The sequence below is a fragment of the Stenella coeruleoalba genome (assembly GCF_951394435.1).
Source record: "Stenella coeruleoalba genome assembly, chromosome: 13".
NCBI lineage: Eukaryota > Metazoa > Chordata > Mammalia > Artiodactyla > Delphinidae > Stenella > Stenella coeruleoalba.
The window spans coordinates 27,616,874-28,193,589 of NC_137159.1; the positions used below are offsets into that span (position 1 = coordinate 27,616,874).

Consider the following 576,716-nt stretch of genomic DNA (forward strand, 5'->3'; position numbering starts at 1 on the left):
AGCGCCGGGAGAATGCGAGGTAGTCGAAGGTGATGCCGCCAAGCATGAAGGGTAGTAGGGAGAGCCCAGTCTCTACTGCTAACTCGTCTGTGCCAGTTTTTCCTAAGAAAAACACACATACACACAGGAGCCTGATTTATGACCTAAAGAACCTTTACGGAGAGACTTCTCCGGGGCCAGGCACTGGGCTAGCCTGTAGGGAAAGACGCCAACAAGAACTGCTGGGAATGGAAATGCATCTTTGGTCTTCAGGGGTTACTGTGGCCGGAGCCGAATGAAGTAACCCTGGTCTCCAGTAAATCTGTGGCGGATTCGCTCCTTTTCTTCCTTTCATCGCAAGAGATGGAACAACTGAGAACTCTGCAGAGCGCACTTTCTTCTCTGGCGCTGACAGGTGTAAGGCTCCCTCCTACCCATTTCCAGAGATGCTTTTGGGCTGATGTCAGGTTTCCTCGGGCAGGAAATAGCAAGAAAGAGGTGACAGTAGGAGGAGCAGACAGAAATCTCCCCATCGATCCAGTGATCCAGTGATCCATTCTTTTTTTTTTTTTTTTCTGGCTGAAGATTTGGGGGGTTTGGGGAGTGGAATCAGGATGCCAGAGCAGGTTGTAGTGCAGTTAGGAAGCTGTTTTTCAAAGGTGTCCCCTCCTGCAGGTCCAGCCCAAACTTGGCCCAGTAAAGCAACAAGTGGCCCTAGTTCCTACACAAGGAAGGGCAATGTATCTGCCCTTGGTGCCCACGTGTACTGCTTATGGTGGTCTCTACTCTTGCTGAGCCTTTCTGTTGGAGTGCAGTGAAACTGTCTTATACAGAATTGAGGGCGCAGAGAAAACCAAAACAAGACTATACTTTCTGTTGTAATGTTAGTGTACTAAAGAAAAATGTCCTTGCACATAAACAAAACAACACACACACACACACACCTAAAAAGTCAGAAGTTGGGAAGTTGGTTGTCTCTTCCACCAACCACCTGTATGACCTTGGCACTTCTGTTCCTGTGCCTGAGTTTTACTTTGCCCATCTGTAAAATGATGAAATTGAATTGAATGTTTTACAGGTTAACTTTTAACTTTCAAATCCTCTGTTGAAATAGGCCATGCACCTTTGGCCATGGTGTTCTTTTTAGACCAATATCCTTTGTTGCTTTATGTGTAGGGCACCCGTTTTTTGATACCCAAACAACACTTCAAACATTTCCTGGTACAGAGGATATTTTTTTTCTTGTTGACCACCCATTTATCGTCCTTCTAGGGAGAGTCCAGTCCATCATTTTCTTTTCAGACATGCCCCTCCTCCAGGTTTCAATACTTAAGGTTTGAGGAGGAAAAAATCCTTCTGGCTACAGTGTTCAAGGAAGGGAATAGAGGCTAACAAGAGTTATGCAGGGCTAATCCCTGGACTTCTGCTGGAGTAACGAGGGTGATGACATAGGGTTACCACTGTCCAATAGACAATCCGTGCCGGAGTTAAAAGAAAAAGGAGCCTCCTTCCTCTAAATGCTTTATGTATATCTTTTGGACAATGTTACACTATTTGATTTTGTAAAAACATACCATTTTACTGCCATCTTCAAGAAAAGTGATGTAAAAACTATGCGAAGGGCTTCCCTGGTGACGCAGTGGTTGGGAGTCTGCCTGCCGATGCAGGGGACGCGGGTTCGTGCCCTGGTCCGGGAGGATCCCACGTGCCGCGGAGCGGCTGGGCCCGTGGGCCATGGCCGCTGGGCCTGCGCGTCCGGAGCCTGTGCTCCGCAGCGGGGGAGGCCGCAGCGGTGAGAGGCCCGCGTACCGCAAAAAAAAAAACCAAAACGCTATGCGAAGCTACCCCTGTATACAATGTGATCATCCATCACTCATAGATGTGATGCCCTGCTATATAAGTGCACACCTTGTGCAACCTTATGCTGTGATGCGCCCGCCCCTTCCAGGCAGCCCTGGAGCTGCGAGGGTATAAGCCTGCAGCTGTGCCAGAAGCTCCCACATAAACAGGGAAATATTTGAATCCCATAATGAGAGATACCAGAGAGGAGAAAAGGCAGAGAGAAGAAGGGGTGGGGAAGAGAGAAAGGGACCTGGTTAAAACATGTGAACTCCTGGATCCACATGTGCCTGAAAGATTGCCTCTGTTTTTTTTTTTTTTTTTCAATTATATAGTATTTTATTTCTGTTGTTTGAAGTCAAAATATCCTCTTGTAACTCACCTATTCTGCTATTCAATACATTGGATCAAAAAGGCTGGAACAAGTGAAATAGATATCCTGTTAAGACAGCATTAGCTAATTTGGAAAGGGGGAAAGAAGCAAAGCAATAGAAAGGCATCCTTGGGGACACAAATACTGTGATCCTAGTATTTAGGCATCAGTACCTCAGGCTATATTTGATAGAGACTGTATCCTTATTTAGTTTTTAATTTAAGGCTATTTAGTAGGCACTTGGTGCCAAAAAATGTATTTGAAGAGCTGTGTTACAAGTAATAACACTTGATTTTTCACCTGCCCATGTGAAGATTTATGCTCTCCTCTTCCATTTCCAGGTCACAGCTTGCAACTGCTCAACAAATGGTTCTTGGCTGACTGTTGAATGTTGCCTTATTCTGTGTTCTCTCTTTGCTCTACTCATTCTCCCCAAACATCTGGCAGCAATCATTATCTTCTTTTTGTTGCAGTCATCTGTGTGCATGTTTTATTTCCCTTGCTAAGCTGGAAGATCCTTGAGGGTAAGGGGCTAGGTATTATAAGGGGCTAGATATTATTTATCTTTTTACCTCGGACAATGTTCAGAATGGTGTTTTGTACCTAAGAAGCACTCATGTGTTGAATGAATCAGAATTGGTTTGCCATTCCCCACTGCCTTTATCTCACAATACCAGAAACATAAAGTGGGCAGAGCAGAAACGACAGCAAATAAATTGTCCTCTTAGTCACAGAATGCAGTTTCTAGAACTTAAAGAGTAATTAGTAGATTTTGAAATAATGTTGTTTTACAAAAATTTCATAAGATTGAAATACTCTAACCTTACAGCTCTCAATCAACTCTAAAGGAGGGCTTTAATTGGCTCTTCCTGAGTCAAGTGTTTATTCCTGGGCCGATAACTGGGGCCATTGTCATAATAGAAAGTGTGATTTGTTACCAGAGAAGGAGGAAAGTGACGCTGGGCTTGCAAGATATTTATATCTTCAGCCAGAGTGCATAGGATCTGGAACTTAATTGGTGATGCAGTATTTGTTTGAGATTATATGAATGAAAAATCTTTGTGTAAGAGTGATTAATCTAAAACTTGGCCAGTCATTGTCCTAGTGTCATATTAAATTCCAGGAGAATCTAGTTTTAGGCACAAAGATCATAAATATAAAATGTGTTCCCAGGCTTGGTTCTGTGTAGTCAGTAATCTATACTCACCCAGTCATTAATAAAAATGAAAGTTAAGGACTCAGTCCTAACTTATATGCTTAGCATTGTATTTTGTTAACAATCTCAGTTTTATTTTCTTTGCTCTCCCCTGTCCATCATCTTCTGCAGAAAATAATGTCTCCACTTTCAATTCCCTGTCTATTTAAATCCAATTTGTAATTTATAAAGTTGTCCTCCTTAAGGGCTGCTGCTTCTGCCACAGTAATGTACTCTGGCCATTATTATACTCTTCCATCTTTCATGTAGGTCTCCATCCATAGGTTTTGTTTTCATAGCTTTTTTTTTTTTTTTGGCTGTACGCGGGCCTCTCACTGTTGTGACCTCTCCCGACGCGGAGCACAGGCTCCGGACGCGCAGGCTCAGCGGCCATGGCTCACGGGCCCAGCCGCTCCGCAGCAATGTGGCATCTTCCCGGACTGGGGCACGAACCCGTATCCCCTGCATCGGCAGGGGGACTTTCAACCACTGCGCCACCAGGGAAGCACTATACTTATGATTTTATATTTGCTTATTTACTTCTGTCTCCCACCTCAGCTCAAGAGAGACTATATTCATCTGTGTTAATCACTGCTGTGTTTCCTGAACATGCCTATAAATCATACTGAAGAAGGGTGCCTGAAATTTGGTAAGGGATCAATCAATTTTCTTGGCTGGATGAAGAAATGTGTTCATAAATTAATGAACAGATCTTCGGGGCTTCTGACTTGAGGACTAATGGGAAGAGGATGGCAAATGGTTGGGACAGGGTACTGCAAGAAGTAGTATCCTAACAGATAAGATTGTGTTCATTTAAGTAGTTTTAATGAGAGAGCTGGGAACTAGGGACACACAGCATTAAGGTTTTTATAATGCATTCTGTAGAGTTCTTTTTAAGTCTGTACAAATATCATTGAAAATATATGCATACATATACACCTGTGTTACTTTACTTAGTGCTTTACAAGAGCCCCTCAAGGAAGGAGTAGTAGCAACTCTCAGTATCCTTCCTTTATGATGAGCTTAATTTATTCAAAGTTACATCATAATTTATTTGTAACTGTGAAACTAGACTTAGTTATTGAATAGACCCTCCCTAGAAACGTATGACATTAATAAAACCAACAAAAATTTGTTCAGTTTCCAATGATAGACACACTACAGACTCAATTATGGGCCATCCAGTTTAATGAAGGGAAGAAGTGATTTAACAAATATAGAGCAAACAGAATATGAAGTTTTATCCTCCATTAATATTAGTAACGGATAGTGTGGGCTCCAGTGCCTTCAAGGTAGCTTGAGACCATCATCTCTGTGTCATGGGCAGGGGGATGTTCAGCCAGGATGTCTTTCACTGTCACTGAGAAAAATTTCCGTAATATATAATGATACCTACTGAAACTGATATGGGGCATTCGGGTAATAAGGAATCCATTAGCATATTTTTCCGGAAGCCTTGACTACAAAATGAAGACAGTAGATTTGGACACTTTCAGCCATGAAGAAGTTGTTTGGCTATTCATCTTTATGCCGAATGAAGTAAGCTTATTTCATCTCTGCAGCTTCCCATATACCATTTTCCCACCTCTGTTTTATGTTTGGAAAGACTTTTAGAAATTGAAAGTCAAGTTAAAAAGTGAGTGACAACTTAAATGATATATGGAATATTTTTCTGACTTACAAGAGCATGCAGAATTAAATATGACCCAGTTCAAATGTTTATTTTAACGTGTATGTTGAGGTGGAGTTTTCAAGGGGCCAGAAAATGAGAATTCACCTTCCAGTGTGTGTTACCAGTTCTGTTCATTGCACAGAATCATCTTCATAAATCATACTGTGTTCTATGTACCTGGTATATATCTCAATTAGTTTGAAGAATTTCTCAGATACCTCTTAATATGTAGTGCTCCAATTCCAATCTTGCCATGTCCTGTACCAGTGACACAGCACACAGGAGTTTTATTTCTCTGGGTTGTTCAGAACCCAATGAAAGAACAATGGAATGGGATCAAAGAGATCAGGGTTCTTGTCCCAGATTTACCATAAAATAATTGTGTGCTCTTGGGAAAATTATAGTCATTCTAGGTCCCTTTTCTTTACTTTGACAGAGCTGCACTAGATGACCCCAAATAATATAGCACTCTTTCAGTAGTAGCTTAGATGTTATTGGTATTCTGAAACAAATGAAGACAATGACACATGGAGCTGTGCAACATCTCTGTAACTCTGTTGTCTTAGAGTTGCCTCTATTTTACAGAGGATAAGATGACTGTGCATAGAAGTAGATGTTTGGAACCAGCGGTTCCAAAGTAAGTGGAGGTAAACCACAAATTTCCTTCCTTCCTGAAGCTCACTTAGCCAAAACATAGGCTTCTGAATATTAAGCTGTAAAGCATATTATCAGTACATTTTAAAAGAAGCTATTCTTCTAGGATTTCCAATTAATAGCAGGAGGTTTTGAAATTCTTAAAAGATCATCTAATTTTGTGAGATTTACAGCTCTATTTTCCTGTCAAGCAAGTTGTATTAGTGCCAGACAGTCATCTGAGCTTCTGGATGCTTCTCTGAACCTCTTGAAGTTTTCTTCTTGCTATCTGAAATGCATGCCAGATAAGCCTTTTTCTAGAGCGTATGTACAGACTTGTCTATTTTTATATAGGAAAGCGATGCAGTGAGTCAAGTCGGGGGTTAAGCCCTCATTCTCAGAGTGGTATTGAGCTCCTGGTGAAATATAATCATCATTTCCTCAGAATCGAAAGGCAGTTATCTCAGGTGTATAGTCCCATTAACTATTTATACATTTACGTATGATACATGTATTTATTGTACCTACGAGGTGTGTTCTCTTTGGGAAGTACAAAGCTCTTAGAGACATAGGTTGTTCATTTTTTTGGTTTCCCACAAATACTGTGACCCTTTGAGCAGGAAGGTCTATATTTTACTAACATCTAGAACCAGCAGTTAACACGGTGTCTAAGATGTAGTCAATAATCATGAAATAGATAAACGAACACATTTTTATGTAAGGGCCAGGACATGGACAAATAGAAATTTTTCATTTTCAGTCACAAAGCAACAACAGACATAAAAATGATACAGACAACAAGTGCTACGGTCATTCAAAGAAGGCATAGAATAGATAGAAGGATCTCCTCTATGGCACAGGGAACTACACTCAATATTTTGTAATAACATCTGTATGGGGCATCTGCTCCACACCAGGCCCTATGACAGGTGCTTACATACTTTCCCTCTCCCCCATCCTATGGGGAAAGTACCTCTGCTATAGATTTAACATTTGCCTCCCCCAAAATTCATATGTTGAAATCCTAACCCCCAAAGTGATGGTATCAGGAGGTGTGGCATTTGGGAGGTGATAAGGTCATGAGGGTAGAGCCCTCATGAACAAAATTAGTGCCCTCATAAAAGAGACCCCGCTGAGGTCCCTCGACCTTTCTGCCATGGGAGGTTACAGAGAAAACATGCCAACTCTGACCCGGGAAGAGGATACTCACCGGACTGTGAATGTGCTCGCACCCTGATCTTAGACTTCCAACCTCCAGAACTATGAAAAATAAATTTCTGTTGTTCATAAGCTACCCAGGCTCTGGTATTTTGTTATAGCAGCCCAAATGGATTACGATCACCTCTGTCCTTAGGTTTCAGACCCAGAAACTCAACTTTGTAGAGGTTACGAGGACCCTAAAGCCACTCAACCAGGCAGAGGCAGATTTGAAATTTAAATCTCCAATTCCACATGTAAGTGTATCAGACCCTGTCTCCAGACATGATGTCATGAACAAGAGCTAATGCAACAAAGAGTTTACATGCAGCAAAACAATTAGCAAACAAAGTAAGAATATAGTAGACCGACTGTTTTTGTCACCCAATAGCCATTCACCACTCTTCCAGTTGAACAGAAGCCATGCCCCATGGGCACATTCAGCCCTGCTGTTTTCACTTCCCAGATTTGAGGGGTAGGAAATTATTATCCCTCCTGGCCATCAGCACCCTGACCTCTACCACCCACCAGAACAGCTGGATCCACCTGTTCAAATGAAACAGGTCTGCTCTCTGTGGTGTTGGCTTCTAGTTCAAGCAGCTCTCCCCACATGATAGCAAAGCTGGCTCCCAGCAGTTGCAAGCATGAATCCTACCAGCCTAGCAGTCCCAACAGATACATTTTAAGTATTTTTTCCCCAAAGCTCCAGTTAAAAGTCCTAGGCTGATTCCAATTTGACCTGCTCTGGACAAACATTTTCTTTAGAACCAAGAAGGCTGCCAGACAAAATACAGGATGCCCGCCTCGTTAAAGCTGAACTTCAGATAAACAGTAATTTTTTTAGTAGAAGTATGTTGCATGCAATGTTGAAGACACCCTAAAAAGTCGTGGTTTTCATCTGCGGTTCAGCTTTAACTGGGCGCCCCGTGTGGGCTTTGCCGGCTGTGGTGGGCGCCGAGCGGGGTCGGCGGGGACGGTGGGGGACTGTGGCCCGAGCCGGGTTGCACACCCAGCCCACAGCGTGCAGGGAGAGAGGGGCAGCCTCGTCTCCGCTGCAGGAGCTGAGACGGGGAGAAGGGGAGCGCCCCAAAAGGAAACAAGCTGCCCCTCCCAGGAGAGAGGAGATGGCTGTTCAGCAGCCAGAAACAGCACAGGAGCCCGAGCACAGAAGCGGCGGCCTCTGAGGACGCGGCGCACATATTTCCGGTGGGCGAGGGGCACGCGGGCCGGTCCGTGGGAAAGAGGGGAGCCCGCGCCGGCCCCTCCGCCTCCCGAGCCTGTGCGTTTCCCTAAAAGAGCAGCAGCTGTGCAAACCGAGGGTTCACAGTTGCGATAAATCGCCTTAGGAAAGCACTTCGATTAAAGTCACATCTAACTAGAACGCAAGAAGTCACCCCTGAACAAATCAATTGCGAGAGGGGCAGCTCTGGGCGCGCACCCACCCCGCTGCTGTTTTGCTTTCCCCGCAGGACGAGGGCCGCTCACCGGGTCGCGGGGACAGCGCGCTGTCTCAGCTGGGGAAGAGGCGCTTCCTCAGGACACATGCAAAACCCAAAGTGTGAAAGGAGGCCTTTATTCCATTCCTTTGGGGGATTTCTTAATGACGTAAAGCCCAACTTGGTTTCAGATCTGCCTGTCGTTTCCGTGACAGAGCCTTCCTGGGGGGGGTCCACCAGCAGCGGGGTGGCCAGGCGCCACAGGGCTGTGCTCTCTTTCCCAAGCCAGTTCATCTCCATCTGTAGCATTTTCAGAGAAACTCTCGGATAGGTTTTCTCCAACAGGTTCTTTTTCCTTCAGTTTATAAAGTCATTCTCCTGCACAAAATAAACGGCCTGAAGACATGACTGAGCCTCTTTTTCTCCCAGGATCAGGGCCAGCACGGCCCCCAGACCACAGGGGCGCAGGGCCTCACAATGGGCTTCAGGCCTTCCCCTCTCCTTCCGCTCCTCCCACCCCGCCCTACCCCTCCCCTCCTCCCCTGCAGAAATCACATCCCTTTCTCCAGACTCCCCACTTCAGCTTGACTTCCAGCAGATCTTTACCCTGCCAGTTAGTAATTCAGGACTAATTAGGTGATTGCTTTCATTTACGGTAGCACTTGGGGGGGGGAGGATGAAATGGCTTTGCCCCTATTCTTGTTGGAAAAATAAATTACACCCACTGTCACTTGAGATCTTATTTTCCCCCCAATCAAGCAAATTAGCAGCGTGGTTCATTTTCCCAGCATTCACTCCTGAACAGACGGCAGTGCCCTGGAACGTGGCTTAGAGCTGTGTGGTCAGTGCAATTGTTTGGGGCTGTTTGTGCCGACAATGACAGGAGACGCCTGTCTCCCGAAAGAAGAGTGGCCCTTGTCTTGCTTAGGCCAACGAGCTGCCCAGAGCGCTGCCCGCCTGGCTTCTGAGGAAGATGTACACTGCCATCTAGTGGAGATGGGGGCTCACTGCAGTGTGCTCGTTCTCCCGCCTTTCCTTCTGGCCGGTAAGAACAAGCAATAATGCTTCTTGTAAGTTCCTAAAAATAGGGGAGGTCTTATATCACCAGGAGTGAAATGTTTGCCTCAGTGACTGTAATGAAAGTGCAACCCCGTGCTTGCACAACGTCTATCTTGTCAGTAGCTCTCTTTCATCCCGATGTTTAGGTCCAAGCCAGGATCGTCACTGTCTGAGCAATGGGTATCTCTACGAAGCTGGGTAGTTCTCCCCTGTCCCAAGTAGTGTGGGAGGAGACAGTCAGCACCTTCACAGACGCCTTCATCTCTGCAGCCTCGCCATCACTCCTCATCTCGCCCACAGCAAGCCCGATTCCAAAGTGCACAGGGTAGAGGCGTTCAAAAGTTGGCTTGTTCAACCAGGGGCATTGCCACTTCCCAGAGGGAGCCAGAAACACACCCACATCCTAAGACTCTTTTCAGTCTTGGCGTTGAGGGGGTTCCCACTCTGTCCCGACTACACACAAGTCAGTGTCTTTTTCCTTTCCGCTCATTCTACCTACATGAAGAGCATGTTGATCTCCCCAGTTTTAACACAGGAACCATGATTTTCTTGGGTTTTGTGTATGGGGGGGGGGAGAGAATGGGAGAGAGAGCAAGTCCATCCCAATATGGAAGGGCTTGGGGCCGTGGTTCTCAACCAGGGGCAATTTTGCACCCAGGAGACATTTGAAAGTGTCTTGGGACACTTTGGATGGTCACAGCTTTGGGGAGGCTAAAAGTCCTTCCATCACAGGACAGGCCCACAGCAAAGAAGCATCCAACCCCACCCAGCAGTCGTGCTGAGGCTGAGAAAGCCTGGTTTAGGCTCGCAGATACCGCCCTCCAGCAAGCCGGTTAGAACACTGATTGTCCTCAAATGGCCCACACTGCAGAGGCTGTGGATAGATAATGCATCCTCTCCCAAGTCAGTACTGACCGCCGTTTTTCTTCTTTGAGACTCTTCCATTTTAAACATAATTTAGCTGTCTCTTTTTTTTCCCTCTGCTCTGCTGAGAAGAGAAAGGATTGGAAAGGGGGAGGGGAAGGTGACAGAAAAGGAGGATTAGAGGCCTGACCTATTTCTCCTGGAGAAGCTGGGCACATTCCTCTCTCACACGTGCTTTGTGACTGAGCAGGGTACAATTAAAAGCACAATAATTTGCTTGTTATTCAAGTCAGGCATTAGTCCGGGTAATGACGTGCTTGGTGTAGAGATGGATTTCCTTGTTCGGAGCTAAGCACAGGACTAGCTGAATTCTCCATGGAGAAATCTTGATTTGTTCAGGTCTTTCATGTTTTCTACAGAGAAGGGATTATGTCTTCCTAAAGAGGGGAATTGCTTAAAAAGCTACAAAGTATAAGAAAAGGATTTAGGGCAGAGGGGCCTGTGGTTACGTAGCTGAGGGGTACAGGGAATTTCAGAGCCAAGGATTATTTAAAGCCATAAAGTTAAAAAAAAATTGCTTTAGGGACTTCCCTGGTGGTGCAGTGGTTAAGAATCCTCCTGCCAGTGCAGGGAACACGGGTTCGAGCCCTGGTCCGGGAAGATCCTACATGCCGTGGAGCAACTAAGCCCGTGTGCCACAACTACGGAGCCTGCGTGCCACAACTACTGAAGCCCATGCGCCTAAAGCCCGTGCTCTGCAACAAGAGAAGTCACCCAGTGAGAAGCCCGTGAACCGCAACGAAGAGTAGCCCCTGCTCACCACAACTAGAGAAAACCCACGCGCAGCAACAAAGACCTAATGTAGCCAAAAATAAAAATAAATTTAAAAACATTTATTAAAAAACATTGCTTTAGCACTACTGCATCAGTGCTGGCGAGTACACTGTAAAGGCAATTAAGCATGAGCTAATATTCATTTTACTTTGGCTAATTACTGCATGGATCCAGGAGAGGGAGGGGAAAGAAAACATGCCCTTTCCCTGGCAATCAGGGAGGACGTTGGTTTTGGTTTCTTTGCCTTATAGGCACGCTTATTAGTTGGGGTGCCCAGAATCCAGCCATCACAAGGGCCTTATTAGTTAAAACACAGGAAAGTTGTTCTCTCAAGGCAGAACAGTGAATGCTCTGCTGTCCCAGTGACCAAGCAGAAGCCACTATTAGTTTTAACTCCATCGATTATTGTTATCCAGAGAGGACATGACATACACAGTCCTGACTTCACCCATGTGCCTGCTGAACCTGGGTCAGGGGCTCTCAACCCAGAGCAACTCTGCCCCCCTCCCCCCAGCTCCCTGCCCCCCGGACAATTGACAAGTTCAGGAGCCATTTCTGCTGTCACAGCTGGGGAAGGACTGCTGGCGTCCGCTGGGCAGAGGCCAGGGATACTGTAGGAGTATCCCACAATGCCCAGGACAGCCCACAGCAAAGAATTATTGGACACAAAATGTCACCAGTGGCAAAAGTAAGAGGTCCTGGTGTAGACAGAGGCAATTTCCTCTCCTTGAGTAGGTGAAGGTCTTCAGAATCTTCGCTTCCTCAAATACATAATGGACAAGTCATCAGATGACCATATTTCATGCTAACTAACACGCTTTTCTTCCCCCTTTTCTACACTGGGTATTCATTCTCCCACTTCAGGAAATCGAGTGACGCTAAGAAAAACTTGCCCTGGAAGAATGGTCCGCGGGGGCGAACCGAGACCCAAGTCGGTGCCTGCCCTCTCCCTCCCCGATTCACACACACGCACCCAAGAGAGAAGACAGCGAGCTTCTCTGCAATCCCCTGGTTCGGAGTTTTGAGAAGTTTTATTCCCTTCTCTGAGATTACCCATTCTTCCCTGCATGAAGCATGTTCAGCGAAGTCATTTGTCCTGCAGCTTTACAGGAGTTAAGAGCCCGCAGCAGTGAGATATCCATTTCCTCCCTGGAGAATGAGGACTCCCCCTGAGGGAGGTTAATGCTCAGGACAGGAGCATCCCTGGAGCTGGTGACAGCCAAGGGGCTGTGACTCAGGACTGTCCCAGGCAGGCCATCAACTCTATGGGAGAGCCTCATTAGCCTCCGTTTACAGGAGGTGAGGAGGGCAGAGTGCTGCGGACGGGGAGCGGGGCGGCCACTCCCAGACTAAACCCTAGCCGGCACCCTGCAAGAGACAGAAAACCTCTCCCCTCAGGTCCCACCAGCCCTGCTCTCCCCTTCTGTGCACCCCTTTCAAATGCATTTTTCTGCTTTGCCCCCTCCCATTCAATCCGTTCTAGGTACAGTGGTCACGGTGATCCTGGTAAGTCCCAAGTCAGATCGTGTTGCTCGGAGCTCAAAACCCTTCAGAGGCTCCCATCTGGATTCGAATAAAAGCAGTCTTCTCCCTCTCTCCCCCTCCCCATCCCCACCCCCGTGTCTCTCTCTCTCTCTCTCTCTCTCTCTCTCTCTCTCTCTCTCACACACACACACACACACCGTCCCTCCCCTTCCCTCAAGCCCTTCCAGACACACTGGCACGCTGTCCCTGGCTGTTCCTAGCAGCTCCCTCCCCGTAGCCTCCTGCACTTACTATTCTCTCTGCCTAGAATGTTCTTTCTCTCCGTATCTACAGTGGCTGCTCTCTCTGGTCCGTCCACATGTCCCCTTCTAATTAGGGTAGGCCTCTTTCCCTTTGATGCTTTATTGTTCCCGTAACCTGCATCATCTGGTAACATGCTAAAAACTTCCATGCTTTCATTTGCGGGTCCTTCCCTACCCCACCTCTCACTCCCAGATTGCAAGGCTCTCTATACATGTTTTCACAGCTGTCTGTCTCGAGGACCAAGTACAGTGACTGGCTCCAGCAAGCACTCAGATATTCGTTGAAGAAATTAGGAAATGGACCAGGCTACTTAGCTTCAGAAGCTCTTTCATGGAAGTTCCCATCCCCTCTGTACCAGTTCTCAGCTAGTTGACTGACAACTAGCACCCTGACAATGAGGCAGCTCTAAACTGTGAATGACAAAAATATTTACTGTGTCTCCGAGGGCCACTTGTGTTTGGTGTTTTATTTTTTTAATAGTTTTTTAAATTAATTTTTAAATTAATTAATTAATTTATTTTTGGCTGCGTTGGGTCTTCGTTGCTGTGCGCGGGCTTTCTCTAGTTGCGGCGAGCGGGGGCTACTCCTCGTTGCGGTGTGTGGGCTTCTCACTGTGGTGGCTTCTCTTGTTGCGGAGCACGGGCTCTAGGTGCATGCACTTCAGTAGTTGTGGCACACGGGCTTCAGTAGCTGTGGCTCGCAGGCTGTAGAGTGCAGGTTCAGTAGTTGTGGCGCACGCGCTTAGTTGTTCCGCGGCATGTGGGATCTTCCCGGACCAGGGCTCGAACCCGTGTCTCCTGCATTGGCAGGCGGATTCTTAACCACTGCGCCACCAGGGAAGTCCATGTTTGGTTTTTAATTGTAGTGAAATGCACATAAAATTGTATCATCTTATCACTTATGAGTGTAGAGTTTAGAAACGTTCAGGAGATTCCCGTTGTGCGGCAGCCAATCTCCAGAACTCTTTTCTTCTGGAAAAACTGGAACTCTCTGCCCTCCAGCAACCGCTACCCCCAGCCCCTGGCACCCACCATTCGACTTTCTGTCTGTATGAACTTGACCACTCTAGGTGCCTCATACAAGTGGAATCGAGAGCATTTGTCTTTCTGTGACTGGTAGGTTAGTATCATGTCCTCAAGATTCATCCATGTTGTAGCCTGTGTCAGAACTTCCTCTTTAAGGCTGAATAATATTCTGTTGTGTATACACCCCGTTTTGCTTATCTATTCATCTGTCAGTGGGCAGTTGGGTTGCTTCCACAGTTTAGTTATTGTGAACAATGCTGCTATGAACATAGGTATACAAAGTATCTTGGAAAACCTGCTTTCAGTTATGTTGGGTATATACCCAGAAGTGGAACTGGACCATATGGTAATCCTACTTTTAATTTTGAGGAACCACCATGATATTTTGCACAATGGCTGTACCATTTTACATTCTCACCAGTAGTGCACAGGGTTCCAATTGCCTACATCCTCATCAACCCTTGTTATTTTTTGTTTTCATAGTAGCCACCCTAATGTGTGTAAGGTGGTGTCTCACTATAGTCTTGACTTGCATTTTCCTAATGATCAGTGATGCTGAGCATCTTTTGATGTGTTTATGGGCCATTTATGCATCTTCTTAGCAGAAATGTCTAATCAAGTCCTTTGCCCATTCTTTAGCCAGGTTGTTTGCTTTGTGGTTGAGTTTTAGGAGCTCTCTGTACACTCTAGATATTAATCCCTTATCAGATATATGATTTCCAAACATCTCCTCTCATTCTGTGATTGCCCTTTTCCTCTGTTGATCGGGTCTTGATGCACAGAGTTTTAAAAATTTTCATGAAGTCCAATTTCTCTATTTTCCTTTTGTTGCCTGTGCCTTCGGTGTCATATTCAAGAAATCATTTCCAAAATCTAATGCCATTAAACTTTGGGGCACTTGTGATTTTTAAAAGGACCTTTTAATGACAAGTTCCCCAGTTTGGGGAGTTCAGAGCCCTGAAACCTAACTATAAGTGTTCCCAATGCAGAAAGTACATAAGAACCAGAGTGCTTAATCAACATTTCTGTTGGCAAGCGAGGTCCCAAGGAGCGTGTGGAAGCACAGCAGAAGTAACATGGAGGACTTTTAGGAATGTTCTCTGCCACCTTAGTTTCCTCCCTCTTTCTCCATATATCCCTCCCATTTTTCCTTCCTTCCTTTCAGATAACATGTCTGGGGCAGGATATGGTGAAGAAAATGCTTTTACCTCACTCCCCTATAACAACACTGACCACCCCATGAGCCTTGGAGAAGCAATTTGCCTAATTTGGAGAGAAAAACTCCATTCAAGCCCTGCTGGGATGCAAGTTCAAATCTGCATGACCACAAAACCCACGTTCATGGACCCACTTGCCTCTATTGCTTTTTTAAGCTATAGGAATGCTGGATGAGGAATGTTGTCTGTTATTAACTAGAAAAACATGATCCCCCTTTGAGTCTTCATGTCATTACCTATAAGATGAAAATGGACAAGCACAGCACATTTCCAGTGTTACTTTTGCAGTTTTCAGTGCTATCTTACATGAAAATAACATGAAGAAACAGAAGCAAACCTGCCTGATTCCCCCTTATGCCTTGACTACTTGGCCTGCAGAGAGGCCTCCAAGACCCTCCTTGGACGATCCAGGGTTCAGCCCAGCACTGAGCTAGACGACCACGGGCTCCCCTTCCAGCCCAGTGAGTCTTTGCATGACTGTTTTGGGTTTTTTTTTCTAGACTCCCATTTCTTAAAACTTTGAGAGCCAGTCACAGATCTCCATTTCACCCAAGGGCTGGCATGTCACGAGGTCACCAATATTTGTTTTATGTACTGCTAAGAGATTAAGGGGCAGTATAATTTCAGAGAAAAGTTAGGTTCCCTGGAAGTCAGGAACCCCAGCATCCTGCCCTTAAACACTCGAATGATCTTGAGCAATGAAAGGTCTCCAGACCTTCATTTCTCATCTTCAAATGAGAAGACAAATTGGACAACATCACTGTTTCCTAAAGGGTGGTGTGTACACCGCTGTGGAAAGTAAGCAATAGGTAGAAAAAAGTCAGGTGCTTTTATCTTATGTATATATCTATAAATACTTAAATAGCCTCTCAGCTCTACAGTATCTTAGCTATTATTGCTACAGCAAGGCTGAAGTCGGTGACACACACACAAGCAAGACCCAATGCTAGTACATGCGGTGAAGGTATCGCACCTTCAGGAATTGTCCTTTCCACCCAAACTGTCCAGAAAGATTGACACCGATGAAATGGATCGCTATTGTGGATCCTCATATACCAAATTCCCATGAGCTTTGCTGAGAGGACCTCAGCAGTGCATCAAAGCATCCCTTTGATGCAATGTGAATAAGGTTTAAAAAAGGTATTAATGGGGGAGGCAAATGTTAAATCTATAGCAGAGGTACTTTCCCCATAGGATGGGGGAGAGGGAAAGTATGTAAGCACCTGTCATAGGGCCTGGTGTGGAGCAGATGCCCCATACAGATGTTATTACAAAATATTGAGTATAGTTCCCTGTGCCATAGAGGAGAGCCTTCTATCTATTCTATGCCTTCTTTGAATGACCGTAGCACTTGTTGTCTGTATCATTTTTATGTCTGTTGTTGCTTTGTGACTGAAAATGAAAAATTTCTATTTGTCCATGTCCTGGCCCTTACATAAAAATGTGTTCGTTTATCTATTTCATGATTATTGACTACATCTTAGACACCGTGTTAACTGCTGGTTCTAGATGTTAGTAAAATATAGACCTTCCTGCTCAAAGGGTCACAGTATTTGTGGGAAACCAAAAAAATGAACAACCTATGTCTCTAAGAGCTTTGTACTTCCCAAAGAGAACACACCTCGTAGGTACAATAAATACATGTATCATACGTAAATGTATAAATAGTTAATGGGATTATACACCTGAGATAACTGCTTTTTGATTCTGAGGAAATGATGATTATATTTCACCAGGAGCTCAATACCACTCTGAGAATGAGGGCTTAACCCCCGACTTGACTCACTGCATCGCTTTCCTATATAAAAATAGACAAGTCTGTACATACGCTCTAGAAAAAGGCTTATCTGGCATGCATTTCAGATAGCAAGAAGAAAACTTCAAGAGGTTCAGAGAAGCATCCAGAAGCTCAGATGACTGTCTGGCACTAATACAACTTGCTTGACAGGAAAATAGAGCTGTAAATCTCACAAAACTAGATGATCTTTTAAGAATTTCAAAACCTCCTGCTATTAATTGGAAATCCTAGAAGAATAGCTTCTTTTAAAATGTACTGATAATATGCTTTACAGCTTAATATTCAGAAGCCTATGTTTTGGCTAAGTGAGCTTCAGGAAGGAAGGAAATTTGTGGTTTACCTCCACTTACTTTGGAACCGCTGGTTCCAAACATCTACTTCTATGCACAGTCATCTTATCCTCTGTAAAATGGAGGCAACTCTAAGACAACAGAGTTACAGAGATGTTGCACAGCTCCATGTGTCATTGTCTTCATTTGTTTCAGAATACCAATAACATCTAAGCTACTACTGAAAGAGTGCTATATTATTTGGGGTCATCTAGTGCAGCTCTGTCAAAGTAAAGAAAAGGGACCTAGAATGACTATAATTTTCCCAAGAGCACACAATTATTTTATGGTAAATCTGGGACAAGAACCCTGATCTCTTTGATCCCATTCCATTGTTCTTTCATTGGGTTCTGAACAACCCAGAGAAATAAAGAGAAATAAAACTCCTGTGTGCTGTGTCACTGGTACAGGACATGGCAAGATTGGAATTGGAGCACTACATATTAAGAGGTATCTGAGAAATTCTTCAAACTAATTGAGATATATACCAGGTACATAGAAAACAGTATGATTTATGAAGATGATTCTGTGCAATGAACAGAACTGGTAACACACACTGGAAGGTGAATTCTCATTTTCTGGCCCCTTGAAAACTCCACCTCAACATACACGTTAAAATAAACATTTGAACTGGGTCATATTTAATTCTGCATGCTCTTGTAAGTCAGAAAAATATTCCATATATCATTTAAGTTGTCACTCACTTTTTAACTTGACTTTCAATTTCTAAAAGTCTTTCCAAACATAAAACAGAGGTGGGAAAATGGTATATGGGAAGCTGCAGAGATGAAATAAGCTTACTTCATTCGGCATAAAGATGAATAGCCAAACAACTTCTTCATGGCTGAAAGTGTCCAAATCTACTGTCTTCATTTTGTAGTCAAGGCTTCTGGAAAAATATGCTAATGGATTCCTTATTACCCGAATGCCCCATATCAGTTTCAGTAGGTATCATTATATATTACGGAAATTTTTCTCAGTGACAGTGAAAGACATCCTGGCTGAACATCCCCCTGCCCATGACACAGAGATGATGGTCTCAAGCTACCTTGAAGGCACTGGAGCCCACACTATCCGTTACTAATATTAATGGAGGATAAAACTTCATATTCTGTTTGCTCTATATTTGTTAAATCACTTCTTCCCTTCATTAAACTGGATGGCCCATAATTGAGTCTGTAGTGTGTCTATCATTGGAAACTGAACAAATTTTTGTTGGTTTTATTAATGTCATATGTTTCTAGGGAGGGTCTATTCAATAACTAAGTCTAGTTTCACAGTTACAAATAAATTATGATGTAACTTTGAATAAATTAAGCTCATCATAAAGGAAGGATACTGAGAGTTGCTACTACTCCTTCCTTGAGGGGCTCTTGTAAAGCACTAAGTAAAGTAACACAGGTGTATATGTATGCATATATTTTCAATGATATTTGTACAGACTTAAAAAGAACTCTACAGAATGCATTATAAAAACCTTAATGCTGTGTGTCCCTAGTTCCCAGCTCTCTCATTAAAACTACTTAAATGAACACAATCTTATCTGTTAGGATACTACTTCTTGCAGTACCCTGTCCCAACCATTTGCCATCCTCTTCCCATTAGTCCTCAAGTCAGAAGCCCCGAAGATCTGTTCATTAATTTATGAACACATTTCTTCATCCAGCCAAGAAAATTGATTGATCCCTTACCAAATTTCAGGCACCCTTCTTCAGTATGATTTATAGGCATGTTCAGGAAACACAGCAGTGATTAACACAGATGAATATAGTCTCTCTTGAGCTGAGGTGGGAGACAAAAGTAAATAAGCAAATATAAAATCATAAGTATAGTGCTTCCCTGGTGGCGCAGTGGTTGAAAGTCCCCCTGCCGATGCAGGGGATACGGGTTCGTGCCCCAGTCCGGGAAGATGCCACATGCTGCGGAGCGGCTGGGCCCGTGAGCCATGGCCGCTGAGCCTGCGCGTCCGGAGCCTGTGCTCCGCGTCGGGAGAGGCCACAACAGTGAGAGGCCCGCGTACAGCCAAAAAAAAAAAAAAGCTATGAAAACAAAACCTATGGATGGAGACCTACATGAAAGATGGAAGAGTATAATAATGGCCAGAGTACATTACTGTGGCAGAAGCAGCAGCCCTTAAGGAGGACAACTTTGTAAATTACAAATTGGATTTAAATAGACAGGGAATTGAAAGTGGAGACATTATTTTCTGCAGAAGATGATGGACAGGGGAGAGCAAAGAAAATAAAACTGAGATTGTTAACAAAATACAATGCTAAGCATATAAGTTAGGACTGAGTCCTTAACTTTCATTTTTATTAATGACTGGGTGAGTATAGATTACTGACTACACAGAACCAAGCCTGGGAACACATTTTATATTTATGATCTTTGTGCCTAAAACTAGATTCTCCTGGAATTTAATATGACACTAGGACAATGACTGGCCAAGTTTTAGATTAATCACTCTTACACAAAGATTTTTCATTCATATAATCTCAAACAAATACTGCGTCACCAATTAAGTTCCAGATCCTATGCACTCTGGCTGAAGATATAAATATCTTGCAAGCCCAGCGTCACTTTCCTCCTTCTCTGGTAACAAATCACACTTTCTATTATGACAATGGCCCCAGTTATCGGCCCAGGAATAAACACTTGACTCTTGAAGAGCCAATTAAAGCCCTCCTTTAGAGTTGATCGAGAGCTGTAAGGTTAGAGTATTTCAATCTTATGAAATTTTTGTAAAACAACATTATTTCAAAATCTACTAAGTATTCTTTAAGTTCTAGAAACTGCATTCTGTGACTAAGAGGACAACTTATTTGCCGTCGTTTCTGCTCTGCCCACTTTATGTTTCTGGTATTGTGAGATAAAGGCAGTGGGGAATGGCAAACCAATTCTGATTCATTCAACACATGAGTGCTTCTTAGGTACAAAACACCATTCTGAACATTGTCCGAGGTAAAAAGATAAATAATATCTAGCCCCTTATAATACCTAGCCCCTTACCCTCAAGGATCTTCCAGCTTAGCAAGGGAAATAAAACATGCACACAGATGACTGCAACAAAAAGAAGATAATGATTGCTGCCAGATGTTTGGGGAGAATGAGTAGAGCAAAGAGAGAACACAGAATAAGGCAACATTCAACAGTCAGCCAAGAACCATTTGTTGAGCAGTTGCAAGCTGTGACCTGGAAATGGAAGAGGAGAGCATAAATCTTCACATGGGCAGGTGAAAATTCAAGTGTTATTACTTGTAACACAGCTCTTCAAATACATTTTTTGGCACCAAGTGCCTACTAAATAGCCTTAAATTAAAAACTAAATAAGGATACAGTCTCTATCAAATATAGCCTGAGGTACTGATGCCTAAATACTAGGATTACAGTATTTGTGTCCCCAAGGATGCCTTTCTATTGCTTTGCTTCTTTCCCCCTTTCCAAATTAGCTAATGCTGTCTTAACAGGATATCTATTTCACTTGTTCCAGCCTTTTTGATCCAATGTATTGAATAGCAGAATAGGTGAGTTACAAGAGGATATTTTGACTTCAAACAACAGAAATAAAATACTATATAATTGAAAAAAAAAAAAAAACAGAGGCAATCTTTCAGGTACATGTGGATCCAGGAGTTCACATGTTTTAACCAGGTCCCTTTCTCTCTTCCCCACCCCTTCTTCTCTCTGCCTTTTCTCCTCTCTGGTATCTCTCATTATGGGATTCAAATATTTCCCTGTTTATGTGGGAGCTTCTGGCACAGCTGCAGGCTTATACCCTCGCAGCTCCAGGGCTGCCTGGAAGGGGCGGGCGCATCACAGCATAAGGTTGCACAAGGTGTGCACTTATAGCAGGGCATCACATCTATGAGTGATGGATGATCACATTGTATACAGGGGTAGCTTCGCATAGCGTTTTGTTTTTTTTTTTGCGGTACGCGGGCCTCTCACCGCTGCGGCCTCCCCCGCTGCGGAGCACAGGCTCCGGACGCGCAGGCCCAGCGGCCATGGCCCACGGGCCCAGCCGCTCCGCGGCACGTGGGATCCTCCCGGACCAGGGCACGAACCCGCGTCCCCTGCATCGGCAGGCAGACTCCCAACCACTGCGTCACCAGGGAAGCCCTTCGCATAGTTTTTACATCACTTTTCTTGAAGATGGCAGTAAAATGGTATGTTTTTACAAAATCAAATAGTGTAACATTGTCCAAAAGATATACATAAAGCATTTAGAGGAAGGAGGCTCCTTTTTCTTTTAACTCCGGCACGGATTGTCTATTGGACAGTGGTAACCCTATGTCATCACCCTCGTTACTCCAGCAGAAGTCCAGGGATTAGCCCTGCATAACTCTTGTTAGCCTCTATTCCCTTCCTTGAACACTGTAGCCAGAAGGATTTTTTCCTCCTCAAACCTTAAGTATTGAAACCTGGAGGAGGGGCATGTCTGAAAAGAAAATGATGGACTGGACTCTCCCTAGAAGGACGATAAATGGGTGGTCAACAAGAAAAAAAATATCCTCTGTACCAGGAAACGTTTGAAGTGTTGTTTGGGTATCAAAAAACGGGTGCCCTACACATAAAGCAACAAAGGATATTGGTCTAAAAAGAACACCATGGCCAAAGGTGCATGGCCTATTTCAACAGAGGATTTGAAAGTTAAAAGTTAACCTGTAAAACATTCAATTCAATTTCATCATTTTACAGATGGGCAAAGTAAAACTCAGGCACAGGAACAGAAGTGCCAAGGTCATACAGGTGGTTGGTGGAAGAGACAACCAACTTCCCAACTTCTGACTTTTTAGTGGTCTGTGTGTGTGTGTGTTGTTTTGTTTATGTGCAAGGACATTTTTCTTTAGTACACTAACATTACAACAGGAAGTATAGTCTTGTTTTGGTTTTCTCTGCGCCCTCAATTCTGTATAAGATAGTTTCGCTGCACTCCAACAGAAAGGCTCAGCAAGAGTAGAGACCACCATAAGCAGTACACGTGGGCACCAAGGGCAGATACATTGCCCTTCCTTGTGTAGGAACTAGGGCCACTTGTTGCTTTACTGGGCCAAGTTTGGGCTGGACCTGCAGGAGGGGACACCTTTGAAAAACAGCTTCCTAACTGCACTACAACCTGCTCTGGCATCCTGATTCCACTCTCCAAACCCCCCAAATCTTCAGCCAGAAAAAAAAAAAAAAAAAGAATGGATCACTGGATCACTGGATCGATGGGGAGATTTCTGTCTGCTCCTCCTACTGTCACCTCTTTCTTGCTATTTCCTGCCCGAGGAAACCTGACATCAGCCCAAAAGCACCTCTGGAAATGGGTAGGAGGGAGCCTTACACCTGTCAGCGCCAGAGAAGAAAGTGCGCTCTGCAGAGTTCTCAGTTGTTCCATCTCTTGCGATGAAAGGAAGAAAAGGAGCGAATCCGCCACAGATTTACTGGAGACCAGGGTTACTTCATTCGGCTCCGGCCACAGTAACCCCTGAAGACCAAAGATGCATTTCCATTCCCAGCAGTTCTTGTTGGCGTCTTTCCCTACAGGCTAGCCCAGTGCCTGGCCCCGGAGAAGTCTCTCCGTAAAGGTTCTTTAGGTCATAAATCAGGCTCCTGTGTGTATGTGTGTTTTTCTTAGGAAAAACTGGCACAGACGAGTTAGCAGTAGAGACTGGGCTCTCCCTACTACCCTTCATGCTTGGCGGCATCACCTTCGACTACCTCGCATTCTCCCGGCGCTGACAGCCCCGGCTCCGGACCTCAGGGTTGGAAGCAGTCAGCCCCAGCTAGAACCGCCCTGTCCGGGGCTGATGCCACCCTGTGCCTAGAATGTGCGTGTGGGTGCAGGCGGGCGAGCGAGCGGCTTCTACAGTGAGACCGAAGCAGGAGCTCAGCCTTCGCCTGCGACCTGCGATCCCCAGATTCCCTGGGGACCTCGAAACTCCCAATCGGAGGTACTCCCCCCGCCCCACAGCCGCCCACCCATTCCCTCCCCCCTTACCTCAGCACGCAGCCCCTCCCTGCGTGATGTTGCAAAACCGTGGGGAGGGTGGGCGCTGGGAAGGGTGGGGAGAGCCTGAGAGCGAGCGAGGGTGGGAGGGAGTGGGCGGAGGAGGAGAGGGAGCCGAACGCGCATTTAAAGCGATAGCCATCCTCGCTCTCTCCCCAGTGCTGGGCTGTTGGAGAGCTCGAGCTGCAAGCCACCGAGCGCGAGCTCGAGCGCGGCGCGCTGGCCGGGGAACCCGAGAGCGCACGGCGCCCCAAGCTGGCAGGCGCCGCGGGACCTCCCACCCTCGCCGGCTGCCCTTCCCCGGGCGCCCCTACCCTCCTCGCCCGCAGGAGACCCTGGGCTTCGCCGGAGGAGCTCACCCCAAGGGGCCAGGACTCCGGCGGGCCCGCCACCGTCCCCTCCAGTGCCGCCGCCACCGCCGCAGCCGCGGGAGCAGCATGGTCCAGCTGGGGAAGCTGCTCCGCGCCCTGACTTTGATGAAGTTTCCCTGCTGCGTGCTGGAGGTGCTTCTGTGCGCGCTGGCGGCGGCGGCGCGCGGCCAGGAGATGTACGCCCCGCACTCCATTCGGATCGAGGGGGACGTCACCCTCGGGGGGCTGTTCCCGGTGCACGCGAAGGGTCCCAGCGGAGTGCCCTGCGGCGACATCAAGAGGGAGAACGGGATCCACAGGCTGGAAGCGATGCTCTACGCCCTGGACCAGATCAACAGCGATCCCAACCTGCTGCCCAACGTGACGCTGGGAGCGCGGATCCTGGACACTTGTTCCAGGGACACTTATGCGCTCGAACAGTCGCTCACTTTCGTCCAGGCGCTCATCCAGAAGGACACCTCCGAAGTGCGCTGCACCAACGGCGAGCCTCCGGTTTTCGTCAAGCCCGAGAAAGTGATTGGGGCTTCGGGGAGTTCGGTCTCCATCATGGTAGCCAACATCCTGAGGCTTTTCCAGGTAGGGGGGCGCTCCCTCCGGGGCAGAGCGCGCCGTAGCTCCCCGCGCTCTTTATCCTGAAGGCTGGCTTGGACTCCAGGGGTGCGGGGTTTGGTCAGCCTTCTTCGCTCATTTCCACCCTGGAGATCCTGCCGAATCCCTCCCACCTCACCCGAGGAGGTACTTTCCCTGCTTGATTCATTTCGCTTCCATCTCTCCCCTGTCCGCGCTCCACTCCATCCGGCTTGACGTTCTGGATTTATGGCCCCATTGACAAGAAACAGTCTCCGAAAAACAAGGCGATGATTTAAATGGGTTTGCATTCGAGTGAAATACGGTTCCAAAACAGGCTTGTAAAAGTGCCGGGCTCCTGTGAGAGCCACCTAGGCGCAAGGAATATGAAAGATGAGAAGACGCCTAGAAACTAGGCATTTCTCAACTCCCCAGCTTCCCTGCCCCAAGCCGCCCGACAAGCTGCAGCTGCCTTGGAAAATTTCGAGAAGCGCTTAGGGAGGCAGTTCTTAAACCGAAGGCTAGGTCTTCACCTACATTTGGACGTGAATTGCCCATTTCGCTCGGGTTGGATTTCCCGACCTGTAACCTGTCTCTGCGAGGGCATGGGGCGGAAGGCGTGGGGACTGTCCTCAAGCGGGGAGAAGCCACCGGCAGACGTGCCCCCAGGTGATTTGCTCTGGGCAGTTGTTTGCACCGTCTAAACTGCCTTTGCGATCCGGCCACTGGCAGGAGCCGGGCGATCAGCTTTCTACTCCTGCCAGCTCAGAGCCCGGAGGTGAGCTCATGCTAACTGCGAAACACAATCGCTTTCTCTGCACCCACCCTGTGCCCATCCTTTCCCACGACCTCCCTAACGCAGCCCCCAACCCCAGTGCTGGGTTTTGAGGACGATTCTCAGAGCCAGACAAGAAGGCGCCTGGAGGGAGGCAGTAGGGTGCGCTGAGCAAGGCCGGGCGGTCCTCTAGCTCCGGGTGCAGGTGGGCAACGGCGGAAGATGCGAGGACGGCGGATCGGGCCAGCTGAGCCGTGGGCGGTGCTGCAGTGCTCTCTCACCGCCTGCTCCCGCAGCCTCGGCCCCACGGCTCCTGTGCCGCCCTGGGTATAGATGGATGGCTTCTGGATGAAGAAATTAAGTTTCAGGGTCTGCGTGACTATGGATTCTCTTGTTTCTCTGTCTTTCTTCCTGTGTGTCTCTCTCCTTGTGTCTCTTCTCCCTGCTTTTTTTTTTTTTGTCTCTCTGTTTTTATGTTCTCCTTCTCAATTTCTGCCTCTCTTTTCCTTCTCTACCCCTGTATCCAAGTTTTTTGTTCATCTCTGTCTTGAAGTGATCCTTTCCTAATGCACAGCTCTCTCCCTGCCTGGTAGGACCCGAGCTCAGTTAGTCCCTTCTCCAGATGTTCTGGCTGACCCTTATACTCCCCGTAGCTAAAAAGTTGGCTCCCTCTCAAGTGCCTTTCCTGAAGCATGTTGGGTTTCTGGAGGGGACTCCTTGTGATTCAAGCTGTCACTACATCAGCACCCAGGAGTATGAAGTTTGCGTTTGTGCCAGAAGGAGGGGTGACTGTCTAAAGCTGCAGCCTGGTATGGCCCCTCTGAGCCTCTGAGCATCTCTAGCACCTCTTGAGTATGCCACCATGGAGATCTCTAGATGTTTGCAAGGCCAAAAGTGCTTCTGGGCAGCCTTCACTTTGAGGTAATGCTTTCAGGAAGAGCCTGGGTTGTTGTAAGCAAAACCCAGAAGCACTTCCTTTACCTCTGAGCTTAAACTAGAGAACCTGAGGAGGCAGCGCTGCAGGGAGGATGAGGCCAGAGGTCACCTGAGAACCACAGGGGCAACTCACAGTATTTTTACTGGAGCTCTGGGGGTTGAAGGCGCATTTGCTCTTTGACATTTTAAAAATTCTTTTGGTGCCTTCACTTGGAGCTTGGGCAGTACTGCAGAGGGACCTGCCTGTCGAAAAAAGAGTGAAATCTTATAGAGTCAAGAGAGAGCTTGCCGACTAGGCTGAAGGCTTGTGTTTGCTGAAAAAGATTCCAGGGGGAGCAGATTCCTTCTCTGGTGTGTGGATCTGAGGCACTTGCAAGAAAAGAGAACGCTTGCCTTACGCTTAGTTCCCCCGTTCCCTGGGCTGGGAAGGAAAGGAACTGAATGCCAACATTAGCAGTGTGGGTTGGGACCAAAACCATTCAGAGAAAACACTGTCATTTTCCTTTAATTTGCAAATTGCAGCTATTCATGTTGGATTGAACAGCTGAGGGAAAAGAGCCCCCAGTTTTCACCTGCATTTATTGAGAAGAGGCTGGTAGTAGGAGGGATGCACCAACTTGTAGCTTGTGCTGCAAGCTGGATATAAGCTTGGTGTGAGCATCCTGGTTAACCACTGCCCACGTTCAAATATACAGAGATAGATTCCAACAATCTCTTCCCGTAGCCTTATTTTTGCGTGTGATCTTAGAAGCTCCTGGCATGTAAGTCCAGTCCCCAGTTTCCCAGCCTCTGTAAACCTGCAAAATGAATAGAGAGAATAGTGGAACACAGACCCACTGTTCAAAGACACAGTCACTTTAGGGAAAGAAGAAAAGAACGGGTAGGTGAATCTTCTCTGGGATTGCAGGGTTCAGCTCAATGAAGACTGTCCTGTATAAAAGAAACTCCTCTAAATGGTTGAATTCTTAGCTCTCCAGAGATCTGAGTTTTCTTTTCCCCAGTCCCTGTGGGTTGCTGTGGGGAATGTGCCAAACCTATCATTTGAGATAAAAATTTATGGTGAGGTAAGCTTCTAGGCTGGGGGAAGGAAGACTTAGTGACTGAAATGGGGGATGCTAAGCACTGGGGGGCAAGAAGGAACAAGGAGATAGTAATGGATGTAACAAATGCTGCAGCTGCCAGCAAAGCCTGGATTGAAGTTCCTTCCTGAAAATGAGGACCCGGGCAAGAATGACCACTCAGATGTAAACAGTGTCTCTGACTGGGCATTCTCATCTGCCTGCCGGTGGGCCAGAGCTGAGCAAGTCCTTTCTCTCCTCTGTATGCACACTGAATTGGTTAGTAAGTGACATGTCAGAGGACAGGAATCATATTCAGTGGATCTTTCAAATCCAGGAGTTTGAGGCTAATGAAATTAGTGTGTGGCCAGGGCTGTGCCAACTAGAATTAAGTCACTGCAGCCACCCTGCAATGCATTTTCAGCCTGAAGGGAGCATCAGGGAGGAATTTCGGGAGATTTGTTTCTGAGCCTGTACAAAATAATACTCTCCTAATGCTAAGAAAGATTAAATGTAAATTAATATTGACTACGAGTAACATATTTAAAAAATAATCGCCGAGTGGGGGATGGCTTAAAGTGGAGAGATTATATAACGTGGTGTCCAAAGAATAAATCTCCCCTGACCACTGTTTCATGGGCTGTAAGTAAGATATATTACAATGGAAATTAATGGGAACGTTTTTAGTCAAGGCTTCTCTGCTATTGACTTGAGAGCAAACACTCTGAGAGTATAAATTACTCTTGCTATGTGCTGACTCTGAATGAACAATATTTCATGTGCAGTGACATGGTCTAAGCTATAGACTTGGAATCGAATGGCATCTGTTTCAATTGTTTTGTTCTCTCAAGAGCAACTAGATAGAAAAAAGTGGTCAGTTTGACCCTTGTGGGAGCATCTAAACCTGTGTCCCTCATCTAAACCTGTGTCCCTCATCTAAACCTGTGTCCCTCATACCATAAATGAAATACATTTGTAAATTTGTAAGTGCTTTCCTTCTGTTCACTGATGCTTGAGTATAATCTCAAACTTTGGGAGCAACACTTTATACATAAGTACTTGGTTTTCTTCCTTTCTTCTTTCTCTTTCTCCTCCCTCTGTTTCTCTCTCTCTCTTTCTCCATCTTATGTAATTGGATAGAACTGGGCACCTAGGATGATGTGGTGTTACATTTTGTAATGTAAATGTAATGTACATTTTGTAATGTAAATGTAAATGTAAATTACTTTTACATTTTACATTTACATTTACGTTTTCTGTCATTTACATTTCATTTACTGTGTTTCAGCAAATTTACCTAACAGATGGTGAGTGGGCAATTTTTAAAGGGGCATTTTTTAAAAGAGCGGAGAGGGAAGGAATTAGAGACAGGCACATACTATATTTGAAGTTACCTCCACGTGTATTTTATGTATGTATACCCATACAATTAAGAAGTCTTCGGATGTTTTATCTTCAAGAATAATTCAGATAATGGATTACTTGAATATCATAAACATTTAGGGTTTAACAGATTTGTTACATATAGACGTTGTATCATGGATTGAAAAGACCGTAGCCAGCGGGCAGCGGCGGGCGGAACGACCGAGGGGCGGCGCGGGCTGCGCGGCGGGTGCGGGGGTCCGTGCTTCCTCGTGGTGCAGGGCTGGGGTTCGCCGGAGACGCCGGGTTGCTCCGCGTTGCCAGGTTACCGAGCGCGTGCCCCGCGCCCGCTCTTCCGCCCGGGCCGCCCTCGGCGCTGCCTGAGCCGTGGTGCGGGCTGCGCGGGGCGTCGGTTCCGCGGAAGCCTGGGTAGGGCGCTGCGTGCGGGACTCTCGTCGCTCGTGGACGGGGCGCGAGCGCGCGGGGGACGTAGGGCCCCGACCTGGGGCTCCCCGGCGCTCCGGCTCCGCTCAGGGCGCCCGCTCAGGGGCCTCCGGCGCGAGGCCCCCTTTCTGGTCAAGATGGCGGCGCCCAGGCGGGCCGCGCCGAGGTGAGCTGGAGCTGGGCCCGGAGAGGGACGAGTCTGCCACGCCCAGGACTTGGACCCCGGGCTGGTCTCCAGTCTCCCGGGGAGCGGCGGGTGAGTGGGCGCGGCCGCGCGTAGGTCCTTCTCGTGGGGTGGTCAGCTCTCCGTGCGTCCGCAGACTTCTTTCCTCTGATAGTCAGCTCTGGGGTGGCCCAGGTTGGAGGCGAGGGTGCTTGATTGGGGAAACCTGAGGGGTTTAAGGACTCTGTTGGGATCGTTTCAGACCCCAGCAAGAAGCTGAGCAAGTTTCCTCCTGACTCTCTTCCCGGCTAAGTTTTCTCCCTTCTCTGACGACGCTAGGTTTTCTGAATCACTTTGTTACCCGGGGGGATACAGTTGGTGGTTCTGACCGTGGAACGTAGGACCCGGCGCGGGGAAGCCTGAGCTGGTTCTAGTTACTTTGTTTGCAAAGCACTTGTCTTGTCTTTGGAATCTTTGTGTATGTAACCAACGTTGGGAAGAGCCAGCGTTTTCTCCTCCACAACGCTGCGAGGGGTAACTTTATACGTAAGAAACAAGTGGGCGTTCACATCCATCTCTTTTCCAACCACTGAGCCTTGGTTGTGTTTCCTTTCTTTAAGTTTGTCTCGTTTTGAAGTGATAACAAAAACAAACAAAAAAGACCATAGCCAATTACACAAAGTATATTCTAGTCTCAGTCCTGCCATTAATTAGCTATGTTACCTTAAGTCATGTAAGTTTTCTAGGCCTCATTTTTCTCATGTGATGTTTTTTCTTTGCAAAAGTATAGTTTCTAGAAGTCTCTAATCTCTGTGTCATAGTTCAGCTTGGAGAAAACCTGTTCTTATCCAAACTCCGTGACATTGTATTTCCAGCTCCAACTTTGGACTTTGAGTGAGTTGGGGGCAACTTTTTAAGGGTATTTTCACACAGCTTTTTTAGTTAATATCTGTCTAGCTGACTTGTCATACTCAGACTTTCTCCCATATTCTTTTACCAGTGTGTTCCTTAGTCATATATATGAAGGCTGTTGTGGGAAAAATGACCTCCTGGGTCAGCTTACTGCATGGTCATCGACACAGGGCAGGGAGTAAGATTCGGTGGATTTTACAGAAGCAGATACAGGTTTCATTATCCATGTCCTCTCCCCTTTCATCTTAACAAAAACAGCAGGCTTTTCTTGGAGAACTGCCAGATAATGCCATCCTGCCTCCTCACGGCCCCCCCCCCCCCCCCCCCGCCCCCGGGGATGAGTCTCCAGGGACTGAACTCCAGTAAAGCAGGTGATTGGCTCATGGGTAGGCATCTGACCTCGGCTAAGTCTGTCAGACTCCTCCCCAGGACTTTTCTCTCAGAGAAAAATGGAAGAATTGTCTTTTCTCTCTGGAATTTCTAAGCTGGGGAGATACGACTCTGGGACTCCCAGTTACCATCCAGCACAAGAAGAGACTTTCTGTAAAATAAAGTCTTGCAGAGGTAAGCAGGGCTGAGCGATGGAGAGAGAGCTGGAACCCTGCTGATACTCTGGAACTTCCAGATCCAACTGTATCTGAATATGGCTGCATCCCTGAATTTCTAGTACTTGTTTGTTGAGGTGGTTGTTGTTGTTTGGTTTTTGTTTTTAAATTTCCTTTGACTATTTTGAATTTGTTTTCAGCCATGTGCATTTGAAAGCATCATAGCTAAAAGAGCTAATTTCCTACATTAATGTCAGGTTTGCTGAGTGGCATTCCTTAAGTGAAAAATAATATCCGCTATTTTCTTTAAATAAAATCCTTCTAGCTCAGGTTTGAGATATTCAAAACTCTGCCTCCTACCCCCCTCTTTTCCAACATTTACTATATCACCTTGAAGCATTTGTGACCACATCTTTCCCATCTAGACGCAGTTGAGAGAGAGAGCAAAGACTTCTGATATAAACTGCAACCTATACGCCTCCTACCTGGAAGCTTTAGAACATACTTGATTCTTGTCATTAAAGCAAATCTTTTGTTGTTGTCTCCAGGGCACAGAAGCATTTTCATGGCATAATGGAGTACAAAGTACATTAAGCCTAACTCTACTTCTCACCCTCTTTTACTTTAAATAGGCAGAAAAGAACAATCCCAAACACATTTTCCCAACAAATAAAATACATATACGATTATGTTTAGAAGACGTTTATGCAACATATAGTTAGACTGATTAATTAATGGACCTTTCGCCAATTGGCACAGTAAATATGTATGTTCAATGTGCTTAATTAAAAAGAAGGCAATAACATATTTTTACAGGTTAATTATCGGAGAAGAGTATTGTGCCAGCACACTTGATGCTACAGTATTTCATGTTTGACAGGTAATCTTCTTTCAATTATATTTACTGCTAAATGTTTCTTGGATCAAGCTATTAAATTATAAGGTCAAAAGTAAAATGGTATGAAATTACAATGATAAAGGGACACATATCCCACTTTATGAGAATAGAAGTTCTAATTTCTTTTCAATACTACTAGTAGTGACCACAGTACTAATTTGAGCCCTTACTGTGAGCCACTGTGCCCATATACATTTAGTTCTTACAGTAGTTCTGCAAAGGGCATGTAATAATCCACACTGTAAAGCTGAAGAAAGTGCTTCTCATAGCTGAAAGTCACATAGCTGGTGAGTGGCAAAGTCTAGATTCAAACTTAGAGTCGTCTGACAATGCCCAGGTTGTTGACCACTATGTACACTGCTCAATTGTTGCACCAATAAAGAAGTGCTTGAAATAATTATAGATTTGCCTACCCTGAAACTGCAGTGATTTAAAGACATCAAAGTTGCCAGTTGCTTAACCACATCTACTTACAGTAAGAAATTACATTTTATTTCATTTCTAAAACAAGATTAATTCTGCAGGCCCATAGAAACTTGAGCACACAAATCCTACCTCCAAATGAAAGATGCTTGTTTTCCACTATTCAACAGATGGCCCTGTACAGAGGCAATAAACATATAGTAGAATCTTCATTCAAATAAATGAGAAGAGAGGTTTCTTCTTGTCCTGATTCAGTGCCCATCATTATGGATTATGATGGCTCTTCCCAAACTTTACTTCATTCACTCCACTCTTTCTACAAAACTCCCGTAATGGAATCCATCATTCAGATACATGTGCAAAGCGAAAGGACTGTATTAATACAGTTGCTGAAAGTCAAGTTGATAGAGCTCAGGAAGTACATCCTAATAAATGCAACATTAATGTTTGTGTGGGCCTTGGAGTGAGGGGTAGAAGAATTTTCAGTTTAATGGAATATTTTGCCTCTTGCTATGAAAGTGTGGCTGAATAGTCTTGTAATTGGTCATTTACAGAATCCTCCATCTCTAGGTTTCATGCTTTCTTTACTCTGCAGCTGTTGATTCCTTCTCTTGTTCTGGATGGAAGATAGCAACGAAGCCACTTCAAAGGGCTCAGCCTGCCTTTTTGTGTTATTGTTTAGATGAAGATATTTCCATTTATTAAAGCACACTATTTAAACATTTTTATCATGTTTCAAACTTGACTGTGTTCTGAAGGTATGAGCACAGGCAGACATAATGGGGGATGTTTTCCAGGAGAGAACATAGACCATACCCTTATCAAAGGAATTATCAGAATTTTCATGTATGGATTGAGAATCAAATTCTGGAGTTAGACCTGAATTTAAATTCATACTCACAACTTATTACCAGTCTCACCTTGATCAAACGGTTACCACACTTCTCATCAATTTCCTTATCTTTGAAAGCGGAATAAGAGAAGTATGCCTGGTGGAGTTACACATAAAGCTCATCTGATAGAATATTCATAAGGATTTTGCACAAAATATACATGGAAATATTTTAGCACCGAGTTTAGCATGCGATTCGTCTTCGATACATTTAAGAGCTATTATTTTATTATTATTATGCTATCATTAAATATCACTATTACTTATATGTCATTATTGCTAAAATTGCTGTAAAACTACCGCAGTAACCCATGATGAATTCCCCTCTTCTGTTTCCTTTGTTTAAATGGAAAATATATATATAAATCTAGACAGAGAACACGTTAGTGATCCTGTTCAGTGGAGTGAGAATTTCCATGGCACTGATTAAAACAAATCCTGAATTGCATGGACTTAAGATAGCAGAGAGGGGCTTCCCTGGTGGCGCAGTTGTTGAGAGTTCGTGACCCGATCCGGGAAGATCCCACATGCTGCGGAGCGGCTGGGCCTGTGAGCCATGGCTGCTGAGCCTGCGCGTCCGGAGCCTGTGCTCCGCAACGGGAGAGGCTGCAACAGTGAGAGGCCCACGTACCGCAAAGAAGAAAAAAAGGATAGCAGAGAGGCTAAGAGATTTGAAGTTAGATACCCCCAAGTGTGAATTCTACTGTGACCCTCTTCTAGCTCTAGAACCTTGAGGAAGTTACCTAAACTTTCTGAGCTTTACTACTAGTTTCCTCATCTGTATCTTTTTCAGGACTATTTATCAAGGATCTTCCTGTTCTCTACGCTTGGACGTATCACTGAATAAATTAGACAAGAGCCTTTGCCTGCGTGCTCCTTCTTGCATGCTTTCTCCCTCCTTACACTCTCGTGTGGAAACGGATGTTATAAATAAATTCTATGCTTTGTCACAAGTTGATGGGCGCCACGGGATAAGGAAAAGGATGTGAAGCTCACTGAAGAGGCTTGGGTTGGGAGTGCTGGAGGAGTGTACAGGTAGGTTCTGATTTTAAATAGGGTAGTCAGGGTGGATTTTGTAAGTTGACATTTGAGCAAAGACTTGAAGTGAGGGAGTTGTCAGAATGTATGATGGGGAGACCACTCCCTGGGAGCAAGAATAACCAGTCCCAAAACTCTAAGGCAGAAATATGCCGGGCAGCTTGGAGGAATATCAAGGAGGCCACCCTGGCTGACTTAGTCAGTGGGGAGGAAGAGACAGCAGGACGGCTGGAGGTCGGATATGTGATGGGATGGATTGGGTAAGTCCTGGGAGGCCATCACATGCATTGTGTCTTTTACTCTAAATGTAGGCAGCCAGGGGCAGGATTTTAGCCGAGGTGTGGCATGAACTGTCTCTTGTTTGAAAAGCATAACTCTATCTGTGGCCTTGAGGATGTGGGGAGAGAGTGGAGTCAGGGAGAATCTCGGGAGGCGACTACAGGATCCTCGAGGTCTATGTTGGTGGCCTGCACCAGGCTGCTAGCGGCTGGTAATTCTCAGAAGTGGCACATTGGGAAGGTTGTGACAGCATTTCGTGGTAGATTGAGTGCAAGAATGGAAAGGAAGAGGGGGTCAAGGGTGAATTCGAGATTTAGGGCCTGGGGAACTGGAAAGGTGTGATTACTGTCCCCTAAGATGGAAAAAGTTTGGGGTAGAGCATGTTTGGGGGATTAAAGACCAGTTTTGGAGGTATAAGATTTGAGACGTTTTCGTGACGTCCAAGTAGAGATGCTGAGTACACAGTTGGATACACAAGTCTGCAGTTCTGAAGAAAGGTCTAAACTAGAGATACACTTTAATACAATGGAGATATTAAGAATAATTACATGGAAGCGCTATTTTAAAGATAAAATGAAGTAATGCAATTAGCACTCTGTCTTCTCAAAACATTTAATAACTGTTAGCTAAAATAATTACCTGAAATGAAAAAATACCTATAGTTTGTTTTGTTGTTTGCAGTAAAAGTGAAGAAAATGTCACAATTATTTTAATAGTATTTGTGACACAGTAGTTTTAGTTAAGACACCATGACTACAAACATTTACAATAAACCTTTCAGTCTCCTACTTTTCACTCTGATAGGGTACTTGGAACCATATTTTGTAAGGTTTAAGTTAGTTGTCATAGGGTACCTCTTTAATTAGAAGTAATTCTGAACTGTCTAGTTCCATGCAGTTTTATATACATATATGTATAATTATTATTTTATGATTTATCAAACTCAGTTGAAAATTTGCATCACTGATATACATTAGAATTTAAGCATTTGCCCAGGTATTCAAGGAAAAAAATGTACTTGTCTTGTAATTTCCATAGGGGTACTTACTTTCACATCTTCCCTTCACTTTGCAATCGAAAACATGGCAGGGGAAATATTATCTTACTGGTCTTTGAGTTCCCCTTAGCTATCTGCAAGTCCTTAAACAGCCTTTGTGGCTTAACCAAAATTCTCTTCCATCTTCATTCCGCTAACAGATATTGGTCTAAGCATGTACTTATACTAAAAAATGCATGACCACGTTGTCTCTACACATCTATAATTTTATGTTAACACTATCATTATGTAAGCTATACTTTAATTGTAATTATAACAGATTTTATGTCAACACACATCCATTTCTAGTGTTCATCTGGTGTTCAAGGGGAGAGCAGCATGTCGTAAATTTTATCAAAATATAACATCTGGAGAATAGAACAGAGGGTAATTGTGTAATTCTGTATTCACTCTAATTAAGTTCAGTGGAGTTGGCATAATAGAATTAAGATGAAAAAAAAAAAAGACATTGTGGTACCATGGCTCCCTCTCCTAACACACCCTTTTCGTATCCGAGAGCAGAGACTCAGCACCTTTCTGTACAGAAATGGAGACAGGAAGAGGCCAGAGGATGAATGACAGGCCCGAATGAGGTGGAACTTTGAAGAGCAACATGGAAATGAAATACTTCTTTTGTATTTGGTAGGTGGGGAAAATGTACCAGCGTGTATGCCTACTGGGACCACGTTTTCCAGAACAGTTAAGCCCAGTGTCAACTATGCTGTCCCACCTTCCTCGTAAGTAGGAACATACTGTTACTTGAATCTTTGCTTCCTGTTTCTGGATACCTGGTTGAGAAGATTATCACAGGAACTGCATCTTGTTAGCCAATACACTGTTTTGAAATGATTGACACTCACTGAAGAGTGGCAACTCCAAGCTTGCTCTCTCTTGATCTTGGACTATTTAAGTCTGGAGCGCAGGAGTGGGTTATGGGGAAAGACCATTGGAATTCTCATGTCTTCAGCATAATGGTTATAGCATAATGGTTAGGAGTGTAGGTGCTGGTTCAAATCTCTGCTTTCCACTTGCTAACCATATGAGCTTGGGCAATTTACCTGATTACCTGAACCTCAATACTCCTGCCTATAAAATGATGTTAATAATATTTCATCCCCATAGACTTGTTTTCAATGTTAAAATGAAGTCACTTACACCAAGCACTTAATACAATGCCTAGAGCATAGTAAAGTCTACTATTATTACTATTACTACTACTATTATTATTATTACTATCACGATGCCAGGTGCTATTTTTCCTATGCCTTATTCCATTATCTTCTGCCCTGTCCCCCCATTTCTGTCTTGTTTCTGTACAAGGGTAGGTTTGTCACAGAGCATTTTCTTTCCCTAGTGTCTGACTCTTAGTCATCAAGGTGACTGGTCCACGACCCGGCATTCACTGCTGCTCGTTGAAGCAACCCATTTTGAGAAGGGGAGTTGGATATTGATGCCAAGTTGGGTCAAGGAGAGAGAATTTTCTCTCTTCTGCACTCAGAGAGCTAAGTGAAATATTCAGGCCTCAGAAGGAGAATCAGGCAAAGGGCAACATGCTTAATTTCATACCTTAGTGATTAAGAACAAGTCAGACAGGCTGGATTTGAACTCATTTCCGTCATGTACTGACAACGGGATCTTAGGTGCTTTTGTAACCCGTCTGAGGCTCAGTCAACATCTGAAAGAGACGAATAACATTGTCAGGACCTAGCGTATAGCCTCGTTGTAATAAGTGAGTAAATCCTTTTAAAACGTTCAGCACGTTGTTTGGCATATAAACACTTAATAAAATTTAGCTTCTTTGACTACTACCGCTGCTAATATTATTAAGTAGCTGAGCAGATCCGAGGCCCATTTTTTTCTTAGATTGCACATAATCATTTGGACAACCAGCTCACATTGATCAACCGTTGCTTATATATAAACCCCCATGAACCCAGAGGTGCTTTAACTCTCTCCCAGTCAGAGCCTGTTCTGGGGGCAGAAGCAACACCGGCACTACCCCCGTCATCTTTGCCTTTATTGTCACTACACTCGCCTGCCGTACTGAGCACTTTCTGTTTGCCAGGCACCAAATTTAGCCCTGCGTATGCACTATAGCATATAGTTCTCACACTCAGGTGGGAGACATTATCATCATCCCCAATTTTCAGATAAAGTCGCCGAGGTGCTGGAAAGGTAAGAAACTTGACCCACAGCAAGAGATGGAGCCGGAGTATTCAAACCCTTCTCTCTGACCTCAAGAACCCTTAAATATTAGCATACTACTACATCCTGGTAAGAAAATCTGCTTCCAGCCACTCTGGTGACAGTAGAAATGATTCTCAGTCCCCACATTCCTCTATTGCCCATGCCACCCTAGCCTCAGGACTAGGGGGAAAAGGAAGTGATCTCTTCAAAGAGCAGCCAAAGGGAACCTACTCCCTTCTGCCTTTTCGTAATCAACTAACCAATATTTTATTTCCTTCTTAAGAGTCCGCACATGTTCCTTTTGGTACTTAGCTTGGCCTTTTAGGATTCTGACATTCTGTACGTGACTCATCCACTGTATTTCATGTTAATTTATTGAGGTCAAGTATAGGGTCTTACTCATCCTGAAGTCCAGTTATCCCCTGTCACATCTAACTCCGTTCTTTTCTTCTTGTAGGACATCTGCAGATATTTATCTGAATTTTGTTGAATTGTTCTCATCAATAGTACATTAAAAGTTATACAGAAAGTGCTTTCTTATAAGGAAAACCATCTAAATAGATTTCTAGCTCTTTACTTTTTATAGCACTGTTGTAGAGATTATAGATCTCCAGGTAATATATTTTAGATAGAGTTCTTCGTATCGTCTTATTTTTACATATAACGATAAATCTGAATTTTCTCTATCAAACCTCCGAGACTTCACCGGCTTGTAACTTAGCTTGTTGATTATGTGTTGCTGACTTTTCCATTTACAATGATATTTGATCCTGCTAAGGATGGGGCTGGGTGGGAAGGTACATCTTAGGGCCATAAATTGGTTTTGTAGAGAACTAACATAAAGATCTAAAGTCTCATCATATTTCTGCAGAACTCATGAATCATTTTATTATAATTCCATTCATTCAGGGAGTATAAAACCATTTTCAAATTGTTATTCCTAATTTGTTCATCTTCTCTTCCTTAGTCGTAGTGAGAAGAGAGCAGGCTGAATGGAAGAAAGTCATTATGACCACTGGGGCCACTAGGGTAGGCATCAGTCCCAGAGTTTTGTTTTCATCTCTCCGCTATTAATATTGACTAATGTCTTGAGTGCTTACTTGGTGCAAATTACTTAGCCGACCATGGCAAATGGATTGTGTCATTTCATCCCTTGATAGTCATACAATTAATGTATGTATTATTATGATATCCCATAATGCATACATGGAACAGAGCCTCAGAAGTAGTTATTTGCTCACGAAAATATGGTAGATGTGGAATTTGGACTCAGGTCCGATAGACTCCTAAGTCACTCCTAGTGATTTTTACCACTAAATTAAAGTTGTATACCTCGGGAGAGTAGATAGTTTCTAAAATTTTCTCAGCTCTAACGTTTTATAATTAAATTTTTGTCTGATGGCAAGCTTAACAGTTAAGATGGGTAGGAAGGAATGCCAGCCTGTTGAATGGAATTTCCCTGAAATAAGCCTGTTTTATGACACCAGTTCACTCATTCATTCACTCAGCATGTATTGAATGTTTGCGCTGTGCAAAGGCATTTTAGGCATCACAGTGGAGTGAGCGCCCCTTCCATAGACTCTCCTGCAGCACTCAGAGAAGTCTTGGACTGGTTTGCCTGTTATGGAATGGAGCTTGGTGATAGATGATAGAAGCCTGGTTTGTCCTCCACTGATAAAACTAAGACATACTCATATGAGTTTATAGGCATCTTGAAGCCGTGAGATAGTAACACACATGAATCTTACCATTTTTGCCTGGGATTAATGATATAAAGGCTTTGGATTTGGGTATGGAAAATGGGTGCAATTATGGGTGTGTTGGTTCTACATATATATGGACATCACGTGTCATCAGCCTGCAGCTACCTGCCGTTCCTCACTACTCCTTTTCACAAACCAAACAAGTACCTTCTTGTCTCTCCTGTGGATAAGCTCTTGACAGTGGCACTAGGGCCTCCCTCAATAAGTACATCATTGGCTAAACCAGTGGTTTCTCAGATATGCTCATTGAACAACCCTTAAGGTGGATTGACATTCCACTGCCTAGAATAGAATATGGTATTCTTTAGAAATCGGGGGGAAAAAATAGGCCACCAGCTGTACTTTCTTTAATTTAAATTGTTTATATATATATATATATATATATATATATATATATATATGAACAGTTGTTATATATGTGTATGTATACTCGTTCATATATATGAATGATTTAAAATTGAAGAGATATATATACACACACACATATATATGTATGTATATTTAAATTTTGGCTTCTGTTAGCAAGTAGTAAATTAAATTATTAGCAGATCCATACTGCAGGGAAATAACCAATCAGATTTCATTCAGTAGCTTGCTTTTTTGTAGATTTATGGTTGTGATTTTATATCTACAGGTATGTTTGCTGAAGAAAATATTTCTACCACTTTACACAAAATTAAATGCATTTAATACCAGTGCGGCATGTCTCAAATGTCTTAATACAGTTTTAATCCTTAATCGCATCAGAAGTATGAAATTAGAAACATACCCCAAAATCATTTGAAGATATAATTACTTTCATTTCCCTTATACTTTTGAGACTTTTGAAAAATAAGTATTTAGTTGTACTTATCTGTTTCTGTCTCTCTAAGGATAGCAAACACTGAAACACAATTCTTTTTAAAAGTCAGTATTAAAAATATATTGTCCAAGATGATCAAAACTAAGGAAGTGGCAAAGAAATTCAAAAATTTAAACTTTCAAAGGGTGCTTTTTTTGTGAATGTGTAGTACTTGTTCTTCTGAAGGAATTAATCTTTTTAAAAATTTAACTTATTTTTTATTGAAGTATACTTGGTTTACAGCGTTGTGTTAGTTACTGCTGTACAGCAAAGTGACTCTGTTCTACATATGTATATACATTGTTTTTCATATTCTTTTCCATTATGGTTTATCACAGGATATTGAATATAGTTCCCTGTGCTATATAGTAGGACCTTGTTGTTTAGCCAATCTATATATACCAGTTTGCATCTGCTAATCCCAAACTCCCAGTTCATCCCTCTCCCACCTGCTTCCCCCTTGGCAGCCACCAGTCTATTCTCTATGTCTCTGATTCTGTTTCTGTTTCATAGATAGGTTCATTTGTGTCATATTTTAGATTCCACATATAAGTGGTATCATGGTATTTGTCTTTCTCTTTCTGACTTACTTTGCTTAGTATGATAATCTCTAGTTGCATCCATGTTGCTGCTGCAAATGGCATTATTTCATTCTTTTTTTTATGGCTGAGTAGTATTTCATTGTATACATGTACCACATCGTCTTTATCCATTCATCTGTTGATGGACATTTAGGTTGTTTCCATGTCTTGGCTATTGTGCATATTGCTGCTGTGAAGATCAGGGTGAATGTGTCTTTTTGAATTATAGTTTGGTCTGGATATACGCCCAGGAGTGGGATTGCTGGATCATATGGTAGGTCTATTTTTAGTTTTCTGAGGAACCTCCACACTGTTTTCCACAGTGGCTGCACCAACTTACATTCCCACCAACAGTGTTGTAGGAGGGTTCCCTTTTCTCCACACCCTCTCCAGCATATGTTATTTGTAGACTTTTTAATGATGGCCATTCTGACTGGTGTGAGGTGGTACCTCATGGTAGTTTTGATTTGCATTTCTTTAGTAATTGGCAGCGTTGAGCATCTTTTCATGTGCCTATTGGCCATCTGTATTTCTTCTTTGGAGAAATGTCTCTTTAAGTCTTCTGCCTCTTTTTTTGATTGGGTTGTTTGCTTTTATTGTCATCGAGTTGTATGAGCTGTTTGTATATTTTGGAAATTAAGCCCTTGCTGGTCGCATCATTTGCAAATATTTTCTCCCATTCTGTAGGTTGTCTTTTCATTTTGTTTATGGTTTCCTTTGCTGTGCAAAAGCTCGTAAGTTTGATTCGGTCCCCTTTGTTTATTTTCATTTTTATTTCTATTGTCTTGGGAGACTGACCTAAGAAAACATTGGTATGATTTATGTCAGAGAATATTTTGCCTGTGTTCTCTTCTAGAAGTTTTATGGTGTCATGTCTTATGTTTAAGTCTTTAAGACATTATGAGTTTATTTTCGTGTATGGTGAAAGGATGTGTTCTAACTTCACTGGTTTATATAAGGCTGTCCAGCTTTACCAACACCACTTGAGGAAGAGCCTGTCTCTTTCCCATTATATATTCTTGCCTCCTTTGTCAAAGATTAATTGTCAAAGATTAACTGAGGTGTGTGGGTTTATTTCTGGGCTCTGTATTCTGTTCCATTGATCCATATGTCTGTTTTTGTGCCAATACCATGCTGTTTTGATTACTGTGACTTTGGAGTACTGGCTGAGTCTGGGGTGGCTATGCCTCCAACGTTGTTCTTTTTCTTCAGGATTGCTTTGGCAATTCTGGGTCTTTTATGGTTCTGTATGAATTTTAGGATTATTTGTTCTAATTGCGTGAAAAATGTCATGGATGATTTGATAGGGATCGCATTAAATCTGTAGATTGCTTTGGGTAGTATGAGCATTTTAACAATACTAATTCCTCCAACCCAAGAACATGTGATGTCTTTCCATTTCTTTGAATCATCTTCACTTTCCTTTATTAATGTCTTAACAGTTCTCAGCGTATAAGTCTTTTGCCTTCTTGGTGAGGTTTATTCCTAAGTATTTTATTTTTGGGGTTGTGATTTTAAAAGGCATTGTTTTTTTACATTCCCTTTCCGATATTTCATTGTTGGTATAAAGAAATGCAACCAATTTCTGTATGTTAATCTTGCTGAATTCGTTTATCAGTTGTAGTAGTTTTCATGTAGAGTCTTTAGGGTTTTCTATATATAGTATCGTATCATCTGCATCTAATGACAATTTTACCTCTTCCTGAAGGAATTAATCTTGAAGTTCTACTAAGACTTTTGGGATACCTGTTTTAATGAGCCACTACTTCCTGCCTGAGATTGCACTATGCACCAGAGATTCTAGAATTAGCATAATAAAACGAATAATGCAAGCAACAGCAACAAATCTTCACAAACCTTCCTTGCAAGGAAGTAGAGTCCACTGGAAAAACAGACAAGTGAAACACACATTCAAAATGGCAGTGATTCTCAAACATTTATGTTTTGAGACATAAAACATGAAAAATCATGACAAGCATGATAACCAGGGCAATTACTAGAGCCCTTCTCCAGCTGGTCAGGTGTAAGGTCCTGTAACTCTTTTTTGGTGAATGCCTCCAGGAGAGTCTGAGACAGATGTTCTCAGTTGTCGTCAACCTTTAGTGTGCATCAGATTTGCCTGAGAATATTGTTAAAACACAGATTGCTGGGCTCCAGTGCCAGAGTTCTAACCAGTTCCCAGGTGTGGCTGATATTGCTGGCCCAGGGACCACATTTTGAGAACCACCTTTCAAAACTCTGCAGTATGCGGTTGTGTGTGTTGTGAATGAGACGGGCCCAGAGAACCAAAGGAGGGCAAAGGGACTCTGCCCTAAATTAGTCAAAGGTAACAATAGCAGCTAGAATTGATTGATCCAAGAAAAAATTATAAGAACTTTACCTGCATGTGCTCATTTAATCCTTTCAGTAAGGTACATAGGTGCTACTTAGTGTTCCTCTTTTACAGGGGTGTCCAGAGAAGGTAACTACTTTGCCCACGTCCTAAACTGGTAAGTAACAGATTAAGAATTCAAGTCTAGGAAGTCTGATTCCAGAGCCCACACCTCTACCCTTTCTGCATGTAGAGAGGAGTAAAGGGTTGTCAGTGAAGCCTTCCTGGGGGCCCTGGCCTCTGAGTGTAGATAGAAGGATGAGTGGACATAAAGATCATTATTTGTGTGTGGTGGGGGTAGGGGAGGAAGTGTGAGGGCTTCCAGAAGAGCCCGCCCTCCCCATGCATCTGCTATAAGCAAGTCTGATGATCAGGAGTCCGGAACATGAGTATGACTATGGGATACTGAGAAGGGTTCTAGAACCCTGAGGTTAGAGTTCTGGATCAGTTAGTAGGTAACAGAAAGTGAATGAGTGATTTACCTTACTTTCCACGGGTAGCAGGAAGTTTGGAGATAGACCCTCTAGCGTTAGTCCAGCTGCTGAAGGGCATCACCAGAGGACTGGGTTGCTTCGCTCTTCCAGCTTCCACATCTGTAGCATGTCCACATAGCTTCAAAGTGACCCCAGAATCTCCAATAGTGTTCCAACAATTTGGGCAGGAAGAAAGAAAAGGAAAAAAAAAAAGAAATTAAGTAAGAAAAAAAAGGCAGTGTCTAACTCAGAGAGCAAATATTTTACCACAGATGGTCAACGGACTTGCACTTAGATCTCATCAGCTCGGATTTTAAACTGGCCACCTTAGCCTTAAGGATAATGGGGTCTCCTAAACCAGGGCTCTGATAGTAAGGAATAAGGAGAGAGTGGTACTGCTTAGCAGTGCCTGCTGTCCCAAACAAATATTATCCCCAAACTATTTTTTTTATCCTATATTTTACTTTAAAGAATGGAGGGGAAACATTATGTATCTGTAAATAGCCTTTTAGAAAGGGTACAATTATATAGTTATACAACCCCCTGGAGGGCTCCTTTCTTCTAAAATCTCTTTAAAAACTGTTCAAGGTTAAGGACATTTTTATCTTAATTTAGTAACTTGCAGTCGATTATCTTGGAATGACATCCTCTCTCTGCAGATGTTCTGTCAGGCTTTAGAAAATTCTAGAAGTGGACAGAGAAGTCTTATGGTACATATATTTCCAATATGCACGTCTTTGAAATGAAATCCATTTAGGGACCAAAAGGCATTTCATGTCTTTGCTATACATTTTCACGTATTTGCCTTTCCAGAATTCCTTTGAGCAAATCTGTTAGATGTACCCCATCCGTTTCTCCCATCTGAATTCTTTATTACTAAACATTCTTCAGTATGCTCTCACTCCCCTCTGTCAAAGGCGTTTCTCTGGGTCCTCACCCTTCTCATCTCATATGTGAATGCGTATCTTAAACTGAAGCAACAGTCTGCTATGACTTCTCCATAGCTTGAAGAACCCGTCTTTGTGGGGAAAAAAGTAGACTTACTAACTTAAAAGGTAAAATGCGCGCAATGTTTCTGAGAATTAAAAACTAAGATAACAACATAAGCAATGGAAAAAACTTGCAGTGGATCCTTTGCAAAGACTTTATTTTACAGAGAAGGCAACTGAGGTTTAAAGAAAAAATGCGTTAGTTAAACACTAAATAATAAACCTTAAACCTCAGTGGAGCAACACACGGACAGTTCATTTCTCACTCACTCAGGAGTGTAGTATGGACTTTGGTGGTCTGCGGGTCAGTTTTCTGCTCAGTTATTCAGGGACCCACCACCTTCATCAAGTGGCTCTACGTTTGTCCTAAAGAGGAAAGGAGAGAGGAAGCTGCGAGCTACAATTATCAACTCGTTATCCTTCAGACATAAACTCTTCAGGTCACCTCTGGTCACATTCTTTGGGATAGAACCATACCCAGATGCGAGCGGAGATGGAGAATGTTGCTCCTATCTTGGTCCTAGTGATGCCTCTACAGGCTGGAGGAGCTAATTAAAGTGTAGTCAACAGCTCGTTGTTTCTGCCACAATGAGTGATTAGCCTAAGACTGTGGATTAATTATGTGTGTGTGTCACATATACATATAATACACACAAACATATATGTGTGTGTGTATATATACATTTTTTAGCATGAGTTGACACATGGGGCTTCTGCCGTATCAAAAGAGTACAAACTGCCTCTTGTTGCTTTTTCTTAATTGAAGTTGACTACTACTATCTATTTCCCTTCATTTTGCTACCTCCCCCCCGCCTTTCAGTATTATATGAAAATTCTGAAAGAAAGAATTTCAAAGTTTCCAGTGCTTTTAAAGGTAATAGAATACTCAGACCTTAACAATTTTCCTGTGTGAAACTTTTGCCAGACTAAAATAGTTAACTTATGAAAAGTAAATTTAGATTGATACAAAAGAGAAAATAAGCTGATTTTTTTTTTTTTTTACACAAATGCCCTGAGCCAGGGTGGAAAATAAATGGAAAACTGGAGGAATTTAGATCCTTTTGTTGTAAATTTAAATATTTTTAATTGTAAAAATAATACAGGCTCATTGCAGAAACTCCAAAATTGAAAGGATTTAAAGAAAAAAGGAAAAATAACTCAAAATCCCATTTCTGATAAATCATCTCTGTAACATTTTTGAGGGTATCTTTGGAAACTTTTTTGTGACGGGGTGCATATAAATACAATGCAAGTATAAAATACCTTTAATTATTATATCAAACTACAAAACAGTTCTATAACATTTTTATTTAGTAATATAAGTATGATTACTCATCACCTAATAAAAATCTGCAGCATCATTTTTCATGGTTGAACAGCATTCTATTATTTATTTAACCAGTCCCTACTGTTCAACATTTAGATTATTCCTGTTTTGCTTTGCTAAACAATGAGACAAGCATCCTTGTTCATATGTCTTTGAGCATTTGTTTATTTCCTTAGAATGGACTTCTAGAACTTGAATGGCTGGTTGTCAGTTCTGGTACATACTGACATATTGTCTTCCAGAAAGGTTACCGTGCTTTTTATTTCTACCAAGAATTTAACATCCAGAGTGGTTTCTTACACACACTCACCAGTACCAGTATTATCAATATCAATACCAGTATTACCAAGTTTTTTAAAACTTTGTCATTCTAGTCAGTAAAATATGACACCTGAATTATTTTATTTGTATTTCTTTGATTAATAATAGCAAGGTTGAACATATTTGCATATCTTTATTGGCTGTTAATACTTTTTAGTTTGTGACTTTATGGCATCCATTTTTCATCGATGTATAACAGCCTTTTATATATCAATGTGTTTATTTTGTTGTTTGTTGTAAATGCAATTTTTTTCTCTTCATTTATTAATTTTTATTTTGTGTGTGTTGAACTGCTTTAATACTGTCAAGTCCATTCAAAAACCCTTTAATGAACACAACAAATGTGGAAAATCAGTCATTCTCCTGCATTTTGTAATCAATTTATTTCCTTTTGGGCAGTACGGAAATGTAAGTTCTTATTTCAACTTATGGTTGGAAAGAATCTATTCCCTCGGAAAGGGATTATAGTCTCCATGATGCAGTAATGGGAGATTTTATAGGGTAGGCAGGGTCTACAGAAGAAAAAACCCTAAATCACACTCCATTGGTGGTTGCCTTATTTATAAAAATGGCGTTTGAGGTTGTGTGACTGCCATCAGGTAAGCAAAATTAATTTTTAGCATGAAGTACTCCTATCAGCAAGAACAGCCTAGGATAGGCTAGCAGTAAGAAGTGAGGGGTTATGGGATTGGGGCATAGCCTCTGTTTCCTCCAATGCAGCTGGAAATTTAAACTCTGGGCCTCCTGCTTGATCCAATCAGCCCAGCTAGTATGTGTTGCCAGGTAGGGTGAGTAGACTCAGAAGTACAAGAGCTCATCCTTGGTCCCCTCTGGAAATGAGCAGAGAATACTGTGTCAAGCAGAGGTGATCAGTCCATGGTCTGGAGACTTGGATCTCCTCACATAGTCCTTAAAGTCAGGGTGAGACAAAATGCCAATACAAATCATATTGATGACAGTATCAATGAGGTGACATTGAGTCCTTTGACCCAACGTGTGTCTGCAGTGTGCCATCCATTAGTAAATGGGCAAAGCCATTTGACAGATCTATCTGATACAATGAATGAATCTGACACTCATATTTTGAAAAACTGAAACTGTATCCATTTGTCAAGAACAGTGGCTACTTGTTCTGCTTTATTCCCCCTGGTAGAACTAGGTGACATTGCAGGCAGTAAGACGTTCCGGCATTTCACCCTGGAGTAGCCCCAAAACTGAAGAAGCTGTCTTATCAGTAGTTAGCTCCTTGTCACCAAGAATATTAAAGTAGATTTGTATGATTAGCAAATTAAAGAGACTGTAGTGCCTACCACTACTGTATTCACTAAGGCACCCAAGTTATTCTAAAGAAATCCTAATAATACATTAGGACCGTTTTGAATATTTTTATTTGATTAGCCGTAATCTTCTAGTTTATAACATCCATCACCATTTTGACCACTGAAACTTGGCCTTCTTTTCTTACAGCCTAGCCCTGTGGTCTTGGGCTAATCACTAACCCGCTTAGATACAATTTTCTTCTCTATGAAATAGAAACAATATTATATGCTTTGAAGGACTGCAGGAAGGTGAGCTGTAATGTTTATCAAGTGCCTAGTAAGTAGCCTGGCCCATAATAAATACTTGGCTAATTGTAGATGTTAGTTTCATTTTTAGTTTTATTTCCAAACATTGCTCTTTACTTTTGGAACTCTAAAATTTGTTTTGAGAGTGGAGGACTTGTTGTTTGGATTCCTCCAACACTCTCTGTATATTCTGTACTTCTATCCCTACATCATTTATATTAATGGAATAAATGATCTTTGGTCTGGTGATTCCAAGGTGACGAGGAGCTAAGTGGAGGTTCAGTATACACCTGGAAGTATGTACTTTCATGCCCAGTGCAAATGTGGGAAAGGCATTATTCCCACATTATAAAGGGGGTAAAGACCTCCAACTTGAGGAGACTCTGGGTTGAGAGATGAGAGATTTACAGGTACTGTGTTTATCCTACAGGGTGCCACAGGGGCTTTTATGTTCTGTAGCAAGAATTTGCACCTTATACCCTTGTAGTTAGAAGCAAAGCATACCACATAACTAATATCTAGTAAGCATTAGAGTTAGAATAAATACCATTTATTTAACGTTTCCTTTGTGTTAAGCATTTTACAGTTACAACATATGGATGGATACTATATTGTAATGGTTAAGAGTGTAGTTTTTTGAGCTGGATAATCCTGGATTGGAGTCTCATCTTTATTACCTCTTTTTTTTTTCTGTTTTATTGAGGTATAATTGACAAAATTGTAAGATAGTCAAAGAGTATATCATGATGATTTGATATACATATCTGTTGTAAAAGGATCCTTCCCATCACGTTAATTAATACATCTAACAGCTCATGACACCTTTTTCCTTTTTTTCTTTTTTTGGTGAGAACACTTAAGTTCTATTCTCTCAGAAAATGTTAGTTATACAATACAGTATTATTGACTGTAGTAACTATGTTATACAGTAGATCCTCAGACCTTATTCATCCTGCAGCTGAAAGTTTGTACCCTTTTACCAGTCTTCCCCTCTTTTCCCCACCCACACCCCAGCCCCTGGCAACCAGTTTTCTACTCTGTTTCTATGAGTGTGGCTTTTTTTCTTTTTAGATTCCATATATAAATGATATCATTCGTATTTATCCTGTCTGGCTTATTTCATCAGCATAATGTACTCCTGTTTCATCTATATTGTCACAAATGAAAGGATCTCCTTCATTTTTTTAAGGCTGAATAATATTCCATTACCTCTTAAATGAGTGACTGTTGGTACATTGTTTACACTTTCTAAGCCTCAGGGTTTCTTTTCTTCTGTAAAAAAAAAAAATATATATATATATATATATATATACACACTAACAGGTTATTTTCTGATATGTGGAATGTTTGTTGAATCAACAAATAATTAGTTGAGATCATAAATGTGACACTTAGCACTGTATTAACATTTATTAATACTCTCCCTGTTAATTTCTACAATAAATTGTATAATAAGTAACAATAATAATAGTACTACTAGTAGTTTTAGAAAATGCATAGGATGTGCCAGGCATCATATACTGTACTACCCTCCTTCATGTGTACCACAAGTTACATGTGGATATCGTCTTCCACGTTGTTTCCTTTAAAGAAAATTGAAGCTCGGCAAGATTGAGTAGCTTGCTCCAGATGTGAACTCAGGTCTGAATCACTCCACATATAGGTTCTTAATGACTCCATGTCTTTAATTCCACATCTGCATTTGTTTGTTGTTGTTGTTTTTAACTTTCCAAGCATCTGATCTGAAATTCCTTTCTCTTTGGGGAGTTTTCCACTTTGTGGGTCTTGGTGAGAAACAGAGCCTTCCTCTCGTTACATAAGCTGAACATGTCAGATACACTGTTTACTCACATGCTCTGTCTCCCTTACAGATGGAAAACAGTCGGGCGACCTAGGTTGGCCAACTGCACCCCTCTCTTGGATTTTGAATTACAAATAAATGATGTAAAGAAGCAAGGCCAGCAGTGCTGGGTCAACCTCCTGTTTCCTGTTCCTGCTTGGTAGCAAGGCCAGCTAGGACTTATAACATCACTTTGGCCTGATCCTATAATTGCAATAGCGTAGCCTTGGCTTTCGGTTGTTTAGTCTGCTTCTAGTTACTGAGACCTAACCATAAACCTCCAAACGTTTCCTTTTCTGCTCAAATTAGCCGTATCTGGTTCCTGATGATTACAAATAAGACCCTTCCTGATATACAGTGGTGACCTACTTATCCAGGCAGATGTAACATCGTCCTGGCAGGGACAGAGGGCAGGCAAGTTCCTTGAACAGGTGAACAAGAAGAAAAAGACCTAAGAAGGAAGAATTGAAGCCAGTTCTGCTTGTGTTACAATTCTACCCTCAGCTGCCTCTGTTTCACAGACCACATGCTAAGGACCATGTCCCTTCGCCTGTAACAGACGAGCAAAGTAGACCCAGGCCTTCCGACCCAGAGACCAGCTGAGCCGTACCGTGGACAATCTAGGATGTGAAAGACTTCATTCAATGTCTTTGTCACTTGACACATTGTTCCTCTCTTTGGGAAGTAGCTTCTTTGTGTGACAAGAATATGCTAAACCAACACTGAAGTGGACAGAGGTGAAAGATGCCAAAATTAGCTACAGAAAAAAAGGCGTAAAGACTTGTATTTTCTGTTATTTGAAGGTGTTAAGACCCCACATAGAATATGAGTCCTTTAAAGGAAAGTTGTGAATGGCCCAGGGAATGTTGCATTTCCATGTGGCAATATGTTCTTGATCGGTCATGATGATGATGATGGTAGCATCAGTAGCATTTATCAGTGTTTCCTGGGTGAGAGGCACTTTATCCTAATGACCTTTTATCCCCATGATGACCCTGTGAAGTAGGAAATACTGTTTCAGCATCTTCAGGGTTTTTCTTTTTCTTTTTTTTTCATCAGGAATTTACCCTAGATCACAGTTGGGTGGTAGAACGACCAGAACTGGACACTAGGCTTTCCTGAATTCCCAGAGTGTGATCTTAGCAGTTGTAGTGCCTGATGCAGAGCCATGTAAATGTTGCCAAAGCAATGAAACGTGTACCTATTTCTAACAGATTCTAAGTCAGAAGCTCTGGGGTTAAGTGCAGAGCAGTTGAGTGTGATTGTCTTTACAGACAGTAGATAACTTAAGAGAAGTTGTTTAAAAGTATATTTGCGTATTGCACTACACTGTCATATCTGTGACTGGTTAGCTATTGAGTAACTAACACAAATCCCAATCCCATCTCTAATCTCATTCATCTCTTGTATGATATTTGACCTAATTGAGGCAGTATTTTTTTTTGTTCTTTCCCACAAACACACATCGAACATCCAAAACATGCTTACCATTTGTGAGCATATTCTCTTAGTTATTTAGGAGTTGAGTAAGAGTGAGAGAGAAGGGCTTCCCTGGTGGCGCAGTGGTTGAGTGTTCTGCCCGCCGATGCAGGGGACGCGGGTTCGTGCCCCGGTCCGGGAAGATCCCACATGCCGCGGAGCGGCTGGGCCCGTGAGCCATGGCCACTGAGCTTGCGCGTCCGGAGCCTGTGCTCCGCAACGGGAGAGGCCACAACAGTGAGAGGCCCGCGGACCGCAAAAAAAAAAAAAAAAAAAAAAGAGTGAGAGAGAAAAAGACACATAAATATGAAATACGGTCATCATTTTTTTAATATCCTTTATGTTGTTAATCCCTCTTAGCATTTACTGCCATTCACTCATTTGTATTATTTGGGGTATAGCAGTTTATTCACACAGCATTTTTACATATGGCTTATCATTTGTATTCTATTTTAATAACACTAATAATTATAGACTATTGACAAACTCATCAGACCCTACATATTCATTTCAAAATCATGAAAATAAGGTGGAAAATGAGGTGTAAAGTGGAAAATCTATGTGTATGTTTTCATTGGTGGAATGAGGAGCTACCTGAATATCACTCCTTTAGCTTTTCCTTCAAATGGTGCACTTTTTCCTCCATGCATAGGAGTCCCTTCCATTAGGTAAACAGTAGTCTTGAGGGCAAACCTCAGAAGTAGAAACAGGAGAACTTTTCAGTTATGGTAAAATCAAACATATTTTTCTTCAGTAGTGAAACAAAAATTCTTCATGAGAAGTTCAACCACCGTGAGTTCCATGGTGAAAAACTTTCCACTTATAGATGCAACTTCCCCCAGAATTCTGAGAAATGTCGGTAGTAGAGAGGGGTGTTGCATACACCTGTTTCATTTCCCTCTGACTTTTCCTTCTCCTTTCTCTATTGACATTAAAATCTATAGTGAAAGCACATAGTAAGCAGTCTAGGACAATTGATATGACATTTGATCTAAATCTCCAAAGTCTATTTTAGATGGGGATGCTATGAGAGTCAACAGGAGGGAAAAAATCTAGAATTATTCTTATGTGATCAAATGTACTAAAACAACAAAAGCAAATCTTATTTCTAGCTAATAAAATCACATTCCTTATATGATGTCATATTATGGCAGAAAAGAAATATATGCGTCTATTTTCTTCTATATTAAAACTGCTAAGGAGTGGGGACCAATGAACTAAATCAATTGTTTTGGGTTCAAGTTGTAGTTTTTAGTAGCCATCCTTGTTAGCAAGTTTTCAGAAGCAAATGTAGTTCGTTTACTATCACCACTAAATGTGCAATTGTGTAGATTTGTGGAAAAAAGTATTATCAAATATATATACTTCAAAATGATTTGTGTAAATTTATCTATTCATATTATTATTCTCCCCAAGTAAATCAAAATCTACTATATACTGTGTTTTTCTTCTATAGCTTAAAAGGGGAATGTATGTTGAAACTTATTCAAATATTTATTAGGTGTCTACTAAGTGCCAGGCACTCTACTAGGCAGTAGAGATGTTGTATTAGAGGTGGAAAATGTCCTTGACTTCCAGAACTGATACTCTTGTAAGAGAAATACTGGGTCAAACTAAGTCAACAGTTTCTTTGCTACAGAGCTTTTTACGAGTCTTGTGAATTATGAGTCTCTGATAAGGAGATGTAGTGGAAAACAGATCCCAAATTTATTTGAAATCTTTTCCTTCATGGACTGTCTCATAAGATTTATGATCCACTGAACACACCTTGAGAGACACTAGTATTCTGCAGTGGTTAGTTAATTGTTTTCTATTAAACAACTATATACTGAATCCATGATATTATTATCTGGATTTTTTTGGAGGATACAATGATGTACATGGCCACTGTGATGATAAGGGGGTCCAGTTTAGTTAAGAAGAGAAACCACAGGAGCTGTAACTTAATGTAACAAAGAAATACACATATACATATATTTATATGTAAATTACTATTTATATAGTATACAGTGTCTTCTGAAGAAGATAGAGTTGTTTGTAACTTGGGATCTCACAGGAGGTTTCACAGAGAAGGTAGACCCTGAGCTGGGCAGAATTTCAGTAAGTTAATTTGGTTCTGACCGTACGATAAAATCGGGTATCTGCACTGGTCAATCTGACCTTGATGGAACAGCATTCCATTTGCAGGGAATAGTGTGATCAAACATGCAGTGGTGGAGATTGCCAGATTGTAATATTCCAGTACCTGGAAAGTGTTGGAACATCTGCTTTCTCCACGGTCTAGAAAAGTGAATCTCGAGTGAAATGCAAGTATAATGGAGGCCAGTGCTCTTTGCTTTGTACACTGCTCTGATTCTACAGCATGCAACAATGTAGTGATCTGTTTCAGATTGTCATTATTCGAGAGGGTTCTTAGTAACAGGAGTGGAAAAGGAAGACCTCTCTTCCTGTGTTTCTGCCCTATGCTCTTAAGCCAGAAAAGGTACCAACATCACTGACCTGACCTTGTCTCAGGTATCTATCAGGATCTACTAGAATCATTCTAGTGAAAGGTAACTAGACGTCCAAAGGACTTAAAAGATACACTATAACCTTTGTATACTTTATATACCTGGTGAAACAAAAATGTCACCTGAGTGGTCCCCTTCCCTAGAAATACCAGTGTGTTTTTCCAGTGCATGGCAGAACTTTGCAGGTAAAACTGGGATAAAGGTGAAGAACAGTCTTAAAATTCTAGTCCTTGAACAGCACCCTAACACACAACAGGTTTTCAATAATCTTAGCAACAGTATTCACAAATAATGACCATCAGCGTAACTGCTCTTTTGTGCCAAAATACATTACCATATTACTTTTATTTCCTTCAGCTTTACAACTTGGGTTCTATTATTGTTTCCATTTTACAGATTAGGAAAGTGAGGCTCAGAGATGCTAAATCACTTGGGCAAGGTCACAGAGCTTGTAGGAGATAAACCTGTACCATTACTGTTGGATCCTACAAAGCAGACCATAATTTAAGTCCTTCAAAATATACCTCAGAATATTTGAGTAAATTAATGAATAAATCCTCCTAGTCAGACTGACCAGATCATTATATTAGGTTCAGCTATAAGTGGAGGAAAGTCATAATCATAGTTGGACGGTTAATACAGTAATTTACTTGCTTTGAATTTTCTAAATGATGTTTAGCTGGTAGTTTCATGATGATAGCCATCGAATAAAAACAGGCATATTTTGGTGTTTGGAATAAGATCTCATATTGAGTAAAACACATATTGATTCCTAGACCTATATGATGTGAGTAACAGATGACATTGAGATGTCATCTAGAAGTACTCCTGTGCAGTTCATCATGTCAACCCAGCTAATAATTTTAGAATGTTCAGAGTGAATAATATATGCAACCATAAAGCATATTTCTAATCAATGCAAATAATATTTTTCCTATGCTAAACCCAGAGTTAAGTTATAACATGCATCATAAGATTAATGGGCCATTTTTTCTTCATCACTTTGCTAAATGACTTAGTCTGGAAACCATTCAGAAGGTTGCGAATTGGAGCTGAGCAGTAGTAGTGAGACTGTGCCTCTGATGATGAAACTATTTCCACCCCGACCCCTACCGCTCCCTTCTTGGGAAAGAAGGCAACATTTCTCCTAGAAAAAGTCACAGGTTCATAAGCTGGCTTGTGTAATACGTTTGGAGGAATAGTGTGTCTTTTAAGCAGGGCCTATCTCGGCATATAAAATAATTTTTACCTACCATTTAATGAAATTAACGCTCACTTTGAGGCTAGGTCTTTTGCCATTTGACTCCTGGATCACGTCAATGGATATATTTTTTTCTTGAGACGAAGTGTGAACCCAACATAGTATCCATCATTCAGTCTATCTAGCTGATGTACATCATCTGAAGCACAAGCTCCCTGAGGCCAGGCACTTTATCTGCTCTATCAGTGTAGCCCTGATGCCTAGTGTCTAGCTTTTGGAGATTCTTAATAAACGTTTGTACTGAATAAGGTATGTATATGGTCAACAAAAGTTGGCTTCCCATTTTACAGTCAAGAGTATCCTACTCATGGTCTGTGAACACTGGATAGCAGAATCTTACTATGTTATTTTTCTGTTCCCTTTGCAAGTTTCCTGAAAGGGCATTCCTGTCCTTAGAATGTCCATCTCCTCCCATCCTCCTGGAGAATAACTCTTCTTTCTTAAATACTTAGCCCCATTATTGACTCTGTAAGATTGAATGTATTACCTCCTTACAAACAGGAAAATGCAGTGCTTTTTTTTTTTTTCGACAATTTATCACCAGAAAATTATTCTAACACCTGAAATTCTGGACCTAAAATGCCTGGACTAGTGGTTCTCAAAGTCTGGTACCCAGACCAGCACATCAGCTGCACGTAGGAATTTTTAGAAGTGAAAGTCTTGGGCCCTACTCCAGACCTACAGACTCGGACACTCTGGGGGTGGGGCCCACTACCTGTTTCAGCAAGCTCTCTTGGTGATGCTGATGCATACTCAAGTTTGAGACCCACTGCTTAGACCTAGAACTTAAGGTTTAGGCTTTGGACAGATCTGAGTCCTAAACACTACTGAGACACTGGAGTGACCATGAGCAAGTTACTTCTGGGAACCTCTTAGCATCTGTGTGCCTTGCTTAGCTAATAGTGATTTAAATTAATTAGAATAATGCACACGGTGTACTCAAGAGAGTAACCAAAGCATGCTTTATGTTCCATAAATTCTAGCTGTTTACCATTATCATCAGTCAGAGCTTACTGACACATCCTGAAGACATTCTTCTAATTGTAATAATGTGGTTTGTAAAATTAACAGCTTAGAAGAGCATATTACGAAGTTCATCAGACAGGGTCTCAGCAGGAAATCAGTGGTACATCAATAAGGATAAATTGAGCCCAATGTAGAGAATCAAGAGATAGTGTAGTGCCCTGTGTTCAGTAAAAGTGTGGCTACTTTACAGGAGATGAAAGAGAAAGGAAGCCTTGCTGGAGGGAGAGTCCTCCCCAAAGATGCTGTGATGCCCCACAGAGAAGCACTATACGTTAGTTGGGGGATGCAGCCAACTCCCAGCAATTTGGCAAGAATTAATACCCTAACTTCACTCCCCTCCTTCATTCCCCACAATCTTCTATTGGTTCTCTTCATTGGTGAGCCAAACAGAAGCCAGAGCAAGGACACTTACTAGGATAGGCCATGCAAGCCATCCACATAGAGTTGGGTGGAGAAAGGATGTGGAAGGGCAAATAGGACATATTTCCCACAGGTGGTGAGCGAGCTGTAAAATCACTCGCCCTTCTGACATCATTGCCATTGCAGGAGCACGGAGGAGCAAGTGGTTAGTTCTGACTTGGCAGATCCAGGAGACTGCAGGACAGCACTGGTATAGGAGTTGGGCTTTAAAGGTAGATTTGAATTTTAATGGAGAGTATGGAGTAAGAAATGGTGAAGAACTAAAGGAAAGGGAGATTCATTGCAAATGGAGAAAAGAAAAGTGGCATAAAGACAAGAGAAGTCAAGACTTATGGAAGAGATAGCAAATACTCTGCGTGTGACTGGAGCAGAGAATGGGTAGACGAAGGCTGGAAGTTAAGATGAAGTCATCCTTGAATAACATTAAAGTTTCCTCCTTTAACCTCAATTTCCACCTTCTACTCCCTTCACTAACATTGGAAAATTAAAAGTGAATTTGACTGGGTTGGTGGCAATGGCAGTATGAAGCAAAGAGAGGAGAATAAGAGTAAAAAATTTAGTAGTACCTTGGTGAAGCTGGGTAAATGATGGGTGGTGGTGTCACGTCAAAGCATGGGCAAGTGATTGTGACAAATATAGGCTTATTTCTTGACTATATGACTTCAGTTAAGGTACTTAAGCCCTCGAGGCTGCAGTCTCCCAACCTGTAAAATGGGGATAAAACCTCGCTTCCTCCAAGGTTTCTGTGAGGATCTAATGAGAAATGGAAGTAAGAGTTGAGTCCAGTAATCTGTTTTTAATACATATAAACTAATGTGAGTATAAGGGTAAGAATACTTGCTATCGTTTATTGAATACTTATTATGTGTCCAATATTGTGCTAGTCTATTTACATATCTTTTCTCACTTAGCTTTCTTTTCTCTTATCTGCCTTTCTATAGGCAAGCGATAACTGATGGCTCAGTTATGAGGAAACGCAGTTGTGAGGAAAATGTCAGAGGGAAAATGTACCAGAAAGTTAATTCCTAATGGATCTGTCAGCCTTAAACAGAGCATGTCTGTGCTAAAATGTGTAAAATATCTGTGCTAAAACTACTCAATTGGACAAGTTTTGATAAAGTATTAACTTAATGAATAGGCATAAACAGCTTGGAGCTTTTTGGAGGGTATGTGGTAATATTAGTATTGGTGTGATGACTTTTGAAAGTTCTATGGCATACAGAAGTCAAAAAGAAGACCCGGAAAGGGGGAAAACTCTCTCTGAAAGTTATTGGGGAAGTCTGGCTAGTAAGACTCCAAAAGGGAGAATCAGTAAGAGGCCAGGTTATTATTCATAGGCCTTCTAAGAATGTGTCCATGAGAAATATTTACGATGATTGGATGCCGGAATAAAGGAGAACACTGGCTCCATAAATGGTAACTTATTTTACACAAACAGGCTAATGATAAAAATAATGAAAATCTGATGGATTTTTGAGAGTTTCATTGACCAAACTGAGACAAAAGTGCATAACAGCTAGATGCTCATAGTTTTGATCAGTTCACTTTGGAGTCAAGCCAAGATAGCACCTGAAATGGTAAGGGACGTTTATGCAAGGTCACAAAGATTTTTGGTGGTGCATTTGGGATATAAACCCATTTCCATAAGAATTCCTTCAGAAGTCAAATGTTTGCTTGTCAAAAATAGCATGAACTTACTTCCAGGAAAAGTTCTTAAGAAAAAATAATTTGAGTAATGAACAACACTGATGTAACAGTTAATTTAAGAACCCAGAAATAGAGGTAAAGAGTAAAGCAATTATGGGTTAAGAGTCTGCATAAATTCCCCTGGAAGGGGGATATGGTCAGAGATGGCAATTTGAAAACAGTGAGTCACCAAAAGTAAAAGTTTAAATTACAAGCTGTTTTGGGGGGTCTTCAAGAGAGATTTTATAGATTGAACAACAGCCGCAGCAAGGATAAGGTATAACGCTGTCATGTAGACTGCAGCCTGAAAAGAAAGCATTGCAGAAAAGCCACATCACCCTGAATTTATATTTCCGTGCATTTGAACAGATTGGAGAGCAGTGAAGTTGCTTTCAGAGCGAGTGATGTAAGTCAGCCAGCTTGTGAATAATACGAGATATTTTTGCATTTACATTAACTTATGTCCGTAAATAATGAACTTTAACAATGAACAAAATCCATAATCCTGATAATGCTAAGAAAACTGGAAAGATACCTTTACCTTGAAAAGACAGGATAAAGAAGACAGCATAGAAATTTAGGGAGATTGCAGTTTTGGAAAAATTATATTAACATTTATTAGCTGCTACAGCTTTGAAATGTGATGATTTAAAGAAAGAAGTAGACTGTTGATTTCTAAAAGGTAATGTGTTGGCTGAAAGAGCAGAGGATCTTGTTGAGACCTAAAGTGTTCTTTTAAGGATATATTTCAATGTCGTTTCAAAAAATAAACACACTTCCCGTAACAAAACAGTGAGGTTAATGGAATAATGCAGGTGAAAGCTTTTTGGCCCGAAGGAGTTCCATCCTTTGGAACAAAGTTTTATCGTTGAACACACCATGACCCAGGCCTGTGAGTGCCAGCACAGTGGCTGTTTTTACAAGAGCTGGTACAATATTCACAGTAGTTCTGGCCTTAGCACTAGGCGAGGATCATTCTTTTTGTATCTTCCTGATTGCTTCCTCTACAGAAATGGGATAATCCCTCCTCTTCTAAACTGGAAAGTAGTTTTTTCCCTCAATAAAACTAGTTTCTTCTCCAGGTTGAGCTTTTCCAACTCTTAGAGGTCTAAAATGAATGATATGAAACATACTATATTTGCATCTATTTTTATTTAAGAGTTATCTAAGGAGATTTATCTAATTAAATAGGAATTTCCTAAGAGATGCCAAAATAAACAATCAACAAGTTTTCTTTAAAGATCTTATATAACAAGATCCCCCTAAGAGTTAAAATATAAGTAGGTATACAATTTAACTATTTGAAGATAATTTTTCTTCTTACCACTGAAGCAATAAGCAGGTAGTAGTACAATTTGGGGAAAACAATATTTCTGGCTTTTGTTTGTTTTATTTTAATTTGTGATATTCATGAGATCTTTTGTGAATCTTTTGGGTATATAGTAAAATTAATGGGTTTTTAACTTTGTATTGACTCGTAGTTTTGTAGGTTTAAAATTTTTCTTCTGGCTTTAATTTATACTATCTCCTTTTACTTTTTCATTTAGAAATAATGTATTTTTCTCAGGATTGCAATCTCAGTGCAGTCCTCTACTTTTCTATTTGTTGGACGTTCTCTTAGATGTCTACATTTTTGTCTAGTTAGTACAGTTCTAGTTTTTTATACAATTGATAAGAACTCTTTAATCTTATGAATTCTTTATATTTTCTCTTTGGAGACAAGATTTATAGGGATTTCCTTGGGCTTAAACTAGAAAGAAAAACGAATTTGCATATGAAATGTTGAAGACTTCGTTACAAAGTGGGTTAACATTATATGTATGTTTGAAATAAACTACTTCAACCAGAGCATCTAGCTGTTAACCTCCAGATTAATATCTATCATAAAATATGTGCATGCTTCCAACACATGGCATTGCCTCCTATTACTGCATGTCCAGGAGAAATTGTTTTGTCTTGTAGCAAAAGGCATTAGCTCTTTGCACATTTTTTTTTTTTTAATGACAGCTATCCAAAAATCAAGCTGAACCCTTGTATGTGAGGACAGAAAAGGACAATTTTTAGACAGGTCTAATATCCAGTTGTACCTTTCAGTCACTTAGAAGGCTTAGACCCCAGAAGCCCAAAGTCACAGGTTTTTTAGGATTATTGTGGTATATACCTCCAGTTTATAGGAAAAAAATGCGTTGTAGAAAATCCAAGTTAAATTAGGACTAAAATCCAAGTTAAATCTAGAACTAAAGTTTTACTGCCCCAAATACTTGTAAACTCTAGGTTACTGCTCTGTTGTCCATTTCATCAGTTGCAGAATATTCAAGTTAGTCTTTCAATGCTAACAAGAACATAAAACTGCATTATGTCTAAAAGCAGAACATGATTGCCAAGCCAGATCTGCGCATTACCTGAGAGTTTGGGGGGCCACCCAAGCGGCATCTACTTGTTTGCTACTGACCTTCAGTTAGACTTGCTCAAGAATTGTTACAAGGTAATAACATACACGCTTATGTACTCTTGAGTTTATTGAAAACACACAGCAAATGTGCACACACACACACACACACATACACACCAGCACACCCGCACGCACCTACTCTAGAGCCTAGAATTTTAAGAGTCAGAACTTTTTATTTGCTTCTGGATTAAGATGGACCCTGTATTTCCTCAGCATGCTAATTAGAAACTCTATAAACAATTCAAAACCAGCTTCTTAAAATTCTGTTTTACAAAAATTGATGTTAAATATTGTCCTCAGAGAGTTCTACTCTGACTTTTCAAATTGTTTTTTTCTCCCTTCATGGGATAAACAGTTAGGGTTTCTTTTTGTGTGTTTTTTATCTCTCATTGTAAAAAATCCTATCTTAAAAGCTGATTTATTATTTCTTCCTTAGCATGGGTGACATGGGAACAAAGATGATATTTCATCAGTCTTGTTTTTATTTAAGTTGAAAGGTTATATATTTCTACTATCTACTGCAATAATGCTAAATATTTTTATAGTGCTTGTAAATCTTACGACATTATATTTTTAGTTTGTATTTAAGGCATTTACTCAAAAGGGACCATACGCCTCAGTTCATGTTACTCTACCATCAGTGTGTACGGTCACTCTATTTTCTAATACTTTTAAGATTGGTTTTGGCCCCGACGTTCCTCTGCCAGATTTATTTCCTTTATTTTCCCCTATATAGCACCATTTGAGCCATTTAATATGTAATTTCCCAACTCACCTTTCATAGTTATTTTAAACATGTGTATATATTTGAAATACCGAATTGTTTTGTATTTTCTAATTTTTGCAAAAGTAGTATCGACTAAAAATCACATCCTATTCTTTTATTTTTTTTCTACACAAAATTATTGTTTTAAAATTTGTCTGTGTTGCTCCATAGAAATTATTGCTTCTGGCCACTGTCTAATATTCCACCATATGTTAATACCATGTTTTGCTTATCCATTACCCTGGTGATACATACTTAGGCTATTTTCAACACTTTATGCCCACCATAAAGCATTAATACACTCTTTCCACATGTCCCGTTGAGTAACAGTGCAGAGTAACAGTGCAGCCGTGGAATGGCTGAGGTAGAAGTCATATATATGCCTTATTTCACAGATTCCTCCCCAGAATAGCTGTACCATTTTCCCCTCACCAGCAATACTTGGAATTTCTCTCTTGCCATATCCTTTGTCACCACATGCTGTTAATCTGCATTTTAAAAAATTTATTTATTTATCTTTGGCTGCATTGGGTCTTCGTTGCTACACTCAGGCTCTCTCTAGTTGCAGCGAGCGGGGTCTACTCTTCGTTGCGGTGCGCAGGCTTCTCATTGCAGTGGCTTCTCTTGTTGCGGAGCACAGGCTCTAGGCGTGCGGGCTCAGTAGTTGTGGCTCCCAGGTTCTAGAGCGCAGGCTCGGTAGTTGTGATGCACAAGCGTAGTTGCTCCACGGCATAATTTGCATTTTAACTTCTGGAAATTTGGCATGTGTGGATTCATATGAAGTAAGGTGTTTTAATTCTGCATTGCTCTGATTCTAGAAAAGTTAGGTCTTCATATACTTTCTTGCTATTCATGTTTTCCATTCTGTGAATTGCCTATCATGACCTTCGCTCATTTTTCTATTGAGTATTCTGTGTCTTTAGAGATGTAGAAGTTTTTGTATTCAGATGTTGAGTCCTTTATTGGGTTTTAGATAATGTATATGTCTTCTACCCATCAACTGTTTTTCAGTCCGACTTTGGTATCCTTTATTGTACATAAAATTCTAATTTTTTATTAAAGTATAATTGATTTACAGTATTATGTTAATTTCAGGTGTACAACATGGTGATTCAATATTTTTATAGATTAGGCTCCATTGAAAGTTATTATAAAATATTGGCTATATTCCCCATGCCCTACAATATATCCTTGTAGCTCATTTATTTTATACATAGTTGTCTGCACTTCCTAATTCCCAGTCTGTATCTTGTCCCTCTCGCTTCCCTCTCCCCACTGGTAACCACTAGATTGTTTTCTATATCTGTGAATCTGTTTCTGTTTTGTTGTATTCATTCATTTGTCTTATTTTTTAGATTCTACTTATAAGTGATATCATTACAGTATTTGTCTTCGTCTGACTTATTTCACTAAGCATAATACCCTCCAGGTCCATCTATGTTGTTGCAAATGGCACAATTTAATCATTTTTTATGGCTGAGCAGTGTTGCATTGTGTATATATGGCACGTATTCTTTGTTCGTTCATCTGTTGATGGACACTTAGGTTGCTTCCGTATCTTGGCTATTGTAAACAATGCTGTTATAAACACTGGATGTGGGTGCATGCATCTTTTCAAATCAGTGTTTCTGTTTTCTTCAGATATATACCCAGGAGTGGAATTACTGGATTATATGGTTGTTCTGTTTTTGTTTTTATTAACATCTTTATTGGAGTATAGTTGCTTTACAATGGTGTGTTAGTTTCTGCTTTATAACAAAGTGAGTCAGCTATACATATACATATGTCCCCATATCTTCTTCCTCTTGTGTCTCCCTCGCACCCTCCCTATCCCACCCCTCTAGTGGCTACATCAGTTAACATTCCCACCAACAGTGTACCAGGGTTCCCTTTTCTCCACATCCTCGCCAAGGCTTGTTCGTTTTGTTCTTTTTTATGATAGCCATTCTGACATGTGTGAGGTGATCTCTCATTGTTGTTTTGATTTGCATTTCCCTGATGGCTAGTGATGTTGAGCATCTTTTCATCTGCCTGTTGGCCATCTGTATGTTTTCTCTGGAAAAATGTCTATTCAGCTCTTCTGCCCATTTTTTTAAATCAGATTTTTTATATTAATAAATTTATAATTTTAATATAGTTAAATTCATCACTTTTGCCTCATACAATGTATGTTTCTTTATTTTTCAAAGATCTATTTCATCTCTTAGCCTGAAATCACAAATATATTCCCGTGCAATTTCTTTTGTTCTCTCTAGATTTTATTTTTCACATTTAGATATTAAAACTATTGTATTTTAGTTTTGTACATTAGGTGGAATTATATAACATAATGGTTAATAGAATGATTTCTGTGGGGTTTAAGTTCCAGCTCCACCATGTACTTCTTAGGCTAGCCATTTTATCTCTCATACCTCAGTTTTTCCACCTGTAAAATGAGGATAATAGTTTATGCCTTGTGGATTTTTTTGTGAAGATTAGGTGAGCTATATAGGACTGGGTACAACATAAGTGATATCACTAGGTTAAGATCCAGTCTCATATCTCTTTTTTTTTTTTTTTTTTTTTGCGGTACGCGGGCCTCTCACTGCTGTGGCCTCTCCCATTGCGGAGCACAGGCTCCAGACGCGCAGGCTCAGCGGCCATGGCCCACGGGCCCAGCTGCTCCGCAGCACGTGGGATCCTCCCGGACCGGGGCACGAATCCGTGTCCCCTGCATCGGCAGGCGGACTCTCAACCACTGCGCCACCAGGGAAGCCCTCATATCTCTTTTGAAAATGAGACTGTTTCCCCAAAAGCTGTAATTCAACTTCCTCCATTGGACTATGATTCCATCTCTTTCATGTGCCGACTTCCTCTCTGTATATAGCTCTATTTCTAGGCCACCTGTTTGATTTGTTTTCTTGTTTGCTGTTTCTTCCAAGGGCATCACACAGTTCTTATCTATCATGACTTCCCAATATATCTTAATGTGTAGGGCACATTCTCCATTTTGAGCTTATTTTTCAAAACTACCTTAGCTGTATGGAGAACTTTATTCTTCCAGATACATTTTATTTTATTTTAATGTTTTTTTAGGAGATAGAGCAATCTGCTCTTTTTTTTTCTTTCTTTTTTTTTTTTTTTTGGCTGCGTTGCGTCTTCATTGCTGCGTGTGAGCTTTGTCTAGTTGCAGCGAGGGGTGGGGCAGGAGGCTACTCTTTGTTGTGGTGCACAGGCTTCTCATTGCAGTGGCTTCCCTCGTTGCGGAGCACAGGCTCCAGGCTCGTGGGCTTCAGTAGTTGTGGCTCGTGGGCTCTAGAGTGCAGGCTCAGCAGTTGTGTTGCACCAGCTTAGTTGCTCCGTGGCATGTGGGATCTTCCTGGACCAGGGATTGAACCCATGTTCCCTCCATTGGCAGGCAGATTCTCAACCACTGCACCACCAGGGAAGTCCCCCAGATACATTTTAGAATCACTTTTTTATGCTGTCCCTCAAAAAAAAAGAGCTTGGCCTTGTATTACAGTTGCATTTAATTTTATAGATTAATATAAGGACATTTATATTATTATAGTAAGTCATCTCATCCATACTTGTGATATATATTTCTTTTACTCATGTGTCTTCTAATAAAGTTTTCATTATGAAGATTTTCTGCATAATTTATTAGGCGAAACCCCACACTCTCTATAGGTTTTGTTACTATGGTAAATTCATCTTGTATTGTATCTAGATATTGATGGTATGGAGGAACACAATTGATTTTGGTGCATTAATTTTTTTCTAGCCCCTATGTTGAGCTCTTCTCTTAGATTTAATAGCTTATTGATTTTCCTGTGTTTCCAATGAAATACATAATCAAAACAATCTATAAATATGACATTTTTATCTATATTCTTCTAAACCTTCTCTCTCTTTCTATTTCTCTCAATACACAGCTCCAAAAAGGTCAGTTCCAATAGACCAGTAATGTTAGAAATCTTTATCTCAATTCTCTCCTTAAAGGAAATGCTAATTTTTTAAAAAAATTAGTCGTATAATAATTTGTGTTAGTGTATACATGTGCCATGTATTTTTGGTATATAGCCTTTATCAAGGAAAGATAGTTATTATTTGGATCTAGTTTTATAAAATTTACCCTACCCAATAGATTTTGAACCTCATGGGATGCTTTTTATCTCTTCTATCTAAAAAGAATGATGATATGATTTTCTCCTTTTATTTAACTAATACAGTGAATCACATGATTTGACTGGCTGATACCGAACCAACCTTGCATTCTCAAGGATAAACCCACTTGACCAAATCGTATTATAGTATAGATTAGCTTCTGCTGTATTACAAACCACCTCAAAACTTAGTGGCTTAGGGAGATCAGCTTGGTGCTTTGTGACCACCTAGAGGGGTGGGATAGGGCGGGTGGGAGGGAGGGAGACACAAGAGGGAAGAGATATGGGAACATATGTATATGTATAACTGATTCACTTTGTTATAAAGCAGAAACTAACACACCATTGTAAAGAAATTATACTCCAATAAAGATATAAAAAACAAAACAACAACAACAAAAAACTTAGTGGCTTAAAATAGCAATTACTTGGCAACTTGGGACTGGATTCATCTGGGTAATGTTTTACTTTTGGTTTTATCTGGGCTCCTTCATGCAGTTTTAGTCAACTGATGGATCAGCTGAGTGAGAGCTGGTCTGAGACAGCCTCACTCACAGGTTTGGTGGTTGGCATGGACAGTGGGAGCACCTGGTCCACTTGTCTTCAGAACCTAGTGGGCTAGTCCTCGGCAACTGAGCCATCAAGCTCTTTTGCTATTGTCTCATCATGTGGGTTGAGTATGCCAAAGCCCAGTCCTGCTGAAGTGGTGACTCAGGAATGAGGGTGTCAGAAGGGGATTGTGCCATAATTTTTGAAACATCCTATCACAATGTTTTTAATATACCTTAAAACTCTGTGGAATAATATTGTATTTAGGCTTTTGACTTATATTTTTAACAAGGAAAATTTGATTGTAATGTTTTTTTATATTGCCCCTGTTTGGTATAATATTCTTCTTGCACCTCTAGCCCCATTATTCTAGCTTGGGGTACTTAAAATGTATTGAAGGGGATAGAAATGAGTATTGCATCTTAAATAAAATAGTCTTGGACAAGTGGTTCCCACTTATCACTGAGGTTGTTCAACAGGCTGCACTCTCACAGTGGACTATTGAACCCTTATGCACACCAGGCATTACATCTCACTTATACCTTACTAGCGTTCTTGTGCTGGTTCCTTGATTTTAATTTAAAAAGTAATAAGTCCTTGAAAAAATACAAAGTAAGAAGCAAAACCCCTCCATCACCCTAGTCTCTTTCCCTCACAGGGGAAGCAACTATAAAGTTAAGATGTCAATTAAAAAATATTTACAAGATGAAAATGATTCTTAAAAGTCCTTGGGGGCATTTAATGGTTGAAGGGTATGCTGAAGAAGGTAAGTAACAGTTTGACCTCCAATCCAGAGACTATTGGCAATAAGTGTAAACAGTGCTCTAACAACATGGCCTAATAGAACTATAGAACTAAAGAAAAAGCTAGGATTAGGATTATTGGGCCTGAATTCACATTGTTCCTAATGAAGAACCTTAAAATCATGAAATATTGACTGATCTCTAATTCTAAGTCATTCCAGAATGCTATTTTCTATGTCGAGGAGTGGAGTTTGAGAGACAAATAAGAAGGAATAAAGTCCAGTTTGGTTTTAAAGAATCATGGAGAAATGAAGATTATTTCTTTCATAATTTCCCTGTAGATAGAGCTCTTCTATGACTGACTGTTTCACTAAAGCAGGGAAATACAGGGTGTTATCCAGAAAATCATATCAGTTTACTTCCAGTCAGTCCTCTTCTGGGCAAACACATCTTTAACTTCATTTGTATTATATAGTATTTTAAATTATGAATTGTTTTGTCTTCTCAGGTCAGTTTCTTTTAGCCACGTGGGTTTGTTCTCTGTTTATTCCTTCCTCCTTCCCTCTCTTCCTTCTTCTCTCCTGTACTCCCTTTTTTATTTGTGAATTGGAAAGACGATTTCCTTATATATGCTAAACTATGCAATAGCAAAACCCCAAAATATAACTAACGTTTTATGAAGAAGACAATAATGAAAAAAAATTATAGTGGAAAAATCTTAGGAAACTGGAAGGAATTTGGGGGGTCTTTCTGTCTCGAAGTAGATTTGGAATGTGAATTTCAGGTTCTCTTTTTTAATGCAGGGTTGCTAGTTGAGCCTTTATTTTGTTTCCAGAAAAACAATCAGCTTACATATTTTTTTAACAAGGTTTTCTTCACCTTTGGAAATTAGTAATGATTAAAAAGAATATTATATAGTTAAGCGATGTCTAATTTTTTTCCTCATGGGTTCACCGTAGTTCAGGTTATAGCCCTGATCTGTTTAATCCTCCAACAATCCTGAGAGAGGGAGCAAAGGGGCAGATGTTCTTTACTCATTTCACAGATGAGAAAACTGAGGTTCAAAGATTCAAAGTGAGGTTAAGTGCTTCTGCCAAGGTCATTCTCTGAGGTGAAGCCGGAGCCAGGAATAGCACCTCATCCTCTCGTTTTCTCTCATGTGATTCTCCATCCGCTGACCCACTCTCACTATAAAAACACACTGTACCAGGCCTCACACAATCCCTGAAACGTCCTTTTAGTAGGACACTATGGTAGTGACAAGATTGAACAGATATAAAGAATGCTGTAAAAAAGGACCTGTCTTTTTTGTTGACTCCATCCCATAAACTTCCACAGCCACACTGCATGAGAAACATGAGACATCCATTAAGATCATGTTCCCATTAGTTCCCAAAATCTAGCTAGAACTAGATTTGGCAGAAATTGAAGACACATCTTGTGGCCTGACTGCTGAAAATGAGTGTCTCAGGAGTCAGAGAGGCATCGCTGCTCAACGAAGTCAAGAATGCCCTTTGCTAATTGTTTCTCCTCCATTTCTGAGGGAATATAAATTCATGATCGGCACCATATATTATACTTCAATACTATTCACCATCCATCTTGTACGTATTTGCAGGAAAGAATGTTGCCCAAGTCATTATATCCCGCCATGATTCACAGTCGTATGACCTTAGGTGGCAGCTCAGCAGGAGCTTACCGGTGCCTTAAATCATCCCTGTTGTGGACATACAAGAGCGTGACCTCCGACTTCCCAAGCTGTCTCTTCGTGAAATGAAAATGGAACTGAGAGTTTAGGGGAAAGTTTTGAAAGTGTCTGGCTCTTGTAGTCATCTAATGAGGTCCTCATTTCTAGCTGCTAAGCATGCCCTTTAATTGGTGGTCACTCGAAAATCAATGATAATATAACTGTCCAACTCTTTGGAGCTGTTTTTCTCTCTGCTTTCTATCCTGCAAGTGCACGATAAAAGAAACCACCCATTCAGCCATTATCTTGTGTCACTTACTATTATTCAGAGATCAGTCTTCCTTTATGTGCTCTTTCAGGAAAGACCTGGGTTGTATTTTTCACTTGCCTTTCAGGCAGAGAGTAGAGTCCTTGGCACAGATTAAGTCCTCAAAAATGTTAGATGCGTGGATGGGTGGGCAGTGGATTGCAGCACATGAGCAACTACAGTAACATTGTGATTTTTTACTGTACATGACAAGGAAATGACCTCAGTTGGGGAAATAAATGCCTAGCACATATGCCACCACTTTCCCCTTCCATCTTCATTACAGTCCTTACTAATCTATTATGACATTTTTTCCCATTGGGTCTAGACATGACCTCAGGATGCTTGTAGAATATAAACAGTCCTGTGCAATGTAAACCTTGTATAATGTAAACAATGCTTTACTGTTTGATTTGAGTTGGGACACGAGAAGAATCCTATTTTCCGTCCATAACATAGACGTTGGGAATAACAGCTAATGCTTATGTAAACATATAGATTCATAGGATAGAAAAAATAATTTTTAAGAAATGACCTAGTACAGACTCAGGGGGAAAATATATGTTAACTTGATTATAGAAATTTGGTTCAGCCACTCAGCTTCAACCTTCAAAAATCATGTCACTTTTTATTTTAAACCAACATGTGAATCCAAGGTATAGCAAAATAAACCATAAACCTTGCAGAACAGGGCCCTTCTAGATACGATCTCGTTAGGACCTGATCCTCCATGGTTGTATCTACACAGAGGGGTAATGCCAGGTCCCCTCCTGGGAAGTTGAATTGGAGGAAGAGATAGACATAGAGGTACTACGGATAATTCTAGACTGACATGGTCATCAAGAAGTCCTATGAAAAATAATTTCTGGTGAGTATAGAGTAAATCAGCAATGAGAAATGGAGAGGATTGGAATTAAGTAGACTCATCACTAGTCCGTGGTTATTACCAGTGTACCAGTTTAGCAATGAATTACTCAAGGTAGTTGATGCTAGGTAGTCTAACAAACACTCCTGAAAGCCAAGTGTCTTAACTTAATAAATGTTTATTTCTCTTGTCAGAGACCAGTGTGAATTAGGTGGTTCGTTCTTAGCAGATTGCTTTCAAGTAGTGAATCAGGAACCCATGCCCCCTCCACCTTGAGGTGTTGTCTTAAATGCATGACTACCTAAACGACAGCAGAAGGGAACATGGGCAATCATGCATAATATCTCCTGGCTGGGCCTGAAAGTGGTAGACCCATACCCTTTCAACAAGAATGCAAAAACTTGACCTCTGCCTGGCTCCAAGGGAGGTTAGAAAAGGTCATTGTTCTGTGTGTCCAGGAAGAGGAGAATGAAATGCATCTCACTGTGTCATCCATAGCTGAAGGCGGGTAATCTGTGAGAGAGAGCAATGTTTGCAGATGGTGATACATGAAGATTGAGGAAGATTGATTTATCAATCATTGAGGAGTACTGTTCCATCTAACTGAGTTCGGAATGGTAATAAAGTCATCCGCTGAAAACTTACCCATCTAGTTTGTGTGCAAGATATTATGAATTATAGTCTTACCGTTAATTTAGCAGACCCACAAATATTTACATCTACCAAGCACCGTGCTGGCGACTGCCGCTTACCAGTACTTCTTTCCTGGGCCCTGGATAATTTCCAGTAGCTGGTATCAGGATCTAAGCTATCCACTTGATGTGGACACTCGTCCCCTTATAGCCCTCTCACAGGAGCCTTTAACCATTCGTGGCCAAAAACAAAGGAAATGGGCAAGAGTTACTGCTCTGCTTATCAGAAAGTGTCTCCTAGAGTCTTGTCTCCTAAATTATTTTTCTGGCCCCTTTATAGTAATTCTTTCTTTATTCACATTTCTTGGCCTATTGAACGCTATAATCAAATCCTCCCTCAATTTTCTTTTTTCTGAAGTATATAAAACTACATTTTCTTCAGCCTTTTTTAAAAAAATTGATAATTATCTTGTTTATTTGTATTTGGAAAATCTAATGAGATCACATATTTAAAAATCACATACTATCAAAAGATAAATAGTAGTAGTAATTCCTTCTGGAATATTTTTGCCCCTCATCCAACCAACGTTAGGTCCCTTACCCCTTTTCTTAGGAACTTTTATTAATTTCTTATGTGTCTATCTGAAGTTTTTTGTGGCAAAGGTACATGTGTATGTTTCAGAGGTTACTGTTGTCATGAATTCACAGAAGCCAGAGCCTGGAAAACATTAAGTGGTCCTGAGCACCCCATTTCCAATGAGAGAGCGTAGCAGTGCTCAAACGGCTGGGTGTCCTATAATTCAACTCAATTCTGGCACTATCTACCTGTAGATAGCATCAGATCTCACATGTTAAGGGCTCACTCAGTCCAGCAGGAATGCACACACACACTTCAGGTGCCAGTCACCAAGTATATGTTGTCACCTGTGCTTCTGACCCTTGTGCCACAGATCAGAGGTTCCAACGACCCCCTTCTTAGCTTTAATTAATTTGCTCAAGTGACTCATAGAACTCACAGAAATATTCTATTAACTAGATTAACCGGTGTATTATAAAATGATAAAACTCAGCGACAGCCAGGTAGAAAACATGTATAGGATGAGGTATGGGGAGAAAGCATGGAAGCCCACTCTCCCCAACTCTCCATGTGCTCACCAACTGGGAAGCTCCCTGAACCCTGTCCTTGGGGGTTTATGGAGGCTTCAGTACACAGGTGTGACTGAATAACTCATTGGCCATGGGCGATTGAGCTCAATCGTGAGTGGCTCTTCCCTGCCCTGAGGGCAAGAGGGTGGGACTGAAAGTTCCAACCTCTAATCACAAGGTTGGCTCCACAGGCTGCCTGCTCCCATCCTTAGGTGCTTCTGGAAGATCACCTTGTTAACATAACAAAAGACACCATTATCATCTCATCACATAGGAAATCCCAAGGGTTTTAGAAACTCCGTGGCAGAAACTGGGACACAGACCAAAAATATAATTCTTATTACTCCTAAATCACAGTTATCTAGGTAAATGTTTGTATCACCCCAAACAGGCAGTAGTCACCAGGGAAAATAAGTTAATTGCCAGTCTTTTCTATTAATTTTTAAAAATCAGATTTAAGAAAATTTTTTTAATGGCCAGTGAAAATGTCTCTTACTTTAGCTCTTGCCTTTTTCTCCTTATTATTTATTTTTTCAATTTTTAGTTTAGTTTTGAAAAGTGTCTTTAAGTTATTTTAAGGTTAGAACCGAACCTTCCAGGGTTAAAAAAATATTGCGTCTCTTGAAAGAGATTATTTTAGACTTAGTGAAATGGATTTGATGCTAGAGAACATGTGACATCATACATTTGACCTTTTTGAAATGGTTTACATTATATCAGCTACATTTTAAGTCCAGCAACTGTAACCAAAAAAAAGAAAGAAAAAACCCTACTAATGAAGGCAACTTTGCAGATTGATGGCATTAGATTATCAATTAAGATCTCAGTTTTAAACCAGATTTTTCCTCTAAATAGTGATCCAAAGAACACTAGTTTTACGGTCATTCTAATTAGTCAGACAGCCTTCTGATTGTTTAGTGCCTTCACTTGAAGTTTGTTAAATATTTTGACGATCACCTATGCTCCCATGGGACATTAGTGAATGTGAAGTCAACAAAAAAGAAATGTAAGAAAAAGGAATTTGTAGTAAAATAAATGAGAAATCCTGGGTTCAGTAAATTTAAACATGTTTCGTGACTGGAGGACTTTTGAGATGTGGAATGAGCTCTAATGTGCTCTGTGAATTTCACTGTTAAGTAGAGTTTTGTCTGAAGTGTTTTTAAACTTTATTTGGCTCTACAACCCTTTGTCAGTGGAACATTTTAAAGGACTCTTTGTTTCTAGCAACTTTGGAAAATGCTGTTCTGGTCTCAGTTAAGCCCTTGAAATCTTAGCATTTGGAAGGAGATCCACACACAAGCTCATCCAATCTCTGGTACAGAAATGTACCATGTATCCACGCTATAGGCTCACTCAGCTGTGGATGAGTATTTTGATAACAAAATGCCCACTACCCATAAATCAGCTGATTCTATAGTCGGAATGCTGGTCTGTTAGGAGGTTTTAACTTTTTAAGTGCCTTTTACTATTAGAAAATTTTAAGTTTTAAAATTTTGTCTGTTGGACCTAGATCTGATCTCTGGATTAAGATAAGTCCTACTCAAGTAAAAGAATCCTTATTTTTCAAGGATGATTTGTACATGAAAAAAAAAATCCATATACTTAAAATCATCTGTAAATAGTGACTGAAGAGTAATTGAAAATACATTTGAAAAGAATTTTCATTTATGTCAAAATATGTTATTATATAAACGAATCCAGTATATTTTCTCTTATAGCCAGTAAAATTTAGGTTAAATTTTAATTAAGCACAAGTGCTACAAGTAAAAAAAAGAATTACATTCTGTTTCGAGTGATTATTTCAGCAAAACTGGTTTATGGGACAGTAAACTGTCCTTGACTGCATGTTCAATGTTAGCAGCTCAAACAGGCTAATTCTGGTAAAAATTCAACAGTTTTCCAAGGCCTTCTCTTAATTATTTGATACTCAATTGTTTTTTCTTTTACTTCTATTGTATCTCTTTTTTAAATTGTTAACTACACATCCTCATTTATCAATGGCTTTGTATGTTTAACCCAGCAGATCTCTGGTATTATTTACAATGGCTTCATGATATTATATCTTTAAAATTCAGAATTTCACTTTAAAGTTGATTTGAATTTTATTTCTATTATACGGTATTATGTTTGTGTTATGAATCCATCAGTGAGTAATTTTCTGAAACAGGATGAGCAGTTTGCTGACTTAGAAGGGCTGGAATCTATAGACACCTTAAAATTAGGATGTAGATAACGAATAGTTGGATGACAAGAAACCCTGTTATATGAAAACAGGAATGATCCTTTATTTGTGAAGTAGTGTTCCTAGTCAAGCCAGAAGGCTGTTCCATTAAAGGTTTAGCATTTTATTGATTTTAGTAGTAAGGGTAAGGATAAGTGGTCTTCAGCCCGTCACAATCTTCCACCCAACCTTTCTTCATATGAATTTCCTGCAGTAGAAAAATTAGACAACCAGGCTGAATGATTGAGTCCCTGACTATGACTAGCAATGAACTACTCAGCCCTGGCTTCCTGGGCATGCCATCCTTCAAAAACAGCCTGCCAGATGGACTCTCAATCCCCTAGCTTGGCATTCAAGATACTCATACTCTAATCCACCAAAATCCACTTCCAGTAGTTCTCCCCACTTCTTTCATACAGCAAATATCCATTCACCCAACTGCATTCAATTATCTGGAGTGCAGGTTCTTTTCCTTATATTCCAATATATCCCTATTTCATCTGCCTAGGAAGTCTTTCAACTTCTTCACAATCTTAAATCCTACATGGTCTTTACTTTCCTACCTTTACAACTTGACCTTAAGAAAATTTTTGCTTTCCAAGATCTATAAGTCAATCAATCAATAAACCATGAATAAGTTCATAGGCTACTTCAATACAGTTCTCCTCAATACAAATATAGTTGTCAATCCTTAATAATAACAGCTTATATTTGATCACATAGAAATGTATTTTAACTCACATATTTATTATCTAAAATGATAGTATAGCACTCTTCATTTTGTTGGTTATTTTCACATATTTTAATGTCAGTATCACCTCTTTGAAGACTTAAAGTATATGTTGTCCATTTTTTCAGTATTTTAGTGTCCTGCCCTGTTTTACACTTAGTGGGTGTTCAATAAATGACTTCGACACTTCACAGAATGGAGAAAATTTTCCCAAATCCTACAAGCGTTGACCCTCTCTGACTTTGCACATCACTTGTTAATGGCAGCTGGGTAGTTGTGTTTGATAGAAATTCAAGAAAAAATTTCTACATGTTTCAAAACCAAAGCCACAGTCATATGAGGACGTTAGCATCATGAATATATTTTTAAACATATACAATGGAGAATTGCACTTTTATGATTTTGTGATGAATCACATGTAAAACAGTCATTCACATTTTATTTATTTATTTATTATTATTATTTTTAAATACCTTTATTGGAGTATAATTGCTTTACAATGGTGTGTTAGTTTCTGCTTTATAACAAAGTGAATCAGCTCTACATATACATATATCCCCACATCTCCTCCCTCTTGCATCTCCCTCCCACCCTCCCTATCCCACCCCTCTAGGTGGTCACAAAGCACTGAGCTGATCTCCCTGTGCTATGTGGCTACTTCCCACTAGCTGTCTATTTTACATTTGGTAGTGTATATATGTCCATGCCACTCTCTCTTTGTCCCAGCTTACCCTTCCCCCTTCCCATGTCCTCAAGTCCATTCTCTATGTCTGCGTCTTTATTCCTGTCCTGCCCCTAGGTTCTTCAGAACGATCTTTTCTTTCTTTCTTTCTTTTTTTTTTAGATTCCATATATATGTGTTAGCATATGGGATTTGTTTTTCTCTTTCTGACGTACTTCACTTTGTATGACAGACTCTAGGTCAATCCACCTCACTATGAATAACTCAATTTCGTTTCTCTTTACAGCTGAGTAATATTCCATTGTATATACGTGCCACATCTTCATTATCCATTCATCTGTCGCTGGACACTTAGGCTGCTTCCATGTCCTGGCTATTGTAAATAGAGCTTCAAAGAACATTCTGGTACATGTCTCTTTTTGAATGATGATTTTCTCAGGGTATATGCCCAGCAGTGGGATTGCTGGGTCGTATGGTAGTTCTATTTTTAGTTTTTTAAGGACCCGACATACGGTTCTCCATAGTGACTGTATCAATTTACATTCCCACCAACAGTACAAGAGTGTTCCCTTTTCTCCACACCCTCTCCAGCGTTTATTGTTTGTAGATTTTTTTGATGATGGCCATTCTGACCGGTGTGAGGTGATACCTCATTGCACTTTTGATTTGCATTTCTCTAATGATTAGTGATGTTGAACATCCTTTCATGGGTTTGTTGTCAATCTGTATATTTTCTTTGGAGAAATGTCTGTTTAGGGTTTCTGCCCATTTTGGGATTGGCTTGTTTGTTTTTTTGATGTTGAGCTGTATGAGCTGCTTGTATATTTTGAGATTAATCCTTTGTCAGTTTCTTCATTTGCAAATATTTTCTCCCATTCTCAGGATTGTCTTTTCATCTTGTTTATGGTTTGCTTTGCTGTGCAAAAGCTTTTAAGTTTCATTAGGTCCCATTTGTTTATTTTTGTTTTTATTTCCATTTCTCTTGGAGGTGGGTCAAAAAGGATCTTGCTGTGATTTATGTCATAGAGTATTCTGCCTATGTTTTCCTCTAAGAGTTTTATAGCGTCTGGTCTTACATTTAGGTCTTTAATCCATTTTGAGTTTATTTTCGTGTATGGTGTTAGGGAGTGTTCTAATTTCATTCTTTTACATGTAGCTGTCCAGTTTTCCCAGCACCATTATTGAAGAGGCTGTCTTTTCTCCATTGTCTATTCTTGCCTCCTTTATGAAAAATAAGGTGACCATATGTGCGTGGGTTTCTCTCTGGGCTTTCTATCCTGTTCCATTGATGTATATTTCTGTCTTTGTGCCAGTACCATACTGTCTTGGTAATATAGTAATATATTATAATATATAATATATAATATAATATAATATTATAATATAGTATATATTATAGTATATATTATATATCTCCATATATATAGTATATAGTACCTTTGTAATATAGTCTGAGGCCTGGGAGTGTAATTCCTCTAGCTCTGTTTTTCTTTCTCAAGATTGCTTTTGGTATTCAGGGTCTTTTTTGTTTCCATACAAATTGTGAATTTTTTTGTTCTAATTCTGTGAAAAATGCCATTGGTAGTTGGATAGGTATTGCATTGAATCTGTAGATTGCTGTGGGTAGTATTGTCATTTTCACAATGTTGATTCTTCCAATCCAAGAACATGGTATATCTCTCCATCTGTTTGTATCATGTTTAATTTCTTTCCTCAGTGTCTTACCGTTTTCTGCATAAAGGTCTTTTGTCTCCTTAGGTAGGTTTATTCCTAGGTATTTTATTCTTTTTGTTGCAGTGGTAAATGGGAGTGTTTCCTTAATTTGTGTTTCAGATTTTTCATTATTAGTGTATAGGAATGCAAGAGATTTCTGTTCATTTATTTTGTATCCTGCTATATAACCAAATTCATTGATTAGCTCTAGTAATGTTCTGGTAGCATCTTTAGGATTCTCTATGTATAGTATCATGTCATCTGCAAACAGTGACAGCTTTACTTCTTCTTTTCCAATTCGGATTCCTTTTATTTCTTTTTCTTCTCTGATTTCTGTGGCTAGAACTTCCAAAACTATGTTGAATAATAGTGGTGAGAGTGAACAACCTTGTCTGGTTCCTCATCTTAGAGGAAATGGTTTCAGTTTTTCACCATTGAAAACGGTGTTGGCTGTGGGTTTGTCATATATGGCCTTTATTATGTTGAGGCAAGTTCCCTCTATGCCTACTTTCTGGAGGGTTTTTATCGTAAATGGGTGTTGAATTTTGTGGAAAGCTTTTCCTGCATCTATTGAGATGATCATATGGTTTTTCTCCTTCTATTTGTTAATATGGTTTATCACATTGATTGATTTGCATATATTGAAGAATGCTTTCATTCCTGGGATAAACCCCACTTGATCATGGTGTAGGATCCTTTTAATGTGCTGTTGGATTCTGTTTGCTAGTATTTTGTTGAGGATTTTTGCATCTATGTTCATCAGTGATATTGGTCTGTAGTTTTCTTTCTTTGTGACATCTTTGTCTGGTTTTGGTATCAGGGTGATGGTGGCCTCGTAGAATGAGTTTGGGAATGTTTCTCCCTCTGCTATATTTTGGAAGAGTTTGAGAAGGATAGGTGTTAGCTCTTCTCTAAATGTTTGCTAGAACTCGCCTGTGAAACCATCTGGTCCTGGGCTTTTGTTTGTTGGAAGATTTTTAATCACAGTCTCTATTTCAGTGCTTCTGATTGGTGTCTTTATATTTTCTATTTCTTCCTGGTTCAGTCTCAGAAGGTTGTGCATTTCTAAGAATTTGTGTGTTTCTTCCAGGTTGTCCATTTTATTGGCATAGCGCTGCTTGTAGTGATCTCTCATGATCCATTGTATTTCTGCAGTGTCTGTTGTTACTTCTCCTTTTTCATTTCTAATTCTATTGATTTGAGTCTTCTTCCTTTTTTTCTTAATGAGTCTGGCTAATGGTTTATCAATTTTGTTTATCTTCTCAAAGAACCAGCTTTTAGTTTTATTGATTTTTGCTCTCGTTTCCTTCATTTGTTTTTCATTTATTTCTGATCTGATTTTTATGATTTCTTTCCTTCTGCCAACTTTGGGTTTTTTTCTTGTTCTTCTTTCCCTATTTGCTTTAAGTGTAAGGTTAGATTGTTTATTTGAGTTGTTTCTTCCTTCTTGAGGTAGGCTTGTATTGCTATAAACTGCCCTCTTACAACAGCTTTTGCAGCATCCCGTAGGTTTTGCGTCATCGTGTTTTCATTGTCATTCGTTTCTAGGTATTTTTTGATTTCTTCTGTGATCTCTTGGTAATTTAGTAACATATTGTTTAGCCTCCATGTTTTTGTATTTTTTACAGTTTTTTTCCTGTAATTGATATCTAGTCTTGTAGCATTATGGTCAGAATAGGTACTTGATACAATTTTAATTTTCTTACATTTACCAGGGCTTGACTTGGGGCAAGTCTCAATATATGCTCTATCCTGGAGAATGTTCCATGAGCACTTGAGAAGAAAGTGTATTCTGTTCTTCATGGATGGAATGTTCTATAAATATCAATTAAGTCCATCTTGTTTAATGTGTCATTTAAAGCTTGTGTTTCCTTATTTATTTTCATTTTGGATGATCTGTCCTTTGGTGAAAGTGGGGTGTTAAAGTCCCCTCCTATGATTGTGTTACTGTTGATTTCCCCTTCTATGGCTGTTAGCATTTGCCTTATGTATTGAGGTGCTCCTATTTTAGGTACGTAAATATTTACAATTGTTATATCTTCTTGGATCGATCCCTTGATCATTATGTAGTGTCCTTCTTTGTCTCTTGTAATAGTATTTATTTTAAAGTCTATTTTGTCTGATATGAGAATTGCTATTCCAGCTTTCTTTTGATATCCATTTGCATGGAATATCTTTCCATCCCCTCACTTTCAGTCTGTATGTGTCCCTCGTATGTGTCTGAAGTGGTTCCTTTGTAGACAGCATATATAGGGGTCTTGTTTTTGTGTCCATTCAGCCCGTCTATGTCCTTTGGTTGGAGCATTTAATTCATTTACATTAAGGTAGTTATTGATATGTATGTTCCTATTCCCATTTTCTTAATTCTTTTGGGTTTGTTATTGGAGGTTTTTTCCTTCTCTTGTGTTTCCTATCTAGAGAATTTCCTTTAGCATTTGTAGCAAAGCTGGTTTTGTGGTGCTGAATTCTCTTAGCCTTGGCTTGTCTGTAAAGGTTTTAATTTCTCCGTCAAATCTGAATGAGATCCTTGCTGGGTAGAATTATCTTGGTTGTAGGTTTTTCCCTTTCATCACTTTGAATATGTCTTGCCACTCCCTTCTGGCTTGCAGAGTTTCTGCTGAAAGGTCAGTTGTTAACCTTATGGGGATTCCCTTGTATGTTATTTGTTGTTTTCCCTTGCTGCTTTTAATATTTTTTCTTTGTATTTAATTGTTGATAGTTTGATTAATATGTGTCTTGGCATGTTTCTCCTTGGATATTTCCTGTATGGCACTGTCTGCGCTTCCTGGACTTGATTGCCTATTTCCTTTGCCATATAAGGGAAGTTTCCAACTGTATTCTCCTCAAATATTTTCTCAGTCCCTTTCTTTTTCTCTTCTTCTTCTGCGACCCCTATAATTCGAATGTTGGTGTGTTTAGTGTTGTCCCAGAGGTCTCTGAGACTGTCCTCAATTCTTTTTATTGTTTTTTCTTTATTCTGCTCTGCAGTAGTTATTTCTACTATTTTATCTTCCAGGTCACTTTTCTGTTCTTCTGCCTCAGTTATTCTGCTATTGATTCCTTACAGAGAATTTTTAATTTCATTTATTGTGTTCTTCATCATTATTTGTTTGCTCCTTAGTTCTTCTAGGTCCTTGTTAAACGTTTATTGTATTTTCTCCACTCTATTTCCAAGCTTTTGGCTCATGTTTACTATGATTACTCTGAGTTCTTTTTCAGGTGGACTGCCTATTTCCTCTTCATTTGTTTGGTCTGGTGGGTTTTTCCTTGTTCCTTCATCTGCTGTGTTCTTCTCTGTATTCTCATTTTGCTTAACTTACTGTGTTTGGGGTCTCCTTTTTGCAGGCTGCAGGTTCGTAGTTCCTGCTGTTTTTGGTGTCTGCCCCCAATGGCTAAGGTAGGTTCAGTGGGTTGTGTAGGCTTCCTGGTGGATGGGAGTGGTGCCTGTGTTCTGGTGGATGAGGCTGCATCTTGTCTTTCAGGTGGGCAGGACCACATCCTGTGGTGTGTTTTGGGGTGTCTGTGACCTTATTATGATTTTAGGCAGCCTGTGTGCTAATGGGTGGAGTTATGTTCCTCTCTTGCTAGTTGTTTGGCATAGGGTTTCCAGCACTGTAGCTTGCTGGTCGTTGAGTGGAGCTGGGTGTTAGCGTTTAGATGGAGATCTCTGGGAGAGCTTTCGCCTTTTGATATTACGTGGTGCCGGGGGGGGGGGTCTCTCGTGGACCTATGTCCTGAACTTGGCTCTCCTGCCTCAGAAGCACAGGGCTGACACCCTTCAGAGCACCCAGACCCTGTCAGCCACACGGCTCAGAACAAACGGGGGAAAAAAAGAAAGAAAGAAAGTAAAAAATAAATAAAATAAAGTTATTAAAATAAAAAATATTAAAAATTTTAAAAAATTAAAAAGTAATTTAAAAAAAGAAAGAAGGAAAGAAGAGAGCAACCAAACCAAAAAAGAAATCCACCAATGATAACAAGCCCTATTAACTATACTAAAAAGCAAAAAAACAAAAGACGTACAGACAGAACCATAGGACAAATGGTATAAGCAAAGCTATACAGACAAAATCACAGAAAGTCCACCGCCTCAGTTTTGGGATGATTCATTGTCTATTCAGGTATTCCACTGCTGGGATAGATTTCCCTTTTTCTTCTTTGTTCGCACAGCTCCTGGGGCTCAGCTTTGGATTTGGCCCCGCCTCTATGTGTAGGTCACCTGAGGGCGTCTTTTCTTCACCCAGACAGTACAGGGTTAAAGGAGCAGCTGCTTCGGGGGCTCTGGCTCACTCAGGCCGGGGGGAGGGTGGGATACGGAGTGTAGGGCGAGCCTGCCGCAGCAGAGGCCAGCGTGATGTTGCACCAGCCTGAGGCGCGCCGTGCGTTCTCCCGCGGAAGTTGTCCCTGGAATTCGGGACCCTGGCAATGGCGGGCTGCAAAAGCTCCCGGGAGGGGAAGTGTGGACAGTGGCTTGTGCTTTCACACAGGATTCTTGGTGGCTGCAGCAGCAGCCTTAGCATCTTATGCCTGTTTCTGGGGTCCGCGCTGATAGCCGCGGCTCGCGCCCATCTCTGGAGCTCGTTTCGGCAGTGCTTTATTAATCCCCTCTCCTTGTGCACCCCGAAACAGTGGTGTCTTGCCTCTTAGGCAGATCCAGACATTTTCCTGGACTCCCTCCCAGCTAGCTGTGGCACACTAACCCCCTTCAGGCTGTGTTCACGCAGCCAACCCCAGTCCTCTACCTGGGATCTCACCTCTGAAGCCCGAGCCTCAGCTTCCAGCCCCCACATGCCCTGGCAGGTGAGCAGAGAAGCCTCTGAGGCTGGTGAGTGCTGGTCAGCACCGATCTGTGCAGGATGCTGTCCGCTTTGCCTTTCACACCCCTGTTGCTGTGCTCTCCTCCGTGTCTCCAAAGCTTCCCCCCACCCACTGCTCCCTGTCTCTACCAGTGAAGGGGCTTCACAGTGTGTGGAAACTTTTCCTCCTTCACAGCTCCCTCCCAAAGGTGCAGGTCCCATCCCTATTCTTTTGTCTCTGTTTTTTCTTTTTTCTTTTGCCCTACCCAAGTACGTGGGGAGTTTCTTGCCTTTTGGGAAGTCTGAGGTCTTCTGCCAGTGTTCAGTAGGTGTTCTGTAGTTGTTCCACATGTAGATGTATTTCTGATGTATTTGTGGAGAGGAAGGTGATCTCCACGTCTTACTCCTCTGCCATCTTGAAGGTTCATTCATATTTTAAATACTCTTCAGAGCACAATTTTTAAACTTCTATTTCTCGAAACATAATAATTTAATAATTAAGAGGTGTCAATATTACAGTTGGTTTTTCTTGTCATTCTGTTTGTTTGTTTGATCCCATATTGTATCTTGGAGATTTGGGGGCAACTTATATTCTGTAGCAGTATACAGTATATATGCACAATGTTTTAAAAATCTGATGTATAAATATTTAGTTTTACTGTCACCTAGATGGCAGATATGCAAAAAATAAATTCATTAAAATATTTCTAATGTCCTGGTTTTAAAATAGGGAGCACTTTCTCAACGTTCATCTCCTCACATAGTCATTAAGTTTCCTACTTTAACAAAAGTCACTTGGTTCTCTGCTCGCCAATGAACTTGAATGTTAAATTTACAAATTCATGCTAATGTGTTCTCTGCTAAATTTGGGAAATTTTCTTTCTGTGTGTCCATTGATATTTCACTATTTATCATGGTGGTGTAAATGCTTGGGTTAGCTTGACCTAAAGGCATCCAAATTCATGGAAATGAATGTGGAAATGGGACGATATAATTAAATATGACAATTAATGGGCTTGATGCTCCTATTTCATTCTTCACACAAACATATTAAAAGTAGATTTTTTTTTATTACGTAAGACTTGGTTCTATATATAGTTCAGCCAGAAGTAAAATTATTCCTAAATCACCCTGTCTCTCAACCTAATGCATCAGCTTCAGCCTGTACACATAATGACAGTCAGACCTTGATTGGCTTTTTTCTCTCCCAACTGGTGGTGTAGACAGCAAACAGGAACCCTGTCTGAGAAGAGTTTGTGTATAGACCCAGAGAAAAATTTTAACATGGCACTGTTGTTTATGTTATGATCAACCAAATTTATTGATCCAGTCATTTATTTATTTGTTCTTACAAAGTCCTGTATTCATCCATCCAGCACATTTCCTGAATACTTACCATGCACCAAATACTGAAACTACAGTAATAAGCAAAACAGACATAGCCCACGTAGTCCCGGATTTCATAATTTGGAAAGCACAGCTGGACTAGAGTTACCCTTAGGAAAAATACGTTCAAATATAATTAGATAATCACACAAATATGTGAAATGAATAATAAACATATGATGCTGTAAAAGCAATGAGACCCAGTATTTTCAGGAGGTCAAAGAAAGGCTTTTTTGTGTCAGTGCCATTTGAACTGAGATGGGAAGGACGCATTAACTAAGCAGTGGCGCTGATGAGGAAAGTAATCACTAGCTATCTGACCTCAGACAGGTTAGTTAACCAGTTTATGCATCAGTTTTCTCATCTATCAAATGACAAGGTTAATAGTACCTACTTTATAGGGTCTGGTGAGGATTTGGTAAGAGTTTAGGACTATGTTCACTACATGGGCTCTATGTAAATATTACATATTGTTGTTACATGGCATTTTTACCCATAGTTTGCTAAGTTAGAAACATACTGAAGAAAATAAAAATAATTAAGTAATACGGAATGTTGATTTCAGACTTATTCAAAGTAAGATGCAAGTGATAAATAAAACTTTCCATACAAAAAGTCACAATTCAGGTAGGGAGACAACATGGAAAATGTTGAAAGCGATGAAAATGATGATGTGAACTGCTTACAATATATGCATTATGAAATGACACCTAGGAAAACTGGAAATCAATGAAGTTGTGTTAATTGCTATTTTTTCTGGAAAGGGAAGATGGATGCTTGCAATAAACTTAAATGAAAGATTTTTAAAAATGGTGCCCTGGGAACAGAGAGGCACAAAAGCATGCTCATAATTTTGTGGCTTGGGCTGAAGCATTTCTCAAATGTCCTTGAAAGTTTCCAAAGACAGTCTTTCCTCAGGAAAGTATTTCTCCTGTGAGTAAATAATGTTCTTGCCTCGAAATGAAATGCAGTAATATATTACATTGCAAGTGAACTGTTAGCAAGACTGGCAGCAGAAGTTCAGAAACAAATGTCGCATTGCAATCTAGAGTTTGAGGCTCTGTATCTGAACTTCCATAACTTCTAAAGGGATGCCCTTTGTATGAAATCAAAATAGTCCAGAGAAGAATTTTGACTTCTCTTTACTTAACTATTAGAAGGATTTATTTGGAATTATGATTGTGTCATGCATGTTCTGCCTTAACTTTTCTGTGGTTGAGTTGCACAATTGATAAGCTAAGGTTTCTTTTCACCATAAAAAGGCTCCTTTTAAGGAGTCCTATGATAATGACATTTAAAATACTTCCTTGCTTTTGAAGAAAGCTTCATGCTTGGGCTTCCCTGGTGGTGCAGTGGTTGAGAGTCCGCCTGCCGATGCAGGGGACACAGGGTCGTGCCCCGGTCCGGGAAGATCCCACATGCCGCGGAGCGGCTGGGCCCATGAGCCATGGCCGCTGAGCCTGCGCGTCCGGAGCCTGTGCTCCGCAACAGGAGAGGCCACAACAGTGAGAGGCCCACGTACCGAGAAAAAAAAAAAAAGAAAGCTTCATGCTTTCCAAAGTGCTTTATAAACGCATTTCTATGAGGCAGGTGGAACATGTCCTGTCAACAGTATTTTACAGAAAAGAAAATGGAGGCTGTAAAGGAAAGCTGCTTGGTCAAGGTCATTCAGTACGTTAGGCGAGTTTTCATCACAGGAGTCCTCACAGTTGAGCAGGGAATCCAGCAGGGAAAGCTTAAGGCTTTAGTCTATCTTTACACAAGTATTTTTGCATAAATGAAAAATTTACCCAAAATGAAGTGCATTAGGTACCTAGTACTGCCTTCTTGTTCCTTAGAGTCTAGTGAGGGATATAGACTGAGCATATTCTATCCCAATGAAGATAACTTAGATTATTCTGAGGATGATCACTTGGGCTTCAGAATCTGAATTCCAGCTTGACCCCTTCCATGAAGGAAGTTACTTAATCTTTCACAGCCTGTTTCTCCATCCCTTAAATGACAATTTGAATGCTCTCTCATATATTTATTAACTCATTCACTTAACAAAGCACCTGGTAGATCTCAAGTACTCTGCTAAGAATGGTGAAGCTTTTCTAGGAAGCCAGAAGGCATCCTCCAGTGGATAGCGGAGGTCAAGAGAGGTTAGAGTTAACATTTGAATTTGACAGTGGGAGAAGATGAAAGGTTCACACGGCAAGGAAAAGAGAAAAAGACTATTATACAGGTTAAAGAGCTAGACCTGGAGATATTTGGAGTGACAAAATTTCTGAACTTTGATGTACCATACTTCCTGCCTCAGTTTCCACATCTTGGAAATGGGAATAATGATTAAACATGTTTCACAGTATTCATTTGGTAGAGATTAAATGAGGATTAAATAAGCATGGAAAGTGGCATAGGACAAATTTGATAAATTATTATGTATGAAAGTGTGTATAAATAAAATCAATTGCCATGACCCCTCTTCGTACCGAGTGATCACAGCACGCTTTAATTTTCTAGCTGAGTCTGGATATGGATTCGTAACTATTCAAACAGTGTATCAGGCACCACTTAACCTTTGGATTGGCTGGAAATTTTTGCTCCTCTGCTCTAATACAATTTAATTTTAATTTTGGTTTTTAAGGTACATGGGTATAAATAAGAAGAGTGTTAAAGAAATGTATTTCAGATTTTAAATTCAAAAATGTAGAAAAACTTTCTTTTACTATTTTTCATTTTACCTTTGGGTGCACTGATCAGCTACTTTTTCTTCTGCACCCAGGCAAAAGGGATTCTGAAGAAAACACTTTAAAATTTTGATTTCATATAAAAGATAGTGGGAGCCTCTCTGCCTGCTTGATTTACATTTGTGCTCACCTTCCACTTTATGTGGGAGGGGGCATACGAGTAAAGGAAATTTTTATATGATTTCAAGTTATTTAATTCCTGATATTATATTTAGCCATGGTAGAGTGTTATGATTTGCCTACAACATCCATCCTTCCTTTTCTTGTACCTTACCTTGTTCAGAGAGGACTTGTGCCTGTTCTGCTTTGAATTTCTCAACCAGTTCAGCTGCTAAAATCACAGGTGAAGCTTAGTTTCTGCTGATTTAATCCACCCAATCGAGATAGAGTTTCTCATTTTATTCAGCAAATATTGACTACGCCTTCAAAAAAGATTTTTAAAAAAATGCATGGTCTTATTTGCTAATGCTGCTGGGAATTAATTAGTTAAGTTTTAGGTTCACAGTAAAATTGAGCACAAGGTACAGAGATTTCCCACACGTTCCTCTGGTGGGAATGTAATAAATTGGTACAGCCACTGTGGAAAACAGTACGGAGGTCCCTCAAAAGCTAAAAATAGAATTACCATATGATCCAGCAATCCCACTCCTGGGCATATATCCAGACAAAACTATAATTCAAAAAGATACATGCACCCCAATGTTCGCAGCATCATAGAGGCATTATTTACGATTGCCAAGACGTGGAAACAACCTGAGTGTCCATCAACAGATCAGTGGATAAAGAAGATTTTATATATATATATATATATATGTATATGTATAAAAAATATATATAATTTAAATTTATATATTTGCATACATATATATAAATACTACTCAGCCATAAAAAAGAATGAAATTAATTTTGCCATTTGCAGCAACATGGATGGACTTGGAGGGCATTATTCTAAGAGAAACAAGTCAGACAGAGAAAGATAAATACTGTATGATATCGCTTATATGTGGAATCTAAGAAATAAAACAAACTAGTGAATATAACATAAAAGAAGCAGACTCACAGATATAGAGAACAAACTAGTAATTGCCAGTGGGGGAGGGGGGAAAGGCAATTTAAGAGTTGGAATTGGGAAGTGGGAAGTACAAACTATTTGGTGTAAAGTAGGCTCCAGGATGTATTATACAACAGGGGGAATATAGCCAATATTTTGTAATAAATGGAAAGTAGTCTTTAAAATTGTATAAAAATATTTTCTTTTTTAAAAAAGATACTTCTTAGCTGATAGAAGCTTTAGAAGTCTACAGAGGCAGATAATTTTTAAATTGCAGCATGTAACTTCTGGAGCCTGGCTGACATTCTCATAGGAAGCCGCATGAAAATTACTTTCAAAGGCATTCATCACCTTAGCTTGCAGGAATCTGTTCCTTCAGTGTGTATTAGTCCATGGTGCATCCTTACTTTGACTTATCTGTGAGGTTCACTTCTCGCCCCCAGGAACAAAGCCTGCAGAGGGGCAACTTGTTTGGCTTGGGAGCCTGCCCAATATGAAAAGTTTGCAGGCAAAATCAGAAAGAACAGCTGCAGGAGGAGAGATGAGGGTTGCCGACAGCTAATGATTCAGAAAGCAATTTGCATGAGAGCCTTCTGCTTAACAGGGGGCAGCATGTGCTGGGCAATGGTTTACCATCCACTGCCAAGCTGGTTTCTTCACCCTGAGTCCTCATTCCATCAAAACACGTGTCCTGAGGGAACGCCCAGCCACCAGCTTCCACTTACCTGAGTTAGCATGACCTGCCATCTAGAATTTCAGAGAGCTTTTCATTTATTAACTCACATGAATCTACTTTATCCTGAGACTGTGGATACTAGTCCCATGCAAACTGACTTAATAACAAACATTTAAGTGCAAATCCAAGGTCATCTAGATAATATTCTTTGACAGCTTATTGTATATGAGGCACTGCACTGTGCACTTTTTATACCATATCGGACTTCATAACAGACCTCTGAAGTGGGTGGTTAAGTTTCCTGCCAAGGGATCCATACACAAGAAACGATAATCAGAAAAGACCAAAGTATTATTTATTACTAGTGAGCTAGCCGCTGTTCCTTCATTTTGGAATTCTAATTGAGGCTTTCCTTCTCTCTTTCTCTTGCCCCCAAATCACAGATGACTAGGTCATGGGACAAGCTTAAGCTAACATGCCTTACTCTGTGAATCATAGGCTGAGCTACTGGGACAGAGCCATGTGACACGTTTGTCACTTTCAAATGTAATAATTCTACCCATTGCTCCATAGATGTTCTGGTTACTGACCAATAACATTAACAATTCCTCTTCCAAGAATAGGATGGAGGGGAAAGGCACTGGATCTCCTATGCCTCCCAAACATGTGAAGGCCGAAGCATGGTGGGAGGAGAAGCATATCTCTTTGTAATATGTTTTATTCCCTGTTTTATAGATGTGCATATGGAAGATTAGAAAGGCTGAGTAACTTGTCCATGTCATGTAGCCCATGCTTGTAACTTCTTTATTATACGACTTATCCTTCTCACCTATCAATTTGCCTTTTATACTGATGTCCTGAGAAACAGACCACTGTATGGTATAGAAATGAACAACCATAAATAAGCTGGAAATGCATTTCTATTTACATTAACTAAGATAGTCACTTGTTTCTTTTAAGTGAGGTCCTCCACCTTTTTAGGGACCTGAGTAAACTAATGATGTGCTTCCATTGATTAAACAAGAATTCTCCAATATTCCATAGAAGAATCATACATTTCTTTAAGCCCTGTGTATGCTTCTAGGGTTTAGATTCTAAATCAAATAGGTTTCTGTTTTTCATTTAAAAAAAAACGAACACAGGATTTCACTTGTAAATTTATTAACTTTTTTTTTTCTGTCTAGCAACAAGCAGTGACTATTGTTGGGTTGGTGGACATAGTAGAGATGGCCATTCAGAAAATCACAAATTTTAGGAACTCTAGCATTCATGTAGCTCAGAACTGTAAGAAGAGACCAGAGGAAGATCAACATGCTTTAAAGTATATTACAAATCAATATTGAAAGAGAGCTTAACATATAATTCATCTGGAAAGAAGCTCAGAACATGATTGCCAGTTATTTAATATTCTGGTCAAAGACAATGGAAGCACTATTAAAGTATGGCATTTTGACTGCCATTGGAAAGGTCAGGTTTCAAACAGCAGTGCACTAGTTGTGCTCAAAATGACTAAAGAATGATGACTAATTAAGTGAAGAGGAAATGGGAGACCTGCATTCTAATCTTGCTTTGGCCACTGATGGGAATCATGTGGACTTTAAGCCCATCACACAGTCATTTACCACCTTGGTTTTCTCACCTGTAAAATGAGGGCGTGACTATAGTTCTTTAATAATCCTTGATGATCTTTAGCGCTATGATTCTGGAAGCATCTTGATATAATACAGTTTGAGGATTTATGTCTAAACTCTAGCAAGCAGAAAAATGTTCTTTTATTTCTAAAATGGACTTGACATTGCGTTAACAGAGCAAATGAAATCTTTTGAAGATTGTTCAAAGAATCACCAACTTAAAATTCATCTCCATTGTTGGTTTTTATTGTCTGTTTAACTCTTACTAGATTTATAATAGTTTTATTTGTTTTCCTTTGCACCTGGGCTGGCAGCCTGTGTGGTTGGAGAAACACATCACCATTTATTTTAGATACTTTGTTATCAGAGCCAACTCTGTAATCTTTGCTCTGCCCGTGAATTATTTATTTAATTTGATGTGTTTTTTTCCTGGATTCATAGTACATGTGTAAATGTACATAGTACATTTCCTTTTGTCATGATGCTTCTTTCCATTTATGGGACTGTAAATACAGCTGACTAAACCTCTCTAGTGGCCGAATACATATCAGGTCTTTTGTGTGAAGGATGCTAGCTAATCTTCCCGTTCATAGGCTGACTACATTTTTATTCATTTGCTTTTTTTCTACTCACCCCTGACAGTAGTATCTGTGGAATAAATAAAATAATGATACCTACTACTTATTTAACTCGGATCAGAAAACTTGACCTTTTCCTAATTTTTTACATTTGCTAGCTTTGTGGCAATATGCACCCCTATTTTTCTCTGAATCTCAGTTCACCCTCTACATGGGAATAATTATGCCTACCATACAATGTGGTGATCATAAAAGAAATTCTACCCATCTACTACCATATTGGGGAAAAATATTTGGATTGACTTTGACCAGACTTGGAGGCACATGTTTGCAGTGGCCTGTTTGAAAATACTGACTACATGGGGTACAGTGGGATACTCTGAAGGCACCTTACACAGGTAGATAATATCTCTCCCAGGGCATCAACGCTAAAAGTGAGAAGCATTTTGATTTCTCATCAAGAAAGAAATGTTCTATGATGTTAATGGTTCTTAACTTTTGGTGATTCATTGAAATCTCCTGGGGAGCTTTTGATAATCTTAAAGCCCAGCCTGTAATTTATACCAATTAAATATGAATTTCTGGGGGTTGGACTGAGGCATTGGTATATGTTAAGGTTTGCAGAATGTAATGGTTAATTTTAAGTGTCAACTCTCAACTATATCCTGAGATACACAGATATTTTGCTAAACATTATTTCTGGGTGGGTCTGTGAGGGTGTTCCCAGATGAGATTAGCATTTGAATTGGTAGATGGAGTAAAGCAGATTTCCCTCTCCAGTGTAGGTGGGCCTCATCCAATCTCTTGAGGGCCCCAAAGGAATAAAAAGTCAGAGGAAAGGAGAATTTGCTCTCTCTGCCTGAGTGTTTGATCTGATCCCCTGCCCTCTGACTGTGGCTTACGTCAGTTCTGAAAACTACACCCCTGGATTTCCTAGTTTCCAGCTTCTATTTAATATACAATATATTTAATATGTTTAATATCAATTACATATGTTAAAGCAATTACATAGATTATATTATGTTTATTATATATCTCCTATTGGTTCTGTTTCTCTGGAGTACCCTGACTAATATGGTGCTTCCAATACACTGTAAATATTGAGAACTACTATATATGTTAAAATACTATGGCTAAGGTATTACAAAAGTGGATGCCCTGACAGTGCAGTTCTGCTTCTTAAATGGGCAACTCACTGAGGATAAGTAGCAATGTAAATTATTTTTTTCATTTTAAATGGTGGCCAGTCATATATATATAAACACTTTGGGAGGCTATAAGACACTAATTGAAAGAACTTATAGGATATAAGCACTAAAACCACATCGACTCGCCACTCAGTAGAAGGAATTCTAGGCCCAAGATATAGAAACCTCCATACCTGAATCATTGGAAAAGATGTAGGAAAGACTCTAAAACGATTGAAATTTTCAGAGATCCCTTGTGACCCTTTTGGAGGTCATGATATCAGGACTCACTGTCCCCTGAGTCTTGTTTTGTAATACAGAGAGGGACCCACAGTTACATAGTAAATTGAAACCTGAGACTTGTTTTTTTTTCAGCTAGAAGAGGAAAGGAGAAATATCTTTCACTGAAGCAGAGAGTAGAGGTATAAGTAGGGAAGACAAGGTAAAGAAAGAGAAAAGAAAAGAATCCATTTAGAGAAGACTTGCTCTTGGGGCAAGCCCTGGACATATAGTCATTTATATATCCTATTTCAGGATACATTGCATGCTTTACTGTAAGTAAGCATTTAATGATTTGTCTTCCACATACTTTGCTTCATTAAAGAGATTCACTTCTGCTGGCATTTTGTTTCATGGGATCCCAGGCCCTTAGCATAGTCCCTTAGTAAAGTATCTGTGGAATGAATCAGTCAATATGTCCTCAAACTCAGTACCCTTCTCAAATCAGTTACCTGCTTTATACCATAACTGAGATTATATTATCATAGTGTTAGGACTCAAAGGGAAATATGATCTCGATTTTAGAAGTTGACGTCATCTGTTTTATCACCTCATCCAGTGTAAGAATTCATGCTATAAAAGTACTGGTAATCTGGCCTCTGTTTGAGCTCTCCTCGTATCTTGAATGCTCTACTTGGTGAGTTAAGTCATCCAGCATACGAACAGCTATAATTTCTACAAAGTACTTCCTTATAGTTGCCTTCCTGAAGCATGTCACCCATTGGTCTTAGCTTGACCTGATGGAACGACAGAGAAAAATATTTGAGTTTCAAATACCCATGTTTGCACTTCACATCTTTGTAGTCCATTATCACACAACTGAAGTCTACTTTTCTTCAGGAAAACATCTAATGTTTTTTCCTAAAAATCCTGTGAAAGTATGTCTAGGCCCTTCCCCATCTTGTTTATTGATGTTTGTACTTGCTTTTGTTTTCTAAAATACTCCCAAAAAGGCAATGCTCAGAACTGGATCTAGTGCTTCTGACATGGTCCTTTTGAGACAGAATGAGACAACATATGCAAAAAGGCAAATCTATATTTCTATTAAGTATAATTGTCTAATTCTTATATCATAAAATCTGCATGTGTTTGTTTCAAAAATAAAAATACAGAATAGTATAAATATACAATATTTTATATAATAGAATATAGATATAGAGTAGTATGGAAAAAACCCCCTGAAGTCATTCAAAATAACCCATTACCCAAAGAAAAGTACTTTCAGATCCATTCATCTCTGCTTTTTATCTCCCTATATTGTGTGTATGTTCATTTGTGTGAACATCACACAAACATACTAATATATACGCATAGTTTAACCTAAATAAAAACATAATGTTTTAAACCCGTTTTAAAATTTAATGTAAGCATTGGCCATTATTACATAGTTATAAATTTAATTCTGCCTCAAAGTTTGCAAACTCTTGGCTGACTAGTTAAATTCAGCCCGTAGACATTTTATTTCCCACCCCTCAGTCCCACCCCCGGGCCTGCACAACATCTGAAAAGCCTAGGCATGTTGCAGCTTCTCCTGAAAAGTGGACAGTCTGGTGATACTTGGTGTGCAGCCTTACCTGGATGTGGGGGAAGTTGAAGCGCAGGTACATCTGATGCCCTGGGAGGTGTTCTCCAACGAGAGCTTCATCGTCAGCGTTTCCTGTTTGATGCAAACAGCCTGCAAGAACAGCCCCTCCTGGGTGAATTTGTGTTCCCGGAACATGATCATTTTAATAGCTGTAGCTCTAGGCAGTGGTTGTACCACCATTCATTTCATAAATCCCCTTTCGGTAGACCTTAATGTTGGTTCCTTGTTTCTCCTATTATAAATAGTGTTGCAGCATATATCTTTTTCACCCAGTTGCTTGATAGTCTTATGATGAGCTCCCAGACTAGATGTGGAATTGTGTGGCCAAGGTAGACTTCGAGGTCTCAGAACTTGTTTTAGTCTTTTAAACATCATGAGAACCACAAAAACAGCTTTTATTTTTCACTTGCACTCTGTTAAGCAAACACGTGACCACTCTATGTGTAAAAACAATTTAAAAAAATAGAGTTGTTCAAAAATACATAGTAATTAAATTAATATGGTAGAAAAATTATAAAATACAGAAAAATGTAAAGGAAAAATATAAATACACTTGCAGAACTCTGAGATAAATATTACTTTTCCATTTTTGCATTTTCCCACTTATATGTGCATATATATTTATATAAACATATTTACATATTTTATACATTATTTAATAAGGATAAGATATACTGTTTATATAATTTTTATTTCTAGTATCTTTTCACCTAATGTTATCATGACAGTTTCCCACATGATCTAATATTCCTCATTTAGAAAATTTAAAAATTATTTAATATTTCAACATATGATATCACTTATTTAAACAATGACCTATTGTTGGAAACAAATTATTTCCAAGTTTTTCTTTTTTACAAATAGTATTCCAGTTAATGCCATGGTACCTAGATTTCTGTGAAATCCTTAGAATAAATTTCTACACATGTACTCACTAGGTCAAATATCCAACTCGTGCAGACAATTTTTAAAAAATCTATATTCAGACCTTTACATTCACAACTATATTAAGTATATTGATTTCATTTGTTTTGCTCTTTTGTTTTCACCCTGTTGATAGATAGGTAGGCAGATAGAGAGAGAGAGAGGCATTTCTTTTAATTTAATACGTCTCTCATTGGTCTTGTTGCCTCATGTCTCTGCCTCTTCTAAATATTTTTGGACAGTTTTGGCGTTAACTGGGTGTTTTGCCAGAAAGTCAGTTCAGTGTTCCTCAGATAGTTGTTCAATACTGCCCGCCTCTTCAGGTGCTGAAAAAGGAAATTCTAATGATTTGTTAACACTTGTTAATATAGATAAGATTAAGGCCCCAATTTTCTTATGAAAGCTTACTACTTAGGGCTGGTTTCACAGAAATATCATAACATTGTATGCAGTCAAGTTGCACTGATATTCCATATGAGGAAACAAAATCTGTGAAAGGATTTAAATATGAAAATAATTATGTAAATGATAAGTATTATTTATTATTAAGTATAATTAGTAGTTGTCAAGCAGATCCTTTTCTCCCAAAGAGCCACAAATCTTTCAAAATGAATGCTTGCAATTAATAATATTTAGATAGGGGAAAAATGAGTTTTTCTCAGCTTTTCCATCATAGCCTTGCTACTGCCAGGCAAACAACTTGATAGAATCAGTGGAAGCTTAAACAGGTGATAATCTCCTCTTGCTCTCCAATTTATCACTAAATGGCTTTTCTGTGGATTGCAATCATTGAAAGGTTGTAATTGTAGCCTTCTGCTATATTTACCATTAGAAAATTTCTTTTTACATGGAGCGTGCTGTTCTAATAAGCAGTGGGTTTTTCACAAACTGGTTTATCATTCACAATGATTAGGTTCCCCCTTATTTGAACTGGTGCATAAAATGCCACTTATGTTTTTTTTTAATTTTTAATTTAATTTATTATTTTATACAGCAGGTTCTCATTAGTTATCCATTTTATACATATTAGTGTATATATGTCAATCCCAATCTCCCAATTCATCCCACCACCACCCTCCCCTCGCCACTTTCCCCCCCTTGGTGTCCATACATTTGTTCTCTACATCTGTGTTCTCTACATCATGTTTTTAAATGATTTTTTCTCTTTGCCTTTCCTGTTAGTGTAACCGGAGGTGGGGTCTAGCTGCTCGCCGCTCAAAAGCAAGTAAAGAAGCAAGGTTGGTGGAAAGGAAAGTTTACTTTGTTTTGGGTGCCGGTGACCAGGGGGTGTGGGAGGGAGGACGCCTGTCCAAAGGCCAACTCCCCGCACCCACCCAATGAGGGGGCAAGAGCTTTTATAGACGGAGGGAGGGGGGCTACACGCAGAAACAGCACAGTCAGCTCTGACCGTCATCTTGAAATTGGTCATCGGTGGTCTGACCAGTGTCATCTTGATTGTTTTAAGTACAGTTAGTCTTCAGTTCCAGGGTCGGTTCGTTCTCATTTCTTTGAGGCCAGCTCTCAGAATTGTGAATTGTGGCAGCTTATGTCATGCCTACAGTCTGGTCATCATGTACTTAACTTCTTCACCTAGTGGGGTTTCACACAGCTCACAGGATATGGCTCAGAATATTATCTGTAGCCATTGAGGAGGAACTAAAGGTCCTTAACTTTGCTTACTGATGAATTATTATTATTTTTTGCTTCTGCATTTTCTCACTTCTCTGATTAAACTTAATTTTGGGCTAAAGTTTTTCCACAGACAAAAAGCAGGCAGAGGACATGGTTAGGGGAAAGGATCATAGGGTCCTGCTCTGTCTCATTAGGAGTCTCATTTAGGTGCATAGTTAATGTCTGCATCTCTTGGCCTCTGCTAGAAGAGGAGTGAGGTGCACGGGATGCCCACGGCCTGCTCAGAAAGCCTACAAACATTGGAAAGGGATGGCGGTATCTGCCACACTGTCAACCTGTTCTACTCGGTGTGCTACTGCTGTTATAGCACATGCTGAGCTGTCAACAAAAATCAGTCAAAGGGGCTTCCCTGGTCGCGCAGTGGTTGAGAGTCTGCCTGCGGATGCAGGGGACACCGGTTCATGCCCCAGTCTGGGAAGATCCCATATGCCTCGGAGCAGCTGGGCCCGTGAGCCATGGCCGCTGAGCCTGTGCTCCGCCAAAAAAAAAAAAAAATCAGTCAAAGCATTCTGTGTAGCGTAGGGAGGTGTGGGAAAAGGGGTCATTCCAGTTGCATAAAGATGATGCATCTGGTTGGCAAGAGGGCCCATATTCATGTTTAATCATGTATGGAGCCTCTGTCCTCCTTCCTGGTCCCCGTTACTCATCTGTTCAGGTCTCCCTGCCTCCCTGACCGCCTCCCCCATCTTCCCAGCTGCTCATCCCTGTACTTGATTCAGAGTATCTATGAGAGTCGGCCCTGAGCTGCAGGGCCTGATCTCTGCAGAAATGGATTGGTCTGTCATGAGCCGCACAAAACAAAACGAAAATCAGGAAACGAGTGAAAGCATCTGTGAGCTAAAGTGGAATAATTATACCTCGGTACCCTGTTTATAAAGATATATAGCAGACTTCCTGCCATATTATCACCCAGTAAGTGTACTTTTTTTTTTTTCCTTTTAGTGAAGAGAGAATGCTTTTATGTCAATCTATTCATGCTTAAGATTCACAGTGCCTATTGTCTATAACTGTGAGATACAACTCGGGAAGGATATAGATGGAGCATTCGGCTTCAATAAAGTGGGTGGAGCGGGAAATGGGCCCTACACCTGGCCCTGTTTACAATGAGTGACTTGTTAAAATGAGCATCTATACCAGGAAAAATTAATCAGCATATGTAACCATAAGGAAGGTGGAAAGTACTGATCACATACATTGCTCAGGTGCTGTCAGAGAGATTCCGGGGCTGATGGAGGCTATACAAGCCCTAGCATCAGATGGGAACAACACTCTCCCCCACAAGCTAGCCCGCTTTCCCCCTTCCTAAAGGCAGGCCCTTACAAATGTGGTGTCTGGGGTGGTCCTCTAATTTCCCGTAATCTGTGTGTGGCTGTGGAATGAGATAGAGCTAACGTGCAAACAAAGGGTAGTGAAAATGACATGAGCTCTGGAGTGAGACAGAACTGCATCCAAATCCCATCCCTATCATTGATTTAGTTACGTAAATTGAACAAGTTCCTTAAATTCTCTGAACTGCAGTTGCCTTGTCTGTGAGGTAGAAATCAGGTCAGTCTTTACTGGGTTATTGTATGCATTATAAATAATATATATAAAAGGCCTAGCACGGCACTGACATAAAACAGACACTCAAAGTGGTAACTATTACTATAACTCAGGAAAACTACTCTGCCCAACATAGGCAGTTCTAAAGTGAAACAATATATAATAAAATCTTATTCAGAAGAACTTATAAGTAGGCAGTGGATTGGGTAGCTATATCCTATGGCTAGGTCTCAGTGCATCAATTCATATCCAAGGAGATTCTCAACATGTAGTAGATGCAACGTATTTCCAATTAATATCATCATAAGAACTAAACCTCTGTATTTCTTTGGTTTCTAAGAAATTTTCAACCATAATAATATGTTAGAGTACTTCTGGGTTTAGCTCTTACTGAATTATAAATGCTATCATTTTATACCTAAGATGCATGGTTCACTCAGTGCAGGTGGGGGAAAACTGAATGTTTTAGACTGGCTAACTCTGGCTTGCTGAAGTTCTGGTACACGGACTAAGTGGTGAAGTCAGTAAAGCTGATGAGGTTTCATTTCTAAATGTACTAGGACTAGGTCAAGATGCTAGTTTCCAACTGCATATATCCTTTCTGATGATGATCTTTTTTTTTTTTTTTTTTTTACTTGAGTGTAAAGATATTCTTTTCTCTGTATTTTTGAGAAAATATTAGCTTGGCTGTCCCAAGCTAACATATGACGTTATGTTAGCTAAAAACTATGGCGTTATGAAAGAGTGACTTCAGTGACTCAGTGCTTCCCACTTGGTAATTTCTCTCACCCTCAGGAGTAGCCTCAAATGCTAGCTCCCATCAATTACTGGATGCCCCATATTTTCCCAGCATCATTATAATCACTCCTATCAGTTCAGCACCTGTAATGAGCCAGGCTGCTTATCCATTTACAACCTTCACTGCTTTATATATATTAGCTCAGTTTGCTACCTCTTGTCCCCCTCAAGCCAATATCAAATGTTTATTAATTAGGTAAAAATGGTATTAACCACTTACATCAGGAAGGGCAAAAGGGTATCATCTTGAGTGCCCATTTTGAATGAGTGGTAATGGTTGGCAGAAGCACTGAATTAAGAAAAAAATTTAAGCTCTGTCCAGCCTTAGGGGGGAAGAATGCCGTGATTGATTAGCAATGTCTGCCTTGGTTAAAAGAAAAAAGAATAGAAATAGGTTGAGTGACTTGCAGGACGGAAAGGATGGGGATTCTCGGGCTCAATTTCCTTGCTGTTTATAAGCTTCTTAGAGACACTTTCAACTTTCTTAGAGACACTTTCAACTTTCAACTTTCCATCATGTTGCCACAGTGTTCATTTCCAAATCATTTATTTCTTCACTCCTCCATTTATTCCTGCTGAGTTCTCCTGGACTCAGAAACTTCACACACTCTATTCCCTTATGTTGAGCCTCACATACTTCCAAGTGGCTTCCAAGTGGCCTCCAAGGGTGGCCTTGTCCTGTTTATCCCGAGAAATTCCCCCAGGTTAATATGTGTTGCAACGTCTTTCTCTTTTATACTATAGAACTTGTATGAATTTGTAATCATTTGTTAGAATGTTTTCTTGTTAATTTACTGTTTCCCTCACTGAACTCTAAATTCCATGAGCCCAAGAACCGCATCTCTCTTTTTGACAAGCCACCTTATTTATACCCGGCACACACATCTGGGAAAGAGTAGACATTTAATAAATATTTGTTGAAACAGCAAATCCACTAAACTTTGGAGATTCAAACTTAATAACACATGGATCCTGGCTTCACAGAACTCATATTGTAGTGAAGCAGAAAGTTGATTAAGTAAATGATTATGATGCAATGTGATAAAAGAAACATAGACGTAAGGAAATATCACTGCCTGCCTGGATCAGGGGGCAGGTGTTGGGGACGCATTCTAAAAGTGATGTCAAGATTGAAGAGTAAGGAGTAAAAATGGACCTTTTAAGAAAAATCAAGCACTGCAACTTGTGCGATTTGAATTTGATATGTTCCACCATTAAAGTTTTTTTTTTAAATCAAGCAGGGTGTATTAACGTGCATCTGTAGTATTGCCCTAAAAGCATTTTAAAAGAAATTATGGATGTCTTACCTACAGAGGCACACAATTAGGCTTTTCCCTCAAGGTATTCTTAGTGTTAACCCTTTATATTGCTTTTTACTTGATGTACCCACTAATTGTTCTGATCCAGTGGCCTTGATGAAATTTTTGGTCATTTGCAAACGTGTCAGTGGGGATTATGTGAGCACGAGTCTTTCAGAATTTGAAGTAGAAAATGGCTCAAGCATCTCCTACAGTTAGGGTACATGTGGTTACAGTAGAATAATTTAGAGAAATGAAATTGGGTTTGTCTCTTTAGGTTTAAATATATGACTTGGGGATAATAAAGGAAAATCATTACTAGCACAACAAGGGATATTTAAAATCAAAGATGGTTTTAGGTACACCACTAACTTTCTTACGGCGTCAATGATAAATTGTTAGGTATTATATTGATGGTAGCAGGCGGTAACATGTCCCTTTGTAGTTGAAGCTTTTTTTAAAGCTTATTTTTTTTTAACATCTTTATTGGAGTATAATTGTTTTACAATGGTGTGTTAGTTTCTGCTTTATAACAAAGTGAATCAGCTATACACATACATATATCCCCATATCTCCTCCCTCTTGCATCTTCCTCCCTCCCACCCTCCCTATCCCACCCCTGTAAGTGGTCACAAAGCACTGAGCTGATCTCCCTGTGCTATGCAGCTGCTTCCCACTAGCTATCTATTTTACATTTGGTAGTGTATATATGTCCATGCCACTCTCTCACTACGTCCCAGCTTACCCTTCCCCCTCCCCGTGCCCTCAAGTCCATTCTCTACATCTGCGTCTTTATTCCTGTCCTGCCCCTAGGTTCTTCAGAGCCTTTTTTTTTTTTTTTTTAGATTCCATATGTATGTGTTAGCATACAGTATTTGTTTTTCTCTTTCTGACTTACTTCACTCTGTATGACAGACTCTAGGTCCATCCACCTCACTGCAAATAATGCAATTTCATTTCTTTTTATGGCTGAGTAATATTCCATTGCATATATGTGCCACATCTTTATCCATTCATCCGTCGATGGACACTTAGGTTGCTAGTTGAAGCTTTTTTGTACAAATAAGCTGGAGAGTTTTTTTTTTTGCTCGATTATATATTTATTCTTTTATAAGGCAGAGAGGAAGAAAGGGAGGGATAGACTAAGAAAGTATGGAGCAAAACATTTCCTTAAATCACATTTAAAATAAGGTAGAGTGTAGTAAAATACAGGAAGGTAGACTGAAAGGCAACAGTAAATTTTTTTAGAAGAACTTTTATAATTATATTACATCACTTGACAGAGCTGTAGTGCTTTGTGTAAGCCTTTAAAACTTCCCCCAAACATGTTCATTCACCTTGATTCAATCATGTGCACAGAAGAAGTTCCTTGTTGGGTTGGTAAAGCAGAATCATATCCAGGCTCTAGCTAGATCCAAACACTATTGCAGTTCTGTACAAACCTGTGTGGTATGTACAGATAGAAACAATAATATGTAAACCTGTTCCCCTTTGGTACATTGATCATTTCCTAAACTTATTTTACCTATACCCACCACCCCTCCCCCCACACACACAAAGCACTAATACTCCTGTAAAATATATTAAATGTGTTGATTTGGATAACTAGAAGTTGATGGACAGAATTCCTCCAGCAAGAGGGAGTTTTAGGTGGAATGGAAGAGAAACTCATCCAAACGCTTGAATGGTCCTTTCCTTGATTCCACAAAATGAGTAAGACTGATCGAGTCCCTTTAATATGCAGCATCCATATTGCATTTGTTCTTACATTTTATGCTGTAATTAAATACAAAGTAAAAGTTATTGAGTGAATATTAAGTTTATTGGGTAGCTGAGTTGATAATTGTATTTTATTTTTGTGCATTGGAAATCTATGTACATTTATATTGTAGGAATATGGCAATGCTCCAAGAAAAATGAGAAATTCACTGGTAATTTCCCACCCAAAGGGAGCCATTGTTAACGTTTTAATATTATATACTCTTTGTGTCAGTTTGTTTTTTAGTCAAAATGGCATCTTATTGCCTGAATTTGCATTTCACTGATTATGTGATAAAAACTCCTTTTTAGGGCTTCCCTGGTGGCGCAGTGGTTGAGAGTCTGCCTGCCGATGCAGGGGACGCGGATTCGTGCCCAGTCCGGGAAGATCCCACATGCCGCGGAGTGCCTGGGCCCGTGAGCCATGGCCGCTGAGCCTGCGCGTCCGGAGCCTGTGCTCCGCAACGGGAGAGGCCACAACAGTGAGAGGCTCGTGTACCGCAAAAAAAAAAAAAAACAAAAAAAAAACTCCGTTTTAATTTAATTTTTCTTGAGGTAACATTGGTTACCGCCTCTCAGCTCGAAATTCACTCTTGTTACTTGCTCTGTGAAAAGTGCTATGGGTCCTTTAAATAGTTTTTCCTTGGCCAGCTCGTGTGATGTTAGGCTTTCCTAATTGATGGCACCTGAGGAAGGTGTTGCTTCGTGATGCCCCGGTGCTTGCTGGGAAGGCTCTTGGTGGCGTCTTCAGCACCCACTCACTCCTGCAGCTCCGAGGGCGTCCTCAGCCCTGCTCCCGGGGCTCACAACTTCTCCGGTAGTCGGCTTCAGCAGTGCGTAGAGAGCGCAGTGGACGACAGCTTCCGTCAGCATCTTCTATCAAGCAGTTTTGGAGTAGCGCCTCAGGTGAGAAATCTCCCCGTGCATAGTTTTACTGGAACCCTAGAATGTGGATTTCCAGCGACTTACAGAGGGCATATTTCCAGAAAGTTCCACCGTGAGACACCACAGCAGCTTCTTTACCATCCAGTGAGCCACAGTCATGCTCTTTTCAACCGGGTCTGGACCTCAGTCCTGTGGGCAGGGAGGAGGAGGTCTTCTTTTCAACTGGAGGGTTAGCGGCTCTCCTTATTTCTGCTGTGTGTTTTGGCGTTCTCTTTACTTGTCGCTGGTCATTCCTTCCTTACTCTAATCGTCTTTCATAATTAATAGTTTTTTCATTACACTTTCCATGCTCAAATTACTGTTTGTTTTTCCTCTGGTTGGACCCAGAATAATAACTAAATAATCTAATATTAGTGTGTTATTGTTTTATTTTAAAACCCATTTTTCACATTTTTTTGTTTCTACATCATTATTTTAATGGTTTCATAGTAGTCCATGTAGTAGTAAATACTTCATGCCTATTGTTATACAGTTTATAATATATGTTTTCATTTTCACAATTGTAGACAATGCTTTAGTGAACATCTTGGTACACATCCTTTGCTCCTATCCGTAATGATTTTCATTAATTCTCAGTCATTTGGAGATTTTATTCAGAGGCAAGTGATGAACACACCACGTCAAGTGCTTTATATATTTCCAGGGGAATACTGAACATATTATTTAGCGCCATAGCAAAACATGAGAAAAAAGTGAGGAAATCATGATTTTTATTGTCTTCTGCCAAACTCTCATAGCAAGAATCTGAAAAATCTCTGGTGAAACACAACTGAAACTAGATTTGAGATTGAGCCATTAAATCCCAGTTATCACCAATCACTTCTGGCTGCTTCTGATTAAACACTTTCTTTGTGTTTACGATTGGGGAATCCACCTCATGAAAAGAATGGCAAATGGGAAAGAAGTAAATGATTCGGAATATCTTGGTCGTTCCTGGGAGAGCGCTCTGACAAAGCAAACGGTTTACCTGAATGTCTTAAGCAAACTGAGCTTGGCTGATTTCCTGTGCTTACAGAAAAGAACCGCTGTAGCTTCAGCTGGAAACCCTAAGCCAGTGGCTCAGTGGTTGTTTTTTTTTGACGTGCCTGCATCACAGGTATAAACAATCTGCGATGTTGAGCTAAACATACCTAAACTGCTGAGGATCTTTCAGGTTAATTTAAACCAACAGGGAATGATCCTGACTGGCAACAATAGAAGATTCTCTCCCAGCAGGAAGTGCATGGGGGCATCCCTTCTAGATCAGACATGCTTCAGAGACTGCTTCTGGAAGCGGTTGTCTTAATTGAATGTTTGTGTCTGAATGTTTGTTGCTCACAGATGTTTCTCACCAATACTGTTGAGCCTTTTGGTGGTTTCTAAAAGAGGCTATGTTAATCTCAGAACAAGGAGATACAACATATATGACGTGTAATCACACTATAATGATAAAAATAGACACATGCCATCATTGTTGTCATGGGCAGTATCAACAACACAACACAATCACTGTAACTTATTGGGCACCTGTTATGTAGACAACATGTCTCTTGTCCATGGATTAGTGTAGTTAATCCTCACAAAGCTCTTAAGAAGTAAGTACCAATAATATCCCCATTTTACAGATGAAGACACTGAGGAAGAGAAAAGTTAAGAATTTGCCTATGATCAGTTATCCATCTGTTCAGCCAGTGCACAAATTACACTGCCCAACTCCAAGATCAGGTGAGTACAATGGCCTGAGCACCATGCTTTACTGCTTCCCACATATTTAGGAGCTAAAAGAAATCAAGTAGTGGACCTTAAAGAAAATCTTCCTCTACCTTCGTTCAACTCTTTTCGCTTTCATTGTGGTGGAGTCTGTGAGAGACTTAATGTATCATGTAGAATTATCAAGTTAAATGACTGCATTTTTCCCCTTAATTGACCATTTTGAATTGAATTGCTTGGATTTATCAGATTTTTTGTAATGCAGTGTGGTCTACAATAGCTATTGCCAGCCTCTTTCCCACCATCACTACACCTGAAAAATAAAATTCACACATATGACATTCTATCATGTGCTTATCCAGAATTAATGCACTAAGCTGCATAAGTAAAAATCTGTGGTTTATGCACAGTTTCTTCCAGGCCAGCTGCTGTGTCTCCCAGTCACCCTAGGGTCCGCAGTTAAGGACCTGCAAGTCTAGAGAAACTGAGAGAGACGTGTTGGCTTGGCTAATAGATCTTGAGCACCTATAAAGTGCAAGGAGCTGGTTCACTGTGGTGGACTTGTCGGGGATTTAAAAATAATAAGACAGCCTAGGAGACAGGCTTTGACACCACTGACAAAAATACACTTCAATTACCAGGCAGTGCGAAAAGGAGGGACGTGGGTAGAGGAACATGTCAGCAGGGTGTGCTGCGTGTGGCCCATCTTCAAGTCTCAGTTGAATTCCACTGTTCAAATGTGGGCCATTTGTAGGAAATTCTGTACCATGAGGGTTTTGCTTAATGTTTAAAAAGTCTTACAAAAAGATGAATAGGAGACATAGCAGGTGGCAAATCAGAAAGTTGTGTCTTGTAAACGGGAAGGTCAATCCAACCTCCAAATCCCAAAATATATCAATATCCCATAATAGAGAATCACTATCAGGGAACTTGCTGTTTGTCTATTAGTGGCAGCATGGCATAAAATCAGGATAATTCAGCATTTAAAATCCCTACTTTGTTTGAATTTATAACTAGTATAAATACTTCTAAGATTATATACATTTAAATTTTTTCTGCAACAAGTTAGACAGGATCACAAATTCACATGATGCTCAAAAGAACACTCAGAAATATTTAATGAAAACCTTCATTCTAGTGATGAGGAAACTCTAGCTCAAATAAGAAGCAAACAACCATACTCAAGCAAAGAAATCTGTAAAAGAGTTGTAATCAGAAATATCCAGTTGTCCTACCTCCTAATTTTGTGATCCATCTGCTTCACCATCAGTCAAAAAATCTGATTCTTCGAAGAAAGAACTTTGGCTTGGCTTTAGAGAGTAAGATTAAAAAAAAAAGAAAAAACCAAACACTTAGGCAAAGGAACAAACAGCCAAAATTAAGTAAATCTGGGATTTTTTTTAAACCAGCGTTGTCTGCATTGTTATTTTGGGCTCAGAGCGATGGCTTGATGCCAAATTTAAATGGAAAGCATTATCTACTCCATATTTATAAATCTTTAGATTCTGCATGTGTCATGAAAAATGTAAGTAAATTTTATAATAGTAAGGTGTGTGGGATTAATTTGTATTCTATGTTGGAAAGCTCCACGGTAGGCAATTAATTCATGAAACACCAGCAATTGCTGCCTTAAGGGCTACATTGCTAGATAAAATTACAGACCTCAAATCTTATGATTACACTGGTATCTATTTTTTGTGTGGTCTAGGGAATATATCATCTTAAATTGAATATTTACCTAATCAGTAGGCTAAGGGTATCTTCTGGGTTCTGCCCCCTTCGACTCTAGAACACATTGTCTAGTTGTGAATATTAATATGCTGCTTATATAGTTAGGTACTACTGCTTACTGTTTTCACTTCATGGCACACTTATTAAATGATACTTGTATGCTATACTAGAATAAACTAGAGGGGATCTAAATGGAGCTTGGTAAAAATTATATAGCCTTTATATTAAACAATGATAAAGTAAAACAACTAATATAAATAAAAATTTAAAATAACAAGCCATAATAAAGTATAAAGTATTGGGAAAGATATCAAATAGTTAATTTACATAATTTTCAGGTAATGCTTTTCAGGATTTTTACTGAGAAACTTGTAGTTGCTTCCACAAACATAAGTGTTTTTTGGTGTTTTGTTTTGTTTTGTTTTGTTTACCAGGTCTTATTCTTGAAGTTGTGACTGTAATTCTAATCAATGTTTTAATAACATCTATTTTTGATCGTCACATTAGACAAAATTTTAATCATTTTTACGATCAAAAATTTTAAGCCAGTGTTTTTCAAAGAATCTAGTTTCTTCTTTCTTTGGCACACAAAAACTCATTGCAGTATCATCTGATGATGTGTATGAGACTGATTTCGTTCCAAGTTGGTGGTTGCTTTTGTAAGGTATGTCCCAATAATGATGGTAGAAGGCACAGACTGTGGTACAGCCTTCACATCCACTAGGCGGTCATATCATCTTTACATGAAGATAGAGATGGGCGGGGAACCACCTAAACCCACGCTGACAAGGTCTCCTGGGACTCCTGCCCCTGACCTGCTGTATCTTTGCTCTGGATCATTAGTTCTTGTAGCAATCCTAGCAATCTCTTGTTCACCATGAGCATTGGCATACTCGCCGCTGGCTGTTGCACAAGTTGATGCCCGCTGGTTGAATGGCGAGAGAACTTTGATGGACCCATGGGTGTGGCGTTTCTCACTGTGTCTGCCATCCGATACCACTTTTGACCTTTTGTCTGACTCTCTCTCTCGGGTAACCTTCCTGGGAGACCCTAGAGAGGCTATTTGTGGCTGAATGTGAATAGTTGCAGGGTTCTGGGTAACCCAGGCTGTACCAGGCAGCCCCAAGTGTTGAGGGGATCATTATCTCATGTCCCACTTACAAACATTAGATTCAGAACTGTATACCTAAGCAGACTGCTTGGTACCCTCTGATTCAGGTATGTGACTTAAAACAGCCTTGAAGAACTTTGAAAGAATATAAAAAATGGCAAACTTCTCTATTTTACCCTTTCTTTACCTAGACTAAACCTGCAGCCTCACAGGAGCTGAGAACATATTTATTCTTTATCTTTTACTTAAGACGCTCAGCAGGAAGGTAACACACTTTGAATGAAAAAGGACAATTCAAGTTAGGTTGGTGCTTTGCCTAAGCCAGAAAGGTTTAGGGAGAGAAATTGAGGATGAAGAACAAAAGAGACAAGCTTTTCTCTTTTCTTTTTTTTAACCTCTCATGGTTTGACTTAATTCTATTATTTGAATGATTTTGAATTGATTTGGACACACCCACATTTAAATATAAGTTCAAAAATGCATTCTAAAGTCAAATGGAAAGTAATTTGTGTGGTCTTGTTATGAAAATAATTGTTTTATTTTCTGTACACTCCAGTCTCTCCACTCATTTATTCATACTTGTATTCATCTATTTACACATCATTCATATATTCACAAAATATTTGTTACTGTGGATACTATACCTGGTATTGATCTAGGTGCTGAGCTGGAAAGGTGAAAAAGTCTATCATTACCTTGGAGGGTCTCCCAGTCTTGAGGGGAGTCATAGAGGTTAACACATAATTATTGTACAGTTGGACAAGTATCATTATAGTCTTATGAACAGAATATCAGGAGAAAAATACTCTATTTAGTCTTATTATGTATTTGAGTATTCACCTGCCCAAGATGGAAATCTATCTAATAGAGTTTGTGCTTTTAAGGACATAATCCAACATGATATTTTTTATTTGCTGAGATCTTTTCTCCATGAAGTGAATTAGGAGCCCAGGCTTCTTCTATGTCCTGACTCTATTTCCTAGGGCCTCAAAGCCTTTGGAATGTAGTTGGAAGACAGAGGAGAAAAGGGTGTAGAGGCTCTGCTCTTAATCACTCCATCCCAGAAGTGACATTCATTACCTTTGCTCACATTCCATTGACAGGGTATACATGCAGGAGGTGCTGGGTCCTGCAGCCCTGGCAAGTTAACATCTAGCAATAGTTTTACACAGACGAAGGCTAGGAGCTCTTTGCTGAATTGCTCACATTCTCTGGACAAAAGTAAGGAAGTCTGTGGCTGTTTATCCCCTTCTCAAATATATGCTTCATTGTTTTCCATCCCTCTAACTCTAATCATGGGCAGCAATATTTCTTCAATATTTTATCCACTCACACTGTCCAGGGAGGTTTCTTTGGCACAACAAGCAAGGCACACTGGGTTTATTTTTATAGCACATTTCCCACAGTCGTATCAGATAAAATGCATTACATCTCACTGGGTGACTGCTGAATAATCTCACAACTGTGGCTTCCATGTGAAAGGCAGAGATGATTAGCTTCCAAGGTGTTTGTGGGCCAGAATTGCTCTGCTTCCCTTAACTAGGTAGGTTAGTAGCTGTTCGAGTTCTTTGAGCTTTGTATACTGTTCCCTTGATTCACAGGAAGAAATCGTAGACTTAATAGTCTGGTTGTGAGGATTAAATGAGATATTTTATATAAATTGCTAAGCATGGCTTTAGGCACATATAGAAAGCAATCCATGATTGAGGCTCTTGTCATTGCTAATTAAGGATAGGATATTAAGCGAAAGTGGAAGTGTCCTTTTTGTGGAGGAGGATGATATACTGAAACATTTAAACGTATTATTTGCTGTAACTAATTTCTAATGAGATTTCAATGTGTGCTTGCTGTCTGATTCCCCAAGAGAATGGATTTTCTCCCTCACTTTATCACATAGATATTGCCTGAATAAGGTCCTAATACCTGTAACTGAATTCGCTTTTAGGATTGCACTATCCTTTAAGAGGCAGCAAAATATATTAATAAAGAGTGTTAGTTCTAAACTCAGATTTCAAGTTCTAGCTGGGTTACTTATCAGCTGTGTGACCTTGATCAACCTGTTTCGGAATCTGTGAAACCAAAATTATCTTAGAAAACCAACCTGTTTCTGAATCTGTGAAACCAAAATTATCTGAGAAAACCAAAATTCAAAAAGATTCATGTACCAAAATGTTCATTGCAGCTCTATTTACAATAGCCTGGAGATGGAAACAACCTAAGTGCCCATCGTCGGATGAGTGGATAAAGAAGATGTGGCACATATATACAATGGAATATTACTCAGCCATAAAACGAAACGAAATTAAGCTATCTGTAATGAGGTGGATAGACCTAGAGTCTGTCATACAGAGTGAAGTAAGTCAGAAAGAGAAAGACAAATACCGTATGCTAACACATATGGTATTTAAGAAAAATCTTAAATATGGAATTTAAGAAAAAAAAATGTCTTGAAGAACCTAGGGGTAAGACAGGAATAAAGACACAGACCTACTGGGGAACGGACTTGAGAATATGGGGAGGGGGAAGGGTGAGCTGTGACAGGGCGAGAGAGAGGCATGGACATATATACACTAACAAACGTAAGGTAGATAGCTAGCGGGAAGCAGCCGTATGGCACAGGGATAGCGGCTCGGTGCTTTGTGACCACCTGGAGGGGTGGTATAGGGAGGGTGGGAGGGAGGGAGATGCAAGAGGGAAGAGATATGGGAACATATGTATATGTATAACTGATTCACTTTGTTATAAAGCAGAAACTAACACACCATTGTAAAGCAATTATACCCCAATAAAGATGTTAAAAAAAAAAGAACACAATTTAAGTTTTGAAATATGCATATACCCATGGACCTGCCAACACAATGAAAAGAAAGAACATATCCATCACTTGCAAGTGTTTTTATGCCTCATTCATAAAGCCCCTTTTTTTCCCCTCACATTCCACCCCTCCACATCCCCAAGTGACCACTGATACGCTTTCTATCATTAGACATGTGTTTGCATTTTTCTAGAAATTTACATAAATGGATTCACACAGTGAGGACTCTTTTATCTGGCTTCTTTCACACAATGTAATTATTTTGAGAGTAATTCATATTTTTGTGGGTAGCAATAGTTAATCACTTTGCTTTGCTGAGTAGTGTTTCACTGTATGAGTATACCACAGTATGTTTATTCATTTGCCTATTGATGGGTGCTCGAGGTTGTTACAATTCTGTCTATTAAAAATAAAGATGCTGTGATGATCCATGTACAAGTCTTTGTATGAACATACGCTTTCATTTTTCTTGCATAAATATCTAGGTGCAGAAAGGCTGGATCATACGGTAGGTGTATGTTCAACTTATAAGGAAACAGCCAAACTGTTGACTGAAGTGACTGTACCATTTTCCTTCCCACTAGCAGTGTAAAACACTTGCAGTTCCTACACTGCCTCACCAATACTTGGTGTGGTTGGACTTTTCTAATTTTAGCCATTCAATACGTGTATAGTGGTATCTCCTGGGGCTTTCATTTTCATTTAGCTAATAATTGATTACATTGAGCAACTTCATGTGCTTATTTGCATCTGTACACCTCCTTGGCAGGATCTCTTTTTAAATATTTTTACCCATATTGTTAATTAAAAATTTTTTTTCTAATTACTGAGTTTTGAGAGTTCTATACGTGTTGGAGACACAAGTCTTTTCAGGTATATAATTTTTTTTTAAATATTTTCTTCCAACCTGTGGCTTTTCTTTTATTAATAATGGCTTCCAAAGATGAAACCCAATTTATCACTTTTTTTCTTTTATGGATCTTGTTTTTGGTGTCATCTCTAGGAAATCTTTGCTTAACCCAAGGTCAAAAGGATTTTGTCCACGTTTTAGAGATTTATGTTTTGATCTACATTTAGTTAATTCTTTATATGGTGTGAAGTAAGGATCAAAGGTCATACTTTTGCATATGGCTATCCATGCACAGTATCCGTGTGCTATATGCTTCCGGCACCATTGGTCAAGAAGACTATCCTTTCTCCTCGAAATTCGCTTTGCAGCTCTGTTGAATAATCAATTGTTCTTATATGTGTGGATACGTTTCTGGGATCTACATTCTATTAGATTGACGTATTATATGTGACTCTTGGTTATAATATATTCTTTCACGGATGTCTTTCCACTTGCTCATGTAAATAGTCTCCCAGTAATATAGCCTTACCATTTTACTGGACATACCTATGTATACCAGAGATGCATTTGATAAATCGATGGAACTTGCACTCAAACTAGGGTTACTTTCCAAAAACACTTAAAATGTTCAGGTGTAAAAACTATGTACTCTACAGCCTTCCTGCCTCAACCAAGAGTATGTTAACGCATCCCCACAAGCTGTTTTGCACGTGTATGGGGCTGTAGAGTCTGGGGAGTATGAGAGAGGTGTGTGCTGTCTATCCCAAAAGATCATCATAGGACACAAAGGAAACATTAAGGAAATAGACAGGAATAGTCAAATGCCAAACGTTAAAATATTTCTCATGCGTTTTTAATATTTACATTGAGATAAGCAAATTATAAAATAAAATACAAAAATTTATAGAATATTTCAAAATGCTCTTTTTTGCCAGATGCAACCAGATACTAGGAATAAATAGAGGAAGTTTCTGGAACCAGCTTGTCTTTCCTTTTTTTTATCACCATTGAGTGATGGGGTTGTATTTTATTCAGTCTAGTACATGTGGGTGTGAATAAGATGGAACTTCTCTCAAAAAGAGATATGAGCAAAGAATATATGTTGTCAAATTGTCTAAAACATTTTTTCATGTTCTAATTTTCCTTTGTATTGGCATTTCAAGGGATTTTGTTTTTTAATTTGACTTTTAAGAAACCTTGATAACTTCAGTGATATCCCATGAAGATAATATAAACAACTGTAATGGAAAATGAAAAGATGATAATAGCAACCAACACTGTGATATTTCTTGTCATTGTTCTTTTCTATTTAGGATAGTAACAAACCCCATATTAATTTGACTTTTTGAACTTTGGCCTTTACTTTGGTGGAAGAAGTTCCTTTCACTTTGCTTATTATCTGTTTGCAATTAAAAACAATGAATGGGGGCTTCCCTCGTGGTGCAGTGGTTGAGAGTCCGCCTGCCGATGCAGGGACGCGGGTTCGTGCCCCGGTCCGGGAAGATCCCACATGCCGCGGAGCTGCTGGGCCCGCGAGCCATGGCCGCTGAGCCTGAGCGTCCGGAGCCTGTGCTTCGCAACGGGAGAGGCCACAACAGTGAGAGGCCCGCGTACTGAAAACAAAACAAAACAAAACAATTAATGACCATACTTTGATATGATCATCTTAGAGTTGTATAGAAGGAGGATAGTTATGCAACTATTTATATATCTGTGGGTTCAAGAAAGTTTAAAGGCTTGATATTTGAATCCTGTGGAATGTAGCCTCCTTTCCCAGAGGGAAATGAACATATACATGTACTAACTGTAGTTTAAAATAAAGCAACACCTGTTCGTAGAGGCACCTTCTATTCCAGGCATGTTTAGGTATAGGGAAGGGGAACAAGAGCTATAAAACATAATTCTTGTCTATAAGGAGTTTACAGTTTAGGGGAGTTGAGGACACTCAATGACTCAACGAGGATGAGCCTGATGCAGGTGGCTACAAGGTCACCCTTGGATAAAGTCTGCTTTAGGAAAGACCAGCTTACTCTTATTCTGTTAAACTCTTCAATGCGGTGTCCAATAAACCTGAATATCAAGCTCAAACGCCACTTTAGAAATGTTTCCAGGGGGGTAACAGCCAAGAAGTTAATATGATTCCTACACACTTAACACAACTCACCAGAGGTCTTGAATTCGGTGAGCGTATTAAGCTCCTTTAAGAAAGATCACCATTTAAATTTCGAATGCTAAGTTCTAAGAGAATGAAGTAAGTAATAAGTGATATCAGGTTCAGAGGTGGAAGAGAAAAGAGGTCTCCCCTTGAGTAGAACATTTTGTTGGATTCTCCAAAGTGGCAAACAATAAGGAGAACACTAACCAGCTAAGACTCTGAAGAAGTTGAGAATTAAGATGAAAGCCTAAGATGGAGGTCAAAATGTCCCCTAGATTTAAGGATACACTTAGGCTGAAAGGGAAACTATTGAAAAAGATGTAGAAAATGCTAAGTATTTCACAAAAAATTTATTAGAACTAATAAAACTTAGCAAAATTTGTTTGCAGAATATGAAATCAACATATACGCATCACTTGCATTTCTGCACATTAACAATGAACAATCCGGAAAAGAAATTAGGAGAACAGTTCCATTTACAATAGCATCAAAAAGAATAAAATACTTAGGAATAAGCTTAACCAAAGACATGAAAGACTTGTACACTGAAAACTACAGCATTATTGAAAGAAACTAAGGAAAACATAAATAAATGGGAAGACATCCCATGCTCATGAACTATTGTTAAAATGTCCATATTACACAAAGCTACCTACAGATTTAATGCAATGTCTATCAAAATACCCTATTTTTGCAGAAATAGAAGAAACGACTCCAAAATTGTTATGTAACCACAAAGGACCCTCAACAACCAAAGCAAACATGAAGACCTCACACTCTCTTTTGAAATGAAGTTTTCTTGTTATTGTGGGTTATAAATCCAAAGTCCTAAAAGTCCATAAATTATCCTCCTAAATTTACATTTTGGTTCATTTTCAGTGACAGGCCTTTCTGTGCCTGAGTGGCAGTGAGGGCTGCTTCAATATCTGTAGCTTGGACTTCTGTCACTGACATGGTGTGGGTATCTCAGAGCCTTGGCTCTTTTACCAGTCGATCAAGTCCCGCATGAACCATGCTCAGAAGGGCCCCACGCTTATTGGTTTCATTGGTGCTATTGCTGTCTTGAAATTCTTAATGATTTTATCTTTGAACTTACGTTCTGTAAGTAAAATTTATAGGACAATAAAATAAACACATGAGCAGAGGAGACATGTGCAATATGTGTGTCTGCCACCATTCCTCCTGCCCCATTCACATCTAGTTTTCATCCTGCTTATGGTGTGCTTTCCATGACATGCTTATTTGGCACCCATTTGGAGTCCTACTGAGTTCCACCAGAATTCTGTGCTACTGCTCATATCCAAGACTAAGTGAAGGTGTTAACAGCTCTGGGAGGCCATGCTTTCCATTTGAATCTGAACTTACTTCTAACACAGAAAGAAAGCAGTTGTTTTTTAAAAAACAAGAATATCCAAGGAATCTTATCATATCCTTTCTTACTCGTGTTACTTCCCAATGTTAGCCAAACACTTCTGCTGAAAAAGATGACATATATGAAAAACAGAAGAGAGAACAACCCATAGATCCCATTTAGGGCTCACCCTAATCTAGTATGATGTCATCTTATCTCGATTCTATCTGAAAAAAGAATTTACTTGGGCACATTCACAGGTTCCAGGTGAACATGAATTTGGGGAGGACACTATGCACCCCAGTGCAAATACTTTCAACAACACTTTTTCTTTGCAGTTTGAACAAGAGGCACTATATTTTCATTTTGCACTGGAGCCCACACATTATGTCACTTTTTACTTTTAGAGCCCATGTTGGAAAATGGGGTTTCATGAGACAGCCAAGTGAGTCTGTCAAGTGAATTCTAGAATTATCCAGACTTACCAACACTTTGTTGCAGCAAGTTGGTTCCAGGCAAACCCATGTGAAAGGGGCATGTCCACAATGGAGCAGAGAACTTTTGTCTCTCTATCACCAGACTCACTCCCAAGATGAAGGAAAGAAGAGCTTAGCAAAGCATGGCCAGTTATTCTTCCCAACTTTGCCAGTCAAGTAGGTCACCTCACCTAGCCAGTGTCAGTGAGTATAAGAGCAGGGAGGTTAAAAGTTATACTACTCAAATTCCCTTCACATGCTGGTACCATTAGGAACGAGAAGGGAAATTGTCACTAATGCTTCCCTGTTTCACTAATGTTTCCCTGTTTTTTTCAATCTCAACCCACTCAACTATGCCGTTAAGCCTGTAATTAACGGAATATGGCTCTCCCTTCAGGACAAAGAAAAGACCTTTATCGGGACAGTCCTGCTCGCACTTTTATGGGGCTACTTGTTTGAGTGGCTTCTGGGAACTGCTGGTGGACGACTTAGAGTTTCATCCCAGAAGTCTCTGATATGGGTGAGAAATTGCTTTAATTTAAATTAACTCCATGGCTACTCATATCCAATGATCAGAAACAACTGTTTGTTCTACCAGCCATCCACAGCACAGCTAACCATAGAAAGTTGATGAGGTTAAGTGACAAACTAAGATTAAATACATAAAAGCATCCAGTAATACAATTCAGAAATCATAGAAATGTTGCAAATTTGAAAGTACACCTCTGCCAGTATCAAATTCTTCACAGAGAAATTAAAAGGGCACACATTAAACGCTCTTATGAGTTAAGGTCCCAAAGTATTAAAGCCCAATTTTGAAATCAAGTTTCCTTGTTACTGTAGGTTAAAAATCCAAAGTCCTAAATGTCCATAAACCATCCTCCCAGATGTACATTTGGTTCATTCTCAGTGACAGGGCTTTCATTGCCTGAATAGGACTGAGGGCTCCTTCAGTATCTGTAGCTTGGACTTCTGTCACTGACACGGGTGTGGGTCTCTCAGGGCCTTGGCTGTTTTATCAGTTTATCAAGTTTCTCATGAACCATGCTTTTAAAGAGTCTAAGGAGTTACTAAGATACAATTTGATTTTACAGCACTATCCCCAAAATTTAAAAACAATCTCAAAAGCAAGCCAATGCCCCACTCCAAGAAGACAGAAACTAGGCACATGTTTGTTCCCAGAATCCAGTACAGAATTTGACCAAAGAACAAAGCAGAAACTCAATGGCATTTGAGAGAAAGATAAAGTCTCTTTCATTTTAACCTCACTAGGATGTCCATTAGTCTATGCCATTTAACTGAAATTTCTGACTTGCGAACTTCGAACCAGGAGGAATCTTTGAAGCCTGACGTTGAGTTGTCACTATGAATTTGCCACGTGCAGTGCACAGCCCTGAGCATCTGTCACACATGGACTCTTGAGTTATCCTTCCTCTTTGATGACCTTGTGGTTCACACTGCAGTACTGAACTGATTACGGATTATGTCAAGTGACATTACACCTCCAGTTCTGATGCGTAGATTTGACAGTCCTATGCCGCCATGGCCATTTTCACTGCCTCCTGCTATGGAACTGCATAGACCAAAGGCGGCTGCCTTTAAGAGAACATTTCTTTCTCCAGCATAATTGACAAATCCAGTGTCAGCTTGGGTCCACATGTAAAGGGAGTCACTTCAGCCTATGGTAGACCATATGTGTCAATGCTGACAAGTTCTACAAGACATGTTTTCCTTACAACTGAGTCTTTGTCTCAGTCAAGCCTGCTTGAGAAAAACTGTACCTGAAGAGTAAGGCAAGGTGGACGGCTGCCTGAGACTTTCCTGCCCTGTAAACTCCTGCACACTCTCAAGTCAAGTGCCAGGTAAAGATCTCTGTATACTAAAGACCCTCCAGGTGCCTTATTCATTCCGCTCCAGGTATTGCTCAGTCACCTGCAACTCCCTAACGCCCCTTTTCTTTATGTCAGACCTTTACTTAAGTGACTCGAAAGAAACAGCCACTCTCCCACACCATAAGCTGCAGCCATCAGCCAAAATCAAAGTATCTTATGGCTGGTTGGATGGGTGGCCCCCAAAAGGATATATCCATGTCCTAATCCTTGACTGTTACCTCATTTGAAAAAAAACAGTTTTGCAAATGTCGTTAAGGATCTTGAGATGGGATTTCCATCCTATATTATCTGGATGGGTCTAAATAGAATGACAGTTGTCCTTATTATACAAGAAGGGCAGAGGGACATTTGAGACAGACAAAAGAGAAGATACAGACACAGAAAGGGGGTGATGTGAAGACAGAGACAAAAACTGAGTGATGTGGCTTCAAGCCAAGGAAGATGGCAACCACCAGAACCTGAAAGAGGCAAGGGATAGAATCTCCCCTAGAGCATCTGTAGGGAGAGCAGCCTTGCTGACACCTTGATGTCGCACTTCTGGCCTCTACAACTGTGAGATAGTAAATTTCTCTTGTGTTAAGCCTCCAAGTTTATTAGTCTCCCAGCAAGCACGGGACACTTATACAGCATGCATTAAACCTTTTCTAGGCTTCAGCAGTTTACTGCACAAACCTAAATATTTTCAAACAGTCAAAGGTCTCAAAATCCCACCATACATTAAAATCCAAGGCACTAGGCTACCTTCCTTGGCAGTAACAAAATATCTTCCACAAGGACAGTTTGCTCTCTAAAATGTCTGCTCCTTTCTTTTTATTTCTCAGTGTTCCCAGGTAATGCACCAAGTGTTAGGGTTTTTTAATTACCTTCCAGCAAGTACAATGCCTTAATTCCATTTGGTTTGGAATAAATTAGGAAACAAGATAAAAGCGAAAAGATGGAGGGCCGAATATTCCTGTTACTGTTGATAGCCCTGGCTTGAGAATCCAGTTTCAATGAAATGATCATATAACAGAACTCCAGAATTGGGCAGATTTACTAACTAGTAATACACAGAATGAGAGAAACAGAAGACACTCACTCACACTCTCAAGGGAGAGAACAGAATTAGTCAAGGCAAGCATGCTCACTTAATTCTTTTCAAGATTTCTATATAAGTCACTTGATCACCCTGGGGCAGAGTCAGTAAAGAAGCAGGGCTGAAATGACCCTAAGAGCTCTCTTGACAGGACTGAAACAGCAGCAGCAGGAAAGGAACATTCCCTCACTCCTCACCACCACCACACCCAGGAGTAAAAAATGATCATCCACATTGACAATGTAAATCAGAAACTATGCTAACTCTGATTCACTCTTAGTATACCAACAGCTAATCAGGAGCCTTCTGCAAAAACATCTTGATTAGTTGCTAATACAAACTCTTTAGAAGCAGACCCCTCCACATGCCTCAAAGGGAATGTGCAGATGTGTATGCTTCAGGATTTTCTCACGAAGACCCCACACAGCCTTGTGCTCCAGGGGTGTGAGAAAGTGGTAATGTTGCAGAAGGAAAAACTTGCACTTTGCGTGGAAGCCTGACGGGAGTTTTTTCCAGGGCAGCTTTCAGGGCGAACGTTGACCGTTTACTGGAAGCGTTTGGAAGGCGGAGTCTTTAGTGTTACCTGCTTAGACGGGTTCCTCTTCCACGAGGAGTAGCGCTTGCTTCCTGGGTAGTGCAGGCAGAGTCTAGTGGCAGACCCCTTTCCTTAGGTGGAGGGTCAAATGGAAGTCAAGTGCGAGGTGAGCCCTGTTAAAGGGACAGCAGTGCGAATTAAGAAGAGGCATGCCCTTGAAACATGCCCTCGTGCCAGCGTACACGGTGGATTCATCTAGAGTGAAGGCTGTGTGAAATGTGTGTCGTCCTAGCTTCTCTCTGTAGACCATGGGTGAGTCTCCTGAGTGCCAGACCTCAGAAATGTCACCCATTGTATCGATTCGGCCTTTGAAACTCCTTGGTCTCTTTGGAATAAGGCTACAGTCCCTCTGCAAGGCCTATGCCGCAACGGTTTCCGCACGTTAGTTTACAGCTGCCTTCAGGTAAGGGAGCCAACGGTGAGTTGCCTAGAAATCGTTGCCACTGCCTGAAACGATCCGTATTCCGACTAGAAATACTTTCGTCTTGTCAAATTGAGGGAAAAGGAATTCCGCCTATTTTGTACTCTCTGCCCAAGAGTGCACACCAGAGGGCGCAGTGTGTTAGAACGGTTGCAGAGCTCTGCCCTAATCCTCTTCCTCTTCAGCCGAATGATGAGAAGCGCTCAGCTTAGTATCCTAGTGTGACTAGAGTCGACCCCCTTTAAGTTTGTTTGAGAGGCTGGTGTCCAACTGCTAAAACATACGTGCGTTTTCCCAGGCATAAGGAGGGAACCCCTATCTTAAAAGACATAGGGGTCAGAAACTTAGGAATCACCATCACTGACAGCTATTTCTCCCTCACCCTCATCCTCAACCCACCACCAGTGCTAACAATGATACTGCCTACATACCTCTAGAATCTGTCCACATCTTTCCACCAAAATGACCACCATACCCTGGTCCAAGCCACCATTATGCCCAATTTCTACAAAAGTCTCCTATCTTGTTTCCTTGCTTCCACTCTTTCTCCCTGCAGTGTATTCTCCACTCAGTAGCAAAATGATAGGTTGAAAATGCAATTGGGTATGTTCCACACACTCACCTTCAACAAAAAAAGTTCAATGTTTTTCTATTACTCTTAAATTCTGAAACCTTAAACATAAGCCTGCAAGATCGAGCTGCTGCCCACACTTGTAGCTCCATTATAATCACGTGCTCCCCCAACAGCCCCACCTTCCTGGCCAGTTCCTCCAGCACAGCATATGCTTTCCTCTTATAGGGTCTTCTGCTATTCCTTATGCTCAGAAATCTGTCCCCAACGTCCCTATCTGGTTAATACCTACTCAACCTTCAGATATCAGCTGAAACATCCCTAAATAAACCTTCTCTAATCTCCGTGATGAGATCAAATCCTCCCTAAAATATGTTCTCATGGTACCATGTTCCTCTCCTTGGCACTTGTCAGAGATGTAATTCTACATGCAGTGTATGATTCTTGAATATCTATTCCTTCTCTGGACAGTTAGAATTCACAAAGGGGAGGTCAAGTCTCTTCACTCAAAATTTCACAAGTCTTGTTGCTAGCACTCAGCACAGTTCTTAAACATAACACATGCTCAGTAAGTATTTCCTGCATGAACAACCATAAATTGGTACAGTGTAGCAACGTACACAAAATCATAAGGGCATCAACTCTTTGATGCAGAAGTCCCATTCTGAGTGAAGTTAACTGAGACAAAGCATATATATGCAAAGGTGTTCACACAGCAATGTTCATTACTTTGACGTTTTATAATATCATAAACTTCAGACTTTTATGTGTTCATCAGTGAGCAAAGGAACAATGCAGCCTTAAAAAAAATAAGCAAATGGGACCTAATGAAACTTAAAAGCTTTTGCATAGCAAAGGAAAGTATAAACAAGACGAAAAGACAACCCTCAGAATGGGAGAAAATGTTTGCAAACGAATCGACAAAGGATTAATCTCCAAAATATATAAATAGGTCATGCAGCTCATTATTAAAAAAACAAACAACCCTATCAAAAAATGGGCAGAAGACCTAAATAGACATTTCTCCAAAGAAGACATACAGATGGCCAAGAGGCACATGAAAAGCTGCTCAACATCACTAATCATCACTCAACATCCTGCTGCACTTGATTCTTTTATCATAATTAACCCACTTAGAGTCACTACACTGTGTGTTTTTTTATTTGTTGGTTCTTGATGAATACTCTGTCATATTAAGCCTCCTGTTTTTAGCGTACAGAGAATGTTCACCGAAACTGACTGCTGCATGTTGTCAGATAACCTTTTAACATCTGCCAGTTTGGTCCTGTATTTTATTCGCTTTCATTTATTAATTAAGTTGTTGTATCAATGTAAATAATTATATTAATAGATTTTCTAAAGTCGCGTTATCCTTGCATCCTTGGAATAACGCCTTTTTGTAGTCCTGGTGTATATCATTCTTTAATAATTATTGATTAGATGTGCTGATATTTTCTTAGGATTTTTATATCTATATTTGTAAAGCGAAATTGGACCTTTTCTGCAAAACCTTGATTTTCTTTTCTTTTTATTTACAAATGACTCGAATTTTGTTGTTTTTTAGATATTTGATTGATGTAGAAGGCATGTGGGCAGATGATGCAATTGGATGTAAGTATAAGCGTTGTCACTACTTTTCTCTTTATATAAAATTTGAAGGTAGAAGTGTAGGGGAATTTCTCAAATTTTGGACAAAGAGAAAAGTTTGTAATTCATTTGTTCTGACATAAGATAACCTTTAACCAAAAGTTTTGAAAGGGATGTATCTGGAAATAGCGAGATATAACAGCCTGAATACTTGGTCAGTGGATTTCAGCATTTTTTTCTTTTTAAAATTTATTTAATTAATTACTTTATTTTTGATATTATATCCACTGCACCACCAAGGAAGTCCCTTTTTCTTCCTTCCTTCCTTCCTTCCTTCCTTCCTTCCTTCCTTCCTTCCTTCCTTCCTTTAAAGCTCCAAGTCATTTAAAATATATGACTTCTTACTAAAAATCTCCAGTTCATATAACCAATGGGTTTATAACTTCTCCTCTAAAAGTTATATTTCTGGGACTTCCCTGGTGGTCCAGCAGTTAAGACTCTGTGCTTCCAATGCAGCAGGCGTGGGTTCAATCCCTAGTTGGAGAGCTAAGATCCCACATGCTGCGCACCCAAAGAAATTTTTTTTAACAAGTTATATTCCTGTATTATTGAATTTAGTGGTTTAGATTTTCTTTTAATGTTTAGAAGATTTCAATTTATTTACCAGGAACAAACAAAACAAAATGTAAAAATGGTTTTCCTGGAAACTATTTCCATCATTCTCTTCTTCCCTTTCTCCTGCAGACTGGTGTTTTATCCTTACAAGTTCTCCGTCATTCCATAAGAGAGCTGCTCTTCTTCTGGTTTCATAAGAGATGGTGAACAGTGGTAAAACATCCAGTTTACCTAAATTTCTAGAGTACACTTCAGGGAGCGAATGATGGGGTGGGATGTTGGGACAGAGTGAGAGATACAGATTCCGGCGAGACTGAGAGTCATTCACAAAAATTACTGGGCTGTGGTGAGGGGAGAACAAAAATAAATCAGGTTCCTGCTGGTGGACAGGAAGGCAAAATGAAGAAGAATGTTGCGTAGCTGGGCAGTGTAATTAGGCCCATAAGTGCTGTGTCTTCTGATACTAATTATGAACAGAAATCAACTAATAATTACTCATAACATGTAGGTGAACAATCCTTGAGAGCTGAGGCAGAGAGAAGGAAATATGGCATTATACCTTGTCTCTGGTTCATTGAGTTTCCCAGGCTGGATTGTGACCAATCTTGGGTGAAACCATAACTAAATCATTTTTGCTAAGGAGATCAGCCTTTGTGGGGTCCTTTCTCTGCACTCTGTCCAATGATAAAGCCCACTGGTTTATGTCTCCTGGAAAAGAGTTATTTCAAAACAGTGTGTGAAGCACTGATGAAACAGCCATGAGGAACACGTTTCCACATGGCCTCGCACCTCCTTTTCAAAGTGCTTTAAAACTTTTTTCAACCAAAAATCATTAAAAGAAAAGGATTGGGATCAAATCCCGCACAGAGGTAGTGTAAGAAAAAAGAGAATAAGGAGCAGAATAGGATCTCTTCAGACAATAAAATCAAGTTGGAAAAGACAGGTCCACAAAACAGATCAAAACTGTAACCTATTATTTCAAAGTGGGCTAAAAGATGTTAGGAAAAACAATGGAAAAGATGAAAGAACATGAATCGAGGAGGGAATGGGAAGTTATTGTTTAATGGCTCTAGAGTCTCTGTTTAGGATGGTGAAAAAGTTCTGGCAATGGTAAATGCTGATAAATGCCACCTATGGGTGTTTGGTTTTAGTTGATCTTCTTCCATGAAACGGTTTGGAGAGATTCAGAAACTATGCTGCTGCCTCCATCTTTCTGAGGTCCTGCTCAATCTTTAGACATAATTATTTTGAATTTGGATAGTGGTGATGGTCGCACAGCATTGTGAATGTATTTAATGTCACTGAATTGTATACTTGAAAATGGTAGAAATACTAAATTTTGTTTTATGTATATTTTACCATAATAAAAAAAAGATGAACGAACAGCATAAACCAGAATTAGTTAAGATGATAGAACTCAGGACAGAATTCAAAATAAAAGAAAAAACATTCAGAAATGAGGACTAAATTTAAAATAATACAAGAGTGGGGACTTGCCTGGTTGTCCAGTGGTTAAGAATATGCTTTCCAATGGAGGCGATGCAGGTTCAATTTCCAAATCGGAAAAGAAGTAAAGCTGTCACTGTTTGCAGATGACATGATACTATACATAGAGAATCCTAAAGATGCTACCAGAAAACTACTAGAACCAATCAATGAATTTGGTAAAGTAGCAGGTTACAAAATTAATGCACAGAAATTTCTGGCATTCTTATACACTAGTGATGAAAAATCTGAAAGTGAAATTAAGAAAACACTCCCATTTACCACTGCAACTAAAAGAATAAAATATCTAGGAATAAACCTACCTAAGGAGACAAAAAACCTGTATGCGGAAAATTATAAGACACTGATGAAAAAGTTAAAGATGATACAAATAGATGGAGAGATATACCATGCTCTTGGATTGGAAGAATTAACATGGTGAAAATGACTCTACCACCCACAGCAATCTACAGATTCAATGCAACCCCTATCAAACTACCCCTGGCATTTTTCACAGAACTAGAACAAAAAGTTTCACAATTTGTATGGAAACACAAAAGACCCCGAATAGCCAAAGCAATCTTGAGAATGAAAAATGAGGCTTTAGGAATCAGGCTTCCTGACTTCAGACTATACTACAAAGCTACAGTAATCAAGACAGTATGGTACTGGCACAAAAACAGAAATATACATCAATGGAACAGGATAGAAAGCCCAGAGATAAACCCACGCACATATGGTCACCTTACCTTTGATAAAGGAGGCAAGAATATACAGTGGAGAAAATACAGCCTCTTCAATAATTGGTGCTGGGAAAACTGGAGAAGTACATGTAAAAGTATGAAATTAGAACACTCCCTAACACCATACACAAAAATAAACTCAAAATGGATTAAAGACCTAAATGTAAGGCCAGACACCATCAAACTCATAGAGGAAAACATAGGAAGAACACTCTATGACATAGATCACAGCAAGATCCTTTTTGACCCACCTCCTAGAGAAATGGAAATAAAAACAAAAATAAACAAATGGGACCTAATGAAACTTCAAAGCTTTTGCACAGAAAAGGAAACCATAAAGAAGACCAAAAGACAACCCTCAGAATGGGAGAAAATAAAATATTTGCAAATGAATCAACTGACAAAGGATTAATCTCCAAAATTTACAAGCAGCTCATGCAGCTCAATAACAAAAAAACAAACAACCCAATCCAAAAATGGGTAGAAGACCTATATAGACATTTCCCCCTAGAAGCTATACAGATTGCCAACAAACACATGCAACATGGCTCAATATCATTAATCATTAGAGAAATACAAATCAAAACTACAATGAGATATCATCTCACACCGGTCAGATGTGACATCATCAAAAAATCTAGAAACAATAAATGCTGGAGAGGGTGTGGAGAAAAGGGAACACTCTTGTACTGTTGGTGGGAATGTAAATTGCTACAGCCACTATGGAGAACAGTATGGAGGTTCCTTAAAAAACTACAAATAGAACACCCATACAACCCAGCAGTCCCACTACTGGGCATATACCCTGAGAAAACCAAAATCCAAAAAGAGTCATGTACCAAAATATTCATTGCAGCTCTATTTACAATAGCCTGGAGATGGAAACAACCTAAGTGCCCATCATTGGATGAATGGATAAAGAAGATGTGGCACATATATACAATGGAATATTACTCAGCCATAAAAAGAAACGAAATTGAGCTATTTGTAATGAGGTGGATAGACCTAGAGTCTGTCATACAGAGTGAAGTAAGTCAGAAAGAAAAAGACAATTACCATATGCTAACACATATATATGGAATTTAAGAAAAAAAAAAAATGTCATGAAGAACCCAGGGGTAAATCAGGAATAAAGACACAGACCTACTGGAGAACGGACTTGAGAATATGGGGAGGGGGAAAGGTGAGCTGTGACAGGGTGAGAGAGAGTCATGGACATATACGTACTAACAAACGTAAGGTAGATAGCTAGTGGGAAGTAGCCGCATGGCACAGGGATATCGGCTCAGTGCTCTGTGACCGCCTGGAGGGGTGGGATAGGGAGGGTGGGAGGGAGGGAGACGCAAGAGGGAAGAGATACGGGAACATATGTGTATGTATAACTGATTCACTTTGTTATAAAGCAGAAACTAACACACCATTGTAAAGCAATTATACCCCAATAAAGATGTTAAAAAAAAAAACAACTACAAATAGAACGACCATATGACCCAGCAATCCCACTACTGGGCATATACCCTGATAAACCAATCATTCAAAAAGACTCATGTACCAAAATGTTCAATGCAGTTTTATTTACAATAGCCAGGACATGGAAGCAACCTTAGTGTCCATAAACAGGTGAATGGATAAAGAAGATGTGGCACAGGTATACAATGGAATATTCCTCAGCCATAAAAAGAAACGAAACTGAGTTATTTGTAGTGAGGTGGATGGACCAAGAGTCTGTCATACAGAGTGAAGTAAGTCAGAAGCAGAAAAACAAATACTGTATGCTAACACATATATATAGAATCTAAAAAAAAAAAAAAAAAAAAAAGATCATGAAGAACCTAGGGGTAAGATGGGAATAAAGACACAGACGTACTGGACCATAGACTTGAGGATATGGGGAGGGGGAAGTATAAGCTGTGACAAAGTGAGAGAGTGCCATGGACACATATACACCACCAAACGTAAAATAGATAGCTAGTGGAAAGTAGCCGCATCGCACAGAGAGATCAGCTAAGTGGTTTGTGGCCACCTAGAGGGGTGGGATATGGAGGGTGGGAGGGATGGAGACGCAAGAGGAAAGAGATATGGGAACATATATATAAGTATAACTGATTCCTTTGTTATAAAGCAGAAACTAACACACCATTATAAAGCAATTATACTCTAATAAAGATGTAAAAAAAAAACCAAATAAACCAATCCAAAAATGGGCAGAAGACCTAAATAGTCATTTCTCCAAAGAAGATATACGGATTGCCAACAAACACATGAAAGAATGCTCAACATCATTAATCATTAGAGAAATGCAAATCAACACTACAATGAGAAATCAACTCACACCGGTCAGAATGGCCATCATCAAAAAATCTAGAAACAATAAATGCTGTAGAGGGTGTGGAGAAAAGGGAACACTCTAGCACTTTTGGTGGGAATGTAAATTGCTACAGCCACTATGGAGAACAGTATGGAGGTTCCTTAAAAAACTACAAATAGAACACCCATACGATCCAGCAATCCCACTACTGGGCGTATACCCTTAGAAACCCAATAATTCAAAAAGGGTCATGTACCAAAATGTTCATTGCAGCTCTATTTACAATAGCCAGGACATGGAAGCAACCTAAGTGTCCATTAACAGATGAATGGGTAAAGAAGATGTGGCACATATATAAAATGGAATATTCCTCAGCCATAAAAAGAAACGAAACTGAGTTATTTGTAGTGAGGTGGATGGACCAAGAATCTGTCATACAGAGTGAAGTAAGTCAGAAAGAGAAAAACAAACACCATTTGCTAACACAAATCTAAGGAAAAAAATATACATGGAATCTAAGGGGGAAAAAAAGGTCATGAAGAACCTAGGGGTAAGACGGGAATAAAGACACAGACGTACTAGAGCATAGACTTGAGGATATGGGGAGGGGGAAGGGTAAACTGTGACGAAGTGAGAGAGTGGCATGGACATATATACACTACCAAACGTAAAATATCTAGTGGGAAGTAGCCACATAGCACAGGGAGATCAGCTCGGTGGTTTGTGACCACCTAGAGGGGTGGGATAGGGAGGGTGGGAGGTAGGGAGACGCAAGAGGGAAGAGATATGGGAACATATGTGTATGTATAACTGATTCACTTTGTTATAAAGCAGAAACCAACATACCATTGTAAAGCAATTATATTCCAATACAGATGTTAATAAAAATGAAATTAGAAACTAAAAAGTAAAACTGACAAAAAACATTTGTTATTATAAATAACAATGGAAATTAGTATGCTATTATACCCTTAGAACTACTGTAGAACATGCTGTTCTTTGCTGTTCCACTTGTGGCAGGATTCATAGTTTTTCTAACAGGTACAGATCCCTATGCGTGATACTGTGAGGAAATGTTATACTTGAGCTCCACTCTTAACTCTCTCAGGCATTTTTTGGAATTGTCTAAAATGTAAATCCATACTGTCAACCTCCAGCATGATACCAGGCACATAATAGAAACCCAATAAATGTTTCACTGTGAGTGGAGTATAAGTTGATAGAATAATTTTGAAGGTTGATTAGGCAGATTAGATTGATCGAAAATCTTTCAATATTTTAAGTTTGCATCTCTTTCATTCCAGAATTTGTATGTCTAGAAATTTATATATAGTTATATACATGTGTAAAGAGGTTCACATTGCAGCCTATCTGAAACAGAGGACAAAACCAGAAAACAAACAAAAAACCGCAAACTGAAAACAACTAAAAGTCCATCAATATTGGGCTGGTCATGTAAATTATGTAATGTTACGCAGCTATTGAAGAGAATAGAATGGATGTACGCAAAAATTGACTGGGAGAATCACTATCCAAGACAGATTGTAGACTATGTACAGTATGTTGCTCTTCTATAAAATACAGGATATCCCTTACGTACAAATACTTACATACAAGATACAAGTGTGTATGTAAGCACTTGGGAAATATGTGAAAGAACCACACAAGAAAGTGGGAGAGTGGGACAACTTTCCATGTCCCGTATGATTGGAATTCTGAAGGGTACACACACGAACTAATGGACGTGTGCTACCAGCCTCCTGCTAAGGAGGGAAATTGCAGGCATCAGAATCCTCTTTACTAATGAAGAATCTCAGTAGGCCGACGTGATGACATCATCTCGACGGGCGATGGTGATTGCGCAGTAGAAGGAGGTCTGCGAGCTGCGTGGGCTTGTGCCTAGGCGCCTATGTTTCGTGGCCTTGTGCTGGCACCGGGGGCGCCGGGTTGGCGACTTTGGTACTCTTGACGTTGGGTGGACGATATCTTGGGGGTCACATGAGCCAGTGGCATCATGCCCGCGGGCGCTGGGGCCAGCGTCGCGGCTTTTCCGGACGTTCGTCGGCCAAGAGGAAGGGCGGAAAGCACATCCTGGAAAGGTAATACGCCTTGGCCCCTGGGCGTTGGCTTCGTCTCTTGTGCTGTCGCCTGTCACAGTTGCTCCCGCGCGCTGGCCCATCCGTGCTGTGCTAGGGGGTATTGGTCGTCTCGCAGCTCAGTTCACAGTAGCTGAAAGGGACAGTGTGTGATGTTCTGATTTCTCCCCACCGTTTTAAAAGGGAGGCTCTGGCCATTGCTCCTCGGGTAAAATGCAGAGTGACTGCTTTTTAAGATGGGACTGTCAGTGTTGGGGACACTCCTTAACTACCAAAATGGAATCCCCTGCAATTCCTCAAGCTGTGTTGATTTGGCACAGAAAATGTAAGAGGAACTGGAACTAAGTTTGAGTGAAAAAACACACGGGTACCTCCGAATTTTCCATCGAAACAGTTGATTTGTGTTGTCTCTTGGAATGATAAAGGGCATACTGTTGCTTCCTAACTGATGTCATTTGAGAGATCTACCTCTGTACGATGAAATGATTAATTTTGAGACTTTGCTCATATGTGCAGTAAACGCTTTAGTTCCCTAAGACCTTCCTTTCCTCCATCTCATACCCCATTAAGCCCGCTTCAGCTTATCTCCTGAATTTCTTCTGAATCTGTCAACTCTTCCTCAACATCCTAATACTGAACTTTCCTGTCTGTTGCAATTAGGTCCTAACTAGTGTCCATATATCTTGTTTCCTTCCAATCCATTCTTCACACAAGAAACCTTAAAAGCAAGTTGGAACATTCCCCATAAACATAGCTCAAAACCATTGTTTTGAGAATAGAAAACAAACCGTTGGCCTTTAAGACTTTGCGTGGTCTAGAATCCTCTCTTCTGCTCTGGCCCAATCTTGCGCCACTTTTGCCCTCACTTTCTATGCTTCAGCTGCACTGAATTAACCTTAGTTCTAACTCATCTTACAAAAGTCAGTTCAGATATTATTTTTCACTGTGATTCCTAGCATTAAGGAATTTTATCATCAGGTTTTGTATGAGGACTGAAAATAAACTGTGAAGTGGAAGAATTGAGTTTGAGCTATTTCAGTCAGCACGCATGTATTAATGATACCTTAGTAGTCAACAGCAGGCTAGGTTTTATCAGGGATACAGAAGTTCTGGCCATCTCTGGTTTTAGATATCCCTTATTTGTTGAGACCTTTGCATTGTTTTGCTGCCTTTTATCTGTTTTCAAGATGGGACAACAGGAACAAGGGAAGTATAGGTTATTATTAGGTGGGGTTGAATAAGTGGAGCAGCAAAATGCAAAGCATAAAGAAGAACGACCTACTATATATGATTTCCATTTTCAATGCGCATCCATCCTATGCAGGGAGACAGCCTAACATAAAATTTGCCTAACAAAAAATATATTAACAGGTGGAAGGACTATCTCCCAGTTGAACAGCGGATGCCTGGGACTCGTTTCATTGCTTTCAAAGTTCCTTTCAGAAAGGTAAGCAAAAGTTAATACCGTATTCTTCCAGAAATCTGAATTCACCATATAGAGCCCTGGCTCTCAACCCCGTCGTACTCCATTTTCCCTTTTTATAGCAAATACTTTTTAATACCTCCTTTACTCTCCAGAAATGGAATTCATAGATAAATACAACCTAATTCTGTACTTAATTGAAAAAAACAACAACAATATAATGCCTTAACTATAAATAAAGAATAAAGTAATTTATAAGAAAGTAATATGTATCTCAGTATGTAAATGTTTAGAGATGACCATACTAGAAATATAGAATAGTCAGTTACTTGTACCATGAATGCAATAAACTATGGACTTTGAATGATAATGATATGTCAGTGTTGGTTCATGAATTCTAACAAATGAAGCACACTGGTATGGAATGTTGATAATGGGGAAGGCTGTGAGGGATGAAGGAGAGCGGGTATAAGTGGGAACTGTGTACTTTTTGCTCACTTTTGCTGTGAATCTCAAACTGCTCTAAAACTAGTCTACTAATTTTTAAAAAAGTGTGTGTTGCTGACACTTGAATAACCAAAGAGATCAATGGAACAGGGTACATGTATAAGCCAAATACATGAAAGAATATTTAGCAGTGAAAGCCATCCTTCCTATATGTAGATATTCAAGAAGTATTTATTTTTGTGTCTATTTTCAGGCACTCTGATTGGAGCCAGCAATACAGTGGTAGGCACAATTGATGTGGTCCCTGCCTTCTGGGAGTTTACAGTCTGGTTAGGAGACCAAAATGAAACAAAGAAACATAGAAATAAATATAGAGAAGTGAACTTATTTTCTTCCATCTAATCTCTCTGGAAGAAAGGATTGTAATATCGCTTGTAAATTCCAGAGGAGGAAACTTTACTTTGAATCTCATATGTTAGCATCACAGGGTTTGAATAAATGGATAATACAGTAAAGGATTTTAAACACATGTGCTTTCTTATTTTATTCTTTCTGATTCTTTTCTGAGTTTTGAAAAGAATCTTGCTCCAGAAGAATAATTTTCCCCCTTCGATCTTTTTTAACAACTGCAAGAGCAGAATGAAGAACTTGGGCTGATTATTGACTTAACATATACTCGCCGCTATTATAAGCCAGAGGTAAATGGAACCCATAATTGAAAATGACCTTCTTTCTGATACTGGAATAATTCATAGTAATTCAGTAGTTATCATCTTATGCTAAGTTGAATCCTGGCCCTCTTTCATGGGTTCAAAAAGGGAAGCTAGTGGTTTCCTTAAATACACATTTGTAATTGCTGTTTCAAAATGAGATTAAAGATATGAATTGAACTATATATTTGGCAGTAGCCTCTAGATATGCTTAAGAAATTCTATAAGCTTCCATGTTCTATATTTTGAAAATGAAGTAAACTTTTACTAAGAATAGTAGTAGCCTAAAAGGAAAGAAAGGTATGTCCATTATGTCTTTAGCACTTATTTTAAGCAGTTGCCTGAGCATGTTTAAGCATCACAGTAAAAGACAATTGTTCTCTAAGTTTTATGCTTTCTTTCCCTAATATCTTCTGATATAATACAAAAACCCATGTATCCTCTTGGCCCATGTAGGACATACCAGTGCAAAAGAATTATCCTTCTTCTGACCTGTTCCATGGCCTTGGGAGACAGTAACACCTCATGTTCGTTAAGATTTGTATAGCAGTTTGCCATTTAGAAAGTTCTTTCATATGCATTGACTTAGTTAATCTTCACAGCAATCCTTTGCTGTTGAAGTGGAAGTAGTACTGATATCTCCTACTGAGTGCTTACCCTGCACTAAGCTCAGAGGATAGACAACTACAATTACTAATTTTACAGGCGATGAAACTGACTCTCGGAAAAGGAAGAATTGAAATTTCAGCTCAGTTATTTCTCTTTTTTTTATTGTGGTAAAATATAGATAAATTATATTTATTTCAACCATTTATAAATATGCAGTTCAATGGCATTAAATACAGTCACAGTGTTGTGTAACCATCACCACTGTCTATAACCAAATCTTTTTCATCATGCTCAACAAAAATTCTGTAACCATCAAACAGTAACAACCCCATTTTCCCTCCCACCAGCCCTTAGAAACCTCTATTCTATTTTCTGTCTCTATGAATTTGCCTATTCTAGGTACCTCGTGTAAGTGGAATCTACAACATTTTTCTTTCTGTGTCTGGCTTATTTCACGAAACATCATGTTTTCAAGGTTCATCCATGTTATAGCATGTAACAAAAGGCCATTCCTTTTTTGGCTTGATAAATCCCATTGTGTGTATATACCATGGTTTGTTATTCAACGGTTGATTGACACTTGGGTTTTTTCCACCTTGTAGGTATTGTGAATCATGCTGCTATGATCATTCGTGTACAAATATGTGTTCAAATCCCTGCTTTCAGTTCTGTTAGATGTGCAGCGTAGGTAGTAGCAGAGTTGTTGGATCATACAGTAGCTCTACGCTTAACCTTTGAGAAAGTGCCAAACTGTTTCCTACAGTGTCGTCTTGTTTTTAAACAATTATCACAAATTTTAAGCATATACAAAAGTATTAAAATACTGTAAGTGTTCCTTGTATACCCATGAAATCATCCAGCTTTATTATTTACCAACTGATGGCTGTCATGTTTTATCTGTACCCCCACCTGTTTCACCCCATTCCATATTATCTTGAAGCAGCTTGGAAATAATATATATTTTCATGGTTTTGCCTTGTAGGACTTACAAGAAATTATTCCTTATTTAAAAATTTGTACAATTGGGCATCTGGTGCCAGATGATCACACCATTTTTAAATTCCAATGTGCTGTTAAAGGGTTTCTGAAAGAAAATAAAGATAATGGTGAGTTGTTTTTGTTTTTTTTTTTTCCTTTACCTGAACTTTGGTATGCATTTTGAGTGGGATTGGCGATTTTTAACATTTTTAATAGTTCTGATATTAGGCCTGTTGTGTTTGGTAACATTAAGGTGGAAATGTCAGATGGTGCTAATAGAGTACGGTGTTTTTCCTGTTTATGGTCACAACAATTTAGTTTCGTTTGGAAAGTGATTTTTGTGAGAAATCTCAACTGAACTAGCTTACTTACCTCTTTTTTAAAAATTTGAATGGAAAATACATAAAAACATAAAAATGTTCTTTTGTCCTATTTATTGGTTGAGAGGTGGAAGAAAAGGTTAAGACTCTCAGGGTCTTAGCGTATATAAAAGAGAAAACAAAAAGCAAAGGTTCGGAGTGAGACAGATCCCTAGAAGCAAAACAAAACAGAGTGGACCAGAAGAGCGGCTTCCTCATCGTATATGTGTTTAAGATATTTTTGCCGCTTTTACACTTCGGGTGCAAGTGAGGAAGAACACTCCCACCTCTTATTCTTATCTTCAGACAGGAAGAACTTAAAAGGCTGATGTTTTCTTGTTTCCACTTTAAGATCTACTCTGTTAATAGTAGGTCTTAATAGCGTGTGAATTTAAGGTTCCACTTGCCTATTTCTAGCATCTAGCTATCAGAAAGAACATCGTATTTGTCATGTTTTAAGACTGAGGAATCTTTTGTCTTTGGAACACCACTGACGCCCATGAGAAAGTGTTCATTTTGTCCTCTTTCTAAATTTAGCCTGAGGAGTGTGCACTTTATTAAATAAATCTAACAGACAGTAAATATTCCGTGTATATATAAAAGGATGCACATATATACATAAAACAGGGAGTAGGGGAGAAGGAATAGAGATGGAGGTGGGAAGATAGGGGATAGGAGGTGAGAGAGAGAGGGAGAGACTGGAATTTCAAGATAACTTTTCATTCTATAACCTGGTTGCTTAATGCAGGTACTAGCTCTTAAATATCTTAAGCCCTATTCACAGATCTTCCCTGTACTTTAGCTTTAAAATTTGAGAGACTTGACCTTGCGTGTGATAACCAGGGTGTCTAGAAAGGAGGCAAATTATCTGATTCGTGTAAACGTAGTCACAGATTTTTTTATTATTTTTTATTATTTTTTTTTTATTGCCTCTTAAGATGTTAGGGTGCAGCTGCCGGCCTACTCACTTCCTCCAGGCTCCTTTGTGTGTGTTCTGTCTGTTCCGCGTGGGCTAGTAGATCCTTACAAGTGCATGAGAACACGTTTGTAAACCTTGATTGTTCACATGTTATACCAAGTGTAGTCCATTGCATATGCTGACTCCTCTGTGGGTCTTCTGCATGCAGTGGGCTAACTTCACCATGCTCTCTGCCATTGCAGTCTCACAACCTTAGTTATGATCTATGGGTGACTTCCTGTGGTATAAGCCCCTCCCACAGGTGCCAGGCTCACTGATAATGAGGAGACTATACTATCCACTCCCTAGAATTGGTAGAGACTCAGAAAATAAATTGTTTCAGTAAACACTGAGAGCCTTATTGGTTTGTTGTTAGGGCACGGGGATACAGAGGTGAGTATAAGTCTTTGTTCAGTAGCAACTTACAGTTATCTAGGAAGAGAAACATGTAGTGACTATAAGTGGGTTAATTATAATAGAAGAATCAAATGCAGCAGGAATATAGAGGAGAAATTGAGGAAGGCCTGACTGAGGAGACAGCATTTGAGCTGGGCTTTGGGGAAGAGGATTTTTCCGGAATGAGGAAAGGACAGCCCAGGTATTGGGGACAGGTACAGAAGGCACAGGGCTTGAACTTGTGCTCTGGAGGGGCAGCCTCTGGTGTGACTAGAGGGTAGTGTGAAAGGGCAGAGAATTCATACATTCATTTTCAGCAAATATTTGTATAATACCTTCTACATTGAAGGCACTCTTCTAGGAAGTAGGAACAGAACAAAGTTCTTGCCCTTACGTAATTTACATTCTAGTGGGAGAGAGAGATGAATAAATAAGTAAATATATGGAGTGTCAATTGGTGGTAAATGCTTTGGAGAATAACAAAAGAAGATGAAGAGGTGAGGGAATGTGGTAGGTGATCAGGGAAGTCCCCTCTATTAAGATGTCGATTGAGCAGAGCCTTGGAGTGAGAAACAAGCCATTGGATATCTGGGAGAGAGGAGATGGTGTGGGATCGTGTGTTCTAGGAGAGTGCAGATGAGGTGGGAGGGTGTGTTCTGAAGCAGAAGGAATAGTAGGTGCAAAGTCCCTGAGGCATGACTGTGCTTGGCATGTTTGAGGAATAGTAAGGAGGCCAGTGTGGCTGGACAGGGGTAAGTGAGTGAGGGCAGAGCAGTAGAGAATAAGATCAGGGAGGGTGGCAGGGGAAAAGAGGGAGGTGGATGATGTAGGTCCTTGTAAGTCATAGTTTGAACTTATAATTCAGTTGGAGAGACAGAGTGATATTTGTTTATATAGAGTGCTCAATGCTATGCTAAAAACTTGGGCTTTGTTCTGTTCTAAGTGAAGATGTTTAAGCAACAGAGCAATCCAGCCAAGTTTATATTTTAGAAAGATAACATCTTCCATGTGGAGGAGCAGTTGAAATAGACTTTTTTTTTTTTTTGTGGCACACAGGCCTCTCATTGCCGTGTTCTCTCCTGGATGCACAGGCTCAGCGGCCATGGCTTATGGCCCCAGCCGCTCGGTGGCATGTGGGATCCTCCTGGACCGGGGCATGAACCCGTGTCACCTGCATCGACAGGGAGACTCTCAACCACTGCGCCACCAGGGAAGCCTGGATCAGTTGAAATAGAAGAGATCGTTAGAATTGTAGGGCGGCAGTAATCCAGGCAGGAGATGACGAATGCCAGACACCACCTAGTCACAGACATACCTTTTGCAGAGATCAGCTACATGTTGTTGTTTTTTATTTACTTTCTCATATAATTTTTCCAGTGCTGGACCACGAAATACTGTGGCATACTTGGAAAAATCTGAGACTCGATTCTAGTCTTTTTTCTGTTTGCGTGCTGTGCAGGTTGGGCTTACGTCTCAAGCCTTACTTTTTCATTGTGAAATAAGCACGGTGTTACTTACCCAAGAACTGCACAGGCACATAGACCCATGACGTGTGAGCAGCAGTGAATGAGAGAAGGAATGGAAGTGCTTTGGGACCCCAAGAGCCCTTCAGAAACTGTTTGTTCTTTTTAATATGGAGCATTAAAAGTGAAGGCATTCCATTTGTTTCACTCAAAATCAAATTGTATTCTTCTGATAGCCTGGTTTTTTTCCACTCCCTTTTTCTATAGTCAAATCAGTTCCTTTGGGGCATTCTGCAGTCCACACTATTGCATCTGATTGGAGGCTATGCAAAATTTCCCAGAGACAATGAATTTTGACTTTATAGTACGTTCCTGCAAAAACACTCTTTTCTTCAGAGTTTTTCCTTTTCAGGATAGTGGTAGTGTTGTGGTAACTAATAAAGGCTACTCTTCAGAAAATTGTATAACTTGTTTTTAGTGTATCTACTTTGCTTACTTAATTCCATATTCACTGTTTTATAGACAGGCTTATTGGTGTCCACTGTACCCATGGTTTAAACAGGACTGGCTACCACATCTGCAGGTGAGTTGTCAACCCCAGGAGGCAGACCTTGTTTAAATTGTACTGTATACAGTAGTAATGTAAGTTAATGTAAGCTGAATGCAAAACATGCAGTCAGAGAAATGTATGAAGTGGAAGGCAATTTTGCCCCCTACTCAGAGGTTAAGACCAGTAATTATTTAGCACATACTTTTTCAGACGTTAAAAATGCAGATATAAGCATATACAATTGTCCCTTGGTATCTGCAGGGGATTGGTTTTAGGACTCCCCATGGATACCAAAATCCTCGGATGCTCAAGTTCTGTATGTAAAATGGTGTAGTATAGTCGCCCTTCCATATCTGCAGGATATGGAACCGTTGGATATACAAAACTGACTGTACATGTGATTTAATGGTATAGTATTTAGACATTCTGGTTTATAATTTACTATATGGTACACATCTTCCTATGAAAATATTTGGAGACCTCAATCTTATTTATTTATTATTATTTTTTCCTCCAAATTTGCTTTATGTAGTTGGATATAAATTAATGAACAAAAACTTAAGCAAGATACATGTAAGAGTTTAATAGAACCTGATATTCTAATTCTTTCAGTTTTTTTCAAACTCATCATGGGGCTTATAAGAAAATTAACCAACATGGATACTACTACAGTTGAATGTCAAATTCTTAAGTGCTTATGACATACTAAATTCTTCCCTAATGCACTTATGAAGAACCCTTCAAGAGACTTGTGTGTTGTATGTAGAAAAGTGTTGATTTATTTGAGGAGTGAAGCATTCAGCTTTGGTGGATATATCCTTGTTAGGCTGAGGCAATCATTATCATATCCCTCTTTGCCATGAATTGTCTTATGAATGGTCATATCAGTCTGTTTTGGCAAATAAGTAAACAGGAGAAGGCTGTTATTGTGCTTACGAGAATGATATTTTTCTCTGAAAAAAGATAAATATGCATTAGGAAAATGACCATTTGGACTCTTTTTCTGCTTCCTCCTTGTTTTGTGAGAATATGATACTTGGTTTTACAGCAGCCATTTTGTGACCATGAGATGATTATATGCCAATAACGACAAATGGTAGATTAGAAAGAACCAGCAAAGACAGAAAACAGCAACATCAATAGTAACAACAATCACAGTAAAAGAACAATGGGACCTTAACTTGTGGAGTTCCTATAAAGTAAAAAATAAATGCTCTATGTTTATTCTAAAAAAAAAAATAACTATGCAAACAAGCTTAAAACTACTTTTTTTTGTGCCAGTGTTATAAAATGTAGCTTTAAATAAAACCTTGACCCAAATGCCAGCAACTTCAGAAAAGAATTTGGGTAGGGGGAAGAAGAAAGTTATCTCACTTAGGAAAAACAACCACTATCTTTATCCTAATCTTCGACACACAATTGAAACATATATAGCTGCTGTAACACTTTACACAAATCCTATGTACTGGAGCAATAACAAGATCTAAATACAATTATATTTTTAAACACTGGGTGAAGGCTTTACATAAAAATAGCATCTTACTTTTCCCCCTAAATTTCTAAAATATCACATACTTTTCCCCAACATCTGCAGCCGTTCAGGAATTATTAGGAAACTTTCATGCATGATCTTAATTCCTAATCCCCGGCTCTTTGGGCTCAACGACAGAAGATCAAAACCACCAAAAATGATGGTTCTCTTGAAGTCAGGTGAGAGACACTGGCTCAGTTAGTCTCGCAGGACAAAAGCAGTGCTGCATCAACTGTCTCCTTGCAGGAGGGGCACGTGAAGGATCTCATCAGCCAGTCATCTGTACAGCCCAGGTGACCTGCATACACAGCAGAAATCAAATTGGGTTGTCATAAACAAAGTCCATCACACAGATCACACACTCCTGGATCTTTTTTTTTAATATTTGTTTTATTTTATTTATTGATTTTTTTTTTTTGGTTGCGCCGGGTCTTAGTTGCAGCCGGTGGGCTCCTTAGTTGTGGCATGCAAACTCTTAGTTGCAGCATGCGTGTGGGATCTAGTTCCATGACCAGGGAACGAACCCGGGTCCCCTGCATTGGGAGTGCGGAGTCTTTAGCCAGTGCACCACCAGGGAAGTCCCCCGGATCCTTTTTTCTGATCCATTTCTTCCAGGATCATAAACTCCTTTAGGCTGATGCTGTATGAGGCCTATTCTTTTGAGCTATCCTATTCTGTTCCTCTCAGCTGAGTTGCTAGGCGAGTCTGGCTAGGTGTTGTATGATAGACCAAAACTGGAACTTGATCCAGATATGGCAGCAGTGGCTCCTGATCCAGCTCCGTCCCCTTGCCGAAGCTAGCCCAGTCGGACTGAGACTTGTGAGGCAGGGAGATGTCATCCGAAGTTGGGTACTTAAGGCACTTTCCCATCTTCTGGGGCTTGAGTGTGTGATCTGTGTGCTGTTTTGACAGTCTTCCAACCTCATTCTTTTTTTAAAATGATTATTAATTAATTAATTTTAAAAATTTATTTATTTTTGAATTTAAAAAATTTATTTTTTATACAGCAGGTTCTTATTAGTTATCTATTTTATACATATTAGTGTATATATGTCAATCCCAATCTTCCAATTGATCTCACCACTACCGACCCCCGCCCTGCCCCACTCTCCCCTCTTGGTGTCCATACGTTTGTTCTCTACATCTGTGTCTCTATTTCTGCCTTGCAAACCAGTTCACCTGTACCATTTTTCTAGATTCCACATATATACATTAATATACAATATTTGTTTTTCTCTTTCTGACTTACTTCACTCTGGATGACAGTCTCTAGGTCTATCCACGTCTCTACAAATGACCCAATTTTGTTCTTTTTTATCTCTGAGTAATATTCCATTGTATATACTTACCACATCTTCTTTGTCCATTCATCTGTCAATGGGCATTTGGGTTGCTTCCATGACCTAGCTATTGTGAATACTGCTGCAGTGAACATTGGGGTGCATATGTCTTTTTGAATTATGCTTTTCTCTGGGTATATGCCCAGTAGTGGGATTGCTGGGTCATATGGTAATTCTATTTTTATTTTTTAAGGAACCTCCATACTGTTCTCCATAGTGGCTGTATCAGTTGACATTCCCACCAGCAGTGCAAGAGGGTTCCCTTTCCTCACACCCTATCCAGCATTTGTTGTTTGAAGATTTTCTGATGATGCCTACTCTAACCTGTCTGAGGTGATGCCTCATTGTAGTTTTGATTTGCATTTCTTTAATAATTAGTGATGTTGAGCAGATTTTCATGTGCCTCTTGGCCATCTGTATGTCCTTTTGGAGAAATGTCTATTTAGGTCTTCTGCCCATTTTTTGATTGGGTTTTTGTTTTTTTAATAGTGAGCTGCATGACCTATTTATATATTTTGGAGATTAATCCTTTGTTGATTCGTTTGCAAACATTTTCTCCCATTCTGAGGGTTGTGTTTTCGTCTTGTTTATAGTTTCCTTTGCTGTGCAAAAGCTTTTAAGTTTCATTAGGTCCCATTTGCTTATTTTTTTTAAGGCTGCATTGTACCTTTGCTCACTGATGAACATATAAAAGTCAGAAGTTTTTGATATTATAAAACATCAAAGTAATGGACATTCCTGTGTGAACATCTTTGAATATATATGCTTTGTCTCAGTTAACTTCACTCGGAATGGGACTTCTGCATCAAAGAGTTGATGTCCTTTTGCTTTTTGTGGATGTTGCTACTCTGTACCAATTTATGGTTGTTCATGCAGGAAATACTTATTGAGCATCTGTTATATTTAAGCACTGTGCTGGGTGCTAGTAAAAAGACTTGTGAAATTTCGTGAGTGAAGAGACTTGACCTCCCCTTTGTGAATTCTAACAGTCCAGAGAGGGAATAGATATTCAAGAATCATACTGTGCATGTAGAATTACAACTCTGACAAGTGCCAAGGAGAGGGACATGGTACCATGAGAGCATATTTTAGGGAGGATTTGATCTCATCATGGAGATGAGAGAAGGTTTATTTAGGGATGTTTCAGCTGATATCTGAAGGTTGAGTAGGTATTAAGCAGATACGGACGTTGGGGACAGATTTCTGAGCATAAGGAATAGCAGAAGACCCTATAAGAGGAAAGCATATGCTGTGTTGGAGGAACTGGCCAGGAAGATGGGGCTGTTGGGGGAGCATGTGATTATAATGGAGCTACAAGTGTGGGCAGGAGCTCGATCGTGCAGGCTTATGTTTAAGGTTTCAGAATTTAAGAGTAATAGAAAACCACTGAACTTTTTTTTTGAAGGTGAGTGTGTGGAACATACCCAATTGCATTTTCAACCTATCATTTTGCTACCGAGTGGAGAATACACTGCAGGGAGAAAGAGTGGAAGCGAGGAAAGAAGTTAGGAGACTTTTGTAGAAATTGGGCATAATGGTGGCTTGGACCAGGGTATGGTGGTCATTTTGGTGGAAAGATGTGGACAGATTCTAGAGGTATGTAGGCAGTATCATTGTTAGCACTGGTGGTGGGTTGAGGATGAGGGTGAGGGAGAAATAGCTGTCAGTGATGGTGATTCCTAAGTTTCTGGCTCCTATGGTTGGTTAGATAGGGTTTTTAGATATGATGTTAATATTTATCCTAATTTGTCTTTTGTTATTTGTTGGTGATGAATACTGTGTCATATTAAGTCTCCTGTTTTGAGTGTACAAAGCGTTTTGACCAAAACTGACTGTTGTATGTTATCAGATAACTTTTTTTGTTTTTTTGTTTTTTTTGGTACGCGGGCCTCTCATTGTTGTGGCCTCTCCCGTTGCGGAGCACAGGCTCCGGACGCGCAGGCCTAGCAGCCATGGCTCACGGGCCCAGCCGCTCCGTGGCATGTGGGATCTTCCCGGACCGGGGCACGAACCCGCGTTCCCTGAATTGGCAGGCAGACTCTCAACCACTGTGCCACCAGGGAAGCCCTCAGATAACTTTTTAACATCTGCCAGTTTGGTCCTGTATTTTATTCTCTTTCATTTATTAATTAAATTGTTGTATTAGTGTAATATTAATACAACTATATTAATATTAATAGAAAATATTAATAGATTTTCTAAAGTTGCGTTATCCTTGCATCCTTGGAATAAAGCCTTTTTGTATTCATGGTATATATCATTCTTTAATAATTATTGATTAGATGTGCTGATATTTTCTTAGGATTTTTATATCTATATTTGTAAAGCAAAATTGGACCTTTTTTGCAAAACCTTGATTTTCTTTTCTTTTTATTTACAAATGACTCGAATTTTGTTGTTTTTTAGATATTTGGTTGATGTAGAAGGCATGTGGGCAGACGATGCAATTGGATGTAAGTATAAGGGTTGTCACTACTTTTCCCTTTTTATAAAATTTGAAGGTAGAAGTGTAGGAGAATTTCTCAAATTTTGGAAAAAGAGAAAAGTTTGTAATTCATTTGTTCTGACATAAGATAACCTTTTACCAAAAGTTTATAAAGGGATGTATCTGGAAATAGTGAGATATAACAGCCTAAATAATTAGTCAGTGGATTTCAGCATTTTCTTTTCTTATTAAAATTTATTTTATTTATTTATTTATTTTTGGCTGCGTTGGGTCTTCATTGCTGTGCGGGCTTTCTCTAGTTGCCACGAGCAGGGGCTACTCTTTGTTGTGGTACGTGGGCCTCTCATTGTGGTGGCTTCTCGTTGTGTAGCTCGGGCTCTAGGCACTCAGGCTTCAGTAGTTGTGGCACTCGGGCTTCAGTAGTTGTGGTGCATGGGCTTAGTTGCTCCGCGGGATGTGAGATCTTCCCGGACCAGGGCTCGAACCCCTGTCCCCTGCATTGGCAGGCGGATTCTTAACCACTGCGCCACCAGGGAAGTCCCTGGATTTCAGCTTTGATCTGCTTTCTCTGGGAAAGATTTGCTTTTTGTACAGTTATTTCTAACAGTTCATCCGCTCCTCAGTATTTAATAGGAGCCGTGGACATTGCTTAGAAAGACAAAACTACATTGAAAACCTTCAGAATGGTCTCATCAGAAAGTAAGTTGCATTTTATATATGAAATTTGTGGTTAGGAAGATCTATTTTTATATCATTTAAGTTGTACATGTCCCTTCTTCTTGTAGCTTGTTTACTTGCTCGAGGAAACCTAAACAAGTAGGAATAGGGGGAGGATGGAATTGTTATTTTCACAGGCCAAAATATAGTCACTAAATTGGCTACTGAATTTGCAGACCAGTAACATTTTGTGGAAACATTCTGTTTGAGGAATCGGGATTCCAGTGTATCCAGAACAAGTGGTTTTGATGACTCAACACATATGATGGAACCAGTTCACACAGCTAATAAGTCTGTTAACCAAGGAAGTATAACCTACATTAGACCCCAGGTTACCCAACATCTCGGCATTTCCATACCCAGACCCAAGATTTGCAGCAATCAGAAAGGTATCTCTGCTTTCCCTTTTTCTAGAATTGAAATAGAAATTAATATTATAAATTAGTGCAAACACATTATAATGTGAAGAATTGGTGTTTTCTTGCTGATCAGTGTCAACCAGGGGGTATTGTTTGTTCCATATTTTGCATTTAGGGATGGAAAGTCAAGTATAGGAGGGGGAATAGGTGAGTTTTTAGAGGCAGTTGGGAAGAGGACTTAGAAATTTTCATTGATTCTTAAACTTAGTTTAAGCCAATAATTTGATGTGAGTGTCAGAAAGGATCTTACATTCTTAGGCTGCATTAATAGTGGTATAGTTTTCAGAATAAGGAAGTTTGCTTTATTTAAAGAGTAAATACATACAAGGTTGCCCACTCTCACCACTCTTATTCAACATAGTTTTGGAAGTTTTAGCCACAGCAATCAGAGAAGAAAAGGAAATAAAAGGAATCCAAATCGGAAAAGAAGAAGTAAAGCTGTCACTGTTTGCAGATGACATGATCCTATACATAGAGAACCCTAAAGATGCTACCAGAAAACTACTAGAGCTAATCAATGAATTTGGTAAAGTGGCAGGATACAAAATTAATGCACAGAAATCTCTGGCATTCCTATATACTAATGATGAAAAATCTAAAAGTGAAATCAAGAAAACACTCCCATTTACCATTGCAACAAAAAGAATAAAATATCTAGGAATAAACCTACCTAAGGAGACAAAAGATCTGTATGCAGAAAATTATAAGACACTGATGAAAGAAATTAAAGATGATACAAATAGATGGAGAGATATACCATGTTCTTGGATCGGAAGAATCAACATTGTGAAAATGACTCTACTACCCAAAGCAATCTATAGATTCAATGCAATCCCTATCAAACTACCACTGGCATTTTTCACAGAACTAGAACAAAAAATTTTGCAATTTGTATGGAAACACAAAAGACCCCGAATAGCCAAAGCAATCCTGAGAACGAAAGAAGGAACTGGAGGAATCAGGCTCCCAGACTTCAGACTATACTACAAAGCTACAGTTATCAAGACGGTATGGTAATGGCACAAAAACAGAAATATAGATCAATGGAACAGGATAGAAAGCCCAGAGATAAACCCACGCACATATGGTCACCTTATCTTTGACAAAGGAGGCAGAAATGTACAGTGGAGAAAGGACAGCCTATTCAATAAGTGGTGCTGGGAAAACTGGACAGCTACATGTAAAAGTATGAGATTAGATCACTCCCTAACACCATACACAAAAATAAGCTCAAAATGGATTAAAGACCTAAATGTAAGGCCAGAAACTATCAAACTCTTAGAGGAAAACATAGGCAGAACACTCTATGACATAAATCACAGCAAGGTCCTTTTTGACCCACCTCCTAGAGAAATGGAAATAAAAACAAAAGTAAACAAATGGGACCTAATGAAACTTAAAAGCATTTGCGCAGCAAAGGAAACCATAAAGAAGACCAAAAGACAACCCTCAGAATGGGAGAAAATATTTGCAAATGAAGCAACGGACAAAGGATTAATCTCCAAAATTTATAAGCAGCTCATGCAGCTTAATAACAAAAAAACAAACAACCCAATCCAAAAATGGGCAGAAGACCTAAATAGACATTTCTCCAAAGAAGATATACAGAGTGCCAACAAACACATGAAAGGATGCTCAACATCACTAATCATTAGAGAAATGCAAATCAAAACTACAATGAGATATCATCTCACACCAGTCAGAATGGCCATCATCAAAAAATCTAGAAACAATAAATGCTGGAGAGGGTGTGGAGAAAAGGGAACCCTCTTACACTGTTGGTGGGAATGTAAATTGATACAGCCACTGTGGAGAACAGTATGGAGGTTCCTTAAAAAGCTACAAATAGAACTACCATATGACCCAGCAATCCCACTACTGGGCATATACCCTGAGAAAACCATAATTCAAAAAGAGTCATGTACCAAAATGTTCATTGCAGCTCTATTTACAATAGCCCAGAGATGGAAACAACCTAAGTGTCCATCATCGGATGAATGGATAAAGAAGATGTGGCACATATATACAATGGAATATTACTCAGCCATAAAAAGAGACGAAATTGAGCTATTTGTAATGAGGTGGATAGACCTAGAGTCTGTCATACAGAGTGAAGTAAGTCAGAAAGAGAGAGACAAATACCGTATGCTAACACATATATATGGAATTTAAAAAAAAAAATGTCATGAAAAACCTAGGGGTGAAACAGGAATAAAGACACAGACTTACTAGAGAATGGACTTGAGGCTATGGGGAGGGGGAAGGGTAAACGGTGACAAAGCGATAAAGAGGCATGGACATATATACACTACCAAAAGTAAGGTAGTTAGCTAGTGGGAAGCAGCCGCATAGCACAGGGAGATGAGCTCGGTGCTTTGTGACCGCCTGGAGGGGTGGGATAGGGAGGGTGGGGGGGAGGGAGACGCAAGCGGGAAGAGATATGGGAATATATGTATATATATAACTGATTCATTTTGTTGTGAAGCTGAAAGTAACATACCATTGTAAAGCAATTATACTCCAATAAAGATGTTAAAAAAAAAAAAGAATAAATACAAATTATAGGGAAAATGCTAAAATTCCTGTAGAGAAACTTGCAAAGGGGTTGAACACATAAATCACAAACATACTTTTACTTGGGAAACAGGAAAAACCTCAGTACAATTAAAACAACAACAGTTTTTGTCATTTTGCTATTAATTTATCAAGTTTTTGACAAGGTAGTCCAGTGTATTGATTGTAAGGCTGGAACTGGGTTTGCATCCTGGCTCTGCTGTTCACCCTGTATGTGATCTTGAGTAAGATCTCTAAATTCCCATTTTCTTATCAATTAGATGGAAATTTTACTAATATTATAAATAAATTTTTAATAACATATACCTTGGGATTGTTGTTGATTATTACATGAGTTAATAAAGTACTTTAGCACATTGTAAACTTTCAGTTTTCAAAAAGATGTTTTGACATTTTTAGCAGATGTAAACATTTCAAAAAGGTGTTGCTTGTGTTGCCAGGGGCACTGAAAAATGGTATAGCCCTTTCGAAACATAACTGTAATAGCCATAAAAATGTTCATACCTGGTAATTCCACCATGAGGTTACAGAAATACTTTAAAATATGGAAAAATCTACATGCATTTAATCACTCAGCACATTCCTCAAACTCCCTACTATGTATCAGACTCTGGACTAGGTACTTAGGATACAGTTGTATATGTTCTGGGATGTTAATCCCAGCATTATTTACAGTAGTGGAAAAATTGGTAGCAGCTTGCATTTCTAACGATGAAGAATAGCTAAGTAAATTATTATATCCATACTATGATATTTTATAAAGCCATTGAAAGTGATAGCTTACTTATGATAAGTGAAAATAATAGGTTATGATTCAGCAGTCAAAAAAAGATGCTAGGGGGAAAAAGACCAAAAGTAATATTAACCAGTTTACTTAGATTAAGTGGGATTGAGGGGTTTTGGGAGGTGTTTACTTTTCTCAGATCTCCAAATTTTCTTTTGTATGATTATATTAGATTTACTGATGTTACTTTTGAAACAATTAAATTCTAATTTTCCAAATTTGCTGCATGTGCCATGGTTAGAATTTCTACATTTTATAATTAATTTATATATGTGTTTACTTATAAAGTGAAAGTAGGTTCCTGGTTTCAAAAATAAATAGCTTATTCTGTTTCATGTCAACACTGCCACACTTAGAGAGAATGTATCTGATTAGAATAGTATGGTCATTTATCTCTATAGGGAAAGGTGGAAAGGCTTCTGGGAACCTACAGTGTGCCAAGGCATTGTGGTGGGTAATTGAAGTATATCATCTTAATTTACCTTCAGAACAATCCATGAAGATGGAAGGTATTATTAGCTCTATTTTATAAAGAACTACGAAATCCAAAGATTAAGCATTTTTTTTTTTTTTTTTTTTTTTTTTTTTTTTTTTTTTTTGCGGTACGCGGGCCTCTCACTGTCGTGGCCTCTCCCGTTGCGGAGCACAGGCTCTGGACGCCCAGGCTCAGCGGCCCTCACGGGCCCAGCTGCTCCGCGGCATGTGGGATCTTCCCGGACCGGGGCATGAACACGTGTCCCCTGCATCGGCAGGCAGACTCTCAACAACTGTGCCACCAGGGAAGCCCAGATTAAGCAATTTTATCTGCTAAAATCACACAGGTAGAAAACAGTAGAACCGGAGTATCTATGTATAATTTTATAAAGCTTATTATATATATTTATTAAAACTAATAATGGTGTATTGCTTTTGTTTTGTTTAAGAAAATTTTCACAGAATCAAAACATTTACCAGAGAGGCCATATTCCTACTCCTGGTCCCCACGGAGAGGACTGTTTACAAAGGAGGTACTCTTGGAATGTAGAGCCAAACGCCAGTCAAGCAGCGCAGAACAGAAGGTGGTATCCTGGCAATTACTACAGACTACCCTATCCGACCTATTATAGATGGACCAAGTGACACAAGCCTACCCTGGAAATCTACCTGGAGACAGAACAGGACTGAAGACAGCCAGAGTGATGTTTTATAAAATCAGGTCAAATGAGGTTTATAATCTATTTTAGTGCTCCCTTATGTGTTTGAGCTTAAGGAAAAATTATATTGATACTTAGCTCCGCTGATAAATTTGCAGTATTTACAACAGTGAAGGAAATAGTCTGTCATTCTAATCTTAAATTTTTTTAAAGGAGGATGATATTTTAGAACTGATAAAAAGTAATAAAGAACATCGCTTGTAAATTATTTTTAAAAATTCTATCTTCCTTTTCTGGTGTATTTCCTTCTGACTAGACTTGTAATGTTAGAGTGTGTGTGTGTGTGTGTGTGTGTGTGTGTGTGTGTGTGTGCAGAAAATTTTTAGTGTTTCTGTCATGTTCTGTTATTACCCAATCATCAGGATATCTCCCCCCCCCCCAACAAACTGTTCAAGATTTCTATCAAAATCTACCTAGGAGATAATCTCTTTAGAACCTAATCACTATTTGTAATTAGTTGTAGTATTTTTGTGATTAGACATTTCTTTCTTTCTTTTGGCAGTCTACTGTTGGATTTGACCAATTTCCTTTCACTGAATTGTCAGATACACCATCTAACACTGGATAAACTTTTAGGGATTTATTGTCAATTGAGCAGGAGAGACCAATTGGTAAATGTAAATGCTAAATGCTGGGTAATTTACCTGACGAGGTAATTGTTATCAACTGGGTGGAGCTACTTAGAAAACTTGAAAACTTTTATAGACTATAAAGGTTGCTTGATGAACAGAATAGGGTGCGACATTTAAAGCCTGGAATATCTGGGGAGACTTGCATGGCTCCTTGTGTTGTTGCTTCTTTGTTGACCATAACCTGCTGCAGTCTTTCTCCACTTGCCTCTCACAGTGGAATGGTGCCTTGACCTTGACTTTTTCTAAGTTGCCCCTTCTGCTAGTTTACCTCTGGAACACACAGCTGGATCATGTGGGAGGTGTTAATTATTTTTAGTTGCAGAGGAAGCCAGAAACCTTTGTTTGCTCAAGAAAGGGTCTAACTACCATGACATCATAAGCCTTGGTAAATATTTTACGAATACTTGGGCAAATTGGCTGCATTGTTTAAGTCTCTGATTTTGAAGTGTTGTATCATGGGAAGTCTGATATTGCATATGATAGTTGTTTTCTCTGTTCTGTGTTATAAATGAACATCATGTGGAACCTGACCCTAAGGATGTGCTCTAACTCAGCTACTCCCTGGTCTGTGTCTGATGAGCTCAGTCAGGTTACTACCTTTCATCTAGGTGGTGGCTCAGAAAGTTTTTTTCTGCCCGCCACATTTAACAGAGATACAAGAGTTCTTCTTGCCAGAAGGCTGCTCTGTGGAATTGTTCCTTCGCATACATCGTGAACTCTCCCTTGGAAAGATACTGGCGCAGCAAGACAACTGGTGAGGCAAAAAAAGAACCACCAGGGACAGGCATGTGAGTCCAGCTAATCTAATAGTTTTAAGGAGTTCCTGGGCAAGCAGTTTCTGAGGAGGACATTGCCAGCAGAAGTGTCATCTTAAGCACTGCCACCTTTGAAAACCTTCTTTGATCGTGTTGTCCTCTCTGTCCCCATCCCATTTCATTTATCAACACAGCTTATTGAAAACCAGTCTCCTTTTGCTATCTCGTGTCTCATTTATTCTTCAACACACTGTTTTCCCGGCTTCTGCTCACATCACACCACTGAAAGTCCTCTGGCTAAAGGGACAAGCAACTTTTTTTAAAGGTCTTTAGTGGTCTTTTTAAGCTTTTAATTTTTTTATTTTTATTAAAAAAACACAGGTAAGTATTGGGTTGGCCAAAAAGTTCATTTGGGTTTTTCTGCAGGATGTTACGGAAAACCCAAACGAACTTTTTGGCCAACCCAATAGTTTAAAATTCAAATAGTTCTACTGAGATGTCTATGAAAGAGAGTAGTCTTCCCATCAGCACCCCTGCCCTATCCCCTGATTGTCACTCCCCAAGGGCAATCACTTTAAGTATTTTTGCATTATTTTCTACCCAAAGGCAACCACTTTAAGTATTTTAGCATTATTTTCTAATATTTGCCTCCATATTTAAATACTAGACTTATATTACCACGTCTTGATTTTTCAGTTTCTGATACTGTCTATTGACTTCCTACTGTGGAAGATGAGAATTTAGCTCTTTCACATCATCTGTCCACATACACACTTCTGTTCCCCTCATCTTTTCAGGATAGTTATTTCCCAACTTTTGGTTAATCAATATTCTAAGTTTATGTTATTTGCTAGGTAAGTATCATTCACCTCTGAACCATCGTGCACGAGTATGTTTCCATTCTTACACCATTTTGTCCCCTTCATTTTTGTTTGTGTCTTTTCCTATGAACCTATCACTAATTCATCCTCCAAATCTCTAACACCACTGTAACATTTCTCAGTGTGGATAGGGTAAACACATCAGATTCTTTTTTGTTTGAAATCTTTCCTGGATTGATTGGACTTGTTCTTGACCTGTTATAGGTTGGGCACTGCTTTTAGTTTGCCAGAGCTGCCATAAAAATGTACCACAAACTGGGTGGCTTAAACAACAGATGTTTTACTTTCTTACAGTACAGGAGGCCAGAAGTCCAAGATCAAGGTGTTGGCAGGGCTGGTTTCTTCTGAGGCCTCTCTCCTTGACTTGTAAACGGCCATCTTCTCCCTTGGTCTTCACATGGTCTTCCCTCTGTGTCTACGTCCAGATTTCCTTTTCTTATAAGGATACCCAGTCATATTGGATTAGTGCCCACCCTAATGACCTCATTTAAACTTACCTCTTTAAAGATGTCGTCTCCAAGTACAGTCATATTCTGAAGTCCAGGTGGTTAGGACAACTTCAACATATGACTTTTGCGGGAGCACAGCTCAACACGTGACAGGCACGTTGGTTGTTCTCTACACCTGGGGCATAGCTCTTGCCCTGAGATTTCTCTTTGCCTTCACCCTGGTCCTTTCTTATATCCCTCTTCTGTTTCCTGGATCCACAGCTGCTGCATTCATGGTTTACTTCCCTGTTTGGTGGAGCATATCCTTCCATGGTTTCCCAAGGATTAATGGGATGTAAATTTTTTGAGGCTTTTGCATGTCTGAAATGGGTTTATTTTATTCTTGCACTGCATTGATAGTTTGATAGACTGTACAATTGTAGGTAAGCACTTTAAAATGCATTTATTCATTGTTTTCCATAGTTCATTGTTGCTGTTTGAAGCCTTGTACTATTCTGATTCCAGAACTTTTATTTGTGAACTGTAATTTTTCTTTCTGAAAGCTTTAGGATCTTTGTTTCAGGTGTCCTGAAAGTTCATGATATGACTTAGTGTGGGTATTTTTAAAATTCGTAATGCTAGATACTAAGTGAGGTCTTCCAGTCTGGCAGGCTATGTGCATCAGTTCTGGGAAATTTTCTTTTCACTTTATCTTCTCTATTTTCTTTTTGGGGAACTTCTATTAGTTGACTATTGGATTTTCTGAAATGTACCTCTAAGTTAATTAAATTTTTTCTTTTATTTTCCATTTTTAACCTTTCCTTTCTTCTTTTTTTTAAATCACAAGAATTTTCTCAGCTTTATTTCCACCCTTCTGTTGATTGTTTAGGTTTTCTTCTACATATTATATACATATTTTTCTGCTATATGTGTTTTTCTTAATAAATTTATTTATTTATTTATTTTTGGCTGCCTTGGGTCTTTGTTGCTGCACGTGGGCTTTCTTTAGTTGCGGGGAGCGGGGGCTCTTCTTCGTTGTGGTGCGCGGGCTTAGTTGCTCCTCAGCAACAAGCGATTCTCATTATGGTGGCCTCTCTTGTTGCTGAGCATGGGCTTTAGGGCACGTGGGCTTCAGTAGTTGCGGCGCGTGGGCTCAGTAGTTGTGGTGCACGGGCTTAGTTTCTCCTCAGCATGTGGGATCTTCCCGGACCACAGCTCGAACCCATGTCTCCTGAATTGGCAGGTGGATTCTTAACCACTGCGCCACCAGGGAAGTCCCCTGCTATATGTTTTTAATCTCCAAGAGCTAGCTCTTCTTTTCTGAATAGTTTTTTTCCCCAGGCACTTCATTCTTTTATTTTTTTAAATGAATGCATTATCTTTTCTCTCTCTAAAGCTATCAGTTTTTAAGTTTCTTCTGTTCCCTGTGTCAGCTGTTTTTGTTTTCTCCTGTTTGTTGATGCCTTTCTCTCCTGTTAGATGTGATCTTGAAATATCTGGTGATCTTTGCCTGTCATTTAGTACTTAAGATTGAGGCACTCAGAGCTGATGGAAGTGTATGGTAGACTTGAAATAAGGTGGTCAGGCACCTTGACTTTTTTGTTTAGTTTCCCCTTGCTGCACACAATTAGGTTTTATTTTTCTCCATTCTAAGAGTTAATATCTTTGAAATTTTTATTGTTCTCTCTCTCTCTCTCTGTCTACCATTCATCATCCCTCCCATTCTCTTGTGAGTTCTTAATCTTTAGGAGTCTTATCTTCTTGGTAGGGTTTGAGTAAAGAGTAGAGATATAGGCATGAGTTCAATCTAGCCAGTGTAATGAGACTTTGCCATTAAATTGGTTTTGGGTTTAACCTCAGTCTGGTAAGCTTGATTTTTATGCCTCGTATCTCAGGACTGTAGGCCATTCAGGGTCCTAAGTCATGATTTGGACCCACAAAATCAACTACAAACACTCCTGCTATGGAGGTAGGCCCTATCTAGATCCTGTCTGAACCACATTTCTAATGTAATTCTAACAACTGCCCCAGAATTATGTCCTAAAACAAGCTCATTAATGTTATTCCCCTCTTGGAAACCTTTGATGGCTTACGGCCTTCAGAATCCATTTCCAACTCCTTGTCAGAGCCCTGTGTGATCTGCCTCCCAGCTGACTTTTCAAAGCCTCTGCTGTGTTCTGCTCCATTCTTCAGTGTGCCAGCTGTTTCTTGACCACAACATTATACATGTTTATGCCACAGTATCTTTGTCTTTCAGGTTGTTCCCTTGGCTGTAATGGCTCTCATATAGCCTCTGTGAACAAATCATTCTTGAAGCCCCCTCTCCTCAGTAAAGCCTTCTCTCCCAACCCTACCCCCTACTGAATTACTCCTTTTTCTACAAGGTACCTTGTATCACTATTTAGCATTCATTTCATTTATATCTCCTGTTATGTGAAACACAGGTTCTAAGAATGGTCTCAGATTCCCTCAACCTCTTCCTCCTCCCTGAAGGTGCCATCTGCCACCTGGACCACATTCTCTTGTTTTGCCTTTGCCAGCAAACCTAATTAGCGCTCTTTAAGCTCACTAGAGCCCAAGTTAAACTCTGGGCCTCCATACCAAGCCCTCTCAATTCTCAGCCATCCCTCCATGTTAGAGTTGGAGGAAATGCTACATATCAGGCCACAACTCTGGCTTTCTGAGCTGCCGGAGAAGGGTGAGATGATGAACAGAAGTGTAGAGGAGTTGTCTCCCATGGAAGGAGCCTTGATTAATGAAATGCGTAAGACAGGAGGAAGCCTGGCAGGCAAATTCCCGCTTCTTTCTCCCTTCTGTGGATTACTCTCAGGAATGGTTTTTCCTTTCAAGCCTCCCAAAGAAAGTCCAGCCTGCTGAGTGAACACATATACCAAACAACCTGTGTGTCTTTTTGTCTCATTGTGAAGCCTGTTCCTCACCCTCACAACTCTGTTCTTACATACCCCAAATAAAATACCAGCATTTTAATCCTTGCCTCAGGCTCTGCTTTCTAGAGGACATCAGCAAGACAAATGTAACACATTTAAAATTCATAAATGTAGGGACTTCCCTGGTGGCACAGTGGTTAAGAATCCGCCTGCCAATGCAGTGGACACGGGTTCGAGCCCTGGTTCAGGAAGATCCCATGTGCCATGGAGCAACTAACCCCATGCGCCACAACTACTGAGCCTGCACTCTAGAGCCTGCGAGCCACAACTACTGAAGCCCATGCACTGAAAGCCCTTGCTCCACAACAAGAGAAGCCACTGCAATGAGAAGCATGCACACTGCAACAAAAAGTAGCACCTGCTCGCCACAACTAGAGAAAGCCTGTGCACAGCAATGAAGACCCAATGCAGCCAAAAATAAATAACTAAAATTTAAAAATAATAAAATTCATATATTTATTATTTGTTAATAAATCTGGCAGTCATAGCTGTTAATTTTTCAACCACGCATATGAGACCAAGAAGTACCAGAGCTCTTCCACTGACTTGACATTGAGATCCTACAAATATTTATACCTTTTAGGAATACAGAGATGTCAAGTAACAGTTTATCAAGAAGTACAGATTTCATTTGGGGGGTTATTTTCACATGACACAGGAATGGTTCCAGTTGCTCACCAGCACTTATATTGTCAGTTTTTTCATTTCTTTGAGCTGTTCTAATACAGATGTAGTGTTGTCTCATGATTTTTAAAACAGCTTTAGAGATATAATTGACATATGTTACACTGTACAACTGTTAAAGTGAACAGGTTGATAAATTTGACATGTATACATCCATGAGATCATTACCACAATTAAGATAGAATACATCTATTGATATTACCCCAAAGTTTCCTAGTGCCCCTTTGTAATTCTCCTTTTCCACCCCAGGCCCCCTACCCAAGCCACCAGTGATTTGCTTTGTCACTATAAATTAGTTTTATATAAATGGAGTCATACAGTGTACACTATTTTTAGGTCTGGCTTTTTTCTTTCAGCATGACTATTTTGAGATTTATCCATGTTATTTTATGTAGCAATAGTTGATTTCCTTTTTACTGCCAACTTGTATTCCACTGTATGGATATATAGTTTGTCAATTCACTTGATGAACATTTGGGTTGTTTCCAGCTTTTGGTGGTCACAGACAAGCCACTGAACTGGGACAACTTTTTTTTCCTACGTCTATTTTTTTTTTTTTTTTTTTTTTTGCGGTACGTGGGCCTCTCACTGTTGTGGCCTCTCCCATTGCGGAGCACAGGCTCCGGACGTGCAGGCTCAGCGGCCATGGCTCACGGGCCCAGCCACTCCGCGGCATGTGGGATCTTCCCGGACCGGGGCACGAACCCGCGTCCCCTGCATCGGCAGGCGGACTCTCAACCACTGCGCCACCAGGGAAGCCCTCTACGTCTATTTTTTAATTGACTTTACTGAGGCATAATTTTATAAAATGTACTCTTTAAAAGTACATAATTTGATGAATTTTGACAAATTCATACTCCCTTTTAACTAACACCACATCAAGATATAGAACATTGGCTTCACTGCAAAGGTTCCCTTGGGTGTACTTTTCAGTCACTGTCTCCCACTTGCCCATTCCTAGCAACCACTAATTTGCTTTCAGTCACTCTAGAATAAATTTGCAATTCCTATAGTTTTATAGAAATGGAATCATACAGTAACATAATTTTAGTTTCTTGCTTTTTTGCTGAGCATGTTTTTAGATACATCCATGTTGCAAGTATTGTTGCAAGTATATTCATTCCTTTTATTACTGAATAGTATTTCATGACATGAATTTACCACAATTTGTTTATCCATTGATGTATTGTTGGGCATTGGGTTGTTTCCAGTTTGGGACTATTATGAGTCAAGTTGCTATGAACATTCACGTTCAAGCCTTTGTGTGGACGCGTTTTCACTTCTGGGTAAATACCAAGGAGTGAAACTGCTGGGTATGGTAAAAATACATTTAATTTCTTAAGAAACTGCCAAACTCTTCTCCAAAGTGGTTATACTATTTTATACTCAGACTAGCAACATGTGAGTGTTCCTGTCCTGCATGTCTGACAACACTTGGTATTTAAAATTTTTAAGGTATTTTAAATTTTAGTCATCTTATGGGTATGTAGTAGTATCTCATTATGTTTTTAATTTGTATTTCCCTGATGAATAATGATGTTGAGCATTTTTTCAAGTTTTTATTGGCCTTTCATATATCTTTTGTGAAGTGTGTTCAAAAATGTCTCCTATTCTTAATTAGGTTGTCTCATAATTTTTGAGTTGGAGTTCTTCACATAATCTAGATACCAGTCTTCTGTCAGAACAATTTTTTTTTCATATATATTCCCACTGTGCTCAAGCCACAAGGTTCTTTGCTCTTTCTTAAATAGGCTAAGGCCATATCTGTCTCAGCCTTTGAACACTCTTTGTTGCCTGGAATGCTGCTCTTCAAATACACATAGAACTTGCTTCCAGACCTCCTCCAGTCACTGTTCAAATGGCCCTATTTGGTGAGATCTTTCTTAACCATCCTATTTAAAATAGTAATACCCACGGCCTGACATTACCCCATTTCCTCTGGTTTTGTCTTCATAGCATATAACCACCCTATTTGTAATTTACTTTTTTTTAAAAACATCTTTATTGGAGTATAATTGCTTTACAATGGTGTGTTAGTTTCTGCTTTATAACAAAGTGAATCAGATATACATATACATATGTTCCCATATCTCTTCCCTCTTGCATCTCCCTCCCTCCCACCCTCCCGATCCCACCCTTCTAGGTGGTCACAAACCACCAACCTGATCTCCCTGTGCTATGCGGCTACTTCCCACTAGCTATGTATTTTACGTCTGGTAGTGTATATATGTCCATGCCACTCTCTCACTTTGTCACAGCTTACCCTTCCCCCTCCCCGTATCCTCAAGTCCATTCTCTAGTAGGTCTGTGTCTTTATTCCTGTCTTACCCCTAGGTTCTTCATGACTTTTTTTTTCTTAGATTCCATACATATGTGTCAGCATATGGTATTTGTTTTTCTCTTTCTGACTTACTTCACTCTGTATGACAGACTCTAGGTCCATCCACCTCACTACAAATAACTCAATTTCGTTTCTTTTTATGGCTGAGTAATATTCCATTGTATATATGTGCGACATCTTCTTTATGCATTCATGTGTCGATAGACACTTAGGTTGCTTCCATGTCCTGGCTATTGTAAATAGAGCTGGAATGAACATATTGGTACATAACTCTTTTTGAATTATGGTTTTCTCAGGGTATATGCCCAGTAGTGGGATTGCTGGGTCATATGGTCATTCTATTTGTAGTTTTTTAAGGAACCTCCATATGTTCTCCATAGTGGCTGTGTCAATTTACATTCCCACCAATAGTGCAAGAATGTTCCCTTTTCTCCACACCCTCTCCAGCATTTATTGTTTCTAGATTTTTTGATGATGGCCGGTGTGAGATGATATCTCATTGTAGTTTTGCTTTGCATTTCTCTAATGATTATGATGTTGAGCATTCTTTCATGTGTTTGGTGGCAATCTGTATATCTTCTTTGGAAAAGTGTCTATTTAGGTCTTCTGCCCATTTTTGGATTGGGTTGTTTCTTTTTTTGTTATTGAGTTGCATGAGCTGCTTGTAAATTTTGGAGATTAATCCTTTGTCAGTTGCTTCATTTGCAAATATTTTCTGCCATTCTGAGGGTTGTCTTTTGGTCTTGTTTATGGTTCCTTTGCTGTGCAAAGGCTTTGAAGTTTCATTAGGTCCCATTTGTTTATTTTTATTTCCATTTCTCTAGGAGATGGGTGATAAAGGATCTTTCTGTGATTTATGTCATAGAGTGTTCTGCCTATGTTTTCCTCTAAGACTTTGATAGCTTCTGGCCTTACATTTAGGTCTTTAATCCATTTTGAGCTTATTTTTTTGTATGGTGTTAGGGAGTGTTCTAATATCATACTTTTACATGTAGCTGTCCAGTTTTCCCAGCACCACTTATTGAAGAGGCTGTCTCCTCTCCACTGCATATTCTGTTTTTTTTTTTTTTTGGTACGAGGGCCTCTCACTGTTGTGGCCTCTCGTGTTGTGGAGCACAGGCTCCAGATGCACAGGATCAGCAGCCATGACTCATGGGCCTAGCTGCTCCATGGCATGTGGGATCTTACCGGACCGGGGCACGAACCCGTGTCGCCTGCATTGGCAGGCGGACTTTCAACCACTGTGCCACCAGGGAAGCCCTCCACTGTATATTCTTGCCTCCTTTATCAAAGATAAGGTGACCATATGTGCGTGGGTTTATCTCTGGGCTTTCTATCCTGTTCCACTGATCTATATTTCTGTTTTTGTACCAGTACCATACTGTCTTAATTACTGTAGCTATGTAGTATAGTCTGAAATCAGGGAGCCTGATTCCTCCAGCTCCATTTTTCGTTCTCAAGATTGCTTTGGCTATTCGGGGTCTTTTGTGTTTCCATACAAATTGTGAAACTTTTTGTTCTAGTTCTGTGAAAAATGCCAGTGGTAGTTTAATAGGGATTGCATTGAATCTGTAGATTGCTTTGGGTAGTAGAGTCATTTTCACAATGTTGATTCTTCCAATCCAAGAACATGGTATATCTCTCCATCTATTTGTATCATCTTTAATTTCTTTCATCAGTATCATAATTTTCTGCATACAGGTCTTTTGGCTCCTTATGTAGGTTTATTCCTAGATATTTTATTCTTTTTCTTGCAGAGGTAAATGGGAGTGTTTTCTTAATTTCACTTTCAGATTTTTCATCATTAGTGTATAACAATGCCAGAGATTTCTGTGCATTAATTTTGTATCTTGCTACTTCACCAAATTCATAGATTAGCTCTAGTAGTTTTCTGGTAGCATCTTTAGGATTCTCTATGGATAGTATCATGTCATCTGCAAAGAGTGACAGCTTTACTTCTTCTTTTCTGATTTGGATTCCATTTATTTCTTTTTCGTCTCTGATTGCTGTGGCTAAAACTTCCAAAGCTATGTTGAATAAGAATGGTGAGAGTGGGCAACCTTGTCTTGTTCCTGATCTTAGTGGGAATGGTTTCAGTTTTTCACCATTGTGGATGATGTTGGCTGTGGATTTGTCATATATGGCCTTTGTTATGTTGAGGAAAGTTCCCTCTATGCCTACTTTCTGCAGGGTTTTTATCATAAATGTGTGTTGAACTTAGTCGAAAGTTTTCTCTGCATCTATTGAGATGATCATATGGTTTTTCTCCTTCAATTGGTTAATATGGTGTATCACGTTGGTTGATTTGTGTATATTGAAGAATCCTTGCATTCCTGGAATAAACCCCACCTGATCATGGTGTATGATCCTTTTAATGTGCTGTTGGATTGTCTTTGCTAGTATCTTGTTGAGGATTTTTGCATCTTTGTTCATCAGTGATATTGGCCTGTAGTTTTCTTTCTTTGTGACATCTTTGTCTGGTTTTGGTATCAGGGTGATGGTAGCCTCGTAGAATGAGTTTGGGAGTGTTCCTTCCTCTGCTATATTTTGGAAGAGTTTGAGAAGGATAGGTGTTAGCTCTTCTCTAAGTGTTTGATAGAATTCGCCTGTGAAGACATCTGGTCCTGAGCTTTTGTTTGTTGGAAGAATTTTAATCACAGTTTCAATTTCAGTGCTTGTGATTGGTCTGTTCATAGTTTTTATTTCTTCCTGGTTCAGTCTTGGCAGGGTGTGCATTTCTAAGAATTTGTCCATTTCTTCCAGGTTGTTCATTTTATTGACATAGAGTTGCTTGTAGTAATCACTCATGATCCTTTGTATTTCTGCAGTGTCAGTTGTTACTTCTCCTTTTTCATTTCTAATTCTATTGATTTGAGTCTTCTCCCTTTTTTTCTTGAAGAGTCTTCCTAATGCTTTATCAATTTTGTTTATCTTCTCAAAGAACCAGCCATTAGTTTTATTGATCTTTGCTATTGTTTCCTTCATTTCTTTTTCATTCATTTCTGATCTGATCTTTATGATTTCTTTCCTTCTGCTAACTTTGGGGTTTTTTTGTTCTTCTTTCTCTAATTGATTTCAGTGCAAGGTTAGGTTGTTTATTTGAGATGTTTCCTGTTTCTTAAGGTAGGATTGTATTGCAATAAACTTCCCTCTTAGAACTGCTTTTGCTGCATCCCATAGGTTTTGGTCGTCGTGTCTCCCTTGTCATTTGTTTCTAGGTATTTTTTGATTTCCTCTGATTTCTTCAGTGATCACTTCGTTATTAAGTAGTGTATTGTTTAGCCTCCATGTGTTTGTATTTTTTACACATCTTTTCCTGTAATTGATATCTAGTCTCATAGCTTTGTGGTCAGAAAAGATACTTGATATGATTGCAAGTTTCTTAAATTTACCAAGGCTTGATTTGTGACCCAAGATATGATCTCTCCTGGAGAATGTTCCATTAGCAATTGAGAAAAATGTGTATTCTGTTGATTTTGGATGGAGTGTCCTATAAATATCAATTAAGTCCATCTTGTTTAATGTATCATTTAAAGCTTGTGTTTCCTTATTTATTTTCATTTTGGATGATCTGTCCATTGGTGAAAGTGGGGTGTTAAAGTCCCCTAGTACGAATGTGTTACTGTCGATTTCCCCTTTTATGGCTGTTAGTATTTGCCTTATGTATTGAGGTGCTCCTATGTTGGGTGCATAAATATTTACAATTGTTATATCTTCTTCTTGGATCGATCCCTTGATCATTATGTAGTGTTCTTCTTTGTCTCTTGTAATAGTCTTTATTTTAAAGTCTATTTTGTCTGATATGAGAATTGCTACTCCAGCTTTCTTTTGGTTTCCATTTGCATGGAATATCTTTTTCCATCCCCTTACTTAAGTCTGTATGTGTCTCTAGGTCTGAAGTGGGTCTCTTGTAGACAGCATATATATGGGTCTTGTTTTTGTATCCATTCAGCCAATCTGTGTCTTTTGGTGGGAGCATTTAGTCCATTTACATTTAAGGTAATTATCGATATGTATGTTCCTATTCCCATTTTCTTAATTGTTTTGGGTTTGTTATTGGAGGTCTTTTCCTTCTCTTGTGTTTCTTGCCTAGAGTAGTTCCTTTAGCATTTGTTGTAAAGCTGGTTTGGTGGCGCTGAACTCTCTCAGCTTTTGCTTGTCTGTAAAGGTTTTAATTTCTCCATCAAATCTGAATGAGATCCTTGCTGGGTAGAGTAATCTTGGTTGCAGGTTTCTCTCCTTCATCACTTTAAATATGTCCTGCCAGTCCCTTCTGGCTTGCAGAGTTTCTGCTGAAAGATCAGCTGTTAACCTTATGGGGATTCCCTTGTGTGTTATTTGTTGTTTTTCCCTTGCTGCTTTTAATATGCTTTCTTTGTATTTAATTTTTGACAGTTTTATTAATATGTGTCTCGGCGTATTTCTCCTTGGATTTATCCTGTATGGGACCCTTTGTGCTTCCTGGACTTGATTAACTATTTCCTTTCCCATAGTAGGGAAGTTTTCAACTATAATCTCTTCAAATATTTTCTCAGTCCCTTTCTTTTTCTCTTCTTCTTCTGGAACCCCTATAATTCGAATGTTGGTGCGTTTAATGTTGTCCCAGAGGTCTCTGAGACTGTCCTCAGTTCTTTTCATTCTTTTTTCTTTATTCTGCTCTGCATTAGTTATTTCCCCTATTTTATCTTCCAGGTCACTTATCCATTCTTCTATCTCAGTTATTCTGCTATTGATCCCATCTAGAGTATTTTTCATTTCATTTATTGTGTTGTTCATCGTTGTTTGTTTCATCTTTAGTTCTTCTAGGTCCTTGTTAAATGTTTCTTTCATTTTGTCTATTCTATTTCCAAGCTTTTGGATCATCTTTATTATCATTATTCTGAATTCTTTTTCAGGTAGACTGCCTATTTCCTCTTCATTTGTTAGGTCTGGTGGGTTTTTATCTTGCTCCTTCATCTGCAGTGTGTTTTTCTGTCTTCTCATTTTGCTTATCTTACTGTGTTTGAGGTCTCCTTTTTAAAGGCTGCAGGTTCGTAGTTCCCGTTGTTTTTGGTATCTGTCCCCAGTGGCCAAGGTTGGTTCAGTGGGTTGTGTAGGCTTCTTGGTGGAGGGGACTAGTGCCTGTGTTCTGGTGGATGAGGCTGGATCTTGTCTCTCTGGTGGGCAGGTCCACGTTTGGTGGTGTGTTTTGGGGTGTCTGTGGACTTATTATGGTTTTAGACAGCCTCTCTGCTAATGCGTGGGGTTGTGTTCCTGTTTTGCTAGTTGTTTGGCATAGGGTGTCCAGCCCTGTAGCTTGCTGGTCGTTGAGTGAAGTTGGGTGCTGGCGTTGAGATGGAGATCTCTGGGATATTTTCACCATTTGATATGTGGAGCTGGGAGGTCTCTTGTTGACTAGTGTCCTGAAGTTGGCTCTCCCACCTTAGAGGCACAGCACTGACTCCTGGCTGCAGCACCAAGAGCCTTTCCTCAACACGGCTCAGAATAAAAGGGAGAAAAAGTAGAGAGAAAGAATTAGTAGAAGTAGGAAGAAAGAAAGAGAGAAAGAAAGGAAGGAAGGAAGGAAGGAAGAAGAAAAGAAGGAAAGAAAGAAAGAAAGGAAGGAGGGAGGGAGAGACAGTGGGAGGAAGGAAGGAAGGAAGAAAGGAGGGAAGGAAGGAAAATAGAAAGAAGGAGGATAAAGTAAAATAAAATAGAGTAAAATATAATAAAGTTATTAAATTAAAAAATAATTATTAAGAAAAAAATTAAAAAAACAAAACGGATGGATAGAACCTTAGGACAAATGGTGGAAGCAAAGCTATACAGACAATATTTCATACAGATGCATACACATACACACTCACAAAAAGAGGAGAAGGGGAAAAAATCATAAATCTTGCTCTCAAAGTCCACCTCCTCAATTTGGGATGATTCGTTTTCTAAAGGAGGGAAGGAAGGAAAGAAAGAAAAAGAAAGAAAGAAGATAAAGTAAAATAAAATAGAGTTATTAAAATTAAAATTTTTAAGAAAGAAAAAAAATTTAAAAACGGACGGATAGAACCCTAGGACAAATGGTGGAAGCAAAGCTATACAGACAAAATCTCACACAGAAGCATACACATACACACTCATAAAAAGAGGAAAAGGGGAAAAAATCATAAACCTTGCTCTCAAAATCCACCTCCTCAATTTGGGATGATTCGTTGTCTATTCAGGTATTCCACAGATGCAGGTACATCAAGTTGATTGTGGAGCTTTAATCCGCTGCTTCTGAGGCTGCTGGGAGAGATTTCCCTTTCTCTTCTTTGTTCGCACAGCTCCCAGGGGCTCAGCTTTGGATTTGGCCCCGCCTCTGCGTGTAGGTCGCTGGAGGGCGTCTGTTTTCCGCTCAGAAAAGACAGGGTTAAAGGAGCCGGTGATTCAGGGGCTCCAGCTCACTCAGGCCGGGGGGTGGGGAGGGGCCGCAGTGCGGGGCGAGCCTGTGGCGGCAGAGGCCGGTGTGACGTTGCACCAGCCTGAGGCGCGCCGTGCGTTCTTCCGGGGGAGTTGTCCCTGGATCCCGGGAACCTGGCAGTGGCGGGCTGCACAGCCTCCCCGGAAAGGAGGTGTGGATAGTGACCTGTGCTTGCACACAGGCTTCTTGGCGGCGGCAGCAGCAGCCTTAGCGTCTCCTGCCCGTCTCTTGGGTCCGCGTTTTTAGCCGCGGCTCGCGCCCATCTCTGGAGCTCCTTTAAGCAGCGCTCTTAATCCTCTCTCCTCACGCACCAGGAAACAAAGAGGGAAGAAAAAGTCTCTTGCCTCTTCGGCAGCTCCAGCCCTTTTCCCGGACTCCCTCCCGGCTAGCCGTGGTGCACTAACCCCTTCAGGCTGTGTTCACGCCGCCAACCCCAGTCCTCTCCCTGCGTTCCGACCAAAGCCCGAGCCTCAGCTCTCAGCCCCGCCCACCCCGGCGAGTGAGCAGACAAGCCTCTCGGGCTGGTTGAGTGCCGGTCGGCACCGATCCTCTGTGCGGGAATCCCCCCCTCTTTGCCCTCCGCACCAATGTTGCTGCGCTCTCCTCCGTGGCTCTGAAGCTTCCCCCCTCCGCCACCCGCAGTCTCCGCCTGCGAAGGGGCTTCCTAGTGTGTGGAAACCTTTCCGCCTTCACAGCTCCCTCCCACTGGTGCAGGGCCCGTCCCTATCCTTTTGTCTCTGTTTTTTCTTTATTTTCTTTTGCCCTACCCAGGTACGTGGGGGAGTTTCTTGCCTTGTGGGAGGTCTGAGGTCTTCTGCCAGCGTTCAGTAGGTGTTCTATAGGAGTTATTCCACATGTAGATGTATTTCTGGTGTATCTGTGGGGAGGAAGGTGATCTCTGCGTCTTACTCTTCCGCCATCTTCCCCTCTTGCCCTCGTCCTTGGCAGGCGGACTCTTAACTACTGCGCCACCAGGGAAGCCCAAAGGAAGGTTTTTTTTTTTTTTTTTTTGCGGTACGCGGGCCTCTCACTGATGTGGCCTCTCCCGTTGCGGAGCACAGGCTCCGGATGCACAGGCTCAGCGGCCATGGCTCACGGGCCCAGCCGCTCCGCGCCATGTGGGATCTTCCCGGACCGGGGCACGAACCCGTGTCCCCTGTATCGGCAGGCAGACTCTCAACCGCTGTACCACCAGGGAAGCCCCATGTCTCTTTCTTTAGGATAGCTTCCGTGAAGTGGAGTTATTAGGGAAGAGGATATGAATTTTTTAATACTAGAAAGGTGCCACTTTGCACTGGTAATTGGCACAAGTGTGCCAGTCTCAGCAGACTCGCCAACAATGCCTTTTAACCTTTCAACATTTTCACCATTTTGAGTTGTCAGACTACTGGTGAAGTTGAACTGTTTATTAGTTTGCTATGAAGAGTGTTTTGAAAGGGTTTATTTCTGTAACTATTTATAATGTTTTCAACTCTTTGTGAGCCTTTGGGTGAAGAAGAAAAAGTAATGCCATTTCCTGGGAAAGAAGTTAACGTAAGCTCCACAAGCTTTTTCTCTAAACAAATTGATCCAATTTAGGAACAATGTTCTTTGTTCCTAAATTAACCAGGTTGCTTCAGAGCCTAAAGGCTCCCCAGCAAAAGCAAGCTGTAATTATAGGGACTTTGGTGCTGGCAGAGAAGGGATGCAGTTTGGTAGGACACCCTTATCTAGCTCCCTAGTCAAGGGTTACATATTAAAGTAAAAAGCCAGCTGTCTCTGGGATAAGGTAAGGGAAGGGGGCTCTGTTACCCAGGCAATCATTGTTGCCATCTCCCCAGTCTTGGCAACAACTAAGGCTGTAACTACAGTGAAATGGTCTTTAATCCCCTATTCCCCTCCCCACCACACACTCAGAAGAACTACTAGAACTGCTCCCAAGCCCTGCACCTTCTTTTTAGAAGGAGCCTCATGGCTCACAGGATATTTCAGGCCTCCTGCTGCCATTCTCATTCTGCTTTTCCCTTGATGACCTTTCCACTTGTCTGCAAACTGCAGTAGTCAATTCCTCTGCTCTGAAACCTGTGCTGGGGTTGCAGCTGCTTCTCTGCTCCTGGCTTTGTTTTGCAGACTGACGTGCCATCTGTACTCCATGTTACAATATTGAGTAAGGCACAGCTCTCTAGGTTGATTGGGTGCAATGAGCAAAGTTTGTATTCATCAAATTTGCCTGTTCTTGTTTTCATATCCTCTGTGCCAGTAGTCTCCCATCGTTCCCTCCAGGTCACCCTTCATCTTTCTCCACTCTTCTCTCTGCCCTGGAGGCTGACTTACCGTGTACCCAGCAAGAGGTCCTCCCTTTCCCTTGGCTTCTACTTGGGTTTGGCCAGTGTGTGTGAAGGGGGGAGGCTAGCAGGAGAACGAGGCCAGGGTATTTATTCCTCTGGCCCTTCCCTGCAAGGACCCCTAGGCTGGCTTTGGCCCTGAACCTCTCAGGGCAGTCTGCGCTACTCAACTTCTGGGTCAGGCTCTTGTCACCTCTCCCTCCGCCTCACTTCAGGCCTCTGAGCAATAACACACCTCGTTCCCCTCTACCCATCCACACCTTCATAATTAGGCCCTCTGGTGATCTATATCTGTAAAATCAGCTCGAGTTATCCTAATTTCAGTGCTGATACCATCTCCCTTTTGCTAAATTTCTTAAAAGGTTAAGTTAGGTTAGATTAGAAACATTTCTGTAGAGCTGAATCATTGTTCTAGGATTTCTGAACATCCTGCCAAGGACCTATTAGTCCACTTTCTTTCCCCTTGAAATAATTTGCTGTTATTTCCTCTCATTCGTCTAAGTTATGAGTTCTCAGTGGGAGACCAGGGCATTGACCTGAGGCTAGGTTATTGGGAGCCCCGATGAGAGATCAGGGGAGATGATGTTCTTTCCAGGACATTTTCCTTCTCTTTCGGAGGCTTCTAAAACACTATGAGTCTTGATTGTCTACCTTCCATTTCTTTATTTTTTTAAACATCTTTATTGGAGTATAATTGCTTTACAATGGTGTGTTAGTTTCTGCTTTATAACAAAGTGAATCAGTTATACATATACATATGTTCCCATATCTCTTCCCTCTTGCATCTCCCTCCCTCCCACCCTCCCTATCCCACCCCTCTAGGTGGTCACAAAGCACAGAGCTGATCTCCCTGTGCTATGCGGCTGCTTCCCACTGGCTATCTATTTTACGTTTGGTAGTGTATATATGTCCATGCCACTCTCTCACTTTGTCACAGCTTACCCTTCCCCCTCCCCATACCCTGAAGTCCATTCTCTAGTAGGTCTGTGTCTTTATTCCCATCTTACCCCTAGGTTCTTCATGACCTTTTTTTTCCCCCTTAGATTCCATATGTATGTGTTAGCATATGGTATTTGTTTTTCTCTTTCTGACTTACTTCACTCTGTATGACGGACTCTAGGTCCATCCACCTAACTACAAATAACTCAATTTCGTTTCTTTTTATGGCTGAGTAATATTCCATTGTATATATGTGCCACATCTTCTTTATCCATTCATCCGATGATGGACACTTAGGTTGCTTCCATCTCTTGGCTATTGTAAACAGAGCTGCAATGAACATTTTGGTACATGACTCTTGAAGAACACTTGCCTAATAGACCAGCTCAGCCCAGAAATGGGCCAATGAAATGGAAGGTAGAGTCATGTACCTTCCATTTCATTGGCCCATTTCTGGACTGAGCCGGTCTATTAGGCAAGTGTTCTTCATAAATGCAAGCATGGGATTTCACTGACATGCTGCTCTCAAGTCCCACAACTCTGGGAATAACAGTGATTCCAAAAATATAATTATCTATTATATTATATATTATATAATAATAATATATAATATATATAATATTATATTATATATAAATATATATTAATAATATTATATATATATTATATATATTAATAATATATTATATTATGTTATATTATAATCAGGCTCCTATAGGCAATAGAAAAATAAAATAATTTATCCAGTTACTTGTAACTGTTTAATTAACTGTAATAAGTTAACAGTTACTTGTTAAGTAAGTAACAAATTAACAATGATATAAGTGCTTAATGAAAAGTGCAAAGGCTTCAAAGAGGGAGCAGATACAAGATCCATCTGGTTGGGAGAGGTCAGAAGTCTTGATGGAGAAGGTAGCACTAAACTGGATCTCGAAGAAAGAACAGAGCCTTAGTCACGTATTGGAATTTGGTCAAGTATGGTCTGACCACTGGTGATAGGGGCGTAATGAGGCTTGGAGATGAATCCTGCATCCCAGCAGACAGAGCTGGTTCTCCTGGAATACAGTGCTTTACACTACTTAATAATTCACTTGTCAGATAGCTAGCTGCCTGATGGGGTCAGCCTGTGGTACTGAAAAAGCAAAATGTTCAGGCTTTCAAGTCAGAGCAGCCAAGGCTTGGGTCCCACCCTGCCATGTTCTATGGGGTTGTGGGAAGGATATTGCAGACTTGTGGGCTTCGGTTTCCCATTTGTAAAATGGAAACAATATCAACCTTAGCTCTTAGGTTGCTGCCAATATCAAATAGTACAGCATAGGAAAAGTGCTTTCTCACAGTACCAGGCATCTAATATCTCAGTGAATAACGGCTGTCTCTCCTTCCCTGTATGTACCTGCATAGTGCTGAGGTAGATAGTAAAACCAAATAAGACTCACTGCTGGTGGCAAAGTAAAACTCTGGACAACAGTTTGGCAGCTCCTCAAAATGTTAAAATAGACTTACCATATGACCCAGCAATTCCACTCCTAGGTATATACCAAAGGAATTGAAAACAGGTGTTGAAACAACCACTTGTACAGAATGTTCATAGCAGCACTATTGACAATAGCCAAAAGGTGGAAACAATTCAGTTGTCCATCAATGGATGACTGGATGAACAAATGTGGTCTATCCATACCATGCAACATTATTCAGCCATGAAAAGCAATGAAGAACTGATACATGCTAGGACATGGGTCAACTTTGAGAACAAAAGTGAAAGAGGCTGAACGTAAAAGTTCACATATTACATGTTTCCATTTAAATGAAACATCAAGAATAGGTAAATCCACAGAGACAGAAAGCAGGTTAGTGGTTGCCAGGGGCTCGGGAGCGGTGGAAATAGGGAGTGACTACCTACTGACTAACAGTTCTCCTTTTGGGGTAAAGAAAATGCTTTGGAACTAGATAGAGGTGGTAGTTACACAACATTGTGAATGTACTAAATGCCACTGAATTATACACATTTAAATGGTTAATTAAAAATAAAATAATAGAATAAAATAACACACCTGCCTTACCTTTAGGAGTTCACAATCTTAGCTGGGTCTCTTTAGACTCTTAAGAGTTGGCTGAGGGAACTTCCCTGGTGGTACAGTGGTTAAGAATCCACCTTCCAATGCAGGGGACAAGGGTTCGATCCCTGGTCAGGGAACTAAGATCCCACATGCCGTGGGGCAACTAAGTCTGCGCCACAACTACTGAGCCTGTGCACCACAGCTGGAGAGAAGCCGGTGCGCTGCAACAAAAGATTCCACGTGCCACAACTAAGACCCGATGCAGCCAAAAATAAATAAATATTAAAAAAAAAAAAAGAGTTGGCTGAGGCACATTTGCATCAACATGGATGGACCTAGAGATTATCATGCTAAGTGAAGTCAGAAAGAGAATGACAAACACCATATGATATCACTTATATGTGGAATCTAAAATATGACACAAATGAACTCATCTACAAAACAAAAACAGACTCACAGACGTAGAGAACAGACTTGTGGTTGCTAAGGGGGAGGGGGCGTGGGGGAGGGATGGATTGGGAGTTTGGGATGGTCAGATGCAAACTATTATATATAGGATGGATAAACAACAAGGTCCTAATGTATAGCACAGGGAACTATATACAATATTGTGATAAACCATAATGGAAAAAAATCTGGAAAAGAATGTGCATATATGTATAACTGAATCACTTTGCTGCACAGCAGAACTTAACACATTGTAAATCAAGTATAGTTCAATAAAATAAATTAAAAGAAGAAGTTGGCTGAGGCAGAGACAGGTAGATTCCCAAGCCTCAGTTTCATCATCTGCATGCAGGGCCAAGAGTCTGGAATGTGCTGAGACTTCCAGACTTCATTTCTTCCACAGAGAATTACCCATAATTCCTCTATCCAGAGACAAATGCTGCCAATGTTTGGTGTAACCGTTCAGACTTTTCTCTCTGCATGCTTGTGTGTATAAATTATTTTTGTTTTATTTTTCCAAAAACGAATGAAAACATACTGTTTTATAACCTTTATAGCTTGGTGCTATATTTTGACAATTATTTTTCATGTCAATAAATCCTCCTCATTATTCATGGCTATGAGGAAGGTTGAAAAGCCTGAATGTAAACCAAGGACATTGGGTGTTGAGGAAGCCACAGAAGCTGGTGAGAATACAGGAAAGAGAGGGCAGGGACAGATCAAGGACCTCTGGCCTCTCAGCTTGACTGTTAGGTTTCTGACTAGTTATTATTAGATAGACTCATTAGGGATACTCAGCTGTACTTTGGAGCCTTCTATTCTCTTTTGAGTCTTCAAGTTTTGCTTAACATTAAAAAAAATATTAAAATGTACTGAAAGCAATGTAACACACCCATGGCTCACCACCCTTCCTTCACGTTAGTTAAACCCTTGTGGCCTTTTTGCGTGCTGAAGATCTGGAGCCTCAGCAGTCTCCGTCACCAGCCCTGGATTCCAGCTGCCAGGATGGCACCTTTGGGGTGGTCATGATCTGTCTCTCCAAGTCTGGTCTCTCTCCAGTGTCTTCCTAGATGCTCTTGCCAGAAATCTGGCTGTCATCTCTGACCACTTCTTCATCCTCAGATCATCAACTCCTGCCATTTCTACCCCCAAAATGCACCTCCAAGTGGGCCAGGTCACACCCATGGCCCAACTCTGGTCCAAGTCACTGCTTTCTAGCAGGACCAACTGAGCAGCGACACCTTTGAGCAAATAAGAAAAAGGTGCCTTTTCCTTTGGTCAGACTCAGCTCTGTGCCAGGGCTCATGGATTTTAGTTCCCACTAGCCTTCTTGGGCGAGGTGCTCTTTTACAATGAGCAGCCTGCATATCTGTATCTGGAGGCCCTTCTTTTGCCTGGACTGCTGTGCTAGCCTCTGGGGGCAGGGGGATATATGCTTCCATTCCTGGCTCTTCCAATCTATTTTCCACATGTAGCCAGAGTAATAGACACACACCACACACCCCACCCCTACCTCTGGTTATGTTACTCCCCAGCTAAAAGCATAGCAATGGCCTCCTGGTGTTCTTGGAATAGAGTCCAAACTTCCTAACCTGGATGATAGGCCCTGCATGGCCAGGTCCCTGCTGCCCTCATCCAGCTGTGGCACCTTGTGTGCTGAGCCAGGGGACTTGGACTCTGGTCTGTGATGACAGAGCACAGGGTGAGGGGCAAATTCACCAGGGTCATAGCAGCTGTGTGGAGGAGCTGAGGGTGGACATCAGAGAGCACCAAGGTGCTGGGTGAACTGCCATGGTGTGGGGTATAGGCCATCCACAAAGGCAAGGACTCCTGAGCTGTTCCAGACCCTGCGTACCCCTCCAGGTTAATTCCCCAGTGATCAGAGAATGCGGAATGGACTCCCTGCTCCATCATAGCCCAGCTACTTGAGCCTGGGATTTATGATGAACAAATATCCAGGAGCTGGCCAATGAGGTGCCATCCAGGACCTGGTCCCTGGAAGTGGAGCGTGCCCTTGCAGTCTCTCCTGGATGCCAGCTGGAGGCTGGGGGCAGCGGCTGCCCTGGACACTCAAGGCTCTTGTGGTAGCAGGTGAGAGGCCATGGGTGGAAGGACAGTGTTCTTAGGTGTGGCCTGGAGCTCTGGACCCTCCTCTGGCTCTCAAGGCTGGTCTATTTTTGGTGTTTGGCTCTTATGCCACCTCAACAGCCTGAAAATTTGCAAACAAGTGGGAAGAAGCCTTTGTTGAAACTTGTACGTGGAAACACAGGACTACTGCAGTGTACGGTCCCTGGGAGAGGGATACACGCTTGGCTGCTGCATGGTGCCACCCCAATGTATGGAGAAGCTGAGAGCCAGGGAAAGGGGAAAGAGGGAGAGGGGAGGGTACTTCATAACCAGAGATTTGTGTATGTTATTAAGTCCTCTAAACAACTTCAGAAGGCAGGTTCTTGGAGAAGATTATGTAACATGCCCAAGGTCATGCATGGAGACAGGACCAAATGCAGACCTTTCTGCTGACTCTACACCTTCTCCCAGTGATTGTGGCCTATTTCCTCTTGGGTAGAAGCAGAAGGACACATCCTTGAGCAGGGTCATCCCCGGTTCTGGGGGGTGGGAGGATAAGCCACTCACATGGCTTCTTCTCTCTCCCCCAGGGCTGCCAGGAAGTCATACTCCTACCTCTCTCATACTCCTACCTCTCTCTTGAACTTTGAGATCCAGACACAGAAGTCTTCCATGGCTCATCAAATCCACAAATACCAGGAAAATTATCGCAAATGGGTCGTGGGCTTGTTCTCCAAGGTGATGACCGAGCACCTTCCCACAACCTTCTACCACATCCTAAAGCTGCCCCGAACCCTTGTGCTCTTGCTTGCGGGGGCCCCTTGCCCTATTCCTGGTCTCTGGCTCCTGGGTCCTGACCTTCGTGGCCAGCCTTGCCCTCCTTGCTGCCGAGGTTTCCTGCCAAATACCACTGGATCCAGTTTGAGGTCATGTCTTTGCACAGACATGTCTGACATCACCAAATCCTACTTCAGTGAGAGTGGCTCCTGCTTCTGGGTGGTTGAGTCTGAGGGGCAGGTGGTGGGCATGGTGGGAGCACTACCTGTTAAGAAGGCCACCCTGTGGAATGAGCAGTTGCAGCTGCTTCACCTACGTGTGGCCCTGGAGTACCGCGGTCAGGGGATAAGTAAAAGCCCTGGTCAGGACTGTCCGAGTCTGCGTGGCACCAGGGCTACAGCAAAGTGGTCCTCAGCACCAGCACACTGCAGTACTCTGCCCTGGCCCTTTACCAGCGCCTCGGCTTCTAGAAGATGGGCTAGTTTTTCTTCTCCACAAGCTATAGGCTAGTTGCTGTCTCTGCAATTCAATTTATCTACCGTCTCCCCTCTGCTCAGGTCTCTCAGGCACTGGAGCAAGGAGGGGGCCCTATGATCTGTGTCATTGTGGATTAGTTAGGAGGGATCGGCTCTGCTGCAGTAATAAGCAAATCCTGAAGTCTCACTGCGACAGTACAGTAAAAGCTTACTGCTTGCTCACATTGGAACCCAATGGCCTTGGTGGTGGGGTGGCTCTGCTCCATTCAGTTTTTGGGGTTGCTACTGTTTCATTTATCTAGTGCCACGAGAATGTTGCATAAAAAAACCACCACAAAATAATGATAAACAGTTTTTCAGCTCATGAGTCTGTGGGTCAGTAGCTTAGGCTGAGCTCAGCTGGGCCACCCCTTAGATCTCCAGGTGTCATGCCCTGCCTCTTCAGTGAAAGGAAATGCGAAGTCATGTGGAAAGGGCGTGGAGAAGGAGTGTGAGAAGAATCCACGTGAGAAGGATCAGGGCCAATGATGCCATCAGTCTGCTATGGCCCCAAGGTCTCTGCTGAAGGGCAAGAAGGCAGCCAGGGACAGAGTGTGGGATTTGACATGGACTAGGCCTAGAAGTGGCACAACCCCACATCCCACTGGCCAGGGCCAGGTCATGATTTAAATCAAGCTTCTGTTGCCTCTTGAGTTTTGTCTACTAAAGGCTAACGGCCCCGAAGGAAGCTGGAATGAGGCTAGGAGGTAGCTCTGGACCCAAGGCACCTGTGTCTGCTGAGAGTTTCTGGGCCCACCTGATGGCTACCCTAACCAGACACTGCCTGACACCAAGTCAACAAAGGGCTCTCACCATGTTATGCTGCATTTCTTTTCCTTGACTGGTGCTTTTAGATTGAAGTTCCCCACACACCTCAGGGAGACACTGCATAGCTCCCTGCACCTCTACAGATGGGAAATAACCCTCTGCTGCTTGCTTTACTATGAGTCAATCAGAAGTTATTTTCTATAAAAACACATACAAAAAGGGACTTACTCTTGCCTAGAATTAAGATAATACCATTGTAACAAACGTCCCTGTGGGCAAGGCCACTGTGGAGAAAGTATTGCTCCTGAACCATTAATAATCTTAGTCATCATTCTACCCAAGACTCTTCAGAAGGTTACTACTTCTAAACTACACATGGACAACAAGATAAGTTTTATTAAACCAGACTCATAAAAGTAAGGATTGTGTTCCTTCAGGCTGATAAAATATAATTCCAAGGCTCTGAGGAAAATATTCTTATGTCAGTTCCAAGGAACTTTTCTCCCCAAGAGTTGATTGGTCAATTTCTGTGGAAGAAAAGAAAGGCAGGAAAGAAGTTAGATACTCTTGCCACTAGAGGCAGACAGCCACTCTTTACCCCAGACATGTTGCTGAAGAGACCAGTGTTGTTCTCCCCAAATCTTGTTTATCTTCCCCAGCTAAAGAAACGATGGTAATTATACAAAAAATACTTCCTGAAGTGTTTAGGGAAGATGATCTGTAGTCTATTATAGTCTATACAGAAATATAATATTAATATAATCCTAATAGACTAATCCACCTATCAGTTCACAAACACACAAGCACAATAAGAGGCCTGGCCTTGTGATGCTGACACACCAGACAGGCCATGTAGTGCCTGGGACGTCCCCACTTGAGGGAGCCCAGCCTGAGCTGCAGTATGTGCTCCAGAAGCAGCTCTCCAATCCCACATCGGTCTGATATGAACTCATCTCTTGGTTTCTGACTTTCAGAGTCCTCTGGGGGTGAAGTGAGGGGGCTGGGAAAGAAATGAGAACACTGAAGGATCTGGACCTTCAGGCATAGTAGCCCATCTGCTTTCTCAAGGAATTAATTGGTATCAAGTCCCCTGGCCTGTGAGGTTCTAAAACTTGCAGTACCACTGATTCTACTGGGGCTGTGGGCAGGAAATGGTAGTGGCTTCAAGGCTCTGAGTACCCAAACTGCCAACTTGTATGCTACACTTGGACATTTTCCAATTTATTTAAAAAGTTCTAGTGGTGTATGATTCACCCATAAGGGGCATAAAACTATCATTTGGGACTCTGGATGAAAACTCATCAGATGTGGGCATTTCCAGCATGGCATCTAAACTGACAGCCAAGTATGAAATTTGGTTTCATTCCAAATGTATGCCTGGAAGGTGCCTTATTTATTTATTTATTAAACAATTTTAAAACATTAAAACAATTTTTTTTGGCCGTGCCGTGAGGCATGTGGGATCTTAGTTCTCTGGCCAGGGATCAAACCTGTGCCCCCTGCAGTGGAAGCACTGAGTCTTAACCACTGGACCATCATGAAAGTCCCTGGAAGATGCCTTTTTTAGATTTGCCTTTCTAGATTTTCAGATTTGAAGTCTAGTTACAGGTGCTTTTATCTTCTAAATTTTAGTAGTGGTATAATGCGTTATGAGCTTAAGTTCACTCTCCAAATGTGGTTAATTCAAGCAGGTCAGATGTGTTTTTCTCAATTTCTCTTTCCCCTGATAAACCTCATCAATCCTGCTCTAGGACTGACTGACCTTTTTATATAGCTGGGCTCGCAGCCGATACGACTTATATTCCAATCTCCTCTTTTCCTCTTCTCTCTTTTTCTGTACTTCTGGAAGCTGTTCATAAATCCTTAGAAATGGCACCGATGGAAAGACAGAAAGCAGTGAGGCCACCTGACCACAGAGGCACACGATCACTCCTCCCCACATCTCCCTAAGCTCTACTGCTCTCCAGGCACTCAGTCCCTCAGACAGGCTGTGGGCCTGTTGTGTGTCCAGCTTCCTGTTAGACACTTGGACACAAAGAACCTTGGCCTGGAGTGCTCATGATCTGAAAAGGGATACAGATAAAAATATAATAAAATCCTGCTAATAGTGGTTACTTATGGGAAAGAAGTGGAATAAGGGGTGGAGATGAACTTCTTTTCACTCTATATGGAAAAATGTATGGTTTCAATATAAGATAATGATTTTGTATTACTACCATATTTTTAAGCATGAAAAATAATGCAAAAGAAAATACAATAATCGTCATATCTACAAAATGCTACATAGGAAAAGAAACAAAACTTATTCTGATTGAAGGAGGTCAAGGAAGACCAGAGAGGAGACTAAGCTTGAGGTAGGTCTTGAAGAATAGTTAGGAGCAGAAAGGGGAGGTGGGGAGAAGGGAGTGTTGGTAAGAATGGAGTCAAGGCTTCACGGAGAGAGTGTAGGGGAACAGGAGGGAAGCAGATGGGGTGAAGGTCTCGTAGCCGTGTGAAAACCTTGGGCTCTGTCCTATCAGGGACTGGATGCCACTGATTTTAAGTAGGGAGGAACATGATCAAACATTCACTTGATAAATACACTCTAACTGGAAATAATGTAAATCTCCAACAAAAGAACAGTTAAACAAATTATGGGCTATAATAAAATTATTACAAAGCATAAAATGTTTCAAATAGTTTTTATGCTATGGGAAAACGTTCACAATACAATGTTAAGCAAAATAAAGCAGGCTACAAACCTGTAGATATAGTATGATAAACAATCTGGGGAGAAAGAAGTGTGTTAACACAGGTCTCTGCAAAATCCCCATAGAAACAGGACTAGTGTTAGTTATGTTTAGATGGAAGAATTATGAGTGACATTTATTTTCTTCTTTCTAATTTTTTCTATATTTTCCAAAGTTTTCTATAATCTGAAAAGAAAATCATTGATAATGATGCAGTGGCTCTGTGGAAAAGAGATTAGAGAAGATAAAGAGCAGAAGGGGGAGAAGAGCAGTCCTCCAAGAGAGGAGGCTAAGCCCGCATCAAGGTAGTGAGGAGAATGGGTTCCAGGGCAATCATGAAGGCGAGTCTCCAGGACGCACTAGCTGGCTGCACGAACAGTGCGGGGTCACGGAGCTGGAGGCAATAGCTCCCCAGCTTTTCTAGTGGGTGAGTGGGTGGCCCAAGTAAGTGTGGGAGAGGAAAATGGGCAGTTCCACTTTGGACACAGTGAGGATAATCACTAAATGAAAACACAAAAGTGGAGGTCAGGAAAGAGACCAAAGAAGAACAAACATATATTTTTAAAAGTCACTGTTGATGAAAACCACAATGAGATAGTATATCACATCTGTTAGAATGGCTATTATCAAAAAAATAAGAGATAACAAATGCTGGTGAGGAGGTAAGAATGTGCTCCGTTGGTGGGAATGTAAACTGGTGCAGCCACTATGGAAAACAGTGTGGAGGTTCCTCAAAACATTAAAAATAGAACTGCCGTATGATCCAGCAATCCCACTTGTGGGTACATATCTGAAGGAGATGAAATCATGATCTCAAAAAGATATGTGCACCCCCATGTCCATTGCAGCACTATTTACAATAGTGAAGACATGGAAACAATGTACGTGTCCATCGACGGATGAATGGATAAAGAAAATGTGATATATATATCTACATATAATGGAACATACATATAATGGAAAATGTGATATATATATACATATAATGGAATAGCCATAAAAAAGGAAAAAAATCCTGCCATTTGCAACAACATGTATGGACCGTGAAGGCAATGTGCTAAATGAAATACGTCAGACAGAGAAAGACAAAACTGTATGATCTCACTAATATGTGGAATCTAAAAACATCAAACTCATAGAAACAGAGAACAGAATGGTGGTTGCCAGGAGCTGAGGGATGGGGGAATGGAGAGATGCTGGTCAAAGAGTATAAACTTCCAGTTTTATGATGAATAAGTTCTGGGGAGCAAATATGCAGCACAGTGACTGCAGTTAACAACACTGCATTGTATACTTGAAAGTTGCTATGACAGTAGAACTTTAATGTTCTCACTAAAACAACAACAAGAAAAATAAAATGGTAATTATGTGAGGTGAAGGATGTGTTAACTAACTTTATTGTGGTAAACATTTTGCAATACAAATGTATGTCAAATCATCACATTACATAGCTTAAACTTATACAATGTTAAATGTCAATTATATCACAGTAAAGCTGGAAAAAAAGTCACAGTTACAGAAGGGATAACAAAGGCCATTGGAAAAAGACGAGTTATCCCAAGGAGAACATGTGATGTGAAGAGAAAATCTGCTTGGGCCAGTAAAGGTTGTATTCTAGGGCTGGAAAGCTGGGAGTCGGGCTAATCAGAGTAGCCAGAAATTGCATTTTGTAAATGGATCCTTGAAAGCAATTACTACATACTATTGGAACTGTCTGTCTGCTCATGGTCTGGAGTCAACTATCTTTCATTTGTAGTACCTAGTCCAGTGCCTGGAGCATACCCAAATATATGCATTAATAAGTTAGTGAAAACACTTCTCTTAAAGGACACATTGGAAGAAATGCTTCAAGTTAAGAGAGTCAGGTTCTCTCTTCTCCAAATCTTTTCTTATCAGAAACGTTTAAACATCTTTGGTAGAGGTAGGTGATGGGAAAAAATGATGAGTAACACAGAGCTCCAGAGCTCCAAGTCCACCACATGATACACCTGAAGGAGTGCTAGGTGGGGAGCCTGCTGCCGGACTCTAACCCCAGCTCTGGCCCTGACTTGCTGGCAACCTCTCTCTGGGTTACAGTTTCCTAAAAGTTAAAGGTAGACTAGATGACCTTTAAGATCCCATTCAACTCTATGATTCTCACATGGAAGTAGATGGCTTCTTTGAAAGGGGGCCATATCAGAAATAAAATGGAACAGAAGTACTCTAATGAAAATGTGTCAGTTTAAAACCTGTCTCTTCCTAGAAGATGGGTACTTAATCCACGCCTACAACTATACTTATATTTTAAAGCACAGATACCTTTCAGAAGATGCCCTACCTTCTTGCAGGCAAGCTTCATAGTCCCATATAGCAAGGACTCCTCTTGCTGAGGTGAGAGTGTTATTAGCTGCCACACAACGAACACTATGTAATTTCCATTAATTAAATTTTGTGACATTCAGAATGAAGCAATAATTCTCAAAGTTTTTGGACTTTCGACACCTTTATACTCCTAAAAATTGAGGGCAATTTTGGTGAAAGTGGATTTTATCTATTGATACTTACTGTATTAGAAATTAAAACATTTAAAAAGAATTTAAAAAATACTTATTTCACAACCTAAGTGTCCATCAGCAGATGAATGGATAAAGAAGGTGTGGTACGTATATACAGTGGAATACTACTCAGCCATAAAAAGAATGAAATTCTGCCATTTGCAACAACATGGATGGACCTAGAAGGTATTACGCTTAGTGAAACAAGTCAGACAGAGAAAGACAAATACTGTATTACATCACTGACGTGTGGAGTCCAGAAAATAAAACAAATGAATGTATATAACAAAACAGAAACAGACTCACAGATACAGAGAACGAACCCCTGGTTTGTAGTGAGGAGAAGGAGGGAGGGAGGGGCAAAATAGGGGTATAGGAGTAGGAGATACAAACTATGTATAAAATAAACAAGCAACAAGGATACATTGTATAGCACGGGGAAACATAGCCATTATTTTGTAATAATTTTAAATGGAGTATAACCTATAAAAATATTGAATCACTATGTTTTATGCCTGAAACTAATATAATATTGTAAGTCAACTATACTTCAATAAAAAACTTGTTTCTTAATTTATTAAAAAAAATAAGCCTGTTACATGTTAACATATAAAATAAATATACTTTCCAAAACAGAAATAAGAAGAGTGGCATGTTATACATATTTTGCAAATCTCTTTAATGTCTGGTTTAATAGAAGACGGCTGAATTCTTATATTTGCTTCTGTATTAAGTTTGCTGTTATATGTTGTTCTGGTTAAAGTGTACATTTAAAAAAATCCAGTTTACACACATATGTAGTTGGAAAAGAAAAGAGTATTTTAATATTCTTTTCAGATAATTGCCGATTTTCTTTTTTTTTTGGCTGCTCAGCTTTCGGGATGTAGGATCTTAGTTTCCCGACCAGGGACTGAAACTGTGCCCTCAGCAGTGAAAGGGCCAAGTCTTAACCACTGGACCACCAGGGAATTCCCTGATTTTCTTGATACTATACCAAATCTTGACAAGTGGTAGTTTAAATGTTGACATATTTACTTATATAATATGAAAAATATTACAATTATTTATGTCACTGCTGATATCATCAGAAAAGTCTAAGTACTGGGAGATAGTCAATTTCATAGTGGTAGACATAAGTTTTCTAGAATTCTATTCTTTACTTGAAAGTTCAGATTTTCTCTTTGGCAATAAATACTGTCAGCTGTTTTCCCAGAGAAGTGACAGATTCACTTCCTCATTTTCAAGAAAATATCTGTCATATACCCAATTTGGAATAATTAGTTTATCAGTCATTCTTTCAAGTAAAAGCTATGTTCCATGAAAAAGGCAGCTAGTTCAGCTCACTACACAAACCAAGGCTTTTCCTTGAACCAATCGTCGTATCTTGGTATGCAGCAGAAGTGCTTTATGTGTACTTCCATTACACTGCTGCCATGTGGCTGTGAAGAATAAAATGCCAACTAGACTAGCAGTTTGGTCCACTGTCCCAAATAGTGTTAAGGCATCAGCAGTTTTAGTCCTCCCTTCATTACTTTTGCATCATCTGTATAAATGTCAATAGTTAAAAAGACACATAATATCCTAGTATTATTTTGAAATTTGTTTTGACCTGACAAATCCCCTGAAAGGGCCTCAGCAACTTCCAGAGGCCCATGGACCACACTTTGAGAACCACTTGATTAAAGCATCCCTTTGAAATACCTATAAGGAAATGGTTTACTAAATGGAGAGTAAAAAGATTTCAAGAGCAGAGCAATGTTTTAATTTACCTAAGATAAATTGTTTTCAAGCACTATGCCAACTATAAAACTGTTCTTATTAAAGGAAGTCTCCAATGACCCCCTAAGAGGTAACCAACCATTAACTTAGTTATATGGCAGTCTCATGAGCAATATATGCATATCTCTAATTAATTAATTGCTAATAAATGCAAAGGCACAAAATTTCAAAAGGTAAAAAATTAGTCTTTCTCCAACCTCTGTACCCCAGTCACTCAGTTCCTTGTCCCAAACGCAACAACTATTACAAATTTTTTGGGTATCCTTCCAGAGATAGTCTATGCATATACAAGTATATGCATCTATGTAAGCACAAATACTTTTTTATTAAAGACTACAAATGGTGGCAGTGTACACATGCTTCTGAAACTTGATTTTCTTTTAAGCCTAGTTTACTGTGTTTTGGAGACTATTCTCCTATCTCCCATTGTACTGGATACAATTCCTAGTAAAAGGATTGTCTAGATGTAAGGCCCCAGATATTTACTTTTATTTAAAAATATTTTTTATTTATATTTGTTCCTAACAAACACAAGCCTGATTAAGGCAAGCAAATTAGTGGCGATTCTTTGTCTTTTTTATATATGAGGCATCCATACCATGATCTGCTATTTTTCATTTCTTTTTTAGTGCCATAAGTGAGAAACTATTTTTATAACTAATTTTCTCATAATGTATTGTTTTTTTCTTTTTTACCTCTCAAAATGTTTTAACTAGAGCATATGCCTTTATTCTGGGGCCAAGCTATAGCTCCTGACCATTTGGTGGCCTGATTTATACTTTTATAGTTACTTATTCTTTTGGCCTTACCACTTAGACCGCTGAATCATTTCCTTCTTTCCAACAGGTCTTTTCTTTTGGGCAGCCAGGAAGCCTAAGCAAAAGAAGAAGAGGTTTTTTTAATGGATTGTATCTTTTTTTTTTTTAATTAAGGTATAGTTGATTTACAATATTACATAAGTTTCAGGTGTACAACATAGAGATTCACAATTTTAAAGGTTATACTCCATTTATAGTTATTATAAAATATTAGCTATACTTCCTATGCTGTACAATATGTCCTTGTAGCTTATTTATTTTATCTCTGAATCCCCTACCCCTATCTTGGCCCTCCCCGCTTCCCTCTTCCCACTGGTAACCACTAGTTTGTTCTCAATATCTGTGGGTCTATATCTTTTTGTTATATTTACTGGTTTGTTGTATTTTTTAGATTCCACATATAAGTGATGTAATACAGTATTTGTCTTTCTCTGTCTGATTTATTTCACTAAGCATAATACCCTCCAGGTTAATCCATGCTGCTGCAAGTGGCAAAATTTCATTCTTTTTTATGGCTGAGTAGCAGTGGTGGTGTCACCCATACCAGCCCCTAAAAACTGAAGGACCTGTGACTTGATTTATCTCTCTGTTTCCATACCAGCCCCTGAGAGCTGAAGGACACTTGCCCTGATTTATCTTTGTGTTCGTTTCAAAAGTACCTGGCATTTGGCAGAGATGTTTTGCAGCTGTACTTTGAGAGATACATGCTTTGAGAGATATATAGTGGTGAACTCCCCCAAACCGGTTCTGACTGGACCGTAAGAACAAGCGTGCGCGGATGAAACCTGGAAGTGTCCAAAAGTTACCTTTGCTTCGTTACCATGCTATGATCTCTGCTCAAAGGGGACATTTGTACTCTGCTAGGCACAATCTGTGGCATGTGCAAAGGACCATGGAAGACTGTGCATGTCCTGGCTGCCCCCGGCTGCCCCTGAAAATCTCCACCCCTTTCCTCAAGCCCTAATGACCTATCTGCCTCCTAACCCTTAAAATCCTTTACTCTGCTCCCTTCAGGGAGAAAGTATCTTTAGAACATGAGTTCTCCTTTCTCCATTCCTTGATCAATGAATAAAGTCTATGCTCTGCTATGTCGAACCTGGTCTCATTCAATTGACATCTGTGACTCTAGGCAGAGGACCCACTGAGGGGTCCCCGACACTTAGGGGATCAGTAACAGGGTATTGTGCCTTAATAAGGAAGGGTGTGTTGCTCAAGAACTGTGAGAGGGAGCTGCTGGGACTTTGCGCCCCTACCCTGAGCTGGCAGTGCTGGGTGGTGAGTAATGGCCAAGGCCAAGGCCAGGGTTAGACTATGATGACTATGATAGCAGCCTGAGGCTTCTGAAGACACAACACTGTGGCACAGACTAGACAGTGTGCATTGAAACACTGACCAGTTTACAGGTAAGGCTGTGATGAAATCATTAGGTAGTACTTTATAGTTTTCACAGATGTCACATATTATTTTATTGAGATCTTACATCTAGCATAATTGTTAAGAGAACAGACTCTAGCGCCAGCTCACCAGGGTTCAAATCCCAGTTTAACAGGTGTGTAAATCTTGGGCAAGGTACTTAATCTCTCTTTGGCCCAGTTTTCTCATCTGTGAAACAGGGATATTCATAGTATCACCTCAGAGAGGCTCTGTAAGCATTAAACAAGAACAATGTCTGGGCAAAACATAAGGGCTATATAAGTATTTATTATTATTATTATTGCTACCCTATGAGGAAGGCAAGACTGGAATCAGCCCCAAGCCCCTCAAAACATTATACTTTTGGAATTAACTTGCTCATGGTGACAGAGCTGGTTTTTAAAAACACCATTCTTGGGAATTCCCTGGCGGTACAGTGGTTAGGACGCTGTGCTTTCACTGCTGAGGGCCCAGGTTCAATCCCTGGTCAGGGGACTAAGATTCCACAAGCCACGTGGCGCCCCCAAAACAACAACAAACCCAAACACCATTCTCACTGCACACTCTCACTTTTAAAGTGTAGTGACAGGGCAAGAGTAACTGGGCTTATTTGGATTGTGAAAATGCTGAGAGCTAAATTGGGTAGGTTCTGCTACCTAAGGAGATTTGAGTCTCCACAAGCAAAAGGTCACTTTTTGATCTGTAACTAGCCTGGCACTGAGCAGTGCTGCCTTGCATGAAGCAGACCTTGCCCTCTCTACCAAGTCATAGGAAAGTGAACAGGAAGACTATACCTCTCTTAGGGAGCAGGTGCATGGCGTCCCGGTGGCCCTGCCATTCTCGCACAGTGTTGAACAGTGCCTCCCGTTCACTCTGTAACATGTTCTGCAGCTTCCTCTCCTGGACTACTAACTTCAGGCGCTTTATCCGTTCCCCAGAGCGGGAGATGAAGTCAGGTCTGTGAAGTTGCAGTGATTCCTGAGGAGGAGAAAAAGCCCCCAACCTCACATTAATGATGTAGGCTTTTCTCCAAGGGCCTAGAAAAAACAGTACCTGCCTAACAGGTTTGGAAAGCCTGTTTGTAACTTATAGAAAATATCTAGAGTTGAAGAATTATATAACAACTCCCTGTGCGGGAAAGCTCCAGTAGGAAAATCAGAGGGATCAAAGAAATGCCTTTGGAATAAGCCAAGAACTAAGACTGTGGCAATTACAACTCTCCCCAGTGTTGATGGGATAAAGCTTGGCCCATTGTGCTATTTTTAATTTCCCGTCAAAGAAATACATCATTAAAAAAAAACATTTTCTGGACTTCCTTGGTGGTGCAATGGTTAAGAATCCGCCTGCCAATGCAGGGGACACAGGTTCGATCCCTGGTCCGGGAAGATCCTACAGACCGCGGAGCAACTAAGCCCTTGTGCCACAACTACTGAAGCCCGCGTGCCTAGAGCCTGTGCTCCGCAACAAGAGAAGCCACCGTAATGAGAAGCCTGTGTACAGCAAGAAGAGTAGCCCCCACTCGCCATAACTAGAGGAAGCCTGCGCACAGCAGTGAAGAACCAATGAGGCCAAAAATAAAATAAATAAATAAATAAAATTTAAAAACAAAACAAAAACATTTTCTTTAGCTCCCCAGGTATTTATAAAGAAGAGAGCCAGTGCCTTTAAAACCCTGTGTTAAGCAGAAACAGGAGTTATGTAAATGCAGGAACAAATATAAGGCTGACGCAAACATCAGGCCTCTACTGCACTCCACGTGCTGGTATGTATCTACAAACCCAATGAGCAGCTACACAACATCCTCCCTTCTAGTGCCTTGCCCCAGATACTGAGGGTGATGCACGATTTATAACGGCTAACAGTAAGGCAGCCTTTGATTAATGAGTGTGAGAACAGATGAACTGTGGAGGTGCTAGAAATGAGGATCAGTTGACTGTACTTCAGAAAGCCAAGTCACAGGTTTAACTCTTTTGTATCTTGCTCCTTCTTCCTCCTTAAACATATGGCTAAAATTAACTCAATGTCATTGTACCTGCAGGGTTGCTCTCACAAATGGCTTCAGTGGATCTCTGCCTGGGCCTGCTAGTGAACTGTGGCTGTCCATGTGCTGTCCTTGCCAGTTCTGTTCCTGTAGTGGCTCCCTCCAAGGTGTGGTGTTGGTTACTGGTGCAAACCAGGAGACACCAGGGCCATGAAACTTGGGCAGGTTTTCCTTCTTAGGACCAGACTTCACATTTTCCACAGGAACAAACCATGAAACTCCTATAGGAATTATTTTTAAGAAAAAAAGAAGATTTTTCACTTTTTTCATCAGAGACGTGCATAATATAGGCTCTCAGGGACTCAGCTGTCAGCGGCCACCAGGAGGCCCTGGAGTCTGCTTAACTGCAGGTGTGACTCAGGAACTGTAGTGTTGGATGCAGTCAGCCCTCTGTATCCATGTACACGGGATCCTTGGATTCAGGGGGCAGTACTATGCCATCTTATATAAAGGACTTGAGCATCCATGGATTCTGGTATCCATGAACAAATTGGTTCTGTATCCAGAACCAATCCCCTGCAGATACGGAGGGATGACTGTACTTTGAAAATTTGCCAAGGTGGTGCTGGGGAAAAGATAGGGTCAACATTAAATCATTTAGAAACAAAGAATCTTAGCTTTGCAAAAGACTTGAAATTCACTAGTTTTTCTACTAAGAAAGCAGAATTAGAAACTGACCTTCCCAGCAGCTCTGCTTATTCTTCCTTAACTTTCTGTCCCCAGGATAACTGGTAAGGAGCCTTTTCTCTTCTATCTTTTCTTCTGACCAAGAAGTCACATCACTGTCCTCTTCTACTCTAGCCTCGCTAGAACTTGGAGTTGGGAAAGTCATTCCAACATCTCGAGTGTGTTTTCTGACACCATTCACAATCTCCAACGTACCTAAGGGGAAAGATCACAGCTATCTCTGGGAAGAGCCTTGGGACTTGGTTGGCAGGTATATTCAAGTCAGTAAATGAAAACTGAAAAAAACAACTAATCATTTATTTTCTATTCTGCAAAGAAAAGGAATTGAGAAGATCTATAATTTTCATATCTAAATCTGGTAAAATAGGGAATTCCTGGCGGTCCTGTGGTCAGGACTCCACACTTCCACTTCAGGGGGCACAGGTTCAATCCCTGGTTGGGGAACTAAGATCTCACGTGCCGCACAGTGTGGCAAAATAAATAAAATAAATAAATAAATAAATAAATCTGGTAAAATATTCAAAACAATCATTGAGACATATTTTTAACAAGTATCGTTATGTAAAAATATTTGTTGAAGATAGTGCTCTGAATGAATGCAAAAGACAATGCAAGCAGAGTTGAAAGGCGATATAAACTGTTTTGGAATCATATTATTGTACTTACTACATCAAGCCTCTTCAAAGTTTTATTGTAATTTCGGTATGTGAGATTTTATATTTCCTTATTTTTTAGAACAAGTTAGAGTTGTATTTTCTCTTATTGTCATCAGAAAGTATCCTAACTATGATAAGTAACATACATGTTTTTCTTATTATGATACCTGAATAAGGAAGGGTAGTTTCACTATTACCATTGGAGTTGGATTTTTTTATTCCACTTCAGTAAATGAAAAAAATTTAAGCCTTCAAAATCGCAGGCTACTGCTTCCTCTTGGGTGGGGTGAAGGCGTATGAGGGAAAGAGAAGAGAGGGAAGACGAGGGTAGAGATAGAGAGATGGAGGGTGTGTGTGTCTGTGACAGAGAGAGAGAGGGAGAGAGGGTTTTCATTTGTCAGTTTAGATATTAGAGGGAAAGAACTACTAATATGGATTCAATGGGAAAAGGATTTCAGTTCTGGTCCCAAGTGAGAGGGACAGTAAGTGCTTATAGTCCTACTGGCAGTTACCCAGGTAAGGAAGAGGTTAACAGATGTAAAGACATGACTCGAAGGGAAAAATAATCAAGGGGCAAGTTTATTTCTGTGTTATAAAGTCAAAAGATATAGGAATTCATAAAGTGAAAAGCCTCCTTCCCACTCTTCTTCTCCATTCATTAAGTTTTTAACCCTGTGATTCCAGAGAATTTTTTGCACACATTCAAGCAATTCTCTTCCTTCATTTTTTGAATACATGTAGTAGCATGCTATACACTATTTTGTACCTTGCTTTTTCTTTTTAACTATATATCTTGGAGATCTTGACGTATTAGTAGCAAGAGCTTCCTCATCCCATGTAGGACTTCATTATATGGATATACAATAATTTATTTAACAATTTGGCTACTGGTGGACATCTAAGTTGATTTTACTTTTTTGCTTATAATAAACAATACTCCAGTGGTTAATTCTGTACACTTGCCATTTTACACATATGCAGTGTATATTTATAGGCTAAACTTCTAAAGTAAAAGTGCTGGGTCAAAGTAATTTTGATAGAAACTGCCAAATAGGGGTTGTACTCCCAACTTATATTCCTACTAGAATGTACCTATTTCCTTGCAGGCTTGCCCACAAACTTACTATCAAACTTAGATTTTTGTCAATCTGATAGGTGACAAATGGCATTTGAGTACAGTTTTAATCTTCATTTCTTTTTTGTGAGTGAGGTTGAGTATCTTACCATAGTTTTAAGTGCTACCTGTATTTCAATGGAAATGTTTAAATTAATTTACCTGCTTGTATGCCCTTATTTAACATATGTACATTTTGCTTGTTGCAAAGGGTAGAGCTCGAGCTCCAGAAACTGCTGGTAGAAGACGAAACAGAGTCAGAAGAAATATGGTCTGTCACCTGGAAAAACAAGAGATCCTGTCATCATTACCTGTAGTCAATGGCACAGTTACCCAAGGGATAAGAAAATACTATCACCAAGAGCCCTTTCTAATTCAGTTCAAACTGTTTGAGATGAGGTTGCCAGGAAGCTTGTGTCGATGTGAACATGCTACTACACACTTCTGGATGGGGAGGGGGATGCTGCTGCAGTTGGATACAGGCCTGAGCTGTTTTAAGAAGGCAGGAGAGACTGGCTATGCTCCCAGGACTTGAAAAAACTCTGAAGAGGATGCAAGAGAAAGATTAGCCTGGTGTGCCTTCAGAGTGAAATTCTGAGTTGACACCAGCATAAAATTTTGATGAGAGATAAAGAAGGCAGGGGATAACTAAAGAGAGTGAGTGATGAACTGCAGAGAGTGCTTTCCAGTAAGATCTGACTTAGAAACTTAAAGGGTAAATGCCAAAGACCTGAGAGGCGCCATGAGAAGTCCTGAGTGAGTGGAATATTGTAAAAAGCACTTAAAGATTCAGCCCAAAAGGTTGTTTTTAGCAAGTAGAGCAATAAAGGGAGTTGATGGTGGAATGTTAGTGGATGACAAAAAGATTACCAAAATATAGTCGAACAAATATGATATAAAATAGTATTTCTTAAACTTGTTCATCAGAACAATCTCCTGAGGGAGGGTCCTAACCCAGAACAATGAATTGGAGTTTCTAGGTGAGGGCTCTGGGCATCTATATTTTGAATAAATGTCAGATGCCTGTCTACTTAAACACATTTGGTAGAGTAAATTGAAGCCCAAGTCAGGAAAGGAAACAGAATATCTGCTTCCCTGAACTAGATAAACTATATTTCAGGGTCTTCAGGGAATTTGCAACAGATCCTGGAGGAGACGGGGCTGGCTATGTTAGATGTCTGGGGACAGGAAATACTTTAATTTTCAAAAAGATAAGCATTGCAAACTGCGGGGTTTAATAATGATGACCTGTAAAATTCTAGCATGGATCACAAATTTGATAATTTGCAAGCATTTAGAGGTTAAAGAAAAGATGAGAAAATTTTAGCCAAGGTTCATTAAGGCTGGCAGAATAAGCCCTGCCGGGTTAGCCTTGTTTTTCCTAGTCGACATGGTCACAACTAGATTTGAATAAAACAACAAAATTTCTCATTATGTACTTGAGGGCAAGATGGAGTTATAGGGGTTGAAGGATAAGTTGGTGGAACCAGCTTTCCCATATAATGCACATCTGGGAGGGCCGAAAGTGCTGTCAGGATCCCAAATAATAACAGGCATGATAGGCCAAATCAAACAAGGGATAATTGTCAGGCCCTACACATCAGGTAGAAGGAATAGCAGCAACTCTGAGGCAGTAGAAAAAGCTCTGAGTCGGGTGTCCAAAGACCTAAACCAGTCTCAGATCTTCCCTTTACTAGCTGTCTCTACTTGAGCAAGCCATAATCTCTGTGCCAGTTTCCCCATCTAGAAAAGGGAACACCTAAATTTCTGAAATTATAGAAGTGTTACAAAGAACAAATGATTTAGATTAAAAAATGTAAAAAGCTACTAATATAAAACTATGAGACTATGATGATATTAAATCAATATGTATTGAAAGGGTGGTGAGGAAGATCTGACTGGCAATCCACTATAATTTTTCTGCAGCTGTTTTTTTTAAAAGAGAGAGAACACTTTATGCACTAAAATGGACTTTCAATATGTACTGTCAAGTACACAAAACAAAGTTTGCTGCCATTTTTGTGAAAAGGGAAGAAAACATATGCAGTTACTTGCTTTTTATGTATAAAATATCTGTGAAAGAACAGAACCCAGATTGGAAAGGAAGAAGTAAAACTTTTTATTTGCAGATGACATGATGCTATCAGTAGAAAATACTAAGGAATCCCCAAAGTATTAGAACTAATAATAAGTTTAGCCAGATTGCAGAATAAAAGATCAACAAGATAAAAAAATCAGTTGTATTTCTATATTCTAGCAACGTGCAATCTGAAAATAAAATTAAGCAAAGAAAATCAGGGAATAAATTTATCAACATAAGTGCAAGGCTTGCACACCAAAAACTATATAACATTGGTGGGAGAAATTAAAGGTTTAAATAAATTGTGAGACATTACACATACGTAATTTAAAAATGGACAACAGATTTGAATAGACATTTCACCAAAGAAGATATAACAGTGGCCAATAAACATATGAAAAGATGTTCAACATTATCAGTCATTAGGGAAATACAAATTAAAATCACAATGAGATACTACTTCACACCCACTAGGATGGCTATAATAAGAAAGATGGGCAGTACTAAGTGTTGACAAGGAAGTGGAGAAACTGGAAACTTCACAAACTGCTGCTGAGAATGTAAAATGGTACAGATACTTTGGAAAACACTTTGGCATTTTCTTAAAAGCTAAACATAAACTTACCATATGACCCAGCAATTCCAGTCCTACGTATATATGCAAAAGAAATGAAAATATATGTCCACACAAAAACTTTTACAAAAATGTTCATAGCAGCATGATTCACATTATCCAGAAAAAAAAAATCAAACAATCCAAATGTCCAACAACTGGCAACTGGATAAACAAAATGTGGTAGAGCCATACAATGGAATACTAACCAGTAATAAAAAGGGGTACTGATACATACTATATAACAAGGATGAATCTTGAAAACATCATGCTAAGAAGCTAGATGCAGAAGACTAGATATTATATAATTCTTTTTACATGAAACGTGCAGAAAAGGAAAAAGGCAGATTGGAGGTTGTCTGGGGCTGGGAATGTGGATTGATTGCAAACAGGTATAAGGGACTTTACTGGGTGACAGAAGTGTTCTAAAACTGGATTGTGGTGATGATTGCACAGCTCTGTAAATTTACTAAAAAGAATTGAATTGTATACTTAAAATGGATGTACTTTATGGTATGTAAATTATACTTCGATAAAGTGTTTTAAAAATCTCTGTAAAGATTTGCAAGAACAAGTAACACTGAGTAGCTCTGGAAAGGAAAGATGGGTGCCTGGGAACGGGAGAGGGAAGACACTTTATCAAACACTCTTTTATATATTTTTAATTTTGTACCATGTATTATAGTTTAAGAAATGAGAACAAACAAAACAAAAACTTATAAGGAAGAGTGTGGCAATAAAGGTTTAATGGTTTTGGTGAGTTCAGTAGGGGTAAAACATATGTTAGGCCATAGAAATATTCTAGCTTACAGAAAGGAAGATGATAAATTCTCTGTCACCACCTGAAGTACAACATGCTTAGTTCAAAGGGACATGCTTAAAAACAGGATGCCAACAAATAGACCCAGAAGCTGTCAACTTAGGAAAGGGGAGTAGAAAGGATGACCTGTGAGAAATGGTTCAAAGAGTGAAGACCTGAGGGAAAATACTTCAGGGAAGGAAGTGGGGACCTGAGAGGTAGAAGATTAGATCTCTTTTCTGTGCCTTCAGAGAGCAGAACTGGAAGCAGAGCCAGGAAATCTAGTACAGGCAGATTTTAGATCTTCTGAAGTTTTAAAACCTTTGCCAACTGGAGCCTTAGACAAATGAAACAAGTTGCCAATGAGCGGTAAGTGAGTGGTGGAGCTGTTGAAGCAGAGGCTGGAGCACCCTGGGGAGCAGAGGCAGCAGAAGTGTTGATGGTCCCTTCCAAGAACGAGTCTGAGAACCTCTGGCACTTCCAAAGTACATGGTATGCACCACTGGGTGTAAAGCACACACGTTTACATCGGATTAAATGAGGAGCCTTGGTGTGTGTGTTTCTGCTTCTAGTTTCAATCTTTTTGATTAAGTTCATTCCTGCCTATAAAACGGTAAACATTTAAAAATAGAAAATAGTCTAAAAATAAATTCTTTCTCAACAAAATGTATCTAGTTAGCCCTCTAGGATGGTGAAAATCAAAAGGACAGACAAAAACAAGTGTTTTCAAGGATGTGGAGAAATGGGAACCTTCATACATTGCTGCTAGGAATGCAAAATGGTAACAATACTTTTCATAAGTCTGGTAGTTCCTCAAATGGTTAAATATAGAGTTACCATATTATCCAGGGTATATCCATTCGTGGGCATATGCCCAAAAGAAATGTAAAATACGTCCACACAAAAACTTGTACATGGATGTTCACAGCAGCTTTGTTAACAGTAGCCCAAAACTGGAAGAAATCCAAATATCCATTAACTGATGAACAGATAAGTAAAATATGTATATTCATACAATGGAATATTTGGCTATAAAAAGGAATGAATACATGCTACAATGTAGATGAACTCTGAAAATATTAAGTGAAAGAAGCCAGTCACAAAAGATCCATTTACATGAAATGTCCAGAATAAAGAAATCTATAGAGACAGAAAGCAGATTAGTAACCACAGCCGGAGCAGGGGCTGGGGCAGGGGTGGGAAATTGGGAGAAATGAGTGCCTGCTAATGTATATAGGGTGCTTATGGTAGGTGTTGAAAATGTCTTAAAATTAAATTGGGGTGACGGTTGCACAACTCTCTGAATATACTAAAACACACTTAACTGTACACTTTAAATAGGTGACTTTTATGGTATGTTAAAGATCTCAAGAAAGCTGTAACAATGTGTTTATTCATGTACGCAAACTGAAATACATGTAGATTATGAAGCCTTATTTGGAGAAAAAAGGTTCTCGTGCTCTCTGTTCTTATATCTTCTGTTACTGAATCAGGGGTACAAGAACAATGGAAGGTGACCAACAGCGTCATTTCCATTTAACAGTGGACAGTCCTAACAAAAATGTGGGCGCTGGGTATGGTACGTATGGTTCAGCGCTACACACACTACAGCTAGCGCTAAGTGCAAACCGTCAGAACCGTGCTGTCACGCTCTTTTGACTTCCACAGATTCAATCAATAACCACAATTCACAGGCCTGCACCGTGCCTGACAATTTGTGCTGAGGACCCACCATAGGATAGAACATAATTGCTACTGAATTCATTTACAGATGCTGTCGTTAAACCACAACAATCCACTTTCCTTAGTCCGTGGGAGAGTCTCAGGCATTTCCTCTAATGATCTCATCGTCCCTTAGCGCCTGGATGTGAATCAACCCACCCAGTTCTCTGCAACTGGGCTTACACATAAAGACTTGTGACTACAAGTCAACTCACATTATCAGCTACCATGGTTTAAGCTTTCTGTTGCAGAGAGTCTTAAAAGGAGATACACGCTGGCTGGCTTCTTCTGTTTTAATTTCTATTATTGTGAGAGTAAACCCACCTGTTAATGCCTTACTACAACTGGGGAAAAAGTAACTGCCGCCATCTCAGAGATGTTTCAGGCTTTACGTAGTACTTTTTAGTTTAATTAAAATCTACGTGAAATTCATTCCCATATTCATTGATCAGACAAACCATCATAGAGACCCAGAAAAAAAAAAGATTTTCAATTAAATGATGACTTTTTAGGTGGAAACTGAGCTTAGGAAAACATATCAAATATAGGAAAAAGGCTATATTTTCTTACATCACCTTATACAGCTATTCTTCATGTATGAAGATTGTTATTGCTGACCTTCTGCCAGCAAGGTGCCTGCTGAAAGATGCTTTTCTTTCAGAAAAATGGGTTTATGCTAATTTATAATCACTAAAGTTTAGGACCAGAGATACACATTGATAAGACAGTCAAAATTAGAAATACAGTCGATGGCACCAAAAGACAGTCTTTTCTTGTGAAAAGTTTTTAGATATGCACGGATCAAACTGGCAACTGGAGTTTCAATACTAAAACTTACTAGCCAGTCTGCCCCCAAAATAACATTTTGATGTAGATTTAATTCTGAGAGGCAAGATTAGAACTTATAAAAGCAGGAACTAAGGTGATAACTGTCTATTATTCACCATCAGAAAATCAGAACTGGTCAATTATTTCTGCAAGTATGGTAGATGATAACTCTAATATATCCTCCCCCTCAAATCAAAAGTGCATTGTGCCTGCAGAATGGTCCTCAGAAAATTTCTTTTCATACACGAATGAGTAAAGATTGCAGAGACATAACGAATCTGAGTAATGCCAAAATTCAAAGTATGGCCATGAGACTGTATAGTTAAAATGTAATGGAAGTACTTGTCATTAGAACCAAGGTCAAGAAACTAACAGGATGGTAAGGTTTCCCAGATAATGGCTGGGTTTGGGGTACAAAAGAAAGAAAATCAAGAGCTAAAGTCCTCAATTAATATACAGGAAAAACTGGAAGGTTAGCAAATGATCATTAAAATCTTGTAGAGGGTGGTAGAGCTAGATGACATAAGTCCCAAAGGATTTTCTATCAGGTTTGAAAAATTATGGTCTGGAAGTGACTCTCTCACTCTCCTTTCTTCTCTGCATTCTCTGAAATCTTTCCTCTTAGTTTTAGTATTTATGAGGATTATGATCACCTTTTTTACATGGATGGCTCTAAAATCTTTATTCCAATCATGACATACTCATGAGATCATATGTATCTATGTTTTTAGATATTTTCACTTGGATGTTTTGATCTAACTTCAAGTTTAATAAATAAAACTCATTCATATTTCAGTCAGAATTAGTTTCCTCTTCCAATCTCTCCATTTTGATAAGGTGTTTGCATAGTATTTTAGTTGCTTTGGGTAGAAATTTCAAAAGAACCACGGCTATTAATTACCAAGTCCAAGTGATTAGAGTCCAGTTTAGTTTCTTCTCATAAATTAATTTATGAATATGACTTTATTTAAAAAGCTCTACTGACAATTAGATAAACATTTGGCAATAAAATTATATCTAGACACACAAAATAAATTCCATGTGGATTAAGTGTTTAAATGCATTGCCCTACCCCTTAAATAAGTATTAAAAAAATAGGGGAGAATACTTTTTTATAATCTTGTGGTTGGGGACATCTTTCTTAGCATGGAAAAAAGAAATAAAGAAGTTGAGTACACAGCAATGCTATTACACTATCAATACAATATAAATAATGCTCAAGAATTAATAAGAAAAATTCTTCAGAGAAAAATGGGCAAAGGATATAAGCAGCTAATTCTCAAAACAAGAAACGTAAAGAGCAATCTCTGAAACCTAATATTTAAAAACTGCAATTTAAAGCAATGAGTTCTTTTACACATCAGATTAGCAAATATTAAAAAGACTGATACTACCCATAGTTGGCAAAGGAATGAAGAAACACATTCTCTCATACTTCTGGTGGGCATATATATTTGTACAAAATTTCTGGAGGGCACATAGTTAGAGGTGGGGAGGTCTACAGATTACTGACAGTCTTTTAAATTTCTATTATTAATGATCTACTTAGGATTTAAAACTTCTTGGCCAATTCTGTTTATATTTTCTTAGAAAATCACCCATCTAATTTAGGTTTTAAAATATATCAGCCTAAAGTTGCATACAGTAATCCTTTAAAAAAAAAATCACTTCTTTGACTGTGGTTATACCCTTCCATACTATTAGTGTTGATCCTTTTCCTCATGGTCAGAATAACCAGAGATTTGGTCTATTTTTTCTTTTTTTTTTTTGAAAGAACTAGATCTTGGTTATATCGATCAATTCTGGGGACTGATTTATAGAATGCTTACTTGAGTTTGTTGAACTAAATATCATTTAATACATTTTCCTCTAAATATAGATTTAGTCACATCCCGTAAGTTCTGGATATGTGCTTTTACTCTCATTAATGAAAAAAAAATTCTATAATCTCAATTCTTAGTTCTCCTATAGCCCAAAAGTTTAGAATGTTTTAAAATATTTAAGGAAAGAGTTGTAGTTGTTAGATTCCAACCTTATTGTATTGTGGTTAAAGAATATAAGCTTAGTTACAAATGTTCTACTTTGGGGATTTATCAACATTTTGCCTAAATGTACAGTTAATTTTTGTATATATTCCATGGGCATTTGGAACAACTGTGGATGCTGTGTTTTGGGAATAAAGTTTTATACAGATACTTTAAATCAAACTTCTTAATACTGCTATTAAAATCTTCCATATCTTTTATCTGTTATATGTCAAAATCTGACAAAAACAATGAAAATATCCCATTCTTGTACTTCTGTCACGTTGTATATTGTAATTATGTCTGGATGAACATATGAATGCACTCTGGTGGAAAGCACAGCAGTAATTTTGGAAGTCTCTGAAAGACTCTTTCTTCCCTTGGAAATTACAGAGTGGAGATAGGGTAGATTCTCAAGACAAGTAACATTTAATTAAAAATGACCAAAAAACCCTACCTTTCCATGGTATAGAAACTTGCATTTCTTATCTGGCAAAACTATAAATTACTGGCAGAAAGGTGGAAGTATAGGAATTTTCATGCATTGCAGGTAGGAATATAGACTGGAAATTAATTTGGTACTAATGTAGAAAATTAAGTATACATATAGCTTATGATCCAAGATTTCCACTTCTGGGTCTGTGCAACAAAGGTAGTCTCACAAGGTCCATAAGGCAATATGGACAAGGATGTGCACTGCTAGTGTTTTGCATTGTTGGGAATTGACAGCGACCTGGGTGTCCATTACAGGGAAAGCGCATAGGTAAATTGGTAGATGCACTCAATGGAGTACTATGCAATGATCAGAAACCTGAATTATATGTATGTGTAGCAATGTGATGAATGTTAAAAATACAATGCTTAGCGAAAATAACAAAAATAATGATATACCTTTTATATAAACTGAAAATACATGACAAACACAGAATACATATTTTGTAAGAACTCTTGTAAGCCAAAAGATACTTACATAACAAGGCCAGTTCCGATGGGAGGGCAGGAATGAGGATTGGCTATGGGAATGAAATTTTAAAAAGACAAGCCATGGATGCCTTAGGGACCAGGAGAAGATGGCCAAAGAGTAAGACGCGGAGATCACCTTCCTCCCCACAGATACATCAGAAATACATCGACACGTGGAACTGCTCCTATCCTATAGAACACCCACTGAATGCTGGCATAAGACCTCAGACCTCCCAAAAGGCAAGAAACTCCCCACGTACCTGGGTAGGGCAAAAGAAAAAACAGAGACAAAATAATAGGGACGGGACCTGCACCAGTGGGAGGGAGCTGTGAAGGAGGAAAGGTTTCCACACACTAGGAAGCCCCTTCGCGGGAGGAGACTGCGGGTGGCGGAGGGGGGAAGCTTCAGAGCCACGGAGGAGAGCGCAGCAACAGCGGTGTGGAGGGCAAAGCGGGGAGATTCCCGCACAGAGGATCGGTGCCGACCATCACTCACCAGCCCGAGAGGCTTGTCTGCTCACCCGCCGGGGCGGGTGGGGGCTGGGAGCTGAGGCTTGGGCTTCGGATCGCAGGGAGGGGACTGGGGTTAGCAGAGTGAACACAGCCTGAAGGGGTTAGTGCGCCACGGCTAGCCGGGAGGGAGTCCAGGAAAAGTCTGCAGCTGACGAAGAGACAAGAGACTTTTTCTTGCCTCTTTGTTTCCAGTGCGCGACGAGAGGGGATTAAGCGCACCGCTTAAAGGAGCTCCAGAGACAGGCGCGAGCCACGGCTATCAGCGTGGGCCCCAGAGATGGGCATGAGATGCTAAGGCTGCTGCTGCAGCCACCAAAAAGCCTGTGTGCGAGCACAGGTCACTATCCCCACCTCCCCTCCCGGGAGCTTCTGCAGCCCGCCACTGCCAGGGTCCCGTGATCCAGGGACAACTTCCCCGGGAGAACACAGGGCACGCCTCAGGCTGGTGCAACGTCATACCGGCCTCTGCAGCTGCAGGCTCTCCCCGCACTCCGTACCCCTCCCCCAGCCCCAGACTGAGTGAGCCAGAGCCCCCGAAACAGGTGCTCCTTTAACCCCATCCTGTCTGAGCGAAGAACAGATGCCCTCAGGCTTCCTACACGCAGAGGCGGGGCCAAATCCAAAGCTGAACCCCGGGAGCTGTGCGAACAAAGAAGAGAAAGGGAAATCTCTCCCAGCAGCCTCAGAAGCAACGGATTAAACCTCCACAATCAACTTGATGTACCCTGCATCTGTGGAATACCTGAATAGACAATGAATCATCCCACATTGAGGAGGTGGACTTTAGGAGCAAGATAGATTATTTTTCCCCCTTTTCCTCTTATTGTGAGTGTGTATGTGTATGCTTCTGTGTGAGATTTTGTCTGTATAGCTTTGTTTTCACCATTTGTCCTTGGATTCTGTCCGTCCGTTATTTTTCTTAATTTTTTTGTTTTACTTTTTAAACTTTTTTGGCAATTATTTTTTACTTTTTATTTTAATAACTTTATTTTATTTTATCCTACTTTATTAGATTCTATTTGATTTTGTCCCCTTTCTATCTATTTTTTCTCCCTTTTATTCTGAGCTGGGTGGATGAAAGGCTCTTGGTGCTCAAGTCAGAGTCAGTGCTGTGCCTCTGAGGTGGGAGAGCCAACTTCAGGACACTGGTCCACAAGACACCTCCCAGCTCCACGTAAAATCAAACCACGAAAATCTCCCACAGATCTCCATCTCAACACCAAGACCCAGCTTCACTCAATGACCAGCAAGCTACAGTGCTGGACACCCTATGCCAAACAACTAGCAAGACAGGAACACAGCCCCATCAATTAGCAGAGAGGCTGCCTAAAATCATAATAAGGCCACAGACACCCCAAAACACACCACCAGACGTGGACCTGCCCACCGGAAAACAAGATCCAGCCTCATCCACCAGAACACAGGCACTAGGCCCCTCCACCAGGAAACCTACACAACGCACTGAACCAACCTTAGCCACTGGGGACAGACACCAAAATCAACGGGAACTACGAACCTGCAGCCTGCAAAAAGGAGACCCCAAACACAGTAAGATAAGCAAAACGAGAAGACAGAAAAAAAAAAAGCAGATGAAGGAGCAAGGTAAAAACCCACCACACCTAACAAATGAAGAGGAAATAGGCAGTCTACCTGAAAAAGAATTCAGAATAATGATAGTAAAGATGATCCAAAGTCTTGGAAATGGAATAGAGAAAAGGCAAGAAACATTTACCAAGGACCTAGAAGAACTAAAGAGGAAACAAGCAATGATGAACAACACAATAAATGAAATTAAAAATACTCTAGAAGGGATCAATAGCAGAATAACTGAGGCAGAAGAATGGATAAGTGACCTGGAAGACAAAATAGTGGAAATAGCCACTGCAGAGCAAAAGAAAAAAGGATGAAAAGAACTGAGGACAGTCTCAGAGACCTCTGGGACCACATTAAACGCACCAACATTAGAATTATACGGGTCCCAGAAGAAGAAGAGAAAAACAAAGGGACTGAGAAAATATTTGAAGAGATTATAGTTGAAAACTTCCCTACTATGGGAACGGATATAGTTAATCAAGTTCAGGAAGCACAAAGAGTCCCATACAGGATAAACCCAAGGAGAAACACGCCAAGACACATATAAATCAAACTATCAAAATTTAAATACAAAGAAAATATATTAAAAGCAGCAAGGGAAAAACAACAAATAATACTTAAGGGAATCCCCATAAGGTTAACAGCTGATCTTTCAGCAGAAACTCTGCAAGCCACAAAAAAGTGGCAGGACATATTTAAAGTGAGGAAGGGGCTTCCCTGGTGGCGCAGTGGTTGAGAGTCCGCCTGCCGATGCAGGGGGCATGGGTTCGTGCCCCGATCCAGGAAGATCTCACATGCCGTGGAGTGGCTGGGCCTGTGAGCCATGGCCGCTGAGCCTGCGCATCTGGAGCCTGTGCTCCGCAACGGGAGAGGCCACAGCAGTGAGAGACCCGCGTACCACAAAAAATAAAATAAAATAAAAAAATAAAGTGACGGAGAAAAACCTACAACAAAGATTACTCTACCCAGCAAGGATCTCATTTAGATTTGATGGAGAAATTAAAACCTTTACAGACAAGCAAAAGCTGAGAGAGTTCAGCACCACCAAACCAGCTTTACAACAAATGCTAAAGGAACTTCGCTAGGCAAGAAACACAAGAGAAGGAAAAGATCTACAATAACAAACCCAAAACAATTAAGAAAATGGGAAGAGGAACATATATATCGATAATTACCTTAAATGTAAATAGATTAAATGCTCCCACCAAAAGTCACAGACTGCCTGAATGGATACAAAAACAAGACCTGTATATATGCTGTCTACAAAAGACCCATTTCAGACCTAGCGACATATACAGACTGAAAGTGAGGGGATGGAAAAAGATATTCCATGCAAATTGAAATCAGAAGAAAGCTGGAGTAGCAATTCTCATATCAGACAAAATAGACTTTAAAATAAAGACTATTACAAGAGACAAAGGAGGACACTACATAATGATCAAGGGATCGATCCAAGAAAAAGATATAACAATTGTAAATATTTATGCACCCAACATAGGAGCACCTCAATACATAAGGCAAATACTAACAGCCATAAAAGGGGAAATCGACGGTAACACATTCATAGTAGGGGACTTTAACACCTCACTTTCACCAATGGACAGATCATCCAAAATGAAAATAAATAAGGAAACACAAGCCTTAAATGATACATTAAACAAGATGGACTTAATTGATATTTATAGAACACTCCATCAAAAACAACAGAATACACATTTTTCTGAGGCGCTCATGGAACATTCTCCAGGATAGATCATATCTTGGGTCACAAAATCTACCCTTGGTAAATTTAAGAAAATTGAAATTGTATCAAGTATCTTTTCCGACCACAATGCTATGAGACTAGATATCAATTACAGGAAAAGATCTGTAAAAAATACAAACACATGGGGGATAAACAATACACTACTTAATAACCAAGTGATCACTGAAGATATCAAAGAGGAAATTAAAAAATAACTAGAAACAAATGACAATGGAGACATGAGGACCTAAAACCGACAGGATGCAGCAAAAGCAGTTCTAAGAGGGAAGTTTATCGCAATACAATCCTACCTTAAGAAACAGGAAACATCTCGAATAAACAACCTAATCTTGCACCTAAAGCAATTAGAGAAAGAACAAAAAAACCCCCCAAAGTTAGCAGAAGGAAAGAAATCATAAAGATCAGATCAGAAATAAATGAAAAAGAAATGAATGAAACGATAGCAAAGATCAATAAAATTAAAAGCTGGTTCTTTGAGAAGATAAACAAAATTGATAAACCATTAGCTAGACTCATCAAGAAAAAAAGGGAGAAGACTCAAATCAATAGAATTAGAAACGAAAAAGAGGAAGTAACAACTGACACTGCGGAAATACAAAGGATCATGAGAGATTACTACAAGCAACTCTATGCCAATAAAATGGACAACCTGGAAGAAATGGACAAATTCTTAGAAATGCACAACCTGCCAAGACTGAATCAGGCAGAAATAGAATATATGAACAGACCAATCACAAGCACTGAAACTGAAACTGTGATTAAAAATCTTCCAACAAACAAAAGCCCAGGACCAGAGGGCTTCACAGGTGAATTCTATCAAACATTTAGAGAAGAGCTAACACCTATCCTTCTCAAACTCTTCCAAAATATAGCAGAGGGAGGAACACTCGCTAACTCATTCTACGAGGCCGCCATCAACCTGATACCAAAACCAGACAAGGATGTCACAAAGAAGGAAACCTACAGGCCAATATCACTGATGAACATAGATGCAAAAATCCTCAACAAAATACTAGCAAACAGAATCCAACAGCACATTAAAAGGATGATACACCATGATCAAGCAGGGTTTATTCCAGGAATGCAAGGATTTTTCAATATACGCAAATCAATCAACGTGAAACACCATATTAACAAATTGAAGGAGAAAAACCATATGATCATCTCAATAGATGCAGGGAAAGTTTTTGACAAAATTCAACACGCATTTATGATAAAAACCCTGCAGAAAGTAGGCATAGAGGGAACTTTCCTCAACATAATAAAGGCCATATATGACAAACCCACAGCCAACATCATCCTCAATGGTGAGAAACTGAAACCATTTCCACTAAGATCAGGCACAAGATAAGGTTGCCCACTCTTACCACTCTTATTAAACATAGTTTTGGAAGTTTTAGCCACGGCAATCAGAGAAGAAAAGGAAATAAAAGGAAACCAAATCGGAAAAGAAGTAAAGCTGTCACTGTTTGCAGATGACATGATAGTATACATAGAGAATCCTAAAGATGCTACCAGAAAACTACTAGAGCTAATCAATGAATTTGGTAGAGTAGCAGGATACAAAATTAATGCACAGAAATCTCTGGCATTCCTATACACTAATGATGAAAAATCTGAAAGTGAAATTAAAAAAACACTCCCATTTACTATTGCAACAAAACGATTAAAATATCTAGGAATAAACCTACCTAAGGAGACAAAAAACCTGTATGCGGAAAATTATAAGACACTGATGAAAGAAATTAAAGATGATACAAATAGATGGAAAGATATACCATGTTCTTGGATTGGAAGAATCAACATTGTGAAAATGACTCTACTACCCAAAGCAATCTACAGATTCAATGCAATCTCTATCAAACTACCACTGGCATTTTTCACAGAAGTAGAATAAAAAAATTTCACAATTTGTATGGAAACACAAAAGACCCCGAATAGCCAAAGCAATCTTGAGAACGAAAGAAGGAACTGGAGGAATCAGGCTCCCTGACTTCAGACTATACTACAAAGCTACAATAATCAAGACAGAATGGTACTGGCACAAAAACAGAAATATAGATCAATGGAACAGGATAGAAAGCCCAGAGATAAACCCATGCACACATGGACACCTTATCTTTGATAAAGAAGGCAAGAATATACAGTGGAGAAAAGACAGCCTCTTCAATAAGTGGTGCTGGGAAAACTGGACAGGTACATGTATGAAGTATGAAATTTGAACACTCTCTAACACCATACACAAAAATAAACTCAAAATGGGTTAAAGACCTAAATGTAAGGACAGACACTATCAAACTCTTAGAGGAAAACACAGGCAGAACACTCTATGACATAAATCACAGCAAGATCCTTTTTGACCCACCTCCTAGAGAAATGGAAATAAAAACAAAAATAAACAAATGGGACCTAATGAAACTTCAAAGCTTTTGCAAAGCAAAGGAAACCATAAGACAAAAGACACCCCTCAGCATTGGAGAAAATATTTGCAAATGAAGCAACTGACAAAGGATTAATCTCCAAAATTTACAAGAAGCTCATGCAGCTCAATAACAAAAAAAGAAACACCCAAACCAAAAATGGGCAGAAGACCTAAATAGACATTTCTCCCAGAAGATATACAGATTGCCAACACACACGAAAGAATATTCAACATCATTTATCATTAGAGAAATGCAAATCAAAACTACAATGAGATATCATCTCACACCAGTCAGAATGGCCATCAGCAAAAAATCTACAAATAATAAATGATGGAGAGGGTGTGGAGAAAAGGGAACACTCTTGCACTGCTGGTGGAAATGCAAATTGATACAGCCACTATGGAGAACAGTATGGAGGTTCCTTAAAAAACTACAAATAGAACACCCATACGACCCAACAATCCCACTACTGGGCATATACCCTGAGAAAACCATAATTCAAAAAGAGTCATGTACCAAAATGTTCATTGCAGCTCTATTTACAATAGCCAGGACATGGAAGCGACCTAAGTGTCCATCGACAGATGAATGGATAAAGAAGATGTGGCACATATATACAATGGAATATTACTCAGCCATAAAAAGAAATGAAATTGAGTTATTTGTAGTGAGGTGGATAGACCTAGAGTCTGTCATACAGAGTGAATTAAGTCAGAAAGAGAAAAACAAATACCGTATGCTAACACATATATATGGAACTTAAGGAAAAAATAAAAAGGTCATGAAGAACCTAGGGGTAGGACGGGAATAAAGACAAAGACACATGCCTACTAGAGAATGGACTTGAGGATACGGGGAGGGGGAAGGGTAAGCTGTGACAAAGTGAGAGAGTGGCATGGACATATATACACTACGAAACGTAAAATAGATAGCTAGTGGGAAGCAGCCGCATAGCACAGGTAGATCAGCTCGGTGGTTTGTGACCACCTAGAGGGGTGGGATAGGGAGGGTGGGAGGGAGGGAGACGCAAGAGGGAAGAAATATGGGAACATATGTATAACTGAGTTACTTTGTTATAAAGCAGAAACTAACACACCATTGTAAAGCAATTATAGTCCAATGAAAATATTAAAAAAAATTAACTTGATCTTAACATAGAAACTGTGTATTAATTCTATTCTATCACTCTGCTTCTAGAAGGATTTGTTATGACTAGATTGGAGTTTCAAACAGGTACTTTAGGCAGAAACTAGAACACAATGAAAAGCTTGAGAATTCTCTCTTCCAGCTCATAACTAATATTTTATGTTTGATCAGTCTGGCTGAGGTCACTTTTTAATTAATGTCACAAAGAAATTTTTCTGATTTCATATTAGAAAAGACGTGCTTCTTGTTTAAAACAAACATGAAAAATTAAAAAGAAAAAATGTATAATCCCATAATCTTAATCTGCTAATATTTAATTTTGTTCCAGTCATATAAATACATGTAAATATCATATCTTGCTTTTTACCTCTTAGCATATAATGAAATTTATCCTTGGGTTCCAAGATACTGCTTTTGGCTGTTGTTTCCCTCCATATATGTGTGATTGTGAAGAGTAATATAAAATTAGACTGCTTTATAAAAATGTAAGAAACACTGGTAAACATTTAATTAAATATTACTAAAGCTCTCATTTTATTCTCTCATGGAGGTCTCTTTGTTTGGTAGTTAGCTTGTGTTGTTCATTTGCCCCACTGCTGAAAATGTGGGCAACTGGAAATAATGAGAGGTCAAAAATACAGAGAAATCATTCATCTTCAGCTTTTTCTCCATAAACAAAAACTGAATAAATATGACCTCTTTTGTACTGACAGCAGTAAACTATCCCTTTTCTTTGATCTGAATATACATCCAGACATTGAGAGAAAAAGATGGGAAAGGGAGGGGGAACGAGAGAAAAAACAGGGAGAGAGAGAAAGAGCACAGACACAAACACAGCAAGAACATGAGAGAAAGAGAGGAGAAAAGGAGTAACCAGAAAAACAAGAGAGATACACAGCAGAGACAGTGAGACAAGAGACAGCATGGGGTGGGGTGGAGGAGAGCACAAGTGCACAGAATGCGGGTGCACAGAGGTAGAGAGAAAGAACACAGAAGCAGACAGGGTGCAAAGATACTGTAATAAGACAAAAGCATGAACTATAGAGCCTGGGGACAGCCTGCACAGACACAGCAGAGAGAGGCACAGAAAGAATGAGTCAAAGAAAGAGTAGGTGTAATCAAAGGAAGAAGGGAAGAACAAGCAGGCAGTTGCACTTATTCCCTTATATTGACTCTTAACCCCTCAAATGTACACGTCCTAGGTACACATGTTCAGGAAAAAAAAGCATTAGCATATCTAAGGAAACCTGGGTTAAAGATAAGATAGGCAGTTCAAAAAAGAAGAAATACGGTCGATAAACACACAAAAGAAACTAAAAACTCCGTATGATTAAAGAAATGTGGATCAGGATAGATACCATATTTCTGCCCTATGTGGCAAATATTAACAAGAATGCTATTGGCAGGTACTGACCAAAATATTATTACACATTACTGGTGAACGAATAATTGAATCAACATTTCAGAAGGACAATTTAGTAGTGTGGATTAAACATTTTTAATGTGCACAATTGGTAACCCAGAAATTCCATGTTTAGAAATGTTTCTCAAGGAAATTGAAAAATTCAGAAAGATGTAACAAGACTACCCATCGAAGTGCAGATTATGATAAAGAGAAATTCAAAAACAAACTTAAATATCTGTCATTAGGAACTAACTAAATATTATATTTATACAATGGAACCCATAAAGCTATTAACAATGACTACATAAATCTTTATTTACTGCATAGAAAAATGTCTATGATATACTAAGTGCAGAGCTTCAAAACAATATACATAGTATGATTTCATTTTTTTGGACTGTTGTTTCTCTCCATATACGAACATGATTGTGAAGACTGATATGAGATCAGCCTGTTTTATAAAAGTGTAAGAAACACTGGTAAACATTTAATTAAACATTAATAAAGCTCTCATTTTATGCTCTCATGGAGTTCGTCATTTGATATTTAGCTTCATTAGATTGCAGACCTAATAAAATAGATCCAAGATAGGCAGTAGGTATGTGAATCAGAAAATATAAACCTCGAAGCTTATCTATAATGTTAATCATTACTATTTCAGGATGGTGAGAATTATGGGTGGTTTCCAAGGTCTTTATATTTTATATATTATCTAAACTCTTTATATTTAGTTATCTTTTTACTTTTATACTCAAAAGTAATGAAATATCTTTTTTGACAAAAGTATTTAGTAATAAAGAGACGAGAGAGATGTAAAGTGTAGAAGCATCAACTGCAGGCCAAGTCCCTCACTCCACAGGCTATGATAAGGAAAGACATAAGCATCGTTCTAGCTGAGAGGAATGAGCCTACAGAAAAGGAAGAAATCGAATATAAAAGAGAGAGAGGAAACAAAACTGAGAAAACAGATAATGGATTTTAGAAAACATGACAGCACAGAGACCTTTTCTTTCATAACTGAAAGACACAAACAAAAAGTATCAAAAAGTTTTAAAAAATAGGACATCCCTGGTGGCACAGTGGTTAAGAATCTGCCTGCCAAGGCAGGGGACATGGGTTCGAGCCCTGGTCAGGGAAGATCCCACATGCCGTGGAGCAACTAAGACTGTGTGCCACAGCTACTGAGCCTGCGCTCTAGAGCCCACAAGCCATAACTACTGAGCCCACGTGCCACAACTACTGAAGCCCACATGCCTAGAGCCCGTGTTCCACAACAAGAGAAGGCACCGCAATGAGAAGCCTGTGTACCATAAGAGTAGCCCCCACTCGCCACAACCAGAGAAAGCCCGTACACAAAGACCCAACGCAGCCAAAATAACTAACTAAATAAAAAACAAATTTATTAAAAAAGTAAAAAAAAAATTCAGAATCTAGGGAACAGACTCAACTCACGCCACAAAATTCCAGAAATAATATCTGAAGAAACAACTGGGAATAAATATAAGGAGCCACCACAAAGCTCTTCCTACACAAAGGACCATACAGAAGGGTAAAAGGTGAGTCAACAATTCAAACTACCCCACTGGTATCTCAGAAAAGGGACTGAGGTAATAAGTGGCCCAGAAGAAAGGTAAATGTCCCAATTGGAGACATGTTCCCTGTGAAAAAATAGCTCCTTATGCCCTTGCCAGAATGGTTTACTGTATGCCAGCTTTGGCCAGGAAGAAGTCAGAAAAAGGGATGGGAAATAACTTTTTAAGTCTAAACATCTTAGTTTTATTACTAAGATTTGCTAGAAAAAAATAAGGCCTCAGTCATATCACTGCCTACACAACAATGCTATGAAAGCAGCTACCAGGTGACTTTACAGTAGTGTAATAGCAAAACCCCAAGAGCATGTCCTATAGAACAAGATACTTTCCTCACCTCCACACTTGATAAGGTGGCCATCAATTTATGAGTTTGAAAACAATGGCAGAGAAAAATGTCACCTACTGTAGCTGTCCAGAGTTCTAGAATCAATTACTATCTTTCTGCCTTTCCCAAACTCTGAGGGGCAAAAGAAATACAAGCCATACACAATCAGCCTTCAAGTTCATGTCCTAGGAAGGGGACTCAAGCAGTATCTTGTAAATAGGTAATAAGGTCATCAAATGTGATCAAATAAATGGTTGTGATCAAATAAATGGTTTCCACAGAACCGTTTTGAGACAAAGGTAATCTGAAAACAAAAGAAAAGGATTTATGAAAATATTCTATAGCATTAAAGTGGAAGAAAGGGGGCTTCCCTGGTGGCGCAGTGGTTAAGAATCTGCCTGCCAATGCAGGGGACATGGGTTCAAGCCCTGGTCCAGGAAGATCCCATATGCCACGGAGCAACAAAGCCAGGGTGCCACAATTACTGAGCCTGTGCTCTAGAGCCTGCGAGCCACAACTACTGAGCTCACACTCCACAACTACTGAAGCCTGCGTGCCTAGAGCCTGTGCTCCACAACAAGAGGAGCCACGGCGAGGGCTTCCCTGGTGGCGCAGTGGTTGAGAGTCCGCCTGCCGATGCAGGGCACATGGGTTCGTGCCCCGGTCCGGGAAGATCCCACATGCCGCAGAGTGTCTGGGCCTGTGAGCCATGGCCGTGGAGCCTGCGCGTCCAGAGCCTGTTGCTCCGCAACGGGAGAGGCCACAACAGTGAGAGGCCCGCGTACCGGAAATAAAAAAAAAAGAAAAAAAAAAAAGAAAAAAGAGGAGCCACGGCAATGAGAAGCTCGTGCACCACAATGAAGAGTAGCCCCCGCTCACCACAACTAGAGAAAGTCTGGGCGCAGCAATGAAGACCCAATGCAGCCAAAGATAAATAAATAAATTTATAAACAAAAAAGTGGAAGAAAGGAAGGAAAAAAAGAAGGGAAAGAGAAAGAATTTATTTTGCCAGAAGGTTTACCCATTTTAGTCAATAAAGAATTTGTACTCTCACTCTAGAGAAAATTTAAAAAGAACATGGACTTAATAAAATGGATCCAAGATAAGCTCAGACAATAGAGGGAGACTAAAAGGTAGTTGACAAATTAACATACTTCATCAAAAAATTAACGAATGTCTGCCATGTGTTGGGAAACCAAGGACAGGTACCAAAGGAAAAAAACTGACAGAAATGAACGGAGACATAGACAATTCAATAGTAATAGCTGGAGACTGCAATATTACACTTTCAAAATGGACAGAAAAACTCGACAGACCAATAAGGAAATAGAAGGCTTGAACAACACTATAATCCAACTAGACCTAAAGACATATACATAATACTCCAACCAACAGAAGCAGAATACACATTCTTCTGAGGGCACATATAATGTTCTCCAGGACAGACCATATGCTGGGCCATAAAACAAGTCACAATACATTTACAAATTATACGAAGTATGTTTTCTGACCACAATGGAATGAAACTAGAAATCAATAAGGAAATTTGGGAAATTCAAAAATATAGAGAAATAAATGACACACTCTTAACTACCAATGTTCAAAGAAGAAATCACAAGGGCAATTAGAAAATACTCTGAGGTGAATGAAAATGAAAGCAAAGCATACCCAAACTTATGGGATGCAGTGAAGGCAGAGCTTACAGAAATTTGTATCTGTAAATGTCCATATTAAAAGAAGAAAGATTTTGAAACTATAACCTCACCTTCAACCTTAAGAAACCAGAAAAAGATGACCAAATAAAACCTAAAGCAGGCAAAATGAAGGAAATTATATAGATTAGAATGAAAATAAATGAATCAGAGAATCAAAAAAAGAGAAAAATCAAAGAAATCAAAAGTTGGTTCTTTGAAAAGGTCAACAAAAATGGACAAATTTTTAGCTAGAACTTACCAAAGGGAAAAAGGGGAAAACCCAAATCATTTAAATTAAGAATGAACCAGGGGATGTTACTACCAATCACACAGAAATTAAAAAGGATCATAAGGGAATATTATGAACAATTACATGTCAACAAATTAGGTCACCTAGATGAAATAGACAAATTCCTAGAAAAACGACCTACCCAAACTGACTCAAGCAAAAATAGAAAATCTGAACAGACCTATAATAAGGACAGAGGCTGAGTCAGTAATCAGAAAACACCCCCCAAATTCACCAGTTTGGGCCTGGGCCAAATTCACCAGTTTGGCCCAGGCCCAAACTGGTGAATTCTAAAAAACATTTAAAGTAGAATTAACAACAACCATTCATAAACTCAAAAAACAACATCATCAAAACAGAATGAGAAGAAGGATCACTTCCCAATTCATTCTATAAGGAGAATATTACCCTGATAAAAAAGGCAAAGATACAGTAAAACTACAGACCAATACTCCTTATGAATATAGAAGGAAAATCCACAACAAAATACTAGCAAACTGAATCCAGCAACACAGAAGAGGGATTATACATCAAAACCAAGAGGAATTTATCCCAGGAAGGCAAAGTTGGTTCAATATATGATTATCAATCAACGTAACACACCATATTCATGAAGAAAACATAGGATCATCTCATTATACATAGAAAAAGCACATGGCAAAACCCAAACCCTTCCAAAATAAAAAAACTCAACAAAACAGGAATAGAAGAGAACTTCCTCAACCTGATAAAGGGCATTTATAAAAAAAAACTCACAGCTAACATCATGCTTAATGACGAGAAAGATTTCTCCTTAAAATCAGGAACAAGACAAGGATACTCATTCTTAACACTTCTATTCAACACAGTACTGGAGGTTCTTAGCAAGGGCAACTAGGCAAGAAAAAGATAAATGACATGATATCAGAAAGAAGAAGGAAAACGATCTCTATTTGCAAATGACACAATATTTTATACAGAAAACACTAAGGAACACATGAACACACAAACAAACACATATTACTCAAACTTATAAGCAAGTTCAGCAAAGTTGCAGGAACCAAAATAAATACAAAAATCAGTAATATTCCTGTACAACAAGGAAAATTCCCAAAATGAACTTAAGAAAACAATACTAGTTACATTGGTATCAAAAAGAATAAAATACTCAGGGATACTTTTAACAACAGAAGTGCCAAACTACAAAGAAGTGGAACCCACAAACATCACTGAAGAAACTAAAGATGACCTAAATAAATGGAAAACACCCTAGTTCATGGATTAGAAGATTTAATATCGTTATGACAGCAGTACTCCCTAAATTTGTCTACAGTTTCAATGCAATCCCTACCCACGATTCAAGTTGTCTTTTTTTTTTCTTTTTGGTATAAACTGACAAGCTGATCTGAATATTCCTATGACCTAAGAATAGATAAAACAATCTTGAAAAAGAAAAAACAAAGTTAGAGGACTCACACTAATTAGACAGTGTGGTAGTGGCATAAAGAGTGACATATAGATCAATAAAATAGGGTTTATAGTCTAGAATAAACCCTTACATTTATAATCAATCACTTTTTTTCATTCTTTTATTTTTATTTTTCTGATTTTTTTTTTCTTCTGATCAATTGATTTTTGCCAAGGGTGCCCAAACAATTCAATGGAAGAAAGAACAGTCTTTGCAACAAATGGTACTAAGACACTGGATATCCACAGGCAAAAGAATAAAACTGTACTACCTCAACGCCACACACAAAAGTTAACTAAAAAATGATCATAGAACTAAAAGTAAGAACTAAAATTATAAAACTTTTAGAAGAAAAAAAGTAAATATTTTGTAACCTTGGGTTAGACGATAGTTTTAGATATGACATGAAAAGCACAAGTGACAAAAGAAGAAACAGACAAATTGTACTTTGTCAAAATTAAAACTTTTGTACCACAAATAAAATCATCAAGAAAGTGAAAAGGACAGCACAGAATGTAAGAACATGTTTGCAAAACATATCCTAATAAGGGACTTGTATTCAGAATAGACAAAGAAACATAATTCAGTAATAAAATGACAAATAAGCCAATTTTAAAATGGGCAAAGGATCGGAATAGACATTTCTCTAAAGGTAAACAAATGGCCAATAAGCATATGAAAAGATGCTCAACATCTTAGTCATTAGTGAAATGCAAATTAAAATCATTAAAAAGTGAGATACCCCTTCACACCCATTAAGATAGCTATTATCAAAAGACAGACAACAAGTGTTGATGAGGATGTAGACAAACTGAAATATGATCCAGATGGGAATATAAAATGGTGCAGCCACTTTGGAAAGCACTTTGGCAGTTACTCAGAAGCTTAAACAGAGTTACCATATGATCCAGCAATTCTACTCCTAGGTATATATGTAAGAAAATTGAAGAAATTTGTGCACACAAAAACCTGTACATTAATGTTTACAGCAGCATTTTTCATTATGGCCAAAAAAGCAGACACAATCCACATGTCCAACAACTCATGAATAAACATGTTGTATATGTATTTGAAATACTGCTTGTTACTGTTCATAACAAACAACAAGTACTGATTCCTGCTACAAAATGGATGAACCTTGAAAATATTAAGTAAAAGAAGCCAGACACAAAAGGCCACATATTGCATGATTTGCTTATAAAAAATGTCCCCAATAGGCAAATTCATAGAAACAGAAAGTAGATTAATGGTTGAAGGCCAGGAAATGACTGTTAACGGGCACAGGGTTTCTTTTTGGTATGACAAAAAGTTCTGGAATTAGTGGTGACGGCTGTATAACCTCCTCTGGATATACTAAAAACCACTGAATTGTATACTTTACAAGAATGAATTGTAAGGTATGTAAATTTTATTTTTAAAAAATCAATAGAGATTGACCAACACGGAGACATACCCTGGGAAAGTAAGAAAACTTAGATTTTAAAAACCCAACAACAATCCAGGATCCAATAGGGAAAAAATATTAGGGTTGCCTCTGGCACAGAAATATTAATGTATATGCCCAGAAAGGGGGAGCAAATCTGACTGAGTTTTGAATTAAAGGTTATTATTCAAAAGTTTTATACCCAAACAAGTTGTTATTCCTATACAAAGGTTACAGAATGATAATCTCAAATTTATAAGAACTGAAGAGATGCTCACTCCTGAACAACTGTTGAAAAATCTATTTTTATTTAGATTATTTAAATTAATAAACTCACAGTTACACTGAAAAGACTCACGATACTGACCCTCTTTAAAAAACACATAAAAGGGCTTCCCTGGTGGCGCAGTGGTTGAGAGTCCGTCTGCCGATGCAGGGGACACGGGTTCGTGCCCTGGTCCGGGAAGATCCCACATGCCACGGAACGGCTGGGCCCGTGAGCCATGGCCGCTGAGCCTGCGCGTCTGGAGCCTGTGCTCCGCAACGGGAGAGGCCACAACAGTGAGAGGCCTGTGTACCGCAAAAAAAAAAAAAAAAAAACCAACAAAAAAAAAGACATAAAATGGTGATTTTGCTTACCACACGGAAGAAAAATGTTATACTTCTTAAAAATAAAGCTAATCAATACAGTAGTAATACTACCATAATGAACTGAGACAACATTCACAAAATATAACGAATATTGTTATGTTGGGGGAAGTGTGTGTAGGTGGGGAGTGAGGAGAAGTAGGGCAAGTGCAACCAGTTTCTTAATTTTTCATATAATGGAGTCAATAGATACTATTTCATATCTGGGTGATATTTTGAGACAGTGGCTTAAGCATATTGGTTAATTACATGGCTGCTAAGTTAGCAAAAAAACAACTTGAAGGAGATCATATAGCAATAAAAAAAATTGAAAACAGTAAATCATTAAAAATGATAAGAAACCCTGAAGAACCAAAACAATTTTGAAAAAGAACAACAAAGTTGGAGGATTCACACTTCCTGATTTCAAAACAGTAATATAATAACAGTGTGGTACTGGCATAAAGATAAATAGATCAATGGACTAGAATAGAGAGCCCAGAAATAAACCTTTGTGCCACATGGTCAAATGACCTCTGACCCTTGACAAGGGACCAAGACCATTCAACAGGAAAAGAGCAGTCCCCTTAACAAATGGTGCTGGGAAAACTGGATATCCACATGCTCTTAAAAAGAATGAAACTGGAAAAGAAAAAGAATGAAGTTGGAGCCTTATCTTACATCATATACAAAAATTACCTCAAAATGGATTAAAGACCTAAAACCATAACATTCTTGGAAGAACACACAGGGGAAAAGCTTCATGGCATTGGACTTGGTAATGACTCCTTAGATATGAAACCAAAAGCACAGGCAGCAAAAGTAAAACTCGACAACTGGGACTACATCAATATTAAAAATTTCTGGGCATCAAAGGACACAATCAACAAAGGTGAGAAGGCAACCCACTGATTGGGAGAAAAAATTATAAATCATATATTTGATAAGAGGTTAATACTCAGAATATGTAAAGAACTTCTACAACTCAATGACCAAAAAATAACACGATTCAAGAAGGAGCAAAGTACTTGAATAGACATTTCTCCAAAGATGATATACAAATGGCCAAGAAGTATATAAAAAGATGCTCAATATAATCATGAAAGAAATGCAAATCAAAAACTTATCACTTCATATGCATTAGGATGCCACTATAAAAAAACCCAGAAAATAACAAGTGTTGACAAAGATGTGGAAAAAGTGGAACCATTGTGTGCTGTTGGTGGGACTGTAAAATGGGCAGCTGCTGTTGAAAACAGTATGGTGGTTCCTCAAATAGTTAAAAATAGAATTACCATATAATCCAGCCACTCCACTTCTGGATATGTACCCCCCAAAATTGAAAGCAGGATCTTGAATGGATATTTGTACACTCTAGCATCATTATTCACAATGGTCTAAAGATGGAAGCAACACAAGTATCTATTAATGGATGGATGAATGAATGAACAAACAAAATGTGGTATATATATACAATGCAGTATCATTCAGTCTTAAAGAAAGGACAATCCTGCCAGATGGTACAACACTGATGATACTTGAGGACGACATTATGCTAAGTGAAATAAACGTATTACTTAAAGACAAACACTGTATTCCACTTACATGAGGTACCTAAAGTAGTCAAATTCTTAGAATGGTGGTTGCTAGGGGCTTGAGCATAAGGTGGAATGGGGAGTTGCTATTTGAGTCAGTGTAGAAATTCAGTTTTGCAAGATGAAAAGAGTCCTAGAGATGGGTGACGGTGATGTCTGCACAACAATATGAATGTATTTAATACCATTAAACTACACCATGCACAAAAACAAATTCAAAATGGATTAAAGACTTAAATGTAAGAACTGAAACCACAACCAAAAAAAAAGACAAAACTTCTTGAAGAAAACATAGGCAGTAAGCTCTTTGACACTGATCTTAGTAATTTGTTTTTGCATATGTCTCCTCAGGCAAGGGAAACAAAACCAAAAATAAACAAATGGAACTACATCAAACTAAAGAGCTTTTCCACAGTGAAGGGAACTATCATCTACTGAATGGGAAAAGATATCTGCAAGCAATCTATCTAATAAGGGGTTAATACCCAGAATATACAAAGAACTCATACAACTCAACATCAAAATCCCAAACAACCTAATTTTAAAAAATGGGCAAAGGATCTGAATAGACACTTTTGCAAAGAAGACATACAGATGGCCAAGAGGCACATGAAAAGATGCTCAACATCACTAATCATCAGGGAAATGAAAATCAAAACCACAATGAGATATCTATCACCTCACACCTGTCAGAATGGCTATTAGCAAAATACAACAAGTACTGGCAAGGATGAAGAGAAAAGGGAACACTCATGCACTGTTGGTGGAAACGTAAATTGGTGCAGCCACTATGAAAAAGTTTGGAGGCTCCTCACAAAATTAAAAACAGAACTATCACATGATCCAACAATTAACATATGGGTATTTTTCTGAAGAAAACAAAAACACTAATTCAAAAAGATATATACACCCCTATGTTCACTGCAGCATTATTTACAATAGCCAAGATATGGAAGCAACCTAAATGCCCATGGATAAAGAAAATGTGGTGTATATATTTATGAAACGGAATATTGTTCAGCCATAAAAAGAATGAAATCTTGCCATTTGCAACAACATGGATGGACCTAGAGGCTATTATGCTAAGTGAAATCTAAAAAACAAAACAAGCACAACAAAACAGAAACAGAGTTACAGATAGAAAACAAACAGGTGGTTGTCAGAGGGGAGGTGGTGAAGGGAGGAAAGAAATAGGTGAGGGAGATTAAGAAGTACAAACTTCCAGTTGTAAAATAAATGAGCCACGGGTATTAAGTGTACAGTGTGGAGAATACAGTCAATAACTATGTAATATCTTTGCATAGTGACATATTGTAACTAGACTTACCATGGTGTTTGAAATGTATAGGAATATCAAATCACTATTTTGTGCACAGGAACTAACATAATGTTGTAGATTAATTATACTTCAGAAAAAAAAAACTCATATAAAAAGATCAGATTTGTGGTTAACAGAGGCAATGGGTGGGGGGAGGGAGTGGGAATTGGTTGAGGGCAGTCAAACTTCCAGTTATAAGGTAAACAACTGTTAGGGATGTAATGTACAACATGATAAATAAAACTAACACTGCTGTATATTATATATGAAAGTGATTAAGAGAGTAAATCCTAAGAGTTCTCATCACAAGGAAAATACTTTTTTCTATTTCTTAAATTTTGAATCTGTATGAGATGATACACATACACTAAACTTACTGTGATAATCATTTCATGATGTATGTAAGTAAAATCATTAGGCTGTACTCAAACAAACAGTGCTGTATGTCAATTAAATCAATAGAACTGGAAGAAAAATAAAATTACAAAGAAAAAATGGTTAAGATGATAAATTTTGTTATGCATATATTATCACAATTAAAAATAATAAAGAACAAGAAAGAAAACATGAGAATCAAATACTTAGGAATAAATTTAGACAAGAAGGTGTAACACTTGTACATTGGCAACTACAAGACCTTACCGGAAGAAATTAAAGACCTAAATAAATTGAAAAACATCCTGTGTTCATCAACTGGAAGACAATGTTGTTAAGATGGCAATAAACCCCAAAGCAAGCTAAATATTAAATGCAATTAATATAAAATTCCCAACAACCTTTTCAGCAGAAATTTTAAAAAGCTGATCCTAAAATTCATATGGAGACACAAGGGCCCTGATTGGCCAAAACAGTCTTTAAAAAGAACAAACTTGGAAGACTCATACTTCTCAATTTTAAAACTTACTACAAAGCTACAGTAACTAAATCAGTGCAGTAATGGCATATAGATCAATGGAACAGAACTGAAAGCCTAGAAATAAGCCCTCACATCTATGGTCAACTGATTTTTGACAAGGGTGCCAAGACCATTCAATGGAGAAAGAACAGTCTCAACAGCTGATTTTGGGACAATTCCACGTGGAAAGAATGTTTGACCCCTACCTCATACCATACAAATAAATTAACTCAATATACATCCAAGATGCAAATGAAAGAACTAAAAGTATAAAATTCTTGAAAGAAAATATATGGACAAATCTTCATGACTTTGGTTAAGAATCCACCTGACAATGCAGGGTTCAAGCCCTGGTCCAGGAAGATCCCCCATGCCAAGGAGCAACTAAGCCCGGGCCCCACACTACTGAGCCTGCACTCTAGAGCCCACGAGCCACAACTACTGAGCCAGCAAGCCACAACTACTGAAGCCCGTGCACCTAGGGCCCGTGCTCTGCAATGAGAGAAGCCACCACAATGAGAAGCCCACATGCCACAACGAAGAGTAGCCCCTGCTTGCCGCAACTCAAGAAAGCCTATGCACAGCAACGAAGACCAAAGGCAGCCAAAAATTAATTTTAAAAAATGGCCAACAAGCACATAAAAAGATACTTAACATCATTAGTCATTATGCAAAGGGAAAGGCAAAACAAACCACAATCAAAATGACAATGAGTATGAGATACCACTTTGTACCTATTGGGATGGCAAAAAAAAAAAAAAGTAAATAAAGAGTGTTGGTGAATATGGAGAAATTGGAACCCTTAGAAATTGCTGCTGGGAATGTAAAATGGTGTGGCCACTGTGAAAAACAGTTTGACGGTTCCTAAATAAGCTTAAAATAAAATTACCAAATGATCCAGCATTTTCAACTCTTATGTGTATACCCAAAAGAACTGTATGTAGGTGTTCAAATAAAAACTTGTACACAAATGTTCATATCAGTTCTATTCACAATAGCCAAAAGGTAGAAACAACCTAAATGTCCACGAATGGATGAACAGATAAATAAAATGTGTCTAAACATATAATGAAATATTATTCAGTCATAAAAAGCAATGAAGTACTGACAGGTGCTAGGACATGGATAAATCTCAGAAAGATTATTCTAGAGTCAAAGAAGCTTGACACAAAGGCCACATATGATATGATTCTAATTAAATGAAATAACCAGAATAGGCAAGTTCACAGAGACAAAAAGTAGATTAGTGATTGATAGGGGCTGGTAGGAAGGGGGAATAGAGAGTAACTGCTTAGTGGGTATGAGGTTTCCACTAGGGTGATGAAAAAGCTCTGAAACTAGATAGTGGTGATAGTTGTAAAACACTGTGAATATACTCAGTGCCACTGAACTGCATACTTCAAAATGATAAAACTGTAAACTTTGTTATGTATATGTATTTTAGTACACACACCAAAAAACCCTCTATCTGCATCCTTTCCCCCTACCTCCTCTATGGAACAAAAGGCCTCAATCTGTGTCTTTCCCAATTTTTGGCTTACTTTAAAAAAGAGTCTTATTGTACTATTTATATGTGTAATTACTATCATTTAATACCTACCAAAAACTCAATTGAGAAATAATATTTATGGATAAATGTCTGAATGTTTTGTGCCTTCTTTCGGCTAAACCAGTGGTCTCCAAATTGTTTTGATCATGGGGTCCCACTGATAAAACATTTTTAAGTACAAATTACTAAAGTAGATATTTATTTATAAATTATATATTATTGCTGTACTCATACACTGTAAAACATATACAAAAATATAAACTTTAAAAGGTTCATACTCCAATGAACCATTTTGCAAGTATCCCTATTTGGAGAGCACCTGTCCAAATCAATTTTATCTTGCGTTAAAGTAATGGTCTGCAATTTACTGACCCCTTGAAATCTGCCTTTATGGAATTCCCTAAACAAAGGCCATATTAGCCTTATATGATTGTTGTTACTGAGAATGTACTGTAAGGATGCCGATGAGGATTTTGTTACACCACAATGCCTTCTTTATGAGGACAGATGAGAGAAATTTAAGAAGCCTTAGTATCAGAAATATCTGTAATGCTTTTGAAAATTTAGTTTGCTTTTATATTAGAGTTATGTAATTGATCACAAAATTCTAGCAACACTAATTTCTAGAAAACATAAAGCAAAATTTGTGGCTCATCTTTAGCAACCATATCCACAAGGTATCAACTTGCCTTCCCATCACTCTTAATTCTTCATGTATTTATTTTTTAAATCATGTTGTACCTCACCCCTCCCTGGCTTCAGTCTAATTTTCCATCATTCCAATTCTTCATTTACTTAAAAAACAATCATATCATATTACTTATATGTGTGTGTGTGTGTGTGTGTGTGTGTGTGTATGCTTAAAAGCACCTCAAAATTTCTCAAAAGACAGGGAGGAATGAATAAACAAAAACCAACAGGCAATATTGTTCAGAATGGAGGTCATTCTAAACTTGAAGATCCCCTGTACCAAAGGTATAGACTTTGCAGATTTTGCAGCATTTAGCAGCAAAGCCTTTCATCCAAAGGGTAATTCGTAAATGAGTGTTGATGAAAAGAATGACAACTCAAACAGCACTGTACTACACTTTCTCACTCTTTTCCAGCTGGTAAGAAATGTTACAGTTAGGAAAGGGCAATTGGTTTTTTTTCACCTGTGTGCAAAGCTTAACTAAAAAGTCCATGAAAAATGCAGTCATATTGCCAGATGGAATTTGCAGCCATGTACCTGGACGTGTTTCCTTCTGGTGTGTTCTGAAGTAATTTGGGGATAACCTGTATTCAATGGTTTCTTGTTTTTCTTGCTCCGCTTCTCAAGGTATCTCCTCTGATGGTCGGTGATGCTGCTGTATAATTTAATTCGCCTGGGTGACAAACAAACTCTTTCATGACCAAAAGCATGGATCAGTCGGGCAGTATCAATGGTGGAAATAGAGCTGCTCCTCTCATGCAGAGTCACTTCCTTATCTGTTTGGGTCAATATATCTGATTCCACAGAAGTGGTGGTGGAAAGGATGTTGGTGGCAGTATCTGTGAGCAGCTCACTCTCCTCTGAGTGTCTAGAATCTGAAGAAGCGTTATTTATATAATGAAAACCTGGCAGTTTTCTCAAAATATATTTATCAAATTTAATCTGTTCAATTTTAATCTGCTTGGACCTCCCAGCTTGATGAGTAGAAAGAACCTTGTTTTTTTTAAGATCGCCTGTGTTTCTATGGCATTTCTCCAGGCTTTTATACTGTTTCTTTTTCTGAAGCTTGTTCTTCTGCTGTTGCTGTCTACCACTCCATTCCTTAACATCTTGTTTCCCTTTGCTATCATCCTGTGTACTTTCTGAGGGCTGGAGAAAATGTGTGATGGGATGCTGAAGAAGTTTAGCCAAATGATCAAGTCGCTCCACCAAGGAAAGTTCCTTCTTGGCACTGAACTCAGGAGGTTTCTGTTGCCTCTGTCGCTCCTGATACCTGTTCCAGAGTTCATTTAAACTCACAGTGTGCTGAGCTGTTAACTCTCGGGTGGCCTTATGATCCCTTTTTAGGTCATTAACTTGTTTGTCATATTTTAGAAAATCTCTAGCCTGACTTTTAGTAGTATGCTTTACTTCTTTGTTTTCCAAGTTTACATCGATACTGAGGCTCTCTATTGTGGTATAATCTGACTTTGTCTTTGCCACATTTTGATAAGAGGAAGGAAGACAAGTGTGTTCTCTTTGTTTGTCTGGATGATGCTGAAAGGAATCTTTCCAAGAATGACTCATGAAAACTCTTCTTCCTAAGGATTCATGGCAAAAATCTTGATCACTTGGTAGGTGCACTGGATGATGAAAGTAAAACTTAGCTGACCTGAAGACAGAATGGGTGGTATTTTCAAATTCTGAATGACATCTGGACTCTGAAAAGGCAAAAAAAAAAAAAAAAAAAAAAGATTTTGAAGGACTTTCAAAATATTTGCATTCCATTTAAAAATAGTATTCACATTTAATTCTTTAGATACAAAACAGAGACTGAAGGAAAGAATGGTCTATATAAAGATTAAGAAAACTCACTGCCTGGACAAAGGATTCATGCCTTGTGCCTAGTGGCCAGATTGGCATGGTAATAGTTTAAGAGACTCAGGATCAAAAGACCCAGATTCTGGGCTGGATTCTGCCACAGACTGGCTCTATGACCTTGAGGAGGGCATTTTGGTCCCTGGGATGTAACAGCAGCTGCTATGTATTACTGCTTGCTATGTGCGGGGTATTATGAATATGCTCTATATCTGTTTTTTTCCCCTCTTATAAAACTGAGAGAGAGGTATTATTAATCTCATTTTCAGCTAAGAAACCTGAGACTTTATTTTTATCATCAGTAATTAAATGGATGGAATTTTAAAAACTCCAACCCTTTACATGTTTTAGAGCCTTGAAAAATTCTTTTTTGTGAACCATCTTCACACCCCCTCAATTTTTTTTTTGTGGTAAAATACACCTAATATAAATTACCATCTTCCATCTTCACATTTTGACAGTCATTCTATATCAAAACAGGCATTTTAAGATGTAGAACATTTTAACAACTATAAACCGTAATTGTAAACATTAATTCAGTTTCCATACACATTTTTAGAGTTCTAAGTCTAAAGAAACAGACATACACATGAAACAAAGTATCACTTGTAACTATGGGATCCATTCTTCCTTCTCTATAGATTATTGGTAATCAGAATTTTCACTAAATACTCTGGGAATCCCTAAGACAATTTCCCCAATATATAGTGGGATACATGGAGTCTGCTTTTATATCTAAAGTATAAAAAGACTCTCAAACCTCCCAATGAACAAAAGTCCAGGACCAGGTGGCTTCACTGTTGAATTCTACCAAACATTTAAGGAAGAATTAATATGAAAGATTCTCAAACTCTTCCAATAAACAGAACAGAACACTTCCAAACTTATTTTATAAGGCCCACATTACCCTGTTACCCAGACGTTACCTAGATACCCAGTGTAGATACACTACAAGGAAATTACAAGCCAATATCCCTGATGAACATACATGCAAAAAAAACCCAAACAAAACATTAGCACACCAAATTCAATAATATATTAAAAGGATTATACACTATGATCAAGTGGGATTTATTCCAGGGATGCAAGGACGGTTCAACATCTACAAATCAATCAATGTGGTACATGACACTAACCAAATAAAGGATAAAAATCATATAATCAATAGATGTAGAAAAAGCATTTGAGAGAACTCAAAATCTATTCATGATAAAAACTCTCAACAAAGTAGGTCTAGAGGAAACATAGCTCAATGACCATTTCTGACAAGACCATAGCTAACATACTCAATGGTGAAAAATGGAAAGCATTTCCTCTAAGATCAGGTACAAGACAAGGATATCCACTGGCATCACGTTTATTGAACACAGTATTGGAAGTCCTAGCCAGAGCAATTAGGCAAGAAAAAGAAACAAAAGGCACCAAATCAGAAGAGAAGCAAAACTGTCACTATGTGAAAATGGCATGATTTTATATATAGAAAACCCTAAAGACTCCACCAAAAAAAACTGTTATAACTAATACATTCAGTAAAGTTGCAGTATACAAAATTATTTAACAGACAAAAATCTGTTGCATTTCTATATATTAAAAATAAACTACCAGAAAAAGAAATTAAAACAATCCTATTCATAATTGCATCAAAAGAATAAAATATCTAGGAATAAGTTTAACCAAGGAGGTAAAAGACCTGTATACTGAAAACATTGATGAAAAAAGCTGAAAAAGACATGAAAAAATGGGAAAATATTCTGTGCTCACAGATTTGAAGAATTAATATTGTTAAAATGTCCACACTACTCAAAACAATCTACAGATTCAACGCAATCCCTATCAAAATTCCAATGGCATTTTCCACAAAAATAGAACAATCCTAAAATTTGTATGTAACCACAAAAGACTCCAAATAGCCAAAGCAATCTTAAAAAAGTAGAAGAAAACTGTAGGCATCACACTCCCTGATTTCAAACTATGTTACAAAGCTACAGTAATCAAAATGGTATAGTACTGGCATAAAAACAGACATGTAGATCAATGGAACAGAATAGAGAGACCAGAAATAAACTCTCACATATAAGGCCAATTACCTTATGACAAAGGAGCCAAGAATATACAATGGGGAAAGGATAGTCTCTTCAATAAATGGTACTGGAAAAACTGGATAGCCACATGCAAAAGAATGAAACTGAACCATTATCTTACACCATACACAAATATCAATTCTAAATGGATTGAAGGTTTAAATGTAAGATCTGAAACCATAAAATTCCTAGAAGAAAACATAGGCAGTTAAGAGCTTTGACAGTGGTGTTAGCAATAATTTTTTGAATTTGACACCAAAAGCAAAGACAACAAAAGCAAAAGTAAATAGTAGGAGTACATCCAACTGAAAGGCTTCTGCACAGCAAAAGAAGCCATCAGACTACTGAATGGAAGAAGATATTTGCAAATGATATATCTGACAAGGGGTTAACATCCAAAATACACAAAGACTTCAACTCAAATAAAACAAACAAACAACCCAATTAAAAAACGGGCACAGGATCTTAATAGACATTTTTGTAAAGAAGACATACGAATGGCTAACAAATACAGGAAAAGATACTCAGCATCAATAATCATCAGAGAAATGCAAACCAAAACCACAATAAGATATCATGTCACACCTGTCAGAATGGCTATCATCAAAAAGACAAGAAATAACAAGCATTAGTGAGGATATGGAGCTAAAGGTTCCTTTTTCTGTGCACTGTTAGTGAGAATGTAATTGGTGTTGCTGCTATGGAAATCAGTATGGAGGTTACCCAAAGAGTTAAAAATGGAACTACCATATGATCCAACAATTCTGCTTCTGGGTCTATACACAAAACAATTGAAAGCTTGGTCTTGGAGAGATATTCGTATATGTGTGTTCACTGCAGCACTATTTAAAATAGCCAAGACATGGAAACAACCTAAGTGTCCACTGATGGATGAACAGATAAAGAAAATGTGGTATGGGGGGTGGGAGGAATTGGGAGATTGGGACTGACATATATACACTATTGATACTATGTATAAAATAGATAACTAATGAGAACCTACTGTATATAGCACAGGGAATTCTACTCAGTGCTCTGTGGTGACCTAAATGGGATGGAAATACATAAAAGAGGGGATATATGTATATGTATAGCTGATTCACTTTGCTGTACAGTAGAAACTAACACAACACTGTAAAGCAACTATACTCCAATAAAAATTAAAACAAAACAAAAAAAATGTGGTATAGAGGAAAGTGGGCAAGACGGCAGAGTAAAAAGACCTTGAGCTCACCTCTTCTCACAAGCACACCAAAATCACAACTATCTGCAGAACAACCATTAAAAAAAAACATACACACACAAAAAACTGGAACCCACGAGAAAAGATCTCCTACACCAAAAGACATAAAGAAGGAACCACAACAAAACTGGTAGTAGGGACAGACTCACGATATAATCAAATCCCATAACCCCTATGTAGGTAGCCTGAAAACTGGAGAGTAAATATATTACAGAGGTTCTCCCAGGCTGGGGGTCTGGCACTGTTGAGATGAGCCCACAGAGCATCTGGCTTTGAAGGCCAGAAGGCTTAATTGCAGGAGTCCCACAGGACTGGGGTAAATAGAGATATCGCTCTTAAAGGGTGCACATGAAATCTCATATACCCTGGGACACAGGGCCAAAGAAGTAATTTGATAGGAGCCTGGGCCAGACCTACCTGCTGGTCTTGGAGAGTCTCTTGGAGCGTCAGGGGTTGGGGGAGGGTGGCTGAGGCTCACCCTGGGGTCATAGACACTGGTGGCAGACATATTGGGGAACACTGTTGTTGGTGGATGACATATTGGCTCATTAGTTCCAAAACCTGGCCCCACCCAACAGCCTGCAGGCAACAGTGCTGGGACGCCTCAGGCCAAGGAACTAACTGGGTCAGGACACAGCTCCACCCATTAGCAGACAGGCTGCCTAAAGACTAAAAAGCTCACAGCTGCCTTTGGACTCGCCCCTAGACATGGCCCAGCCCACCAGAGGTCCAAGACCCAGCACCACCCACCAGTAGAAAGGCACAGGACTCTCCCACCAGGAAGCCAGGCCAAGCCTCTAGACCAGTCTCATTCACCAGGATACAGGCACCAAAAGCAAGAAAACTATGATTCTGCAGTGCAGGCCAGAGCCTACCCTGGGACCAGCTGGGCCCTGGACTGGCCCACTAGCAGGCCAAAGAAACCTTCAGGACACTCCAGACCCTGTACCCAACTGTGTCAGGAACCGACACCACCCCCACAACAACCTGAAATGAGCTCTGGGATCCCAGGGCCCTGCAGCTGGACTCCAGGAGCCAGCTCTGCCTGCCAGTAGACCAGCACTAACCCCAGGATCTGGCTTCAACTACCAGTGGGTAGGCAACAACCCTAGGGTCTTCAGGACCCTGACTCCATCCACCAGTGAGCCAGCATTAGCCCCGGGGCCCCTAGGATTCTGCAACCAGCCACATTGTGACCAGGCCCTGCTAAACAGCAGCCAGCAGCATCCACACAAGGCAGGACCTAGCAACCAACCAGACTAGGGGCCTACCAGACTGCCCACATAGTTAGCCTACCACAACAGAAGGCCCAAGTAGCCCTCTTAGGGTGAACCCCTGGAGTACACAGCTTGGGTTAACAAGAGGGGAGTGCATTGCTGGAGTGCACAGGATGCCTCCTACAGAGGGCCACTCCTCCAAGGTTGAGAGATGTAACTTACCTACTGCATACATAAAAATACAAATAGCAACTTATTGACAAAATGAGATGGCAGAGGAATACGTTTCAGATGAAGGAACAAGATAAAATCCCAGAAGAAGAACTAAGTGAAGTGGAAACAGGCAATCTACCCAAGAAATAGTTCAGAGTAATGAGCATACAGATGATCAAAGAACTCAGGAGGGGCTTCCCTGGTGGCGCAGTGGTTGAGAGTCCGCCTGCCGATGCAGGGGACACGGGTTCGTGCCCCAGTCCGGGATGATCCCACATGCTGCGGAGCGGCTGGGCCCGTGAGCCAAGGCCGCTGAGCCTGTGCGTCCGGAGCCTGTGCTCCGCAACGGGAGAGGCCACAACAGTGAGAGGCCCGCGTACCACAAAAAAAAAAAAAAAAAAAAAAAAAAGAACTCAGGAGGAGAATGGATGCACAGAACGAGAAGTTATAAGTTTTAAGAAAAGAGTTAGAAAATATAAAGAACAACCAGACATGAAGAATACAATAACTGAAATGAAAAATACAGTGGAAGGAATCAAAGTAGACTAAAGGATTCAGAAGAATGGATCAGTGAGCTGGAAGACAGAGTAGTGGAAATCACTGCCACTGAACAGAAAAAAGATAAAAAAAAAAAAAAAAAGAAATGAGGACAGTTTAAAAGATCTCTGAGACAACATCAAGAGCACTAATATTTGCATTACAGGGGTCCCAGAAGAAAAGAGAAAGAGCCCGGGAAAATATTTGAAAGAAAGAGCTCAGGAAAATATTTGAAGAGATAATAGCTGAAAACCGCCCTAACCTGGGAAAGGAAATAGTCATCCAAGTCCAAGAAGTGCAGAAAATCCCATACAGGATAACCCAAAGAGGAACACACCAAGACACGCTGTAATCAAAATGTCAAAAATTAAAGATACAGAGAATACTAAAAGCAGCAAGGGGAAAGCAACAAATAACATACAAAGGAACTCCCATAAGACTATCAGCTGACTTTTCAGCAGGCACTCTGCAGGTTGGAAGGGACTGGCATGATATATTTAAAGTGATGAAAGGGAAAAACCTACATCCAAGAATACTCTACTCAGAAAGGCTCTTGTTCAGATTTGACAGAGAAATCAAAAGCTGTATAGACAAGCAAAGGCTAAAAGAATTCAGCACCACTAAACCAGCTTTATAACAAATATTAAAGGAACTTCTCTAGGTGCAAAAGATATGAGAAAATTATGGAACAAAAAAGCTCACCAGTAAACATACAGTAAAGGTAGGAAATCATTCACAAACAAAGCTAGCAGGAAGATTAAAAGACAAAAGTAGTAAAATCATCTGTATCCACGATAAGCAGTTAAGGGATACAAAAAACAATTTGACGTAAAACATGACATAAAAAACAGTAATCATGAGGCAAGGAGAGTACACATGTAGGGTATTTAAGATGCATTTGAAGTTAAGACATCAGCAACTCAGAAGAATCACATATATAGAGAGAGAGACTGCTATACAATAACCTCAAGGTAACCACAAGCCAAAAATCTATAACAGATACACACATACACAAAAAAGGAATCTAAACATAACACTGAAGATAGTCATCAAATCACAAGAGAAGAGAACAAAAGAAGGAAAAAGACGACCTACAGAAACAAATACAAAACAATTAACAAAATGACAGTATACATATTGATAATTACCTTAAACGCAAACAGACTGAATGCTCCAACCAAAAGACACAAACTGGATGAATGGATACAAAAACAAGACCCGTTTATTTGCTGCCTACAAGAGACTCACTACAGATCTAGAGACACATACAGACTAAAAGAGAGGGGATGGAAAAGGTAGTCCACACAAATGAAAATCAAAAGAAAGCCAGAGTAGTAATATTTATATTAGATGAAATCAACTTTAAAATAAAAACTGTCACAGGAGACAAAGAAGGACACTACAGAATGATCAAGGGATCAATCCAAGAAGAAGATATAACAGCTGTAAATATATATGCACCCAACATAGGAGCACCTTAATACATAAGGCAAAATATTAACAGACATAAAAGGAGAAATCAACAGTAGCACAATAATAGTAAGGGACTTTAACACCCAACTTACCTCAATGGACAGATCATCCAGACAGAAAATCAATAAGGAAACATAGGCCTTAAATAACACATTAGACCAAAGGGACTTAACTGATATTTATAGAGCATTCCACCCAAAAGCAGCAGAATACACCTTCTTTTCAAGTGCACATGGAACATTCTCCAGGATAGATTACATGTCAGGCCACAAAACAAGCCTTCGTAAATTTAAGAAAACTGAAATCATATCAAGCTTCTTTTCCAACCACAACTCTATGGAACTAGAAATCAACTACAAGAAAAAAAAAAACTGCAAAACCCACAAACACGTGGAGGCTAAACAATATGCTACTAAACAACCAATGGATCACTGAAGAAATCAAAGAGGAAATCAAAAACTACCTAGAGACAAATGAAAACGAAAACACGATGATCTAAGACCTATGGGATGCAGAAAAAGCAGTTCTAAGAGGGAAGTTTATGGTGATACAGGCTTACCTCAGGAAACAAGAAAAATCTCAAATTAACAACCTAAACTTACATCTAAAGCAAGTGGAGAAAGAAGAATAAAAACCAAAGTTAGTAGAAGGAAAGAAATAAATATCAGAGCAGAAATAGATGAAATAGAGACTAAAAAAACAATAGGAAAGATCAATGAAACTAAAAGCTGGCTCTTTGAAAATATAAACAAAATTGATAAACCTTTAGGAAGACTCATCAAGAAGAAAAGGGAGAGGGCCCCAATCAATAAAATCAGAAATGAAAAAGGAGAAGTTACAACTGACACGACAGAAATACAAAGGATCACAAGAGACTACTATGAGCAACTACACGCCAATAAAATGGACAACCTAGAAGGAATTGATGAATTCTTAGAAAGGTACAATCTCCCAAGACTGAATGAGGAAGACACAGAAAATATGAACAGACCAATTACCAGAACTGAAATTGAATCAGCAATTTAAAAATTCCCAACAAAGAAAAGTCCAGGACCTAATGGCTTCACAGGTGAATTCTACCGAACATTGAGAAGAGTTAACACCCATCCTTCTGAAACCATTCCAAAAATTTGCAGAGGAAGGAACACTTCTGAACTCATTCTAGGAGGCCACCATCACCCTGATACCAAAACCAGACAAAGATATTACAAAAAAGAAAACTACAGACCAATACCACTGATGAACATAGATGCAAAAATCCTCAACAAAATACTAGCAAACCGAATCCACTAATAAATTAAAAGGATCATACACCATAATCACGTGGGATTCATCCCAGGGATGCAAGGACTTTTCAATATCTGCAAATCCATCAGTGTGATACACCACATTAACAAACTGAAGAATAAAAACCATATGACCGGGCTTCCCTGGTGGCACAGTGGTTAAGAATCCACCTGCCATTGCAAGGGACACGGATTCGAGCCCTGGTCCAGGAAGATCCCACATGCCGCGAAGCAACTAAGCCCGTGTGCCACAACTACTGAACCTGTGCTCTAGAGCCTGTGAGCCACAACTACTGAGCCCGCGTGCTACAACTACTGAAGCCTGTGCACCTAGAGCCCGTGCTCTGCAACAAAAGAGAAGCCACCGCAACGAGAAGCCCGCACACCGCAACAAAGAGTAGCCCCCGCTTGTTGCAACTAGAGAAAGCCCGCACTTTCAACACAGCCAAAAATAAATAAATAAAATAAATTTATTAAAAGAAAAACATATGATCATCTCGATAGATGCAGAAAAAGCTTTTGACAAATATCAACACACATTTATGATAAAAACTCTCTAGAACGTAGGCACAGAGAGAACATACCTCAACACAATAAAGGCCATATATGACAAACCCACAGCTAACATTATACTCAATGGTGAAAAGCTGAAAGCATTTCCCCTAAGATCAGGAACAAGACAAGGATGTCCACTCTCGCACTTTTATTCAGCATAGTTTTGGAAGTCCTAGTCACGGCAAGCAGAGAAGAAAAAGAAATAAAACAAATCCAAATTGGAAAAGAAGAAGTAAGCTGTCCACTTTTACAGATGACATGATACTATAAAATCCTAAAGTTGCTACCAGAAAACTACTAGAGCTCATCAATGAATTCGCTAAAGTTTCAGGATATGAAATTAATACACAGAAATCTGCTGCATTTCTACATACTAACAATGAAACATAAGAAAGACACATTAAGCAAACAATCCCATTCACCATTTAGAACTAATAAACGAGTTCAGCATGGTTGCAGGATAAAAGTTAAATATTAAAAAAACCAATTGTATTATTATATACCTGCAATTAACAAACTGAAAATGAAATTAAGAAAACCATTCTGGGGGAATTCTCTGGCGGTCCAGTGGTTAGGACTCTGCAATTCCACTGCAAGGGGGCATAAGTTAGATCCCTGGTTGGGGAACTAACATCCCTCAAGTCAAGCAGCACAGCCAAAAACAAAATCAAAAACTAAAACAAAAGCAAAAGAAAACCATTCTGTTCACAACAGTCTCAAAAAAATTAAAATATTAATGTAAATTTAACATAAGAAGAGAAAAACTTCTACTCTGAAAGCTACAAAAAATTACTGCAAGAAATTAAAGTATATCTAAATAAATGGAAAACATCCCAAGTCCATGGACTTAACTGTTAAGAAAGCAATTCTCACCAAACTGATCACAGATTCAACACAATCCCTATCAGAATCCTAGCTTATTTCTTAGTAGAAATTTTGCAAGCATATGGAATTGTAAAGGACCCAGAATAGCCAAGACAATCATGAAAATAAGATAATGTTGGAGGACTCATACTTCCCAATTTTAACTCACAGAATGGGAGAATATATCAAAATCAAAATTTAGATAAGAGTGTGTATCTAGAATACATAGAACTCTTAAAATTCAATAAAAAAAAGAAATAATCCAAATGAAAACCAGGCCAGGATCTGAATACACATTTCTCCAAGGATAATGCACAACTGGCCAATAAGCACACAGAAAGATGTTCAACATCATAATCATGAGGCAAATGCAAATCAAAATCAAAATGAGATACAAATTCACATCCACTAGAATAGACCCAATGAAAAAGTCAGATAATAAGTGTTGGTGAGTTTGTAGAGAAATTGAAATGCTCATACATTGCTACTGGGAATGTAAAATGGTGCAGCCACTTTGGAAAACAGTCTGACAACTCCTCAAACGATTAAATATAAAGTTATCACATGATCTAGGAATTCCATTCCTGGGTACATACCCAAGACAAATGAAAACATACTGTTCATATAAAAACCTGTACATGAACATAAAAGCATTTATATTTTATAAATATAAAATCATTATTTTATAAAAGCATTATTCATAGTAGCCAAAAGGTGGAAACAACCAAATGTCCATCAACAAACGGATAAACAAAATGTGATACATACATACGATGAAATATTATTGAGCCATTAGAAGGAATAAAATAATGATATAAGCCCGTAACTTGGATGAACCTGAAAACATCATGCTGAGTTAAAAGAAGCCAGTCACAAAAGTCCACACATTAAATGATTCCATTTGTATTAAGGTCTAGAATAGGAAAATTTATAATAGAGACAAAGTAGATCAGTGGTTGACTTAGGGCTTGGGGGGAGGTGCGTGATGAGGAAACAGGGGTGATAGCTAAGGGGTATAGGGTTTCTTTCTGAGGTGATAAAAATGTTCTAAAATCAACTGTGTTGATGGTTGCACATATCTGTGAATAGGGTAAAAATCATTAAATGGTACACTTTAAGTGGGAGAATTATATATGTGCATTACATATCAAAAAAGCTGTTGAAAAAAATGTTCTATGATCATTTGAAAGGTTTTTTTTAAAAAGCATACAAACATTTATACACATCAACCTCATTATTTCCAGATGTTTCTCTAACGCTTTTTTTTTTTTTTTTTAAATTTCATTTCCATGGTCTGTTATGGGCTAAGTATGTGTGTTCAAGCTCCCTAGTGTTCTGTATTATCCATTTCTCCTTGAGGGTCCTCTAGGGCAGCAGTCCACAACTTTTTTGGCACCAGGGACCGGTGTCATGGAAGACAATTTTTCCACAGATGGGGGTGGGGGGTAGGGGGATGGTTCAGGCGGTAACATGAGGAATGGGGAGCGATAGGGAGCTGCAGGTGAAGTTTCGCTCGCTCGCCCGCCACTCACCTCCTCTGTGCGGCCTGGTCTAGAGTATGTTTCTGCAGGTTATGTTTCCATCTTTCTTTTCCAAGCTATGTCTCCTAGACTACCCACTGCAGAGTTGCAATGTTGTTTTTTCATCTTATACATTCTTTTTTGTGTGTGATAAACACAGAAGATTAAATTTACCATCTTAACCAATTTTTAAGCATACAGTTCAGCAGTGTTAAGTATGTTCACACTGTTGCACAACAGATCTCTAGAACATCTTCATCTTGCAACACTGAAACTCTACACCCAATAAACATTAATTTTCCCTCCTTTCTCTCCCCAGCCGTTGGCAGCCACTTTTCTACTTTGTTTCTAAGATTTTCACTATTTCAGATACTTCCTATAGGTAGAATATACAATGTTTATCTTTTTGTGACTGGCTTATTTCACTCAGCACAAGGTCCTTGAGATTCACCTAAGTTATAGCGTGTGACAGGATTTTCTTTTTTTTAAGGCTGCATAACATTCTATTGTATATATATCACATTTTTATCCATTTATCCACACATATTTATCCATTCATCTGCTGATGGACATATCTTGATTATTGTGAGTAATGCTGCAATGAACATGGGTGTGCAGATATCTCTGAGATCCTGCTTTGAATTCCTTTGGATATACACCCAGAAGTGGGATTGTTGTATCATATCGTTATTCTATTTTTAATTTTTTAGGAACCTCCATACTGTTTTCCATAATGGCTGTGACATTTTATATTTCCACCAACAGTGCACAAGGGTTCCAATTTCTCTGCCTCCTTGCCAACAACTGATATTTTCTGTTCTTTTGATAGTACCCATCCTAATAGGTGTGCAGTAGTATCTCATTGTGGTTTTGATTTGCATTTCTCTGATGATTAGTGATATTAAGCATCTTTTCATATACTTGTCGGCCATTCATAAATACTCCCTGGAGAATTGTCTATTCGAGTCCTTTACCAATTTTTAAATTGGGTTTCTTTGTTGTTGAGTTTTAGAAGTTCCATATATAATCTGGATATTCATCACTTATCATGATTTGCAAATACTTTCTCCTATTCCACAGGTTGTCTTTTAACTCTGTTGATTGTATCCTTTGAAGCAGAGTTTTAAATTCTGATACAGTATAATTTATTTATTTTTGCTTTTGTTGCCTATACTTTTGGTGTCATATCCAAGAAATCATTGCCAAATCCAATGTCATGAAGCTTTTCCCCCACGTTTTCTTCTAAGAGTTTTATAATTTTAGCTCTTCTGTTTGGATCTTTGATCCATTTTGAGTTAATTTTGTATATGGTAAAAGGTAATGGTCCAAATTAATTCTTTTGCACGTGGATATCCAGGTTTCCAACACCATCTGTTGAAGAGACTATTCTTTTCCTACTGTGTAGTCTTGGTGCCCTTATGGAAAATCATCCACCTAATACATTCTTGATGTTAGCAGCTGCACGAGGACTATTTTCAAAATACAGTATCCACAGATTAGCTTCTTGACTCCTTTCTTTTCTTATCTGGATACTGTTCTATATTCCTCTAAGACATAAAGTTTGACAGCTAGGTAGTAACGGCTTGTGTCCTATACAGTTTTCTTTTATGTTATTAGAGAAAGGGGGCCATGGGTAAACATAAATAGATTTGATCTTGGGTCCTTTTTATCGTAATTTTTAAAAAGTTTGTATTGAGGTTCTTTCTGTCTTTGTCACAGTCATCTGGAATGCCTTAAGCTTTCTGCTGTTTCAGTGTTGAGACATGATACTTCACTTCTAATACTATCAGCCTTGAGTATTTAATTGTAATTTTGTTTCTAAATTGCCAGTATCTTTTCCCAGAAGTAACAATTATCTTACAAATAAATACATACATCCACACAGACAGAGAAGCACTGAAGTGATATGCATAAGAAAGCAAAAAATAAAAAAATGGAACTCTGTTTAAATTGTGAGACTACAGTCTCATCAGAATTAAGTGGAAACACATAGACACAGGCGTTTGCGTGCGCATGCTCTCTCTCTCTCACACCCCCTACCCCACTCCCCATTACCTGCAATATCTATTTGCAAGGATTTCTTCTCTTCGGGCCAGCCTTCCTTAGGAACTGTCCTCTTACTGTGGATCTCCTCTTTCTGTTTAGTGGCTTTAGTGTCTGGTAGATTAACAATCTTCGTGTCTTGTAGTTGAGCTGACTGCTCTGAAGCAGCAGCAGCACTGGAACCTAAGAGAGGAAAATCAAGATTCAGACAGGAAGCTGACAAAAATTATTTTAAAATACCTCTCAAGCATCTACTAGTGTGAGAAGATAGTTACGCTGGATAAACAGTGAGATGGATGCAGGACAGGAATAAAGACACAGACGTAGAGAACAGACTTGAGGACACGGGGAGGGGGAAGGGTAAGATGGGACGAAGTGAGAGAGTGGCATGGACTTATATACACTACCAAATGTAAAATAGATAGCTAGTGGGAAGCAGCCGCATAGCACAGGGAGATCAACTCAGTGCTATATGACCACCTAGAGGGGTGGGATAGGGAGGGTGGGAGACACAAGAGGGAGGAGATACGGGGATATATGTATATGTATAGCTGATTCACTTTGTTATAAAGCAGAAACTAACACACCATTGTAAAGCAATTATACTCCAATAAAGATGTTTAAAACAAAAAAAAAGTGAGATGGAGGGCTTCCCTGGTGGCATAGTGGTTGAGAGTCCGCCGGCCGATGCAGGGGACACAGGTTCGTGCCCCGGTCCAGGAAGATCCCCTATGCCACAAAGCGGCTGGGCCCATGAGCCATGGCCGCTGAGCCTGCACGTCCGGAGCCTGTGCTCCGCAACGGGAGAGGCCGCAACAGTGAGAGGTCCACGTACCGCAAAAAAAAAAAAAAAAAAAGAGATGGAAAGAGAAAAGCATTTTGGGCAAAGGTGACTACATATGAAAAAAATGGAATCAGGAAAGCAACTGAACATCTAAGAAACAGTGCAAGTATATAATTTATTAGATTATAGAATTTGTAAGGCAAAGAGAGAAAAATTAGCATTTGAAAAGTTCTTTGGGAGCCCATTCTACTGTTCTGAAAGACTAGGCTAAAAAATTTAGTTTTCATTCTTTTTTTTTTTTGCGCAGGCTTCTCATTGCGGTGGCTTCTCTTGCTGCGGAGCACAGGAGGGCTCGAACCCGTGTCCCCTGCTTTGGCAGGCGGATTCTTAACCACTGCACCACCAGCGAAGTCCTAGTTTTTATTTTCAAGGGCAATGAAAACTTTTTGATGAGGAAATTAACATGATCAAAACTTTTTCTGAAGCATTTGTTTAAAAACAGCAAAAAAGCTGGTAAGTTTTCAAATACAATATTTGCCCAGAATACAATATAACTTCTGAAAAAGAATCAATACACAAAAAAGAGAAGTGGCTAATTATACTCCAAAATATGTTTCTATTTATACTTGTGGCAGACTACCAGCTGTCCTCTGAAATCCATTTTCCTTTTCCTCTAAAATAGAACCTGATTTATCTGGGCATACCATAATAGAGATTATATTTCCCAGCCTCCCGGGCAACATAGGTTGGTGTGACCATGTGAATAAGTCTGGCCAATAGGATGGAAGGGGAATGGTACATTTAACTTTTGAGAAGTATTTAAAGGAAGAAATACACTTTTTTCTTTATCCTTTTTTTTTTTTTTTTTTTTTTTTTGTGGTACACGGGCCTCTCACTGCTGTGGCCTCTCCCATTGCGGAGCACAGGCTCCGGACGCACAGGCTCAGCGGCCACGGCTCATGGGCCCAGCCGCTCCGCAGCATGTGGGATCCTCCCGGACCAGGGCACGAATGTGGGATCCTCCCGGACCGGGGCACGAACCCGTGTCCCCTGCATTGGCAGGGGGACTCCCAACCACTGCGCCACCAGGGAAGCCCTCTTTTTCCTTTGTTTTCCTTTTTGCTGGCTGGAATACGTGTCTGACAACTACAGCATGAGAATGGAGGCTAAAATGTTGAAGCAAAAGGAGAGAAAGAGCTTTGTTCCCTGATACTCTTTTCTGTCTTCTTTAAGCCAATGTCATTTTGTTTTTGTTTTCATCTCTCAGAGCCAAAACTATCCTAAACGAAACACACTTTTACAGGCATTTTTAATCAGCACAGTCCTACCAAAGTAAATTAACTGGGAAGGTAGTTAGGAAGTAAACAAGCTAAATTCCTGAAGAACAAAGGCCTATATAAAACAATTTTATTAGAGAATTAGCATCTCATGGCAACAAATGTTTTTATCAGTAGAGTTTTTAAAAGTCCATTATGTGAATTTCTGGCAATGCGATTAATTTGTGTATAATATTCATAAAGTTCTCCAAAAATATCTCAAGGAGCTTTAAAAATGTTAGTTTTACCTGCCAGGGTACACCAAAAGTTGCAGCTAACATCCTATTTCACATATGAACAAGATGGAGGGTTGAAGAGAGCAAGAATATATAATATTTTTCTATTTATATTCATTTTAGAAGGTCAGAATAAAACAATAGGCAGATGATTCAGTTCCACTACCTGTAATGTCTTTCTGCAAGGATTCTTTTTCTTCAGATCGAGAAGCCTCGGTCACTGCCCTTTCACTGTAGATCTCCTTTTTCTGGTTTTTGTCTGAGAGGTCCTCATCCCCAGTGGTAAGAACTTGAACTTGAGCATCTGGAATAATGATGTCATTTGATCCCAGGGAGAAGGAAAAGATAACACAAGCAAGTAATCCACCCCTTCCACCCCAAACAAAAACCAAAACAAAAACCTCTTTATATATTAGGAAAAAAAGCATCTCTTAGGCTCAACCATGTAAAAGCTGTGACAGTTTTAAGGACTTTATAACATATGACAGTTTTGGGGGGTTTGGAAAGTTCTCCATATTTTTCTGTGTACAATCACTTTAAACAAAATCTGTTCTTTGCTGTTTTGATGCAACAGTTTAAAAAAAAAATCCAGATCAGGTATCTTTCAAAGTAGCAAAGTACATCTGAACAAGACTATTCAAAATTTTTGTCACTTAGGGGGCAAATTTTGATATTTCATATAATCCTAGAAAAGCATCTATATCATCTAGATTTTATATATAGTACTTATATAATTCTTTAAAATCTCCTGAGGTTAAATTTGTCTAATGCTTTCTATTTTCCTTCTGTTTTTCTTGGTCATACTTGCTAGAGATTTATCTACCTTATTGGTCTTTTAAAATCAGCTCTTTTCTTTTCTTTTTTTTTTTTTGTGGTACGCGGGCCTCTCACTGTTGTGGCCTCTCCCATTGTGAAGCACAGGCTCCGGACGCGCAGGCTCAGTGGCCATGGCTCACGGGCCCAGCCGCTCCACGGCATGTGGGATCTTCCCAGACCGGGGCACAAACCTGTGTCCCCTGCATCGGCAGGTGGACTCTCAACCACTGCGCCACCAGGGAAGCTTTCTTTTCTTTTTTATTGTATGAGAAAACGCAAGTGCAAAATAATAATGTTGGTAAATAAATTAAAAATCACCAATACAACAACTAGGATACAGTTATCAAGCAGTTAATACGGTTATATGTTTTTTACAATGGATTGACAAGAGATTCATTTCCTATCTCTAAGAATGAATATTTTTCAACAAAGCAGTCAGAAAGGCAATAGAGATTACGAAAAACAACATAATGAACACCAATGTGTCTACTATAGAGCTTAAGAAATAAGATAAAACATTACAGATATAATGATATAATGATAATGATACCCTGTGTAAAGCCTCAATGATACCATTCTCTCTTTTCAGTAGCAACCTTAAGCTCAATTTAGAGTTCGTCAATCTCAAGGATGTTCTTGAACTTTTTACTATACAGTGCTGCATGTATTAGTCAACAATGTACTGGATGGTTTTGCGTGTCTTTAAACTTTATATAAAGGGTATAATACTCTGTGTACCTTTAAATAACTTGCCTTTTACACTCAGTATTACGACTGGGGGATTTACTCATAGTGACTCTAATTAACTCATTCTCAGTGTTATGTAGAATTCTATGGAATTAATATATCAATTTTCACCTGTTGGTAAACTTTAGGCTATTTCTAATTTTTTTTTTTTTTTTTTTTTTTTTGGTGGTACGCGGGCCTCTCACTGTTGTGGCCTCTCCCATTGCGGAGCAAAGGCTCCGGACGTGCAGGCTCAGTGGCCATGGCTCACAGGCCCAGCCGCTCCGCAGCATGTGGGATCTTCCCAGACCGGGGCACGAACCCGTGTCCCCTGCATCGGCAGGCAGACTCTCAACTACTGCGCCACCAGGGAAGCCCTCTAATTGTTTAATACTGAAAAGCATTACAATGAACATTACTATAAAATTTCTTTGTAGGTTGTATGAGTTTCAAATATCTTCTCTCAGTCTGTGTCTTGTCTTTGAATTATTTATGATGTCTTTCGGTGCACAAAATTTTTCATTTTAATAATACCACTTATTTTCTTTTTCCTTCACGGTCTGTGCTTTGTGTGTCTTATTTAAGAAATCATTCTTTCATGGTCAAAGGTCATCTGAATTCTAAAAGCTTAAAGTTTTCTTTTTACATTTAATATCATTTGGACTACATTTTTGTTTAATGTGCAGCAGGGATCTATCTGATTTTATTTTTTCTTACATATATAATCAATGGTCCAAACACTATTGAATAGTTCACCCTTTCTCCAGGATTGTTATGTCATCTGTTTCATATATTAGTTTCCACATTCATGGGTGTGTTTCTGGGTCAACATGTTGTTCCACTTTTCTTTGTTTATTCCTTTGCAAGTGAGGTCTTAAACATATATATTATATATATATATAAATTATATATAAATTTTATATATGTGTACACACACACACACACACACACACACACACACACACACACGTCTTTTGATGTCTGGTATAGCAAGTTCCCTTACCTTATTCTTTAAATATACTTCTTGAATTTCCAAAAAAATTTTGGAATCAGCCTGTCAAGTTCTATGAAAAAATCTACTGGAATTTTGAGTAGCAATTCATTGAATTTATTTAAGTCTTCCTTAATATATTTCAATGAAGCTTTATCATTTTCTCTAGTTTTTCATGTCCTTTGTTAGATTCATTTCTAAGTACTTATTTTTTGTTGTTTTTAAAAAAAGTATCTTAAAAAATCTTTTGCATTATGTATCAGAAGACATGTATCAAAAAATGCACAGAGAACTCAGTTAATTGTTAAAAAGTGAACATGTACCCAGGTAAAAAAAAAAAAAATCTGCCTATATAACCCTATATGCTCTCCCCTCATTCTTTCAATCTCCCTCAGGCTGAGCATAACACCCCATTTTAAATGCAACAAATTACTTATATATCTGAACTTTATATAAATGGAATAATACAGCACATAGCCTTTATGTCTTGCTTTCTTCTCTTACATTATATTTGTCAGATTCGTTAAGTGTTAAAACATATATTTGTCTTTTACTCAGTCTCATTTACTGGTTACTATTCAACAGTGTTAATATGGTACAATTCACTCATACTACTGGAAAAATAATGGCATAATAAATATAAAAATAATGGCATCAGGGTAATTGCCAGTTTGGAGCTATTACAAAAACTGCTGTAAAGAATATTCATGTGGCAGAGGAGACACCGCCACAGTTGCCGCCACCTCCGGGATTTCTGGTTCTTTTCTCTTCGCCTTAAATTCGGGTGTCTTTTATGAATAATCAAAAGCAGCAAAAGGCAACGCTATCAGGCCAGCGTTTTAAAACCAGAAAAAGAGATGAAAAAGAGAGGTTTGACCCTACTCAGTTTCAAGACTGTATTATTCAAGGCTTAACTGAAACTGGTACTGATTTGGAAGCAGTAGCAAAGTTTCTTGATGCTTCTGGAGCAAAACTTGACTATCGCCGATATGCAGAAACACTCTTTGACATTCTGGTGGCCGGTGGAATGCTGGCCCCAGGTGGTACACTGGCAGATGACATGATGCGTACAGATGTTAGTGTGTTTGCAGCACAAGAGGACCTAGAGACCATGCAAGCATTTGCTCAGGTTTTTAACAAGTTAATCAGGTGCTACAAATACCTGGAGAAAAGTTTTGAAGATGGAAGTTAAAAAGCTGCTGCTGTTCTTAAAGGGTTTTTCAGAGTCGGAGAGGAACAAGCTGGCTATGTTGACTGGTGTTATTCTGGCTAATGGAACACTTAATGCATCCATTCTTAATAGCCTTTATCATGAGAATTTGGTTAAAGAAGGGGTTTCAGCAGCTTTTGCTGTAAAGCTCTTTAAATCATGGATAAATGAAAAAGATATCAATGCAGTAGCTCCAAGTCTTTGGAAAGTGAGCATGGATAACAGACTGATGGAACTTTTTCCTGCCAATAAACAAAGCGTTGAACACTTCACAAAGTATTTTACTGAGGCAGGCTTGAAAGAGCTTTCACAGTATGTTTGGAATCAGCAAACCATAGGAGCTCGTAAGGAACTCCAGAAAGAACTTCAAGAACAGATGTCCCGTGGTGATCCATTTAAGGATACAATTTTGTATGTCAAGGAGGAGGTGAAGAAAAACAACATCCCAGAACCAGCTGTCATTGGAATAGTATGGTCCAGTGTAATGAGCACCGTGGAATGGAACAAAAAAGAGGAGCTTGTAGCAGAGCAAGCCATCAAGCACTTGAAGCAATACAGCCCTCTACTTGCTGCCTTTACAACTCAAGGTCAGTCTGCGCTGATTCTGTAACTGAAGATTCAGGAGTATTGCTATGACAACATTCATTTCATGAAAGCCTTCCAGAAAATAGTGGTGCTTTTTTATAAAGCTGAAGTTCTGAGTGAAGAACCCATTCTGAAGTGGTATAAAGATGCACATGTTGCCAAGGGGAAAAGTGTCTTCCTTGAACAAATGAAAAAGTTTGTAGAGCGGCTCAAAAATGCTTAAGAAGAATCTGAGTCTGAAGCTGAAGGAGGTGACTGAATTTGAAACTACACCCTCAGTAAAGCAAACAGGAGTTGTAGATAAAATATCATGTCTCCTGTGTCCTGGTTCTTACATCTTCCTACCTCCCTATATCAAGCACGATATAAGGGCTTTCATGGCAAATTTTAACTGTTTCTACGGTTACTGGAAATGTTGGATTTAGTTTCTGAAACCATGTTTTAAGTAGCTACAGGAGCTACAGATTTGAATTTAATGTTGCATTAGTCTTTTCACTTATCTTCTACCTCCTGTATTTTCTACTGTAATAATGTAATTTAAGGCCTTCCACAATGAACAGTTCACTTTTCCCCTGGGTTTTCTATATCAACAGTTTTCAAGATATGATTTGGTTAAAAATAATTTGTTATAAAAATTGTTTGCAAATTAAACTGTAAAAGTAAAAAAAAAAAAAAAGAATATTCATGTATGTCTTGGTGCTCACGCACATCCTTTCCTGTGGAGTATATAGTTAGGAACAGAACTGCTCTGTTATGCTTTTGTGTAACTTAGTAGATAATGGCAAATTGCTTTCCAAGGTCACTCTACCAATTTACATTCTTACCAGCAGTGAATAAGTACTGTTTGTTCTATATTCTTACCAACACAGTATTAACTTTTTCATTTCAGCCATTTTAATGGGTATGCAGAGATATCTTACTGTGGTCTTAATTTGCAATTCCCTGTTGATGAATTAAGTTGAATATTTTGCATACGTTCATTGGCTACTGGATAGTCTCTTTTATAAAAAGTACCTATTCAAGCCTTCTGTCCTTTTTAAAAATTGGATTGCCTAACTTTTTCATACTATTTGTATGAGTTCTTTTTATATTCTGGATAGAAGTCCTTTATGAGATATGTATTGTAAATATCTTCCCCACTCTGTGGCTTGCCTTTTACTCTTTTATTTGGTGTTTAATTAATAGAATCCCTTAATTTAATGTGGCATATCTGTCAGTTTTTTTTTTTATGGCTACTATTTTTTGGGGGTGGGGATCCAATTTAATAAATGTTTTCCCATTCCAAGATTGTGAGGACATACTCCTCTGTATTTTCTTGCAGAAGACTGACCTATCCATCTATCGATGCCTTTCATATTTAAATCTGAAGTATAAAGAATTGATTTTGGTGTACAGTGTAATGTAGGGGGGTCATAGTTCTATTTTTTTCCTAACATCCAATTTACCTAACATCATTTTACTGAAAAGATCATCTTTTCCCCCACCATACTGCAGTGGTACCTTTACTGTAAATCAGGTGTCCATATATGTGAATCTGGAGTATTCTCTTCTATGGTCAGCCTATTTATTCTTGTGCCAACATCACACTGTCTTAATTACTAAAGTTTCATAATAAGTTTTGATACTTGGTAGTGTAAACCTTCTAGAATCTTTTTCAATTTTTTATTATTTGTATTTAAGGGTGTAACGTTACCCCTAATCACTTTGGCTATCTTCTATACATTTTGATAGCAGAATTTTATTATTATTTAGTTTTAAATATATTGTAACTTCCAGTATGACTTTAACTTCTGAGTTACTTAGAATTACATTTTTAAATTTTCAAATACATGTTTATTATATTAGTATATATATATAATATTTACATATTAGGTATATTAGTTTCCTAGGGCTGCCACAATAAATTACTACAAACTGAGTGGCTTAAAACAAAATAAATGTATTCTCCCACAGATCTGGAGTTTAGAAGTCGAAATCAAAGTGTCAGCAGGAACATGGTCTCTCAAAAGTCTATCTGGGAGAATCTTTCCTTGTCTCTTCCAGCTTCTAGTGACCCCTAGTGCTCCTGGCTTCGGACAGCATAATTCCAATCTCTGCTCCTGTCTTCACATGGCCTCCTCTCCTCTTTTTATAAGTACACTAATCATTGGATTTAAGGCCCACCCTACATCCAGGATGATATAACCTAGAGATCTTTAACTAATGACATTTGCAAAGACCCTATGTCCAAATAACATCACATTCTGAAGTTTCCTGTGGACATGAATTTTGGGGGGATTACTACTTAACCCATAAAACAGATTTTTGTTTCATTTTGTTATTCCATGTTTTTATTGTTGAGTTCTACTTTAGCTACACTGTAGTCAAAGAAGCTGTTCTGTTTGAACATCAATTCTTCAAAACCAACAGCTTCATCAATTTTTCTAAGTGTTCCGTGTGTTCTTAAAAAAATGAAAAGTTCTCTATAGTAAGTCAAACTTTTAAATTCCATTTTTAAATCTTGTCTACTTTAATTTTCTTTCCTGGTCTCTCACTTTCTGATAGATATGTATTGTTGGGTTTACCTATATTTTCCTGTCATTTTTCCTGCATACAAGTTTGAGTAAAAGAAAATAAACTCAAATTTTATCTTATTGGTATATTTGAGACTTTTGTTATTATGAGGTAAACTCATAATATATATTAATATTTTTTGGCCTGGAATTTTATTTTGTCAATATTAACATTGCTCATTAGCTTTATTTTAGTTAGTATTTGCCAAATATATCATTTTCCATCTCTTCCATGTTTTGGGAGGTAAGGCAAAATAAACTGTAATCTAATCAAAAGAACATATACAAATGGTTTTGAAAGTCAAATAGTTCCAGTAAACTTATAACAGAAATCAACAGTTTTCAAATACCACCAATTTATTTAGCCATTTCTTCTAGTATCACTATCCTTGTTTCCAAATAACATGCCTTTATATTGCTGTATCCTTTTTAGTTCCAGAAATTATTTTTTATTTCCTTCTATGATCAACATGGATTTACCTTTTATAGAACTTTCCTGTCACACCCATATTCCCTCAATCTATCTTCTGAAAAGTTTTAGCCCTATATTAATGTTCATTGTTTATATATTAGGTAAATTGTAGTCATGATGATTAAATCAATATTCAGTGATTGTGTTATGTTTCTATTATTCAGTTAAACCAACTAGTATACCGTAATCACATTTATTTTCTTTTACAAAGTTTTGCTTTTACTGAGGAGTTAATAATTGCCTATTTTTGCATTTGCTATGTTTCTATATACCAATCCCTACATCATCCTCATAAATGTAAATAGAATTGAAAATCTCTTCTAAATACAGTCAACTACATAAGGTATTCTATCAACTCGACCTTTTTCTTACAGTCCTCAATCTGAACTTGTTCTAGATCTTCTGTACCACTGCTGCAATGGCAATTCCTTTCCCCCCTCTTCTATGTTGGCCCCATTTCCTCCATCCCATGTTTTCCTTTAAAAAAAATTAAATCTACTCCTTCATTTTATTTAGTGAAATAATTTTCCCTCAGAATTTCAAGGCATCACTCCTTTGGTTTCTAGTTCCATGTATTATTTTTGAAAAGCTTAATGTCAGTCTAATTTGCATTTCTTTATATGGTACCTGTTTTCTTTCTGGAAGCTTTCAGAATCTCTTTCCTTGCCAGTGTTTCAAAATTTCAAGGTCATGTGCCTTGGTGTGGATTTTTATGTACATGACAATTCCTATTAGCATGGAAATTCATATCCTTCAGTTTTGGAATTTATTCCTATACTAGTCCTTTGAGTTCTTCTTTTCTATCTTCTCTACTATCTCTATGGAACATCTGTTTTTGATGTTGACCCTCTGGGGCCAATCTTGAATTTTTTTTCATTTTCCCTTCTTTTTATGTTGTTTCCTAACAGATTTCCTCACTTTTATATTCCAATCCTTCTACTGAGATTTTTACTTCTGATATATTTAATGGGCTCACTTAGCTATTATACAGAAGTCACTATTCAATTTTCCCCAGCAAGTATCTTCCCCCTATTCTTCTAAATCCTTTAAAGTGAGAGGCTCTGAGGCTGGGCTTCTCCAAACGGTGAAATAAGAGGACTTCTCCTTAGGATGTTAAGTTTGGAAATAGACCAACAATAATAGTAGCAGTGGACCCACATAACAAGTGGGAAGTTATAGGGGTCCCTCAGTGAACAAAGCCTAACTTATTTCACACACATCATCCTTACCAAATGCAAACTAGAGGTGAGTTATATTTGGTAAGTTCATTGTGCAGACTTCTGATGGAGTTCCCTTAGTCTATCACTTTGTTCCCTGCCAATTTTTCTACATCCACCTCCTTCTCAATTGTCTGACAGTGGGATCACAGGGTTATCTATATGTACCAAATTACCACTAATATATAGCTTGTATATGAGAGTTTTTATTTATGAACTACATTTTGCAAAAATATTTGCCTTTCTATTTACTTGGCAGCCTCAACGTTAACTGGCAGATGTACTTCTTTTATCTTATTTCAAAAGACTTCAAAATGCTTTTCAGTGCAACAAAAAGTTATCTGGAAGAATAAATGTGTGCACTTTAGCAAGCAGCCTTTCATTCGGTTTCCTCATAAAAGCATTAACAACATCACATGAAGTCATTAACACTATGCCAAAACTGGAACATAGAGCCAGCCTATGTCTGAGTACTGCCCCGGGATCAGTAGGTCCTATTTGCCTAATAGCTATGCACAGGAATAAAAAACTGTAAATGCAACAAAGCAACACATGCAAGTATACATGTAGAAATTTCAGTGGCTCCTGGAATTTTTATTTAATAAATACTATTGTGCATCAGTTAAAGAAGCACAATGTCAGGGATGCAAAGGAAAAACAATCATGCAGATTCCTAAAGATTAAAAGCTTTTATAAAACAGTGGGACCTATATCTGGGGGCAAGGATGAAAATTCAAATACCCACAGTCACCAGACTGACAAGGTAGTTGTATGAAGTGGATTGAGTCCGAGACTCGTGGGGACTGAAGCAAACAGGAGAATGTATGTCCTCTCTGCAGAGGACAACCATGCCTCAGGGTCAACTGATAACTGCCATGGAATAATACAAGTTGAGTGCCACTACATATTCTGACTTCTCAAGGGAAGCCCCAAATCTTATTTTTAGATGTTGGCAGCAAAATTTTTAAAAATTTAAAACACCATGTGAGCCATACACTTTCCTGCAGAATCTAACCTATGAGACATTAGTTTGTACCATCTGACAGATAAATTCATGAGGCATTTTAATCAAGATTTTCTATGAATTTTAGTCTTTAAAACATACTTAAATGGATACTATTTCATTTCAAAAGTTGCAATATATTTCCCATAGTGAAAATAAAGTCTACAGTTTTCAAAAATCTAAAGCATTTAAAAAGATTTTATATTTTCCTTCTTGTACATATCCAATAAAACAGCTAGGAGAAAAGTTTCCATTAACAAAGCAGAAAAAAAAGAAAGCCTGAACAATACTCTCATTTAAGATGAACAGGAAAAAAAAAGGCCACAGAGGGCTTCCCTGGTGGCACAGTGGTTGAGAATCTGCCTGCCAATGCAGGGGACACGGGTTCGAGCCCTGGTCTGGGAAGATCCCACATGCCGCGGAGCAACTGGGCCCGTGAGCCACAACTACTGAGCCTGCGCATCTGGAGCCTGTGCTCCGCAACAAGAGAGGTCGCGATACTGAGAGGCCCATGCACCGCAATGAAGAGTGCCCCCCGCTCGCCGCAACTAAAGAAAGCCCTCGCACAGAAACGAAGACCAACACAGCCAAAAATAAAGAAAGAAAGAAAGAAAGAAAGAAAGAAAGAAAGAAAGAAAGAAGTTCCTTTTTAAAAAAAAAAAGGCCACAGAATACACAAAGCCAATCCAGTCACCTGCATTATCTTTCTGAAAGGGTTTTTTCCCCATTGACAAGGATGCCTTAGTTACCACCCTCTTACTGTAGATTCCCTCTTTATGTTTAATGTTAACAGTGTCTGCCAGGTCATCATCCCTTGTGCCTAGCACCTGAGCCGGGAAGTCTGGAGCAATGGCATCATTGGATCCTACAGAAAAATGGAAAAGTAGTACAGTTAACACAAGTACAGATTGAAGAAAGACAAAAAATTTACCTCTTAAACCACTTCTATAAAAAAGGCACTACCAAAAAAAAAAAAAAAAAAGGCACTACCATGGGAGTGTTACAGGGTAATCAGAAGGAGACATCAGTCAAACTGAAGCTGTCAGAAATGTACAATATTGCAACAATATACTGGAGAAGCAAATGACATAAGAGGAGACATATAAATTAGAAGGGAGACAATTTCTGGCTCAGGAACATTTTCAGAGGAGGAGAAAATAGTTTGTACCTTGGAAAATAAGTAGGCTTTTTGAAATATGGAGAGGAAGAAACAAAGGTATTTTAGGTAGAGGTTACAGCATTAGCAAAGACCAGGAAGCAGGAAAACAGATTAAACAAAAAAATCAGATACTTTTGTGGTCAGACTGTATTATGGACTACATTAAAGACAGTGGTGGGAGATATTAAAAATTGTTTGGGGTCTTCCCTGGTGGCGCAGTGGTTGAGAGTCCGCCTGCCGATGCAGGGGACATGGGTTCGTGCCCCGGTCCGGGAAGATCCCACATGCCGCGGAGCGGCTGGGCCCGTGAGCCATGGCCGCTGAGCCTGTGCGTCCGGAGCCTGTGCTCCGCAACGGGAGAGGCCACAACAGTGAGAGGCCCGCATACCACACACACACAAAAAAGTGTTACTTGACCTAATGAGTAAATCTCTAACATCTATTGTACCTATATTCACAGAACTTACATATAAATGAAATCCTGTTACTACTTAAGAGTGTTACTTGACCTAATGAGTAAATCTCTAACATCTATCTCTTTCTTTGCGAGGTTACCTTTGCCTTGTTTTTTTGTTTTTGTTTTGTTTTTAGTTTATGTAATTTTATTTTTGGCTGTGTAGGGTCTTTGGTGCTGTGCACGGGCTTTCTCTAGTTGCGGCGAGTGGGGGCTATTCTTTGTTGCAGTGTGCGGGCTTCTCTTGTTGTGGAGCATGGGCTCTAGGCGTGCGGGCTTCAGTAGTCGTGGCACATGGCTCAGTAGTTGTGGCTCGCAGGCTCTAAAGCGCAGGCTCAGTAGTTGTGGGGCACGGGCTTAGTTGCTCTGTGGCATGTGGGAACTTCCCAGACCAGGGCTGGAACCGATGTCCTCTGCATTGTCAGGTGGATTCTTAACCATTGTACCGCCAGGGAAGTCCCTTTGTTTTTGTTTTTAAAAGAATTTTATGAGTTCAATTGTTTACTCATTCTCAACTGAGAGAAATTATTTGGTCCAAATATCTGCAATGGTTTATGACTTGCCCTTGGCCCCAAACTCTAGTTGGATCTTTCTAATATCTATAGAATCACAACATACTAATAGACAATATCTATCAGAACAATTCCTAGGCTTTCATCTAGAGCAGCTCTACTGGTCTAAGAAACTATTATTTTCAACTGTCAACTCCCTCACTCTCAGAATAGTTGCAGAACATGATAAATGACAACCTCAAGTGTATATAGCTAACAGATCTCTTCTTGTCTAATTGATGCATTCAGTACTTTATTTATAGGGACAGTATACCTCAGGATACAATGTACCATCCCTGAGTCATCTTCTCTTCCCACTACTGTCCAATTTTTCTAAAGTTAATGTCTCCAAAGGGAAGAGTTAGGATGTAAATGAACCAACTCAGTATCCTTATCTTACAATTTTCCACAGAAAATATTTATTCAGTTCCTCCACGGGATGCTATTCATTTTCTAAATCTGCAGTTCTATTGTGGTGATCTCACAGGGATGCTGTGGGATATTTTAAAATTCTAGGGAAACAGTGATATTTAATATCTGGTGTACAGGACAAAAACTAATAGCTAAAGATAGTTTAAAGTTCCAACATTAGATACTGCTACATTCCTTTCAATGCTGCTGTCTGTATCTCTGCAGAGTTGGATTCTTGACAGTTTCTGCAACAAAAGCAATAAATGGGGGTGGTTGTGTCCAATTTCATCTCAAGGTTTGAGAAACTGTGCCCTAATAGCCACATATATCTCATTAGCAAGTAATTATGCATATTTATGAACAAAGTAAAATGTTTTCTTTCAAACACAAAACCAAAAATATTTTTGTTTATTAAGTTGTAAGATCAAAATGGTAAGTATTTTTATGTCCTAATAACATAATAGCTTAGTATCTGAAAAAATACTTCATGTATTTATATGCTGCTGCTGATTTATATCCCCATGATGATGAGAAAAGAAATCACCCAAACACTAAGGTGACTGTGAACAGAGAAAACTCGGAAACCTTTGTCCTAGATGGAGTCCACTAACCCAAACAAGTAACTGTTCATACAATTTTCTTCAAATATTTATCAAATGTTTGAGTGTACACAATACATCTGACCAAATAACTCACCTATCTGAACCAGAGACTGAGTCATGAAAAGCTCCATGTTTCACTTAAAGATTAAATAGCACTGAGCTTTCATATGTCATCCAGAATTAAACAGCCAATCCACAAATAAAATTTCAAAAAATAAAATTTTGAATAATTTCTGCACAGTACCTGAGTGTGAGCTCTCAATGGTGGTGTCTGACTTGGAATCCAGAGATGAAGGAATCTGTCTTAATTGGGGAACATAGTACATCTTCGTACTACCAGAAGGCTTATATGGCAACAGTAAAGGCTGGCCTAAGGAGATAAAGATCAGAATAATTAATAAGAAAACATTTATTAATTAACTGAACAAATATTAAGTACCTTTATTGTGCCAAGGAGTGGTCAAGATTCTTGGAATATATCAGTAAACTAGCATTCTAGAAGAGGGAGATATACAGTAAACAATTAGCGTACTAAATAAGTAAATAATCTAGTATTTTTATAAATTATTAGTGACATAAAAAATTAGAAAATACGGGGCTTCCCTGGTGGGGCAATGGTTGAGAATCTGTCTGCCAATGCAGGGGACACGAGTTCGAGCCCTGGTCTGGGAGGATCCCACATGCCGCGGAGCAACTAGGCCTGTGAGCCACAACTACTGAGCCTGCGCGTCTGGAGCCTGTGCTCCGCAACAAGAGAGGCCGCGACAGTGAGAGGCCCGCACACTGCGATGAAGAGTGGCCCCCGCTTGCTATAACTAGAGAAAGCCCTCGCACAGAAATGAAGACCCAACACAGCAAAAATAAATTAATTAATTAATAAACTCCTACCCCCAACATCTTCTTTAAAAAAAAAAAAAATTAGAAAATTCTGGGACTTCCCTGGTGGCGCAGTGGGTTAAGAATCTGCCTGCCAATGCAGGGGACATGGATTCGATACCTGGTCTGGGAAGATCTCACATGCCGTGGAGCAACTAAGCCCGTGCGCCACAACTACTGAGCCTGTGTGCCACAACTACCAAGCCCGTGTGCCACAACTACTGAAGCCCGCCTGCCCTAGAGCCCGAGCGCCACAACTACTAAGCCCATGTGCCACAACTACTGAAGCCCACGTGCTCTAGGACCCTCGTGCTGTGAGTACTGAGCCCTCATGCTGCAACTACTGAAACCTGCGCGCCTAGAGCCCGTGCTCCGCAACAGGAGAAGCCACCACAATAAGAAGCCTGTGCACCACAACGAAGAGTAGCCCCCACTCGCCACAGCTAGAGAATGCCCATGTGCAGCAATAAAGACCCAAAAAACAGCCATCCCCCGCCAAAAAATTAGAAAATGCTGAGGAAGATTAGAAGTATTTGGGAAATTGCAGCAGGATGCTGTTTAAATAGAGTGGTAAGGGCAGGATCCATTGAGAAGATGACTTCTTAGCAATCTATTCCATATTTAGATGGCTCTAACTAAGAAACACTTTATCTATATTGAACCCAAACCTGGTCACTGTTAACCCCTACTACTGATCTTTGGAGGTTCTCCCTCCAGAGTCATAGAAATTAAATCTAATTCTCTTCTATGTGGCAGATTTTCAAAATAAGTTTTCCATTATAAAAGTATAAATTCTCAATATTAAAAAAACACACAGAAATAAAAAAGACAAAGTCTTACCACTCAAAGATAACTATTATTAATATTTTAATGTATTTCTACAGGTCTTTCCTCTGTATTTCTTATTTGTTTACATAGTTGTGTAGAGTATGTATAATTTGGAATTCAGTTTTTCTACTTTACATTTATAAAGTTTCTTTTTCTTAAATACTAACTGGTAAAATTCTTTCTAAACTGTCTATGACATGGTAGTAATTTGATTATTATAGAAGATGAAATCTTTTTCTTATTTTTTTTTTTTGCTTCATTGGGTCTTCATTGCTGCACGTGGACTTTCTCTAGTTGCGGAGAGGGGGGCTACTCTTCGTTGTGGTGCACAAGCTTCTCACTCTTCTCACTGCGGTGGCTTCTCTTGTTGTGGAGCACAGGCTCTAGGCACGCAGGCTTCAGCAGTTGTGGAGCATGGGCTCAGTAGTTGTGGCTTGCGGGCTCTAGAGCACAGGCTCAGTAGTTGTGGCACACGGGCTTAGTTGCTCCACAGCATGTGGGATTTTCCCGGACCAGGGCTCAAACCCGTGTCCGCTGCACTGGCAGGTGGATTCTTAACCACTGTGCCACCAGGGAAGTCCCTGAAATCTTTTTCTATATACTCGTTTTTCTTTCATGATGTGGTAGAAACTCTCTCTCTGTAACAGCATTTTGATATTTAGCTGGGTACATACTGCTCATGCGTACACTGTTATTTCCCAATCTCCCTTGCAGACATGTATGGACATATGACTAAGTCTGGGCCCATAGGTCAAGGGTGAGAATAATGCCTGCAACTTCCAGGCATCCCATTAAAACACTCCACTGGCTGCTGCTAAACTTTATCCTCCCCATTACTCTTCTTTTCCAGTATTTTCTTTATTATTCTTCCTGAAAAAATTTAAGATCAATTAAACAAGTTCAAAAGAACAATTCCATTAGAATTTTTAGTAGAATTACGTTAGAGTTTAAGTTTATTTGGGAATAAATGACATCTTTACAATATTCAATTTTCCCATTCAGAAATATCCCATCCCTTCTTTTAGTCTACTGTCCTTTTCTATGCCTACACAAAGGATTAGTATTTCCATCACATGAGTCCTATAAAATTCTTGTTTAGGTTACTCCTGAGTATTTATGGGGTTGTACTGCTCATTCAAATAAAATTTTGTAGATAGCTTCCACTTCTCCTGATTAAACACAACAGCTTCTTCAGTTTATCCTTATAGACCATGGTCTTCTCTTGCATCCTGTAATTACCTCTAAGAGATGGACTCCTAGTTGCCCATGTCTAGTTTATAAAAATCAAAATACTCTAGACAGAGTCTGATAGTCCCAGAGTAGAATGAGATCTCCTTCATTCTGGACACAATAACAACTTTTACATTATTTAGAATTGTGTTACCATCCTTGACCACTCCATCATTCTGATGATTTGACACGGAATCCATATTATTAGTACCCTGCTTCCAACCAAGGAACTGACTTCATAGTGAAGGAAATGAGACAAAAGGCTGATGCCTAAAAGGAGTCACTGTTCTCATCACAAGCCTGATCACCCACAACTATGGTAAACTCAAAAAAAAAAAGTGAGTGAACAATTTACTGATAACTGGTATGGCACAAGCTGGGAGGCATAACTTTCTGAGGTTGGAATGCTAGCTTACAGAATATGGCATGTGCTCAGAACCATATATGGTACTTGCCTATCCCACAGACAGAATGCATGTATTTAGGAACAAAGGCAGAAGCCTTTAAAATCTTTTGCTTTCTATCTCTATGACTCTGCTTTGTTTGATGGAAGATCTTAGAAATAAGGGAGGGGCACTTCTACCAGGAGACAGGAGCCATCTAGTCATTTTACATTCTTTATGTCACTGAAACAATACAGGGAATAGGATGCCATAGTGTTGACTAAAACTACAATTGACCTTAACTATCAGGGAGAAATAAGGTTACCTTAAAAAAAGAAAGTCAATAGGAGTATGACTAACACCTAGGGGACCACTTTACCAAGCCTGGTCATCGAAATTAACAAAAAATTACATTAAACCTATGCAGGGCTAGCAAAGTCTTAGACTACTTAGGAATACTTGTACCAACCTATCAGGCAAAACCCCAGCCAATGAGAACCTGGCTGAATTCAAGGAGAATGAAGAAATGTATAGAGAAGGGGAGAATTTAAATAACAGAAAAAAATAGGCTGTAGCCTCTACTTCTACTTGGACATTGCTGTAGTCATTATTGTTAGAATATTGATTTATTAGTTTTCTTCCTCCACCAGTGTATATAAAGCTTGGTAGTGATGGTTAAATTTACCATTTAGTTCAAAGTTTGCAGAAAATGGGGCTTCCCTGGTGGTGCAGTGGTTGAGAGTCCGCCTGCCGATGCAGGGGACACGGGTTCGTGCCCTGGTCCGGGAAGATCCTACATGCTGCGGAGCGGCTGGGCCCGTGAGCCATGGCCACTGGGCCTGCACGTCCGGAGCCTGTGCTCCGCAACGGGAGAGGCCACAACAGTGAGAGGCCCGCGTACCACAAAAAAAAAAAAAAAAGTTTGCAGGAAATGGACACCGACAATTGGGCAGAATTACAATGGACCCAGAGCAAGAATGGTTACCATGTGGAGATGGAGAATTCAGAGACAAGATAAGTGGCTTTTTGAAATTCTCAACGACTTTATGTTTGGATGCAGAAGTCTTAAAGTTACTTTGGACTGCCTATCTCTGGGGGAAGAAGCGACTATTCAGCAAATAATGGTTGTTCCTGGGAGAGAAAGAAAGTACTGGAGAAGGGTAAAGAAGAAAGTCCAACCATAAAATTTATTTCTTCAAAAAACTTGAAAATAGAACTAAATATAAACATATAACATATTACTCTTAATTTGTTAATTCAGAGCAGTGGACACATAGTCATAAATTCAACATACTACTCTGTATACTTTTAAAATATTTTTAAAAATTTTACTTCTGAATCCACAGAGTTAAAAATAATATTTTATTAGTAAACCAAATAATATTTATCTTTTAAAGGAGTCCTTTCTACGAAGTACCTGTATGTAAAGGTAAAAACATGAACTGTGGCCTCTATATAGACTGATCCGTTTGATGTCAGAAGAGGTATAAAATACACTTTCACAGTTGGATTTCCTCTCCTGTGCTCTGCCACCAACATGAAAACAACATAGCCTAGAGTAGCCTGGGTTTCAGTACAAGCATGTGGAACAGACCCAAACCATTTTTGCATCCTGATGCCAAACTCCAACTGACTCGTAAGCCTATGAGTGAAGAAAGCAAATGTCTGTTGCTACAAAGCACTGAGATTTTCGAGGTTCTTATACAGTATCATGGTGGCAATAGGTAACTGACACATTAAAGGTGTTCTGTGTGATATTTATTAGACTATACATTTGGGGGGCAAAATTTTACTTCACAATAAAAATGTATAAGAAATATAACCATCTCGAGTTTCCCTGATAGCGCAGTGGTTAAGAATCTGCCTGCCAATGCAGGGGACACGGGTTCCAGCCCCAGTCCGGGAAGATCCCACATGCCGCGGAGCAACTAAGGCCATGTGCCACGACTACTGAGCCTGCGCTCTAGGGCCCGCGAGCCACAAGTACTGAGCCCATGCGCCACAACTACTGAAGCCCACGCGCCTACACCCCGTGCTCCGCCACAAGAGAAGCCACTGCAATGAGAAGCCCAGGCACCACAATGAAGAGTAGCCCCCGCTCGCCGCAAGTAGAGAAAGGCTGTGTGCAGCAATGAAGACCCAACACAGCAAAAAATAAAATAAATAAAATTTTTTAAAAAAAGAAAAGAAATATAACCATTTCAACATATAAATATATTTATTCAAATTAAATTCAGTACAATTTAAATGTGGAACTAAGCAATTTTCTTTATACATTTAGGCATATTCCATTTATACCTACAGACAGATAAACTTTTTGCGTAAGTAGGAAAACTTAAAATATATTTTGAATAGATTTGTACAAACTACTGAATACTTTAAAATTAGTAATTTAAAGTTCCCACCCTCATTTGGAGGTAGAATGGGAACTTAACTTTCTAGTTACTGGTCTGAAAAAGAAAATAACTTGCTATAATTTTGAACGTTATATAGTATAAGGACTATAAAAATATCACTGTCATGATAGCATATGAACACTCTAAATGTAGACCTTATGGTAGAGATTGCTAGCTGTTCACCAAAACTCATTTCTTCTTCATCCTGGAAAGCACAGCTAAACTATTCCTAGTCAGTGGAAAGTGATGTGGGCCACACCTAGGCCTAGCCCATAAAAGCCTCCCAACATGTGCTCCTCCATGCTTTTCGTCCCTTCCTGTTGACTATGATGATGAATCCAAGGTTCCATGTTTTAAAGAAAGCAGGGTCACAGTCAACCTGGGTCCCTGGTCAACGTTTCTTGAAAAAGAAATAGACTGGTATTGTGTTTGCTATCTGTTCATTGTATCATGCAAAACAATAGTAAAAAAAAATGCCAAATAATTATCTACCTCCCTAAAATTGAACCTCTATAGTTTTTATGTTTTCATGAACTACTTGCATTCTTATGACAAGTATTATGAGTTGAAAATACATCAACCACAGTAGCATGAGTTTCACATAGGTTGTTAACTTCACTAGAAATTGAAGTAAAAACATAATAAATTATATTCTCTTCATAGCTATGTAAATAAAAGATGATATAATCATGTACAACCTATTGCTTAAAATTAAAATTAGGTTTTCTAACTAGAAAGACCCAATCAAGAAATTTCTTAGTTAATTACACAAAAGTTGGTAATATGACCTAAAATTCTCTTACCATCTGTGCCATGAGGAACAGTAATCTGTTGGACTGAAGACGATGAAGCAAACTTGACAGGAACTTTGCCCAACTTCCGTGTACTGAGCTCTGGAATATCATGTCCACGATCTTCAGCATTAACAAAAATCTCAGATGAAAACATGGCTTTTCTTGGACTTTCTGTTGTTATCTGAGTGACTGCATCAGATGATAATTTTCCAGAGAAGGGAGAAAACGGGGTCTTAGTCTCCTTTGGTGATCTGAACAAAAAAGAGAAAACACACAGCAGGTCATATCCTTGGCTTATCAAATACTGTAATTTCTTTCCAAATGTGGCTTCAATATTTTTTGGAGACATCCAACTCAAATGGTTAAGTTATTTCTGCAGTACCCTTTGCTTTTTTACATACTTATTACAGTGTGATCATGCATGAGTTTACTTTTACTTATTTTAAAATCTACTTTTATTTTGGATTTAGAATGCTATTATACAAGGAAAGGGTACTTTTCAGTTGAAGTGAAAAGATATCCATTAAAAAATAATTACTGGAAGTCCACTATAAATTAGGGGACTATGCTAAACGCATAGAGTGTACAAAAATAAAAAAGAAACAAAGCCTTTCCTCAAAAAGTTTATATGTCAGTGGGGGAACCAGAGGTTTTTAAGGTTGTAACTATATATATAGATTATAAAGAATCCATATTAAAACATAATGGAGTAAATAAATGAGTGTATAAATAAATAAATAATAGGAGGGAGGGAGAAGACAAATTTTGCCAACATAAGAATTCCATATGTAGGTAACCTCACCCTCGGCATCCATCTCCTCCCCAAGGAGGTGGAGGTGAAGCTTAATCTTCCCCTTAAGTCCAGTCCTGGGCTGGTCTTAATGACTGAATTCCAAAGAGAGTATAAAATGGGAGAAAAAGTAACTTTACAGTGGAGAAACCTAGCAAACACCATGTTATGCAAGTGATGATGTTTCACATCACCAGTGATGTCACGGAGACATTACATACTCTCTGTAAATGATGTGATGAGAAGGTTACTTCGCTTCTGCGGTATTCTTTGCCAAAACCTGTAACTCCAGTCTAATCATGAGAAAAACATCAGCCAAATCCAGATGGAGAATATCAGACCAATTATTCCTCAGGACTGTCAAAATCATGAAAAACAAGGAAGGAATGAGGAACTGTCATAGACCAGAGAAGACTAAGCAGACATGACAACTAACTAAGTGGAATGTGATATACTGGATTGGGTCCTAGAACAGAAAAAGGTCATTAACGGGAAAACTGGTGAAATCAAAAAAAAGTCTTAAGTTTAGTTAATAGTAATATATAAATGTTGGCTTTTTAATTTTGAAAAGTATACTATGGTAGTATAAGATGTTAGCAATAGGAAAAACTGGGAGAGAGGTAAAGGGAACTCTATTATGGTTTGTATCTTTTCTGCAGATTTGAAATTATTTGAAAATAAAAAAGGTCATTTTTTTAAAATGGAGTAATACTGTATTATATTATATCACAGAAGCAGAAGACCTTTTAAAAGGTCTTTTAAATCTCTACCCTCTATATACTATTTACTAATTAAAAGGACAATTATGAGAAAAGAAAATAGGCCCATCTCCCTTATGTATATAGAAGCAAAAATCATAAACAAAATGTTAGACAATCAAATGTAGAGTGTGTGAGTGAGTGAATGTGTGAATGTGTGTGTGTGTGTGTGTGTGTGTGAATTCCTACCAAGCTGTTTTACTCCAGAAATGCAAGGTGAGTTAACATTCAAATGTCAACAAATGTCATGCACCACATCAATAAAATAAAGGAGAAATGTATATGATCATAGCAGTATAGTCAGATAAAACATTTAATAAAATTCAATAATTATGTATGATTAAAAACTCATAGCAAAGGGAAACTACAAAAAACTTTAGAGCCACCATCCTATTTACAGTGAAATGTGGAGAATGTCCACTGTAAGATTAGGAACAAAATAAGAATGCCAACTCTTACCTTTTCTATTCAACATGTTAGTAAAAGTATTAAATGGCATTAGCAGTAAGGCAGGAAAAAGAAATCAGAAATATAAGGATAAGAGAGGAGGAAATAATACTTTCCATATTTGATATAATTAAGGATACAGAAAATCCAAAACAATCTACAGATAACTTATTAGAATATCAGTTAGTTTTTAGAAGAGTTGCCAGATAAGAGACCAAACTTTAAAAAATTCCACTAACATTTTTTGGTGTCTGAAAAATTACAAAATTAAAAACTAAAAAATATGCCATATACATTATCATCAAAACATCATATACCTAGTAATAAGTATACTAAAAAATGTAAGAACCCTAAACAGAAAACTATTAATATATCATAGAGAGAAATTAAAGGTGATCTAAATAGGATTTCTACTTTGAGGCAGGATGTATAGGCATACCTCACTTTATTGCACTTCACTTTATTGTACGTTGCAGATAACGCTTTTTTTTTTTTTTTAACAAATTGAAGGTTTGTGGCAATCCTGTGTCAAGCAAGTCTAGTGGTGGTGCCATTTTTCCAACAGCATTTGCTCACTTCGTGTCTCTATGTCACATTTGGTAATTCTCACAATATTTCAAACTTTTTCATTATTATACTTGTTACATGATCTGTGATCAGTCATCTTTGATGTTACTATTGCAAAAAGATTACAACTTGCTGAAGGCTCAGATGATGGTTAGCATTTTTAAAGTCTACTTTCAAATTAAGATATGTACTTTTTTTAGACATAATGCTATTGCACACTTAATAGCCTACAGTATAGCATAAACATAACTTTTACATGCCCTGGGAAACCAAACAACTCGTGTGACTTGTTTTATTATGATATTCTCTTTATTGTGGTGTCTGGGACCAAACCCCTATCTCCGTATTAATATGCCTGCATTAGGAAGGCACAGGCCATCACTCCTGCTGCAACAAGCAAACAAAATTGAATAAAAGATCATAGAGCTAAGGAAGCAATCAAGAAACAGTGTCAACTAATATGCTAGAGAGGGACATTTAGAGATTTGGAGCAGGGGTTTGGTGTAGGGAGACATACTCCACTGGAAAAGAGAAATCACCAGAGCTTTTGATGAACTCATTTGCTGGCATGATGGAGTGAAATCTAGCAGAATGTCAAGCCAATTTCCCCCACAGGACATTTCCTTAGTGTCAGGGTGGTATAGGATTATGGGGAGCTGAGCCAAGAAAGCAGAGTGAAATTTCCTGCACAGTCATGGCACTAACAAACCAAATCCCACTAGATAAAGGGGCCTGTGACAATCATTAGGTCTCCTCTTCAAGACATTTGTCAGTTTTTGAACCTATATAAAGCAGGAAGCTAAATACCTAATGCCTGAGGGAGAGAACTTTCAAAAGTGAGGAATTAGAGACCTACCAGACTCACAGTAAAAACCCAGAAGTGCTATCCCCAAGAAGGGGGCTGAGTCAGAAAAAGTGAAATCATCTGCAATGTTTCAGTGTTTATGAGACAAACTTTCACTGAGAAAGTGTAATGGCAACAAACACATAGCTGGTCTCTCCTTACATTTGCCATACTCTGAAGCTGTGAGAACTGAGAGCCTAAAGAGCTGAATTCAAACATCTGAAAGACTGAAGTCAATAACTGACTGTATTTATTGAAGAATCAAAGACCTGTCAGGCTTACAGCAAAAATCCAGGGAGGCCACAAATTAGGAAAAATCATAGGTAGGATGAGATAACTAAAGCTCCAACCCAGTTCTGATCTAGTAAAATTCCTGAAATGACTGCAATGATCAGCCACTCTGATTAGCAGAGAAAAGGGTAAATCTTCTCTGGTGCAAAGCAATAGCATCTTCAGTCTCTATGATTTTTTTATTCACAATGTCCAGCACACAATCAAAAGTTATGAAATTCGTGAAGCAGGAAAAAGTGACTAAAAATTAAGACAAAAAAAACAAGAAAAATTGATTTAGAGGGAATTCAGATTCTGGAGTTAGCACAGAACTTTAAAATGACTATATTGAGAGTAAAAGATGGGGATTAATAGATAAAAATATGGAGAATCTAGGGCTTCCCTGGTGGCGCAGTGGTTGGGAGTCTGCCTGCCGATGCAGGGGACACGGGTTTGTGCCCGGGTCTGGGAGGATCCCACATGCCGCGGAGTGGCTGGGCCTCTGAGCCATGGCCGCTGAGTCTGCGTGTCCGGAGCCTGTGCTCTGCAACGGGAGAGGCCACGGCAGTGAGAGGCCCGCGTACCGCAAAAAAGGAAAAAAAAAAACATGGAGAATGTCAACAGAAAATTGGAATCAATTTTAAAAAATCAAATACAGATAAATGAAAAATAAGAAAACTGATCCCCAGCAGACCTTAGGGAATACTAGAAGAAATTTTTTGAGGCTGAAGTAAAATGGCCCAACATAGAACAGAACTGCAGGAAAGAACAAAGAGCATTTAAAGTGTGTGTGTGTGTGTTTAATATATACATGTACATATACCCAGGTACATACACCTTTATATTTATATGTTGTTTTATAAATAAACAATAATAATGTGGGGATGTAGAACAGAAATATACAACAAAAGCACAAACAGCAGGAGGGGGCACATGGAGTTAAACTGTCGTGAGATGCTTCATTTTTCATAAAATGGTAAGAATACTAATTTAAGGTTAATTGTAAAGTCAAGAAGTATAATCTCTTGAAAAATCACTAAAAGAATGATAGAGAAAAAGTATAACAAAAAAATCCAGTAAAGGAGATAACATGAAATCAAGATAATTGATTAAAATAATAAAGGACAAGAGTAATAGAAAACAGCAAAGTGGCAAAACTTAAAATCAACCACCTCAATGATTACATTAAATATAAATGAACTAAATATCCCAATTAAAAGACAAAGGTTGACAAGATGAATAAGACCCAACTATATGCTATTCACAAGAGAAACGCTTTAATATAAGGTCACAGATATACTAAGTTAAAAGAATGGAAAAGGATACCCCAAGCAAACACTAATCAAAAACAAGCTTCCTCTTATCTTTCTCTTCCTCCTGGCTTTTTATTCTCTCCTTTTACCTTTCCCTTCCTGAACAACTGAATCTTAAAACCATTAGGTGGACATTCACAGTGGGTGGGGCAACAGTGGCCCAGAGTAAGGTATAAGAGCCTCATCGGGGTGAGGAGGGTGCCCATGTAAAGGAGTAGCTTTAGCATGTAGTATCACAATCCAATCAGGGCAAAGAGAATCTGGGGAGGTGTGGCTTGTTATGCAATACCAGAGGAGGATGAGGAGGGTTTCCATGAAGAAGAAGGTCCAGCTTGGCATGTGAACTTACTGCCCAGCCAGAATGAGGAAGGCGTCTCTACAGTGGAGCAGCCTAACATAAAGTGGCAGAACTAGAGCAGAGTAGAGAAAATAATCTTCACAGACAGGCAGCCTGGGCTGGTAAGTCAGACCCCCTGCAGAATGAGAAGGGTGTCATCCAGGGCTTGGGAGTAGCCCGGTTTGGTGAGTCAGAGCTCAAGCAAGGTAACAGCAATATCTACCATACAGGATAAGGGGAGGTAATCTGACCTGAGATGTCACAGCCTGGGTGATGAGGGTGTCCAACAGGGTAGCGAGGCATCTTGAGTCAGATCCTAGACAGGATGAGGGCATCCAAGCAGAGAGGAGGCCCAATGTGAGATACCAAAAGCCTAAGCAGGATGAGGAAGATGCTCCTGTGAGGAAGTAGTCCATCTCAGGGAGTTAAGAGTCTAAGTGAGGTGAGGAGGGTGTCCACATACATGGGGTGAGCATTCTGATGGGAGGAAGTCAAAAACCAAGTTGGGGATGTTATCTATGTTTAGGGGTAGTCTAGAATGGAGTGTCAAAGCCCCAGCAGGGTAAGAAGAACATCCAAACAAAAAGGTAGTCTGAAAGGAGAGTCAGAATCCAAGTAGTGAGTGAGGGCAATCCTAACTGGGGAGAGGATGGCAGGAATGATGGGAGATTAGTTACACATGGCAGATTGAGCAAATAAATATATAAAGCACATAAGAAGTGAGGGTTCTCACTACTGGATAAGGGAGTTACAAACACAGAAAGAGAAAAAAAAGTAGAATAAAACTGAATTAGAATTGTATACATGGGTGTGAGCTTATGGTTTTTAATATATATAGACAGATACAGAAATAAATGTAAATGAGTATGTGTGTGTATTTATGTATGTATGTATGTACGTATGTACATAAATCCACTAAGAAGGCTGGGAGCAACCCAATAGCAATGCTCAAATCTTGGCTTCTAAATATCACTTTCCTCTAAAAGAAAGCAGGTTCCTTGGAGAAATGGCCAATTTCAGAGCTGGGGAAGAAGAAGTTATGAGCCTGAAGTGTCTTGTTGTGCCAGAAGGCAAAGACATGTGCAAAAGATGACAAGAACATGTAAAAAGGATACAGAAACCAGCTTGAAGGAGCTGCCACTGGTCAGTAAATCAGTGGCATTTTGAGCATGAAAACAAATTACAATAGTAATAATGAATATAAGAAAACATAACTTTGTATAAGATCTCATATCCAACAAAAAACTTTTATACAGAATAGATTAAAACTCTCTAAATTCAACAGTAAAAAAAAAATGCAGTTAGAAAATAGCAAAACTTAAACACACACTTCACCAAAGATAATATACAGAAGACAAGCACATGAAAAAATGTTCATCCTCATTAGTCATTTAGAGAAATGCATATTAGAACAGCAATGAGATATCCCTATATACTTATTAGGATGGCTAATAAATAAAATAATAAAATTAAATAATTATTTATAATAAAATTATAATAATAAAATAAATAAAAAATACTGACAATAACAAAAGCTGACAAGGATGTGAAGAAACTAGATCTCTCATATATTGCCAGCAGAAATGCAAAATGGTACAACCACCCTGGAAAACAATTTGACAGATTCTTAAAAGATAAACATATACTTACTATACAACCCAACAATCACACTCTTGGGCACTTATCCTAGAGCAGTTTCTCAACCTTGGCACTACTAAAACTGAACCAAATACTTCTTTGTTGTGGGGGACTGACTACTCTGTGTATTCCAGGGTATTCAGCAGCATCCCTGATGGCAACAGCAAAATTCCTTCCTAGTTGTGACAATCAAAAATGACTTCAGATGTTGCTACTGTCTCCGGGGAGCCAAATTCACCCCTGGTTGAGAATCACTGTCTGAGAGAAATAGAAACTTCATTTGTGTAAAAAAAAGTATATGAATGTTCACAGTAGCTTTATTAATAACAGTCAAAAGTTGGAAACAACCCAAACATCCTTCAACAGAGAAATGGTTAAATAAACTGGTATGTATCCATACAATGGAATGCTACTTAGCAATTAAAAAAAAACAAAACCATTGATATACACAACAACTTGGATGGATCTCCAGGTCATCATGTTAAGTAAAAAGAGCTAATCTCAAAGGTTACATGTTATATGATTCAATTTACAAAACATTCACAAAATGACAAAACCATATAGTAGGAAAACAGGTCACTAGTTTCCAGGGTTTAAAGAATGCAGAGGGCAGGGGAGAGGAGTGTGACTACAGAGAGGCAGGCATAAGGGAATTTCTTTGTGGTGACAGAATATTCCTGTATCTTGATTATAGTAGTAGTTATGTGAAATCACAATGTGATTAAATTTCACAAAATTATACACATATGCACTCAAAAAAGCCTGAGTGCATGCAAAACTTGGTGAAATATGGTTAAGTTCTGTAGTTTAGTTAATTATATTGTGCCCATGTCAATTTCCTAATGTCATTTTGAAAATGTACTATAGTTATATAAGACATTACCAATGGGAAAGCTGAGCGATAGATACCTGGGACTCTCTGGACTATTTTTGTAATCTCTTTTTAAGTCTATGTATTTTTAAAATAAAGAGTGAAGAAAAGATAGTAATAAATCATAACCCACTGAATGAAAGCATGATTCTGTACAGATATAAATAAACTAGAAGTCTTCTGAGGACTGAGATACTTACATAATTTCAAAGTTCCTCCCCATAAAACACTTAGCTACAAAGTGGAAAACAGTAACTTTCCAGTTCAGAAACCTAGCCCACAACCTTACTAAGTAATTAAAGTGATCACTGTCAGCAGTGGGACAAATAGAAGTGTACGACAGCTGCTAAGATGTTATAAGAAGAATTCAATGTCAATTCTGTGATAACCCTACCAAAAATATCTCACCTGAACTTAATCATGAAGAAACATCAGAGAAACCCAAACTGAAAAACACTCTACAAAGTAACTGACCTGTAATCTTCAAAAGTGTTAAGGTAGGGCTTCCCTGGTGGCGCAGTTGTTGAGAATCTGCCTGCCAATGCAGGGGACATGTGTTCGAGCCCTGGTCTGGAAAGATCCCACATGCCGCAGAGCAACTGGGCCCGTGAGCCACAATTACTGAGCCTGCGCGTCTGGAGCCTGTGCTCCGCAACAAGAGAGGCCGTGATAGTGAGAGGCCCGCACACCGTGATGAAGAGTGGCCCCCGCTTGCCACAACTAGAGAAAGCCCTCGCACAGAAACGAAGACCCAACACAGCCATAAATTAATTAATTAATTAATTTTTTAAAGAAAGTGTCAAGGTAATGAAAGTGAAGGAAAGACTGAAGAACTGTTCCAGATTAAAGGAAATTAAAGAGTCATGACAACTAAAGCAACATGTGATTTTGAGTTGCTCCTTTTTGTTATAAAAAATCTTACTGGGACAATTGGAAAAACTGGAATAGTGTCTATAACACATTGATATTAATTTCCTGATTTTTACAGCTTTACTGGTTATGTAGGACAATGTTCTTTTCATAGGAAACGATGAGAGTGATGGGGTAGTAGTTCAATAACTTACTACCACATGGCTAAGGAGAAAAAAGGAGGTATTAACATGCTGTTCTCAAATGCTGATTAAACAAGCAGACAAAAATTCAGTAAAAATGAAGATTTCAACATAACAGCTGACCAAATGGACCAAAGTAACATACACAGAATATCACAAGAAGCAATGGCAGAATACACATTTCTTTCAATTGCACACTGATCAAAATAAAAATATATCATATCATAAAGCAGTTCTAAAAAATTTAAGTATACTGAAATCATTAAAAATATAATCTCAATGACCAAAAAGAATTAACTAAAAATAAAAAATCATTTATATGTTCTTATATAATTGGAAATTAAGAAACACATCTCTACGTAGCCATGGATCAAAGAAAAAGTTATGAGAAAATATTTTGTACAAAGATGATGATGAAAAACTACATAAAAATCTGTGTACACTAGACAAGAAAGCTAAAAATTAATGAATATGTAAAAAAAGTATCTATTCTCAGAAAGATAGAAAAAGTTAAGTTAAACCCAAAACAGAAAAAAAAAAAAAAGATACAGCAGCAACTAATGAAACAGAAAAAAACACATCAGACGATCATAAAAACCCAAACTGCTAAAGCCCTAGCAAGAGTGACCAAACAAAAAAGGATAAAACACAAATTACTAATACCAGACATAAGAAAGCTAATATCACTGGAGATTCAGAAATTGAAAGGATATAAGGATATTGTGAAAATAACTCATGCCAACAATTTTTGACAACTTATTTAACTGAAGAATACTTTCCAAACTGACACAAGAAAAAAAAATCTGCATAGTCAAATCTACTAAAGAAATTGAATCTATAATAAAAACTCCAGGCCAAAATGGTGAATTCTGCCAAATATCTAAGAAAGAAATAGTACCAATCTTACACAAACTCTTTCAGAGTGTCCTGATATACTAATGAGGTCAGCCCAATGCTCATACCAAACTCAGACAAAGATATTGCAAGAGAAGAAAATTACAGGTGAATATCCCCCATGAACACAAATGTACAATTCCTAACAAAATATTAATTAGGTAGATTGTATCTAGCAAGAAGGATAATACATAAATTAGGAATACATATGATAATCTCTACAATAACTACTGCAATAGAGTCTGACACAATTTTTGATGTTTGATTACTGACTTCTTTTTAAGCCTCACCTTTTGCTCCACATCTGGAAAGGCTGATAAGCCTGAGTATGATTGCCTCCTCCTTTGGCACCAGCAGAAAATTTAAACTGCCCATATATAGACTTTTTTCTCAGTTCCACCCTACAAAGCCCCCTCTGCTGTGCCCAAGACAGCCTGGACCTGCTTGTGCCCACCCAACTCTTCCCAGGGGTTCCCCTGTGTGAGTAATAAACTTCCTCTCAAATTCTCTGGGTTTGAGGAGTGTCTGAAGCCTAGGTATCTGAACAAAATTTTGGGTGGGAGTCCATCCCACTTCTGCGGGATGGCCACAACCACTAAAAAATAAACAAAGATGTATATTAAAACAGCCAATAAGGAGAATATAAAATGGAATAATAAAAGATAAATCATTAATACAGAAGGCAAGAAAGAACAAAAACCATATGGTACAAATTGAAAGCAAAATGTAATATGGTAGATTTAAATCAAATAATACCATTCTGACACAAACTCAGAAAATGAGAAAGAGGTTTTTTTCTTAAAAGCCACTGTAACTCTGCTGTCAGGACACTCCAAGAAGATTATAGACCAATATTAGCAAGCTGAATTCAGCAATAAATATAAAAAGGGACAATATGTCATAATCAAGTGGGATTTATCCCAGTAAGAATAATATTTGAAATCTAATCAATATATTTATATAATATATATAATATTATATAATAATATAATTCATATCAACAGACAGGAGAAAACAAATATGATCATAATACAGCAGGAAAAAGCATGTGACAAAACTCAACACCCACTCACAGAACTCACAGCAAACTAAGAATATGAGAGGGCATCCTTAATCTCATAAAATGCATCTAATAAAAATCTACAGCTAACATCAAATTTGATGAAACACTAAATCCACTCCCCCACCCACGCAAAGATGGGGAATAAGGTAAGATGACTGCTCTTACTACTTCTGTTTAATATTATACTGAATGTCCTAAACAGTGCATCAGGCAAAAAAATAAAGACATGAAGATTGGAAAGGAAGAAGTAAAACTGCTGTTCATGCCCTGGCAACATGAGTGTCTATGAAGAATAGACATTAAAGTTGAGGATATCACTAAATTTAAACAAAGCACTCCCTAAATCATAGGGAAGTTACTAGACACAAATTGAGGACAAATAGGTATGCCTCAACTTAACCACCAGAAGTATTACCTTGCCTAAATTCCCTATGGTCACTGCACACAAATTGCCTAAATTATCCTGGAGTAAGCAAGGAAGCTCTGACCCAGTGAGTAAGAAATTAAAATTAAAATTAACTTGTTGGCATTGATAAACTGGTTTGACAACAGCATTTGTATATACAATCAACAAATAACTAGAAAATACAAAATCTAAAATACCATATACAAAAGTATCATAAAACAAAATAATGAGGAATAAATTTAATGAAAAATGTGCAAGCCTACACACTGAAAATTACAACATCTTACTGAGAGACATTACATAAGTAGGGGGAAAAAACATGTTCATTCATAGGGAGATTCCATATTACTAAGATGTCAATCATTCACAAAATGATCTATAGATTCAATGCAACATTGAACAAAATCTCAGGATGTTTTTTTGGAGAAACTGAGAAGACTATTCTAAATTTTATACAGAAATGCATAGAACCTAAAATAGCAAAAAATATTGTTGAAAATAAAAACAAGGCTGGAGGACATAACCTGATTTCAAGACTTATTATAAAGCTACAGTAATCAAAACATTATGGTATAGCTGTAAAGACAGACAGTTCAAAGGAACAGAGTAGAAACTCTTAAAAATAAACCCACATGTAAAAGGCCGATTGATTTTTGACAAAGATGCGAACTAAGTTCAAAAAGGAAATAATCATTATTTCAAAGATGGTGCTGGAATATCCAGTGAAAGAAAATGATCCTAAACTGTGTAAATTACAGTATATACAGAAATTAGTTTGATATAGATCACAGACTTAAAAAATAAAGCTAAAACTATAATTCAAGATGAAAATATAGGAGAAAATTTTCATAACACTGGGTTAGGCAGTATTTTTAGACAAGACACAAAACAGTACTAACCATAAAAGAAAGATTTAGAATGTCCATCAACTGATGAACACACACACACACACACACACACAATGAAATACCACCCAGCCATAAAAAAGAATGAAATTTTGCCATTTGCAACAACATGGATGGACTTGGGAGAGTATCATGCTAAGTGAAATTAAGTCAGAGAGAGAAAAACAAATCCTGTATGATATCAATTACATGTAGAATCTAAAAACTACAATAAACTAGTGAATATAACAAAAAAGAAACAGACTAACAGATATAGAGAACAACCTAGTGGTTACCAGTGGGGAGAGGGAAAGGGGAGGGGCAATATAGGGGTAGGGAATTAAGAGATACAAACTATTATGCATAAATTAAGCTACATAAGCTGTATATATCGTACAACACAAGGAATATGGCCAATATTTTATAATAACTATAAATGGAGTATAACCTTTAAAAATTGTGAATCACTCTATTGTACACTTGTAACCTATACAATATTGCACATCAACTATACTTCCAACAGAAAAATTAACAAACTGGATTTCATAAAAGTTAAAACTTTTTCTTCATCAAAAGACACCAGTTAAGAAAATGAAAATCAAACCACAGACTGTGAGAAAATATTTGCAATACACAGAGGATCTGTATCTTGAAAATATTAAAAATTCTTAAAGTCATGAGACAATCCAATGGAAAAATTAAACAGACACTTCATAAAGACATAAAAATGGCCAAGAAGCACAGAAGCAATTATCAGCATCATGAGTCATCAGGGAAAAACAAATTAAAACCACAATAACATACCATTTCACATCCACATTTAGAATGGCTAAAATTAAAAATAACTGGAGAGACTTCTCTGGTGGCGCAGTGGTTAAGAATCTGCCTGCCAATGCAGGGGACACAGGTTTGAGCCCTTTTCTGGGAAGATCCCACATGCGGCGCAGCAACTAAGCCCATGCGCCAAAACTACTGAGCCTATGCTCTATAGCCAGCGAGCCACTACTGAGCCCACGTGCCACAACTACTGAAGCCCGCGCACCTAGAGCCCGTGCTCTGCAACTAGGGAAGCCACTGCAATGAGAAGCCCATGCACCGCAACGAAGAGTAGCCCCCGCTCGCCGCAACTAGAGAAAGCCCACGCGCAGCAACAAAGACCCAACGCAGCCAAAAATTAATTTTTTAAAAACCCTGGATATACCAAGTGTTGCAATGTAACTTGCATATGCTGTTAATGAGAACGAAAAATGGTACATTCAGCTCCAGTTTGGGGTAATCAGTCATAACCCATTCAGTCTCTCCCACTAAGTGCAGCTATAAAACCTAGACAAACTACATGGAGCAGCTCTTAGAAGACTCTTGAAAAATAGGAGCAGGCAAATTGGTGAAGACCAGCAACATCTGAAGTACCATTAAATTGGTGATGAGTTAGTTTATCATTGTTTCCTTTAGTATCCAATGACCTGAACTCAATAATAGAGTCTGACACTTAGAAGTGGACATTAGCACAGACAGAAAGACCTCCAGAAGAAGCCCTCTAATTCAGGCATGAGGAGTGGAAGCAGAAATAGTGTGAAAAAATCCCTTTTCCTTTTCTCCCTTTCTAGTAATCTCAAGCACTCAAGTAATCTCATGGAGGCATTGGTACAGCAGTAACAGGGACCAGAAGAAGTTTAAAATTCTGAGGGGGGGAAACCCTCCTCTTTTACCAGAGAAGGTGTGGTCTCAAGAGGGTGAGGTGAACCTGTGTTGATTTTTTTTTTTCTCTTTACTGAGCCACCTGGCACTGACACAAAGTAGCCACAGGAAGCACATAAAAGAGAGGGGTAAATTAAGCCCTTGCTTTCTGTTCTGAGGACCAAAAAAGGGGAGCTCAAGGAGAAACATATAGAGGAAAGTCCCTATTATAACAGTTTAAATATACTGACAATACCACAAGTTGGCGAGGATGGAGAGTAACTGAAACACTTGTATATTCCGAGTGGAAATACAAAGATACAGCCACCCTGGAAAAACAGTTTAGCATAGTTTAGTTCTAAACAGTTCTTGTAAAGTTAAACACACACATATACCACATGACTCAGCAGCTCTAACTGTAATCACCCCAAACTGGAAACAACCCAAATATCCTTCAAAGAGTGAATGTATCAATAAACTGTATTTTTTTAAACTTTTTATTGCTTTATGCTTGTAATAAAGCATTAAAAAGTAAAAAAACTGATTCATAAAATGAGATGGGTAAATCTTAAATATACTTTGTAAAGTAAAAGAAGCCAAACCCAAAGGGCTATTATATATTTCATGATTTCATTTACATGACACTCTGGAAAGGTAAAACTTGGAAGAAAACAGATCAGGAATTGCCAGGGGTCAGGGGAGGGACTGTCTATAAAGGGATGGCATGCGAGAATTTTTGGACTGACAGAAATGCTTTGTATGGAACTGTGATGTGGATTTATCAAAACTGATAGAACTACACACCACAAAAAGTAAGTTTTACAGTATGTAAATTTTATAGTATATAAATTTTTAAAAAATTAACCAAGATATTGGGGCAAAATGGAATACAGGATGTAAGAAATGAATCTAACTGTATTATAAATGAATCACATCCTCATGCTGAAGTCTATAAGGAAGAAAAAAGCTAACCCAGGAAACAGAAACAATGTCTGGACTGTATACTATACATAAAACCTGTACTCTAGGTGGAAAATTTGTTTCTCACCTGGGTATGGGATAAGAATTCTGAAACTTTATTTATATACTAGGGTAAATATACTGTAAATAATAAGAGCCATGTTTATCACCATTGGAGAAAGAAGTTACAAATAAAGAAAGGGAAAAGGCTAGAATCAACCCTGTGGTTTTGGACTAGTTGGAGGTATCTACTTGTGGTTTAAAAAAAAAATACATACACACACACACACACACATATACACACACACACACACATAATAGAGATGGAAATGAATATAGGTGTATGTATATGCATGAGTTAATACCTATAATCTTTAGTTTTATTCACTCAGAGGGGCAAGAAGCAGCGTCATCCTAGTAGCAATGAGCAAACCTCATTGGTTTCTGAACACCACTTTCCATTGTTGAAAGTGGGGTACTAAAGTCCTTGACTATTACTGTATTGTTGTTTACTTCTCCCTTTAGATGTTAGTATTTGCTTAATATATTTAAGTGCTTTGATGTTGGGGGTGTTTGTGTGTGTATGTGTACTGTGTGTGTGTGTGTGTGTGTGTGTGTGTGTGTGTATGACTGTTATATCATCTTGATGCATTGACTCCTTTATTATTATATAATGACCTCCCCTTTGCCTATTGTTACTATTTTGTCTGCTACAAGTATAACCAGCCCTGCTCTCTTTTGGTTTCTACTTGTAAGGAGTATCTTTTTCCTTTCCTTCACTTTGAGCTCACATGTCCTTAAAGCTAAAGTGAGTCTCCTGTAGGCAGCATATAGTTGGGTCTTGATTTTGTATCCATCAAGTCTTTTGATTGGAGAATTCAATTCATTTACATTTAGAGTAATTATTGATAGGTAAGGTCTTACTTATACCATCTTATTGTTTTCTGGCTGTTCCGTAGTTTTCTTTTTCCTTTCTTCCTCTCTTGCTGCCTTCCTTTGTGAACTGGTGATTTTCCGTAGTAATATTTTCTGACTGCCGTCTTTTTGGTGAATCTACTATACATTTTTGCTTTGTGGTTACCCCGAGGCTCACATAAACATCTTACAGAAAACAATATATTTTATATGATAACAACTTAACTTCAATCACATACAAAATCACTACCCTTTTACTCCTCCCACTTTTATGGTTTTAAACACCCCACTTTTCAACAACGGATAGATCACCCAGATAGCAAAATCAACAAGGAAACATTGGACTTGAAGCATACTTTAGACTAAATGGACTTAACGGACACCTACAGAACATTCAGCAGCTGAATACATTCTTATCAAGCATACACAGAACATTCTCCAAGTTAGATCACATATAGGCTGCAAAACAAATCTTAGCAAATTTAACAAGATTTAAATCATACCAAGTACCTTTTCTGACCACAATGATATGAAACTAGAAATCAATACTGGGGGGAAGCAGGAAATTCTACAAATATGTGGAAATTAAACAACACAGTACTGAATACAAGTATGTCTAAAAAAATCAAAAGGGAAAGCTAAAAATATCTTGAAACAAATGAAAATGTGAACACAACATATCAAAACCTATGAGACAAAAGCAGTTCTAAGAAGGACATTTATAGTGCTAAACGCCTTTATTAAGAAAAAAGAAAGGCCTCAAATAAATAACTTTACATCTCAAGGAATGAGAAAAAGAACAGACTAGCCCAAAGTCAGCAGAAGAAAGGAAAATAACAAAGATCAGAGCAGAAATAAATGAAATAGAGACCAGAAAAATAGAAAAGGTCAATAAGATTAAGAACTAGATTTTTGAAGATAAACAAAATTGACAAACCTTTAGCTAGACTAAGAAAAAAAGAGAGGACTCAAATACATAAAATCAGAAATGAAAGAGAAGACAAAGCAACTGATACCACAGAAATATATAGGATCATAAGAGACGATTATGAACAATTATATGTCAACAAATTGGATAACCTGGCAGAGATGGAAAAATTGCCAGAAACATACAACTTACCGAGACTGAATCATGAAGAAAGAGAAAATATAAACAGACCCATGGAGTAAGGAGATAGAATCAGTAATCAAATCTTCTCAACAGAGAAAAGTCCAGGGCCAGATGGTTTAAGTGGTGAATTCTAACAAACATTTCAAGAAGAATTAACACCAATCCTTCTCAAACTTGTCCAAAAATTGAAGAGGGAGGAACATCTGCAAACTCATTTTATGAGGCCATCATATTACCATGATGATCCAAAGCTAGATGAAGACACTACAAGAAAACTACAGACCAACAGCTGATGAATACAGACATAAAATTTCTCAACAAAATATTAGCAAACTGAATTCAACAGCACATAGAAGAATTATACACCATGATCAATTGGGATTTATCCCTAGGATGTAAGGATAGTTCAACATATACAAATCAATAAATATGATATGCTTCTTTAATAGAATAAAAGATAAAAATCATATGATTATCTCATTAGATACAGAAAAAGCAGTTGATAAAATACAACATCCTTCAATGATAAAAACTCTCAACAAATTGAGTATAGAAGAAACATCCCTCAACATAATAAAGGTCATGTATGACAAACCCTCAGCCAACATCACACTCAATGGTGAAAGGTTGAAGCTTTCCCTCTAACATCAGGAACAAGATTAAGAGTGCCCACTGTCACCACTTTTACTCAACATAGCACTGGAAGTCCTAAGCAGAGCAATGAGGCAAGAAAAAGAAATAAAAGGCATCCAACCAGAAAGGAAGAAGTAAGTTGTCTTTGTTTGTACATGATATGATCTAATATCTAATAGAAAATCCTAAAGATTCCACCATAAGCTGTTAGAAATAATCAATGAATTCAGTAAAGTTGCAGGATGCAAAAATCAACATACAAATATCAGTTGTTTCTATACACTAACAACAAAATATCTGAAAAGAACTAAAGAAAACAATCCCATTCACAACAGCATCAAATCAATCAATACCTAGAAATAAATTTAACCAAGGAGCTAAAACATCCGTTCACTGAAAACTAAAAGACTGTGATGAAGGAAACTGAGGAAGATGCAAACAAATGGAAAGACACATGAAATGTGTTCATGAACCAGAAGAATAAATATTGTTTAAACATCCATACTACTCAAAGCCATTGATAGAGTCAATGCAATCCCTACCAAAATTCCAATGCCATTTTTCATAAAAAGAGGAAAAACAATTCTAAAATTTATATGGAACCACAAAAGACTCTGAATTGCCAGAGCAATTCTGAGAAAGAACAAAACTGGAGGCATCATACTTTCTGATTTCAAACTATACTACAAAGCTATAGTGATCAAAACAGTAAGGTGCTGGCACAAAAACAGATACATAGATCAATGGAACAGAACAGAGAACCTATAAATAACCCCCCACATATACAGTCAACTAATATTTTACAAGGGAGCCAAGACTACTCAGTAGGGGAAGGATAGTCTCTTCAATAAGAGGTGCTGGGAAAACTAGATATCCACATGCCAAAAAAATGAAATTGGACTCCTACTTTTACCGCTCACAAATTAATGTGAAATGGGTTAAAGACTTAAACATAAGACCTGAAACCATAAGCTCCTAGGAGAAAACACAGGGGAAAACTCCTTGACATTGGTCTCACCAGTGATTTTTTTGGATGTGACACCAAAAGCACAAGCTACAAAAGCAAAAATCAGTAAGTAGGACTCCATCAAACCCCAAATTCTCTGTACAGCAAAACAGTCAACAAAATGAAAAGGTAACCTACAGAAGAGGAGAAAATATCTGCAAACCATATATCTGATAAGCGATTAATATCCAAAATATATAAAAAACTCATAAAACTGAATAACAAAAAAACAATCTGATTTAAAAGTGGGCAGAGGAACTAGAACTGAATAGACATTTTTCCAAAGAAGATATACAAATTACCAACAGGGAGATGAAAAGGTGCTCAACATCACTATTTATCAGGGAAATGCAAATCAAAACCTCAATGAGATCACCTCACACCTGTCAAAAAGGCTATTATCAAAAAGACAACAAATAACAATGTTGATAGGGATGTAGAGAAAACAGAACCTTTATGCACTGTTGGTGGGAATGTAAATTAGTGCTGCCACAATGGAAAACAGTAGGGAGGTTCTTTAAAAAATTAAAAATAGAACTACCATATAATCCAGCAATCTCATCTCTGGGTATACATCCAAAGGAAATGGAAACAGGTATCTGCACTCCCACATTTGTTGCAGTATTATTTACAATAGCCATGGTATGGAAACAACCATATCCTGTGTCCATCAATGGATAAATGGATAAAGAAGACATGGTGTAGGGACTTCCCTGGTGGTGCAGTCATTAAGATTCCACACTCCCAATGCAAGGGGCCCGAGTTCGATCCCTGGTCAGGGAACTAGATCCCACATGCATGACACAACTAAGAGTTTGCATGCCACAACTAAGGAGCCCGTGAGCTGCAACTAAGACCCAGCGCAATAAAATGAAATGAAATGAAACAAAAGACATGGTGTATATATACACAAAGGGATATTATTCAGCTGTTAGAGAGAAGGAAATCCTGTCACTTACAACAACAACATAGATGGAGCTTGAGGGCATCATGCTAAGTGAAATAAACCAGACAGGGAAAGAGATATACTGTATGACACCATTTACATGTGGAACCTAAAAAAGCCGAACTTGTGGAAACAGAGTAGAATGCTGTTTACCAGGGGCTGGAGGGTGGGGGAAATGGGGAGATATTGGTCAAAGGGTACAAACTTCCAATTAGAAGATGAATAAGTTCTGGGGATCTATGCACAGCATTGTGATGATAGTTAACAATAATGTACTATATAGTTGAAAGTTGTTGAGAGTAGATATTAAATTTTCTTACCACAAAAACTATGTGACGTGATGGAGGTGTTAGCTAATGCCATGATGGTAATTATTTTGCAATATAAGTGTATCAAATCAAAGCACTGTATACCTTAAACAATGTTATATGTCAATTTTATCTAGTAAAGCTAGGGGAAAAAAATCTTATTCTCCAAAACAAAAAAAAAAAATGAGGGTTCTTTGGGGAAATAGTTGATTTCAGGGTAGTGGCAAGGTACAGGAGCCAACATGAACGTGTTCTCAATAGCTAAAACTAAAACAATTTGAGTAGTATTGGATTGTAATCCAAAGAATGAAATAAATACCCCTGAGTTCATACTAATGTACATGGAAAACTAAAGGAATAAATAAATGGGGGAGGAACAACAGCTCTTGCTTACAGAAGAATTCCAATTAATAAACGTAGAAGGAATAAAGGAAATATGAAAACTCCATTAGAATACCAGAGTAATAATTGCTACAAGCAAGATCCACTGAAGGATGCTTAAAATTAGTGGTCAAAGTTTAAGCAGAAACAGGACATTTGCATAGTCTAGCAATACCTCCCTTAAATATTTAGTATCAAAAAAAAATTAGTATCTACAAAGGAAAAACATTAAGTTTACAGTGGAGAATCTTGGTAGATACTACTTTAGCCAAGTGATCAAGGTTAACATCACTAGTCATGCATATCAACTTAATGTGCTCCCTGATGAAATGCACTGAAAGTGTATAACCCCAATCTAATCTTGAGACAACATCAGACAAAGCCAGATGGAAAAGACTTTCTCCAAAATAACTAATTCTCTTCAAAGTGTGAAAGTTATGAAAAACAAGGAAAGTCTGAGAAACTGACACAGATTGGAGGAGATTAAGGACACAACAACTACCTGCAAGGTGAGATTATGGAATGGATCTGAAACAAAAAAGCTTCATTTGTGGAAAAAACAGGTGAAATCCAAATTGGTCTATACATTTAATTATAATTTTATATGAAGGAGAATTTCTTAGCTTTGGTAAATATTTTATGGTTATGATGTTAGGGTAAAATGTTAACATAAGGGGAAGCTTTAGCAAAGGGTATATTGGCAACCTCTAAAATAGGCCCCCAATGGGACTTCCCTGGTGGTCCAGTGGTTAAGATTCCACGCTCCCAATGCAGGGGGCAAGGGTTCAATCCCTGGTGGGGGAACTAAGATCCCATCCCACATGCCACATGGTGTGGCCAAAAAAAAAAAAAAAAAAAAATCCCCCCAATGATCTCTGCCTCCTGGTATTCATGCACTTGTGTAATCCCTAACCCTTGAGGGTTGGCTGGAAATAGTGATTCATTTCTTTCTAGTAGAATGTGGCAGATGTGGTGAGATTCACTTCCAAGGTTAGGTTACAAAGTAATGACTGTGGGTTTTGTCTTCAGCACTTTCTCCTGCAGTCTCAATTGCTCACTCTGAGAAAAGCTTTGCTGTCATAGCTGCCATATGGAAAGAAGAAACTGATTATTTCTGGCCAATAACTGTGTGAGTGAGCTTGGAAGGACATTCTCTTAGTCAAGCCTTGAGATGGGACCACAGCTGTAGTCAATACCTTGTTTGCAACCTTGTGAGAGACCCTAAGCCAGAAGCACCCAGTTAAGCCATGCCTAGATCTCTGGCCCACAGAAACTTTGGGATAATATTTATTGTTTTAAGCTGCTACATTTCAGGGTAATAGGTTACACTGCAATAAATAACACAGGAACTCTACTATTTTTTGCAGCTCCTCTGTAAGTCTAAAACTATCTCAAAATAAAAAAGTTTAATACATATATAAATGTTTTATGCATATATATATGCACACACACAGATAAGTGTGTGTATGTATATACAGTTAGAATTATTTACAGACTCTGGAGTCAGACAAACCTAGGTTCAAATGCCACCTCCAACACTTAATGGCCATGTGATCTTAGGCAAAACATTTAATTTCTCTAAGTATTAGGTTTTTAAAATCTATAAATTGAGGTAATAATATCTACCTCCGGATGATTATACTAAGTATAAAGTGATACACACATTGACTACAATGCCTGGCATTTAGTACATTCTGAACAAACAGCATTATTATTAGTTCATATTTAAAATCATCTATAATTTTCTTCTCATTCAAGGAATTCAGTCCCAATAACTTGGCATTTTATCACTGAGAAGAGTTTAAGTATTGTATGTAAACTTGTCAATCTTTTAATTTCTAAACATTTTTCACACACAGTACTGATCTCTATAACACTCTACTATTTATAATAGTATTGAAATCAGAGATTGACCTTGTTTTTTCCTGCCCCAATCCAATTCTCAACCACTAATTTTTCAAGCTATAATGGACCTTTAAGCTTTCCAACCCTTTCCTTCCATCAGTCATCCATATATGAGTGCGAAAGATATTAAATGACTTGTCCAAGAGGACAGTTGATAGAATAGTTTAAGTACGGTTTAGGATTCGGGAGAGACAGTACCACGTGGTGAACAAGCTCTTGCTTAGACTGAACAGACTGCATTATTTGAGACAATGAGGTTTGCTTGATAGCAATGTCAGTGTCTCAGTTTCCCAGAGGGCAAATAAGGATACCACCACCTACCTCATAGGGTTATCACAAGTATTAAATGAGATAACATATTTAAGTCCCTCACTGCCATGACTACCACATGCCGATGTCGATTACACATTTTTTCCCTCTTTGTAAGGCCAGTGCTCTCCACTCTGAAATACTACCTTCTCAACTATAAGGTGGAAACATTAAACACAGACAGTAATTCGTTTAGCCATATGGTAAAAGACTCACTAATGTAAAACTGAATCAATGACAGTCTTAAAATCAATCTGAATAGTATAAATCTAATGCATTTATCCCTGAATTGGGTTTCCATTCCTACAATCATTGTGAAGTAATAAGGCATCACATCAGGGACCACATTAGGTTGACGTGCATTACTGGTGATGTTAACCTTGACAACTTGGCTGAAGTGATGTCTGCCAGGAAATTTCACTTTTTTCATTCTAAGTACTAAATATTTGAGGGGAATCATGAAAAGGAAACAAAGAGAGGAGAGGGAGCAAAGCCTGGTCTTCAGCATATTTCCAATGTAATAAATAAGGAATTAGTAAATTGTACCACTCAATGATCAAAGATTCTTCTTAGAGTAATTCAGTGTTTTAAAATACTTGATGTCAAGTCGTTTTCCAAAAGCTCTTTGAGAGTATAAATACATTACTCTCAGGTGTTTTCTCTTAGTTAGGTGTTTATTCCTTGACAGAATTCTAGCTTAGGCAGATACAACCTCCCCTAAGAGAAATCATACTGCCTCTCCCCCAAGAACTTACATTTGCTTAAGTATTTTAAACCCTTTATCATAAATTCCATCAGCTTGCTTGTAATCACAATGAGACTCACCGAACTGCAGATACTGGAGTCCCTTCTGGATTGGAATATCCTTCCAAATCTGAAATGTTCACTTGTGTTTGCCTTGAGGTTACTATCTGGTTATTCTGAAAAGGTATGGTTTTCAAGTCCTGGGAAATAATATCACTATCTGGAAGAGGAGACTGTACGACTTGGAAGTCCGGTGAAGATTTAGGTCCTAGAAAACCTAAAGATTCTTGATCCTGTGCTACAGGTTTACTGGTCAATAATTTGGAGGTTGGTTCCAGTGATTCTGAAGATATAGTCTGTAGGTCAGAGTTAAACTCACTATTCATCCTTGTTTTAGAGGCAGGATCCAATGAATGAAATCTTTTATCTAAGGTTCCACTATCCAACTTGGAAGGAGTCTTGGGACAAAGAGTTATACGAACACAAGAAAGTGCTTTTCTATTTGAAGGTGGAGTAGATGCAGATGTTACTACTGTACATTGATTTGGGGCTGATGGGGAGGCCACATCACTGAATTCGCCTTCAACATTTATCATATCAGAAATGTGTAATTTAGGCTCATGTTCATTATTCTTTTCTACTATATAATCCTGACCTTGAGGAAAGGAAGAATGGTGTTCTCCCATGTGGTGATCTACATCTGGGGCTTTGCTTTGTTCAAAGAGCTGACGTTGTTCAAGAAAAATGCGAGAAGGAAGGTCTGAAGCTATATAATCCTGACTTTGAGGAAGGGGAGAGTGGTTTTCTCTCAACTGATTATCTTTATGTTGGGTCTTGCTTTGTTTAAAGAGTTCTCGTTTTTCAAGAAAAACACGACAAGGGAGATTTGCAGCTACATAATCCTGATGTTGAGGAGGGGGAGAATTGTGTTTTCTCACACGGTGATCTGCATGTGAGGCTTTGCTTTGTTCAAAGAGCTCTTGTTCAAGAAAAATGTTCGAAGGAAGATCTGGAGTTATAGTTACATTCTTCTCTTTTACTCCTAGTGTGGAACTGGGTCTGCCCATGTTAATGAGAGTATCGTTATCAGAAAAATGAACTTCCTTGAAATTGCTATCATTTGCACTGGTACTGGGCTTAGAATGACTGCCTTTAAAATCTGATCTTTCTAAGGGTTTTTCTTCTTGGTGAGAATGTGCAACAGATAATTTTTGGCTTTGCCTACTATTTTCTGCTAAAATAGTCACAGCTTTATCTGGTGACTGACTAATGATTTTAAATGATGAAGGGGAAGAGGTTTTCTCTTTTAGATCTCTAGTAGGATTTTGCTCTTCAGTGATATGAGAACTAACTAGCCCCACAGATGCTCCAGTACACTGGCTACCTTCAGTAACACCAACCTTAAGAAAAGAGGAATCTGAAAAGCATTTAGAATGTCGGTGAGATGAGAAAATGATGGAGGTAGTAAACTTTTTCATGGGTTCTGGGGGCAGCATTTGTGATGACGACTGACAATCCATTTCTTCAGGTGGCATACAAGCAGGTTCTACTAATTCTGATAGCCAAGGGTCCAACTTTTCACGGAATGGCATTCGAAGACCCTTGCTAATTTTCAAGTCATCACCTATAAAGTTTTGAAATGGGGAATGACTTTGTAACTGCAATGAATTCCAAACTTTGAAATGGGAGTTGTTCTGGTCCAGTGACTTGGCAAGGTTGATGTGCTCAGTTGTCCATGATGATGGGCTCCGTAGTCCTCTGATCATTTCTGAGGGTTCAGCAGATCTGAAAACACAAGGGTGGCTGTCCAATTGTGGCCGTTCAGCTGTTAGAGTCCTGAAACATCCTTTTTCATGGCTCTCAATAATAATGTGACTACATACAGCTTCTGGCTTGCATTCTATCCCCTGTGGACTCTGTAAACCCTAGAAGATATAAACAAGTTCTTACTTGACGTGGTCCAAATAGTTATATAAAAATTAGATTCCTATCTAGGCTAAGATCTGACCATGAAGGTAATGTTGATCTTTTATAATGAAACAGGTAAGAACACAACAAGAAAAATACAACTAACTATAGAATAAAATGGCTCATGATAAATAAGACCACACAGTTAATTTCTTCTAAAAATTTTCACTGAAGTAACAAAAGCAAAGACTACTACTCACCTTTTTTGTTCTAGTAACAGAGGTCCCTTACCCCAACTTCTGCTGGTCACATGACTGCCAGCAGAGACATTTCCAGTTTCTTCTGCAGCCAGATGTGACCATGTGACTAGGTGTAGGCCAATGGGATGTGAGCAAAAGCAGTAAATACAATTTCTGGTTCCTGTCCTTAAAAAAATCAAGTTCCTGACCTCTCTGTTTCCCTACCCCAACCATCATTACCATCACCATTACCTTTGCCAACTGAAAATGGTGATGTCTAGAACAATCTTGGGAAGCCAAATGTAAGGATGGCTCAGCGGCCCACCCAGTTTGGTTCCTCAGAAGACCTCAAGAAGCAGAGCTTTCTTTCCTACCCTGGAGAAAAATACAGTTCTACCTTATTTGAGCCACTGTATTTGAGTCTCTTTGTTACAGAAGCTTGGCCTACAACCTAATATTTAACATTAACAATAGGAAAAAGAACTAGTACCTCTTTCTGGGGTATAGGATCAGTGCTTAAAGATAAATATAACATTTCTTTGAGATTTCGGTGTTTTACCTATAAAGTTATAACCTGGCATTCTATTTAACTTTAGTGCCACATTTGATTTCATAGAAAAATATTTTAAATTATGGTGCCATTTGTCACATAATGGAGGAGATGTACTTTTCCCTATTCCTCCTGCTAAGCAGAACTAAAAATCCTGGATATTATATATACAACAAACTTAAAAAGAATCTGAAAGGTGTAGAGGAAAAGGCAGACTGGCTAGGGACCTTGGGACCTGAGGAGTAACAAGGTAGTGAGATCCCTGGGTTTTCTTTTTACTTCAAATATCCCAGACTTGGAGGTGAAGACAGCGACCCATGAACAAAGAGCACAGAAGAGCACAAACAGCACAAAAGCTCTAACAAAAACCTGCTCTCGTTAGCTAAAAAACAAGCAAAGGTAAAGTTTAGCAAGACACAAAACCTTTAGACAATAACTGCTCTCTTCCAGCCAAACATCACAGAAAAACACTGTGGCCTCACCCACACTCACACCAGCAAAAGCCAAGTGAGGAGCTTGAGATCTATCCTTTCAAAACTCTAATAAGGAACCCCAACATCCAGGCCAGTGTGGAATTAGAGATGGTCAAGCAAGATCCCAGAACTATTTTCAACCCTGATGGCTAGTAATGAGCTACCCCTCCCTGTGATGTCAGTAGAGACGACATGGGGAGACAGCTTTCATTCCCACTTAACAATAATGAGGTGCCTCTCTCTCTCCCAGCTGCAGACTGGAAGAAAAGATTTGCAAATCTCATATCCAATAAAAAATTTACAAAGAACTCTCAAAATTGAGGAGTAAAAAAAAAAAAATTTTTAAAACAATCCAGTCCCCCAAAAGGGGCAAAAACATATACATTTCACTGAACAGGACAGAGATGGGAAATAAGGGCATGAAAAGATGTTCAACACCATTAATCATTAAGGAAATGGAAATTAAAACCACAATGAAATATCACAACACACCTATCAGAGAATGGCTAAAATAAAAAATAACGACAGGACTTCCCTGGTGGCGCAGTGATTAAGAATCCGCCTGCCAACATGGGTTTCAGCCCTGGTCTGGGAAGATCCCACATGCCATAGAGCAACTAAGCCCGTGCAACACAACTACTGAGCCTGTGCTCTAGAGCCTGTGAGCCACAACTACTGAGCCTGTGCTCTAGAGCCCATGAGCCACAACTACTGAGCCTGTGCTCTAGAGCCCATGAGCCTAGAGCCCGCGCTCTGCAACAAGAGAAGCCACCACAATGAGAAGCCCACACACCACAATGAAGAGTAGCCCCTGCTCGCTGCAACTAGAGAAAGCCCGTGCAGCAACGAAGACCCAACGCAGCCAAAACATAAATAATAAAAATAGAATAAATAAATCTAAAAAAAAAAAATGACAACGTCAAATGCTGGTGTGGCTGTGGAGTAATGAGATCACTCACACATTACCGGTGGGAATGTAAAATGGTACAAACGTCAAACAGTACAAATGGTGTGGAAGTTCTCAAAAATTTAAAACATGCAATTACCATATGACCCAGCAATAGTAATAAAGACCTATGTTCATCAAAAAGCTGCAGAGGAATGTCTATAGCAGCTTTATTTGTAATAGCGAACAACTAGAAAACTACCAAGTTGTCATTCAACAGGTACATATTTAAACAAATTGTAGTACATCCATACCATAGAATACTACACATCAATAAAAATGAACAGACTGTTGATATTGAATATTCTGCAGAGAATTATGCTGAGTGAAAAAAAGCCAATACTAAATGACTGCACACTGTATGATTTCATCTATACGAGTCTTAAAATGACAAAATTATAGAAATAGAAACTAGATTAATGGTTGCCGGGGGTTAAGAAAGGAATGTGAATAAGAGAGAAGTGGATGTAGCTATTACAGGGCAACATAAGGGACCCCTGCTGTGGTGTAAACATTAAGTAGCCTGACTGTATCAATGTCATTATCGTGGTTGTGATATATTGTTACAGATTTGCAAGACCTCATCATTGTTGGAAACTAGGTAAAGGGGAAAAGCAATCATTCTATATTATTTCTTACTACTTTATGGGAATCTACAATTACTTCAAAGTAAAATGTTTATATTTTTAAAAAGCCAACAAACTAATTAAACACCACTGGACAAAAAACACTTTAAAAATGTGATATTTATTCCATGGCTTCTTATTACCCTGACACTGCCTGACATATCACTGGGAAATAAATATTCCAATTGGAAATAAATACTCCAATGACTAAGAATCATAAACTTAGTCCAGCCTCTTAAAGCAGGGCATGATTAGATTTATATTCATCCCAAAAGACATTTTTTCCTCCTTTCCAATAATCTGTGTCTTACAATTCTTTGGAACACTCCAAACCTTACAGCCTTCCATCACCTCTTTCAAGCTTTATAACAATTATAAACAGCTTTCAAATAACTTTTCCATTTAAAAAATTCTTATAGCTTTGGTATTTGGCAAATAAATTTTAGTATTTTCATATAACCTTTTCCAGATAAACCGTAAAAACTTATCTTATATCCCAACAATGTATCACATGTTAAAAGCTACTATTTAACTCAACAAAATCCAACACTTTTTTTTAAAATTCAACACTCTTTAATGATAAAATCACTCAGTAAACTATAAATGAAAGGGACTTCCTCAAACAGATGAATGGCATTTACAAAACATGCACAGCTAACATTATACTAAATAGTGAAAGATCAGATGCTTTTTCCTTAGGATAAGACCAACACAAGTATGGCCATACTTCCTCTTATCATCTGGAGGTTCTAGCCAGGGCAATCTAGAAAGCAACTTAAAGAAATCCAAAAAGGAGAGGAAGAAGTACCTCTATTTGCAGATGACAAGATCTTCTGCACAGAAAATAGCAAGGAAATCATAAAAAACCAACTAGGACTAATAAGCAAGTTCACTAAAGTTTAGGATGTGAGCTCAACAGACAAAAATCAACTGCATTTCCATACACAGTGAACAATCCAAAAATGAAATAGAACAATTCCATTCACAACAGCGTAAGAATAAAATACTTAAGAATATATTTATCAAAATAAATAAATAAATAAAACTAGTACACCACAAAACATTACTGAAATTACAGAAGATCAGAATAAATGGTAAACTGGCCCAATGGATAGGAAGACTTAATATTGTTAAGATGGCAATATTCCCATATTGATCTACAGATTCAAGGCAATTCCTAACAAAATGCCAACTGGCTTTTTTTTTTTTTGCGGTATGTGGGCCTCTCACTGTTGTGGCCTCTCCCGCTGCGGAGACGTGCAGGCTCAACGGCCATGGCTCACGGGCCCAGGCACTCCACGGCATGTGGGATCTTCCCGGACCAGGGCACGAACCCGTGTCCCCTGCATCGGCAGACGGACTCTCAACCACTGCGCCACCAGGGAAGCCCCCAACTGGCATTTTTTCTTTGCAAAAATTGACAAGCAGATCCCAAAGTTCATACAGAAATTCAAGGGACCCACTGTAGCCAAATCAATCTGGAAAATGATGAACAAAGCTGGAGGACTCAAGTTCTGATTTCAAAACTTATCACACAGCTACAGTAATCAAAACAGGGTGGTACTGGCACAGGAACAGATATATAGATCAAGAGAATAGAACTGACAGTCCAGAAATAAACACTAACATTTATGATGAATTGACAAAAAGACCAAGAAAATTCATAGGGAAAGAATAGTCTTTTCAGCAAACATTGCTGGGACAACTAAAAGAATGTAAAGTGTAAAAGGATGAATTTGCACTCCATATATTAAAAAATGCCTCTAAGGGGACAGGCAACAAAAATAAAAAAATATATATGTAGTTGTCCAGTTTTCCCAGCACGACTTATTGAAGAGACTGTCTTTTCTCCACTGTATATTTTTGCCTCCTTTGTCATAGATTAGGTGGCCACAGCTGCATGGGTTTATTTCTGGACTTTCTAGAAAATCAGTAGTTCCAATGACGTATATTTCTGTTTTGGGGCCAGTACCATACTGTTTTGATTACTGTAGCTTTGTTGTATAGTCTGAAGTCAGGGAGCCTAATTCCTCTAGCTCTGTTCATCTTTCTCAAGATTGCTTCCACTATTTGGGGTCTTGTGTTTCCATAAAAAGTGTAAAATTTTTTGTTCTAATTCTGTGAAAAATGTCCTTGGTAATTTGATAGGGATTGCATTGAATCAGAACACCCCCTAACACCATACACAAAAATAAACTCAAAATACTTATTTGCAAAGCAGAAATAGAGTCACAGATGTAGAGAACAAACGTATGGTTACCAAGGAGTGAAGGGGGAGGTGGGATGAACTGGGAGATTGGGACTGACATAAAAACACTACTATGTATAAAATTGATAACTAACGAGAACCTACTGTATAGCGCAGGGAACTCTACTCAATGCTCTGTGGTTACCTAAATGGGACAGAAATCTAAAAAAGAGTGTGTGTGTGTATATATATATATATATAGATATATATATATATATCTATATATATATCTGATTCACTTTGCTGCACAACAAGAAACTAAAACAACATTGTAAAGCAGCTATACTCCAATAAAAATTAATTTAAAAAAATACACACCAAATTAAAAAAAAATACAGGTGCATATAATCAGTGAAAGACCCTTCTCAAAGAAAACTAATGTTAATACTTTTGTTGTTTATTTAAAGAGAGAAATCTTAATTACATAAGCTCTGGTTTGGGAATTTTTCAGTGAATTTGAAATATTAAAGATCTCTAGATTAAAATAAAGACAGGTACAATTTGAATCCTTCATATATAATTTAGTTTTAACAAGGAAATTTACAAATTTGAGTTTAAATCCATCACAGCATTCAGTGGTAAAGGGTTTCACAGGAACTCAGATTAACTCTTTTGATTCACTTCAGTAGGAAAAATAAAAACTGGAAAATAAAATAATAAATTTAAAAAGTAAAAATATATAAATTAGACATCAAAACTTAAAACTCTATCAAAATGTACAATCAAGAGAGCTAAAAGGCAACCTACAGAATGGGGAAAAGTATCTGCAAATCATATATCTGATAAAGGGTTAATATCTAGAATATATAAAGAATTCTTACAATTCAAACAAAAAAACAACCCAATTCAAAAATGGGTAGAGGTCTTGAATAGACATTTCTCCAAAGAAGATACATACCTGGTCAACAAGTCCATGAAAAGTTGTTCAAATCAATAATCATCAGCAAAATGCAAATCAAAAACACAATAAGTTGTCACTTCATACCTGGCATGGCCATTATAAAAAAAAAACAACAGGGCTTCCCTGGTGGCACCGTGGTTGAGAGTCCACCTGCCGATGCAGGGGACATGGGTTCATGCTCCGGTCCGGGAAGATCCCACATGCCATGGAGCGGCTGGGCCCATGAGTCATGGCCGCTGAGCCTGCGCGTCGGAGCCTGTGCTCCGCAGCGGGAGAGGCCACAACAGTGAGAGGCCCACATACCGGAAAAAAAAAAAAAAAAAAACACAGAAAGTATTAAGTGTTGGTGAGAATGTGAAAAAATTTAAATCCTTATGCACTATTGATGGTAATGTAAAATGGTATGGCTGCTATCGAAAACTGTATGGCAGTTCCACAAAAACATAAAAATAGAATGACCATATGATCTAGCAATTCCACTTCTGGGTCTATACCAAAAGAATTTAAAAGCAGGGTCTCAAGGAGATATATTTATATGCTCATATTCACAGCAGCACTATTCACAAGAGCCAAAAGGTGGAAGCAACTCAAGTGGCCACTGATGGATGAATGGATAAACAAATGTGGTACATACATACAATGGAATATTATTCAGCCTTAAAAAGGAAGGAAACTCTGACACATGCTACAACATGGATGAACTTTGAGGACGCAGTTTAAGCAAAATAAGTTGGTCACAAAAAGAAAAATACTGTATGATTCCACTTTTATGGAGCTACCTAAAGGAATCAAATTCAGAGACAATTTAGAATGGTGGTTGCCAGGGGTTGGAGAAGAGGCGGGGATAGGAGATCATGGTTTACTGGATATAGAGTTTCAGTTTTATAAGAAAAAGAGTCCTGAAGATTGGTTGACAACCATGTTAACACAGTTAACACCATTCAACTTCAGAGTTAAAAATGGTTAAGATGATAAATTTTGTTATGTATTATTTTAGCACAATTTTTAAAAATAAAAATAATTTAAAATTGCCTCAAAGGGGATAACAGACCTAGATATAAGAACTAAAACTAAATCTCTTTGAAGATAATGATGAATTTTTGTGACTGTGGGTTATGCCATGATTTCTTAATATGACACCAAAAGCACAAGCAATAAAAGAGAAGTATAATTTGGACTTTGTCAAAATAAAAAACTTGTAGGACTTCCCTGGTGGCGCAGTGGTTAAGAATCCGCCTGCCAATGTAGGGGACACAGGCTCGAGCCCTGGTCCTGGAAGATTCCACATGCCGTGGAGCAACTAAGCCCATGTGCCACAACTACTGAGCCTAAGCTCTTAAGGTCCGTGAGCCACAACTACTGAGCCTGTGTGCCACAACTACTGAAGTCTGCGCACCTAGAGACTGTGCTCCACAACAAGAGAAGCCATCATAATGAGAAGCCCGCGCACTGCAATGAAGAGTAGCCCCCGTCTGCCACAACTAGAGAAAGCCCGCATGCAGCAATGAAGACCCAACGCAGCCAAAGATAAATAAATAAATTTATAAAAAAATTAAAAACTTGTGCTTCAAAGGTCACCATCAAGAAAGTGAAATGACAGTATAAAGAATCTGAGAAAATACGTACAAGTAATATATCTGATAAGAATCTAATATTCAGAATATACAAAGAATTACAATTCAACAGTAAAAAGACAATTAAATTTTAAAATGGGCAAAAGATCTGAATAGAGATGTTTCTGCAAAGAAGATAAATGACGATAACCACATGAAAAGACATTCAGTATCATTAATCATTAGGAAAATAAATTAAAAACAAGATGAGACACCACTTCATACCCATCAGAATAACTATAATCAAAAAGGCAGAAAATAGTGACATTGAAAAGGTTTTCTAGTATGAGAAACTAGAACCCTCATACACTGTTGGTGGGAATGTAAAATGGTACACTTTTTTTTTTTTTTTTTTTTTTGCGGTACGCAGGCCTCTCCCTGCTGTGGCCTCTCCCGTTGCGGAGCACAGGCTGCGGACGCGCAGGCTCAGCGGCCATGGCTCACGGGACTAGCCGCTCCGCGGCATGTGGGATCTTCCCGGACCGGGGCACGAACCTGTGTCCCCTGCATCGGCAGGCGGACTCAACCACTGCGCCACCAGGGAAGCCCTGGTACAGTTACTTTTGAAAGACAGTATGGCAGTTCCTTAAGATGTTAAACATAGAGTTATTGTATGTCCTAGCAATTCCACTTCTAGGTATATATAGCCAAGAGATAGGAAAACATGTCCATTCAAAACCTTGTACACTTATGTTTATAGCAGCACTATTCACAATGGCCAAAAAGTGGAACAACATGTCTATCAACTGGTGAATGGATAAATAAAATACAATATATCTATACAATGGTATATTATCTGGCAATCAAAAGTACTGAAGTACTGATTCATGCTACTATGCAACATGGATGAATCTTGAAAATACTATGCTAAGTAAAAAAGAAGGCAGTCACAAAAGATCACATATTAAATGATTCCATTTATATGAAACATCCAGAAGAGGCAAATCCATAAGGAGAGAAAGTAGATTATTGGTTGTCTAGGGCTAAGGGAATGGAGGTGGAGGGGTAGAATGGTAAAAATGTTCTAAAATTTAGTTATTGGCCAATTCTGTAAATAAAGTAAAAACGACTGAATTATATATTTTAAATGGGTGAATGTTACTGTATATAAATTGTAGCGAGATAAAGCTGTTACAAAAGTACTTTTAGCTGATATGTCCTTTATGAATTTCCAGACTATTTCTTAATTAAAATTTTCACCTAGCAGAGCTACTTGCGTTTTGTCAGATTATTCACTCATTGCTCAGCTTAATATCACAAGTCACAGACTTCATGTAACAAACCAGAAAAGAAATAATAGTTCCTCCCTGTCACATAAAACAAACAAAACTAAACACACACATGCACATGTACACGCACACACACAGCCACACATACACAGTCATCTAGCACTAAAAGTAAAAATCTACTCTCTACAAAGAAATGAAACATGGATTACTATTTCATGCAAAACTCCCTTGAGGTAACAGCCTCGCAGTCCAGTGGTTAGGACTCTACGCTCTCACTGGCGAGGGCCCTGGTTCAATCCCTGCTTGGGGAGCTGAGATCCCACAAGCCACACGGTGCAGACAAATAAGTTAATTAATTAATTAATTAATTAATAAGTAAGTAAAGCTTTTAAAAACATAAAAATTATTTTTAAAACTCCCTTGAAAATCAATAAATTTATGGAAACAAATGTTTTTTTTTTTTGGAAACAAATGTTTTAAAAATAAATAAGGGTTATTTTAAGCTTGAGTGTAAAATTTTAGAAAAATCTATAAACTACCATGGAATTACTTGACAGGATTAATTGTCTAAGTTGTTCATAATTTTATATTTTAGGACCTCAAAGTCAAAACTTAAAAAAACCCCAAAAACTACAACAGTTAAAGCAATTTCTACTTGCACTAGAACCAATGGGTATGCTAAGTCTTCTTTTAAAATGTTTTCTGGAAAAACTTGAAAATCTTGCTATACACTTAAAATCAACCCTAAACCTACCGGGATGCGAACTTCATTATTTATATTCTAAACAACAGTAAGTCTAAGCAACAATACTTTGTATGCGTGTGGATATTTTACAGCTCTGTAAAATACATTCTTTCGGAAGAATGTTTAATGTAAAAGCAAGCACAACACACACAAAAGATCAGAGACAGAATATAAAAACATATTAGTCAACTTATATGCAAATGTTTTATAGAGGTAAAATTCACATAACATGAAGCTAACCATTTTAATGCATATAACTCGTTAGCATTTAGACCACCTCTATCCAGTACATAACCATCACCTCTATCTAGTTTCAAAAGGTTTATCAACCCAAAATGAAACCCATATCCATTAAGCAGCTACCCCTTCTCCCCTCTCTGCTCAACATTTGCCAACTATTAATAAGCTTTCTGCTTCTGTTAATTTACCTATTCTGGATATTTCATATAAATGGAATAATATGTGACCTTTCATATCTGGATTCTTTCACTCAGCATAATGCTTTCAAGGTTCACCTATACTGTAGCATGTATCAGAAATTCATTGCTATTTATGGCTGAATAATATTCCATTGTATTGGATATACCACACATTCTTTATCTATTCATTAATTGATGGACATTTAGCTATTTCCAACTTTTGGCTTTTGTGAACAGTGCTATTATGAAAACTTATGTACAATTTTTTGTTTGAACACCTGTTTTCAATTCTTTTGGGTATACACCTAGTAGTGGAATTGCTGGGCCATTATTCCACACTATTATTATTTGTTACTCTATGTTTAACTATTTGAGGAACTGCAAAACTGGTTTCCACAGTGACTGCACTATTTTACACTCCCACCAGCAATGTACAAGGGTTCCAATTTTTCCATATCCTTGCCAAGACTTTTTATTTTCCATTTTTTAAATACAGCTATCCTAGTAGGTTTGAAGTGGTACCACTGTTCTTTATTTCTTCACATGGCTTTGAGTTGATGTCTAGTGTCCTTTCATTTCACCTGGATGACTGACTTGCTGTAGCATTTTTTGCATGCCAAACTTCCTAAGTTAACATTTATCTGGTCTTAAATTCTCATATATTTTTAAAGATAGTTTTGCCAGATGTAGAATTCTTGGTTGGCAGTTTTTTCCTTCAGCACTTTAAATATATCAACCCACTTCCTTTAGCCCTCTTAGGTTTCTAAAGAGAAGTTGACTGCTAATCTTATTGAAGATCCCTTATAAGTGATGAGTTGCTTCTCTATTGCTGCTTTCAAGATTTCCTGTCTTTGGTTTTCAACAATTTGACTATTCACTTGACCCCTGAACAACACGAGTCTTGAACTATGCAGAACCGCTCATACATAGATGTTTTTCAATAAATATGTACTACAGCACTAAACGACCTGCAGTTGGTTAAATCAGAGGATACAGAACCATGGATACGGAGAGATGACTGTAAAGTTTTATGTGAATTTTCAGCTGTACTGGTGGGGGTTGGGGGGGGGGTCGGAGTCCCTAACCTCCGCATTGTTCAAGGACCAACTGTAATGTGTCTCAGTGTGGAAGTCTTTCAGTTTTTCCTGCTTGAAGTTCACTAAGCTTCTTGGATGTATATATGCATGTTTTCCATCAAATTTGTAAAGTTTTCAACAATTACTTCATCAAGTATTATTTCTGTCCATTTCTCTTTTCTCTCACCCTAGGACTTCCATTATACACATTTTGGTATGCTGGTGGTACCTCATGGCTCCGTTAATTTTTCTTCATTCTTTTCTCCTTCTGGGCTTTCAAACTTGATAATCTCAACTGACCTATTTTCAAGTTCACTGATTCTTTTTTTGACCTGCTCAAATGTGTCCTTCTAGTTGGACTTTTCATTTCAGTTATTGTACTTTCAGCTCCAGAATTTGAATTTGGATCCTTTTTCTAATTGCTATCCCTTTTTTGACATCTCTATTTGGTGACACATCCTTTTCTTGGTTTTCTTTAGATTGCTGACCATAGCTTTCTTTAGCTCTTTGAGCACATTTAAGACAGCTGATCTAAAATCTTTTTCTTATAATTCCTGGGCTTCCTCACGGACAGTTTTTATTTATTACAGTTGACCTTTGAACAACTTGGATTTGAACTGTGAGGGTCCACTTGTATGTGGATATTTTGCAATAGTAAATACTACAGTACATCGTGGTTTGTGGTTGGTTGAATCCACATATGGGGAAAAAATATCACAGAAATGGAGAATTGAATATAAGTTATATGTGACTTAATCCCTGTGTAGTGTTACTGTAAACTGTATTTCTCCTCCTGACAAGAGCCATATCTTGTTTCTTTAAGTGTTTCATAATTTGTTGAAAACTGGACATATCAAATATAGTCTGGAAACTCTGGATACCAGATTCTCCCCCCTACCTGGAGTTTGGTGTTGCTGCTTGTTGTGGGTTATTGTTTGTCTCTTTGATACTTTTCTGAACTACTTTTGTAAAAAGTTTGTATTCTTTGTTGTGCGTGGCACTGAAGTCTGTGTTCTCTTAGCTTAACTGTCAGCTATTATTTTGACAGTTTCGTTAAACACCTGCAGCCAAAAAAGAAAAAGAAAACAGAAAACAACTTCTCCCAATCTGTTCTGATTTTCTCTATGTGGAAGCATTCCAACACTTAGTTAGACAGGTCCTTCAGCCTTCACTTATAGCTTGTGCAATGCAAAGCCTGAAAGGTCGGCCAGAGGTGAAAGCTTAAGGTCTTCTTAGGCCTTTGCTGAGAATGAGTCGAGCTCTGGGCACGCACATGGCCTCCTAAATTCCCCAGTATAAGCAGGACCTTTAAAAAGTCCTATTCCCCATGTATCTACCTCCTTTCTCAACTGCTTCCTTCCCAAGCTTTTCAGTGTGCCTATTGTTTATCTTGACTGTTATACCAAGACCCAGGTTGCTGCAGCCGATGCTTTGGCCATTAAATGCTTTTGTCAAACACTGGCAGGGAAGCTGCCTCAGCCTTGGGAAAGCTTTTAGTTGAGTAAAGCAAAGGGAAGTTCCTGCACTAGTCCTTCAGGGAGCTGTCAGACAGGTTGAAACACTCGATAACAATTTTTTAAGAATAAGGTTTGTATTGTGCCCTCTGTAACTATTAACCTGTATTAGGAGTGTGGTCTGTCATCATCAAAGCTACGATTTAAGATACCTCAGTCAATGCTCTCCTACTATAGTACAACAGCTCTTTACTTTAGTAATCATTCCCTATTTTTTTTTAAAGTTCTAACTAGATTCCAGAGATCTACAAAAGTTGGTTCTGACAGATTTTGCCAGCTTATTAGTTCTTTTTGTGCAGAAATGGAGCCCTGGAGTTCCCTACTTGACCATTTATGGTAACATCACTCACAAATGTTTTATATGTATAAAAAAAGTATATGACCTTTGACTATGCTGATTGCTAATTTCAAATACATATTCTTTATTATACTGAGGCACTATTGCTCTACTCTAATTTAGAGAAGTATTCTTAATTGAGAACAGATTTTTACTTTTTATTTTTATTCCCAAATACCTTTTTGGAACCTACTGAAATAACTACAGTTTTCCTGCTAATGTAAAACGTATGTTTATAAATTTCCTAAGACTGAACTATCCGCTTTGCTGGCTTATGCTCTACCTGTTCATGATACATTATTTTTAAAAATATGATAGTGAATACCAAATACTAATATTTATTTAAACACTTTTCATCTATTTGACACATTACATTCTTTTTTTAATATGTATATTGTGCTAAGAACACTTAATATGAGATCTGTCCTGTTGGCAAAGGGTCCACTTTTCTAAGTGCACCATGTTGGGGAATAGGTCTCTCTCTAGGATTTATTTATCTTACGTAACTGAAACTGTACACTAATTTCCTACTTCCGACTTATCACAGCCCTGGCAATCACCATTCTACTCTGTTTTTATGAATTTGGCTATTTTGGAAACCCCATATAAGTAGAATCATGCAGTTGTCCTTCTGTAACTGGTTTACTTCACTTAGCATAACATCCTCCATATTAATCCATGTTGTTGCATATGGCAGGATTTTCTTTTTAAAGGCTAATATTCCATTATACATATTTACCACATTTTCTTCATCCATTCATCCATCAATAAACATATAGGTTATTTCCATATCTTGACTATTGTGAAATCTTGACTACTGTGAATAATGTTGCAAAGAACAAGGGAGTGCAGATATCTCTTTGAGATCCTGATTTCAATTCTTTTAGATATCTACCCAGAAGTAGGATTGTTAGATGATATAGTAATTCTATTTTTAACTTTTTGAAAAACCTCCATACTGTTTTCTATAGTGGCTGCACAATTTTACATTTCCTCCAACAATGTACAAGGGTTTCAACTTCTCCACATCCTCTCCAACCCTTGTTATCTTTTGGGTTTTTTAAAAAAATAATAACTTTATTTATTTATTTTTGTCTGCGCTGAGTCTTGGTTGCTGTGCATGGGCTTTCTCTAATTGTGGTGGGGGGGTACTCTTCATTGTGATGCACGGGCTTCTTATTGCGGTGACTTCTCTTGTGCGGAGCATGGGCTCTGGGCACACAGGCTTTAGTAGTTGTGGCAAGTGGGCTCAGTAGTTGTGGCTCACAGGCTCTAGAGTGCAGGCTCAGTAGTTGTGGCGCATGGGCTTAGTTGCTCCACGGCATGTGGGATCTTCCCGGACCAGGGCTTGAACCCATGTTCCCTGCATTGGCAGGCAGATTCTTAACCATTGTGCCACCAGGGAAGCCCTCTTTTGGCTTTTTGATAGTAGCCATCCTGATGCGTCTGAGGTGATATCTCCTTGTGGTTTTCATTTGCATTTCCCTTTTGATTAGCAATGTTGAGCATATTTTCATGTACTTGTTGGAGAGCTGGATATCTTTGGAAAAATGTCTATTCAAGTCCTTTGCCCATTTTTTAATCAGGTTGGGTTTTTTTTTTTGGCTATTGTGGTATAGGAGTTCCCTGTGTATTTTGGATATTAACCTCTTTATCAGATACATGGTTTGCAAATATTTTCTCCCATTTCATAGTTTGCCTTTTCAGTCTATTGATTGTTTGCTGTGCAAAAAGCTTTTCAATTTGATATAGTCCCAGCTGTCCATTATTGCTTTTGTTGTCTATGCTATACCCATAACATGTTTTATGTAGTCTCATGATAGCCACAAAGAAAATACCACAAAAGATAAAGAAGAGAAACAAAGAAAACAGTCAAAGCATATCCCTACAAAAAAATTTTACAAATCACAAAGGAAGACAGATTGTTATCATGGGGAAATCTGATGCTTTCATCTCACAGGACAATATAATTTACATTTTCCCCAACATTTTTGAGTCCCCTTACAGATTTTAAAATGTCAATCATCTTGCCTTCCAATACTCACCTGCAACCTGATTGGGGATGGGTGGTTAGCTATGATCCACCCTGGTCAGAGATAGTCCTGGCCCATTAGAGGAACACAGACCCACTAGGTTACTACTGGACCACACTTATCCACTTGATACGCAAATTCCCACTGAAATTCCAATGTATAGTGAGTGCCTTTAGTGGATGGCTCCTTTCTCCTAACTATACCCCCCCACAAGAAGTAGAAATAATTAACCTTGGACCCAGTGAAAGAATGGTGTGGATGGAACTCCAAAAGGGGGGAAAAGGCACTCAGGTTGACACCAGCAACATTAGAAGATGACATCATAGTGATACAATCACAGCACCTGGCCCTACCTCACTCTGGAGGAGGCTGCCAATGAGATGTTGACTTACAAGAGCCCAATAACAAATCGTCACATGGGGCACACAGCAGGCAGGCACAAAACTATAAAATGTAGATGCCTGCTACTGTTGTCCCTACTCTGTGCCATCTGGGTCATGGGGATTTCTCCATGACCCCAAAGAGGCAACACCAGAAAGTTACTGGAAGACCACAGCACTCGCCCACAACTGAACCCCAGGATGGGGGGATGGTGTATGTTGGAAGTCAGCCCTAGAGGGGCTGGGCCCAAAAAACCACCAGGTATAGATACTAGCTGGACAATTCAAGCCCTCTATCTTAAATGGGACCAAGGGCACAAATGCTTAATTGCCACCAGCCATTACACTGCCCTAATTTTAACCCTAATTGGCTGATAAGATTATGCAGTTCAGACCATCTCAGTTACCATCTCTGGTAACACAAGACTAAACATTAAATTGTCATGAGCGTATAACTAAATATTCTTGGGCCTCTAATCTTTACTATTTATGATGGAGACCTCCTATGCCTTGGAGAACGGCACTGCTTAATCACTTGCGAGGGGCACACCCAAAGACGCTTAAAGTTTACTGAGAATTTGAGATATCAACAGACACTCCCAATGGTGCAAGCAAACCTTAACCAGAGCATCCGAAATTTATGCAACCCTATTAGACCCCTTGGCCCCTCAGTTCCCCTCCTGGGTAGCTGGAGAGCCACCTACTATAGAATGGCTCCCTTCACCTGCAACACTGCTGATGACAATGCCCCAGTCCATGACAGCGCGGGACACAACTTCATCATGAATGCCACCTCCGCAACCTTCCACTATAGAAGGAGGTGAAGACATGGAAGGCATGCCAGGAAGACATGGCAGCTGACGATGGCAAGCACTCCCCAGGACGTGGTTGCTGAATGGAATGCTTATCTAAATTCCCTGTTGATGACCCACTTCAGTGGTATTTTGTAGAGTTAAATATTATTTACCCCAAGGTCCCCTTGCTTATTATTATGCTTGCTGCTCAAGTGTCCGGTGGCACTATGACTGCCAGACTGCTCTCCACTGCACCTTTAAATTTTGATAGGCTAAGGTACATGTCGAGTCTCATAACCTTACAGAGGTCTGATTAAATGCTTCATTTAATTGCTTGCCCTCACTACACACACTAGATTGTTCCACATTATGTGACCTACTGAGGGTTAGTGAATTTAAATTCTATTGGGAGGACCCCTCCCTGGCTACAGATGCTACAACCACCAGAGCACCTCCCCAACCCCCTCACACATACACCCTCCACAACTGCAGCCAGAGTCATCTCCCTACACCACCCCAAGGGGGTCCTTTCCCACTGTCAGCACTCAGGGCTTCACAATCTTCTCATTCAAGCCCTCCCACAGTCTTAATATTTTTATGCAATGGGCAGAAACCAGTGCTCATTTTTTTGGCTGCTGTAATTGCTGAACATATTATCAAACTCAACAAAGGCTTCTTCCTGAGTTAGTGGCCTACCTGGCTAATTTCTTGACTCTGCCTCCATTTGCCCAACACAGGCATCCCATGCATCCCTGTGGCTTACCCAGCTACTCTCTATGTTGCTCAACAGCTCCCATGCAACACTTTGCAATACAGTATGTAGCATCTGGCAGGAGCCCCCACATGCCCTTTATAATCTCCCATATCTGCCCAGGCACTAACACACTCCACCTGTGACACCACATGGATGAATACGACCTATACCTCTCATCCCAAGAAGCACAATCCCCATGGTCTTAGACATCCCCAATCCAACAGTCAGTGTCCACTGTGGGTCCAGTACCCAAGAGCCAGCATATATACATGATTCCCCATATGTGCACTTCTCCTTTTCTCAGCCTCCAATGCATTTGCCTCCTCCTGTCTGTTCATACCAAGGTACTTTAGTCTCGCTGGGACTACCCTTACAAAGCACTGAATAGGATCCCCAAACTGTATCTCTTTATGCCACCTCATGTAAAAAATCTGCAGTACTCATCCCCAGTATGTTGGGAGTAGGGCTGAGACAATTCTGCATGGGAACTGGGTTAGGCACCACCACAATAGGCATGCAACAACAAATTATTAAGGCAACACAAAACTGTCGGCTACCCTGGCTAAACACATTGGGCTGTTACATGAAAGCCCAGCCCTAATGCAACAACAACACGATTCTTTAGTGCAGATGGTTTTGGATAACCATTTAGGTTACTAATGGCCAAGGAAGGGGGAACTGTAAAGGGTACCTCTTGCTACATGTATATTAATAATTCTGGACAAATTCTGGTAAATTTACAAAAGATGGCCCAACAGGTACAAGTATTCCATAATCTCACCCAAGTTTTAAATCAAATACCTACCTTAATCTTATCCATGGACTTTCATTTATTTTCTTGTCTGGACCCCAAAAATGGGAGATGGTTACAGACAGGATTTCAAACTACCATTTGCTTATAGATATTGCTGAGTGGCATTTTTGTTTTGTTTAGATGTTTCATGTGCTGGGTGACCAAAACCCCGCCAGTAGCTTTTAAAATCTCCACCATCTAAACAGTGCCCATGACTTTCCCTAAAGACTAATACCTAGGCATCACAGAGTCAATTGTGATGAGAAAACAGCTACTCTGAGTTGCTACCTAAGCATTTTACAGTATGACAACCCTGCTCACACCCAGAGTCTAGATAGTTAGATAAGGACCTGAGTTTAGGATTCCTGCCACAAGCTCCTGCTTGCTTTTTCTCAGGGAACCTTTTAAAATAACCACTTAGAGTTGAATTTTGAAAAAGGTAACAAAATCTGCCCCAAACACTTTATAAGTAATAGGTGCTTGCTACTCTGCTCTCTATCTCCTGTTCACTTGTGACCTGGGACAGAGGACTGCCCTTCCCAGGCTCTTGCACACGCCACCCCCACTTCTGGGATCGTAAGTAATAAATCTTGTGACTTTCCTCCCTTGTGTGAGTGTACTGACATTGTGCCTTCAATCAAAATGACCCAGTGCTTGCACTTGCCCAAAGTGAAAGCTCAGATGCTAAGAGAACAGTATGCCAACCCCATGTGGATGGCTTGTGCCTGCCTACTCATTCAGCAAGTCATAATGTTCTTAATATTAAGAATATTCTTAATTTAATATACAAGTTACAGGCCCCACAACACAACATATTTACAAAGCAAAAAAACTACCTGAAGAGACAAAGCAAGCATCGAAACCAGATATGGCAAAGATGCTGGAATTATAAAACAGGAATATAAAACAACTATGATTAATGTGCTAAGGGCTCTAATGGATAAAGTGGAAAGCATGTAAGAACAAAAGGACAAAGTAAGCAGAGAGATGAAAACCCTAAAAAACAACAAAAAAAAGATGCTAGAGATCAAAAACACTGTAACAGGGGCTTCCCTGGTGGCGCGGTGGTTGAGAGTCCGCCTGCCAATGCAAGGGACGCAGGTTCGTGCCCCGGTCTGGGAGGATCCCACATGCCGCGGAGCGGCTGGGCCCGTGAGCCATGGCCACTGAGCCTGCGCGTCAGGAGCCTGTGCTCCGGAAATGGGAGAGGCCACAACAGTGACAGGCCCACGTACTGCAAAAAAACACACAAAAAAACCACTGTAACAGAAATGGAGAATGCCTTTGATGGGCTTATTAGTAGACTGGACATGGTCAAGACAAGAAACTTTAAGCTAAAGATATCTCAATAGAAACCTCTGAAACTGAAAAGCAAAAAGAACAAAGACTGGAGGAAAAAAAAAGCAGAACAGAAAATCAAACAACTCTGGGAAAGCTCCAAAAGGTGTAATACATGAGAATGAAAATACCAGAGAAAGAAAAGGACAGAAGAAATATTTGAAGCAACAATGACTAAGAATTTTCCCTAAATTAATGTCAGACAACAAACTGCAGATTCAGGAAGTTCAGAGAACATCAAGGCAGAATAAATGTCAAGGAAAAAAACACTATGCCTAAGTATTACATTTTCAAAGTACAAAAAAATCAAAGATAAAGAAAAAATCCTGAAAAAAGCCAAAGGGAAAAAAAATCTAAAGAGAAACAGACAATTGCTTCCAACTTCTCCACAGAAACCATACAAGCAAGAAGAAATAGAGTGAAATACTTAAAGTGTTGAGAAAAGAATCCCTCCAACTTAGAATTCTATACCCTCCCTATGAAATTATCTTTTAAATTGATAAAGAAATACATTCTCAGACAAACAAAAATTGAGGGAATTTGTTACCAGGTTGAGAAAAGAATCCCTCCAACTTAGAATTCTATACCCTCCCTATGAAATTATCTTTTAAACTGATAAAGAAATATATTCTCAGACAAACAAAAATTGAGGGAATTTGTTACCAGTAGGTCTGCCATGCAATAAATGTTAACAGATGCACTCTAGAGGAGAAAATATAGTTCAGAAACTCAGATCTACATAATGATAGGGAGAGCATCAAAGAAGAAACAAGTGAAGGTTAAAAAAAACAACAACACTTTTTTTCCCTTATCTCTAATTGGTCTTAATAGTTTTTTCAACAAATTTCTCACACATCTTTTCTGACCACAATGGCATGAAACCAGAAATCAACCACAGAAAAAAAAAACAAGAAAAAAACAATTACATGGAAACTAAAAAATATGCTGGTAAAAAACAATTGGTCAACAATGAAATCAAAGAGGAAATCAAAAATACCTCAAGACAAATGACTATGAAAACACAACTATACAAAATCTATGGTATGCAGCAAAAGCAGTCCGAAGAGGGAAGTTTATAGCAATACAGGCCTTACTCAAAAAACAAGAAAAATCTCAAACAAAAAACCTAAAAATTAGAAAAAGAAAAACATGGACTTCTGGTGGTCCAGTGGATAAGACTCATTGCTCCCAACACAGGGGGCCCAGGTTCTATACCTGCTTGGGGAACTAGATCCTGCATTCATGCCACAACTAAGAGTTTGCATGCTGCAGCTAAGAAGTCTGCATGCCGCAACTAAGAGTCTGCATGCTGAAACGAAGATCCCACTAGCCACAAATAAGACCTGGTGCAGCCTAAACAAATTAATTAATTAATTAATATTAACAAAAAAGAAAATCATAATTTTTAAAAAAAGAAAAACAAACAAAACCTAAAGTCAGCAGAAGGAAGCAAATGATAAAGAGCAGAAGGAAATAAATAAAGATTTAAAAATATATTAAAAAATCAATAAAAGCAACAGCTGGGTTTTTGAAAGGATAAACAAAATCAACAAACCTCTAGCCAGGCTCACCAAGAAGAAAAGAGGACCCAAATAAACAAAATAAGAAATGAAAGAGGAGAAAAAAACAACCAACATCACAGAAATACAAAATATCATAAGAAAATACCAGGAACAGTTATATGACAAGATGGACAACCTAGAAGAAGTGGAAAAGTTTCTAGAAACATACAGACTGCCAAAACTGAACCAAGAAGAAACATAATTTGAACAGAGCAATCACTAAAAGTGAAGTACAATCTGTAATTTAAAAAAAAAATCCCTACAAACAAAAGTTAAGGACCAAATGCCTTCAGTGGGGGATTCTACCAAACATACAAAGAAGAACTTACACTTATGCTTCTCAAACTCTTCCAAAAGATCGAAGAGGAGGGAATACTCCCAAAGTCATGTGAAGCCATCATCACTCTGATAACCAAAACCAGACAAAAACACTACTAAAAAAGAAAATTACAGGCCAATATCTTTGATAAATATAGATGCAAAAATCCTCAACAAAATATTAGCAAACCAAATTCAATAACACATACAAAGAATCATACACCATGATCAAGTCAGATTCATCCCAGGGTCACAAGGATGGTTCAGCATACACAAATCAATCAATGTGATACACCGTATCAACAAAAGCAAAGACAAAAACCACATGATCATCTAAATAGATGCAGAAATAATATTTGATAAAATTCAACATCCATTCATGATAAAAAAACTCTCACCAAAGTGGGTATACAGGGAACAAATCTCAACAAAATAAAAGCCATTTATGACAAACACACAGCCAATATAATACTCAACAGTGAAAACCTGAAAGCCTTCCTGCTAAATTCTGGAACAAAACAAAGATGCGTACTCTCACCACTTCTATTCAACATAATATTGGAAGCCCTAGCTCCAGCAATCAGACAAGAAAAAGAAATAAAAGGTTTCCAAATTGAAAGGGAAGAGGTAAAATTGTCATTGAATAGAGATGACATGATAGTCTATAAATAAAACCCTAACGATTCCACATGAAAACTATTAACTATTAGAACTAACAAATGAATTCAGCAAGGCAGCAGGATACAAGAATATATAGAAATCTGTTGCATTTCTTTAACTAAGAAATAACAAAAAGAGAAAGTTAAAAAAGCATTCACATTTAAAACTGCATCAAACAAACAAACAAAAAAACCTAGTGACGGGCTTCCCTGGTGGCACAGTGGTTGGGAGTCCGCCTGCCGATGCAGGGGGCGCAGGTTCGTGCCCCGGTCCGGGAAGGTCCTGCATGCCGCGGAGCGGCTGGGCCCGTGGGCTGTGGCCGCTGGGCCTGTGCTTCCAGGGCCTGTGCTCCACGGCGGGGGCGCCGCGGCAGTGAGAGGCCCATGTACCGCAAAAAAAACAAAACAAAACCAAAAAAACCTAGTGACAAAATGTAACCAAGGAGATGACAGACCTATACGCTGAGAACTATAAAACACTGATAAAGATAACAGAGATGATTCAAAGAAATGAGATATCTCATAGTCTTTAATTGGAAGAATTAATACTATTAAAATGGCCATATAACCCAAAGCAATCTATAGATTTAATGTGATCCCTATCAAATTACCTGACATTTTTCACAGAACTAAAACAAATTATCCTAAGATTTATATGGAATCACAAAAGATCCAGAAATGCCAAAGTAATCCTGAGGGAAAAGAACAAAGTTGGAGGCATAATCCTCCCAACTTCAGACAAAACTACAAAGCTACAGTAAACAGAAACATATATATCAAGAGAACAGAACAGAGAGCCCAGAAATAAGCCCAGGAACCTACAGTCAATTAATCTTCGACAATGGAGGCAAGAATATACAATGGAGAAAAGACAGTCTCTTCAGCTAGTGGCGCGGGGAAAGCTGGATAGCCTCATGTTAGTCAATAAAGTTAGGACACTCCCTCACACCATATACAAAAATAAACTCAAAATGACTTAAAGACTTAAATATAACACATGACACCATTAAACTAGAAGAGAACATAGTCAAAACATTCCCTGACATAAATCACAGAAATATTTTCTTAGATCAGGCTCCCAAGGTAAAAGAAATAAAAGCAAATGCAAACAAATGGGACCTAATCAAACTTACAAGCTTTCACACAGCAAAGGAAACCATAACAAAACAAAGACAACCTACGGACTGGGAGAAAATATTTGTAAATGATGAGACCATCAAGGGATTAATTTCCAAAACATACAAACAACCAATAAAACTCAATATCAAACAAACAAACGACGCAATCAAAAACTGTGTAGAAGACCTAAATAGACATTTCTACAAAGAAGACATATAGATAGCCAACAGGCACATGAAAAGATACTCAACATCACGAATTATTAGGGAAATGCAAATCAAAACTACAATGAGGGCTTCCCTGGTGGCACAGTGGTCAAGAATCTACCTTGCCAATGCAGGGGACACGGGTTCGAGCCCTGGTCCGGGAAGACTCCCACATGCCGCAGGTTCACGCCCTGGTCCAGGAAGATTCCCACATGCCGCAGAGCAACGAAGCCTGTGCGCCACAACTACTGAGCCTGTGCTCTAGAGCCCGCGAGCCATAATTACTAAGCCCATGCACCACAAATACTGAAGCCTGTGCACCTAGAGCCTGTGCTCTGCAACAAGAGAAGCCAGTCCACTGCAACGAAGAGTAGCCCCCACTCGCCGCAACTACAGAAAGCCCACGTGCAGCAACAAAGACCCAATGAAGCCAAAAATAAATTTAAAAAAAAATTAAAGATTCTCTACCATTAAAAAAAACAAAGAAACAAAAAACTAGAATGACCTCACACCAGTGAGAATGTCCATCATCAAAAAATCTACGAATAATAAATGCTGGAGAGGGTGTAGAGAAAAGGAAACCCTCCTACACTGCTGGTGGGAATTTAAATTGGTGCAGCCACTATGGAAAACAGTATGGACATTACTTTAAAAATAGAGTTACCGGGGCTTCCCTGGTTGCGCAGTGGTTAAGAATCCACCTGCCAATTAAGGGGACATGCGTTCAAGCCCTGATCTGGCAAGATCCGACATGCTGCGGAGCAACTAAGCCCGTGCACCACAACCACTGAGCCTGTGCTATAGAGCCTGCAAGCCACAACTACTGAGCTCATGTGCCACAACTACTGAAGCCCATGTGCCTAGAGCTCGTGCTCTGCACGCAACAAGAGAAGCCACTGCAATGAGAAGCCCACGCACCGCAATGAAGAGTAGCCCCCGTTCGCCACAGCTGGAGAGAGCCCGTGTGCAGCAACAAAGACCCAATGCAGCCAGAAATAAATTAATTAAATTAATTAAATAAAAAATAAATTAAGAAAATAAAATAGAGTTACCATATGATCCAAATCCCACTCTTGGGCATATATCCAGTAAAGACAAAAACTCTAATTCAAAAAGATACATGCAGGGCTTCCCTGGTGGCACAGTGGTTGAGAGTCTGCCTGCCGAGGTAGGGGACACAGGTTCTCGTGCCCCGGTCTGGGAAGATCCCACATGCCGCAGAGCGGCTGGGCCCGTGAGCCATGGCCGCTGAGCCTGCGCATCCGGAGCCTGTGCTCTGCAATGGGAGAGGCCACAACAGTGAGAGGCTCGCGTACCACAAAAAAAAAACAAAAAAACAACAAAAAAGATACATGCACGCCAACGTTCACAGCAGCACTATTTACAATAGCCAAGACGTGGAAGCAACCTAAGTGTCCATCGACAGACGAAAGGATAAGAAGATGTGGCATATATATACAATGGAACACTACTCAGCCATAAAAAGAAAAATGAAACAATGCCATTTGCAGCAACATGGATGGACCTAGAGATTATCATACTAAGTGAAATCAGACGCAGAAAGACAAATATTATGACATCACTTACATGTGGAATCTAAACAATAATACACATGAACTTATTTACAAAACAGAAATAGACTCACAGATGTAGAAAACAAACTTATGGTTACCAAAGGGGAAAGGAGGGGAGGAGGGATAAATTAGGAGAATAGGATTAACAGATACACATCACTTAAAGTGATACAGCCACTATGGAGAACAGTGTGGAGGTTCCTTAAAATACTAAAAATAGAACTACCATACGACCTAGCAATCCCACTACTGGTCATATGCCCTGAGAAAACCATAATTCAAAAAGAGTCATGAAAAAAGAAAAAAAAAAGTCATGTACCAAAATGTTCATTGCAGCTCTACTTACAATAGCCAGGACATGGAAGCAACCTAAGTGTCCATCAACAGATGAATGCATAAAGAAGATGTGGCACATATATACAATGGAATATTACTCAGCCATAAAATGGAACGAAACTTATTTATAGTGAGGTGGATGGACCTAGAGACTGTCATACAGAGTGAAGTAAGTCATAAAGAGAAAAACAAATACCGTATGCTAACACATATATATGGAATCTAAAAAAAAAGAAAAAAATGATCAGAAGAACCTAGGGGCAAGACAGGAATAAAGATGCAGACCTACTAGAGAATGGACTTGAGGGTACAGGGAGTGGGAAGGGTAAGCTGGGACAAAGTGAGACAGTGGCATGGACATATATACACTACCAAATGTAAAACAGATAGCTAGTGGGAAGCAGCCACATAGCACAGGGAGATCAGCTCGGTGCTTTGTTAATCACCTAGAGGAGTGGGATAGGGAGGGTAGGCAGGAGGAAGATGCAAGAGGGAAGAGATATGGGGACATATGTATATGGATAACTGATACACTTTGTTGTAAAGCAGAAACTAACACATCATTGTAAAACAATTATACTCCAATAAAGAGGTTAAAAAATGTTTTTAATAAAATAATAATAATAATTTTAAAAAGATACAAACCACTATATATAAAATAGATAAACAACAAGGGATTACTGAATATAGCACAGGGAATTATATTCAATATCTTATAATAACCCATAATGAGAAAGATTCTGAAAAAGAATCTATAATGGGGAAGAATTATGAATATGTATGAATTACTTTGCTGTACACCTAAAACTAACACAATATTGTAAATCAACAACAGTTCCCAAAAAAATTTTTTTATAAATTATAAAATAAATGCCCAGTGATAAAAAAAATAGTTGGGCTTCCCTGGTGGTGCAGTGGTTAAGAGTCCACCTGCCGACGCAGGGGACACGGGTTTGTGTCCCGGTCCAGGAAGATCCCACATGCCGCGGAGCAGCTGGGCCCGTGAGCCATGGCCGCTGGGCCTGCACGTCCGGAGCCTGTGCTCCGCAACAGGAGAGGCCACAACAGTGAGAGGCCCACATAGCGCAAAAAAAAAAAAAAAAATAGTTGAGTAAATTAAGGTATATTGATGAGACATTATACTGTATTACACTATAGTTCAAACTATGGCCTGTGGGCTGAGTCCAGTCTACTTCCTGTTTATTTTTTCCTGCTTTTGTCAATAAAGTTTTATAACAAAACAGCCACATTAAAAAAATAATAAAATTACATCTTCATTATATACTACTCAAAAATGATTAAGTGATCTTTAAAATTCTTTTGTAGCTGGGAGGAAAAAAAGATATATATATATAGTTTGTGCATGTGTATGTGTATGTATGAAATGAATGGCAGCAATGATATAAGAAATAGGAGGGAAGAACTGGGATTATTTTGGTATTAGAAAGTGCTCAATACTATCTGTGAAGTATCTGTGTAGTGTTATTTGAAAGTAGACCTAGAATGGGTGCAAATGTATTTTACAAATTCTAGAGATTGGTTCAAGATGGTGGAGTAGAAGGACGTGCACTCACCTCCTCTTGCGAGAGCACAGAAATCACAACAAGCTGCTGAACGGCCATCGACAGCAAGACGCTGGAACCCACCAAGGAGGATACCCCATATCCAAAGACAAAGGAAAAGCCGCAATGAGATGGTAGGAGTGACGTGATCACGATAAAATCAAATCCCATACCCACAGGGTGGTCAACCCATAAACTGGAGAACCATTATACCACAGAAGTCCTCCCACTGGAGTGAAGGTTCTGAGCCCCATGTCCAGATTCCCAGCCTGGGGGTCTGGCAACAAGACTGGGAATCCCCAGAGAATATGGCTTTGAAGGCCAACGAGATTTGACTGCAGGATTTCCACAGGACTGGGGGAAACAGAGACTCCACTCCTAGAGGGCACACACAGAGACCTGTGCGCACCAGGACCCAGGGGAAAGGAGCAGTGACCCCACAGGAGTCGGAACCAAACCTGCCTGCTAGTGTTTGAGGGTCTCCTGCAGAGAGAGGCCCTGGGTCTCTCACCATGAGAGACAGGAGCTCACCATGGGGAGAGGAGCATTGGCAGCAGTGGTTCTGGGAAGCACCCATTGGCATGAGCCCTCCTGGAGGTTGCCGTTGGTCCCACCACACAGCCTGTAGGCTCCAGTGCTGGGTCACCTCAGCCAACAACTAAGAGTAAGGGAACACAGCCCCACCCACCAGCAGATGACAAGGTTAAAGTTTTACTGAGAATGGCTCTCCCCACCAGAGCAAGACCCAGTTCTATCACCAGTCCCTCCCAACAGGAAGCTTGCACAAGGCTCCTAGACAGCCTCATTCACCAGAGGGCACACAGAAGCAAGAACTACAATCCTGCAGCCTGTAGAATGAAAACCGCAATCACAGGAAGTTAGACAAAATGAAAAGGCAGAGAATTATGTTGCAGATTAAGGAACAAGATAAAACCCCAGAAATATAACTAAGTGAACTGGAGATAGGCAACCTTCCAGAAAAAAGAATTCAGAATAACGATAGTGAAGATGATCCAGGATCTCAGAAAACAAATTCTAGGACAAATACTAAAAAAATTTTTAAAGAGAAAAAACTATAACATATATGCTAAGAAATGAGAGAAAATGTAATCACATAAATGCTCGACTAAAACCATAAAAGGCATCCACCAGAGGGCAGATAGCAGAAGCAAGAACTACAATCCTGCAGCCTGTGGAATGGAAACAACAATCACAGAAAGTTAGTCAAAATAAGACAGCAGAGGAATTTGTGAAAGGACAAGATGAAACCCCAAAACAACAACTAAGTGGAGATAGCCAACCTACCAGAAAAAGAATTTAGAATAATGATAGTGAAGATGATCCAAGATATGGGAAAAACAATGGAGGCAAGGATAGAGAAGATTCAAGAAATGTTTAACAGAGACCTAGAAAAACTAAAGAACAAACAGAGATTAATAATATGGGAACTGAAATGAAAAATACAGAAGGATTCAATAGCAGAATTAAGTGAGGAGAAGAACGTGACTTAGAAGATAGAATGGTGGAAATCACTGCCACGGAAAAGAATAAAGAAAAAAGAATGAAAAGCAATGAAGAGAGTCTAAGAGACCTCTGGGACCAACATTAAACACACCAACATTCGCATTATAGGGGTCCCAGAAGGAGAAGAGAGAAGCACCCTGAGAAAACACTTGAAGAGATAATAGCTGAAAACTTCCCTAACATGGGAAAGGAAACAGTCACCCAAGTCCAGGAACTGCAGAGTCCCAGGTAGGATAAACCCAAGGAGGAACACACCGAGACACACAGTAATCAAATAGACAAAAATTAAAGACACAGTATTAAAAGCAACAAGAGAAAGTTGACAAATAACATACAAGGGAACTCCTGAAAGGTTATCAGCTGGTTTCTCAGCTGAAACTCTGCTGACCAGAAGGGAGTACCACAATATATTTAAAGTGATGAAAAGGAAGAAACTACAACCAAGAATACTCTACCCAGTGAGGCTCTCATTGGGATTTCATGGAGACATCAAAAGCTTTACAAACAAGCCAAAGTTAAGAGAATTCAGCACCACCAGACCAGCTTCAAAACAAATGCTAAGGGAAATTCTGTAGGTGAGAAAGAAAGCAGCAACTTAAAACAATCTTGTACATATACAGATGGCTATATCAAAACCCCATGGGAACAGCAAACTCAAAAACTACAATAGATGCACACAAAAAAAGAAAAAACAACCCAAACACAACACTAAAGATGGTCATCAAACAAGAAAAGAAGGGAAGAAAAAAGACCTCCAAAAACAAGCCCAAAACAATTAACAAAATGGCAATAGGAACATGCATATTCATAATTACCTTAAATGTAAATGGATTAAATCCTCCAACCAAAAGACACAGACCTGCTGAATGGATACAAAAACAAGACCTGTATATATGCTGTCTACAAGAGACCAACTTCAGACCTAGGGACACATACACATTGAAAGTGAGGGGGATGGAAAAAGGTATTCCACACAAATGAAAATCAAAAGAAAGCTGGGGGGGCTTCCCTGGTGGCGCAGTGGTTGAGAATCTGCCTGCTAATGCAGGGGACACGGGTTCGAGCCCTGGTCTTGGAGGATCACACATGCCGCAGAGCAACTAGGCCCGTGAGCCACAACTACTGAGCCTGCGCGTCTGCAGCCTGTGCTCCGCAACAAGAGAGGCCACCATAGTGAGAGGCCCGTGCACCGCGATGAAGGTGGCCCCCACTTGCCACAACTAGAGAAAGCCTTCACACAGAAACGAAGACCCAACAGCAAAAATAAATTAATTAATTAATAAACTCCTACCCCAACATCTTCTTAAAAAAAAAAAAGAAAGAAAGAAAGCTGGAATGGCAATACTCATATCAGACAAAATAGACTTGAAAACAAAGACTGTTATAAGAGACAAAGAAGGACACTACATAATGATCAAGGGATCAACCCAAGAAGAAGAAGATATAACAATTGTAAATATATGTGCACCCAACATAGAAGCACCTCAATATATTGAATATAAGGCAAATGCTAACAGCCATAAGGGAGACATTGACAGTAACACAATAATAGTGTGGGACTTTAACACCCCACTGTCATCAATGGACAGATCATCCAGACAGAAAATCAATAAGGAAACACAGGCCTTAAATGACACATTAGATCAGATGGACTAAATTGATATTTATAGAGCATTCCATCCCAAAGCAGCAGAATAAACATTCTTCTCATGTGCAAACAGAATATACTCCAGGACTGACCACATGCTGGGCCACAAAGCAAGCCTCGGTAAATGTAAGAGAATTGAAATCATATCAAGCATCTTTTCTGACCACAACACTATAAGGTTAGAAATAAACTACAAGAAAAAAAAAAGCTTTAAAAAACACAAACACGTGGAGGCTGAACAATATGCTATACTAAAAAACCGATGGATCACTGAAGAAATCTAAGAGGAAATCAAAAAATACCTGGAGAAAATGAAAACAAAAGCACAATGATCCAAAATCTATGGAATGTAGCAAAAGCAGTTCTAAGAGAAAAGTTTATAGCAAATCAATCTTAACTCAGAAAACAAGAAAAATGTAAAATAAATGACCTAACCTTACACCTAAAGCAACTAGAGAAAGAAGAACAAGCAAAACCTAAAGTCAGTAGAAGGATATCATAAAGATCAGAGCAGAAATAAATGAAATAGAGATGAAGAAAACAATAGCAAAGATCAATGAAACTAAAAGCTGGTTCTTTGAAAATATAAACAGAATTGATAAACCTACAGCCAGACTCATTAAGAAAAAAAGGAAGAGGACACAAATCAATACAATTGGAAATGAAAAAGGAGAAGTTACAACTGACACCACAGAAATACAAAGGATCATAAGAGACTATTACAAGCAACTGTATGCCAACAAAATGCACAACCTGGAAGAAATGGACAAATTCTTAGAAAGGTACAATCTCTCAAGACTGAACCAGGAAGAAATAGAAAATATGAACAGACCAATCACAAGTACTGAAATTGAAACTGTGATTTTAAAACTCCCAAAAAACAAAAGTCCAAGACCAAATGGCTTCAAAAGCAAATTCTATCAAACATTTAGAGAAGAGCTAACACCTATCCTTCTGAAACTGTTCCAAAAATTTGCAGAGGAAGGAAAACTCCCAAACTCATTCTATGAGGCTACCATCACCATGATACCAAAAACAAAGATACCACAAAAAAAGAAAATTACAGGCCAATATCACGGGTGAACACAGAGGCAAAAATCCTCAACAAAATACTAGCAATCCAAATCCAATAATACATTAAAAGGATCATACATCATGATCAAGTAGGATTTATCCCAGAGATGCAAGGATTTTTCAATATCACAAATTAATCAGTATGATACACCACATCAACAAATTGAATAAAAACCATATGATCATCTCAATAGAGGCAGAAAAAGCTTTTGACAAAATTCAACACCTATTTATGATAAAAGCTCTCCTGAAAGTGAACATAGAGGGAATCTACCTCAACATAATAAAGGCTATATACAACTAATCTACAGCTAACATCATACTCAATGGTGTAAAGCTGAAAGCATTTCCTCTAAGATCAGGAAAAAGACAAGGATGTCCACTCTTGCCACTTTTATTCAACATCGTTTTGGAAGTCCTAGTTACAGCAATCAGAGGGAAAAAAAAAAGAAATAAAAGGAATCCAATTGGAAAAGAAGTTGTTAAACCATCACTGTTTGCAGATACTATACTATACATACAAAATCCTAAAGACACTACCAGAAAACTACTAGAGCTCATCCATGAATTTGGTAAAGTTGCAGGTTACAAAATTAATACACAGAAATCTGCTGCATTTCTATACACTAATAACAAAAGATCAGAAAGAGAAATTAAAGAAACAATCCCATTTACCATCGCATCAAAAAGAATGAAATACCTAGGAATAAACCTACCTAGGGAGACAAAAGACCTGTACTCCAAAAACTATAAGACACTGATGAAAGAAATCAAAGACAACACAAACAGATCAAAAGATACACCATGTTCTTGGATTGGAAGAATCAATATTGTCAAAATGACTATACTACCCAAGGTGCTCTACAGATTCAATGCAACCCCTATCAAATTACCAATGGCCATTTTCACAGGACTAGAACAAAAAAATCTTAAAATTTGTATGGAGACACAAAAGACCCCAAATAGCCAAATCAATCTTGAGAAAGAAAAATGGAGCTAGAGAAATCAGGCTCCCTGACTTCAGACTACACTACAAAGCTATAGTCACCAAAACAGTATGGGACTGTCACAAAAATAGGAATATAGATCAATGAAACAGTATAGAAAGCCGAGAAATAAACTGACGTACCTATGGTCAATTAACCTATGACAAAGGAAACAAGACTATAAAATGGAGGAAAGACAGTCTCTTCAATAAATGGTGCTGGGAAAACTGGACAGCTACATGTAAAAAAAAAATGAAATTAGGAAATTCTTTAACACCATACACAACTCTTAGAGGAAAACATAGGCAGAATACTCTCTGACATAAATCACAGCAATATCTTTTTCAATAAATCACAGCAATATCTTCTTCAATAAATCACAGCAATATCTTTTTCAATCTGTCTCCCACAGTAATGGAAATAAAAACAAAAATAAACAAATGAGACCTAATTAAACTCAAAAGCTTTTGCACAGCAAAGGAAACCATAAACAAAACGAAAACACAACCCACAGAATGGAAGAAAGTATTTCCAAAAGATGCAACCAACAAGGGATTAGTCTCCAAAATTTACAAACAGCTCATGTGGCTTAATAACATAAAAACAAACAACCCAATCAAAAAATGGGCAGAAGACCTAATAGACATTTCTCCAAAGAACACATATAGATGACAAAGAGGCACATGAAAATTTGGTCAGCATCGGTAATTATTAGAGAAATGCAGATCAAAACCATTGATGCAATGAGATATCACCTCACATCAGTTCAGAGTGGCTACCATCAAAAAATCTACAAACAATAAATGCTGGAGAAGGTGTGGAGAGAAGGGAACCCTTCTACACTGTTGGTGGAAATGTAAATTGGTACAGCTACTGTGGAGAACAGTATGGAGGTTCCTTAAAGAGCTAAAAGTAGAGCTATCGTATGATCCTGCAATCCCACTCCTGGGCATATATTCAGAGAAAAGGATGATCCGAAAGGATACATGCATCCCAATGTTCACTGCAGCACCTTTCACAATAGCCAAGACATGGAAGCAACCTAAATTAGGTCCATCGACAAATGAATGGATAAAGTAGATGTGGTACACATATACAATGGAATATTACTCAGCCATAAAAAGAATGAAACAATGCCATTTGCAGCAACATGGATGGACCTAGAGATTGTCATACTGAGTGAAGTCAGACAAAGACAAATATCATATGATATCACTTATATGCGGAATGTAAAAACAAATACACACACACACAAACACACACACACACACACAAATGAAGTAATTTACAAAACAGAAACAGACTCACAGACTTAGAGAACAAACTTATGGTTACCAGAGGGGAAGGGTGGGGGGGAGGAATAGTTAGGCAGTTTGGGATTGACAGGTACACACTGCTATATTTAAAATAGATAACAAGGACCTACTATACAACACAGGGAACTCTGCTCAATATTACATAACAACCTAAATGGTGAAAGAATTTGAAAAACAGATACATGTATATGTATAACTGAATCACTTTGCTGTACACCTGAAACTAACACAACATTGTTAATCAACTATACTCCAGTATAAAACAGAAAGTTAATAAATACATACATACATAGAAAACCATAAAAGGCAGTATTACTGAATCACTTTGCTGTACAGCAGAAATTAACACAACATTGTAAATCAACTATACTTCAATAAAATAAATTTTAAAATAAATAAATAAATCCTCCATTTTATATATACACACAAAATAAAACACAAACAGCAGAAAAGAGTGGAAGACAAAAATATGAACAAAGAACAAGGGCAATGATAGAAAATAGCAATAAATATGATAGACATCAATCCAACTATATTAATAATCACTTTGAAAGCCAATGGTCTAAGTATAATAATTAAAAGACAGAGATTGCCACAGTGGATCAAAAAACAAGACCCAACTATATGTTATCTACAAGAAAGCCACTTTAAATATAAAAACACATGTAGATGAAAAGTAAATGAATGGAGAAAAATATACCATGCTAATACTAATCAAAAGAAAGTAGAAGTGCTATATTAATTTCAGACAGAACAGACTTCAAAGGAAGGAAAGTTATCAAGGATAAAGAAAGGCATAACATAATGATAAAGGGGTCAATTCTCCAAGAAGACGAAACAATGTATATACTCAGCTAACAAGACTGTAGAACTACATGAGACAAAAAATGATAGAACTGCAAAGAGAAATAGATGAATCCACTATAATAGTTGGAGACTTTAACACCCCTCCATCAGAAATGAACAAATCTCTCAGGCAGCAAATCAGTAAGAACATACTTCACCTCAAAAACATCAATAAAATGGATATAAATGCACATCTATAAATTACTTCAGTCAAAAACAGCAGACTACACATCCTTCTCAAGCTCACATGGAACAATACGCCATGTTCTGGGCCATAAAACACACCTTAACAAATTTTAAAAAACAGTAACCATACAATGCTCTTAGACCAGAATAAAGTTAAACTAGAAATGACACAAAGACAGTTGGAAAACCCCCAAATATGTGGAGATTAAACAACATACTTCTAAAAACATATAAATCAAAGAAGAACTATATTAACTTAAATGAAAATGAAAATACAACTTGTGAAAATTTGTGGAATGCAGTGAAAGCAGTGCATAGAAAATTTATAGCACTGAATGCATATATTAGAAAAGAAAGATCTAAAATCCATAGTCTAAATTTCTACCTTAGGAAACTACAAAAAGAAGAGCAAATTAAGTCCAAAGTAAGCAAAACAAACAAATAAATAAATAAATATCAATAAGCCAAGCAAACTAAGAAAAGGAAAGAGCAGGCACAAATTACTAGTATCTAAAATGCAACCGGGACATCACTACAGATCCTATGGACATTAAAAGGAAAACAAAGGAATATTAGGAACAAACCACATGCCCACAAATTTGACAACCTAGATGGAATGGACCAATTCCTTAAAAGACACAATGTGCCAAAACTCACATAAGAAGAAAAAGACATGCTGAATAGGCACCAATTTATGTAAGAAATTGAATCAGTAACTTAACAACCTTTTAAAAAAAGAAAGCAGTAGGCCCAAGTGGCTTCACTGGTGAATTCTACCAGACATTTAAGGAAGAAATTATACCAATTCCCTCCAATCTCTTTCAGAGACAGAAGCAGAAGAAATACTTCTTCCTAATTCATTCTATGAAGCCAGCATTACCCTAATAAAACAACCAGACAAGGACACTTCAAGGGGGAAAAAACCAAAAAACCAAAAAAACACTACAGACCAATATCTCTTCTCATGAATATAGTTGCAAAAATCCTCAATAAAGTATTAACAAATCAAATCCAACAAAGTATAATTATATGCAGTGACCAAGTGGGATTTATCCCAGGTATGCAAGACTGGTTCATTATTCAAAAATCAATTAATGTAATCCATCACATCAAAGCCTAAAAAAGAAAAATCACACAATTATATCAATAGAGGCAAAAAGCGTATTTGAAAAAATCCAACACCCATTCATGAGAAAACGATCAGTAAACCAGGAACAGAGGAAAACTTCCTCACCATATTTCATGGTGAGAAACTAGCTTTCCCACAAGGATCAGAAACTCATTAAGGATGCCCATCTCACTCTCTTTTTCAACATCACGCTGGATCCTAGCTAATGCTTTATGACAAGTAAAGGAAATAAAAAGTATACAGCTGGAGAAGGAAGAAATAAAACTGTGTTTGCAGATTACATGATGATCTGTAGAAAATCTGAAAGACTCAACAAAAAAAACTCTTGGAACTAATAAGCAATTACACTAAGTTGCCAAATACAAGGTTAATATACAAGTCAACGCTCACCTATGTATCATTTATGAACAAGCGAAATTTGAAATTAAAACCACATTACCATTTATATTAGCATCCTATAAAAATGAAATGTTTACATATAAACTAACAAAATATATACAAGATCTATATGAGAAAAATTATAAATTCTTGATGAAAGAAATTAAAGAAGAATTAAATAAATGGAGAGATTCCATGTTTATCGACAGGAAGACTCAATATTTTCAGGATCCTCAGTTCCTCCTAAACTGATGTATAAATTCAGTGCAAGTCCAATCATAATGCCAGTAAGTTATTTTGTGGATATTGAAAGACTGATTCCAAAGTTTATATGGAGGGGCAAAAGACCCAGAAGAGCCAACACAATTATGAAGGAGAAGAACCAAGTAGGAAAACTGACACTTTCTGAATTTGAGACTTACTATAAAGCTACAGTAATCAACACAGTGTAGTACTGGTGAAATAGACAAATAGATCACTGTAACAGAACAGAGCCCAGAAACAGACCCATGTAAATACAGTCAACTGATCTTTGACAAGGCACAAAGGCAATACAACAGAGTAAAAGTAGCATTTTCAACAAATGGTGCTGGAATAACTGGACATCCATGTAGAAAAAATGAATCTAGACACAGACTTTAAACCCTTCACAGAAATTAAATCAAAATGGATCATAGATCTAAATGTAAAATGCAAAACTCCTAGAAAACAACATAGGAGAAAACTTATATGACCTCGGACATGGTGAGAAAATAACAAATGCTAGCGAGCATGTGGAGCCACAGAAACTCTGATTCATTGTTGGTAGGAATGTGAAATGAAACAGTCACTTTATAAGATGGTTTGGCAGTTTCTTATGAAACTAAGCATACTCGTACCATACGGTCTAGCATTTGTGCTCCTTGATATTTACCCAACTGAGCTGAAAACTATGTCCACACAAAAACCTGCATCTGATGTTTATAGCAGATTTATTAATAACTGTCAAAACCTAGAAGGAACCAAGATGTCCTTCAGTAGATGTAGGGATAAATTCTATTAAGTAGATGAATGGATAAACTGTGGTACATCCAGACAATGGAATATTATTCATTGCTAAAAAGAAATGAGCTATGAAGCCATAACAAAACACGGAAGAACCTTAATGCATATTACTAATCGAGACAGCCAACCTGAACAGGCTACAAAACGTATGATTCCAACTGTAAGACAATGTGGAAAATGGTAAAGTATGGAGACAGTAAAAAGATCAGTGGTTGCACTGTGGGTGGTAGACTTGAATAGATGGAGTACAGAGGAATTTTAGGGTGGTGACACTACTCTGTATATTATAATGATGGATACATGTCATTATACACTATCCAAACATACAGAATGTACAATACCAGAAGTGAACCCTAATGTAAACTGTGGACTTAGGGTGCTTAAGACATCAGTGTAGGTTCATCCATTGTAAAAACTGTACCACTCTGGTGGGGGATGTTGATAATGGCAGAGGAAATGCATGTGATGGGGGCAGGGGGTATATGGGAAATCTCTGTATCTTCCTTGCAATTTTGCTACGAACCTAAAACAGCTCTAAAAGATATAATCTTTTAAACAAAAGTTGACAGAATGTTAAAAAAAAAATAAACACTTGAATTTGAACACAAAATCCAAAGATAGACCTTGCTCATGGATTGGAAGATTAATATTGTTAAAGTGACCATACTCCCCTAGGCAATCTACAAATTCAATGCAATCCCTACCAAAATACCAGTGGCATTTTTCACAAAACAAGAAAAAATAAATCTAAAATTTGTATGGAAACACAAAAGACCCCAAATAGCTTAAAGTCTTGAGAAAGAAAAACAAAGCTGGAGGTATTACTATCCTTGATTTCAAACTATACCATAAAGCTACAGATGTCAAAACAGTATGGTATTGGCACAAAAACAAACATATAGAACAATGGAACAGAGTAAAGACCCCAGAAACTTACATGGTCAACTAATCTATGACCAAAGGGGCAAAAATAAACAACAGGGAAAAGATATCCTCTTCAATAAATGGTATTGGGAAATCTGGACAGCTACATGCAAAAGAAGCAACCTGGACTACCTTCTCACACCATATGCAAAAATAAACTCAAAATGAATTAAAGACTTAAATGGAAGTCCTGAAACCATAAAAGTCCTAAAAGAAAATATTGGCAGTATACTCTGAGAGCACTCTTAGCAATATTTTTTTGAATATATCTCCTTAGGCAAGGGAAACAAAAGCAAAAATAAACAAATGGACTATATCAAACTAAACAGCTACTGCACAGCAAACAGAACTATCAACAAAACAAGATGGCAGCCTACTGAATGGAAGAAGATATTTGCAAATGATATATATGACAAGGGATTAATATCCAAAATACACAAAAAATTCATACAACTCAAATCAAAAAAAACCAAACAACCCAATTAAAAAATGGCCAGGGCTTCCCTGGTGGCGCAGTCGTTGAGAGTCCGCCTGCCGATGCAGGGGACACGGGTTCATGCCCCGGTCTGGGAAGATCCCACATGCCGCGGAGCGGCTGGGCCCGTGAGCCATGGCCACTGAGCCTGCGCGTCCGGAGCCTCTGCTCCACAACGGGAGAGGCCACAACAGTGAGAGGCCCGCATACCGCAAAAAAAAAAAAAAAAAAAAAATGGCCAGAGGATCTGAATAGACATTTTTGTAAAAAAGACATACAGATGGCTAACAGACACACAAAAAGATTCTCAACATGACTATCATCAGAGAAATGCAAATAAAAATCTCAATGAGATATCACCTCACACTTGTTAGTATGGTTATTATCAAAAAGAGAGCAAGTAAGTCCTGGTAAGGATGTGAAGGAAAGGGAACACTCATGCACTGTTGGTGGGAATGTAAATTGGTGCAGCCACTATGGAAAACGGTATGGAGGTTCCTTACAAAATTAAAAATAGCACTACCACATGATCCATCAATTAACTTATGGGTATTTTTCCAAAGAAAACAAAAACACTAATTCAAAAAGATACATGCACCCCTATACGCAGCACAGCATTACTTACAATAGTCAAGATACGGAAGTAACCTAAGTGTCTACCAAGAGATGAATGGATAAAGATATATATATATAGACACACACACACATATATACACACATACCCCATATGGTTAATAGACCATGATATATATATATATATATATCATGGTCTATTAACCATAAAAAAGAATGAAATCTTGCCATTTGCAACAACATGGATGGACCTAGAGGGTATTACGGTAAATGAAATAAATCAGACAAAGAGAGACAGATACTGTATGATTTCACTTACATGTGGAGTCTAAAAACAAAACAAATGGATAAACATAACAAAACAGAAGTATTCTCATAGATACAGAGAACAAACAGGTGATTGCCAGAGGGGAGGGGGATGGGAGGGAAGAGTGAAATAGGTGAAAAAGACTAAGATAAACAAAAAAAAATGAGTCATGGGGATGAAATGTACAACATGGGGGAATATAGTCAATACTAGTGTAAAAACTTTGTATCATGACAGATGGTAACTAGACTTATCTTGGTGATCATTTTGTAATGTTAGAAATATCAAATCACTAAGCTGTGAAGCTGAAACTAACATAGTCAATTATACTTGTACTTCAACTTTTGAAAAGGTAATTTAATATATCCACTTGTACATTTCATTCTGAGGAAAATGAATAGCAAATAGCTTAATAGTCAGAAAAGACAACTTAACTTTTGTTATGTGTTCACAGAAGAATATTTAGAAAAATTACCAGCAGAGTCAAAAAATCTGCTATACAACATTAACTATAAAACCTAGGGCTTCCCTGGTGGCGCAGTGGTTGAGAGTCCGCCTGCCGATGCAGGGGACACGGGTTCGTGCCCTGGTCCGGGAAGATCCCACATGCCGCGGAGCGGCTAGGCCCGTGAGCCGTGGCCGTTTAGCCTGCGCGTCCAGAGCCTGTGCTCCGCAACGGGAGAGGCCACAACAGTGAGAGGCCCGCGTACCGCAAAAAAAAAAACCTATAATTAATGCTGTATTCTGCATATAAGAGTTTTAAGAGTGTAGATCCCATGTTATCTTACCATAATAAAAAATTCCGAAGGAAGGAAAGAAGGAAGGAAGGCAGGCAAATCACTGGGGAAAACATGTGCTTTTAAGAAAAAGGGTGCTAGAACAACTACTTATCCATTTTATTATCTGTTAATTTTGTTTTTCACAAGCATATATACAAAACTAAAATCCATCTAATTTATACTTTCAAAAAACTTTTCCAAAATTGGTAAGTCAAATAATTATATCACTGACAATTTTCTAAGAAACTGTATGAATTACGCCATTAAGTGTACGTATCTGATAGCTATATCAATTTTTATGGAATTAATAATAACAGCTGCCAATTATTGAGCAATATCACACACCCTAATAAGCACTTTTATAGGCATTATCTCATGTAAGCCATAGCAAAATCCTGTAAGATAGGTATCATTATACCCCATTATTGTTCGTAATAGCAGACCAAATGCCCCATGCACAAGAGAATGGATAAACTATAATATATTCATACACTGGAATACTTACAGCAATAAAAAGGAATAAATTAAAACTATGTATATCTATCTAGAAGAACCTCAGAAGCCAAAGACTGTGTTAAAATTGCAATTCTCAGAAGAATATATAACATCTTAATATATAACATCTTTATTCCATCTGTTATATAGTTCAAAACCATACTGAGCAGCAAAAAAACCAATACATGTCAGGATAGGAAGTAAGAGTGATATAACTGGGGAAGAGAACACACAGTAATTCAGTGATATTTGGTAACATTCTACTTCTCAAGCTGGATGGCCAATAAACAGGAATTCTTTCTACTTTTTCTTTATACACGCTTCATATATATTCTTTTCTATGCATGAAATAGTTCACTATAGATGGAAAATGAGTACTATTAAAAAGAAAGTCATTTATACATAAGCTATTATAGCTGTGTGTTCTTAAGCAGAGAATATATATCTGAAAATAGCTGGACTGCATCTGCAGCTCAAGATACCACCCTCAAGAATAAATAAAAGTGATAAGAATATATTGATAAAACAAGCAAATCCATTCTTATTTTTCTAAGACAAAAATTTTTAATAGGTTAATTTAGAATTAATCAAAACCTATAGAACCTAATCCTTAAATCTTAACTTTTGAAGACTTAAGACTCCTAACACTTCAGCCAAAGACTATCAGTGACTCAGCTGGAGTCATCAATGCCCCGGTAAAGAGATCCAAATTTCACACCCTTTCTGTCACATTTTCTCTCTTAATTTCTAGATTTCTTTTATACCTTGGGCAAGTCAGTTGTTCTCCCATGACCAAACAACTTTGCTTTGATCTCTTCTACTTTTCTCCTGTCATCTTCATTTATTTCTGAAATGGAGTAGCCACACTCATGAGCCATATTAAACTTCAGATTCCAGGCTGGAGAGAAAAGCATAAAAACATTTAAGATCATACAATGCAAAAGTATCAGTGACTATAAGAGCACAGAAGATCATCAATATATGCAATTTAATGCCCTACCACAGTGCTTACTAAACAGTGTGTACTCTCAATTTTATGACAAACTATTAGAAGTTCTTGAGAGATATAATTTCACTGAAAAGTCAGATTTTTTAAAAAAACATTCTACAGACATTTCTCCAAAGAGACCACTTTAAATATGGTATTCAGCCATTTTATCTTTATCTTCCTTCCAACCAAAAGAGTCCCTTTGTCTCCCCAATTAGCTCCTGCTACAGTCACTGCCACTTCCATGATAGTTAATATTTTAAAAGAATAAATAAAACTTGAAGTTTTTGGAGAATCAAAATATGCATAAGTGATAGAAGGAATGGTGCAGGAAGTTAATCTCAAGAGAAGATTTCCAAGTAGGCCTGAACTGCTTATAAATTGCCTTCCAAATTTATTTGCCATGTTGTCTTAAAGACTTTTTTCTTTTTTTTTAATGGAATTCTACAATTAGAGATGAATGAAATTTAACTCTAACCCAAGTTCTAGTGTGAAATACCTTGATTTGGTTTTTTCTGACGTCTATCTAAGATCTGCTTTAAGAATTTTATTAGAAAAGTGGATAGAAAGTATATGTAGTTTGACGATACAGAGTGACTTAGAGAAGCACAAATTGAAGATTTTTACTGCCTCCAAAATAAGGACAGTGCAATGAAAAGATCAGGAAAACATCCAAGCTTTAGGAGTTTGGAAACCCAAGTTTTATCTCCCCTTTTCTTCAGACATCAGAACTTACTTTTCCTTAAGACCTTAAACTAGTACTATTAATACTGTGACTTCATTATTGGTTAAATGAGTTTATTCTGGGTTGCTGGTAGAAAATGTAATCATCTAACAGTTCTGCAAGAAAATTAATTTAGAGCTCCAACACTTAACTTTAAGCAAATTATTAAACTATAATGTTTATGAGTTTGCCCTGCCTTTATAACAAATTATCTTTTCCTACCTCGTGCCCGTACCCGAGATTCCTCCTCCTCTGCATTTCTGAGTATTTGTTTAGCATGGTTCAATGAGGATTCACATTTCAGAAGGTTTTTCACATGTGCAGCCAGTGAATCTACACTGCTACCACTGCCATCGTCACTTTCTAACACACTCTCTTCCTCTTTGCTATCTGTCATGCTTGTCTTGGGTGAAGAATATGGAAAGAAGTTTAGAAGCACATCAGAAACTGACTCCAAGGAATTACTGTCCCATGAGCAGGAACTTGCATCACTACTTGAATCACTTTTAATGACAGTCATCATAGGAATAACAATCTTATTCTCAATGGTTCTACTATACCCTTCAGGGTCAGATCTCATTACAGATCTGGCTGCTTTATATTGCCTAAGGGTCTCGTCTAATGCCACTCTGGCTTTGCTTTCTGCTTCCTGTAAAGGACTTCTAACTGTAGTTGAACTAATAAACTCCCAATTTTCAATGCCTCTCTGGCATTTCAGATTCGTCTGTGTGCTAATATCCTTCTGTATGCACTTGCTGCTTGGGCTTTCTTCTGTGAATGGCTGTCTCTGAGACAAATCACCATTAGATGCATCAGTTGTGGGGGGTTCTTTGAAGCAAACCACCTTCTTAGATTGTATAAATGAAATATCACTAACATCTCTGAAAGGGACAAGGGGAACAGGAAAATTGCATCGTCTCAGTGCTACATTTTCTGCTTCCATTAAAAGTGACTGAATCTCTTTAAGAGTTTTGGAACTGTTTTCCGTATCCTGGATTTCCTTAGAGCCAACATCTTCAAAACCTGAAGATTCTGGCTTATTTATTACAATTCTACCATCAGCCTGAGAATTTAAAGGCATGTTGTTTGAGATAACACTGGCGTTAGAAGAATCCAAATTATCTATCAGCGTTTGGACATGGTCTGAAACAAGTTTGTGCTTCTCACTATGTGAATAAGTACTAGGGGGAACTGTTGATAACCCAGTAATCTGACCAGCTTGCCCAAGACTACTTGAGAACTTCAGGTTATTTTCAGTTAGATGTCTTTCTGGCAAATCCTGTTGGTAGAAAAGAACTGGTTTCTCTCTATGTGAAAAGGAACTAGGAGGAACTGCTGGTAACACAGTTTTTTGGTCAGCTGGTCCAGGAACTGTTGAAACCTTCAGTGAATCTTCAGTGGGATGTTTGTCTGGCAATTCCTTTGGGTAGAAAATATTAGATTTCTCTCTGTGTGAAGAGGAACTAGAAAGAGGTATTTGTATCCAAGAATTCACATCAGTTGGTTCAGAAACAGGTGAAATCTTCAGAATATCTCCACTTTGATGTCTATCTGGCAACTGCTGTTGAAAGAAAATACTGGGCTTTACTCTCTGAGAATAAGAATTAGGAAAACCTGTCAGTAATGGAGTCTTCTGGTCGTCTGGTCCAATCACAGTTGAAGTCTTAGGCTTTTCTCTATGTGAGTAGGAACTAAGGGGAGCTGACAGTAACTCAGCCTTCTGGTCATCTGGTAAAATCTTGAGTTTCTCTTTATGTGAGTAAGAACTAGAAGGCCCTGTTGGTATCTCAGCGTTCTGGTCAGCTGCTCCAGGAAGAGCAAAAACTTTTAAAGTTTCTTCAGTAGTATCTGGCAACTCCTTCTGGTAAGAAAAGATGGGGCTCTCTCTATATGAGTAGGAACTAGAGGGGACTGTTTGTATGCCAATCTTCTGGTCAGCTGGTCCAGGAACAGCTGAAACTTTCAAAGTTTCTTCAGTAATATCTGGCAACTCCTTCTGGTAAGAAAAGATGGGGCTCTCTCTATGTGAATAGGAAGTAGGGGGCACAATTCGCATCCCAGTGGTCTGGTCTGCTTGTCCAGGAAGCTCTAAACGTTTTAAAGCATCTTCATTAGGATCTGGCAACTCTTGCTGGTAAGAAATGATGGGCTTCTCTCCATATGAGGAAGAAGTAGAGATTATTGCTGGTATCCCAATCTTCTGGTCAGCTGGTCCAGGAACCTCTAAAACTTTTAAAGCCAGTTGAGTAAGATCTGGCAACTCTTGCTGGTAAGAAATGATGGGCTTCTCTCTATATGAATAGGAACTAGATGGTACTGCAGGTATCCCAGTCTTCTGGTCAGTTGGTCTGGGAGCAGTTGAAACATTCAGAGCCTCTTCAGTAAGATATCTATCTGGTAAGGCCTGCTGGTAGAAAATAGTGGGCTTCTCTTTATGTAAGTAGGAAGCAGAGGTTACTATAGGTATCCCAGTCTTCTGGTCACCTGTTCCAGTAACACCTGAAACTTTCTGAGCCTCTCCAGTTAGATGACTATCTGGCAACTCCTGTTGGTAGAAAACACTGGATTTCTCTCTATGTGAGTAGGAACCAGAAGGTTCTGATGTCCCAGTCTTCTGATCAGCTAGTCCAGAAATAGCTGAATCTTTCAGAGCCTCTTCAGATAGATGACTGCCGGGCAAGGCTTGTGGGTAGAAAATACTAGGCTTCTCTCTATGTGAGTAAGAACTAGCAGGTACTGAGAGTATCCCAGTCTTCTGGTCACTTGGTCTAGACGCAGGTGAAACTTTCAGAGCCTCTTCACTTAGATTACCATCTGGTAACACCTGCTGGTAGAAAAAATCACCTGGCTTCTCTCCAAATGAGTAGGACCTAGACGACCCTGTTGGTATCTCAGTGTTCTGGTCAGCTGTTCTAGGAAAAGCTGAAACTTTTACAGCCTCTTCAGTTAGAAGACTGTCTGGCAGCTCCTGCCAGTAAAAAATAATGGGCTTCCCCCTCTGCAAGTAGGAACTAGAGGGTACTGTCTGTATCCCAGTGTTCTGGTCAACTAGTCCAGGAATAGCTGAAATTTTCTGAGTCTGATCACTTAGATGACTGTCTGGCAACTCCTGCTGATAGATTACACTGGTCTTCCCTCTATGTGAGTAGAAAGCAGGGGGTGCTATTGGTGTCCCACTCTTCTGGAGAGCTAGTCCTGGAAGAGCTGGAACCTTCTGAGCCTTTTTAGTTAGATGACTATCTGGCAAATCCTGTTGGTAGAAAATACTGGGCTTCTCTCTATGTGAGTAAGAAGTAGAAGTTACTATAGGAATCCCAGTTTTCTGCTCAGGGGTTCCAGGAGCAGGTGAAACTTTCTGAGCTTGTTCAGTTAGATGACTGTCTGGCAACTCTTGCTGGTACAAAATACTGGGCTTTTCTCTATGTGAGTAAGAAGTAGAGGGTACTGTCGATATCCCAGTCTTCTGCTCAGCCAATCCAGGAGCAGCTGAAACTTGCTCAGCCTGTTCAGTTAGACAACTGTCTGGCAACTCTTGTTGGTAGAAAATAAGAGGTTCCTCTCTATGTGAATAGGAAGTAGAGGGTATGGTAGGAATCCCAGTCTTCCGCTCAGCCAATCCAAGAGCAGCTGAAACTTGTTGAACCTCTTGAATTACATGACTGTCTGGCAACTCTTGCTGGTAGAAAATACTGGGCTTCTCTCTATGTGAGTAAGATATAGAGGATACAGTAGGAAGCCAAGTTTTCTGCTCAGCCAATCCAGGAGCAGCTGAAACTTTCTGAGCCTGTTCAGTTAGATGACTGTCTGGCAATTCTTGCTGACACAAAATACTGAGCTGCTCTCTATGTGAGTAAGAAGTAGAAGTTACTACGGGAATCTCAGTCTTCTGTACAGAGGGTCCAGAAGCAGCTGAAACTTTCAGCGCCTGTTCAGTTAGATGACTTTCTGGCAATGTCTGTTGATACAAAATACGAGGCTTCTCTCCATGTGAGTAAGAGGTAGAGGATGCAGTAGGCAACCCAGTCTTTTCATCAACTGGTCTAGGAGAAGGTGAAACTTTCAGAGCCTCTTCTGGTAGATGACTGCCTGGCAAGGCCTGTTGGTAGAAAATACCAGGCTCCTCTCCAACTGAGTAGGAACTAGCCGGTACTGTTGGTTTTCCAGTCTTTAGATCAGCTAGTCCAAGAAGAACTGAAACATTCAGACCCTCTTCAGTTTGATGACCGTCTGGCAATGCCTGTGGGTAGAAAATACTGTGCTTCTCTCCAAGTGAGTAGAAACTTGGAGGGACTGTAGATATACTTGTCTTCTGGTCACCAAGTCCAGGAACAGCTGCAACTTTTAGAGCCTCTTCAGTTAGATAACCATCTGGCAAGCCCTGTGGGTAGAAAATATTTGGCTTCCCTCTTTGTGAGTAGGAACTAGAGGGCACTGTTGCTATCTCAGTCTTCTGGTCAGCTAGCCCAGGAACAGCTGAAACTTTTAGAGCCTCTTCAGTTAGACGACTGTCTGCTAATGTCTGTTGGTTGAGAGTATCAGTATGTTGACCAATATTCTTCACTTGAGGAGACCTTCCAGCCAACTGAGAAAAGTCCTCAGGGGACAAGGAGAAATGAGATACAGTGTCTGAATCTTCAGGAGCGGTAGTGATGCCTGGTTTCAAGGTGGATTGAGGAATTTCAGCTATGTCTCCTTTGGACGTATCCCCTAAAGAAAAAGAGATTTGTTAATACTGTTGATATTATATACATATTTTGAATTAAAAAGATTCCTTTTATGCTCTAAAAGAAATAAAGCGAGCTTTCCTTCCTTTGGCCTTTATGCTTCCAGAAAGGATTCCTAAAGAAATACTCATCAGAAGAAATAAAGATTTATACATAAAGATATTAATTACAAAGTGATTTATAAGAACAGACTAATGTGGAAATAATTATTCAACAAGAGGGTAATGTTTTTAAATAGCAGTATATATATTTTATGGAATATTATGTGGATCTTAAAATTTAGATTTTAAAGAATTTTCAGTGTGATGGAAAAATCCTATCTAGTATGGGATTTGATTTCCCCCTAAGCTAATAAGTTAGCCTGTTATTGTGTCATGTATGTTTTCAGAAGACGTAAGACTCCTCAATCAGAGACAAAATACTTTACTCCAAGGCATAGCAAAGGATCATCAGCTTATTTTCATGAAATCCCCTTTCCCCTAAGTCATATGAGGGCAAAGCAATATAGCCCAGATGGATGCTATGCATGCAGTGGATTTAACTGACTCTCCTAATAAATACACCCTGAATAAAATATGTATTTTTAATTAAATGAAACTGTAAAGACTCTAAAGGTTACACTAAGGAGTTTGAAATTAATTCTACATGGCATGGGGAGCTGTTGACAGATTTGATCAGAACTGTACTGCAGAAATACAGACTCTCTTGAATCTGGGTGGAAGGGAATGCAAAAGCGTCGTAAGCAGTACTATCTAAAAGAACTTTCTGCAACACTGGAAACGTTCTATATTTGTACTATCTAATACTAAATGAAAGTAGCTCTAAATAGCAGTGAAAAGTAAATGACTGCAATCAAAATTACAAGATTTGACATTCATTTGCTGATTCAAAAAAATGAATGTTTACTATGTGTTAGTCACTGTTCTACATATAGAAAATAGAGCAATAAGCAAACAGACAAAACTTACATTCTAATTCTCCCTCACAAAGCTTACATTCTAATAGGAGGAAGCAGACAATAAACAAATTACTAAAACATACGCTATGTCAGATAGTGATAAGATGATTAATATATACAGCAAGTATTGTCTCTACTTTACATTAAGTTTCAAAGATAATGATATAACAGTGCTTCTCTTTGTAGAGATCTTGTTAACTTGCAGATTCTGACTGAGTGAGTAGGTCTGGGGTGGGATCTGAAATTCTGCATTTCTAACAAACTCCCTGATAATGCCCAATACTACTGATCCTCAGACTACATTTTGAGTAGCAAAAATATATAATTTTTCTAGAGTTGTATGTTGAGTAAGTGACAAAAACAGGCACTTTAACCTTTTAATCCTAACTCCAAATTCTGAACTCTTTTCACTACAACTAACTGCCGTTCTAAATCCACTAATGAGCTTCAAAAAAGTAGCTGAATGTATGATGAAACAGCTTGAATAATGATTGTAAAGTAAAGAAGTAAAGTACCAAGTACTAACTCTTCAAAAAAACTAAACAAGGAACAATGTAACCTGTGTAGTAACTTGAGAAGGAAAATGGGATACAGAAATTTTTGTGAGAAAATAAACAGCTCAGAAAATTAATAAATCAACAAAGACTGACAAACTGAACAACCAACAGCTCAAAGAAGAAATCAAAAAGGAAATAAAAATCACCTGGAGACAAATGAAAATGGAAATACAACATACTAAAACTTACGGGATACAGCAAAAAGTTCAAAGAGGGACGTTTATAGTGATAAATGCCCACATCAAGAAACAACAAAAATGTAAAATAACCTAACTTTACACCTCAAAGGAAAAGAACTAGAAAGAGAAGAACAAAGCCCCAAGTTAGTAAGGAAGGAAATAACAAAGATCGTACTTGAAATAAATGAAATAGAGACTAAAAAGACAATGTAAAAGATCAATGAAACTAAGAGCTGGCTCCTAACACTGCCTTAGCTAGACAGAGGAAGAAAAAGGACTCAAATAAATAAACTGAGAAATGAAAAAGGAGATTTCCAAATAATAGCACAGAAATAACAAGGGTAAGAGACTGCTATGAACAATTTTAGGCCAACAAATTTGACAACCTAGAAGAAATGGATAAATTCCTAGAAAAGTACAATCTACCAAGTCTCAATCATGAAGAAAGAGGAAATCTGAACAGCCTAGTAAGGAGATTGAATCAGCACTCAAAGTGACCCAAAAGGGACTTCTCTGGTGGCACAGTGGTTAAGAATCCACCTGGCAATGCAAGGCACACAGGTTCAAGCCCTGGTCCAGGAGGATCCCACATGCCACAGAGCAACTAAGCCCATGCGACACAACTACTGAGCCTGCAAGCCACAAACTACTGAGCCCAGGTGCCACAACTACTGAAGCCTGCATGCCTAGAGCCTGTGCTCCACAACAAGAGAAGCCACCACATTGAGAAGCCCACACACCACAAGGAAGAGTAGCCCCCACTTGCCACAACTAGAGAAAGCCTGTGTGCAGCAACAAAGACCCATCACAGCCAAAAATAAACAAATAAATAAATAAATAAAACGGAGCAATGGGATATTAAAAAAAAAAAAGTGTCGCAACAAACAAAAGTCCAGGACCAGATAATTTCACTGTTTTATTCTATGAAACATTCAGAGAATTAAAACCAATCCTTATCAAACTTTTCTAAAAAATACAAGAGGAGAGAACACTTCCAAACTCATTTTATGAAGCCAGCATTACCCTGATACCAAAACCAGACAAGGACATTACACAAAAAGAAAATTACAGGCCAGTATACCTGATGAATTCAGATGTAAAAATCCTCAACAAAGTATTAGCAAACCAAATTCAACAATACATGAAAGGGGTGATATGCCATGATCAAGTGGGAATTAATCTAGGGATGCAAGGATGGTTCAACATCCACAAGTCAATCAATGAGATACACTTTGTTAACAACATGAAGAATAAAAATTGTGATCATCTCAATATATGCAATATATTGGGATTGAAACATATACACTGATATGTATAAAATGGATAACTAATAAGAACCTGCTGTATAAAAAAATAAATTCAAAAAAAAAAAAGCTTCCTATGAAGGGTAATAGGTCAGGAAGCAGAACTTGTTTCTATCTCTACATCAGTCTTTATCTTCCTGAGTGACTATGTCTGAATTACTTGTATAGCCTTCAGTTTCCTCATTTACCTTACATAGACTTGGAATTTATAACCTCATAACAGTGTATAAATCTCTCAAATTTGAGCGGCTCCCTTGGCCTAACAACTGATTCATTTTTGCCCCATTAAACAAACCAGTGTTTTGGAAAAAAATGACCAAATGCATCCAAGGCCATGTTGGGTAAGTAACTGACCTGGACTCAGAAACCTCAGTTTTTGGTAATCATTCTGTAATCAACTTCCTCTATGGCCTTAGGAATTTTGTTTGGTCTCTGTGAACTTAGATTTTCTCATCTGTAACAGGAAAGTATATGAAAACCAAGACCCCTATCCACTACTCTTATTTTTTTCCTACAACAAACTATATCATTTTATAATGTAGAATTTCCTCAGCTTAAAGTACATTATTTCTAGTGTAAAAAAATAAATGATTTTCCTTAAAAAGAAAAAAAGCATTTGCTAAGATTCACTACTCCCTTATGATAAAAACTATCAACAAAAGCGATACAGAAGGAATGTACCTCAACATAATAAAGGCCATATACAACAAACCCACAGCCAACATCATACTCAGTGACTCAATGGTGAAAAGCTAAAAGCTTTTCCTCTTAAGATCAGGAGCAAGACAAGGATGCCCACTCTCATCACTTTTACTCAACATACTACTGGAAGTCCTAGTTGGAGCAATTAGGCAAGAAATAGAAATAAAAGACATCCAAGTCAGAAAGGAAGAAGTAAAACTGTCTCTCTTTGCAGATAACATGATGCTATATATAGAAAATCCTAACGACTCCAACGAAAAACGATTTCCATAAAGTTGCAGGATACAAAATTGCTATACAAAAAACAGCTGCATTTCTATGCACTAATAATGAATGATCAGAAAAAGAAATTAAGGAAATAATCCCATTTACAACTGCATCAAAAAGAATAAAATACCTAGGAATAAATTTAACCAAGGAGGTGAAAGAGCTATACAATGAAAATTATAAGACACAGTTGAAAGAAATGGAAGAAGACCCAAAGAAATGGAAAGATAGTCTGTACTTATGGACTGGAAGAATTAACATTGTTAAAATGTCCGTATTACCTAAAGTAATCTATAGATTCAATGGAATCTCTATAAAAATACTAATGGCATTTTTCACTGAAATAGAAGAAGCAATGCTAAAACTTATATGAAAGCACAAAAGACCCAAATGCTCAAAGCAATCCTCAGAAAAAGGAACAAAGCTGGAGGTATCACACTCCCTAATTTCAAATTTGACTACAAGTCTACAGTAATCAAAACAGCATGGTATTGGCAGAAAAACAGATATAAAGATCAATGCAACAAAATTGAGAGCCGAGAAATAAACCCACACACATATGAACAATTAATTTATGACAATGGAGCAAAAAACATACCATGGAGAAAAATCAATCTCCTCCATAAATGGTGTTGGGAAACCACCACCGCACGGGAAAAGCACCTGCAAAGGAATGAAACTAGACCACCATCTTACACCATACACAAAAAGTAACTCAACATGGACTAAAGACTTGAATGTAAGACCTAAAACTATAAAACTCCTCGAGAAAACATACACAGTATACTCTTTGACATTGGACTTAGCAGTATCTTTCCTGATATGTCTCCTCAGGCAACGGAAACAAAAGCAACTACATCAAACTAAAGCTTCTGCACAGCAAAGGAAACCATCAACAAAATGAAAAGATCACCTACTAAATAGGAGAAGCTACTTGCAAATCATATATCCAATACAGGGTTAATATCCAAAATATGTAAAGAATCTATACAACTCAACAACAACAACAAAACAACCTGATTAAAAATGGGCAAAGAACCTGAATAGACGTTTTTCCAAAGAAGACATATAGACAGACACAGGAAAAGATGTTAAACATCATTAGTTATTAGGGAAATACAAATCAAAATCATATGAAACTATCACCTCACACCTGTTAAAATGGCTATTAATAAAAAGACAAGAAATAAAAAGTACTGGCGAGGATGTGGAAAAAAAGGGACTCCTGTGCACTGTTGGTGGGAATGTAAATTGGTGTAGCCACTATGGAAAACAGTATGGAGGTTCTTCAAAAAAATTAAGAATAGGGACTTCCCTGGTGGTCCAGTGGTTAAGAATCTGCCTTCCAATGCAGGAGATGTGGGTTCGATCCCTGGGCAGGGAACTAAGATGCCACATGCCTCAGGGCAACTAAGCCCGTGTGCTGCAACTACTGAGCCCACATGCCACAACTAGAGAGTCCATGTGCTGCAACTACAGAGCCCACATGCCACAACTAGAGAGAAGCCCATGCGCCGCAATGAAGAGCCTGCATGCCGCAATGAAAGATCCCTGTGCCGCAACTAAGACCCGACGCAGCAAGCAAGAAAGAAAGAAAGAAAGGAAGGAAGGAAGAAAGAAAGGTCAAGGAGAAATACATAAAGATACCCCTTCAAGGGTATGGACTGATGAATATTTAAAAAAAGGATAGAACTACCATATGACCCAGTTATTCCACTTCTGTGTATTTATCTGAAGAATATGAAAACACTAATTATAAAAGAAAAAACACTAATAATAACACCCTTGATTGCAGCATTATTTACAATAGACAAGGTATGGAAACAACCTAAGTGCCCATCGACAGATGAATGGATAAATAAGATGTGGTACGTACAGTTGATGCTTGAACACTGTGGGTTTGAACTTTGCAGGTCCACTTACAAGTGGATATTTTTCAACAGTAAACACTAGAGTACAACAGTCTGCGGTTGATTGAATCTGCAGTTATATGCAGACTACCCCCACGTTGTACAAGGGGTCAACTGTACATACAATGAAATACTACTCAGCCATTAAAAAAAAAGATGAAATCTTGCCATTTGCAACAACACAGATGGACCCTGAGGGTATTATGCTAAGTGAAATAAGTCAGAAAGAGAAGACAACACTGCATGATTTCACTCATATAAATAAGAAAATAAATAATAAATACCCGAACAAACAAACCAAACTAAAAAATACACACAGATACAGAGAAGAGAGTAGTGGTTACCAAGGGAAAGGAGGGTGGGAGGTGGCTGAAATGGATAAAGGGGGTCAACTGTATGGTGACAGAGGGAAACTACACTTTTGGTGATGAACATGCTGTAGTGCATACAGATGTCGAAACATAATGTTGTACATATGAAACATATTTAAAAATGAAAAATAAACAGATTAAAGAACATTTGTTCCAAATGATTTTCTAATTTTTCAAAGTTTTTACATGTTTTGATCATTACAAATTAATAGTGACATCTAGTACCTAGAAGGGAACAAATGAGATAACAACCAAGGAGTTAAGATATACAGCCCAGATCCTTGAAAGATGTGTTACACAAAATAACGAGTCCCTACTTAAGAAGACTTCAGCAGGAAGGAAAAGATTAGTAAAGGAAACTAGAAGAACTACTGCAAGTTAAGCTGCAAAAAGTGTAGGAGGAGACCTGTGTTCATGAAGAAATTTCTGGCAGTTCCATATAAGCTTAAGGACATACACTTCAAACTGTCAGAAGCAATGTTGATAATAAATCCACTATCATTTTTGAAATATGTTTGCATATGTAAGGAATACATGATGATGAATGGCACAGTTGTAGAGTACTACCCTCTCAGCCCTTGAAACAGGAATAAATATGCTGACTGTGAACGTTACAACATTACTATATATCTACTGAATTCTTCAAAATCCATTTTTAGGGGAAGGGTTGAAGAGAAAAGTCTGGACATGAGGAAGAAGAGAACTGCCCAGAAAAAGACTATAGTATTCCAAAAGTTTATATTGATGCCTTTTAGAGACAGACTAACAATCTGGTTAGGATTTTCTGAAGAACTGTTTACCCACTGGAGCCAAATGCTTATTAACATAGAGGATTTCTATGGGAGACAAAGAGCATAGTTTTATTTCTCAAAGTATAATCTGAAATCCTCTATGACCTCATTTAATAAGAACAACAAGCAAGTACTTTATTTCTCACAGACAAAATGAGATGCAATTCCAGTTTTGTTTTACATACAACTAAGGGCTTCTTATTAGTAATCATCAAGTGAATTATTATGGATTATTAATATTAGCACACAAAAATAAATTAGCATACTTCTGGATTTCAAGACCTCCAATTCAGTCACCACTAACAGGTCTGGCTGTCCTGAAGAGAATCTATTTTGTCTGCACAGCAAGTACACTGAAATTCCTGCAGTTTTAAAAAGGATACTGGTAATATTTTAAGTTGGTCTTTGTTTTCATTGTTGTTATTCTTGCTCTCTAATTATGAACTACTGTAACTTTACTGTTTTTACAATTTCCTAATTAGTAATTACTGATAACTAGGTAAGTATAATTTTTTGTGGGTTATTTGGTTAATCCTTGAGTAAATTGATAGATGTTTGTATCAACATTAACCTAAGTCTTCTCAAACCTAGACTATAATACATGTATATATTATAGTTCAAATAGAAATTCTTGATACCATTATTGACAAAGCAGATGTAAATATAACCCTTCCAAAGTGCCTATAGGGACTTCCCTGGTGGTCCAATGGTTGAGAATCCGCCTTCCAATGCAGGGGACGTGGGTTCAATCCCTGGTCGAGGAACTAAGATCCCACATGCCGTGGGGCAACTAACCCCACATACCACAACTACTGAGCCCGTGCGCCACAACTAGTGAGCCCACGTGCTCTGGAGCCCAAGCGCCACAACTACAGAGCCCGTGCGTCGCAACGAACAGCCTGCATGCTGCAGCGAAAGATCCTGCGTGCCGCAACAAAAGATCCTGCATGCCGCAGCTAAGACTTGACATAGACAGACAGACAGACAGACAGACAGACATATTTTTTAAAAAAAACAAAGTGCCTATATAGTGTGATACTTTATGGATGTTGTCTTGTTGACAAATGTATGTCATCTGAATAACTTGCAACGCAATATCAAGTTAAATGTAAGAAAACTGTTGAGTTTATAGGGCACTGTTTTGTAACATGAAAATCACATACAGAAGCTCATTAGATAACCTCACTTTTTTGTTGCTATCACTAAGTTCTTCTATGTGAAAGTGGTATTTGGTAAGGTAAGTGGGCTATAGACTCCTCTGCATTCCTAAAAGGGCAGCAGTTCCTAAAAGCTAAAGAACTACTGGTCTTGTGTAAAGATCATGAACCCTGCACTCAGACACAGGCTCAAATCCAAAGTTTACTATTTCCTAATAGAATAACCAGAAAGTCAGTTCCCTCATCATACCACCCTCATATGGTTGTGAAGGTTAAATGAGATAAGTATGTAATATACCTGGCAAATAGTAAGTGCACCCTTACAGAAGGGAGGGCAGGTGGAAGATGGTATTTTGGGTCTTGCTTCCAGGCCCTTCATCTTTCAGAGAATGCTCCCAATGTCCTGCCCCAAACCAAAGTCACATCTCCGAGACAGAAACCAAACAAATAACGTGAAGTAGGCTAAACCAAAGACATGACTTTAATTGTAAATTACGGCAAGAAAACTAATGGATAATTAAACCAATTAAGGTTGTGGTCAGGGATCACAAACCCTAATAACAACCAAACAACATAAAAAAAGGCATATATGCATACAAGTCATAGAGATGGCCCCATATTAATGAGATCAATAAAAGCTTTTAATACAAGAAAAAAATCCACAAGCCTTCATAATAACAACTGAAATAAAGTTGTTTATATGATTTTTCTTTTCATTTAACCCACTTTCTTGAGAACTGATCTCCCCAAAAAGGACAAAGCCTACCTCCTTATTTCACCCATCTCTTACTGAAGTCTACCCAGACATCTAATTCATTTAATATTCAATAATTCACTAAGTCCTTCAATATGTACTATTTACTAAGCACCTCTCATGGCCAGAAGTAAATAAAATATTAACAAAGCCCCAGCTCTACCCTCAAAGAGTTTAAAGTCTAGTGGGAAACAGAAATAAGTAAACAAGCAATTACTATACTATGTGTTCAGAGCAGTGATGAATGTGAGTGTTTATAGAATACCATGAGAACACATATACAAGGAGTACTGACTCTTTCTCAAGGACACATGGTGAATGGTGGAAACCAGGAAATATTTCCTAGAAGACATCTAAGCTGAGAATGAAAGGATGAAGAGTTGGGCAAAGATGGGGCACAAGGAGTAGAGGAAGAAAGTCATCCAAACAGAGAAAATAGCATCTGTAAGATCAAGGAGACTAGAGGACCTAGCATAATGAACGAATAGCAGTAGTTCAATATGATCAAAGAGACAAGTGTGAGGCTAAAGAGGTGAGCAGGGACCTCCTATGACATATTAAGGAGTTTGGAATTTATCCTGAAGGTAGCAATGGAAAGCAGGGGTTTCAAACTAGAAGTGATATTATCAAGTGTGTCATGAAAAAAGACTATTCTGGCTAATACAAAGAATGGATAGGAGGGCAGAAAAGATGACGAGTTTCCTATTACTAATGCAATAATCCAAAAAGGTGAAAACAGTAGTTTGAGAATCATAATCAAAAGGACTGTGTAAATGGACAGGGGTGAGAGCAAGAGTAGAAAGAGAAGTTTCTAGCTTGGCAACTAAGTAGATAGATGCCCATTCACTAAGAAGAAAGAGTACTTTGAAAAGATGATGATCAGTTCCGTGGAGTTCTGGGGCTATAGTGCCATGGGACATATAAATGAAGATTTTCTATAGGTAGTTAGCCACAAACATCTAGAGTATGAGACACATCTGGACAGAGTGCTACATTTGGAAGTCATCAGCCACAGAAAGTAAATGAAGCACTGGGAGCAGATATCAGCTCAGAAGAACTTAAGATCCTTTCTTGCACAAAGCATTGTTTCCTACCATGTTCCTGCTTGCTGCTGTAAACAAGCTGAGGACAGCCAGTACTGTTCCACTGACTGATACTCTTAAGTTAGGAAACAACCATCAAGATTTTTCCATGCCTTTATTATGTGCCAATATTTGTGTTAGGCATTAAACAGAAATAAAATGTGGTGCCCTTTATACATGAGGATTTTAATAAACTGTAGGTGTGCTATTTATAGTGAGGTTACATAGGTATTTAACATTCAAAAAAAAAAAGGAAGAACAGTATGGAATGAAGTAACCAAAAATCCTCTTAGAAAAAGTGGGGCTTGAGCTAGGCCTTAAATTATAAGTAGAATGTAGAGATGTGAAGAAAGGAACTGGCATTCCAGGGAAGGGAAAATGTATAAGTAAAATACCAGGGTAAGGAATGAACATGACTTTAGAGGTAGAAAAGTAAACAAAAATAACAACAATAAAATAGTTTGCCTGGAATGACCAAAATGTACAAACTTAAAGCTGGACAAATAGAATTCAGAAGGTCTTAATCAGCCAGAAGAGTTTAGATTTGACAGAGAAGAAAGAAATACATTATCACTGATGTTTAAGAAGAATAAAAGAGTTGGGTTTAGGGAAGATAAAAGGTGGAATAATGTAGTGATTAAGAATGCAGGCTCTGGAGGATATTGCCTGGGTTCACAACTGGCACTCCAATTCACCAGCTATGGGGCAAGTAATTTAACCTCTCTAAACTTCATTTTGCTCAGTTATCAAACAGGATAATAGTAGTACCTAACATCATAAGTTAGGTATAGATATAAAATAATATGATCTATGGAAATGCTTAACAAAGTAAGCAAGGAATGAATGTTAGCTATTATTTTTAGTTCATTATGGGGCAGATTTTAGAAAACCTAGGGAAAGTTCATGGCATAGGTGTCCCTACCTTCTGTGGCTAGAGATCCCTGAACTTATTCAATGTTGCCTGAGAAAGATCTTTACTTCACTTCTTACCACCGTGACTCCCTCATTTGATGATTTCTACCAACAGCCCGAAGACAATAATGCCTCCAAAGTTCTCACATATTCAAAATTCCAGTTGTCTTCTCGTCACCAGACAAAAAGAGTATAAACTCACCTTTCTCTGCTTCTCCCTGTAAACAATTCAACAGAAAATCATAAAAAGACTCTGAAAGGTTGGAAAGTGGAAGGCCAAATGGCTAGGGACCACACTTGAGGAACTTGAGGAACAACACAACACTGAGTTCCCTGGATTTTCTTTTTAATTCTCATATATCCTGAATGGACCTAGGTGAGGCTAGTGTCCTGGAACCTGCACCAAGATGGGGAAGGAGGAAGAGAAGGCCTGGATGGAATCTCCTAACCCTCTGGCCAGCAACTGATTCCAAATCTCCTGATTTCCAACCCAGTGACAGAAGGCAACCCAGGTCAGTGCTTTCCTCCCCAACAGTACTGGCAGAAACTTAAGAGAGAAGCCCACCAGCACTAAGAGGCCCAGAGAGCTGGCCCAGGAAAAGTCAGTATCCTAGAAGCCCAGAATTCCTACATCCCCCACCTAAATGTACCAGGAGGCCTAGAAAAGCACTTTTTGCCCCGACTGATGGCAGGAGCAAGAATCAAGTGGGAGATCCACTGGCATCAGGTGCCCAGGGAGCAGGCCCAGGAAAGCATCCTTCACCCTATGGGCCAATATCTCCCACTTTCCACTCAACAGCAGTAGGCCTAAGGAAGAGCATTCTACCGCATGAGCAGCACCAGCAGAGATCAAGCATGAGCCTCAGCAGCACCACTGAGCAAAGTAGACTATAATGCAAATCTGCTTTGTTCAGTGAAAACTGAAAACTAAACAGTCTCTGAAACCAAAGCCCATACAAGTAGGCCAGGACCTATATGTTACATATAAATAAGACAACTGAATGCTAAAACAGATTAAATAGGATCCCGTCTCTTACTGTAACATTCAAAATGTACAAAACACAATTAAAAATCATTCACAATATCAAGAACCAGGAACATCACAGCTTGAATGAGAAAGATAATCAGATGATTCCAACCTCAAGGTGAAACAGATGATGGAATTATCTGACAAGGATTTAAAAAGCAACCATCTTATACGCTTGAGCAAGCAATTAAGAATGTCTTGAAGAAAATGAAATAAGATAAAATCTCAGTAAAGAAACGTAAGTTATAAAAAAGAACAAATGGAAATTGAAAAAAATACAGTAACAAATAAAAGCCTCATTTGAGAGGCTCAATGACAGAATGGAAATGACAGAAAATAGAGTAAGTGAACTTGAGGACATATCAATACAATTAATAAGTCTGAACAACAGAAAGAAAATCAATTTTTAAAAGACAGGGGCTCTTGGGCTATAACAAAAGCTCTAACGTTCATATCAACAGAATGGCATAAGCAGAGGAGAAGGGGGGTGGGGGTGGGGAGGGAGGCGCTAAAAAAAACTATTCACAGAAATAATGGGAAACTTCCCAAATTTGGTGAGACATATATCTACAGGTTCAAGAAGTTAAGTGAATCCCAAATACGAAACTCAAAGATATCCACACCAAGACACAACACAATTAAATTTCAGAAGATATAGGAGAACACCAATTTGAATGATAGTAGATTTCACATCTGAAAACATGGAAGCCAGTAAGAAGTGTTATGCCATTTTGCAAGTGCTGAAAGAAAAAAACCATAAACCATTAATTCTATGTCTGGCTCAATTATCCTTCAAGAATGAATGAGGAATAAAGACACTTTCAGGTAAAGAAAATAAATCTGTCACTAATAGACTCACCCACATAGAGGGGCTGAGAAATTCTCCAACCAAAAGAAAATAGCAGGAAAAAAACCTGAAAGTTCATAAAGACCAAAAAAAACAAAAACAAAAACCACAACAGAATGGATAAAAATAGAGGAAATATAACAGACTTTCAATCTCTTTATGAGTTTCTTAAATCATATTTGATGACTGAGGAAATTGTCTAACACTATTTGCTGTTGTACTCAATATATGTTAAACGAAATATTAAAACAATTATTATTTTTAAAGTGGGAAGGGTAAAGGGAACTAATTCTACTTCACTCTCAGAGGTGAAAGTTGATACCAGTAAACAGTTATAAATTATGTATGTATATTGTAACACCTAAAGCAACCTCTAAAGAAACAATACAGTGCAATATACTCAAAATACTATAGATAGATCAAAATGTTCCTGTAATCCACAGTAATTCAAGAAAAGAGAAACAGAGGAACAAAGAGAAAACAAATACAATGGCAGACTTTAAGCCCAGTATATCAATAATGGTTTTAATGCAAATAGTCTAGTACACCAACTAAAATACAGACATTAACACAGTGTTTAAAAAAAATACAACTATATGCCCATTGTGTTTGAAGAAAATCCCTTCAAACACAATGACATAAGAAGGTTGAAGTAAAAAGACAGAAAAAGAAATACTGTACAATTTTTTAAAAGCAGTAATGGCTATAATAGCAGATAAAGTAATCTCCAGAATAAAAATAATTACTCAAAACAAAGAGCATTACCACATAATGATAAAAGGATAAATTCACCAAGAAGATTTAGCAATCTTACACGGGTATGCAACCAAATCCAGTGTGATGTGACAAAGGCAATAAGAAATGGGAATGAAAACTAAAAGAGTAAAAACTAAATCTGATTAATAAACAAAATATCTGTTCCTTTTCTGTATTCTCTATTGGCTCCCCTTTCTCCTACTATATTCTATAAAGTTTTATCCTTGGAATTTTGCTGTTCTCTATACTCAGGCTCCCCCAGAGAGCTTATCTATTCTTACAGCATAATTTAATCATGGGTTGTTGAAGTCTTTCAAATTTGTCTTTCTCATTTCCCATTTTTTCAACTGCTTCAGATGTCAAGGCAGCTGAATCTAATTTCAGGCTTTTCCCCAAACTACTATCACTCAGGAGCTCAGGGTCTTACTGGGAGGAATGAGACATAACCAAATGGTACAACTGGGTGCATCAATAGAAATAAAGCATAAGGTAAAGAGGCTGAACAGAGAGGATGTCTTGGAAGACAGGCTGCAAAAGAAGAGCACAAAGAGTGACCTACCTTCACCTAGTTCCCCACTTTTAGAGATTTACCCCAGGCACGGTAGGCTGAGAATACTGGGCTGCAGCCCCACCCGACCTTACTAGTAGGATGGAGGTTCCACTCCAGAAGAGGCGATCCAAGAAGACCAGAGAATACCATCCACACCCAACACCATTCTTATAAAGAAGGGACGTGTTACTCCAATATAAGTGGGTCACTGTTCCAACTCCCAGAGCAATGTCACAAAGCTTTTTCCCAGGAGAGGCAAGCCATATGAACAGAGAGCTCCACATATCTCCATAAGCAGACTGACTTCATTTGGAATAGAACAGGGAGAAGTTCAGGCCTAAGAACACCAGCAAAAACAATGGTGATCACAGTAAAGCAATTAAGAGGAAGCTGCTAGCTACATGATACGAAAAAGCCACACAGTAGACAAGCTAGAAGTTTAAAAGAAAGGCTCAAAGACTGACCTAAAAGACTACCTCTAAGAAAGGGCCTTACAGTAACTGAATCAGACCAGGAGCAATTTATGCCTCAAGGCATTGTTGAAAACAATACAGCAATCAGCTTAGCTGAGGCTAACAGCTGATACCAATATTGCAAGACAAACAAGAAGATTAACAAGGAGATGAAAGAGACAGTAAAAGAGAACTCAGTTAAAGCCACAGTCATAGGAGGAGGGAATGGATGGAGACCACAGTCAGGGAGGCTGTACATATACCAAAGACTCTGCTTTTGGGACTTCCCTGGTGGCGCAGTGGTTAAGACTCCATGCTCCCAATGCAGGGGGCCTGGGGTCAATCCCTGGTCAGGGAGCTAGATCCCACATGCATGCCACAACTAAGGAGCCCAACGGCTGCAACTGACAGGGCACAACCAAATAAATAAAATATTTTTTTAATAAAATAAAATAATCAAATGCAAATCCAATTAAAAAAAAAAGACTCTGCTTTCCAGTGAGGAAATTCAGAAGGTGCATACTGCAGGGGAAACAGACTTCACTTCCAAACTAGTCACTAAATAACCAGACAAGCAAAACAATAACAAATATTCTCAGCCCAGAGAGGGAATCAGTAACCAGAGCTGCAACAATATATTATCTAAAATGTCCAGTTTATAACAAAAAGTTGTGACACACGCAAAGAAAAAGAAAAGTGACCCATTCACAGGAAAAAAACAAGCAATAGAAACCGCCTTTAAGGAGACCCACATTTTGGTTTTAGCCAGCAAAGACTTCAAAGCAGTTATTATAAATATGTTCAAAGAAGAAAAGGAAACCATGCTTTAAAAATTAAAAGAAGCTTCAATGAAATCCCTATTAAACTACCAATGTCATTTTTCACAGAACTAGAACAAAAAAATTCCACAATTTGTATGGAAACACAAAAGACCCTGAATAGCCAAAGCAATCTTGAGAAAGAAAAACGGAGCTGGAGGAATCAGGCTCCCTGACTTCAGACTATACTACAAAGCTACAGTAATCAAGATAGTACGGTACTGGCACAAAACCAGAAATAAAGATCAATGGAACAGGACAGAAAGCCCAGAGATAAACGCACACACATATGGTAACCTTAACTTTGATAAAGGAGGCAAGAATAGTGGAGAAAAGTGGAGAAAAAAAGGAAGCAAGAATAGTGGAGAAAAGACAGCCTCTTCAATAAGTGGTGCTGGGAAAACTGGACAGCTACATGTAAAAGAATGAAATTAGAACACTCTCTAACACCATACACAAAAATAAACTCAAAATGGATTAAAGACCTAAATGTAAGGCCAGACACTATCAAACTCTTAGAGGAAAACACATGTAGAACACTCTATGACATAAATTACAGCAAGATCCTTTTTGACCCACTTCCTAGAGAAATGGAAATAAAAACAAAAATAAACAAATGGGACGTAATGAAACTACAAAGCTTTTGCACAGCAAAGGAAACCATAAACAAGACGAACAGACAACTCTCAGAATGGGAGAAAATATTTGCAAATGAAGCAACTGACAAAGGATTAAACTCCAAAATATACAAGCAGCTCATGCAGCTCAATAACAAAAAAACAAACAAACCAATCCAAAGATGGGCAGAAGACCTAAGCAGACATTTCTCCAAAGAAGATATACAGATTGCCAATAAACACATGGAAGGATGCTCAACATCACTAATCATTAGAGAAATGCAAATCAAAACTACAATGAGGTATTACCTCACACTGGTCAGAATGGCCATCATCAAAAAATCTACAAACAATAAATGCTGGAGAGGGTGTGGAGAAAAGAGAACCCTCTTGTACTATTGGTGGGAATGTAAATTGATACAGCCACTATGGAGAACAGTATGGAGGTTCCTTAAAAAACTAAAAACAGGGCTTCCCTGGTGGCGCAGTGGTTGGGAGTCTGCCTGCCGATGCAGAGGACACGGGTTCGTGCCCCGGTGCGGGAAGATCCCACATGCCGCGGAGCGGCTAGGCCCGTGAGCCATGGCCGCTGAGCCTGCGCGTCCGGAGCCTGTGCTCTGCGACGGGAGAGGCCACAACAGTGAGAGGCCCGCATACCACAACAACAAAAAAAAACACAAACTAAAAACAGAACTACCATACGACCCAGCAATCCCACTACTGGGCATATACCCTGAGAAAGCCATAATTCAAAAAGTCATGTACCACAATGTTCATTGCAGCCCTACTTACAATAGCCCGGACATGGAAGCAACCTAAATGTCCATCGACAGATGAATGGATAAAGAAGATGTGGCACAAATATACAATGGAATATTAGCCATAAAAAGAAATGAAATTGAGTTATTTATAGTGAGGTGGATGGACGTACAGACTGTTCATACAGAGTGAAGTAAGTCAGAAAGAGAAAAACAAATACTGTATGCTAACAAATATATATATGGAATCTAAAAAAAATTAAAATAAATTGGTTCTGAAGAACCTTGGGGCAGGACAGGAATAAAGACGCAGACGTAGAGAATGGACTTGAGGACATGGGGACGGGGAAGGGTAAGCTGGGACAAAGTGAGAGAGTGGCATGGACATATATACACTGCCAAATGTAAAACAGATAGCTAGTGGGAAGCAGTCACATAGCACAGGGAGATCAGCTCAGTGCTTTGTGTTCACCTAGAGGGGTGGGATAGGGAGGGTGAGAGGGAGAGGCAAGAGGGAGGAGATATGGGGATATATGTACACATATAGCTGATTCATTTTGTTATACAGCAGAAACTAACACAGCATTGTAAAGCAATTATACTCTAATAAAGATGTTAAGAAAACATTAAAAAATAAAATTAAAAGAAAGTAATGGCAATGTCTCATCAAATAGAAAATAAGCTAACAGAACTTACAAAAGAAGCAAATGGAAGTTCTGGGGTTGAAAAGTACAACTAAAATGAAAAATTTCCTAGAGGCTCAACAGTAAATAGGGACAGACAGAAGAATCAGTGAATATGATGATAACAGAGACTATGCAAGCTGAAGGACAGCAAAAAAAAAGAATAAATAAAAATGAACAAAGGCTCAGAGAGCTATTTGACAAGATTAAGTGTACTGACATATGTATAATGGGGGATATCTGAGACAGAAAAGAGCAGAAAAAAATAATGTCTGAAAACTCCCCAAATTTGATGAAAAACATTATCCTACACATCTGAGAATCCCAATGAACTCAATGATAAACAGAGAGATCTATGCCAACACATCATAATCAAAATCAAAATGCTGAAAGACGAAGAGAATATCCTGAAAGCAGCAAGAAAAAAAACAAATCACATACAATGGAACACTAATAAGAATAGCTGATTTCTCACCAGAAACAATAAAGGCAGAATACAGTGAGTGGAAAGACATATTCAAAGTGCTGGAAAAAACTGTCAACCAAGAATTCAAAACCCAGCAAAACTATCTTTCGAAAAGATAATATAAAAACATTCCCAGATATACAAAAACTGAGAGAATTTGTTGGTGGCAGGCCCATCTTACAAAAAATACTAAAGGAAGTTCTTCAGGCTGAAAGCAAGTGATACCAAACAGCAATTCGAATTTACAGAACAAAACAAATAGTGCTAGTAAAGATAATTATGTTAGGTAATTACAAAAAGACAGGACACTTGCATATTTTCCTTTCTTCTAACAGATTTTAAAAGCAAGCTTACATAAAACAACACATATATAATTGTATTATTGGGGCTATAACATATAGAAATGTAACATATTCAACTATAACATCAAAAGGAAGTACATGGGAGCAAACTTAGAGTACAGCAAGGAAATGACACTGGGTGATAACAAATCCACAGGAACAAATAAAGAGAATAAGAAAAAAGAATAAATTCAAATATTAATGTAATAAGCTCTATAAATATAAATATTTGCTCTCTCTACTTCTCTGAGCTTCTTTAAAATACATAAAATTATATAAATAATTATGACAATGTAACAATCTACTCTTGGGTTTGTAACATATAGGTGTATTATGTATTATAATAATTGCAAATACAAAGAAGAGGGAATAGATCTATATAGGAGAAACATCTCTGTATCACACTAGAATTTAGTTAGTATAAACTGGGAGTATATTCTGGTAAGATAAATTTTATAAACCCTAGAGCAACCACTAATAATATAACTTTAAAAATTAGCTAGGACTTCCCTGGTGGCGCAGTGGTTAAGAATCCGCCTGCCAATGCAGGGGACACGGGTTCGAGCCCTGGTCCGGGAAGATACCACATGCCGCAGAGAAACTAAGCCCGTGTGCAACAACTAATGAGCCTGTGAGCCACAACTACTGAAGCCCACATGCCACAACTACTGAAGCCCACATGCCACAACTACTGAAGACTGTGCACCTAGAGCCCATGCTCCGCAACAAGAGAAGCCACCGCAGTGAGAAGCCCACACACCACAACAAAGAGTAGCCCCTGCTTGCCGCAACTAGGGAAAGCCCACATGCAGCAACAAAAACCCAACACAGCCAAAAATAAAATAAATAAAAATAAATAATTCACTTTTTAAAAAGTAAAAATTAGCTAGAAAATTATTAAAGAAATTAAAATACTGGAAAATATTCACTTAATGCAATAAAAAGCAGTAAAGGATGAACAGAAGAACAAAAGAGTCATAAGGCATATGGAAAAGAAAAAGTAAATCAGCAAGTATAAATCCAATGTTATCAATAATTACATTAAATGTGAATGGATTAAACAATCACATCAAAGGCAAAGATTGGGGCTTCCCTGGTGGTGCAGTGGTTGGGAATCCGCCTGCTAATGCAGGGGACGCGGGTTCATGCCCCGGTCCAGGAGGATCCCACATGCCGCGGAGCGGCTGGGCCCATCGGCCATGGCCACTGAGCCTGAGTATCCGGAGCCTGTGCTACGCGACGGGAGAGGCCGCAGTGGTGAGAGGCCCGCATACCGCAAAAAAAAAAGGCAAAGACTGTCAGTCTGGAATTAAGAAATAAAAAGATACAATTATAAGCTATTTACAAGAGATACAGTTCAGTTTCAAAAACATAAATAGGTTGAAAGTACAGGGATGAAAAAAGATACAACATTCAAGCAGCAACCATAAGAACTGGAAAGTCCACAGAGACATAAGACAAAATAGACCTTAAAACAAAAAAATATGTTTCTAGAATTAAAGAGGGACAACAGCAAAAAGGTCAATTCATCAGGAATATATAACAATTACAAACATAAATGCACTTAATATCAAAGTCTCAAAATATATGAAACAATTCTGACAGAAAAGGGAAAAACAGACAAACAATAATAATTGGAGACTTCAATACCCTACTTTCAAAAATGGAGAAAACTAGCAGAAGATCAACAAGGATCAGAAGACTTGAACACTATAAACCCACTAGAACTAAGAGACATGTATAGAACACACCACCTAACAACAGCAGAATGCACATTTCTTCTCAAGCACAAACCATACATTCTACCGGATAAACATGGTAGGACATAAAACATGCCTCAGTTAAATTTAAAAGCACAAAAATCCTATAAAGTATATTAGGAAATAGTTTAGATGAATTAAAACAAAAACACAACAAGCCAAAACTTAAGGCACACAGCTAAAGTAGTGTTTAGATCTATCAACGTAAATACCTACATTAAAAAGAAAAATCTCAAATCAATAACATAACATTTAGGGAAACGTAAACCAAAACTACAAGATACCACTTCACAGCCACCAGAATGGCTATAATCAGAAAGACAGAAAAACAAGTGTTGTGGAGGGTGTGGAGAAACTTCACTGGAACCCTCATAATGCTGGTGGGAATGTAATATGGTGCATATTCTTTGGAAAACAGTTTAGCAGTTATTCAAAATGTTAAACACTGTTACCATGAACGAGAAATTCCCACTCCTAGATATATACCAAAGAGAAATAAAAATAACAAATACACAAACCTGTACGTGAATGTTCATAACAGCATTATTCCTAAGGGTCAAAAAGTGGAAAACAACCCAAGTGTCCATCAACTGATGAACAGGTAAACAATATGTGACATATCCATCCTATGGCAATAAAAAGGAATGAGTACCGATATACACTATAACATGGATAAATCTTGAAAACGTACTCAGTAAAAGAAGCCAGCCACAAAAGATCTCATATTGTATGATTTCACTCACGTGAAAATGTCCAGGATAGGCATCTCCAACCTCAGCTGACTTCTCAGAACTACTGCCAATCCATCTGCTTATCCTTGGTCAGCTCCACCCCCTATTCACTTCAACATAAATTCTAAGCCTTCACCAAGCCACTCTCCTCAAATCCCTTAACTCACCTCCACAACTCTCAACCTCCCTCAGCAGACAATCTTGCTTTCTACCTCAAAACTAATCTCTCAGTTTCCTCTCTGTAAACGTGTATCTGTTCTTATGCTCATTTAATTCCCTTTTCCCTTCAAGTCACAGAAAGGAATATAGAAACAAACTGACTCTAATATCAGACTCCTCCATGTAATTCAGTTCTAAACACTGTCATGAAGAATGCAATGAAAATCAAATGGTTCATCTAACAAAAGATCTGAGGATCTATAAATACACCTAATCCAAAGTTAACATTATTGCAGGAGTTCAAAAGTAAAAAATTAGGCACAGTAAGATATTTTTAACAAGCTAGTCATAAGGACACTTGATATCTCCTTCTTTACATACCTGTTGAATGTTTGAAAGTCCCTGGCACAGTGTCAGGAGATACCCTCAACATTCTGAGATCTGAAGAGTGATACTCCAACTCTCTAGTTGGCTCATGAGGAACAGATGGAGGCAATACAGATGCAAAAGACTGATTAATGTCCATATTAGAAAGACATACCTATGAAAAGAGATAAAAAATGAAGAAAATAAGATTAATTTTAGACTTCATCTACTAAAAAATAACCTCATTTTTATGAAAATGAATGTTAAGCAGTTATACCAGTTCCTCAAGATCATATTCTCAACCCTCCTGAATTCATATATAGATCATATCTTGTTTGGTTAATTCCAGGAAGGCTCTACAAATTATTTGAGGGTTTGGAAGTCTACCTGTATAGAATATTACAGATAGGGGACCTAGAAGTGTTCTATTACTCAGAAGTTTGCTACTTAACAATAGTATGATCTGAACTATGGTAATATTCTTGACAAGCTCAAGGACTTGTTTTTTAAGAAGGAGAGGTATGTTAGGGAAAGGAAAGAGGAAAGGAGGGAAGAGAGAACAGAAATATTTTCAAGAAATCCACAAATGTTTAGAAGAAAAATAAACGCATCAAAGAACTGTATCTGTGATCAGTTACCAAAAATCATAAGTTCTCAAATTTTTTGAAACAAAAGTAGTGGGAAATATAAACTGATGAAGTAAAGGTTAAATGCTGAAAAAGAAGTTCCTGAAGTTTCATGACATTCCAGCAAGTCCTTGTTAAAAAAGAAATCAGAGGGGACTTCCCTGGCAGTCCAGTGGTTAAGACTTCGCCTTCCAATGCAGGGGTGTGGGTTCGATCCCTGGTTGGGGAGCTAAGATCCCACATGCCTCATAGCCAGAAAAACAAAACATAAAACAGAAGCAATATTGTAACAAATTCAACAGACTTTAAAAATGGTCCATATCAAAAAAAAATCTTAAAAAAAAAAGAAATTAGAAACTATTAGTACTGATGTTGGTACATAAACATTACACAACTTTTCACCAAATTCACAGTATACTCTCATATAAAAACAACATACCACTTTTATTTTCCTAAAAAGTTATTCCAGTGCTGCCCTCTCAGGAGGGAGTCTAAAAATGTACATAAACATGAATTTTTCTATCCTCTTTTATGAAAGATTTTTCAGTGTGTAGTAACAAATATTCTTAAGAAGCTGGCAGAATGTGGAAATAAATAATTCTACTTCTACTGCCCATATAGTTTCTCTAGACCCATGGTTCTCAAATGGGGAAGATTTTGCACTCCCCCACCTCCCCCCACCAAGGAACGTGTGGCAATACCTGGAGACATTTTTCGCTGTCATAACTTTAGTGGGGGTAATGTTACTGACATCTAGTAAGTAGAGGCCAGGGATGTTGCTAAACATCCTAAAATACACAGAACAGCCCCCCACAACAAAGAATTATCCAATCCCAAAGCAATAGTGTAGAGGAACCCTGCTCTAAACATAGCACAAAGTTCTTAGTTTTCAATTATCCTACTGCCAAAGGAGACATGCAGCTCATTAACAGCATGGGTTTGAACTGCACTGGTTCACTTACACATGGATTTTTTTTTTTCAATAGTAAATACTACAGTACTACACACGATCCAAGATTGGTTGAATCTGTGGATGTGGAAGAACCATGAATATGGTGGAATCGGGGATACAGGGGGCCAACTGTGGATCTTCAACTTCGCAGAGGGTCAGTGCCCCTAATTCCCACATTGTTCAGTCAACTGTATATATCACATATATGATAGATAAATACTTGTGTGTGCTCATGCAGGCACTGTGTTTAATAGAAGTTTTCCCCTAAAGCTTCCAAACATAGGGGAAAAAATTTCTATTCCAATCTTGACTTTGATAACATTTCAAAGCTTCGAAATATATAGATTATTAGAGCAGTTAATAAAAAAGAAAATGCAGAATGAAAAAGATGAGATATATTTATTTAAGAGATCAACAGATGTTTGTCACTAAAAATTAAAGGAGTCAGGAGGGAAAAAAAAAATCAAGATTTGTTTATCTCCTAGTTTTTATCAATAATGAAGACAGAATCAAAGACAATGAAGAAACCAAGAAATGCTAACACCTCTATAAGAACTGAGAAAATCTGTAAGTCACTCTGATTTTAGGAAAAAAATGAATTATTCTGATCTAAGCAAGGTGAATTTGAGATGTTGGGACTATTCACAGGAAAATTTCATGCAAGAAATTTCTACCTAGGAGAAATAATACTAGGGTCTTAAAATAGAGATGATAACCATCCACACAGAGAAAAGCATTTAAACCTTGAGAGGCAACAAATTCTTTGGGATGGAGGGGGGACCAACAAAACAAACACGAAAGAAATCTAAGGAGTCAACCTTAAATAATATTTAAGAGTTACGTGGCCAAAATAAGGGATACTAAAACAGTATTTTATTATAGAGGTTAAAAGAATGGAATATGCTGCTGCCAGGAACAAGGAGAGAGAAGGAACAGAATAATGAATTAGAGTAGGAAGTCCTGGTAAGAGTCTAATGGTCTAGTTTCAGTAAAGGGAACTAACAGCCAGGCACTAACCATGTAAGTGCTACATACCTTACACCCCATTTAACATAACAACATTTGAGGTTGATTATTATTGTTCCTATTCTTTATGTAGACAAGGAAGGAGAGTGATCCTCCAAAATCATTTGCCCAAGGCACAAGGCTAATAACAAAGTAACTGAACAGGGTTTTGACTCCAATTCTCAAGTCTCTTCATAGCCCTAACCTACATCATACATAAGTGGATACCCAAATAATCATTTAGAGAATGATGGATACGTATCAAAGTGAGGCAAACAAGTATGAATGCCTCTTCTGAGACACAGATGAGAATAAGGAAGAAACCAAAGAGTAGGCAAACCCCCTGAGAGCAAGCTGGGCCACGCAGGAAGATTATCATCATGTCTGGCTCATTGTTTCCCTCATATTAGCATTACGTAACTCCCAGACCATAGAAGAGAGCTAAGAGTGAAAGACAATATAGAGAACAGCATCCTCCCTGGACTAAAAACCTACAGTTAAGGGCAAATAAAATTTGAAATTGTGTCACAGTTAATCTCAGCACAACACTGTTAACTGAATATACATCTTCATGTCTTTAAATATATTTTATCTACATGAAAAGTTGATGACATAAATTACAAAAGTAGCACTATCAAAAAAATTAGAAACTCTCAATTTAAATATAATTAACACTGCTGTATGTTATATATGAAAGTTGTTAAAAGTAAATCCTAAGAGTTTTCATCACCAGGAAAAAATATTTTTTCTATTTCTTTAATTTTGTATCCATATGAGACGATGGATGTTCACTAACTTTATTGTGGTCATCATTTCATGATGTATGTAAGTCAAGTCATTACACTGCATCCCTTAAACTTATACTGTGTTGTATGTCAATTATACCTCAATAAAACTGGAAGAAAAAGGCAAAAAGAAACTCAAAGTTTAAAATTGATATTTTGTTTCTCATTCTTATTAAAACTAACTCTGACCTTCACTCTTGCCAAAATGATGCAAAATCTTGGCTTTGGTTTCACTGAAGAACAGTTTATGGTATAGTGGTTAAGTATATTGACAAGGTTAGTTTCAAATACTAGTTCCCCTACTTGCAAGTTCCTTAACCCTCTAAATATCAATTGTAAAATGGGGATGATAATAATCCCCAACAATCCTCCCTGACAGGATTGACCAAAGGCCTAAATGAATTGAGGCATGTAAGTAAATCTCTTAGCATATTATTTGAGCACAGTGTGTTAGCTATAATTTTCATCCCCATCGTTATTAAATTGAAAATTAGAATTAAACAATGTCTAGAATGTTGAAGAAAATAAAACTAACCTAACAGTTCTCTATATTAAAATTTTTAAATAAATTGTAAATAAAAGGAAAAATTCATCACAATATCTTTCTTCAGTTTCTCTTTTCAACTACCTGAACCTAAAGGTCAAAATATAATTGCAGGGACTTCCCTGGTGGTCCAGCGGTTGAAACTCTGCACTCTCAATACAGGGGCCCAGGGTTCGATCCCTGGTCAGGGAACTAGATCCCACATGCCGCAACTAAGACCCGGCGTAATGAAATAAATAAATAAATAAATATTTTAAAATATAATTGCAACTCAAACTAGCAGCTTTCCAATGACATACTAATCTTATACATGGGAAAACTGGAAAAGGAAAGTAACATTAAGTATACCACATATATGACCTAACTGTCTTTAATGACTAACAGAATGTAAGGATATATTATCAGGAAGTGGGACCCAGATTGGAGCTGACAGTATCAGACAAAACCGGATGAGCAATGGGACCAGAGAAACATTAAAGCCAAAAGATCCAAGGATCCAGGTAAATGAAGCCTTGTACATAAAAGAAAATTGTGACTTCAAGATACCTCTGAAGTTAAAATCTTTCAGGGGTTTCTAAACAAATACTTGAATATGTCAGGGCCTATATACCAAGGCCTGTACATTGAAGGCCAGAGGGGGAAAAAAGCACAACTGAATATCTCCATGAATGAGTCTAATCTTAACACCATCCCAAAGGTTCCTGCTGGCACAATTTGGAAGAGTTAAGATGCCTCAAGATGAAAGGCCTGCAAGCTCCAAAGGATGGCCTTTTCCAAAACACCACAGAAGTCACTAAATCTCATGGTCTACGAAGCACAAATATTTCTTTTACGCCAACCTCTAACAAATTAATGCAGCATATTCCTGGATATCAGATGAAAACCAGATTACACATCACAATTTGGTATTAGAGGATATAAATGGCCCTATACTTTCATCCCCATTTTTCAACTAAAATATTTCTTTCCCTACCGCATAAGAAATGTCAAACAGAAAAACTTACAGGCTCTTCAAAACTGCTCTCTTCCTTAGATGGTAGCTGTACAGTAGACTGCCAGTGCAGGGAGCTGTCACAAATCTCTAGATCATCAAGCAAATTTTCTAAACCTGCTAGCTTAATGCACTCACCAGTCAAGTCACCTTGGTCACATATCTGGGAAACAGTAAAGAGTAAAAGTAAAAACAAATAACAATACCATTTTCTGAAACAATACTGGAAAAGACCATGTCTCTCCCCAACAATCATTTTATTGTCTCACCTCTCTTTGTAGTTCAACAACTCTTTTCCTGCATACAACATCATTTTCATCTAGGCTACAGCATTCAGTATCATCATCCAGAGTATAGATGTCAGATTCAGCCTTCCCCTGCAGGCCCTCTACAAAATAGGAGTCATTTTGCATAATTGTATAGACAGTAAAACTGGACTTGGCTCCCACAGGCCAAGGAATTTCACCTTGGTCTATATCAGCTTTCAGCAATGTCTCTTGGCCAACTGCAATTAATGATGCATCACTGATCACTGGCAAAGTACCTTGTGACTTTGCATTACATGCCACCAAGTTTGCTGAAAAGCTGCTTCCTACAGTTGCAGATGGACCTTCAATGACGTTACTAGAGTTTCCATTCTTACCCAAAATACAGTTTGAGGAATCTGCAACTTCTTCAAAGGTGTGCTGCTTTAAATCTTGTAAAACCAAAGAATCTGAAGTCCATACTTTCATTGGATAAATAATGTTTGAAGATCCTAACTTCTCTGCAAGGTCAAGAGCAGAAACAGACTTTATCTTCCCAATGGGAAGAAATGGTTCATTGTCTGTATCATACTGAAATAAAGCTGACTGTGTCTTGCCAAGACCAACAGCCTGTCTGAGAGATTTTTCACTTAAAGAAGATGACGACTTAAGCTCTGGACTAAGAGAAAGTGGCTTAATGAATATTTCCTGAGGAGCACTGGGGAGTGATTTTATATTAGGATGCCAGTACAGGGAGCTATCACCATCATCTTTTTTATACAACAATGGTTTTGAAGCTGCTGATTCAAACACCCCAGGAGTAGATTGATAGTGTGGGTGATTAAGTTTATCAAAGAAAAAGTTTTCAGCATAATTTAATAGGGAAAGATCTGGATTTTTTGGTTCATTTTCTTGGCTGTCATTTGTTAAAGATTTATTGATGTCAGTTTGGATTTCATTTACTGTACTCTCTTTCTCAGAAGGTTCAATAGAGGCAATAACTGCCTGAAAGGCTACATTTTCAGTAGCATCAACATTTTTCCCACCAAAAGCAGAAGGTGGCTTTTGGTTTCCTTCTTCTTGAAAACACAGCTGTTCTGATGTCTCATCTGAGTTGGATTTAATAGTCTGAAGAGGACCACCAAAAACCTCCATCTTAGAGGTATCATGCCCCGTGGAGAGTATATGTGCTTCTGACACTTCTACAGAATTATCAGTAACTACAACATTCTCAATATATTGTATTTCTGAAGATCTGGGATGCACCTCTGATAATACTAAAGTATTTCTATTCTCCTTTAGTTCAAAACATTGAGATAATTCTTTCCCCAGATCTTCTTCAATTCCTTTATAACCCTCCAAAGAATCCATCTTTTGTTTCATCTCATTCTCAGCAGGAGCCCTTAAATAAACACTCTCAAAATAATGACTATCAGCTGTCAAGGGAACCTCTCTTCCTCCTCTTTCCAACAAACAATGCAAAAAACAATGTGGCGTTTTACTATAAAAGCGAGGAGCAACTTCATGTGGAAAAGAAACACAGTCCTTACTGATTAGACATATTTCTGGATGGTGTGAAGCTCCCTGTTTGCTCCATGGCATATCTGAAAAAGGGGCACTAAAATTGTCACTTTCCTTATGAATTTTATTTTTATCAATTGTGTCAGATGAATCTGAATAAGAATCATGGTCCTTACTGGTTAAATATTTTTCTAACTGTTGTAAAGCTTCCTGTTTCCCATATTGCACATATGAACAAGAAGCATCAAAACTGTCACTTCCTTTAGGAGTTATGTATTCATCACTTGTATCAGATGCAGTTGAAAAAGAAACTTGATCTTTATCAGCTAAATTGGTTTCTGGCTCCTGTATAACTTCTTGTGTCTTCCATGACATATATGAATAAAGAGCATCATAACTATCAGAGTCTTTGGGGGTTTTCAGATCCTCAAGTGTATCAGGTGAAACAATCTCTTCTTTAGTCCCTTGTTCAAGAGTTAATAAAGAGCGCTGAGAGTCAATAGCTGTACTACCTATAAGTGGGTGCTGAGATACTCTAAAGCAACTGTTAACTAAGTTTGAAGCTACTTCTGAGGCTGCCTGGAATAAAGCTTCACTAACTTCCGACGGTCGAGAAAACCATTCAGTGTCTTCAGACTTACCAGGAATTCCCCTGAAAATATACAGTTAAAAATAAATAAATAACACATTAAAAACATTTATTTTTTAAAATACTAACATGAAAAAATACAAAACTGATATGTCACTGAAATCGAGGTTATTTGAAAGTATATTGAAAAACAAAGTCCTAATTTCAAATTCCTTTAGGGTGGCTAATGATTGAACAAAGCAAATTCTTTTAAAACAGAAGGTAAACTACCATCCTATGACCCTGATATTTTCTCAGGCTTCCCTCAAAACAATATTGCCCCAAAAAGTGATTCTTTAAATGAAAATATCAAACTTTACTATTTAAAATGCGTAGTTTATCACCTACCATAATTTAATATTCATTTAACCTGCATTAATTCTTCTACTACTCATTTATTATGCTCTTGAAAACCAATTAAGTGAGCTACTCCCCAAACAAAACAGTAACCTAAGCATTGGTTGACTATTGTGTATAGAACACTTTTCACAAAAGTAATTTTAAAGTAATACATAGCACAGGGCAGAGGTTTTTACTCTGTAAACATTTATACTTTTTAATTTAAGGCTTCTTTTTTATTTCTAAAAGAAGAAAACATATTCTTGGATAATTCCAAATATGCTTTGGAGAATTCCAGACTTGTCTCTCATTATGACTAAAGGGCATTAATTTGGAGTAACTGTTAATTTCGATGTGTTTATTAGAAAAATCGTGTTAGTTCATATTCGCACCTCCTATGAAGGAGAGATAGCTAGATTCATTCAATATTGGCTGACAAAAATGACAGTGCCAAACAAGCTAGTGACCATGAAATGAATGCTTTTTACAGAATGGGTGTGGGCTGATGAGCAGCAAAAGGGAAGATTTAGAAGGAAGAAAATTAGTGTGCCTTCTAAATTAAAATATGCCTAATATACTAGAATACATTAGAAATTATTTTTAAAGAAACCGAAGTCCCCTGGCTCATTTTTACACATATTACTATGCCAAATTAACATGTATCATGCCTTAATTTAGGGCCTTGTTATCTTCAGAGTGTGTACTGAGAATATCTAGCTCCCAACCCAAAGTCTCACCTGAAGTCATTAATATTAGTAACAACTTAGAAGAAAAGAAAGAGTAGAAAGGTTACATGCAAACAGAAAAATAAATCATCCTACCTCAGAGGAGCAAAATCTAGTTCACTTTGGTGAAACAAGGAATCAGGCCCAAACTCTTGATCTTTTGTCAAACATGTCAGCAAAGGCAAATCAGGAGAAGCGAAATTGTCTTGTATGACTGCAAAGTTTCAAATATAAAGATGTTGGGAATGCTGAAAATTAATTGTTTAGCTTATATAGTATTTTAAAGAACCTAAATATGCTGCCATCTGGAAGTTTCTACAAGCATTAGAATGATAATATAACAGCAGCAGCAGCAAATACCATTTATTAATAGCCTGACAAGATCCAGGCACTTAACATACAATATTTTATTTAATCCTCATAACAACCTTGAAGTATAGGTATTTTTATACCCATCTTATAGATGAGGAAACATGATCATAAATCTTAAAGAATACTAAGTAATTTGTCCACATTCAAATAGATTAAGTACCAGAGTGCAATCTGAATCTAAACACTCTACTTTTTAGCAAGTGCTCCTAACCATTATGAGTGTTTCTTCCTATCTTACATCAAAGTGTGGTCCACAGACTCCCAGGCATCCCTAAGACACTCTCAGAAGATGCCTGGGGTCAAAATTATATTCAAAGTAATATTAACATATCATGTGCCTTATTCACTCTCACTCTCTCATAAGGATACACTGGAATTTTCCAGAAGCTACATTACCTATGATAAAGCAACATCCTGAATGCAGAAGCCACCTGTCTTCTATTAAGTCAGACATTACAGTTTTTTCTTTTTTAAGTAAAACAACGCTAGTCTTCTAAACATTTTTGGTTTGGAAAATAGTTATTTTTCTAAAAAACTAGATAATTTATGTTAACATGCAATGCAGTTGTTACTTTTTAATGAGTTGATAAATATTTTTTAAATTTCTCAGTTTTAATAATTTCTAATATGGGAAAATATCAATAATCCACATCAACAAAAGTTCTCAGTAACTTTAAAGTGTGTCAAGGAAATTCTGTGAACAAGAAGTTTGAGAATTGCTAATATAAAGGAAAAAAAGTTCTTCTGAATTCCTGAATGCCACCTTAAATAAGGTTTATTATAATGTCCTTAAATATGTACAACTAGGTATAAACTCCTTATTCCTTATAGTATTTCTACAACTATAAAACAAAAAAATATTAATAGAAACAAAACTATAAAACCAACAGCATTCTATTTCATATTAATTTAAATAGATTGGTGATGTTTTGCTAAAACTGAATTGTTCTTTCAATATAAAGGCAATACTGTTGCTACAGTATACTTTCTTGATTTCAGAATGCCTCTAATAATACTGCATACCTTCCCTATCATAACTGTCACACTCTTGTTTTAATCTTTGGTCTGTCTGCTTCCCACCTAGGTTATCAACTCCATGTCTGCATTATTCACAGCTGTACCCTCAGTGCCTAGCAAAGTACCAGCTACATTTAGTAGGCACTCAAAATACAATTATTTATTTACTGAATGGATTAATTAAAAATAAGAAACTGAAAGATAACGATAACCTTTACCACCAAGGACTAATCGGTATGGTTCCTCTTTGGCTACAGACTCAGTCTTAAACCTTCATAACAGAAATCTTTACCCCTCTAAGAATCATGAAGATTTTTTAACAAAGACCCCACATTTCCTCACATTTTGGCAATTACTGATGGCCTGGATCACTCTTTTTTGAGATACCTAACTGTTCTGGCACCAGTCATCATCATGACATTTGCCATTGGTGAGGTACACCCTACAATGACTGGATTCAAGCATAACAAAAAAGCAATGATGAAATTTCCTCTGGCCATCAGATCCTGGGATCTAATAATTAAAATGTTCTACTTTATCTATAGTAAATGAGAAGCTGGAGTTATAAAACTTTACATTAGAAAATACATTAGAAGCCATGTAGCACAATCTCCAACCCAATGCTGAAACTATCCTATTAGAGAACTTCGCTTGACATTTTGCTATGACATAATGCTCACTTTTTTTTGTTATACAGCCTTTCCAGTATTAAATGGCTCTATGAGAAAGTTCTTTCTTGTATCAAGTTGAAAACAGCCTCCCTATAAGCTACGTAGTCTCATTTTAACCTCTAGAATAGGAATTAGCAAACATTTTCTATAAAAGGTCAGCTAGTAAATATTTTACGCTTTGTTGATCACACATGGTATCTCTATCCTATATACTTCTTTTCTTTTTACAATCCTTTAAAAATGCTAAAACCTTTTCTAGCTCACAAAATCAGGCCTTAGACTATGGCTAGTAGTTTGCAGACTCCTGCTCTAAACCACTATCCAACTCATCCCATGGTACTATTATTTTCCTTTTACTGTATTGTCTTCCCAAAAGAAGAAGTAGCTTTCATCTATATATCCCTAGCATCCAACACACAATAGGCACTTAGATATTTGTTAAATAAATGAATAAATGAAAAATACATTGCTTCCTCTTTAGCATGACAGCCCTTCAAATACCTGATCATAGCAAAGTCCTCCCTTTCATCTACTATCATAGTAATCTCCTCCCACAAGGGAACTCTAATGTTAACATCTTTCTTAAAATATAAAACTAAAATTGACTTTGATGATCTACATCACTGAATATACTGGCACTAGTATTTTTACTTGGATAGTATTTGCTTGTATTTGAAAGGAACTTGTTGAATTAATTCCTAATTCTTGCTCCTCTACAAAACTGATACAACTCCATGGTTGAATCCCACTCCCCTGACAAAAGTTAATTGTAAAATATGTGGTTGTGGCATTTTCTTCAATTTTTGAAAATAAAAATCTGAAGAAAACGGAAGGAAAAACCAAAGAATATTTGTCTGAATTATGATTTAGGAATGAAAAAACTGAAATTACCATATTGGCTAAGCATTCTTATATATGTGCAACAATCCAAAGTAATGATAATACAATTCTACCTCCTACCTTGATGATTTGAAAAGTACTTAAAGTTCATCTTTTGTAAAGAGCTAATAAATCAGTTCCACATTAAACAGAGGAAAGCAGGAAGCTCTACCTCAGACAAGTCATTTAACCTCTTTATCTCAATGTCTGGGTCTGAAAACTTAGGATAATAATATATGTCTTAACTAATTTTAAGAATCTAATGAGCTTAAGCATGAACATTTGTTTTTTGTTTGTTTTTTATACATCATGGAGCCTCCACTGCTGAGAGAAGTAGTCAAAGGATAAATATATGGTTTACATATATGTTTACAAATTCAGGACTAAGGAGGCATACCCACTAGAGGAAGTTACCACTTTTTTCCCTTCTGAGAGCAACAAGGGGAGATAAAATGAGGAGCAACTGCACATTTAAATATAACTAGGCCAGCTGGCCAGTGTGGAAAACGAGAAATAAGCTACTACCTTTGAGTACAGTTCTACAGAGCTCCTCAGTTCAAGAAAGGATTTAGACGCAAGATTTGCACTCCCCCATAAGTATTTTACAAATGTGAGGTATTACTACTAGTTAAAAATAAAAAGGCATTACCTAGCAATGGCGAACATAAGAGATCTCTGTTCGACTCCTTTACTTGATTTTCTGATTGGGTCAATATACCTTCCTCCAGAGAGGGGAAGTCTGTCACTTCAGTCCCTTTCTCTCTCACATTAAACCTGGTCTGGGTTGTATCCAAGGTGTGGGAAGAGTCCATTTCTTGAGGAAGATAATGCCAAGATTCTGTTCTCTAAAACAATAATTTTGAAGGAAAATATGCTAAATCATTAACTGAGTTACCATACATATTAACATTTAGATTAAAACGTCCCTTCACGTAGGATACAGCTTCCTATTTCACAACATTCTCATCAAAATTTGTAAAAAGTAAAGCTGTTCTGTGTTTTTCACAATATTGATAACATTTTTGATCTTTTCCCATTATTACCCATCTTTCAACATGTTGAATCACTGGCATTTCTGCTATTCTTTAATAGTTACTTCTCATCATTAAAACAATAAATTTGGTTCTTCATGATGAAATCTTACAATGTGATAATAATAAAACTGAAAAAAAGATTCCAAACCTAAAGCTACGATATTCTCTACATGTGACCACTTTACTGAATTCTTACTTGCTATACTAGTTTCTAGCGGACTTCTCAGTGCAAAACATCATATGGTTCATGCGTAGTGAGTGGTTCACTTGTCTCTTTCAAATATTTACTCTTATATTAGTGGCATGATTCAGAAAAATGTTTCTCAAAGTATCTATAGGAAGGATCAGTTTTTCCTACTTCCTATTCATTACAGACTGACATTTTATTAAAATACTAATAAAAATTAACAGGTAACAAGTAAAAAAAAATAATAAACTAATTTTAAAAACTAGTAAAAATAACTAGGAAAATGAAATTGAAAAGATATATAAGCCCAAAATACAAAACACAAGTCTAAGTATCTGATTTCTAGTTCTAAAAAACATCAAATTGCTATAAAAGTTTCTAAACACTTCTTAATTCTTGTACTTATCTCTTGACAGTAACAAGCAATTCATGGCCTGGCACCAATCCACAGACCACACTAGGTAGCAATGTTGAAATAAAGTTGAATTAAATACTAACGGTAAGCAGTTTTTAAACACATTTTCTTTTTAAATTTGGTATTAGTTAATAATTAAGAATATTCGTCCTGGGCTTCCCTGGTGGCACAGTGGTTGAGAGTCTGCCTGCCGATACAGGGAACACGGGTTCGTGCCCCGGTCTGGGAGGATGCCACATGACGCGGAGCGGCTGGGCCCGTGAGCCATGGCCGCTGAGCCTGCGCAAATGGAGCGTGTGCAACGGGAGAGGCCACAACAGTGAAAGGGGCCCGCGTACCACAAAAAAAAAAAAGAATATTCGTCCTATCATGCTATTATTCTTTTATTTTCATTTTAAATTAATTTTATTAGGAATGAGCACTAAATTTGATCAAACTGCATTATAGCATCTTTTTTTCCCCAATTACATCTGTTAAAATACAGCAATAAATTTCTTCATATTGCAACAACTTCACATTTCTTACTTGGTAGTAGTAGATTAGACCTTAATCATATTTGCTAGCACAGTCTTTTACATTTTCCCTCATTAGATTAATCAGTATTTTAGAATGCTTCTTTTGTTTTCTAACCTTGTTCTATATTTTTTTAATACAAGGAAATTTGATTTTCCTTAAAAATATAAAAGATTTCATCAGTGAATCCATTAGATCCAGAAACCTTTTTGATAGCTGGTACTATTATAACATTCTTGATTTCTTCCTAGTTCTAATCCAACTCTATAAGCTTTGATAGGTTTGTATTAAGTCTATTTTATTAAGGTGTTTTTCTTTTTCTTGACTGGATTTGCTAGGAATGTATATATTTTGTCTTGAATTTAACAATTCTGTTTTCTAACTTAATTATTTGTTTTTCTCTTTGCCATATTTCTTCTACTTGCAGTTTTTCATTATTTACGTAAAATTTTTTGTTAAATAATGAATTCACTTGATTTACATTTATTTGTTTAAATAAAAAGATGAGACATTATATTGACGGCAATCAACATGCTTAGATATATAATGTACTGATTTTCATTATTTTGTAGTCTATTACTCTCCTTCCTTAATCAACTCAAATTTTTTTAAGAGAATATATATTGTTTTCATTCCCAAATGACCCACCCATAAAAATATGTTGTACTACAATTTAGAAAGATTTCACAATTTCAACAAGACTTTTTTCTTTAAAGGATTATTTCCAGTATTTAAAATTCACCAACCAAATGCTCTTACAGTAAGTTAAAAAAAAAAAAAAAAAGATACACAACTATCCACTACCTAATATCAGTTATATAAATAGATATAGAGAAAAATATTGGAGTGAATATTCTAAAATATTAACACTACTCATCTATGGCTTATGGGATTATAGACCTTTCACATTCCAAAATATACCAATCCCATCTATGTCAGATAAATCAGTCAAATCCTTAACATCGAACATTACTACTGGAAACATGCTTTTTACATTTTTAATACTTGAAAATAAAAGGAATACGAGAATGATTATTTTAATTTTTTTCTTTTGAGAGCACTCTATTCAATAGGGGATAGTGGGCCAAATGAACAGGTTTTAAAGCAAGGGAATTCCAGTCATCTTGTGACTCTCATTATAGCAAAATCTCGGGTCCCCAACTCATCTCTTAGCCCCTTTGACCGGGGTTTGAGCCTCATCCCATAGTTTATTCCTCACTACTGATGAGAGACATATCCATGTGTTCTCCTGCCCATCCTTTGACCTCCACAGATCACTTACTTAACTCTAGCTCCTCAACTGCAATAATTTTGTAACCTTCTGAAGACAACTAACCTGTCACATTTACACTTTTCATAATTCCTTTCTTACTTGTATTTCCCTCTTTACCACTCTGAGAGTTCATAATCATCCTTATAATCACTACCTTGCAAACATCTCTTCTTTCTTACCCTTTTCCCCGACTATCCTATTTGCCTGGCAAAAGCTCAGTTCTGGTTGAACCTTCTGCTTGTCTTAATCCAAGCAGTAGCACACTGCTGAAGAAAGCACACACCTACACTGGTTTTCCTTTAGACTGATGACATTAAACCTCAAGGGCACTCAGCCTTGCCTGGAAATTCTACTCTATTTTCCGGGTAAGTTGATTGGCTAAAATGATTACTTTATACTTTCTCTCCTCAGAACTACTGAACCCTCCTTCCTCATTTTTTCAACTGATGACCTCATTTCCTACTTTAGTAAGTGAAGAACAGGAGGTGGACCTTCCTTATCTTCCTAGCACAAGATCTACAACCCCATTACCTAACCCAGCTTTTCATCTTGTGATTTAAAAAAAGTCTTACTACCTATCAAAGACCTTCCCATCTCATTCCATTTTTTTTCAATGATTTCTTTCCTATATGTGATTCTCCCATTTTCCTTCATGCATTTTCCCTTTCTACTGAATCATTCCTCTCTCCATGTAAACATGCTCTTATAATTTCCCCTCATAAAATAAAATTTAAAAAAATTTGTTGACCATTCTTTTCTTTCTGCTTATTTTGCTGCTATGATTCTGAGTGTTATACCTTTTTAACCAATATAAAAAGGGCCTCAAATCTCTAAATATTTTTTGACAGATGTGAAGAGGGATGACAAATAAACAACAGAATAAATACAAACAAATTTTGAGGGAGAAGTAAAGGTTGGAGATACAAACTTGGGATTTTTAAGTACACAGGCATATTTAAAGCCCTAGATCTAGACAAGAACCAAAACATTCCAACATTTCAAACAGAAGTTAAAAACTCAAATGTGTTTTTACAGGGAGGTAAAAGAAATGAGGTACAGGGAGGTAAAAGAAATGAGTAAACCTGCCTGATATTAGAGAGTAATGGGACCTGTGGCCAACTATGCACTGCATGCACACTTTAAAGTATTCTGTTTAAAAATTTTTAAAACACTGTGCCCCCCCAATTTTTTTTCTGCAAACCACATTTGAGCCATATGCAGGCCCACAGCTTGCAACCTCTGATTTTAAGGTTTAACAGGGGATGAGAAAGAATAGCCAGAGGAGTAGAAAGAAAACCAGGAGAAGCCGAGAAAGGAAATAATTTTAAGAAGTTAAGCATTGGTTAAGAACATGAAATGCTATTTATTGCATCTAAGATGAGGACAGAAAAGTGCTTACTGTATTCAGCTACACAAATTTGTTGGTGACACTTGCTTTCACAGAAGTGAGGACAGAACACAAGAAGATCAAGTAGAAGAATAAGTAGATCCCAGCCAGCAGATAAGGCATATATATCAAAAAGGAAAAAGGAAAAAAAAATACAATGGATATGATTGTCTATACATTAAAAAGTCCTAAAGAATCTACAAAAGAACTATACTAGAACTAGTAAATGAGATTAGCAAGGTCATAGGATACAAGGTCAATATTGAAAGTCAATTATATTCCTATATAATTGTGATGAACAGTAGGAATTGAAATTTTTTTTAACATTTCAGTAAGTCTAATACAAACGTGTTAAGTTTGGTACACTGAAGGCAACAAAACACTGATGAAGAAATTAGCAATCTAATTAAATCTAAATAAAACTATAAGAACTGTTGTGTCTATGGATTAGAGAACTCAATATTGTTAAGATGTCAATTCCCTTCAAATTGATTTACAGACTCAAGGCAATTTTAATCAAAATTCCAGCAGACTTTTTAAATAGAAATTGACAAACTGATTCTAAAATTTATATGGAAATTCAAAGAATCTAGCATAAACAAAACCATTTTTAAAAAGAAAAACAAAGTGGGAGAACTCACACTATCTGATTTCAAGACAGTACAGTAATTAAGAGCACAGTATTAGCATGATGATAGAGATATAAATCAATGGAATAGAGAGTCCAGAAATAGACCCACACAAAGATGCCAAGGGAAAAGGGAGTATTTTCAGCAAATGGTGTTGGAATAACAATTAGATATGCGTATGTAAGAAAATGAAGCTGGACCCCTACTTCACACCATAATCAAAAACCAACTCAAAACAGATTTAGATATAAATGTGAAACTTAAAACTATAAAACTTCAAAAACTCATTCTCAACTGGGCAAGATTTTGACACCCTCCTCTCCCCTCAACCATGATACATTTGGCAATGTTTGGAGACATTTTGACATTTACAAACATGGGGCAGTATTACTGATATCTAGTGGGAAGAGGCCAAGGATGCTGCTAAACATCTTACAATACACAGGACAGTCCTGTAAAATAAAGAATTATCTAGCCCAAATATCAAAAGCACCAAGGCTGAGAAATCCTGTTCTAGAAAAAAATATAGGAGAAAATTTTTGTGATCTAGGATTAGGTCAAAATTTACCAAGTTAGACATAAGAAGTAAAAACCATAAAAAAAAAAAAAAATCAATAAACCAACTTCAACTTCATCAAAATTAAAACTTCTACTCTTCAAAAAACAAATAGAACAATTGAAAGGAAAACCACAGACTGGGAGAAAATATTTGCAAAACATATAAAGGACTTACATCTAGAATATATAAAGAACTCTCAAAACTCAACAAATGGAACAAATCACCCATAAAAAATGGGGAAGAGATTTAAACCAACCCCTTCATTAAGAGGAAACATGGATGGCAAATAAGCACACAAAAAGATGCACATTATCATTAGGAAAATGCATATTAAAACCACAATGAGGGCTTCCCTGGTGGCACAGTGGTTGAGAGTCTGCCTGCCGATGCAGGGGACACGGGTTCGAGCCCTGGTCTGGGAGGATCCCGTATGCCGCGGAGCGGCTAGCCCCGTGAGCCACAATTACTGAGCCTGTGCGTCTGGAGCCTGTGCTCCGCAACGGGAGAGGCCGCAATAGTGAGAGGCCTGCGCACCGCGGTGAGGAGTGGCCCCCTCTTGCCACAACTAGAGAAAGCCCTTGCACAGAAACAAAGAGCCATACACAGCCATAAACAAATAAATAAAATTTTTAAAAAAACACACAATGAGACACCACAACATACCTAGAATGACTAAAAATTTTAAAACAAAAACAAAAAAACCTGACAATACCAAGAGCTGGCAAGGATGCAAAGCAACTAGAACTCCTATACATCGTGGGGAATGCAAAATGGTACAGGCACTTCGGAAAACAGTTTGGCACTTTCTTATAATGTTAAACGTACAGTTACCATATCAGCCAGCAATCCCATTCCTAGGTATTTACCCAAGAGAAATGAAACCAGCTGTCTACCTGAAAACCTGTACATAAGTGGAATACTACTCAGAAATAAATTTTAAAGAGCTACTGATTTATGCAACAACATGGATGAACCTCAAAAGCATGTGCCAAGTGAAAGAAGTCAGATTCAAAAATCTACACATGGGACTTCCCTGGTGGTGCAGTGGTTAAGAATCCGCCTGCCACTGCAGTGGGCACGGGTTTGAGCCCTGGTCTGGGAAGATTCCACATGTCACAGAGCAACAAAGCCCATGCGCCACAACTACCAAGCCTGTGCTCTGGAGCCCGTGAGCCACAACTACTGAGCCCGCGTGCCACAACTACTGAAGCCCGCACGCCTAGAGCCCAGGCTCCGCAACAAGAGAAGCCACTGCAAAGAGAAGCCTGCGCACTGCATAGAAGAGTAGCCCCCACTTGCCACAACTAGAGAAAGCCCGCGTGCAGCAACAAAGACCCAATGCAGCCAAAAATAAATTAATTATTTTTTAAAAAATCTACACACTACAATTCTGAAAGGCAAAACTATAGACAGAAATGAGATTAGCGGTTGCCAGGGACTAAGCATGGGGGAGATGACTGACTACAAAGGGGTACAAGGAAACTTTTTGGGAGTGATGGCAGTCAAATGTGTAGTAGTTATATAACTGTATGTATTTGTCAAAGCTCATCAAACTGCACACCTGAAAGAGTTAATTTTGCTGTATTTAAATTATACCTCAATAAACCTGACTTTTTAAAACATGAGGATAAGGTATCAGAAAATAGAGACCAAAAACTTGAAAATTTCACTTAACAGGGAGCAGAAACATTAAATGGGGCAGTAGCTGGAGGGAAGAAAGGATGAGACATTTGTACTCAAGTTGCTGGAGCTGATAAGGTCTAGACTGTGACCATGGGGTAAGCAGGGATAGGAGAAGGTTGGGAGGAGTGAAGGAAAAAAATCTCTGCACATTAGATCAAAGATCCAAGAGTTTCAGACCTTGGATGGGTAATGTAAGCTGAAGTGAAAGAAACTAAAAGACGACAGTGTAGCAAGGGCTATAGTTTTCAATGAATAAAAAAAAGTTAATTTGGATGACAGCGACAAGGATGAATGAGCAGAATAACCAGAAGGAGAAAAGAGGGGAGAGAATTAGGAAGTGGTATAATCCTCCAGTTCTTCTGAGGAACACAGGCATAAAGGCAGAAATGAAGAGCTACAGGATCTATCCACGGTTTATATTTTATAAAACAAGGACCAAAAAAAGGCAAGATATCCATTTTTGGACTGTGCTCTACCATAAACATGCCCTCAGAGAATATTAAACTACTTAGGAATATACCTCTGTATTCGTTTCCTAAAGCTGCCATAATGAACTTACACAAAGTGGAGGGCTTAAAACAACAGAAATTTATTCTCTCACAGTTCTGGAGGCTACAAGTCTGAAATCAAGGTGTTGGCAGGGCCATGCTCCATCCAAAGCCTCTAGGGGAGGATCCTTCTTACCTCTTCCTCTTTCTCGAAGCCCCAGGCATTTCTTGGCTTATGGCAGCATAACTCCATCTCTGCCTCTGTCTTCATAGAGCAGACCTCTTCCTGTGTGTCTCTCTCTTACAAGGACACAAGTCATATTGGATTAAGGGCCCACCCTAAATCCAGTATGATCTCTTCTTAATTTAAATAGTTCTATCTTCCATCACTATATTTCCAAATAAGGTCACATTCTGAGGTGCTGCAGATTGGGACTTCAACACATCATTTTGGGGCACACAATTCAACCCATAACAATCCCCCTTCCATTTAATGATCACAGAGTACCATGCTTTTTCTGGTCAGGGTTTCTCTTAACCCTTTTCACTTGGCAACAGTAAATCTCCTTCCTCCATACCTTGCATTTAATGGATAATAAATGCAATTTAGGGGAAATTGAAGGTACTAGAAGAAATCTGATACCCAAGTTATTAGATAATCAACCTTAAATAATCATTATGAGTAAGGATGCATTTTTTTCTCCAACAAACATATATGAGGCTTTTTCCTATCTGCTCACAATTTTTTCCATTTCTTCTAAGTTTATTACTATGCTCTAGATCAGTGGTTCCCAAAGTATGGTCCAAAGATCCCTGGGGGTCACTGACACCCTTTCAGGGAAGTTAAGTGGGCCTCCCTTTTCTAACTACATATCTATGTAAGGTCAGATTTTCTTCACATAATTCAACCAAAACAATATATCCCAATGGACTAAATGCAGAAGCAGATCTGGGAATTCAGTTATGATGGTTAACTTTATGTGTCAACTTGGCTGTGCCAAGTATTTGGTTAAACATCTGGGTGTGTCTGTGAGGGTGTGTCTGGATGAGATTAACATCTGATCCACAGACTTAGTAAAGGAGACTGCCCTTCTTAAGGTGGGCAGGCCTCATCCAACCCATTAAAGGCCTGAATAGAACAAAAGGCTGAGCAAAAGATAATTCGCTCTCTCTGCCTGATGGTCTTCAAGCTGGGACATCAGTCTTCTGCTTCGGACTTGGACCTGGAGTGGAACTTACACCATCAGCTCACCTGGTCCTCGGACCTCTAGACTTGGGCTAGAACATACACCATCAGTCAGCTCCTGGTTCTCGGGCCTTCAGTTTCAGACTGGAACTATACTATCAGCTCTCCTGGATCCCCAGGACAGATCTTGGGAATTCTCAGTCTCTATAATCACATGAACCAATTCCTTATTTTACATATATATATATATATATATATATATATATATATATATATATATATTTGTATTTACCTATTTACATACGTATATGTTTCCTATTGGTTCTATTTTTCTGGAAAACCCTGCCTAATACACCAACTGTCTTCTAGTAAGCCTGACATTAAAGAGCTATGCAAAACTGTAAAACAATGCCACCCTTTCAACTAATTTTTTTTGTTTTGGAAAATAGCCATTTTTCATTTAAAAATATATTTGTATGTTAATATGTAATGAGTTTGTTATTTCTAAGTAAATATTTTTTAAATGTTTTAATTTTTTTGTAAGCTAAATATTGATACAGATAACCCTTATAAACAAAAGCTCTTTAAAATACTTTTGAAGAATGTGAAGGAGTCCTGAGACCAAAAAAAAAAAGTAAACGCTGTTCTACATAATTAAGGCTGCCAAAGATCTATTAGAAAAATGGAATATTAAAGTAATTCACCTCTTTCCATTCTTCATAGCTAAATCAGAATTTCTCATGCTGCTTACCAAAAGATAGTTTGCCAGTTATGCAAGACATACCAGATCATCCCCAGAACACCACTGAGCTGTTTTTTCCAAAGAGACCATATTAGTATCAGAAATCTGTGTTCCACTATTGTTTTGATATAATGGCTGTTGCCATACATGACAGGTCAATGGAACAACCTGAAGATCAAAAGATTTAAATAGAATAATAACACAATCCTTATGACTAAACAATAATAAAGTCTAACATTTAGATTATGTTTCTCTGTTTATAAAGCACTTTCACAAATATAGTAACATTTGGGCTTCACAACCACTGTCCAAATTATCTTCACTTAAAAATAAGGAAACAGGAATTTAAGGTTACCCAGTAAGGACTCAACATATTCCAACAAACCACAGCAGTTCTTTAACCTCCTATATTTGTAGCAGTAAAAGAAGCAAGCAGAAACAAGCAAGTTATCTATTTTACAATCTTACTATTTGAGACACCTAAGAAATTAACTCTAATAATAGGAACTAAAATCATCTTATAGCATGGAAAGTGGGGACAAAGTTAGGCTCATTCTGTGAAATCAGGAGTTGAAGCAGGGCTCTCCCTTCTGTGAAAGAAGGCAATAAAAGCTGTGACTACTGCCCAAGGCTGAAGCAATGCACATGGAAAAGATCAGAGGTTATCAAACAAAAGTGACCTCAGTCAACTCACCTGCTGGTTCAGGTACTGGTTATTGAGATTTTCCCCAATATTCCTGGAGAGTAAGAACCCAAAGCTTCCAATATAAACCTTCCTTATAAAGAAGGAACCACAAGGGGCAAGGCAGAGACAACCAAAAAAAACACCAGGTAGAGAAGGATGCACCAAAAGAGAAAACAAAATAACACTCCTGCTAAAAATGAGATTACAAACTATACTTTCAAAAGACTTTAAAATGAGAATATCTCAGACCCTTAAAGAGACTTTTTAAAAAGACACAATGTCCATAAAAAAAGAAGAGGTTATTAAAAGTAAAACAGGCAGTTATGAGTCAAGAAAAGATGAATGCTAACACAACCAAAAATGTGAAAGAGCCTCTGAAGGAAACCCAAGGTCATTAAGATTTTTTCCCCCCAGAATTAAAAGTTACTACACTAACAAAACATTTTTACAGAGCGCTTACAACAATGTGCTTTTGACCATAGAAAGGCAAGCTTAACTTAAAATCTATTCAACTAAAGAGATTTCTATGGTATCAACTCTTCCAAGAGGTTTTTCTCAAAAGGTAGAACACCATGGGGCACACCCACCTTGCTTCAATGGCATTTTTTAAGGGATAAAGAACAGAAAACAAAGAAAGGCATTTTGCAAATTCATTTTGGCAATTTGAAATCCCTAAATAAATAACAATGCAGCCAATGTTTTGGCACAGTCAGTCTTCTTTGAGCCCTCGAGGAAAGAATGCCAAAATGAATGTTCAAAATGGTTACTCACTGCAACTAAATAATACTGGGTGTAGAGCACAGGGTGTTGCCTTTGAAAATTGCTGATTCACATTAGCTTACAATAAGAGCGTTTGATTCATTAGGATATTTGTAGAACACTAATGATACAATATTAAGAAACCAGCACTTTGACAACTAACTCAACGTGTGAGAAAAAAGAACACTCTCAATTTTATCAGCTAAAAAAAAACCCCAAAAGTTAAAATTAAATATTAAAAGTTCTTATTAAAAAATACATTTCCCTGAACTTACTTTTATTACCTACTTGATGGTTTATAGACTTCATTAAGGAAATTAATTTCTAATAATTCCCACATGTTTGATCAGTTTTCCCAGTTGCCTCTGGATAGTGGTATAACCCAAATACTTGAAAGAGAATTCTTAAGAATAATGCTTCAAAACTAAGCAGGTGTCATCAGCAACTCTCTGATCTGAGATTAAATGTCTTTTGGTATAAATAAACAGTTTCAGAGTCTTTCCCTGAGTCATTTTTTAATATTACAAGTTAGCAGTCTGGGTCTTCCCTGGTGGCCCAGTGGCTAAGACTCTGCGCTCCCAATGCAGGGGGCCCGGGTTCGATCCCTGGTCGGGGATATAGATCCTGCATGCATGCCACAACTAAAGATCCCATGTGCCACAACGAAAATTCTGTGTGCCACAACTAAGACCCAGTGCAGCCAAAATAAATAAATAAATATTTAAAAAAAGAAATACTGGTCTTTAGTAGTCTTCCAACTACATGTTGTCTATCAAAGAAACATTTTAGATATAAGGATACATATCGATTCCAAGTAAAAGGATGAAAAAAGAGATTTCATGCAAATAGTAACCAAAAGAGCACAGGAGTGGCTATATTAGTTTCAGACAAAATAGACTTTGAGTCAAAAACCGTTACAAGAGACGAAGAAAAATATCATATAATGATAAAAGGGTCAATTCAGGGCTTCCCTGGTTGTGCAGTGGTTAAGAATCTGCCTGCCAATGCAGGGAACACAGGTTCGAGCCCTGGTCCGGGAAGATCCCACATGCCGCGGAGCAACTAAGCCCATGAGCCACAACTATTGAGCCTGCACCCTAGAGCCTACGAGCCACAACTACTGAAGCCCGCATACCACAACTACGGAAGCCCACACGCTTACAGCCCATACTCTGCAACAATAGAAGCAACTGCAATGAGAAGCCCGCAACTAGAGAAAACCCACACAAAGCAACAAGGACCCAATGCAGCCATAAATAAATAAATTTTATTTTTTTAAAAAGGGGTCAATTCACCAAGATTTGTTAAGTATTTATGCACCAAACCTCAGAGCTCCTAAATTAATGAGGCAGATGTTGAAAGAATTGAAGAGAGAAATACACAGCAACATAAGAGGCTTCAACACCCACTTTCAATAATGAACAGAACAACCATACAGAAGAATAAGGAAATATAGAAATTGAACAGCACTACAGACCAATCAGACATAACATATACACAGAACACTCCACCCAACAACAGCAGAACACATTTTCTCAAGTACACATGCAACATTCTACAGGATAGAACACATGTCTAGCCACAAAGCAAGTCTTAATAAATCCAAGAAGACTGAAATCATAATACACAGTATCTTTTCCAATCACAATGGAATGAAACTAGAAACAAATAGCACAAGAAAAACTGGAAATTTTACAATATGTGGAAATTAAACACGTGTCTTACAAAACCAATGGGTCAAACAAGAAGTCACAAAGGAAATTAGAAAATACCTGGACACAGATGAAAACGCGAAATGCCAAAAAACTTATGGACGCAGCGAAAGAAGTACTAAGAAGGAAGTTTATAGCCGTAAATGCATATATTAAAAAAAAGGCAAGATCTCAAGTAAGCAATCTAACTTGTACCTCAAGGAACTAAAAGAAGAACTAAACCTAAAGCAGGCAGAAGGAAGGAAATAACAAAGATTAGAGCACAGATAAATGAAATAGTCAACAGAAAAAAGAAAATCATGAAACTAAAAGTGTGTTTTTCAGAAGATCAACAATATTGACAACCTCTTAGCCAGACTGACTAAGGAAAAAAAGAAGACTCAAATAATAAAATCAGAAATGAAAGAGGGAATATTACAACCAATGCCACAGAAATAAGGATTATAAGAGAATAAATACTATGAACAACTGTATACCAACAAATTGGATAGCCAAGAAGACATACATAAATCCCTAGAAAGACACAACCTACCAAGACTGAATCATGAAAAAATAGAAAATCTGAACAAACATATAACTAGCAAGGAGATTCAATCAGTAATCAAAAACCTGCCAACACAGAAAAGCCAAGGACCAGATGGCTTCACTCATCCTCAACAAAATACTAGCACACAGGATTCACAACACATTAAAAGAAGTATGTATACACCATGATCAAGTGGGAATTAACCATGAAATGTAAGGATGATTCAACACATAAAAATCAACCAATATAATACTTCACATTAACAGAATGAAGGACAAAACCACATGATCATCTTGACTGATACAGAAAAAGCAGTTGACAATGCTCAACACCCTTTCATGAAAAAGCACTCAACAAATCAGGAATGGAAGGAAACTAATCAATATAATAAAGGCCATTTATGAGGGCCCACAACTAACTCACACCACACTCAACAGTGTAAAACTGAAAGCTTTTCCTCTAAGACCAGGAACAAGGCAAGAATGCCCACTCTTGCCACTTCTATTCAACACATTATTGGAAGTCCCAGGCTAGAGCAAAGAGACCCCAGGAATAAACTCTCACATACATGGTCAAATGATTTTCAGCAAAGGTATCAAGACCATTCAATGGGAAAAGGATAGTCGTTTCAACAACTGTTGCTCATAAAACTGGTTATCCACATGCAAAAGAATGAAGTTACACTCTCACCTAGCAACATACACAAAACTCAACTCTAAACGGACCAAAGACTTAAATGTTAAGACCTAAAACTATAAAACTCTTAGAAAACTCAGAGCAAAAGTTGCACAACAGCAAATTTGGCAGTGATTTCCTGGATATGATACCAAAGGCACAAGCAACAAAAGAAACAACAGACAAACTGGATTTCATGAAAATTTTTAAATTCTGTATATCAGAAGACACCATCAACAGAGTAAAAAGGAAACCTGCTGTATAGCACAGGGAACTCTACTCAGTGCTCTGTGGTGACCTAACTGGAAAGGAAATCCAAAAAAGAGGGGATATATGTATACATATAGCTGATTCACTTCACTGTACAGCAGAAACTAACACAACACTGTAAAGCAACTACACTCCAATTTAAAAAAAAAAGAGTAAACAGGCAACCCACAGAATGGGGGAAAATATTTGAAAATCATGTATCTGATATGAGATTAATATCCATAATATATAAAGAACTCAAACTCAAAAACAAAAACAAAACAAAACACCCAATTAACCAATTATCAAATGGGCAAAGAACTTGATGAGCCATTTCTCCAAACATATACAAATGGCCAATAAGCACATGAAAAGATGCTCAACATCACTAATCATTAGAAAAATACAAATCAGAACTACAATGAGGGACTTCCCTGGTGGTCCAGTGGTTAAGACTCTCTGCTCCCAAAGCAGGGGGCCCAGGTTCGATCCCTAGTCAGGGAACTAGATCCCACATGCCACAGCTAAGAGTTCACAAGCCACAACTAAAAGATCCCACGTGCCGCAACTAATACCCAGTGCAGCCAAATAAATAAATAAATATTTTTAAAATAAATTAATAAAATAAAATAGATAACCAACAAGGACCTACTGTAAAAACAATTTTAAAAAACCTACAATGAGACATCACCTCACACTCATCAGGATGGCTGCTATCAAAAACAAAAAAAAGGAAGAGAGAGAAAATAACAAATGTTGGTGAAGATGTGGAGAAACTGGGACCCTTGTGTCGTGTTGGTGGGAATATAAAATGGTGCAACCACTGTGGAAAACAGGAGGGAGTTTCCTTAGAAAACTAAAAATAGAACTACCACATGATCTGGCAATCCCACTTCTGAGTATATATCCAAAAGAACTGAAGGCACCGTCTCTCGAAGAGATATTTACAAACCCATGTTCACAGCAGCACTACTCACAATAGCCAATAGGCAGAAACATTCCAAGTGTCTTACTAACTGATAAAGGGATAAACAAAATGTGATACAAAAAGGATTCTGGAGAACAGAGATGTGGAGATCATCTTCCTCCCCACAGTTACATCAGAAATACATCTACACGTGGAACTACTCCTATAGAACACCCACTGATCGCTGACAAAAGACCTCAGACCTCCCAAAAGGCAAGAAACTCCCCACGTACCTGGATAGGACAAAAGAAAAAAGAAAAAACAGAGACAAAAGAATAGGGATGGGACCTGCACCAGTGGGAGGGAGCTGAGAAGGAGGAAAGGTTTCCACACACTAGAAGCCCCTTCACGGGCAGAGACTGCGGGTGACAGAGGTGGAAGCTTCAGAGCCACGGAGAAGAGCGCAGCCACAGGGGTGCGGAGGGCAAAGCGGAGAGATTCCCACACAGAGGATCGGTGCCGGCCAGCACTCACCAGCCCGAGAGGCTTGTCTGCTCACCCGCCGGGACAGGCGTGGGCTGGGAGCTGAGGATCGGACTTAGGTCGGATGCAGGAGAGGACTGGGGTTGGCTGCGTGAACATAGCCTTAAGGGGTTAGTGCACCACTGCTAGCCAGGAGGGAGTCCAGGGGAAGTCTGGAGCTGCGAGACAAGAGACTTTTTCTTGCCTCTTTGTTTCCTGGTGCGAGACGAGAGGGGATTAAGAGCGCTGCTTAAAGGAGCTCCAGAGACGGGCGCGAGCCACGGCTATCAGCGCCGACCCCAGAGACGGGCATGAGACGCTGAGGCTGCTGCTGCAGCCACCAAGACGCTTGTGTGCGAGCACAGGTCACTATACACACCTCCCCTCCCGGGAGCCTGTGTAGCCCGCCACTGCCAGGGTCCCGTGATCCAGGGACAACTTCCCCGTGAGAACGCACGGCACGCCTCAGGCTGGTGCAACGTCACGCCGGCCTCTGCTGCTGCAGGCTCGCTCCGCATCCGTACCCCTCCCCCAATCAGCTGCTCCTTTAACCCCGTTCTGTCTGCGTGAAGAACAGATGCCCTCAGGCGACCTACACACAGGGGCGGGTCCAAATCCAAAGCTGAACCCCGGGAGCTGTGCGAACAAAGAGAAAGGGAAATTTTTCCCAGCAGCCTCAGAAGCAGCAGATTAAATCTCCACAATCAGCTTGATGTACCCTGCATCTGTGGAATACATGAATAGACAATGAATAATCCCAAATTGAGGAGGTGGACTTTGGGAGCAAGACAAATAATTTTTTGCCCTTCTCCTCTTTTTGTGAGTGTGTATGTGTAGGCTTCTGTGTGAGATTTTGTCTGTATAGCTTTGCTTTCACCATTTGTCCTAGGGTTCTGACCGTCTGGTTTTTCTCTTTTTCTTTTTACTTAAAAAAATTTTTTTTTCTTAATAATTATTTTTATTTTAATAACTTTATTTTATCTTATCCTACTTTATTTTATCCTCCTACCTTCCTTCCTTCCTTTCTTTCTCTCTTTCTCTCTTTCTTTCTTTCTATTTTTTCTCCCTTTTATTCTGAGGCGTGTAGATGAAAGGCTCTTGGTGCTCCAGCCAGGGATCAGTGCTGTGCCTCTGAGGTGGGAGACCCAACTTCAGGACACTGGTCCACGAGACCTCCCAGCTCCATGTAAAATCAAACCACGAAAATCTCCCAGAGATCTCCATCTCAACACCAAGACCACACCCAGCTTCAGTCAATGACCAGCAAGCTACAGTGCTGGACACCCTATGCCAAACAACTAACAATACAGGAACACAGCCCCATCCATTAGCAGAGAGGCTGCCTAAAATCATAAAAAGGCTACAGACACCCCAAAACACACCACCAAACGTGGACCTCCCCACCAGAAAGACAAGATCCAGCCTCATCCACCAGAACACAGGCACTAGGCCCCTCCACCAGGAAACCTACACAACCCACTGAACCAACCTTAGCCACTGGGGGCAGACACCAAAAACAATGGGAACTACAAACCTGCAGCCTGCGAAAAGGAGACCTCAAACGCAGTAAGATAAGCAAAATGAAAAGACAGAAAACCACACAGCAGATGAAGGAGCAAGGTAAAAACCCACCAGACTTAACAAATAAAGAGGAAATAGGCAGTCTACCTGAAAAAGAATTCAGAATAATGATAGTAAAGATAATCCAAAATCTTGAAAATAGAATAGAGAAAATGCAAGAAACATTTAACAAGGACCTAGAAGACCTAAAGAGGAAACAAGCAATGATGAACAACACAATAAATGAAATTAAAAATACTCTAGAAGGCATCAATAGCAGAATAACTGAGGCAGAAGAACGGAAAAGTGACCTGGAAGATAAAATAGTGGAAATAACTACTGCAGAGCAGAATAAAGAAAAAAGAATGAAAAGAACTGAGGACAGTCTCAGAGACCTCTGGGATAACATTAAATGCACCAACATTCGAATTATAGGGGTCCCAGAAGAAGAAGAGAAAAAGAAAGGGACTGAGAAAATATTTGAAGAGATTATAGTTGAAAACTTCCCTACTATGGGAAAGGAAATAGTTAATCAAGTCCAGGAAGCACAGAGAGTCTCATACAGGATAAATCCAAGGAGAAATACGCCAAGACACATATTAATCAAACTATCAAAAATTAAATACAAAGAAAACATATTAAAAGCAGCAAGGGAAAAACAACAAATAACACACAAGGGAATCCCCATAAGGTTAACAGCTGATCTTTCAGCAGAAACTCTGCAAGCCAGAAGGGAGTGGCAGGACGTATTTAAAGTGATGAAGGAGAAAAACCTACAACCAAGATTACTCTACCCAGAAAAGATCTCATTCAGATTTGATGGAGAAATTAAAACCTTTACAAACAAGCAAAAGCTGACAGAGTTCAGCACCACCAAACCAGCTTTACAACAAGTGCTAAAGGAACTTCTCTAGGCAAGAAACACGAGAAGGAAAAGACCTACAAAAATAAACCCAAAACAATTAAGTAAATGGGAATAGGAACATACATATTGATAATTACCTTAAATGTAAATGGATTAAATGCTCCCACGAAAAGACACAGACTGACTGAATGGATACAAAAACAAGACCCGTATATATGCTGTCTACAAGAGACCCACTTCAGACCTAGAGACACATACAGACTTAAAGTAAGGGGATGGAAAAAGATATTCCATGCAAATGGAAATCAGAAGAAAGTTGGAGTAGCAATTCTCATATCAGACAAAATAGACTTTAAAATAAAGACTATTACAAGAGACAAATAAGGACACTACATAATGATCAAAGGATAGATCCAAGAAGAAGGTGTAACAGTTGTAAATATTTATGCACCCAACATAGGAGCACCTCAATACATAAGGCAAATACTAACAGCCATAAAAGGGGAAATCGACAGTAACACAATCATAGTAGGGGACTTTAACACCCCACTTCCACCAATGGACAGATCATCCAAAATGAAAATAAATATGGAAACATAAGCTTTAAATGATACATTAAACAAGATGGACTTAATTGATATTTATAGGACTTTTCAACCAAAAACAACAGAATACACATTTTTCTCAATTGCTCATGGAACATTCTCCAGGATAGATCATATCTTGGGTCAATAATCTAGCCTTGGTAAATTTCAGAAAATTGAAATCGTATCAAGTATCTTTTCCAACTACAACACTAGGAGACTAGATATCAATTACAGGAAAAGATCTGTAAAAAATACAAACACATGGAGCTAAACAATACACTACTTAATAACAAAGTGACCACTGAAGAAATCAAAGAGGAAATCAAAAAATACCTAGAAACAAATGACAATGGAGACCCAACGACTCAAAGCCTATGGGATGCAGCAAAAGCAGTTCTAAGAGGGAAGTTTATACAATCCTACCTTAAAAACAGGAAACATTCCAAATAAACAACCTAACCTTGCACCTAAAGCAATTAGAGAAAGAAGAACAAACAAACCCCAATTTAGCAGAAGGAAAGAAATCATAAAGGTCAGATCAGAAATAAATGAAAAAGAAATGAAGGAAACGATAGCAAAGATCAATAAAACTAAAAGCTGGTTCTTTGAGAAGATAAACAAAATTGATAAAGCATTAGGAAGACTCTTCAAGAAAAAAAGGGAGAAGACTCAAATCAATAGAATTAGAAATGAAAAAGGAGAAACAACAACTGACACTGCAGAAATACAAAAGATCATGAGAGATTACTACAAGCAGCTCTATGCCAATAAAATGGACAACCTGGAAGAAATGGACAAATCTTAGAAATGCACAACCTGCCGAGACTGAGCCCAGAAGAAATAGAAAATATGAACAGACCAATCACAAGTAATGAAATTGAAACTGTGATTAAAAATCTTCCAACAAACAAAAGCCCAGGACCAGACGGCTTCACAGGCGAATTCTATCAAACATTTGGAGAAGAGCTAACACCTATCCTTCTCAAACTCTTCCAAAATATAGCAGAGGGAGGAACACTCCCAAACTCATTCTATGTGGCCACCATCACCCTGATACCAAAACCAGACAAAGATGTCACAAAGAAAGGAAACTATAGGCCAATATCATTGATGAAAATAGATGCAAAAATCCTCAACAAAATACTAGCAAACAGAATCCAACAGCACATTAAAAGGATCATACACCGTGATCATGTGGGGTTTATTCCAGGAACGCAAGGATTCTTCAATATACGCAAATCAATCAATGTGATACACCATATTAACAAATTGAAGGAGAAAAACCATATGATCATCTCAATAGATGCAGAAAAAGCTTTTGACAAAATTCAACACCCATTTATGATAAAAACCCTGCAGAAAGTAGGCATAGAGGGAACTTTCCTCAACATAATGAAGGCCATATATGACAAACCCACAGCCAACATCGTCCTCAATGGTGAAAAACTGAAACATTTCCACTAAAATCAGGAAAAATACAAGGTTACCCACTCTCACCACTCTTATTCAACATAGCTTTGGAAGTTCTAGCCACAGCAATCAGAGAAGAAAAAGAAATAAAAGGAATCCAAGTCAGAAAAGAAGAAGTAAAGCTGTCACTGTTTGCAGATGACATGATACTATTCATAGAGAATCCTAAAGATGCTACTAGAAAACTACTAGAGCTAATCAATGAATTTGGTAGAGTAGCGGGATAAAAAGTTAATGCACAGAAATCTCTGGCATTCTTATACACTCGTGATGAAAAATCTGAAAGTGAAATTAAGAAAACACTCCCATTTACTATTGCAACAAAAAGAATAAAATATCTAGGAATAAACCTACCTAAGGAGACAAAAGAACTGTATGCAGAAATTTATGAGACACTGATGAAAGAAATTAAAGATGATACAAATAGATGGAAAGATATACCATGTTCTTGGATTGGAAGAATCAACATTGTGAAAATGACTCTACTACCCAAAGCAATCTACAGATTCAATGCAATCCCTATCAAAGTACCACAGGCATTTTTTACAGAACTAGAACAACAAATTTCACAATTTGTATGGAAACACAGAAGACCCCGAATAGCCAAAGCAATCTTGAGAAAGAAAAATGGAGCTGCAGGAATCAGGCTCCCTGACTTCAGACTATACTACAAAGCTACAGTAATCAAGACAGTATGGTACTGGCACAAAAACAGAAATATAGATCAATGGAACAGGATAGAAAGTTCAGAGATAAACCCACACACATATGATCACCTTCTCTTTGATAAAGGAGAAAAGACAGCCTCTTCAATAAGTGGTGCTGGGAAAACTGGACAGGTACATGTAAAAGTATGAAATTAGAACACTCCCTAACACCATACACAAAAATAAACTCAAAATGGATTAAAGACCTAAATGTAAGGCCAGACACTATCAAACTCTTAGAGGAAAACATAGGCAGAACACTCTATGACATAAATCACAGAAAGATCCTTTTTGACCCACTTCCTAGAGAAATGGAAATAAAAACAAAAATAAACAAATGGAACCTAATAAAACTTAAAAGCTTTTGCCCGCATACCACAAAAAGAAAAAAAAACAACTACAAATAGGACAACCATACGACCCAGCAATCTCACTACTGGGCATATACCCTGAGAAAACCATAATTCAAAAAGAGTTATGTACCAAAATGTTCATTGCAGCTCTATTTACAATAGCCAGGACATGGAAGCAACCTAAGTGTCCATCAACAGATGAATGGATAAAGAAGATGTGGCATATATATACAATGGAATATTACTCAGCCATAAAAAGAAACGAAATTGAGTTATTTGTAGTGAGGTGGATGGACCAAGAGTCTGTCATACAGAGTGAAGTAAGTCAGAAAAAGAAAGACAAATACCGTATGCTAACACATATATATGGAATGTAAGAAAATAAAATGTCATGAAGAGCCTAGGGGTAGGATGGGAATAAAGACACAGACCTACTAGAGCATGGACTTGAGGATATGGGGAGGGGCAAGGGCAAGCTGTGACGAAGTGAGAGAGTGGCATGGACATATATACACTATGAAACGTAGGGTGCATAGCTAGTGGGAAGCAGCCGCATGGCACAGGGAGATCAGCTAGGTGGTTTGTGACCACCTAGAGGGGTGGGATAGGGAGGGTGGGAGGGAGGGACGGAGGGAGACGCAAGAGGGAAGATATATGGGAACATATGTATATGTATATCTGACTCACTCTGTTGTAAAGCAGAAACTAACACACCATTTTAGAGCAATTATACTCCAATAAAGATGTTAAAAAAAAAAAAAGTACAAGAGAATATTATTCAGCCTTAAAAGGAAGTTAATCTGTCACATGTTACAACGTGCATGAACCTTGAGGACATTAAGCTAAGTGAAATAAGCCAGTCACAAAAGACCAATAGTGTATGATTCCTCTTAAATGAGGTATCCAGATTAATCAAATTCACAGAAACACAAAGTAGAATGGTTGTTACTAGGGGCTGGGGTGAGAGGGAATGCGGAGTTGGTTGTTTACAGGTGCAGAGCTTCAGTTTAAGAGTTCAGGACATTGATTGCACAACAATGTTAACATATTTAACATTACTGAACTGTACACTTTAAAATGGTTAACGTGGTTAAGATGTTATGTGTATTTTACCACATAAAATTTAAAAAAAAATTTTTTTTTTCAAAAAAAATCCCCACATAAACCAAAACAGAAAATTTCTTTATTTCTTTTACAAGAAATACTAAGGGAAGTGCCTAAGGGACATTTCAGAATGATAAAAGGGTCAATCCACCAAGACTACCTAATAATTAAAAATATATATGCACCTAGCATCAGAGCTCCAAAACACCTTAAGTAAAAACTAACAGAACTGGGAACTGCCCTGGTGGTGCAGTGATTAAGAATCCACCTGCCAATTCAGGGGACATGGGTTCGAGCTCTGCTCCGGTAAGATCCCACATGCTGCAGAGCAACTAAATCCGTGCACCACAACTACTGAGCCTGCGTTCTAGAGCCCATAAGCCACAGCTACTGAGCCCATGTGCTGCAACTGCTGAAGCCAGTGTGCCCAGAGCCCATGTTCCGCAAAGGGAGAGGCCACTGCAATGAGAAGCCCAGGCACCGCAGCAAAGAGCAGCCCCCACTCCCACAACTAGGGAAAAAGCACGCACGCAGCAACGAACACCCAACACAGCCAAAAATAAATAAATAAATAAGGTTATTAAAAAAAAAAAATTAACAGAACTGAAGGAAAAAAGAGACAATCCAACAATAATTAGACCTCAATACTCCAGGTTCCAAAAGCAGTGGATGGATGGAGATTCTGTGGATGATTCTTGAACATTAAAAAAAAAACAACAGAGCAAATGTCAATGGCTCTCCTATATACCAGCAATGAACAACTGGAATTTGAAATTAAAAACACAATACCATTGGGGCTTCCCTGGCAGTCCAGTGGTTAAGACTCCACACTTCTGCTGCAGGGGGTGCAGGTTTGATCCCTGGTCAGGAAACTAAGATCCCACATGCCACATGGCATGGCCAAAAAAACCCTCAAAAAACAAAAAAACACCACAATACCATTTACATTAGCACCCCAAAAATTAAATACTTAGGTATAAATCTAACCAAATATATACAAGATCTACATGAGGGAAACTATAAAACTCCAGCAAAAGAAATCAAAAAGGAACTAATTAAATGGATGAATAGTCCTTTTTCATGGTTAGAAAGACTCAATACTGTCAATGTCAGTTCCTCCCAACCTGTTGTATAGATTCAATACAATTCCAATCAAAATCCAAGAAAATTATTTTGTGGACATTGACAAACTGGTTCTAAAGTTTATATGAAGAGTCAAAATACCCAGCATAGCCAGCACAAAATTGAAGAAGCCAAAGTGGGAGGACTGATACTACTTGACTTAAAGACTTACTATAAAGCTACAGCAATCAAGAGTGTGGTATTGGTGAAAGACTAGACAAACAGATCACTGTAACACAACAGAGTCCAGAAATAGACCCACATAAAGAAAACTGATAATTGACAAAGGAACCAAGGCAACGTAATGGAGCAAAGACAGTCTTTTCAACAAATTATGCTGGAATAACTGGACATCCACGTGCAAAAAGTGAATCTAGACACAGATCTTACCCCTTTCACAAAACTTAACTCAAAATGGATCATAGATGTAAATGCAGAATGCAAAACTATAAAAACTATAAAACACCTAGAAGATAATATAGGAGAAAACCTAGATCACCTTGGCTATGGTGATCACTTTTTAGGTACAACACGAAAGGCACAATCCCTGAAATAACTGATAAGCTGCACTCATCAAAATTAAAAACCTTTGTTCTGTGGAAGATAATGTTAAGAGAATGAGAAGACGAGCCACAGACTGGGAGATATTTCTAATAGACATATCTGATAAGGACTGTTAACCAAAATATACAAAGAACTCTTAAAACTCAACAATATGAAAACAAACAACTTGGTTAGAAAATGGGCAACAGACCACCAAAGAAGATATACAACTGGAATAAGCATATGAAAAGATGCTGAGTATCATTTATCATTAGGGAACTGTAAAGTAAAACAATGAGACACTACTACCTACCTATTAGAATAGCCAAAATCCAAAACACTGACAACAAATGCTGCCGAGGATATGGAACAACAGGAACTCTCATTCACTGCTGAATGATGGTGGGAAAGCAAAATGGTACGGTCACTTTGTAAGACAATTTGGCAGTTTCTTATAAAACTAAACATGTTATTAGCATACAATCTAGTAATCAAACTCCTTGGTACTGACCCAAATGGACTGAAAAGATATGTCTACACAAAAACCTGCACATGGATGTTTAGAGCAGCTTTACTCATAACTGCCAAAACTTGAAAGCAACTAAAATATCCTTTAGTAGGTGAATGGATAAGATAAACTAGACAACGTAATATTATTCAGCACTAAAAAGAAATGAGCTGGGCTTCCCTGGTGGCGCAGTGGTTAAGAGTCCGCCTGCCGATGCAGGGGACACGGGTTCGTGCCCCAGTCCGGGAAGATCCCACATGCCACGGAGCGGCTGGGCCCATGAGCCATGGCTGCTGAGCCTGCGCATCCAGAGCCTGTGCTCCGCAACGGGAGAGGCCACAACAGTGAGAGGCCCGCGTACCGCAAAAAAAAAAAAGAGAAAAGAAATGAGCTACCAAGTCATGAAAAGACATGGAGAAACTATACTGTACCATAATGGTGGATACATGCCATTATACGTTCGTCAAAAACCATAGAATGTACAATACCAAAAGTGAGCCCTAATGTAAACTCTGGTTTTGGATGTCAATGTAGATTCATTGTAACAAACACACTCCACTCTGATGTGGGATATTGACAGTGGAGGAGGCTGTGCATGTGTGGGGGCAGGAGGTGGATGGGAAATCTCTGTACCATCTGATCAATTTTTCTTTGAACCTAAAACTGCTCTAAAAAATAGTCTGTTGAGGGAATTCCCCAGGGTGGTCTAGTGGTTAGGATTCCGTGCTTTCACTGCCAAAGGCACGGGTTCAGTCCCTGGTTGGGGAACTAAGATCCCACAAGCTGTGGGGTGCAGCAAAAAAACAAACAAACAACAACAACATAGTCTATTGAAAAACAACCAAAACAAAAAAACCTCTGGTCCAGCAATGCAAGGAGTTAGGAAATCATCACTCCCATCCCCACAAAAAGAGAAAAAGCTGAACAAGTTGAAAATCAACAACTCTTCTTACATCCACCAGGGAACTGAAATGAAGGGCAAACTACAGTCTCCCAAATTAGAGAGACAAACGGATACAGAGAATCACAACTTAATGGAACAGAATCCCAGAGCAGACACCACCATGGGGACCTGTACTAGGGTAGGCAAGCCTAAACTGTAATTGACAAATTGCTAGAGGCTCAGGGTAGACAACCCTGAGATTTAAAAGCTCCTGGGAAACAATCTTAGAGGGGCTCCCACACTTTATGAGTTTTACCTCCAGGAACTGTACCAGGTTCCACAGTTAAGATCAGAGAAAAATCTCCTCTCGCTCTGGCAGGGGGAGGGCAAAAGCAGCCATTTTGAAACAAGCCTAGAGTATTCTGTTCTTAACAAGACCTGCCCTCAAAAGAAACTATTTTACCAGAGCCTGGGGTTTTACCAGAGACTAAGTGATGCAGGGGAAGGGAAATACCCAACTCCAGCCCCCTTCTAGCTTTCCTGTCTCACCTAAGGGGAAAACAATGAGAAACCCTAGTGAAGATCACAGCCCAGGGAAAGTCCTAATAATAGGACTATAGAACACTTACCCTCCACCCACACCTTACCACTACATCAACAGGGCTCCTGATAATGATGGTATATGAATGAAAGAACAGCACAACTCATACCTTACTTAAGAAGTCCTCAGAGGGACTTCCCTGGTGGCACAATGGTTAAGAATCCGCCTGCCAACACAGGACACACGGGTTCAAGCCCTGATCCAGGAAGATCCCACATGCCGCAGAGCAACAAAGCCCATGCACCACAACTACTGAGCCTGCGCTCTGGAGTCCACAAGTTGCAACTACTGAGTCCGTGTGCCACAACTAATGAAGCCCACGCACCTGGAGCCATCCCAACAAGAAGCCTGCGCAGCGCAACAAAGAGCAGCCCCCACTCGCCGCAACTAGAGAAAGGCCGTGCACAGCAACAAAGACCCAACACAGCCAAAAATAAATAAATAAAAATAAATTTATTTTAAAATTCCATATTTAAAAATAAAATAAAAGAAGTCCTTAGAGAAATCCAAAGACAACAGGGGGAACAAAAACAAGGTCACCAGAGGAAATTTTAGCCTTTGACACCTACAGCTATAGCAAACAATAAACACAAAATCACCTCTAACCAGATAAACTTATAAAACTTCACATTAAAGGTCTATTTACTTCAGTTCCTTTCATATCATATTCATTCAGTACATGCCTGGCTTTCAACAAAAAAAATTACAAGACATACAATACATAAAACTAGTTTGAAGACACAAAGCAAGCATCAGAACCAGAATCAGATAAGGCAGACATATTCGAGTTTCAGTTTGTAAAGATGAAGACGTTTTGGAGATGGATGGTAGTGAAGATTACAAAACAGTGTGAATGTACTTAATGCCACATAAAAATGGCTAAAATGGAGAAATTCCCTGGTGGTCCAGTGGTTAGGACTCAGTGCTTTCACTGCTGGGCCCATGGCTTCAACCCCTGGTCGAGGAATTCAGATCCTGCAAGCCACGCAGCGCAGCCAAAATAAATAATTTTTTTAAAAGGTTAAAATGGTAACTTTTATGTTATATATATTTTACTGCAATTTTTAAAAAAAGAAAAAGAAATCAAGTTGGAAAAAAAGAAATGAGCTACCAAACCATGAAAACACATGGGAGGAAACTTAAATGCATATTGCTAAGTGAAGGAAGCCATTCTAAAAAGGCTACATAGGGACTTCCCTGGTAGCACAGTGGTTAAGAATCCGCCTGCCAATGCAGGGACACAGGTTTAAGCCCTGGTCTGGGAAGATCCCACATGCCGCAGAGCAACTAAGCCTGTGTGCCACAACTACTGAGCCTGCACTCTACAGCCTGCGAGCTACAACTACTGAGCCTGCGTGCACAATTACTGAAGCCCATGCTCCGCAATAAGAGAAGCCACCTCAATGAGAAGCTCGCACACCACAACAAAGAGTAGCCCCCACTCACCGCAAGCAGAGAAAAAGCCCACGCGCAGCAACAAAGACCCAACACAGTCAAAAATAAATAAATTTATTTTTAAAATAAATAAATAATAAAAAATAAAAAGGCTACATACTGTATGATTCTGACTACATGACTTTCTGGAAAAAGCAAAACTGTGGATACAGTAAAAATATCAGCAGCTGCCAGGGTTTCAGAGGAAGAAAGGGAGGGATAAACAGGTAGAGCACACGGATTTTTTTAGGCAGTGAAACTGTTCTGTGTGATACTGTAATAGTGGATATATGTCATTATACATTTGTCAAAACCCACAGAATGTACAAAAAGTGGACTCTGATAAAAACATGCACTTCAATTAATAATGTATCAATATCAGCTTACCGATTGTAACAAATGTGCCACCCTAATACAAGATGCTAATAATAGAGAAAACAGGGGAGGAAAAAGAGGTACATGAGAATTCTGTACTTTCTGCTAAACATAAATCTGCTCCCAAAAAAGTCTATTAATTAAAATGAAAAAAAAATGATAGCTACCTGTGACAAGACCAACAAGGAAATATAAGATGTGAATACTCTATAAACAAACTACGTCTATGGATATTATAGAACACTCCAGCCTAGGGTAGCAGAATACACCTCAGCATACATGGAACAACTCCAGAACAGACCATATGTTAGGCCATAAAACAAGCCTCAAATTTTTTTTTTAATTTTATTTTATTGAAGTATAAGTGATTTACAATGTTGTGTTAATTTCTGCTGTACAGCACAGTGACTCAATTATACACATAAGTCTCAAATTTTTTAAATAACTGAAATCATGGAAAGTATATTCTCCAACCAAAATGGAATGAAATTAGAAATCAATAACAGAAGGAAATTGAGGAAATTAACAAATACGTGGAAATCAAGCAACAGACTCCTAAATAACCAATGGGTCAAAAAAAGAAATCACGAAGAGAATTTTCAAACATTTTGAGATAGACAACAGGCAGAAAACAACCCAAATGTCCATCAATTGATGAATGGATAAAAAAATGTAGTATATCCATACAATGGAATATTATTAAGTCATAAAAAAGAATGAAAAATTGATGTTATATACATGGATGTTTCCTAAAAACATTATGCTAAGTGAAAGAGTCCAGTCATAAGACCACATATTGGAATTCGCTGGTGATCCAGTGGTTAGGACTCGGTGCTCTCATTGCCAAGGCCCTGGGTTCGATCACTGCTGGGGGAACTAAGATCCTGAAAGCTGTGTGGCATGCACTACATGTTATATGATTCCATTTATATTAAAGGCCCAGAATAGGCAAATCTAAAGAGAGAGAAAGTAGATTAATGGTTGCTTAGCGGAATGGAAGCTAGAGGGGTGATAGCCAAAGTATACAGAGTTTCTTTTTGAGGTAATGAAAAAATTGTTCTAAAATTGTGGTGATGGCTGCACATATCTATTAATTTACTGAAACCACTGAATTGTGCATTAAAATTCAGGGTAAATTGTATGGTATTTGAATTATATCTCAAAAAACTGTTAAAAATGTTTTTAAATAAGCCAGGTAAGCATTCAGCACATTAAGTAAAATTAAATAAAATATATCTAGGGAAATAGTAAAAGATGAGTACTGAAATTAATGAATTAAATGATGAAAAGCAATAGAATTAAACTTAAATCTAAGAGCTGTTTCCTTGGATGAAAACAATTAACAAGACAAATCCATAGCTAGTCAGATCAAGAGAAGAATAAAACATAATCATATAAAATCTGGAATGAGAAATGGAAATAACCACAGATGCAGTAGAAAAAAATAAAGAATACTATAATTAACCAGAAACCCTTGCTGAAATGATTTTCTAGAAAAATCATAAATTACAAAATTAACCCAAGAAAAGTGAGAGAGTATATACAGATTATAACCCTGAAAGGAATCCAGAGGCACAGTAGTTTCACAAGTGATTATTTTTCAAACATGCAAGAAAATTTTACATTATTTAAACTGTTCCAAGACACAGAAAAATAAAAATCTTCCCAGTACCTTGCAGAAAAACGGCATAATTCTGATTCCAAATTTGACAAAGAAAGGTCAAGAAAACATTTTTAAAAAAACTTAAACCATTATCATTTATCAAATATCTACAAATAAAATCCAGCACTTCCTTAAGAGAAAAATACGCAATAACTGATAGTTTTTATCCTATGAGCACAAGAAAGGATTAATACTAAGAATAAAATCTGTATTAACAGGTCAAAAAAGATTAAGAATTGTACAGTGTAGATAAATTTGGAGATGGGGAGCAGGAAGGTGTAGGGGTTCAGGCCTGTGTTCTCTCCTTCTATGAAATGGTAACCTGTTGATAGGAGAATGCTGAACATTGGGTGAAATCTAGAGGAAAAGAGTGAAAAAGCAGGGCTTCCCTGGTGGCGCAGTGGTTGAGAGTCCGCCTGCCGATGCAGGGGACACGGGTTCATGCCCTGGTCTGGGAAGATCCCACATGCCGCGGAGCGGCTAGGCCCGTGAGCCATGGCCGCTGAGCCTGCGCGTCCAGAGCCTGTGCTCCGCAACAGGAGAGGCCACAACAGTGAGAGGCCCGCGTACCGCAAAAAAAAAAAAGAGTGAAAAAGCAGAAGCTGAAGGAGGAAACATAAAAAGATTTCCAAGCACTGTTGATGACCCATTTAAAAGTTGGAGACCAGACTTCCCTGGTGGTGCAGTGGTTAAGAATCTGCCTGCCAATGCAGGGGACGCGGGTTCGATCCCTGGTCCAGGAAGATCCCACATGCCATGGAGCAACTAAACTCATGCACCACAACTACTGAGCCTACATGCTGCAACTACTGAAGCCCATGCACTCTAGGGCCTGCGTGCCACAACCACTGAGCCCGTGTGCTGCAACTACTGAAGCACGCACGCCTAGAACCCAGTGCTCCACCACAAGAGAAGCCACCGCAATGAGAAGCCCTCTCACTGCAATGAAGAGTAGCCCCCACTCGCCGCAACTAGAGAAAGCTCGCACACAGCAATGAAGACCTAATGCAGCCAAAAAAAAAAAAAAAAGTTGGAGTCCAAGTGGTCAAAAGGTACAAACTTCCAGTTATAAGATAAATAAGTACTAGGGATGCAATGCACAACATGATAAATATAATTAACACTGCTGTATGTTATATATGAAAATTGTTGAGTAAATCCTAAGAGTTCTCAACACCAGAAAAAAATTTTTTTTCTATTTCTTTAATTTTCTAGCTATATGAGATGACTTATTGTGATAACCATTTCATGATGTATATAAGTCAAATAATTATGCTGTATATCTTAAACTAATACAGTGCTTTATGTCAATTATATTCAATAAAACTGGAAGAAAAGTAAATAAACAATAAAACTAAAAGAAAAAAAAAGTTGAAGACCAAGAATTTCTATGATACCAATCCACAGAATTGAATTATTTTCCCTAGCACAGTTCAGAAATTTAGGTTTAGGAATTACAAGTAGAGGTGTTTGAAATGGTCCATGTTGAATGGTCTGCAGGACCAGCATAAGACCAATACAGCAAGGGCTCACTTCCCTGAACTCAAAAAAACTTGGTTGTAAGGCGGGTCATATTTTGCATTGAACTTAAAACAGTTCCACGCCTTAGCTCAGTTTCATTAATAGGACTTGCAAACTTAATCAACACCTTACAGATCACCACTAGAACATCCTAATTGCCTACTAAGAGAGATACATGAGAGTGAATCAAATATTACAATTTTGTCATTTAACTTGAGACTAGACTGAATGAAATTAATGTTTCCTATCATTTGGTGTCTTCCTTTGAATACACTGAATTAAATACTACACAACAAACTCATCTTCAAAAATTTTATAGTTCAGGGCTTCCCTGGTGGTGCAGTGGTTAAGAATCTGCCTGCCAATACAAGGCACACGGGTTCCAGCCTTGGCCCGGGAAGATCCCACATGCCGCAGAGCAACTAAGCCCATGTGCCGCAACTACTGAGCCTGCACGCCTAGAGCCTGTGCTCCGCAAAAAGAGAAGCTACCGTGGGCTTCCCTGGTGGCGCAGTGGTTGGGAGTCCGCCTGCCGCTGCGGGGGGCGCGAGTTCGTGCCCCAGTCCGGGAGGATCCCCCGTGCCGCGGAGCGGCTGGGACCGTTGGCCATGGCCGCTGGGCCTGCGCGTTCGGAGCCTGTGCTCCGCCCCCGCTCACCGCAACTAGAGAAAGACCACGTACAGCAACGAAGACCCAACACAGCCAAAAATAAATTAATTTAAAAGAAATGTTATAGGGGCTTCCCTGGTGGCGCAGTAGTTGAGAGTCCGCCTGCCGATGTAAGGGACACGGGTTCGTGCCCCGGTCTGGGAAGATCCCACATGCCGCGGAGCGGCTGGGCCCGTGAGCCATGGCCGCTGAGCCTGCGCGTCTGGAGCCTGTGCTCCGCAACATGAGAGGCAAAAAAAAAAAAAAAAAAAAAAGAAATGTTGTAATAAATTTCTAGCAAGAAATATATTAAAGTTTCTCCTGTAAACATTTTCCAACTTACACCAGTAAATCTTAATATGTTAGTGAACAAAAAATTATTTTAATACTCTTTATATCATCTTAGAACTACCTTTAATACAGCACATCACCCACACCTTCATATACCCTCCAAGGTAAATAGGACAATATCTGATTTCTCTCAAAAACAGAAACAAAACACCTCTATGGAAAAAGCACTCTGGGCTCTAAGAAGCAATATCTTCTATTACACATAGATAGATCACTGTTAGACAGGATAATAATTTTTTCACACTGGCTGTAATAAGCAGTAAAGTGGTTTAATTAAAATCTTCTCGGAATATTAAATTTATACATTAATAGTTATTCAAACAAGAAGTCATAGAACAAAATTAAAGTTAGGAGACCTCATCCACAAGTGTGGCTTTAATTATGGTCCATATGTAGATAACTTACAACTTGACATGTCCAGCCCAGACCCCTCCTCTGATCTCTAAAACCAAACCCATAATCTTAACACCCATCCCAACCATCCCATCACCCCACCCCATGGCCACCACCCCTACCATAAACCTGGCCATATTTCAACCATTTATCCAATAACCTGACACCTTCTTGCCCTAGTGTTCCACATCTAATCCACTATTAGTGTAAAAATAATGTAAAATTAGTGTATCAGTGTGATTACTTTACCTCTTAAATATCTCTTGAATCAGTCTACGTTTTACTATATCCACCAACACTTCCTTATTCCAAAATACCATCATCATCATTTGCCTGGCAATACTGCAATGACCTCCTAATTAGCATCCCTGACTTATTATTGCAGCTCCCCACCCCACCCTGCTGTCAAAGCTGTTCTCTACTGTGCTACAAAGTGATCTTTCTGAAACACAAATTTTATCCTATACCCCTTTGTTTAAAACATTTTCAATGACTTCCCAGGATAAAGCTTCCAAATCCCTTGCACAGCACACAAAGCCTTGAAGTCTCTGCTCAACCCATATTGGCTTTTGGTTCCTTGACAATGCCACACTCTCTCTTACCGACAGTACCTTTCTATGTGCCTTTCCCTCAGCTGCAAAGCTCCTTCCTTTTCACTTCACCTAGTTGACTGTAACCTGTCTTCAGATCTCAGCTTGTCATAGCTTCCTCAGAGAAGCTTTCCCCAGCTTCACTGGCAAGATGAGATTCCCTTATTGAATGTTTTCAAAGCATGTTAGCACATATCAATTTTACTTTTATTTTTGTGACCCAACTGAATTTTGTCTGCCTCCCTCTTTAGACTGCGTACGCTAGAAAAGCAGAGACAACAAATGTTTGGGTTCACCAAGGTTCCACAGCACCCAGCACAATGTGTGGCCCATGAAGAATGCTCAATGATATATGTTCAGTGAACTCAGCACCAATTGGAACATTTACCAGGCAAAACAACAACTATTACTCTTTAATGATCAACAGTCTACAGCATCAATGTCCAGCAGAACTTTCTGTAGTGATGAAATTATTCTATATCTGCACTGTCCAATTACATAGCCACTAGTCAAGTGTGACTACTGAGCATTGTTCGTACAACAGAAGCACTGAATTTTTAATTTTATTTAATTTTAACAAATTAAGATGTAAGGAGCCACACGCTGCTATGACTACTGTATTGAACGGCACAGGCCTATATAGTCTTTCTTCTGTCTTTTCAATTGTTGTACCTTGTTGTTTTACTCTGCACAGTTGACATCTTGTCTAAGGAGCAGTCCTAGACAATAAACCTTAGGTTTCTTTTTGTCCCCACAAGGTACCTTCACAGAATAGAAATTTCATAAATGTCTGATGACTAGATATCTGAATCGTATAGCAAACCTTTCCTTTGTCCCTGAAAAGGAATCAATTAAATGCAGTTATTTTCAAAATGATCTTCAGGAGGCAACCATAAAATCAGCTCTTTCTAGTTTTCCAGACAGTTGGGAGCTGCAACTTAAGCCTCCTGCGTTTCTAAGCCCCTCCTACCGGCTGGGGACCCCTTTATTGCTACAAACGAGAGGTCAGAGAAGCACAGTTGGCAAGAAGCCTCTAGAGACTAACTACTCAAAGGGTGCACAGAATCCACTCTGCTCCCTCAAGGGCAGTCCCGCCCTTCAGGCAAACTAATCTCCTAATTGTCTCCCCAACAAGATAGTCCCTGGGCAACCACTGTCTCCACTCCTACAACGCCCTTTTCCCCTCCCTCAGGGTATAAAGCCCACCTCCTCCCCAGAGCGTTTCTTAACCACCATATTGGCTCCTCTGAACATCTGGAGTAATTTTAAAAGCCCAGGGGAGAGAGGGAGGGTGGGGAGGTAACAAGAGAGATCTTTGCCTTGAAAGAACAGGAGACTTGGAGTAGTCGGCCAGAAGCCTGGGCAAGAGTCGGGGCCTAGGAGACGAAATGGCCCTACAAGCCTTTAAAAGCACGCGTACTATTCGTCAGGCACCATGACAGTCAGAGAGCAAGAGGAAGCCCGCAAGGGAGAGCAGGCAAAGCGCTCAGGATCCACCCTGCCCGACCACGGCCCATACCCCTCCCCGACCCGGCTCACCTTCCCCAGGCTAGTCAGCTCGCCCTCCGAGCAGCGGTGCCTCGGGAGCGACGGCTGAGGCAAAGTCCGGCCGGGGTGCGCCTGCAGCCAGGCCTTGGCCTCCTCATCCTCCTCGTCGTCCGTACTCTCCCGACGCTGGCTCTCGTAGTTAAAATCCGCGTCCGGCTTCCGCCCCTCCTCTTCCTCCATCTCCTCCGCTTCCTCCATCTCCTCCGCCATCACCACGTCGTACTCGTCCAAGTTCTCCGCCGCCTCCTCCTCCTCCTCGAGCTCTCCTGGCCACGGTATGTCCTCTAGCTCCATATTGGCGTCTAGCTCCAGGAAGCTGAAGAGGAGGAGGGGGAGGGGGGAGGGAAGGGAGGGGAAGAGAGCCTACTGGCGGTTGTGGCCGCGCGCAGGCGCGGAGACCGCCGACGCCTCGCGCCGGCGCCGCGCGGACTGGTCGGGGCAGGGAGTGCGCGCTCTTGTTGCTAAGGGTGTCCCGCGGGGACAGCGGGAAGTTCAGAGGGGCGGAGCTGCTGACAGGCGACGCCGACGCCTCGCCCCTGTCACGCGATGGGATCTTGCTCACAGTACTGTAAGCTCACAATGAACCCGGACTGGGCTTCTGTCGGAAGAGGGGAGAATTCAGTCCTCGGCTGGGCCGGGCCAAAATTGAATTTTGCCCCTGCACAGAGGGACGATCAGACCCTCGGACAAACCCAAAATAATCAAACCTAAAAATTATAAATTTTTAAAGGTTGAGTGCCTAATGTATGACAGGCTGTATCATGGGCACTTGAACCTAACAGTGGAAAAGTGTCAGAGGCAGTAGAGGGTTAAGTAAGAACAGGGCTCTGGTATCAGAAAGATGGGACTGAATCCAAACATGGCCACTTAACAGCAGTGAGACTAAGCCTCTATGAAATGAGGTAATAGGCCCTCGCATAGGATGGTTGTGATAGTTAAGGGAGATAACCAATATGAAGGACTTAGTGGTAGGTATTATTTGTTGATTATTGTACAGTAACATTAAATGCTTACAGTTCTGTGAGACAAGTATTATTACCATTTTGTATTTGAAGAATCTAAGCCTCAGAAAAATAACTTGCCCAATGTCTCTTACCTCGTAAGGGGCTGGCAATGCCATCCCAGGCCTTCTGTAAGTCCAGTAGTTGCCCTTGCCCAGACCTATCAGCTAAAAAAGGACAAAAGAGCAAATATTTATACTGATAGTACCTACATTTGGGGGTTAGTCAATGATTTCAAAATGCTTTAAAAACAAAGATTTCCTTATCACTTAAGAAGCCCTATGAAATGAATGGCAAATTAAAGAATCTTGAGATCCTTTGCTATTATCTAAGGAGATAGCCACAATTAAAGTGGAGTCCAGCAAAAAATTCTTCACGGTATTACCCACAAAAGCAGAGATAAATTGGCAACCAACATTGGTGGCATAAATTAGGGGTATTGCCAAGGATGTAGGTCCTATCTGCCAATGACTCAATCCTGGCAAAACTATAAAGCTAGAATATGGACTGGAGCCCAAAGCCTCAGTGCTGCTTTGAACACCTCGAAATGAACTGAGTACATACAAATACAATTCTTTTTATGGTAGATTGAAGATGTTCCCTGCTGGAGAGCTATGGCTGTAATGGTGGGGAAAAAATTGCTTGGTTTTATATTTCTGACTTGAGAAATTCCAATGTACCTCTCCAGTAACAGGGTCACACATTTCACTGACACTATCATTAAGTAATTCTGTAAAGCTTTACCATTTACTTAGAAACTCCACTGTCCTTATCATCTACAAATGTCAGGAAAAATAAAGGGAACTAATGGAATTATAAAACTAATTATCAAAGCTCTCAGAAACCCTCAGACTTCCAAGACCCAAAGAACTTCTGTTTACCTTGATAGCAATAACATGAACCATTCTAGGATATACATATCTCCTTCTGAGTTAATAATAGGCTGCCTCATGTATTTGGGAATTACTTCCAGTACTAGATTCTACCTTGATGCAAGCTGATATGACTAATTACTGCAGGGAGCCCACACAATAACTACTGCTTTATGAACAATAGGTAGGAGCTGCATTTCCAAAGCACCCACCTAAGCAAACTTTGCATGACCTCAAAGCTGGAGATTTGATCTTTCTGAAAAAAACATCAGAAGAAAACTTCCCATGAACCTCGATGGAAAAGACCTTATTAGGCACTGCTAACAACTGACTCAGCAGTAAAATTCCAAGGCATTGATCTTGGGTTCACGTTTCCCAGCTAAAAATACATGCATCATTTTTGCCTGACTACTGGACGTCCATTCCTTTGGAAGACTGAAGATCCTTGGGAATTCTCCAGAAGCTGCTGATTATAGAAATGGACAGCTTGAACCATGACAACAGAAAAAGATTAACTTTCTGATTCTTCAGCGTCCTTTACCCTACCACTAATCTTGCCTATTATTGTACTTTAACAACTAACAAAATGATTTCTCAGTATGATCTCCCTTATCTTCATCCTGTTACGTTTGACTCCTGTGCTCTTCTGCTGCTTAAGAAAAAGAAGCCTCGTGGTGTATTTTTCTCAAACCATAACTACTGCTCTTAATTAAACTGACTATTGACAAAATTCAGTAGCTGCACTTTTAAACACTTCATAATGTAGATTTTCATCTATAGGTCTCTTCTGGTTCTTAAGCTTTTCTCACGTGATTAATCCCAAACTTCAATCTTATAAAAATTGGACCTTGATCCACACCTCAACAAAATGTTTCTCTGAGAGTATCACAACCGTATCAGAAAAACCTAGCCCTTCAGGAATAGCAACTAATATTGGGGCTATCCTTGCTCCAATAGTCAGTTTGTTCTTTTCAGAAACATTACAGCCCACTTTGCAAAAACCTATTTTACTTAAACAAGAAATCTGCCCATCTTGAGGACAAAATACTGGCTTGCTCCTGATATACTTAATAATACTTATACTCCCAGTATAGTCTGTACCCCGCTAGAGTACTACTTCTTACATAAACATAAGGCTTACACCCTCCTACTAACTTACCCTGTATATTGAATCTAATTGTTAGAGGTTTTCAGGAGCTTAAAATTACCACTCCTCCAGTGGCTCATATTTCTCTGAGAGCAGTACCCACAAACCAAGAAAATGAGGCAAGCACAGACTCACAGGCTACTTGGGAGAACACCCAGGAGGGATAACTGACTTTCTCTGCATATGTACTGTGAATGAAATTCAGTCCCACAACAAAAGTAACACAACTGAAAAAGACGCTCCAAACTCTTTTCTCTGACTTTAGCAAACATTATAAATATGACAACTTCTGCTTTAGAAGCTCAACCAATTAAATTTGAGTTCATTAGCCAGAGTTTTCATGAACAATCACATAGGCATTGATTTCCATTTAGCTAGCCACAGGGGAGTTTGTGTTTAGCAATACTTATTGCTCCATCTGTATCCTTCAGGATAGTAGAACATGAGTAGGATAAAAGATGATAAAACCACCTGGCTTTCTAAAACAGACCCAGCTGGATTATTCTGGGGTATTTTTTCATTGCAGGGTTTTATAATCTGGGCCCCTGGCTTCCAGACTTAATGCAAAGGTGAATAATCATTTTGTTTCTGGTAATTGTTTTTTTGGCAGTTGGTCACTGTACCCTGTCCAGAGTCCTAAATGCTACTACACAGTCATTGTCATGGCGTATGATTCAACAACTTATCCTACAGCTGGAGGACAAGGAAAGATTAACCCTAGTCCCACTACAGTCCATTCTCTGAGTCAGCAGGATCCCAGCAATAGTAAAAAAAAAAAAAAATCTGAATATCATGGATTAACATTCCATGGCCTAACTTTGCCTTTGACCAAAAGTGTTTGGGTTGGGGGACTAAGAAAATAAACCTCTGGCATCTGGAAACTGGCCTGACACTAAGAACTAAGCCTCAGTGTTGCTAGGAGCTGGCCTGGCAGTCAGAGCTATGCCATAATATTTTCCTATTGAGCATAAGCAATCTCATAGAACACCAGCATCACACAAGGTCACTCTGTGACTGTGATGAATGGAGACAAAAAACAAGACCGCTTCATAGTCTTGTCTAAGCACAGAGACAGTGTTACTGTGCAAACCATAAACATACTAAACATCTCCCTCTTCCAACTAATTTGAGGGACTGCTGCTTCTTTTTCAGTTATAGCTCTAGCATCACTCTGTTCTTCCTTCTTCTAGATAAGGTTCATTAAGATACTCAATCATAGAATTATCCCCCCTGATATCATCCAACTCAGTAAAGCCCTGCTTCTCTGAACCTTCCTCAAAATCACTTAACACAAGCCCAAATTCTGTTAAGTCCTAACAACATCCTCTTACTGAGATACTCCACAATTTCCCATTATGTGTGTTCTCCCTTGTTGCAACAAATAATAAATCCAACTTTGCTTAACTATAGGAATATTCCCAGTGATGTTCCCTGGCTGGAGAGCATTGACATATTAAACTAAAGGAACTATGTAAGTTCTATGCTAGTTTTAAGTTTACTGTGAGTGGAGTGCATTCTCAGTTACTAGAATTCTGGTTTCTGCTCTGAAGCACAATACCTCCTGATCAAAGATTGATTGCTTTGTAGGTTCAAGGCACGTGCTAGGAAGTAGGAATGCCATCTCCAGGCACCAATCTTTCTATGTCTAAGCAAGCGCCCCTGTTGATATTTCCTTCTAGCAGTAGTAGTAGCTGGTGTTAAAGATGGCGCTGCCACAAGAAGACAGGACAGGAGCTGAGGATCCTTTTTCCCTGAGAGCACGGAGAAACCTGGCCATCCACTATAGTAAGATTAAACCCAAGCCTCATCATTCAGACTCTTCCTATTCCCTGGGTTCTCCAAACTGTTTCCCTGCTGTTATCTCTTTGGAGAGTTCAGCTTTTGCCCAAATCAGGATTCAGGCCTTCCTGTTTCTCTAGGAAGGAAGAAACTGGGCAAGGATGCACTCAATGCAGGAACAGAAAGCTTTAGTCACTGAAAGAGAGTGGTGATTCTGAGCACACTGTGCTTGGAGACATCAAAAACCACACACACATACACTTTTACCACACATACACTTTTACCACCCATAATACATTGTAGTGGCTCCAGCTCTGGCAAAGAGTGCTGTACAAATGTTGTTTACAGATTTATTTATTTATTTATTTATTTATTTTTGGCCGTGTTGGGTCTTCATTGCTGTGCTCGGGCTTTCTCTAGTTGTGGCGAGCGGCGGCTACTCTTTGTTGTGGCACGTGGGCTTCTCATTGCAGTGGCTTCTTTTGTTGCAGAGCATGGGCTCTAGGCACGTGGGCTCAGTAGTTGTGGCTCGTGGGCTCTAGAGCATAGACTTCAGTAGTTGTGGTGCATGGGTTTAGTTGCTCCACGGTATGTGGGATCTTCCCAGACCAGGGCTCAACCCCGTGTCCCCTGCATTGGCAGGCAGATTCTTAACCACTTAACCCTGTTTATAGATTAAGTACATAGGTACATCAATGAATAATAAGTTTACCTTGCCTACTGCCTGAGATTATGGCAAAGGGTCCTAGCTAAAAACGTTAAGCATAAATTAGGTACTGATACTGCACTCAGAAAAAAAAATTACTATTATTTGTGATAGCCATCTATTGAAGCAGAGGCCCAAAGGATGGGAAAAGACAGGTGGAGAACTATGGAGAGGATGAGACCTACCCATACACCTTGAACAGACGGTCTGACAACTGAGACTTACAGTGCATGTTCCTGGCTATCACTTCCTATAGCAGGACTACACCTAAATGAGTGCATAAAAAGTTGAAGTTTGCCAATTCAAAATGGTATAGATTCCCATACCACATATCTAATGTGCCCACAGAACTGAGAGGCTGATCAGACTACACCTGCCCACTCATGGGGCATGCCCACTCCTTCATCTAGGAGCCAGGAGGCAGTGAAACAGGGGTAAGGGCATCACGCCCTCCCTTCCTCCTCCCACATCCATTGTCGTTGCCTCACCCTCCTCCACTTCCTTTCTTCTTCCCCGTCTCCTTTTCTGGATAAACAGAGATGAGGAAAGCAAAAAGCTATCTATTAGGAAGGAAAGAAATCTTAATTGGGTTTTTGAAGTTCAAATGTAGAGCAAAAGGCAGATTTCAGTAAAAAATGAAGGATCCGATTCACTAAAACCATAAAACACGAGATCACATGCAAACAACTACAAGGTCTTTGCATTTTCTGTCCCCTCAGATACCCCCTATTGCTCACTCTTTTACTTTATTAAGGTTTCTGATCAAACGTCAGAGGTCTTCTCTGATCACCTGGTCTAAGATGGCATCCCTATCCCCACCTCCTCCTTCATTCTCTAACCCATCACTCTGCTTTATTTTTCTTCATACATTTATCATTAGCTGATATTGTATATGTTTGTTTATTTTCTATTTCTACCCACTAGAATATAAACTTCATGAAAGCAGAGACCCTATCTTTTTCACAACTTTAACACCTGGAATTATGCCTGCTATATAGTTGCCCTCAATATTTGTCCAGTGAATGAATAAATGAATGCTATTTTGGTAATCCTCTCACAAAAGGAATTTAAAAGGAGCAAGAGGCATTCTCACCCATTCTACCATAGATGTCTGGAAAATCAGATGTGAGGGCTTCCAGACTTTGGTGGTGAGGCCCAGAGATGCCCAAGGCAGCTTTGATACCCACTGAAGACCACAAGGCCTATCAGGCAATAGCAGAAGCAATTATAGAGTCTAGTGGAGGAATTAGTGCTCCAGAGATGAACAACCTAGGAGAAACTACAGCCATGCCCAGATGAGGCCAGTGTGACCATGGGAGAAGCTGTCCACTGCTGGAGTGGCAACAATGCCACCCATCACATGACAGCTAGCTAGGCTTCTTGGGAAAGTCATGAATGACAGACTGACAACTTCCAGAAAAATCTGGAGGCAGGGCTGATACTCATCTGATGTGCACAGGTACAGCCATATTGGCTGTTAAAATATTGAGGTATTTCCATATTCATTGGTAATTAGCCAATGCCTCAAGCACCCTTCCCGTCTCCACTCCCATTACTTTCTGGTACCCCAGATCTACCTCCCTAGGATAGAAAAACTAAAGGGTTAATGCCTGTTATAGCTTGAGCCTCTGGTTTGATTGGCCTATGCCCTTGCCATTCCAGTTGTTAATTATTTTAATATCACCACTACCTGGGGGCAAGGGGGAAATGAGGCACTATTTGAAGAAAGAACAGAACCAATGAATTGGGAGATTACTATTAACTTGGGACTTATCTGAAGCCAGAGGCTGGTGAAGTTTTAGTTTGGAAAAACATTATGAATCTCCAGCTTGCCAGAGCTGTGCTAAGGGAAATCCATGGAAAAAGTCTCCGACGACCTTTGAGCCAGAACATGTGAAGCATGTGGGCCCTGTATGGCAGTGACAGGAGTCATTAAACTGAGCCTACTGCCTGTAAAAGATGAAACTCTGGGCTACTTCAAATTGCAGGGTCAGCTGGCTTTCTCCTATCAAAAGATTCACTTTTCAAACTGAAGCCTTTAAAGGTTCAGGCTTTTGTTTTTAAATGGGAAAAGAGTGTACATAGGCAGATTACCCCAGATAGTCAGGTTACAACAGAGCTAATCAAGTTACATCCCTCTTTATCTACCTGTCAGGCCTGAGGCTGTGCCTTGTCACCTTGGCATCTCTGGGTCAGCCCCAAGTCTCCAATGGCATTTACTCAACAAATATTTATTGACCAACTACTAAATGCCAGTCACTTTGCCAGATACTAGAGCAACAGAGACTGAATGACACTTTCTCTGCCTTCAGAAGAGTTACAATCTATGGGGCGACGTAGCCAGACTTGACCCTTAGAAATCAATGTCCAGTCTTGCTTGTATCTCATTTCCAAAGCATCACTGGACTCCACCATGGTGATATTTTTCATGAAGCCAGTAATAAAATTATGAATTGAGGAACTTCAGTAATCCTTGTAATAGAGTTAACCATAATATACTGTATAATTTTGAGAGGGTAGATTTTATGTGGTTCTTACCACAATATTTTTTTAAAGTCATTTTAATTGCCATTGCTCTCTATAGTGTATGAACCAAGCCTGGGACTGGTCAATATGGCAGAGCTCTCATTGAGTCCTTCTGCTGTGATTGCATACTGTGACTTTCTCCAAAGATGACTCTTCAAGAATGTATAAAGTTAGGTATAAGTGAGGAAGTAATTAGATCTATCAGCTGGTGGCAAGCTATCCCAATGTCTACATCTGAAATGTTTAAGCCTGTCCAGCAGCTTTCACATTCCAAGCGAACAGTCTGAAAGACAAACTGGTGTCACATGGGTCTGAGCTTTTTAGAGAACAAACTGGAATCATCCTTCAACTATAGCACCCTTTAAACAAATGGTTGCATCCTTGAGTTATACAAATATGTCCCTATATCTTTTCACCCATTGTCCTTAGAAATCAAAACATATGATGTTGTGGAGGAGAGCCCTGGTAGAAAAAAGGAGATCCCCTAAGGAAGTTACAACAGTACTTCAGATGATGATTGAAAGAACGGAGGAGAGGAGAGAACAGATGCAAAAGCTATGTAGGGAGTGACATCAGTAGTACCTGGTGACTGGATGTGGGGAAGAGAGGTGGAAAGGAAAGAGTAAAGCTAAATCCCAGGTTTTGGTTTGGGCAACTGAGTTGATGATAGAAATATAGAAGTAGAAAGATGCAGCTCTGAAGGGAAAAGTCATGTGTTTAATTATGAGCATTGAGTTTTAGTTGCCTGAGAGATACCCAGGAAGGAAGTTCAGTTAGCAGCTATATATACAGATCTAGGACTCAGGAAAGAGGGAGGTGTAGGTTGCTGACAATGAGCATATATGTGTTAGAGGAAGTCATAACTCAGTACATGTGCCAAGGATGGAACCCTGAATAATACACACATCCCAAAAGAGGAAGAGGTGAACACAGACTAAGAAAGAACTACCAGAGGGATAGGAAGAAAACACAAAAAGAGTGGTATCATATAATACAGGAACTCAAAGAGTTTCAAGGTGGGAGAAGCCAACAGTATCAAATGCTGCAGAAAGATAAAATAAGGACTGAAAAGTGTCTATTGAATTTGGCATTAAGAAATTTATTGGTAACCTGCATAAGAAATTATTTTGATGAGATAGTAAGAGGAAACCATTCCAGCAGTTGAGAAATGATTGGGGGTGAGGAAGGTGAGACATTGAGTATAGAAAGAAGGAAGTTGCCCATGAAAAGAAAGGAAATTGATTAGGTAGTAGCCAGGGCAGGAAAGGAACTATTGGGATTTTTTAATATTGCTATGCTGAGAAGACTGACCCAAAGGAAAGAAAGACATTGAAGCTAGAACACAAAAAGGAAATTGATAAAAGCAGAGAGAATTTTGGGTGATTCAGGTGGAGGAATTACCCTCAGACAAGAGAAGTATGTGGCTTTCTCATAAAGCAGAAGAAAGATACGTGCCAATAAATATCATTTACTCAGGAGAGTGGGGCAATAAGTTTATTGAATTCATGTTTCCTGGTTTTTATTCATGTTAACCAAAGTGGGATCCACAGACAACCTTCATCAGAATTACCTGAGGTATATATTTTATGAAGAATCCCAGCTCCCATCATGCAGAGAATAAGATTCAGGGAGTCTGGATTGGTGCTCAGGATCTGATCTTTAAACTATCACACATACCACCCCCAGGTAATGCTGATGCACGGTCATGGTAGAGAATCACTCCTTCCTTTTCTCAAGGACAATATTCCCCACCCACTATAGAAAGCCATCCTTCTCCCTGCCACCCAGCAGCCAGGGAATAGACATGTGACCTAGATTCACACATTTGGTTGCTCTCCTCTGTGCCTTTGACTCTTAAGGGGGTAAGGCAGAAACAGTTCAGAACTTTACTACTCGAAGTATAGTCTGGGGACCAGTAGCATCACCCAGAGCTTGTTAGAAATGCAGAATCTCAGACCCCATCCAGACCTACTGAATCTGCATTTTAACAAGAGACCCAAGTGATTCGTAGGCACATTAAAGTTTGAAGAGCACTGGTTTAGAAGTAGTAGTAGTGAAGTCGAGAGTTCAGCAGTAGCAACAACCAATGGAACAAGCAGAGATATCCTCACCAACTTGTTCTTCTGGCATGACCTTAGTAATGGGTTCTACTCCCCCACCTTCCTTGGTTCATGCCTTTCTTGGTCAGCTATTCACACAATGCTGTGTAACAAACAAACACAAAATCTTAGTGACCTATAATAAAAAACACTGTTTCTTGCTTGTGTACCAAATAGTTGCCTGGGGATATCTGTGTCGTCAGTGAATGACTTGGCTGAGGTGACTTTTCTCCACAAATTTTTCATTATTCTGGGACAGGTTACCCAATGCATGTTCCTTCTATGACAGAGGAAGGAAGCTCTCAGAGGTAAGTGGAAACACCAATCCTTCTTAAGGCCGCAGGCATTCCTCCCACACTTCATTGGCCAAAGCAAATCACATGGGCCCATCCAACTTCATGCTTCTCCCATGGAGGCTGATGGAGGAGAAGTAATAAATATTTACTGAATGATAAACCTAACATATGATACCACCCCTTTTCTAAGCCTGGCTTCCAGCTTTCCCACTGGTTCTAGGACCCCTGCAAAATCCCTCCAGGAGGTTCCTTTTCTGCTGCAGCTAGCCAGAGCCAGCTTCTGTTGCCTGAAACCAAAAACCCTCACTGACTGATCCACAGGAGGAAGTCTAAGCCAAATGGGGGAGAAGGTGGAGTCCCAGGATGCAGCTGTCAGACTTGGAGAAGAAGCGCTTGGAGACTAAGTGCACACGATGGTGAGATGGCATGAACGGGTGAGTGGAGAAATAGGGGGTTTTGACTGGAGACCAAGTTACTGGTGTTTAGAATGTCCAGAGTGTGGCTACAGGAGTTTAAAAGGCCTCAGGTGTGGCTACAGGAGTGAGTTCCTAAAACAGTTCTCCTTATGCACTTACTAAAACCCCCTAGGATGGAGACAAAAGCTGAATTAGAGAGAAGGTGGGCCAGATGCCACATTCTCCCTGCACACTAACCAGATGAGTGACAAGGAGGACAATATGGACATCAAAGGGACGGGGGAAGGGAAGTCTATGGTTTTCTGAGTGCCAGGCACTATGATGGGTATTTTACAATCATCACCTCCTCTAATCTTCACAACAATTTGCCAAAGCATTTTACAGATGAGGAATCCAAGGTCAATAAGTTAAATAATTTGCCCAACATAACCCAGCTAGTAAGAGTGGGTGATGTATGGTTCCAAGCCCAGTCTGACTACACAGTCTATGCCCCTTCCTGTTTAACCATGTGGTGTAGAAGCATCCAGTGGGGCAGCAGGAGCAAGCACAGCCCAACTCCTAGTCCAGTTGTAAGTGGAACATGGGAAACTGTCAACCTTCCCTGCAGAGGCTACAAGGACAGCCATGTCCTCAGGAGCAAACTAGGTATCAGTTAAAGGCAGAATGAGGTGAGTGGCTGTGGCGACGAGGGAAGGCTTTCAACAGTTGTGGGATAGGTTTTGGGAAAGGAGGTCAGCAGGAAGAAGAGCTAAAGAAGACTTGCAGAAATATGCAGAGGAAAGCCCTGCAGCAACAGGAAATGGGAGGAGCTCACCTGTGTGGATGTGGCTGAAATGAAGAAACTTAGAGGTATGGAACTAGTTTCCATCAAAGACAATTTTCTATAGGGGAACAAGAGTGATCTAATTAAATCTTTAATCTGAGTATTTCATGTCTCTATTCAAAACCTCACAAGGGCTTTCAACATCACTCAGAATAAAATCCGAAGTCCTAACCAGGGCCTACAAGAGCCTACATGATCTGGCTCCTACCCGGATACTTCCAGATCTAAACTTCTGCCCATCCTTCTTGCTTACCCCACTCCAGCCACGCTGGCCTCCTCACTGTTCCACAATATGCAAAGCCCACTCCCACTTCAGGGCCCTTGCACCTGCTGTTCCCACTGCTGGAACACACTACCACAGAGTCTCTGCTCATTTTATCAGAGAGGGCTTCTCTAGTAACCCAATACACCCACACCCTTACCTATGCTTTATTTTTCTTCTTAGCACTTATCACTACCCAAAATTTGTTTGTTATTGTCTTGTTAATTCCCCACCCCACCCCCCATTAGGATGCAATCTCCATGAGAGAAGGAATTTTTTTGTCTGTTTTGCATGCCACTGTATGCCTAGTGCCTAAAACAGTCTGGCACAAAAAATGTGCTTGGTAAACATTGTTGAATGAAATGAATGGAGATTGAATTGAATTAGCCAGTCAAAAGTTTCTGAATAGAACTTCAGAATAAGTTTGGTTTCACTGAAGCTGATAAAGATGTCTGCCTACTAGGGAACCTTTAATTTCCTCTCCCACCTGGCTCCTGGGAGTATTATGTGAGCAGAAAGTGAGGTGCATCTCAGGTGCTTGAGTGGGTGGAGGGGAAGCTGATTACAACCTGCAGTTGACTCTTGGTGGCAAGCTCTCCCTTAGGAGGAGTCATTTCCACTGATGGCTAAGTTAATAGCTTCATTTTTATAACGCTTTTATAATCAGAAAAAGAAATTATAAAAGTTAGTATATGGCATATGTAGAGAGAAATTTTGTTTTATACATGTATACGTGTGTCTGTGTGTGTGTGTATATATATATATATAATAATTTTAGTAAATGATAAATCAGTAAGGACAACATAGACTATGCAAAAAGTTTCTATTCCTGTAAGTGCAAAATTACTGTCTCAACTCACTGATCCCCTTGAGGGTTGCTACCACATTACTGGATCACAAGTGGATGCTACTATCAGCATTTGGGTAGGTAACAGTGGTGGTAGGCAGATCAAATTTAGTGAAGAGAAGTGCATATTTTTGAGTTCATGCATAGTATCCATCCCCACAACTAGGACCACTTTGTTCAGGTGCCCATGCTCCGGACTGCATTCTAGGCACCTGCTACCCGTAGAAATTCACTGTTTCTCCACTGAGTTTCATGAGCTACTACTTTCCTCTCCCCCAATATTAATTGAAGTCTTACTGCCTTTTGCCTTATCTTGGTCTGATGATCAATTCCAAATACCCCATATTTCTTCAAGGGTCTTTCGCTTGGGACACACTCTCAGGTAACAATTTCTGTTCCATTTGGTGTTCTTTGATTATAAGCAATAGAAATGACTCTGGTCAGCTTAATTAAAAGAGAAATTTATTGAAAAGATATAGTCTAGCTCACATACTACGTGAATCAGAACAACCCAGTCAACTCACAGAATTGTGAAAGGTAATAAATTGTTGTTTTAAGCCATTAAATTTTGAGGTGGTTTGTTACCCAGCATCAGATAACAAAGCATCCACCTTATATAAAATAATAGAAGAAAGATACAAGGAAAATTAAGATGTATAGTTCTAAATAGATATTTATTCACATATGTATATGCATAATGTGAGGAAAATAAGATGACTTCTAGTGTCCTCATTTCTGTAGCTGGGCACAAGTTACACAGCACTACTATGATTCTATAATGTCTATTTCATGTTCTCTTTCAGCAGACATCTCAACCAGCTGGGCTTTTTTACTCTTGGGGTGACCCAAACCACCATTTCTGAGGGGTCCTTCCCATATAGGGTTGCTGCAATCTTTCACTGACTTTTATTACAGATAGAAAAAAGGCAATTTCAAGATCAATAGCAGCCTACCAGATACCAGGGGCTGTATTGATTTTTCTCTGATAAAGAGATCACATTTGAATCAGCAGTTACAATCAAATTTATCATCTGATTAAGCTTATGGTAATCCAATAAAAATATCTAAGACACACATCAAACAGGTGAGTGAAATGGAGATGTGATAAGAATCACCAATTATAAGTATTCCAAGTCTTTGATGGTGCCTAGTCACCTAAATTCCCCCAAGGGACTTGATATTGTCTTTAGTTTATAATTTTGGTAGGGAAGTAACTCTTAAGAACTTCCATTTGGGACTCCCCTGGTGGCGCAGTGGTTAAGAATCCGCCTGCCAATGCAGGGGACACGGGTTTGATCCCTGGCCCGAGAAGATCCCACATGCCGCGGAGCAACTAAGCCCGTGCGCCACAACTACTGAGCCTGTGCTCTAGAGTCCGCAAGCCACAACTACTGAACCCCCATGCCACAACTACTGAAGCCCACGTGCCTAGAGCCTGTGCTCCGCAACAAGAGAAGCCACCGCAATGAGAAGCTCACGACCACAACAAAGAGTAGCCCCCACTCACCGCAACTAGAGAAAGCCTGCACACAGCAACAAAGACCCAACACAGCCAAAAATAATAAATAAAAAAATTTTTTTAAAAGGACGTTCCATTTGGTTCTTTCTACCATAATAGACATTATATCATGGGTCAGAGAGCAAAGTATATTTTTTTATCAGGAGCTAAATGTCTCTACTCCAACTATAAACTCAAGAACTAGGAAAATAAACACAGGTGGATTTGAAGACCCATTGGGCCCTTGTGAGAAAAATGATAACGAAACTCCATCACATAGCTCTCATAAGCCCCACACTGACTGGCAGACCACAGGGGAACTCAAGTTCCTTAAGGGATTAACTCTGGCTCTGAGCTAGTAACTAATAATTCCTGAGAGGTCTGGGTGTTTCTCTTTCCCTAGCTTCAGTTGCCACAGTAAGTAGGCATGAGTTCCTTTGGGAAAGACTAAGAAAAAGAGTTTTGTAGGTATCTAAGTTATCACATGGTACTTCCACAAGGGTTCCTGATCTCTCCTTCATTCAAGGGGTCCTAGGACATTGAACTGATTCAGTAATGGAAAGGAGTTAAGAGGCCATGACTCTTCACTGCAATGGCTTATGTCAGGACTCTTTTCATACACCTAAAGATCTTTCCTGTTATTGCAATTTTAGTAGAACCTCAGTGGGCTCTTTGTTTTGGCCCTAAATACCCCATGTTAGGCATTATCAAAGTTTTCTGTGGGTCAAATTATCCTGATTACCACTCTAGCCTTTCTGCCTATTGTGGTAGCCATGCTCACCTTTTTCCATTGGTTAAGTGCCAAGCTATAGCCTCTGCCATTCTGAGATATGATTATCTCCATTGAAATCAAGGAATGCATTTCAATAGCAGAATATCTCACCTCATCCACAGCTTACAAAGGACAGCTACTATGGTTCCTTTTAGAGATATAGGGCTCTCCACACCAGTGTATTTTTCTAGGCCATAATGAAGGGGATGTTCTCTGAGACTTCTTAAGTGACTTAATTAGGAGAGGGGTGAGTGAATGATAAATCCACATTTAATAAATCCACTCCAGAATACCAAAATACCGAAGTCTTTGGATTTCTCTATGCCATACTGAAGACTTTCTGGTATCTAAACTTCATGTAGCATAAGCCACACCAGGTTTCAATCAACCAACTAAGCCGTTGGAGCCTCTAAAATTAATTTAGACCAACAGAATCATGTCCCTAATCTCTTGAACTCCATGTTCACATATATTATACATTTTGTGTTGAAATAAATTAGCAAAATTTTGCAATTCTCTTGCTAAGTAATTTTTGACTTTGTAATTGGTCCCCTGGGACATGGGACAATATGACATATGTCTGAATGTAATGAGAGGGGATAGGAGGGGTGTGAGGAGAATTGGCATTCACTTGCAAGGAAACTATCTCAGGTAAAGTCATAAGAAAGGCTTTTCAACCAGGGCAGGAATAGGCACATCAGACAAAGGCAGGGAAGAGGGGCTTCTTCTGCTATCAAGAGAAGCTCAGTGATGTTTAAGGTACTTTGTATCAGCCAGATCCTCCAGCTTTCCCATTCCAATCTCATAGTACCACCCTTTTGCAACTGATGCCCTAACTTTTGCCTAAAAGATTAGATAAGACTAAGGGTTCAGTTTATGTTAATCCAGAAACCCACTCAGCCATGTGGGACTACGTGAAGAGATTCTTTTAGAGCAGTCGTAAGAACTCTTTGATTCTCTAACTATGCCTCGAGGCAAGAATTTAACACCCAAAGACTTTCATTTTCTTTCTTTAAGCAGAGTTAGAAATAGCCAGTCCAAGCCACAACATTTATATTTCTCTGCCCTTCACATGGTCTATCACAGCAAGCACTTTGATCATTAAGATATTGTCTTTTTTTTTTTTTTTTCAGGCTGCACCGGGTCTTAGTTGCGGCACTCAGGATCATTTACTTGTGGCATGCAGCCTTCTTAGTTGCAGCATGCATGTGGGATCTAGTTCCCCGACCAGGGATCGAACCTGGGCCCCCTGCATTGGGAGCGCAGAGCTTTACCCACTGGACCACCAGGGAAGTCCCAAGGTATTGTCTTCAATATGTACTTTTCACTCCAGACAACCACAGATGATAGTTGAAGTAATTGTTCACCACTGTGTATGATGCACCATTCTAACAACCCGTTCTCTGATGTGAAACACCCAGGTCAAATGACCAATCCCACTTTCCCATTTCACGGAGGTAGTACTGTCTGCAGTCACAGCTGCTATTGGTCAGGATTATTTGCTTTAGCCAACAGACTCTACTCTAGCATGTTTTAATAAAGAGAGGTTTGTTATATAATATTGTCTTAAGAATTTCCAGGAAATTGGGGGTGATAATGCAGCCAGGAGAAACACCCAACCTCACCGTGGAAGGTCCCAGTGGAAATTCCACTGCTACCACTGCCTTTCATAGACATGTATGAGGCTGGAGAAAGACAGTAGAAAGGAACTCCAATACAGCTTCCCCCAAAAGAATCAAATGCTTCCCCCACATGATATGCATAGCCACTTCTCACATAGCTCACTTCTAGCAACTAATCCTTCACAGGTGTATTAACTTGGATGAACTAATTGGAGTCTGGGATTTTGTTTTAGTTTTCCATCCCTGCTTCTATGGGAAAGCATGCTAGAAGAGGGATGCAACGGATATTGAATTACCCAATCTTCATTCCTGCAGCAATGAGAAACACTTTCTGCCCAGTAAATATACTACTGAGAGTCTACCTCATGGAAACGAAAGAACTCACATGTAAGGATTTATGTAAGGATGTCTATTACAGATGCTTTGTAGCAGCAAAAATCCATAAACAAAGTGAAGGCCCAACACTAAGAACATGGTTGAATTATTTACAGTCCATGCGCATCTCTGAATGCTATAATTAAAAAAAAGGAAATAGAGTTCTATAAGGTGAACTCTATTCACCTATTGGAGCCATTTCCTTAGGATGTTGACAAAAAAGCAAGATAAAAAAGTACATATGATCTTGTTTCTGTAAAAAATAATTAAAAGGAAACCATATATAATGCTTAATGTACATGATTATATGAATATAATAAAAACTATAGAAAAACAGGCAGTAAGTTTAGAACATGGGTTATCAGAGGAGATATGGGGTGATATATGTGTGAGGGAAGGGAAGACTATACGAAGGAAGAAAGAAGAAAGCAAAGGAGACTACATTTGAAAATTACATGATGGATTCCTGGAAGGTGGCAGTAGTAGTAGCATCAGCATAGTTTTTCAACCTCTACAAATCTCCACATAACAACAGCAGAGCAACTAGATAGCAAAGCCAACATACATGAAAAATATTTACAACTAGGATTGCCAGATTTAACAAATAAAAATACAGGCTGCCCAGTTAAATTCAAATTTCGGTAAACAATGAATAATTTTTTAGTATAAGTATGTCCCAAATATTGCATGGAAATAGAAACTCTAGATCTAAATGGGGGAGGGGAACAGAACCAGAAAACCCCAGAAAGCAAACCACCGTATTTCTGAACACTACACAGAAACAACAGAAGAGGGAGCTCTATGAAATTAGAAAAACTTTCCTAAACTCCATCTTATTTCTTTATAAGTTCAGGAAAACTAATTTCACACAAAAATAAGAAACAGAATACATAGTTTCAAAGTCAAATCCCACACAAAATTATTATAAGAAAAAAGGGAATAAGAAGCATAAAACATTCCAAAGACAACAAAGGCATGCCAAAAAGACATGCCCACAAAAGTTGTAACATACTATTTCAAAATAAATATTAAGAAAATTATAGAAAACACAGAAAAACTACATAAATTAGAAAAACTCAGAAATGAGGTGACCAAACTCAAGGAAGAATAAGAATCAAAAGGAAAAAAATCATTTCATAAATGAAGACTAAGCTAGAAAGAACACAAGAGCAAGTAAATGCAAGATAATATCTGAAGAGAAATAGAAAGTGAAAAAGAGGAAAAATTTTTTTAAATCAAAAAGAAATGCAGAGAGAGAAAGGTAAAGGAGATCAAACACACAGGGAATAGGAATTCCTAAAGGAGAAAACCAAAGCAAGGGCATAGAACAAGTGCTACAACCTATAAATTAAAAAATAAAACAAATAACAACAACAACAACTCTTCCCTGAATATAGAAAAGATTTGAAACTGCACATGCAAAAGAGCATACCACACAGTTGAGGTTATTGACCCAGAGCAAACAATACCACACATTATTTTAAACTATTGGACTTTAAAGAAAAAGAGAAAGGCTCAACGTCTAGAAAAAAGAGCATGTGATTTTTAAGGAAAAGGAAATTAGATTATCATCAGAATTTTTAAGCAATGCTTTACACCAGGAAAAAAAAGGAGAGAGAGAGAAAAGGAGTAACATAACATAATCAAGGAAAGAAAATGTGAAATAAGGGTTTTATATCCCTCCCAAATTACTTGCAGATATAAAGAACATAGAGAAACTATTATCAACAGGTGAAGACCAGGGAACATTATTCTCATGAGCCCTTCCCAGAAAAATCTACCAGAGAAAGAGCTTCAGACCACCAAAATAACTAGAGAGTCACTGATATAAGGGCAGATGTTAGGCATTCAATATATAATTAATGTAGAACTATGAGTAAATGAGAGTTAAAAGATAGAGTATCATATATAATGAATATGTACTCTGACAATGTAAATATGTCAGTGTCTTCTTTATTTTTAATTTTTAAAAACAGCTTTATTGAGTTATAATTCATATGCTATACAGTTCATCCATTTAAAGTATACAATTTAATAATGGCTTTTAACATATTTACAGAGTTGTGCAAGCATCACCACAATCAAATTTAGAACATTTTCATTATCCCCAAAAGAAATCCCATACCTCTTGAGTTATTTCCTAAACCTCCCAGCCAAACCCCCTAGCCCCAGGTAACTACTAATCTGCTTTCTGACTCTGTAGATTTGTTGACTCTGGACATTTCATATAAATGGAATCATACATCATATGATCCTTTGTGACTGACTACTTTGTAGTCAGATTGTACAGTTCACTCTTGAACAACACAGGTTTGAACTGTCCTTGGGTCCGCTTATACGTGGATTTTTTTTTTCAATAAATACTACGTAGTAGTATTTGATATATACGTATATACGTAGTATATACGTATATACTACGTATATACGTAGTATTACTTGATCTGCAGTTGGTTGAATCCCCAGATGGTTGAATCCTCCGGAACTGCATGTCCGGAGGGCAGATTATGAAGTTATATATGGATTTTCTACTGCTGGGGGTTTGGCAACCCAACCCCAGCAGTTGTTCAAGGGTCAACTATACAAGTTTTTGTGTGCACATTTTTTTGTGTGTTCTCATTTCTCGTAGGTAGATTCCTAGGAATGGAATTGCTGGGTCATATAGCAACTCTATGTTTAACTTTTTGAGGAACTGCCAGACTATTTTTCAAAGCAGTTTGCACCATTTTATACTTCCATCAGCAATGTATAGGGATGCTGACTTCTCATCTTTTCAGATAATAGCCATCCCAGTAGATGTGTAGTGATGTCTCGTTGTGGTTCTCATTTACATTTCTCCAATGGTTAATGATGATGAACATTTATTCATGTTCTTACTGTCCACTTGTACATCTTCTTTGGAGAAATTTCTATTCATATTCATAGCCAATGCTTATTTTTAAATTGGATTATATGTCTTTTTCATTATTGGATTGTAATAGTTCTTTATAAATTCTAACTACAAGTCCCTTATCAGATACATGATTTGCAAATACTTTCTCCCATTCTGTAGGTTGTCTTTTCACTTTCTTGATGGCACCCTTTGAAGTACAAAAGTTTTTAGTTTTTTTTAATATAAATTTATTTATTTTTGGCTGCATTGGGTATTCATTTCTGTGCACAGGCTTTTCTCTAGTTGTGGTGAGTGGGGGCTACTCTTCATTGTGGTGCGCGGGCTTCTCATTGAGGTGGCTTCTCTTGTTGCAGAGCACGGGCTCTAGGTGTGCGGGCTTCAGTAGTTGTGGTGCGAGGGCTCAGTAGTTGTGGCTCATGGGCTCTAGAGTGCAGGCTCTGTAGTTGTGGCTCATGGGCTTAGTTGCTCCGTGGCATGTGGGATCTTCCCAGACCAGGGCTTGAAACTGTGACCCCTGCATTGGCAGACAGATTCTTAACCACCGCGCCATCAGGGAAGTTCCCAAAAGTTTTTCATTTTAATGATGTCAGTTTACCTATTTTTTCTTGCTTGTTCTCTTGATGTCATATCTAAGAAACTGTTGACTAATCCAAGGTCATAAAGATTTGCACCTATGTTATCTTTTGAGTTTGTTTTACCATTTTAACTCTTACATTTTTATCTTTGATCCATGTTAATTTTTTTCTATGGCATAAAGTAGAGGTTCAATTTCATTCTTTTGAATGTGGGATCCAGTTGTCCTGGTAGAACAACATTTTTTTTAATGGTGAGAGAGGACAGAGAAGGATTATGCAAATTTTAAGTGTTTTCAGCAATTATATTTGTGGTAGTATTAGAATTGTTATTCTGACAGTCATATGTGTAATATGGGATAAAAATAATGAGTAATTTGTCATCCCCTATATCCTTGAGAAACAGGATTCTCAGCATAAAAGAAAGAAGACTATCGTAATAGAGAAGAGGTTAAGCAAGTTCTATAGTCTGTCATTGGAATTATAAATATTAATATGAACTCATGAATTATTTAGCTCTGTCTGCTGAAAAAGCCCAAAGATAATAAGCAACTATGTAGCAAGGAGCATCCCTTAGTATCTAGACTCTAGTCTTGAAATATCATTTCTCACTAAAAAAAATCAGGACTTCTGGGGAGTTCCCTGGCAGTCCAGTAGTTAAGATGCGGTGCTTTCACTGCTGTGGCCTGGGTTCAATCCCTGGTTGGGGAAGTAAGATCCCGGAAGTCGTGAGGTGGGGGGAAAAAAAAACAGGACTTCTGAAGAAATATTTCATCTCAAGTCTGGGACAAGTAAATGTATAAGATGAACCTGGAGCATCTTGTAATGCTCCAGGTTGCAAGGAAGCTACTGAAGACTATTAGGATTATGTCAAAAGGACTCAAGAGCCAATCTGAGGAGGTTCTCACTGGCCATAAGACTATTTGAGCTTCAATAATGTTAATGCAATGGATTAAAATTCATTAAATATGTCTAAATCTACGAGTTCATAATGATACTTTTAAAAACAAGAATTGATCACTTTTAGAGAATGATAGGGAACAGATTTATTATCTTGAAACTGGTGAATAAAAGGAATAAATATAACAACTATCCTACCTTTTCTATATGAATTTTACTACTGTATAACAAAAGAGTGGATGAGGTAAAGTGTGTTTTTATAGGAATATTCCAGTAAAAAATGAAACAGACATTATAGCATCAGAATATCAACATTTGGCAAGCCTCCCCCAGTGAATAATAGATATAGGCATTATGCATCTGCTAAAAATCACAGAAAATGACAACCAGACAACATGTGCCTCCTATAGTATTGCCATATAATACCTATAGTTTTGTCAAAGATATCAAAACTGTATCTCTACATCCTCTCGACCCGCTGTCTATCTATAGGAAATTCAGAGGGCAGAGGAACACACTGAACTGCACCAAGAGTATTCAAGTAACAAACTCCAGACCTGGGGAGACTCTACAGATCAAAAGGCCTGAAAGCAAAAGAAAGGATGGAAGAGAAACCTATAGATTAAAAGATACTTAACATTATATAAATATATATTTTCTTTTTTTTTGGCCACGTCACATGGCTTGCAGGATCTTAGTTTTCCAACCAGGGTTGAACCCGGGCCCTGGGCAGTGAAAGTGCTAAGTCCTGACCCTGGACCACCAGGGAATTCCTTTTTTCTTTTTCTTTTTTTGAATATGTTTTTTAAATGGGCAAGAGTAAACTATGGTATCTAGGAATGCACATTTGGGTGATAAAATTATAAAAAAGGAAAACTCAGTGAAGTGATACTATAAAAGTCAGGATAGTGGCTACTTATGGGAGGAAAGAATGTGTGATTGGGATGGGGTACATGGAAGGAGCTTCTGGAATGCCTGGCAAAGTTCTACTTTTTTTGTCTGGATAGTGTTCACCTTAAAATAATTCATTAAGCCACATGTTTTATTTGTGTGGTGTTCTGTAATGTTGTTTTATTTTATAACAAAAAATATATATATTTAAACTTCCTATACCCCAGTCACACCCCAGACAATTATATTAAGTTCTCTGGGGGTGAGACGCAGGCATGAGTATTCTTTAAAGCTCCCAGGTGATTCCAAAGTGCAGCCAAGTTTAAGAACCATTGTGTAAGAGGAATGGTACTTCACTGGCTCAGTATCAAGGGCCTGGGTTCAAGTCTTCACATAGCCACCAATACAGATGTGTGACCTGAAGTAATGGTTTTAACCTCTCTGGGCCACAGTGACATATATGTTACATGGTGAAAACAGTTTATCTGCCCAAAGCTGGGATTGGCTAGGTTGAGTTTTTAAGTCTCTCTTCGTTCTAGAATCTGATAATCTTAAAAAAAAGAAATAAAATAGAGATTGTATTAGAACAGTTTAATTGTATAAAACTTTTAACAGTTGCATATATGATATGATCACATTTATGCATCCATATGAAAAGTTTGTGTGTGTATGTATGTTGTCCAGTGTCCTGGCAAGAAAAATAATTCATCATATACAATTTAATAAAGAGATGTAATGAAGGAGCTAGATACAGACATGTGGGCAGGATTACTGTACTTACAGACTCACAACAGTGAGAAGCTGTTACCCCTCCAAAGCCTGAAGACAAGAGATGTCTTACAGGAGCCCTGAAGACAAGAGGAGGTGTCTTACAGGAGCCCACCAAGAGCTGGGGGATGGAGAAGCCACCTGACAGGAGCTATAGTTGTAGAAGGACACAGTCACACCCTGGATCCATTCATTTGTATGGCTATGTAGATAACTATACCACAATGCATTCATCCTTTCAACTGTTGATGGACATTTGGGTTATTTGCAGATTTTTGTTCTCATAAATAATGTTTCTAAGAATATTCTTGTACATACTTTCTTAGTGAACATCTGCATACATTTCTGTTGGGTACATACATAGGAATGGAATTGCTAGGTCATAGCATATATGAATCTTCAGCATGTGTTGCCAAACTGTTTTTCAAAAACAGTTTCTCTAAACAGTTTCTCTATACTTTCTCTAACAGTATAGAAGACTTCCTCTTGCTCCATAGTCTCATCTACAGTTGCTGAAGGAGACAAAGTGAGAGGACCTACGCAAACAGATATGAACACTTACTATAAAACTAAGTAATTAACACTGTGTGGTCTGGGTAAAAAGATGGATAAATAAACCAATGGAGAAGGCTAGAGTCCAGGAACAGTTCTACACATACATGGACACTGAATTAATGACAAAGGTAGCACTGTAGAGCAGAAAAGAAAAAAAAAAAAAGATAGTCCTTTCAGTAGATGGTATTGAGTCGATGGAATATACCTACCTAAAAAATCAGACTTAACCACACCTCACACCATACCCAACAGTCATTCCCAGGTGGATTGCAGATCTAAATGCAAAAGGTGAAACAATAAAGATTTAGAATAAAACATGGGAGAATATCTTCCTGACCTTGGGGTAGGGCAAAAATTTCTTAAACAGGACACAAAGTGCTTAGCTAAGAAGGAAAAGATTAAATCAAATAAATTTGATTCCATTAAGATCAGGTACTGTTGCTCACCAAAGGACACCATAAAGAGTACAGAGTAAGGGGCGGATTCAAGATGGCGTACTAAGAGGACACTGAATTCGCATCTCCTCACAATTAGGGCACCTACCAGGCACCGGTGGGGGACCACGGACACCTAAGGGGACAGGAGGAAACCCCAACGACTGGGTAGGACGTGGGGCGTGAGGGGAGTGAAGGGGGAGGAGACGTGTAGGTGGGACGGGATTGGCACCCCTGAGGGGCGGCTGGGGGAGGGGAAGGGATCCCATGCCCGAACGGGGAAATTGGGGAACCACGGGGAGGGCAGAGGATCAAAAGGGAGCGTGGCTAGGTTTCCCCTGCCCACTTGGGCCCCCCGGGAATCTGCTGAGATCCCGGGCCTGATCCTCTGCCCACTAAGGGCCCCTCCAGCAGCGCGGGTGCTGAGGGAGTGGGAGGGAGGGAAGGGCGAGCAAAAGTAAAGGCCAGACCTCTGGGCAGGCACCTCTGAGGGGTGGCTGAGGAAGGGAAGGAGTTCCTACACCCAGTGGGACCCATCCACAGTTAGGGGTCCAGTGGAAATTGGGGGGGAGACCCTGGGGGAGATAGTGGTTTAGGGGCGCAAAGAAACAGAAGGAAATGGGGCCAGTGCTTTCCCTGTCCACTTAGGCACTGAGGAGCCTGTTCGGCTCTGCCCTCCGAGCCTCCCTCCTGCAACACAGAGCCCAAGCCCCGCCCCTACACGCCCACCCAGGGTTCTACCTCTACACTCAGGCACCTCCTCCAACGAACTGGGCTTAAACCCCACCCACACACCCTCACTCAGGGCCCTACCGACAAACTCCAGAATCCCATACTCCAGAGGCCCTCCTTTCCACTTGCTGCCTCGCCCCTTCTGCACAGGTCCTAAGCAGAGGCCCTGCCACATGCTTGAAAGTTGCCCCGCATAGGCCCCACCCCATGCTCAAACGTCACCCCCCAACCCACCTAGGTCCTGCCCCACCCTAAACCCTGCCCCTGCCTAAGTTCCACCCCACCTAAACTCTGCCCACATAGCCAAGGCTATTTTTTTTTTCCTTTTCTTTTTTCCTCTTTTAGATCGGGGTTCCTTGTTGATTCATTGTTGTTGATTCTTTTATATTTTTATTTTTCCTAATAAATCTTTTATTTTTCTGATTTTATTTTATTCTTTATACTTTGTTAGTGATCTCTCCTTTCAGCTTGTTGCCCCCCCCCCCCACCTTTTTTTTCTTTTTTCTGCTGTGGTTTTATTTTACCTTGTTGCAGTTGTTTCAATTACAGTTTTATTTTTCCTAATCTATTTTTTATCTCTCTAATTTTATATGGTTTTTATTCTTTGATATTGTACAGCTCCTTTTTTCTTTCTTTCTTCCTTTTTTTAAAAAAATGAACCACGAAGCTTGCGGGATATTGGTTCCCAGGCTAGAGGTCAGGCCTGAGCTCCTGTGGTGGGAGGTCCAAGTCCAAACTGCTGGACTAACAGAGAACCTCAGACCCCAGGGAATATCAGTTGGAGTGAGGCCTCCCAGAGGTCCTCATCTCAGCACCAAGACCCAGCTCTATCTAACTGCTTGCAAACTCCAGTGCTGGATGTCTCAGGCCAAACATCAGTAAGACAGGAATACAGCACCACGCATCAAAAAAAAAAAAAAAAAAAGAAATGACAAAAAAATATGTTACAGACAAAGGAGCAAGATAAAAACCTACAAGACCAAATAAATGAAGATGAAATAGGCAACCTACCTGAAAAACAATTCACAGTAATGATAGTAAAGATGATCCAAAATCTCGGAAACAGAATGGAGAAAATACAAGAAACATTTAACAAGGATCTAGAAGAACGAAAGAGCAAACAAACAGTGATGAACAGCACAATTACTGGAAGTAAAAATACTCTAGAAGGAATCAATAACAGAATAACTGAGGCAGGAGAATGGATAAGTGAGCTGGAAGATAAAATGGTGGAAATAACTGCGAGGGAGCAGAATAAAGAAAAAAGAGTGAAAATAATTGAGGACAGTTTCAGAGACCTCGGGGACAACATTAAATGCACCAACATTCGAATTATAGGGGTCTCAGAAGAAGAAGAGAAAAAGAAAGGGTCTGAGAAAATATTTGAAGAGATTATAGTTGAAAACTTCTCTAACATGGGAAAGGAAATAGTAAATCAAGTCCAGGAAACACAGAGAGTACCATACAGGATAAACTCAAAGAGAAACATGCTGAGACACATATTAATCAAACTATCAAAAATTAAATACAAAGAAAAAGTACTAAAAGCAGCAAGGGAAAAGCAACAAATAACACACAAGGGAATCTCTATAAGGTTAACAGCTGATTTTTCAGCAGTAACTCTGCAAGCCAGAAGGGAGTGGTGGGACATATTTAAAGTAATGAAAGGGAAAAAGCTACAACAAAGATTACTCTACCCAGAAAGGATCTCATTCAGATTTGATGGAGAAATTAAAACCTTTACAGATAAGCAAAAGTTAAGAGAATTCAGCACCACCAAACCAGCTTGACAACTAAAGGAACTTCTCTAGGCAGGAAACACAACAGAAAGAAAACACCTACAAAAAACAAACCCAAAACAATTTTAAAAATGGTAATAGGAGCATATATATTGATAATTACCTTAAATGTAAATGGATTAAATGCTCCCACCAAAAGATATGGCTGAATGGATATAAAAACAAGACCCTACATATGCTGTCTACAAGAGACCCACTTCAGACCAGGGACATATACAGACTGAAAGTGAGGGGATGGAAAAAGATATTCCATGCAAATGGAAACCAAAAGAAAGCTGGAGTAGCAATTCTCATATCAGACAAAATAGACTTTAAAATAAAGACTATTACAAGAGACAAAGAAGGACACTATATAGTGATCAAAGGATCAATCCAAGAAGATATAACAATTGTAAATGTTTATGCACCCAACATAGGAGCACCTCAATACATGAGGCAAATACTAACAGCCATAAAAGGGGAAATCGACAGTAACACAATCATAGTAGGGGACTTTAACACCCCACTTTCACAAATAGACAAATCATCCAAAATGAAAATAAATAAGGAAACACAAGCTTTAAATGACACATTAAACAAGATGAACTTAATTGATATTTATAGGACATTCCATCCAAAAACAACAGAATACACATTCTTCACAAGTGCTCATAGAACATTGTCCAGGATAGATCATATCTTGGGTCACAAATCAAGCCTTAGTAAATTTAATAAAATTGAAATTGTATCAAGTATCTTTTCTGACCATAATGCTATGAGACTACATATCAATTACAGGAAAAAATCTGTAAAAAATACAAACATACGGAGGCTAAACAATACACTGCTAAATAACCAAGAGATCACTGAAGAAATCAAAGAGGAAATCAAAAAATACCTAGAAACAAATGACAATGAAAACACGACGACCCAAAGCCTATGGGATGCAGCAAAAACAGTTCTAAGAGGGAAGTTTATAACAGTACAATCCTACCTTAAGAAACAAGAAACATCTCAAATAAACAACCTAAGCTTACTCCTAAAGCAATTAGAGAAAGAAGAACAACAACAAAAAAAAAAAACCAAAATTAGTAGAAGGAAACAAATCATAAAGATCAGATCAGAAATAAATGGGAAAAAATGAAGGAAACGATAGCAAAGATCAATAAAACTAAAAGGTTGTTCTTTGAGAAGATAAACAAAATTGATAAACCATTAGCCAAACTCACCTAGAAAAAAAGGGAGAAGACTCAAATCAATAGAATTAGAAATGAAAAAAGAGAAGTAGTCACTGACACTACATACAAAGGATCATGAGAGATTACTACAAGCAACTATATGCCAATAAAATGGACAACCTCGGAGAAATGGACAAATTCGTAGAAAAGCACAACCTTCTGAGACTGAACCAGGCTGAAATAGAAAATATAAACAGATCAATCACAAGCACTGAAATTGAAACTATAATTAAAAATCTTCCAACAAACAAAAGCCCAGGACCAGATGGCTTCACAGGCGAATTCTATCAAACATTTAGAGAAGAGCTAATACCTATCCTTCTCAAACTCTTCCAAAATATAGCAGAGGAAGGAACACTCCCAAACTCATTCTACGAGGCCACGATCCCCCTGATACCAAAACCAGACAAAGATGCCACAAAAAAAGAAAACTAGAGGCCAATATCTCTGATGAAGATAGATGCAAAAATCCTCAAAAAAATACTAGCAAACAGAATCCAACAGCACATTAAAAGGATCCTACACCATGATCAAGTGGGGTTTATCCCAGGAATGCAAGGATTCTTCAATATATGCAAATCAATCAATGTGATACACCATATTAACAAACTGAAGGATAAAAACCATATGATTATCTCAATAGATGCAGAAAAAGCTTTCGACAGAATTCAACAACAACTTATGATAAAAACTCTCCATAAAGCAGGCATAGAGGGAATCTACCTCAGCATAATAAAGGCCATATATGACAAACCCACAGCCAACATCGTTCTCAATGGTGAAAAAACTGAAACCATTTCTTCTAAGATCAGGAAGAAGACAAGACTGCCCACTCTCACCACTATTATTCAACTTTTGGAAGTTTCAGCCACGGCAATCAGAGAAGAAGAAGAAATAAAAGGAATCCAAATTGGAAAAGAAGAAGTAAAACTGTCACTGTTTACAGAGCACATGATACTATACATAGAGAATCCTAAAGATGCTACCAGAAAACTACTAGAGCTAATCAATGAATTTGGTAGAGTAGCAGGATACAAAATTAATGCACAGAAATCTCTGGCATTCCTATACACTAATGATGAAAAATCTGAAAGAGAAATTAAGGAAACACTCCCATTTACCATTGCAACAAAAAGTATAAAATACCTAGGAATAAACCTACTTAAGGAGACAAAAGACCTATATGCAGAAAATTATAAGACACTGATGAAAGAAATTAAAGATGATACAAACAGATGGAGAGATATACTATGTTCTTGGATTGGAAGAATCAACATTGTGAAAATGATTATACTACCCAAAGCAATCTTCAGATTCAATGCAATCCCTATCAAACTACCAATGGCATTTTTCACAGAAGTAGAACGAAAGATTTCACAATTCATATGGAAACATGTAAGACACTGAATAGCAAAAGCAATCTTGAGAAAGAAAAATGGAGCTGCAGGAATCAGGCTCCCTGACTTCAGACTATACTACAAAGCTACAGTAATCAAGACAGTATGGTACTGGCACAAAAACAGAAATATAGATCAATGGAACAGGATAGAAAGCCCAGAGATAAACCCATGCACATATGGTCACCTTCTCTTTGATAAAGGAGGCAAGAATATACAATGGAGAAAAGACAGCCTCTTCAACAAGTGGTGCTGGGAAAACTGGACAGCTACATGTAAAAGAATGATATTAGAACACCCCCTAACACCATACACAAAAATAAACTCAAAATGGATTAAAGACCTAAATGTAAGGCCAGACACTATAAAACTCTTAGAGGAAAACATGGGCAGAACACTCTATGACATAAATCACAGCAAGATCCTTTTTGACCCACCTCCTACAGAAATGGAAATAAAAACAAAAGCAAACAAGTGGGACCTAATGAAACTAAAAAGCTTTTGCACAGCAAAGGAAACCATAAACAAGATGAAAAGACAACCTCAGAATGGGAGAAAATATTTGCAAATGAAGCAACTGACGAGGGATTAATCTCCAAAATTTACAAGCAGCTCATGCAGCTCAATATCAAAAAAACAAACAACCCAATCCAAAAATGGGCAGAAGACCTAAATAGAAATTTCTCCAAAGAACATATACAGATTGCCACCAAACACATGAAAGAATGCTCAACGTCATTAATCATTAGAGAAATGCAAATCAAAACTACAATGATGTATCACCTCACACCAGTCAGAATGGCCATCATCAAAAACTCTACAAACAATAAATGCTGGAGAGGGTGTGGAGAAAAGGGAACACTCTTGCACTGTTGGTGGGAATGTAAATTGATACAGCCACTATGGAGAACAGTATGGAGGTTCCTTAGAAAACTAAAAATAGAACTACCATACAACCCAGCAATCCCACTACTGGGCATATACCCTGAGAAAGCCATAATTCAAAAAATCATATACCACAATGTTCATTGCAGCTCTACTTACAATAGCCAGGACATGGAAGCAACCTAAGTGTCCATCGACAGATGAATGGATAAAGAAGATGTGGCACATATATACAATGGAATATTACTCAGCCACAAAAAGAAACGAAATTGAGTTATTTGTAGTGAGGTGGATGGACCTAGAGTCTGTCATACAGAGTGAAGTAAGTCAGAAAGAGAAAAACAAATACCATATGCTAACACACATATATATGGAATATAAAAAAAAAGAAATGGTTCTGATGAACCTAGGGGCAGGACAGCAATAAAGACACAGACATAGAGAATGGACTTGAGGACACGGGGTTGGGGAAGGGTAAGCTGGGACGAAGTGAGAGAGTAGCACTGACATATATACACTACCAAATGTAAAACAGATAGCTAGTGGGAAGCAGCTGCATGGCACAGCAAGATCAGCTCGGTGCTTTGCGACCACCTAGAGGGGTGGGATAAGGAGGGTGGAAGGGAAATGCAAGAGGGAGGGGATATGGGGATATACGTATGCATATAGCTGATTCACTTTGTTATGCAGCAGAAACTAACACAACACTGTAAAGCAAGTATACTCCAATAAAGATGTTAAAAAAAAAAGAGTATAAGCCACATACTAGCAAAGATATTTGTAACACATTGTCTTAGTCAGTTCAAGTTTCTATAACAAAAATACCACAGGCTGGTGACAAACAATAAACATTTATTTCTCAATCTGGAGAGTGGGAAGTCTAAGATCAAGGCACCTGCAGATTCATTGTCTGGTGATGGTCTGCTGTATGGTTCATGCACAGTCATCTCCTTTCTGTGTCCTCACATGGAAGAAGTGTGAGAGATCTCTCTGGGGTGTCTTTTATAGGGTACTAATCCCACTCATGACAGCTCTACCTTCATGACGTAATCACATCCCAGATGCCCCACCTCCTAATACTATCACATTGTGGGCTAGAACTTTAACATGTGAATTTGGGGGGGACAAAACCATTCAGGCCATAGTACACATATAACTGACAAATGGCTCTTTTCCAGACTGCAGAAAGAACTCTTAGAATGAAAAAGTTAGTAACCAAATGGAAAAATCATCAAAAGACTTGAATGGACATTTCACAAAAGAGAATATCCAAATAGTCAATAAACATATTAAAAAGGGCACAACCTCATGCAAAATATTACAACAATGCGATATTACCTACCAGCATGGTTAAAATTAAAATAACTGACAATATAGTGTTGGAGAGAATATGGAGCAATGAGCTCTCTCCCACATATAAATTGATACAATCCATTTGGAAGTGAAAATAAATTGAAGTTGAAAATATACTATGATTCAGCAATTCTACTCCTACTCCTATACTCCAGAAATATATACATTTGTGTTCCAAAAGACATGTAGAAGAACATTTATGAACAATATTTTTCTTAATAGACAAGAATGGAAACAACCCAAGGGTCTATTAACAATAATATCAATCAATAAATTATGATAGGGAATTCCATGGCGGTCCAGTGGTTAGAACTCTGTGCTTTCACTGCTGAGAGCCCGGGTTCGATCCCTGGTCAGGGAATGAAGATCCCACAAGCCACAGGGAGGGGCCAAAAACAAACAAACAAACAAATAAATACATAAATAAAGGTATACTCATGCAATGGAATAGTATAGAGCAATGAATATGAACCAACCAATGCTAAATCAATCTCATATTTATAACATCGAGTGAAAGAAGCCATACACAAAATAACATATATTGTAGGATTCCAGGTATATAAAATGCAAAATCAGGCAATAATAATCTATGGTACTTGAAATTAAAATAATGGTTAAGATTGAGGAATGGGAAAAGGGTAGTGATTAGGAAGGACACAATGGGGGACTTCTGGGATGCTGGTATATTTCTATTTCTTGAGCTGGGAGGAGTTTCCTGGGTATATTTATTTTTCGATGGTTTATCAAGCTATGCACATATAATTTCTTCATTTTTGTATGTAATACCTCAATTACTTTATTAATGAAAAATATGTATATACAACAATGTTCCTCATTGCATTATCTATAATGTCATTGGATTCATCAGTTATGGTATTAGTTAAATAAATTGAGGTATATCCACGGAATTAAATACTTTGTTGTCATTTAAAATAACGTCTATGGAAAACTTTCATAACATTTTACTAAGTGGAAAAAGCAGAGTACAAAATAGTATATCCAGTACAAGTCCATTTGTTTTTAAAAAATATATGTGGTGGGACTTCCCTTGTGGTGCAGTGGTTAAGACTCCACACTCCCAATGCAGGGGGCCCGGGTTCAATCCCTGGCCGGGGAACTAGATCCCACATGCATGCTGCTACTAAGAGTTCACATGCCACAACTAAGGAGCCCGCCTGCTGCAACTAAGATCCAGCACAACCAAATAAATAAATAAATATTTAAAAAATATATATGTGTGTGGCATGTGTTTCTGGTGTGTGTGTGTGTGTGTGTGTGTGTGTGTGTGTTCATAAATTAAGTGGAAGGATTCACTCCAAAACATTAACTGGTGATTACAGGTTTCTTTCTTTTTTTGCCTTTCTGAATTATTTGATATTTCTATCATAAACATGTTCTACTTATATTTTGTTAAATGTTGAAAAAAAAAGAAAGAGAAGGAAAATCTATTCAGAACTTTGTTGGCAATCCACTAAATACTCTTTTATATATCCCCTGATTCTGTCAAAGTAGTCTTTTATTCTCCCCATGGTATCTGAATCAGGCAGAAAGCAAAATTAACCCACTATACAAATCATTAAACTAAAAATCTGAAATGGCTTCAGTTAGAGCTTTCCTGTTGTGTGATCTTGTTTCTCTCATTAGATCTCTTTGAACCTAATATTCTGTTCCCAGTGTCCTGCTGGAACTTGGATTTAAAGTCATTCTGTTTCTCTGTATATTTTCTCAGTGTTTGGATTTTTTTTCTGTCTACAAGAGACACAGCCATAAAATCTCCAGACATAAACCACGGTAGGTGCCTTATTTAAAAAAAAAAAGTAATAATGCTCATACTAGACCCCATATATAAAATGCCTATTATTGTCAGATACAGTGCTAAAAGCTTAACATGAATTAATCCTCACAACCCTAAAAGGTAGTATCTTTATACCTATCTTACAGATGAAGAAACTAAAGCTCAAACAGGTTAAACAACTTGGCCAAGGTCACCTGGTTAGTAAAGTGCAAAGCCAGGATTCAAAAGCAGGGAAGAGCCATGGAGGAGGGCAGACCCATAAAAGTGTCCAGGAGAGAGACTTGTATAATAAGTACTTTGGCTGTACAAATCTTCATCACCCAAGCGTTCCTTCCTATGGATGTCTGATATTGGAACAATATCAGAGGGTGAAAATGTCAGGAATGAATTATCAGGAGAATCTAGCAATCTCAGGAGACTCTGGTTGTCTGACAGCAGAGGCCCCACTCCACATCAAAGGCCTCTTTTTGGTAAGTATGCCCACCTCTTGGCTGGATAGAACAAGACCCTGGAAACTCTACCTTGAACCACCAGGCCCCCACTTCCCCAGATTTTTCCAGGGGAAGCACTTAGCAGACAGTGAGGACTGCGTAGAATACATGACTACTGAGATGTCAGTTTGGGGAATGCATCGGGGTATTATCCAGAGTTCTGTGGACATTCAAACCGAGAGTCATACAAGTTCAAACACATTCTAAAAGATCTCTATTTTTATATTCCCCTCCCCCACATTTTGTGATTTTTGAGGTCCTATTTTACATCTTCATGCTTATCCTTTTGCTGTTAATTGTAGTTACAATCAATCACTTTTACAAAATTTTTTTATTGTTTTCTAATCTATGTACTGCCTTATTTAAGTGACCATCAATCCCTTTATACATTTGCCTTTCCTACTGTGATTTTCCCTTCCCTATAAATTCTTGCTCCTTTTCACTACGGACACTCGAGATGCTATTAAGTGCCAAAAAATTTTCAGAGTTCTGCCCAAACATACAGGCATCATGGCAAAGCCAAAATGGCTAAGGTCATCTTCCAATCGTTGCTTTCCCAGCTATTAGCTGGAAGTACCCCCAGAGATGTAACCACATAAATGAAGACATTTTAATTGGGGTGGAAAGCTGGGAGTCAGAGGCCTAAGGTAGTGATTCTCAAACTTGAGCTTGTTTCAGAAGCACCTGGAGGGCTTGTTAAAACACAGTTTGCTGGAATCCATCTGCACAGTTTCTGATTCAGTAAATTTGGGGCAGGGCCCAATCATTTGCATTTTTAACAAGTTCCCAGATGATGCTGAGGCAGCTGGTCTAGGACCACACTTTGAGAGCCACTGGCCTAAGGACTGGTACAATATATCATAGCTGTATAGATTTTTAGATTGTAATGGCAGCCCTTCCCTTCATGGCCAGAGTGAGGAGGGAGATTTTAGGGGTGCTAAGCTGGTTCAGCCAGGGTAGAGGAAAACCAGGACAGTGTAGTATCACAGAAACCAAGTAACAAGAGAATTTCAAAGAGGACTAAAGTGAGAAGTTACATAAGATAAGGAAAGGCAATGGTCCGTTGGATTTGGTATTCAGGAAGTCATCAGTGACCTCAGGGAACAGAGTTTCATTGGAGTGGTGGGGACAGAAGCATGGCTGCAGTGGTTTTGAGTGAAATAATTAACAACAGTACTTGCAGATGACTCTTTCAAATATCCTGGCTGTGAAATGATGAAGAGTTATAGGATAGTAAGATAGGGAGGATTTGACTTGAGCAAGTGCTTAAGGAAAAGCACCATGAGTGAAGAAGAGGTTGAAGATACAGGGGAGAGAGTTGTAGGTCAGTGAACAAATTCCTGAGAAGTGAGAGAGATTCCAAGCCTGGTGGAGGGAGAAACCACTTTCCCTGAGGCAAGAGGGAAGGAGACAGGAACAGGTCAAGAGAGGGTTTAATTTGTAGGTGATTGGGAAAGAAGTTGAGAGAGTTCTTGCCTAATGGCCTCAATTTTCCCAATGGAATAGGCAAGTCCTTAGCTGAGAAGAAGATAATGGGGAAAGAGATTTGAGGAAAGAGCGAAGAGGTTGAATTAAGTGCTGGAGAGATGAAAAGGGGCATAACTTCTAAAAAAGAGAGGGATTGATGAGCAGGTATAAAGGCCCAGATAAAATTGGAGACTTTGATTGGAAAGCAGTCTTGTGTAAATTTCTTCAGCAGCAATAAACTGAGCAATTGAATGCTTGGATTAACTGAGGTTTGGGGTTCAGTAGGTCAAGTACACTGGCATGTCAAAGGTCAAAAAGGCCTAGGGAAATAGAAAGGATAAAAGGGTAGAGATTCAACAGGAAACAAGTGATGGCATGAGGATGCTGATTTCACTGGGAAAGAATGGAGTGGACGAGGGACCTACTGTCAGATTGTGGCCAAAATGGGAATATAGGGAGTCGCATCACAGAAGGGACCAGACTCTAAAGGCAGCACTTGGGGCATAAATTTCATGAGGTCAAACTTCCCGTTGAAAATTCCTTAAATTAGCCTTAAAATATAGTTTGCACTGACAACCTGACATACCATTTTTCAGTAAGTCATCACTGGCCTAGAACTCTATCTTTGGTTGAGCAGCATGTGAGTAGTTGGCATGTGTTCAGAGGCCATACAGACAAAAATAAGGAGTGTTCTTTAACCCCTAGAATCACAGTGAGGGCAACGAGATGCTCCCACAATAAGAGGTACAAGGGAACTGAGGTTAACCTACAAAACAGCAGTCATGGCTCCCACCTCATCCTCACTCTTCAGCACATACTCATTGAAAGAAAAGGCCATGAAACAACTGTGCTATTTATTTATTTAAATTATTTATTTTGGCTGCACCGGTCTTAGTTGTGGCATGTGGGATCTTCGTCGCGGTATGTTTTAGTTGCAGCATGCATGCGGTATCTAGTTCCCCGACCAGGAATCGAACCCCGGCCCCATGCATTGGGAGCTCAGAGTCTTACCCACTGGACCACCAGTGAAGTCCCACAACTGTGCTATTTAAATTTTTCTTTCTTTCTTTTTCTCATTTTTTTCACAGGCTGTAGAACCAAATTTAAATTAGTTTAAAACATGAATGATGTGATTTCACTATTTTAGGAATAAGAGAAAGAGTGAGGTTAAATAATTAGAGACTGTGGTCTGTGTGAATCATGAAAGTAGGACTTCAAGGGTTCAGATGGTTGATAAAAGCAAAGGACAAGTATCCAAATAGCTATCATTATCAATCAATATGCTGCCTCCAAAAATTTCAGTTTCAAGCATCTCTCTGACCACCACCCAAACTTCCAGTCTGCTAATTCTAGTACCCCACACTAGGCAATTCTCCATTCCAGTGACTCTGCCTTTTTTCATTCTCCCTTCCCTTCTCTTAGTATCCTCTGTACCCAGACCCTTCCTAATGGTCTTTCACTACACAGACTTATTTGCAAACAACCTTAATTCCTTGACCCTCTCTTCTTCCAACTCACTTGCCTGGTCAAGCTCAACAATCTGCCTACTTACGTACCTGAAGAGTTGAACAATATTGTTTCTCCCCAGTGTTTCCTGTATTATTATCTGGACTGGTTTCACTTTATTTTTTATTATTATTTTTAATTGAGGTACAGTTGATGTACAATATTATATGTTTCAAGCGTACAACAAAGTAACAATTATTAAAGGTTATGTTCCATTTACAGTTATAAAATATTGGCCATATTCCTTGTGTTGTACTATATATCCTTGTAGCTTATTTATTTTATACATAGTAGTTTGTACCTCTTAAGTCCTTACCCCATCTTGCCCCTCCCCATTCCTTTCTCCCCACCAGTAACCACTAGTTTGTTCTCTATATCTGAGAATCTGTTTCTTTTTTTGTTGTTGCTATATTCTCTACTTTGTTTTATTTTTTAGATTCCACATATGTGATATCATACAGTATTTGTCTTTCTCTGTCTGACCTATTTCACTTAGCATAATATCCTCCATTTTAAAGTGGTTTCACGCTAAAGTCATGATTGAAAATTTAAAGTGGGATCACAAATCCATACTGCTTGGCAGTCCTACATTTCTCTGCTGAGATGAATGTGCACGAGAAGTCTGTTTTAAAGCTTCTCCTATCTCTCCTCAAACCTCCAACACCCTTTCCACCTCCTTTCTCAGCTGAAGCCCTCATGTCAAATGTCACTAATCACAGTGACAGCCAGATAGGAATAGTCTCACCTTTCCGCCACCGGATCTGCTGCCTCTATCTATATCCATACACTGTCTTTCTTCCTCTAACAGCGGATGGATTCCTAACCCTATCTAAGTTCAGTCCTTCCATTAATGCTTTGAATCCCATTGCCTTTTGCCTTAAGATCTTGTACCTGCAACCATTCCCTTGTTCTCTTCCATCATTAATTTCTCCCTCTCTATTGTATTATTCCCATTGATTATAAGGATGTCCTAGGATCACCCATCATTGGAAAACCCACCTTTATCTGTACATCTTCCTCCAAATATTGTCTCATTTCTCTGTCTCTCTTTACAACAAAACTTAGCAATTTACCTAAACTCATACTTCCTGGCCCTTCACCTTCTATTCCCTCCTCATCCCTCTTATTTCATTCCTACATTCCACTAAAACTGATTTTATCAAGGTCACCAGTGACCTCCATGCAGCCAAATGCAATGGCCACTTCTCTATTCTCATCTTATTCAACCTTTTAGCAACACTCAACATGTATAATCAATCATTCCTTCCTTCTTGGTATCAGGATTCCACACTCTCCTAGTTTCTCTTTAACTTCTCTACTTTTTCTCTCTCCCTTGATTTCTCCTCATCCTCCTCTGTCCAACAGCTAAACGTTGGTATATTTTAGTGAACAATCTGGACCCTCTTCTCGTTTTCCTCTTCACCTTATCTGTAGAGAGCTCATCCAGTTTCATGACTTTAATGTCATCTTCTGATAACTCCCCAAATTATATTATGATTCTGGCTCTTCTTTAAGTTCCAGACTTATATGTCTCATTGCCTGCTTAACATTTCAATCTGATATCTAATAGGAAACTTAAACTTAACATGGTTGAAACATAACTTTTAAGACATGACTATGTCTCCAATCTCTTTCTCCCCAGTGCTTTCTGTTTCCAAAAATGCACCACCATCCCCAGTGTATTAGTTTTCTATTGCTATGTAACATATTACCACAAACTTACTGGCTTAAAACAATACACATTTATGATAAAAACTCTGCAGAAAACAGGCATAGAGGGAACATAGCTCACCATAATAAAGGCCATATATGACAAACTCACAGCTAACATCATACTCAACAGTGAAAGGCTGAAAGCACTTCATCTAAGATCAGGAACAAGACAAGGATGCCCAGTCTTGCCACTTTTATTTAATACAGTTTTGGAAGTCCCAGTCACAGCAACCAGAGAAGAAAAAGAAATAAAAGGAATCTAAATTGAAAAGGAAGAAGTAAAACTGTCACTGCTTGAAGATGACATGATACTATACATAGAAAATCCTAAAGACACTACCAGGAAACTATTAGAGCTTATCAATGAATTTGGTAAAGTTGCAGGATACAAAATTAATATATAGAAATTTGTTGCATTTCTATACACTAACAATGAAATATCAAAAAGAAAGTTAAGAGAACAATCCCATTTATCATCACATCAAAAAGAATAAAATACCTAGGAATAAACCTACATAAGGAGGCAAAAGACCTATACTCTGAAAACTATAAGACACTGATGAAAGAAACTGATGACAATACAAACAGATGGAAAGATATACCATGTTCTTGGGTGGAAAAATCAATATTGTTCAAATGACCATACTACCCAAGACAATCGACAGATTCAGTGCAATCCCTATCAAAATATGAATGACATTTTTCACAGAACTAGAACAAATAATTTTAAAATTTGTATGGAAACACAAAAGACCCCAAATAGCCAAAATAATCTTGAGAAAGAACAGAGCTGGAGGAATCATGTTCCCCAACTTCATACTATACTACAAAGTTACAGTAATCAAAACGGCATGGTACTGGCACAAAAACAGACACATAGATCAATGGAAGAGGATAGAAAGCCCAGAAATAAGCCCACACACTTATGGTCAATTAATCTATGACAAAGGAGGCAAGAATATAAAATGGAGAAAAGACAGTCTCTCAGTAAGTGCTGGAAAACTGAACAACTACATGTAAAAGAATGAAATTAGAACATTCTCTAACACCATATACAAAAATAAACTCTACATGGATTAAAGATCTAAATGTAAGACTCGATACTATAAAACTCCTAGAAGAAAACACAGGCAGAACACTCTCTGACATAAATCACAGCAATATTTTTTGGATCTGTCTCCTAAAGCAAAGGAAGCAAAAGCAAAAATAAACAAATGGGACCTCATTAAACTTAAAAGCTTTTGCACAGCAAAGGAAATCATCAACAAACTAAAAGAAAACATACTGAGAAAATATTTGCAAATGATTGGATCAATAACAGATTAATATCCAACATATGTAAACAACTCATACAACTCAACATCCAAAAAACAAACAACCCAATTAAAAAATGGGCTGAAGAACTAAATAGGTATTTTTCCAAAGAGGAAGTGCAGATGTCCAACAGGCACATGAAAAGATGCTTGACATAGCTAATCATCAGGGAAATGCAAATCAGAACCACAATGAGATATCACCTCACACCTGTCTGAATGGCTATCCTCAAAAAGAACACAAATAACCAATATTGGTGAGGATGTGGGGCAAAGGAAATCCTTGTACACTATTGGTGGGAATGTAAATTGATGCAGACACTCTGGAAAACAATATGGATGTTTCTCAAAAAAGTAAAAATAGAACTACCATATAACCCAGCAATTCCACTCCTGGGTATATATCTGAAAAAAGCAAAAACACTAATTTGAAAAGATACATGCATCCCAATGTTCATAGCAGCATTATTTACAATTGCCAAGACATGTAGACAACCTGAGTGTCCATCAACAGATGAATCAATGAAGAAGATGTGGCATATATATACAATGGAACACTATTCAGCCATAAAAAAATAAAGAAAATTTGTCATTTGCAGCAACATGGATGGGCTTGGAGGGCATTCTGCTAAGTGAAATAAGTCAGACAGAGAAAGACAAATAGTGTATGATATCATTTACATGTGGAATCTTAAAAGTACAAAAAAAAAAAACCAACTAGTGAATATAACAAAAAAGAAGAAGGCACACAGATGTAGAGAACAAACTAGTGATTACGAGTGGGGAGACAGGAGTAGGAAACATAGAGAGGTGGTGGAGTGGGAGATACAAAGTATTGGGTGTAAGATAGACTCAAGAATGTATTGTAGGGACTTCCCTGGTGGCGCAGTGATTAAGAATCCACCTGCCAATGCAGGGGACATGGGTTCGAGCCCTGGTCCGGGAAGATCCCACATGCCGCAGAGCAACTAAGCCCATGTGCCACAATTACTTGAGCCTGGGCTCTAGCTCCCGCGAGCCACAACTACTGAAGCCCACGCACCTAGAGCCCGTGCTCTGCCACAAGAGAAGCCACTGCAATGAGAAGTCCGTGCACTGCAATGAAGAGTACCCCCCTGCTCGCCGCAACTAGAGAAAGCCTGCGTGCAGCAAAGAAGACCCAATGCAGCCAAAAAATAAATAAACAAATGAATAAAATTTTTTTAAAAAGAATGCATTGTACATCATGGGGAATATAGCCAATATTTTGTAATATATGTAGATGGAAACTAACGTTTAAAAATTGTATAAATTTTTTCTTCAATTTTTAAAAAACACATTTATTACCACACATTTTCTGTAGCTCAGAAGTCTGGGCACACTTAGCTGGGTTCTCTGCCTCAAGGCCTCATCAGGCTACAATCCATGAGTCAGTTGAGGCTGTGGTCTCATTAGAGGTTTGACTGGAAAAAGATCCACTGTCAAGCTCCCTTAGATTGTTGGAAGAATTAATTTCCTTGCAGTCCCAGGGGGCCACCCATAGTCCCTTGCTATGTGGGCTTCTCCAGCAGAGCCACTTATTCCATGGCAGCTGGCTTCTTCAAAGCCAGTGTATGTGTGTGTGTGTGTGTGTGTGTGTGTGTGTGAGTCAGCTAGCAAAACGGAACTTCACACTATATTATATATTATATTACATTATATTATGTAATTGCAAGTGTGATATTCCTATCATCTTTACCACATTATATTGGTTAGAAATAAGTCACAGGTCCTACCTGCACTGAAGGGAGGGGATTACCAAAATTGTGGACACCAGGAGGCAGAAATTATGGGAGCCACCTTAGAGTCTGTTCACCACATGGAGTGGGCTGCATCTATTCCTTTTTGTCTTCCTGATATCCAACAGGTAACTACTGATCAAATACACACACGTGCGCGCACACACACACACACACACACAATCACACTTACTTCCCAAGAACAAATACTGATTTCTTGGAGATAGCACAGTCTAAATTTATATTGCAGAAGAAAAGATTTTTCCTTAGTGTCACATAAATTTAAGACAGCCCCTACCTGAGAGTACCTGAAATTATGCAAAATTGTGGGTTCCTCTTATCCATCTTACTCTCTCAAGCTTTCTTCACTCCCTTCAAACCACTAGTGTTCTGGACTCATTATTAAACTACAGACCTCTTAATAACTAATGGTTAGCTACACAAAGAACTGTCTTTGGAATTGCCCTTTCTCTTAACCATCAGCCAAATTAAATTACTAGCCAAGGCCCATCTTCCCTCTACTCTCTGATAGCGAGAGAGAAAAGATGTTTCCTCTTCTAATTATGTAACCAATTCTCTCTTGATTGACGTTTTAAATAATTTTGTTTCCCTTTCTTAATCTGTACTCTGTTCTGTCATAAGTGTTTTTCCTATTTCAATCTACCTCAAACTGTTCTGGGAAGTAGGTAAATTGTAAGGAATCAACTAAAAGTAAATAAACATCTAGATTCACAACTTCCCTGAGTCTTAGATGCCCAGGCTGGATAAGAACTGAATGAGGTTGTGAAGGGGTTGATGGATAGTGAAAATCATTGAATTACAATCTCACTGTGGTTAAGAATTGCTGGAATGGGTTACTAGAGCAAGTACACTGGAAGGATAAGAGGTATAGTCAAAGAAAGAGATGCTTGAAATCAAGATATTGGAGATGTGCAGAAGCCAATGGTGACAGATGTTTGTTTGTTTTTGGCTGCATTGAGTCTTCGTAGCTGCATGCAGACTTTCTCTAGTTGCATCCAGCGGGGGCTACTCTTCTTTGTGGTGCGCAGGCTTCTCATTGCGGTGGCTTCTTTTGTTGCGTAGCATGGGCTCTAGGCATGCAGTCTTCAGTAGCTGTGGTTTGCAAGCTCTAGAGCACAGGCTCAGTAGTTGTGGCACATGGGCTTAGTTGCTGTGTGGAATGTAGGATCTTCCTGGACCAGGTCTCGAACCCACGTCCCCTGCATTGGCAGGGGGATTCCCAACCACTGCGCCATGAGGGAAGTCCCCCTGGTTCTTTATTATGTTGAGGAATTTTGTATTGTATCTTGAAGTTGTGAATGTCATGTTGGATAGACTCTGGATTCTATTAAAGTCCTCTGGAGAATGTTTATGTTTTTGTTTTAGCAGGCAATCAACATTTTTGCCTCACCTTCTCTGGTAGTTCAAATCACAGTTCAGTTCTCTAAGCCTCTGTAATGCTGCTTTGGCTCTGACCTGTTCAGGTGCAACACAGAGATTATTCTGAAAGTTGTTCGGGTGGTTCAAATTCTGCTTTAGTTCTCCAAGCCTTCGCCACCTTTGTCTGCATCTGTTCTGCATATGTGCTCTTCAGTGGTTAGACACAAATATTTGATCATGTGGTTCAAACCTTGGCATCTGTCCATGCATTCATAGCTCAGGGCTTGTGCTAAGACTTATGTGGGTTCATGTATAGAATTAATGGATTTCCTTCTTTGGGTCTTTCCATATAGGATTCTACTCCCTAGTATCGGGCATGCAGGGACTCTTTTCCTGTTTTCTTTGGCCCTAAACACTGGGTTTCTGATCACATTTTAGCTGTAGGTGCCTCTATACTTCTCCACAACCAGGGCTCAGCCACAGAGCAAGGTCAAAAGGGAAAAGAGGGGAAACAAAGGGCAGCTCACTCCATGGTAGTTGCCTCTCCAATTTTTTACTTTCCTCCACAATCTGCTTGCATTTTTTTTTAATGTTGAGCCTTATTTTAATTTATTTATTTTTATTTTTGGCTGTGTTGGGTCTTCGTTTCTGTGCAAGGGCTTTCTCCAGTTGTGGCAAGCGGGGGCCACTCTTCATCGCGGTGCACGGGCCTCTCACTATGGCGGCCTCTCTTGTTGCAGAGCACAGGCTCCAGACGCGCAGGCTCAGTAGTTGTGGCTCACGGGCCTAGTTGCTCCGCAGCATGTGGGATCTTCTCAGACCAGGGCTCAAACCCGTGTCCCCTGCATTAGCAGGCAGACTCTCAACCACTGCGCCACCAGGGAAGCCCTGCTTGCACTTTTTTTTTTTTTTTTGCACTTTTAATTAAAAAAATTTTTTTTTAATTTTCAGAGTCCTCAGGTAGTGGTTTTTTGTATTTTGTCTAGTGATCTTACTCATAATCAGTAGGAGAGATGGGCTGTGCATACCACCATGGTAGAATTCAAACCTTGTCATGATGTTTTAAACTTTGAATATTGATATAAAACTTGTGTTTATTCAGTTTATATTCTAACATCACCGCTTACCGGCTACGAGACCTTGGGGAAATTACTTGATTTATATGAACCTGAATTTCTCCATCTATAAAATGGAATTATACTGCCTACTTTACAGACTTGTTGTGAGTATTAATTGAAATAACACATGTATAGTGCTTGGCTTATGGTAGTTGCTCTATAAATGTGAGATCCTTTCCCCTAGACTGGGATAGTAAATAAGTTCAACCCTCAAGCCAAATCTGTTTTTGAAAGAATTCTCAAGAACAATTTCATTTGCTATGGATGGTAATATCTATTTCAAAGTCTTTAATAGTAGCTTATATGTTTTAGTCATTGAGTACAACAAAGATAAATATGTCCAATACATTTTAAAATTAAGTACAATTTGACTGATAAGATTTTTTTAATTAATTAATTTATTTTTGGCTGTGTTAGGTCTTCATTGCTGCACTTGGGCTTTCTCTAGTTGTGGCGAGCTGGGGCTACTCTTCGTTGCGATGTGCGGGCTTCTCATTGCTGTGGCTTCTCTTGTTATGGAGCATGGGCTCTAGGCGCGTGGGCTTCAGTAGTTGTGGTACGCGGGCTCAGTAGTTGTGGCTCGTGGGCTCTAGAGCGCAGGCTCAGTAGTTGTGGCTCATGGGCTCTAGAGCGCAGGCTCAGTAGTTGTGGTGCACAGGCTTAGTTGCTCCGCGGCATGTGGGATCTTCTCAGACCAGGGATCGAACCCATGTCTCCTGCATTGGCAGGCGGATTCTTAACCACTGCGCCACCAGGGAAGTCCTGATTGATGGTAAGATTTTAATCAAGCTTTTTTCAGCTTTATTGAGGTATAATTGACAAATGAGAGTGTAAGATACTCAAAGTGTACATCCAAGTTTTAAAATTTGAACATTTTTGTTTCATACTGTTCATGGGGCTGTGAATACTTGGGCAATATTTTCTTGATTGCAGTGTAATGTTAGGAGCCGAATCAATTAGAGCAATTGATTATGTGGTTCTAACTAGATACAAGTCATAGACAAGTAATGCTTTTGCAAAACTAGCTATACCGAAACATTATCAAAAGATAAATTACAACGTTATAACACTGTTTAAACTGTAATTATCAAACTATAATTGCTAAATGGGAAGACAGTGAAACAACAATGCACTCAAAGAGAAATGAGTATAAGTAGTTGAAAACACTCTACAACTGATCTGTAACATCTTGGACCTCAGAGGCGGAGATAATCCATGACCATTATCATGCTTGTTCTGGGCAAAGCACTTTCTAGTTTGTTCTTTGTTTATGCTCATTCCCCAAAGCCTATCTACCCCCATACACACACAGGCAAGTATTTAAATGAATTTATAATGTATCCTTTATACACAGAGAGAGATATATAAACATACATTATACATAACATACATGTATAATGTGTGTATAACACATTCAAATGTGTTTAACATATACACATGTATAACATATATTTTGCATACATGTCTCACAAAACATGTATTTATGTTTTGTGTATTTTTTTTATTGAAGAATGGTTGATTTACAATATTGTGTTAGTTTCAGGTTTTGGCAGTGATTCAGTTATATATATTTTTTCAGATTGTTTTTCATTATAGGTTATTATAAGCTATTGATAGTTCCCTGAGCTATACAGAAAATATAGTTCCCTGTGCTACACAGAAATCTTTGTTTCTTATCTATTTTATGTAGAGTAGTCTGTATCTGTTAATCCCATATTCCTAATTTATTAAGAGTTTTAAAAATTATTATTTTGTTTTAGACCTCATTCTGTTTCTCATGTTTTTGACTCAGCACTCTGTTATTAGTACTATATTTGTGTTGCTTGGGCACATCCAGTCTCTTGCTTCTACATGCTACATAGTCTTCCCTGGGTTATGTCCAGTGCATTTTACTTATCCAACTCCCCAGAAATTAACATTAGATTGCCTCCAAATCCCTGCAAAGAGCATTGAAATCTCCAGATATGCCCCCCCACCTTATGACTTTATGTGAGAATTCTTTTGTGATATATATGCAGAGTAGGATTACTAAGCCACAGATTATATTATTACCCTCTAGAATGTCCTTATTAGCCTACACCAGGGGTCAGCAAACTAAAATCCATGCTTCATATTTGCCCAGCACCATTTTTTTGTGTAAAAAAAAAAGTTACTGGAACACACCGACTCACTTGTCTATGGCTATTTTTGTGTTACAACTGCAGAGTTGAGTAGTCAAGACCGATACCTCTGGCCTGCAAAGACAAAAATATTTAGTACTATCTGGTCCTTTACAGAAAATAGTCTGTGTGATATTGATTCTATGGAATTTTTTAATATTTACTTTGTTGTCTAGTATATGGTAAATTTTTATATATATTACACGTATACTAAAAAAGAATACATTCTCTGTTTGGTATAGAGTTTGATATAAATTTAGCAGCTAAATATTAGTGATATTCAGATTTTCCATATCTCTGCTAATTTTTTGCTTGCTGATCTATCAACTTGTAGTTAAAATCTCTGATGATAATTGGTAATCTGTTTCTCTCAGTGTTCTGTCAGTTGTTATTTTATATATTTTGAGGCTATGTTGCTGCATACATGTTCATGATGGCTATATGTCCTTGTCCCGTGGTTCCTTTTCCCAGCATATGATGATACTCTTTGTCTGTTATTATTATATTTCTCTAGGAATCTACTGATATTTCATGAGACACAAAGATTGCTACCCAACTTTCTTTTTGTTTATTCCTTTTAATGACGTATTTTTCTTTATTGATATTATTAAATAACCTCTTTTGGGGCTTCCCTGGTGGCACAGTGGTTAAGAATCTGCCTGCCAATGCAGGGGACACGGGTTCGATCCCTGCTCCAGGAAGTTCCCACATGCCGTGGAGCAACTAAGCCTGTGCACCACAACTACTGAGCCTGCACTCTAGAGCCCATGAGCCACAACTACTGAGCCCGCGTGCCACAGCTACTGAAGCCCACACGCCTAGAGTCCGTGCTCTGCAGCAAGAGAAGCCACTGCAGTGAGAAGCCCGCGCACCTCAAGGAAGAGTACCCCTCGCTCACCGCAACTAGAGAAAGCCTGCCGGCAGCAACGAAGACCCAAAGCAGTCAAAAAGAAAATAAATAAAATTTTTTAAATGACCTCTTTTATTTTTCAGTCCTCTTTCCTCATTTCTTCTCTCTCTCTCCTCAAGAATAATAACTTGATTTTCATGTGACTTCACCACAACTTTTTAAATGCTGTAAGACAGTGAAGAATCAGGAAAACCTCAAGGAAAATAAACATGACATTTTACTCCAAGCCGAACTGTCATTCAAGTACATAGGTAACAGATAAACAGCTTCGAACATAAAAGAATTCTGAGAATTCCTATGAGTTCAAATGGAGGATTCTATTGGAGTGTAAACTTGGGCCTACCAAGGGATGATGGAAAAGCTGCAACAAAAGAACTGGCAGAGAGCATTGGATGTATATTACTATAAACCAAGACAAAACACATGCAGTGAATATGGCTGAAGAGCAGATTAGAAATGATCTGGAAATGATCTAATTGACAAAAGTTCAGATGAAAAGGGGAGACAAAGGTAGGATAAATACATTGCAGCATAAATGTGTTTCTTCATCTTTAATAGCTTGGGCTACGGAGCTGCCAAATCAAGTGAGAGAAGTATATTTAACAATACAAAATTTAACTCTATGAAAATAAAACTATCAATTAAAATTAGGAAGGGGTGAGGAGAGTAGAGGAAATGGGAAGGAAGTAGAAACATACTAATTTCACCATTGCTCATAGTGAGGAATTAATAGACTCTTTAGAAAAATAGAAAATTAAGATAGTAATATAAATACAAAAAACACAAGAAATAAATGTTGGCAAGAATGTGCAGTACATGGAATTCTTGGGCACCGTTGATGGGAATATAAATTGGTATAGCCACTATGGAAAACTGTATGGAGCTGGAGTTTCCTCAAAAAATTAAAAATAGAACTGCTGTATGATCCAGCAACTGCACTTCTGGGTATATATCTGAAGGAAATGAAATCACTATCTTGAAGAGTTATCTGCACCCCCATGTTCTACTGCAGCATTATTCACAATAGCCAAGACATGGAAACAACCTAAGTGTCACTGATGAATAAATGGATAAAGAAATGTTATATACATGTATCCAAAAAATGATAATTATGTGAGGTGGTAAATATGTTAACTAATTTATTGTGGTAATCATTTTTACAGTATATACGTGTATCAAATCATCATGTGGTACAGCTTAAGCTTACACAATGTTATATGTCAGTCATATTTCAATAAAGCTGGGGGAAAAAAGAACAAAACCAACCAACCAAACCAACCAATGGTGAGCACTTAATATGGTAATATAACCTGAGCAGACCAGCCAGCCACCTGGTGGCAGATTGATTTTATTGGATCCCTGCCAGGGTATTGTCTATACTAGAATAGACATTTATTCTAAACATGGATTTGCCTTTCTTACTTATCATGCTTCTGCTACAAACACCATCCTTGAAATTACTGGATGCCTTATTCCTGGTCATGGTATCTGCACAACATTGTTTCTAGCTAGCAGAGAAGGCAATAGGCTAATACAGACAGAAATTGGTGGTCTTGTCATGTACCTCATCATCCAGAAACAGCTGAACATATAGAATGGTTAACTGTCCAATTAAGACTCAGTTACTGAACCGACTGACAAAAAACTGGGGCAGTCAGGGGAAAGGGGTGGGTGCTATACATGCTCTGAACTAATATACAGTGCTCTTTCCCCTACAGGCAGAATACATGGATCTGAGAGCCAAAGGGATGAAAGTGGTAGTGTTACTTTTCAATATTAAATCTACATGTTTGCTTCTTGTTCCTTCAATTTTTGGTCCTATTGGTTAAGAGGTCTTTGTACCCAAGGAATTAGTGTTTCCACCATTGGACAAAACAAGGGTTCCACTGAACTGAAAGTCGAAACTGTCACCTGACCATTTTGTGCTACTTATGCACCTGGATTAACAGGACAAAAAGGAGGTTACTGTTTGGCTGGGGATTACCAAAGGGAAATAGTATTATCAAAGAGAAATAAGAACACTGCCACAACGTTGAGTGAGAGAAGGCTATGTCTGGAACACAAGTGATCCTCTGGAACACTTCCTAACAATGACATATGCTGTAATAAAAGTCAATGGAAGATTACAGCAAACTTATATGGGAAGGACCCCTCATATAGCGTCCCTATATGAGGTCACCCTCATATTGGGTGACCCTATATGGGGTGACCCAAAAGGCAGTGAGATTTCAATTAACATTGGGGGAAAGGAAAGTAGTAGCTCATGGAACTCAGTGGAGAAACAGAAAACTTCTATGGGTAGCAGGTGCCTAGAATGCGGTCCGGAGCATGGGCACCTGAACAAAGTAGTGGCTGGGATGGACACTATGCATGAACTCAATATGGACTTCCCTTCACTAGATTTGATGCAGCATTGCGTTGCACCATGTTGATTGCAGCATTATTTACAATAGCCAAGACAAGCAAACAACCTAAGTGTCCATCAACAGATGAATGGATAAAGATGCACACAACGGAAAGAAGAAATCCTGCCACTTGCTGCAACATGAATGGACCTTGAGGTCTTTATGTAGAATGAAATCAGACAGAGAGAAGGACAAATACTGTATGATCTCACTTATATGTGGAATCTAAAAAAACTGAATTTGGGAGTTCCCTGGTGGCCTAGTGGTTAGGATTCCAGGCTTTCACTGCTGCGGCCCAGGTTCAATCCCTGGTCAGAGAACTGAGATCCTGAAAGCTGTGCGGTGCAGCCAAAAATATAAATTAATTGGGACTTCCCTGGTGGCGCAGTGGTTGGGAGTCCGCCTGCCAATGCGGGTTCGAGCTCTGATCCGGGAAGATTCCACATGCTGCAGAGCAACTGGGCCATGCACCACAACTACTGAGCCTGCACTCTAGAGCCCACGAGCCACAACTACTGAGCCCGCAAGCCGCAACTACTGAGGCCTGTGCACCTAGAGCCCGTGTTCTGCAACAAGAGAAGCCACCTCAGTGAGAGGCCTGCGCACTGCCACGAAGAATGACGGCAGCTGGGGGAAGCCCTTGCACAGCGACAAAGACTCAAGGCAGCCAAAAATAAATAAATAAATACATTTATGTTAAAAAAAAAGAGCCCTTTAAAAATAAAATAAAATAATTTATTTTTAAAAATAAAGCAAAATTTTAAAAACTGAATTCATATTTACAGAGAACAAATTGATGGTTGCCAGAGGCAGGTGTAGGGCTGTGGGGTGGGCAAAATGGGTGAAGGTGGTCAAAAGGTATAAACTTCCAGTTAAAAGTCATGGGGATGTAATGTAGGGCATGTTGACCACAGTTAACAACACTGTATTGTATGTATATTTGAAAGTTGCTAAGAGAGCAGGTCTTAAAATTTCTCATCTCAAGAAAAAAGTTTTGAAACTGTGTGGGGTGATGGATGTTAACTAAGCTTATTCTAAGAATCATTTTGCAATATATACATATATCAAACCATTATGTTGTACACCTAAAACTCAGACAACATTACATGTCAATTAATATCAATTTTTAAAAGATAGTTACTTAAAATTACAAAGCTAAAAACCAGAATAAAAATGTTTAATTTCCAAATTATTAGAAGGAACACACACTCAAACAACTGAGGAAAGCTGAATAAGATTGGTGGTTGTATCAGTGACAATATCCTGGTTGTGATATTGTACTAGAGTTTGGAGAACATTACCATTGAGGGAAACTGGATAAGGGGTACATGAGATTTCTCTGTATTATTTCAAGTGCATGTGAATCTACAATTATCTCAGTTAAAATTGCAATGAAAAAGAAAACAAAGCAAACAGAGCAAAATATTTTTAAAGCTAAAACGCACTGAAGACCAAAATATTACAGAAACAAAGGGAAACAAAACATCTTAATTAATGTAAATGAGCAAAATTTAGGTATTAAGACAAAAAGACTTTCAGGTTGACTTACCAAGCAAAAGCCAACTGTATGCTATATTCTAGAGACACACCTAAAACAAATTAGTATTTTTATACTTCTTCCCATTCCCTGACTTTTAGTACATGTTATTTTATTTTCCATTGTCAAGGTTTATAACGTATACATTTCATTTGATAACCTTAGATTTTTGTGTTTATTTCTATCTCTATGTTTAAATTAGTACTGCAAATAACATTTCCAAACATTTCTCTAGTTCTTATTTTGATTCTCTTCTTGATTCTGTTTCTATCATTAGCATATTTTTTCAACAGCAATATATAACAATAGCAACAACAACAACAATAATAGCAGTGCAAAACATTTTAACATTGGTTCAGCCCTCGCTTAGTGCTGAGAACTGTACCCAGATACTTTTTTTTTTAATTGGAGTATAGTTGCTTTACAATGCTGTGTTAGTTTCTTGCTGTACAGCAAAGTAAATCAGTCATACATACACATATATTCCCTCTTTTTATTATTTATTAATTTTTAATATTTATTTGTTTGGCTGCGTCGGGTCTTAGTTGAGGCAAGTGGGATCTTCGTTGTGGCATGAGGCTCTTCCTTGTGGCGTGTGGGCTTCTCTAGGTGCAGTGTGTGGGCTTCTCTCTAGTTGTGGTGCGCGGGCCCTAGAGCATGTGGGCTTAGTTGCCCCGCTGCATGTGGGATGTTAGTTCCCCAACTAGGGGTCAAACCAGCATCCCCTGCATTGGAGGCGGATTCTTAACAACTGGACCACCAGGGAAGTCCCTATCCACTCTTTTTTAGATTTCCTTCCCATTTAGGTCATCACAGAGCATTGAGTAGAGTTCCCTGTGCTATACAGTAGGTTTTCTTAGTTATCTATTTTATACATAGTAGTGTATATATGTCAGTCCCAATCTCCCAATTCATCCCCCGACCCTTGGTAATCATGTTTGTTCTCTACATCTGTGACTCTATTTCTGCTTTGCAAATAAGTTCATCTCTACCATTTTTCTAGATTCCACATATAAACAATATTATTACCCAAACACTTTAAATTATCTCATTTAGCCCTCAAAACAATCCTACGTCTGGAAGTTATTATTTCTATTTTATAGTTCCTTATTCCGTAAACACGGTAATTTTTTTCTCTTCTAGTCTCTGTATCTAAAACTGCATATCTAGGACTTCCCTGGTGGTCCAGTGGTTAAGACTTCATGCTTCCAATGCAGGGGACACGGGTTCAATTCCTGGTCGGGGAAGTTCTGCATGCCACGTGGTGCGGCCAAAAAAAAAAAAGAAAAAGAAATAAAATTGCATATCTATACCCCTCCCAGCATTTACATTCTATCCTCAAGAATGTAGAAGTATATATGTATATTCTTATTATACTAAGGATGATGACTTCATTTGAACCTAGCAAACAAAAGACCCCATCATCTTTAGAGGGCAGTGGGGGATTAAAAAATAATAGGAAAATTTTGTTCTACCATATTTGAGAGTTCTACAAAATAAGCCTTGAAAATTAGACGTTGGGGACCCTCCATTTACTGAAGAGTGAAAGAAGTTGAGGAGGTAGCTCAGGGCTGGGAGCAAAGTATGTTCTCACTTGGGTAGAATGTTAAGTGCAGCCAAAGGAAGAATCACACCAGAGCTTTGAAGTACTCAAGGCTGTGTGAGACATGAACAAGAAGCACTGCTTTATCTGACATTAGAATTCTGAAGGAAAATGCTGAAAAAAATATTGTTTTAGAAGTTATAGGCTTTTGGATTCATCCTTAAATCCTGGAGGTTATATACTCCCCCAATTGTGGTAGTGAAGAAAAAGGGACAAGTATGTGCAGATACCATATTCTTAATTAATTGCATACTTGTGTACTACTTCTTGAGTATTTGAAGATTGAATAATTATTTTCTCCTTTTCCTTTCCTTTAAAATATTATTTATGGCAAATTTCTTCCTCTTACTCATTCCTACCTCTCACTATTCTAAGTGGGTGTGTAGGCAGTAGTTAAATTTATCATTCATTTCACAGGTCAAAGAATCCTGGAATTATGATAGACTAGAGGAGGAATGGGCATCACCTGGAAATTGCAATCTCCAAGATTAACTAGCAGCTCTGAAAATGAAAACAATAGAACATGGTAGTTAAGAACAATGGACTTGGGAGCCACATGCTTGGGTTCAAATACTCACTCTGCCATACAACATGTGTGCTCTGTGAGGACTACATGAATAAAATACTTAGAAAAATGCCTGACACACAATATGTGTTCAGGAAAAGAATTTAATAGTCCCATGCTTTCATCTCAAGGTGCTGAATGTGATTTTGTATTGGTTCCTGGGGAGTATTTTGTGTGATCCAATTAGTGGTGTGGAGCAGAGAGTTAAAACATTATTATGCTGCCTCCAAAATTCAAGGGTGTCTTTGAAACATTGGTCTTCTTCTCAGTGATGAGGCACAAGGTGAAGCAACTTGTCTTTCATTTTGGATGGAATATCCCAAAATAACCCAGATTTCTGCACACTCCATCCATCCAAGAATTTCTCTAAAGTAAAAGACTTCTGTATTTTCACAGGATTTATCCCTTTGCTTTGCTCTCCTCACACAAATCTTACCAAAATACCCAGTGTACTTGTGGCTTCTAGTTCTCCAGAGCCTTTAGTATGACACCATCATTCTTGCAAAGCAGCATGCTGTCCTTTGGGATGGAGATGGATTCAGGGACACTGCAGTGTTCCAGAGTCCCGCTTGGTTGTGGGTTCTCCCAGACTGTGTTCCTGACTCATCAACCACCTAACTTATCAGCCTCTGGTTTAATTTTTCTGTTCGTAAGATTGAGCAAAATTGGTATGGAGAAGGGGGACAAGAAAATGGATAGGGAAAGACCTGGAATGAGTGGAGAATCATACCACCTAGGTTATCCAGTGGTGGCAAAGAATGACAAAAGTCTTGGATGACAGCTGCAGCGCAAACAGAGTCCATCCTGTACTTAAAGACCGGCGTTCCCACCAGATTGAATCTGTTTCCATTCCATTTTAAAGAGTGGCAGTGGGGGTGGGGGTGGTAAGGAACAACCAGGCTAAAAAAGAAACCATCTTTTTCCTTTTTTTATGCAGCTTCTGGAAGCCACTCAAGCGGTAAGACATCCTAGTCCAAGGAAGAGAAATGCTTTTCATTACTTGGCAATAAGCTGGATTGGCAATTTATTAGCATCTATTTCAACATCCGAGGTATCTCATGTATTGACAGGAGAGGCTGATCAACATTTAGGGGAAACATTTAAGAACTTACATAAATTTGTGTTTCCTGTACAGAGCACTGACAATCCGGAGATGCAATGATGATTTTGAAATCTGGGTTTAGGAATTCCTTTGAAATTGGTCCAGGCTTGTCAGTGCCTTTGAAAAGCATATGGCTAAAGGCAGCAATGATAATAAAAACCCAAGGAGGCACAACTCAATCACTCAGTTGCTTTTTTCCCCCTTGCTGCCTTTGCTATCCATCCATTATATGCTCTCTGGGTCATTGGCAGGAAATCTGTAAATGTCCATGTGAGGAGTTTCCAGTGCATTATTATAGCAGAGGCAACATTATTTTTTTTCTCCTTTCAAAAACATTTTGGCAAGATACCTGAGACTCTGGAATGGGCTGCCAAATCTCAGTAGGATTCCAGATGGTTGAGATTCCGGCTCCTGATGCCCTGATGTCTTCCCCTCCCTCCTCTCTTAGATATTTTCATTTGTGTTCTCCTCAAAGATAAATATTTTTATATCAACCAGCCTCAATAGTGGTCATTATTGAACATTTCTGGATTAACCTTGAGGTGAATGAGCTTAATGATATACACTTGTGAAGTTCAGCCTTCATATCACCCCTTTCCACTCCTCTTGCCCCTTTCAGCATCCTCCTCCCCTCCCTTTCCCACTGAGATATCCTGTGCAGACCTGACCTACTAATGCTCCCTCTTTCTGCCCTAATTTAACTGGCTGGTCCCTAATAGGTGCTCAAGCGTTCACAGAGTGATGTGTGAGCTTCTCTGTGATCCTCCCCTGACCCCAGCAATCAGGGTGACTGCCCGTCCCTGGGCTCTTGTAGCACCTGTGTTGTCCTCTATTGTAGGAACATCATGTAGTGGTTGCACACAGAGACTTTAATCAGAACTTGGTGTGACTCCAGGCTCTGCCTCATGCTATCTATGTGGACTTGGGCAAGCTCTTAACCTCTTTAAGCCTCAGCTCCCTCATCTGAAAACTGGGAATACTAAAATTACCTTAGTGTGATTGTTGTGAAGACTAAACAAGATAAAACATGTAATGTGATCAGCATAATACCTATACAGAGTAATTGTTCCATGGACATTTAGCCATTGTCATTGTTATTATTATAGAACTTTATTTCATTTAGGTGGGTGTCTGTCTCCCATTCTCGATTGTAAGCTCCTTGAGAGCAGGGACTACATCTTTGTTATCTCTGATTCCCAATCCCTAACACAGTAAGGGTTAATATATTCTGCTCAAAGGGTAATTTGTACATTTAAATGGGGCTGTTGTAAGGATTGTGCCCTAAATAAAGTGTCAATTTTGTTTCCCAAAAGGGGAAACTTCAGTTATATGTAAATCAAGGCTATTTCTACTATTTTACTCCTATGTCCATTTTTGCCCTTAAGGGAGGGAATACCACATTATTAGTCATTTCTGAGGGAGGAGGAGTTGCCCAAAGCCTAGGGCATTCCTGAGCCATGTTTTACTGGTGGGCAGAGTGACTGCATTTTGTAACAGGTGAGAGTTTGGGCTCTACTCTTTCTTCCACTCCCTGCCTTCATGCAGTGAGAGAGCAGGTTTGGCTGTCCTTCTGGTCAGCCATCCTGTTCTGTCTTGTCTGCCTGGATCTGTGGGAGGGAGGGGAGTGTGTAGGCTCTGCAGGCTCTATTTTTCTCAGTTTAGAAGAGAGGGCATAGGAAACCCCTCCTAGATTTTCAGAACTAAGCCCTGTTTCTTACAGGTGACATCTACTTGTGCACTATTACTCACTATTGCTGTGCACTATTACTCACTATTGCTGTGTTTCCCACTTCCACGTGTAGCTGAGGGAATCCCAGGATGGATAAGGGACATGTGCTATGATCCGGACTCTAAAATTCCACCCCAAATTGAAGTAGGGGACATGTGGGATGAACCTCAATATTTTCACAAACATTTCAAGAGTACATGACCCATGCCAGGGACCATGGAAAGGTGGCAACACTAATCCAGACACTCTTGAGACATTCTGAGAGGACTCTTGAGATGGGTGAGAGCAGAAGAGATTGACATGTTACTTTCTATCCTTCTGTTCTAATGGAATCACTTATGATGAGCCCATATGGCTTCTACAGTAATAAAGAAGTGATTGAAAGAAAACGGAGGCATTAACCTGGCTCAGCAGCAGGGAAGAGGAGCCAGGCAGGGAAACCCCTCCTCTTTTCTTCTCCTTTGAGCCATACTTCAACTCCTTCCTACTACATTTTGCTTCCCCTCATTGAGCCACTCTATTTCTCCCCAGAATCCTCTACATTTGTGAGTAAACAGCCTGTGGCTGGAAGTCAGGTGACCTGGATTCTCACCTAGTTCTGCCCCTAAATCGCCAGCCTTGGGACTCTGAGTCCTTAACTCTTCCAAGAGTCAATTTCTCATCTGGAAAGTAGATATAAATACGTAGTTCTTAGGAAACTGTCGGGTCCTGGCCAGATAATATATTTAAAATCTCCTTCCAAAGTACACAGTGCTAGGGACATCCCTGGTCCTCCAGTGGTTAAGACTTTGCCTTTCAATGCTGGGGGTGCAGGTTTGATTCCTGGTCAGGGAGCTAAGATCCCACATGCCTTGTGGCCAAAAAACCAAAACATAAAACAGAAGCAATATTGTAACAAATCCAATAGACCTTAGAAATGGTCCACATCAAAACAAAACACAAAGTATACAGTGTTATAAACAATGTCCCCACAGGTTTGGGAAGGTCTTGAAACACTTAGTCCAACCTCAAATCCCACATAGTCCCAAACCTACATAGCCCAACCCCAAAGAGTCAAGAGGAGAGCAGAGCTAAAGAGTCAAAGACAGTGAGCACATTCAAGTCTCAAGCCATAAGACTGGAATCCCAGATTGGGAGCAGGGAAAAGCAGGTTTAGTTCCCGATTTCTTCATGCTATGACCCCAAGTAAGTCTCAAAATCTTTAATTTCACAATTTAGAGTGAGAAGTCTTGAAGTTTATTTATTCCTGCCACCTCATGTATGTTTTTGTTTTTATTTTATGTTCAGGTTAATATTTTATTTCTTCCTCTGGTTGCTGGTTGCATTGTTATACCACCTTGCTTTATAGAGGTAGAAATTAAGGCTCAGAAAGTCTAGCAACCTCTCCTGGTTCTCAGTCCAGTGCTCTTCACACTACACACACCTTTTTGTAAAATGAGCCTTCAATTCTCAGCACCTGTGATTTGATAAAATTGTGACTCAAAGAAACTACATGAATTTCCCAGGGTTACATATATTGGTAGCTGTAGACCAGAAGGAGTCTGATCGCTTGCTCTTGGTTCCCACTGGGACACAAATGGGAAATCCAAACTCTAGTCCCCACATCCCCAGCTGAGCCCAGGCTTACAGGGTGTTCAGACTTGATAGGGGCTCTTTTTTTTTTTTTTTTTTTTTGCGATATGCTGGCCTCTCACTGTAGTGGCCTCTCCCGTTACAGAGCACAGGCTCCGGACGTGCAGGCCCAGCGGCTATGGCTCACGGGCCCAGCCACTCCGCGGCATGTGGGATCCTCCCGGACTGGGGCACGAACCCACGTCCCCTGCATCGGCAGGCGGACTCCCAACCACTGCGCCACCAGGGAAGCCCGATAGGGTCTCTTTTGCTAAAAGCTATGACTTCTGTGTTAAGTCATTTCTGTGGGGAGAATCCACCTACATATAATCCCTTAATTTCCACTTCCCTTTCAGCCCTTTCTTAGCCCCGGTTGCCTAGCAAACAACCCAGAGGCAAAGCTTATGTGCTAGTGCTTTACTGAGAGAGACAAGCCCAGGGCACCAAGAGTGAGGTAAAATGGGAAGCAAGGCAGGTAAGGAGGGGAGCAAACCCAAGCTGCTGCACTAGCAAGCTGGCCACAGCTTCACAGGAAACATGGCTGCTTGCTCAGCCATACAGGATATCTTCCAGGTAAGCCATGTGGAAAAATCCTGCCTTAGAGTACTCCTTTGGGGGAAAGAGAACAATGAAGTGTGTTTTAACAAGCCCTTTGGGCAATTCCATCCACATTCAAGGTTGAGAACCACTGCTCCACTGAAACAGTCACTCAGCTACAGACAAAACCTCCATCAGTTACAGTCACTTTAAGAGCTAAATACCATATAGGCAGCTAAAATCCTGTCACCTGGGTCATAAAATTAAAAAACGAGCTGCAGAAAAAGTCCTTCCTCCTTTAACAAACCTCCGTAACTAGAGTACAAGACAAACCACACATCCTGGCCCACCAAAACCTTTTCCATATGAATATTTCGTTCCTCCACATCCACTCTTACGTTGTTTCTAAATGTTTCTGGCCAATGTAGCAGATGCCTAAGTTTCTGAGATTGCACATTCCGAAACTGAAGGCGCATCCAGGGGCAAGGCCCATTCCCATATAACATTTGTTGTGAGAAATAGCATTGAAGAACACGTGACCTTTCTGCTGGCAGCTGACTGCCATGAGGGAAAAAAGCTGGAGTAAAACAGGTCCTCAGATCATTCTACCCAGCCTTATTGATCAGAGAAGTCATTTCATTTTCCTTGGTCAAAGGTTAGGAATTACACTAATGAATGCCACACAAGTCCTGAGAACTGCCTCCAGACTTCTTGATATGTAAACATTTGTTTGGGTTAAATTTTATATTCCAGAAAAAGATATGTTGGAGTCCTAACTCCCAATACCTCAGATTGTGACCTTCTTTGGGTCTTTACAGAGGTAATCAAGTTAAAATGAGGTCATCTGGGTGAGCCCTAATCCAATATGACAGTTGTCCTTATAAAAAGGGAAAATTTGAACACAAAGACAGACACGCACAGAGGGATACAATGTGAAGAGACACAAGGAGAAGACAGCCATCTACAAGCCAAGGGATGCCTGAGGCTATCAGAAGCCAGGAGAAAACCTGATCAAATCCTTACTTAGCTCCTTCAGAGGGAGGATAGCCCCACTGACACTTTGATTTTAGACTTCTGGCCTCCAGACTGGTGAGACAACAACTTTATGTTGTTCTGAGCCACCCGGGTTGTGGGACATTATTATGGCAGCTCTAGGAAACTCATACCTCTAAATGTCCTCAAGATTTACTGTGGTCAGGCATTCTGTTAGTTGCTGCCAAAAACGTTCCTAGTTGATACATCTTAGATGTATATACATATGTACTTAGGTGTATAACAAATCACCCCAAACTTAGCAGCTTGAAACAACAAAAACATTATCTCACACAGTTTCTATGGGTCAGGAATTCAGCAGTAGCTTAAGTGGGTGGTTCTGGCTCTGGTGAAAGTCTCGGGTGGTTAAAGTCAAGATGTTGGCCTGGGGACTTCTCTGGTGGTCCAGTGGCTAAGACTCTGCGCTCCCAATGCAGGGGGCCCAGGTTCAGTCCCTGGTCAGGGAAGGGGATCCCACATGCTGCAACTAAGAGTTCACATGCTGCAACTAAAAAAGACCCCGCATACCACAAGTAAAAAAGATCCCACATGCCGCAATGAAGAACCTGCATGGGGCAACAAAGATCCCGCATGCGGCAACTAAGACATGGTGCAGCTAAATAAATAAATAAAAAGAGGTTGGCCTGAAAGCCTGACTGAGGCTGAAGGATCCGTTTCCCTCTACAACATCACCATGGATGTGACTTGGCTCTAAGGACTCCCATTCCATGTGTCTCTGTTTCACATTACAGATCCTATCAGAAGATAGGATACAATGGGTCCAACCTAGACCTGTTCTCCTCTGGGCCAACCACCTACCTCAGGGAAGATTTAAAGAACACAGATCTGGTTGCTGGGCCATGCTGCTGATTTGGGGGCAGCTCTCAGACAAGGAGCAATTGTGGGCTGGGTACCACCTACAGAGCTCCCTACCACAGGGCCCATCGTAAGCCATATTCACTAGCACAACATCTTAGAAGAGCTCTGGCTTGCAAGAGCCAACCCAAATCTTTGCCCCTGCTTATGAACTTCCTTATGTCACCCTGTTCTTATGTCCTTCAATGTCTTGACCAGAAAGAAACAATCTTTCCTGTGGCCAGCCATGATGACACCAAGAACCCAGAGAATGATAAACATGTCCTTACTTTTTCCTTAATACAGTCCTTCAGTGCAGACTGAATCAGCCTTAGGTGGGAAGTCCCAAGGCCCTCCTTTCCCTGGCTTCCTCCCTCTTCTCTTTCTACTCCTCTGTTCTGAGCTTCCCTGGTGGCGCAGTGGTTGCAAGTCCGCCTGCCGATGCAGGGGACACGGGTTCGTGCCCTAGTCCGGGAATATCCCACATGCCGCGGAGCGGCTGGGCCCGTGAGCCATGGCCGCTGAGCCTGCGCGTGCGGAGCCTGTGCTCCTGTGCTCCGCAACGGGAGAGGCCACAACAGTGAGAGGCCCGCGTACCGCAAAAACAAAAACAAAAACAAAAACAAAAACACTCCTTGGTTCCCACCTATCACACCCCACCCCCACCCTCACCCTACCCACAGGCTTCAGGCTCCGGTTCCATTCTGACAGAGCCCCTTGTGGTCAATGTCTTAGAGACTGCATTCTCTTGGTGGTAGATGGAGCCTCCTTATAGCACTTCAAGTCTAGATAACTTTAGGTCTTGCAGATTCTTCAGAGTAAGACATCTGTAAGACAAACAGGGATTTATCCTGCTAATTCAAATCATCTCCCAGAATTCATTTTTTTAATTGAGGTATAGTTGATTGACAATATTATATTAGTTTCAGGTGTACAACATAGTGATTCACAATTTTTAAAGGTTATACTCCATTTACAGTTATAAAATATTGACTATATTCCCTGTGCTGTACAATATATCCTTGTAGCTTATTTATTTTACACATAGTAGTTTGTACCTCTTAATCCCCTGCACCCATCTTGTCCCTCCCCCATTTCCTCTCCCTACTGGTAACCATTAGTTTTCTATATCCCAGAATTCATTTTTATTCTAAGAGACCCTCGCCACAAGAAGGGTTCCACAACGTATCATTCTTTTTATCCCCTCTTCAAGTCTGGGTGTGTGTCTTATGACTCCTACTTGGTGTCTGTACCTGTGAAACATGATACTAACTCAGTGGGGGGAGAAGTGACTAATGGCAGTATGTGTCACTCCATGCAGCAGCCTCTAAATTCTCTAAATTATGAGCCTAGATGGAGACTGTCACTCAGGAGCCATTATGTCCCATGGCAGAGGCTGAGGGAAAAACACTAATTGGTATTGGAGAGGAGGTGGGCAGGGCGTGTGGGGTGGGAATCTCTTAGTCAGCGGCCCTGGTCCTATCCTAGAGAGAAGAATTTCTGGAATATGACAAAAGAAGTTATATCCAAATTAGTGGGTGATGGCTTCAAGATGAATAATATCTCAGCTATATTTGAGCTCCTGTTAAACATAGAAAATTATCCTACAAGAAGTAGCATTTAATCTGAGCTTTATTCTCTGCCAAGTGAGGCCATTTAAGGATATTTTAAAATGTTAAGCCTGCTAAAGTAGATTTGCCCTATTGGTGACAGTGGGAACAGATGAGAAAGTAATATGGCAAGGCAGGTCCCTGACTCCAAACCTGATCTTACTGTAGCATGGAAAGTCACCTTGGGTGAGGGAAGGTGAAGGCATGGGGTGGGGGGCCACACAGTCGGATGTGGAGTACTGCCAAGGGCCGGGTTTTGTTTTGAGTAGTGAGTTTATGGGTGCTTATTACATTATTAAAATTAACTAAATAAAAGTAAGTTATAAAGGAGGATGAGGGGTAGGGCAGAAGAGTCAGCCTTTAGCAACTACATGTTCCTATCTTTTAAATGGGATTTTTTTAATGTTTAGAAAATACTAGATTGATAAAAGAGTAAACATCTCTATAACCCTATTTTGTGTTGGATGTGAGAATTATAAACATTTCTCCCACCACCCCTCTAAATCCTGAAGGGGACCACAGTGGGGTTGGGGTGGGCATTTCCTAACTTAGAAAATGGCATTATAGTAGGCAGATCTTCTGTTTCATCAGCTCCCTCAATCCATTTGGTTAAAATATCCCTTTAAATATCTTCAAAAGTGTTTCCACACAAATATTTTCCATGATGTGAGTCTCAGTAATGAGCAAAGTGAGGTGAATGGACCCAGATCCTGGAACTCTCATGAGCTTGCTATTTAGGAATGATTAGGAAAGACTGGAACACCAGTTATTAAATGACTACATGAATGTAAAGGAGGGTGCTTTCACTCCATTCAAGCAAGAAAAAAGTAAAGGGCATTTGATGAGTGACAAGTAAAGTGTGGGGCCAATAATAAACTGCACCTCCCTGGCAAGTCACCTGGACAAACGTGCATTTCGTCTAAGGTGTGCCAGGCCCAGGCTGGGTGCTGAAAAGGTTGCAAACATGAATAAGGTGTGGTGCCTGCCCTCAAGGAGTTTGGAGTCTCACTGGGGAGATAGGTGTCTACACGGATAGCTATTTTATACAAAAACACAGAATTTGACCAGGAATTAAAAAGTGGGGGGTGGGGGGTGGGGAGATGGGGGAAGACAATGAATGCACAGTGAGAAGGGAAAGGACTAGTTTGGAAATTTGAGTCACCTTATGCTGGGGCCCAGAGGAAAAGCCAGGGAGAGCCTCATCTGAGAAGTCCATGAGTGAGGGGCTTGGAGAAGAGAGACAGGGATACCACATGCTCGAAGGCTTAGAAAGGGTGGATGAGAAGCAACGAAAACAAGAGACATGAGGAAGGGCAGCCTCTAAATCTGAATCACACTCTGGGCTTCCCAGAAGGCCCAAGGGTCCCTAAGAATGAAGTTAACATGGCCAAAATGATAGGAGGGTCAGGCATAGATGCTGGGAAAGACGAAAGGCTGCATCTGTCCTGGGACCCACCACCTGGGAGGCTGTCTGTGAAGGGGAAGCTCTGGTGCAGGGTAGGAGGCTCCCTGGTTGGAGAGGCAAATCGGGGTCTGGGTCAAGATACTTGTAGGAAGGTGCTGCTTGGGATGTGAGAAAGTACAGCCATCAGACAGTAGTGGCCAGGGACATGGTCTGGAATCCAACTTTTGCATTTATGTCTCATATCTTCCACTTTCTAGCTCCTTAATCTTGGATTAAAATTTAAACTCTGTTCCTCAGAGTTCTTTTCTGTAAAATGTGGACAATAAAATGACCTACCTCTTAGAGCTGAGATGAGCAGGAAATGAGTTGACAACTACTAGCATATAGTTAGCCCTCATCAGTGTTAGCTAGGATTAGCCTCTAGGCACTCAGCCTCAGTGCCCCACACCTGCCCGTCATCTCTCTATCCCCACATTCCATTTAATCCAGGGACAATTCATTCAACTGGTCAAAACGTGTACTACTGAGGCAGTGGGTTGGGGCTCTGTCTTCCTATGGGTCCACTAACACTTCTTGGCTCTACATCAGAGATGAAGCACACCTCCAGCACAGACCCCACCCTGGTGGGGAGCAGACAGCCACTGGAAAACAGGTGCCCTTGGTCTTGAGGGAGGCCCTATAGGAAAGCAGCTGTGGGCAGGGGCCTCATCCCCCATTGAACCCCACCACCACACCCACCATTCTTTAATTTTCTAAAAGAAGGAGACACTAAATATTTTCAATCACATTTTCAATATTTTCTTCTTCCCAATCAAGTAATTGATTTTTTATGGTCTCTGTGCAGCCAAACCTCTCTGCTAATGATAATCTGTATTTGCAGCTGCTCCCCATGCTAGCATCACTGCCTTAGCTCCACCTCAGATGATCAGGCATTAGATTTTCGTAAGGAGTGCACAACCTAGATCCCTCTCACGCACAGTTCACAGCAGGGCACTCCTATGAGAATCTAATGCCGCCGCTAATCTGACAGGAGGCAGCACTCAGGCAGTAATGGGAGAAATGGGGGGCAGCTGTAAATATAGATGAAGCTTCGCTCGCTTGCCCACTGCTCACCTCCTTCTGTGTGGCCTGGTTCCTAACAGGCCACGGACCGGTACTGGTCCATGGCTCGGGGGTTGGGGACTCCTGTTCTAGTTCTACCTTCTCTCTGTTATTTTCCTTTACCTTCACATCCTATGTATTAAACTTTATTCTTTAGAAAACTATTTGCTTCTATATTTTAGGCTTTCTATTAAAAAATATCTTGTAAAGATCTACCCTTTCTTTTCTTTTCTTGTATATTCCTTTAAAATGTTACTTGTTTAGATATTTTCAGTCTTAATATTTTCTGTTGAATTTAATTTTAGCTTAATCTTTTATTCTTAAGGTTTAAAAAGAAAAGCAACTTTGTTATTAACTGTATCAGTTATGTTTCAGAGCAGGAATGTGGCAGATTGTACTTCCTAAAAATGGCCACAATATTTCCATCCCACATGCTCTTCTAGAACTTTGCCACTCTTCCATCAAGAGGTTGTATCTTAAGTCTCCTCCCCTTGAACCTGAGAGGGTTGAACCTGGGTGGGTCTTTGTGACTGTCTCGACTACTACAGTATGGCAGAAGTGATGCTACAGACTTCTGAAGGTAAGTAATAAAGATGATCTCTCTCTCTCTCTCTCTCTCTCTCTCACACACACACACACACACACACACACACATACATACACACACTCATCCTTGGAACCCAACCACTGTGCTGTGAGGAGAGGCCCACGGGTATAGGAAGAGGCAACTCAGCTGACAGCCAGCACCAATTTGCCCTCTATATGAGTGAGTCCTCTTGAAAGTGCATAGTTAGCCTTCAGTAGAACCCTTCCAATGAGCTTTCCTTGCCAAGTCCTGCCCAAATCACAGATTTGTGAGCAAAATAAATGATTGTTGTTGCTTTAACAATTTTTTAAAAAATATTTATTTATTTATTTGGCTGTGTCAGGTCTTAGTTGCAACATGCAGGATCTTCGTTGCGGCACACGGGATCTTTCATTGTGGCCCGCAGGATCTCTAGTTGTGGTGCACGGAGATGTAGAAGTGTAGCTGTTGAATCAAAGAAAATTCTTACTGTTTTTCTTGATTTTTAAAGCCATTTTTAATGTTTAAAAATTCGAACAAGGAGTTATATAAAGTAAAATGTAGAAATCCCTCCACAGCACTTCCCCAGAGTTAAATACTCCTAACAGTTTGATGTGTGTCCTTCAAGGCCTTCCTGTACGAATATGCAAACACACACACCAGAAACACATACACATAAATTGTTTGTTTTTCAAAAATGGGATCATTTTATGTATATATTGTTCTGTGCTGCTTTTAAACTTAACAATATTTTAAAAACTTAAATGTATAATAATAGCATTATCACAAATAACTCTCTCTGTTTAGATACACTTCATTCTTTTTTAATGCCAATATGAATATTATTAAGCTTTTGCCTGTCTGAAGGGTAAAAATCTTCATCTCTTACATCTCATTGTTTGATTTTCATTTATCTTATTAACAATGAGGTTGAACATCTTTTATCTCTTTATCATTTGTATTGTTCCTTCTTTAAGTTGCCTGTCATATCCTCTGGCTATCTTTCTACTGGGTTGTCTTTTTAAATTTATTTGTAGGTATTAAGCCATGTCTATTAAATATATAGAGATTTTTTTCTCCAAGACTGTCCTTTGTTTTAAATTTTATGAAGGCTTTTGTCAAACATTTAAAATTTTCATATAGACAAACTTGCCAATTTTTTTCTTCCAAGTTTTATTTCATGCTTGCAAAGACCTTCCTCATGCCAAGATTATAAAAGTATTCTCCCATACAATTTTCTTTTGCCATTTTATAGTTTTAGGTTTGTTATATTTTTTTAATATGTCTGTAATTTACTTTTGAATATCTTATAAAATATGTATTCTACTTTTTCCTCTTCAGGTCTACCCTGTTCTCTCAATGCCATTTATTCAATAATCAAATTTCTGTCATTACTGTGACAATTTGTCTTTTATCATATTCTAAATTCCATATATATGTGAGTTGGTTTCTTAATTATTCCACTGATTTATTTGGGTATCTCTTGTTCAAACACTACATTATTTTAATAGGTTTTGATATTTAATAGCGCATTAGTCATAATTTTTAAAATTCTCTTGATTATTCTCTCATATTCTTCCAAACATACTTCAGAAATAATTTGTTAAATTGCACCCCAATTCCTAAAAAACCCCACACCTTATTGGCATTACTTTTTTTTGTATTCATGGATACCTTCCCCTACTACTTATGATAATACTACACCATTTACTCTAGATTTATAATATGTTCTGATATTAAACAGCATGACCCACCCATCCTTATTCTTTTCAAAAAGCATCTTAACTGATCTTGGTTCTTTGCATTTTCATAAATACCTCATGATCAACTTATCAAGAACTCCAAAAAACATTATTTTGTTTGTTTTCACTATCAATGCATTTGGGGAAGTCTGTTATCGTAAAATTTCTTAATTTTCAATACATGAAAATGATAGATTGCCCCACTTAATTTAAGCTTTGTATAATGTCTCTCAATAAAATGTTATCAATTTCTTTATATTTTACTTTTTTGTTATATTTATACTTCAGTACTTCATATTTTTGTTTTTGGAAAATGATTGAATTTTTAAAATTCTGCTTTGTTTTCTTATCCTGTTACGTTTCATTTTCTAACTCATTCTTGCTGATATATAGAAAAATAGATTTTTATATGTTTACTTTGTATCAAGAAACTTTTATAAAGTCTCATAATTTCTCATAATTCATCTATTTATTCCTTTGGATATTTTCCTGTACATAATCATGTCATCTTTGCATTTTTTATTGGCACTGCATTAAATTTACAGATTAATTTGGGGAGAACTAACTGTGGCAGCTATGGAGGTGTGCCCCTTAAGTTTTGCTTCAGGAAAGAATGTGCTGTACAGCTGCATGGAGTGCAGATATAGCTGAGCCTCCAGCTGTTAGCACCTTTAAGGTTCACCTCAGCTTTCAAGCCAAGGCCATGCCTTTTCCAGGAAGGCTCCCACCAGTGACTGAGTACAGAGGGGGTATCAGGGTATCAGGCCACGTCTTCCCAGGGCAAGACTCTTGTAATGCGCATTTTTTGCTCTGGAACTCATCACTGGATTGACTGAAACCCTGTCAGATATGCATTGCAGGCTGACGCTCTCCTGCCTCTCTTTTATCTGTCACATATGTTACTCCCAAATAAACCCTGTGTACTCCTAACTCCATCTCAATGTCTGCTTCACAGAGAACCCACTGACACAGACACATTGACATATTTATAATATTGAGTCTTTCCAACCAAAAAAGCATATCTCCCCACTTATTCTATTTTTTAATGTCCTTCAGGAAATTTTTATAGTTTTCTTCATATTCATCTTACACATTCTTGAGTTTGTTACTAAATTTTTACAAAATTTCTCTCTTTTTTGCTGAAGTAAATGAGATCTTTTATTCACAGTTTTATTTATATATTTTGATGCTATATAGTAGGGCACAAGAGTTTATAACTGTTATATCTTTTTTTTTTAATTTAGTTTTGACTGCATTGGGTCTTCGTTGCTGTGCGCGGGCTTTCTCTAGCTGTGGCGAGCAGGGGCTACTTCTCATTGCGGTGTACGGGCTTCTCATTGCAGTGGCTTCCCTTGTTGCAGATCATAGCCTCTAGGTGCGTGGGCTTCAGTAGTTGTGGCTCATGGGCTCTAGAGTGCAGGCTCAGTAGTTGTGGCGCATGGGCTTAGTTGCGCCAAGGCATGTGGGATCTTCCTGGATCAGGGCTTGAACCTGTGTCCCCTGTGTTGGCAGGCAGATTCTTAACCACTGTGCCACCAGGGAAGTCCCTGTTACATCTTTTCATTGTCATTCATTTCTAAATCATTTCCCTTTTGGATTCCTCAAAACAAACAAACATAAAAGCAAACAATAACAACAACAAAAACCTACTTCCATCAGTAGGAGAATGGATAAACAAACGGTGGTATGTTCAAACAATGGCATGTTAGTCAGTGATTACCAAAAAAATGAATAAACTATTGATACATGCAAAACATGGAGTGGATAACTCTAACAGACATTGTGTTGAGCAAAAGAAGTCAGACACAAAACAGTATTTACTGAATTATTCCATGTCTATGAAGTTCAAGAGCAGGCAAAACTAATCTATCGGGATAGAATTGAGAAAAGTGGTTACCCCAATTGGAAAGGGGCACAAGGGAACTTTCTGGGGGATATAAATGTTCTATATCTTGATGGGGGTATAGAGTCATTAAATTGTACACTTAAGAGCTGCTCCTTTTATGTGAATAATAGCTCCATAAATAAAACACTTTTGTTTGGTTGGAGGACTCTGCTTTTCTTGCTGATCCTCCACCTAAATAAATGACTACCTCACTGTCAAACCCAGAACCCAAGAGTCAACCTTGATTCCTTCCTCTCCCTTCTGCCCGATGTGTAGCTAAGCACCCATATATGTCCATTATAGACTAGCTCCTAAACTGCTGTTGATTCTGAAAGCTTCTCCTTTCCTGTTGCTAACAGGGTTCAGGCCTCATGCACTTCTCTCACCTGAATTACTACAGCAGCCTCCTTCCTAACTGACCTCCCCTCCAGGTCACCTTCCATACAGGAGGCAGACTGATTTTTCTAAAATAAAACCTGCATCTCCTACGCAGCTTAAACCTCTTCAAAGGCATCTTATGGCCCTAGGGATAGAGTCCAGATGCTAAACATGCTTTAAAACGTCCTCTAGAGAGAGATTGGTTCAAGATGGCGGAGTAGAAGGACGTGCTCTCACTCCCTCTTGCGAGAGCACCGGAGTCACAACTAACTGCCGAACGATCATCGACAGGAAGACACTGGAACTCACCAAAAAAGATACCCCACATCCGAAGACAAAGGAGAAGCCACAATGAGATGGTAGGAGGCACACAATCACAATAAAATCAAATCCCGTAACTGCTGGGTGGGTGACTCACAAACTGGAGAACATTTATACCACAGAAGTCCACCCACTGGAGTGAAGGTTCTGAGGCCCACATCAGGCTTCCCAACCTGGGGGTCCAGAAACAGGAGGAGGAATTCCTAGAGAATCAGACTTTGAAGGCTAGTGGGATTTGACTGCAGGACTTTGACAGGACTGGGGGAAACAGAGACTCCACTCTTGGAGGGCACACACAAAGTAGTGTGCGCACTGGGACCCAGGGAAAGGAGCAGTGACCCCATAGGAGACTGAACCAGACCTACCTGCTAGTGTTGGAGGGTCTCCTGCAGAGGCAGGGGGTGGGGTGGCTGTGTCTCACCGTGAGGACAAGGACACTGGCAGCAGAAGTTATGGGAAGTACTCCTTGGTGTGAGCCCTCCCAGAGTCTGCCATTACCCCAACCAAAGAGCCCAGGTAGGCTCCAGTGTTGGGTTGCCTCAGGCAAAACAACCAACAGGGAGGGAACCCAGCCCCACCCATCAGCAGACAAGCAGATTAAAGTTTTACTGAGCTCTGCCCACCAGAGCAACAGCCAGCTCTACCCACCACCAGTCCCTTCCATCAGGAAACTTGCACAAGCCTCTTAGAACTACAATCCTGCAGCCTGTGGAACAAAAACCACATTCACAGAAAGATAGAAAAGATGAAAAGGCAGAGGGCTATGTACCAGATGAAGGAACAAGATAAAACAACTAAATGAAGTGGAGATAGGCAACCTTCCAGAAAAAGAATTCAGAATAATGATAGTGAAGATGATCCAGGACCTCGGAAAAACAACGGAGGCAAAGATCGAGAAGATGTAAGAAATGTTTAACAAAGACCTAGAAGAATTAAAGAACAAACAAACAGAGTGAACAATACAATAACTGAAATGAAAACTACACTAGAAGGAATCAATAGCGGAATAACTGAGGCAGAAGAACAGATAAGTGACCTGGAAGACAGAATGGTGGAATTCACTGCTGCGGAACAGAATAAAGAAAAAAGAATTAAAAGAAATGAAGACAGCCTAAGAGACCTCTGGGACAACATTAAACGTGACAACATTTGCATTATAGGGGTCTCAGAAGGAGAGAGACAGAAAGGACCCGAGAAAATATTTGAAGAGATTATAGTCGAAAACTTCCCTAACATGGGAAAGGAAGTAGCCACCCAATCCAGGAAGCACAGAGAGTCCCATACGGGATAAACCCAAGGAGAAACACACTGAGACACACAGTAATCAAATTGGCAAAAATTAAAGACAAAGAAAAAGTATTGAAAGCAGCAAGGGAAAAACAACATACAAGGGAACTCCCGTAAGGTTAACAGCTGATTTCTCAGCAGAAACTCTACAAGCCAGAAGAGAGTGGCATGACATATTTAAAGTGATGAAAGGGAAGAACTACAACCAAGATTACTCCACCTGGCAAGGATCTCATTCAGATTTGATGGAGAAATCAAAAGCTTTACAGACAAGCAAAAGCTAAGAGAATTCAGCACCACCAAACCAGCTCTACAACAAATGGTAAAGGAACTTCTCTAAGTGGGAAACATAACAGAAGAAAAGGACCTACAAAAAACCCCAAACAGGGCTTCCCTGGTGGCGCAGTGGTTGAGAGTCCGCCTACCGATGCACAGGACTCAGGTTTGTGCCCCGGTCCGGGAAGATCCCACATGCCACGGAGTGGCTGGGCCCATGAGCCATGGCCGCTGAGCCTGTGCATCTGGAGCCTGTGCTCCCCAATGGGAGAGGCCACAGCAGTGAGAGGCCCGTGTACCGAAAAAAAAAAAAAAAACCAAACAATTAAGAAAATGGTAATAGGAACATACATGTCGATAATTACCTTAAACATGAATGGATTAAATGCTCCAACCAAAAGACACAGGCTTGTTGAATGGATACAAAAACAAGACCTGTATATATGCTGTCTACAAGAGACCCACTTCAGGCCTAGGGACAGATACAGACTGAAAGTGAGAGGATGGAAACTCACATTCCATGCAAATGGAAATCAAAAGAAAGCTGGAGTAGCAATACTCATACCAGATAAAATAGACTTTAAAATAAAGAATGTTACAAGAGACAAGGAAGGACGCTACATAATGATCAAGGGATCAATCCAAGAAGAAGATATAACAATTATAAATACATATGGGGCTTCCATGGTGGCTCAGTGGTTGAGAGTCTGCCTGCCGATGCAGGGGACACGGGTTCGTGCCCTGGTCCGGGAAGATCCCACATGCTGCAGAGCAGCTGGGCCTGTGAGCCATGGCCGCTGAGCCTGTGCATCTGGAGCCTGTGCTCCACAACGGAAGAGGCCACAACAGTGAGAGGCCCATGTAACGCAAAAATAAATAAATAAATATATGCACCCAACATAGGAGCACCTCAATACATAAGGCAACTGCTAACAGCTATAAAAGAGGAAATCGACAGTAACATAATAATAGTGGGGGACTTTAACACCTCACTTACACCAATCGACAGATCATCTGAGCAGAAAATTAATAAGGAAACACAACCTTTAAATGACAACAATAGACCAGATAGATTTAATTGATATTTATACGACATTCCATCCAAAAACAGCAGATTTCACTTTCTTCTCGAGTGTGCATGGAACATTCTCCAGGATAGATCACATCATGGGTCACAAATCAAGCCTCAGTAAATTTAAGAAAACTGAAATCATATCAAGCATCTTTTCTGACCACAACGCTATGAGATTAGAAATCAATTACAGGGGAAAAAAATGTAAAAAACACAAACACATGGTGGCTAAACAGTATGTTACTAAATAACCAAGAGATCACTGAAGACATCAAAGAGGAAATTAAAAAATACCTAGAGACAAATGACAATGAAAACATGACATTCCAAAACCTATGGGATGCAGCAAAAGCAGTTCTAAGAGGGAAGTTTATTGCAATACAAGCCTACTTCAAGAAACAAGAAAAATCTCAAATAAACAATCTAACCTTACACCTAAGGGAACGAGAGAAAGAACAAACAAAACCCAAAGTTAGCAGAAGGAAAGAAATCATAAAGATCAGAGCAGAAATAAATGAAATAGAAACAAAGAAAACAGTAGCAAAGATCAATGAAACTAAAAGCTGGTTCCTTGAGAAGATAAACAAAATTGATAAACTATTAGTCAGACTTAACAAGAAAAAGAAGGAGAGGACTCAAATCAACAAAATTAGAAATGAAAAAGGAGAAGTTACAAGAGACACCGCAGAAATACAGAGCATCCTAAGAGACTACTACAAGCAACTCTATGCCAATAAAATGGACAACCTGGAAGAAATGGACAAATTCATAGAAAGGTATAACCTTCCAAGACTGAACCAGGAAGAAATAGAGAATATGAACAGTCGAATCACAAGTAATGAAATTGAAACTGTGATTAAAAATCTTCCAACACACAAAAGTCCAGGACCAGTTGGCTTCACAGGTGAATTCCATCAAACATTTAGAGAAGAGCTAACACCCATCCTTCTCAAACTCTTCCAAAAAATTGCAGAGGAAGGAACACTCCCAAACTCATTCTATGAGGCCACCATCACCCTGATACCAAAACCAAACAAAGATACTACAAAAAAAGAAAGTTACAGACCAATATCACTGATGAATATAGATGCAAAAATCCTCAACAAAATACTAGCAAACAGAATCCAACAACACACTAAAAGGATCATACAACATGATCAAGTGGGATTTATCCCAGGGATGCAAGGATTCTTCGATATATGCAAATCAATCAATGTGATACACCATATTAACAAACTGAAGAATAAAAACCATATGATCCTCTCAATAGATGCAGAAAAAGCTTTTGACAAAATTCAACACCCATTTATGATAAAAAAAAAAACTCTCCAGAAAGTGGGCATAGAGGGAACCTACCTCAACGTAATAAAGGCCATATATGAAAAACCCACAGCAAACATCATTTGCAATGGTGAAAAACTGAAACCGTTTCCTCTAAGATCAGGAACAAGACAAGGATGTCCACTCTCACCACTATTATTCAACATAGTTTTGGAAGTGCTAGCCATGGCAATCAGAGAAGAAAAAGAAATAAGAGGAATACAAATTGGAAAAGAAGAAGTAAAACTGTCACTGTTTGCAGAGCACATGATACTATACATAGAGAATCCTAAAGATGCCACCAGAAAACTACTAGAGGTAATCAACGAATTTGGTAAAGCTGCAGGATACAAAATTAATGCAAAGAAATCTCTTGCACTCCTATACACTAATGATGAAAAATCTGAAAGAGAAATTAAGGAAACACTCCCATTTACCATTGCAACAAAAAGTGTAAAATACCTAGGAATAAACCTACTTAGGGAGACAAAAGACCTGTATGCAGAAAAGTATAAGACTTTGCTGAAAGAAATTAAAGAGGATACAAACAGATGGAGAGATATACCATATTCTTGGATTGGAAGAACCAATATTGTGAAAATGACTATACCACCCAAAGCAATTTACAGATTCAATGCAATCCCTATCAAATTACCAATGGCATTTTTTACAGAACTAGAACAAAAAATCCTAAAATTTGTATGGAGACACAAAAGACCCCAAATAGCTAAAGCAGTCTTGAGGGGAAAAAACACAGCTGAAAGAATCAGACTCCCTGACTTCAGACTATACTACAAAGCTACAGTAATCAAGACAATATGGTACTGGCACAAAAACAGAAATATAGATCAATGGAAAAGCATAGAAAGCCCAGAGATAAACCCATGCACCTATGGTTAACTAATCTATGACAAAGGAGGCAAGGATATACAATGGAGAAAAGACAGTCTCTTCAATAAGTGGTGCTGGGAAAACTGGACAGCTACATGTAAAAGAATGAAATTAGAACTCTCCCTAACACCATACACAAAAATAAACTCAAAATGGATTTGAGACCTAAATGTAAGACTGGACACTATAAAACTCTTAGAGGAAAACATAGGAAGAACACTCTTTGACATAAATCACAGCAAGATCTTTTTTGATCCACCTCCTAGAGAAATGGAAATAAAAACAAAAATAAACAAATGGGACCTAATGAAACTTTAAAACTTTTGCAAAGCAAAGGAAACTACAAACAAGACAAAAAGACAACTCTCAGAATGGGAGAAAATATTTGCAAATGGATCAACGGACAAAGGACTAATCTCCAAAATATATAAACAGATCATGCAGCTTAATATTAAAAAAACAAACAACGCAATCCAAAAATGGGCAGAAGACCTAAATAGACATTTCTCCAAAGAAGACATACAGATGGCCAAGAAGAACATGAAAAGCTGCTCAACATCACTAATTATTAGAGAAACGCAAATCAAAACTACAATGAGATATCATCTCACACCAGTTAGAATGGGCATCATCAGAAAATCTACAAACAACAAATGCTAGAGAGGGTGTGGAGGAAAGGGAACCCTCTTGCACTGTTGGTGGGAATGTAAATTGATACAGCCACTGTGGAGAACAGTATGGAGGTTCCTTAAAAAACTAAAAATAGAATTACCATATGACCCAGCAATCCCACTACTGGGCATATACCGTGAGAAAACCATAATCCAAAAAGACACATGCACCCCAATGTTCACTGCAGCACTATTTACAATAGCCAGGACATGGAAGCAACCTAAGTGTCCATCAACAGATGAATGGACAATATATACAATGGAATATTACTCAGCCATAAAATGAAACAAAATTGAGTTATTTGTAGTGAGATGGATGGACCCAGAGACTGTCATACAGAGTGAAGTAAGTCAGAAAGAGAAAAACAAATATCATATATTAACATATATACATGGAACCTAGAAAAATGGTACAGATGAACCGGTTTGCAGGGCAGAAATTGAGACACAGATGTAGAGAACAAACATATGGACACCAAGGGGGGAAAGTGGCAGGGGGTGGGGTGGGTGATGGTGTGATGAATTGAGAGATTGGGATTGACATATATAAAATAATATGTATTAAATGGATAACTAATAAGAACCTGCTGTATAAAAACAAATAAAATAAAATTCAAACAAAAGGTCCTCTATGATCCTGAGTCTGCAGCCTGACCCCACTTCCCCACTTCCTAGCCTCTTTTACACCTTATGCTCCAGCCATCATGGCTTTCTGTCAGTTCCCTGAATCCTTCTCTCTCCTCCACCCCTCTTTCTCTTACCTTCTGGCCTTTTCACATGCTATCCCTTTGCCTAGAACATTCTCCCCATGCAACTTTTCCTTTTTTCTTGGCTAACATTTTACTCAACTTTCTGGTTTCAATTAGAATGTCACTTCCTTGAGGAAGCTTCCCCCAAATTTCTTGGCTAGATAACTACCTTCTGCCTCATTCTATGATCCCAAACCACCCTCTCCTTCCCCTAGTTTCACATGCATCACACATTTCTGTAATAATCTACTGAAGTATTGATAAGCTAAGTCCTCAATAAATAAATGAGTGAAGGAGAGCAAGGATTAGAAGAAAAGAGCTAGTCATAAAATTTTGGTCATGGGTTGGATAGGGAGGGTAAGAGGGAGACGCAAGAAGGAGGGGATATGGGGATATATGTACATGTATAGCTGATTCACTTTGTTATACAGAAGAAACTAACACAACAATGTAAAGCAATTATGCTCCAATAAAGATGTTAAAAAAAATTTAGGTCATGGACGTCAGAGTATACTATGAAGCTACAGTCATCAAAACAGTATAGTAATGGCACAAAAACAGACATATAGATCAATGAAACAGGATAGAAAGCTTAGAAATAAACCCATGCACTTATCTACGACAAAGGAGGCAAGAATATACAATGGAGAAAAGACAGTCTTTTCAGTAAGTGCTGCTGGGAAAACTGAACAGCTACATGTAAAATAATGAAGTTAGAACATTCTGTAACACCATATACAAAAATAAACTTGAGATGGATCAAAGATCTAAATGTAAGATCAGATACTATAAAACTCCCAGAGGAAAACATAGGCAGAACACTCTTTGACATAAATCACAGTGATATTTTCTTTTTTTTTTTTTTTTTTTTTTTGATTTTTTTTTGATTTTTTTTTTGATATTTTTTTTTGATTTTTTTTTGATATTTTCTTTTGATCCAACTCCTACAGTAATGGAATTTTTTTTAAAAAAGGGACCTAATTAAACTTAAAAGCTTTTGCACAGCAAAGGAAACCATAAACGAAACAAAAAAGACAACTTATGGATTGGGAGAAAATATTTGCAAATAATGCTACTGACAAGGGATTAATTTCCAAAATATACAAACAGCTCATACAACTTAATATAAAAAATACAAAACAATTTTAAAAATGGGCAGAAGAGGAACTTCCCTGGTGGTCCAGTTGTTAAGACTCCATACTTCCACTGAAGGGGGCACAGGTTCAATCCCTGGTTGGGGAACTAAGATCCCATATGCTGTGTGGCGTGGTCAAAAAAAAAAAAATGGGCAGAAGACCTAAATAGATATTTCTCCAAAGAAGACATACAGGTGGCCAACAGGCACACGAAAAGATGCTCAATATCACCAATTATTAGAGAAATGCAAATCAAAACTACAATGAAGTATCACCTCACACCAGTCAGAATAACCATCATTAAAAAGTCTACAAATAATAAATGCTGGAGAGAGTGTGGAGAAAAAGGAACCCTCCTACACTGTTGATAGGAATGTAGATTGGTGCAGCCACTATGGAGAACAGTATGGAGGTTCCTTAGAAAACTAAAAATAGAGTTGCCATCTGATCCTGCAATCGTGCTCCTGGGCATTTATGTGGAGAAAACTCTAATTTGAAAAGATACATGCACCTCAATGTTTATAGCAGCATTATTTACAATAGCTAAGACATGGAAGCAACCTATGTGTCCACTGACAGATAAATGCATAAAGAAGATGTGGTACATATATACAATGGAATATTACTCAGCCACAAAACAGAATGAAGTAAAAAAAAGAATGAAATACTGCCATTTGTATGGACCTAGAGATTATCACACTAAGTGAAGTAAGTCAGAGAAAGACAAATATCATATGATATCATTTATATGTGGAATCTAAAAAAATGATACAAATGAACTTATTTACAAAACAGGAAAAGACTCACAGACATAAAAAACAAACTAATGGTTACCAAAGGGGATGAGGCAGAGATAAATTAGGAGTTTGGGATTAACATCTACACACTATTATATATAAAATAGATAAACAATAAGGATCTACTGTACAGCACAGGGAATTATATTCAGTATCTTGTAATAACCTCTAGTGGAAAAGAATCTGAAAAAGAATATATATATATGTATATGTATATACATATATATACACATGTATATGTGTGTGTGTATGTGTGTGTGTGTGTGAATCACCTTGCTGTACACCTGAAGCTAACACAATGTTGTAAATTAACTATACTTCAATTTTTTTAATGGTTTTTTTAAAAAGCCATGTGGAGCAGAAAAATGGGCTGGCTAAGCAAGCCCTACACAAATTCCTTACCCACAAAAATAATGAGATATAATAAAATGGATGTTGTTTTATACAGAAAAATAAATTCAGGTCATGGTGACCAGTCCCACCCCCATATAAGGAGGTGCCCAGAAAACATAGGGAGCACATCTGGGCTTGTCAGGATTATCCACTATTTCCTTTTTTTTTTTTTTTAACATCTTTATTGGAGTATAATTGCTTTACAATAGTGTGTTAGTTTCTGCTTTATAACAAAGTGAATCAGCTATACATATACATATATCCCCATATCTCTTCCCTCTTGTGTCTCCCTCCCTCCCATCCTCCCTATCCCACCCCTCTAGGTGGTCACAAAGCACTGAGCTGATCTCCCTGTGCTATGCGGCTGCTTCCCGCTAGCTATCGATTTTACATTTGGTACTGCATATATGTTCATGTCACTCTCTCACTTTGTCACAGTTTACCCTTCCCCCTCCCAGTGTCCTCAAGTCCATTCTTTAGTAGGTCTGTGTCTTTATTCCCGTCCTGCCCCTAGGTTCTTCAGAACCTTTTTTTTTTTTTTAAGATTCCATATATATGTGTTAGCATACAGTATTTGTTTTTCAGTTTCTGACTTACTTCACTCTGTATGACAGACTCTAGGTCCATCCACCTCACTACAAATAACTCAATTTTGTTTCTTTTTATGGCTGAGTAATATTCCATTGTATGTATGTGCCACATCTTCTTTAGCCATTCATCTGTCAATGGACACTTAGGTTGCTTCCATGTCCTGGCTATTGTAAATAGAGCTGCAAAGAACATTGTGGTACATGACTCTTTTTGAATTATGGTTTTCTCAGGGTATATACCCAGTAGTGGGATTGCTGGGGTGTATGGTAGTTCTATTTTTAGTTTTTTAAGGAACCCCCATACTGTTCTCCATAGTGGTTGTATCAATTTACATTCCCACCAACAGTGCAAGAGGGTTCTCTTTTCTCCACACCCTCTCCACCATTTATTATTTGTAGATTTTTTGATGATGGCCATTCTGACTGGTGTGAGGTGATACTTCATTGTAGTTTTGATTTGCATTTCTCTAATGATTAGTGATGTTGAGGATCCTTTCATGTGTTTGTTGGCAATCTGTATATGTTCTTTGGAGAAATGTCTATTTAGGTCTTCTGCCCATTTTTGGATTGGGTTGTTTGTTTTTTTGATATTGAGCTGCATGAGCTGATTGTAAATGTTGGAGATTAATCCTTTTTCATTTGCTTCATTTGCAAATATTTTCTCCCATTCTGAGGGTTGTCTTTTCATCTCGTTTATGGTTTCCTTTGCTGTACACAGCTTTTAAGTTTCATTAGGTCTCATTTGTTTATTTTTGTTTTTATTTCCATTTCTCTAGGAGGTGGGTCAAAAAGGATCTTGCTGTGATTTATGTCATAGAGTGTTCTGCCTATGTTTTCCTTATCCACTATTTCTTAACTGGATATACTGCTTCTCACATCACCTCTCATTGCTACAGAAAGTGCACAATTGTGCTTCGGCTGCCTAATTTGTTAATTCTAGCTCTCAGTCCTCAGACTGTAGGTAGAGCAGATAACATACTCCCATTTTCACAGGTGAGGAAATGCAAGCACAGAAAGATTGGGAATTTGTTCAAGGTCACAGAACAAGCTAACAGCAGAGCTGAGTTGGAATCTGCTCCCCTGACTCCAGGCTTGAGGTCACTACTCTATTACGGGATTCTCTATGACCCTGCAGGCCGTGTGTGCCTAGTCTGGCTTTCATGGGGACTGGATGTAGAAGTCCTGTTGACGTTCCCTCCATTCCCTACCTCCCTGTTTCAGAAACCTCCTGTACATGATTGATAAATCCGGTTCTGTTCTGGGCCCCAGCTTGCTGCTATCTGGGCAGGGGCCCCTGGGGCCTTCCCCCTCATGCCCTGACTGAGGAAAGGTCCCTGCTAGAGTCTTCACATGGCACACCACATGCATGTGCGGGACCCACTGGTTGCCAAGCCAAATATGGCTCCAGATTATTCTAGGAAACAAATACATTGTTTTGCTTTGGATTGCAGGAATTGCTAATTAGGGCTTTTTATTTTGGGCAGTGCTCCTTGGAGCTCGCAGACAGATGGAGTATGCAACTTGCTCCAGGGGCATTGTTAAGCAGAGGGAAATATCCACTTCTGCCCCCATTATGAGAACCTGCAGAGCCCACTGCTGCCCAGCTCCTGCCCTCAAGACCTGAGATGGAGGCCTCTTGGGAGGCTTCCTGGCTCCCACTGGTTTCCCCTTCTCCAGGAATTGCTCTCAAAACCCAAGTGTAAGCCCCTAGTGGTCTTGTCAGGTATATTACTCTGACCCCTAGCCAGATCATTGTCCTAGGAAGGACAGCAGAGGTCTTTCCTGGGATCTCCTACCTGGAATTGAGAATGAGAACCCACTCATCACAGGAGGTGGGCATGGAGAATACAGAATCTGCTAGTGGCCAGGGTTTCAGTCATCAGTAGGAGAAAAGAGGAAGAGCTGAAAGTATTTGAAAAACTCTTTGCCTCTGGTTCCACTAGCTCCTGACACCAGCTGTGTCCGTACTCCCTTGCAGGTTGGTTGGTTGATACTCCCTTGGATTCTGTGAGCTGATAAATTCTTTTCTTTTCTTTTCTTTTTTTGTCTAAACTAATTCAGGTTGCATTTCTATCACTTGCAAGCAGAAGCCTAGATTAGTGGTGGACAGTGTTCAGGGACACACAGAGGACTCAGGCTATGGCTCAGTGGCCCAGCTGTAGATTAACTGCCTGAGTATTTTGGAGTTATGTTGTCAGATCCAAGTACACTGACTAATCTACTTCAAAGCAGTTTAAGGAACCCTATTACAAGATGGGAGAGGAGAGATGATAAAAAATAGGAGATGAGCGCAGGTGAGAGGAAGCAGGAGGAGGCCAGGGAGAAGAGAAGCACACCAGGTTGGTTTAATGGGCTTCTTTCTGATTCTGCTTCTGTTCTAGAGCTATAGGCCTCTCAGTCTACTCTCAGCCTCTTTTTCTCCTTCTCAGCTCATGAATTGAAAACCAATGTTCTGAACACCATTACCTAATCAGATAAAAACACATATCAAGATCCAAGTCCATTACTGCCCATGAAGGGAGAACCAGGCTTAGAGACAAAGGGGTGGTGGGAGGCTGATTCCAAATACCAGGGTGGGTAGCAGCATGGAGACGTCATTCTGTCCATCCCCCTGCCTCTGACCCTCCTAGAACCCATTCTAGTCACACCTCTTCTGTGATCAGCTCTGTCCAATGTTGATTTTGCCCAAGGAGGAATGTAGAATGGAAGATAAGAGAAAGGATAACCTCCCTCTCTCCTGTGGGAGAAAAGCTTAGAAGCTGCTTTGGAAGAAACTAAGAAGCTTTTCCTGAATGGTTTGCAGCTGCCTTGTTCTCCTCTCCACCTCCCCCACGACCCAAACTAGAAAAAAACAAAACTAAGGAGGGTGCAGAAGCCCCTATACCCCATGTCCCCACGCCAGTCCACGTGAGAACAGCTTCATCTCTAGTGCCCAGTGCGGGGTTTTAAGTAGCATGAGGAAGGCTCCCACTCAGATGTCTTTGGGTGAGGCATTAGGCTCCTAGATCACAGAAAAGGAAATAAAGAGCAAGGCCCTGTGAAAAGTACCTTGTCTTTACTGATAACTTTTAGAATGCAAATTTAAATATCACAGGGATACCTTTTTCTGCTTACCAGTTGGCTCTCATGTGCTGCTCTCTGTTCTGCAAATTGGAACAATCTTTTTAGAGGAAGGTTTGACAACATATATAGTACTTTTAAATATTTCTACCTTGACCTAGGAATTCTACTTTTTGGAATCTATTCTATGGTTATGGTTTGTATATTATGGCTATACAAATCCTGGCACTCTCATTAATCTTAACCTTGTACACTCGGATAAGTTTCTTAACCTCCTCATGCCTCGATTTCCCCATCACTATCTCCATGAAGTAGAGATAGTAATAGTACTTAGCAAGTTGTTGTGAGGATTAAATTGTGAGTATATGTAAAGCTCTCAATACCCAGTTAATAGTGCCCACAGTAAGTGGTATACAAATGTTAGCCAGCATACTGTATTATTATTACCCTTATCAGTACACCAAGTATACATAAAGGGCTATGCACAGCCAGATTCTTCATAATAGTGAAAAAAAGGAACTATCGAGTTAAAAAATTAGGTACATCTACATGATGGAATACTCTGAAGCAATTGTTATTAATACTATAGATTAGTCTGTACCATGATTGGGGGAAAAAAGAAACTGTTCAAGGTACAATGTCAAGTTAGTTACAAGAGTATATATAGTATGATACCATCGGGATCAAAATGATGAGGATAACGACGCTACAGCTGAATAGATGAATGTTGAATGAATATGCATGAAGAAAAATCTATAGGAATCGACCTAAAACTTTTAAGCTGTATATATCTGGGTAGAGAAGGGAAAGATATTTGCACTTTTTGCATTATAAATTTTAACATGTTTGTCTTTTTCCAGCGAGCCTATGTTACTTGTGTGGTCATTAAGAAAAATAATAGTAGTGAGAACCCAAACCACAAACCAACAACTGAACATGGTCAGGGAAGAGGGAGGGGACAGAGAAGGACCCTGATGATGGGTACCTTGCCTCAGGGACAGATATTGGGCTCCTTCTGGCCTAGTGGTCAGTGAAGCCTAGGGGCACCGCAGGGTCTTGGGGACAGGAGCTGTGTACTGCAGAAGTTGCAGCTGGAGGCAAACTTCATCTTTGCTACAGCCTCAATGGCCTTATTCTGTGTTAGTCTGATGTCTGGATCTTGCCTCTGCCCATGCTTTTAAATAAATCCTTTAGGGAGAGAAAATGAGAGGCAGTGGAAGGGGGTATGGGAGAGAAGAAGAAAGGAGAGGAAGAGGGGCCAGAGGAGAGAGAAGAGGAAGAGAGGAAAGAAAAATGCTACGTGCCTGCATCTCCATGGCCCCAGGAAGTGGGACGTGGAGCTGCTCCTCAGCATTCTGTGCCAGGAGTCGCCATGGAGACTGAGCGCTGGCCTCTACGTGATTAATACTCTGAGGCAGCTGTCTTCTTGGAGTCTTTTAAAATATACACTATTATTTGAACACAATGATATTTAGAGCAGAAAGATCAAGGTGGGGAGTGGGGGAGGAGACAGTTGCATTACCAGAATGATGACAGGGGCTGGGCTCTTCCCAGGAGACAGAAAAGGGAGGCTTACTTCTCTGATCCCTCTCCTTCTGCCCTCCCCAGAGCTTCCAGTCTCATCCACTGCGACATGAGCATCAGCATCCAAAGGGCCCATGCAGCGCCCCTGGCACAGGGCTGTATTCAATGAACATTTGATGAATGAATTTGTTCATTCATTAATTCATTCAGTAATTGTCTATTCGGTGCTTGTCTAGAAAGTAAACTCTCCTTCCATCACCTTTTCCCATGGAAATCCAAAATTTCCTCTCAGCCTCCCCAGGGTCACATACACACCATCACCACCACCACCTTTCACAATGGCTCCCAAGAACCTGGAATGCTCTCCTCCTCAGCACGTGTCTGATGCGACCCACAGTGTTCCTAATGGCAGTCACTCCAGAGAATTCTTGCAGGGATGGAAACCAGCCAGATGGAGTTTGCACATTTGAAAATCTAGAGGAAGATTCTCCACCTAAAGCCATCTTAAAGTTAAACTCTTTGTAAAATGAATGATCTTTTCCTAAATTATCTTGTGGAGTAGGCTAGCCTGGGCTTGACTCTCAGTTCCACCACTGAATAGAAGTATAGCCTTGAGTGAGTTGTTTAACCTTTTCAAGTCTGTTTCCTCATCTGTGAAATGGGTCTTAATTTCCCTATTCCATAGAGCTTTTGTAATGATTAAGTGATATGTTTGTAGAGTGCTCAGTGTATGAGATTTTCCTCTTGTGTGTAAATTCGTGTTTTTATATTTGAAGTGTGAATTAAAGTAGAGCTCATAGATCTAAACTCCTCTCTCTTCCATGCCCACCCAAAGACCTTTATTCTATCTGGGCCCAGAATCTTTCTTTTCTTTTTTTTTATCTTGGTCATGCCACGCAGCTTGCAGGATCTTAGTTCCCCGACCAGGGACTGAACCTGGGCCACAGCATTGAAAATGCCAAATCCTAACCACTAGACCACTAGGAATCTATTTTTAAGCTGTTAAAATTTGGGAGTAAGATGGACTGAGCTGGGAAGGGCTACAAAATGCCCATTCCCTCTTTATATTCCCTCCTCCTCCTCAAGGAGCCAAATGTAGATGCAACTGCCCTCCAGAGGTAACCATCCCATGTGCGAGAGTATGTGTATGTGTGTCTGCTGAAGGTGAGGGGCACAGGGGTAGGAATATGGGCCAGCCCACATCCAGAGCACAAGCTGTGTCCCCCACCTCCTCTCCTATTCCCTCTTTCCTCCCCAGCTCTGCCTGCAGGCCTGGCCTCTAACAAGAGGAAGCTGGACCTTTGTCTTAACACAGACCTAGCCCAACTGCCCTTGGCAAAGAGCAGTAATGGCCTGGGAACGTGCCAAAGGAGTAGGAGAATTATCCATGACTAAGAAGGAGGAGGAATGCCGCGGCAGAGGGAAGAACAGCAGAGGGATGGAGAACCTGGGGCTGGCCAATCTGGCCTGACGGGGCAACCTGGCGAGCCCTGGACACCGGCCTAGCCAAACTCCTCCACTCCCCCTCCCTCCCAGGCAGCAAGATGCCAGCATGGATTTGAGACATGTGTGCCCTGTATGTCTGGTGTGGGATCACCTGGCCTTAGCAATGCATTTGGATTAGAATCAAACCCAGAGTCTGAAATACAGTATAAAGGACATGCTGCCCTGTGTGTCTAATCCTTACAGACAAGTGCTGGGTTTCTGCATTTCCTAAATGGAAACACATGTGCTGCTAACATAGACCTATGTCTGTGGCATTTGTTAGGTCATGCTGCACGTGCATGATTTCCAGACACAAGAGGATAAATGCAGGTGTGTCAGCATGTATTTTGCAGGTGATTATGTGATGACATATTCTGTGAACACACTTGTAGCATTGTTTTGGGGTGGTGGGTAGGGCAGCTAGGGATGGAGATGGATCTCACAGTGCAGCTAGCAATGGAGATAGGTCTTACAGTCATTGTAGAATAAAAACCAAAATCCACCTTCTGGTCCATAGTAAGCACTTAAGGAATGAATACTGAATGAACAAACATTGAGAAGCTGAATGAATGAATGTTTGCAAAATGAACACAGGGTGAAAGACCTGAGAATTTGGTGGAGTTTGGGCATTCTTGGCACTCTTCCTTGAAAAAGGAGGCTGGGCAAGGGGGGCTGGGAGATACACTGCCAGTCATGCTGTAGCCCATCACCCCTGAACGGCTTTGTGCCCATTCCTAAGAAAGTAGAGAAGTAAGAGGGAATCCCAGCCCTGCCCCTCCTACCTTCTGGCACCCAGAGTCCCAAGAATTGATGCTCTTCATAAAAAAAACATACTATCCCATGTATATACCTAATCCCCTAATTTGGTCCAGAAAGGAGTTAAGTGAACTATAACACAAAATAAAATGAAAAATTTAAAAAGATGAGAAGATAAAACAAAGGGAAAACCATAGCAGAAGAGAGATGAGATCAGGAGAGTAGGCAGGCTTCTTTGCAGGGGTTGACTAGCCTTCTGCAGCCAATATCCACGGCTTCCATAAGGGTATGAAATATATTTTTTAAGTTTTTCAGAAGCAGCCCAATTATTCCAGGAACTGATTCCAGGGAAATATAGCCTGTAGATTCTCCGTGTGCTCCTGAGAACAACACCCCTAGAGTAAAGCCATTTATACAAAGGTAGGAAAAAAAGTTTACTACACAAGCATCTCACACCCTGTAGGTGAGAGAAGAGGGAGCAGGAATTGGCCTTACTTCTCTGGAGGACAATTGCCAGTTGTATCAAAATTTTACATACTCTTTGACCCAGAGTTACACTCGTTGGAATTTATCCCACAGATATATTCACATTTATTTACTCAAGGACTACAACAACGATGACAAGCAAAAGGTTGGAAACTTCCTATACGTTAATGGATAGGGGACAAACTTACCTCCCTTACAGTGGAGTACTATACAGCCTTAGAAAAGAATGACCAACCTCTCTGTTTGGACATGGAGCAATCGCTCGGCTATTATAAGCGGGGGAAAATTCTATTGCAGGACGGTGTGTATGCTTGCAATATGCATAATTTTTTTCTTAAAGAATACACAGGAAATTTAGACGTGGCTACCTCAGGAGGGAGGTGAGTAGAGAAAAGAGAGACTTTTAATTTTCAATTTATACCTTTCTGTGCTAATTGACGTTTTCTCTCACGATATGATCCTTTTTAATTTAAATAAGTTATTTTTCCTAGAACAAGCTAAACAACAAAAGACTATTAAGAATATGAAAAACACACAGATGTGAGCAAATAATGAATAATGGCAATAATCCCTACGGTTTATTGAGTGCCCCGTGCCTAGAATTTCATATGCTCTAACCCAATTAATCTTTATAGCAAATTTATAAAGTAGACGTACGTATCTCCATTTCACAGGTGAGGAAACTGACGTTCGGGGAGATGAAATGACAGAGCTAGAAGGTGGCAGAGAGAGGATTCGAGCCCAAACTGTGGAAACCCTAAGCCCACTGTTTTTCCTAACCGTCCTTCGGCCTCTCCCTCCAAGAGAGAAGTGCACTTACTTGACGTCCGGACCCAGGCGACGCAGCGCCCCAGCCAGGCGCACCCGCGGTCCCGGCGCGCACGGTGCTCCACGCTCAGCGAGTGCGCGCGCACGCAGCGGCGCGGGCCCGGCGGTGGCTGTGGCGAAGACGTCACAGCCCGAGTTTTCCTTTTCGGGAGTCCCCGGTACACATCCTGTGTCCATGTTTGGGCATTTACGTCACGGCGGCTGGGCCGGGGCCTCCCGAAATGGCAGTGGCCCTGGGAGTCGGAAGCCCTGAGCCAGCGCCGCCGCTGCTATATAAGTGGGGGGGCCGCGGGTTGGGGGAGCCCGGCTGCGCTTTGGACAGGCGAGGAACCGCCACCCGAGGCGGGTCCCAGCGAGCAAGGGCGCCTCGGCCACCACCACCCCCAACCCTTTCCCAGAGGTGAGAGCCCGGAGCCAGGAGCCCGAGAGCCTAGGTCTGCGAGGCGCTGGGCGCCCCGACTGTCGGCCTCCCGGCCATCCGTGCGCCCCCAAGCCCAGCGGGCGAGGCCCCCGGAGCCCCGCAGCCGCAGCCGAACCATGCTCCACCTTAGCGAGTTTTCTGGCCCCGACGCGCTCCTGGTAAAGTCCACCGAGGGCTGTTGCTCTGAATCCAGTACCGAACTGACCCGGCTGCCCGCCAGGGACCCACCCGCAGCCGCCGGCTATCCCGGAGGTAAGGAGCGCGGCCAGGGGTGCTCAGACGGCGGCGCAGCGCGGGGACGCAAGGTGCCTGAGAACAGGCAGGGACTGGGACGCTGGAGCTGTGGGGCTAGGGGCGGAAGGAGATTCGGGGTCCTGTGTGTGCGTACCCCCAATGCCACCCCCACCAGGCCTCCAGCGCCTCCGCAGGAACCTGTGCGTGTATCAAGGCATCCTTTTGCCTTTGCACGTGTGTTTTGCGTGTGCATGTTTGTATGTGCGTCTTGGGGCGTATGCTGGCTCCGGCTGGATCAGAATGTGCAAAAGGCACTTTGTGTGTGCCAGTGCGCACCAAGGGCTTCTTGCGTAGGGGCTGCGGGCTCCGAGGCACGGCCTTTGATGTGCGCGGAGCTGATTCCTGCTCCCTCCTCAGCAGGTGACTTCTTGAGCTGGGCCTTGAGCAGCTGCGGCGCCGGGGGGGACTTAGCCGATTCCTGCTTCCTGGAGGGGCCTGCGCCCACGCCTCCTCCCGGCCTCAGCTACAGTGGTAGCTTCTTCATCCAGGCAGTACCCGAACACCCGCACGATCCGGAGGCACTCTTCAACCTCATGTCGGGCATCCTAGGCCTGGCACCTTTCCCGGGCGCTGAGGCGGCAGCATCCCGGTCTCCTCTGGACGCCTCTTTTCCCGCAGGCTCCGACGCCTTGCTGCCGGGACCGCCAGACCTTTTCTCCCCGGATCTGGGCGCTACCGTCTTCCCAGAGGCGTTCTGGGAGGCCTCACCCTCGGCGGGCGCCCCCTCACAGTGCCTGTATGAGCCTCATCTCTCCCCACCCGACGTTAAGCCCGGCCTCCGGGCTCCTCCGGCTTCTCCTGCGCTGGACACTGCCTCTGCCTTCAAAGGTCCCTACGCTCCATGGGAGCTGCTCTCAGCCGGGGCGCCAGGGAGCTGTGGGTCACAGGGAGGCTACCAGGGCGCCCCGGAGGCCCGTTTCCCCCCGATGGGGGCCAAGATTGAAGACCTGCTGTCCATCAGCTGCCCCGCGGAGCTGCCGGCTGGCCCTTCCAGCAGACTATACACCACGGGGGCCTACGATGCTTTCCCACTGGCCCCGGGTGACTTAGGGGAGGGAACCGAGAGCCTCCCGGGGCTCCTGACCCCTACTAGTGGGGAGGGAGGGAGTAGCGGCGAAGGCGGAGAGTTTCTAGATGGTACACAGCCTGAGCTTTCCCCGCTGGGCCTTCGCAGCGCCGGGGCGGACTTCCCAAAACCTCTGGTGGCGGACCTCCCCGGGAGCAGTGGCGTGCCTGAGCCTCCAGGACCGCCGCCGGTCCCATTCCCCACAGCCAAGGCGCGGCGCAAGGGGCGCCGAGGCGGCAAGTGCAGCGCACGCTGCTTCTGCCCTCGGCCGCACGCCAAGGCATTTGCTTGCCCGGTGGAGAGCTGTGTGCGCAGCTTTGCGCGCTCTGACGAGCTCAACCGCCACCTGCGCATCCACACGGGCCACAAGCCGTTCCAGTGCCGCATCTGCCTCCGCAACTTCAGCCGCAGCGACCACCTTACCACACACGTGCGCACCCACACAGGCGAGAAGCCCTTTGCCTGCGACGTGTGCGGCCGCCGCTTCGCGCGCAGCGATGAGAAGAAACGGCACAGCAAGGTGCACCTCAAGCAGAAGGCGCGCACCGAGGAGCGGCTCAAGGGCCTTGGCTTTTACTCGTTGGGCCTCTCTTTCGCTGCGCTGTGAGGGTGAAATGGGTTTGCACATTGGGGCGCCGCAGTCCGGCGCGCACGAGAAAACCTGCCCACCCCTCCCCGCTCCTCTGCCCACTTTCTTCCGGCACGCCCTAGGGCGGGCCTCTGGTCTGGCTTCTAGTTCCCTTGAAGCGCCCGCCGCACACTCTCCGTACAGCACTAGCTCCACGGACAGCTCCCGCGGTCCGGGCGCTGTCTTCCGAGTCAGCCGCGCTTTGGAGGGAAGTTCTCTCAGGCCACCCACTGAGTAGGCACTTCCCTGGGACTTAAGACACTCTTTTGTAATGGCGCACGCCCCACGCCCTCTCCTAGACCCCCAGAGACGGGTAGGGGCAGAGCCGAGCTGGTCTCGCGCGGGATTTTGTACAGCAATGTCGTTTTCAGCAGCCGTTGGTTGTAACGTTTTGCTTTGGGGTTATTTCCTTTTTTGTTGTCGTTAATTTTTGTAAAGCAGACGCTACTCTCAAGCAGTTGACAAAACTGTTTATTTTTGCAATTAAAATTATTGTGCTAAAAGCTTACTGAATCTGCCATCCAAGCTCCTGACCATTTCCCCACCCACTCCCCCAGGAGTATATGTGCCAGAAGAGAAGGGAGATCCTCACGCTCATGGCATCATTACACACCTACCGTCAGGCACTTTGGCACGTGGTAGGCATTCAATAAATGTGTACTGAATTAACAAATGAATTTAATCACAGCTGACCTAAGGGTTCAAGGTGTTTCTGGAACTTTCAGAGTGGTTGAGAGGCTTAGGTATTAAACATTGTGCATATATTATCCTCCTCAGTCCTCACAATCCTGAGTGCAGCATGGGGAAGCAAAGTACATAACTTGCTGGGTAACCCAGCTAGGAACAGACAGGGTCAAACTCAGATCTGTCTGGCTCCAAAGCCAGTGCTTTTTTTCCCAACCCCAGAATGGCGGCACCTCAGCTTATCAGCACTGTTTGGAAAGGCATCCAAGAGGTGAAATAGATTTGGCAACTAGAGGGAGCTCCAGGCAGTAGCAACAGCAGCAAAAGACTGCAGTATTTCAGTGCTGTTTGTGAACACCCAGAGCTTTGGGTATCACAGAGGCTCCAGCCAGTGCCTTTGCATCTGTATGAGAATCACATGCTGTCAGGCCCAAAAGGGACTCAGCATTCAGCTAGACCGTTGATGGGCAGAGCCAAGCCCAGTAAGAAGAGGGTGCTTGCCAGAGGCTGCTTTTCCCACAGCAGCCCATTTACCATCTAGTCAAGCACTGGCCACAGCCCCTTTTCCCTAACTCTCCTTCCAGATGAAACTTCCATGGCTTTTCAGGGCGGGGGGCAGGTGGTGGAGCTAGGAGGGTGGTGAGGAAAGTATGATCCTGTGATGGGGAAAGTGGGGAATGGGTGAAACTCCCCCCCACACACACACTTTACTCCCTAAACTCCCAACCCAAAAGCTTTTACTCTTTCTGGCGATCTTGGGTAGACGCTGGAGCATTAAAAGCCTGCTGTGCTCCCATCTCTCCTCCCCAACAGCTCCTCTCTGCTAAGGAAAGGATAGAGCCTGTCTGGGGGCTTCATTCTTTTCTGAGCTGAGCTATTCTTGAATTAAGAGAGTTCTACAGCCCTAGGATGCCAGATCAACCCAGCTTCTAATCCTTTGGCTACTTCATCCCTTCACTCTCAGATGTGCTCACCCTCCACCCCCACAGTCCATTTGACCAGAGACAAAATTATCAATTCAATTATCAGTGAATTCCACCCATTTTTCTCCCTGAGTGGTAAGTGCTTTCATGTGGTTGAGTACCTTGCATCTAATAAACCAATTTGTGGTAAAGGATTCAATACTACCTCTTCTAGGAGAGTTAACATTTTAATAGAGTAGCCTATAGAGGGCAATGTTTAACCCCGTAGTGAGGCTCAAATGATGGACCATCAGGCACTGTAATAGGGAAGTGGTAGATTCATGGAGACATAAGACGATGATGACTCTCATTATCTTACTATTTAAGTGACCACACCTTTCACTTATAGGCATGGACCACCTGACTTCACTTTCCATGCAGAATAGGGTAAGAAAGAGCATAAAGGCCCAGATTTCAAGCAACTGGTCCCAAACCACACAACCTGAACAAAAGAAGAAGGGCAGACAGGCTGTAGGTGGGTGGTGTCTAACCGGTCCACCCTTGCCCCCTTGAGCAGCGTCCCATCAAGTACTATCAGCTCTGTTGTGCCCCACCTTGTCCTCATACCCACCTAGGCCTAAAATCACTGATGAGAAAATTGCACCCCAAAGAAGTGACTTCATAGTGGTGCTGGTACCAGGGCCCAGCCTGGTTCTACAACTCCCAGCTGAGAAGTCCCTCCTATTACTCCCAAGGGAAACTGCTCCATTTACTGGAACTTCCCCTAGGGATTTTGATGGAAAAGAATGTTAGGCCAGAGATGGAAAGAATTAAATAAAACAATCAGAAAATCGTCCCAAACCCAGGACCCAAACATAATCCGGGACTAACAGAGAGCTCATTTTCTTTACTTGCTCCTATTTTTTATCTGGTCCTCAAAATGTTGTTTTCTCAGACTTAGTTCTGAGCCCCCTCCTTCCCCATTTCCACACTCTTCTTGGAGATCACATGAATTCCTAGGCTTTCAGCTATCACTGATGCATGGATGACTTCTAAGCCAGCCAGCCCTCATCTCTACTCCAGCTGAAGCCCATGGTTCTGACTAATGAACACCTCCATATGGGGATGTTCACCACAATTTCAAATACAATCTGTCTAAAATCAAATCATCCTTCCATATACCCAGTTTATGCTAAAGGCGACCATCATTTGTTTGGTTCCCCCAAATCACCTAAATAACTACAGTTCTTTTTTGTTTGTTTGTTTTTTTGCGTTACGCGGGCCTCTCACTGTTGTGGCCTCTCCCGTCGCGGAGCACAGGCTCCGGACGCGCAGGCTCAGCGGCCATGGCTCACGGGCCCAGCCGCTCCGCGGCATGTGGGATCCTCCCAGACTGGGGCACGAACCCACGTCCCCTGCATCGGCAGGCGGACTCCCAACCACTGTGCCACCAGGGAAGCCCACTACAGTTCTTCTGTAGGATTCATTTTTTACCCCTCTTTCCCCCACATCCAGGCTGTCACTCAGACTTACTGGATCTTATTGAAGTGCTAAAGGGTCTTATCTACTCTAATTCATGGTACATTGTTTCCTTTTACATACTGTAATTTTCAGTTTGTGAGCTCATCTTAATTTTCAGTGAGTGGGGGTTTACCTGGTCAGTAATATTCTGTAGGCTGGGTTGAGGGTATGTTTCTCCTGAGTAGTTTTGTGCTTGCTTCTGCCAGGCATTCCAGGAATATCAACTGACGAAGACCAATCTTTATGTTCATTTCTTGACTTGGGCTTCTTGTACTATGTAGGTGTTGTGAGTTTAAACTCTAACTCAAGTAGTTATAAATTCTCAGAGGGAACTCCCCCTTTTCCACCCAGGGCCCAGGTCAGGACAGACAAGCAATATGGGAAGGTACTCCTTCCCCATACTTCCTGGGGTTAGTCACAGCACATCTTGAGCTTACATTTGTCGGTCTCAGTTCCCTTGTTTTGGTCCAAGTAGATTTTCTTCCCTTTCTTGCAAGCTCAGCTAAGCATTTCAGATGTCTGTTATGTTTTGTGAATCAGTCCATGCATTCTTGAGGGACTTTGGTTTATTCCACAGTATTGCTGAAAACTAAAGCCAGAAGATATTGATTCCTCTTTTAAAATATTTCCCCCATTTATCCTCTCTGTTCCTATTGCCAGCACCTCAGTCCATTCCACCCCTTCCACATACGCAAACACTTTGGCTATGACAATCACATAATAGTTGGAAGGAGCTTACAAGAACATCTTGTCTGACCCCTCATTGTACAGAGTAGGAAACTGAGGCCCAAGAAGTTTGGGATTTTCTTAAGGGGACACAGATGATGAGAGACTGAAGTGGGCCTTGAACTTGGGCTTTCCAGTTCCAAGACCAGTGCATATCCATATATCCACTTGTTTCACAAGTATTACTGAGTGCCTACCATATGTTGGGCCCATGGTTCCCAACTTTTTTACTTTCTAGTGCACCTGAGGAGTTCGATACACGCACATCAGTAACAAAGCCTCACTCAAATCCTGACTCTCACCCTGGAGAGACAGGGAAGAGTAATAAGAATCTTGATGAGGCAGGATATGGGGGAGAGTTTGACAAAGCAACCCAGAGTGCTCCTTCCTCCCTCTTCACCCCAACCTCTGTGCCCTGTTTGAAACAAGCCTGCACTACACCAAACTGCTTCCTGTGGTCCCTCTGCCTCCATTCTCTCTCCTTCCGTTTCATACTACACAGCACTACTGATGTAATTTCCCTAAACCATTATTCGTAGTGTTTTATCCCAAACTGACCACAATTTCCACCTTCCTACAAAAAATACATTGCAGTTAAAGCCCTCCATATCTGATACAAACTTATCACCCACCCTCCTCTGTAGTCTCTCCCTTTGCTCTGTGCTCATTCCTCCCCCCTACGTATTGTCCAAATCCTCCTACCGTTGAGCTCCTTCAAGGGCAAGAGGCCTTGTCTGATCATCCACATGTGTGGCCACCATATCACTAGGCCTTCTGCCCAGCACACCTTAAGTGCTTAATTATTGGGTTGATTGGTTGGCTAAAAGGAGAGGAGAAAAAGAGAAGGGGAAAGAGGAAGGAAGGAAGGTGGTTGGAGAGCATGAAACTGGGAAAGGATCAGGAGGGAGACGGGAAGAAGCAAGATCGAGGCACCGATGCAATCCGTGGGGTTCCATGAGTAGGACCACACTCCTGGATGGTCTGTGCCTGTCTAATTCTTCCAGAGCCCATGATTCTCTCCCTCAGGTCTGGGTCCCCAGATGTGTCTGTCATTCAGCTTTCTCTCTCCCTTTTGGCTTTTCTGGCCCACATGGAGTGGGATTCAGTTTAACATTTTTAGAACTGTGGTTCCCATAACAACCAAGCAGAAACTGTTGTCCATAAAACGTAGCCTGGGCACACATGCACACACACATACGCACATGTGTGCACGTGTGCACATGCATACCCGAATACACACATAAAGTACATGCATGCCCACTTACATTCGCTCGTATATACACACTCATATGCACAAGCACACCCACATGTACACACATGCATACATTCACACGTGCATGCACTCACAAACACAATGCACACGCGTGCATATGCACAGATATACACCTGTATGCACATGCATGTATGTACACATTCACGAAAACACGTGTTCATACACAAGCATGCCTCAAATTGGTTTGTTCTTTTTAAAATTTATTTTATTTATTTATTTATTTTTGGCTGTGTTGGGTCTTCGTTGCTGCGCGTGGGCGAGTGGGGGCTACTCTTCATTGCGGTGCGTGGGCTTCTCACTGCGGTGGCTTCTCTTGTTGCGGAGTATGGGCTCTAGACGCGTGGGCTTCAGTAGTTGTGGAATGCGGGCTCAGTAGTTGTGGCTCACGGGCTAGAGCACAGGCTCAGTAGTTGTGGCACACGGGCTTAGCTGCTCCGCGGCATGTGGGATCTTCCGGGGCCAGGGCTTGAACCCGTGTCCCCTGCATTGGCAGGCGGATTCTTAACCACTGCGCCACCAGGGAAGTCCCTCAAATTGGTTTTGCATATTCATAGGAAGCACAGAGTGAGAACAAACATCACTAGAAGAAAAAATAATATATGGATATTTTTGGCAGTCTGCAAAAGCAGGTGGATTTAGGGAATCTTCATTTTGGCAGTGGAAGGCTCAGTAGGCTTAATAGAGCAAAGGGGTGGCAGGAGGGCACTGTATTCAAGCACAGACTTTGGAATTTGGTGACTTAAGTTCAAATCCTGACGGTGCCCTTTTTTGAGCTCTGAGCTTTAGTTTCCCAATCTGTAAAGTGGGGATAATAATAATACCTACTCAATAGGTTTGACAATTGAATGATATGCTTAAAAATGATTAGTGTAATGCCCGGCATTTGGTTAATAGGAGCTGGTATAACTTAGGTCTTAGGAGAAGTGATTTCTTATTTGCTCAATCTAAGACTTTCTTGAGGAGAAAGGAAATTCAGGAGCTATGGGGTAGGAAGAGAAGATGTGGGGGAGGAGGGAAGTTTGAACTGACTGGCTTGGGTCCTTATTAAATTTGCCTTTCTTCAAAAGCCACCTGACAACTCTACAAATTATCCCTCCAGATACTAAATGCCCAATGTCCCTGCCTTAGCAGGAATAGGATGGGGTCAAGGAAAGTCCCCATCAGCCTCGTTTATTGGAGAATCCTGGGGCTATGCTAGATTTCTGTTCTGCTGCAGCTGTACGACCCCTAGTGGTCTTGGACCTCAACCCTGCCCAAGCCAGTTTCTTTGCCGTTGTCCAAGCACTGCCCCTAGCCTGAAATGCCATTTCTTCTTTTCCTCATCCAAAGCTCAGTTCATCTCAGCCCAGGGCTTAGTAGCCCCAACACCCTATCTGATTTACCCACTGCAGCCCTGTAAACTTCCTCCAAGCCCAGGACAGTCAGATTGCTCCTGCTTCAATAGCTGGATGGGCCTTAAGCCAAGGGCGGGCCCTCTAGGTGCTCCAGTCCCAGGGAGCCAGGCTTCTCCCCTAACCAAGTTTGAGGTGGGAGTGGGTGGGAAGGAACCAGGGCCGGAGCCCACTGTCCCTTTCTTCCTCCACCAGGTCCCGGATAGGATTTGTGACGGGGACACGTGCTCCTAGACGGCACCCTCAAGGGCAAGATTGGGTCCGGGACATGACGGAGTCTGACCGAAGACACTCCTAGTTCCCGTGGTTCCCTAGGGATGCCCAGAGGGGACTGACATAGGCAGTGTCTGCGGAGACTGTGTCTCGGACCCGGGGTCGCTGAGTGCACACCCAGGCGCGCGTCCCAGGAGGCTGCACAGAGCCCGTGGCGCAGATCCCAGTAGAAATGCAGCGCGCCGGCCCTCTTCCCGACCCACAGAATCGCCCACCCCAGGACGTGCTCCGAGTGGAAGCAGGCCCAAGCCAGAGTGGTAGAGTTAGGGCGGAGAGGTTCGGATTAAAGGTGGGCAGCAGAGGTCACAACTGGAGGTGCCCGGGGCAGGGAGAGTGCACTGGGCGGTGCCGCGATCCGGGAAGACAGGGACTCAGGAGGAGCGCGGCTGGAGAGGCCCCTGCACCCCCAGGGCGGCGCCGCGGACCCCTCCCCCACCGAAGCCACCTTCAGCGGAAAACGTGGGGTCCCGGCGCAGCCGCTTCTGGCGGTATCTGCGGCTCCCCAGCTCGCGGGAGAGCCCGCCCCGGAGGAGGGGCCGGCTCCGCCCCACCTCCTTGCCACCTCCCTCCCCCTTCCCTTCCTTTCCTCGGGCCGCGCGCCCCCTCCTCCCTCCTGTATCCTTCCCCCACCCTGTTTGTGTGCCCCTCCCGCTGCGACTGGCTGGGAGGCTTGGCCGCCCCCGCCCCGAGAGGGAGGCGGGGGCGCAAGCCGCGGCGGCTACCCGAGGCTGCGGAGGGGAAAGAGATCCGAGGCCCCGAGGCGGCCCTGCATCTGGCCCGGGCACGCGGGGGCTGCTTCTGCACCCCCAGCCGAGGGCCGCGGGGCCAGGCCTCGTCGCGGGGTGGAGTAGGTAAGGGCGAGTCGCGGGCGTGCTGCGGGACCGCTCCTGGAGAGAAGGCAGGGAGGACCCCAGCCGCTGCCGCCTTCTCTTGCTTCTCTCCCACAGCCCTCTGGAGGCCGGAGAGGCTCCCGGACCGGGGCGGGGGAGGGGATTTGGGCAGGCCAGGGCAGAGGCAAGGAGGCGGTTAATTTAAGGACTTAAAATCAGAACGATTTGGGACCAGGCTTCCCATCCCCCCTCTCGCCAGTCGCTCCTCGAGCCAGGCTGGGGGGCGGGGCGGGCTCCAGATCCCACTGGGACTCTGGACCTTGGAGAGCCGGGGCCAGAGGGAGAGAGGAGGAAGAGCGCCCTCGAACCCCAGCCCTCTCCACCTGCTCTGAAAAGGGGTGGGGGAGGGGCTTGGTGTTGCGGCCTGGCTGGGCACCTGTGCGGGTGTCTGAGGGTGGGAGGGTTTGGGTGCCCCTGTGCACGTGTGGTAAGTCTGGATGGTCTGGAGGTGTGCATGTGTGTGCACGCATGTTTATGTCTCCTCATATCCCAGTGCCTCCGCCGGTGACTGTGCCCACAGTGGTCTGGATGTGTGCTCCCCACTGCATTGCTTTGCATGTGAGTGTGTGCCACGGTGCCTGTGTGCACTTGCCACAGTCTGCCTGTGAGCAGGAGTGGGGCCTGCTCTCTCCTTAGGTTGAGTCTGCAGTGAAGGACCCAGATGGTTTTCAGGGTGTGGATCCAGGTGCTGGAGCCATGTGTGTGTGACCTTGGGGGGTGTGTGCATGCTTGCAGGAGCCTAAGAATGAGGGGGAGCTTAGAACAGAAAAGGCAGTTGTCAGAGCTGCCAAGAAGCAGCGGACTGGACGCAGTGACCCCTGTGGGTCTTCACCAGGCTATAGTGACTACTCTGGGAACTACAGATGTTGGGCCACAGCCCCAGGTGTGGAGAGCCAGAGCCTCTGCCTTCTTGGGGGATTCAGGGGGCATTCCTTTATTCCCCAACCACAGGGACACCTCCAGCTGGCTCCCCATCCTTAAAATACCTCCTCCACCTGCTGGCAGATGTCTCCTGGAAGCACTGAGCTTAGAGTTTCATTTCTTTGGCCTGTAATGCCATCTACTAATATCCAAATCTTCCTCCCCCATTTCTGTAATTTCCACCTTCTCTGCTTTCCTGCGTGTGGATTTTATATGGAAAGAGGGAGAAAGAGCTGCTGGGCCCAGAAGGCCAGGTGGGAGGGAGAGAAGATGCCAGGGGCATGGTAGAGAGTTGGGGGCAAGGGGAATGACCATCGAAAACCAAACTCTGTGAAATTCTCAATTTTGCCTGATCTGAATTTAACAGAGAAAGAGACCTAGAGAGGGAGTTTGGTGATATCCACATACTTGTTTCTAGATTTAGGGAATATTTGTTTTTGGAATATTTGTAGTGGGAAAGTGGGTCATGGTTGTGGAAAGGTAATTGCCAACCTGCCTTTGAATTCCCTGGGCTTTCCTACCTCTCTGGTAGCCCACCACACCCTTTATTCATTCATTCAACAAATACTTATTGAGTGCTACTATGGGCCAACCTATGAATATTATAGTATTGGTATGACATTCCACTCCCAACCAGAAGGAACATAGTACTGAAACTAAGAGCATGGTTTTTGAAGTCAGTCAAATGGTACTGACTGACTGGGTTCAAATCCCAGCTTGTCACCGTTTCAGTTATTCACTGGTGTATAACAAACCTCTCCGGCATACAGGGGCTTAAAACTACACTGATTTATTACTTATTATGGTATGTGGGTTGGCTGTGACTGTGGGCTCACTTGGCCCTTCTCAGGTGCATACAGTTGAGAGAGACTGGCTGGAAAGGAACATCAAGATGGCCTTTCATCCTCCAGGGCCTTTCCACACACGGCATCTAAATCACTCAGTAGTCTAGCTCAAGTTTTCTCCATGGCAGCTAGATTCCAAGAGGAAGTATTCAAAGAGGATAAGGTCTGTGGAACTGCTTATCAAACCTCTGCCTGCATCAGGCTTTAATGTCCCATTGCCCAAAGTCACACGGCGAAGCTCTGAGTCAGTGTGGGAGAGGACCGCATAAGGGCAAGAATACTGGGAGGGATGGCTCATTGGGTGCCACCAAAGCGACAGTTTGTTAAGTCACTTACTGGCCTTGGACCAGTGATTTGGCCACTCTGAGCCTCAATTTCCTCATCCTAAAATGGAGGTGATACTACGTACTTGGCAGCACTGTCGTGAGAACTAAGTGAAAACCATGTTGTTTCACCAGAATAACTAGTAGGTCAATGTTCCCTGCTTTGATTATTAGACTGCAAGCACCTTGAGAGCATTACTGTCTTAGTCATCTTTGTGTCCTCAGTGCCTGGCATGGGCCTTTGTGTTCAACATCTTTTTGTTGGGTGGATAAAATAGAATGAAGCAGACAAGTCCTAAGCCTTGGAGCTCTGCTAGAGCGACAGTGTTGAGAAGACACAGCAAGTTCTGACCTCCCAGTGGGTGACTTGCAGAGTTGCAGAAGCAAATGTTATTCAAGGTGATTCTCGGATTGATTTAATTGTAACCAAATTCACCCAGTTCCATGACAATGAGTGGTGGAAATCACCTTGGTTACATAAATCAATCAATTCATCCTCCATTATTCATTGTGATTCCTCTAAGAATATACTGAGGTCTACTGTGTGTGTGGAAGGTGTGAGGATGAGTCAGTTGCATTGCCCCTGCCCTCCAATATATGTGAAGGGTAGGATCTGATGTGCAAACAGGTCCATGACCATCCAGTATGTGATACTTGTTACCATGTGTGAAGAGCTATGATGAGGAGTGATTCATGTTGTGATGTGACTTGAGCTGGAGGAGCGGGTAGAAGGCCGCATGGAAAGGGTAGCATCTGAGCTGGGCCTGCAGAATTCACCGATTAGAGGAGGTAGTCCCAGGAAGAGGGACCAGCATGGGCCAAGACTCAAGGATATGACATCACATGGCACTTCTCAGTGAAGCTAAGCCCCATAGGGCTCACTAAGGATGCACGTGGGAAGCATAAGCTAGGGCTGACAAGGCTGAGTGGTGGTCAGATTCCAGTCAGCCTTGAGGGCAGGCAAGGCAGGGTGGCCTTTACTTCTTAGAAGATGGCCTGCCTTCAGAGATGTTTTATAAGAATTAGAGTGACATGACTGGATCTCTTTTTGAGGAAACCATGAGAATTCAAAGCTGGAGGAGTTAGACTCCAGTTAGAAACAGTATCAATGTCCAGATAGAAGAGGATAATAGGAAAAGGGCTATAGGAAAAGCAACAAATAGAGTCAAATATTTAGAAGATAGTATTGACAAAAATCAGCAACTGATGAGATCTGAGGGGGACTTTGAGAATTCAGAGATGCGTTGGGGGTTGCACGCAGGGTGCCAAGTAGACAATGAGCATGTTAGTCAAGATGGGAAACAGGAGGAAGAAGCAGGGTTCAAGGGGAGCACTGTGGTATCATGAGTTCACTATTGGTCATATTAAGCTCTCAGCCGCCTACATTAAAATATCATCCATTTCGTCTTCCCTACTTGCTGCTTCTAAGAAACACTTTTAAAAAAAGAATTGCTATAAATTACAGGTCTGAGGCATTGAGTTATCCATGCCTCAGGCTAGCGGAAGTGATGGTATAGATTAAAATTAGGTTATCTCTAAGAAGCATTTAAATATGTCAGGTGTCTTTCATTTTCAATACTGTCTCTGATTCTCCCATGCAACCCCCTTCCCTTCACGGCTGAGCTTCCTGCGTCTACTCACTGTCTACTCACATCCTCACCTCACTCTCTTCTTAACCCACAGCAGCCAGGCTCATCAAAGTGGCCCTCTCTAAAGTCACTAGTGGACCTTTTCCACCTCTGCTCTGACCGAGTTGTCAACTCCTGTTGTTTACACTGTTTTCTCTACTCCTTCCCACTCCTTCCATCCATGACGTCCTCTCTTCCTGAAGGTTTCCTGCCAGAATTCCCATTTCTGCTGCTGGTTCTTAGGAACTTCTTGGTTCTTCTCCCTCCTCTGCCTCTCTGAGGGTCCACCTTTCCACCCCTGCTCTCCTCTCTCTGCACCCTCTCCGTGGTCCTGTTCATCCACTTTTGTTTTTAGGCTTAAATTGCCAAAATTGTATTTTCAGCTCCATATTGCATATTGCAAACTATGTACCAAATATCTCTATTTCCAAGGCCCACTGGAACCTCAAACTCATGGAATCTACAACCAAACTCACTCTCTCTCCCCCAAACCTGCCCTCATTCATTTTCCCTCCTTACTGAACCTCATCCCCATCTACATAGATGCTCAAAACTCCAAACCTGAGCCTGACCCTTGACTCCTCCCTTTCGTACCCACCGCAGTCATTCTGTCACTAAGCCTTCTCCCTTCTCCTTTCTTAATTGTTCCCAGATCCATCCTTCTCCCAATTTGCACTCCTGCTACCTTGGCTAACAATTTCCGTGTGTGTTCCTGTAGCCTTCCTCCTGACGTTGGCCCTCTGTAGTCCATTCTCTAAACTACATCTGATTAAGTCCTTGCCATCCCTTCATTCCACAAACATTTACTGAGCACTTAGCGGGCATTGTTGTTAAGTGCTGGAGAAATAGCAGTGATGGAGAAAGATAACGTCTCTACCCTCATGGAGTTTACATTTTCCTTCCCTGTGAGAGGTATACTCTTTCTCAGTTCCTTGCCTTTGTACGTGCTCTTTCTGCTGCTCAGGATTGTTTCTTCCCCTCCCCAACCTTATAATTGCCCTTCCTCACCTGACAACTCTATTTTGCTCTTCAAGAGTCAGCCTGCAGTGGAGGCTAACACAACATTGTAAAGCAACCATACTCCAATAAAAATTAATAATAAAGAAAGAGTCGACCTAGATGCTACTACATCTGGGGGTTCCCCAACCCCCCCCCCAGTTCCTCAAGCTAAGTGTAGAATTCTGTGCCAGTCTCTTGCATAACATTTATCTCATGACTACACCATCCAATCCCTTAGTCTGTCCCAGATCACAGGCTGCTTGAAGGCAAGGATTGGATCTTGTAGGTCTGTGTGTCCTCAACATCCCTAGCACAGCACCTGGTATAGTTCATGGCACAGAGAGGTACTCAGTAAATGTACGTTGAATGAATTCATGTTGGAATAGTGTTTAGGAGAGAATTCTAGGTTTGAAATACAGATTTATAAGGGTATTAGTTAAGACTTTTGATTGCAAATGACAGAAATCCAACCCAACCCAGATTATTTTAAGCAAAAAAGGATATGTACCAATTCATATAACTGGAAAAAAGAGGGATGAGTGGATCTTGGGCATAACTGTACACAGGTTCTCAAAGGTGGGTGAAGGACTTCCCTGGTGGTGCAGTGGTTAAGAGTCCACCTGCCAATGCAGGGGACATGGGTTCAAGCTCTGGTCCGGGAAGATCCCACATGCCACGGAGCAGCTAAGCCTGTGCGCCACAACTACTGAGCCTGTGCTCTAGAGCCTGAGGGCCACAATTACTGAGCCCGCGTGCCACAACTACTGAAAACCTGCATGCCTAGAGCCCGTGCTCCGCAACAAGAGAAGCCACCTCAGTGAGAAGCCCACGCATTACAACAAAGAGTAGCCCCTGCTCACTGCAACTAGAGAAAGCCCATGTGCCTCAACGAAGACCCAACGTAGCCAAATAAATAAATAAGAAAAATATTTAAAAAAAAAAAGTGGGTGAAGACTCTCTAACTCTTGACTAGGCTTCACTCTGAGTGTTGCCACATTTTCTCCCCACCAGTCATGGGTTTTCTCCATGTCATGGGTGGAGGTTGCAAAAGGCCTTAGACAGCTTCATCATCCCTAGCATGTGATCCCAGAGAGTCAAGAGGACTCCTCAGTCTTTCATATAAATTCTCAGTGAAGGATTCAGTTGGTTCAGCCTGAGGAATCATTATGGCCAAGAAGATGGGGGTACAGTGATTGGTCAGGTCTGGGTCCACCCTACTAGGATTGGCAGCCCTGTCAGAACCACATGGAGTGGGGAGGGGCAGCTCACCAAAGAGGAGATGAGATGTTGCTATTACCAGAAGGTAAAGAAGACTTGCTGAGCAGATAAAAATAATAATGTTCACTGCAGGAACTCTTAGTGACTACGTGGTAGTGGAGGCCATGAAAATGCAAGACTGTCTGTGTTTCTGGCAGAGTCAACATGTGAAAATGTGACAGTAGACAGGAGCCAGAGAAGGCACACATCTGGACATGGTTGGTCTTATTTGAGAGGAGATGAAACTCACACACTGGAAAGCCTTAAAAAAAAAAAAAAAAAGCTAATGCTTCTGATCGAGTTTTCTACCCAAAGAAAACAACCTTGGGCTGGACTTAAAAAAAAGTAGACTTGGACTTCGCTGGTGGCTCAGTGGTTAAGAATCCCCCTGCCAATGCAGGGGACACAGGTTCGAGCCCTGGTCTGGGAAGATCCCACATGCTGCGGAGCAGCTAAGCCCGTGTGCGACAACTACTGAGCCCGCCTGCCACAACAACTGAAGCCTGTGTGCCTAGAGCCCGTGCTCCACAACAAGAGAAGCCACCACAATGAGAAGCCCGCACACCCCAATGAAGAATGGCTCCCACTCGCTGCAACTAGAGAAAGCCCGTGCATAGCGACAAAGACCCAACACAGCCAAAAACAAATAAATTAATAAATTAAAAAAATGAGGTATTAATAGTATTGACTGGGGACTGGAGTCCCTGGAATCCCCCTAGATTTAAAAAAAAAAAAAAGTAGACTTGAGATAGATATCTGAGATGGGGGACGGAGATAACAGGTCCTGAGGATGGCAGGGAGGCAGGGCCAGGCTGAGAAAGGAGGCAGGTCTTCGGTCTGCAGAGGTTGCTGATTTGGGGAGACTAGAAAAGGAAAATCTCTGACTGTTCTGTCAAGGTGATCACAGTACAGGATTGTGATGGAATTTGAATAGACAACACTTCTATTTTGCCCTTTCCTTCTCTCCCTTCCTCCCTCCATCACCTTCTTGCTTGCGTTCAGGCAAAGCTTCATGCTCATGCTGAGAAGGTGGGTAGATCTAGGCAGAAATATTCCTAAGAATGATTCATAGTCATTCCTCAGCTCCAGCAGATGGAGGGAAACTGTGGGGTGGGCTGGCCTCAGGTGAAGAGCCACCTGGATCCCAGAAGCCCCTTCCTTCCTCTAGCTCGCACATCCACACTTAGGCCTATACCCCCAGGCCTCCCCCTTCCCCTGCTCTTCTAGAAGCCTGGCTAGCAAGGTGCTAGCAAGGTGTAGGCAAGATTCCCCCACAGGAAGGACCAGTGTTTAGCTGAGATGGACAGGCATACACAGGCGCTCAGAAACCCGGCTGAACGTGCATGAAGAATAACCCTGTTCCTGAACAGTTGTGTGTGTGTGAACCAAGTTCTCCTTATAATATATACCTGATCACTTTGCCAACTTCCTCAGTTTTATCTATAGCCATTAGTCTATTCAGGTTTTTTATTTCTTCTTGAGTCAATTTTGATAATTTATATTTTCCTAGAAAAGCATTCAGTTCATCCAGATTTTCAAAAATTTGGGCCAGGAGTTGTAACTGGTAGCATTTCAGTAATTAAAAAAAAATCTCTGTGTCAGTGGTTATATCCATCTTTTCATTATAGTGTTATGTATTTGTTTTCTTTCTTTTTCTCTTTGAATAGATTTGCCAGAGGGCTATTTATTTTGTTGGTCTTTTCAGAGAACCATCTTTTGGATTTACCCCTCAAGGCTACTGTTTGAGGGGGTTTTTTTCCTCTCTTTTTTTTTAAATTTTTATTGGAGTATAGTTGCTTTACAATATTGTGTTTCTACCGTACAGCAAAGTAAATCGACTATATGTATACATGTATCCCCTCTTTTTTTGGATTTCCTTCCCATTTAGGTCACCACAGAGCATTGAGTAGAGTTCCCTGAGCTATACAGTAGGTTCTCATTAGTTATCTATTTTATACATAGTATCAATAGTGTATATATGTCAATTCCAATCTCCCAATTCATCCCACCCTCCCTTTCCCCCTTGGTATCCATACGTTTGTTGTGTATGTCTTGTCTCTATTTCTGCTTTGTAAATAAGATCGTCTATACCAATTTTTTCAGATTCTTGAGTGTTAATATACCTAAAAGATGGTGATGTTAGAACAGTGACTAATATTTAGTTTTTTAAAAGAAATTTAAGTCCCTATCTCATACATACTAATGTACTTTTAGATGAAATGATACAATAACTTGGATTTGCTCAAAATTATCCAGTGACGGAGGAGGTGTGAGCCAGAGAACAGTGTACAGATGAAAAAAACTGGCCACGAGTTGATAATTTCTGAAGCTAGATGATGGGTACATAGGAGTTCATCATCATTTTCTCTCTATTTTGGAATATGTGTGAAAATCTCCATAACAAAAAGTTGGGTTTTTTAAAATCCTTGTTTCACCATGCATACCAAAAATTTCTAGATGGATGAAAACTCCAGTGTATAAAGGAAACCACACAGCCTGAAATATTTGCATGCTACCAGTCATTGTCAGTTATAATATTATGGTTATTTGTTTAAAGCCCTTAATTTAAAAAATGTTCTGGACTTTTTAAAAAAGGAGATCACAGGGCTTCCCTGGTGGCGCAGTGGTTGAGAGTCCGCCTGCCGATGCAGGCGGCACAGGTTCGTGCCCCGGTCCGGGAAGATCCCACATGCCGCGGAGCGGCTGGGCCCGTGAGCCATGGCCTCTGAGCCTGCGCGTCTGGAACCTGTGCTCAGCAATGGGAGAGGCCACAACAGTGAGAGGCCCGCGTACTGCAAAAAAAAAAAAAAAAAAAAAAAAAAAAGGAGATCACAAAGTACTAAAAGTTTATATAATCCTTGGATAGGGATGGACTTCCTAAGCATGACAACAAAATGAGAAATCCTAAAGATTTTACTGAAGGAAACTTTAAAGCTTTAGTATATCAATAAAGACTGTAAACAAAAGTAAAAGCTAATCAACACACTCGAGAAAAATATTTGTAGTATATAAATGACAAAATATCAATATTATAAAAAGTCTTCAAAAATCAACAAGAGGGCTTCCCTGGTGGCGCAGTGGTTGAGAGTCTGCCTGCCGATGCAGGGGACACGGGTTCTTGCCCCGGTCCGGGAAGATCCCACATGCCGCGGAGCGGCTGGGCCCGTGAGCCATGGCCGCTGAGCCTGCGCATCCGGAGCCTGTGCTCCGCAACAGGAGAGACCACAACAGTGAGAGGCCCGCGTACCACCAAAAAAAAAAAAAAAAAAAAAAAAAAATCAACAAGAAAAGATGAATGTTCAGTATAAAAATGAGCAAAGTAGTACATAGTCAAGGCACCAAAAAGATATAAATGACCGATAAATTGTGAAAAAATGTCCAGCCATTAGTAATCAAAAAAATGCAAGTGACACAGCCAGGCCATTTTTCAAATGGGCAAGAGTACATCAAGGCCAAAGCATGAAGCTGTGGAGTTTGGCTGCAGCCGACAGATGATCAGCATCATGGAAGGATCGTAAGCAGGAGCTATGTCTAGTCAGAGGCATCTGGTGCCTGATATAGGGCGGTAGAGAGCTGTGAGACCAAAGGCTGGACTAGCAGTCCAGGGGTCGGGGGAGCACAAAGCATGAGAAGAGAACAGCTGTGTTGAGAGAATTCAAAGGAGAAATCAGCTGGTCTTGATGGCTAGCAGACAGCCAAATCAAGGTGGCCAGGGCTGTGGGGTGCCTGGGAGGACAGTGGCACTGTTGAGGGAAACAGGGATGCTGGGGAGTGGGTCAGGGAAGTCCAAGGTTTGTTTTTTGGTGCTGTGGGTCTTTGTGGTAGTTTAGAGCCTCATTACTGGCTACCAATTCAAATGATTTAATCTACAAAAAAATTTGCTGCCTCACACAATTGACAAGTCCTGGGTTAAAGTGTTGGGCACATCTGGATCTGGGTGCTCAAGGGATGTCATGAGGAGTCTTTTTCTTCTTCTCACCCAGAGAGAGGACAGAAAGGGCCACCAGCAGCTCCAGCCTCACACTCTGCCGGCTGAGCACAGGTCTAGAGTGGCTGTATTGGCCTGGCCTAGGAAACTCACCCAGTACGGAGGGATAACTGTGACTGATGAACAGGCCAAGGTCACATGAGCTCCCCTGGAGCCTGGGGGTGGGGTCAGCCCTACCCAAACAACATCGACTCAGAGTGGGGGGGAAACGGTTCTCCAAGGGAAAACTGGGGTGTCTACCTACAAAGGGGGACTGGAGTTGAACAGCAAAACCAATAAATGTCCACTACCTTCCACCTCTGTCCAAGATCTAGACAGATCCCCCTTCTCGTATAATTTTAAAACTTTCTCTGTTTCTCATAATGCAATTGTCCCTCACAAAACTTAAAACACACTTGTCCCACCTCCGGAAGGAGACGTTCCAAGTTCTCACCACTTACCATGCCCAGCCCCAATTCAAGATCTTATCTGTCGTGGTACTGAGCTAGCCCCTCATGGTCTTTCAATTTATGGCCAAACTACAATGATGGAAGAAAAATTGGATAACTGAAAGAACAAAACCCTCCCAGTTGAAGAGGGGAGGTGAGGGAGAACGCTCAGGGGTCATAAGTCCATAGCCCAGTCCACATGCTTGACCAGTCGGCGTGAATGAGGTTCCCTGGCCCACCTATCGGCTGCTCTGGTTCTGCTGTCTCGGAGAGCATCCCTTATCCTTCATGCTCTGTGGCCATGTGCAAAAGGGGCTTTGAGGGGTCACCTCCCATGCAGGTTTGGGGGTGGGAAACTTTAGGGGCTGAGTAATCCCTGGCCTTTGTTTTCCAGGTTTGTGGGTTTTTCCTGGCAATACAATCCCTTTAATGATTAGAAAGCTCTCAGTCAGTTCGTATTCAGCCATCCCCAGAGCTATTAACCAAACTAGAGACCTATTGAAAGTTATAATTCTTTATTTTTATTTTTTTGCGGTACTCAGGCCTCTCACTGTTGTGGCCTCTCCTGTTGCGGAGCACAGGCTCTGGACGCGCAGGCTCAGCGGCCATGGCTCACGGGCCTAGTCGCTCCGCGGCATGTGGAATCTTCCTGGACCGGGGCATGAACCCGTGTCCCCTGCATCGGCAGGCGGACTCTCAACCACTGCGCCACCAGGGAAGCCCGAAAGTTATAATTCTTGAATCAAGTCCCTGGTGATGCTGTTGGGGGAGGAGGAGGAGTTGTCTCTTAGCAACAGGGCTTGATGCTCTGCCTGTCCCAGGAGCCCATGATTCTGTGGCTCTAGCTAGGCCTCTGCCGCAGGGCAATGCAAACTCCTAGTCTGTGATGAGAGGCAGAGTTTCGTTTGCCCCTTCTCCCTCAAGCTGCATCCCACTGGAAGGCTACTTGTATTGGAAGCAACGGTTGCCTCTGTTGAGCTGGGAGGGCACAGCAGGAGGGGTTCAAGAAGGCCTGAGGAGTGAAGAACCTCTCAGGCCCCAGGTTTGTCTCCCTCTGCGTTTCCAGCCTGCCTGTCTTTGCTTGAGCTGACTTTAGCTAGAAGCAGAGAACTGGCTCTTAATTATCTGACTCTCAGCCATATTGAATTACTGGCCTCAGGCAGAAAGGGCCTCTCTGGGCAAAGGAGCATTTTCTTCCTCTCTGCTTTCAGATGGGCCCCTTTTAGCCAGAGTGTGTCTCTTTCTTGTTGGACATTTTTCTACAAGTCCCCTAAAGTTCCAGCCTTGGTAGGAACATCTGAGCTCTAGAGGCCGTGGGAGAGTTTCATCAGCTGCTTTGCTGCTGTGTAGCAGGCTTCACCGACTTCTGAGCAGGGGAAGCATTACGGTCCCTCTTCAGCTAATTCCTTCTAAAATTTTTTCCCCAAAAATTTGACTTCTGATTCTAATTTCTGAGTTTGCAATTTTTTCTGGTGCAGATAACACAGACCCAACTCCAACTGGCTAAAGCAAAAGCAATTGATTGGCTCACACAATTGAACAGACCAGGATCTCAAACAGTGTGAGGAATCTCTCTCCATCTCACTTCTACCTGTCTGTGTTGGCTTCATTCCCAGGCTTCATTCCCAAAGGAGGCAAAGATGGCCCTCACAGCTCTGGCCCTCCCCATCAGCTTTGAAACCTGAGCCCAAAGAGGATGCTTTCCCCAGTAATGCCAGAGAAGTCCCGGAGAAATGACTCATTGACTCAAGTTGGGTGATCTGTGCCCATCTCAGGACTCTGATTGGCCAGGCCTATATCACATTCTTACCCCTGGAGCAAGGGTGAACCATCAACCCCCACCCAGACCACATGGACTGAGAAAGTGGGGAAGGAAGGATGGTTCCCCAAGGTCAAAGCAGGGTGCTGTTGCCAGGGGGATGACTGGGTGCTGGGCTGGCAAAGGGAACAGGCATCCACCCATACATCCATGTGGAAAGCCAGAAGGCAAACGGAACTCAAGAGTAGGTCAGGATGGAGAGGTAGGGCTGAGAGTCAAGGCTTAAAGATGTGAGTAAACCAGACTGTGGGAGTGAACCAGAGAGAGGCAAAGGGGGCTTGAAGGCAGACCTCTCATCAGGAGATAGGAAGATTAGGAAGACAGCAAGAAGAAAAGGTCAGAGAACCCAAACGGGGCAGCTTCATGGCAGCCTATGAACATGGAGTGGTCAGTAGTATTATACAAGGGACGAAGTAGGTGAAGACCCTTGATGACAACTACATTGTCTGATTAGCAGGTGGTCTGTGACTTGAAGAGCACAGTGATAGCGGAGGTGGTTGAAGCCTGGTAGCAGGCAGTTAGGAAGAGGAGGGCAGTGAAGAATAGGGTAGGGATCCCACAAGGCAGGGGAAGGGTGACCGGAAGCCAGAGATGAGGGGGGATGGGCAGCAGGCATTCAGGGTGACCAGGAGTGGGATGCCAGGAAGGGTGGTGACTTGTGCCAGAAGGAACCTGGAGAAGACAAGTATCATGGCCCTTGAGGCAAAGGGCAGAGCAGGGATGGGAGGGAGTGGGACAGAAGCAGGAACGGGAACAGTGACATACATAGGTATCATCAGGTGAGGTGACATCTTGGTCACTGCAACATGGTACCAGTAGTCCAGCTGGCCTAATGAGTGTGGTTTGCAAGACACGAAATAAGCATGTTTTTTGAGATGTAATAAGCTAGTACATATAGTACACTAATCGTAAGTGTACATATGTGTAAACTGTATAACCTTACATATACACCTGTATAACCACCACTCATATCAAGATAGAGAGCATTTCAGCATTACATAAAGTTCCCTCCTGCCCCTGCCCAGTCTGTATAGGCCCCAGGGGTAAACTCTCTTCTGACTTCTGTCATCATCAATTTAGTCTGTTCTTGAACTCCATATGTGTGGAATCCAGCAGTATGCAACCTAGTCTGGCTTCTTTCATGCAGCATAATATTAAATGGATTCACCCATGTTGTTGCACGTACCAGTAGTTCCTTTTCTTATTGCTGGGTAACATCCCATTATGAATATAACACAATTTATCCATTCTACTGGTGATGGGCACTTCGGTTATGTCCAGGTTGTAACTATTATAAATAAAACTAATGCTTTTTTTTTCTTTCTTTCTTAGAGAATTCTCATTCTTTCTCACTCTCATACATGCACAGCCCTCACAGGTACTGGAGCAGGCCAGTCCCTTCTGGGAGGTCTGGCCATCGGTCTCCCCTCGCCTCTCTCTTCTGGGCACGTGTTTTCTGGGGAAGTCAATTTTGTCATGGGTGGAGGATACGGGTTGGAGGTGGGGAGGGATACCAACCTCCTAAGGCTTGCTCCCTCTCTTCTAGCCTCCTTGCCCCTGGCCGCCAGCGCCCTGAGTCTGCCTGACCCCTCAGGGGGGCTCGCCCGCAGCCCCCCATGAGCGCGCCCGGCTGACCCTCAGGGCGGCCGCGGTGGAGCCCGGGAGTCGCGGGTACGGCGGGACCATGGCCTCGCTGGACCTGCCCTACCGCTGCCCCCGCTGCGGGGAGCACAAGCGCTTCCGGAGCCTGTCGTCGCTGCGCGCGCACCTGGAGTACAGCCACACGTACGAGACGCTCTACATCCTCTCCAAGACCAACAGCATTTGCGACGGCGCCGCGGCGGCCGCGGCTGCCGCCGCCGCCGCCGCCTCCGGCTTCCCTCTGGCGCCTGAGCCTGCCGCCCTGCTGGCCGTGCCAGGCGCCCGGCGCGAGGTCTTCGAGAGCACGTCCTTCCAGGGCAAGGAGCAGGCGGCCGGGCCGTCCCCCGCGACGCCACACCTGCTGCACCACCATCACCACCACGCACCCCTCGCCCACTTCCCTGGCGACCTGGTGCCCGCCAGCCTGCCCTGCGAGGAGCTGGCTGAGCCGGGCCTCGTTCCCGCCGCCGCCGCCGCCGCCGCGCGCTACGCGCTCCGCGAGATCGAGATCCCTCTAGGGGAGCTATTCGCCCGCAAGTCCGTGGCCTCCTCGGCGTGCTCGACGCCGCCGCCCGGGCCTGGCCCCGGGCCCGCCTCTGCCTCGCCCGCGTCTCCCTCGCCTGCCGATGTGGCTTACGAAGAGGGCCTGGCTCGCCTTAAGATCCGCGCGCTGGAGAAGCTGGAGGTGGACCGACGGCTGGAGCGGCTGAGCGAGGAGGTGGAGCAGAAAATCGCGGGCCAGGTGGGCCGGCTTCAGGCCGAGCTGGAGCGCAAGGCGGCGGAGCTGGAGACTGCGCGGCAGGAGAGCGCGCGGCTGGGGCGCGAGAAGGAGGAGCTGGAGGAGCGCGCTTCCGAGCTCTCGCGCCAGGTGGACGTGAGTGTGGAGCTGCTGGCCTCGCTCAAGCAGGACCTGGTGCACAAGGAACAGGAGCTGAGCCGCAAGCAGCAGTGAGTGGCCCGAAGGGCCTTGTGGGTGGGTGTGTCCGCGAATGTTCCTGAGTAGGTGACCACGCGTGTCACTGTGCCGCCGCCACCACCGTGAGTGTGGCTATGTATGTGCCCAAATTATATGGGATCTGTGGCCACTAGCATGTAATGGTGGTGCGCGTGTGGCCAAGAGTGTCATGAAGGTGTGTGTTTAGGACTCTGAGTCCATGGCAGTGTGACCGCGTGTGTAAAGACGGTTTCTCTTCCTTATCTGACCTCCTACCAAGGCCAGTTCCTGATTGTGACACCAGATCGTTTTCCCTTTTGCTTACTCAAAGACATGGCTCAATTCTCCCTTCTCCCTTTGCCCCCGTCAGGTTTTCCCTATCTACTGTATCATTACTGAAAACATACAGACATACGGTCCTTTCTCCACTCTGCCTAACCCTATCTCCCCCTTAAGCTACTACCCCTTCTCTCCTCCTTACAGAAAAACTCCTTGAAAATATTGTTTCTACTCCTCATCTTCAATTTCTTTCCCCATTTTCTCTCTTGAACCCACTCTGATCAGTTGTCCACCTCCATCACTATCCTCCATGTCGTAAATGACCTTCATGTTACGGAGGCCAAGTCATCATCTTACTTGCCCCATTGGCAGCATTTGACACAGCTGATCCTCGAAACGCCTCTTTAACTTGGCTTCTAAGACACTCTCTTTGGAATTACCGTCTGTCTTTCTATTGGCTTCTTTTCAGTCTTCTTTGCTGGCTTCTCCTCATTCCTCTGGTCTTTCAGTGTAGAATTATGAAGAACACAGATGTTATTTATTTCTCCCCATTGTGATATAAGCTCCATGGGGGGCAGGAATTTTTCTCTGCTTTGTTTACTGATGGGACACCCCAACACCTAGAATGGTGCCTGGCACCTAGAAGGTGCCTGTAAATGGTGAATGGATGCATGAACAACTGTGAATGCACTCGAGAGTAAATACTCACATGACTGTTAAGTGTACTGTGTGTCCGTGCAACTCCTGGAGGTTGGTGCAACTATAAGTGTGCTTTTCTGAATCTGAGAACGTTTCTGAAAGTGTGTGTGTTTGAATGTGTTGGTAGGACTGTGCCTCAGACTGTGTGCCTGTGAATGAATGGGATACGAGTACATGTACATGAGCGTGGGGGGCTGTCTGCTGGTCTATGTGGACTGTAAGCGTGTGCCCGTGAGCGTTTCTGGAGAGGGGAGGTGACTGTGTGTGACTGAGCACGCCTGTGAGTCTTTCTGTGGGGAGCAGCAGTGTCTGGTTGTGTGTTTGGGCCTGGGTTGGTGGGGTGTGCGTGTATGACTCGGAACATGCGCTTGCATTTTTGTGTGTGCCGTGGTGTTGTGTGGGGCAGTGTTCCTGGGTGTGTTCTGTGTGTACCCACGTGACCGCGAGCGGACCCTGCGGCCAGCTGTGCCCCGTCTCTCCCTACCGCTCAGGGTCTCCTCCGGAGGGTGGGTGGGCAGCCAGGCCAAGGCACTGGGGTAAAGAGACTGCTCCGGGCCCAGGGAGGTGGTGCAGATTGACCAGTTCCTGAAGGAGACAGCGGCGCGGGAGGCCAGCGCCAAGCTGCGGCTGCAGCAGTTCATCGAGGAGCTCCTCGAGCGGGCCGACCGCGCTGAGCGGCAGCTGCAGGTCATCAGCAGCAGCTGTGGCAGTACTCCCAGTGCCAGCCTGGGCCGCGGAGGTGGGGGAAGTGGTGCTGGGCCCAGTACCCGGGGTCCAGGCAGGACGGTGAGTGCCCACCTGCCTTTCCTCCTCCACCTGCACACCTGACCCCCTACAGCCATGCCTCACACATGGCCTGACAACCCCCCCGCCCCATGATGCTCCGTGCTTCCTTCTTTGGCTCTTCCCCATAAGCAGATTCCAGGCCTGAAGTTGGGGTCCAGGAATAGGGGAGACCCTCTGACAGCAGACGTGCCAGCCCTGAGGCTGTAGTGAGATACCATCCAGCAACCCCAGTCCTCAGGCAGGGGTTTGCCTCTGCCCATCCCTGCAAATGAGAGCCCAGGAGCCACAAGCCGGGGTCTGGGGTGCTTGGTGGGTGTGGGGAGGGGGCTGGGGAGCCTGCCTCTCTGGGCTGTCTATCTGTCTACTTGTCCATCTTTCCCAACTGTTCTCCTTCTCTCTTCTCCACCCCCCCTTCTCTCCATCTTGTACCCTGTTTCTCCTGTTCCTTCTCATCCTCTGGCCTCCTCTGCCCCCTGCCCTTCCCTCCCACTCTGGGGGCCCACAGCGAGAACACCACGCGGGCCTGGCCATGCCTAGCACGTATGCAGTGTCACGGCATGGCTCCTCTCCCAGCACAGGGTAAGCCGCGGGCCTGGCCCGCCCCACACAGCCCACCCTCCCCCTGGAAAGATCCACTGGCTCGCTGGCTGGCTGGCCCATCTGGGCCGTGGCTTCCCCTTCTCCCCCCGTCCTCCTCGGGTCACCTCTGTCTGGCTTTCCACACTCAGAGGGGACTCTTGGAAAGTAAGGTGGGTGGGTTGCCCTTGGCCAGTGGTGGGGTGGCATGGGGAGTTCAGGCAGGCCTAGGACCCCTTGCTCCTCACCACCTGGTCCACCCTACCCCAGGGCCTGCAGTCGCATCCCAGCTGCATCCCAGAGCTCAGGCTGCTATGACAGTGACAGTCTGGAGCTGCCCCGGCCAGAAGAGGGGGCCCCTGAGGACAGTGGCCCCGGGGGCTTGGGCACACGGGTCCAGGCTGCCAACGGCGGCTTGGAACGGGCCCAGCCCCCTCGCAGCTCAGGCCTGCGGCGCCAGGCCATCCAGAACTGGCAGCGCAGACCTCGCCAACACAGCACGGAGGGGGAGGAAGGTGACGTCTCGGATGTGGGCTCCCGAACCACCGAGTCAGAGGCTGAGGGCCCCTCGGATGCCCCCCGCCCTGGGCCTGCTATGGCTGGGCCGTTGAGCAGCTGCCGGCTCTCTGGTGAGTCTCAGGAGGGGGACTGAGAGGCCAGTCTTTCCATGGTGCTGGGCGCTCTCGGGACATGGGGCTGAGGCAGTAAATCTCCTGGGCTTCTGCACCGCCTTTCGTCTTGCCCCAGACTTCCCACAATGAGAATGACAAACTCGCTCCCGCACAGGGCCCAGCAAGTTTGGAGCAGGAGCTGCTGGGACAGGGCGGTGATGTAGCACAGGGGCACTCAGGTTAGGTATTGCACAAGGATGCCACAGCTAAGGGGGTCCCTTCACATGACATTCACAGGAGAGGAGTTGAGTGTTCAAACTGAAGCCTGGGGACAGCAGGGCGAACCCTCTCCTGTATCCACACAAAGCCATGTGCATATGTGAGTGGGTCAGGGTCAAGAGGCTGGAGAGTTCAGGTCAGGGTGCATGGCTGTGCCTTGGTGACTGCTCTGGGCAACCTCTCGCCGGCATTCTGTTCACAGATGCAGGGTTTCTGTCCAAGCCCCTTCCTTCTCCAACCTTGACTCAGTCACCTCATCTGGGGGATGACTTTGGACTATGTGATGATATACGACCTTAAAAAGAAAGTTCCCTTGAGGAAGGGCCACCTTTTTCTAATTTGCAAAATTAAGAATGAGGGTGATGCAGAGGAGGGGGAAGCAGAGGCCCTTTGTCCCTCCTCCCAAGTTGCTGGTCCCCTGGGATGGTTCTGTCATGCCCATTCCTCCTGCAGCTCCTACCCTACCCCAGCTCCCCACCCATACCCCACACTGACCTTTGACCCCGTGATATTGTGCAGCCCGCCCTGAGGGAGGCAGTGGGCGGGGTCGGCGAGCTGAGAGGGGCAGCCCCTCACGCTCCAATGAGGTCATCAGCCCGGAGATCCTCAAGATGCGAGCCGCCCTGTTCTGCATCTTCACCTACCTGGACACGCGCACACTGCTACATGCCGCCGAGGTCTGCCGGGACTGGCGCTTCGTGGCCCGCCACCCTGCCGTCTGGACACGGGTGCTGCTTGAGAATGCCCGCGTCTGTTCCAAGGTGCCTGTCCCTGCCTGCCGCCCTGCCCTCCCAATCACCCTTGCTGTGAACCCACCTTTTTCCTGGCAGAGTCTGGCCCCGCAAGGTCTGGTCCTTGCAACCTTTTCAGCACCCCGGCTCCAACCTGACTCCCCGAAATGCTCTTGTGAGGCCTCCTATCCTGGGGCTGGTCCACCTCCAGCCAACCAAACTCAGATCCCCTCATCCCCAGGTAACCCCTCTCTCCCTGCAGTTCTTGGCAATGCTGGCTCAGTGGTGCACCCAGGCGCACTCGCTGACACTGCAGAACCTGAAGCCCCGGCAGCGGGGCAAGAAGGAGAGCAAAGAGGAGTATGCCCGGAGTACCCGGTGAGGCCACGGTGGGTGGGTGGGGGCTGCTTCTGGGCTGCAGACCCAGAGTGATGTTGGGATGCTTCCCAGAGGAGGAGCTGGCCACACACAGTGCCCTGACCTCTTGGCTATCCCCAGGGGCTGTCTGGAAGCAGGGCTAGAATCTCTGCTGAAGGCAGCTGGGGGGAATCTGCTGATCCTGCGCATCTCCCACTGTCCCAACGTCCTCACCGACCGTTCGCTCTGGCTGGCCAGCTGCTACTGCCGCGCCCTGCAGGCTGTCACCTACAGGTGGGTCCGCACTGCAAGAAGCAAGGCCTCGGGCCCCAGGGATCCCTGGACTCTGCATACCCTTCCCCCAGGGCTCTTGGGCAAAGGGACCCAAGAGCTCTGTGGCCCAAGGGAAAGGAGCAGAGGCCCTCAGAGTTGGTGGCCCCAGCTTTATCTTTTCAACAGAAGCGCCACGGACCCGGTGGGCCATGAGGTCATTTGGGCCCTGGGCGCAGGCTGCAGAGAGATTGTCTCCCTCCAGGTGGCGCCACTTCACCCCTGGTGAGCCCAGGCATGGGCGGGGAAGGGCAGGGTTGGGGCTGGGTGTGGGGCTGAGGGCTGAGCAGATCTGGGCCCATTCCATATGCAGTTTGGGGTGACAGATTCACATTCATCAGTCTGTGTCTTTAGGCGACAGGAGCAGGGCTTCAGAATCAGACATGGGATCATGTCCTGGCCGGCTAGCAGTGTGACTTTGGGCTACCCAGTCGTGCCTTAGTTTCTCAACTGTAAAATGAAGGTGGTATTAGATCTGTCGATCTTATTAGGACTATAGCTGGCTCAAATGAGATGTGTGCATAAAGGCTCCAGAGCCCACAGTGGGCTATTTCCCACACTAGCCGGCAATAGCCAGGTTTGTTTGGCACATGAAAGGCAGTTCAGGGAGGTCATCGTATAATGTACAAAAGAGCTGGTTTTCTGAGAATCCAGGGTGTGAGATCATTCATCGCTTTACTTGGAATTCCTCACACATGCCAGGCTTTTTCACTCCCTGTGCCTGCCCTTCAAGCCGCTCTCCACGTGACCCCTCCTTCCGGGTTCCCCCAGTGTCCTGTCACTAACACCCTGGTAGAATTTGTCACTGCTCCCCTGTCTCCATTCCTCTGAGAGGAATGGCCCCTGCTGTAGTCCATTTTACAATAATTTCTCTATATTTCAGTCTACACCAGACTCATGTTTCTAAGGGCAGAGGCTGTGAATGTCCATTTCTGTATCCCTGGTACTGAGCACGTGGCAGATGGTGGGCGATTGTTAAGTGATGAAGTGTTCAGGGAAGGAGCAAGTGTGGTGTGAGTGGTGGGCAGGGCCCAGCGAGCAATGAGTGTGGAAAGGAAGGTTTGGGCCAAGGTCAGAAGGCCTTGCCTAAGGGGTTTTAGATGTTTGCATTTTGTCTAGAAAGCACTGGGAAGCCACTGGGGGATTTTAGATCTTAAAAAACGGGATGACGTCAGACTAGGAATGTTCTGTGTCATCCCCCCCACTGCCCACCTCTTGGAGGCAGGGACCATGTCTCTGTGTCACCACTGTGTCCCCAGGGCCCAGCTCAATTGTTCTTGGTCATGACAGGCACTTGCGAAGCTTCTGTTGAATGACTGAGTGAAAGGATATGGGAGTGAGTGGCTGGCTGTCAGCAGCCGCTGGATGAACTGACAGGGAGACTAGTTGTAAACTCAGATGAATATGGATGGTGGTCTGAACTGTGGGTTGAAGAGTTATTCAGGAATCGGAATCTGCAGGTCTTACCAGGAGGTGAGGGGGAGGAGTCAGGGAAGATCCCAGGTTTCTGACTTGAACAGCTGGGTGGTTGGTGGGGCCTCGCCTTTGAGGGGCGGGTCCTGACAGAGGAGCAGGCTCAGGGTATCATGCAGCCAGGGGCTTCCCTGACAGCCCTCCCTCCACCCTGTTCTCCAGCCAGCAGCCCACGCGCTTCAGTAACCGCTGCCTACAGATGATCGGTCGCTGTTGGCCCCACCTCCGGGCCCTGGGGGTCGGGGGTGCTGGCTGTGGGGTGCAGGGCCTGGCATCACTCGGTGAGTCTTTCCTTGGGACTGGGGTAGGGGGTGATGGGAAGCAGGCGTGGATGCAACACTGAAATCCCAGAGGGACTCGGGGCTGCAGCCTGGGTGGTGGCAGGAGGTGACCTGGGGTTGTTTGTCAGCAGGACCTTGCCTCTTCTTCCCTCTTCCTAGCGAGAAACTGCATGCGACTGCAGGTCCTGGAGCTGGACCACGTGTCGGAGATCACCCAAGAGGTGGCGGCTGAGGTCTGCCGGGAAGGCCTGAAGGGACTGGAGATGTTGGTGCTCACGGCCACCCCTGTCACCCCCAAGGCCCTGCTGCATTTCAACAGTGAGTGATGGGTAGCGTGGGGTGGGGTCCCAGTGTTGCCTCTTACCATGTCTTGTCAGCAAGTAGCATAACCGACTCCCTCTCGCTCCTAGTCAGCAAACACCAGCACTGGGGTCAGATTGACCAGGGTTCTAGTCCTGGCTTTGCCACCAGTGCCTTCTGAGGCCAGTGTGGCATTTAAGGCCTGCCAGCATCTGACCCAAATGGTTCAGTGATATGTATTGCCCTGTGCTCTGTCCACGTTGGAGGCATGAGCTGTTCAGCACGATCTACCATCTACCCCCACACGAGCCTCCAGCCAAGGGCAAAGGCAGAACAGGTGGGTTCTGGAACTGGCTGACCTAGGTCTCAGTTCTGGCTCTACTGATTATTAGCTGTGTGACTTTGGGCAAATTACTGTACTTCTCTTGGGTTCTGTATCCGCATCTTTTTTTTTTTTTTTTTTGCGGTACGCGGGCCTCTCACTGTTGTGGCCTCTCTCGTTGCGGAGCACAGGCTCCGGATGCGCAGGCTCTGCGGCCATGGCTCACGGGCCCAGCCACTCCGCAGCATGTGGGATCCTCCTGGACCAGGGCACGAACCCGTGTCCCCTGCTTCGGCAGGCGGCCTCTCAACCACTGCCCCACCAGGGAAGCCCTGTATCCCCATCTTTTAAGCTGACTTCTAAACCGAATGAGTGGGAGGATTAATGAGATAATGTGTGAGCCCCCTAGAACAGTTCTCAGGGGACTCACACACACACCTCCGCTGGCCCCTGCCTCCCTCCAGCCCCTACTCCCCTCCCAGTCATTCCTCCACCTTCATTAAGGACACAGGTACCCAGCTGGGGCTGCACACGCCCAAGGGTAGACCATCATCCGGGACCATTTGGCCCCTGGCAGGACCTCACGTCCTGAGCACTGAAGGTTCCTCGACCTTCTTATCATCTCCAGGATCCTCTTCTTCCCCCAATTCAGCCTCAGGGCCCCGCCCTGGACTAACCACCAGAACTAACTGCTTGGCCTCCAAAATCATAACCTTTAGAATCCTCTCAGCCTCCTGGCCTTCTTGCTTCTCCTCCCCTGACTTCATGGCAACATCCAGTCCCTTAAGCCCTCTGCTCCCCGCTTATTTGTTCCCTGCCTCCCCCCTTCCAGTGCTCCAGCTGAGATCCGTCAGCCTAACCTCAGCCACTCCGTCCTTGTAATTCATTTCCACATGCCCAGACCATAGCACAGCGGTCTCCTCTGCCAGGGAAGTTGCTAGAGCCCCTGCACAACTGGCTGTTGTCCACTCGTCCTCCCAGAGTCCACCACAGCCTCTGCTCTTTGACCTCACCCTCCACCTTCTCCCCTTGCCCAGTTGAGTCCGGGGCAGCATGGATCTGCTCCCAGTGCTTGGCACACGATTGTCTCTCAGAGGGTTCTGATTCTGTTAATTAGTAAACAGATCAGGCATGGGCCCCCATCTTACCTTTTCCCAGGCATCTGCCGGAACCTCAAGTCCATTGTGGTCCAGATTGGGATTGCCGATTATTTCAAAGAGCCCAGCAGCCCTGAGGCCCAGAAGCTGTTTGAGGATATGGTGACAAAACTCCAGGTGAGCAGCTGTCTCTGAGGCTGCCCAAGACCCCCAGTGGCATCCCTAGGTTGGGGTTGGTGACCTGGGTGTTTGAAGGGAGGGCTCCACCTGTCTGCCCTGAGGGGAACTAACGCAGGTTTGGTCCGCAGGCCCTACGGCGGAGGCCCGGCTTCTCTAAGATCCTGCACATCAAGGTGGAAGGCGGCTGCTAACCCGGGTGGGGGGCGGCAGGGCCCCTGCCAGCCCCACACCAGGGCACCCTCTTTGGACCTCCAGAGGGACCCTGATTTGTACTAGACCTTTGGAGGCCTAGTGTTATCCCTGGCTTCCGGGGAGGGGTTGTCAGTCTCCTGTCCTGCTGGGACAGTGGAGCAAGAGGCCTGACCCTGAGCACTGCCTCTCCAGGGCAGGGGCTTGGACAGCTGTCCCCCGACTCCCACCCCAACCCCAGCTGAAGCAGCTTTCTGGGCCCAGTCAGCGAAGAGCTGAGTCCCACCAGCACTTGGTGTCGTCGCCCTGAAGATCTGCAATAACCACCAGTGGCGCCTCGGCCGCTCGGGCTGCTGGGGCAGGCCTCCCCTTTGTGAGGTCCAGCCTCCTGGTCAGGAGCCTCCGTTAAGCTCCAGGCCAGAGGGTTGCTCCACAAGGCAGCTCGGACTTGGCAAGGAGGGCTCTTCTCTTCCCCCTGCCGTGTCCCAGCCTTCTGTGGGGCACCCCCTCCAGGCAGCCCGCTGGGGCTCTGGGTCCGTATTTTCCAGGGATAACCCTAGGGGTCTGGGGATGCGGCCAGCCGAAAGTGAGAGGTAGGGGGTGCAGCGAGGTAGTGGGGTGGGCGTGGAAGGGCAAGACGTTCGTCCAGAACTTCTCCCCAGGACATCGAGACCACCCCTACCAAGGTAGAGAAAACTTCGAGTTTTTATTGCTGTAGAAAAGACAAGATCCCTCCCAGCCACCACATACCCACGACACACCAGAACTAAATTCAGAGCTAAAAGGTGCATGTTTCTATAACTTCCACCAATCCCAAGTCTCTGGGAAACGGTGTCAGCAGTTCCTGTCCTCCAGGAATGTACTTCTAATCCGGGTGCTTGGGCAGGAATCTGATGGTCTTTGGGTCCCCAAGGCTGTGTGAGAGGGAATCACTAGGCTGCCCTCTGTGCTAGGGCCTGGAGGAGTCCAGAAGGAGGGTGGTTTAGTTTGCTTCCTCGTCTGGCTAGCTTGCTTAAAGATGTGGCTTTGGTAGGGAGCCAGACCCATGGGGCCAAGAATGAGGAAGAGCCCCCGCCTCACTGGACTTGCCTCCCTCCTCAATCTCCACTGGCCTCACAGGCTGAGGGCTGTGTTGGGGGTCTTCTGCCAGGGGCAGTGCTGGGACCTGAGCCAGAACCACTGACTTAAAATGCAAATGGGGGCTTTCACCGACCCTTGCACGGTTCCCAGAGGGCTAGGTCCTGGCACTATGGCTCTAAAGACTCAGGTCTCCCCAGTTCCGCCTCTCAGGACTCCCACAGTGGCGCAAAGGCCGTGGGTCCTGCCAACCTTCATTTGGAAAGTTCTTTCAAACATTGATCTAGGTCCATCTTAGGGTTTCCTTCTCTCCTGTTACAGGGTGGGCTCTCAGCCCTAATCATTAGGCCACTGGTCCTGGCTGGGGCTGGGCTCCTCTAGTTTCTCAGTCCTTTCCAGAAACCCAACTTTCTGCCGCAACCTGGCACGGACATCAGCCCTGCTCTGGGTTACCCTGCAACGAGGCGTCCAGAGCTGGGACCCCACAGGATCAGAAGTGTACCCAGCTCTCCTGGCTCCCCACTCAGCTGTGTCCTGGCTGTTTTCATTGTTGATGATTTTCCTCCCGTGGCTTGTTCGGGCCCTGCCCTTTGAAGACGCCAAATACCAAGGGTGGCATGTTGGCAGCTCCTTGTCCAGTCCTGCACGAGGCCTTGTCTGTGTGGCATCCCCACCCCAGAGCAGCTAGTTCCATTGGCTCTTACCTCCGCAGCCCTGTCCCCAGGAGTCACGAAGGAGAAGCACAACTTTCCTCTGTTCTGGGGCCTGGGACGGAGGTGGAGGTCCACTCGGCCTGGTTGCCCTGGGTGTGTCTGTTCTGCTTTGCCAACTGCATCCTCCCTCCCTAGCCCCTGCCCCCTGTGACCCCAGGATGTCTCCCGGACAAAGCACAAAGGGATGCCCTGCTTGGCCTGAGCCTGTCCTACTGAGGGGCTTTTTCTGCCCTAGGTAGCCTCCATCCCTGAATACAAGGCTTTGGGCAGTTTCTCCCTGGGAAGATGCCTGCTGGAATGCCTGGCATCAGTTCTGGGAGAGGTCAGGGTGCACAGGCAGCAGGCTTGAGTGGGAGAAAGGTGGTGCTGAAAGGCCTGACGGTTGTCGTAGGTTCCTTCTGTGCAGTAGCGCCGAGCACCACCGGCACTGGGGCAGCAGAGTGAACGAGACTCCCCTCTCCTGCTGGTGGGGAGTTTGCCTCTCAACAAGTATGGCTGTTTCCAGGAAACCCACCAAGCCCCCCGCCCTGTATTTTCTAGCTGAGTGTGTGAGGGCTGTGTGGGGAGCATATTGCACAGGTCCGTGGGAACGATGGGTCACAGCCTGTACCGCTGCACACCTGGGGCTGACAGACTTGCGTGCCCTGGCCTTCATATGTGCCCTGAGAACTGGCGGGTTTGCGGGCTCCCCACCAGCTTGATGCTATTTTTGCCTCTCCTCAGGGGGATGAGCCCTGCTGCTGAGTGGAGAGCTTTTGTTCACTTGGTCACTTCTCTGGCAAGCACACAGCTAGGGCTGAGGGTGGGGAACAGGGATGGGGAGGGCCTGGCCACCCCCTAGGAGCACCTTATCCCTCACTCACCCACAGGAGAGCCCTCTTCCACATCTCACACCTTGATGAGATGCAAAAGAGGAGTATCTGAGAGAGCAAACCAACACAGGCCCTGCTCCAGGGGTCCCAGCATGTGTAGAGGCCCCATGGGTGATGGCCACTTGGTGTCCTTACCACCTCTCCTTGCCAGCCCAGCGCCTGGGAGGCTTGGGGTATTTGGCTTGAGTGTATCGTGCTTTATTCAGGCTGCCTCCCCACAGCACTGGCAGAGAACAAAGGAGATGCTGTATCTGCATCCCTGAGGGAGAGAAAGTGGGCTACCCAGAACCATGGCTTTTCACTGGCCAGGAGACCACCTAAGGACCAAGGCAGCTCATGGTTTCCTAGTCCCATGAGAGTGGAGTTTGAGCCAGTCCCTCAGCAATTGCTGGGGGGGAAAAAAAAACAAACAAAAAAGCGCCACCTCCTTCCCAAGGCCTGCTGCTCCAAGGTTTGACTCTGTCCTTTGCCTTTGGGTCCCGCCTGTCCCCCTGGTCCTGGTCTCTAGTCCTCTGGGCTGCCGGTGGGGAGCTGCCCATGCCCCAGTCCCTCTTGGGCGCCAAGTTGAAGATCTTTCCAGAGGGACTATTGGTGCCAAAGACCCAGTTCCTGGTGGACTTGGGGTGAAAACAGGAGAGATGGTGACTGGGTGCAGGGCCCAAGTGCCCAGAGGAGTTAACTCATACCAATGGGATCTGTCCCAGCCCATCAGCCCCTGATGAGTGCAACTTCCCTCCCCCAGGGGCCTGGCACTTCTCTTTTTACCCCTGGTGGCTGTGCTTTCTCACCCAGCCTTGTCCCAGGCCCCATTTCTGTATATATTGCTGTGTATTGTGTGTGTATTTATTCCCGGACAAGTGTGTGCATCTACAGCCTTGCCTGAGGATAAGGTTTAGGATTGGGTGAAGATCAGAATACCAGGGCCAACTGAGGCAACCAGCTCCTAGTCTGACCCCAACCCCTTGGGACCCTGGCCAGTCCCAAGACTGCCCCGACAATCAGGCAGGCTTCCCCGCCACAAGTCCGAGCCTTGTCTGCCACTGCTGGCAGGGCCCCAGGCCTCAGCTTTGCCCTGGCAGGGGTCTTGCATGCAGGGGCAGACTCGCCTCATGGCTAGTGCCAGTAGGCCTGGCTCTAGTGAGCCCTGCTGGCGGGGACCTCCACAACTGGCCCCAGGCTCTGCCTTCCCTGCACAGCCAGGCTGCAGTGGGCCTGAGCTGGGAGAATGGAGCTTCCCTCACCCCGAGCACATCAGGCAGAGGGGTGGAGAGCGTTTTTTGGTTTTGTTTCCGAAGTGGCGCCAGTACCTCCAGCCCCTAGGGGGCCTTCCCTGGCCCCACTTTTCTGCCCCACCCACCCAGGCATCACCATCCCAGCACTTTGCCCCACATCATCCGTAGATGCCCTTTGCTGAATGTACCCGAGCGTATGTATTTAAAAGGACTCAGATGGGCATCAGAATTTGTGGCTCTGTATCCAATAAAAGATGGTGAAACTGGAATCGTATCTGCCTCAGGGAAGTAAATGGTAGGTGGCCACATTTCCCAGTCTGTCACCAAACATTCCTTCAGCTGAAATGCACTGAGGTAGGAAGGAGGTGGATGATCTGAATGGCATCAGTGAGGTGAACTGAAGCATTAGGAAGACCTGTATCAGGACAGTAGACATCATTGCTGGAGGAAGGCCATGCAGGTCACTGACCGTGCCATAGCTTTCAGTGTGTGCAGGCAGATAAAGAGCCTCAGGGTGTCCCTTCTGGCTCTCAGCCAGGAGAAGCCATTTTTAAGGGCAACCCCAGCACAAATATAGCAGGAACAGCACACACTTGCCCATCCCCTCACTGGCTTGGTAACCTTAGGATGCTCTGGCCAGCCAATCCGACTTTGGCCTGATGGAGACCAGTTCCCCATCATGGTCTGGCTCAACTTTCCCATTTTACAAAATGGGGCTGCCCCACTGATTTAATTACTCAGGTCTTGAAACATTTAAAATCAGAAAAAAGAACAGGTGTTTAGGCTTAAACTGTGTGTGGCTCTAGCATCAAACAAGTAGAGGAGAACTTATCCCCACAACTCTGAGTCAGCTATTACCGTTATACAGGTAGAAGAGCTGAAAAAAATTTACTTACAGACAATCAAGTTAGGAGGGATGCCAAACTCCGAAGTCTGGACCTGCCACCACCCCCATTCTGCTTTTGAGTTCATCTGACTTGGCTGGAACTCAAGAGATTTTTTAAAAAATCACTTCCCAGATTTAGGGAGCAGAAGCTTCCTATTAATTACAGGTAGCTGCAGGCCAACTCTCAGAACTAGCAATAAACAAGGAGGCAGTCAGACTGCTGATTTTATCTGTGCTGGCTGTTCTGAACTTCCTCTGGTCAGAAGAAAGCAGAAAGGACCACTGGTGGCCGAACTGAGAAGACCGGGTGGCTCCTTCAGCCTCCTCCTCAATGGACTTACTTCTAAGAAGTCACAGAGTTTAGAAAGGATCTGTCCTCTCTGAAACATTCCTCCGAAAGCCCTCAACCTCAAGATCTTGAAAAAGAGGGATGAAAAGACTGAGCCAAAAGAATACAGAAGTAGAAGGGGGTAGACAAGGTAATGTAATGCATTTAACTCAAACCCAGAGAAACCCTGGCAGCAGAGCCAGGCGAGGCCAGGGCTATGTAAGGTGATGTCAGAAGAAAAGGAAGCAACTCCACACCTCCCAGCCACTGCTAGGACTGAGAAAACAACCAAAGCTAAACTTCCAGACAGGGGCTACTCAGGTGGAGCTCCTCCTCCCCTGGCAGAGTGGACCTACACTCTGCCCAACAATGACTAGAGGCTGTGAAGGACTCAGCCCAAGAGGGAAGATGATTTTCTCTTTTCTACCTGTTGGGTGAGTACATATAAAGCTACAATTGTGAGCTGCAGTCCAGACATGTATGAGTACAACTCCTGTGCCCAAATAATCTGCAAAATGAATTCTAAGTCTTTTAAGTTTTATTTAAATAACCTCCAGTGAGAAGAGAGTGGGCCAAATACTACCCCTTCCTTGTAATACCATTTCACCAAGACAGAGTGAGCACAGCCTGCAGGCAGCCTGCAGTGAGAGCTGGGGTGCCTCTCAATGGGGGTGGCCACGACCTCGGCCCCGGCCAGCAGCTGGGGGAACATCCACTGTGGAGCGAGGGTTCTTGATGGTTTCATCTACGGACACAATAAGGCACGCAGCCTCAGAGGCTGCAGTCAGGGCATTGATCCGCACCATAGCTGGCTCCCACACGAAGGCCTCAAAGTTGTCAGCAATGTCCTCATTGTTGATGTCCACGCCATACCACATGCCCCCCTGAAAGAGCAGAAAAAGAGGGAAAGTGATATGGAACTGCTCTCAAATTTCTTCTTGCACACCCTCTGAACGACTCGGATTGTTAGGAATCTTCAGGTTCTCTGAACCCGCTGGCAACTCCCTGAGGAAGGTGGCATTACAACAGGAGCCTGGAAGCCTCTTCCCACCCCTCCCCCACCCCCAACCTGAGAAGTGCTGACCACAGGAGACCTCCGGGCCCTCTCCCAGGCAAGCTACTGGCTTTTAGGGAGGCCCCATCCTCAGGTCACCTGAGGACTGTGTATGTCAAACCAGGCTTTTCAAGAGGAACACTTTCCAATCCCTTATCTCATTTCATCATCTCACTGCTTCCATTAGTCCCGATTTTACAGACAAGGAAACAGACGCAGAGAGTGACTTACTTAAAGTTCTAACACAAGTCAGAAACTAAGTCACTCACTTAATGCTGCTGTCACCGCACTGAGCATTTAACAGACAGCATTTAAGAAACATCTCTAAATGAGTATTTGCTAAACAGCAGATGAACAAATTAAATTCTCAGAGAGATCACAACTTGGAAGTGGTAGAGCCATGGCTGGACTGCTGTCAGCAGGGCCCTGGAGTGCTTCACCACCAAGGAACCCAGTACACATGGTATGTGCTTCCAGGCAGAAGGCCACAGGGTTCCTTTGGTTCCCCTCACGGCACCGTGAGGAGTGATCAGACTCTTGGAAGAAGCACTGAACAAACCCTGGAACCACCAGTCCCAGCACTGGTCTTTCCTTCTGACCTCAGAGGAGGCAGGCAGTTGGTACTGGGTTTGGTTCCAGCACTATCACCTGGGCTGACCACACAGAGCTTGAGTAAGCACAACACACACTCAGAATCTAGCCCCGTCCACCCAGTCCCTGGACCCGGAGGAGAGGAATAACCCACCTGGGCGTGCCGAGCCCGCAGCTTGTTGAGGATGTTTGTGGCATCAAAGCCAGCGTTGTCACACAGCTGGCGTGGGATAATTTCCAATGCCTTGGCATAGGCCCCAATCAATAGCTGCTGTTTTCCTGGAATGGTCCTTGAGTAATCTCGCAGGTACTTGGAGAGCTCCATCTCAATGGCGCCGCCACCAGCCACCACTGAATCATTCTGCAGAGACCAGACCCATCACTAAATGCAAGGGGTCCCCAGGTCTAAGCTCCAGTCTTGGCCAAATTAGGCCGTTCAGTCAATAGGCCCTCCAGCCCAGAAAGAGGGCTGGTTCCACATTCCCTCCCTCAGCCCAAGCCCCAGGAAGCCCAGACATGGACCTTGTCTAGCACATCCCAACTTCAATCTGGTGAATCTTATGGTTTCTGACCATCTTCAAGGTCACCTGTAGCTTGAGGGCACTGGCACAATCCCTGGGATGGCTGACTCTATCAGCTCCACAGCTGCTCCCAAGAACAAGTCTTAGCTTTTAAGGCAGCATGACTTATTTTGAGAGACTGAGGCTGTTTCTTTATCATCTGTGAGACGAATCAGGGCCCACATGCCCCACACGGAAGGACACAAGTTATACAGGGAAGGAATCACCACACAAATCCAGGGTCTCATCAGCTCAAGAGGCAGAGTGAGCTGTGCAGGCTGGAAGCTCCCAGCCTAGTACCTTGATGGCCCTTCTGACAATCATGATGGCGTCGTGCAGGGACCGCTCTGTCTCCTCCATAAACTGCTCAGCGCCACCACGGAGAATGATAGTACAAGTCTTGGCCTTGGGGCAGCCTTTGAAGAAATTGTACCTACACCCAGGGTCAAATCATATTTGTGAACTCCTTTCTGCTGCCAACCTGCTGTGTTCGAACCTTACCAAGTCCTCCCAACACTCAGCAGCTGCTCTTCTGTTCCTCACTAAGGTTCTCCAAGCCCACTCTTAAAGACATGTTCTTGGGAAGGTACCACAGGGGCTTGGTTGTACCACAGGGGCATAAAAGATGTGGAATCAGACTTTAGACCCAACTTGATCTTCTTCCCTCCCAAAACACTCTCTATATCTGAGCTCTTTATGCCCCATGAGGTATAAGACCTCAGAAGAGAATAATAGCATGTGCTATGCATACAGCACACCCCAAAGATGGCAGAAGGCCATCAGGCAAGTCTCGTGAGCTAAGCAAACAGGGAGCCCAGGACTACTGCTCACCTCTCGCCTCCAATCTGGGTCTCTTCAAAGACCTGGCAGCGGCCCAGAACATCTGATGACAGAGCGTTCACACTGGTCTGGATGGAGCCTCCGCAAGCCTGAGTAACACAAGACAACATCATCTAGCAGTGAAGGCTCACACGAGGCCAGAAGTGAGCTTCCTGCCACTTAGTCTTAAAGCCAATTCCCATGTTAGACTGCCATCGTGCCCCGGAGCTCTCCTCACTGGATGACCCACTCTCACCCTTGACCTCCAGGCTCCCTCTGGAAGAGGAGAAAACAAAACAGAACTAAGACACATGAAGGGCAAACAAGCCTGGTTAAAAGGAGATGGTGACCCTTTGTTTCACCCAATACCCCCTCCCCTAAACTAGGGTGCTTTGGGCCCAGCGACTGAAGTCAGGGTCAGTGCCTTAGACCTGAAACATCTTTGGTGAGATGCTCAAGAAGAAAGGGAGGAAACCTGGCCGGAAGCATCCAGCCTGGAGTTTAGCCAGCTAATCATAGCCCTACTGCTAGGTTTCCTTACAAATCAGCTTCCCTGACTTGTTTGGTTAGATTAACTCTTGTATACCGAGCATATACACACTGGAACTGGAGTGTTTCATGGCAAAAAGAGTTAAGAAGACAGGTCTAGATTCACATACCAATCACTCCAGTACACCAGGGGTAAGTGAAAACCCCCCTGGGGCCACAAAGACCAAGAAGCAGCCTGTGAAAGTTTGGTTACCATCATTGTCCTCTTCAGGTCCTCCTCCGGCACTCGGCCAGCACAGAACATGTCCCTGTCAGCAAAGTATTGGGTGGCCACATCCCCAATGGGGAGTTTGGACAAGACGACTTTGGCTCCGGAGTGATGGATCCTCTCTAACTTGTCATAAAGAATGTTCCATTCAGCATCAACGATTGCCTGATAATCCTGAAGAGACCCAGAAAAGGATGAGGGTGCTTTGGAGTGGAGGTTAGCCTATGTGGTATGTTAAAATATAACACACCCCTGCCAACTAAAATATACTGATTTGTTTGGGAATTAACAGGGATAAACAGAAGAGCCTCCTCTCAGTCCAAATATACAAGGACCCTATAAGGTAACGTAAGAGTCACCTAAAACTTTCAAACACAAAGGCAGAAAGTAACCCCAGGACTAGGAGCTACTCCAGAGCTAGCACTTGCTACAGTGCGAGACCTACTTTAGCCCGGCTAAGTTCTAGCTCCTCTGAGGCACTGCACCCATGGAGTTACCAATGACAAGACCCTTTCCCCCAAAGGCCATTCTGTGTTGGGGATACATTTTCCAAGAATACTTGCTTACAGCTGGGTGACACTGCTACCTCCAGAGACAGCCTTGGTGATATCAATGTTGGGAGCACACCTGTCCCTGCAACACGGGACCCAGTATAGAAAGGGCAGAGTTCACATCTGCCCAAATAAGAGGAATCAAAATACTGGGCTCACTATATAGCTGAGAGGCCCCTGCAAGCCCCTTCCCTGGGGCCAGAGGATAGTATTTCAGCATGTTTGCCCTATCCAAACCTCCTCAGGTCCAGGTCACTGAGAGAGAGCATAGAGTGAGAAAAGAAGTGGACCCAGTATGTAGACATTAATATTTAGGGGGATAGGAGGAGAAAGGAGCCCATAAGGTACCTGAGAAACAAAGCTAAGCCCAAGATGGCCACAAAGGCCCAAGGCTATGGCCCAGAATGTTGCCCATTTCCATGCCACTGCCAGCTGGTAGGGCCTACCTCAACTGTGTGGACTCTGATTTCCGCATTATCCTTCTCAGCTTTCAGCTCGAGCTCAACATTTAAAAGGGCAATCATTGGATTATGGTACTTTTTGGGTTGCATTTCAAACCCAGCATAAGAGAAAGTCTTCTTGAATGCAACACCAGCTACAAGCTGGGACTCCTGTTTAAAAAAACAAACAGTTCAACAGTTCAGTGCTGGCATGAAATGAAATCAAGTTAGTGGTGTGCTGGACTAATAATGCGTGTCCATTTCTGTGAACCTGAAAGAGTTAACCATGTTTTTATTTCACTGTTGTAACAAAGTTTTTCCATCATCCTAAAAGCTAGGAAAAATACAGAGCATATTTTGGTTGTGTCTTCAGTATAAGGAAAACCAGTTTGCTTGCAGAGACTAAGCATGGTAAAGGCCTGTTTGGGCTGTTCTCTGAGACTGACTTCCAAAGCGGGTGCCAAGGGATGAACTTTGATCCCAACTCCCCACCTCCCAGTCTTCTACACATACGTACACATACCCCTCCCTACCTGTACTGCACACGAGCACACACATACCTGTGTGCTGTAGCCTAGGTGCTTCCTCCTTCCAGGAGATGAAAACAAAAGGTCCTAAGGGTCAGAAATTTCCTGCAGTTCCCAAGCTATCATTGTGGCTATTCCCATCTTGATCCCTCAAAATATGAACTACTACCACTTGTTCCATAACAGAGCTTGCTGTGGGGTGGATTTAATAGCAGGGCATAATAGAAAGCATGTTGCACTTGGGAGTGGCTTCAGCAGTATCAGAAGACAGGTTCAAATCTCAGATCTCTTTCTTACTAAAAAACCTAGTCATTTCCCACTCTGTAAAGAAGGGTGTATTCAGTAAGTGAAGTAAGTCAGAAAGAGAAAGACAAATACCATATGATATCACTTACATGTGGAACCTAAAATATGACACAAATGAACTCATCTATGAAACAGAAACACTCACAAACATGGAAAACAGACTTGTGGCTGCCAGGGGGGAGGATGGATTGGGAATTTGGGATTAGCAGATGCAAACTATTATATATAGAATGGATAAACAACAAGGTCCTACTATATAGCACAGGAAACTATATCCAGTATCCTGTGGTAAACCATAACAGAAAAGAGTATGAAAAAGAATATATACATATATATGTATAACTGAATCACTTTGTTGTACAGCAGAAATTAACACAACACTGTAAATCAACTATACGTCAAAAAAATAAATTTTTTTAAATAGTGTATTCAGTTCAACGACCTATATGTTCTCTGCTAGTGCTAATCTACAATACTAGTCTATAATACTGTAGCCTATCGGTGAAACAGATTGCTACATCATTCAAATCCACAGCCTCCTAAAGGGGGTGATGCCTGAGCTGAATCAAGATGGATAAGCAGAAATTAGTCAAACAGAAAAAAGAAAGAGATGTTCCCAAAAGACAGAGGCAGTGTGGTGCAATCGGGATGAAAAGCTACCTGCAGTTGCTGGAATACAAAATAAGAGGACAGGGACCAGTTTAGGAGAATCTTAAAGGCTCTGCTAAGGCCTGACTCTTATCCTGTACACAATGTGGAACCCCAAAATGCTTTACACACAGAGTGTAAACTGGGGAACTTCACGCTGCAACAAAAAATAGAATGGACTTAGGGGATGCAAGACTGGAGGAAGAGTGACCACTACCAGGACAATGGTCTAGTAAAAGAGACAGACTTAGGAAACAACAGATTGGTAGGTAAAATGAAACAACAGTGATCAACAGGTTGGGGGGAATTGGAAATATTTTTAAGGATGACCCTAGACTTCTGGGTTGAGTGACTGAATAATGGTGGTGATAGCAGCTATGTCAAGGAATACAGAAAATATTACAGGTTTGGAGGATGAGATAATGAGTTCAGTAGCAGTGAGATCCAAGAGTGTGAAGTTCAAGAGAGAGGTAAAGGCTGAAGATATATATCAGGAAGTTTTCAGTTAATCCTGAGAACAAGTAAATAATTACTACCACCATTTACTGAATTGTGTGTCAAGTATTGTGTTAAGGGTTTTACATGCATTTAAGAGATGTGGGACAGTCTGAAGAACATACGTGTGGCTTGGAGCCCCTGGCTTTCTCACCAGATAAGATTAGTTCTGACCCCTAGTTTAGTGAATGCCAGTCTAATCTCAAGGGTTTATGGGAGTAGGAAGGCCCAGGAGAAAATGGAATATTGCTATCAAAGCAGTGTGTAAAGACAAAGTCGGCAAGCCATGATGCAAAGAATGGGCGGAAACATGAGTGGTAGTGGGGGCTGAAGATGGGGAATGGCTCAGATGACCTCCATATTCCTCACAGCTTTATTATATAAAGAGAACCTCATCCCACTGACATGTGCCATGACAGGAGGAAGAGGGAGGTGGACAGAATGAAATGCAATTTGGAGGGGTAGAAGTCCCTCCAAAGACTTCAAAGAACAAAAAGTAAAGGGCCAGGATATAATATTTCAAGCAGGTCTTGTCCTGTCCAAATCACCTCAGGCTGAGGTCACCAAGGAAGAGTAAAGTAAGAAGTAGAGCAGGCCAAAGACTAGAAAGGTCCAACATGGAGACACCAACATTAAAGAAGGTTTCCAGAAAGATACTTCTGTGTTAAAAAAGAAAAAAGTTATAGTTATGCTGTGCAATATAGTGGCCACTAGCCAACATGTCTCTATTTAAATTTAAATAAGTGAAAAAATATGTTGTTAAGTAGACAAAAGCAAGTTGCAGAACACTATGTATTACAAGTGAGCAGTTGTTTAAGAAAACAATATTTACATTTGTACTTAGAGATGCAGAGTACTTCTGGAAGAAGAGCGACATGGACAGGGACACGGGGAGACACACACACACACACACACACACACACACACACACAGTTAACTGGTGGCTGTATCTGGGGCAGGAGTGGTGTAGGGGACATTTGTTTTTTCCTTTAGGAATTCTAAACAGTTTGAATTATGTATTATCTATTCAAAATTAATGAATAAAAGAAGGGAGAGGTTGGCCATATCACTTGGAGAAGAATGGACTGAAATGTACTTCTCATATATTTATTGAGGGTTTTAGATAATTTATCAGAGCTAGCCCTATCCCCCTCCCACATTAACAATGAGATTCTTAAAATCAGCCAGTTCAATCTTCCATTCTGCTGACAAGTAAATATAGGTCTGCAGAGGTTACAAAATGCACCTACAGGAGAAGCCTGTAGCAGCAGTATGGGGAACAGCTCCAGTCTGCCTTCCAGCCCAACATGCATTCTCTCTGTTCCTGTACCGTGTGCTCTCCTACACCAAGCTGTCTGAAGGGTCAATGTGAAAGCAAGAGCCTCCTAGGGAGGCCACAGCAGGCTCACCTCTAGGGCTCCACCCTGAACCTTCTTGATTCCAATCATTTTAAGCTGCAGCAAGTCATCGAGCATCATCACCGCATCCACCACCATCTTAGCGAAGAAGGCTTTCTGCTGGGAGATCAGCTTGGAGCTCAGAGCAGTCACGGCACATTTCTCTAGCAGCTTCCTCTGCTCCCTGGGACACAAGGGTGGGACCTGCATCAGGCCTTGAAAGCCCCTCTTACCTGACTCTACTGCAATGTGGAGATAGTTTCTGTTTTAGTCTCTAAACTCAGCCCTCAACAATTTCATCTTCTGTATCTTTAGGGCAGATTATCAGTGACAGCCGGTGACTTGTAGTCAAAGACCTTATGAGTGATAGCTTTTAAACTACAACCTACAGCCTCTTTTGTAATGCATGGGCTGGGGCACAGCCAGAGGTCTAGCAAGAGCCAAACAGCCCCAGGCCATGCAGGGATTCCACTTGCTTCTCCATTCAATTTGGCCACGGAAGTCAACGGTCTGACAAAGTTCACTGCAAACTTACACTTTATCTTCCTTCTTCACAGTGACGGCAATCTCTTTGATCTTGTTAACCGCCTGCCAAGAACACAAGCTGGGTGAGTCTCTCATGCTCAAGACAAACTGGAGAAGTGCGTCCCAATCGCTCCTGCTAGTCCCTAATCTGTCTGCTCCCAAATCTCAAGCATTTCTACTCCACAGCTGAAACAACATTTCTAAGTCTTGTAGCTGCCCAGAAAAATATAAATCTCTATAGTTTAGAAAATGCCCAAAGTTAGAAATGTAGAGTAGGTATAGTTCTGAAGAATCATCAGGGTACATCAGGATTCAGCTCTGGATCTGCAGGTAACACACTAAATAAAACAAATGAATGGAAACACACTATGACACTAAATTAGGCCAAATTTTCTGGCTTACAAACAGCACCTGTGACAACTTTTAGCACTTTATATATTAATTAGGTATGTTATATACGATACACATATTTGTATGTTAAACATGGTATCTTTTCAAAGCCATCTTTTTCAAAAGATATCCGTTCATACTTACTTCTCATGTATGATTTCGTTTTAATGCCACCACCCCAAAACAGAGGTAGTAACGAGACAAAGTAAGGCATAGAGGAACTGACTTACCCCAGGTTACAGAATGAAAGTCAAAGGTCAATAAAAGCAAGGTCTCAAGATGTGCCATGAAGTACTTGATAAAAACAAAAACAGCTCTCACCAAGAGCTTATTATCATAGTCTATCAGGAAACCTGAGGCTTAAAGAGATTAAGTAATATACCTAGTCAAAAGCTACTGAATGGTAGAACTGAGATTCCTAGGCAGCAGAATTCAGAAAATGTCCAAGGAACCTTGTTCCCAGTCCCTCCACACCCCAATAAAGATAGTATCCTAAGAGAAATACAAAGGTGCCCAAAGCGCCCAAGTTCACCAGCACTCCCATACCAACTGAGTGGCAGTGCGGAAAGCTCGGATGATGATCTGTGGGTGCAAACCTTCCTCCACGTAGGGTTTCACCTGCTTCAGAAACTCTGCAGCCAGCAGGGTCACTGAGGTGGTGCCATCACCGACCTGGAAGAGGATGACAGTAAATTCACGTTTTCTCACGTTCAGGGATAAAGCTCCAAAACTCCACTTTTTAAGCAATCTACCCATTTAAACTGGGGACTGTTTAAATGGATATTAAGCCTTTTCTGGGAAGCACAGCTTTTTGCAACAAGTAGAAGAAAGGTGTTGGTGGATAGGTACTCATCCCATCAAATGGTCCTGGGCCACAAAATTAATTCCCCAGCCAGGCCATTCTCCAAAGAGAGCTGATTTGGACAAATTTCCCCAGAATATGAAATCATATATGTATATTAGCCAAGAACTTATTTATTACGGACAAGATACTATGATGAGTAAGACAGTTCCAGAGATGCTTATAATACAATGCTCACATGTCACAAATAACCATAGTAGCAAGAGGTATGAGATAAATATTCTTTAAGGAGCACAAAATACTACAGGAGTTTACAAAACAAACCTCTAAGGACCAGCTAAGGTCCTTTTTATTTTAAACACTATTTGGAATTAGCAGATCACTAGTCTGCTAATCTTTCTTACATAGCTATTTTCTATGATAGGATCTAAACCTTATTTTTAATGAAGGAGGAAAAGAATAAGAGCTTTCTCTCTCTCTCTCTCTCTTTTAAGAATAAGAGCTTTTGAAAAAAACTAGCTAACCTCTGATTTAGAAGATACTTATTTTTTATTCACTTATGTCCACTGTATAATATAAGGGACTTCAGGGAGAAAAAATGGTTACTGTGGCGAAGGGTTTAAGCCACCAAATTCCTGAACAGAAAGGTATTCCTTTGTTGAAAATATTAACCAATCAAATCTATACTCTTCTCACTTTAATTTTATATAACCCATACTGTTTTACAGGCTACTGGGTCCTAACAGACCTTTTGATATAACTTCAGGACATATCTGTAATACTCTGAAATGCAAACTTGCCTCTCTCAACATTTATTATCAAGACCACAGTGTCAGAAATGGTTTTGAAAAAGGCAGACGAGTTAATGTCACTGATTTGCACACGTTAAGATGGTAAGTTCTAGGCGACGTATATTTTACCACCATAAAAATATTTTCTTTTAAAAAGAAAGGTAAACTGGAAACAGTTTCCAGCCCCATCTTATAAGGCAACCAACAGATTAGAGGTTAAATTATTTACCGAGCAATTCAAATGAATGACAGCACACAGGCCTGATGTTAAGATCTCAGCCACACACAGTGGATCAGCAGGAATTTTAAAAGACTATTAATTCCACCTAAATATTTTCGCAAGCAATTACTTGTGAAATTATAATTTTAGACATAAAATCAAAATTTTTAAAGAAAGGAGAGCAAAGGAGCAAGCAGGCATGTGTTTCACTGAAACACATAGGCTTGATTTTCCTACCTCAGCATCTTGGGATTTGGCAATGTCCACTAAAGTCTTTGCTGCAGGATGGACAACATCAAGGAGTTTCAGAATTGTGGCCCCATCATTAGAAATTGTTGCTTTGCCTTAAAAGGAACAAACACAAAGTAAAAATGTAAAGACCTTTTCTTAAATTCTGTCTTCTAGTTGGACTTGGAGCCCATATACACATTATTGGGATGGGACAGAGGGGCTCATGGTGGGAATGAACTGATCTTTTTACAGAGTTAGCTCTGTGCAAAAAGGGCCACCTAAAATCACACATTCCAAAGACCATGAACTCCTGATTTTCCTTGAAGAGCAAAGAGCACACCTCTACTGGATGTAGAAAACATTTTAAAAAATAAGAATGAATAATCATTTAGATATTCTTAACAGTTGATACCCTAGTATTTCACTTGTAAATTAATACACTAAAACGTAAGGGGGAATTTGTCTTGGCAACATGATCCAATGGGAGTGACCACAGGCAACTCCGGAAGATTCCATAGTGTTTCTAGGCTAAATCTCTCTACAAGGCAACAGGCTTCTGAGCCAGGCTTCTCTCATATATTCCCAGGGGGCTCAGGATTCAGGACAATGTCTGAAAAGAAACTGCTTCACAGTGAGCAATCCTTCAGAGGTCTTAAAAGCAGTGAGATTTCTGGGCTTCCCTGGTGGCGCAGTGGTTGGGAGTCCTCCTGCCGATGCAGGGGACACGGGTTCGTGCCCCGGTCCAGGAAGATCCCACATGCCGCGGAGCGGCTGGGCCCCGCAACGGGAGAGGCCACAGCAGTGAGAGGCCCGCGTACCACAAAAAAAAAAAAAAAAAAAAAGGCAGTGAGATTTCTAATGCCAACCTCTGCTAGCCCCAAACACTCTGGGGGAGCCTCCTCTTCTGCAACTGGCCTGAGGAACTCTGCAGACTTACCTCGGCCATCCACAATGAGCTTGTCCATACCACGGGGGCCCAGGGTAGTTCTTACAGCCTCAGCAATCACCTGGCAGGCACTGATGTTACTTACAAGCTGGGGGATGCCTTGGGAGCTATCAGTCCCCTCTTTCAACAGGATAACTGGTGTGGGCTAGAGAAGAAAGAGCAATTGAATGGTTTTTTTAAAAAAATAATCATTCATTACATAAGACTTAAGGAGGGAGAGGAAAAATGCTCTCATCTCCCCAATAACAGAAATATATCTGGAGGCCCTTTTAAACCACATTCCTCCACTGTCCATCCACTATATCAATTCCTTAAACTGCCTCTACCTCCAGAGATAGCATACTTGCAGGTGTGCCAGAAAATGGTTTGAGAAGCACTGATTTAGTCAAAAAGAACAAATCAAATAATGTGTTCTCCAGTGCCCAACTGCATAAGCATAGCCCTTTCAACTTCTGACCTTATTCCCTGTTTTAAGGAATTAGGCCACATCACAGGAGGAAGCAGGCCATGCTCAGTGTTCACCCTCCAGCAAGCATTCATTTATCTGCATTAGAGCTTAATCGTAGAGAAGTAGATGGGGCACTGATGCAAAACATGAGGTGCTAACAGCTTCAGATGTTGTCCTGGAGATGCCCAGGCAGACAGCTTTACCAATGATGTTTAGCTGGAGTGTAGGGAAATGGCTAGGCAGAGAAACAAATGGCAGCTTTGTCCGCCTCACAAAATGACAACAAATCTAATTTGTACAGCAATGTTTCCCTCTCTCATGCTGGGTCCATAAAGCCTCCTTGTGACTAATCTCCAACCAGATACCCTAAACAAGTTTTTCTCTATTTTGCATTGGTTTCCAGAACAGTCACTGTTCTCGTAGAGGCTTTATCTGTGGAACTGCTTTAGAAACTCTGGGAAGACAGGGATATCTGCTTATTTTAAAGCGCCTGCTTAGGTACCTTTGCTCCAGTGACCATTAGCAGACAGTAATCCCTTAGCTTAGCACACAAGACTGCTTTCTCTCTGCATCCAAGCCTGTGCCTTCAGAGATGAGCTCATGAACCAGGCCCAGTCTTCCCTGCATTTGTGACTGATTTTATGTGTATAAAACAAATTAAGGATAAATACTGTTGCAACATTTTTGTTATGTTAGTTATGCAAGTGCTATTACGCTATGCTTTGAAATTTATTTTTTCCTGTGGGTTACAATATAAAGTTTGAAAATCACTGCCCATGTCCACCCCTAGGGGGTACTTCAGGTGTCTGAGCAGGGAAGGCATAGGAAAGCACAGGGCTGTTTCAGCCCAACAAAAAGGAGCCAGGAATTCACACACTACAAAGTCGAGCAACCCATGAGGCTGACTCCACATTAACTGAGCAGTTTCTTTAAAAATTCGACTCCTTTGGCCAGTGTAGCTGGAGGGTAGTGAGTAAGTGGAAGACTGGAATGAGGCTGAAGAAGCAGGCAGGAACCAGGTCACTACTCACTTACAGACTATAGTAAGGAGTTTAGATTTTAGTCCTACAAAGAAGGGAAGCCCTGGAAAGGCTTTTAGCAGAGGAATGGCATAGTCTAATTTACACTGGGAAAAAAACAAAAAACAACTATAGAAAATGGGTAAGAAGAGGCAAGATATAATGTGCAAATGCATAAAAACAGGCTGGAAAAATGTACAACAAACTCTAATGAGTAAGAGTGGTAAGTAAAGAAAGTTTTGACACTTGGATATTTTGTTTTGTTTCAACTTTTTCTAACAAACATATCACACATTACTTTTTTTTTTTTTTTAAAGAATACTGGAAGGAAAATTCCTTCCTTTTCATGGTAGAATCCCAGGTTTGGTGGCAAGAAATGGCTTCTCTATACTCTCAGCTTTCCTTCGGGTTCCTCACAAGGAAAGCTGTGTCCCCCAAAAGGCCCCACCTTCTCCCAGTCCTGCTAAATCATTCCTCAGGGCAACCTCAAGTCACCTCTGGTCCAACCCTGCCCCGGATGAAGCCCTACGTTTTAAATGAAAAACCAACTTGAGTCTTAATCCCTTCCTATTTCCTTTGACAGATTCTTTCACCTCTCCAAGGCTAACTTATCCAATGTTTTTATAAACTTTTTCTCCCTCTACCTCCAAATTGTACCCCCGCCAACAAGAGCCACACTGCCCCGTTCTACCAAAACCACCTGCTTACCACTAGGCCAGCAATTCCTCAGAGTCTCCATTCTTCCAAATTTTCTCAACAGCCGTTAACATGAGCATTGGGAACAGGGGGTCCCAACACTCCCTGCTCCTTCTTGAGCACAATGTTTACATTGCCATCCATCTTAAAGTACAAGCTTCCCAAAGGTAAGGAGTACACTAATCTCAATGTGTAGAATGCCTAGATTTGGTCACATACGAAACAATATACAGAAGCTTTTGGTGCTGAAAATTCAACTGTTACATATCAACTGACCCTTGAAGAGCATGGGTTTGAACTGTGTGGATCCATTTATACCTGGATGTTTTTTCAATAGTAAATACTACAGTATTACACTATCTGAGGTTGGTTGAATCCTCGGATACAGAGGAACCCCGGATATGGAGGGCTGACTAAATCATATGCAAATTTTCAACTGAGTGGAGTCAGACCTCCTAACCCCCGAGTTCTTCAAGGGTCAACTACACTTGAAAATGCTTTATACAAGTCATGAAATAAGGTGGCAGTCAGTTATTTTTGGAAAAGCATCGGCATCACGGTGATACTAAATTCACTGAAAATTCTTAAGTACAAAGCAAGGAGGGCTTGGAAGCAGCTCACCACGTTGTCCCCAAGTTCCCTACGCTTTAAAGGCCCTACATAAATGGCAGGCTGGGTACAGAGATCATTTAAGGAGGGAAAGGTGGCAGGGCTGGATTGAGCCAAGCCAGGTCAATCAGGATGGGTCCTCTTCTGTCAGTTTCCCGGGGGTAAGCACTGCTATGGAAAGCCCAGCTTCTGTCCCTAAGTTACTTTCCAACCGCATTTTTACTCAAGTAAAGAAACAACAGCAGAATCCAGTAATCTGCCAAGGGTACCATGGAAGCCTTGGTAATTTCAGCTTAATAGTCTTCTTCTTCATCCTCCTTAAAAACTTGTATTAAGCATTATTAAGCTTGACGCTCTATAAAACAACAGGTGTTCATATGCTAAGTCATGTAGTGCTCAACACCACAAAGGCAAGCATACATTCTGTACGGCTGTACCAAAGACTGAGCTTTCTGGGGAACCGTTTTACCTCTCAATCCCAGAAGGCTTCCAGAATATCAAGTACCAATTCAATAACAGCAAGGAGAATTCTTGGTGACTGAAGTTTCACACACCAAAAGGACAACTATAATTGGTCAATACAGCAAAGAAACAGAAAAGATGTCAGTTCAGGAAAAACCCAAGGTGGTGGTCTGGAGCCTCTTGGTGAAGGGTTTTATCACCAGTCAGAAGAATCTTGGTTCTGATCCCCAGTTCTTTAAAGGCCAACCAAAACTCTTATGGTAGCCTTGGCAGGAAGGTGGATTACAGGGACGAAAAGGCAAGCAACCACCTAGCAGACTAGCTAACATGCTGAGTGTTACTACCTGATGGGCACTTCATATGTATTCATTCATTTAATCCCCTTTAACAGACTGAGGGCCAGAAATGTAATACCATGCTCAAAGTCACACACCTAGTAAGTGGCAGAGCTAGTTACGAACCTAGGCATTCAGTGTAGCTCCAAAGCCCTTACTCTCCACTGCTCTACTATGCTGCCTCTGCACACAAGATGAAGATGACTTCAGGAACAGTAACGTTGAAGATGGACTGAAAAAGGCAGTACTAGAGGTATGAAAGGGAGAGGGAATACAGATTAATGCCAGGTTCCTTCTATCTTGGGTACAGGCGGGATTCACAGGGCATTTGGCCACAATGAACACCTCATAAGGGTCAGTTTGACATCTACTAGGTCAGGGATAAGCGGAGGAAGCAGGAAAAGAACAGAGAACTGAGTTGGATTGAGAGGCTAAAATGAACGAGTGAACTGCCAAGTGCACAGGGAGCAGTATCTTAGGGTTTCGCTTCAAACACTTAAAAGCTGACCCTGTTCAACAGCAACTCAGGAGACACCACCGAGGTGCTTTGGGATCCACGTAAGGTATCTGCAGCTGACATGGAAAAACGGACAACGTGGAAGCGGGGAGGGGAGGAGGGCTACAGAGACACTCCAGGATTCACCAACCTCCCTAACTTAAGAAAACGAGAACCAGAGTTAGGTGGCCAACTAGAAAAGCCGCCTAATGTCACATCTGGAGGCGCAGACAGGGTCGGACTCAGAGGCCGGGTCTTCCCACCTCTGATGCAGTGTCCCCATCTGCCCTACCTATTCTCCTGGCTGAGGAGGTGGACCTCCGACAACCAGCAGAGCCTGGTACATTCAGTAGGTAATAAATATGCGTTTGCTTAATGAACGAGTGAGTTAATTAAAGTACGAGCGGAGAGGTCTGTTTCCATTTACGCAGCAGCAGGCGGGGAGCAGTGGGAGACCACAGTTGAGACCTTGGGCTCGGCCCAACATAAGGTCCCCATGCTGCCTCTGCAGGTTCTAGGAAGCACCCGCTTCACATCCGCATTTTCCAGGGCAGCCAGAGCTTCCTAGGCTGGCCTCGACCGCGTATGCACGCTCAACCCGCAGTCATTTAACCCAGGTCATGATTATGGGGGCTCAGAAAACTGGGTGGCCGATGCGGATTCGCGGCCCCGAAGCACCCTGGGATTTGCAGTCCCCAGCCGGGCCGACCAGAGCCTCCTCTTGGGCCCCACACAACCCTCATCGAGGGCCCCTGCTCCGTGCCCGGGCCCACCAGACGGCGGCGGGCCGGGATCACCCACAGACAGGGCTCGGGGGAAGGACCGAGGCAGTAGGCTGGCGGGGGCGGTGGGGGGGGGAGGTCCTACTGGACCGGCCCCGGCCAGGCGGCGCCAGCTACTGACCAGATGGCAGCGGATGGAGCCAGATGCGCAAGACACCACTCACCATCATTTTGGAAGCCTATTCAGTGGCCCGCTGCTCCTCTTCTCTGCGCCCGGGCCGCCCAGCAACCCCACAATCCTCCGCGCCAGAGAAACCCCCAGAAGCTTCGCCAAGCCGTTGCAAAGGGAGAGGAAGGGGATGGGCCGCTTCCGCCACTCTATGGTTCGCTATCACAGAGTCGGCGTAGCTAGAAGGGCCAGAGGCTGGGCTTCCGCCAGCCGTCTTACGAGAAGCGGTGGTAAAGGAACAGTCAGTCGCTGGTTTTCGATGGTGCCATTCTTTTTGAGCATGTAGGATCCTTGCTCGGCCCGCGTCGCCCACTAACTCTAATTCCATTTCCCTTCTCCCCTCAAACGCCAGCCCAAGGAATGCAATAAACGCAAATATTTATTGAGCGCTGACTGCGGAATAGGCTTTTGCTGAGTAAGCATTTGACGTAAGTGAGCTCATTTAACCCTCACAACGCTATCGCGATGGCACTGAAATCATGCCCAATTTACAGATGAGAGAACTGAGGCTGAGAGGTTAGGTGTCCAAAATCACAGTTGTACAGTAAATGGTAGATAAACAGGCGCGGGCACCTGGCCCCAATGCTCGTTTTCTGGCTCGGCACTGGCCAGCGCTTCCTCGAGGGTCGTGTACATCAGTCTATGTCCCCAGAGCCTACTGACTATGAGAGCGCAAGCGCCGGTAGAACTAGGCAGGGGTCGCCGGAGACCACCTGGGCGCTAGACGAATGCCTTCCCAAAGAGGGGATGGGAAGGAGGAAAACACAACTAGGGGAAGGTAAATCGTCGTCTTCCGAAGCGGCCACAGGGAGGATCCGGCCGAGACCTCACGAGCTGATTGGCCAAGACTTTCGGCGGCTGAGGCGAGTCCTGCGGGTCTCCCACCTGCAGTTCTCCCGCCCCCGCCCCAGCCAGCGAGGTCCTGCGGAGTCAAATCCAATCAGAGAAATGTTGGGGCGGGGACGGCAGTTGCAGTTAAGAGTTAAAACAAATTAGCCCTCGGCCCCACTTCTCTCCACCAATAGGAAGTGGGCTAGGGCACAGGGGCGACAAATGTGGCTACACGAGCAGGCGTCAGAACCAATCAGCCCTGGGCCTCGCTCCGGTGCGCCAACCGGCGGCGTAAGCGGGTCTGGGGGCGGGAGTCCAGAGCAGCTGTCAGGCTGAAGTCCGGCGAGCTACGCGCAGCAGGGCGGCTGGAGGAAGCGCGGCGCCGGGCCGGGCCCTGGAGATGGTCCCCGGCGCCGCGGGCTGGTGTTGTCTCGTGCTCTGGCTCCCCGCGTGCGTCGCGGCCCACGGTGAGCGGCAACGGGCGGGGCTGCGCTTCAGGGTGGGGCTGGCGGTCCAGCTTAAGCCCGGCTCGGGCCGGGGGCCACGGGTCACCTTGGGGACCCCGCGAATTCGGAGCAGGGCAGATTCAGAGACGGGCGCCTGGAGTGGGTGGGTAGTGGTTCCCGAGGGACATGAACTGTGTGCGGCCTGAGACTGGGCTGTGAGTCCTCAGCCCCCCACGTCGAAGTAAGACTCCCTCTACCCCCACTAGCGCTGACTTAGGTGGCGAAGGGGGCGAGGAACAAGGAGGAACTAGCGATACGACAAGCTGGAGATACGTGAGCACTCACATACGTAAACGGGGCCACACATTGCTACACGTGGGTTCACAGGCACTAGCACATACGTACACACCCAACTTGTTTGCACCTACACGAGAACATAAACATACACCCATATACGTACGTGAGCACATGTGTATACCTACACTTGATTTACACAGATCAGCAGATGCAAAGGCCAGGCAAAGATGTATGTGGGGAGGAGGGGAAGCTTAGTGCTAATCCAGGAAAGCTTCCTTGGGAGTGTATCTGTACCCGATGGGAAGTCTTCACTCCCAGGATAAAAGGCCATATATGTAGCCCAGTGCCAAGCCAGTGGAGCTCTACCGGGTGGCTGATTTTGGACAGTAGAAAAGGACAGCAAAAGCCACAATCCATCCCAACGCTGGCACACAGTAGCGACTTGATAGTTTGTTGATTGACTAACAGACCTGTGGCAGCAGCTTCCACCTTTTCACATTCCTCAGTCTCTCTGGGCTAAGGAAACCAGGGACTCAAGTTCAGGTAAATCATTAGACTTTGGTGCTAAAGAGATCCACACCCCAGAAATATCTGGTTATTCTGGCAATTCCCTTCCTCAACACAGTAGAGCTGGAAATAGCCGTTCATTCATTCAACAACCTTTTTGAGCACCAACTGTATCCTAGCCACTATGTTAGATAATGTGGATACAGTATTGAATGAAGTTACAAACTTAGGCCCTTGTCCTAGTGCAGGAGATAGACAATAAACAAAAAATTACAAATACTGTATAATTACAAATGATGTTAGAAGTGTCATTGGAGAAAAAGTACATTTTGAATGGGCATAAGGGGAGGGCAGTCACAGGGCAGGTTTCCCTAAGTGACATTTAAGTTATGACCTAGTAGATGAATAGAAGTGAGCCATATAAAGGGGTAGAGGTGGGGGTAGGGTGAGGGAACTTGCAAGAAGCCTTGGAGATGTGAAGAAACTGAAAGGAGGGCAGTGTAGCTTGAACATAGGAAGAGATGAAGTTGGAGGGCCAGATCAAGCAGGGCCTTGCAGACCACAGTTTAGATTTTAAGTGCAAAGGGAAGTCGTTGAAGGGTATTGAAGTGGTGACATGATCATATTTGCTTTAAGATGTTTTAAGAAAATCCCTGGCAGTTATTGGGGGAATGGACCGTAGGGAGCAAACATGGAGGCTAAGATAGACCAGTTAGGGCTTCCCTGGTGGCGCAGTGGTTGAGGGTCTGCCTGCCGATGCAGGGTACACGGGTTCGTGCCCCGGTCCGTGAACATCCCATATGCCGCGAAGCGGCTTGGCCCGTGAGCCATGGCCGCTGAGCCTGCGCATCCGGAGCCTGTGCTCCGCAATGGGAGAGGCCACAACAGTGAGAGGCCCGCGTACCGCAAAAAAAAAAAAAAAAAAAAAGACCAGTTAAAAAGCTGCAACAGCCAGGACAAGAAATGATAGTGGCTGGACTAGGAGGATGGCAGTGGAACCAGAGTCAACTTTTAAGTTTTGGTGAGAGTTGCTTTATACGTAGGCTACCACATCTCCATCTTGAAATTCCCAAGTCTGCTTCAGAGCAAAGATGAATGAATTAACCCTCAGAGAGGTTAACACTGGAGCTATGTCTTCCTGGCTCACCTGTGTAAGCAGCAACAGCAGCAGCTGTAAATCTCTGGGGTTACTAACTCTGTCTGCATCAACTCTATCCTCTCCAGGGCAGAGACCTCTATCTTACCCACCTGCAGGACCCAACTGGCTGAAGCTGGGTCCCTGGGCCCAGACCTTAACCAGCCCCATTGAAGGCATGGGGTCCATGATCTGAACCTGAACCAGCTTTTTTCCCTTGAGCCTTCTCACCTGTACATTTTACCTTTCAGGCTTACGCATCCATGATTATTTGTACTTTCAAGTGCTGAGTCCTGGGGACATTCGATACATCTTTACTGCCACGCCTGCCAAGGACTTTGGTGGTATCTTTGTAAGTTCAGGGAGGCCCCCTCATCTCTGATCCTGTCTCCACATTCCCCGCACTAAGCCGAGGTGACCCTCATGGCTTCAACCCATACCTGAGTGCTGGGACAGAGAAGGGGGCAGAATCCAGCTGTCTTCCAGGGGCTACAAAGCCAGGAATGGCTTCCAGCTATTCCTCTGGGTATAATACAGACCTGGGCACCACAGAGGGAAAAGCTATCTTCTTAGGGACATGAAGTAGTGAAAAACCAAGGGCTCTGCTAGCTCCACCTCTGAACAACATGACTCAAGGCAAGTTACTTCCCCTCTCTGGGTCCATACCAACTTCCCTTCCTATGTCTGGGAAAGGCAGGGTGGGATAGGAGTAGACAGACCTTTGTGAGAATTAAGTAAAAATGCTCAAGTGTCCAGTACACAGAAATCGTTCCTCATTTCCCTCACACTTCGTGAGAAGCTGATAAGATGGGATGGTCAGCCCAGTCCTAAAGCAGGTGTGTCTCCCCACACTCTCACCTGTCTAAATGTCTTTCAGCACACAAGGTATGAGCAGATTCACCTTGTCCCTGCTGAACCTTCAGAGGCCTGCGGGGAACTCAGCAACGGTTTCTTCATCCAGGACCAGATCGCTCTGGTGGAGAGGGGGTAAGGAGCGGACAGGCATGGGCACAAGGGGAAGGCAGGCATAGGGTAGATTCTGAGATCAATGTTGGTGGTGATGCTTTGAAATAGCTGCTTTTAAATAATTCATCTTTTTAAGGGTCTTTAAGAAACATCTTAAGATTATCCAAGCCTTTGGCCATTTACTTGTGAGCCTTTATCAAAAAGCCTCCAAGGTCCTCCTTTCATCTTCCCAGGGTGGTGGTCTGGGGAACGGATAGCTAGGACCCTGCCTTTCCTTTGGTCTCATCACCACCTCTTCCAGGGGCTGCTCCTTCCTCTCCAAGACCCGGGTGGTGCAGGAGCACGGTGGGCGGGCAGTGATCATCTCTGACAACGCAGTTGACAATGACAGCTTCTACGTGGAGATGATCCAAGACAGTACCCAGCGCACAGCTGACATCCCCGCCCTCTTCCTGCTTGGCCGAGATGGGTGAGGGCTCTTTGTCTCTGGCTGTATCAGCCCCAAGCTGGGTGCCATGACTCGGGGAGGTCAAGGGCAATCACCAGTCCCTACCCACAAGCCTCATCTTGGGATGCCCTGGTTGGAGGGCCAAAAAAGTCCTCAGGCTCTGGAACTCCCAGATTGATGGGGACAGTGGGGCAGAATGGGGTGTCAGGAAAGTGACCATCACCACCTCTCTTCATGCTCTCCCAGCTACATGATCCGCCGCTCCCTGGAACAGCATGGGCTGCCATGGGCCATCATTTCCATCCCAGTCAATGTCACCAGCATCCCCACCTTTGAGCTGCTGCAACCGCCCTGGACCTTCTGGTAGAAGAGTTGGTCCCACATTCCAGCCATAAGCAACTCTGGGCTGGGAAGGGGAAAATCCAGGAATTCTGCTGTTTGGGACTTGGGGATAGCATTTGGGGACTGGGGGAGCCAGGCAGAGGAAAAGGGCTTGGGCCTTGGCTAAGTTAAAGGAAGACACACCACTGGCCTTCCCTCCCCTGGGCTCCTAAGGTGTCTCATGCTATGGGAAGAGGCAAGACCCAGGCCCCAGGTCTTATGGGCTAGGGTCTGGAACTAAAGGGGCCAACAGCAGGTGGTCTGAGAGCCATCTGAGACCTGTCACATCCCACCTGGCTTCAGCCTCCCCACCCAGGGTCTTTCACAGCAGTTGCTGTAATGGTATAAGGAGCTGGTGTTTGAGGACTACATAATAAACCCTCACTGACTTTTTAGCAATAAAGCCTCTCATCAGGGTTGTAACTGTGTCCTAGAGTGAAAGTACACAGGGGTGGGAGGGGCCTTCAAACACTTATCTGGTCCCATGCTCTTGTTTTGAAGGGAGGAAACTGAGGCCCAGAGAGGATACATGACTTGCCCAAGGTCCTGTAGGACCAGTGCTCAGATTGCTAATCTTGGATCACAACAGCCTCCTGCTCAAAAACTTGGGAAGCTGTAGTTCAGTCCCTGAGCAAAAGCCTCATCTTGTAGCCTGGTACTGAGGAGCCACACTGGACCTCAGAAGAGCCCTGCTCTTGGACTTTAGAAACATTTGCACAGCAGAGTATAGGCAAGACCAGGGATGAACCCAAACTGGGGAGCTGCAGCTCCCATCTCCTGCAGTCACCTGCTCTATCCTATGCACTTTTGCACCACCCATGTGACTGCTGCCTTCCTGGAGCAGCTTGTCAAGCCATTCTCCACAAAGCATTCCTGCAAAGGCCTGTCACCACTCATATTTTATTGAGAACAGTGGGCGGGTGGGGAGGGGGTGCTGGCTACTGCGAAGGATTAAGAACCCAATAGGCCAGACAGGCAGATTCCACCTGGCTCACGATGCAGGAAAGGGCCTGTGGGGCGGCACCTGCCCTCCCTGGGATCCCTCAGCAGGGGCATGTGGCAGCCCCTCAGGAAAGGTAGGCAGAAAGGAATTGCAGGTGATAGGTTATAATTTCCACAGCTTCCAACCCAAGAGTAAGGGGTAGTGCTAATCTGGGGAGGAGAGGGAGAGAGTCAGGGCTAATCTGAGTATCTAGCCTAGCTCTCCTAGGTTTCTGGAAGACTTCAGTGTTCCTAAATGATCCTAAAGATGGAGACTGAGACTAGGAGAGCCCCTCACTGACCCATGCTCTAGAAGATTCTAGGACATCCTAAATTACGGAGCACAGGCCTTTCATCCCCCAGAATTCAGCCATGCTGCTAGAGTCCTCAGTGGGAGGAGGGTGGGAGGAAGGGGTCATGATGTCCCTCCCAAGGGAGGCAGAGACCTCTTCCACACCCTGTGAGGCCAGGCACTGTGCCAGGGCCTGAGAGGCAAGGCATAAGGACAGATTCTGGGGTCTGGGGAGATTCTCTACTCCCCGGATGTCTAAATGGTGGGTGTGGGGAGGTGAGCAGAGGGAGGTAATGCCCCTGGTTCAGTGTCCCCCACAGAAAGCCTTAGGAAGGTGCTCTGGAGACCCAGTTCCTCCCTCTTGCCTCTCCCAGCTGTGCTAGTGGGGAAGAGGGTAAGGGTGTCTAACCCCCTCTCTTCTTCAATGGAGTCAGGCTGTTCGCAGGTTGCCACTTTGTGACCCAACCACCACCCCCGCAACAGTGAGTTGAGAAGGGTGAAGCCTTAGGTGGATGAGTAAGTGGGGCCATGGAGCCAAGGGGAAGAAACACTGTTAGGCCCTGACCTTGGTTCCAGCCACTTACACCCATACCTCAGGGGGAGGCCAGTTCTGAGAGGCTCAGTGACAGCGCAGAGCCTGAGCCGCTCAACAGCAGTGTCCTGGGCATGAGGTCTGGCGGGAGGTGGAGGGCCTAGGGTCCAGCCTGTCTTACCCTCTGGAAGAAACAGAGCTGGCATGGGGGGAAAGCAGGCAACAGGAGTGGGAGTTCCTTCCAAGCCTCTGCTCTGGGGGAAGGCCCCCTCTTCTGGCAGGGTCTAGGGTAGGACCACTTCCAGGCAGGATGACATCACACATCAGTCATCTCATCCCCCAGCTCAGCATCTTCCGGCTCTCCTTCCTCATCCTCTTCATCATCCTCCTCCTCAGAGGTCATGTTGGGTTCATCAGCCTCTGCCAGACATTTGGGGCAGGAACAGACAAACAGATAGTTCTCCCTGCAGAGGGTTGGGGGGGATGATGGTGAGGGTACAAAGTCAGGCAGCCACCAGCACGGAGAAGCCCAGAGCCCGGCTTCCCACCACACCCCCAGCTGGCACCTGAGGATCTTGTGGCGGCTATGGCGGCTGCGCTCCCGCTGACAGCAGTCTAAGTAGCTGATGCAGATTTCCTAACGGGCAGAAGAGAGGTGGGCTCTGACAGTCTGTGCTTCTAACAGATGGGATTAGGGCCTCCCCAACCTCTGCCCTATGTCCAACCATTGCCCCATCCCCAGGAGCCGGAGCTGCCCTTCAGCGAAGGCGCAGGTCACCCTGATCCATTCCCCTGTGCTCACAGCAGAGGCCACTATGAGGCTTTCACAATCTGTGTCTGAGACAGGGGGCTATGCTTGGCCTTGGGCCATGGCCAAGGTCTGTGGCTGGGGCAGAGGTTATCTTGGTGTGAAGCTACTTGCCCTGAAAGAAGTTTCAGCCAGGCTCCGTGCACAGCTCTAAGAGCCAGGACCCCACACCCACACTAGTACCCCACAGTCCAAGCCACAAAGGGCCATGTCCTGCTTCCTTAGATGCTGCAGATTCCTTGATCAAAAGATAGCTGGGGACAAGAACTTAGGCACACTGTTGTCTCTGAAACACTGCTCTGACGCTTTCTGGAGTTATTTTTTGAAGTGGGGTGGGGTTAGAGTATACTCATGGGGAAGACTCATGTCCTGGAGCATGTGGGGATTCAACCCAACAGCCTGAACTTGGGACTGTAGCCACTGCTGCTCCCAATTCCTGGAGAGAACCTGCAAGGCCCACTGCCCACCCACCCCGACAGCTACTGGCCCCCTCACCTCTCCTGGCTTAATATCCTCCAGGGCGGTGACATGCAAAAGGAAGTTGTTTTCTGGGAAGGAGGTCTCTGCATTGGGGACACAGCTGTGGTTGCCTGGGTCATGAGAGGCAGGTAATGAGGATTGTTGACTAATAAAAATAACAGCCTTAACTGTGCAGAGCACTGGGTCCCATCTTTCCTTGTTCTCTGATCCCTGCTAGGGCTAGGCAGGTCCTGGGACCCATTTCCTATATCCCTGTCCAGTGCTCTTTCCTGAAGAGCACAGGCACTAATGCAATCCCGCATCACTCCCCTCCCCTCCTGCCATGACTGCCCCTTCTCTCCTCACTGGTCAACTTGATTCTCAGATGTGTTCCCAGTGTCTCACAAACGGAGGGACAGGGCTGTGAAAGGGATGCCCGTGCCAGGCCACTTAACTCAGTCCTGTCTGTTATTGGATGTCTGGTAACAGCTGAGCCAGGCCCTCTGAGAGCCCAGTTTGGGAGGAGTAGTGTCCCCAGAGCCTGGGAGGAAGGTTTTGCAGTGAGGAGAGCAGAGGGTGGGAGGCTGGGATCTGGAAAAGACAACAGTCTGAGCTGGCTCTGCCCGCTCCATCAGGTGCTGATGAGACTGCCTTCCAGCCTGAGCTCCTCCCGGGCTATCACAACACTCTCCTACCAAAGCTCACAGGGCAGTGGTGGGGCAAAACCCAGGCTTCCCTTTGCAAGAATCAGAGCTCTGTGCCCTGCCTCAGCACTGGGCCTAGCCCACTGGAAGCTTTTATATCAAGGCACAAGAGTCCAATAAATGAATGAAAAATAATAGAAGGAGAAGGCTGAGGGGAAATCCCCAGGAAGCTCAGCCCTAACCCCACTCCTAGACTCAACTCTACCAGCCCAGAAGGGGCCAAGAGAGATGAACTGCAGCTGTGGGGCTACCCCTTCTCAATGCCAGGACTCACAGCAGCTCTGCAGCACAAAGAGGCCAGATCCTTCACAGTTAAGAAACTCACCAGTTGCTGTAAGACAGTAATATGCAGATGTTATTGCATCCACTTTATAGGTGGGAAAAAGAAACTAGGCTAATAAGGACAGGCACTGGCTCCACTGTCTTGCCACCCAATCACTACTATTTTACCTGAAATTGCTTCTCTGAGGCACAAGCCTTGCTTTCCTATAAATGGTACCACCTTACTGTCCAGCCCTCCCCCACCCCCAGCATCAAGCCTCCGCACGGATGGCGGAGCCATTTCTTGTGTATGTCCTGCAAACAGATCTGAAGCTTCCCATAGGCACACAGGAATTACCTTCCCCAACCACGAACTCAGAGCTCCCTGGGGGAAGACTGTGTCCACTGTCTAACTGACGGATGTCTCCAAAGTTGGGTGAGGCCAAGACTCCATCTCACCAACCTGTCTCGATGTCCTTGTACAGCTGGTCAATGAAGGCGTCCAGCTGCTCACGGTCCTGAGGCTTCAGCTCCAGAGCGTCACAGGCATGCACCCACTGGCTCAGGGAGCTGGGGGTCCCAGGCAGCCATGGTTGGAGAGGAGAAGGCCTAGCTCACAGGGCTCCCCCACTCCAAGCAAGTTAAGTCCATTTCTTTCTCCAGGGGGAGGGTGGGGGTGGGTGGGTGTGTTCTTCCCCAACAGACTAAGTGCTCCCAAGACTCAATCTTTCTGACCCCCACCACTGAGTTTAGTCCAGCATTCTGGCCAGAGTCACACCCTGCCCCACCCTAGTCTTGAAAAGAGATGTGGCTACCTTCCTCAGTCAATCTCCCACCCCAGCCCTGAGGGACAAGCCCAACAGCTCTGGAACATTCTCTCCTAACCTGGTCCCAATTCCTTGGCCATTGGTCCCAACAAGAGCAAAGAGAGACCGGAATCCATCCGGAGTGAACCACTGTGGGGAAAAAGGGAGAAGAGCATTCAGGTTACAGCCATTAGCTTTTCTTCCTGTTGAGGAAGTTTGCTGTGAGTCAGTCTCATCCCAACTCCAGAAGACCAGGTCTGCTCTGGCTTAGCTGTCCCAGTAGGAGACGCTGACCTGGTTGCTCCTGGAGTGCTGGAGTGACTGGGAGGCCATTGGTCCCACCTTCCCCACACTCACCTGGCTGAGTGCTTCCTCATAAAGGGCCTCTGTGAAGAGTCTCCGCAGAAGCTCCAGCTGGCCCTGGTTTAGGGGAAGCAGGGAGAGACTTGCATCCCTGGGGATTTCCCATTAGCACCCAGGCAGGGCCCATAAGACCACATAAGGGAAGGAAAAGGGTGAGCTCTGCAGACCGAGCTTTCTCTGGGGGCAAAGGAAAGCCACAGAATCCTTATCTCCAAGAGACTTGGCAGTCTACTGGCCTGTTCCAACCCAGGGTAGCAAACCCAAATTCCTCCCTATTTTCTAGCCCTTGTACCAGCAGGGCGGAGGCAGCCTGGCTTAAAATGTCTGTCCTCACCACCACCCTCCAGGCTCCCTGCCCCAGCCTCCAGACCAGCTTGACCCTCCCCCTCCTTTCCTCAGATTCAGTGCAGGAAGGCCCACCCCAGCGCCCTTTCACACACCTACCTCCACCTTCAGGCAGCTCCTGCATGGAAGTCTGCTATTCTCAGGGAGAATGCATAGTTCTTTGATTTGAAGCAAGTGCTCAGTACATTGGCAACTAAAATTGTTTCACACCGCTCCCTGACCCTGTGGAACCCCAGCCCTTCATTTTCCATTACACTTGATTCGCCCACTGCTATCCTATCATGGGGTCCTGCCTTCCCACATCAGGGCACCCAGCCCTTCTGTCCTCTGTCATCACCCCACTTCCCAATTTTAAGTCCACATTAGGTCATGAAGTTAAATAGCGGCAGGAATACAAGTCTCTGAACAGATTTTTGGACCCAGGCTCTAACTTCTTCCTGTGGCTGGGAAGGCAGCAAATGTGGAGCTTCCCTTAGGTAGCCATGGACATCCCCAGGCTACTGAGGGGGTGGGAGGGTCATGTGGAGACACCAACCTTGAATTTGTCCCCCAGGAGTTTGTGGACAATTTCCTCCTCCTCATTGGCGGTTTTATTACAGAACTGGGAGAAGAGCCTGATCCAACGATCCTTATCCTTAGCCTGCAGTGAACAAATATACTTCAGGGTCAGGTTCACACATGCTCACGCATGCATGTGCACACATGGACTCATGGACACCCTCCTCTTTACTGCCACTCCTGCCCACGTGAGAGGAGTAAGCTGTCATTCTAAAACCCCTGCCCTGAGAAACACCATCACACATGAGCTTCTAAGTAGACCCTTCCTGCCCACCCTGCCCACACCCAACCATCTTCCCAGCTGGTGCCAAGCTAGCCAGTTCACGACACTTGGGAAAATAGGAGGATGAGGCTGATGAGCAACAACACTAAAGGGGTCAGAGTGGCTTCTCTCGCTTTATCTAAGAGACACAATCCTGAAAAGGTGGTGCTTATATATGAATTGCTGCTGCACAGGAAGTCATCCATAGATCACAGACCACAGGCAAGATGAGCCCCCATGTCCCCTGCTAGATTTATGGTTAGCTACTCCTAAGGTTTACACAGCAAGCAGCTCTCCTTTGGGAAGCCCAGAAGGAACTCTGTATCCAAGCCAGAGTGTTAAGGTGAGAAGAAAACTGAGGCCAAGGGTTGAATGAGGCCGGAGTCAGCTTCCCTGAGAAGATCAGGTGGGCTCACCTGTTTCACTGTGGCCACCATCCGGGCCATCAACATGATGCTTGCAGTCTCAGGGGGGTAGTGAACACTCCTGGGGAGAAAGAAAAAGGTTTGGCCTAGAACTTCCCTCCCCAGTAGCTGAATTCAGGGAAGCCCAGTCTGATTACTACAGAGAATCTTTCCTACCAATCTCATTTATAACCAAAGAGAGAAAGTCATTGGCAAGGACTTGGGCAGGATTTTATATCCCTATGGGCTTCATGGGGCTCTTCCTGGGAGTGTGTAAAATACTGAGAATGGTAGGACTGGCGGCTCAGATTTAAGGCAGGGGGAATGGGTGATAGTTTAGCCCTAAGAATGGAGGAAAAATCTAGGGGGTGGTAACTTAACAAAGATGGCTGCATCCACTAAGCGTGGGGAAGGCAGGCAGGGAGGGAAGGATAAAGGAAAGAAGAGAGGAAATGCTACCTACCTCCATGCCTCCTGCAGCTTATTGAGAGGATGCAGGGGGTCATCCTGGGAGGGGCCTGGGCACAGGACCCGATGGTATTGCTCAGCTGCGGCTAGCAGACATTCTGTACTGCAGTACGTCACCTGTTGGGGGAGGTGGAGGTCAGCACCCTAGGATCTGGCAGTGGGGTGAGGCACAGACACCCATGTGGTCTCACCTCCTCTAACTGTACTCCTTCCACAAACAGCCCCTAAGCAGTAGTCAGTGGTATTGTGAGATGAAAAAGCATACAGTGCTCTGGAGACATGTGAGAGGGGCACCTGACCCAGGCTTGTAAAAACGTGGGAAGGAGAGACTGCTTCTCAGGTACAGGGAAGGGCCCCTGCCAGGCTCCTAGGAAGAGGGCAAGCTCCCACCAAGCCTATTTTCTAGACAATGGGACTGGAACAGAGGACGAAACTGGCACAGTAATGTCTTTTTCATGTCTTTCCCTACATTCGGGCTCTCAAGGGCCATGACCAAGTCTGTCCTCACTCCTGTCTCCCCAGAGAGGACTTCAGCTTAGCCCCCAGGGATATTCACCTGGCAGTGGGGACAATTCTGGTGCAGGTCCTTGCGCACAGTGCACAGCTCAGGGTGAGGCAAAACCTGGCCTGGTTTCCCAGTCAGTCTCTGGGCGTTCTCCTCTGCCTTCTCCAGTGCCCGAAGGCAGTGGTCACAGGCTGGGGGAGAGAGCCAGATGTTGACAATTAAGTGTCTTGAGAGCAGGGGCCACATTTGTCCTTTTCACAGCAATATGCCCAGGGTTAATATAGCACCTAGCTCAGAGAAGGTGTTCAATAAAAGTATGAGAAGTGAGTGAATGAATATGTTAAATGAATGTATTTCACACGCATTATAGATGATGCCTTCTTCCCTCTCCGGAGTCCCCACTCCTCCCGGCAGACTCTCTCTGCTTCTTGATGGGACTTAGTCTATGGGGTTCCCCACCCAGCCCCCAAACTGGGCTTTCCCCACATTCTGGAGCCGAGTGACCCTCCTTTCACAGATTTTTCTCTAGCCCAAGAAAAGTGTGAAAAAAGCATGTGACTGGCAAAGCTAAGAGCGTCCTATTTGTTTCTGACCCCTAACACAGCCTTTATTGACCAAGGGGCATGGGGTCTCCACTTGGTAGAGGGCTCCACTTTGGCACAGAGCCCTTCAGCACGACATCTAGTACCTTACAGTATAGGCCACACTGAGTTCCAGCAGTCCTCCCCCAAGGAGCACTTTGGAAGAACCTCTCTGCAGCAGGCTCACAGCCCCAAATGGCCTGAGATTAGACAGAGGCATGGTTCTCAGGTGCAGCTCTCCAAGGGAAGACGCACTTTCCTCCCAACACCTGGAGTCCTAGAGACAGCAGCCGGTAGGGATGTACGTACTCTCTTCCATGCGCAAAGGCTGCTGGGCCCAACAGCCCTCAGGAGTAGGTGAGATGTGCTCACCTCGGTAGCGATAAAGTGCATTCCAGAGAAACTGTGCAGCCACCAGGGGCCGTTCGATGAATATGGTCTCCCCCTTCTGGATCGGCTGTGTGGCAAACAACCCCTTTCCCTAAGAGGGCAGAGAAGAATAGGATGGCCATAAGAAGAGACAGAGGACATAGCTTCAAGGGCCCCTCACCCCCACGTGCTTCCCTCTCATCAGAGGCCTCTGCCTCAGGAGGGTTCACGGAGCATGGTCGGCACCCTCCATAACTGCCTCCTCTGGAAATGCAGCTCTGCCCAGTTTCAGTCGCACTTCTACCAGCCTGTCTAGAGCAGAGGGCTTGGGATGGGAAGAGAGCCACCACATCAGCCATGTCAGACTAATCAGAGAATTTTTAGGATGGCCAGAGCAGGGCCAAGGTTCACAGCAGGCTAGAGCCTCCAGTACCAGGAACTGGTACAGGGCGGCCTTCTCTGAGTCACCCACATGCCCCTCCAGGATCCTGGTCGTGATGCTGCTCCTTAGGGTTGCATAGAAATCCTACACCACGGGAGGGAGAGGCCTATGCAGGAGAATATGCCCTTCTTCCCTGGTCAGCTGGGTACTCACAGCACCTAGCATACATAGTACCTGGTACCCAACAAGTTCTCAGGTGTTACACTGAAAGGAATGACTAATCCTAGCACCAGTCCTAATGCTAACTTGCTGTGAAAATTTGAGCCAGTTGCTTCACTTTTTTGCATCTGTTTACCATGTGAAAAGTGGGTATTATAATAATACCTACCAGGTAGTTTCCAGGATGCAGTGATATAACACAGGTGAAGGAATTTCATGAACTCTAGCTCCTTACTACTCAAAGTGAAGTGATGGACTGGGCAGCATGGGTATTGCCTGGGAGATGTTAGAAATGCAGAATCTCAGGCCCCACTCCACACCTGCTGAATCAGAATCTGCATTGTTAAAATCAGCTGCAGATACCCAGGCAATTCATATGCACATTAAATGAGAAATACTGGTCTAAAGCACTGTGGATATGTACAGGATGAAGGATGAGAAAACTGTTGAATTGCCATCTCTCAAATGTGCAAAGGGACGCAGGAGACAGCTTCAGAACCTAGGCAGTTACTGGCCCAGCTGGGCACTTTCTCCCACTCTACAGAGGAGTGGTGCCCCTGCCAACAGTGAACTGTCATGAAAAGAGATAGAAAGGAAATGATTGACACAGCAGTGAAATGTCCTGTCACGTTGCCTCCTGGGTAGCTCCCGGTTTCCTTCTAGCACTGGCACTCTGGATAGACAGGGGCACCTCCCAAAATCAGCAGCAGGATGTAAAGACCTGGACAGGCCCTGAGCACCCCGTGAGCCACACATCTCAATCCTGTGAATAACTCTGGGAGCTCTAATATGGTACAGTGGGGCAGCTGGAACAAAACCACTGGCAAAGCCGTGGATGCAGCCTGGTTGTCTTTCTAGAAGCCCACCTCCATGCCTAGTAGCCCCTGGGACCCACCCAGCAAAATGAAAACCTGGCCTTCCTCTGTGGGACAACAAGATATGGACAGCTATCCACATTACTTCTGACAATCTCAAATCTCAATATTGAATAAATATTGATCTCTTTCTCCCTCCTTCTGGAGGACCAAATGTAGGAAATATTTAGTAAAGCAAAGGGAAGAATCAGAGCTGTTCCTCTGTGAAACCACTTATCCCCCAAACATATAAAGTATTTCAAGAAAAACAACTCTAATTCATATTACCAAGAAGACTGGAGAGAACGGAACCTGAATGGAAAGGGTACAAACTATGCAAAGTTTATCTCCAATTTGAAAAGTTCAAGTTTAAAAAAAAAAAAGATTGTACCAAAATATCTAAGACTATGTAGTAAATTAATTCTTTATTAAATTATTTTCTAGAAAAATATCAAGTGCCAAAAGTGAATTCAAAAGGAAGAAAGCCAAGACAGACTTGCAATGCCAGTACCTGCCTGATGTGCATTAGTACAGCATCCTGGTTGACATCTACCATATTTGGTCAGGTTTCTGTTCTGACTGGTCATGTCCCTGGCACAGCAATTGGTAAAATTTTGGAAATCATTCCTGCCAATGTCCATAGAGGCAATAGAGAAAGTGGTCAAATACTACCCCCATGTGAGACCCCTAGTCTATATGGTTTCATGAGCGAGCTCTCTCAAACCAAATAAGTAATTCTTGTGCTATTTAAACTATCCAATAACAGAGAAAAAATGGAAAGCCTCTCTATTAAAAAACAAACAAGCATAATTTTGATGTGGTAACCTAAGGAAGATACCATAAAGGAAAAAAAAAAATCACAAACTAATCTCACTTTATGAATGTAGAGGCAAAAAGCCCAGGATAAGCCATCTTGTCACCAGGTCTGGGTATGTGATTCTTCTGCAGCAGCAGATGATGTAGGCATGAAGAGGGAAGCCAACCCATTCTTCCAGAGCTGGGGTTTTGATAGAAGGCTAGGACTGGACAATTGGGCAAGGAAAGTGGCTGAAGTGATGAAGTAAGAGGGAAGAAGTAAAACAAGGAGGGGCCTGAGAGATAGGGGTGAAGTGAAAGTAAAGGTGAGTATCTCTGCAGGCTAGGAGCGACGGAACTGAGACACCATCAAACTGTGAACCAATGAAGAGCACTGGAGGCCTTGGGGTAGAGATGGAGTTGTGGGCAGCTGAGGAGGCCAAGGATATGGGAGCTGATTTACCACGGGAAGAGAGGAACACTCCAGATGCCTCTGGAGTGAAAAGAGGACAATGGAAGGTTGGGTTCGGGAACTGGATGAGTAGGATGATGTTGAGAGCAGGAGACAGATGACTAGAAGGCTGACATCTAGGGCAAGGACCAAGGATACACACAGCCACTACACATGACAAACTGTTCAACCTCATTAGTAAACAAATATAAATGAGAACAAAGCGATATCATTTTGCACAAATCAACCAGCAAAGATATCCAAGAAAGAAAATACTCAGTGCTGGTGAGAACAAAAGGATGTGTGCACAGACACTGAGCTCCAATATCTTTGACCTCAGAGATAAAAAACAAGATACAACATAAGGGTCCATAAATGAGCAGTTGTTGAGTGAACAGTGGTCCTCCCATGAAACAGACTATTACTCAACTCTTAAAAATTAATATGTAGCATTATTGATATTGAAATATTGACTGCTGCATCAAAAAGCAGTTTCTAAAAATACAGTTTTAATATGCATGTATTTGCACAAATATAGATTCTGAGTGTTTTACCTTCTCTTTCCTTACATGCGCTTTTTTTCTACAACGAACTTCTAAAACACGATAATAAAACAACAAAATGTCACCCTCTTGATTTAAACCCTTCAATGCTACTACGGGCTTCGGTCCAAACTCCTTAACACTCCAAGCCCCTTCGTGAAGTGTCCTGGCCTTTTCCCTCAACCCCCACCCAAATCTCACTCATAAAGTTCCCTGAGGACCCAGGCCTTTTTGTACCGCAGCTCCCCCTGCCCAGCACGTCCCGCCCAAGGCTCCCAGGACCCAGCAGTAATGTCCCCCGGCCTGGCGCTCCCCGGCCCCACTGGCGGAAAGGCCCGATTCCACGGGGGCAGGTGACGCGCACGGAAACTCAGCGGGCTCGGGCCCACCGCATGACCGCCCCGGAACCCTGCGCGCGGGGACAGGTAGCCCCCGGGCCCCGAGCCGGGAACGGGCCGCAGCGCCCGAGCGGCAGAGGAGCCTCTAGATTCCAGGCATGGGGTCCGGTGGGGCTGTCTCCAAGGCCGGGCCGAGTGGGGGGACCCCGGCACGGTCCGCCGCGGCCTCACCTTGGCGCTGCTCACGAAGCGGACTTCCACGGCTACCCGGGCTCGGCCCGCCACGCCCACGCAGAAGGAGAACACGTCGCACATGGAGGCCGCCATCTTGGGCGTACCTCCGCCTGCTGACCCTTGACCCCGCCTCGACCCGGGAGGCCCCGCCCCTCACTGGCCCCGACCCCAGCGTGAGCGTCCCCGAGGCTGCGAGGGTTTGCGCGCTAGCCGGTCTTAATTTGGATCTTTTTGGTTTATGTATCTGTAGGTTAAGTAGTTCGTTTACTGGGTGTAGCTGGGCCTGCCTTTGCGCAGTTTTGCCTCTGTCTCTATCTTCGTGGCCAGTACCAGAGCTTGTGTGTGCGTGTAGTTTTGATCTGTGTACCTGTATCCGAGTTCACGTTTGTGTTTGTTGTTTCTGCCACCCAGTGGTCCGTCTTGAGTAAAGCGCTCTCTGGACCCAGTCATGGGGTGGGACAGCAACGGGCTGACTTACTGCTATCCTCTCTGGCCCTCAACCTGAAGGGAAGAACTAGCTTACCCCCACCTATCCATCCTACAAAGTCCGGCGCAAGATTTCCTATTTCCGTAGGCAGTCTGGCAGCGGGACAAACTGTCCTACGAAAGATCAAGCTGGACATGTGTCTTCCTCAGACTCTTCAGGGCGTAGGGACCTTGTAGCCTGGGGGTGCTGGAGGTCTAAGGACCCGTGAAATTGTATGCAGAAGTGAGTCTGCAGATTCTCATTGTCCTGACAACAGGAGAGGGATCTATTCTCTTGTTCAGGACTGACCTGAACATTTGTCCCCACAGCCAGGCCTGACCACCATGTCTCAGTTTGTTCTCTCGTCCTCCAATTGATTCCGTGCTACTTGAAAAGGGACCTGTGTCTGCATCTGCTGCGGTCTCATGGTGACATTTAGGGATTTGATAGAGCACAGTAACTGCTGAATAGGTCACTGCTGGTGATTTAAAAAAAAAAAAGAAAAAAAAGTGAGCCCATGGTTCCCGGAAGAGGCAAATGTAGCTGTGTTCCTTTAATAGAGCTGACTGGGTCCAGCATTAGGAAGGATTTCCCGGAAGACAGGAACAGGAGGGTTCTTGAAGCTGGACCCTGGCCTCCCTCCAGCTGCAGCTTGGTCCTGGAGGCGATGGTCAACTGACTTGGCGGCAGGTGGTTTCCCAAGGCCACCCCTGCTCCCTGCCTTTTCTCCCTCCCTCAGAAAACTCTGGAGAGCAGTGTGGACCATGCCCTCTCTCACCACCAGGTGGCAGGGCAGTCCTCCTTCCACCAGTTCATCTCAACACCCAGAAGTCATTCTGTATTCTAAATGAATACCCTCAACGGAAGCCCGCCAGGGAATGTGGAGTGCTAGAGAAATTAGCTCTGGAAATATTGGTGGCAGGCTTCACAAGAGTAGGCTATCAGCTACGCTTCTTGGAAAGAAACTGAGTAGATTCCTGGGAAGGAACGGGAGCCATGAGAACTGCTTGTGAAGCAGGGGAATAATAATACAGCAGAGTTTATGACAAAATGCCAGTTTTGGCAAAGGCAGAGTTAAATCTCTCTGTATGAAGATGGATAGGGGGTCAAGTCAAGTAGCTAGACGGAAAAAGATGGTGTTCAGGGTAGCATGTCTGCTCCAAGGAGGCAGCTGGGCCTGAGCTCCTTCTGAGAGTGTTAACATTTCAGACAAAATAAGAAAACTTTGGTAAATTCTGGGAGAGGAAATGCGCTAAATGGTCTGCCCTTCCTTCTTTGCTCTCAACTCCACCATCTCCAATGGCGAAGTCTTCTAGGCCCATATACTGATTCAAGGAGGCCCTCTCTCGTCTACAGCCAGGCCAGGCAAAGATTAATCCCTGGAGAAGCCAGGGGTGAGGTATTACTCCCACAGATGAAGGGGGCCTATAAGCCTTAATAGTTACTGCACACTTAGTACTGAGCCTGGCACACTATAAGTGTTTTACAGACATCATCTCAGTCTTGGGAGGTCTACGTTATCAACATACCCATTATACAGGTGGGGAAAAAAACTTCAGAAGTTCGGTAACTTAGCCAAGGACACAGCTGAAGGCCAAAGTCTGTACCCATGACCATTTGCATTATTACAGCTCCCAGGGGTAGATACAGGAAAGGGGGACCCCTGCTTGACAGTTCAGATTCCCCTGATGCCCTTTGACCTGACAAGCTCTTCATTAAGAATTGGAACAGGGAGGTCCAGTTGGTGCCCCCAGGAAGAACTAGCCCAAACAGCTTGGGTTGAGCCTCTGTCCCAGTCCTCAGCTGTCCACTCCTGACTCTGCATCTTCTCTCTGGATGGTGGTGTTGGAGCTGCTGGAGGGCTCATCCGGGGAGGCAGCCATGGCAGATGCAGCTGGCAGTCTCAGCCTTTGCTGCTTCTGATACTTAACCCTGCGGTTTTGGAACCAGACCCTCACCTGTAATTGAGGCAGTGAGAAGAGATCAGAATGTGACCAGCAGTTCCCACTGCTTCCCCCATTCCCACAGTCCCCACTCCTCTCTGGTCAAAATTTACTCTTCATTCTAAGGGAAGCACACCCTTCCCTCTAATGCCAGTCACCACTCATTCACTCAGCAAATATTTATTGAGCTCCTGATATGAACTAGGCATCACCCTAGGTGACGGTGATAATAGTGAGCAGTAGAGGCATGATCTCTGCCCTCATGGAGCTCATAGTCCAGTGGAGGGAGACTAATAACAAACATGGAAACAAATGTATAAACACAAAAGGGGGTATGAACAGGGGTTTGAGCCTCCCTGAAGAACCAGCACTTAAGCTGAGGCTCAGAGGATGAGAGGCCAGCCCGATGGGAACAGAGAAAAAAGCAAGCCAGGGCAGGGGAACCAAGCTTGGAGCGTCTGAGGACCAAAAAGGAGGACAGCATGGCAGGCACATCTGAGAGAGGAAAGCAAAGGAAGGGAAACTGTGAAGGCCATGGGTTAGAAGTGTCAACTTTGAGCTTTTAAGTGGGATGAAACACAGTCCTATTTACATGTCAAGTAAATTGCACATCTGGCAGTTGTGTGAAGAATGGATATAAACAGATTTGGGGAGATAGCTGGGGAGGCTATTGCAGGGATCTAGTGAGAGCTGGGGCTGCACACTCCCTTCCCTGTGTGATGAGAAAAACAGTCCCATTTGGAACTGGGGGCAATGGAGAGAAATGAAATGATTCCAGTTGTATTTTGGAGGTAGAAGTGAAAAGGCTAGCTGATGGATTGGAAGTGGGAGAGAAAGAGGAATCTAGGATGACCAAGTGTTTTGAGCAACTGGGTGGACGGTGGTGCCATGTGTGGGAAAAGGAAGAGATATGGGGAGAAAAAAAAATCAAGAATTGAGGTTCTGACTTAAGTTTAAAATGGCTACCCACAAGACATCCAAGTGGAGGCCGCAAGAAGGTAGTTAGATGTACAAGTCAGGAAAGAGAGGTGGGCTGAAGATAAAAATTAGGGAGTCATTGGCTTACAGATAGTATTTAAAACCCATGGGGATAGATTAAATCAGCTAGGGAGGAAAATTCGAGGTCACAAAGAGAAGAGTTGCCTACAAAGGCAACCAAGAAGAAAGGACCAAAAAGCCAGGAGAAAAACCAAGAGAGTGTGGTGTCTGGAAGCCAAGAGAAGAGTGTATTTCCTAAGAGAAGGAGTGGTTGCCTGTACTGAGTGGTGGGGTAAGATGAGGAAAGGAAAGCATCTGCTGACTTTGGCAACATGGAGGACATTAGAGACCTTGATGAGAAGGTTCAATGAAATGGTAGGTAAAGAATTCACAATGCAATGAGTTAAGGAGTAGATGGGAGGTGAGGACATACAGAGAACATAGCCAGTTCTTGATAGGTTTGCCTCTGAAAAGAGCAGAGAGATGATGCAGTAGCCAGAGGGGAATATGAGGTCAAGGGAATGTTTATTATTTTTAATATTTAGTCCCTTGAATACCTACTTAATTTCACTGTCAGCTCCTTATTTAGCATGGAGACATTACATTATAAAGTTCTAGATTAACACCATGTGTTGTTTCCATAATGTGATTTCAAATAGGACTATTTTTCTCAACATATAGGGAAGGGAGTGTGCCAGTGGTTAGGGCCTGTCTCCCCCATCGGCATGGCACAGAGGATGAAGGCCTATAAATTCCTCCCAGCCCCAACTCAGGGTCTTTGAGAGAGTAGTATCTGTCCCTAGGTACAGCCCGGGCCTCACAGGAGTCCCTGCTCTCACCTGGTTCTCTGTAAGGTTGAGCTGGGCTGCCAGCTGGGCTCTCTTCTTCCCCACTAGATTGTGCTGTTTTGCAAACACTTTCTCCAACTCTTCCAACTGCTCCAAGTTAAACATGGTTCGGACCCTCTTTTGGGATCTCTCAGTGTCCTGAAGGTCCTGAGCTTGGGCCCAGTTGCGGGGACCCCAGAGGCCTAGGCAGTGAGCCAGCTCCAAGCCTGAAGAGCAATTAGCAGGAGGAGAGGTTAGCCAGTAACCCCCTAGCTTCTCATCTTAGAGGAGAGAGAACAAGCTCACAGCTCCACTGCCCTGTCTTACCCTTGGCCAGGTAACACAGCAAGAAGGCAGGGTGGGAAGAGACTGTGCAGAAGTAAAACAAATGAGAAAGAAGGGACAGTGTTGTGAGACCGCTTCGGGCTCCATTATTCTTCAAGTGAGTGGCATAATCTTTGGCCCTAAGAGGAGCTGCCAAACCTCCATCTCTCCTTTCCTTTCCTTGGCTACTTCAGGAAAACCCTATGGGATGAGCAGAGAAGAGACCTGCTTCTGAACAAAGAGTGAGGGTTCATCCTTTTTGTTCATTCAACTTTTTGAATGTCTACTATGTTTCAGGCATGGTTCCAGGACAAAACAGAAAATCCCTAATAGTAAAAAAAAGGCAAATAAGTAAAATATTGAGTATGTCAGAAAAGGATTAGCACTAGTGAGAAGAATAAAGCAGGGAAGGACAGGGTTAAGTGTGTGGGAGGGGGAGGGGGGATAGTTTGTATCTTTAGAAAGGTAGGCACCTCACTAAGTTGACACTTGAACAGGGCCACTATGTATAGCTTGTGCCCTGCACACAGGTACCCAGCTGAGAGGGTAAGTGGAGTCTGAAATTCTGACCACTCTCCACAGGCCAATTCTTCCTGCCTGACAAGGTGTTGTGCCAGCTTGAAGTTAGGGGGTGACCTTTTCTAATGCACACAAGGGTGCTTTTCAGCTCATAGAGCTGTGGGCCAGCAGAGATGGAGATTGGTCTGCCAGAGGGCAGTACCTGAGTCATAACTCCAAAGGAGTGAGGAAGTAAGCCCTTGGGCTAGCTTGGAGGGAAGTGTTCCAGACAGAGGCCTGGCAAGTGCAGTGCTAAGACTGCTCAGCTCCCACTAGCCTTGGGGAGGCTCCAGGGCTGGCAAACGAAACTGCCCCAGTGAAGGGAGTGAGGCCTGGCTGCCCAAGACCCAAACCACTGGGCTCCCCTGGCTTACCATAAACATAAGCATTAATAGAAAACTATGAAGAACAATCAATGGGGCCAGATTTAAAATATGGTACATCCTAACAATGGCCCATTCTGTGGCAAAGAAGCTCTGCATGGACTTACAAGGAAAAATCTCTGATTCACGGTCAGGTGAAAACAGTAAGGTGCAGAGCAGTGTGTCTAGTATGGGGGTTAGAAGAATGTGTGCGTGTTTATGTATGTATATATATATTTATTCTCACACATATATACGTGTGTGCAGGTATAAAATACCACTGGAAGAATAAAGAAACTGGTGTCTGGCTGCCTGCGGGGTGGGGAGAACCAGGTGGCTGGGGGACAGGAGTGGTAAAGGAAACTCTTTTCCATACTATATCTCAGTTAACATTTTGAAGTTTGAACTGTATGGATGTAATACCCATGCAAAAACTAACTTGAAAATGAGACAACCATATACAAAGTCGTAAACTGCAATTCAAACCTCAGGTGTGTGGGGATGTTAGAAAAAGGTGGCTTGGAGTGAGGGCTGTGGCTCTTATTCATGGCACGAATTTGGATGGGGTTGGGAGACCAGTGTTTCTCTCCCACATGGTTAGGAGAAATGCCAGCTGAAGGGAGTTGAGGAGATGCAGGATGGGGGGAACCCAGGAAGTAGGAACCAGGTAAGATTGTCTTACAAGGATCTTGGTATGGGTCAATAATGCTTGCACTAACTTTGCTTCTGTTTTCCTTCATGGGAACCACGCAGACGCATGAACCAGAGAGCCAAAGATGGCAGAAACTCGTGTAGATGGATGTTAATGCTAGAGGAGAAAGTTACCTCAATGGTTAAAGTCTCGCTGGGATTTAAGTGACTGCGCTCCAAGGACCCAGAGCCCCAAGGTACCACTCTAAGAGCTATAAGCAAGCAGGCGCAGAGCCGTAACCGCGTCGGCTAACTCCCAACAGCTCCTCGCTGGAGGGTACCAGCGGCAGCATCCGCTTCTCCCGTCTAAGACCGGGCCCTGGGTTCGCGACGAGAGCCGCTTTGGGAAAGAGCCTGCGCCACCAAGCATTATCCGAAGCGGGTGTGGGAGGGAGCAAGGGCCTCTACCAATCCCTCGTCCAGCGACGCGGGGCTGGGCCCCCTGCAGCCCTGCGCTGGTCCTAATTGTCTTCCGAGCCCCCTCTGGCCCGCCCTCACCTCCCGCTCCGCACCCGCCTCACCACACACACTTTCTCCCACCTCAGCGGCGGGCCGGGCAGCCTCCCACCCGGTCTGGGTCCCTCTCTCCGCCCGGTATCAACGGCAGGCTCAAGGGTCATAGCGTTTCCACCCACTCTAACAGTGTGTGGCTCTCAAACTCGGGGACTTCTCCTCTACCCTGTGCCCACCGTCGCGGCCGTCCGCCACCTCGTACCTGTGACGCCGAGGCCCTGGAGGCCGCAAAAGTGGGCGGTGCGCAGCCGCAGCACCGGGAGCTGGGGGCACCGCTGGTCGAGCCCCGCGTTCAGGTAGGCGGGCAGCCACGTAGCCGGGTACGCGCTGGGCAGAGCCGGAGCGGGAGGCCGGGCGGGCGCGGTCCAGAGGCCCCCGGCAGCGCCGGCGGAGACAGACAGAGAGGAGATGGCGGGCGCACGGCGGTCGGGTCTGGCCAGGATGGCCTCGACAGAGAAGGAGGACTCGAGGCGTCCGGTTGCACGGGGTGGGCCTGGGCCTGCCGAGCGGCGCGGCAGCGCGGGGGACGCGGGCGCGGGAGACGCGGGCGCGGGAGAGCAGCTGGAGCGCGGGCGCTGGACCCGGGCGCCCGAGGTAGCGGGCGGCCGGCAGCCTCGCTGCCCGGGGCTGGGCATGGCGCGGCCCTTGCCCGGACGGGCGCAGGGAGGGGAGCCGGGGGCCTCTGGGCTGTGTGGGCAGCGCGAGAAGAGAGTGAGGACACCTGCTTTAAATAAGGGAGCGAGCCTTGCTGTCCAGGAACAGCCGCCGCTGCCGGCGAGGTCTCTTAAATTGGACAGGGCGGGGCCGGACTGGCCGGGCCTTTTCTTCCCGCAGCCCAGGCACCGCCTCCCGGGCGCAGCCAACCCCGCAAAGTCCCAAAGCTCCGTGTGCCCCAGCGCCCTCCCTCCTTACGCATTAAAAAAATCCCACCCCCAACCCCAGCCCGTGCTGTCGGGTAAAGGACCCTGAGCTCGCTGTGACTTGCTGGTGATCCTGGGCGAGCCACCCTGCCAGTGTAGATGGATGTTAAGCTTTGCCTTCAAGCTTTAGCTCATCCTCTCACTGTCTGTGAAGCAGAAGCCCCTGGCCACACTCACCTGTGACTGCGCAAGCCCTTAAATTAAAAAAAAAATTAATTTAAATATCATGTTTAACCACTGTGAAATGTAAATTTCCCACCTTTCCCTGACTGGAGACACTGCTGTAGTTACCAATTTCTTTTGAGTCTTTCCAGGAACTTTCTGCACCCACATTACTTAGGGCCCACTGGAAAAATCTTTCCTGTATTCAAAAAAGTAGAAGGGTAAAAACATTAATGGTTCCAGATTAAGAAATACTAATTTATTGCAAATGCATGAGAGTTGATGTCCTACAAAACCTGAATTATGTAGGTGTAAGGCAGGCATTTGTATCCAGTTTTACAGTTGGATAATCAGTATTTACCCATGTCCTTGGGCAAGTTACAAGTTGCTGTTTGAATTTCTTCACCTGTAAAATGGATAACGATGGTAGGTACCTCATGGAGTTGCTGTGTGATTACATGAGTTAATGCATGTAAATCATTTAGAATTGGCCGGTGAGCACTATGCTGTGATTGCAGAGTTCTGAGGGATTCCTGCCTTCCAGGCTCCCATAGCATTCTGCCTCCCCAAATCAATGCCTAACATTGAAACCACTCTACCAGGTCGAGGTGCAGTTCAGTGGCATTGTCCATAGGTGTCAGCTGTTTGGAACACCAACATGCCCTGTCTGTTCTGCAAAGTAAGGGCTGGAGGAACCTTGCTGGGTTCCTGCCCTCCCCCACTTCCTAATTCAGCAACTACCGGCCCTGCCTTCTGAGCAACCCCCCAGGCAGCCTGGAACGTGAGATTGTGGGCAAAATGATGTGCAAGCGTCCGATCTGATCCCAGGTCTAGGCTTACTGTGTTCTGACCAGAGTACGCAGGGTCAGAGATGAGGATACAGGAATGAGAGCCCTAGGGATGGGGCATGGATGGGAAGGACTCTGTCTTACGTGAGGTCAGACCCACTGGGATTTGGAAAGTTCTAGATGCTCCCCCCTCCCATAACTCCCAAATCTTACACACACCATTCCATTTCTCAACGTGTTTCTTTTGGAGGAGCTTTTTCTCCAAGAAGGAGGGGCTGTGTTACCCCCCCACCCCACCCAGGACCCACCCAGACTGCAGTGCCAAGGCACCAGAAGCAGGCCTTGTGAGCCTGGATACACACACCCACTTTTTTGGGCCCACAAAGACAGCAGCTTATGCAGTCAGGGAACAGTGGAGCAAGATGATGGAAAATGTGGATTTTGGAGTTGGACAAACCTGGCTTCAAATCCCAACTTTGTCACTGAACTTTTCTGTGACTTCAGATAAGTGGCCTATTCACTCTAAGCCTCAGTTTCTTATAAAATGGGAATGGTCTCTTAAGTGAGAAAATCATACCTAATGGGATTCTTACAAGAGTTGAATGAGATTGAGTTTTTAGCTACATGCTAGCTATTATGGGGAGGAGAGAGGCTATTTACAATAACAGCATGCACCCTGGAATCAGGGGAAGTTGACAAAGAACAAGAAAAAGCTTGTAAGATGGAAGGTGTATGACCATTTTGTTAAGTATGTTTGTGCTGAGTTTTAGGTAAAAAATATGGTCACTGTCTCTAGGTCTGGATTTTCCATACATAATTCACTGTATTTCAGTACATAGTTATCTATATTCTGTTGTTTCACTTATTTCTCCTCAAACTGTAAGCTCCTGAGGGTATAGACATTAATATCCTCAATTTACATATAAGTAAATAGAGCAAGAGAGGTTAACAGACTGCCTAGGTTCAAATCCCCTAGCTATTTCACCCTTAGCAAAATTTGTTTTAATTTACATTTATTTCCCTGAAGACTGTTCAAGTTGAGCATCTCTTCTTAAGCTTATCAGCGATTTGGATATCCCCTTTTGTGTGAAGCGCCTGTTCCAGTGGTTTCCTTATTTTTCCATTGGGTTACTATCTTTTTCTTATTAATTTGTAAGAATATTTATGTATAGATAGAGATAGATATTTTGGAATCAAGTCTTTTGTTAAATATATATATATATAAGCAAATATCTTCTTCCACTCTGCGGCCTGCCTTTTCATTCTTTTAAAGTTTTCTTTTGGTGAACAAAATTACTAATTTTAATCAAGCTTAATCATCTGCTTTTGTGTCCTTTAAAAGAAACCTTTGCCTATCCAAAGTCATGAAGATATTCTTCTGTTATTTTTAAAATTCTTTGTTATTTTACCTTTTATATTTAGGTCTGGAATTGATTTTTGTGGAGGTGTTAGAAAAAAGACTTTTCAAGGATGAGTCAAAATCTGAATCAATAAAGGAAAATATTGATTGATTTAAATACACAAAAATTTAAAAATTAATTATAATAATGGTTTGTAACTGTACTTTGTTTTCTAAATGATTTGAGACTAACGCATTTGAAGAAAATATTATTAGTGTGAAAGCTAGTATTACTGTAATTTTTATTTGTAATTCCAAATCTTGTTTTCTACATAATTTGAGATTAATGCATTTAAAATAAGTATTAGCTTATGTTTTGGGGCACACACCATATAAAAATGTAATTTTGTTACATCAACAACTGAAAGAGAGTAGGGATGGAGCTGTGAAGAAGCAGAGTTTTTGTATGTTATCAAAATTAAGCTGGTATAAATTCAGATTAGAGTGTTATAACTTAGGATGTAAGTTAAATGTAATGCCCATGGTAACCACAAAGAAGATAGCTATAGAATATACATAAAAGAAGATGAGAAAGAAATTTAAACATTTCACTACAAAAAATTGACTAAACACAAAAGAAGACAATACTGTAAGAAATGAGGGACAAAAGCTATGAGGCATACAGAAAACAGCACGATGACAGAAGTAAGCCACTCCTTATCAATAAAGTAATAATCAATTACTTTAAATTACTTTAAATAGATTGAACTCTCCAGTCAAAAGACAGATTGGCAAAATGGATAAAAATACATGAACCAACTATATGCTCTATACAAGAGACTCACTTGACAAGCAAAGACATAAACTGGTTGAAAGTGAAAGGATGGAAAAAGATATTCCATGAAAATAGTAACCAAAAGAGAATAGGAGTAGCTATACTAATATTGGACAAAATAGACTTTAAACCAAAAAAAAAAAAAAAAAAAGGGTTACAAGAGACAAAGAAGGACATTATATATTAATAAAATATTCAATACAGGAAGAAGTATAATAAACATTTATGTACCTAATGACAGACCATCAAAATATACAAAGCAAAAATTGACAGAATTGAAGGGAGAAATAGTTCAACAATAATCGTTGGAAACTTTTATATCCTACTTACAATAATGGATAGAACAAATGGAGAGAAGATAAGTAAGGAAATAGAAGACTTAAACAACACAATTAACCAACTAGATGTAACAGACAAATACAGAACACTCTACCCAACAACAACAAAAAATGTAAAAATTTTGTACATCAAAATATGCTATAAACAGAGTAGAAAGGCCACACAGGATGGGAGAAAATATTTGCAATTTTATATCTGATAAGGGATTAATATCCAGAATATATAGAGAATTCCTAAACTCAACAACAAAATAGCAAACAACCTGATTCAAAAATGGGCAAAAGACTTGAATAGACATTTCTCCAAAGAATATATATGAAAGAACAATAAGCACATGAAAAAATGCTCAAATCACTAATCATTAGGGAAATGCAAATCAAAACTACAGTGAAGGGCTTCCCTGGTGGCGCAGTGGTTGAGAGTCCACCTGCCGATGCAGGGGACACGGGTTCGTGCCCCGGTCCAGGAAGATCCCACATGCCGCGGAGCGGCGGGGCCCGTGAGCCATGGCCGCTGAGCCTGCGCGTCCAGAGCCTGTGCTCCGCAACGGGAGAGGCCACAACAGTGAGAGGCCTGCGTACTGCAAAAAAAAAAAAAAAAAAATTAAAAATAGAATTACCGTATGATCGAGGCATTCCACTTCTGAATCTATACCCAAAAGGATTGGAAGCAGGATCTCGAAGAAATATTTACACACCCATGTTCATAGCAGCATTATTCACAATAGCTAAAACATAGAAGAAACCCAAGTGTGCATTGATGGAAGAATGGGTAAGCAAACTGTGGTTTATACATACAATGGAATCTTTTTTCTTTTTTTCTTTTTTTACTGAAGTATAATTGAAAATGATCACCACAATAAATCTAGTTACCATCTGTCACCATACAGAGTAATTACAATATTATTGACTATATTCCTTATGCTGTACATTATACCCCCATGACTTATCTATTTTATAACTGGAAGTTTGTACTTCTATTTATTTATTTATTTATTTTTATTTTTGGCTGCATTAGGTCTTTGTTGTGGCATGCGGGATCTTTTTGTTGTGGTGTGTGGGCTCTTCGTTGCAGCATGTGGGCTTCTCTCTAGTTGTGGCTGTGGGTTTTCTCCCTCTAGTTGTGGCGTGCGGGCTCCAGGGCATGTGGGCTCTGTAGTTTGCTGCACGCAGCCTCTCTAGTTGAGGTGTGGGAGCTCAGTAGCTGTGGCGCGTGGTCTTAGTTGCCCCACAGCATGTGAGATCTTAGTTCTCCAACCAGGGATCGAACCCATGTCCCCTGCATTGGAAGGCGGATTCTATACCACTGGACCACCAGGGAAGTCCCTGGAAGTTTGTACTTCTTAATCTCTTTCTCCCATTTCACTCGTCTCCCTCCCTCCACTCTGGAAGCCACCAGTTAATTCTCTGTATCTCTGAGTCTGTTCCTGTTTTAAGTTTATTCATTTGTTTTGTTTTTTAGATTTTATATATAAGTGAAATCATATGGTACTTGTCTTTATCTGACTGACTTACTTCACATAGCGTAATACCCTTTAAATCCATCCATGTTGTTGTAAATGGCAAGACTTCATCCTTTTTTATGGCTGAGTAATATTCCATTGTATATGTATATATACCACATCTTCTTTATCCATTCAGCTATGGATAGACACTTAGGTTGCTTCCATATCTTGCTATTGTAAATAATGATGCAATGAACATAGATGTGCATATATGCTTTCAAAGTAGTGTTTTTTTTACTTCAGAAAAATACCCAGAACTGGAATTGCTGGATTGTATGGTAGTTCTATTTAAATTTTGTGAGGAATCACCATACTGTTTTCCATAGTAGCTGTACCAATTTCATTCCTACCAAAGCACATGAGGGTTCCCTATTCTCCACATCCTCACCAACATTTTTTTTTGTTGTCTTTTTGATAATAGACGTTCTGCTAAGTGTGAGGTGATATTTCATTATGGTTTTGATTTGAATTTTCCTGATGATCAGTGATGTTGAGCATCTTTCCATGTGTTCGTTGGCCATCTGTTATGTCTTTTTGGGAAAATGTCTATTCAGGTCCTCTGATCATTTTTTAATTGGGTTGTTTGTTTTATTGCTATTTAGTTGTATGAGTTCTTTGTATATTTTGGATATTAACCGTTTCTTGCATATGTCATTTGCAAATATCTTCTCCCACTCAGTAGGTTACATTTTCTTTTGTTGATAGTTTCCTTCACTGTTCAAAAACTTTTTAGCCTTATGTAGTCCCATTTGTTTATTTTTGCTTTTGTTTCCCTTTCATGAGGAGACATATCCCCCCAAATATTGCTATGTCAAAGAGCATACTGCCTATGTTTTCTTCTAGGAGTTTTATGGTTGCAGGTGTTACTTTTAAGTCTTTAATCCATTTTGAGTTTATATTTGTATATGGTGTGAGCAAGTAGTCCAGTTTGATTCTTTTGCATCTAGCTGTCCAGTTTTCCCAGCACCATTTATTGAAGAGGCTGTCTTTTCTCCATTGTGTATTTTTGCTGCCTTTGTCATAGATTAATTGACTGTAAGTGTATCGGCTTATTTCTAGGCTCTCTATCCTGTTCCACTGATCTATGTGTCTCTTTTTGTGCCAGTACTATACTGTTTTGATTACTGTAGTTTTGTAGTATAACTTGAAATCAGGGAGTATAATACTTCTAGCTTTATTCTTCATTCTCAGATTGTTTTGGCCATTCAGGGTCTTTTGTGTTACTACAAAAACTTTAGAATTATTTGTTCTGGTCTGTGAAAAATGTCGTTGGCATTTTGATAGGAATTGCACTGAATCTGTAGATTGCCTTGGGTAGTATGTCATTTTAACAATACTAATTCCTCCAATCCATAAACGTGGTATATCTTTCCATTCGTTTGTGTTATTTTCAGTTTCTTTCATTGATGTCTCAGTTTTCTGAGTACAGGTCTTTAACCTCCTTATTTAGATTTATTCCTAGGTATTTTATTCTTTTTTATGCAATTGTAAAAGGGATTGTTTTCTGTATTTGTCTTTTGGATACTTCTTTTTTAGTGTACAGAAATGCAACAGATTTCTGTATATTAATTTTGTATCCTGAAACTTTGCCAAATGCATTGATGAGCTCTAGTAGTTTTCTGGTGGCATCTTTAGGATTTTCTATATGTGGTATCATGTCATCAGCAAACAGTGACAGGTTTTCTTTTTCCTTTCCAATTTTGATTCCTTTTATTTCTTTCTATTGTTTGATTCCTGTGGCTAGGACTTCCAATACTGTGTTGAATAAAAGTGGCAAGAGTGGGCATCCTTGTCTTGCCTCTGATCTTAGGGGAAATGCTTTCAGCTTTTGACCATTGAATATGATATTGGCTATAGGTTCATCATATATGGCCTTTATTATGTTGGGGTATGCTCCCTCTATACCCACTTTGTTGAGAATTTTTATTATAAATGGATGTTGAATTTCGTCAAGAGTTTTTCTGCATCAGGTAATCATATGATTTTTATTTTCAAATTGTTAATATGGTGTATCACATTGATTGATTTGCAGATATTGAACCATCCTTGCATTGTGGAATAAATTTTACTTTATCATGGTGTATGATTCTTTTAATGTATTATTGAATTTGATTTGCTAGTATTTCATTGAGGATTTTTGCATCTATGTTCATCAGAGATATTGGACTGTAATTTTATCTTTTCGTGGTGTCTTTGCCTGGTTTTGGTATCAGGGTGATGCTGGCCTTGTAGAATGAGTTCGGAAACATTCCTCCCTTTTGAATTTTTTGGAGTAGTTTGAGAAGAATATGTGTTAATTCTTCTTTAAGTGTTTGGTAGAATTCACCTGAGAAACCATCTGGTCCTGGACTTTTGTTCATTGGGAGTTTCTTGATTGATGATTCAATTTCATTACTGGTAATTGATTTGTTCATATTTTCTATTTATTCCTGATTCAGTCTTGTGAGGTTGTACATTTCTAGGAAATTATCCATTTCTTCTAGGTTGTCCTTTTTCTTTTCTTTTTTTTTTTTTTTGCGGTACGTGGGCCTCTCACTGTTGTGGCCTCTCCCGTTGCAGAGCACAGGCTCCAGACGCACAGGCTCAGTGGCCATGGCTCACGGACCTAGCCGCTCCGCGACATGTGGGATCTTCCCGGACCGGGGCAAGAACCTGTGTCCCCTGCATCGGCAGGCGGACTCTTAACCACTGTGCCACCAGGGAAGCCCCTAGGTTGTCCATTTTATTGGCATATAATTGTTCATCGTAATCTCTTATGATCCTTTGTATATCTGTAGTGTCGGTTGTAACTTTTATTTCTGATTTTATTTATTGGGACTGTTCTCTTTCTTTCTTGATGAATCTGGCTAAAGGTTTATCTATTTATTTAGCTTTTCAAAGAATCAGCTCTTAGTTTCAGTGATCTTTTCCATTGTTCTTTTAGTCTCTTTTTATTTATTTCTACTCTGACCTTTACTATTTCTTTCCTTTTATTAACATGTTTTATTTTTTGTCTTTCTTTTTCTAGTTCCTTTAGGTGTAATGTTAAATTGTTTATTTGAGATTATTCTTGTTTTCTGAGGTAGGCTTGTATCACTATAAACTTCTCTCTTAGAACAGCTTTTTTAGTATACCATAGATTTTGGATCATTGTGTTTCCATTTTCATTTGTCTTCAGGTATTTTAAAAATTTCCTCTTTGATCTCTTCAGTGACCCATTGGTTGTTTAGTAGTACTTTGTTTAGCATCCATGTGTTTGCATTTTTTGCAGTTTTAAAAATTGTGGTTGATTTCTAGTCTCATACTGTTGTAGTCAGAAAAGATGCTTGATATGATTTCAAGCTTCTTAAATTTATTGAGACTTGTTCTGTGGCCTAGAATTTGATATATACTGGAGAATGTTCCATGTGTGCTTGAAAAGAATGTATATTCTACTGCTTTTGGATGGAATGTTCTATATATATTTATTAAGTCGATGTGGTCTAACGTGTCATTTAAGGCCATTGTTTCCTTATTGATTTTCTGTCTAGATCATCTGTCCATTGGGGTAAGTGGGGTGTAAAAGTCCCATACTAGTATTATATTTTTGTTAATTTCTCCCTTTATGTTTTGTTAATATTTGCTTTATATATTTAGGTACTCCTATGTTCGGTGCATATAACTTACAACTGTTATATCTTCTTGTTGGATTGTTCCCTTGATCATTATGTAATGTCCTTCTTTGTCTCTTGTTACAGTCTTTGTTTTAAAGTCTATTTTGTCTGATATAAGTATTGCTAACCTAGCTTTCTTTTCATTTCCATTTGGATGGAATACTTTTTCCATTTCCTCACTTTCAGTCTGTGTGTTGTCTTTAGATCTGAAGTGAGTCTCTTATAGGCAGCACATATATAGGTCTTGTTTTTGTATCCAATCAGCCACTCTATGTCTTTTGATTGGAGCATTTAATCCATTTATATTTAAAGTAATTTTTTTTGGTCATGCCGTGTGACTTGCAGGATCTTAGCTCCCGAAACAGAGATTGAACCCATGCCCCCTGTAGTGGAAGCATGGAGTCCTAACCACTGGACCACCAGGGAATTCCCTAATTATTGATAGGTATGCACTTATTGCCTTTTTAATTGTTTTATGGTTGTTTTGTAGTTCTTTTTTGTTCCTTTCTCCTTTTGCTCTCTTCCCTTTTGATCTGATGACTATCTTTAGTATTATGTTTGGATTCCTTTCCTTTGTTGTGAGTGTCTTATGGGAGTTCCCTTGTATATAACTAGTGCTTTTTTCTTGCTGCTTTTAAATATCTTTATATTTATGCCAATTATTTTATATCTAAATATAATTATCTTTAATTATTGCCATTTTAGTTACAGCATGTCTTGGTGTGGACCTCTTTGGGTTCATCTTGTTTGGGACTCTATGCTTTTTGGATCTGAATATCTGTTTCTCTTCCCAGGTTAGGGAAGTTTTCACTTATTATTTCTTCAAATAAGTTCTTTGCCCCCTTTTCTCTCTATTCTCCTTCTGGGCCCTTGGATTGTGAATATTACCATGTTTGATATTGTCCCAGAAGTCTTTTAAACTATCCTCATTAGGCACTTCCCTGGTGGTGCAGTCATTAAGAATCCACCTGCCAATGCAGGGGACATGGGTTCAAGCCCTGGTCCGGGAAGATCCCACATGCCGCAGAGCAACTAAGCCCCTGCACCACAACTACTGAGCCTGCGCTATAGAGCCCGCGAGCCACAACTACTGAAGCCTGCGGGCCTATAGCCTGTGCTCTGCAGCAAGAGAAGCCACCGCGATAAGCCTGCGCACCATGACAAAGAGTAGCCCCCACTCACCGCAACTAGAGAAATCCCACACAGCAATGAAGACCCAACACAGCCAAAAAAACAACAAAAAAAAAATCAAAAAAAAACCTACAGGAAGAATTATATTTCAAAATGACACTTCAGAAGTAGCCCTAATTAAAGTCAGGAATAAGATGTATACCCAGTATTGTAGTGTCTATTTATCATTGTACTGGTGATACAATGCCATAAGACACAAAAAGAAAGATGTAAGAATTGGAAAGGAATAGATAAAATTACTCTTATTTGTAGACAATATGACTACAGAGAAAATTCAAGCAAATTCACAAAGAAACTATTAAAACTAATCAGAAAATTTAGTAAAGTTGCTGGGTATCTGATCAATATATAAAAATTGGTAAATGTAAATATTATTAGCAAATGTAATAGAAAAATATATCTCGTTCATAACTGCAACATAAACTATAAGGTACATAGGAATGAACTTAGGAGATGGGTGAAATATTTAAAGAGAAAAGTAGAAAACAGTATTGAAGGACATAAAATAAGACCTTAATAAATGAATGGGAAGACTCAAGGTCAAAAGATGACAACTATTCCCAAAATTATCCAAAAATTAAATGCAATTAGAATTTTAAAAAATCCCAATTATAGAGCTTGACATACTGATTCAAAAACTGTAGAACAAAACACCAAGAGTATCTAAGACAATTTGAAAAAAGTGAATAAGGTAAAGGAACTTACCTTACCCAATATCAACACTTCTTATAAAGCTATAGTAAAAATGTGGACATATTATTTGGTTATGAATATGGAAAAAGAAAAAAGGAGATTTCTTTTTTCAAAAGGCATAGTTTTATGACCTCAGGATAAGGAAGACTTGCTTAAATACAAGAAACACAATAAACTTTGATACATTCAAACTTAAAACTTCTGTACAGTAAAAGACACCATAAACAAAGATAAAAGCCAAGTCACAAACTGAGATAATATATGTACAACCCCCAGAGCTGACAGGGTTCAATCAGAGAATCCAAACCACTAGGGGTGGCATGCCATAAGGCATTTATTATGGAAATTTGATCTTATGTAATTATGGGTACTATTTAAACAGTTCACGTACAGCTATTGCTTCTGCATCTAGTACTGAGGCCTCAAGTAGGCAGGGTAGGCAGTGAGGAATGAAAAGTGAACATGAAGTGGGGAGGATAGGGATCGCTGGAACCTTCGAGGAAGAGCTGAAGCTCTCAAGAAGAAACTGGGACTCACTTCTTTCTTTCACTACCTCCAAGCCTCCAACTTCCATGATGCAGGAGATCAGTAGAAGAATCTGGTGTCTTTTATCCCAGAGCTAAAAATGCACCTAGCCCAGGAGTTGAAGAAGCTGAAGGAGGAGATCCAATGAGAGCTGAAAGAGCTGCAGACTTGGCTCTTGCCTCACACCAATAAAGTGAACCAACAGGTCCACAACACTGTGCTTGAACTGCAATAACACCTGACCCTACAGCGACCTTCCAAGTATAAACATAGCTGCTTCACTTCTACCTTGCAAATATCATGGAAATTTCTCCTGTGGCCAACCCTAACCTAGAACCATAGAGGAAAGGGAATTCTAGGAAGTATGATTCCAGCTTAGTTAAGGTGATACAGTCCAAAGCCATCACTGCCCACTTTTTGTCAACTTGGCATCCATAAATACCTGTTTTCACCAGACGTAACTTTCAAATAAAGTTTGAAAGCAAACTACAGCGAAATTCTGTTTCTGCTTAACATGATATACCTATCCCTGTACAATGAAAATATGTCGGATCAAGTGGTTATCCATGTGGAAAAAGAAAAAGTTCATTTCTAACCCTCCCCTGCCAAAAGAAGATACAAAGTCTGTAAGTTCATAGTTTTCATAGTTTGGTGATGTTCACTTCTCTTCTAGCTATGTCACACTGCCCCTGTGATATCCTGTAACAATTACTGATGAATAATGTTAAAAACTTATTTAGACAGTAGAGGGATGGGAAGCCGAAGGGAAATTTTGGTTAAAACACAAAAATATTTACATTGAAATAAGAAGACATTTTCGTCCTCATTCCTGCAACTGGTTGTGTTGTGTTAGCTGATATTTAAAAATACGATTCCACTCCCCATTTCATATTCCCTGCCTGATGGGGTGACCCTTGTTTCTGCCAATAGCACTCCTTCCTGCATTAGTTTGTAGTAGTTTTGCTGTCGATTTTAATCACAGGAGGTGAGAATACTTGGTAAAGAGACTCCCCATTCCCCCCTTGATTGTCAGGACCAACCACCCCAGGCAGTATAATAACCTTCTTTGCCTGTTGATTCACTGGCAAGAGAAGCCCAAAGTAGCCAGGGCCAGTCTCACTTTACAGCTCAGTGGGACCACTGCTGTGTTTCCTGTGGAAATATTTCTCTTTGGGGAACTAATACTCTAGATTAGCATAGCCCAAAGTTTCAGAGACAGAAAGCAATAATTCTGCTAGAGAAGTACTGTGTGTTATCTCATTTATACTCTGTTTCCTGACTCACGAATCCTTGCTTTGGGAGAAACAGCACCCTATGTCAGTTGCTCATTTAGAGCATATCCTTCATCCTGAAGGGCATTACCCAAGCCCTCAAGGTGTTGCCACCCAGCTGGAACCATAACTGAGTATTCAATAGACCATTCTACTGTTCTCTCAGGCCAGCTACTTTAGAGTAATGGGGAACATGGTAAGACCAGTGAAGACCGTAAGCCTGAGCCCATTGTTTCTCTTCATTTGCTGTAAAAGAAATTCTTTGGTCAAAAGCAATGCTATGTGGAATGCCATGACATACAGATAAGGCATCCTGTATGTTCACAGATGGTGATTTTGACAGAAGCATTGTGGGCAGGAAAAACAAATCCATGTCACAGTTACTGGATATTCCATTGAGAACAAAGCCCTGCTCCTTCCTTTGTAAACAACCTGCCACCATGTGGCTGATTGACTTCCAAATTGGGAACTCAGTGTTGGCTTCTACTGTTGGCAGGTTGGGCACTCAGCAGTGGCTGTAGCCAGACTGGCCTTGGTGAGTGAGAATCCATGTTACTAAGCCCACACATGACCTCTATCCCTCCCACCATGGCCACATTTTCCATGAGTCCATTATAATAACGATACCTACTTTGTCTTTGGTGATTAAGTACCATTACTTGGTCCCTGCTAACCTGGGATTTCATCATCCCCATTGAATGTGGGGAGCCAGATTCAATAGTGTAAATTCCTACCATTATTTTTGGCCTACAGAGAATAGCCACCACAGAGCTCTTCAAGGATGTCAGGGCTCTCCTTGTGAATGTGCTTCTCACAGCCTTGGGGAAAGGAGTGTCCTCTGGACTTTCCTGAGCACATTTTTAGGAGGTAGGTAAATAGGTCTTATATGATAAATCTACTGTAGCATTCCAATCTTCCTTAGCCTTTGAACACTTTCTTCTACTGTATACCAAAGAAGTTTTGGCATTCTAGCTTCCAGATTTCAATCAGCCAACTGAGCAAATGGTTGGAACCACTCAAGCTAACACATTGAATCAGAAATTTCTACACTAATAAATAAATGTAGCCTAATCTGACTTTATATTCCTTCCACCCCGAGTCTGCACGTTAGGGATCCATATCTATATATTTCCCCAGGTTTCCATTGATATAAATTGGCAAAGTCATGAAATTATTTTGGTGTGTATCACACCTTCTCTTGGGTCATGCTTTGTACTTCACCCTTTGGAGTCTGTTTGGACTTGAGCCTATAAGCAATGGAGGTAGATCCTGAGAAAAATCAACACTTCTACTTCAGGGAAGGCCACTACAGGCCCCACAGGCAAGGGAGACTTCCTCATGTAGGGGTGGAAGGGCCATTTCTACTGAAAAAAGTGGTTCAGCAGAACTTAGGGACTCAAGGTCCCCAGGTTCACAGGAATCTGTCAATACATGTCTCCATCCTAACTTTCATGGTCCCACTCCTTCCCCATCAACTACCTAATTTTAACAGAAGAGAAGTCTGAGGACACAAGCCGTAGTCCCTACATGGACCTTGAGATGGGAATGTAAAGCCCTGACTCATCATATTCTTTCCCCAAGTTCTTCAGGGCACTTTAGCAACATACCAATCTCATTCTAATTGTTATGCTCAAGCAAATACTTGGTCAATCAAAGTATTGACTTCTATAGGCACTTGATTACGATTGTCTACAGGTGATTTTTTTTCTTTCCTTCTTTTTTTTTTTTTAAATTTTTTTGGCCATGCCACAGGGCATGCAGGATCTTATCTCCCCAACCAGGGATTGAACCCACTCCCCCTGCAGTAGAAGCACGGAGTCTTAATCACTGGACTGCCAAGGAAGTCCCTACAGGTTACTATTTTAAAACGTTTTCTCCTGTTATATGCCATGGAGTAACAGTGATCCCTTTACCCCTGGTAACCCTTGGTGACCCTTGGTAAGTGTCATTTATGCCTTTAGATCTAATTAGATCACAGAATCAATTCTAGACAATTTAGACCAAATTTAGAGAACCCATCACTCACTAAGGTTCTGTTCTTCTTGGAACTATGTCTGCTAGCAAATTCTATTCCAGTCAGGATCCAATCTGTGAAGCAGAGCCACGAGGAGTGACATAGGATAAGGGATTTATTATGGGAATTTGACTTTATGCAATCATGGGAGCTGGTTATAGACTCTATGTGAGGCTGTTACTTCTTTTTCTGGGTCTAGGGACTGAAATCCCCTGGAAAGGCAGTCGAGAAGGAAAGATGGATATGAAGTGGGGAAGCAAGGACGAACCAGGATCCAGGAGGAAGAGCGAGAATGAGCTGGAAACGGCCTCCATCTCACACCCTCTCCAAGCCTCTAACGTCACTGATGTAGGTGACCTGCAAAAGACTCTGGTGTCCTTTGTTCTAGAGCTAAATACATACCTAGCCCAGGAGTTGGGGAAAGTGAAGAGGGTCTGGGGACAGATAAAGGAGCTTTGTGTCCAGCTGCTGCCCCCACCAGCAAGGGGAGCCAGCAGCTCAGCCGCGATGCGTGAGCCACCCCAGGGCCTACCTCACACAGTGTGAACGTGCTTCCTGCAGCGTCACTTCTGCCACATGAGTATCATGCAGATTTCTCCTGTGGCTGAACCTAGCCCAGAACCATGTAAGGAAGGGAATTCTGGGAAATGTAGTTCTAGCTTAGCTAAGTTGACCCAGTACAGAGACACGAGCCTATTTATATAAAAAGGTTTAAAACATGTATAAGGTAAAACATAAATAAGTGGTACAAGTATAAAGACATTCTTGAGCATGGTAAATATGACAATTAAAATAGGGATGAGCTCCGGGGAAGAAGAAGGGAATGGGACTAGGGAGGGGTACATATACTGTTAATTTTCTGTAATATTTCTTAAAACAACTAGAGTAAAAATGTTTGATAAAAGTGGGTGGTGGTGGGCATATGGATATGCTTTGTATTAATTCTCTATACTTGTCTATAGGTTTGACATGTAGAGAGCAGGAAGAGGGGGAAAATGGTAATCATAATGATTGCTAATACTTACTGATTGCTTAAGCTTTGCACTTGGATTATCACACTTAAGTAGAGAACTAGTTTCTTTCTCTGGACTGAGGGAAGAAACATAGCTGTAGACACCAATATTCTGAACCCTAGTCAGGACCCCAGGGCCACCGGGACCGAGGAAGTTGGAGAAGGCATGTTGGGAGGCCCCTTGGCTCCCCTTTCCTCCAACACCCTCGAGAATCCTTGTCCCTTTTCTCCTTTTCCACCTTCTCTTTCGCAGAGTCTCTCCTCATCCCTCTTTCTCTTTCATCTTGCCAAAGGGAGACTTTTTCACCCAGAAGAAAAGTGCTAACTAGGGAATATGGTGGTCATTGCAGCTGAGATGCAGGGCCCACACACATCAGTCTTCAAGTCCAGCCTACAGGAAGAGAAGGCCTGAGGGCCACCTCGGGGGAAGCCCTACACCTCCTCCCCCTGCCCAGCTGTCTCAGCTCCCCCCACACCTGCTTCTCCCCTCATCTGCCCCTCCTGCACCCCCTTGCACCTGACAGGCCAAGAGCAAACAAGTTGTTGTTTGTTCCTCTCTCCCAGGAATGCACAGTGACACAGAAGAGGCACACATTGCTAACACACATTGCACTTTGCAGTTACCTACTGTTTCCTAGCTTTTTCTTATGTATGCTGCTTTTAAGACTTTCTCTGAAATCCTGTGCTCTTTAATTAGACTGAAGTCAACAAACATCTATTTGTTTGAGACCTATTTTATGTCCTGGGTTTATGAGGGGTGCAAAGGAATGAAGACTACCGTTTCTTCCCACTGGGAACTCACAATCTCATGTTGGGGGAGATTCACAACTAAGTAATGCGACTGTCAAACTAAAAGGGCAGATTCTATGTGAGTATGAAGGACAGAGATTAGCTATAGCTTCAGAGATCCAGGAAGGCTTCTTGGGGGAGGCTTTCCTCTGCAGATACTTCCAGAGAGAAGATAGCCTACAAAGGCAAGGAGTGGGGGAGATTATGCAAAAAGAATGTGCTGTGAGAGAAGAGAGAAGGGCTAGCTAGTATGGACCCGTGTGGACTCCCAGCTTTAAGGAGGGCCAAAGGCAGGGGGAAGAAACAGTGATCAGAGAGGAAGTGTAAGGACCAGGGCAAACAACCCTCATTCAGTGCGACTAGTATGTTTTCTACCCACTTAGAGTACTTTAGAGCTGGTTGGGGCCTTCGCAGCCAACTAGTCAAAGCCATTTGTTGTACTGAAAGGAAGGACATTGAGACTGAACTAAGTGGGGAGAGATTTGCACAAAAGGCAAAACTTGGTCCAGGACTCAGCTTCCAGCTCACTGTACACCATACCCCTGTGACAACCCCAGACCCAGGTCAGCAGCTTCTTTGTCATGTTACCCACCAGCCACGCCTACCACAGTACCCAGCACACAGTAGGTACACACATATTTGCTGAATTGAATTTTATTTCTCCTTTATTCCTCCAGTTTATAAAGAAAGGAACAAGAAAGAGGGATGGGGGGCTTCCCTGGTGGCACAGTTGTTGGGAGTCTGCCTGCCAATGCCGGGTACACGGGTTCGAGCCCTGGTCTGGGAAGATCCCACATGCCGCGGAGCAACTAAGCCCGTGAGCCACAACTACTGAGCTTGCGCGTCTGGAGCCTGTGCTCTGCAATGGGAGAGGCCGCGACAGTGAGAGGCCCACGCACCGTGATGAAGAGTGGCCCCCGCTTGCCGCAACTGGAGAAAGCCCTCGCACAGAAATGAAGACCCAACACAGCCAAAAATAAATAAATTAATTAAAAAAAATTTTTTTAAAAAAAGAAAGAAAGAGGGATGGTCCTCTACCAAACCACTATTTATACCACAGGCACTGGGTAAGGGGTGTATCTTGTTGATCCCCATGATTCTGCTGTTATTCCCATTTTATAGATGGGGAAACTGGATCTTGAAGAGCTAAGATTTGTTTTGCAGCTAGTGAACTGTAAGAATTCAAACCCAGGTCCATCTGACGGTAAATTCCACACTAAGAGTATCAACTTAAATGGCTGAAATTGAATTTAATTGAGTTAATTTCTCCTCTGTGCCCCACAGCCCTTCAAGGGGGAAGGATTATTTTTTCCCTTTGGGGGTGCATGGGGGATAGAGCTGTAGTAGAAGGGTGTATGTGTGTGAGAGAGAGAATAAATCCTTTTAAAGACCAACTTGTTTCAACTACTCATAACTGACTGAACTTCCAATACCAGTAGAAGAAGTGAACAAAGGTATTGGTTCTTTTTAAAAAGTCACTGACAGGTTCAGCCCGTCTCTGCATCATCACATTCAAACCTGGTCTGAGGGTCCAGAAACTCAGGGGTGTTGTTGAAATGGAAAAACACAGAAAGAGTTGGGTTATCATGTGTGTCATCTCTCCAAGTGTCTTGTAAGCAGATGGTGTTCGAGGGGGAGAGGATGAAAGAACCACCTAGAAAGCGGTTTCTGTGTTCAGAAGAAAGGAAAATAGAGATGACGGTGGTGGTGATGGTGTGTGTGGATTGCAGGCAGGTGTCAGGGGTGTTGGGCGGGGAGAAGAGGACAGACTTGTCATGGGCCCTCATACCAGCCCAGACCTTCCCTCATGCCCTTGTAACCTTTTTAAGGCTCTTCCACAAGTGGGCTTCTGGGGTTGTCACCAAGCCTCTGCCATCCCCTACTAAGGCTGAGGAGGTCAAGTCCGGGGATGGGGAGAGAACTGGGTGGAAGGGGGCACTGGAAGTCCTGGGAAACCTCACTTTCCAGGCCAGGTGCAGAGGCTGGTCCTTGCCACCAGCTGGGGGTCTAGGAGTCGGGTGGGGGCTCTGGCTGCCTGTTTGTTCAGCCCTGAACTGAGGTTCCTGTTAGGAAGTTACCTTATTTGTGTTCAGACTGATTTGTTTGCTGTTCACACTCACATGGTGAGCTGCCCCTTGGAGTCCTGGCTTCAAACGTAGGGGTAGGCATGGGAAGTGGGAATGATGGCCAGACTCAGAGCCTGCAGGGTCCAGAGAGTACTCTGGGAAAATCAATGTCTACAAGCTCCTGATGAGAAGGTGGGTTGGACCCCACTGGAAGCTCAGCCCTGGCTCCCTGCTTTCCAGAGGAGAACCACATGGGGCTCACCCAGTGAGGAGTCCTAAGGCAGGAAGCCTCAGAGTTTGGCTTCCTCACTCACCGGGGGAAGTGCCTAGTGAGGAACAAAGTATCCTAATGCCAGGCTCCCACCTTGAAATGCTGATTTAGTTGGTCTGTGGTGTGCCTGGGGCACCGGGACTTGTACAACTTTCCCAAGTGATTCCACTGTGTGGCCAAGGTGAGAACCTCTGTTCTAGAGTCTACTAGCCTCTCAAACTTTAATGTGCATACACATCACCCAGGAATCTAGTTAAATTGTAGATCCAACTCAGTGGGTCGGAGG

At 40.8% G+C, this 576,716-nt stretch overlaps 9 protein-coding genes and 3 pseudogenes across 24 annotated transcripts; 7 read left to right on the forward strand and 5 right to left on the reverse strand.

The window, feature by feature from the left end:
• Positions 1–25,165: 25,165 nt before the first annotated feature.
• LOC307195801 (uncharacterized protein) lies at positions 25,166–56,595 on the forward strand (the record flags this gene model as incomplete). Its single annotated transcript, XM_079940282.1, has 5 exons — positions 25,166–25,270; positions 28,441–28,549; positions 28,685–28,999; positions 35,576–35,666; positions 49,219–56,595. 5 exons carry the CDS (start codon positions 25,166–25,168, stop codon positions 49,349–49,351), a joined length of 753 nt encoding a protein of 250 aa, XP_079796408.1. The 3' UTR covers positions 49,352–56,595.
• A 69,938-nt stretch (positions 56,596–126,533) lies between these two features.
• On the forward strand, positions 126,534–145,788 carry LOC307195709 (RNA/RNP complex-1-interacting phosphatase-like; annotated as a pseudogene). The gene is made up of 9 exons (XR_013831777.1): positions 126,534–126,634; positions 128,003–128,078; positions 129,068–129,199; positions 130,803–130,926; positions 134,497–134,557; positions 139,802–139,848; positions 140,465–140,540; positions 140,769–140,947; positions 145,259–145,788. The product of XR_013831777.1 is annotated as an RNA/RNP complex-1-interacting phosphatase-like (transcript).
• LOC307195710 (RING finger protein 11-like) lies at positions 136,250–136,925 on the reverse strand (annotated as a pseudogene). Its single transcript has 2 exons — positions 136,639–136,925; positions 136,250–136,419 (listed from the first exon to the last, which is right to left on the reverse strand). The product of its transcript is annotated as an RING finger protein 11-like (transcript).
• Positions 145,789–169,139: 23,351 nt separating the features above from the next.
• On the forward strand, positions 169,140–169,847 carry NAT8 (N-acetyltransferase 8 (putative); the record flags this gene model as incomplete). The annotated part of the gene is given in 6 exon segments (XM_079940283.1): positions 169,140–169,280; positions 169,282–169,355; positions 169,357–169,398; positions 169,400–169,595; positions 169,597–169,616; positions 169,618–169,847. Coding segments are annotated over 6 exon segments (570 nt in total). The 3' UTR covers positions 169,715–169,847.
• Positions 169,848–170,903: 1,056 nt separating this feature from the next.
• On the reverse strand, positions 170,904–391,427 carry ALMS1 (ALMS1 centrosome and basal body associated protein). Of its 6 annotated transcripts, XM_079940069.1 has the most exons (24): positions 391,023–391,427; positions 356,724–356,919; positions 353,232–353,349; positions 350,321–352,095; positions 349,947–350,065; positions 349,691–349,840; positions 344,790–344,949; positions 318,998–323,482; positions 317,828–317,961; positions 275,209–277,052; positions 252,108–252,349; positions 245,836–245,961; positions 243,109–243,279; positions 233,009–233,146; positions 230,519–230,689; positions 216,155–217,317; positions 184,461–184,578; positions 182,520–182,723; positions 181,833–182,062; positions 180,595–180,778; positions 179,047–179,172; positions 178,379–178,442; positions 172,290–172,389; positions 170,904–171,054 (listed from the first exon to the last, which is right to left on the reverse strand). In XM_079940069.1, the coding sequence occupies exons 1-24, from the start codon at positions 391,323–391,325 to the stop codon at positions 171,010–171,012; spliced, it is 12,366 nt and encodes a 4,121-aa protein (XP_079796195.1). In that variant the 5' UTR covers positions 391,326–391,427; the 3' UTR covers positions 170,904–171,009. The 6 variants fall into 6 exon arrangements, with proteins under 6 accessions (XP_079796195.1, XP_079796197.1, XP_079796192.1 ...); XM_079940071.1 differs by lacking the exon at positions 179,047–179,172; XM_079940066.1 differs by having other exon boundaries at positions 349,947–352,095.
• LOC307195708 (eIF5-mimic protein 2-like) lies at positions 235,370–241,723 on the forward strand (annotated as a pseudogene). Its single transcript has one exon. The product of its transcript is annotated as an eIF5-mimic protein 2-like (transcript).
• An 86,322-nt stretch (positions 391,428–477,749) lies between the features above and the next one.
• EGR4 (early growth response 4) lies at positions 477,750–480,199 on the forward strand. Its single transcript, XM_079940993.1, has 2 exons — positions 477,750–478,051; positions 478,451–480,199. Exons 1-2 carry the CDS (start codon positions 477,916–477,918, stop codon positions 479,764–479,766), a joined length of 1,452 nt encoding a protein of 483 aa, XP_079797119.1. The 5' UTR covers positions 477,750–477,915; the 3' UTR covers positions 479,767–480,199.
• Positions 480,200–487,164: 6,965 nt separating this feature from the next.
• Positions 487,165–510,780, forward strand: FBXO41 (F-box protein 41). Its single transcript, XM_079940829.1, has 13 exons — positions 487,165–487,408; positions 501,202–502,244; positions 503,769–503,994; positions 504,500–504,573; positions 504,841–505,199; positions 505,980–506,221; positions 506,454–506,569; positions 506,690–506,842; positions 507,008–507,103; positions 508,514–508,632; positions 508,792–508,950; positions 510,413–510,528; positions 510,660–510,780. Exons 2-13 carry the CDS (start codon positions 501,340–501,342, stop codon positions 510,720–510,722), a joined length of 2,628 nt encoding a protein of 875 aa, XP_079796955.1. The 5' UTR covers positions 487,165–487,408; positions 501,202–501,339; the 3' UTR covers positions 510,723–510,780.
• A 5,552-nt stretch (positions 510,781–516,332) lies between these two features.
• On the reverse strand, positions 516,333–533,028 carry CCT7 (chaperonin containing TCP1 subunit 7). 2 transcript variants are annotated; one of them, XM_079940968.1, is made up of 12 exons: positions 532,890–533,028; positions 527,870–528,023; positions 526,939–527,045; positions 525,507–525,560; positions 524,509–524,561; positions 523,986–524,157; positions 520,607–520,771; positions 519,595–519,783; positions 518,865–518,962; positions 518,334–518,466; positions 517,628–517,834; positions 516,333–516,712 (listed from the first exon to the last, which is right to left on the reverse strand). In XM_079940968.1, exons 1-12 carry the CDS (start codon positions 532,893–532,895, stop codon positions 516,491–516,493), a joined length of 1,560 nt encoding a protein of 519 aa, XP_079797094.1. In that variant the 5' UTR covers positions 532,896–533,028; the 3' UTR covers positions 516,333–516,490. The 2 variants fall into 2 exon arrangements, with proteins under 2 accessions (XP_079797094.1, XP_079797093.1); XM_079940967.1 differs by having other exon boundaries at positions 525,435–525,560.
• Positions 533,029–534,061: 1,033 nt separating this feature from the next.
• Positions 534,062–538,725, forward strand: PRADC1 (protease associated domain containing 1). 2 transcript variants are annotated; one of them, XM_079940974.1, is made up of 5 exons: positions 534,062–534,192; positions 536,362–536,462; positions 536,988–537,097; positions 537,378–537,545; positions 537,771–538,725. In XM_079940974.1, exons 1-5 carry the CDS (start codon positions 534,126–534,128, stop codon positions 537,889–537,891), a joined length of 567 nt encoding a protein of 188 aa, XP_079797100.1. In that variant the 5' UTR covers positions 534,062–534,125; the 3' UTR covers positions 537,892–538,725. The 2 variants fall into 2 exon arrangements, with proteins under 2 accessions (XP_079797100.1, XP_079797101.1); XM_079940975.1 differs by lacking the exon at positions 537,378–537,545.
• A 94-nt stretch (positions 538,726–538,819) lies between these two features.
• On the reverse strand, positions 538,820–550,526 carry SMYD5 (SMYD family member 5). 6 transcript variants are annotated; one of them, XM_079940973.1, is made up of 14 exons: positions 550,416–550,523; positions 547,374–547,480; positions 546,607–546,715; positions 545,144–545,265; positions 544,693–544,762; positions 543,992–544,096; positions 543,106–543,168; positions 542,828–542,898; positions 542,406–542,512; positions 541,956–542,012; positions 541,344–541,568; positions 541,014–541,108; positions 540,277–540,347; positions 538,820–540,174 (listed from the first exon to the last, which is right to left on the reverse strand). In XM_079940973.1, the coding sequence occupies exons 3-14, from the start codon at positions 546,625–546,627 to the stop codon at positions 540,027–540,029; spliced, it is 1,155 nt and encodes a 384-aa protein (XP_079797099.1). In that variant the 5' UTR covers positions 546,628–546,715; positions 547,374–547,480; positions 550,416–550,523; the 3' UTR covers positions 538,820–540,026. The 6 variants fall into 6 exon arrangements, 5 of the variants coding, with proteins under 5 accessions (XP_079797099.1, XP_079797095.1, XP_079797098.1 ...); XM_079940969.1 differs by lacking the exon at positions 547,374–547,480 and adding an exon at positions 545,705–545,844 and having other exon boundaries at positions 550,416–550,520; XR_013831066.1 differs by lacking the exon at positions 547,374–547,480 and adding an exon at positions 545,705–545,844 and having other exon boundaries at positions 540,109–540,174; positions 541,433–541,568; positions 550,416–550,520.
• Positions 550,527–552,683: 2,157 nt separating this feature from the next.
• NOTO (notochord homeobox) lies at positions 552,684–557,799 on the reverse strand (the record flags this gene model as incomplete). The annotated part of the gene is made up of 3 exons (XM_079941310.1): positions 557,282–557,799; positions 554,645–554,859; positions 552,684–552,842 (listed from the first exon to the last, which is right to left on the reverse strand). Exons 1-3 carry the CDS (start codon positions 557,712–557,714, stop codon positions 552,684–552,686), a joined length of 807 nt encoding a protein of 268 aa, XP_079797436.1. The 5' UTR covers positions 557,715–557,799.
• Positions 557,800–576,716: the final 18,917 nt, after the last annotated feature.

What these genes read in the sequence shown, in the direction of transcription:
- ALMS1 (XM_079940066.1), bottom strand. Translation starts at nt 391,325, where the DNA reads ATGGAGCTAGAGGACATACCGTGGCCAGGAGAGCTCGAGGAGGAGGAG. An exon ending in TTGTGAGAGCAACCCTGCAG is followed by an intron (nt 180,779 to 181,832) that starts GTACAATGACAT and finishes TCTCCTCCTCAG; the next exon opens with GAATCACTGCAACTTCACAG. An exon ending in GCACCTGCTCCCTAAGAGAG is followed by an intron (nt 179,173 to 180,594) that starts GTATAGTCTTCC and finishes GGACACTTCCAG; the next exon opens with GTTTCATCCGCGCACGCTTG.
- EGR4 (XM_079940993.1), top strand. Translation starts at nt 477,916, where the DNA reads ATGCTCCACCTTAGCGAGTTTTCTGGCCCCGACGCGCTCCTGGTAAAG. An exon ending in AGCCGCCGGCTATCCCGGAG is followed by an intron (nt 478,052 to 478,450) that starts GTAAGGAGCGCG and finishes CTCCCTCCTCAG; the next exon opens with CAGGTGACTTCTTGAGCTGG.
- FBXO41 (XM_079940829.1), top strand. Translation starts at nt 501,340, where the DNA reads ATGGCCTCGCTGGACCTGCCCTACCGCTGCCCCCGCTGCGGGGAGCAC. An exon ending in GAGTATGCCCGGAGTACCCG is followed by an intron (nt 506,570 to 506,689) that starts GTGAGGCCACGG and finishes GGCTATCCCCAG; the next exon opens with GGGCTGTCTGGAAGCAGGGC. An exon ending in CTGCAGGCTGTCACCTACAG is followed by an intron (nt 506,843 to 507,007) that starts GTGGGTCCGCAC and finishes TCTTTTCAACAG; the next exon opens with AAGCGCCACGGACCCGGTGG.
- CCT7 (XM_079940967.1), bottom strand. An exon ending in TCCGCACTGCCACTCAGTTG is followed by an intron (nt 524,562 to 525,434) that starts GTATGGGAGTGC and finishes TGTTCTTGGCAG; the next exon opens with GCGGTTAACAAGATCAAAGA. An exon ending in TCAGAGTCCACACAGTTGAG is followed by an intron (nt 519,784 to 520,606) that starts GTAGGCCCTACC and finishes GGGTCTCTTCAG; the next exon opens with GATTATCAGGCAATCGTTGA.
- PRADC1 (XM_079940974.1), top strand. Translation starts at nt 534,126, where the DNA reads ATGGTCCCCGGCGCCGCGGGCTGGTGTTGTCTCGTGCTCTGGCTCCCC. An exon ending in CGCGTGCGTCGCGGCCCACG is followed by an intron (nt 534,193 to 536,361) that starts GTGAGCGGCAAC and finishes TTTACCTTTCAG; the next exon opens with GCTTACGCATCCATGATTAT. An exon ending in AGGACTTTGGTGGTATCTTT is followed by an intron (nt 536,463 to 536,987) that starts GTAAGTTCAGGG and finishes AATGTCTTTCAG; the next exon opens with CACACAAGGTATGAGCAGAT.
- SMYD5 (XM_079940969.1), bottom strand. Translation starts at nt 550,511, where the DNA reads ATGGCGGCCTCCATGTGCGACGTGTTCTCCTTCTGCGTGGGCGTGGCG. An exon ending in AGAATTGTCCCCACTGCCAG is followed by an intron (nt 545,266 to 545,704) that starts GTGAATATCCCT and finishes CTCCCCCAACAG; the next exon opens with GTGACGTACTGCAGTACAGA. An exon ending in GGCCAAGGAATTGGGACCAG is followed by an intron (nt 542,513 to 542,827) that starts GTTAGGAGAGAA and finishes TGGGACCCCCAG; the next exon opens with CTCCCTGAGCCAGTGGGTGC.